This window comes from Micrasema longulum, unplaced genomic scaffold (assembly GCF_059751315.1).
Source record: "Micrasema longulum isolate JH-2025_06_02 unplaced genomic scaffold, ASM5975131v1 h1tg000482l, whole genome shotgun sequence".
NCBI classification, from domain to species: domain Eukaryota; kingdom Metazoa; phylum Arthropoda; class Insecta; order Trichoptera; family Brachycentridae; genus Micrasema; species Micrasema longulum.
The window spans coordinates 335,318-912,033 of record NW_028277679.1 but is presented as its reverse complement, the minus strand read 5'-3'; the positions used below and the strand labels follow the sequence as shown (position 1 = coordinate 912,033).

The window sequence follows — 576,716 nt, the reverse complement described above, 5'->3', positions numbered from 1 at the left end:
TATTAAATACGAGGTTGAACGGACCGATAATGGGAGGGTGGGTTATTTGGATCATAATTTTGAATGGTTTTAAAATCCATCGGGTGAATAGATTTACATTTTTATTTTAAACCGATGATGCGCGTCTAAGTAAAAAAGACAACACATGAATCATGGTTGAAAATTGCAACGGATGAAGCCGTTAGGAAAATAAAATCCATTAAGTATGGCACGTATACATTTGGATATTGAACTAGTAGTTCTCCCTTCACATACTTCTCATACTCTGCAGCCATTGGATGTGATTGTTTTAAAACCTCTTAAAACTTTCAATCACCATATGGCGTCATAGCAATTTTGGAAAAAGAATCCACATGGTATGTTGGACAATATGTAAAAGTGTTTGGAATTTGTCTGCCACGGTTGAAAATGCTGTTCATGACTTTAAATAAACTGAATATGTCCACTTAATCATCGTGTCATTCCAGCATACAAATTAACGGAATGGAATAGAACAAGCATCTACATTCACTAACTTTGAAAAACGAAATAGTCTTCCCACTCCTAAAAATAATGTGCCAGCTTAAAAGAACTCTCGCGTTTTAATGGTGCTAATTTTACATATAACATCTCTAGAAAATATTTTCAAATTGCGTAAAGATAACGAAAAAAAAAAGTTTCTAACGCAAATCACATGACAAAATATCTCTCAAAAACCGCACAAAATTACAATTCAGAGGAAAAACTACCACAGGACTTTAAGTTAAAAATCTTCGTTGGCTGAGGCTTCAAGATAATGGTTTTGCATTCAACGTTATGAAGTTTTTGTGCATCCTCCGAAGGTTGATTGGATTCAGTGTTCTGCTTGTTACGAATGGTGCCACGAAAAATGTTTAAAAATGTTTTCATTTGTGCAGTGTGTAACCCAGAAAGAGTGTAAATTATTGCCATAGTATGTTCATTAGTTATGGGTTCTAATACCGAAATATTATTTTATTTTTTCCTTTATTTATAACTATTTTATTGGGTTTGATCCTAGTAACCACCTCACTGCTGATCCGAAACACCACATATATAAGTACATAGGTGATTCGGGTTGGTGAAGCGGTCTACAGGATTCTTTTTTTGTGTACTTTACGTTATTATCAACAACAACAAAAAAAATTCGAAATGTCAAACGCTTAATGTTTAAAAATTTATTTTTTGAAAAATATAAATTAGTTTTTATTTTTTAAAAGAAAACATTGAAAGTGATTCACATAGCCTCAGTCGACCTAATTGCTGTTCGCGAATTGTTGCAACTAAACGGAGGTACTAATTAGTGCTAATAGTTAGGGCAGTCCCATGTAAAGTTAACAATCTGTTACAAAAAGGCAAGGAGATTAGTCTTGCGCTTCCAGGCCAGTCTAGGAACAATGAAATATTGCATTTCATAAAAACCTTAAAAATCAGTATTTCACGTCCATCCTGCCTAAGAATCAAACCCAGAACCTCAAGAGTAGTAGGCAAAGGCGTCAACCACTTCACAATGAGGTGGACTATCTCCAATTGAATTCCTCATTCAAGACTTTTACGTGAGAGCAGTCCAGGGTCCAGGGTTCTAGTCCTATTTCAAACACAGAACAGTATTATTTATCCTAGTGAACAGGACATTTACAAAATATATTTTTTTGGCACCAGTAAAAAATTATGATTAATTTATGATCAATTTGTCCAACGACGAACTGATTGCCTTTTGAAAATAGTGTGTTTGTTTTAAGTAACAATGAAAGTACAAATATGATACTTAAAAATATTTATAATGCTTAGATTTTACATAAGTATGAATATCATATCTGAAATCTGAAGTATGGAACTCATGCCCAACATACGAGAACGCGGAAGAGTTTTAGAGAAAAAAGTACTTGAGGCAGAGAAGATAACGAATGATGAAGAATTAAGAGCAGGGGCACCTACGAACCCACATTACTAATATATTTTTGCCGTCATAAACGTTTTTTTACTTTGTGGTATGACATTTTATATTTATTTATTTATTCATTTGGAAAATACAAATGTGAATAAAGTGTTTAATACTAATTGATAGCAAATAAATTTTTCTAAAAATTTTACTTGTTATTTTAAATCTTGACAGTGCACACGTAAACATATTTTTATGTGTGCTCTAATAATAACAATGTACATTTTTTTACTATTTTTTAACAGCCTTATATAAAATTGAATTTTGTGACTTTGCGTTTTTTCTAAATGGGGTCCAATTTTTTCCTTTTCTCTGGTATTGTAAATATGTTCATGTTGGCTTTGATCAATTAATTTTCACAATTCTGTGTTTTTTAAAAAACAATCATTGTATTGAAAAATATCCTTTCCATATATTAGTATTAGTACTTTTTATTTATTAAATATCAAATTTACACTTGTGAATCTGTTTTTTTACAAAATGTAATATGGTTCGTTTGTTTAAATTTTCTCGATTTGATAAAAAAATATTTTTATTGCAATACTCAATTTTTCCAAAGGCGCCTTTGAGGTCAAAGAAAACTGCAATTACGAACATGTTTTTGTCAGTTTCCTCTTTCCATTCTTTTAAAACAAGATTCATAGCCATTTCTTATGATTGATTTTTTCTGAATCCACAATGTTTTTTACATGAAACATCCCCTTGTTCCAATAAGTAAGCTAGTTAGTTTTTTACAATACATTCCAATAACTGTTCAAATTTTAGAAGGATAATATTTAGCCTAAATTGAATTTTGTTTAAATAATGTTTACAAGCAGGCAACAGTCGGCCATCGCCGACTGTTACATGCTAAGAGATTCGGCCTTTCAGGCCTCGCTTTATCAGCCCTGTGGGCTTCAGTTGATTAATTAGAATCTCAGGCACTGTGAGGTTTTACCCTTTTGATCCTCACAATTTATTATTTGTTGTTAGTAGCAATCTAAATATAATAATGAAGCGGGTGTAGTCCCGTGGCTAGTGTCGCAGACCCAGGGATCAGAGGTCCAAACTTCGCACCTCGCTCTACCACAAATAAGTTCTCACTTTCTAATAAATAAATAATTTGGGTAAATAATTAGAATACCAATATTTGTTTTTAAAAAAAAAAATTGTCACTCAGAATAACGCTTCCAAAACCACACAGTTATAATTTATTACATATCCCAGTGGCTTCCGTGGTGTGGTGGTTAAAACGCTTGACTCACGCAAGAAAGGTTCCAGGTTCGTTTTCTGGTGAGAACCAAAAAATTAAATGCGATTTTTCTCAAAAAACCGAATAATCAGTAAGGTGTCAACCCTATCCTCCCAAGATATACCGATCATAAATGAATAAACCAAATACTAACTTTTTTCTGTTTTCTCAGTAATCTAATTTTTCTGTCTGTCTGTTATGATTATTTTTTTTTAATTACACCACAATAGGCCAGAAGGCCCAATTACAGTGATGAATTTGTTGTACAAAATAGTCAGGCTTGAGAAAAATCACATTTTGAGTTTTTGTATTCTCCCCGGGAATCGAACCCGGAACCTTATGTTCGTGAGTCAAGCGTCTAACAACGAAACTACGGAGGCCGCCTATTATGTTACATTTATTACGCCTTGTATATATGTACCTTAAAGCTGAAACGCTTTAAGACATTTTTGCGAAATTAAGTTATTAATATCATTTTGTTCATATATTCAGATTCAATTAATGCTAAAAACATCAAAATCATCCGGTATACCACTACTGAAATAGCTTGTTCTAAAACACCGATAGTTCAGTAATACTTGAGCTGAATACCCTGACGTCCATTTACTTCTAGACTCTTGAATCCCTTAAAAAATGTATGTATAAGTATGTTTTTCCTTTATAAAAATGATTTTTTTATCATTTGAGCATGTTTTCTATTCTTATTTATTTTAATTCTTGCCTTTTAATTACATTTTTCAAGTTTTTTCTTCATTTATATATTATTTCCATTTATGTAAATTTTAAACTATGTAATTTTATTCGTGTTTTTTTCTCTTTTATGTACTTGAAAAAATAAAAATAGTTAATTGATAACCTTAGATGTAATGATAATATAATATGGAAACTTTAATGGTCCATTAGAGTTACGTCTAACTTTGTATACTTTAAAACTATGTAATTGTACTGTATGTTTCCTGAATAAAAGAAAAAAAATACGTTTAAAAATTCCCTTCTCTAAAATGTTCTTCATCTCTGTTGAAACATGATAGTGTTAACAGCTCCCTAGGAGGTTGAATCCCGACATTGTTTACAAAAATTTGGACAAACTCAAAACATTGTTGGAAAATGTATGCATATGTTTTTTTTTTTAAACTTGATTGATTAAAGTACCCATTAAAAAAATAAACATTGGCTGCTTAGTGATCTTTCAAAGTAAAATCACTGCGGTATTTAGATTTCTTTGTCAGAGCGTCTTATTCTTAGGCCAGGCTGCATATTCATGTCAGTTGATACGTAATAACATTAAGAGAATGTGGCTCAAGAAGTCGTATACATGCCTGATAATGTCCAAACACCTTACTTCTCTAGTACGAATACAGAGTTATGTACTATACCCCGTTCAACGAGACAGGCCCCTTGATACACGTGCTCGCCACGAGCCCAATGCGTGAAATATGGACCGTCTAGACATTCTGCGAATGAACACATGTACGCAGTGTGTTATATCGAAATGAAAAACATTTTAACTACTGAAAATAAATAAAATTATTAAAACTGTAATTTTCAAACAATCAGTTAAGTAACATATTTTTTTTCCTATTGTTTATGTTTGCAATAACTGCAAAACTACATTTTTGTTAATTAAAATTTATCAATATTTAATGACACCTACGAATATATACTATTAACTATAAGGTTCTAATAACTAATTAAGTATGTTGACATCATAATGTTTCTACAAAATAATGTTTCAGTGGGCAGAGAAGACAAAACGACTCTCCGCCAAAAAAGGAAAATTGGTGGTAAACTTTTTAAAGCTGGCGCGTTCGCAATACTTACACAAAATCATTGTGTAGTATCTGTAAATAAGCTCATGGTATGACATCGTACGGCATACGCATTATGAAAGTAATGTCTCTCTGGCGCTCAGACGCGCTTATGTGCGAGACATAGACAACTATTGCTTTGTTAGTTGCTAATGATATGGTGATAAAATATACACTGGATGCTTCTGCGTTTGTCTGTATTTCGCTGCGATTCTTTAGTCAAAATACTTAGCATTAAGTTTTGGATTAAAAACACTTGGTTTACAAATATATATTTTCATTTAATCAAATCATGTATAAGTCGATTATCTAGTGCTGGCGCTTTCGTAAAACTTATACAAAAACATTTTTAATGTACAGAATATTGATTTTCAAATCTTAATATTTTATTAAATGTTTTTTAAAATCTCTTTTGGATTAGAGTGAAAAAAAATACTCAAGAAAATGATATATATATATTTTTTTAAATAAGCATGTTTTTTATTTAATATTTTGTGTTCATTATAATAATAATTAATACACTGTAATTAAAATTCACAGTACAAACTACATTGGAAAAAACATGCATGTACACTTATTAATAAACAATAAAGATAGCACATTTGGTTAAAATTTAATATAACCTTTTTTTAAATCAACATAGTGTGGATTTTAAATGCGTTTGTGTAAGTTTTTTCGAACGCGCTAGCCTTAGTTAAACAACCAGTATAGGTATTGTGTTGTAATCTGAATAAAACTAAAAACAAATCATATCATCGTCATTTCCTTTCCGCACATAATGGTGCATAGGGCACTGCATTGGTACACCAATGGCAGCGTATATTGATCATTTTTGTTACATAAAGGTAAGGTGATCAGTCTTACGCTTCAGGTACCAGTCCAGGGACTATGAAGTATTCTAGTGTAAAAACACCCTTTTAAATAATATTATAGGAATAATACACAACAAATAATATGGCAAGTTTTATTTTAAATACAACAAAGCAAAATACATACATTAATAAAACTTGATAAAAATGTATCCATCGATAGGAGATTTCGTGTTTTTTAAAGTGGGTTCAAATTATTTAAAGTATGTTTTTTTTAAATAAAAAAATTAAAAATTAAGTTGGTTCATATTAGCTTTTCACTCAAGCTGAGAAAAAGCTTGTCCATCTGCGGCGAGATATATAATTATTTTCTAAGACTCGCTGTGGACAAAAGAGAAAAATAAACAGTGCATAGTAGAAGACAAGAAGACACTAAATAAGTGGGTAGGAATAACTGGATAAGTAAAAAAGATAACCCGGTCTTTTCCAAGCTCAGAGTAACTCTCAAACTAAGCCAGTAAGACGTAAGTAAGAGCTTTTGATAATGCCACTGTAACAATATATCACGAAGTCACTGGGACCAGTGATTGCTACTAAATATCGGAAACCGCTAGTTACGGGTAAAATTATATATAAATAGGTAAATGTTATTAAATATTTGTACATAACCACCACAGATTTTTCAATGTCTACCGGTTTTCAGACGTACCCGTCTCTTCGTCAAGAGACCAACTAAACTAACATGCAAACCAATATGCAAACCCCACTATACAAATTTATTGATATTGTTTTAACTTTGCTGGAATTCCTCTCGTCCATGCGCTTTGTAGCTGCACGATGATTGGTTATCTAGCTTTCATATATCATTTTTAAAATACCTAAATTTTGTAAACGGGGTCTGTAATTCCAATCGTCTATGCGCTTAGTAGCTGCAAGGCGTGTTGTAATCTTACTCCTTTTTATTATTCATATTATTTTATTTTTTTTATACACTAAATTTATTTGTCAATTTTTAAAATGTGTAAATGGGGGCTAAATTTCTAACTGTCTATGCGCTCTGTAGCTGCAAGACGTCCTGTAATCTAGCTCCTATCTGTTATAATTTTTGATTGATCTTAATTGAAAACGAGGAACTAGAATCCCAACCGTCCATGCGCTCTGTAGCTGCAAGACGTACTGGGATATTTATTAATTGTACAGCGCCCTTGAGGCGATTTTCACAAAAATGGCGCTTTATAAATTATCCAACTATATATATATACACCTTTACCATAGTTGTTGCACAAAAATATAAAAACAACACGACATGCATTTTAATAAGCACATGCACTGATTAGGACAAACATGCACTGATTAAATTATGAAAATATTATTTTGTTTGAGAATTAATGAAAAAAGTAGAGGGGATGGAGGGAGGGGGTAAGCTTAATAGGTTTAATAGGGAGACTATTACAGTTTTAATTATTGATCACAGGAACATTATTTTTTAAAGCTTTTCTATTGTAAAATATTTCCATATTATTTACTTTTAACCCTTTATTATTTATATGTAAGATTTGAACTCCTGTATTTTTATTAAAGTCATGATTTAAATTGATAAGGTGATTTGCGAATTCAGAGAAATTATTATTGTGAAGACACCTCATATGTTCTTTAACATGAATATCAAAATTTCTTGATGTTCTTCCAACGTAAACTGAAGGACAAGAATTGCATTTAAGAAATGCATGTTAGTTTGCATGTTGGTTTAACTGGTGTCCTGACAAAGAGACGGGTACGTCTCGAAACCGGTAGACAAAGAAAAGTCGGTAAGTGGTTTTGTACAAATATTAAATAACATTTATTAAAATGTTTGACCATAAAGTTAATGCTTTAAATATTAAAAATATTTTACATTAGGGTGACAAGCCCTGTAGTGCCCAAGCCCAATGAATAAGCCATGTAGATGCCTAGACTTCTATATTACCCTCTAAAATGTTCTTCATCTCTGTTGTAATATGTTGATATTATAGCTCCCCCAGGAGTTGAATCCAGTCCATGTCTACACAAATTTAGAAAAAACTCAAAATATTGTTGATATGGTACATCAATTGAAATAGTTGTTAATTTTACCAAAAAAACGAAATGTATAAAAAGAAAGTAGCTATTCCAAATGACAATAGGGCAAATGATTATAATTTCTGGTAAGGTCAATGACGTAAGGTGGGTATTTGATGTTTGCGGACCCAACTGTACGTATATAATTCTTGTATAATACATAAAATGCGGAATAAAAAATATTTTTTTATGTACAACAAATAATAATTCAAATGTCGGAAATGAATTAAGTGGTAAACCGAATTTAAAATACGGCAGCGGCGTTAAAGTTAACAGATCCTAATGCATTTAACCGGCCGAAATCGGATAGTAATTATTTAACCATTATTTTATCAACTAGTTACGCTACGAATGTTTATAAAACACAGAAATCGGCCAAAAACAAATATTAGCTAACAATGATATCAAGTTTACTAACGAATGTTTTTAAAACCAGCCCGAATTCGGGTAGGAACAATACAACCATTATTTAACCGACCGGTTATGCTTTGAACGTTTATGGGACGCTTTCATCGGTCGGAATATTAAATATCAGTTTAAAATGGTATCAAGCCTACAAACGAATTTTTATGAAACCGGCCCTTATTGATATATTTATTATATATATGTATATATACGGCCTAAGCCAATTACAACAGTTACATGAATAAACATAAATGCAAGAAACTGAACAAAAAGAACATAAAACTATTGAGCAAAGACGAACAAGGGCAAAACAATAATAGTATACAATATATTAAAAAAAACGAAAGACCAAAAACTTTGAGCTAAACCATGCCAATCCAACTTCATCCCACACTGTTTAGTCGCGAAGAGATCTACGAAAAGCCGGAAGATCTATCCCAAAAAATTCCAAGTCGTGTGATATATTGACTAATCTACACATTCTGGACATTGAAGCATTCGGCGGCCTCCGTGGTGTAGTGGTCAAGACGCTTGACTCACGCACGGAAGGTTCCGGGTTCGATTCCCGGTGAGAACACAAAAAAATAAAATGTGGTTTTTCTCAAGCCTGGGTGCTCTGTGATATAATTCACCACTGTAATTAGGCCTCCTGGCCTGTTGTGGTGCAAAAAAAAAAAAAAACCAAAGTTGCTCTTAGAAGATTTTAAAATAACAGATTTTGACTTCTGGTGACACGTTTGGGAACATGAAAAGAAATTAATTGCAACAGAGATGGGACATCACTTTAAGCATTAAGTATTTTGAAAATGCATATAAGGTCCATCTTAGTTCTACGTCTCTCCAATGAAGACAGATTAAGAGATTGCTCTATTTTAAAATAAGAATAGTTAGCCCTTTGTAATCCGAGCAACCATGCCACTTTTCTTAAAAAACGGTGTTGGACAGACTCGATATGGTCAATATGAGTCCTGTAGCATGTATAGTAGGTAACTAAAATCTTAACATTCATTTGAAAAACGCTGTTTTGCAGCACCGAATATTTTTTTTCTCAATTATATCTCAACCGAGATGAAACTAAAGGAGAATGTGGAAATCTAGGCGTTTATAGGGGTTTTAATATGATATTGACTAGTTTAAATTACACATCGTGTAACATTAACCATTCATATTTAAAAAAAAAGAAATATTACTTTTTTTAAATTTATCTGCCTTTTATAAAAAATTATAATATTTACATATTTGGTTTGATTATTTAAAAAAAACAGAGTAAATTAATATTTACGCAAGATTTATAAACTTAAATTAAACCTAAAATTTATACAACATATTCAGTAGAAAAGTTTACACAATTTAAGAATAAATGTAAATATTCTACGATTCCTAGATAATCATATCTTCCTACCGCTGATTTCAATAAACGAATTGTTTAAATTTTTTTTTATTTTTATTAGTTATTTTTGATAAAATTTTCTCCATTCACAAAGATTCTATAATGATAACATTATCGATTATAAAATGATCGAAATACCCTCCGAATACTGCACCTATGCAGTTATATATTTCCTGTGAGGCTTGAAAATATAATGTAGTTGATCAAATTAGCTTAGGTAAGAATGGTTTCAGTTACACAGTATGAAATGTGATTGCTTGGAGCAGCCAACTACAGATCACAAGTTCTGTAAAATGCCTAAAATTAAAAATCAGTTGATTTATTTTATGGAAATAATTGAATTTTAGGGGAAAAAACCCTAATACTGATTACTATTTGTAACAATATATTTTTATGTAAAAATATTCGGATTAGCTTTCTCGTGCCAAGACAAACGGGAACAGTAAACAGTAATATAAGACTACAGTAGGCTATGTCTCTATATCACGGTCAGCTATCGCGCTAAAGAAATTTATCACCCTAACTGCTGAATTTAAGCCAACGTGCTGCGGCCCCCAGACGCTTATTACAAAGAGAAGATAAAATGTTTACCACTGTTTATCCATCAAATAAATTTGAATATCATTCTAAATTCATTATCATTCCCTTTCCGCACCTTGTGGTTCATAGGGCACTGCATCGGTACACCAATCGCAGCGTATCTTAATGTAAAAAAATCTTAGAGGAAGGTAAGATGATCAGTCTTACGCTTCGGGTACCAGTCTAGGGACTATGAAATATTCTAGTGTTAGGACACCCTTTAAAATAAGTATTTCAAGTCAGTCATGTCGGAATCGAACCTGAGATCTCTTGCATGACAGGCTAATACGCTGACCATTACACGACGAGGCCGGCTTAGTTAAAATTTTAAAAATAAGAACACAAATAAAACGTAATCAAAAATAGAAATTTATCATGTTCCATAAAATTGTGAAGGCTCCTGAGAACAGGCATTATTTTTGCCTTTATGAGAGCCTGCTATTCATATATCGCAGTGAAATTTTTGATAGACATAAATAAACAAATACATCTTCTTTTTCAATGGCACCACAGCCCAAATCGAGCCTAAGCCTCCTTCAGCTTTTGCCTCCAATTCTACTTGTTCTCAGCAGCCATTTTATTTATTACGGTTCAGAAACAATATATAATACATAATAGATTGGTATAATAATCACAACTTGTTATGAATAGATATTGTTTATAAATTATATGTGAACAAAACATGCACAATTAGGTAAAAAAAGATTTATTAATTGGACAAGCTTAATTGAATTCTGTCTAGAGATTTAGAGGTTTGGACATTCTCTAAACAAAATGCAATTATTCAAAAATCAATATTACAATTAACGATATTGTAAAGATACGCCAAGTATAAAATCTGTCTTCTAATTTCCAACTTATTCAGACCAAAATGTTCTTGGCGATGATCATAAAACTGAAGGGTTCTGCCCAGGTTACATTTAAATGTTAGGTTACAAAGATTTTTTTTGGCACAAATTAAGTAAATGTGAGTTAGTATATGTTATTTGGTGACCGGACCATACATCGACATTCCAAATTACTACGAACTGATGAATTGTATAAACAAATTATCGATGATACGTATTAAAAAAAATAATCTCCCTAATGAAGTAAACACTATTGAAACTAATATACCACTAACTATATTTAAATTTAATGTAAATAAATTCTTCTATATTTTTCTTTATTTTTATGTACACTCGAATTGATAACTCTCTATAACTTCAAATTGATAATAATAAAAGGAAGAAGTAAGTAACAAGTGGTAGTCTTTTTTCGTAACTTACAGTTACAAGATTATAATAAGAGTATTAGTAGATTGTAATAGAAAAAAAACATGTACCCTTTTATTTTACTATAAAAAAATAAAAATAAAAATCCAAAAAAGGTTTTGGTATATGAATCCCAACATTTTTAGGAATTTTTCTTTTATATAATTAAAATGAGTGAAAAATGCAAAGCGCTAATCAAAAGTTATTCCTAGACCTCGAATCGCGTCAGCTGAATTGATGCTCATATTTTTTCCAATTGCAACTTGTAAAAGCTGTGCTGCATCTTTTTTTACGTCATATTCAGTCTGGGTCTTCCAATTCTTCTTGTACCCCCTGGATGTCCAGCCGTGATTCTTTTAGGTACTCAAGCATCAGGCATGAGCGAGTTGAAATGATTTCAAACAAATAAATCTACAATAGTATATAAAAATAAAATAAATCGTTGTTCCTTGAGGAAAAAAGCTTTTATGGTTGAGGGCTTTAATGATAAAATATTGCACTATTACGATATGATTAATTTGAAATAGAAAATTTTACTCGTTTATATCGACAAATATCGGTAAATATAGTAAATACGTTTCTTTGTAATCAAGGAACTAGTGATGTTCGTATTTTTACGGGCCTTACTTTTCCGGGCTGCTTGCTTCTTTGTCTATTCCGAGGATGTTTGATGTTTGGTCTATTATTAAAAATATAAATTGTGTTAGATAAAATTCACAACAATTCTGTCCATACAAGTTTATTAAAATCATGAATACCTTTCTGTTTTTGTTTTGCTTACAAATTCGATTGCTACGAGGTGATCGAATGGACATGCCCCAAAACTCAATTTCCATATTCAGGATTTTTACCTGAGAGGAACCATATAAAGGAAAACACTTGTCGATGATTCTGCTCGAATTAAGACACATAATTCTATGTTTTATCTACCTGGATACAGAATAAATGTTCTCATTTATAATTATTTTTTTTGTATTAAAAGTGGTTGGCTCCCATTTCTCATGCACACAAATATCTGCAGTTAACCCTTCCTGGGTCACGAGCGAGATATCTCCCAAAACCTTTCGTGTCGTGTCAGGGCATGTGCGAGATATCTCGCGCGTACTTTGATGCGTAAAAAACAGAGTACTGATGATTATTATTGACTCTAGAACCTGCAGCACAAGTTTAAATTGTAGCCACATCTTTTGAGGATGTATTTTCGCGTTTACCGAATTCCGATCGACAAAAAATCCTCCGAGATTTGCAATCTAGTAATATCATTAGTTTGACAGCCCTCAGATGACATAGAGGTAAGCACTTAAGTAGTTTTTTTTTATAATAGAGATAGAGGAACATCGCACATTTGGGAATTACCTTTCGTGTTTATTTCAAGTTCAAGACGTGTAGCGGGTTTTGTCTTCGGATATTATGAATTTATTTTATGGTTTTAATCGACTTCTTTCATAAGTTGTCATTCGAATGTTCAAAATAAGATTGTATATGATTTATGAGTAGTTTTTTGTTCAAAATAAAATAAATTAGATTACTTTATTCTTACAAAATTCAAAAGTGTGGAAAATTTCCATGTCAAATTGAAAAACATCTTATTTCGATAAGTTTATATACTTTTGAATGTTTTTATTGTTTTCAGTCGAGTCATTTTTACTTCGGCTTTTTTTGTGTTTTTAAAATTAATTTTCTTACTTTATTCCATTATTGTCAACTCAAATTTGTTTTTTTCAAAAATTGTTTTTTTTTCAATGAATTTTAACCAGTTTTAAAAAAATCTTTATTCTTCATCACTTTTTTCATATTTTTATTGTTTGTAAAACAAATAAGGGTTTCAACTTTTTAACTTCACAAACATCAACAGATAAAAGATTTGAAGGAATAAAGATGTTCAAATATGGGCAGAATGGTGACTTTTACACAGTGTGTAAAGTGGCCACTGAAACCAGCCATTGACAGGTCATAAGCCCTGTAGATACCAATACTTCTATATTACCTTATCTTAAATGTTCTTCATCTCTGTTAAATATGTAATTAATTTATTTATTTATATACATAAGGTTATTGTACATTTTTTGAGACAATAAGTCCCAACTCCATGGGACTAAAAGTCCCGTGTTGAGATGGGACGAGCAGTTGTATGACACAGACACATGAGTATATCACAAATATAGGATTAGAAACATAAAAAAAATATTTAAGTTTGTAAGTGAACATTCTTGATGGAAGTTCATTGTAATTTATTATATAAATAAAACACGAGTGATACTTTAATCCACAAATTTGGAATATCCAGTGACCGGTTTCATCGCTTTCGCGACATCTTCGAGACTGGTATATTTATTAAAAAGTTAAATGTATTTATACAGAACAGAGGTAAGAATACATAATTCAAAGTTATATGTAAATGAAATTTGAAAGTTGAAAATAAAATACTTAAACTCATTAAAATAACATTATATCCATTCATTTGTTAACCCATAGAAAATTTGTCGATAATGATCCTTAAGATAAAAATAACTTTATTTAATTTACTTACATATAACTTTGAATTATGTATCCTTACCTCTGTTCTGTATAAATACATTTAACTTTTTATTAAATATACCAGTCTCGAAGATGTCGCGAAAGCGATGAAACCGGTCACTGGATATTCCAAATTTGTGGATTAAAGTATCACTCGTGTTTTATTTATATAATAAAAAAAAAAAAAAAAAAAAATATTTAAAATATTTTTAAAAAACACATATATATCACATCAATATGGTAAACAGTAAACATTGCATGCTGTTAACAATTATAAAGGGTGGCGGGTCTAGAAGTATGATATATATTACATGTTACATATGCATTTTCTTTCAGTTGTCTGTAGTTGTTCCTTTATAAAATAAAATAATATAAAAAATACGTTTATATTATATTATTAGTTGGTATCACAAGTTTGCGGGCAAGAGGGAGCATTGCCTTGCTTATGATGGTATTTAAACCCCTAAAACGGGTTAATTTATAATCCCAACATTTTGGAGCGCATAAAATTATACGAAGTACGAACCCAGAAACTATTTAAGAGCTAGGCATCACAGACTATTTGTTCTTCCCGAATGCAGGACACATTTCCCGTTGATGATGCCTGTGGGGAGGATGATTGGTCTGTTGAACAGCCTACCCTACCGAGAGAAGTGGATGTTTTACATGTTGTGATTACCAGTTTTAAACTCTTTTTCCCCAACTATGAAATGTGTATTAATGACACATTTGTCTTCGTTAACTATTATTTTTATGAACTTTATGTTGTATATTACTAATCGATTGTGCATTTTTTGAAAAAACATGTTTTTGTTAATATCTTATCATATTAGATAGGCTGGAGGTTGGGCTTATCCAGAGACCTATATACGTATAATGATTTAGAAACTACCTTGAATATATCTTCTCTTCAAGACCGTCGAAATAAATCCGACCTTATGTCCTATTTCAAATTCTCAACCCACTCTTTGATGCGCCTGAACTACTGAGCTCAATAAAATTAAATATCCCAACTAGAAACCTCAGACAAAACTCACTCTTTCATACCGATAACCATAGAACTAACTATGGTTTTCATTCCCCTATGCCCAGAATTCTGAGGTCTGCCAACAAACAAACCAGTCTTGATTTCTTTGATAACAAGTTGTCTTTTTTTAAACGATCACTGAATCAAATTTAATTATAAACACCTCTCTTCCACTTCCACTTCCACAAAGTCTACTATAAACCATCGAGTCTTTCTAATTTTTAACAATAATTTTCTATGTATAAATGTGTCTATAAAAACGCCCATTGGGCGTATATATAAATAAATGAAAAAAAAGAAAAAAAAGAAATATATGTACCAATAATTTAAATACTAAAAAAAGACTGCTCTACACGTGTTACAGAAAATATGAGAGGCACTAAAAAGGTTAATTAATAATCTTATTGACTTCTTAATAATCACTTAAATCTTTCGAATAATAGCTACAGAATGTAATCATTAGATAACTAAAATAACATATAAGTGTTGAAACGTGTTCAATAGCGTTATACGGCCAGTTGAGCCATACTATCACAAAAGACATGAACAGTTTGTATACAGGCTCATGTAACTTGGAACTGCAGCTAACTTGGAAGCTACCACATTAGCTCTTATGTGTTTAGGTTTGTTGTAGAGAGAAACTTTCGCCGAACATGTAAGACGTTTTTGAGTCACCCAGTCAAGTCAGAATTGCAACTAAATGCAGTATGCATTTCCTAGTGTCTTGGAACTTTCAAGATAAACGTTAAGTATGCTTGAGTGTGTCGTATCGTGGACTTAATTTTTAAGGACGTTTTGGTGAAAGCGGCTTAAATGATTATGTAGTAGATATTGACACAAGTTGTGCCCGATACTTTCTAAATTAAAAAATGAGTACCAAAAGAAAAATGGTAAATCAATCTTACAACAGAGATGAAGAACATTTTAGAGAAAGGAATACATAAGTCTAGGCGTTTACAGGGTTTATGACCTGTTATTCGCTGGTTTAAGGGGCCACTTTACACAATGTGTAACATTCATCATTCTACCTATTCATTTATTTTTTATTTAGTTCACATAAACGTCAGGAGGGCTTTTACAAGGATGGTACTTAGATAAAGTAAGAAATGAAATATAACATTTGGTACATTTGAATACATATTTCCTACATATAACTAGTAAGAATATAAAGATGACATGATTTACAAACATATTTTAAAAATTTAATAATAAATAATATAAATGTGGTGCTTTACAAATACACAGTTGTAAGTGGGTAGAAAAGAAAATTGTAAGCAAATTATTCATTTGCTTTAAAATGTTTAACATCTGTAAAAAAGAAGTAAGCAATACAAATAAGGAAAAAATAAAATAAAATAAATTAAGTATCTATGAGAAATAATCATAAGAAATAACCAATGTTAAAACATCTATATTTTTTAAATTCATCAATCGGTTGATCTTTGTGAAGTTAAAGAGCTGAACCCTTTATTTATGCGGGAGAGATTCTGAATGAATTATTTCACCTACATACAAGGCGACGCCTAAAAACTTTTTTCTATTTTTATATTTCTTCTTGGACCAGATGGTTTTATTAATACAATTTTGAGTTTTTCTAAATTTTCGTAGACAACGACAAACAATTGGGTTCAACCTCCTTGGGATGTTTGAACATAGGCAGAATGGAGAATGTTATCCAGTGTGTAAAGTAGTTACTTAAACCAGCCAATTCTTCTTCTTGCGGTGCCTTATCAAGTCTCCCCGACGTTGGCATTCACAACAGCAAAAGTATCTCGGTCCTGCGCTACTCCGAGGCCAGGACATTGCTTGCTGGATGTACTCGCCATAGTGATTCCTGGAAAAAGATAACCCCAGTGGTTTCCCGTTGCCTTCTCGGGTGGATTTTTCTGTAGGGGTTTACTTTCCCTTAGCTGGTTAGTTTTGACAGAAGTGTGAATTTTATACAGTGTGACCACTTCAACCTCTTAATTACAAGCTATAAGCCCTGTAAATACCTAGATTTTCATATTTCCTTTTCTAAAATGTTCTCCATCTCTGTAGTTAATATGTTAATTTTTTGTACAGTGGATTTTTTCGCGGATTTGCAAGTTTTGCAGGGACCTGACGATATATTATAGTATGTGATGCGCTTGGTATTAAAGCTTGTCTCTATCGTACTTCTATTCTTAATTAAAAATATAATAACACATAAAGTAGTAAGTATAGCGCATCGCACTTGAAAAAATAATTTTACAGAATTATTTTGCAGCTTTCTGAAGATTTTGTTCACCAAAGAGCTTTCGTTTAATTTTCTTCTTGCAGCAATAAAGTATAAACAAAAAAGCTATTAAGTCAGATCTATCGGGCGTTTTAAAACGTTTATGTTCCAAGTCTCAAGCGTGATTCCTTGCCCCGAACTTTTTCAAGGGAAAAACATTAAATTAAGCAACAGTGGACACAAATCCACCGTTTTATTACCTCCCCCCAACTCCCATCTGTCGGCATTGAACTACAAACAAACAGCCTCCCGAGTCCTTACAAAGTCCTGCAAAGTAAATATCCATGTTAAGACTTAAGTTCCCACTTGAGCCTCGATGGCGTTGATATTTTTTCCAAGACACTAAATGATAGCGGTCCAGTACGAGGGATTCTATGTCCCCTTCACAATCATTATCGCCGAGAGCTTTTATAAGTTAAAACTTCTAAAGGAATGAAAGCACAGCGCGGAAAGCTACCGTGAAGGGAGATTACTTTTTCTTTTTCTTTTAATCCCTGATTACATGTGGAGTTTCGTACAATTTAGGAGTCGTTCAATCAGGACTCCGAAGTTTTATCCTATGCCTTCTTCGATGGCTTTCCAATCTGAATGTTACAAATGATTTATTCTTACGCAAAAAAGGCTCGTGATTTTCTTTCTTCCTCTTTATTTTAATAAGTGGGCTTAGTACATTTTTTTTGTTTAAAAATAAAGTGAATTTAATAAAATTGATATTTGAAAATTTGAAACGCTTGTTCAGATTTCTGTACCTTTTTTATACTCAGGAAGAACTGTATTCTTTGACAAATAATAAGCGGTGAAAAAAGATTGGTTTTATTTTCGATTAAATTGGATAATTATTTTATTTAGCAGGAAAAAATAATCTCACGGTTCGTTAACTACAAATTTTATTTTATTTATTTATACTTTCACAATGTTATTATTCTTTTTTTTATACAGAATAATGTTCCCTCACTTGGGTGTCCCGTGCCGAGGGAAACATTTTACAACATGTAAAATATGCCTTAAATTAGTTATTTAATAAATTTAACATAATAACAAAATACAAAGGTAATTACTCTAATTTACCTAATTATCATTAATATAACAAGCGAAATAAACTTAAATAATTATAAAAAATATAACCAATTTAAATAGACCTGTAGACCAAATTTCTAGACAGTACACAAATTTTTACCTCTTTCTGCAATACGTCCATAACAATTAAAATACACAATACTACACACCCAAACAAACTTAATAATAATTAATTTGTTTTAATTTTCTATGTTTATTTTCAAGTTTATAAGCATTCTTCAAGACAAAAAACATATTATAGAAATTCCATCGTAAATAACATGAAATATAATTCTTAAAGACACTTAAGATTATAATTGTAACTATATCAATTTTTCGTTTACTTTAACAGTAGTTTGTGATGTTGTTTGTACAACCGTAATTTTTTTGTAGTAATAACGAAAAAAATACTCGTGAGGGAATTTTTCTGAAGTGGGTTATACTAAAGTTTACCATACGAGTACATTGATCTATATAACTTCGTATTTATATCAGTAATGGGAGGGTATCAGATACTCTCTCATCATAATATAAAGGGAACTGATATAAGTTCTTTAAATGCCTTTCAATGGAGCTTAAACCACTTCTGAGGAAAATACAAATACTCGATGTTTTATTTTCTTCTTTAGAAAAAGCGGTCAAACAATATCCCTTTATTTCTATTGTTAGGAAAAGATCATTCGAAGTACAATTCACGTGGCTAAAAAAAGTTGATTTATCAGAAAAACTTATTTTTTTAGTGAGAAAATGGTTTCAGTATATCTTGATGTCTTTTAATAATACAGAGTTGTTTATCCGTAATTAAAAGTGCATATTTTTTCTACTTTAAAACAAAAAAGGAGTAATTTTAGAAGAAAACAATTATTTATTTATTAGGTATCGAGACGATTTGCATACAGAAATGCATTGATAGACAACATTTCGTGAAAAAGGTATCCTGATAAATAATAGAACAGGTTTTGAAATTAAGGGTTTTTTAGCTAATAGCTAATTTTTAGCTGGCTTTGTGTGTCCAGGTGGATGAAGAATCGGTTTTATATATTACTCGTAGGTTGGGCATATAGTAATTTTTTACTACGTGTCTTTTTTTTCATCTAAGTATATTTCGTTCAATTTTTGTCACATCGGCGATATACAATGCGGCGTTGTAAAGGTATAAGTATAAACTGCCAAAGCTTTATTTACAATATTGCGCTTGGTCGGTTCAGTCGTGAACTAGGTGCGTCGAGTATGGAGGTCTCAATAGAAGACATTTGCCATATTTGACATGTTTACTACCTGAAAGGAAAAACGCGTCAAAAGCAAACCAAAAAAATTTCAATGCATACGGGGCCGACACTTTTTTGGTTCATACCGTACAACAGTGGTTCGGGTGATTTCGTTCTGGTGTAGTAGAGGCGAAAGATGCACCACGCTCTGGCAGGTCTGTCGTCGAAAATGTAGATAAAATCATGAAAAATATCGAGATAGACCGTCAAATTAGCAGTCGCAGCATCGTCCAGAAGCTGAATATCAAACATAAAACCGTTTTGAACCATTTGTAGAAGGCTGCATTTTAAAAAAAGCTCGATGTTTGGGTGCCGCACGAGCTGGCGCAAAAAAACCTAATGGACCGTATTTCCATCTGCGAATTGCTGCTGAATCGCAACAAAATCGACTCATTTCTGAAGCGGATAGTGACTGGTGATAAAAAATGGGTCACTTACGACAATGTCAAGTGACAAAAATCGTAGTTAAAAGCCAATGAAGCGTCCCAGACCGTGGCTAAGCCAGGACTGACGGCCAGGAAGGTGTTGCTGTGTGTTTTGTGCGATTGACAGGGAATTCTCTACTATGAGCTGCTCTCCAATAGCCAAACGCTCAATTCGGCCCTCTACTGTGAACAACTCAACCGTTTGAAGCTGATGATAAAACAGAAGCAGCTTGCATTGGTTAATAGGAATCGTGTTTCATCAGGTCAACGCCAGGCCGCACACATCTTTGATGACGCGCCAGGCAGTTTGGATGGGAAGTTTTTATGTATCCACCATATAGTCCAGACCTGGCACTGAGTTACTATCACCTGTTCTTGTTTATGGCCAACACGCTTGGGGGTACAAATTTGGCCTCAATAGAGGCTTGTGAAAATTAGTTGTCCTTCTGTTTTTTGCCAATAGGGACAAGGACTTCTATGAAAAGGGGAATTATAAAGTAAAATTTTCGTTGACAACAAGTTATTTAATAGAACAGCGCATATTTGACTAAAACACTTTTTATAAAGCATTGAAATAAAGCAAGAACTCCAAAATTACTTTTTCACCAACCTTCATATAAAATAATACCTGAACCCTAGACGACTGTTTTTTACTCGATAGCTACTCTAAGGTAAAAATCCAGAAAAAAAATTGAGAGAAAAAATCCACCTTGTAGTGTAATTATTTAAATGTTTGCCTTCCAAGCTTGTGGTCCTGGTTTCGATTCTTGGGAACTCATTACGATAGATTTTTAATAAGGTAGTTTTACACTATAACATTTCTCTATACACTATAATACTTCACTACCCTATCACTGTCACAATTCTTCATCGATCTTTAAAAAAGCGTATCTTGAATTTGTTACTTTTTAAGACGACTTTTTAAGGATTTTTTTTAAATTTTCGCCTTTAAAAATTATAATAAAATAATCTTACGAAAGCAGTAAATTAAAATTTTAAATAACTCGAATATTTTGTAACTACACCATTTTATTTTTTGTATACCTCATGATGTATTTTATATATAAGCAACACTGTATTAAGCCGTCTAAGTGTTAAACGTAAAAGTTATTATATATTAAATTATGTGAAACTGAAAATGCTTCTCGATCGTTGTTCAATATTTTAATCATGTTCCTATTTATAATTTAAATTATATTTTAAATTAAAAATAAATGCTAAACAAGTGGTATTGAAAATTTTGACAAAGCGAAAAGCAATAATTCCTCATTAGTGCGAGACGAGAGTTTGACATCCGAAAGAATTCATTCGGAGGTTTTTCAATACATCAGTCGGTAAATACGCGACATTGTCTTTCTTGATGGCTGTCCTAGGAATAATTCGCGGAAGCCGAGATAGGAAATGATATTTCATTTTTGTTCTCAACATAAAGAATACTCTTCTCCATTGTTCTGAACGCGGACAATTGAAAGCTGGGCGATCTCTTGCTTCCTGACAATGGAGGGCGAGAGATATAAAGCCATTTGAGTCTTGTCATTCGACTTTCTGATACCTCGTTAAATCCTTGGGTGAAATTTTCAATTTCAGTCCTAGGAGATTAGTGTCATACGAAAAAAATCTCATAGACAATATTCATGAAAACGGCCATTGAATCAAATCCTTTTCAATTCTAAAACCTTATTCTGCCCTATAGTACCACGAGTGGGGACACAATTTTAAATCGTATTGATACAAAGAAAAGCAACGAGTAGATATTTATTAAAAGGCTTAGAAAAAATATCAATTTTCATGCTAAGAAAGAGTCGTATGGATTGAAAGTATTTTTTTCCAAAACGCGTAATGTTTAATATATATTTTTGTTGAAAATTCTTAAATTTATTTTTTGTAAGAGTCAGTTTTAAAAAACGCATTTGTAGTTTATGTTTGATGACTTGCATAAGTAAAATATTTGAAATGAATGATTAATTTAATTTTAGTTCTTTATAAAAACTGCATAATTCTGCTTTAATATGTATATCCCGAATTGTGAATCGACAAGAGTTGATAAAAAAATAATTAAAAAATTATAAATATGTAAGATAACTGATTTATAGGAATTATTTAAAATGAAACACTTTATATTTTTTACCACATAAGAGTTTTATATATTATTTCATAACTAGTTTCAGGTATACTTAATTATCGATATTCAGGTGTTAATATAAACTGATAACAAAGTTTTTCATCATCAATAAATTCAAAATGTTTTTCCACAAAGTAAATGCTGAAACAATAAATAATATGATTTATATAGGTTGAAAATATTATTTTTGGAAAATGATTGAAATGAATTTATTCATTCATTTAAACAATGAGTTTAAAAAAATCCACAGTAAATGATTTAGAGGATTAATTTGAAATGACGGAAAAGAAAAAAAGGTAAAATTTTATTACAAAATTTCACTTATTTTATGTTTTACTCAAAACATAAGAAAAACTGTTTTCTTGAATGCAATAAATAATGTTTATAATTTATGAAGAGGAAAAAAAACAAATTTTCAATTACTTGGATGTACTTACACATTAATTGATTGATTGGTTTGGTGTTTATTTTGTAGAACTCCATATTCAAACTTATAATATTAAAAATTAAACACTGACTTGAGTCTACTGAACACTTTATTTTATTTTTACAAATATAAAAACAAAAATTTCGTGACAATTGTTTCGCCTTGTTAGAGCATTTTCAAACGAATGTGAAGATTAGATGGAGTGAATGTCCTTATATAGTTATATAATTCAAGGTACTTAAGTAGAAAATAAAAATAATCTTATGAACTAAAGCATGTACATTAATAATAATTGAGGGAAAACCAATGGTTAAGGGCAAGGTTAAGTGTTAAATAGATAATGAGGAATTTAGGTTTATATATTTGAATTTCGAAAAATATAACAAAGTAAGTATTAATTGACATGAATGTATGTATTGTGAGATAATAATTGAAGCTTCATAGTTTTATAACTTTATAATTATAAAACTACATAAGTATCAGTGTTTAATTTCTAATATTAAAAGTTTACTTACACATTGATAAATGACTGAATTCAATTAAATCAGCATATATAGGCATGTATGCTTATATATTATTATGTATACCTTTAGAAAGTGTTTTTTTTTTGCACCAGCAGGCCAGTCGTAAATTACTGCACACACACAAGCTTAAATCAAATCACATTTAATTTTTGTTTTTTTTAAACGGGATTCGAACCCGGAACCTTCTGCGCGTGAGTCAAGTGTCTTAGCCATTACATAAGGGAGGCCGCCAATGTGCGTGTGAAGTAAGACTTTCTATGCATTTCCATAATACATCAATGAGTGGGATTTTTTGGTAGGTCTTTGTGGTAAACTTTTATTATTGCTTTTTTATTCCTAATTTACCAACAATTTTTGTACCCATTACGTGCAAATTTCCTAGAAGCGCTGAAACTATTTAAAACAAAATGAATTCAATAGACTTTTTCTTTCAAACACATAGAAAATGGAATTTACATGTGTTTATAACATTAATACTGAATATCCTTGAACGCTCATTCGAGTTGAATAATTTAATCATGAAAACATAGTTATAATATTTAATTGCCTTATTTAATCTAAAAGTTTCAGCGGAATGAAATGATTTTAGAAACGTTTTCCCCATCTAGCGATTAAAAAAATAACAGCGCGTGCGCATGCGTGGTTTCGTTTTTGTTACGTTGATCACAAATCTCAGCATTTTCATTTTAAAAAAGGTGATTAATTCCGATCGCTCAGGTGGATGAAGAATACAGTTATGTGTGTGGAATAGAATCAGAACCCTAGACGAGTGTCGTCGACTAGATGGTTGCTCTGAGGTAAGGGCGTTTAAACTGCAACATTCCATTGTTTCTAGACTGGGACCTAGAGCGAAAGACCTTCTTTCATTATAGAGTTCTGATGATCGAAATATACTTAGTTTGGTTTATTAATGCAATGATAAATTGATTCTGTGAATTCCATACGATGATGTTTGGATCCTCTGTCTCTGTTTGCCCAAAGAGTTCTTTTATATATGCTTGTCCCTACTCTTATTAAAAATAATATATTTTTTAAATGTTACTCGTAATTTGCATTTAATTTCCTTTTAAAATATCGAATGTATTTTTACATTATTCACGTTTGTTTTTTTACACTACGCTGCCCTAGTTCTCGTATGTTCAATATACCATTTTGCTAATTTTAAAAGGGATATATTTTTTTAAGTCAAATAACTAAAATTAGTAAGTGGAGATTAGCACTAAAAAAATGCTGAAAATACTATTTAATAACGAAAAAAAAATTATTTCTTTAGCTACATGGACGTGTAATGAGATAATGAACATACTGACATTCAAAACTCAATTTAGCTAAAAATGGTCTATTGCAAACTAGGGCAGCGAATACTCATCTATACATTACGCTCATTTGTTTGTCTCCACAGATTTAAATTTTTTCAGTCATTTTAATAAAGCTTATTACATATTTAGAACTACTATGGACATTTGATTACATCACATTTAATATTAAAAAAATGACAGGAACACGTTTCTGAAAATGATTAAAACATTTTAAGACTTTGTATTTCTTTTACTTCCTCCGGTAGCTCAACGTGAAATTTTTGATATTAGGACAGCAATTTTTAAGAATCCTTTTTTCTTTTTATTGGTCTCTTATTCTTCATTTCTTATCCTTTTTATCTCTTGTTTCGTATGTATGGCATTGTTAATTAAAAAAACATTTTTTAAATTTCCTTGATAATTTGGTATACACTTATTTTATGTATTATTAAAAATGAAGAAAATCTTAAATGGATTCGAAGGGTGGAGTCACGTGTCCGTCTGTGTTCATACATCTTCCTCCCCTCTCATTAATTTGCAAAGGGTTTGTTTTCTTTTAGGCACTAAGGGTGAGTTTTTGAATGTCCTCAATGATTGCGGACATACGGATGACTCTGAGCAATGAATAATTATAATACTTTTAAATTAAAGTTTCGGGATGCTTTGGAATCTTCATTTTCTCTCAAAATCTTGAGTTACGGTCGTCATGGTAATTATTTGATTTTGAGATAGGCATCAGTGATCATTTCGAGCACTAATTATTCAAAATTATTCGAGTGTTGTGGATATTTGTCAAATTTCATATTCAAACGTAGCAATTTCCTTCTTCGGAAGTATGAATAGTTATTAATCTTTGTTTTACTTAAGGTTTTCGTAGCGTTAAGGGAACCCTTCTCCTCAGATTTTCCCGAAATTGCCAAGATTTCTTGATACATTTATCTTTTCCACTCCAACTCACAGTTGGCGAATATAAAAATAAAATTCAACAGACGCTGATTTCGACGCATAATTTAAGGACGTTAAATAATTCGAAATATTTCCTAAACACGGCTATTTCCCGAACAAATGAGATGGTGGCGCTTCAGTTGGGCGTTCACTTTGTTCGCGCATCAGGCGTATTTTGTTTGATGAAAAAAGAATGCGTAATTACAAGAGAAATAGAAATATGCTGACAACCATAAATAATTATTTTGAAAATACTAGAAAGTAAACTTGTTCGGTAAAATATAGTTTCGGGTAATTCAAGTTTCAGATGTTTTAGTTACAAAAAAATTGACGGGTTGAACATTGAATTGAGAATCTATACATGAACGAACAGTCGTCATACAGATGAAAGAAATAAAATGTACGAGTATTGGAGCGAAAATTAAAAATTTTGCTGTAAACTGTTTATTGTACGCTGATAACGTAGTTTTTTTTAGTAAGTAGGAAAGATAATTTGCAACAAATAGTCTCTAGAATGTATGATGTATGCTCGGATTTTGAATTGGTGATGAAGTAAGTATTAAGTTATTTTATTTGAAAGGGAAGGAGGGGTAGCTGTGTTAATAAACGTAAACAACGAATGACTTGAACAGGTAAAATAATTTTTGTATCTGGAAAACATGTTTTCAAGAGATAGGCGAAAATGAGCGGCGCACTAAGCATTAAAATTTCTAATAAAAATATATCGATCGAAGCAAAACTGGCAGGGCACAACGGAGTTTTATTCCCACTTATGAATAGAAGCGAAACATGGAACTGGCTGAAGAAGGATGAAATCAGATTGAAGGCGGTCTAAATGCCATCTCTTAGACGAATGTATGGAAAATTAATATATGACAGGGTTACGAATGACAAAATCAGGCGAGGGTGTAAATCTGAGTGGGGTATAATTGATAAAATTAAGAAAGGGTCTCTGAGATGGTTTGGTCATGTAGAAAGAATAGGTGACGAAAAAATTGTAAAACCATCGTGGTTACCACTGACTATGTGAAAAATCAACTCTTAAAGCTAGATGCATCAAAACCAGCTAGATCTAAATTACCTTTCCGCATGTTTTCTCATAAATTCTGCTAGTACAATATGTGTACCAATTACTTTGCTATTTAAAAGATCTCTCAAAGAATTTATAATCCCACATATTTGGAAATCCACTTTTTTAACACCAGTCCATAAGAAAGGGCCTAAAACCGATATTGCCAATTATAGACCGATTTCTAAACTGTATATAGTGTCTAAAGTATTTGAAAGAATTATCTATAACCAATTCTATTTCGCCATTAAAAACTCACTGAGTCCATCTCAACATAACTTTCTAAAAAAGAGATCTACTTTTTCAAATTTAATCTTTCTTAATCATTCATCACCTTACTGATTCAATGGACGGTGGTCATCGGGTCGACGCTATTTACACCGATTACAGTAAATGCTTCGACCAGATCGAAAAATCGGTATTAAAGGCGACCTTTTCAGATAGTTTTCATCTTATATAGACAACAGGTCACAAGTGGTAGTGGTTGATAATTTTATTTCTAGTTGGTACAGGTTCTCAGCGGGGTGCTTTAAGGGACTCTTCTGGGACCATTGCTCTTCATAATTTTTGTTAAAGACATTGATGAATGCTTTTCTTCTTCGCGTTTGCTTTGTTTTGCTGACGACATGAACATTTTTGCAACAATCAAGACCCTAGCTGGTGTCTCTGATCTCTAGTCAGATCTTGACCGTCTGGAGGATTACTGCAATTCCAACTGCTTGGACTTTAATCCTTCTAAAAGTTCAGTTATTACATTTCGTCGCAAAGTAAAAAAAATCCTTCTAACTATGTGCTTAAGGGTCAAAACCTCCAACGCTCATTATGTGTAAAGGATCTAGGTGTCTTCCATGATAGTAAATTAATTTTCGACGCCCATGTTGACAGCATAATAAAAAGGTCATTGCGTGCGCTTGTCTTTGTTATGCGTAGCTCTACATCATTGACCATGGCAAGGACCCTCAAAACCCTTAACTGTTCATTGGTGCGAAGCGACTTGGAATATGCATCACAAATATGGAATCCCATGTACAAAGTGCAGATATCACGCATTAAAAATATTCAAAAAAATTCGTACGGTACATGTGATTTCAGTTGAAACTTGAGTTTTAATCCGATAAATATATTTAAAAATGTAAAAAACATTACCTCTGCAAAAACGTCCTTAAATAGCTGATGTAATTTATCTACTAAAAATTGCCTCTGGTGCAATTGACTGTCCTGAACTGCTATGCACTCTCAATTAATGTTCCTCCAAAAGTTCTTACGAATAACCTTCTTCTTCATATTTCTCTTGTTTTATCTAAATTTAGATAAAATTGATGACTTTAATTTAAAAACGAAATCATTAAACATAGGTTTATTTGCAAATAAATAAAATAAAATAAGTTTACTTTCGAAATAATTTGTAGTACTTTTTATTTTATGTTCGAGAATCTATTTTAACTTACTTTGATGCTACTTGTGCAAACCTGTAATTGACCTATTTGTTATCCTAAAAAAGAATATAATTTTTTTTATAAAAACAGAATGAACGGAATAGTGGGACGAGATCGACTAAGAAAGACGTGGCATGATCAGACAAACCAAAATATTAAGTCTGATCATGTCAAAAACATATAGGACCAAAAGGCATGTATGCCAAGATGTATGCATGTGTGAGAAGCTATGAGTGTATGCCAAGATAGACATATGTGGCGGTCCATCCTCTCTGTTTACCTCTACGGAGAATCAACGCAGTGGTAGTAGTAGTAGTAGGATCGGCAAAATGGTGAATGGAATACAGTGTGAAAGGTAATTGATTGAATCTGCCAATAGCGGGTCAAAAGCTCTCTAAATTCGCTGATTCATTATTTTTTTATTTTTGTTTAACCATATTTTTTTTATTTTTATATTTATGTGGAGACGATCTCTGGTGATACTTTGACTTATATTTTCAGAAAATTGTACTTATGCTTGTTGTTTTTATTACCCACGCCTTTGCTATCCGTCAGATCAAAATATTTCACAGCGTCGGATGTAACTGTCAGTCATTCTATTTTGTTTTTTTATTGAAAAATTTTTACTGAACTTCAGCTCAGAAACAGCCTATTAAATTTTGAACCTGGTTTGAAAAAAAATTGATATTTCAGCATTAGGACGTGAGGTCTCAAGGCGTTTTTACACTGCAATATATCATTGTTTCCAGACTGCAGACCTTTTCCATCCTTCCAGGCTAAAAAAAAGATCCCGATACGCTGCGGTTCGAGTCCTAATTAAGTGTCCTATACACCGATGGGTGGGGATAGGGAAATGATGATGAATATCGATAAATAAATAATTCGAATTGCACAACAATAGGCCAGGCCTAATAACGCTGGTGAATTACAGCACAAAACACCCAGGCTTGAGAATTATTATTTTTTGTCCTTGTCGGGGGAATTGAACCCGAAACCTTCCGTTCGCGAGTCTTAGCCGATACATCACAGTGGCCACTGAAAATAACAAATACAAAGAAAATAATCAAAGTTTTTTGTTTTTTATATGGTCAAATTGGCTTTACACCCCTCAGAGTAATAAGTCGCTAAATAATCCCTTTAGCTCTATTGCATAGAACAAAAGCGTTCTAAATTTTAGGTTTACTTTTTGGCTTAACAACCAACGGGTAACGGACGGTTTCGGTTTGCGCTTGCAATTCTGAGCACCCATGACCCGTTGTATTTCTGTAAATCGTAGTTAACTTCGTGGTTGATAATCATTTGTTTTTTTAGTGAATTTTTTAAAACAATAACGTAGAAAAATTCATTGTCGGTGGTAAAAATCTTTAAAATAAATAAATTTACTTATTACATTATTTTTTAGTATTTGCAGAATTAAACAGCAGAAAAAATGTGTTCTCACTGTAACAATACACTTTTTTATATTAAAATATTTTTAAATTCTTAATTGTGAAAGCCGCATATATATTTTGGTAAAAAAAGCCTTTCCGAGGATTTTTGAGACCAATTGATCCCTTACATGTAAGATGTAAATACTTTATGAAGAAAGTGGCCTATATGTAGGCCGTAGACTCACTGAACCGTATTTGCTACTCGTTGTAAAGCCATTAACAGAGGGTTAATGTTTTAATAAACGCCTTAGGCCCTGGGGGATGGAAAACTTTCTTTTTCATTTTCAAAGCTCTGAAAAGTCTGCAATGTGGAAGAAATAGGAAATTATATGAAGCATGTTAAAAATATTTCCAACATCATAATAATTGCCGTAGGTACTTGACTAGCTCGTATAAAAAACTAATTTTTAGTTTTTTATAAAAATTATCTGTCGTTAACAATAATAGAGAAATATCATGTGAATAAAAGCTTTTTACAATTATGAATAATTAAGGGCCTATGAAATACCATCAACCAAATTTTTCATTTTGAATTCTCGCGAACACGCTTCAATGCATTGGCCACGCTTCGATTCGTCAAGACTTAGTTATATTTTAATCATCGTTTGTGACTGTCTAAACCAGTGCTTCCCAAAGTGGTTTTAACGGACCCTCAGGGGTCCCCGGGATTATTTAGGGGGTCCGTGGAAAATTAAAACTGATTTGGGGGTCCCCAAACAATTCAGAAAGTCCACGCAAGGTTTAATATAAAATAACAATAATATGCTTAGTGCGTAGAAAACTCTTAATGTGACTACTTAAAAACGTCTGAATTCTCTATACAGCTTGACGAGTCAACATTACCAGGAAACTAAGCTTTACGAAGTTTATGTAAGATTTTTAAAAGGAGGAAAAGTTCCCAAGAAACGTAATTTGCTAAATGTTTGGAAACTGATACTAAAAGTGAAACGTTATTTACTGAATTAAAAATATTTTTCGATGAGCCTCATCACAAAAAAAAGAACCCAAGTAGAAATAAGTGCTCCTGGGGATTTGAGGTTGCTACTTACAAACATAAAGCCGGACATATATACACTCATAACATTTTATCAGGTTCATCCAAGTATTTTTTTTGTATTTTAAAACGAAAGTTATAACTTCAATAAATACTTCTTCAACAAAATGTTTTATTTATAATAAAATAAATAAAACAACATTGTTTTTAACCACTAAGTTTTTTTATATTTTTTTTCCACCGACTGGTTTCAAAGCAAACAAGCTTTTTCGTCAAGGTTTACGTAACTAATGAATTAATTCCTATTTCACTTTTATCATGTTAACTAAATGCTACACGTGGATCCAATAAATCAAGTCTTTTTTTCCTTTCAGGGTGGTAATTTGATATCAATATTTTTGAAGTAAGACAGGAGAGGACTAAAAAAATATTGTTTATTTGGTTATGAACTATTTTTTTTTATTTGAATCGCTTTTTTAATTTCTAAGATATCTGAGTTGTCTAATTTGAAATTTCTATTTACAACATGAAGTACTTTTAATCCAGTGTTTTTATTAAAGTTATGATTATTTTCTATCAGATGATTTCCGAATTCAGAAAAAATATTATTGTTCAAGCATCTTAATTGTTCTTTTACTCTAATATTAAAGTTTCTTTTAGTTTTTTCAATGTATATTGAATCACAATCATTACAATTTAATTGGTATATCCCAAATTTATTATATTAATGAACTTTGTTTTTTTGATTTTTTAACAATGTTCCTTTATTATTTGTTGTGATTTTAATAATTATTAAAAAAATAGTGGCTTTAAACAAAGTTGTTTTATTTATTTTGTTGTAATAAATAACCACAAATTGAGTGCTTCAAATATAAACTTTATGTTTTATTTATATTTTATTTTTACGTCACCATTTACCATTCAAGACATCAGAGTAAAATTTGTGATTTTTCTATTATGCATTTATGTGGTTTTTCACTCAGGGTCCGTGGGCAAGTTTTGACTATGAAAAAGGATCCGTGGGTCAAAAGAGTTTGGGATCCACTGGTCTAAACAGACCGTCGTATCATTTACGTCACGAATCTCGACGTCTCGATTGTTGAGGCCAATCATGTCACGTTTTTGTCAATGCGTACTTTTTAACAATTTAATTTTAAAGATTATGAATGAAAATATTTTTCCACGATACCAATATGGATTTTAAAAATACAATGAATTTTTCTAAACCCATTTAACATTTTTTTATCGGAATTCGTAGTAAGTGATATTTTCCTGTTGTGTAACATACAAATGCCAAAGCATAAGCAAAATATCACATTGTTTGAACATTAGTCTCTTAAATTTAGTGTTTAAAATAAAGCGTTATAAAAATATATTATCTCCCACATAGAAAATAATTGAATTCCCCAAAAAAAAATTAGGGCAATAATAGCAGGGAAACCCTTTTCTAGAAACGAGTCTCCAAAGACATAAAAAAATTCATAGTGTCTTGTGAAATTTGTTATATTGTCCACACATGTGAGGTAGAGAGTTATAATGTCTTTTGTTGGAGGAGATATTATCACCTAGGTACATATTTAGATTACGTAGTCTAAAGAAATTATTTTCTGATCAAGGTGCCAGACGTTAGAATGAGCCACTTCTTTAAATAATAAATGCACCATCCTTGGCTTCATTTAATAAACGCCCGAAGCATTATACAGTACGAGTGTGTATATCCATAGAACCTTAACATTCCTTAATACTTCATTGATTTATTCCTTTTTTTGCCTGCATCCTCTTCCTATCTCCTTCAAAACTCATTGATTGATCCTACATTCCTCCTAATATAATGTGTCCAAAAATGTATTTTTGCTAACTTTTGTGTAACTATGGTGAAACACGAGTCTACATAAGATGCAAGACTTGATAAATTTCTCTTATTTATTAAAATGATGATGTTGTATTTTCTAAAATCTTCAAATGGACATTTTCACATCGGATTTGGAAAGTAAAATTATTATATACTGGGGTTGGCACTTGAAGTGTTACCAATTAGAAATTCTGTAATTTTGTCAATTTTGATTTTTCGAATTAAAAAACTTCAGTATAACGTTTAAACATTAACAGATGTGATCACCTTTATCGCGTATAATCGAGTCTGTCCAAGAAGGTTTCACACGCTGCGCGAATCTGGGCTGATGGTATTTTGTCCCATTCTCGGCGAAGAACAATCTTTAAAGCGTCGACCGTCTTATATTTTTAAGCTGATACTTTGGCCTCTAGAATGAACTATATGGAAAAGTTCATTGGATTAAAATCCGGGAAATATGGAGACTACTGTTGTGATGAAATAAAGTTGGGAACTTTTTCTTGTGAAAAACGTTGGGATTCACGGGCTTTATGGGATGGTGCCGAGTCTTGTTGAAACGTCCAATGATTTCAACCATTTTTTTTTACTTGCCTAAGGTAACAACGCATCATTTAAATTCTTTTCACCGTAGATTTCCTGATTTACCTTTCGCCCAGTTCATTGAAAACGAGTGTTGAGCGTCCTGTGGCAGTTACCGCGGCCCAAACCATCACTGACGCAGGCGCTTGCTTTTGCAATTCGCTGGTCTAAATTGTCCTTTGATTTGTATTGTAACCATACACGATCGATTTGTTTGTTTACATATTGCTGAACCGTAAAAAAATTTTCATCAGAAAATACCAAATTTTCTACCTCGCCACCAACGTGCAAGTGTTTTAACACCTTTGCTCTTGCTAGGTGGACTGCCTTTTGTGCAGGCGTTAAATCTTGCACTTTTTGTATTTTGTAGGGCTTCAATCGTAGTTCATTTTTTAATATGCGCCCCAAGCTACGACCAGGCACATTAATTTTTTTGTTTAATTGAACTTCACCTTTCGAACCATTTCTGTCGATGTTACTGTTTTTGGATATCCACCTCCATGGTGTTTTTTTATGCTACCAGTATCATTGTAACGTGAAATGGTCTAATACACAAACATTTTGTTCACATGTAAATGTCGTAGCTCATTAATAATGGCTGGTTGCGATTTTCCAGCCAAATTCAGAGCACTAACACTGTCGAGTTTGAATTCCATTTCGATAACTTTTTTTAACTGTGACGTAAAACGATATGCTTTGGTCGAATTGTTAAGAATATAACAGACTGATACGGGTCAGACATGAGCGCACTGTCATTGGCCGTTTGGTTGCTACAGCAACGTAAAGTTAGTAACTTTTCGAGTTACCCCTGAATATGCTGAACGATAATACAATTTTTTTATCTTCATTATGCGAATAATAATTATGCCAATCCCACAGTAAATCAGTTTTATTGTATAAAAATGAGCATGAGAATAGAACTTATATCAAAGAAGAAGAAGAATAGAATATATAACAAAGAAGAAAGAGACGCTGTTATGTGGCTAATGTTTGTGTAAAAGAGACAAAAACGCAAGAAATTCGTTCAATAAGTCGGTTATTGATAGTAAATAGGAGTGAATGCTAGTTATATGACCAGCATTTTCATGATTTATAATTTATTTTGCTATGTCAAGCCTAAATTATATTATAATTTTCAAAAGTTATTAAGAAAGGAATTATTCTACAGTACCTATCTCTTTACGTTTTTTTTTATGTCTGAACTTTAAAATATTCTATCTTTTGCTTGAGGTAACACGATGTTACATTTCCGCGTGTAAAAGCATTTTGTCAAGCCTTTTAAGAGCTAATGAGTTCATATTATGTGCAAGCTCTTTCTAACAGATTTAATTATTTTTTTAAAGGACAAATTTTGACCAGTCAATTTTTTGGTTAGCTGTAAGATATTGATTTAGCAATAGCCCACGCACTAAAGTGTTTTATATTTTTATGCCTAAAGTCTTTAAAATATAAATTGTAATATTGCCTAAAATTAATTTATACCTTTTTGAGATACCAGTCTCAACATTTATATGAAACAAAATATTGATGTTCTTTTAAATCGTAATAAATAATGGATGTATCCAATGGACTGATTTATTATCCGCCATAATGTACCTATTTTGTTCGCAGAACCTCATTTATATCTTCGCACCAAAACCAATTTGCGGTCAAGTACATTCCTACTTTATGGTCATCCTCAAACATGAACTAAATTTTTCCTACCCGCCTCGTTTTATGCCTCCTATACATTCCATATTCAGTGTGACTAGAAGAGAGAAGAGAGATGTATAAATAAAATATAACCAAGTCTTAACGTAGTATTTTCATGGGTTAATAACAGCTCGTAAAAAAGTTCAAGCGGATAGACGAGGCATAAAAACCCCTAGGCATATGGTAGAACATCCTAAGTGAGATGATAAGAGTATTCTCGATAAAAGGCTCTTCAGTCAACTGGAGTGGACTGCGAGGATTTTCCCTCAACTTTATTTGTGTATAATTTCCTCGTAAGATGTTTTCCCGCAATCCAGTGGCCGCTTAGCTTTCTTTGCTCAGAAAATCGGGGTAAAACGTATATAAGAGTGCTTCAGATTTTACTTCACGACTGAATTTGAATCACCGTATAAAGGCGGTGCATTTTTGTATATCTTTTAAAAGTCCCCAAGAAACTTTTATTTACGTAAAACAAACAGTGGTAAAATGATGATTTAAATAAACAAAAACATGTTATTTACATTTCAAATACAATAAACAGGAGCATGGGTTTGATTGTGATGTTCCAATTTTTTAAAGTTTAAATCTGTTTCGTGGAAAAAATAATCAATGATTTTATGAAGATTAAAAACAACATTATTTTTTTCTAACTAAAAAATTAAATAAACGATAAGTACATACAGCAAAAGGCATAAATAAATAAAAGTATTTGAAATTCATGTAACATTTGTATTTTGAAAAAAACATTCTTGAATACGTCAATTGCCTCGCTAGATAATCAACAAAAAAACTTTTTATTACTATAAGCTACTACGTGAATTTATGTATAAGTGGATAAATTGTTTTACTTTCACATAAACAAAAATATTTACATACGTCATTATAATTTTATCGAGTATACGATTATTAAATAAGATCACTAACATATGAATTAAGTTATGGGAAAGCGGATAGAGAATCGTAGCCCTTAGTATAATATATCGCAACGCTTACAGAACTACAATTATTTCATTAATATACAAAGAAAAAACTTTTTGAACCAAAATTTATTGCAGTGAGTTATGCACCACAAATTATGACAAAAAGAGATGAAAAGCATTAAAAAAATCATAGCCACAATCAATTTCATAACTTATTACTAATCAAAGGTTATTTAAAAAAAAAAACAAGTATGTTTAATGAAAAACTCACGTTACAAGCGCGTGATGGACAGTATTTTAATTCGTGGGAAATGATCATTCTTGCTTTTATTGTTTAATGGACCTTCATAGTAAAATACAACTATACTACAACCGTGAATATAAAATGTATCGTTTAATTTGTAAATACAATCAAGTTTACCAAATTTAAAAAGTTATATATTTTTGCATGTTCTCCACATTTTTCTAATGCATAAAAAAAAACTGTCAACTGGTGTCGGTAACAAACTACTTAGAAATATAAACGAACTAAATGTATATATTTTACACAAATGTTTTCACGTGTATCGCAATTTGATTTCCCTTTTGCCAAATCTTAGATGTTGTTAGTAAAAAAGTAACGTAGCTACTTATTAAGCTATACGTAAATGTTAAAAATAAATAAAAGTGTTTATTAATAGTTGTGAAAATGTCTGATCCGAAGGATAAAAAATCAGATTTAACGAAAATAAAACACTAACTTCTCGTTGCTTGCAAAATCATTGTGGAATCAAATAAAACTATGCTATTTGACCAGGCGAACAAAGGGGAAGACATCTTATACATTGCAGGGTGTAATCTGCTCCATACCGTTTGTTCAAATGGTTAGCACTGAAAGATATGGGATAGACTCCTTCCGGTGTATTGACCCTCCATTATCCCGTAGAATGATATATGAATTTGTATTCGGACCATATTCCCCGGTTTTAAGTGGATTTAGAAGAGGAAAATAAATAGCGCTACGGATTTTTGACTATAACATTTTATTCCGTCGGTTTATCTACGGCTTAGTTTGATAAGTTGCCGACAGAAAGGGGTTTCCTTTACCTACCTTATTTATGTTTTTCACGCCCGTCGATTTCTTGCATTTTTCTGGATTTTCTACCATCAAAATGCAGGATTGTTTCTACTCGTACCATAAATATACCTTTGAATACCCGTAATACATTCAAAGGGAAAAAAGCCGTTTGTGTGGACATCAATGATCGACGGGGCCAACTAATTGTAATTTTTAAAAATAAAGTTATTATTTGAATAATCAAAATAACGTGTTATTTTCAGAAAGCGTATAAGAACAGAGTATTTTATTTTATTTTGTTAATTTACGTCCAACTGGCACCTAGGTAAAGGAGAAAAAAAAATCAATCGTAAATACCAACTCAACTCTTTTTTTCCGTATCTACTTCCAAGTGGACCATTTGGACATCGCCAGACGCCTCTAGGAGACCCTATCGTTAGTCAGCACTCTCGCAGCCTCCCACGTTAAACTAGCGTCCCTAAGTTCCGTCGAATAAATCCGTAAGATCGCCATCGACGGCCTTCAACTCTATATCAAGATGTGGAATAGAATATAAATTAAAAGAGATTAACAAATAAATATTTTAATTTAGTTTTTTGCACACATTAAAAAAAATGTGTCTTTAAGCTTGTCAGAAAATTTATTTGAAACGAAAACTTTTAAAAATTATTTTTAATGTCATCAGGATAAATAAAACAGTTCAATAACTGAGAGAGTTTTTACAGTTTTCTTTTGGTATTAATACAACAGTAAACTTTTGTGCAATCATATTATACTAATTCTGAAAAATACTGAAACTTCGATTGAATAAAAGTGACTATAACCAATGAAAATCCATATTTTCGAAACGAAAATTGTAGTAAATATTCTGAATAAATGTGCTACGTGACCGCCCATATAAATTTATCGGGCAGCTAACGCTAGCTTTATTATATCTTAAGAAAGAAAGCGCCCCCTGTTACGGGGTGAGATAAGTTGGGGCAGATGACTCGTGGTACTCCACCAACATCCGGAGTCTTGGCTAATCTTGTTCGGCACGCGCCATTGCCCGCGTTACCGGAACTTGTATCGGTTCTGAGATTCCACGAACATCCACGAATATCCACGAACAACCACGAACACCCATCGCCTTCCCGAATGTCCATTGTGGAGAAAATTCCCGTCTTACCGGCCCAGAAAGCCAAAGGGGGCAAGGCGCGTCATCAGTCTCGCCTTTACATTGTTAGCTTAGCTTTTATAGACACGACTACTGATTTTTATTTTTTTAATTATAAACATTAAAAAATATCATAAATTAAAACAATATAACATTGTTATTAGATGAATGCAGTAATTATATATATTTGGTATATTTGTCTGTCTTTAGAAATTAACAGTCCATTAATCCAATCGAAGAATGATTTTACTTTATTTTAATTTATTTTGCTTATTTTATTAGAAAGCTAAAAACAGACATTTGCAAAGTTATAAAATACATAATAAATACTCTTTCACTTTATAAAGTCCAATTAGAGACTTCCTTGTAATATTGCTAACGTAAAAATTTGAAATATAAAACATAATGTAAAATAACTAATCATACACAACTTGCCATATTGATAATTTATAAACATAGAATTAAGAATAGTCCAGAAACCGCATACGCACATCAAACAGAAGGCGACTCAACTACTCATAAATAAGTAGGTTTTCATTTTGACCAATTAGTTTCTTTGTTGACGTCTCTCAGTACGCAACTCCCGATTTGAATTCAAATATGCCGTGTAAGAAACAGGATGCAATCACATTCATCTGTAATTTGCAAATAAATGTGGATATAACAAATGCATTACTTAAAAATTGAATTATTTTTCCATCTGACAGGTTGTCGAAGGAACAAAATGGAAATTTCGTTAGTGTTACCAGGGTAGTCATTTTTTTACCCTACTTTGCTCATCTAATGAAAGAATTAATGAACATTTGACCTCAGATTAAACAACACCGTGGGGGACATTTGAGTGACATTATCTTTAAAAAACCAAATATTATTTAACATGAAATAAAAATATCCGTTTCATGTCAAATAAAATTTGTTTTATATTTTAAGTTCAAAGTTCATTAATTCAATTACTCTTATTAAATGACCCTTTACTTATCTACTCTGTTGTGTCAATCAATATTTCCGCGAGCACAATAAAATTTTAGTGAAATTAACAGATTATTTTTTTTTAACCTTACATTTGTGTTATGATTTTTTTCCCCATCAAGCAACATTACCCGGCGACTTCACGAAAGCACGCGGCGAAAGTAAGGCGGGGTGGGTGAATTATTGGACACAGTCTGATTTATACAAATATCATTCTACGCTCTTTCTGGACTATTCTTAATTCTATGTTTAATAAATTATACATTGAAAATAATAATTGATCTATACTTGAATATCAGTTGCATAGTTGCAAATTATCATAAATATGCATTTTTTTATACGGCGCAGTCTTTTTTTACAAAATTTATTTGGTTTAATTGATATACAAAAAAAACACATTATTTTATACTCATTTAGAAACAAAAGAAGAGCAAAGTGGGGCCACGCGTGAGATCTTGGATGAAGAATTTTGATCGACTTCCTACACCACATTTTAGCCTGTAGCACACGACTAAAAGCATCTAAACGTAGAATATACACGCCTATAGATCTACAGAGTTATCATCTTTAACACACAACACTACCGGAATCTTTACCACAACTGATCTACAACAAAATTGGTGTCCTCCACAAGGTATTAGGATCGTATATTTTAGGTTTGTCCAAATGTCTGACGACAAAGACTGGATTGCACTCCCTCGGAAGTTATTCCTTATCTTCCAACAGAGATGGAACCAAAAAACTCCTACACATTATTTACGATACTTTAATTAAATTTACGCGTTGTTGAATGATCAAAATCGAATTCGATCCTGCTTATGAAAGAAGTACTTACGCTTGAGTAAAAATCAGAAGATTAAATGTGTTCTTTTTCATTAATTTGAAAAAAAAACAAATAGTTTTTTCTTTGTGCGTGTGAATGAAGAATAAAGTTTTTATTTACATGTATTTTTCATAGAATTAAGACTAGTCTAGAAACTGCATACAACAGAAGGCGACTTAACTACTCTAAAAGGAGTAGTTTTACGTTTTGACCATTAGTTTCTAAGACGTCGCTCAATACGGAACTCCCGATTTAAATTCAACTATGCCGTGTTGTGTCGTTTTAAAGTGTAAAAATACTTTTGGGATAAAAAAGAAACAGGATGTGATCACATTTCACGTATAAGTAGCAAATGCATGAGTAAGTAGCAAATGCATTACTTAAAAATTTAATTTATTTTCCATCTGTTAGATTGTCAAAGAAAACAGAATGGACATTTTGTTAGTGTCGCCAGGGGTGTCAATTTTTTACGCCACTTTGCGCTCATTAATTCAATTACTCTTATAAAATGACCTTTTACTTATCTACTATGTTGTGTCAATTATTTTTTAATGAACTTTTTATTTTAAATATAATTATCTTACATTTGTGTTATGATTATATTTTTCGCAATCTGGCAACATTACTCGCCTGCGCGCGGCTAAAGTGGGGCAAAGGGGAAGGTTTTTTAGACACAGTCCGATGTATTCAAATATGATTCTACTCATCTTCTGAACTATTCTTAATTCTACGGAATATTTTTTTTATTTATATGCATTTTTTTTTAAAATTTATAAAACAGATAACACATGAACAAATTTTTATCAATAAACAAAAAGGTATTGCCCACTCAGGAGTGATAAAAAAAACTCATTTGGGACCGTACATAAAAAGAACATAGAAATTTGTGACAATACATAGAAATGTGAAAGTGTGTAAAATAAAACTTGGACCCTGGACGAGTGTTTAAGAGTCAACAACTGCTCTCATATAAAAGTTTTGAACAAGAACATTGAATAAGGGTGAGTCCGCTTCGTTGTCTTGTGGTTAACGCGTTCGCGTATCATTCTCGAGGTCCTAGGTTTGATTATTGGCAGGAAGGACATGAAATAATGATTTAAAACGTTTTGGAACGGCAGTATTTCATTGTTCCTAGACTAACACTTGAAACGTAAGGCTGATCAATGATCACCTTACCTTTATGTAACACATATAATCATACAAGAATGCATTTGATTTACCGATGCAGTGTACTATGCACCACCTTGGGCAGCTTTTCTCGTTCGGTAATGAGCAATTTTTCAATGTGTGCGGGCAATGCGAAGAAGACTTTAGTCCTTAGATGCGGTATGTGGTGGGCAAGCAATAAGTGTTGAGTTGCAGGTTTTTAATCATTTTTTCTTGATAAACCGTGATATTGTATATCCTTTGCTTAATTGGTTTTAAAAAAATAATTAAAAATATTGGATTAATAAGTTTATAATAACTGAATGTTATACAACTAAGGTTAACTACCTGGCAAGTGTACCAATCAAAAGTTCGCGACAGTATTAGCATAGATAGAGAATATTATTAAACTCCTTTTACCCAGGGGAAGGTAGGAATAATATGTGGAATCGTAGGAAAATAAACAAAGAATGAAAATTTCAGAACGAGTAATTTAGTTTATTATGTCTAGTATAATATGCTAATCTAGAAATGTTATGTGTGTTCACATTAAAATATTTGATATTTAAAGCGTGTGAAAATTTCTCTTCCCATCTCGTCATTCGGACCCTTGATATTTTGTTCATACAATGTTGTGTAACATCATTTGAATTTCATTCCACATAGAAATTGCATAATGTTACTAGATTAAAAGTCTTAAAAATCACGAACAAATGGCCTTAAAAACTAAATAAATACATTTTTGTTCAAAATGTCAGGCCAATATTGACTTTAATTCAAAATAATAAAAGCAGGCTCTGTAATATAAAAAAAAATTATCTATATATTTGTTTTCACATTTTTAGACATATTCCTAATATTAAAAATATAATCAGAATCTCTGTTTATAAAAATTTTGTCTCATGTGATTCTGTTTATGGTCAGATTCAACTTTCGACGCGTATTTGTTGCTGCATGTGTCACATTATTTTCTTAGCGTATGCTTAAGCGCAATTTCTTAATACCAGAAACTACCCCATGCAAATCAACAAATAAAGTCCTAGATTTGTCAGAACAATATATTTGTCCGCAATATCAAAGTCATATAAACTTGATAGAATTTATTAAAAAGAGTCCTTAAAGTACCTTTCATGTAAGCCCCAAAATTTAAACCGCGTACAAAATTTAAATTACGAGCAACTTCTAAGACTTTTCCATTTTGATTCCCTGACAAAACGCCACGTTGTATTCGGCATAAAATTTATCTATAAAATATTGAACTATAAAGTTGATACTAACCTTCTTAATAAAATATAAATAAATGCGGGATTTAAACTGCCTTTGTTTTCAAGTAATGCTACATACCACACACCTATGGCCCGCATATGTCGGGATATAATATTAAAAAAAAAAAAAACATAATTGACATTTTTCATGAAACGCTTTTGCGAACAATCTATTGGAAATAAATCTGAGTTAATAAGTACACACGTACAACTTTATTTTCATTGTATTGAAACACTTCATAAGAAATCAAAAAAGTAATTAAAAAAAACAACAGGAAATATATACAATTCTATCTATTTCTTGTAATTCTAAAATTGAAGATATACATGCATGGGAAATGGTATCAACAAATACTATCAAATTGTATGTTTTCTAGTATGTATCTTTGTTGAACAACCCTATAAAATAAAATAATTAATGCTAAATAAATAAAACAACAATTCTTGTACAAGATCTAGTGCAAAAGATTCTACCGTTTTCTCACCCATGTAAAACAAAATAAAAAAAAATAACTCACAAAATAAAATGAACCAGTTTTTCAAACAAATGACCATTATCAATGTGTCCTAGTCACATTTCTTGGTGAATGATGGCTTATTTTGTAAACTGTAAAACTCTGTGATCTGTCGTGGCACTGAAAAAATCTATTGACTGCACATGCTTACGCGTACTTTTAAAACCCAAAAATTATCCACTGTAAAACAGCAAGTAAAATGGCCCAAGATTTGGCACAAGATTATTGTACAAGAAAGAGCACAAGATCTTGGGCCAGATCTTGTACAATTTTCCGATTCATGTAATAGGAGCTTAAGAAAAAACTCAAAATAAAATAAATGTATCAAACAAATGAACATCATAACTGTGTAACCTTTCTTAGTATTTTGTGTGGCGATGTTTTATTTTTCAGAGTTTAAAATCATGTTTTTGTGATCTGTTATTAAGTCCACCAATATATTATTAAACCAAACGGTTCTTTTTCTTGCGTCACGAGAAGCGCTTATCTGTAATATATTAGAGAGACGATAATAGAAAGACAATGAGCACTTTATACAGGTTGACCCAAAAAAAAGCTAGCGAATAATGTTCTAAAAAAAACGACAAGTCAATCGCCCAAAGACGTTCGATTGTCGAGCATCAATCTTCGATGGACTGGGCGGTAACTAAGGATCGTTTTAATGAGCCGGACGAAGAATGTTAGATTGATGCGTCTTTTTATGGGCCATCCCTTATCCACGTGAGGAGATTTATTCCGCTTTGGAGAAAAATTCCGCCCCTTTTAATATTCGGTTCAACTTTTTACAGCGGTTTTATTATGCTCCGTTGACTATTGGGTGCTAATTGACTCGGTAATTAGGGAGAATCTTACTGTAGAGAAAGCTATAATGCAATAAGAAAATATCACATACTACGAATACCGATAGAAATATATGAAATGGATTAAAAATAATTAATTGTTTTTTGCAAAATCAATATGGATATCGTGAAGAAATGATTTGAAACATAACCTAATTTTTTTTTTTTTTAATATGTCACTAGAAAAACGCGACATGTTTGGCATTGATAATTGTGAGGTTAAGATTCATGACGATGTTCTATAAAAATTTAAACGGTTAGTTAAGTAAATTTAACCAAAGTTGAAAATTAACATGAATCGTGGCGTATTAGGAGCGTGGCCAATGCAATGACCGTTTTTGCGGGAATTTAAAATTACAAATTTAAAAATACTTTTCATGCTACTAATAAGTAGCAAATATATTATTTTTACTCGACAGTATTTCATAGACCCTTATAACTTAAAAATTTTTTTTTTTAAAAGTGAAATGTCCCCATTGATTTATTTTTTATAATTGATAAATACCTATTTATATCTCTAATACAATTTTATAATGCTACATAATTTAATTCTGCACAAGTAGAAAGGCATAAGAGGATACGACACGAACAAAAGTTTCATTTAAACGTAAAATGGTATAACATTTACTCGTATATAGCAACTAAGAAGAACTAGTGACGTCTTGCAAAGTAGTTTGATTTGATTAAAATCATTTTTAAACATTTTCAAGAAACTTCGCGGTACAATTTAATGCTCTAATTTTTATAGCGCGTAAGAATATATTTTCAATACTTCCCAGCAGGGATAAACTTCCTGTATCCGAAAAGAGGCAACATGACTTCTAAAATAGATCCGGACAAGTGATGGGGGCTTTTAATATTTCATCAGAGGTAGTTTAAGGATGATAGTTTCAGGGACGGATTAATTATTTTATTTAATGCAAGAAGTGATTTTTTGAAGTTTGTATATACATGTTGCCTTATATTGCAGATCTGGTGGCCGGCGGTCAGGTCTGGATGAAAACTGTGTACCAATTTGTTCAAATAAAAAAATATCAAAATTGACAATTGGAAAAGTCACGTGTTAACCTTTTTTTAAATTTAAATGTATGTGTCTTAATGACAATAATTAATGGAATTTCAATATTAAAAGTTAGTTTTTAATTCAAGTAAGTTATACATGAAAATACTTTGCACACATTTTATTTACTTGACCAATCAGCGTTTTCACCCTCTAAAACGCATTTTCGTAAGAATAATACGAAGATAGTAAAACAATAAATATTTTAAAAGAATTAAATCCTCCCTTACAGTATACTATACAACACATGTATTATATAAAATTGTTCTTTACTTTTGCTCTGAAATATTATTAAATCGCTATTGAATTTTATTTTGAAAATGCACTTATGATAATATTTTGTTGTTTTAAATATGTTGAACACTGCACTCAATAGAAATGATTAATTATCTTATTATATTTACACGCAAACAATTATAACTTTCGTATAAAATTAAAAGTACCCTGTTCTTCCATGTTTCATTACCTTATTACTTTCATAAAATGTTAATATTTTCATGTTATCGATAACTTGATGTAAGAATTCGAATTTTCCTAAAAAAACATAATTAAATATTTAATAAAATTGTTTCCATTACATCGTTATCTTAAATGTTAAGATTAAATTTAGATTGATCTCCAGTAACCAAATAATTGGTTAAATTACCGAACGAAAATGGTTTTATAAATATAAACGAATCAAATTTTACTGAAAATCCAGAAGCATCAACTTACACAATTAAAACCGTAGCTACAATATTGCGGTATTTAAGAAAAAAGCGTTTATAATTCAACTTAAAATTGAGTAGCGACAATGCGTTTCAATGAATTTAGGAGCTACACGTGCTCCTTATTAAGGTATTATTAAATGACGATTGAAAATTAACGCAATTTTATCATTATTAATAAAAAAATTATAAGTCTTAAATATTTAGAGGTAATATTTTTTTTGATACTCCAGCGGTCGATTAAAATCGTAAATAATAAATCAACAGAACGCTTTTAAGGTTTCCTTGCAAAAAAATCAATTGATGGTTTTACTAGAGTCCTCACAGGGCACTGCAGATTGAACCTTGTTAGAATGAACCTTTCCGAAACTTCAAGATGTAGGTTCTGCTGTGCAGACGAGGAAACACTTATACAGATGTGAATGTGATGCTCTTCATTATAAAAGAAGCCGCATCCTCGGGGGACCACTGATTAAACTTTTGGATGTTAAAGAGCTCGCCCTCTACCTAACAGCCTAATACTTTACAGATCTGAGCGTGCAGATGGGGAATTTCTGAAAAATGAGGACATTCACACAGTAGCCCGACCCTTTAAAAACTGGGAATTGGAGGAAAGGAGCAAGAACTATTTACGGGGACCCGTCACAATAGATCTTCACAGGTCGCAGTGACGCCAGGAGCTTGCATAGCACTAACTCCCCAGCTAAAAGCATAATAATAATAATATTGCGGTATCACCGACGTTATTTTTTCCTCAAACACCAGCAATATGACTTTATGTACGATATTTGACATATTTTCGAGAGTTTTTTTTTTAACTAAAATAATCTACATTAATATAAAAAGTGACAGAACACATAGTTACTCATTTTTTTTGTTTCCTTCTATTAACCCCAATGACGTAATTGAGTTGAACTTAAAATAGCTAACGGTTTTGAGCCGTACTAAGGTGAGAATATCTACTTTGCAGGCATTGTATAGGCGGCATTAATTTATATAATATAACCACAGATTGGCATAAAATGAATTTGGTGAAAATGAACAAATGCAAGGAAAAAACGTCTAAAAACATGTTACAAATCTTACGTACATATTGCTTTTATCTATCGTCAAAATTCAAATAATAATCAACGGAATATTAAATAATTGCATTGATTCGTAGAAAAATACATATTGATTTGGAAGATGGAATAACATTCTGCCAAAATTTTGTAAACATTGACAGCGGAATGGTTACATAAAATACAACAGCGGCTAATTTTATCGAAATTTCATATTAACCCAACGTAAAATTATTCAAATCACCAGGAAACAAGAAATTGCTCAAATAAGCTTTACTTCAGACGTTAAATCTAAATCTTGTTTTATATATTAGAACCTCTTTAGTCTGCGAGCATAAATAAATACGTAACTGTGAGATATTTAATTAAAATATTTTTTATTTTTTATTCTCACGAAGTATAGTGAATAAAAGTTCAAGTAAATTAATAAATCTAAACATATGAGAATTTTGCAGTTTTATCCATTTTTTATCAGAAAATAATCTAAAGTGATCTTTTAGTGGCCTACCAAATTTTTCATCAGAAAGACTTTTAAAAAATTGTGGAAACAAATTATCACTAACAATATTTTGAGTTTGTCCAAATTTTTGTAGACTGTCATAAGATTATCATTATTTTTAACAAAAAAAGAGGAGTTATGTGTTATTTATGTATATATTTCTTCAGAACTAGACTTTCAGATTCCAGATTGTTTTATGAAAAATCATTTAATGAAATACATATCAAATGACAAAACGCTGGGACAATACGAAAATTCCACCACAGTACGTGAGCGCTGCGAAAATGAATACACGACTGCATTTATTACGAGCGAATTCACGAAAAACATAATTAATTTTATACCAAGATATATATATGTAATTGTCAAAGATCAAACTGAATAATATAAAGGATGGTTTTCTGTTGCCGTTTTTGGCAACAAATAAATTTTGAGAGCGACACATTGGCCAATCATTGTTCCTCAGAGATAGCCCACCCGTCTATCTCGGTGGTTATGTCTCGGGATAATGTTTTGTCCTAAAAAAATGCTGTTTGCACGTAGACAACGGTCGAGTCCCAAGACAAAACAATATCGCATTGTCGACGTGTAAACGCCACTAAAAGGAAGTTTTTCTCAAACAAAAAAAAAACGTTTTAATTTTTAAAACATTCTATCTATAGGCCTTACTAAAAAAGGAGCCTCAAGTCATCATTTTAATCTATTTGAAATAAACTTAAACTGGCATTTATTTAATTTCACAGAACTGAAGAGGTTAACACTGACGCAATATTTCGGGGGTGGCCGCTACAGTGCGCCACCGGAAGAGTAACGAGCTATAAAGACGGGAATAAAATTCAAATTAAGTAAACGCCAAAAGGTTGGAGTGAATTTACTGCCTCAGATATTATGATGTTATGTTAGACGCTACAGACGGTATAAGCTTCCTGGGCGCCGACTCAGATCCTGCGTCCTGAGGGAGAAACGGTCTGTATTAAGTAGCAATACCCTTGTATCCGTTCACTTTAAAGCACAACTTTTGAGATTTTTCGTATACAACAAACGACGTGTTTATTTGCTACCTTAAAATCTAAAAGCATTTAAAATATTTTATGACCAATTCATTGGAGACAAGAATTGGACTTAATTAAATGATTTTCAAAAGATTGAGCAAGTATAATTGCACCGAAGGATAAAAACACCTTCTAAACCTCAGAGTAATTATGCGAACCTAGAGAGGAGCCCAAACGTAGGAAAACCATTAAACGACTATTGGGTATTAAGTTAGCTACAGTTCGCAGCAAAACAATGGGCCGTACTCAGGTCGAGAATTGCCAAATGGATATTAATTTTCATTGTAATTACTTTTAAATATGTACCTGTGTATTTATCATTGCAGGGTTATTCCATTTTTTTTTCTATAATTCGCCTCAATTTATTTTATAAAACTGAAAATACATGTTTGTGTTTATTCTTTTATTTATTTATTCATTTTATTCACAATATATGTTATATTTATTGATACATAAATCCCAACTCCATTGAACCAAAGTCCTGTGTTGAGTTTGTTTGTTTGTCCGTCACATCTCCGAAATGGCGAGTTGAAGCGTCCTAAAATTTAGACACGTCATTTTAGATGCGATTTCAAGGTTAACGTTGCCATTTTAGAGCAAAATTTCAATCAACCTCTACTCGATAAAAACTCAAACTTTATATGGAGGTCTAGCGCGGCCTCGACATATTGCCCATAATCAACTATCATTATCAACAGTAAACATACTTTAATTCACAAATTCATCCCCTAAACTAAGAAAAAATAGTATTTGAAGTAAATACGTTGATATTAGAAAAGTTTTTAAGCATCATAATACACGTGTCAGGACAATAATTGCCAACAATCAATGTAAATCATAGGAAAATATTTGGAATCAATTAACTGTGAAAACTGACTCCTTTAACACCTTTGACGCTCCTACTGCTACAACCAAATATATTGCAATTCACTATAGCCGATTTTTATTTATTATAACGTAAATATACAGGTTATTTACAAACAAAGCCAAGAAGAGCTACAAAAGCACCCGATCAAATCGATTATGTTGTCAAACAAAACAAAATGGCCACCGATTGGTTGCTAGCCAACAGACCAACATCGCTTGCGTTCTATGAAACAAAGTGTTAGGGCTTCTCTCTAAGTACGCATTATTACTCGGAGTTCTAAACCAATATTTCACATTCACCTTGTCAGGAACCGAATCCAATACCTCAGGTATGGAAAGTAAACGCGCCAACAACTACACTAAGAGGAGAACTTATTTTTACTCGATTTATGCCTTAAAATAAACATCGAGTCAAAAATACTCATCCAGGCGCAAGCTGTTGGTTCTATTTTAAACAAAGAATTGTATTTTTCATAGGCTAGTACGCAGAAATCCCCTAATATAAGTTAATTACGGAATCTTTCCCAGAAATTAATTACGCAATTTCGGATACTAACATAAGATTTTTTCTCGTATATTAGTTGATTTATAATAAGCCATTTTATTGGAAAACCAACTTTAAGGCATTGTTAAAAAGATTCGTGTAACTCCCGACAGTCAAAAATCGATAGAAACAAAACACCCAAGGCAAAAAGTTTATCATCATTATATAGTATTATCTATTCAAATATATTTAAGTATCTACCACTATTTTGAACTAAAACAAATAGCTTTATACGAGAGTTACTACAAAGTTTTTCTTGCATAAATAATAATGTGTATGGCAATGAAACAGTTTATCGAAAGTTATTTATTTACCTTGTTTATTTATTTTTTATTGGATAGCCAACAGACATTCTTAAAAACATAAGATACATACTAGGGTGATGCTTAAAAGACCAAAAAAAATTATTTGTTTCTTTTCTCTTGGGCCATTTCGTTCTACCTAACAAGAGAAACTTAAATGAATTTTTTGAGAAAATTTTAAAGGTCGCTACTAAAGATTTAAAAAATCTCACATTTTCCCAAACAGTGATTATTTAAAAAAAAATGTATTTATTATAAAATTATATTTTTGTACATAATAAAAACTAAAATGAGGTTTTAAGGTTCATATATGTTACCCAAAGTTAATTTTGTATCATATATGTGTTACAATTGACTTTCGGGATGTGAACAAACAAGAGGAAAATTAGACAAAAAACACAGATTTTTACAAAATTTCTTTAATTGTCACAATTTTTAAAAACTTATTACAGAATTAATATAAGCTTATATTAGTTGTTTAAAGTCCTCAAAAAGATTTTGATGCACAATTAACACGTAAAAAACTCATTATGCAGACAGGAAAGTTGCTTTTTTGTAGTTCGGGAACTTTTGTCTGAAGGACTTCACAAGAAGCAAAATATACTGCTTCTGGTCTTCATCTAGGGTCAGTATTTTGTTGTGCTCTTGGATTAAAGACACCCCTCTCTCTGCTGTATCATTGACTACCTTAGATTTTGTTACTATCTCCCTACTTTGAATATATTCCTTATCTTTGATCCAGTCTTCAACTTTTTACTTGAGGAAATCGGAGCTTAATCTGGTAATAGAAAAAAATCGTTTGGTATTACTAGTGACAAAATATTCTTGATTTTTATTACCAATGTTTTCAATGTCTACATTAATTCTTTTCGGGCAAAAATCTGCTTCTTCTTTCTTTAGACTTTCCAACATTTTCTTCTTAGTTTCATTTCCCACTTTGTCATCAAAAAATGATAAGGCGATAAGTTCCTCTGAGACATGCCATAAATGGCCACATACTTTATTTATTGCTTTTTAAGCTATGACAGGGCTTACATCCTCATACTTCTTTAAATCTTTGAGGTGTTCTAAGTTGTCTCTTGGGGCTGAACAAGCGGATGGAGCTTGGAACCAATACTTAATGTAGATTAAGACTGTAAAAATACAGATTTCTCGCAAACCTTTTTCCTCATGTTTTGTCAATCTGAATTGTTCTCGAAACAAGAATATTTTCAGAAAGTAGATAGACTTTGCCATCCAACGTGCTCGGTAAAGACCTGCAGACTTTTTAAATGACACGCCATTTTCCATTTCTCCTCCCAAAAATACAATGCTTAGTTGCAAGAGTTCCTTGTAATCATCTCTGAGCTGATATTTTGTCAATTTTTCTTAGCAAAATTGATTATTTTATCTTTACATCTTGGAGCTTTTCAATAGATTCTTCATCAGTTTCTAACGTCGTATAATCTTTTTTATTGATTAATTCCCAGTTTTTCTGAAATCTTTTGAATAATAAATTATCTGGTCCAGACGAACGCCCAATTTCATTTTGAACAACTAATTCCAGCATAATTTCCATAATGTGATGCCTACATGCTAGCCAGAGCATTTCCTTATCCATTTTCTGCTTAAATAGAATACAAGCCCCCTTTTGAGACCCGGTATTAGATGCGGTTGTATCAAAACTAATACTCTTTATTTTATTAAGTAAACCTCATAAAAGGAGGGATTCATAAATTGCTGATGCAATTTTTTCATCTTCAGCAGACTCAAGTTTTGGAATGCAGAGGGGGGGAGAAGTTGGTCTAGAGTGAAGGGAGGGGTTGTGTGGTTAGATTGGAGTCTTCCTGGAATAAAAATAAAATGTTTGGTGAGATAAGGTTTTTTTATTATATTAAAAATTACTAATGAAAATTATATTGAATTTTAACATTTTTTATGAAATTTGAAGCCTGGTAGCGACCCCTAAAACTTAATGAAATCCAACAAAACTTTAGTTAACTCCATTTTACATATGATAGATCAAAATGGGAAGGTGAACCGTTGAATTTTTTAACTTTCATTTTTAAGTATCACCCTTATACATACTATAATTAATTTAAGGTCCAGTTAGAGACTTCCTTTTAATATTGACAAATAGTTAGGATTTTGACTGATGTTTAAGTATTTATGTTCATTTATTAAAAAAGAAAAATAAATGTAAAAATAAATACATGTCAAATATATTTATAAACGTACGACTAAATATATGTTTTTTTTTGAGTTTTTAAAATTTTAATTTTTACATACTAAAAAAAATAAAAAATATTTAATTTTTTAAAAAGGTTGTTTATTGTATTACTTTTTATATTTTATTTTTAAAACGGTTGAGAACCCCTGAGCTCTTATCAGGAGACAGTTAGTATTATTCCTAGGGCATTCAATATACATTGCAACAATACCAAAAATCAATAATTTATGATTTTTGCTATTTCGAATATCCGCGTTATCTTTATTTTTATTATTTTTCTACCTAAGTATGTTAAGTATTAAAATCCCGAAGTTATTATATAGAACATTTATAAAACAACTGTGTAATATGTTTAGTTATATTGTTATTTTATTATTTCATAATTTTGTAATAGAACACTGTATGCTTATTGTATTTATGTTTATAAAAGGCATTTGTGCCGTGTATACACTAATAAATAAAAATAAATAAATAAATAAAACATAAATAATTGTCACATAAATATCAAACATAATCCAAAAAAACTTATCGTATACTACTAAACGTAAAATATTATTAATATGTAAAATTATTTTACATTATTGAATATTGGTCGCACAGTTGCAAATATAATATATATAACAAATATAGCTGAACATAGAGTGTACTTTTATTACGTACCTACATACAGTACAGCACATTATATGTGTATAGGATCCGGATTCATTCGCAGGAAACGCTGAATACCATTTCTTCATACAAACGTACTCCCGTATTTTCTCCTGGATTATGGTACTATATTAATGATTTTTGTTACATACTATAGATTTGAACTATTGGCGTGTCTCTATTCTTTTGTTTTTTTAATTGATTATTACTTGTGTTGATCATCAAAAAAAAGAGGGCCCAGTTTTATTGCCACTTCGGACGTAAGGTTTACAAAAATATTTTTTTTCAAGGAAAATATTTTTGAGAAAGGAATATAGAGGTCTTAGCAATAACAGGGTTTATGTTCTGTTATTGGCTGGTTTAAGAGGCTATTTTACATGGTTACAATTTTCCAAACGCCTCGCCTTGACTTCCATATTTCCTTCTCTAAAATGTTGTTATTTGTTAATCTTATTAATTCCCGGGGTGAAATATAATATTTTGTCTTCAAACATTTGGACAAGCTTAGAATATTGTAATTTAATCAACTGGTTCAAGATGCGGTATGAAAATTGCAAATTTTTTTTTGACGTATTCATGTGAAATAATTCAATAACATTTATTTATTTTATTTAATTTTATTTAAAATATTTAAGTTTGTATGTAAAAATTATTGATGGAAGTTCTTTGTAATTTACTAAAGAAATAAAGACGAGTGATACTCTTATCCACTCATTTGGAATATCCAGTGACCGGTTTCATCGCTTTCGCAACATCTTCGAGACTGGTCGTTCAGATATGGTATCATTCGTCTTTTATAATAAATTAATTTGATTTATTTGAGATATCAACAGTAAATACAGCAAATAAACATTTTAAAACAAAAAAACATAAAATAAAACCAATACATTAACAAGAGAGAGGGAGGGTGAGGGTGGGTCTGTGTGTGTATGAGGGTGTAAACGTGAGGGTGTGCGTAAGTGCACATGTGAATAAGTATCAATTTTGTCTTGAACATGAATTTATTTACAACAAAAAATGTTTAAGTCATTTAACTTCACAAAAATTAACAAATATTAGAGTTGAAGAAATATAGATGTTCAACCATAGGATTAATGGTATAAAGTGACCACTTTAACTAACCAATGGTAGATCATAAGCCCTGTAAATGCCTAGCATTCCATATTTCAATCTCTAGAATGCTCTTCATCTCCGTTTTATTAATATAATTTATTATTTACCTGAGAGCAGTCATCGAGTTAAAAATACTTGTCCAGGGTTCTGGTTGTATTGCACACACAGAACTGTGTTCTTCATCCCCCTGGACACCTTCAGAACACGCATAATATAATTTTATATCTATATCCAGAGATAAATTTGGGTCTGATTAGGTCAATAGTGCAAAATAACTTATTGTTTATAAGATTCTAGATTTACGAAGACAGCATGTTTATCAAAACTATTTTCAATCTACTTCTCAAATAAATTGTTTGTTCAAAAATATTTTTTATAAATGAAATAAAACTGTTTTAATTTACAGTTCTTTTATTTGATAAACAGCTTATTGAAAAATAAATTTGGAAAATTTCGTTCAATTATGAATTAAGGTTTCCCAGTTATGAATAAGTACATCGTAGAAGCATTCTCAGTTTCGGGTTATAAATACAAATATTCTTTTGAATAAAAAATTCTGGGAAACTTTTGAAAATATTTTGTTTATAATAAACATAATTACACAATGTTAATTTCTTAGAAAAATAATCATGATCAGGAAGGGAAATGTTTGTTTTTAATATCATTCTATGCACAAGATTATATTGTTTCTGGACCTGCACTACAGCATAAAATTGCTCACATTGCAATAGCCATGATCCGGATTCACTGCAATTGGATTACGAATGTATTAGATTACTGCCCTATACATGACTTGTTGAAGATAGGGAAGTTATGATAATTATGTTCCTATACAATGTATTTGTTCATAAATTTAAAACACTTTAGTTACAATAATTAGCTACAAACTACAATAAAATTTATGAGATTTATATACTTTAAATTCACATTCTTGTAGAAAAAATAACTACAAATCGAATAGATTATTTACTTTTGTATCCAAAGATGTAAATTAAAATAAATTTTAGAAAATAAAGAAGTCCCCATATACTTAAAAAGACAAGTTTATGAATCGTGCACATTGCCGGTGGTGACATACGGACTAGAAACCAGGTCTGTAACACAGAAAAGCAGTCAAAAATTAAAATGCACGCAACGATCCATGGATAGACAGATGCTCGGTCTATGTTTAAAAGATAATAAGAAATGAAGAAATAAAGCGCTGAACCGGAGTCATGGCTATCATGGATCGTGCAGCAAAATCAAAATGGCCGTGGTCAGGACACTTAGCGAGGCAAAATGATGGCAAGTGGACACCCAGAATAATAAAGTGGAGGCCAAAGGCAAACAAAAAAAGTTTCGGAAGGCCACAGAAAAGATGGGTCTACATTGCCTCTTTTGCCAGTTAAGTATGGATGATGAAAGCGGGTGATAGGAAGTAATGAAAATGTTTGGAAGAGGCCCTTATCCAGCAGTGGAGAGAACAAGGCTAAAGAAGAAAAAGATGTTAATATGTTATGAATAAGTTTATAACATCACCTCTAGATGGAAAGATTTAATTAAGAAAGAAGATACTTAATTGGTCTACGACCAAAGTGTTTTATTAACTAAACATTTGATCATGTTATTCCCATATAAAACGATACACTATAAAACCTTGTGAAAATTGTTGAAATTACTTAATTTAGAGGACCGCATGATACCACAGTTTTCTTTTTCAAAATGTAAAATCGTTGATTCTAAATTTGGTCACTGTGAACTGGATTCAATAAATATTTATTATATTTAAACAATTCATATAAATATACAGTTAACATACATATGCACCAGAGCGAGCATATTGCCTTAAGGCGATTTCTTCCTACCTACCCAAACCGTTCAATATTAGAAAATCAATATGACAAAATAATACGTTGTCTTTGATTATTGTCACAATTCTCAAATTAGTTACCTTTTTCACTCACCTGTACCACGTATACATAGACTAGTAAATTATTATTTATACTATAAATAACTTAAATAGCGCCATTTTTGTATTAGAGTACTTAAGGGATGTAATTAATGTAGTGATGGGTGGAAAAAAAAAGCCATTTTTCATTCAATATATTCTAAAAATGAATTTTTATTAGTTATTTGTATTTATATATTTTTTTAAATAAAAATAAATATGTGGTTCTTATGATTTACCCGAATTAGCAATTTTAGTGACCCTTTTCCACGAGTTGTAAATAACTCACTTTTGGATAATGGAAATAGAGTTGTAGTAGAGCGGGGTGCGAACTTCGGACCTTTGATTCGTGAGTTCACGACACTAGTCACGGGACCACAACTCGATTTATAATTTAAACCTTTAACGCCGATTAGTGCAAATCTTTTATCAGAATGTGTGTAAAATCTACTCGATCTGTTAAAAATACATTAAAACTAATAAAATACTCTTTGAAATAACTTTGGCTGAAATTGTGGTTGGAAGCCTGTGTTCTAAACACAAGCGATATATTTTATTGTAAAAGGCACTTAAGCAAATTTGAATTTATTTAAACAGAAAGAAAAACATTTTCAAGAAGGGAATATTGAAGTCTAGGCATTAACAGGGATTATGACCTGTTATTGTCTGATTTAAGTGGCCACTTTACACACTGGGTAACATTCACCATTCTGCCCATGTTTGAACATCCACATTACCTCAACTCTTCCATCTGTTGACTTTTATAAAGTAAAAGAGCTGAAACCTTTATCGCGTGTGTGAGATTCATCCGGCTGAACCAAATTACCTACTAGGCAACGCTTGAAAACAATTTTCCAATTTTTATACTTCTTCTTTTACCTTGCATCAAATGCTTTCAGACTGGCTGGATTTCCTCCCTGAGTAGTTATTTATATTTAAATTTATTTCAACAGAAAGGGAAAGCATTTTTGAGAAGGGAATATGGAAGTCTAGGCATTTACAGGGCTTGTGACATGTAATAGGCATGTTTTTAATTTTTTCAAATTTATTCATATTTTACTCTTACAAACTATAAACTATAATAAAAATAATTAATTAAATTAAAATTAAATTGTTTTACTTTTTTTTTTTTTTTTGCACCACAACAGGCCAGGAGGCCTAATTACAGTGGTGAATTACATCACAGAGCACCCAGGCTTGAGAAAAATCACACTTTTAATTTTTGTGTTCTCACCGGGAATCGAACCCGGAACCTTCCGTGCGTGAGTCAAGCGTCTTGACCACTACACCACGGAGGCCGCCAATCTGGAGTTACCCGTGCCAAGGACACTTAAGTAGCCACTTTACACACTGTGTAATGTTCACCATTCTGCCCATGTTTGAACATCCACATTTCCTCAACTCTTCCATCTGTTGACTTTTGTGAAGTAAAAGTGCTGAAACCTTATTTTCTTCTCAAAAATGTTTTCCCTCTCTGTTGAAATAAATTTAAATATGAATAACTTCCTAGAGAGGAAATCCAGCCAGGCACTTAAGCAGTTTAATTAATCCATATATATAACAAAATTATCCATCTTCTTATATAAAAGGATTTTTGACATGTGCTGAGTAATAATAAAGTAGACAAAAAATACTCTTCGCTTTCCAAGTTTCAAGTTTTCATAGGCGCCCGTAAAATGATATTCATGTCCACTCGTTCAAAATGGGGATGTTTCCGCTCGGAAGTTATATGCCACTTGCGACAAATAAACTATTTCATGCATATTTACACCCCATTAGACGTACTTTGACTTGAATTCAAAACCTAGCATTGAGTATGTGCCGCTATTTAGGAAAAAAAAATATTAATATTTACAATTTGAATAAATACAGTACAAAACTCCTCTATACTCCGGCTCTTCATTTCTCCGGCCTTGCCAGTAATCCGGCGTTTTTTTCTACAGGCAGCTACCTACCGGGTAGCTCGGTAATTCCGAGCTTGAATTTTTTTGTTAAGGTAGTTTATGTACTAATGTAGTAAATAATACAGTATTACATACATATATGGATGCAATAAAACATAGTTTCTGCTATTTAAATGCGTCATTACAAGTGATTTCCAGTAATCCGGTAGTGCTCTGGTCCGATATAAAAAAATAAACCGAAATACTATATAAAACGTAGAACTAATACTGACTCCATATATATGTTCGGCATACTAAATGGTATAATCGATGTTCCATCATTACTGGGACAAGTAAAATTCAATATTCCGACTCGTAGATTGAGAAACAATGAAGTACTGTTCATCGATTAGCATATAACAAACTATGACCTTAATCTCCAATGACCCGTCTTTGTCGTATTGTTTACTCAATACAAGATCCGGACTTTTTTGGTTTAAGTTTACAACGATTTAAACGAGCACTAAATAAATAGTCCAGATCTTGTCTCGATGTCCCTTATGTTTGTCAATGCTTTTTTTCTCTTTTTTTTAATGTTTTCAACTATTCTTTTATTGTAATATTAAAACCTTATAAATTGTATACATGGACAATGTCTGTTAATAAATAAATAAATAAATAAATACGAATAACCATATTTTTCAATACGTCCGAAAAACAAATTTTCCTTAGATTTAAACTGTCAAAGATGCAAGACGCAACACAAAGTAAAGCATAACAAATATAAACATTTTACAAAAAAGACAGAGAACATTTTAGAGAAGGTAATATATAAGTCTAGGCATCTAAGGTTTTATGACCGGTCATTGGCAGGTTTAAGTGGCCACTTTACTTACATACTGTGTAACATTCATCATTCTGCCCATATTTGAACATTTATATTCCTACAATTCTTTCATCTGTTGATGTTTGTGAAGTTAAAATAAACAAAGGTTTCAGCTCTTTAACTTCACTTTATGAGAAGATAGAGGAATTGTGGATGGGTATTAAGAGAGTGCCTTGAGAATTAGAACAAAGAGGTAAACCAAGAACTGATAAGCGTTGAAATTTTATACAAATTTATATTGCTTTCTCTAAAATGTTCTTCGTCTCTGTTGTAATATGTTAGTATGAACAGCTCCCTAGGGAGTTGAATCCAGTCCTTGTCTACAAAAATTAGGACAATCTCGAAATATTGTTGATATCAAATATACATTACTATTCATTAAAAATTAAAATTGGCTCAATTAGAGAGATTGAGTTGTTGTCCATTCAAATAATTAGTTATTGTATTACCATCGTCTAGCGTAAAAAATAAAAACAAGACCGATTTTGTGATTACATAAAAACGAACCAAAAATCATAAAAAGTAAACAAATTAACAGATTAAATTTAGGAGTTTTATTTTATTGCATACACTATTGAACTTTTATTTTAATTAACTCGTACGGCTTATCAAGTGAAAATTCTAATTTTGGGCGTTTTGAAGTAACTTTTTACTTAATATGCTAACCACTTCTCGAATTTTGTATGTTTCGAGACGTACCCGTCTCTTCGTCAGGACACTAATCAAACCAATATGCAAAACCCACTATACTCCTTTACCACAGTTGTTGCCAAAAAGTGCATGTTGCCTTATTGAAAGTGGTTATGTACAAATACTCAATAATATTTAGTAAAATGTTTGACCAAAAAATTAATGCTTTAAATATTAATAATATTTAAATATGTTTCGGTTTTGGCCGGAACTAAAACAGAAGCTAAAATTCGGCTTTGGTTTTGGTTGAAAATATTGTCTCTGTCGCTCACAATTATAAGCCATTCTTAGATTTTTAAGATTACATAAAAATGTACATCAACAAAACGTTTTTCTATATCTATTATCTTTTACTGTTATTGCTATTATATTTTTACCGCAATATTCCTAACCTAAGTATAATTATGATGCTTAAAGTTAAATATGTCCGATTTTGTCTGCTAGCCAGAAGCTTAAGTAATCATTTTATTTATTTATTTTATTGGGTAAACAAACAGTATGTACAACACATATTCACAACTTCTTTGACTATTAGTGCCAAAAATACACCAAAAAAATATTAATATTTTAACGAAACTACGCACTAAAATTTAAAGCATTAAAAACTTTAAAGAAAAGTTGCGTCTGGCCCTTGATTACAAACGCTTTCACTATCGGTAGGTACATATCGAGACGGTAAAAAGTAAAATGCGTGTATTTATGAAAATTGAAAAAATCTTTATCGTTACCTGTAACATGTTAAGATGAAAAAAAATGTATCCATATTCTATTTTTCATACAGAAAATTTTATTTTACTTGGTAGTTAAAATAAAAGATTTTTAAAGATCGTTTTAATAATATGGGCCCTGGGCATTGATTTTGATGGGAAGATAAGGTCGTCATACCTCTATCATGACGGTATAGTTCAAGATAAATTCTCTCGAGCGATTACGAAGATACACGACCGGTCTTCAAGTTTTGGTTAGGTACATCGATATATAACAAGGGAAGCGTACGTCACGGTACACATATCTACGCACTAAAATGACATAGCTTCAGAATGACGTCATAGTTGAAGATTAAATTCTCCAGACCGATTACGAAGATACACTACCGATCTACCGAAATTATGATGTAAGTACATCGGTTTGTATCGACGGGTCTAGAACCCCTCGATCTACTCTTTCTCTCTCGATCTACTCTTTCTCTCTCGATCTCGATCTTTTTATCTACGCATTAAAAGTGACAAATATATTGCTCCACCGAACAATTTTTCTTTAATTACGATTTATTTTAATTTTCAATAGTTTTGAGGTTGGCACTTTTTTTCTTAAAAGCCTATTAAAAGTATGAGAGAGGAATAAGTAAATTTTGAAGTTGAATAGAATTCCGAGATGACTGTCAGTTTTTAAAACGAGCGGCTAAATGAAGTGGCTAGACTGGCTAGATGCTGCCATATAAACATATAAGAGCATCTAACCATAAAATGTTACTAATGTAAAAAATAAATTTAGGTATTATATTTTTTCAATCTGTTTTACTATCTTTCTGAGTGTACGTATCGAGAGTCAGCCTTGTTATCACTCAGTGAATAAACACAGACGATTATTAAGTATACCGTCTTGCTTATTGTCAAAAGTCGTATAAAAATCATGTTCAAGCGAGCATTTGTTGCTTGAATTGGAATTTGTTAAAGTTTATAATTGCTTTGAAGTGGGAACTTTTTATCACAGAAGCCTATTTTTAATGTTAATGACAACTTTTTGAAATGTTGATGAAGTAAAGAACGCGAACTAAATTTTCGGGGTCATTCATTGATTCCATTTGGTTGTATGATGTCGAGATGACAAGTAGGTAGAACATACCGAGGTAGATACAGATAGTACATAAGTCAAGTATACCGTCTCGATATTTTCAGATGAAGATAGCTTTCATAATTGAGGCCCTAGAACCAGAACCGAAACTTTTGTAGGTTCAGTTGGCACAAAGACCTTACGCTTTCTTGCAAGGGAGGGGAGAATTTTATTCTAGTATTCATTTACAAACTTTGATCCGGCGCTGTCTAAGGCGTAATACTGATTACTTTTCTTTCCTGTAACATATTACCAAAATATACCCCGTTTGATTGACTTATTCACTGTCCTAAAGGGAATTATGAGAATGAGAATTTTAAAGTAAATCTGAAATTCAGTGATGTCTTGTTTAAACCGTTAAACAAAGATGGAAAGCGTTGTTAGAGCTCTTCAAGTAAATACGATTTGAAAAAAGAACGTAATTAACGAACGGACCTTGGTAAGAACAAACCCACATTATTATGTTCCTGCCAGTACCTACCCCTGCCATTATTACCTGAAAATCCTCCGCCAAAGGAAACCGGGAACATTTTACCTGGCGTAGGTAAAAGCTTTAGTTTTTGCGACTCGCTCGCCAGAAATTGGTGCTCCTCTCCTGCGGGCGGGGGAGCGATTCTCCCTCTAATTTTCGTGTCCTGTTTCACACAGGGAGGCGCATGCTCGGGAACACGAAACAAGGATTAACTGAAAATGTAGCAAAAATAATATAACTACGCCCATATGCATATTGCACGGTATGTGACGGTAAAAGCGCCAAGTTTGTGGTGACATAGAATATTTTTAGTTAGCAATGAATTTAACTCTGAAAACGATAATCGGCTTAGCCATTTTGATGTGACATGTTTTAATCCCTTCAATATAACCCTTTTCAAAAACAGAATGTAAAAATCATTTTCATTATCACCTGCCTGACGAAGACCCAGAAAAATATTTTTAATTACAGTATTCATCATTTTTAAATACACGATTCAAAGAAAGTAACTATCACATTTTTTCGGAGAGGTACATTATCGAAATTTAAAATATGTTTGAATTAAAAAAAGTTAAAATCTGTCGCTTTGTAGAAAAACAGCACAATTATCAAAAAAAAAATTGGGTGTTATCAATACAATATTTATTGTGCTAAATCTACTGCCAGTTTATTTGCTGTTTTAAATGGGGCAGTATCTAAATAAGATTAAATTTTGTGCGTAAGTATGTTCAGTACGTAGATGTTTTTGGCGCCATGACAGATAACGGGCAGTTTCACATTTGACAAGCCGAGCTATCTTGTGATGACGTGACTACTAACCACTAACAATTAATACTAATAATCAAATAGATATGCATTGGGCTTCTAACATAACATGGATCGAGAATCAGTATTTCCGGAAAAGAAAGGCAAGCTTAAAGTAGGAAAGAGCGGTGAAACAATTAGGACCAAGGACACAACTAACAGCAAAAACGTGGTGAGAGTAAGTTGATGTTGATAATTTACAGTATCACGTGGGATAGGCACGTAGAAACTGGTTCAAATTTGTTGTTGTTGAAAAATAGGATGAGTTTTAATTTTTCTGAATTCGAATTTTTTCACCCAATTTGTGTATGACATGATAAAATATTTATTAGGTCAAATCTTGCACAAGATCTGACTTATGTAATTCGAGCGTAGTTTTCGTAAAACAAAATAAATACACATCTTTAAAACGTATTTTAATTTGCTTTAAAAAATAACCCCGGTAATATTTTTGAAATTAAAATTGTATTTTTTTTTAAACAAATTTACGCTCATTCTGCTAGAATATTAAGGCCTTATACATAATACAGTATTTATAGAGGAAGTGTTCTCTAAAAAATACATTATCAATTCAATATTATGGAAATTTCAATGCGCCACTGTTACCCATCAAACAATATTGTAGTAAACATAATATGATTTGTTTTAGTTGGAAATTTATTTCGACGTACTTGTACCTAATATAAAAATAATAAACATTAAAGTTAATAGCAACCTTATCACGGATTAAAGATTAAAAGATGGTCACAAAGGAAAACTTAACAAAACTATTAAATCTCTTCATAAAACGTACACAATTAAACAAAGACAAATAATGTTTTATAAATTCAAGTCGAGGGCACTAACTTCCACGAGTCCAAAACTCACTCCATGAAACAAAATGACAGGTTTATATTTATTTTAATATTCAACAACACTGCTTATCTTTTTTACGGCGTGCTTTAAAATAAAAGTGCCTTAGTTTTAAAGGGGTTTTATTCAAAATTATATGAGTTTTCACAAACCTGGGGGGTGAAAGCATCGATAATAGAGTTTTAGCTCCGATTCGTTTTATGTTTATCCATCTTGTAAACCCATACAAACGGCAAGTTGCATCATCTCATTTATTCTTGACTAGAATTCTATTCAAGGAAATCCGTTAACACGAATTTTAGGATAGTCATAAATTTCATGTAATTTATAAATAATACCTTCAAACAAAAATAATATTCGGTTCCACTGACTTGAATGTAGTTAATTATTATTTTTTAAGAATAATTATTGACCACCATCATTTCCATTATTAAAAAAAAAAACCTTTAAAAAAATGTTATAAAAAGTCAATGTTATTTTTAAGTAGACATAAAAATTGGTAAGTGGTTAAATACTAATAACTACATTAATCAAATCATATTATTCATCCTTACTCCTAACATACAAAAAATTAATGAAAACTTAAACTATAAAAATAAAAACTAAAAACTTATCGCCCAAAAATTTACTATTCAATATTTACTTCACGATTTTAAATACCAAATTAATTTATAAGACGAAACATTAAAAACTGAAATGAAACTCTTTATAAATAAACTTATTCGATTAGTTTTCAAAAATAGTAAACATTATTTATGGAGTTTTTTTTGCTATTTTTAATTTTTATTCGTGATGTAATTGCTGCATTTATTTACTTCTGTTCCATTATTTGCCAAATATCTAAATCTGCATAGCGAAGCATAGGAGTTTTACAATACTCGGCATTTGTACAAAATTAATATATATTCCGATCAATTGTTACAGACCTTGGTGAAAAATAATATAATCAGCCAGCTGCAATAAGTGTCAGCCCATTTTAGCCCACCTTAGGTGTAATGTCTCTTCATTTAAAAACAGTTTTTATGTAGTTAGTAACATGAAGACATTAGTTGTTATTAAGTAAAATAATAAACCATGAGAGCGATATTTCTCACTCCAAAAGATTCCTAATATATCTTAATTAATAACGCCAATTTGATTCCCAGACCAAAACCATAAAGTTTAATTTGGAATTAACCCGTCTAAGGTTCTCTGGCCAACATACCATTGTACATCACGGCAATGTGTCAAGTTATTTAATTTTCCCGTTAACAAAGTTTACTGTTACTTAAATCTGCCTGTGAGTAAGTGCCTTTTCCGCCTGCCTAAGTCCCGAGAAGAGAAACTTCGCAAAGTTTATGTTTCTATTTTAAAAACCGTTTACCGGGAATTTTGGCTCTTCGCTAAATGTTGTTGCGTAATAAACAGGTGCTGGAATTTCTGGAATAAACTGGAACTTCTCAAATAAAAATGATTGAATTACATTCTTGTTTGAAGTAGTTTGATTTAACGTGACGGGAAATAATTAAATTCCACGATATCTGTATTTAATAAAAAATTAAGTGATTAGCTTGATAAAATAAAAAAACTTGTATTTATAACTAAACATAATATGGCACAATAAAAATGGGTCCTAAAAATCAAGATTAATAGAAAATGAAATACAAGTATTTTTTTGAAGTCTGTCCTGGGATCAATACCAAAAAAAGTCGATAATAATGCATAAAAAATAAGACTTTGATACAAGAACTCAGTGCCTATATTGACAATGCCAAAAGTTTGCTAGAAATTATAGAAACAAAAATCAAACTGGCGCCAAAATTCCAAATACCCACTATTTTGTAAATTCTCAAACAATGTGCATCACACAAAGGACTGACCAAATAATTTAACAATGGCGTCCTTTTTGTGTTGGACGCATTTGTGGTAATCAGTTTGTGGTGGCGAGTTGCAAGGGCGCTAATTCTGACGGTATGTTGGCTTAGCACACAATTTCTAGTTCTAAAATAATTTGCGTACAGCCGACGATACATATTTTCGAATACAAATGCCATTAGGCATATTGTATTTCCAGTTCGCAAGAATTGAAGCTTGTTAATGTTAAAAAATATATACATTTATATATCGTAGCCGGTACGATCATTAGAAAACGAAACATACTCCGCTCTAACGAAAGCTGTTATCTAGGTTATATTTGGCCCGGTGAAAGTGCGCCGAATGTGTTATTTAAAATTATTGTTACAATTAATCTTTATTAAAAATGTTATTCACGTATTCATACAACATTACTAAAATAAAAAATAAAAGATTTAACAATATTAGTCCAATAAACTATCAACCAATAGTTTGACATCGGGTGCTCGCACATTAGTATTAATTTATATTAAAATAAGAGAGTACCTATATATATTGTACAACTATAAAATAACTTATATTTATATTCATCGTCATCATCGTTCCCTTTCCGCACCTAATAGTGCATAGGGAACTGCATTGGTACACCTATCGCAGCGTATCTTGATCATCTTTGTTACATGAAGGTAAGATGATCAGTCTTACGCTTCAGGTACCAGTCCAGGGACAATGGAATATTCTAGTGTGAAAACACCCTTTTAAATAAATATTTCACTTCAACCATGTCGGGAATCGAACCCGAGACCTCTTGCATGGCAGGCTAACGCGCTGACCATTACACCACGAGGCCTACTTATTTACATTGCCATACTGATATTTTGAAAAAAAAAAAATATGCAACTAAAATAAATGAAATTAATACTAAAATTAAAGATGTTTCATGAAATTAAAAGCGTAAGTAATGTAATTAAAAAAAAAATTAAAAAATCATACACACGAAAGATAAAAATATTTAAAAAATGTTTGACATAAATAAACGTACAGTATTCTTTATTAAACACAAAAAACTTGTTAGTTAAAAAATATACTACCCGTGTTATGCATATTTAACTAAGTTTGTAAATTTTAAATATAAATAAGAGCATGTTTTAACCTTAGAGTATATACATCTGTAACGCTTTAATTACTGTCACAAAAAATACGAATAAACAGCATAATAAAAATTCCATTAACTTTGGATCACATTGATAAAATTACTACTGCTTTATTTAATTTTAAAAAAATGAAGTGCATAAAATGAAACGCGAATTTCAACAATAAATTTTACCGCGGTGGACTTTGAACTTCGAAAAGGTGATAAAAAATCTTCGTGAAACTATAGGAAGTTTCATTTTCCTATTATAAAAACACAAAGATGTTAGTATCAAATACGTTAGTTCGTATTGACGATCGTAAATATCTTCATTCGTTTCAATTGCTCCGTGGTAAGCTCCCGGACCAAGTTTCTATGGAGCCGATACATCAAAGCTGCACACTGATTTATATGCCCATTAATTCATTTAATGCGCATCAAAAATTATTAAAGCTTTAGATTATTTATTATCTACAGGAGCCTATTTAGTATAATCATATTCAAAGCAAATTCACTGTAAATAGAAACCTACATTTTATTAATTATTAATCACCATTTATATTATAATTATGTAGTAACCGTTTAATTTAAAATAAATGTAATGGATTCTAAGTAAATAAATAAAAAACTAAAATAGTCTGAGAGCAGTAAATTCAACATAACGGACATAAAATAGTTATTATTTATTAGCCTAGTACAGTTTTTTTAAGTTTAAAATGTTAAAAATGAATAATTAACAAATTCAAATGTTTCTTTCATCTCTCTTTATTGGAGTAAAAATTTTCTATACAGATTTCAAAAATAATAATCAGGACATATTTTGAAATACATAACTAAACGCTCTCATATTATAGAAAACTCGTTGTTAATTTACTAAACAAATATAAAGTTTTTATCAGTACTATACTGCCCTAATAAGGCTAAAAGTCGTATCTAGTGAATTGCAAATTTTACTAGAGATTACTGTTTTTTATATTGCCGATCAGATTTCTTTTTTGAAATTGAAAAAAAATAATTCAAGAGAATATCTCTCATTTAAGAAGCAGAAATGACTTGTTGGCTTTGTAGATTTGTGAGGCCTTTGACTATCTATTGCCAAAAAAAGCGTAGAACTAATATTTTTCAGTTACAACGTATAAGCTTAGCAGAGCAGTATGTAACTTCAAATTAAAAAAAAGGGACAAAATCAAAAAGTCGGTTGGATATGCCTTAAAAAACTAATTTATTTTTTTACAACTAATGGTGTATTGAATTGCAATTTGCACGGAATATTGTTTGAATTTTTTTGAATATGAAAACATGATGATCAGTCATATGCTTCCGGTGCCAATTCAGAGACTATGAAATATTGTAAATTTTTCCAAATCGTATGCATGGTATTACAACACAAATTTATATCTGGACTCGTTTTTATCAAGTTTCTAACTTCATCAATAATTTTGGTTGTTTTTGAAGCACTGAAATATTACTTAACGGAAGTCTTCCTCAAAGTAAGCAATAATGCCTCCTTTTGGACGCTAAAGGCCTTCAGGTGGGCGGTAGAAGACTAAGAGAAAATTTGGGGGCGTTGAGGTGGTCTAGGGGGGGCCCATGGCTGATTAAAAAAAAAGTTTTCAAAACGTGTAAATTGGTCCCAGCCAGTATGGCATTTTCTTATGTATTGATTTCTCCCCATACAACTATACAAATTGTGTCATTTAAAATAAATGACACAATACTGAAGATATCTTTAATTTAAACTATGGTTTTGCGGTTAATTATCACACATGCGGTATGAAGTCACGAAACTCATTAGGAATAAAACAGCCCTTAGTGTACCCAACTTTACGTAAAAGAACAAGCTTTATACAGCAGATAAGAACCGCTATTAACGATGGAAGAGTTTGGAAGAAGTTGCGAGTGAAAATCAAGGCAATAGCCATTGCTGTTTTATTTGAGTCGCGAAGCTAATACAAAAATGAAAATATCACGCACGCGTCAAAAACAACGGATCAAAATAACAGTAACATTAGATCTCACAGTATTTAATATCTTTGTTATTATGTGGTGGTTCAATTTGAGTTGCTTGTGGACTTGTAAAGTCCGGATTATACTTCACGGATATGCAAAGTTCCACAGCCGCTGTGTAGTGTTGAATTTAGCAATTAGGTTCGCATTCAAGACGCGGATTTCTTATGGAGAAGGCTTATGAAGATACGAAGTATAGAACACGTACATTTGGCATACTGTATTATGAAAGTAAATATGAATCTCAAAATGAAGAGAAATTTCATTAAACCATATTCATTGTACTTTTTGTCTGTTTGATTAAAGCGAAAAATAATTTCCGTCGAATAAAATGCTGAAACTTTACAATCAGGTTGATTTTTCGTTACCGTTTTTTTATCCGATCAAAAAAATATCCCTAATAAATTGGTTGTTACAAAATTATCTTATTATCTTTTCATCTTTTCTAAGTCTACGTTATGTTTATAAAAAAAAACTAGCAGAAAACTGTCGACTGTTATATGCCAGAAAATTTTACCCTTCGGACTTTATGTAATCGGCCCTTCCAGGTCTCGTATTATTGGCCCTACGTGCCTCAGTTGATTAGATTCTAGATTCTCAGAAACCTTAAACTATTACCTCTCAGGGTTTCACAATTATTTTCTTGTTGTTCGGTGCAATCAAAATGTAATAAACAAGAATTTATTTTTTAAAAGAATGCTACCAAAACCACACAAAATAAACAAATACGACAGTCCATTTTGTGTCGAGGTAGAATCGTTATTCTGTTTTAAATAATAATTCAGTTTCCGCCATAAATTTTTTCGAGTGAGTGATATTTTTTTAGGCATGTTAGGCACTAAATTTTTTTTATTTATAAATGTAAATATTGGCAGCGCGATGAATTTTTAAGGTTTTGCTACAATTAGCCATACACCAATGTGCACCAGAATATTTCATAGCCCCCGGACTGGTACCTTAAGAGTCAGACTGAACATCTTACCTTCATGTCTCAAAAATGATCAAGATACGCTGCGATTGGTGTACCAATGCAGTGCCCAATGCACCATTAGGTGCGGAAAGGCAATAATGATGATGATAATGTTTATAATCGCTATAATTTTTCTATTCACACCTGGTGCGGTGGTGCAAAGGGCACTTCATCAGTTGTATTTCGTTGATGTGAAGGTAATCAGTCTTGAGCTTCAGGTGCCAGCCTTGGAACAATTGAATATTGCAATGTGAAATTATCTTTGAAATTGATTTTTAACATGCACCCTGTCAGGCATCGAACTAAGGACCTCAAGCATGGTCGGTGAACGCACCAACTACATTACGAGGACGACTTTTCTCCACTCGATAACCCCTTTCAAGATTTTTACAGGGAGCAGGCTAGCCAAAGTTCTTCAAATAAAATACTATTGGTTCATTTTCGTACGCCGAACTGTATTTTTCATCCACACGGACATGGAAAATACTTATATTAGTTTTAATTACTCATTATATTTTTTTGATAATCTCTTATTCAGTAGTCATATTGTTCTGAATAATAAAAGAGGTAATGAACAGCTTTTTTAGCATTTAAGTAGGTATCAAATAATTCTTTTATACTCAACTTTATTTCGTGTTTAATTTAAAATCAGCTTTCCAAATAAAAAGTAATCTACATTAAAAAAAATGATTATAGCTTGACACGGGCACGGCCTAAAAAGCCTTAATAATGAATATTTAAACCAGTGTAATTTTAAATGAATTAATAAATAAACAATTTATTGGAAAATTATAATAATTCTTCACCTGGATTAAAATTTTTACTGAGCAATTGATTATAAGTTTAATAAAATTAGACGAATTTACTGCATTGAACTCCAATATGTATTTGTGTGTGTAAAATTGTTGATAAATCCACCTGGTTCATGAAAAAGTATAGAAATTGAAAAAAGTAACATTTTCAGGAGTTGCCTAGTGTGTAGGTGAAATCATTCAATTAGATGAAGCTCACCTGCATAAATAAAGGTTTCAGCTCTTTAACTTCACAAACATCAACAGATGAAAGAATTGAAGGAAAATAGATGTTCAAATATGGGCAGAATGGTGAATGTTACACAGTGTGTAAAGTGGCCACTTAAACCAGCCATTGACAGGTCATAAGCCCTGTAGGTGCCTAGACTTCTATACTACCTTCTCTTAAATGTTCTTCATCTCTGTTGTAATATGTTAATATAAACAGCTCCTCAGGGAGTTAAATCCAGTCCTTGTCCACAAAAATTTGGACAAACTCAAAATATTGTCCATAGTTAATGATTATGATAAAATTATAAATAAACTTACTAACGAAACTTAATTTGTTTCATTGATAGGTTTATTTATAATTTTATCATAATCATCCATATTTTATAATGCAAATAGCGAACCGTATAATTCTCAGTTAGGTCCTGACGATGAGGTAGTAATCTTGAAATATGTAAATAACTAATTGTAAAATATTACCACAAGTACCACAAAGTAAAAATATGTATTTTTCATTTATTAGCACAACCACATTAGGGTGATATATTTATTAACTTTTACTTGATACAAATTTTGAGAGTATTCTTTTTAAATGTGGTCAACTCTAAAAATGTGTTTTTTCTAACAATTATGATGATTGTTTATTTAAAATAATAAGGAAAAAAAAGATTTATTCAGTCTTTCGACGAATAATTTAATTTCATCCAACGTAAAAACATTGCGGATTGGTTGAAATTCACCGACCAAATGAAATTTTAATTCGTTTTATTACTGCGGAAGTTTATTGACATTGACAGTTTAAAATACATACACCAAAGCGTATTTTAATACAATATTACATATGCAGGACACGAGTTCCAACCTTTTAGCAAAGAGCTTACATTTTTCATACATATGTACCGCATATAATGCAAACTGCATTTATCTCATGCAGTGGACTAAATTGCCGCCATTGCAGTCTCCTGCTGAATTACTAACGGCATAACATTCGTGAGTTTATCCGACTCATGGGTACAGCGCCAGCGTACAGCATAGTGATGAAATAATTAGCACAGGGGTTGTGAATTAGTAATGAAACACGATGAGCATTAGATTAGATTAGCATTAGCAAAAAATGTTAATTGAAATTTCTTAATTAAATGAAATACGCTGATTAGAATATAAATATTGAAAGGGAATCTTTTACCTTTACTGGGTGTACCTTTAACTTAGGATATGTTACCCGTTACCTTTGACAATTTACATAGAGTATGAAACATCGTCAGGGGTGGAGCTCGTTTACTTGCTGTCTTGTTCGGGGAATTGTCTTGTATTCGTTACTGAAAACGGAGGGAACTGAAGCTACAAATGTAAAGCTTGGAAGTAATGTACATAAATGAATTTATTTCATATTATGGCATTTAAATCATAAACCGGCCAGGCATCTGTAGGCAAATAATATACAGTTTTGTGAAAGAGGATATTTAAAAATTTGGTTACCAAGACAAGATAGTTTACCGGGGCATTCCACAAATAAATGGCCAGGGATTGCGCCGCGCCGCTACTATTTCACTATACATTATCATTCCTAGAACTGAATTCACCTCATTCATCATTCCATATAATAGTCACAATATACAGGTTTTCGATACCTTGGCGAGAGGTAAAACTCGAAACACATTTCTTCAATCTTCATCAACACATAATTTCTCCGTTAAATTTGTATTTTTCGTTTTAATTTTATTTTTAATATTTCCTTCCTAATATTGTAAATATATAAAATGCATCCCGTTTTTTTAAATGTAATTACAGGCAATATTTATAGAATTACTAGTAAGAATATGGGAACTGAAAGTTGAATGGAACTCATAAATAAATGAGGATTGGTGTATTTAATACTACGTAAGAACCCAACTATATTGTAACTCTTTATATACGAGTACATAAAAATTCAAAATGTGGCTTTCTTGACTTCATAGAATCGGGTTGTGGTCCTGTGGCTAGTGTCTCGGACTCACGGGCCAAAGGTTCGTGGTTCGAATCCTACTCTACCCCAACTTGATTCCCATTTTCTAATTTACAACTCGTTGAAAATGGCCCTCAAAATTAAATATTTGGGTTAGTCATAAGAACGCAAATATTTATTTTTATAAATAAAAAAATGGAAGCACAATATACCCATTCCTGTAATATAATAACCACAGTTGGCGAATTGGCCAAATAATATCATCCAGCAGTTAGCATATAGCTCCAGGATAGCATTTAGAATAATAAAATTTTAGAAAACAGACCAAATTTGGGTCACTCACCTTTTTCATCACTGAGGAAAATGAGAACAAAAATATCATGACAGAAAAAAGTGAGAAAATGAAACTCACAGAAAAATTTATATTTTAAAAACACAAAATTCCAAATTGACTTTAATGTTTATAAAATCCTTTAAATTAATAAAAATGTTTGATTGGATGCATGAATGTATGAAGACCGAAAATAATGTAAATTGATTTTAGAAGAAGTGCCATGTTTACTGTAGTAAGTAAGAATTTCAGGTAGGCAAAGATAATACAAATATATGTGTGTATATATATTAATATGTGTAAACAAGTAAGTTAATATTTTACTGGTCTGTTCTTTCTTTAAGATAAATTTACTTTTAAATTATTATTATGTATTACAATGTTATTGGCTAGCTTGGAACGGGGAACGTACCCTTGTTAACTGAGCAAAGATTTTGTCAAAAAGGATACACGAGGTTGTTCGAAAATAACAGGAATTTTTAAATTTCGCGAGTTTGGAGAGTTTGCTTGTCAAAATTTTGTTCCATTATATTAGTATACATGCCCCTAAAGTATGCTGAAAATTTCAACTGTATTTATTGTTTACTTTGTCTGTCACAGCCGCTAAGGGTAAACTTGTTTTTTATGAGCTCGGCGATTCTAGTTTGTTAAAAAAAATGACTCAAGGAATTTGTATTAACTTTTGTGTAAAAAGTTAAATAAAGTGTAACCAAGTGTTTGAAATGTTATCAAAGGCCTATAATGAGTCTGTTATGAGTAAAACAAAAGTTTACGAGTAGTATAAGCGTTTTCGAGATGGTCGTGACGGCCCGGACGCCCCAGCACATTAATAACCGATGAAAACGTAAAAAAAGTCAATGAAATGGTTATGAACGATCGCCGAATCGCGATCGAGAAGTTGCTGATGATGTTAGCATATCGATTAGCTCATTCAATGAATTTTTAAAAATGTTTTGGGTATGAAACGCGTGGCAGCAAAATTTGTTCCAATTTTTTTGAATTTTGAACAAAAACAGCGGCAAATGGAAGTTGCTCAAGTGTTACTAAATGAAGTCAACGACGATGCAGAATGACTAAAACGTATTATAATATGTGACAAAACATGGGTTTACGGATATGATGTCGAAATTAATGCTCAATCGTCCTAGTGGAAGCTTTCTGGATCGCCAAGACAAAAATCGCCGAGCACGCCGAACACGTCTAAACTTAGCGGCAGCCAGAGACAAAGTAAACAAAAAATACAGCTGAAAATTTTAGTTAACTTCAAGAGCATTTAGTACCAAAAAAATAAAACTTTGATAACAGGACTCTCTTAACCCGCGAAATTGAAAAATTCCCGTTATTTTCTGAACACACCTCGTATGATAAATCAAAATCATTTTTATAAATTTCACCTTGCAGAAATATTATTATCAGACAGAATGAGCTTGACCGTGGCTTTTAATATGGTATGGTATTTATATGAGCACTCTAGCAAATGAAAAAAATAATATCACTAGAATTAATTTTAATCACTAATACAGCATATACAGCACATACAACTTCGTCTTCACCCCATTTGAACGTGAACAAGTCTTCGTTTGTTAGGTACTTGTTTAAACTTCATTTATATCTCCATAGATTGGGCCGTTCCAGATTTTACAAGTTTTTATTTTATTTGTAAATATATAACGTGCTCAGACACAGCCTTCATAAAACGCTTTATTGCCATATAAAAAAAAGAACAGTTTTAATTCTCAAATATCTCCATGTTCATTTATTTCTTATGTTTTGCAATTTATATTTTTATTAATTGTCTTATTATTATAAGTATTTATATACATGTTTCATTTATTTATAATTTGTGGTGTAATTTAAGTATATATTTATGCTTCTTTTATTATTATGCATATGTTTTTTTAATATATGTTTATACTTTATTTTTTTATATTATAATTACTGATTTGAATTTTTTAAGCAACATTTTATGAAAACGATACACTTAAATAGAAGGTTCTACCTAAACACAGGAATTACCTGACTAGTCCAGACCTGAAAATTAAAAAATCTGTGAACTTAATTATAAAAAGCATATTTGATTAACGTTGAAATATTTTAAAATTATAATTGCAAGAGTCTCAATCAAAAGATTGTATTTAATCATTTTGCAGGGATGTATACCGTATGTATCGCCTTTACCTTTTAATTTCCAAACATGCAAAGGGCGCTGGATTGATATATTAATTGCATCGCATCTTGATCATTTTTTACATGGGACGGGATTAACCTGATTGTTAAGGTGGCAGACCAAGAACAACAAAATGTAGCAATGAAAAATCACTTTCAGAACCAATCTTTATGACAACTTTACCAGTGATCCAGATGGGAATCTCCAGCATGGTAGGCAAATGTGCCGCCCCCAACGCCAGGATTCGGACTTATTTCCGTTCGATTTTCTTTTTCAAGATTTTAACAAATTAAAAAACTCGCTCAGGATTCTTGTTCTATTTCACAAATATAACTGTATTCTTCATCCGTCCGGACACATTATTCAAAAGCAGTAAATATTTTGTGCACCGTCATTTGATTTGGATTTTTTTAGCTGTTGCCATTATTTTGAAATATAAAGTAAGCTCAAAAAATTATATCTAGTGTTTTTTAATTAGCTGTCGTCAAAACTTTTCATTTCAGATCTCGTTTAGATCTTTATCTCTTATAGATTAAGATATTTTTGCCACTAAAACAGTGTGAAATGAAGATGGATTGTCATGGTTTAGCTAGAAGTTTTATATGTCTTTCGTTTTGATGAATATATTGTATACCATTACTGTATTACCCTTGTTTGTCTTTACTACATAGTTTTATATTATTTTGGTTCAGTTTCTTGCATTTATGTTTCTTTGTGTATCTGTTGTTATTAGCTAAGGTCGTATTTATATATAATAAATCAATACATTTCAGTACAATCTATAAACTAATAAACAAAACCATCACGCCGTTTCTCCGTTAGGGTAGCAGAGAAGATAGATCGCCACATCACTCATTCTTTGCTTACAGATCTCGCTTCCTCTACATTCATACATATTTTCATGCACGCGCGCCGATTATGCCAACTTTTGGCATGTCCATCTTTAAGTATTTGTTGGATTTGGTCATGCCATGTATTTCTCGGTCTTCCTCTATTTATGCATCCATCAACATTATCATTGTAAATATTCGTAGCCGTTCTTTCGCTGGCCATTCGCTCCAGATGTCCAGCCAGCGCAGAGCTACTTTCTTGATTTTGTCGATAATGCTTATCTTAGCCTAACATAATGTTCATTCAAATCCTGAATCGGTATTATTCATGTGTGCGTGACATAAAGTTTTTAAATAAAATATTATATTGTTGTTACTAACACAAACGAAATAAGTATATTTACTTGGTTCAGCGACAGCCACTAACACATTAATATCTGTCATTCAATATTCGAACACACTGTACATAATTGGCTAACCGAAATTCCACTCAAAATGATAATACGTAATTTGATAAAATAAAATATTGAACTCGTACAGATATATTTTATTTCATTTGGGACACCAGCAGTTCTATATACATATTTATAGTAAAGAACAGAATCTGATAAATTGCATAAACTTAAAAATCATGACAGGTTTCCACAAAGTGTACAAAATAAGTAAAGAAATATAATAAACTAGAATTAGAAGGCGCGTAGAATCAAGTTTGCATACATAGCACTGTGTCCAAAAATTACCAAATGCTACTCCCCTGCACGACATCCCACCTGCGCGCATGCGTGAAGTGGCCGCGTAATGTTGCCAAACTGCGAACAATATAATATCATAACACAAATTTAAGATAATTTTGTGTTATGTTAAGTTTTTCCACAAAAGAAAAATTGCTGACTGATGAAAAAAAAGTTATTAGGCAATCGTAAAAAAACAGAAAATATTAATTTAGTAATTAAGTAGAATTAATACAGTTTAATATTATACTTAGGCTTATTAAAAGAATACTTAAAAAATCGACTACCCTGTCAATACTTACAAAATGTCCGCCTTGTTTTATTTAACCACCTGACAGACAGTAAAATAATCTAATTCTTCAATAATATTATTTATGAATTCGCTACTTACACATGAAATGTGATCCTATCCCATTCCATTTGAATCCCAGTATTAATTTGACGCTTAAAAACGACACAAAAGGGCGTAATTAAATTTAAATCGACAATTGCGTACTAAGCTACGTTTACATAATGCATTAATTTTATCAATTTAAATGCTGAGAGTGATATTTGTTTATGCTTTTAAATTTGGAAATGCCCAATGAAAAATCCTACGGAAAAAAGTATTTTTAATCCACGATGATTTACTTATTGGCACATGTAACAGATGGCACCGTCTACACATCCTGGGTAGAACATGTATGATTACCTAACTAGGTACGTAATTCTGTACAGTCAACTAATCTTGCCATAATTTTGTGTAGCAGTAGTTGGTACGCACATACTACGGTATCGTAGAGAAATGATTCCTGATTCCATGGTGCGTGGAGGCAGCAAGGGTCGATACATAAAGACAGACCGGTTTGTATTTTATTTTTATTAGAATATCACTGCGTAATGCTCTTTGTGCCAAATTGACGAGATATTTTACATTATTAACGTAGTTTAATAATATGCTATTGTAAAAGTCTTATCCATAAGTATAACGAAATATTAAATGTAAAATCACATCATTAAAAATACATGAGATAATAAAATGACGATATAACTTTTGTTCAAACAATCGTAAAAAAAAAAAAAATTAAAAATAAAAATAGTAGCTAACATCCAATTACGTAATTGGGGTTTATAAAAGTAAACAAAAGAATTGAATAAACATGTGTACAGTAACCTGTCAATTTAATGTACACTCTTTATGTGAAATAAAATATTAACTTTCGATTCGTTGTTAAATATTAAACTCGTATATTAAATCATCTATCGATTTTTTTCCACCCGTCACGTCGTGACTTAATAAACCACAACGTTAATATGTACAATAGGGAAACATCACGTACTACGAATACCGATAAAAATATATGAAATGGATTTAGAATAGTTACTTGTATTCTCAAAATCAGTATGGATATTGTGGAGAAAAGTTTCCATCCATAAATGTAAAAAAGAAAGTTAATAAAAATACGTTGCTAGAAAAACGCGACGTGTTTGGCTTTGGTTGTTGTGGCGTCAAGATTAGTGATAATGAACAAATTTCAATGGCCGGGAACAAATAAACATGAATCGTGACGTATTGGGGGTGTGGCCAATGGAATGACCGTTTTTGTGGGAATTCTAAATTACAAATTAAAATATATAAATAAAATGCAAATAATAATTATCAAAAATATTTTTTTTTATTATCAATGTAAATTATAACTTAAAAAAAAAGGTTATATTTCCCAATTATTGAGTAGTCTCAATTGTTTTTTACACAAAAAAACTACGATTAGTCGAACACATTATATACCAGCTCAGAAATTATAAATTATAATAAAGAAAACATTGTTGAATTAAAAATATATTGTCCCCTTTTCAGCGTCGAAAGAAATAACCTACTTTACAAGTTATCAGGTTTTCATGATCTTGGATATCCACGGCTGACAGTTTGTCGACAGTTTACGTCTGAACTACAGCACGCGGACCTGACTGGAGGGACATGTGGGAGTTGGCCGAACGACCTGCGGTGCTATTCTGAACCGCTCTCGCGGCCGTAGAAAACATTTTTATCTCGCGTATTTTGTATGTAAATCTATATCACTTCAGGAGAGGTATTGTGGATATCAAAATGCGATATCAAATTTGTCACCTTAAAAGCGGCCATATGTTGAGTAAGTTGAATAGCTGCCACTGACACCTTTGCTTGTTTGAACGAATTTTGTTTGATTTTAATAAAATATTTATTATATGTTAAATGACAATGTTTATTATATGTATGAGTCTTTCCTGGGTACCTTTGTCTTAAACTAAAACAAATCACCTTTCTTTATATAAAAAATGACGTTTACCCTTTGCATCTTTTGACTCAAATATTAAAATGACAGACAACGGGCAAAACAATTATGATGGCTGAGATTCTATTCAACATTTAGCGACCTAACTAAATACAGCACGTCACAGCTGCGAAGTTTAACTGTTTGTGTTTCACTCACTCAGTTCAACACGACGTTCCCGATTTTTTGCCGAATAAATACCTATTAACGTGACGGACCAGACTTATTCACTGCCCAGTAAAATAAGCATACGCGGTGTATCCAAAGTTTTGCTCTACAAAGATAAATTTGAGTATTGTTTTTTTTAAATTTTGTTAAAAAGAAATATAAAAGATTTAAATTTTTTTACTATTTTTTCATAAAAACGTAACTTTTTTATTCAACTCTTAAACAAGGCGTTAAAATGTTAAATAGCTATTGTTGTGTGTTGTGTCTGTCGGTGAACCAAGTAAACATATATTTTTTATTTGTGTTAGTAGTTTGTAAATTCTCTGTTACGCCCATAATAAACAAAGGCAATTAAAGATTTGAATGGACTGTATAGTGCGCTCTAATGCTTAACACGCCCATGTGTTATTGTCAGTCGGTGAACCAAGTAAACATCTAATTTTCGCTTATGTAAGCACCCTCATTTAAATGATATATTTATTTTAAAGTTTATTGCACACATACTCGTATTATCAATGTTTATTAATAATTTGAATAGACTGAACTTTGATTATGAAGACGTGTATATTTACATGTTTATATTGTTTGTTTGATTGATGTTTGCACAGGACTTAGTTTTTTTTTGTTAAAGGTAATGGATTATTCGTATGAACCTACGACCTGCTATAATTAAGGTTTACTAAAGGTTACTAATTAGAAAAGTTTGTTTTTAATACTTAAAAAAACATCAATATGGTAAAAATGACAAAGCCGACTTTTATGTGATATTTGATTTATAAATAACAAATGTATGCTTGACTTCCTGAATAAAATAAATATTACTCGAATGCCAATTATAATTTACCCATCGTGTGTACGTCTCTTATATCGCGAAAGAGAATCAGACGCAATCTCCATAACAAGAAGACGTGCGACTAACTTCACTACTCGCATTCTCATGCAACTCACAAGACCGAAAGCTGCTTAGCATTTTGAGAGGACGTTCATCTCATATATATTTATTAGTTTTTTCAATGCGAAAAACGACAAGCCATAAATATAATATGCAACGAGTGTTTCGAAAACACTCTAAGGGTGTCGTTAACACAGATTCCTTGTGAATTTCAATCAAAACATTATTATGTATTGAAAATTTTAAAGATTCTAGTTAAATACAGTATGGTTAGTTAGTTAGATTACCTAATTTATTAATTTTAAATGATAAACTTAAACCATTTCCACAAAATATAAAAATTAAACAATAACTCGTATATTTTTTTATTTTAACAGTGACAACTAAATATTACATCGAAACATATGGAGCTAATAAGTCAAGTCTTTTTGTCATGTTGCTCATGTAAAGGTGGGAAGTGTAAAATGAGATGGATACGATCATAAAACCTAGACAGGTGTTGACTGAGGGAAATATTGTTTATTTATTATTTTTTATCAAATGTTTGTGTTTGTTCTTTTCATATTTATGTGCCATGTATTATTTTTTAATTACATTTCTGATTTTATATAATATTTGTTGTGATACGTTTGTTCTAATTATTTATTCGTACCAACTTAACACAGGACTTAGGTCCCATGGAGTTGGGACATGTTTTTCAAAAAATGTTTTTAAAAAATACTGCAAATATATATAAAAATATTTTCAACATCAGTTTCTTTCAAAAACAAAAAAGCCCTTCATCCTGAGATAATATGACATTACTTAATTAATTTTTCATTGTATTTTAATTATATCCATTAACTGATTAGTAAACCAATAATATAATGCAACATAATATTTTATTTTAGACATAGGAGTCCATAGAATAATTTTATGGCTTATGACATTCTGCAACATAAAAATTTTAGGTATATAAGGTAATGAGTGAAATAACATTTTCCAAGATGCTTAATAATCACTAATGGACAGAAAAAAATGTACATGTGGTGGATTACGACATATAACGGTTGCATGGATGATACGAGTACATGGAGAACAAGAAAAAAACATTTGTGTATTTATATACATTCATGTATAACAACAAAGATGGAGAGCATTTTAGATAAGGAAAAATAGAAGTCTAGGGCTTAAGAGTCTTAAGATCTGTTATTGACTAGTTCAAACGATGAATTTTCACACCAAAAATAGTAAATGTTATACAGTGTATAAAGTAATCACATGTTTCTGAACGTTTTGTAATATTGACTAATATACGGATTTAAATTAAATGCGTGTATAGTATTTAAAACTGTAAGTCAATTTGTTTGACATTTTTGTCATTTTCTCTCGGCATATGTTTTCTTCCTTTTATGTACTTTTTATTTAATATTCATATTTTTACTTTTTTAGAATTCAATTAGTTTTCCCCTTTCCTTCTGCATTCATAATAAATTAATGTGAAATCTGTAATTGGTTTTACTTTTTTAATTGTTCTTTTGTACCTTGTTTTATATAAAGACTGTATAATTTTCTTAATAAACAAATTAATTAATTAATAAATATTAAGTTTTTTACTCGTATTCTCACATACAAAAAAATGAACGCCATTAAAAACTTTTTTTACATAATAAAGCATCTAACTATAATAAAGTATTTTACTTAATTAACTGTCCTCGGCAGGGGTTTTTCCCGGTGAGGATACGTTATTTTTGATGTTTTATATTATATATAATGCAAGAATGATTAAATAAATAAAATCAGCCATTGGCGGGTTGTGAGGTTTGTGAATGCTCTTACTTTTGAATAAAATATGATGTACATTCTCTCAAGAACAAAAAAAAGAAAAAAAAAAAAAAAGAACTTGCCAATCCGCTGTAAAAATTGGGTAACCGAAGTATTCAAGTCATTCATCCTTTTTGCGAAAAAAAATCTTTGTCCCCAGCCACTTGAAATGATATTTTCAGAAAGGACATGGAGTATGGTTAATTGTGTTAAATACAGTGCATGATCCTAGGGTGGACAGAGGGTTGTTGGGGGTTATTTAACGTCCCCCGTCTCACTATTCACGATTCACAATTCACATTACTTATTCAGCGTGTGGACGCACTCAAATGTTTATACCATGCTTTCATCATATTATTCCCGAAATTTTAACAGGGCCCATTTCTGTTTTTTTACCCCGCTCTCGATTAATTCCAGTCATTGTCTCGCTGAGATAAATCTCGGGAAAATTGCTCGATATTTTTCACAGCCAACAGTTTCTGTTGAAGGAATTTATGGAGGCAACTACCATGAGTTGGATTTATTGTTCTGTGCTATGCTTTATTGAGTATAATAAGCGAACTTCATGAAGATTAAATACCCAATCTTCTAATGAATTATATTGAGTTGCAAAACATCAAAAGGCATTTTTCGCATAAAAGGCGTAGACGTCACGACGTATGGCAATACGACTTTCTTTTAACTAAAAAACAATGAATAAAAAAATTTTGAGAATGGAATGTGGAAGTTTGGCATTCACAATGTTTATGATAATTGTAAATGGCAGACTTTCATATTAATAATCTAGAACTAATTCATCTACTTGCTTACCGTGTCCCCTCTAGACAAACTAGACTGTCTGATATTTTCTATATTCCTAACATTAAAGCCAATTATCGGAAACATTCTACCATCCCTCAAATATGTGAAACATTAAATGAAAATTTAAATTGTCTAGATATATTTTACATTCCATAAAATACGAGTACATGCAGAAAAAAACTCAAAAGCTAGAGAATCAAAATATTAGAGAATCGACCATTGTTTATTTTTGCTCATTATTTCTCGTCATCAAACAGAATGTAATTTTACACTCCTACTTTTTTTCATTCATCCTTCACCACTCATCATCACTTTCTTTATTTTTCCTCCCCAGTATCTCTTTATTTTCTCCCTATTTCTTCTATTTAAGTTAATTTGATTTATTTATTCAACTTTTTGTAGATTGGCGGGCTTATTGCCAAATGGCAATTTCTTCCCACCAACCGATAAAATAAAAGTTTTAATTTTATAATTCAAGCAACAGAAAATATTCTATAAAAAAAAAGATTAAAAAGCTAAAGATGGATAAAAATATAAATAAAAGTATTTGTTCACAAATGATCTTAAATCAAATCTATTACTCAATGGTAAAAAAGAAAAAAGAGGAAAGAGGAAAAAGGAAAGGAGGAGAGATTGAGGAAGAGAAAGGAGATGTTTCTTCAGACGTGATTTAAACAGAGATAATGTAGTAACATCTTTGATGGTGGATGGGAGATGATTCCACAATCGAGCCGCATGGACACTATATGAGTTAGAGAAGAAAGAGGAATTGTGTATGGGTATTAAGAGAAGGCCTTGAGAATGAGAACGAAGAGGTAAACCATGAACTGATAAGCGTTGAAATTTTTCACGCAGGTATATAAGAGCGTTAGGACTATAAAGTGCATTGAACAGAAGTGAGAGGGAGTGATAGTCTCTCCGCTGTCTAATTTTGAGCCATTTCAGTTGCCTACGATAATTAGAAATGTGGTCATATTTCCTAAGACCAAAAATGTACCTTATGCATGTATTCTGAAGTCGTTAAAGTTTATCAAGTTGCTCACAGCTTAAATCAGTCATGAAAACATCAGCGCAATCTAGAATGGGTAGTAGAAATGCTTGAATTAATATGAATAACATTGTTCCAACTATTTACCATTTCATTTTTAAACAGTCGCATAATTTTATTAAAATTAAGTGAATACTTCTTATTGGGTGAAAGACCCTACTATTTATATATGGATATATAAATAATAATCGTACCTTTGTATAATCATTTAGCCTGAACATCAGTTTATTTTTTAAATAAATAGAATAAAAAAATCAAACAAAATTTCTAATTAAGATCATAAACATCGTAAATGGCATACTTCCATATTCCATTCTCAAAAAAGTTTTATATCCTGTTTTTAAGTTCAATAAGAGTCGTGTTGCCATACGTCATGACGTCTACGTTTTTTATGCGAAAAACGCCTTTCGATGTATTTCATTAGCAACTCAATATGTTTTATTGGAAAATTCGTTTATTATTAACTAATTGTATTACACCGTATGTAAAAAGGTCAGGTGAACCATTAAAGCAGAGGTTATAAGCCCTACAATTTCTAGGCTGATATATTATTTTCTCAAAAATGTTACCACTATATTACGTCAATAATTTTTACTTTAATGTAAGGTAATTTTAAAAATATAAAATAAATGATTCACGATCATTTTGTAGGATGTTTTACGACTATTCGTGATAGACATAATATTTTTATTTGAAAAATAAGTCATTTCGTAACAATCAGAAAGTTAAGTGGTACATTGAAGTATTTGTATTTTTTGAGGCTGTAGTCCGTCTTTCAAATTCTACAACTTCAATAATTATGATAAAATTATAAATAAACTTATCAGTGAAACTTCTTTCCCAATTTCGGTTCAAAAACTCCCAAAAATGAACTGTTAAGCAAACTAGTTGTAAATATTTATGTTTCTGTCCCCTGTTAAAGTACTTATTTGATCATATCTCCAAAATATGTTAAGAATAGTATTAATACTGTAAATGTTGTAAACAATTCACCAGTCTTGAAGATGCCGACTTAGGCGAAAGCGCTCGTTGGTCAAAACAATAAAAAGTAAAACTTAACCAAGAAGTTTCATTGATAAGTTTATTTATTATTTTTTCATAATCATTAACTTTGGAATTTTATCAAGAAATATCAACAAAAAAACATCAATATATCTACCATTCTACTTTAAGGCACAAAATATACAATTTTGAGACGAAGCAAGTAAAAAAAAATTCATTAACATCGTACGTTTGCCAATTTCTTATTTATTCTTCATACTTTATATACCATCAAGAGAAAAAACATTTTTGTTATTATTTTCTTAAATTTTTGTACATGTTCCCAGTACCATCGTATGCTTGTAAGAAAAAAATATATATCCAATTTTCTATGGCACAGAACTTTTTCAGTGATTAAGAATGTCTAAAAATATAAAAACATGTTCGTGATATGGCTTACAGACTAAAATATAACGAATTTTGAAATTAAGACTTACTTATTTGTTAAGTCCCTCTGTAAGTTATACCTTAAAATAGCTTTGTGGACCTTTCTAGTTAACGGTTGGACACATTTCCCAACCACATTGTGGTATGTTACCCGGATAAACGTTTGTGTGGAACTTACTTCTTGGAGATTAAATACAGTAAAAGGTTTAAATTGAAACCGTTTAGGTTTAAATGCTCTCTAAATTTAATATTTACATTCGTTATATTTTCCAGGATGAAATAATAGATAGCTAGGAAGAAATGCGATAACCTATTCACCAAATAAAAAAATAATTAAACAATATTGTAAAATCGGCCTCGTGGTGTTATGGTCAGCGCATTTGCCCAACATGCAAGAGGTCTCAGGTCCGATTCCTGACATGGTTAATTTTAAATTTTTATTTGAAATAATCTTTTCACACCTTGTCTTTGGACTGGTACTTCAAGCGTAATTGTTATCTGATCATCTTGCTTTCATGTAACAAAAAATAATCAGGATACGCTGCGATTGGTTTACCAATGCAGTGCCATATGCACCATTAGGTGCGGAAAGGTAGTGATGATGATATTGTAATATATTATCGCCATTTAAGCAAAAGTCACTAACCCTCAAAATGAGCTTTTTTTTTAAATATGCCATTTGAAACGTAAAATTCAATTTCTTAAGAGGCAAACGTCATCAAAGTAACTTATTTAGTAAAAAGTTATTTTCATTAAGTCATTTAATTATTTATTTTTTACCATGTGACTTTATATTATTCAATATGAAAGAAATAAAAACATTTTTTTTCCATAACACTTTAATCATTATTTCAAATATTTCCTTCCTTTGAATTACTCTTATTGCTTCTATTGTCCAGATTACAAACAAGAAAAAAATCTCTTACCTTAATTTTGGCCACCTTGCCACAGTAAAACCATCCATATATTTTTAAATATATAAGATGGAAAAGCAACCGACGTAATTTATTCCAAGTACATTTATGAATTATGTTATCATGTACCATGTTTGCTTAGAGGAATTAATCTTTTGTGGCCCCAAGATTGCTCAATGTCCTGGATAAACATAATAAGTTCTACAAAACGAAAGCGACTTTCAGAAAGAGTGTCCTAGTCTGGATTTTATCTAAGGAAAGAAACAATTGCAGAAAACTGCTGCTAGATATTGCGTAGATTTATATACTATTAAGCTTGTTATCCAGATGTTTATTAAAATATATGAATGTTTTTGGAAAAATATTTAATTAAAATTTTGGCTATTATTTGTTAATGTACATGCTTCCACTTTCCATTATGTTGTATCCCAACTCAACACAGGGCCGTTGGCCTCATAGAGTTTGGCTAACCTTATAATTTTTTTTTTTTTTAATATATGTATTTGTATGAATGAATAAATATATATTTTGAAATATATTTTAAAAGTGTTGTATCCATGAAACTCCTAAAACACAAAAATCTGATTTCTCTTTGATCTGCAAACTTTCGAATTGCGATTTCTCAAAATGATGTAATTTGGATTAGTGACTTGTCTGAACGGCGACGATATAAACTACAGGTACAGATACAAAATGCGTTTTCTTTGCAGTATTTATAAATATAAAAACATGTTAGAAACATATTTTCTGTGTCTAAACGGGTAAATAATACAGTTCTGTTTGTGAAACATAACTAAAACCGTGGTTGAATGTTTTCGACTGGATGGCTGCTCTCAGATAAATATCCTGACTAAAAAAATCAAGTGAAGATAAGTGCGTAGTGGTCGGAGCGTTCGCTTGTTATTTTCGAGGCCTTGGGTTTGATTCCTGGCAGGGAGAACGAGAAATATTGTTTTTTTTTTTTTTGCACTGTAATATTTCATTGCTGTAAGACTGAGCACGTTACTTTCATGTAATAGATGGTCAAACTATGCTGCATTTGGTTTGCCAATGCAGTGCCCTATGCCTTACTAGTTTTGGAAATGGAAATAATGATGATGACGATATACATAATAATATTTAGAAATTGAAAAACATTAAAAAAATATATGTTTGCAAAGTTCTCAATGCAATTTCAACAAAACAAAATGCATTGTGCATTACTCAATAATATTAAAGTTTAGGACGATCCATGAAATTTGTTAAAAGCAAAATTTGTTAACAGCTTCATAAATTATGTTCCACAATTCAAAGACTGCACAAATATTATAAACAGGGTTTAACGAAATAAAAAGAGTTTCTCTAAAGTTGCACTGAATGCAAGGCGTTAAGGGAGTGTAGAGACAAGGAGACATTTAAGCATTGGGGGATGGAAAGTTTCAAATCCGCTAAACTTTGTGTGGTTAAGTGTTTCCTCCGACCAGGGTGACATTTGGTTTGTCCAGTTTCATTTAACAGAGTAGTTGCAATCGTTTCATTATTCAGTATCTGAAATAATTTATTGCACTAGATTCTAGTGTGAACAATAAAAATCGGCAATAAAAAATAATACAATAAATGTATGTAAAAATATTTTTCTTACATAATTTTTTAGTAGTACCTATAAATATGAAGGAATTCACCCAAAAATCAATGTTTATTATTGTCAAATGACCTACATGTCTTAAAGACAGTGAAAAAATGAAATTATATATTTCCCGTGTGTAAAAAATTGATTATCGAACCAGTTAAATAATTAATTATAAAAAAATATAATATGCTCCCATTAAATATTAAAAATCAAAAAAACTTATCTGGCTCAAGAAAAAGACGTCTGCCGAGAATCTGGCTTTTAGAACGTTGTTTTTATATTTAGATTTTTTTTGTGTTTTTCTTTGGACAATTTTTTATTTTCTATGTACATATTTTTTTTTTCCATAGTAATAAGAGTTTTTATATGTTTATAGAATTCAGGGATAATGGGATTATGTGTGTTTATTAGAACGTAACTATAAGCACCTGCTGACGAACTGCATTTTATGCAGTTCAGTGGGACTTGATAATTAATATGTTAATTTTTTGTATGCTTTTGATAAATAAAAATAAATAAAAAGAGACAAATTGTTGACAAGTGGATATCGGCCATGATATTGACTGACAGCCAGGGAGGTAGTACATCAAATCAAGATCTCGCATGCATGAGTACATGACAAAACATAAGTAGTAACACTTTTAGTTACACACCCTGTTCCAGTATATAGTTAGTTCAGTTAAACAGTTACTAACGTAAAATGTTTTCGCTTGATCTATGAATGTTGCGTTTTTAAATGTAGAAAAATGAATAATGATCATCAATGTCGTTTTATGATCATAACTTATTTTAACTTTTTTTTAGTTGAGTCGTTTTCGTCCTGAATGAGCGATGTATACTGTAATTAAAATATGGTAAGGTTATTAGATTACATAGAACTCCTTCGGGCAGATTTTCTCGTAAGGCAACAATAAATTTTTCCCTGTATGTGGGCATCGCCAAGGAGACCATAGTCCTCAAATGCGGTGTGCTGTATGCTGTATGTGGTAGGCAAGCTGTATATTGTATGTAAATGACTTAAGGCTCTACAAATGCTGTTGGGGATAATAAAACCCCCTGAATTTTGGTTTCCGACAATGAGAAAACATTAATGATGATTGTGACACTGTACAAACATGACACGCTTAGTAAATTACTGAAAATGGACAAGGAATGGATTCCACCCCCTAGAGAGTTATAACGATTAAAATTAAAAAGATAAATGATTAGCTTACTTTTCATGGGATGAAACTTACCGACAGGGCAATAATGTCTTGTCTTTCTAAGATAATAACTGTTTATTTGAATATTTTTTTCTTTTATATTATGTTGTTTTCGATATGCAAATTATGTTGTTTTGATCATATTTTTTATGTGTTAATTTAGTGATCGGTTTATATACTAATCCATTAAGGATTATTAAAATAACCTTTCAATTGGTTTAAATATATAAAAAAATCCTTATTAAATAACTCCCTCGAGGGTTAAATCTAGTCCCCGTCAACAAACGTTCGGATAAACTAAAATTATTGTTGATAAAACTAACAAGTTTAAGAAATAGAATAGGTGTTAGAATATATTTTTACGCGTTGTCTAGTATGTAGGTGAAATAATTCAGTAAGATGAAACTCAGTCTTCTTAACAAAGGTTTTAGCTCTTAAATTTTACAAAAGGCAACAGATGGAAGAATGAAAGAAATTTGGGTGTTCAAACGTAGACAGAACGGTGAATGTTACTCAGTGTGTAATGAGGCCACTTAAATCGGCCCTGTAAATATTTCGTCTTCCATGTTCCTTTTTCTTGAATGTTTTTAATCTTTGTTGTTCGAGTAATAAACACATTAAATTATTATCATATAATTTAAAATTTTGTTTTAACACAGAAGAAAAACATTTTTAAGACGAGAATGAGTAAGTTTTGGCTTGGGTACATGGATTTTATCCTTTCATTGGCTGGTATAAGTGGCCACTTTACACCCTGCGCAATATTCACCATTATGTCTGCGTTGAAGTGTCCACATTTCCTCAACTTTTCCATCTGTTGACTTTTGGGAAGCAAATCATAATTTTACTTGATAAAAGACATGCACTTCATTTTATATACTACACAAGACAGAGTATTCATAATGAAACATTAAAAAATCATTAGCTTATTTTGAGTACCTAACCACCACAACATTGGTTCCCCCTTTATTTTGCTTACATAATAATAAATACCTCCATAAAATCTCCATTGACGTTTCAAGATATGAAAATATTTGTACAAAATAAATATTACCTGGAAATGTAATATAATACTGGAAGACTCCCATAAACTGGAAAATATCCTGAATCCATCTAAACACAAATATTTCGATAATTTAACGTTAAAGAGGTTAACGAAACCTTATGATTTTTAAATCGTATTCCCTTTTAATTCACTAAAATAATAACGATATTCTTCATTTTAATTTTAAAAAAAAATGTTTTTAAACGAAAACATCAATCAGCCACTCAAGAAAATAATGACCCTACATTAATATGAGTAGATACCAAATACTTTCAAAATCTTCGATATGAGTACTAAATTTAGCTCCTAAGAGACACAATGTAAATGTTAAAACACCATATGTAACGTGATCGCATAAAACAACCAAAGACAGATTCGTAAGCTCTATGGATTCCGAGACATTAATTTTACCGTTTTCTAAAAAAGTTAATTGTTGAAATCATTACATTCATATCTCTGAAAGGTGCGGCATGGTAGCTTTTATTTAGTGTCGACGCAGGCTTTTTGGACAACTTTGCGGTGTTTTTTTTAAAGATATAGTATAAATCACTGCGTAAACAGAGATTCACAGGACACGGCCTGAAGTATCTTTGTGCATAGGAAACTCCACATGGTTAATGCATTTTAAAGTTTATTTAATCAGTCATTCTCTAGTTCAGATAATCGTCAAAATATTTTTTGGTACATTTTTTTATTGTTAATGTAATGTACATGTCACCGCCAAAAAGTTAAATCAGCCACTCAACAGAGAGGCCAGGCCATTCATTTAATGCCGGCATTCAATGTAATGGCTAATCCGTTCGTTGAAAGAACGTTTAACGAAAAGGTTAAATGTCTCTTAGCGTTATTGATTTTAATACAACAGTAACATTTTATTCTTTTTATTTATTTTGTTATGTGACGTGAGGACTAGTGTCTTTTTTCAGTTTTTCATGTAAAAAAATATTTAAAAAAACTTAATCAACGGAAATTTGATGTTTCTATAATTAGAAGCGCGATCGGCGGGCATGCCGTGTGACAGCAAAATGATTTAACGCTAACTGCGAGCTGTTTTGTATGTGCTGGTTTTCAAATTCGTAAAATAATGAATGACAACATGTTTTTTATGCATTAAAAGTTACATCTATAATAAGAATCGTAAACACCCGGTCTTAATATTTTTTATATTTTTGGTTTTTGAAAATATCTAACTCGTAAAACATATAAATTTTCTTCACTACGTCCCTGTTAAGTCATCAGCGAGGAGCGCATCTTCATTTGGAAGTGTAAATGGCCAACATCCTTTTTCATCATAATATCTTCTCCAGAGGGAACGCCGCTCGCCGGCGCAATCAATTATGGGTCGTAAAATGCCAAGTCAGCCATAAGCAATCGTCTTACCCTTTCCACAGTCTTGCTTCCCTTTAACTTTAAAACCACCCTTTCTTCAAATTTCAACATAAAACAACACGCCACTATGAGAAAACGCCCGACGAATCCAGCGCCGATAGTAAGCTTAACAAATGATCCGAGTGGATTTTTTTACGAAACTGCAAAATTTATTTCTGTCCACGATATTTTATTGTGTTTGTAGAAAAATTCCTGAATTTTTTAAGGATCCGTTTTTTACCTGTTGATAATAAACCATATTATATTTTATTTAAGTGGATTCATACTATTTGAATTTAAATAATGATCAATAATATACTACTTAAGAATTCAAATGTCTTTTTATTAACATTTATTAATTGTATATGTAGTAAAATAAAACAAAGAAGAAAAATTTTACTGAACAATTTTAAAAAAATTCAATAAGTTCACTATATATATTTCATTTAATTTAGTTATCTTTTTCGTATTATAAGTAAAAATCTATATTCAATACACAATAATGCAAAAACAAATTCATCCATAAAATTTAAAATCTTCTTTGCATGTACTCGTATATGGGATGCAATAGACAGAACTTATGTGTTACATTTATTTACACTTGTTAATGGGTAATTCAGAATATCCGAATCTAGTAGTGTTACTAAATTACACTCTTATGTGGTAAAAATAACGAAGTGTTTTATTTGAAATAAATTTAAAATAAGCAATATTTTGAGTTTGTCCAAATTATTGTGGATAAGGACTAAATTCAATTCCCTAGGGAGCTGTTTATATAAACATATTACAACAGAGATAAAGAACATTTAAGATAAGGTAATGAATGTTACACAGTGTGTAAAGTGGCCACTTAAACCAGCCATTGACAGGTCATAAGCCCTGTTGATGCCTAGACTTATATATTACCTTCTCTTAAATGTTCTTCATCTCTGTTGTAATATGTTTATACAAACAGCTCTCCAGGGAGTTGAATCCAGTTCTTGTTTACAAAAAATTGAACCAACACAAAATATTGTTTATAAATCAACCTGAAGAAGTATAGAAATTGAAAAAAAAAGATTTTCAGGCGTTGCCTAGTATGTTGGTGAAATAACTCAATTAGATGCATCTCACCCGCATAAATAAAGGCTTCAGCTCTTTTACTTCACAAACATCAACAGATAAAAGAATTGAAGGAATAAAGATGTTAAAATATGGGCAAAATGGTGAATGTTACACAGTGTGTAAAGTGGCCACTTAAACCAGACCTTGACAGGTCATAAGCCCTGTAGATGCCTAGACGTATATATTACCTTCTTTTAAATGTTCTTCATCTCTGTTGTAATATGTTTAAATTAAAAATGTTTTTCCACAAAGTAAATGGTGAAACAATAAATATTATTGTACCAATTTATGTATAAATGTGATGGAAATTCTATAAATACATAATATAGTACGTATTATTTTATTTTCATAAAATTATGACTGTTGCATTTGATAGTTAGACCCTTTTTAAAATAACCTTTTAATAATCGTTAATGGCATTTCAATAAAAAAATTACATTTAGACAGCAAAACTAATATTAATACAATGTTTACCTTTTCTTTCATAAATCCCTAATATTAAATTGTTAATTTTACAAACCCCTCCTTTGAGACGTAAAGCGTATAAAATAATATTTAATAAAATTTTCAGCTCCTTGGCTTTAAATATTTTTAATGTCAGTTGATACTTGCTTAACATTTGTAATAGTATAAATATATTTACACACATTCTGTTTTACTAAGAAGGCTAATGCTTTTCCAATGGGTTGCATTTTATCACACTAGAGCGACTAGAATTCATAGAAAGCGGGAAAGTAATTTTTATAACAGTTTAGCTACACCGGTTTTGATATAAATTACATATTACAATACCATGAAACCGTTTTTTAATTTTATTTAATTTGCCATTGATTTTTTTGCCAACAAGTTATCACTTTTTTTGACTCATTTATGAAGGCACGGTTAGTATTATACGATTTTTTTTCTTAAAAATCCAAATAAGTTAATATACAATAAAAACAGTTATTTTTTAATAATTCACATTATTTATCCGTAATCTATATTATTGCTTTAATGATATTCTACATTTATTTTTTTCAATCGGAAAACGAAAACATTGGAGATATGATATGACTATAACGTATCATAGTACTGTCGGTTGAAAAGAGTCGCTAAGGGACAGAATAAATGAAGAAGGGTACACGAGAATCGAAGGATCCAATCTCAGTGATTGAAACCGAAAAAAGAAAACATTATTTTCAACAAATTATGTAATTGTACAAATAGGCATACTCAAGTAATATAAACGGTAAAGTGGTATAAATAACGTTTTAAAATGGATAAATATTAACACCAGAGATGGAGAATATTTCAGAAAAGGGAATATGGAAGTCTAGACATTTACAGGAATTATGACCAATCATTAGCCGGTTAAAGTGGCTACTTTACACACTGCGTAATATTTACCATTTTGACTAATGACAGGTCATCAGCCCTGTAAATGCCTAGACTTCCAAAATCCCGCCTTTAAAATGTCCTCCATCCCTATTGTAATTTGTGAATCTTAATGACTTCCTAAGGGGTGAAATCCAGTCTTTCGTCTACAAACATTTAGACAAACTCATAATATTGTTAAAAATATTAATTATAAGTCATATCATGCTGATATTTTAAAAGTTAGGTACAAAAAGCAAGGCTGCATTTTTTATTTATTTATTTTATTTTGTTTTATTAAAAAAACGGCACTTCGTGCCTTTTACAAATAAGTTGCATATAATAAAATACATACACGTTAGTGAAATAAGTAAAATATAGTATTTAAAACAAATTATTACTAAACAGTTATCTGCAAATAAAAGAGTAAAAAAAAGATACACGGTTTAAAAACAATATATAAAACTTGTTATAAAAATACTTGAAAAATTAAATATTTGGCGATAGAAATATTTTGAACCTGTAAAAAAATAGAAAAAAAACGTAAGAAAGCAACACATTTTAATAAAAAAAAAATTAAACAATTTTGAATAACACTAAGTTCAGATTCAGATTATTTTTGCAAAGATACAGTCTGAATGATATCAAATATAGATTTTGCTTTTAATATATCATAAATATGTTATATACTCTAGAAACTAGACATATGCATCCATGTGCATGAAAAGAATTCTGCAGTTTTTTGGACATATTTAAAGAGAGAACTCTGATTGTTTGGAGAAAACTATCCTCCTGGGAAGTGTCGAAGGAACAAGGTCGCGGGGCGTCAACCGACAAGATGGAGCTTGCTCGCTTGGTTTAGTCACTGAATTTTCAGAAATATCACTAACGAATGCCTACAGAAGAGCACAATACCGCTCCAGATGTAGGAAGACACTCCACAGATGAGTCATGCCATGGAGTCAGGCGTATGTACCATTCTCAGACATGAGGCACAGATTGAAAAGAGATTATAAATCACAGAACTATTATATTTCCAGTAAACTTAAAAAATAAATGTAAAGGTAGATATGTATTAGGATTATTTTTTTCTTATTTTAATTTACTAAACAAAATTTGACAAAAATAGACTTCCATATACCCTTCTCGAAAATGTTTTCCCTCTCTGTTGCAAGAAATTTAGAAATATTTTTCTCAATAAATGACTTGTTGAAACTTGAATTCACTAAGTTTGATGGACAATAGCCGGTTTCGTCGCTCTTGCGACATCATCAGACTGGTATGGTTTTCAAGAAACGAGCACTACATTATTATAGACTCTGTATAAATTAAAGTATATGCGGGGGAATGATTTTGTAATAGCAGTTAAAGGTGTTTTTTTAATGTATTAATAATATCTGTTCCTCAGAGGGAGACGGATGAAAATTCAGAATTTGATGAAATGACATTTCGATTTTCGTATCCAGTTTATTGACCAAGTCCATTGATTTTGAAGAAATGCACGTCTAACAATGAAATAACCAATGTATTGAGATACTTAAAACAAAAATTAATTATATTTATGATTAGAAATCATTGAGAGGAAGTTGATTCTTTAGGCTTGTATTGAACATTTGACGTTTGGATTTGTATCCGTCTGCCTCTGAGGTACAGATATATATATATATATATATATATATATATATATATATATCTATTTATAGATACTGTACTTAAATTTATCATTACTTACGTCATATTATGTGTAATGTAAACATCGAGGACAATACCAACATGATGTGTCACCAGAGCAATGAAAAAGGCTGATGCTCCATCAAACAGAGTGGGGTAATTTTAAGATCCGTCGTTTATAAATATATATATATAAATAATAAATAAATTATATTATTCACTCATTTGAATGTTTTCGTAATTTTACAAAATATTTAATTTTTTAATTACCTGCCACACCTAGGTGATCCTGTATCGAGGCAAGAATCACTTGATTTCAAAGTTGAGTCATATGATATTTAACGCTTTTTTTATACACATCCCCTCCTAAGTGGAGATGTGAAGATCGTAATAGCTTCTAAAATCCAAGACCCTGTCATCAGCCAGCACTCTTCCGTCCTGCCAAAATAAGAGCAGTTAATTGAAAAGCTTTTCGAAAATGTACGAAAAAAAAATCATAAAAAAATGTTATTTTTAAAACGAACTGCTTTATAACGTCACAGGTTTATGTTACCACGCCTTGGCAAAAGCTAATAAATTAAAGCTTTTCGTGGCAACCATGGGCGACCATGATTGCAACAGGCAAAAGATATCTGGTTTTCAGGGTAGTGATGTTTTTCGACGTTTGAGATGTTTGATGGACAATTGCGCGGGGTTTAACTTTCAAATTTCGGGAAAAATAACAAACTGTTAAACGATCCTACAAACTAATCCGATCATGTCAAACGATGTCGTAGAATGCCTGCAAATCAGCAGTACGTACAATAAACGCCAGTTAAATCATTACCAGAACTTGAGACGTCGGGGGCGGTGTTGTTTTTAAGTTTCGGTGAAGATTAATAAAACTACGATACTAAAAAAAAACATAGCGATAATAATAAGATACTCGTACATAAATAATTTGCTTAGTTTGATAGTCCATTAACAATCAACTTACTCATTATATTACAGGTCATCTTCCATCAAAAACAAAATTGATCGGATGAAAATAATGTAACTTGTAGTGTCAGCACTCCGCAAGAGAAAAGATTCTTATTTCGTAAATTGAATACAGTTTTCTGTTATTTGGCTGCATAATACTGGAAGCGGTACCCAGTATGCAAGTCACGTATTTCGAAACACGAAAAAGGAAATACATATATTCGGTTCGTGAAGCGGATGAACATTAGTTTGCCGTCATTTTATGTACTGAAATTCGTATGCAAAATTTTCATAAAAATTAGCTCAAGCGTAAACGCGTTGAATCCTTAATCAAAATCTCATAAAACCAATCTTGGGAAAATGTGTTTTTTCTGCATTCATAATTTTGCTTACAATGTATGAAATCCTGGAGAAAAAATAATTAAGTTTTTTTTACAGCTATTCGTTCGGGATGCTTCGGAATCTATGTGAAGTGGCTTCATAAATACATAGAAGACGTGTCAGATGGTGATACATGACGCATTATTTATCACAGTATTTTTTTGTGTAATTTATTTATTACTACACGATCTAAGCCAATAACAACAGTTACATGAAGAAACATATATATAAGAAAGTGAACAAAAATAATATAAAACTATGTAGCAAAGAAAAAACAAACAAGGGCAACAAAATACTGGTATACAATATATTCATAAACACGATAAACATATAAGACTTCGAGTTTAAACATGCCAATCCATCTTTTTCCCACACCGTTTTAATGGAAAAGAGATTTGCGAAAAGCCGGGAAATCTATCCTTAAAAAATTCAAGTTGTATGAAGAATTGACCAATCTACACATTCTGGACATTGGGGTATAGAAACAAAAGTTACTCTTAGAAGATTGAATAAATAGCAGATTTTGATTTTTGGTGACATAGTTAGGAACACGAAAGTAAATTGATTGCAACAGAGATAGGACATCACTTAAAGTATTTTGAAAATGGAAATAAGCTCCACCTCAGTTCTACGTTTCTCCAATAAAGACAGATTAAGAGATTGGTCTATTTTAAAATAGGAATAATAACCCCTTTGCCATTCGAGCAACCATACCACTTTACTATATGGTCAATATGACTCGATATGATCAATATGAGTCCTATAGATCAAATTGGAGAAGCATTTTCACTTTAAATCAATTTCTTATCAGTCTATCAATAAAAATCATGTTGCATAAAAAAAAATCATTTCCTTAAACTATTTCTCCTTGAACGTTGACTTATGTAAGCTAATGTTAAATAATATATTATAATTTTTATTAAATAAAAAAGTCTCCGAGATTTGTTCATTTTCGTTTTAATTACCTATAACTATAAATATTTATATCTGATAATTGCATTACCAACTACGGATTTCGACATTTACTCATTTACAGAAACATGGTTGAACAACAACATCGACAATACCGAACTTGGTTTTAGCAACCACCTGATATATAGAAATGATCGTGATAAACTTGCTTCTAACAGATCTCGTGGAGGAGGAGTTTTGATTGCAGTATCGACTAAGTTCTCATCACGAATGCTCAAATGTAAAAAACAAAATTTTGAACAAATTTTTGTAATGATTTCATCAAAACGAGAAAAAATAATAATAGGCTGTGTGTATATTCCCCCTTCGTCTGATACGCAAACCTACAAAGATCATTATTTGGAAGTGGAATGTCTACGAAGGCGGTATCCTGAGGCCACTATAGTTTTGACGGGTGACTACAACCTACCCAATATACAGTGGGATCCAGATGGTATCAACACTAAATCTAGTGATGGCATAGACCATGGGTCAAGTGAGATAATTGAAATGTCAATGTTTTTAAATCTCCGTCAAGCAAATTATGTTTATAATTGTCTTACTCGTCTCTTGGATCTTGTTTTTTCTAATTCAGATAACATTTCAGTGCAACTTGCAAATGAAAATATTTTACCAATTGATAGATACCATCCACCTTTATGCATTAATTTTGGAACCCTTATTTTAGCAAAGTACAAAACCTCTGATGTTAGATTAAATTTTTTTAAAGCAGATTTTCCTGCCATTAACTCATTTATCCTTAGCAGTGATTGGAACTTTTTAAATCAAAATTTAAATGTAGACGATATAATTGCACAATTTTATCATATCCTTGATACTGCCATTGAGTCATCTGTGCCTAAAACTAAATTCATAGCAAGTCATTTTCCTAAATGGTTTAGTAAAAAACTTATTGAAGTTATACTACATAAAAAGATTGCTCATAGTAATTTTAAAAGGTCTCGAGGCATTAAAGATTATGAAGAATTTTCGAAATTGAGAATTTTGTCTAAGCAGCTTTCTAAAACCTGTTATCAAGACTGTGTAAGTAAATTTGAAGTCGATGCTGCATCTAAGCCGCAACATATTTTTAAATTTTCCAAGATTCTTAACAGTAGGGAATCTGGAATTCCGTCCACAGTGTATTACAAACGCAAAATGGCAGACACACCACAGGAAGTTGCCAATTTATTTGCTGATTACTTTAGCAGTGTTTATAGTTCTACTTCTAATTCTAGGTTACACAGTATTGATAATACAGATTTAATTGATTTTAACGACTGTGTATTTACTGATTCTGATGTAAAAAAGGGGATTTGTGCCTTAGATCCAAAAAAAAGCGCTGGGCCAGACAATATCCCTACACTTCTTCTTATACAATGTTGTCCCTCTTTAACTGGTCCACTTACAAAAATTTTTAACTTGTCCTTGAAAACTGGAAACTTTCCCAAGAAATGGAAGATCTCATACTTAACCCCCATTTATAAAAAAGGAGATAAAACTGACGTCTCCAATTACCGACCCATTTGTATTCAGTCAGCCATTCCAAAGTTACTGGAATCTGTTTTACTAACTAAGTTCACCAATGAAATTAGTAAAGTTATCACTCCGTTACAACATGGTTTCATAACTGGTAGATCAACTCTTACAAACCTTATGTTGCATCAGAATCGGTTGATCACATCAATGGAGAGACGTCATCAGACTGATACAATTTATACTGACTTTAGTAAAGCGTTCGACAAGGTTTCTCATACAATTTTAATACACAAACTTAGTTCATTGGGAATTACTGGTAATATCTTGGAATGGTTTAAAAGCTACCTGTCATCAAGGAAAATCTTAGTAAAAGTATTCGGTTATAACTCGTATCAGTTTGAGGCATCTAGTGGGGTACCCCAAGGCTCCCACCTGGGACCAGTACTGTTTTCTTTGTTTGTTAATGACATTGTGTCGATATTTAAGAAAGTAGACATTCTTCTCTTTGCCGACGATCTTAAAATTTCAAAAACTGTTACCTCTGATACCGATTGTGGAGTTCTTCAGTCTAATTTGGTAAGGCTGTACAACTGGTGCCAGAAAAATGAACTTTATTTAAATGTCGACAAGTGTTGTGTAATATCATTTACAAGAAGTAAAAAACCCATAATATTCGATTACAACATTAATAATATCAATCTGGGAAGAGTTACACAAATAAAGGATTTGGGGATAGTTTTTGACGAAAAATTGACATTTATTCCTCACATTGATACCATCACTAATAAGGCAATGAAATGTCTTGGATATTTGCAGCGAACCGTAAAGGATTTTAATTCCATCACTACCCTCAAAGTGCTATTTACTGCCTTGGTTAGAAGTAATTTAGAATTCAATTCAACAATTTGGTCACCTTATTACAATGTTCATATTTTAAAGTTAGAAAGAGTACAACGTAAATTCCTTAGATTCATCAATTACAAACTTAATATACCCGCTGAAAATATTGATTATGATAATTTATTATGTACACTAAATATGTCAACTCTATGTAAAAGAAGAATTATAAATGACTTATTAAATTTATATAAAATAGCGAATGGCGTATTGGACGTCCCGGAATTAACTAGTGTTATCAGCTTGAAAGTACCTCTTCGAAATACTCGGCAGCTAACGTTATTTTTTGAATCTCCTGGCAGTCACAATTATTATTACAATTCACCAATACCTAGACTACACCGGCTAGGTAACGAGTATGGTGAAATTGATATATTTTGTCTGTCTTTATATAAATATAGGTTAAGTATTCAAAAGGTTATAAATTAATTTATGTAAAATTTCTTAATATTTTTCTTTTTTTACTATTTCTTTTTCTCATGTATCTCTTTAATAATGTATAAACTTATATGTATGTATATGTGTGCGTGTATGTTTTCATATGTAAATTTTTTAAATATTTTTCTATGTACCATATACCTATGTTGGTACATTTCCTGATTTTTACTTATTATTGTATCTTTTAGCTTTTCTTATGTTATCTTTTATTTTTACCAAATCTACATACTTATGTTTCACTGCTGCACTTAAATGTAATTTCTAAAATATGTAAAAGCCCATTGGGCGTGTAAATCAATAAATAAATAAATAAATAAATAATCTTATCAATTGTAACTGTCCCAAAATGAGTGAGCTAACTCAAGGCAATACAATTATGTTTGCACATTTTTTGTACTTCGAAATAAAAAAAAATAAAAAAACCGAATGAAGTCGAACCATTGATAAATAATTTTGATGGTATTAATATTTTAAAGGTTTGAAAAAACCAAGAAGTTAAAGAGATTCGTTTACAATATTATCAATGTGTTCACGATAGGAGGGTTTACTTTCTAAAGTAATACCAAGATCTTTTATTGACGAAACCATTGAGAGGGACATATTTTTTAGTTTGTTGTTGAATTGTATAGCTTTTTTCGTCGCAAGAAAGATATTATTTAAAAATAGATATTTATGGCATAGCCGAGATACCTCAATGAAAACAACAATGTTTATGTTGATTGACGTTAGAAAACGTTACTCAGGGGCGATTTTCTGGTGTTACAAAATTGAACAATGGTAAAATAACAAGCGCCCGAATGATACCTAAACATTCCGAACGGCAGAAGGATAATAAATTACGCGTCGGCTATTTACGAATATGCTCCCTAAACTGCAGCAAAAGACTTGAAATGACAAATGATCAGTAACGTTGTATTTGCTGTACCGATAAAGAGATCTATGTGTTACAGAATGTGGGATGATGATCATCATCATAAGTGGCGCTACAGCCACGTTGTAGGGCCTGACCTCCTCCAGAATCTATCTCCGTTTCTCCCTGCACTCTGCGGCTCTTCTTCAGTTCGTCAGGCCAACTGCCCTTATGTCACTTTCCATATTATCCAGCGATCTTAATTTCGGTCTGCCTCTGCTTCGTCTGCCTTCCGTAGTGGTATAAATAATATTTTTTGAGGTACGATAATCATTCATTCTGTGCATATGGACCAATCGTTGTAATCTTCTTATTTTTATGAGTTATGCAATGTTGGGATCGCCATTCAGTGCCTCTAATTCATTATAGGACCTTCTCCGCTACACTCCGCTTTGGTTGAAAGCATCAAATACGAGTATTTTCCTTAATATTTTTCTTTCAAACATTAATACCATGTTTTTATCTCTTTTAGTCAAAAAAAAGCATTCGGCACCATATGCAATGGATCGGTCTGACGAGAGTTTTGTAAATAAAATGACAGTAGTTACCAGTAATCTATCTTATTCCATTATAGTTAGTTCCTTCTGATTTTAAATTCAATAACAGCACCGAAATATTATTTTAATATTTTTTTCAGTCACTTCTTGTTTATATAGATATTTTGGCTATTTTTTAACCAACGTCGTTTAGACATTTTCTTGATTTTTTCTTCTAATAATTCAACACTATAACAGAACTTTAAATCTAGATGTACAAAGTACAAATAAATAATCGTCATCATCATTCCCTTTCCGCGCCTAATAGTGCATGGGGCACTGCATTGGTACACCAATCGCAGCGTATCTTGATCTTTTTTGTTACATGAAGGTAAAGTGATCAGTCTTACGCTTCAGGTACCAGTCTAGGGACTATGAAATATTCTATTGAAAAACACCCTTTTAAATAATATTTCATGTCAACCATGCTATGTCATGAAAAATAAATACAAACACTTAACCACCGAATGGACAATCATTAGCAAACTATCATTAGTTTATTGCGAAATGCATTTACTAGTTTGTATGCAAGTCATAAGTCAACAAAGTAAACTGAGTTCTCTTAATGAGTAGAATTTCCACAGTAGAAATCATTGAGTCCAACAGATTGTTTTCGAGGCGGGAAGTTACTGGACTATCGTATGTTTTGCTAATGGTGACCCAGTGTAATATTTAACACGGGTTGTCAGACGCGCATTAATGTGTTTTCCCGGCGAGTTAAAAGCCGTGAATAATAAATTTATACCGAGGCTTGATTATATTACACATTTAACGAATTAAGTGGCATAAAACTGAGCCACACGCTTCAATTAAGGGATAGTCATTTGTGGAACTAATAAAATTGTCCTATGCGTGACATAATTATATCAGCATTTGTAGCCATTTGATTTTATGTGAACGCTATTTAAGGGCTATTAACTGACTGCTACGTAATATCACGGACGTATAAATTATACACTTAGTTCGCAAGTGCTTGTCAAAATTTGACATCTCGGGTATCTCATAAGTTACATAGTGAAGATGGAGTACTTAAATTGTATTAAGCTGTCTTATGGTGAATATTAAGCAAGATCAGTACGGTTACTCCTTAGAGGTGTTTTTTGCAATATAAAAATGAATTTGTCAAATTTAATTTAACGTTATTTGAAAAACCACCAGTATTTCATTCGGTATATATTTAGTCTTAGAAAATACGCATCTGACTGTCGGTTGGCAACTGAAATGCCCCAAAATTAGACAACGCAAAGACTATCTCACCCTTTTACTTTTGTTTACTGTACTTCATAATCCTAAGGCTTAAATATGGCCTCCGTGGGGTAGAGGTCCAGACGCTTGACTCACACACAGAAGGGTCCGGGTTCGATTCCCGGTATCAAGATTCCCGGTATCCAGATATCAAGCTCAAACATGTTTCGTTTTTGTAGGGACATATTTTTAAAATTTTTTTTTTGTAAGTTACGTATGAAAATATTTCTTCACAATATCTATATTGATTTTAAAAATACAAATAATTTTTCTGAATCCATATCAAAATTTTTTATCGGTGTTTGTAGTATGTGATATTTCTATATTCCTTCTTTTTTAACTCATACTCATATAGTTGCTCGACTGTGGAATCATCTCCCCTTCACTATCCAAGATGATTGTTTTGAAAATAGGTTTGTTGAAATTACTCCTTAAGAAATATCTCCTTTCTCGTCCCTAATATCTCCATCTAATAACTTAAACAAAGTAATAATATCCCTAAAAATAAAATAAGTACTGTGCTATTTTTTTTACTATTCCTCTATTATACATGTACGTACTCATTCATGATTAAACAATAAATTTTCCGGGGCAAACAAAAAACATTAAATAACAGAAATCAAAGATAAATAATCAATATAATAAATTTGTCGCAACTCAAAAAGTAAAAAATTACTGAACAACGATTGTCTCGCATACTCTTTACGTTTTGCCCATGATGATATGGGTATATTTAAAAGCGAGAGAGACATTTTACTCTTCAATCAGGCTAATATTCAAGAGCCAGTCCACCAAACTTCCAGACGACAGTAGCTCTTCGAGATTCGTTTAAAGGGCGGTTGTCTCACTCGCGCTGCGAGCGTCAGCTAATGGTTTTTTTCATATCTTAGCAATTAGATAAAAAAATATTATCACTTTTGAATTCAACTTTAAATAATTAGAGCGATGGACTATCAATTCCATTTTGCCGATTGGATTTTTTTCCATTGTGTAATGACTACACAGCGCCGTAATGGGATGCTTATGGAACAGTAAGTGAAGGGTTTAGCTGAATTTCAACTTTTATTTGATTTATCGACTTTTCATAAAAATCCCCTTAGTTTAAAAAAAAAATGTAAAACTCCTTTTGTTATAAGACCACCTGAACTAATTTAAGATATTAAATATATATTTTCGTCAAGCACAGATCTTTTCACATACAACAGGAAAACTTAAATACTAAACATAATTTTAAAAAAATTAAGGTACTTTCAGGGGTGGGAGGAACTAATTAAGTGTGAAGAGTTAAAATAACGGGAATATTGTGAGAAACGGTGAAAGGTTTTTAAATATGACATTATAAATTAATGTTTTTTCCTCTTTATTTCTGTCTTTTTATATTTCGTTTATAACTACACCGATAGAAATAACTGTTTCCGGAAACAAAATTGTAGTGCTTTAAAATAAATTCAAATGGTCTCATAAAAAAGTGTTTAATTTTATAAATTATTTAATTTTGTTACTCCTTATAGATTTGTTAAAAATATTAAGTATTACTTTTTATTTATTTTACTCACAATTTATACATTTAACATTTATTAGGACACAAGTCCCAACTTCAACGAACCAAAGTCTCGTGTTAAATTGGGAAGAATATATCTATAAACTTTAACAATCAATATCACCATTTATACTATATAGAACAAAAAGTCATAAAAAAATACAAAGCATATCAAATATAAAGAAGAAAATGCAATAAACAAACATTAATAATATCTGAAAAAAATAATTATAAATATTTATTTATTAATATGTACACCCCCATCATAGTTTATGCCTACCACAAAACAGCCACATGATAAAGGAACTACTGAACAAACAAATTCGTACTTCCTCGTTTATTTAACATGTGTAAAAAGAGATCCCACAAGAAAGCTTTAAGCTCTAGTTTACGGAGCTCCGGTGGAAGCTTTCCTCGGTAGTGTAACATCCTGAGCTTTGATGTCGGTGCCTGCAAAGTTGTTAGTGTCAGAAGAGAGAGCTAATGTTGGGTGGTCACCAACTGGTCCGCACTTTGTTGTGGCGTTAATACTCGGATTGTGGAGTATGCCACGAGATAAAATTTTAAGAACTATTTCTCAAGTACTTATGTCAAAATTGAATTTTACTACACAAGAAGTCAATAAATAAAAATATTTAACATATTATTAAATGTATCAGGTCTTTTTCTTTGTGAATATCATTAAATTATTTAATTAAATAATTGTGTTCACACATAGACAAAACGATGAATACAGTTCTGAAAGGCCGTTTACACATGGACAATACTATATTGTTTTGTCCTAGGACTAGACCATTACCCACGTTCAAACAGCAACAGCAGGCTATCTCCAAGGAACTATGACTACCCCCGATGCCGCAAGCGGCTGCATTGTCCTTGTGTGACGACGCACGGACAGAATCTTATGACAATAGCGATTTGCTCGGCACGTGCGTTTGGCTCCCGCGTATTTTTTCTGCGAAAAATAGAGGCAGGAAAAAACTAGTTTTATTATTTAGTTTGTCCTTTAGGAATTCCAATTTATCTTGGTATGAAGTATATGGTATTTTTCGTGAACTCGCTGTTAATAAACGCCGTTGAATATTAATTTTCGCAGCGCGCACGCGTGAACTGCGGCCGAATTTTCGTATTGTCCCAGCGTCCTGTCCTGCGCGGTTAAGGCTGTTCACAGAGCTGAGATAATACAATATTGTCATATCTATTGTGTGAAATAGAACCAGAAACCTGGATGAGTGTTTACGACTCGATGGCAGGTAAAAAGATTAAAAAATTCAGTCGAGTGGAGAAATGTTCGCCTCGTAGTGCAATGGTTGGCGCGTTCATCTTGACCTGTCTTTGGATGTTTGATCACTCTACACATTATGTGAGTTATGAACACGAATGTCAGGAAAACAAGGTCTGTTTGTTTTATTTATCATCATAACATTTATATAATAAGAAAGTTCAGTGGTATGGGAAATTGGAAAAAAAAAATATTTCCTTACGCGCGGCGGTAAAAAATAAAGCATTTAATAGCAAAGCGATGTTTTTAGAAAATGTATGAAAAACTTAATTAAAATACGTTTTTATAAAAATAAACTAATCTAAAACGACTCAAGTTCTATTTAACAGCTGTTTAAAAAGGGCAAATATCACGTTCTACGAATACCGATAAAAATATATGAAATGGATTTAGAATAATTAATTGTATTTTCAAAATCAATTTTGATACTGTGGAGAAATGTTTTCAAATTTAATTTTTAAAAAGAAAATAGAAAAAATATGTCACTAGAAAAACGCGATATGTTTAACACTGATAGTTGTGACGTCAAGATTCATGACGATGTTCTAAAAAAACTTGATTCATTTATTAGTGGAGAAGAGATCTCCGAAAAACCGGAAGATCTATCCTAAAGAATTCCAAGTTGCGTAATGAATTGACTAATCTACACATTTTGGACATTAAGGAATAAAAATGAAAGTTGCTTTTAAGAGATTTCACAAATTTCAAATTTTGAATTCTAGTGACACGGTTGGAAACATGAAAAAAAAATTGATTGCAACCGAGAAGGGACATTATTTATAGCATTAATAAGAGGTGTGTTCAGAAAATAACGAGAATTTTAAAATTTTGCGGGTTTAGAGAGTCCGATTATAAAATTTCTTTATGTTGGTATACAAACCCCTGAAGTGTGTTAAAATTTTCAGCTATATTTATTGGTAACTTTGTCTGTGGCAGCCGCTAAGGTTAGACGTATATTTATGAGCTCGGCGATTTTTGTTTGTTGAAAAGAATGGATTAAAGAATCTGTATTGAATTTTGTGTAGCAAAGTATGTGAAATGTTAACAAAGACCTATGATGAATCTGCTATGAGTAAAATAAGCGTTTTCAAGATGGCCGTGAAGGCGTTGAAGATGACGAACGGTCCGGATGCTCCAGCACATCAACAACCGATTAAAACGTGGAAAAAGTAAATGAAATAAATAAGTGCGATCGCCGAATCACAATCAAAAAAGTTGTTGATGATTTTGACAAATGGATTGGCTCATGTAATGAATTTTTTTCGAATGTTTTGGACATGAAGCGCGTGGCAACAAAATTTGTTTCAAAATGTTTGAATTTAGAACAAAAACAGCAGAGAATGGAAGTTGCTCAGGTGTCACTAAATGAAGTCATCGATGATGCACAATTACTAAAACCATATACAAGCATAAAACAGAAGGCGACTTAACTACTCATAAATAAGTAGTTTTACGTTTTGACCTATTCGTTTCTTTGTAGACGTCGCTCAGTACGCAACTCCTGATTTGAATTCAACTGTACCGTATTGTGTCCTTTTAAAGCGTAGAAATACTGCTAGGATCTTAAAGAAACAGGATGGGATGACATTTCATTGTAATTAGCAAATGAATGTGTAAGTAGCAAATACATTACTTAAAAAATGAATTATTTTTCCATCTATCAGATTGTCGAAGAAAAGAAAATGGACATTTCGTTAGTGTTGCCAGGGTTGTAAATTGTTAAACTCTACTTTGCTTATCTAATGAGAGAACTAATGAAAATTGGACCTCGGATTAAACAACTCTGTGGCTGGCATTTGACCGACGTTATCTTTAAAACATCAATTATTATATATCACGATATAAAAATATCCGTTTTATGTCAAATAAAATTTGTTTAATATTTTAAGTTCAAAGTTCATTTATTCAATTACTCTTATTAAATGACCCCTTACTTATCTACTCTGTTGTGTCAATCAATATTTTCGTGTGCCCAATAAAATTTTAGATAAACTAACAGATTGCTTTTTTTCCCCTTACATTTGTGTTATGATTATATTTTTTTCCATCATTACGCGGTGACATCACGAATACGCATGGCAAAAGTGGAGCATAGGGAGGGGATTTTTGGACACAGTCTGATGTATTCAAATATGATTTAATGCTCCTTCTTGACTATTCTTAATTCTATGATAACAGGTGTCGAAAGATAGGTTTTTTTGGATATGACGTCGAAACTAAGGCTCAATCGGAGAGCACGGCGAACACGTCTAACCTTAACGGCTGCCACAAACAAAGTTAACAATGGATACAACTGAGTTTTAGCATACTTCAGGGGCATGCATATAAACAATTTTATTTTTAAATTGATAATTGGACTCTCCAAACCCGCGAAATCAAAAAATTCCCGTTATTTTATGAACACACCTCTTTTGTATAAAATGCAAATAAAGTCCATCTCCGCTCTACGTTTCTCCAATAAAGATAAATTGAGAGACTGTTCTGTTTTAAAATACACATAATTACCTTTTTGCAATCTGCTTCTTTTTTTTATTGTTCAGGGCTAAGCAATCTTCGCTGTATTATAAGCCAGAGAATATTATTTACTTTTTAAACCGGAATGTGTTTATGGTTCTGTGGTAGTTTTTCAAACTCATGGATCAGAGGTTTGAAGTCCAAAAATCCCTTTCATAACTTGATTTATTTTTAATCGCACAGTTATTTACGACTTTTAGAAAATAAAAATGTCGAACGTGCAAGGAATCGAACTCGTGAAACAGTTTATTTATTAAATCCGCACATGCAAAAACACTTTTATATTGTAAAAACATTTTTAATATTGTGGTTTATTTCACGTTTTACAATCATATTTGTTTAATGCCACCATCCCTCTAGGCCGTAAGCACGTACAAGGGTGTCAGAAAAATATTTGTAGAAAAGATAATTGTTGTTACAGAGAATAAAAAAAAAATACGAGAGGTTCATTTAATACCAGTCTCATTTTTGTAAAATCGTGACACAAATCATATTGTTTACTTGAAAATAAAATTAGTTTTATCCACCCAAGACATATTTTTAAACAAAATATAAACTACGGTAACTCCGAATATGATAAAATTGTCACAGTGTCAAAACCAAATTTTTCGCCCTCCATTACGAGGTTAATAGCATGAACTCCTAATTTATTTAATAACAAAGATAATTGTATTTTTTTCATTAAAACTCCACACTATATTAGAGATAAATGACAGTAAGAAGACAAACGGTATTAGTTGTAGTATGAATAAAAACTCAACAAAATTACAGTCATACTTAAAAATACCAACTAACTTATATTTACAAAAAACTCTAAAAAAAAGTTCGTTATCTCTGAAAAAAAACTTAACTGTTGTTTTTTCTTCTTTAATCTAGTCTGTAAATTAGGAACATAAATGTTTTATTTATCGGCCTACCAGGGTAGCAGGGTAGCGTTCGCTTTTTAATGGATCCCAATCAGATCCTTTCCTTACACTCCTTATAAATTCTACCCATTTATTTATTCTTAATGGATTTTCAGTAATTATTAAATAATATTTACTGACATTTCATACATTTTTGAAAACCGTATTCCTACCTAAAGTACACTGCTTATAATAGAAAAGCAGAGTTTAACAATTGCCAAAAGAATTTTTATTTGGAAATGAATTATTTAAAGTTTTGGGATTCAACCATAAACAAGTACCTAGGTACCTACTTATCAATGAAAAGTCTTTTTTCTTTAATCTGAACAGTTTTTGCACATTTTCACGACACAATCCGGGATTTTTCTTTTCAAATCATAATTTTAGAGGGCTCAGGGTAAAATGTGGTCTGACTTTTTTTCATCAGCACGTGTTGCCGTATATTCTCCCTTGATTATGCCACAAGAGCAGTGATTTTTGCACGATTATGATTTGAGCACGACGAAGACTCTTAGCTAATAACACTAAAAGACAAAACGAAAATCTAACCTTTATCACGAATATATAAAAAGCTCAAAAAAAACAAAAACATAATCGTGTATCCTCATTTCTTTATAATCTGGTTCTAGAAAAAAAAAGTTTTTTGACCAAATTTAAAAAAAAAGTTTTTATTTAATTTTTCGTGTGTTTGAGTGGGTCCCTGGATGGTTTAAATTCACAATTGGACCAAGTAGGTAGAAATTCAAATATTCAAAAAACGTTCGCGGAACCAGCTAATAGTAGGCAAGCCAACGTTTGGGCAGGACAACGTCTGTCGGGTCCACTAGACTCTATTATCTTTCAAAAATCATTTTTATGAATAATAAACACGTTTGTTATAGACTCGTTTTTTACTAATTGTAACATAGCGTCTTTTTCTATCATGTATTTGTATATTTATTGTAGTTTTCATATACTACATTTAATAATCTTAAAAATATTTAGTGTTGAAAAAATGTATCTTAATTTTAAGCTTTAAAAAGACTAAAAAAAAGGACGTTGCAAAACACATAAAAGTTTCATTATTTTAGAAAACAAATTTACTGTTAAGCCTTGTAGTAAAAAAATATCAGATGTTTAAACTATTATCAATCAGTAATTTGCCTCTCCTATAATCTAAAGTATCTCAATTGGGACGAAGTCGGTTAAATTTGTAAGGAATATGGAAGTCTAGGCATTTACAGGGCTTATGACCTGTCGTTGGCTGGTTTAAGTGGCCACTTTACACACTGCGTAAAATTTACCATTCTGCCCATGTTTAAACATCCACATTTCCTCAACTCTTCCATCTGTTGACTTTTATAAAGTAAAAGAGTTGAAACCTTTATCATGTAGGTGAGATTCATTCGAAGCAATTTACCTATGTAAATGCCAATGAAGTGTCTAGACTTCTGTTTTCCCTTCTCAAAAATGTTTACCCTCTGTTGCAACAAATTTCTATCTTAATTACTCCCAGGGAGGAAGCCAGTCTTCAAAAAACTGGACATACTCAAAGCATTATTAAATTCAGAGCAGCTTCTATAAATAAAGAAGTTTTGATTTTTTTTCTAGCCAATGGATTATAAAAAAATGAACTTGTCATGTTGATTTTACGGGACAATGGATTGAAATACGCTCTACGATATTAGGAATATAGATAAAATTATTTAACATTTTAAAAAGAAAGGACAGATCAGAAACGCTTCAACGTTAAGTAACAAAAGTTAAACTATGAAAAGAAGAAAAGTTTTCGTACAAGTCAAAATAAGTGTTAGATTTACTATCCAGAGGTTTGAGGAATTTATTCTGTAGTTGTGATATACAAATTGCATAAAAAATATAAAAACTATTTTTAATATTACTATACCGAGGGAAAGGTAAACAAGTACATATATTTAATAATATTTCACTTTTTTTTTTATGTGTGCATGAGTACCCTACACTAATATACAAATAAATTGACAATATTTCTGTACATACTGTTTATGTACCCAATAAAATAAATGAATAAATGAATAAATAATGTATTTTTATTGAATGGATTTTCTGATTTTTGTACCATTTGTACCACAATGGGCGAGGATTTCTCATTTCAGTGGTAAATCACATCACGTTATTAATTTTTGTTTTCTCACCGGGAATCGAACCCAGAACTTTCCATGCGCGAGTCAATCAAGCTATTACACTACGAGGGTTGATTTTTTGCTGCGGAACCTCGGATTGCGCATGATGAATTGATGTTTTGAAATGGGGATTCACTTCCGTGTACCCTCATAAATAATTTTTTAAAAAATTTCAAAGAAAAAAAAATCTCTGTACAAAAAAAACACTTAAAAATTACGGATCTAGATTCTTTATCATCTGGTTTGGTGGCATAAGCGTTGTTTATTTTAGCTTACTTAGAATAATAGAACAAACGACACAAAATACAGGGGTTGATTCCGATAGTGTGAGGGATGGGTGCTTTAAAAAGACAATATTTTTAATACTAACAATAATTAAAGTGAAATAAATAATCCATACGAACCGCAACAGATGGTAAGAATGGTGGTGGATAAAAAGGGTCTGGGAAACACATGTCGGGGTTATAAAAGCCCGTCTCACCAAACTAGCTTTAAAGTAAAAAGACACTTAAAGCCATTTAAGCGAACTTAAATTATTAACTTTTGGTGAAACCGTCCTTAAATTATAAAATGACCTAAATATTTTTTTTTAAACTTAAAAAATACGGCTTATTAACATTGACACTAGAATGTTGAATTTTAGCACACAGTTTACAAATTGATCCCTTTAACCAGTCAAAGACAAGGCATAAGTCCTGTAAATGCGTGAACTTCCATATTCCACCTTCCTCTATCAAAATTACCCCCCATTCTCCTGAATTGCTTCTAAAAGAGAACAATAATGCATATGTATTTCAAGAAATGCGCTAATAAACCTTTTTATACACAATTCTTCCATAAGAAGGAGGTTTTTCATTATATGGGAGTCCCTTATTTGGACCAAATGGATGATATAAGACTGCTTAAACAGATACAGGAGGCAAGATTAGTGCATTCATCCACATTATTTAATTTATGCATGTATCTAGTTTCACTAAAACAATAAGTAACGATAAATTGCTCAAAAAGGCTATAAAAAATGGAGAGTGAAGAAGTAAAATAAATTATCTCATTCGCACAAAACAATGTATAGCTTATGTTAGCTTTTTGTTCTTTCATTGTGCGTTTTGTAAAATAAATAATGAAAATGTACATAAATTAATTGTAAACATAAAATATTTTGTAAATTATCTCTGTTTATTAAGTAAGTCTTCTTTCTATAAACTCAAATGTAAAAAATATTAGAAAAAAATATTTATTGTTAAGTGTACTTGGTACGGGTAACCCCAGTGAGGCATTATTTTTACTATTAACTATAGTTTGTAAGAGACAAAATATAAATAAATAAACAGTTTACTTAAACACTAAAGATTATTATTTCTGAATACTAAAGCAAATATTTTTTTTATTATTAATTATAGTTTGTAAGATAAAAAATATTAATAAATAAATAGTTTACTCAAACCTAAAAGATTATTATTTTTGAATACTTAAGCAAATTAAATAATAATTTAAACGAAGTTTTTAGTAGAATAGTACAAAATAAGTTTTTAGTAGAATTGTAAAAAAAAATGATAAATGTAAAAAAAGTAGCAGTTCAATTATTTAAAAAGAAAAGCATGATGATTAAATGGCAGGCATACGCAGACGATTTATTTTTGTGGAATTTTTACCTTAATGCAGCCTCTAAATAAATTAAAATTTCAAAAAAGAATTCCAGACTTATTTGATCGTATTATAAGAAATAAGGAAATTTCAAAAAAATTAAAGTAATAATGTTCTATGAAATACTGCACAGAATTATTTTTTTTCTTTTTATTTAATCATATGCTTTTATTTAATTATGCTAATGCATAAAAGATATTTTTTAATTTTTAATTTCCCGTACAAACAGCCATTCTTTCGACCACGCCCCTAATAAGTCACGATTCACGTTTATTAGTTCCTTCAATTGAATTTTATTAAAAACATTATCACGAATCTTGACGTTACAACATCCAAGGCCAAACACGTCGCGTTTTTCTACGAAGATATTTTTATTGAATTTTTTTTTTTACATTTATGAATGAAAGCATTTCTCCACAATATCCATATTGATTTTGAAAATACCATTAATTATTTTAAATCCATACCACGGTCCGGTGTGAAGTCAGTCCAACTACTTTAAATTTTGTCAGAGAATCTGGTGGGATAGTTGGCTTTGGTCTTGTTCAGGACTATCTTCAATATTGCATCAAGTGCCTGTTCTAGTATGAACTTATCAATTTTAATATATGTTTACCATAAAAGATGATGAAATCGGAACAACAATACACGTGACAAAATATTAGGGGGAATATATTCAAACAATCAAAACCTTTGTTTAGTATTTTCACATTGTTTTTATAAAGTGGACTTATCTTAAACAGCGGTGCATCCTTGTGAATATAGAGAGGGTTTTAAAATTTATAATGGGGTGATATTTTTAGGGCTTTGAACCCTTTCCGGATGAGAAATTTAAAGCGCAAAAAAATATGATTTCAAAAGTTGATTACCTACATACTATTCTTGTATATTGTTGAATTTATAAACCTATTAACACTTTGAGTACCGGCCAAATACACATAAAATTTACCCATTTTGGTAAAATTTCATGCATTGTTAAGGGTTTCTTAAAAGTATCATAATTATGAAAATACTGAATTAAATTAATTGAAACTTCTCATGTTTATTTGCAATAATTAATGTAGTCATTTTTGAATAATATTTTTGCCAAAATTGGTCTTTATGGAGAGCCACATTGCAATTTTCGTACATATACGGGGTCTCACTCCTTTTTTGTGCTATGCATGCTGAAGCCGTGTAAAAACGTGATTATAATAATCACGCGTTGTGTCCCGGTTCCGTGTTTTCACGTGGTTTACCTGCAGCGAAAAAGTACTAATAAAAGTCCCTAGATGTCAATAAAATGCACTTTTTTAGACAGCTGGTAAACCACGTGAAAACACGGGACCGGGACACAGCGCGTGGTTATATAATCACGTGTTTACACGGCTCTGGGATACAACGCGTTTAACTGGCGACCCCCGCGGTGTAATGGCTTAAATGCTTGCTTAAATGAGGTTTCGGACTCAATTCCCGATGAGGTCTCAATATTAAAAATACGATTTTTCTCCAGCCTGGGTGTTCTATATGGTGATAAAAAATACAGTGATCGGCCCATTTTATCTGTTGTGCTGCCCTAAAATAACTTATTATTTTATTTTACCCACCGAAGTTTAAAATGTTATAAAAGATTTATTTTGGTTTTGTTTCTGCCCAAAGCAAAAAACAAATGTCAATAAAATAAGTTTAAAAAAATACGCCAATATAATTGATTTATAAGATCAACGTTAAATGATTCTCCCGAGAATCAAACCGAAAACTTCATATTTGTCAGCGCATAAATCACTAAGTATAGTGGTAACGATACGGATTTTTTAAGTAAAAAGTAACGCATGTGTAAAAAAGTATTCTTGTCACCTGTGTCCAGGCGGATTAAGAGTACAGTCGTGTATGAACAATATAACCAGATCATTGGACAAGTGTTTTCGACTCATCGGTTACTCTCAAGTTAAAATCCTGACCGCGAATAAGTCAAACTCATCGTGTAGTGGTTGGCGCATACGCCTACCATGCTTGAGGTTCCAGATTTGATCCCTTGCCGAGTCAATATGATATATTTGTTTTGATGGTGAGTAAACACAGCAATATTTTACTGTCCCTTGACTGGAAAATGAAGCACAAGACTGATCATCTTACTTTCATTATGGGTTACTTAAATAGCGCAATTTTCGTAATAAAATACTTCAAGAGCGCTTTATAAAGTTATTTTATAAAGAAATGTATTTAATTTAAACTTTTTAAATTTGTAATTTAAGAAAAACAATGTGATCGGATGTCCTATGCCTAGGCTTACTTGGGTCAGGCTGATAGGTTAAAACGATAAATACACATCAAATTTGAAGTGAATTTACTATATTAAGGGCATTTCCATTTTAAACGTTTTCGATATTTTTTTTGTTGGTTTTCCAAAATAATGATTTAATGATTTTTTGAACAAAAATCATTGTATTGAAGGAGTTTTCTTTGTTAAAAATGGGTAAATACTTTATTTAAGTAATTGAGCATCGACTTTACCCTTATGTATTAATTTTTTTTCTCGGGATTATTTTTGGAGTTTTTTGTGTTATATGGTGAATTTGTTTTAAATGTTTTGATTTTTGCAATATTTCCGTAAAAGCTTTCAAGTAAATATAATATATTGTTTAGAAATGTTAATTATTAGTAAATATTTTAATGATAATTTGACATAGTATAATATTAGGACATTCATGTATTATGTTTGCACTATTTTATGACTAAATAAAATATTTAAAAAAATATATAAATTGTTATCTCACCCAGAATTAAGCCCGAAACCATTACAAAGGGCGCTTTTTTTTCATAGTCTTTATTCAATAAAATGTACACATTATTAAAATGTTAATACATTATAAAGAAAACAAAATATTAAAATATATTTCGTCCCGATAAACTATTCAATAATAGTTTGTCATCGGATGCTCAGACATTATTTTTAATTAATAATCAAATAAAAGAGTAGAGACATAACATTGTATACGCTTAAAATAATGAAAATATATTATTTTGTTTTTGATGCTTTGAAAAATATTATTAAGAAGAAAAAAACTCAACACAACCAGATAAAATGGTTAAAAAAATTATTTTTTTTGAAAAGTAAGAAATTAGAGTTAAATAATACAATCAAAATTAAAGAGTAGCCATTTACTTATATACATTTTAAATATAGGAAAAAAAAACCCATTTATAAATAGTGTGTGTTCGTAAATGTAATAGAAATAAGATCAAAAATAAAACATCGAAAATTTCAATTCATATCTGAAGAAAAAAAATAAGAAAATTAAAAGTACCAATTAAAATTAAGCTAAAAAAAATGTAAATAAAATAAGAAAGAAATAAAAGAAAAGGTTAGCCCAAGAAAATAACAAAAATGTATTCAATGAGAGATAAAAAATGTTTTACATAAATAATAAATCAATTTGGGAACTTTCTGTCTACTAACCACTTTCGTAATAAAAACATTATTTTATTTTTATTATGACATGTTTTCATGTCAAGTGGCAACATATTAAATATTTTTAGAACAATACAATCCAACGTACGTTGTCCATATTTATTTTTAAATTTTTGTACAACTAAGACATCAACAGATGTAAATCTTGTTAGATAGCTGTGTTCTAATTTATTTTTATATATCGAGCTGATAATAATTTAGCTCCATAAGATATTCTTAACTGGTAAAACATTTAATTTATTATACATGAATGGATTATTATGTCTCTGATTGTATACATAATTGGGTGCAATCAATTTGACAAGTGCATTTTGAACATTTTGTACATATTTAATGTTTGTTGCACCAGAATGTCCCCAAGTGGCGATCCCGTATCTTATTATGGATTCTCCCAGAGACAAATATACTAATCTAAGTGTGGAGAGAGGAACTAAAAACTTTAATTTGTGCAGTTCACTATCACTAACTACGGGTCTTAACCATTAGCATGTTTTCATAACATGAATATTCCACTTAAAAAAACAATCAATAGTTTAACCTAAATAAACATATTCGTCTACAATGTCTAATTTATCGCATAAGCACCTACACGTGTTTATATTTTAAAATCAATTTATGTATTTTTTTTCTTCAAAATTTAGCCGACTCACGAAAAGTAACATTTAAATAAAAATAATCTATGCAACCGGTTCACCAAAAACAACAAACTGGAAAAAATATGTTTATTGGGGTAAAAAGATACAATATACTGTAGTGTTTAATTTGTTTACATAAAATTGGAGAAGGGTTGGAGTTTAAGATCATTTCTCACACAAAAATAAGAAGATAAACAAGATAATTAGTTTCTTGTACATAAATAAACATCTCATCCCTAAAACGTACACCTTAAGATTGTTTAAAAAGCTCCACTTTAGAGATTTAAAAGATTTGCATTTTTGAACTTTGGGAATTTCTGAAGACTGAATACTTTTGGAGTTTAAAAGTATTTGATTCAAATTCTTTTTAACATCGCAGACTTGATTACCTTTCTTTTAAAATAGAAAACAAATTAAATGTACTTTGATAATCGTATAGTAATGTAATATTTTGAGTAGGTACTTTTAAATTTTTGTAGACAAATACTGGATATAATTCCACAGAAATATTATCAAAATTGATATATTTTTCAACGGATATAAAACAATATTGTTTTAAGGAACTTATTATTGAAGTCACGGAACTTGTGACAATTCATTGGCTGGTTTAAGCGATCATTGAAAAGTTCTCCATCTTTGTTGAAATATCTAGTGAAACTTAGTTTTTTTAAATACATATCAGTATACAATTCTAAAGTAATCGATATTTTATTTTGTAAATGTTGTTTACTGTTTACAATTATTTACGTTCTCTTTTCATACAAATACTAGATGGATTCCTTGAAAGACTTCACTTTCGTATGAAATTTAGACCGACATGCAACAAGACAAAACCTCTTGTTTTGCACAGACAATTCGTTAGCAAATTATGTGAAACAATTAACAAAACCCAGAATATGGGTGCAATATTATTGTACTACGATAGTTTTAGTAAAAATATAACAAGTGATTTTTTTTTTTAAATTGTAAAAAAGTATAATATAAAAAAAAATAATAAAAAAATAAATAGCTGATTTTAATATTTTTCATGTCAATAAACGTAGATTTAAGTCCCAAGTAGTTATAGAAATATTTATAACAGCAGAGATTTAACTTTTATATCATTTTTATGTTTTTTTTTTCTACATGTATTTTTGCCAAACAAAATAAAATAAAAAAATGTTATCTTTAGTGTTAACATTTTTTGATTTGTGCTTGGGTCCTACACTAAAAATAAAAATAATTTTTACCAAATAGTATTATAATAATTGAACATGCTATTTTTTTATCTCGTAAAGACAGTGTCCCAGAAGTTACTAAAACTCAGTTCAGGACTAGAATAAGATTTTAACAGAAAAAAAGTCAATCTAAGAACAACAAAGAAACAAAGGAGTTTCATATTTTTATAAATAAATCAAGACTCGAAAATAATTTTCATCCAGATTGGGCCTTGCGATTTACGCATTTTGTACGCATACATAATTTTAGTCAATAGTTTATTAAACAGCGTTAAAAATTGATTTTTCAAGAACTTTTTATAAAACAAAAATAAACGTGTAATACCTAATACCATGTCTACATTGCATAATAAAATGAATTTTTAAGAAAATTCTCTAAATCCGCTGTCGAAAATTATGTAAATATTGAGAATCGGGATTCAGTCCAGTAGCTTGTGTTGCGGACACACGGATCAGAGTTCCGAGGTTCAAACCCCACTCTACCTTAATTTTACTCATTTCTATTAATAGGAAGTTCTTACAACTCATTGAAAGTTGCACTAACATTGAAATATTTGAGTTTATAAAAAGAACGCAAATTGGCAAAAAGGTCGCTCATTTATAGTAATTAAAGTAATAGAAATCTCATTGGAAAAAGAACCCGGGTAGGTACTCTCCAGCTATCTGTTTTTGATTTTTTTTTATACAACGTACGTATTATGTATCCCTAATAAGTTTTATAATATTCGCTCGTATAGAGTAATTTCTTAAAAGTATCTATAATCCTGTCTACATATAGCTGATTATTCTTATTCTTTCACCCGTATCCCTCTATCCTCTGCCTGCAGGGACTATTAAATCATGTAATATGATTACAGCTTCGTGGGAGCATGACCTCCGGCCTTTTAATCCATTGAACATGTTAACATTACAATGAATTATGAAAGTACCAAAGACACTTTAGAAAATTTAGGAAATTAGTAAATTAATCACATGTTGAGTTACAGCAATCGTGAAGTATAAACATTACGTTGGAATATGTACATACGTCCATATTTTTACTACTGACAATAAACTAAAACATTTTATGACGGAGTTGTAAATTTTACATCATCGCATCATATTTGTTCAGCTGTGATGTCCCCTACAGTAAAATAGAGTGGTATTTGTTAATATTAAGGAAAACTTTTTTTACCGAGAATGTTTAGTCTGAGTCCAGGCGGATAAACAATAAAGTCTTATGTGTGCCGGAATCCTGGAAGACTGTTTTCGATTCGATGGCTACTCTCAAGTAAAAATCCTGAAAAAGGAAGTCGAGTGGGGATAAGTACGCCTCGGGTTTGCTTTGTTCACCTGGCTATGATAATTGATTTGTAACATGTAAAGTTGTATTTGTTTGCTGCTTAGATTTGATTCGCAAGTGATATTTTTGTTGGATCATTTGACTTTCACGTTTAATTAGAATATTTAATATAAATATTTTTCTATTAATATCTCGCAGTATTAGTTATTATTTCAGGGGGTTTCCAGATGTGATGATCAATTTTTTGGGGTAATCCATAGCACAACAAAACATGTTTAACACGTGTGGCTAAAGCGGCAGACATAACATAACACTGTTTGAAAGATACTTGACAAAACCAAGACATATTAAATAATCAGGGCTTAAAGTTTATGATATAATCAAAAGTGATTTGCCTTTGATGATACTTCTAAGAAATAATAGCAGGTCAAACTTAATTTCAAAGCCACCAAATAACACATTGCCTCGAGTATATTTTATATATTGATACAAACTGATTAAGAATTTATGAAATATTAAATTCGTCGTCTTGACAATTACAAATACATTAATATTTTATGTACTCTATTTACTTTAGGCTGGGCTAAAATTATTTTATTTTTATTTCACTATTCTAATAGTAAAATATAGGTGTCAAATGGAGTCAAAACTACGTGTACAGAAAAAGTATTTGTATTGAAAGTCGTCTTTTGTCTCCGGATTGACTGCGATTTCAGAAAAAAAAAAAAAAACATTTTTTTTAGTAAATATAATATCTTTGTTTTCAAAGTTTTAAAGATTTAAAATAGTATTTAACTAAAACATTTCCAAAATAAGCTGTTGTTTTGACAGAATAGGAGCTGTGTTAAGAGGGCGGGAACGCCAAACTCTGCTCGGGCACCACAAATCATACTCCAGCCATTTAACTGAGTGCTCGCGTTTGGACATATCTTCGATATGTATCGAAATCGGAAATGATCAAAACGCTTATGCTTGATACTATTCATGATATAAAAGACAATGTGTTGCCAATTTATGCAGAAGTAATACGGTTTTAATAGTAGACAAGACCTCGTTTAACGAGCAAGATAAATATTTAGAATATTTAGAAAAGAAGTGATATTGCATTAGACAAGATAAGTGGCATAAAAAATAACATCTTTTCCTGTAATGTTTATTATATTTATTTTGCATAAAAGTTAAAATATGTCAATTCATGTCTGCAAAAACTTGTCATTGGCTGGTTTAAGTAGCCACTTTACACACAGGTCATAAGCCCTGTAAATGCCAAGACTTCCATATTCCCTTCTCAAAAATGTTTTCCCTCTCTGTTGAAATAAATTTAAATAAAAACAACTCCTTAGGGAGGAAATCCAGCCAGTATGCAAGCATTTGGACATAATCAAACATTGTTGAAATACTACCTGGTAAAAAAAGAAGTATAAAAATTGGAAAATTGTTTTCAGGCGTTGCCTAGTAGGTGATTTGTTTCAGCCGGATGAATCTCACCAACGTGATAAAGGTTTCAGCTCTTTTACTTGACAAAAGTCAACAGATAGAAGAGTTGAGGAATTGTGGATGTTCAAACATGGGCAGAATGGTGAATGTTACACAGTGTGTAAAGTGGCCACTTAAATCAGCCGACGACAGGTCATAAGCCCTGTAAATGCCTAGACTTCCATATTCCCTTCTCAAAAATGTTTTCCCTCTCTGTTGAAATAAATTTAATGCAGTGACTTAAAGATGCGCATTATTGGAGATTCTTAGGCGTTGCCATAGGCTCTAGGCTCTCTGGCGAAGTAGGGCAGCGAAAGAGTTCAACCGTCAAGCTGTTAACAAATCGGAGGCATTACAGTACGTAGACAGTCCAAACAATTGTCTGTACATATATACAAGTAAGGAAAGTCTGCTGCTTTTGGGTGCACTGCCGGTGTCCGACCTTCAGTGTCACCTGGAGGCGTTCTGGTGCTCCAGAGAGCAGAAACAAACGTTTCCTATCACTGTTGATATAAAGGGGTTTGAACTGGATGAAGGATTTATTAATTTATTTTATTTATACTTCCCCTTGTCCCTACCTTGTAGACGACGAGGGGGGTTTGTAGAGCGACAGTGAAAGGGACATTGAAATTTGTAAATGTAAATATTTGTTCGCGCTTTTCCTTACTGAATTTGGTTAGTAGAGGAAGAAATATAATCAATTCGTAATGAAAATAAAAAATGATTGCTTGTATGAGTGAATCCGAAGAAAGACATTTAGTCTTTAGAACGTATTCGGGTATGTGGTGGATGCTTTCAATGTACATATATATTGTGTAAATTGGTTGTATAAATTAATAATTTTGGATATTAAAAATATAAAAAAACAGAGTTTGAGAGAATCTTGAGGGGTGAAAATGACGTGTTGGCCTCTATCAATACATCCTTCTTCCCTCTCTTTAATTTATTGGTTTGTATTTTTTAGTAATATTTATAATAACTTTCCTTTAGTCCTCCAGAACTCTATAACAGCTGCGGGTGGGTGGTGGGGTTAAGGATCCCCCCCAATGTACATAAATATATGCGTTGTTATAAGTTACTCTTTATAATGATGTAGTTCGGTGGTTTTTAAAAAAAAGTAATATTTGTCATTAAAATTATAAAGAAAAACAGAAACGGAAAAAATCTAACAAATTTTTATGTTTCATATTATCAGCTCAATGGTTTTATAAAGTTTTGTAATTTTGAAATTCCTCCGCCCGTGAAGTCACAAGTTCTATTCGTGAGTTCAGCTGTTTGATGAGTTGGTTCACCGGAAACTGAAAATTTATAACAACACTATCATTAGCTAATTCAAAAAAGCTTTTGACGTAGTTTAAAAAGGTTCAGTTTTTCATATTATTTTAAGCGTTTTCACCTTAAAATTATACGTTTGCTTTTAGAAAAACATTTTTCATATCCAATTTTTAATAGCACTGAACTTCCTCATTTAGTGATGTAAATGGTGTATTTTTTATTACTAGTATTTATTTATTTGAACTTTATATAAATATAAGGGCGGGCATATTGCTTTAAGGCGATTTCTTCCTACATACCCAAACCGTTCAGTTTGAGAAAATTACTATCAGATAAGTACATGGACATATTACTTTCATTAATAACCTTACATATAATTAATTTATAATATGGAAACTTCACTGGTCCATTAGAGTTAAGTCTAACTGTGTAAAATATAAAACTATGTAACTGTACTGTTTGTTTCCTAAATAAAAGAAAATAAAAATAAATATTGAATCTTACGATTGAATACAAAATTAACAACAAAGATTAACCAAATAAAAAATTAACACTATACTATGAAGAGAGGAGAGGGGATGGGAAGGAAATAAGAAGGATAAAAGAAACTGAAATATATTCTTCATCCGTCTGAACACAGAGAAAAGTATGAAGCATTAAAAAATCATGTCATAATTTTTCGTACTAGCAACATTAAAGTTTTTGTTCTGATTTGTATTTTTTTAAATATTCTTTAAATAAAACGTAGCTCAACGCGATTCGTTTATTTATATGTTATTAATATTGTGCGCAGAGTTGTGCTATGTTGTTATAATATATGAAAATTATTACAAAAAAACATAAACCTAACTCTGTACCAATTAGGAACACAACACAATATATATGTACAATTCAAATTTCTATTAAGGTCAAAATAATGTAATATGAGAATACAGATGATATTATTTGTGTTTAATTTAATGATGTAATAACTTATATTTACATATAAGTAATGAATTTAAAAATACTTGGTACACTTTAACTTATTTATTTGACCAATTAGCGCTTTCACCCTCTTATGGGCATCTTCAGACTGTTTGTTTTGTTATAATTATTTTGTTATTATTTTGTGTGTTTGGAGTACGAAATGTGGAGTTTGTACGTTTATTCAAGGAAAAAAACCTACAAACCAAAATAAAACATCTCGAGTAATATTGTGAAATAAATGAACAACCATGTATTGGGCTTAGATTGAGTTAAAATTAATCATAAATTAATACTGAAGAAATGAATACAGATAAAGACATAATATTGATGTACATAAAATATTTATTCCAGACGCGCGAATCAACAGTCAGAATTTAAAAAAAAAGATTTTGTCTAAAAGTAGTAACTAGCTAGGAACCCCGGTATTTGTGAGCTGAGTGCTAGGTCCTCAATAAAGACAAAAGTTCGCTTTCGGGTCTGTCCGTTATAGATAACTAAATGTGTTTATTAAATTATTTACACTGAACACGCATTTTCATCTGTCCCTTCGCCCTGTGGGTGCTTCCGTTCTTCGCTCCGCTCTGCCCACCGGCTACCTTTGCCTCTCTTAACCACTTCGACCGCGTGGAAAGGCTTTTTCGGGGCTATTAAGGTTGACTTGTAGTCGGCACAGTCGTGTCCCTACCTTCTTGCATTGCCATTTGGCTCTGATTCCGAGAGCGGCCTCCCGTTTACGTCGGTAAGCCTGACTGTGGCAGACGCGTGTGATAAACCAGTACAGTCATAGTAACGTGTACTTTACAATAGCCTTTTGGATAAACATTATATTTTGTAATACAGCAAATTTATAAAATCAATTTGATTTAAACGTTAATTCAACAACAGAGATAAACTTTATCTCAAATGAAATAATAATTAAAGAATATTAAAATTATTAAAGTTAGTTTAGCCTGCCACGTAATCTAATGGTCAGCGTTTTTGCCTATCACGCAAGAGGTTTTTGGGTTCGATTTCCAATATCAATGCCATGAATTATTTATCTAAATACGTGTTTTTACATTATAATTTGTCATAATACCTTTCAGTCATGACGTCAGAATGATCTTACATTCATTATCATAATCATCAAACCTTTATCTATATCCGGTGTGCACAAGGCACAGCATTGTATTTTCAAAAGCAGCTTATCTAGATCATCTGTTACAAGAATAAAAGGTTATTAGTCTTACGCTTCAGGTCCAAGAATGATGAAATAATTCAGTGTAAAACCACCATAAAAACAAATGTTTCACAGCAATTTTTTTCAAGCCTTATAGACAAATGCGCCAGCCACTAAACTACGAGTCAGACGTTTTTCCTGAGAGCAGCTATCGAGTCGAAAACTCTTTTGCAGAATTTTAATTATATTTCAAATACAAAATTGTATTTTTCAACCGCCCGGACACAGATACTTACATTTATGTAACAAAAATTATCAAAGTTACCAAAGCACCATTCTGTGCGCATAGTGAAATGATGATAAAAAATACAGAATGGGGATGAGTTTTAAAATGTCTTTAAATCTAAAATTATTGTAAGGCAAAGAAAATATTCTTTAATACCAGGATATAAGAAGATATGACGCAGAGCTATTCGCGGTGGTTCTTAGTCCCTACATAGGTGGCTGAAAATAGCCTGAGGGTAGTGGCGGTTCACTATTATGTACCTTATATCTGTGGGACTAACCTTAATACCGTTGTCAGGGAGCAACCCCGTGGATAAGCAATAATGGCGCTGATCTCTTTTCCTCCCTACAAAAACTACCCTAGACCGAAAAATGGATTTACATGGAAGTGAAACAGACTGTTTGCTAGTAAAAGCAACGTCTTTTCAATATCAGCTTTTTGCGAGTCGCGCAAAGTTTCCGAGTTTTAAGTAAACAAGCGCCAAAGAAGCGATTCTTATTTTATATTATAATATAATAAGCTAAGTTGGGAAACGTGCTCCTTGATAAAAAATATTCCCCATAAAGGAAAGTGTTCGAGATTGATTCTGTAAACTCCAAAATCGAGCCCTTAATATACCAAAGAAATAGGCTTCTTCATAATCATGGTTTTCACTAACTTCCTATTTTTTATTAATTAACTAATTGTTATTTTTAAGATAAACTAATTGTTATTTTTGCTAATAAACCATTATTGTTGTTATTATTATTATTGTTAGTAACCCTTTGCACCCGAACGGTGCAAATTTGTCCAGGTGTTAAATCACTCGTATAGTATCTCTTGTATGGGAATGTATAATATTTAATGTAACTAGTCACTGTAGGTTAATATTTTGACTTATCAAAGTAGTTTCGGCCATTTTAAAGTAATTTGTTCCAAAAATGACTCCTAGGGATCAGTTTTGCGTAAAACTTTTACCCGTTCGGCTGTGTAAAATTACTACTCCTTTACAAACTTCAACATTACAATTATGATAAACAAGTATGTAGATATTATGATGACAATGCGGGTTTTTAATTTATTTATGTAAATATTAGATTGTATTGGAAAAATAACAACTTTTCACATTGCAATTCCCTGACGCATGATGGTATAAATTTTTATCACTGGTTTTTTTTACAAAAATTATTATTTTTCTTAAAATAAGAAAAACCTGCAATCGTTTTCAAGCTATAAATAACGCAATTCAAAAAGAAATTTTCAAAAACTGAACTAAATCTATATTCAGAGAACATAGGATTAATACAGGTAAGATATTGATTTTACGAGAATTTTGATACTCGTATCTTCGTCATGAAGTCACTTTGTATGAAATTTTCTTCTAAGGAAACTTCGGTGGCTATAGTTAATGTCTTAAGTTTTTCTTCACCATTGCCCAAGAATTCTCGATTCACGGTCTGGCTATTTAAATTTATGCTTTTTATTCAAGAACCTCTTGATACTGAACCTTTAGGTCAACGGGCCAACGCGCAATCGTCTAATGTGCTTGAGTATTGTATTGATAATTTTATATACTTACGTGCTTCGGAACGCGATTTGTTTTTCTTTTGTTGTTTGAGTGCGTATTGTATTGGGTGAATTCTCCGAATGTTTCCTATATGTTAGGGGTTTTGTGTCGTTATTTTGTTTGTATTACTATGTTTTTCTTCCTTTTCGGAGCAAAATCCGGGGCGTATGGCCGCGGTCTCATTTTGGAACTTACACTCTATTCCTTCACTGTCCTACTGGGTAACGAGAATAAGGTGATTGTATTGACTATGTATATTTGATTGATACCAAATTGACTTTACTGCAGTTAGGGGATAGTATAAACTTTTAAAGTTTATATGTTTCGTTATTTCCACGGTTTGATTAAATAAATATTAATTTTACCAATTATTATGAAAATAAAATTTTGTTATTAGTGTTACATACATTTTCATTATTTTACAAGAACAACTGTTTTGAGATAACACTCCTCTCATCGACGGCAGATATAAAATTAATCTAGTAAATACCTACAGAATATTGTAAACTGTGTCATTAAAGAATCTATACAAAAACCAAATGAATTAATCTGTAACATCTAAAGCAGGGTAGTTTTTCCACTAATCTAAGGTGTCATGAAGGTGTAAACAATATTATGTATTTAGTTGATTAGTTTTATATCACCCGTCAATGGGAGAAGTGCTCTCGCGAAACTGTTGTTGTGTTCTTGTAAAATAATTAAAATTGTGTAACACTAATAACAAAGTTTTATTTTCATAATAATTTTTAATGAAGTGTAACAAAGTGAATGCCGATCAAATTAAATTAACGCTTAGTGAAAAAATAAATAAACTGATAGTGAATACGCGAAGCTGATGAAAGACATGAGTCTTCAGTTTCGGAAAAGGGGTGAAACCTTTTATTGTATGCTTGAGGTCTTGAGTTTGATTCCTGGTAGGATCGAAGGGAAATATTTGTTTTTCGGATAGATGAACACTGAAAAATTTACAGTCTGAGACTGTTACCTCAAGCGTAAGTCTAATCACTTATTATTTTATTGAGACACATTAGTAGATAACTATACGTTTTATATACAAATATGTTTTCCAAACATATAATTGCGGGTAGAATCAAAAATAAATAAATAAGGCACCGAACCGGAGTCGTAGATATCATAGATCGTGCAGCAAAATTGAAATGGCAGTAGGCAGGACACTTGGCGAGGCAAAATTATGACAGGTGGACAGCCAGAATAATAAAGTGGAGATAATGGGCAAAAAAAATAAGTGTTGGAAGGCCACAGAAAAGATAGGTCGATGACATTGCTTCTCTAACCGATAAAACATGGATGATGAAAGCGGGTGATAGAAAGGAAAAGAGACGTTTGGATGGCCTTTTATTTGATTTTTTTATACTTTTACAATGTTTGTGTTGTTTTTTTATACATAATAATGTTCCTTCACTGTCCCGTGCCGAGTAAAACATTTTACAATAAGTGAAACATGCCTTAAGTTAGTTATTTAACATAGTTAACACAGCAAAAATAAAAACGTAATTAATCCAATTAACCTAATTATCATCTTTAACTAAATAAGCAATATAAACTAAACTAATCATAACAAATTTAACAAACTCATATAGACTTGTGAACCAAATTTCACAAACAGGCCACAAATTTTTACCTATTTTGCTTGATCCACTCATCGATCCGTGCGTAACCCACCTCCACTATCCATTTCTTAATAGCAATTTTATATGTAAGTACTTACTTATTGTCTTTATGGATAATATAAGTAGATTGTGCACTTTAACCGAGTAGTAGGCTAATCCTCTTTGACTAAAGGTTGTATTAATGTTTAATTGTTTTTGCAGCATTAAGTAGAGTATCTTGTATTTGTGAAAGGAGTTATGGAAAGTAGAGAATAATGTTTGTATTCGTGCAGTAATAGAGCTTTTACATATAGCTGTTTTACAGATTTTACATTAAGATTTACGAATATACCGAGAGAGCTAGTTCTGATTGGAACTCTTAAGATAATTTTATCCAGCGGTGGAGAGAAAAAGGCTGAAGAAGAGGAAGGGCGGGTATATTGCCTGCAGGCATTTTCTTCCTGTCTACCTAAACAGTTCGATGTGAGAAAAAAAAAATTATTGTTGATATATTAGAATGTTAATTTTTTTTTTATTAACATAAAATAGATCGACAGCAGGTGTTATCGTTTCCAAAGAAATTTAAATTTACTAAACTTAAAATCCACATTAAAATCTGAGGACAGTAGAAGGGACTTTGATGTGACAGATTATTGAAATAAATTACATCTGGTGTTCCTATGTGGTGGCCTATGCAATATTGGGTGCGACCAGGGGTATGATGATTATGAAATACGTTGTCAAAAGATGTGTTGATTACTAAGGAAGCTTAAGAGTAAAAATCTATTCAGGCCTCAATACGCTCTATTGAGTTGGGTTAATCCTGTGAGTAAAAAGAATACCAGTGGACGGACGCGGAGAAAGTCATTTTGGAGCATTCGTTCCCCGGCTGTAATGGCCAGGTTTATCCTTCGGAAATTACACACAATAGTTCCCTCGCCGCGCCGAGCGGGGAAGGAGGGGAATGTATGTTATGTAAACATTCGGCAAATATGTTCCCCTAAATGGGGCGCCGGGCGGAGTGTGGCGAAGGCGGGGGGGTGGCACACGACACAGATACTGGAGATTGAGTTAGAGAGACGTGGCGTTAAAGAGTTTGAAAACCATTGACGTACTGAAATAATATTGAAATTGTATTATGATCTACATTTTAGGTAGACATGTACTAATGTTTGTGTTTGGAGCGTACTGGATTTAGTTGACATTATATTCATGCAGTTAGTATAATTTAAAACAATAATTAATTTAACATATTGCAACAGAGATGAAGAACATTTCAATGGAGGTAATATATAAGTCTAGGCATCTACAGAGCTTATGACCTGTAATTGGCTGGTTTAAAGGGCCACTTTGTACACTGTGTATCATTTACCATTCTGTCCATATTCAAATATTTATATTCCTGCATTTTTTTCATCTGTAGATGCCTAGACTTCTATATTACTTTCTCTAAAATGTTCTTCATCGCTGTTGTAATATGTTAATATTAACAGCTTCCTAGGGAGTTGAATCCAGTTCTTATCTACAAAAATTTGGAAAAACTCAAAATACTATTGATAAATCCACCTAATCCATGAAGAAGTATAAAAATTAAAAAAATAAAATTTCAGGCGTTGCCTAGTACGTGGGTGATATAATTCAATCGGATAAATCTCACCCGCATTAATAAAGGTATAAGCTCTTTAACTTTAAAAACATCAACAGATGAAAGGGTTACAGGAATATATGTGTGCAAATATAGGCAGAATGGTGAATATTACAGTATGTAAAGTGGCCACTTAAACCAGCCAATAACAGGCCATAAGCCCCGTAGATGCCTAGATTTCTCTATTATCTTCTCTAAAATGTTCTTCATTGCTGTTGTAATATGTTAATATTGACAGCTTCTTAGGGAGTTGAATCCTGTCCTTGCCTTCAAAAATTTGGACAAACTCTAAATATTGTTATTAATTAATGTAATAAAATGAACATAAAACACATTTGTTCTTACAGTGATAACAATGTATTATTGATACGTATTATTAAAATTAGATTTTATAATAAATTAGACAACTGGAAAATCTTAGAAATTAAAAAAGTGATTCATAATACGAAAAAAATAACCAAAAAACCAATATTCTATTGAGTCCACTCCTGTCGTGTTTTTAAGATCGTATCCATCTCACTTCACACTTCCCGTTATTAAACAACATGGCAAAAACATTTGACTTATTAGCTCCACAATATGTATCAATAATGTAATAATTAGTTATCACTGTAAAAATATAATAGGATGGAATTCATTATATATGAATACCTAGATAAAAAAGGTAGTAGTTTTTAGCTAAAAGTAGCTTAAAATATAGTTGTTTCATATTTATTTTATTTTAATGAATAACCACAAAGTTAGTGCTTTAAAAATATTTTTTATATTTTAAAAGCATCGCAAAGTATTTTTACGCGTATTTAATTTAAAAAAAATACATTTAGGAAAACCAGTTCTTACAGTTGTGAAATAGTTTTATATGAGCTTAGAAGCGACTAAAAGCAGACTAACATTGTTCTTGTGTGTTAGGGAGTCATCTGGCGCGTATCGCTTATATTAATATTTTAATGGTAGAATTACATTGCTCTCGTGTGTTGTATCGAGGCGCATCAACACAACAATATCCATATAAGCGATAGGCGGCAAATACTTCCTCAACACACCTCTCCACAACAAACGCAAACAATGTTGTCCCTCCTTGAAGGTTTTAACTATTAAATGGGCATAGTAAAGAAATTGAGATGTATTGCAACAGAGAGGGAAATCATTTTTGAAAAGAGAATATGACCGTTTAGGCATTTACATAATATTTAACCTTTCATTGGCTGGTTTAATTGGCCACTACTTCCGCACTGTGCAACATTCCTACCTTTACCTTTCTGCCTCTTTTTAAGCGTTCACTACTACTACTACTACATTTCCTTAATTCTTCCATTTGTTGACTTTTGTGAAGTGAAGTTTTTCTCTCTGTTGCAATAATTTTCAATATTATTAACTCCCTAATAATAGATATCCGGCGTTGTCTAAAAACATTTGGACGTACTCAAAACAGTGTCAGTAAATAAATGTATAAATACATATCTCGGTGTTAATGTAAGAAGTGATAAAGAAAAAAAAAGTTTGTTTCTGTACCGAAACATTTTGCAGATTTTTAGTACAAAAAAACGCAAGTCAGTATTTCTTTCACTACTAAAAATGGCAAAATTTATTGTTGCAATCAGCTTTGTGATCAATACAATTTTTGCACAGAAAATCGCGATACATTTATTGCTAATGCCAAAAGAGAACTTTCTGGCTTTAAAATAATATATTATGCAGAAACACCATTGTAAGAACGCATAAGGTGGCCTCTGTGGTGTAGCGGTCAAGACGCTTGACTCACACACGGAAGGTTCCGGGTTCCATTCCCAGTTGGAACACAAAAATCTAATGTTATTTTTCTCAAAACTTTGTGTTCTGTGATGTAATTCACCTCTGTAATTGGGCTTTCTGGCCTATTGTGGTGCCGAAAAAAGAGGCATATATGTTTATTTACGTGACTGGTGTGTGCATATTTACGATTAAAACTATGGTTATTGAAGATTATTTTATGATGCTTTAATCGTTTTCTCCAAAATTAGGCATTGCAAATTGTAGTATTAACCCTTAGATACAAATGAATAAATACAATTCTCGATATAACCAATAAACTAGGCATTTACATGGAAAGAGTAAAGTGAGTCGAATCAAATAACGTAACACACTTTTTTACAATAAACGTTTTTACTAATTGCCGTTCATAAACTTTTCAAGCTCAAGTCTATTAAAAGAAATCAACATTACAGAGGACCAATAAGATTTAATTGTATTTTCCGAATCCAGCTATTTATCTTCTTATCGCACTCAAATCAAATGTTCGAAAGACGCAAGCAGCAATTCAAACAAAATTCACATTAAAACAAATCGTGCACTCCTTCAAGTGTCAACAAAGATGGCCGCCGAAATTGATTTTAAATTGCCCCGCGCGGTAATTTGGCCCATTATTTAAACAGTATAAACAATGAATTGTGTTTATCAGAGAAACTATTTCCAGTCGTTTTGTGGTACAAACTCTTCATTAGCGAGGCGATATGGCCGCCATGACGGGGTCCTTATACTCGAATATTCTGGAGCGAGACAACAAAACGTGCAGCATGTTGGCAACAAGACAGACTTTTGAATTTCAAACAAAGTGATGTATTGTATTTATAAAACTTAGCTTCACAGGCTACTGAGATTTATTAGCTTAACTTGCAAATGGGCAGATTGATAATTGGATAAGGAGACATTCGAGAATATTCTTCTTTATAATATTTGGGTAAAAAGGTTACGGTAAGAAAATCTCATCAGCATCTGCTGAACATTCATGGACTATCTAAGAGTAGGTATAGCTTGTTGGTTCGGTAGAGTGGCACAAACTACAGTTAGGAGCTTTAAATTAAAAAAAATATTTTATCCACGCAAGTATAAAAACAAAATTTAATCTAAGTACATTCTGAACTTTGCAATAGTTTAAATAATTTTGCATATGCGCCATTTTAAGGTATTTTTGGAATATAATTATTTCACAAAAAATACCCACAAATATATCGCATAATCGCCAAAGATGTCTCGTCAAAAGTCTTTGAATCTAAACAGTTGTACGGTTGTGTCAATTTTTAACTAAAGCAGCATAAGCTTAATGTTTTGTGATAATTCATTAAATCAATACATTCATTTCATATTTATAATACAAAACTATATTTCTAAAACTAAACTATTTTATAAGATTAATGTATTAAAATTGAAGTTTTTTTTTGCATAATTGATTTTACTATAATTCAATAGGCAAAAAAATATACGAGCATCTTGAAATCAAAATACGAAATCAAAATCTCCCCCTGTAATTAGATAATCCGAAAAAAAAAAAATAGGCAAAATAATACTGAACATAAGTGAGTCAGCTATTTGCTTTTGTAAGAGTGAAATTAAGATACATAAAATGTACAAAATATGATTTTGTGACTACTTAAATGTTATAAATATATATCAAAAAACACATTTACTTATAATATTGTGAAAATTATTGCTTTTATAAACAAAATTAAATAATTTCGTTGAATGCAATCGAAATAATTAAAATTGCACAGTGATACAAATATATGCCTATTATTATACGAGGAAAACCTAAAACAAAAATAAAGAGGAGTAAAATAAAGTAATCGAATATGAAAAGCAGAAAATTGGAACAAGAAAGTAGGAACTCACCAGAGAAGTAAGGGACATTTTGGCTATGGTAATAATTCTTACAAGTAATAAGAAAACTTTAAACTATGTTCTTAGGTATTTATTTATGATGATGGATCGCTTATTATATTATCTTTTTAAAGGAAAAATGTGTATTTAAACTCTATAATAATATGTATTTTATGCTAGCTTAGAAAAAAAATCATGAATTTATTTGAGGCAAAAACCAAAATAATTCAGTTCTGCCATGATGTTAACAATTCAAAAATAGCTTCTTGAAAAATATTTTCACTGAGATGTAGAACCATTTTGATTAAATTTATACGTAAAGGTTTAATTGAAATTTCCGAAACACAAACAGTTGTGTTGATAATGATATACTTTATATAGAGCGTCAATCTGTTATTATTTAAACAAATAAAATATTTACTAGAATCATTGACATATTAATGCATAGACGTGCCCTATAGAGTAAAATATTTTAAAAATAATGACACGAAATCGAACGCATGGTTACGTTTGTTATTTTTTCCAGGGCTGCATTCAACGATAGTGTAAATGCCACCAAAAAATTGGAGGATACTCATTTTTAGTGTATTTAAAAGTTTGTATTTTAACGTTAACAATCAAAATTTGTTTTTGGCGGATCCCAAACAGATTAATTCCGTATATTACTTATGATTTTTACCCATTTATTTCATTTCACTGGATTTCGGGGAACGTTAAATGACATTCAAAAAAGGATTCCTATCAGTGCAGCCCTGTAACTAAAAAGAGCTTCGCAGTTGTGTCGCTAGGCGTAGTTTGACGTTTACTATATTATTGAATATTTATTGTTTTAAGCTTCGTTAATCACTCATGAACAAATATTTACAAATGAAAAGTTACACTATTCTTTTTACAACATTTATCCGAAAGATTTTGCATACTTTCATGACACAAGCAGGCATTTAAGAATTGATTCTAAACGTTACGTTCGGTTGAAGAACGAATAAATACGCATTGGGCATGACTGAGCGTTTGGGCATGAGTTAAGTGTACTACTCTTTATGGGGTAGGACATGTATATGTGTATTAATATGCCAATGACTACAACGAACCTCCACCAGGAAAATTTACTAACGAATTTGAATCTTTTAAATAAGTTCATTACAAGAAAATGGAATGCATTTTCATATCATTTTTAAAAATAAGGGTTTTACAATAATTGTTTGCTTAAATCATATTTTGAATTAAATTTCCTTTTGTTTTCATTTTGTATATATATTAACGAATCTTCCTTAATATTATTTGTATGAAACTTAATTTTGTACTCATTAGAAAAAATATTTTTTCAACACGCATACTTTGGATAAGCAGATTACTGGCACAATTGAATTTTGTTTTGAATGTATAGGTACATATAAATATAAATAATAACTATTAGCATGATGTTTCTGCATCGTGGTAGATAAATAATTTATTTTGTGACAGTAAAAGACCAGCTACAAAAAAAAAAAAATACTTTCAGCAATAATATGAAAGAAGAAAGCAATCGAATTAATATACCACCACTTACATTAGTATTAGTAGCCTTTATTTATTTATTATTTATTTAAACACATATTGTTGAAATATTGTAATATTTTAGAATAAAATATTGATAAACAAGAATATTTTTTTAGAAATAAAAGTTAACTAAATATGTAAACTATACTATGAAGAGATTATGGGATAAAGAAGAAAGGATAGAGGGAGGAAAAAGGAAAAACTAAAATATTCAGGAAGTGACATTTCAAACATGATTTGAATATAAATAAAGAAGGGGCGTTTCCGACATAATTGGGTAGATTTTTTCATAAACTACTACTGTGAAAGAAGAGGCAAAAAAATTAGAGCGGTGAATGGGTATTGAAAGAGTTCTCTCGTTACTGGAACGAAAATTGAGCCTATACTGTGATAGATGTTGTAAGAGCTCTCTCAGATAAACAGACGAAGTGGGATTATTTAAAATATAATTTAAAATATTGTGAAAAAGTGATGAAATGTGAATGTTTCGTTTTTGCCTGATACTGAGCCAGAGTAGTTGCGTGCGATATTTGGTTATGTAGTCGAATTTGCAAAAATTAAAGATATAACGGATACAAACATTCTGCAATCATTTCAAATTATTAAGCAATTCAAAATTAGCACATGTATAACATACATCTGCATAATCGAGGAATGGAAGAAGTAAGCAGGAAGTCATTACTTAAAGGAGTATGGATACTTTTAGTGGTTATACCTGACAGACATCATACTAGGAATTCTTGGCTTCAGTTGTTTGGAGAAAAGAAGAAATTGATATTTGTTTATGTATTTTTTCAGATTAATCCGTGGTATTACGATAAACTTTTTGTTCTTTTTGTTCTTTGTTATGTTTCTTATAACTACCTTAAATATGGGCGGCTTTAGCTATTTTATCTTCCTGGTTGCAGAACCAGCCTGACAATGATAGTTCCAGTAGTCAGAGCAATGTCATTACTCAACTGTAACTCTTCGAGTATTAACGTCTTTCATCTTTCTTACTGAAAGAAAGTTCAGAAAGTACAGATATTTTTTATTCTAATTACACGATATTTTTATTTTACCGCTTTATCACATTTAAATTGTATTGCTTATTTTTATTTTCTTTGAATATATTTTTGTGTTGTACATTATTATTATTCGTTATAGGCAGGCAGCCTTTGCTGATGCGCCTATATTTCCTGTACCACTTTTTGGCTGCGTTATTTTTCCTTAAAAAAAGCGTTCAAACGGTTTTTGAACTGGCTGACCAAAAAGGAATGGATAATTTGGCTTGACAATTTGTTCCAGTCTGAAACTACCCAGCTGCAAAGGAAGTTTTTCTCGGGATCAAGGTGGAATTGGGGACGATAGAGCATCCAGTTATGGATTTAATTTATACGTCTCATGCAAAGGGCGGTAAAACTAATTATTGAGTATCTTTTTAAATAAATAAATACATTTTATACATAATAAATACACAATCGTATTAAATAAATCATTTGGGCACTAATGACTGCGATTTCTAAGGTCTCTTATTTTGGCTCGGTCCTTGTGCAAGTTGATCTTCAGGTAGCTCAACACCAACTTCACGGAGAAACTTGTCAATCATGTCTTCAGTAAATCAACAAAACCAAGCTTCCAATGGAGACATTTCATTCTTGGCTCTCCCGACCTCTAAGCTATGGTAAATGAAAAATAATGTTATTTGTATCTGTTTCTGCCATAAAAAGCATAGCTTTGTTCATTGTTTTTACTTGAATCTTTATTTTTAGAGATACTTTCCGCTTTTTCTTCACTTTCGAAATCGTAAACACTGATTTCAGACTCCGCGTCACTCAAATTTCAGGAATAATGTCCTCATTCACGTTTTCCTCAGAGTCTAAGTCATTCAACAGATCTTTTAACTGCCGGGGAGTCAAATTTTTATCTATTATGCACCACAAACCTACAAAACACAAATAATTTAGTAAATGAAACTACAAATAAACTAAAGTAATTACACTCGTGGGGGACTAGACTCCCCCAGCTACTCGTACCTCTTGAAGCACAGTAGCCGGGCGCGCGTCCATTCCCCGTGAAACCTTGAGCGGCACTTGGAATACACAAAAACTCAGCCGCGTTACGTTTCAAACACTTATAATATTTGCTCAAATATGAGTGGTGGTGGAGCCTACTCCCCCTTGTGTGGTGATAAGGGTTAATAACATATTTCCTTGCAGCTTATCTGTAAGGAAATCTGTATTCCCTTGTCAAAAATATTACTTATCTATTTCCGGAACACAAAAGTACTTATGACATTATTGCATAATCAAATACAATCACAAATAAGGCATGTGAAAATATTTAAAAATAATTGTCAATCGGTTATATTTAGCTGATTCATAAAAAACGGGCCTTACTCATAAACTCGGTGTGAAGTTAGGCCTCAGTATAGTGGAAGAATAAGCATGGTATTTCCATCCGAATTATACCACAATAATCGAACGTAGTTATGCAGAAAGCAGCCAGTCCACAATTTGGAATAAATGAGATATTTATGTTATCGGGTGCAGTAAGGTCAATTCTATGTTTTGCTAAAAACAGCAAGACCACTTTCATTCAAAAAACTGTTTTAATTACCTTTTGAAAATGGTGTCCAATACAAAAACGGCATTTCTCAATTTGCAGGAAACACCCCCAGCACTTGAAAAATCTTAACGAATTTAAAAAATTATTAAAACTGGTCAAACATATATTTAGATTCTTGTATGTAATACAAAATAAACTGATATATTCATTGTTTATCATATTTTAAAGTCAAAAACATTCCAACTGTTGTGTAGATTTGTTTATTCACAAAGATGCTATTATATCAGTTTCACTTTTCTATGGCTGGCTGCTTTCTGCATAACTACGTTAAATTAGGCGTAACTTTACACCAAGTTTATGAGTAAGACCCTAAATGTTTGTTAGTGATCTTATTTTTAGAACAGAAACACTTTTATAAATATGCCTATGCATATATCGAAGAGGTACATATTTAAGACAATTAATCATTAAAAAATGATAAAAAAATTGAAAGTGATATAGAGAAGAACGCAATTAATCTGGTTCAAATATGTCTAAAAATAATTCAAAGTTGATATGAATTTGCATTATTTTCGGCATTTTGACGTCGTGCTCCGTCCGTTTGTTACCAAAATAAGCTTCATTTTATAATGAAGACCCGCCTAACGATCAAAGGTTATGTATCCCGCCCATTAGCCATTTGTGGTCGCAAATAAAAATCGACGATACTTTAATATCCCAATGTCAAAATTGAGGTCAAGAACAAAACCTCACGGTGGTCTTTTTTAAAACATTGTACCACCATTTATTTTCATATTTTTTTACATCCAAATAAATAATGAAAAATCTGAAAATGTGAATAACGGAGATAAAAAACGTTTTTGTTGAGAAGAGAATATCAATTTTTAGGCATTTGAAGAGTTGATGATTAGACATTCAACTGACTTCTTAATTCAGGATTTTAAAAAATCAAGAAATAAAAGAATTGAAAAAAACGTATGTTCTACAAAGTTATTCAAATTATAGTCTTGAATTTAGATTCGAAGGGCTAGATAGTTCGCTATGTCGAAGACTCGTCCATCCAATGATTTAATCTTGCACATCCTGCATCCTGAGTGGATTTGGAGCTAATAGTTTTCGTCTGAATCATTGGATAGTCACGTCAGTTTTTTATCATCTAGCAATGAGGCAATTTGTCAGACATGCTGGCAATTGTCAACGGGCGCAGCGTAACCTCAAAATGACGGCGTTTCAATCCGATAATTTCTTAAATACCTAACCCATATAATTTTAGATGACAAATGTATTGCCATTACTATGTATTTAACTATGAGTGCGAAAGTCCACGAAAAGTCATTTCATGAATGCTCTGATTCGAGTTAAATTTAAAGAAGTTGATTCATCGTGTCTCTCACGCCTCCCTCTCCAGATGCAAACACCAGCCAACTCAATCATCAAGAAAGTGATTCCATAAAAAAACAAAAGTGTTTACCTCCTAAGAAATCTCTCACAGATTCATCCATTCGAAATAGTACGTGACTTAGGTATTCTTCTAGACAAAAAAATAGTCACATCGATAGTATCACTGAAAAATCTTTTAGGACACTAGGATTCATATTAAGCACAGGCCAACTATTTCAAAATACCAGTACTCTTTTTTTTTTAAAATGTGTTGGTAGTTTACTTGAATTCCCTCTGTCAGGTCTTTTTTAAAAATGTACATAAAAAAAATTTTAAAACTGTACATAAAAAAACATCAACCGTAGACTACATCTCAATTTCACAGATTACCGCCAAGCGTGCACTTTTCATAATATTCAAACTTCGCTGAACCACGGCTGATATATTGTTACTCACCAACATAATTTTCTATCAAATAGGTTCCCCTGAAATAGTAACTCGCATTTATCTTAAGGTACCACAGAGGCAAATGCGTTATACACAAATATTCAACATACCTAAATGCAGAACAAATTTTATTAAAAACATTCCAACTAACCGTATTATGGATACTTATAGCAGGAAATTTAACCACATAGATTTAATGATGTAATAATTTATATTTACATTTAAGTTACTTATAAAATACTTGGTACATATCTATTTAATTTTTTGACCAATTAACGCTTTCACCCTCTAATGGGCATCTTCAGACCAGTCTGAGTATCATATTTAACTTTTTTTCCAGCTGTTCTAATTTGTTTAATGTAAAATGTTTAAAAGGTGTGTATATTGATTATTTTAGTGACTTCTAAATACAAATGAGGTTCAATAAATTCTAACAAAATTCTTACATAACTGTAACATTGTTTTTGCACTCAATATTTTTTAAAATTATTATAAATACTTAACGGAAAATCACACAATGTTTTCGAATATATAAGTCTTTAAACAAAAATTCCACGACTGTTTTACTTTAACAACAACAAAAAACGTCGAATTATTAATATTTGTCTTAAAACAATAACTAGCATTCCATCATTTCTGCCTACCCTTATGGAGAAATGACGTGATGATGGTGGTAGAAGTAATTTAAATCTTGTGATTTTTCCATGATTTAAATACAAAAACTTGACTTTATTGAGAGGAAAACGATCAGGTTGGTAACATTGGAAGGTATTTTTCAGTTGGCAAACCTAATACAAACATTACTTCACTCTATACGAGGTTTTATATGACACTTGAAAGGACATAGCTCGATGCATTTTTTCTCTATCTTTTGCCTCATCTGCACGCAGAGCCCCTGGTCAGTTTTGACTATACTGTGAATTCCTTTTGATAAAATATATGGTGATATAGTATGTAACTTCTAGAAATATACATTTCAAATCTAATCCGTGTTAATTTTTATAATCCACACTCGAAAATCAATATCATATAATATAAAGCACTATTGTATCAGCATTTACACTGTGGAAAAACATTTTGAATTCATTCAACTAGTTTTACGAATTCTGAATTACCCGTCATCAGGTGTAAATATAAACGTTTATATGTACACCTGATGATGAGTAATTAATAATACCTGAAACTGCATAGTTGTATTATAATACATTAAACTCTTGTGTGGTAAAAATGTCAAAGTGTTTAATTTTTAATAAATAAATCACTATTATTAAAGCACATATTACCATAGTAATATTAAGGGTAAAATTGACGAAAATATCTAATTACATAATTTCAACAGACTTAATTCATAAAGTATTCGTTTTAATATATGAACTGAAAGAAAATGCATAAAAAAACAGTATTTTTTATTGTTAATCAACAAATAATTTTGTTCATAAAATATACCATAACAGTAAAGATTAAAAAAATTATGAGCGTAAATGAAAAGAAAACGCAGTTCCAAAACTTATTTATATAAGGTGTTTAAATTCAAACAATGAGTTTCTAAAATTTTATGTAGGTTTAGTAATTATTGTAGAGTGACTTACAAAAATATAAATACGAAAAATATTTTTAATCGATTTAGAAAAATTCGTTAATGTTTATAATGATGGTGATTTAAATGAAATATTCGTATTTTCATCACGGCTCCGATTATAACAGAAAGATATCTACAATTGTCTATAAATTGTTTTTTTTTTAGATAAAAATGTGTATAATAAAATAAATAAAACAACTTTATTTTTTAAATCTAATTTTTATTTTTCACCGACCGGTTTCAAAGCAAACAAGCTTCTTCGTCAAGGTTTACGTAACTAATGAATTAATTCCTTTTTTTATTTTATCATGTTCACTAAATACTACACGTGGCTCCAATAAGTCCGGTCCAATCCAATTGAAACCGGTCGGTTAAAATAAAAAAAAGTCGTTAAAAACAAAGTTGTTTTATTTATTTGATTATAATGAATAACCACAAAGTTAGTGCTTCAAATATAAACTTTATAAAAAAATGTGTATATATGTATAAATATTAATGTCTCAGAAACTTGAAAATGAACTATTTTAATTAAAAAATTATACAAATATAGTATAAAAGTACATTTTCGTAGATAAACTTTATTTCCTTCTAAAAAATAATATTCTGTTGACTTTCCATTAACGCCCTGCCCTATTTAGGTTTCGGTGAGCTTAAAAATTAAAAAAATATGAATAACCATGTTTGAATTTGGCGGAAAAAATAAACTAATTACTTTCATTGAATACTCTAGATATTTTTCGTCAGACTCCAATTACTTACCTTACTTGGTAATCCTATTAAAGAATGATTTTTTTTTCAAAAACTTTATTAAAAAAACATTTTTTCACACGGCGACACTGCGCGTCGCGTCGTTACATCTGACGTCTCAATACCTCGTCACATATTGTGATCTGGGAGGATGGTAAGCCAGCGTAGGGTCCTGATTTCTTATTAGGATACACGGGAGTATATGGCGCAGGGTCCTGATTCACTAGGATACACTGGAGTATACGAGACAAGGATATCATCATTTTTACCCGTCCGTAATGTACCGCGTGATTTACTCCCCTCTGTCCATCACAATTTACATAAACTAGAAAGGGTCCGACCAATGTGTGTTCATATATTACATGAATTTACTATTGAATAAATTTTATTAATCCATGGACAAAAGAAAAATATAATTATGAGAGGGACAGTGCATCCGAATGTTTAATAAGTCTATGATTATGTGTTTTTGCCTGTCGGTTAGCCAAGTAAACATTCACATTTCGTCAGTATTAGTGCGCACACTAGCGCACTAATAGCGGCCTCCGTGGTGTAGTGGTCAAGATGTTTGACTCACGCACGGAAGGTTCCGGGTTCGATTCCCGGTGAGAATTAAAACACAAAAATTAAAAATGTGATTTTTCTCAAGCCTGGGTGCTTTGTGATGTAATTCACCACTGTAATTAGGCCTCCTGGCCTGTTGTGGTGCAAAAAAAAAGTTAAAATGTTAATGTTAATGTTAATATTTTACTTAAAAACTTCCTTCTGCGAACACACAAACAAGGGCATTAAAGAGTTGAATGGACTGTACAGCAATATTTTGTTTTGGTAAGAAAATAATTTTGTCAATAGTTTTAAAAACTAGAAATTTTCGCCACGTGATCATGGTCAGCGCGTTTGCGCACTATGCAAGAGTACTCACGTTCGATTCCCGTTATATTTATTTAAAAACATTTATGTATACTAGAGTATTTTATAGTTCTTGGAATGGCGCCTGAAGAGTAAGACTGATCATCTAACAAAAATGATCAAGATACGCTGCGGTTGGTGTACCAAAAGGCAGTGCTCTATGCACCATTAAGAAGGGGAAGGGAACAATGCGATGATGGTGTTTCTAAAACATTAAAAAATTGTACGTTTTGGGTATGTTCAAATTTTTGTAAATAAATTATGGATTTTTCTCTGACGGGATTAATATCAATATTACATATTTTTTCAATAGAAATAAAGCAGTTGAAAATATTGAACATTAGGCAGTTACAGAGCTTATGGTCTGTCATCGGCTAAGTCAAGTATTCACTTAACAAACTATGTAACCTTCAGCATTCTGCTTTTAGGTTTGGTAGTTGACTTCATATTCAAGTATGGATTTTTTTTTGAATTACAAAATAATACATTTTATTACCTACCTAAAATAAAGTATTACAAAAGGAGCTAAATTAGGACGAGAAATAGAGTTACGTGTTTTATCTTTACCCAAAACAATTGGTCCTAAATTCTATCCCTACTCAACAACTTTCTTGTTCAGGAGTAGGTACTTTGAAAGAGGGTCAAAAAGCTCACCAAGAAAGGATTACGATGAACCAAACGTTTCTATTGCGAAATATCCTTCTTCAAAAAGAAAAAAATCCCCATTTTTTATTTGGATAAAGAAAAACAATCCAATCCAGTGACCCAAGATGAAATGATTCACTGAAACTTAATGACAGTTTTCGTAAATATAAAAAAAGTTTTGTTCTAACATACGGTCAATATAGTATATTGACTAAAGCATCGCAACATGTCCTTCAGATTAAATATCACGAAGGTAATTAGTGTCTCAGAAAGGGATATAAAAAAAATATAAACCATTCAAAAGTGCGAGCGTGTGCGCGCAATACAAACGAAGGTTTTGCAAACGATTCGATGCAACCCGTGATCCACTGTTACCCATGCTCCCCTACACACTTCTTAAAGTGCCAACATCTAGAATGTCTTTAAGGGAGCAGAATAGGCGGCATAGTTTTCTCAACCTCGAAGCCAGTAACTTGACCTGAGTCTTCCATCGCAGTTTTCCAACAATAATAACGTCAAAACATTTTACGGAATAAATTAGATTTTGTTTTTTTTTTATACAACGGATACTCTGAGATAAAAATTTTACAAAATGAAATCCATTGGAGATTATTTGGCCTTATGCCGTATGGGTTAGTGTGTTAGTGGTTAGTGCCTACAAAAATATCTGTAATTCAATCGAAATCAATTCACCATTTTATTTTGCATGTCGTGTTTATTTTAAAATGCGCCATATAATAACGGGACAGTAATAACCTCATTTTTACAAGTTCCAGATTAAAAAAAAAAACACATTTTATTTTATTTCAGTTTGTTTTGGAAAATGAAACATACAATTATGAGCGTGTTTTATGGCGAATAAGTTCATAATAAGATCGTAAATCAAAGCCATGGACAATACTCTTGGTTTCATGTACCTCAAACAGAGGTTTCCTAAAATTAGTGATGCAAAAATTAATGAAAGAATATTTGTAGGTCCACAAATGCGATCGCTAATGCATGATGAAAAGTTTATGAAACTATTGAATCCACTGGAGAACGCAGCTTGAAAAGCATTGAAAAATGTTTCTGACAGCTTTCAGGTAAGTCAGAATGTTTGAATATCGAGCAGTTAAGAATGCAAAAAGTATTGAAATGTTTGAAATTAAAAATGCATTTTTTTTAACCTTGCGTGATGGGGAAAACCCGATATTTCAATTAAAGAGAAAAAATACTAAAATAAATATCAGAGTTACTATGAGAAAAAGAAACTGTTTTTTTGTAGCTGTGTGTTATCTACCAAATTAAGCAAGAAGTCTTGCGACTGATTGGACACATAGAACGAAAGAATGGTTTCAAAGACTTCAGGCCGTTTTACATTGGGCACAAAACGGACCAAAATCTTGTGCAAGTTCTCGAACAGCTTTTTGGACAACTATAATTGCGCCAAATCTTCAGCCATTTTTTTACCTGTATTACATTGGGCAATTTCTTGCGCTTAAACATGCGCAGTACGTAGTCTTTGACGCCATTACAAACTACGGGTTGTTTGACATTTGACAGTAAAGTTCGCAAACCGAGCTATTCAGTGACGACGCCGTTACTCTCAACTAACAATATATTATTATTTTTGCGATCAACAACCAACATAAGGCATCTTAATCAACACGGATTGTGAACATTTGCTCCTAGCGCTTTTGCAGTCCCTACAGTCTGCAGTCTACCCACAATGGTTTTCTATAAAAATGTCGAAAAACTCAATGCCAAAAAAAAATTGATCTTAACTATTTTTACTGTATCATTAACGATTATTTATTTTAAATTATTGGAATATATTTTATTCAAATGATTTGTCTTTATATATGAGTACCAATATTGTTTTTAATTTAACTTTTAAGAAGCGTAACCTGCCAGTCAAAAATAAATTATATTTTAGTTATATAAAACTTCTAACTGATTTTTTTACACTCATCGCAACGTATCTTGATCATTTTTGTTACATGAAGGTAAGATGATTACCCTTAGGTTCTGGGAGCCAGTATAGAGACTATGTAATAGGTATTCTAGAAAATAACTAATTAAAAAATATACATCTCATGTCAATCATGTCAGAAATCAAACCCGAGACTTACTGCATGGTAGGCAAACGCGCCGATTACTACACCACGAAGTCGATTTTTTTTTCAATTAAAAGGGTTATATATCAAAGCATCTCTGCACAATAACCATATTGATTTTGAAAATACTATTAATTGTTCTTAGTTTATTTCATTTATTTTTATTGATATTCGTAGGATGTGATATTTGCCTATTGCATAATACGTGAATAACTAAACTTTTATGAATAATAGGTAGACGTTTATTTAAATTTAGTTACTAACATTTTATCCGAGTGCTCATTTTACCATAAAGTTTTCTGTACAAGTGCACTCATTTCTTGTATTTTGTAAGATGCTGGACCCAGCATAAGATGCTTCAAGCTCTAGGGAACTTAATGAAGATAAGAGAAATGTGAGGAACTCATTAGGAAATGGTCGGGGAACAAGAGGGAGTTAGAAGAGATTATTATAATACGACGGTGCTATAATAAGTACTCTCCCTCCATTCTCTATTTCTAATCTTGTTATGAATAATGTCTTTCACGGGGATAATTTATTCTGTTTTAAAGCAAGTATGAAAAATCAACGAGAATTTCATTTTGTTTTTTTTTAAAGAAGTACCTCCATAAAATGTGGTGGAACATAATTTCAGTAAATTGATAAAATAACCAAGGCAAACATTTTTTACATAAGCTGCACTTATTCATTTATTTATTAAAGATACGGCCCAAGCCAATTAAAACAGTTATCTGAAAAAACATACTATATGTTCAGGGAACTGAACAAAAAAAACACAAAACTGTGTACCAAAGATAAACAAGGGCAATAAAATAATGCTATTCCATAAATTAACAAACACTATAAACAGATAAGACTGCGAGTTGATCCACCCCAATCCATCTTCACCACACATTGTTTTAGTGGCAATGAATTCCAAGTCGTGTGACGAACTAACCAATCTAAATATTCTGGACATTGGTGCAAGTTGCTCTTAGAAGATTTGGTAAATAGCAAATTTTGACTTCTGGTGACATGGTTGAGAGCATGAAAAGAAATTGATTGCAACAGAGATGGGACATCACTAAATATTTGGGAAATGCATATAAGGTCCATCTCAGTTCTGCGTTTCTCCAATGACGACATGTACGTACTTATTTATCGTTTTCGTTGTGCGTGTAGTGCTACGTAATAATTATTTTTAAAAAACATAAACCTAACACAGCACCCAATGAAAAAGTTCAGTGCTACGGGAAATTCGATGTACAAAATAATTTGGCTGTAATTTTTTTTAGGAATGAAAAAAATTGGATCTGGCTCTTTTGAATTATTTTAATTTGATGTTTGAATTATTTTTTTTAAGTCGAGAAATGATATCGGCCAAGTAGCCGCCACCAAAATTGATGACCCTGATTTATGGCATTTTTCATTACTTTTTCTAGAACTTCCGGCGATTGGTTCTCACATTCTTGACGAATGTTCTCTTTGAGAGCTTCAAGATTCTGAGGCTTGTTGACATTGTTGACTCGTGACTTCAAGAAACCCTACAAAAAGAAGACTAGAACCGTTAAATCGGGCGATCTTGCCACCCAGTGCAAATCACCAAAACGAGAGATTAGGCTAGCGGGAAATGCAGCTGCAAGAATATTGGTTGTTGCTCGTGCAGTATGAGCTGTTGCCTCATCTTGTTGGAACCACATGATTTCTGAACTCAATTCGTCCAATTGAAGAAGGACAAAGTCGTTGAGCATCATGGCTCTGTAGCGTTCGCCGTCCACAGTAGTCGTTTGGCCCGCGCCGTTTTCGAAAAAAATAGGCCGGATGATACCCACAGCATAAATACCACATCATGCAGTAACTTTGTGGGTTTTAAATGGATTTTCAGTGCTCCAGAAGCAAAAATTTGGCTTATTCACATATCCACAAAGATGAAAATGGGCTTTGTCGCTCATGATGATTTTTAATAAAAAGTTGTCTTCCTCGTGGTCGAGGTTTAGGATGGCTTGAGCGTACGTTACACGCACTTGGGGGTCAACGACTAACAGCTGATGCACTGTTTGCACTTTGTAAGGAAACATCTTCTAGTTTTTTTACCTAAACCTTTTTTACCTTTTTTTTTGGGGAATTATACAGCTTGGTATCAATAAGTTTTAAAACATAATAACATTCAACAATAACAAAAGCCAATTATACAATTACACAGGTAATAAAAGTAATTATATAAAAAGAAAAGGAGAAAGAGTATTATTTAAATAAGAATAAGTGGGGGTCTTTTAGTGTATTAGTTTAAAATGAAATATGCGGGGAGGGGAAAGATAGGAGAGTACCCAATTTATAACATAAGTTATAAGTTTTATACTTCAGTAAACTCACTTTTAAAACCTAAATTAAAAAACTATTATTTGAAAAAAAATATGTTTCGTTATAAAAAAAAAAATATTTATATATTTTTACATTATAATTTTAAATTGTTTCTATTCACTCATATAAAATACACACTTACCCTGTCCTTAAACCTACCCTCACACCCATATACAATCACACACATATTCACATACCTACCAAAATCACACTCCACTTTTTTACACACGCATCCTCACACACAAAAAAAAACTCGCACACATGCACTTCTATAAATTATATTTAACTGAACTGGATTTTTATAATTGTATTTATGTGGAAAACTGATTTGGCTTTATTTTATGTTTTTTTTAAAATAATGTTATGTATATTTCTTTGTATTGCTGTTGTTTTTCTTAATAAACAAAATAAAATAAAAAATAACATGATTATATATATAAAAAAAAAAAATTGTTTCACGAAATAACATGTATTAGAATACACAACTTTATATATAGGCAAATATGCAGCGCAGTGCTCGAGCACATTGAATACCTATACAAGACCTTACTCATAAACTTTGTATTTTTAAAATTTAAAAATATTTTTTTATTTTTTTATTCATATATATGTACATTACAAAATGAAATATCTTTATTCATACATAAAGAAATGATTAAAATAACAAGATAAAATTAGATTTATACAAAAATAACCCATAAGTATACATATTAGACAGAAAATAATATGTTAAAAAAGTAAGAGAATCTTGTAATGAAAAACACTCTCAGAGACGTGAAAAAAGTCAATGTCCAATGTCATATTGTTCAACATAAAGATATATCTTCCAACAGGCATAACTATCAGCAGGTTGGTCCTGTATATTGGAATGTGAAACAATCTATGCTGACGCTGTCTAAGGTAATTTATAAAAGCTTAGGCTCCGAATAATTTCAGGGGTGTCAACACAGATATAGTGTATTATCTATCAGTGGTTGTCAATAATACCGCGCAACGATCGAAAGAAGTGCGTAGTTAAATACACATTCCTTGTGGTCTTCAAACTGCTGTAACTAAGCATACCTTGGAGGAACTCAGTGGGATAAAACCGTGGATAGTATAAAGTTACACCTAGGCATAGTGGTAGAATTCGGATTGGAAACCATCCCTATTACAGAGGTAGACTAAGGGTGGCATTTTCATCCTTATTCTACCACTACGCTTAGGTGTAACTTTATACCATGTTTATAAATTTGGCTTCAAATATAATACATTGCGATAATCTACTCGGCGCGGCGCAAGTTTATAAATAATAAACAGTAAGGGGTTATAATCCATTAGTTTATGTGCACGGATTTTTATTTTAAGTGATTAGGTTATCGGTGGAGAAGAAATGGAACATGACAATTTTCTAAATACTTTTTTTTTTAATAACAGTAATGTTCTTTATTTGATGTTCACTATGCCTATATTTACAAACCTTTTGTATTTTACTTTGTTAAAAATATACATAAACACTATTTAATTTGGTTACTCTATATTATAAGATTTTTAGAACTTTTTTAGAACACAATTTTATCGCTGTGGGCGTTATACGTCACGTTTTAGATGTTTAATATTTCATTTTTATGATTAGTTTACCAGACTTAAACTCCGTGCTTGAAATATATCTTTACCATCTGACGACAAACAGAAATACTGTAGGAAAGAGATGATAGAAACATAAATAAACAAACAAGAGAAAACAAATACACCATAAAAGACTAATACACTATTATTTGATTTATTTTTTGAAGGTAAAATAAATAAGACATGCCAACTTCTTCAAAAACAATAATTAACGTTGAATAAACAACCGTTTTTTAAGTATCACAATATAAAAAAACATAATTATCATTATCATTCTATAATCCCTATTAAACCATTGACTTTATGATAAATGAAGAAATAAGAGAACGGACGCAAACCTCGGTGAAAACTGTCGTCAAGTGAGGCGAAACGATTGGTTATGACATATTCTGCGGATGCTTCTTGAGAATCTTAATCCCGCTTGCCTATTTTACAAGTCATCAGTTTCTCGACGTCCTGGCCGATAGAGATGCCTGGAGGCTCTTTGTGGATACCGTATGCTCTTACGAGGGAGCGGGCATGGAATGATGATGATGATGATCCCCATTTAATTATTTGTACGGTGCCCAAATCAACCGCAGCATGTTAAGTTAAAAAAATAAAAATATTTAAAGCACCAACTTTGTGATTTTCTATTGTAAACCATAAAACTAAATATTTACTTTGCGTAAAATCGGTAAATTAAATTTGATATTCAAGCGTGTTTCAGAAATTGACTTACCTTTGCCAAAGCTTAAAAATAAACTAAACCCGAATAAAATTTAAATAATAAAAAAAACAGCTTACGACCACAAACAATAATAAAAAATAATGTTTTATTGTAATTTAAACTATTGCGAATAACCACAAACTATTTTTCAAATATTGAATAACAATTTGATACCTAAATACATCCTGTGACAACATTAAACATAATATGTTGTTACATGATGTATTTCGATATCTGCTTCATATTTGTTAAGATTCATAATATTATTTAGTAGTAGTTAATTTTTAGGTGTTGACAAAAGAACAGTCATGTTCTGAAACCAGTTGGCGTGTTAAAGTTGTTTTAATGATTTTACACAAAGTAAATACGTATTTTTATTATTTATCTATTTATTTGTTACTTAAAAGCAAAATAATCCATTAACCTCACCAGGTGTCAGGAATTTGAAATTCTGCGGTAAAAACGCTTTCTTCAATATGTTATGTTAGTCAATATTAGTACATAACCACTTACCGACTTTTTTAATATACCAGTTTCGAGACGTACCCGTCTTTTTGTCAGGACACTCACTACACCAACTTGCAAATACTAAAATACACCTCCACCTTCACCTTCACCATAGTATATAATATAAAGTATTTCCAAAAATACATAAATCAGATGCAAGCACCACCATGTCTAAACGTGCACTAAGCTTAATTAAACAATATTTAATCTTATATTAAAGAATTGGTAGGGAGTTGAGTGGAAGGGGGGTAGATGTGGGGTTATTCTATTGGTTAGTTTTTAATTCTAAAAGAGGGCTGTACTGAAAACTTATTTGATTATTTTTTAAAGGAATATACTTTTTTAAGGTAAAAAATATCCACATTATTTAACGTAAATCCTTTTTTATTATTTAAATGTAAATTTTAAACTCCTTCATTCATATTAAAATCGTGATTTTAAGTTATAGAATGATTAGCAAACTCTAAAAAAATATTATAATTTAAACATCTCATGTGTTCTTCAATGCGAATATTCAAGCTACGTGACGTCCTTCCAATGTATTTCGATGGACATGAACTGCAGTGGAGTTGGTAAACTCCTGATTTATTTAAGTCTATTACTTATATTTACTAACATTAGCTAAAATGATTGACCATAAAGTTAATGATTTTAACATAAATAATAGGTAAATATTCAACCTTGTCGGGAATCCAATTTAAAATTTGAGGCATGGTTAAGTTGGTTATTATTATAAAACGTCCTGTGGTGAACTGGATAAGACTCTTGCCTCACACACGCAGTGTTTTGGTTTCGATTCACGGTGAGATCGCAATTATTAAATGAGATTTTTCCGTAGTTTGGATATTTTGTACTGTGATTCACCACTGTAATTGGGCCTCATATATACGAGGTCCGATGTTTGAACACCGCTCTGCCACAACTGTAATCCATGTTTTCTAGTCTAGTTATTTTTTTATTTGTGGGTCCAAAACTAAATTATTTTATTAAATCAAGAATGGAAATATTAATTTCTAAAAAAAGATTTTATTTAGATGCATCACTTGTTACTTGTACTTTTTTTGAAAAACTCCACGCAAAACATCAGTTCATGGCAGTTGGGGTAAGAAATCTGATTTTGTATGCAAATGTTACTGTCAATAAAATATACGAAAAAACGTTGTTTAGCACACAAAATGTCGATGCAATACACATGTGTGTGCATAGATATAAAAAATACCCTTAAATATTGGAAACAAAATAATCATAACACTGTTTTGTTCCGTATCCTGGGAAAATGATGACATTTGAAGAAATTGATCAGAGAGAACACCTGACACTCCACTCTGACAACTTTAGAGATAAATGAAAGTCGTATATATTTTTCAGCATTGTTTTATCAGCAAAATGCATTTGAATATTTTGTCCACACAGCGCAAATATTTCTAGAATAAAAGACGGTAGAAATGAAACATGCATAGGTAAACATAAATTGTAAGAAGAAAAATGGACATTTGGTATTTCTTAAATATAAAAGTCGCTCGCTCGCAATTTGTTTTCTTTATTATTGAATGACGAAACATCTATCACAAAATAAATCAACGTTTATAAATAAGAAAGAAGATGACTTAAATAACATTATTTAAATATATCTTTAAAAAGTAAGCTTTAAAGAGAGTAAAAGTAATTTGATAATATGAACATTTAAAAACACAGCAAAGCATTTAAAATGTAAATATATCATCTTAAAATTAAAGAAATAAATTTGTTTTTTTATTTAAAAAAATCAGTATTTGAACCATTATTTAAATCCAAATAACATTGAATAAGATTATTTTATTCAAAATAATAGTAGAAAAAAATCCCAAGTTATTTTTACATTTTTAGAAAAAAAATCATCGTTCAGTTGAAGTATAAATAAAAATATTTTAAGTGTACAAATAATATGAGTTGTCATTTTTTCTATCACTTGAAAAAAACTTAACGCTTTTACTCTGTTGCAAAAAAAAATTAATCAATTCAGGTTTTATAATTAAATATATTATAAACGCCAGTGGCAACTTAATTATGATGGGTGTTTTTTGAAAAATTAGAATTTTTTAGTTTTCTGTTGAGCAAAAATCAAAAATGGTACTCGGTGTGTTGAACTCTAAATAAATATATAATGTTACGAGAAAGTTCCCAAAGAAAAATATTACGTTAGGTTTTACGCTCGTCTCGGGGAGAGGAATCCGGCAAGTCTATGCAAATGGCTGATCCAATTACGAATAAATTCGGCGGTGAAATTTATAAAACTTGCAAAGTGATTTCGGCAGTTTTACAATCATTAGAGATCATTCATTCCTTTGAAAAACAAAATTTTCCCAACTTGGCGAGAGATTTGACAGGAGGATGGAAAGCAGTAAAGAATCGCTCAAATTATCAATGCCCCACAAAAAGAGAGAATACATAATTACACATTACGAGGAAATACAATGTTATAAATTTCAATTTCCAACGAGCATTAAACGCTAAGAACTATAAATTATATATTTTTATTATAAGTTTCAATTTATTGTACATTCGTTTATTTGTGAAATAGTTACAAACGTATAATATCCAGGGTCAGTTTTACAATGGGAAGTTCACAATCAAGTTTTCATAAATGTTTTTCTTTTTCTTTTCGTTTATAGCTTTATTTATTTATTTTTTTATATTTTATCTGGGAAATCAACATTTCTACATACATTTTACTTTTTGTGCTCTAACATGTTCACTTAATTGCCATACTTACTAGTTCTTTGCTCAATGTATCATTATTGCGTTTTTTATTGTTAACTTTTTAAAATCATTCTTATGTTGTTGAAATTCCATTCATCGATGCGTTTTGTAGCTGTGAAGACTTTTTGTGATGTTAGCTATTGTATCGTATTATGTAAATGTTATCAACTATCAAATATTTAAATTTAGTAAATGGGGTCTAGAGTTTCAACCGTCCACGTGCTCAGTAGCTGCAAGACTTATTGTTATCTAACTTCTTTTTTTATAAATTTTCTTTTTATTTCGTTTTTAAAAGTATCACCTAAACTCTAAACTTCATCGTCAAATAAAATTTAAAAAAATAAAAATGTAAATAGCGGCTAGATTTCTTATTGTCCATGCGCTCTGTAGCTGCAAGACATGCTGTTATCTAGCTCCTGTATATCATAATTGTTGTATATCATAATTGGAGACGAGGAAATAGAATCCCAACCGTCCATGCGGTCTGTAGCTGCAAGACGTGATTGGAAATTTATTTATTGTACAGCGCCCTTGAGGTGACAAAAATGGCGCTTTATAAATTATCCTAACATTATTATCATTTTAGTAAACAAACAGATATAGTGTATAAACCAATAACAGATTTCCACAAAGTATACAAAGTTAGTAAAGAAAATATATTATCCAAATACATATAAGTTTATACATATAAATGTTATTTTCATATATTTTTGATTATTTTTGTTATTTTCATTTTTTTAAAAGAACAGAAAGTTATTGTTAATTGGGTGGGATTAGGACAAGGATTAATGAAGCGAGGATAAGAAGGGGAAGGGAGATGTACATATTTATTATTATAATGTCTACTAAGTTACATAATGCATTTTTAGGAGAATTTTTAAATCTGACATAGTGATGTTTGTGTAGTCCATGTCATTAAATTTTGTATTGTACACTGAAAAAGTCCTATGAAATCTATTTTTTTTAACATACGATGTTTTACTTATTGGTACATGGAACAGGTGGTACCGTCTACAAATCCTGACTTGCACGTGTATTGCTATTTAACTAAGTAATATCTGCACAATCAACTATTCCTGTGATGATTTCGTGAATCAGTACCTGGTCCGCACACACTCTGCGGTATTGTAGAGAAGTGATTCCATGGTAGGTGGAGGCAGCGAGAGTTGATACATAAGAAATACCGGTTTTGTATTTAAAGTACTTGATAAATTTGTTTTGAATATTTTATATTCTTGTTATATATATGGCATATCGGGGATTCCATATCTGAGATGCGTATTCTAAATGGCTTCTGACAAACGTATAATATAATGAAATTAGGGCCTTTGGATTATCAAAGTGTTTACTCGTTTGAATTATAAAACCTAACATACTCAATGCTTTGGAGAAAATTTTATTGATATGCAATTAAAAAAGTAGTTTTAAGTCAAAAACCATCCCAAGATCTTTTATTTCATGCTATCTCATAAGTAGCTTATTGTTTAATTTGGTAATCGAAATTCAGAATTTCCCTTTCCTTGTAAATGTAACAGACACACAACTTTGATATTGTTCGTTTTTTTTTTATTTAACCATTTTTTTCACATTGCAGGTTGTAAAAGAGATACGTTAACGAATATTACATCTTATATGTATGTAATTAATGTAAGTATTTTTAGTTGTATGTAACCGTTCCATAAAAAAATCTTCAATGAACTTATTTAAAACATTTATAAAAATATACACAGGTAGGTAAATATTCTTATAATAATACAAACATAGAGGGTATTATCTTTTTAATCTCAATAAAAAAAAAATGTGAGGTAAATATTGTAAAAGTAATACAAATAAGAGAGAACTATCTTAAAATGAATTATCGTTTATGTATTGTCACCTTCGATTTTAACTTTGATTTAAATATCCGTTCTATTAGGTTTAGCTTACGGGGATTAAATTACTGGGATAGTAATTCGCCCCGTATAAGCAAATAAAATTTGTCTTGAAATAATAATACAAAAATGGACCATTATTATTTTGCTTTGTGTGAAAGAATAATATAACGAATATATACTTATATTTATTTTTTTAGTAGGCAGAAGTTTTATTTTGTCGTAATTTTAAGAACAGATTTACATTCCTATTTTCATAATAATTATTATGGTATCCTTTACTTCCAATTACTCTCCTGCTTTACACCATTGCTATTGTTTTACGTTAAATTTCTCGACAATTGTGTAAAGTAGTGAATGTTTTGTCTGTTCTACGAGTACTTGTAAAGTATTATATTTACAAGATAAAACGAAAGCTGTCTTTATATAGGTAAAATTTATGCACGGAATATTCCATTATTATTATAGATATTTCAGTTATATTTATAATTATTGTTATGTTCCGTGATTGTATTCAAACATATTTATTACATTAACATATTACAACAGGGATGAAGAACATTTAAGAGAAAGTAATATAGAAGTCTAGGCATCTACAAAGCTTATGACCTGTCATTGGCTGATTTAAGTGGCCACTTTACATTCTGTGAAATATTAACCATTCTGCCCATATTTGAACATCTATGTTCCTTTAATTATTTAATCTGTTGATATTTGTGAAGTTAAAGAGCTGAAACCTTTATTTATGCGGGTGAGATTCATCTAATTGAATTATTTCACCTACATACTAGGTGACGCCGGAAAATTTTTTTTTTTCAATTTCTATACTTCTTCCTGGACCAGGTGAATTTATCAACAATCTTTAAATTGGTGCGAAGGTTTTCACGGTCACTGTTATCAATATTATGTATCTTTTTTGGGTGATACCGTGTATGTTGGATTTGATCCGACGTTTCGGCTACCTGACAAATCCGCAATAGCGGAACACTTTATAGACACAGGACATTTTTTCGCCTTTGAACCAAAAATTCTACATAAACCTAGTAATTATAGTGCACGAATAATAAAAGAGGCAATTGAAATACACAGACATCCAGATAATATAAACAATGACGACGGGCTTAAATTAAATTCAACATCGTTCCCAGCACTACATATGACAAAAACGAATAGATATATGCCTACTGCCGGCTGCGACACAGTATAAATTACTAGTACATAAACATTATTATTCTTTCCTACAAAACTAGAAATGTGCCTACTGCTGACTGTGACACGGTACAAATTACTAGTACATGAACACATACATTTCTTTATAAAACACACAGTTTTCCCTGAAGATGGCTCCTGCAATGGTAGCCGAAACGTCGGATCAAATCCAACATACACGGTATCACCCAAAAAGATACATAATATTAATCTTTAAATTGTTGATAAATTCACACACAAATACATATTGGAGTTCAATGCAGAGGTAAATTAGTCTAATTTTATTAAACTTATAATTAATTAGCTCAGTGAAATTGTCAATTCGGGCGAAGAATTATAACAATTTTCCAATAATTTATTTATTTATTAATTCATTTAAAATTACACCAGTTTAAATATTCATTAACTTATTTAGGCTTTTTAGGCCGTGCCCGTGTCAAGTTATAATAAATTATTTTTAAAATGTAGATTAATTTTTATTTGGAAAGCTGATTTTAAATTAAACACGATCATTAACAATATTTTGAGTTTGTCCAAATTTTTGTAGACAAGGAAAAGGACCAGCCAATGACAGGCCATTAGCCCTGTACATGCTTAGACTTCTATATTACCTTATCTTAAATGTTCTTCATCTCTGTTGTAATAAGTTAATGTTAACAGCTCTCTAGGGAGTTGAATCCAGTCCTTGTCTACAAAAATTTGGACAAACTCAAAATATTTTTGATATGTATTACAAATCCACTCTTAAAATAATGTGCTAAAAAATCCTCCTGGAAATGATGCTGTAACTTTGCAAAACATTAAGTAAGAGACAAGATGTTTTAAATTACTGGTATTAAAATTAATGATCTATTTGACATAATTTATTCAATGATTTATGCAATGATTTCAGCCTGTTTTATCAATATACGATGTTATTTTTATATATCAAGTCTTGAATTCTACGTTGACAATATGACATTGTTAAATGCATACTAATTTAAATAATAAGTTATTATGATTTTGACACCACCTACATGATAGTATAGACTTATGATAAATCCACAATTTTAAGGACGCCTACGGCTAAAAACTGTAAGGTTAAAAGGTTTATTAAGAATCAGTCTAGCAGGACACTGCAATGTTTAGTTGTTTCTGGACTGGCACCTGAAGCGTAAGACTGCTCGCTTTGTCTTCAATGTAACACACATGGACCAGATATACCTACTGCAGTTGTAGTAGAGTGCCAATGCAGTGCTCTATGCAGTACTGGATGCAGATAGGAAAATGATTATGATTGATTTCATGGATTTTATATTTTGAACAAAAACTATTTCGAATTAATTTGAAATACGAACTATATTTTTTTCCACTCACTACTGGTGTTATTCAGAGTATTTAGAAGTAAAAGTAAGAATTAAAATTTAAAGTTGAGTCCACAGACTTCAAAAGGCTAAATATTTTATTTGAAAATATTTTTATTTTAAATATCTAAAAAAAAATGCCTAAGAAGGCCGCTTAAAAGATGGAGTGATAGTTGGATCGTAATGTCGCAAGAGTAGCGGCTTTCTGCTGTAACTGATTAATGGATCTATATAAAGAGGACGAAGAAAATTAATTTTAAAACATCAATCAGATTGCACGGAGATATTTAAAAAAAATGTTTTCATTTATAGATTTCCGATTATTCTAATACCGTAATATTGGGCTCGTGTCTCCACTTTTTTTATCGTTAATATATAGCTTGTATAAAATACAAATATTCGTTGGTTTGAAAATATTTCTTTGACTCGCGTAAATATGTCATTAAAAATCCACTGGGTTTAAAATTTTATATAAGTCTGTACTGACTATAATCTCACATAGGTCAGGAGATAAAATGATATCACAATATTTTCAGCCGGAATGAAATAATTTCAGGCATGCCGCAAACCGTTGCCAGATAACTCGAGGGGCGTCCCGGCGCTCGAGATAGGGCGTCGCGACCGTCATTGGGGTTTGTCCGTTGGGCCAGGAGAGAGAACATTTAGTACTCCCGCGACCGCAGAGCAGTGAGTATGTCGCGCCACTCGGCGAAAAAGCTCTCGTAAAGCTCCGCGGGACTCGCGCACAAACTTTTGCAGATTAGTGACGTCTTATAATTTATGGCGTTTGTAAACGCCTTGTTTGGAATCTGATACCAGCATTATTGATAAGAAAAAGTTTTTCAAACCCGCTTCAGACGTGGTATGACATTTATTACGGACGACGCGACAAAGTTACCCAAAGTCGCTAGAAACTTTCTTTCCTGACTTGACAGTAAGGTAGCTGTTTTGTATATTCAATGTCGAACTTAACCGTGGCGGTGTAATTCAAGAGGATTTCTTCTTTTGTTTAGTAAGTCATGTTTTGCATACTTGGATTTACTTGGAACTTCTAACAATAATTTATCTGCATATGTTTTTGAGCCCCAGTTTACAATAAATATACGTATTTTATTCTGAATATTCACGATTACTGCATAAACTTCTACTTTATTTACTTTTGCGAAAATTTACGATACTTAAGAACTTTTATAATTTTGTAGGTACACACCTGAATTTTTATAAGAAAACAATGTTGAATTAGACGAAAAATTATTGGTTTTTTAAAAAAAAATCTGAAAATTCACTTTTGCATACTATTATTGGGAGAACAATACAATTAAATTTTATTTTAAATTAAATGAACAAAACACATTTATCAATGATGTTTCAAAGAAAAATATTTTTTATTTCGAAATTATAGGTCTCGGTTATGTTGATTATTTATAGAAAAACATTTGATCAATTAATGGAATATTTAAACGTTTTTTTTCTTTTTTTTATATTAAGGCAATCCATCCTAAGAAGGATGATTAAACGTGAGGATAAAATAGTAGCAGATAATTGGAAAATACGTCTGGTAATAATTGTTTGTGAGATTTATATTCAATGCAAATAAAGATTATTTCCAGACAACACCGAATCAGTTTTCCAGTTATTTATATATAGATCTCTGGAACTGATAGCCCCCGTAAAATGTATTACTCTATTCTCGTGGCTAAATGCTGAGAAAGATTTAGTTAAAATGGAAAAAAAATATTTCTAAATCAAATGCACTTGCTATTTCTTTTAGCAAGAAATGTTATATTCTCATTTTTGCGAGTAAACTTTATTATAATTAAAAATTTGCATTAAAATTTAACAAGGGAATCTAATGTGGATGTTGGTGTTTTTTTGTATATATTTTTTAATGGTGGATTTTGGAAAAATTAAGTTTGATTTTCATACATGAAAAAACACACTTTTTTAGAGTTTAAAAAAACCCGAAAAAACATGCATGGAAAATAATGTTTTTTTTTATATGGCACAAGTATTGAAAATGATATGATCACAATGATCGAAATGATATGATGAAAATGATCACAAATACATTACAATATTTTTTTATTTTATTACAAAATCATCGAACTGTGATTATATTTTTATTATTTGGGATCAACAAATTAGAGTGAAGAGTAAAAGTCTTTTTTAAAAAAAAAAAATTTTTAGACTGAATTTAAAATAAAGATAATTAAAGCGGGTCAAAGTCCCATGGTAGTGTCACTTTTTACTAATTACATTAAAGGTCCAAACATTGCTTCCAATATTTAAATATTTGGATGAACAATCATAAATACACAGATTTATATTTTTATTATTTGAAAATAAATTTACAAATATTATTTTGAAGTTTATGCCTTTTGGTAGCTCGGTAAAAAAGGTTTTAAAACTTAAGCAAAATAAAATTACAAAAAGGGTGCTAAATTTTCTCCGTCGTTGCTTAATCCTGCGTGAGTAATAAATTGATCGTCGAGTTAAATAGATTAGAGATCAGATACAAATAGACCGATGTAAGCTGACAATTTAATACTTGTTGATGTGATTTTTTAACTCAATTTGTATGCGTTTGTAAAACAAACAAAAAAGGGTTTACAATTAATCAAAACAAAAAAAAGTTGATTTAAACCCTCAACCTCATTAAAATCTCTTTAAATGTTTTTATATTACTTATTTTGGTACTTAAAATTTTGGAAAATCTCGAACTTACGTGAAAAATATACCTTGTGCATTTCGGCTCAGGTAAATTATTTATAGATGTCATGTTTGTTCATTAATATTTACAATAAACAATTTTTTATTCAAAAAACAAAAAACAAAAATATAAAATATTTATTTCTTCATTCACACTATTAATTTAACTGTCAGTTTCTTGAGACAACTACATGGGACTAATGCTCAAAGTTATTTGTTGAGTTAGGACGAACGAAAAATAGTACATAAAACAAGAACATCACCATCATCATCAAAACCATGACCCGAATTCAATTAATTAAATTGGAAAAAATGGTTACTGGATTTAGGTAGAGAAAATCGGAAAACTTACTAAAAAATATTCAAATACAATCAATGGTTTATTTAAATATTGTACAAAATTATAATAAATAACTAATAGGTAGTCGTGTTATTGTTTATTTTTGCATAAAAATGTCGGTTCTAAAACAGGTTGTACCTATTTAGGCAGACTAGACATATATCCAGAGAAATCTATTACCTGAGTATGTATGTAGTAGATAAAGAAATTGTTATTTTTTGTAAAAAAAACCATTATTATTATTTTAATAAAACAACACATGGCACATTTGGGTGTAACGAAATTAAAAAAAAGTACTACAAAAAAACCTCGTAAGAAAATTTTGATGAGATCTCTCGAAATCTCGACCAGAAGTGTGTCAATGCACCTTTTAGGTAAAATTGTCTCAAATTCAGTATCTTCATGAGTTGGAATAACTGTTATGAAGGATGTATCGGAGGGTTCCGGAATATGATTCTTAGCAATAATTTCTGTGAAATAATATGAAGTTTTAAAATAAATGCCGTACATCTCCCACAACCAACTACTATATATAGGTTTCAGTGGATTAAACCAGTACAAAATGCACACTTCTTAGAGGGCCAGTATCCAGAATGTCTGTAAGAGAGCAGAAAATATGGCACACATTGCAACCAATATAATTACTCCACCCTCGATGAATATTTTTCAACGAGAAAACAGTTGTGGTTTTTATACATAATTTTAACTAAGCCTCAAGGGGTCTGTGGATCCAAGCCTCCAGAATGTCATTGTGAGTAGGGCTGATGTTGTATTATGAGTCCCTGGATAAATAATTGACTAAGTACTGTCAAATTAAAGCCTGCGGGACAAGGTAACATGCTATGTTATTTCTGAAATAAAATAATTGCGTTTTGTTTCAGAAAAACAATATTTCGTTGATAATGATCTATACTCTTGTCAAACGCTGGGTCAGAAAACAAAAGGGGAACATGCAATTAAATACATTATTTTAAAAATATGTATGCCTTTGTTAAAATGGTCGCCAAAAGTGTGGGCAGAAGACTTATCAATGGCTTTTCAAAAAATGAAAACAATAAATTACTCTTATTTTTTTTACTATTGAGACACAAAATATTTTCCTATATAATAAGCAACGTGAGTAATTCTATGTAAGTCCTGATCATGTGGAAGAAACCCAAAACCAGTCGACGTATGACTCTAAAGTTTAGGTGGTTCATAAAAATTTATAAATGAATCTTAGATTTTATACCGCCCGTGTGCTCTGTAGCTGCAAGACATGCTCCAATTTGTTTTTAAATCATAACGTAATTGAAAACAAAAAAATAGAATCCCAACCATTTATACGCTCTGTAGCTGCAAGGCGTGTTGAATTACTTATTGTACAATGTACAACGCTCTTGAGTTGATTTTCGCAAAAATGGCACGATATAAATTATTCCTAAAAATAAAAATAATAAAACCAAAAATTTACTTGATAGGTAGTTATTACCGGCCTTGTAGTGTTATGGTCAGCGCGTTTTCTTACTATGCAAGAAGTCTCGGATTCGATTCCCGACATGGTTAATATGAAATATCTGTTTAAAATGATATATTCACACCATAATATTTCATAGTCCCTGGACCGGTACTTAAAGCGTAAGACTGATCATCTTATCTTCACGATACAAACATGATCAAGATACGCTGCAATTAACGAACCGTTGAAAAGATGAGTTATTACCATAATTACTTTTTGAATCCTTATTTTATAGGAATTGGCGAGCTCCAATTTTTTTAAACAAGCGCGGCGCTTCGTCCCTGTCATTACAGAAGAATATCTTATTTTTCTAAATATTATTCAACACTTTAATTTAAAGTTTAATAAGCTTTTTTTCAATTTCATCTCTAGTTAAGACTTTCTACAATTTGTGAAATTGAGTAGAAGGAACATTTTGCAGTGGGTCATACGAAAATATGGGTTTTATTTCATGAAAACTGGAGCTATGAACGTCACAAAGAACTCGACAAATGGGCTAAGTCTTTTGTTTGACTGATTAATATTAGATATGGGGCCGAGATGTAAAGCAAGATGAATAGAAACATGGCGAATGGATGCAGTCGTCCCAGTTATGTATCCAAAGTTTCCCGTGACAGAGGACAGTACCAGAATTTCTGAATTTCACGTCTACAATGGAAAAGTGACAAACGAGGATAGAAGTTAAGCGCGATTAGCATATTCGGTATAGAAGTTAGATGCCTCGTGACAACTTATAAACCGGCAATCGCTTAATAACTATTGTTTGCACTGTACAAGCCGACGTTTCTTTGGCGGTGACAGGATTAACAACTAATTCTAACACAATGCATCACATATATACATTCATCTTGTATAATTTATGATGAAGCGTAGGTATTGTACGAATAAGTATAAGCTATATTTTCTTCTTGGAACTGTGACCGAGCCACAATAGCTTACCCACTACATACCGCACACCGCATCTGAGGACATAAGTCTCCTTGGCGGTGCCCACATACACGGAAAATTTGCTCGTCGTCAAACGAGAAAAGCTGCCCGAAGGAGCTCTCTGAAATCTAGTAGCCTTAGCATCTTTGTGCTGAAAGAAAATAATCCAGAAGTACATAATATGTACTTCATTGGATTGAGAAGAGAGGAAAGTGAATTCTTCACTGACTGGGATTAAATTGATTGGACATGACCAATCCGCCGAAATGATAACAAAACTTTTTAAAAGCCTTGAAATTCTTTTTAGAAGCCACCAGATCTGTGTATCCGATGGGACCTATAACAGGGCCGCGGATAGTAGCGAGAAGCTCCATTCGGTAATCATAGAGAAGGGGAAAGGGACAAGACCACAGGATGTGTTCAGAAGATTGGTTAGGATATCCGCAGCCGCACGAAGGGGAGTCAACAATATTAAAAACAAATAATTTTTGATTAAATTTACCATGACCTGATAAAAATTGCGTAGTCCAGTGATCGGGAATAACCCAAGAAGATTCTAAGCGCTGTCAGATTGAAGGAAAAAAAAAGAAAGGTAGGGTTACCTTTCTTTTTTTTTCCCCTGAAGGGGAAGATTCCCATCGCGATTGCCAAGCATTAAGAAGAGCATTTAAAGTCATTTTTTTTATATTCGATTAGGACATTCCTTCAGTTGGGAGTAGATGGACGCCACCAATAACAGAGGATCGCCTTTTTTTTAGGTGGATATTTTCAGATCGTCGCTAAACCTCCAGATCTAAAGGAAACAAGCCCGTTAGAAGCCACAATAGCATACAAAATGATATAATCAATTTTTATAAAATAGCGAATGGCACACGGACGTCCCTGATTTAACGAGACTGATAAGTATCAAAGTACCAAATAGACGTACAAGATTGCAGTGTACCTCTATTGTGACGTCTGGTAGACCGACTAGGAAAAAAGTAAAGAGAAATAGATGTCTCGTTTTTCATTGTTAGTTTTCATATTAAAAATGCCTACGGTGATAAAATTAAAATAACCAACAGTATTTCAATTGCTGTAAAAATGATTTTGAATTTTATTTTTAACTTGCCAACACTTAAATAGTACCTACAGTAAACGTTTTTTTTTTGCCTAAAACTGTTATAAGTTTTCTAAAACATTTAATTGCGTACCTACCCACTTCAATGTAATATTTTATCTTTATTTAAGAACATCTATAAAGCTTAATGTAATTCGATGCTTAAAAATAAAAGTAATACTTATGATAATGATCACTTATATATATATATATATATATATATATATATATATATGTATACAAAATCAATATATTGCTACTCTTACTATAATGTAACATTAATTTTGAAGATGTTTTTTAAATGGACTTAAATTTATTGTCTTAAATTATTTTTTTAAAGATTTTTCACATCGTTTCTTTGAATTCCATAAAATATGTGTTTAGATAATGTTTTTTATTTTTTTATACATATCTGAGTATGTTTTCACTCTTTATTTAAATTCTTATCTTTTAATTACTTTTACAAATAAAATTTCTTCATTTTAAAAATTATTTCTATTTGTAAATACTAACTACAAACTTTTAAATTATTTTTATTAATTTAATTTGAATTTTTAAACAACTTCCTTTTCTGTTTTTTTCTTTTTCTTTTTTGTATTTTCATTGATAACCTGACATATAATTATTATATAATATGGAAACTTCACTGGTCTATTAGAGTTAAGTATAACTGTGTAAAATATAAAACAATGAACCCATACTGTATTTTTCCTGAACATAAGAAAAAAAAAATCTGTTTACTAGACACATATTTACTAGTCTAATTTTGTACCTGTCATGTAAAAGCTCTCCATGTGTATAGAATAAAAAAAAAAGTGTAAAGTATATCTTCACGTCGTAGTTCTTAAATTTATTTAACTAGGTTAAGAAAAAATCTTTACCAGGAAAACTACTAATATCTTCTTTTTAAAAATAATTTTAAAAATATTGAAAAATAAATATTTGCGCTCTTATGATTTACCCGAATATTTAAATTTGAGGGCCATTTTGGAAATAACTTACTATTAGAAAATGGGAATCAAGTTGGAGTAGAGAGAATAAAAAAACAGAGGCATTGAGGAGATCTTGAGGGGTGGGGACGACGAGTTGGCCTTTGTCCATACATCCTCCTCTAATCTGTATAGAGTTTGTACTCCTTTGGAATATTCATAATAACTTTTATCTATGCGCAGCTGACAGAGAGTCTCCCAGGACTCTATAACAGCTGCGGGTGAATGGTTGGCTTAAGGATCTCTCCTCAATGCAATATTTTATCCTTCCTGGAATGCCATCGGCAACGTTAAACTGATTTCCTTGGATTCATAGAACAAACCGCCGAGATACTGAATTAGTTTCAGTGCTGCAGAGCAGCGTTTATTTAATAGTTTAAAATACATATAACAATTTGTTACCCACAAAGTCTAAAGCCTTTTTGCGGGACACATTTTTCTTTAAGACAGGTTTATTTTACATTATTTTATTTAAATTATATTTATTGATTTATTAACAGGTACTATAAATCATTTAGAAGATATTTTTTCAGTTTTTTTTATTTGAAGATCCTTCATGTTAATAATGGTTTGTGGAAGATAATTGAACAACCTTGGAATAACGCAATTTAATGTTCGCTCTCCAAAGTAATTTGTAATTCGGGGAACGATAAGGGAGCCATTAGTTTTAAATCTAGTGTTGTAAGTGTGAGAAACTTTTTTTTTTATATTTCGGATCAACAAAGTGATCTACAATCAATTTGTAGTCACAAAGTTGTTTTACCGGCAGTACACTTTGAACTTTGTTTTTGATTTACTTATACTTCACAGCGATTTTTACGAAATATTTATGTAATTATAAAAAATTACACCACTGAACAATGCGAATTTGAGGTTATTTTAAAATGTTGAATTTTGGGATTGTACCATCAACCCGACGGTGTTAATTTAGATATTTTATATAAATTCTCAACAAAAAAAATATCCGATACCCTCTCTTCATAGCCATTAAAAACTCTAAATATTGAGCGATTCTAAAAACCAAATTGTATAAAAAAATCCATTTATAGATATAATATAACATGTAGAATTTCATAAGAAAATTCTTAAAATTGAACTACAAAATGTTTAGTCATTCTTTTTAGTTCTCGTAGTTAAAAAAAAAGGGTAAATAATTATTTAAAGGAACAAAAATATACTTACGTAGGATTAAACGTAGTTATACAGAAAGCAGCCAGCCATCGAAATATGAGACTAATATAATAGCACTTTTGTGAAAAGAATGAATAATCGAATATACACAACTGTCAGAATGTTTTTTACTTTGAGAAATGATAGAAAATGCATGCTTTTGTTTTTTTTATAATACAAAACGTGTATTTAAAAAAAAAAAAATTATCGATTAATATAAAAGCATAATTTATACATATTTTCTTTTCTATACAATTTTATTTTATATTTTTTAAATGCTATAGCTGTTACCTTCTAAAAGAATATTTTTTTTGCTCGGAGAGTGACTTACACTGTTATATTTAAGTAGTCTTTTGAATTATATAATTTTTAATATACATGAGAAAAAAATTACAACTATACGCAATAAAAAGAAAACTAGAAAACAATAATACAGTTAAACATTTGGCTAGTTTTAAAGATTTTTAAAGAATGCCTGATTACATAACCTAAAATATGCATTTTGCAAAAAAAAGCCAGGTCTAATATCTCAAACTCCCTTTGAATGTAAACGTTTTATATATTGGTGACATTCATTTTCGTGGCATTTAAAAACCATGTCATTTTCAGAAGGCGATTATAACAGTTTTTTTGGATGAAATTCGCTTGGCTGTTTTTAGTAGAACATGAGATTGACCTTACTAAACCCGATAACATCAATATTACATTTTTTTAAATCATAGACTGGCTGCTTTCTGCATAACAACGTTCAATTAGAAATACATTGCATACATTTATTTATTTATAATAATAATATTGGTGCTCTGCGTGTTGTTTATATGGTGAAATGAAATTAGTATATATGTTTTGATTTAAGTAATTTTAAATGTTTACTTTTACTTTCTTTTATGATACTAAACAAGGCGCTTTTGGTCTTACGGCGTTTGAGATACGTTGTTTTTTGTGTTCTTTTGAAGTAAATAACAGAAAAAACAAATTAATTCGTTTTTTTAAACGATTCTGAAGAAAAGTATGGCTAGTTTTTTGACAAATAAATCATACAGAAAAGATTAAACGGTTACACGTATTTAAGTTTATTTTATTACTTGATTATACTATGATAACGATTTGAAGTTAAGAATGAAAACGATTAATACGACAAAAATCAATTAGGAATAATAAAAAAAGTAAAATTAAATTTAGAAACTAAACAATCAATAAGTAAATAGAATTAATATTTTTTTAACATTTTCGTTTTTGAATTGGGTTTTGTTCGTAAAAAGATGTATAAATGTAGATGTACATATTAAACAAGTGATGGGGCATTATATTCTCTCTGCTTACCTCTATGGAGAAACGACGGGATGATTTGTTTGTTCATTTAAAAAAAATGTGATTTACATAAACCAAAAATGTAGCATCTGCGTTGTACGAGTATGTATTTGTAAAGAATCTCATTTTCGTCAAAGAGTTCTAAAAGCTCTAAAACCACGTAATGGTGTTTTTTTTGTACCAAACAATATCTAAGAAGATTACTTTCTTTGCGCTATCAAGTCTGGGTGGAGTGAGTTAAAGAAGGTTAAAAACTCCAGGTAAATTCTTATACTATTCAAAAATATCCACGTGGACAGGTGAAGATATGGAGTACGTGACAAGAAAAGGAAATAGGTGTGGTACGGCGGTGAAAGATGTTGTTTTCACTACAAGTGTGAAAGATTTCCTTGGTGTATTGGGTCTCTTTATTTCTTACCCAATCTTTTACATGGGAATACGAACGAAAGACCTAAAGGTGTCTTTAAATAACACTCTATTTTGTTCGCACTAAACAAAATAAAAAAGGAAAAAGGTAAATCCAAATAAGGAAGTATCACTTTTTTTTACAATTTTATAGTAATAAGGATCTATAAAATACTGTCGCGTAAAACAAAAATTCTGCTTATTAGTAGCATAAAAAATCTTTTTCAATTTATAATTTTGAATTTCCGCGAAAAAAAAATTGTTCACGCATAACTCCACAATATCCATATTGATTTGGAAAATATCATTAATTTTTCTAAATTCATTTCATGTATTTCTATTAGTTTTTCTATTTCTGTTTAGATTAAGTTCATTTTTTTGTTTACAATGGGGAAAATAGAGCATAAAATATCAAAAACCATTTGATTAATCCTTTTAAGTATGTTATCGCCAAATAGTTCAATCAGACACTCCACTGAGCGGCTTGGCTGTTCATTAAATGCTGACGTTCAACTGAATGCCAACGTCGTTCGTTGAATGAACGTTTAACGAAAGGGTTGAACGTCCCTTAGCCTCTTAAATATTAATACAACAATAATATTAGAACAATTTTTAAATCTATTTTCTTATGTGAAATAAGAACAAGTTAGGATAAGTTTGGTTAAGTTTAATAATAATCAATAAAAAAAACTGTTAAAATTTAAATTGTTGAATCCTTAACTAAATCTAACAAGGAAAGTAAAAACACATTTTTTCAAATTATTAAACTTAACCCAACCTATCCTAACCAAACCCGGTGGCTTTTGGTTCGGCCGTTTCCAAAGGCCTAGCCTTCAACCTGCGAACACGTTATTTAATTACTTATATTTTTTCATATAAAAAGACATTTTACAAAAAAATAATAACGAATCCCTTACTCGATGAGGCCAAGAGCCTTGTCGTCGTTTCAGTTTATCTGAGATCCAAGAGACCAAAACACAAATCTGCGAAAATAGAATTAAAAAGTTATTTTTACGAAATAGGCAAAAATAAAGACTATAACTTAAGACAAAACTCTTTAAATAACACCTTAAACAATAAAAAAAAAATTATTAAAGAAATTAAGGCTTCCTCAGAACTCCTGTACACTTTACTCAATTTTGTTAAAAATGGTCTGTTGGACAAAACAGAACTAAAACGACGCTGAGTTGAGTTGGGATACAACAATAGAAAGTAGAAGCGTGCATATTAAGAATACTTCAAATAAAAGTTCTTACATAACATTAATTTCAATAAACATCTGGGTAAGTAAACATTATTCATTCAATTGAATGCCAGCATTAAATGAACAGCCTAGTTGCTCGTTGAGTGGCTGATTTAACTATTTGGCGGCGAGATATATATAAATATTGGTCGCCTCTCATTTTTGTGTTTATACAAACTTTAAAATATTGCAATAAAGATGGAGAACATTTTACAGAAGGAGAAATGGAGGTCTAGGCATTTCAAGGGCTTAGACTTGTAATCAAACATGTTTTCATGTGTTGTCTAGTTTGCAGAAGTAAATGTTTTATTTTACATTTATCAACACACGGAAGAATTGAAGCAATATTTATGTGTAAAGGTTGTAAATTTCTTTATTCTCTTCCGTTTCTTTGTTTGAAAAAAATAATAAATTAGCGTAAAAATGGTTTAATATTAAAATTATTTTTTCCGGCTCAGAATGATTAATGTATTTTTGTAATCTGGCCAAAGTTTTCAACAAAAAAATTGAAAATAATCTTAACAAGTAATTGAACAAGACAGGTCATGAGCCCTGTAAATGCCAAGACTTCAACATTCTCTTTTCCAAAATGTTCGTATTCTGTTGTTATAAACGTCGATGAGAATATATATTTAGATTAAATATTTAAATTACCGAATCGACAGATTTTTACGGACAGTTTAAAGCAGTTTGAAAATCACTTTTTACATAACATGTTCTTATCGTTCTGGTATACAGTTTCTTTTTTCTTTAATATTTCTTGTTGGTCCAAACCACCTGATCTAAAAAGAAGTATCGAAATAGGAAAAATTTTTTCAGGCGTTGCCTTGTACGTGAAAAGATTCAATCGGACAAATCTCCCCACAAAAATAAAGATTTTCGCTCTTTAACTTAAATGCAATCAACATACGCAAGAATTGAAGAAACGTGGGTGTTAAAACTCATGCAAAATTTTAAATGGTACACAGTATGTATAGTGCCCACTTAAAATCCAGTCAGAAACAGGTTGTAAACCTTGTAAATACCTAGACTTCAATATTTCTTACTCTAAAATGGTCTTCCTCTCTGCTGTAATGTGTTAAAATTTAATTCTATTTCACCATCACATTTAACAAAGAATTATTTTCCGGCAGTATTCAGGAGGTAAAAGTTTTATCTGTCAGTTCGGACTGACCTGGGTTAAAACGTTTATTTTCCCTTGATGTTTATCTTTTTCTTAATTACGTTATTTTTAACATAATGTACAAGATATCTTTTCGGAGTTCAGTAACGGTCTTGACGTTAGCGAAGCAAAGTTATGCTTAAACGCTCCCTGCATTTGTAATGAAGGAAGAAAACAAAAAATAATAATTCACGAAGTACCAAGAGTTCATACAGTTCAGTGTGGTTTTTGATTTTATCGCAACATTAGCTTTGGTGGAAATGATAAGCAAACTTATTATTATTTCAAAGGATACGTAGAAGTTTTTAAATATGAAGTCAAGTAACGAGTAGTAAGCTGATTTTTGATCTGTTATTGCCTAAATCAAATAAAATAATTATAAAAGAATCCGAATGTTATTTTTTTTTTTTTGGTTTACAAAAAATTAAAATTAAAAGTAAATAAATACTTACTGATTTTTTTTTTTCAATTACATTTATACGCTAATAAAACACACATATCAATTAAATTAACAATGATAATTATTATTTAAATTAAAACTAAATTATCGTGAAAAAAATATTGTTACATGAAAAAATGCACGTTGAAATAAAAATAGGAATGAACATGATCAAAGTTAAAAAATAGTAAAAGTTTAAAAAAAAATTTTTTTTAAAGAAATATTTAAGTTCTTATGATTTACCCAAATATTTAATTTTGAGGGCCATTCTCAACGAGTTGTAAATAACTCACTATTAGAAAATGGAATCAAGTTGAGTTAGAGTGGGATTCGAACGACGGACTTTTGGTCCGTGAGTCCGAGACACTAGCCACGGGACCACAACCCGATTTTGTCCGTTAATATTCTAAGTCTTCCGAAGTTAATTCGTTAATCTTCTATAAAACACATGTAGTATACACAATATGTAAACACTGATATAATTCCCATTTAAATAACTACAAACACATTTTATTATTATGCGATTCATATTTTTTTTCGAATTAATATACTCGTAATATATTTCACTTTATACATAATACTATCCTTTTCGTTTTTTCCTCATTTTGCTTAGAGTTTTTTAAAACGCTTATAATACAACGTATTTGTTTTATCCCTTTACTTCTTTATCACTTTTACTTTTTTTTGTCTCTGTCAAAAAACAAATAAAAAATAAATTACAATGCCTCTTGAGAGCTTAATTCTGTTTTAAAACTCGAACATACTTAAGAGTAAAAAAAAGTAACTTAAGATTATTTACAATAAAATAAGTATATTATTTAACACGACGGAAAGCGATATCATCACATTACATTATTTAATTTTTAAAATAATTTTAATGGAGTGTCACTTTAAAGGTTATGATTCATTTCTAGTCATTTCCAGTGCAAAATTAATGAAGTCAAGCTAGTAGTCTCGCTAGTAACTAGCGGCAATCTAGTTACAAGGTGGCCGTGTTTACAAGATAATCGTGCATGCTAACCGCCGATCGGACAAGTATAAATATACTGCTCGATTATTTAAAACTGGCGCGTTTGCAAAACTTACACAAACGCCTTGTGTAGTATTTGTGAATAAGCGTATGGTATGACATCGCACGGCATACGCATTGTGAAAATAATATCTGTCTGTCTCGCGCTTAGACGCGCTTATGAGCGTGACATAGACTAGTATTGCTTTGTTAGTTGTTAATAATATGATAATGAAATATACACAACATGCTTCTGCGTTCTTCGAATTTTGCTGCAATTCTTCATTTGATTAAAGAATTAAAAACACTGGGTAAAATTATATAAAATGATTTATTTCTATTTAATCTAATCATGTATACGTCAATTACTCGTATCTGTATGGTGCTGGCGCGTTTACAAAACTTACACATACATATTTTTAATGTACAGAATATTTATGTAAGAACCTTAATATTAAATTTTAGTAAAATGTGCTGTGGTAAATTTAAAATCCCTTGAGTCAAGAAAAAAAATTAGTCAAGAAAATGAGAATTATTTATTTAATAATGCGTCGCTTTCTAAAAAAAATTCTGATGAAAACGGCGGCAGAAAACTAGCCTTTTACTATTTAGTTCGTCGAAAATGATGAACACAAAATATATATAAATAAAAAATGTACTTGTGTAAAAATAAATTAATATCTTATATTTTCTTAACCCACTGTATTTTTTTATAAATGCCCAACCCTCTAATCCAAGACGGATTTTCAAAAAAAGGTAGCACATTTGGTTACAATTTAATCTAACCTTTTTCGAATCAACATCTTATTGATTTTAGATGCGTTAAAGTAAGTTTTGCGAAAGCGCCAGCTCTAGTAAATCGATCAGTAAACGCACCTCGCACGAGATTAAGATATAAATCCTTTCAAATAATCGCATCACAAATCATGGTGCATAGGCACTAAAAATTGCCCATATTTAACCCTTTATAGGACACTTAGAACCATGTAGTACATACCTACCACTAGAATTAACTCTTAAATGGCTGTGACAAATATTTGATTGCGCGCGGTGATATAACATGTTGTTACAAGAAGCAAAAGACGGAATATTATAATGTTCAAATATTAAAAAAAAAAAAAAAAAAAACATCCAGACATACTGTTTATTGATTCTTTTCAATAATTGATAAAAATAAACATGAGCTCACCCCTGTTACAGAAAAATAATTTAAAAATCATAAATACGCCGGTAATCTTACATACGTACGTCCTCTATCACTGTCGAAATCCGACTAACAATAACCTCTTTTACACAAACACCGGCCACGGAACAGCGTTTCTGTTCTCTTTGTTATGAGTTCTATATTCATGTTTCTCTTAGACATATTTATTGCAAAATCGGGGTTACATTCATTCTTCACGTAGCAATGATAAATTTTTTGTATATTAAAATCCTGTACAATTATACAAATTTAACTTTGCAAATCTTGTGTTAAAATCCCAATTAAAAATTACAAAAAAAACAACTTCATCACCTTAAAAAATAAGATAGATGTATCAAGTTTTGTATTGTATGCAGACTAGTGTGGCAATGCATCCACACAAGAGTTCAGTTTTATATTTTGTATTGATAATAAGGCTTATTTCACAAGAGTATCGTAATAATGTACACTGTGAAATCAGTTTTTCACTCAGCTTTTTCAAATGCAATAGGTTTATAAACGTAAAAAAGTATATATTTCATTAAATTTACAAAACGTGAATCAACACAAAACATGTTTTGTTTTGTTTTTTGTTTTGTTTTTTGTTGCACCACAACAGGCGAAGAGGCCCAATGAGAGTGGTGAATTACATTACGGAACACCCAGGCTTAAGAAAAATGACTTTTCAATTTTTAGTTTTCTCACCGGGAATCGAACCTGGAACCTTCCGTGTGTGAGTCAAGCGTCTTGACCTCTTCACCACGGAGGCTATTGTGTGTCGTATGAAGGATTAAAATGAATGATTTAAATTAATGGTTGGACTCATGTGTTCGTATACATAAAAAAAATTGACCCCAATCTCAACTAAAATTTGTTATAAACAAACGGACTTTTTTTGGAACAATATAATTATTTACATTCTTGCATAAGATATATTTATAAATAATTTATTTTCAACACATTGGATTAACGGTAAAATTGAACCTGATCGACAGATGTGTAGTTTATGTTTTATTTTTTTAATGTCAAGTAAAAATAATGTATAGATAAACAGAGAGAAATCAAATAAATGTGAATATTAAGTTTTCTACGTAAAATCTAACAGGCATAAAAATAATAACTGAATTATTATGTCTTTGACACGGGTTACCCCTAACCAGAAAGGACACATATTTTTATTGTTTAATATTGTTTATAATGTAAACGAAAATAAAAAATAATAATAATAAAAAAATATTTATACATTCTTAATAGATCTTCATGATTTCGCAGCCTTTGAGATACTGCTAAGTCTTTCTGGATTATAATGGCATATTTTAAAATCTTTATTTTGATAAAATGGATAAACTTTTACTTTCTATGATTTGCATACAAACAATAAATAATTAAAAATATATTGTAAAGATACTGTAAATGTGATTTTATGTTTTTTTTTCACTTTTAAATTAGTTCAAGAGTAGCTTTTTCATACCTTGTTAATTAATTCACCGCCGATAAAAATCTAGTTTTTCCAAATCAAGCCCGAAATAAAAATGTTTTTTCACATAGCATTAACGTTCTTTTAAATAAGTTTTTATCTGTCTGAGTAGAAATATTAAAGTTATAATTTATGCAGTCTAAGCATTATAAGCTCGTAAATGTATTTTCAAAACTTACAAACCATAATTTTGAAAAAATCTTGATAACTCGATTATAAAAATATGAAAATCTGAAATGTTTAAGAGGGTTGTTTTTCATATAAACCCAAGAGACAGTGGCGTAGAGGTTGAATGTGTTTTAATGAAATGAAATAAATTAATGAGTTCACAATTTAATATGTAATGTAGTTTGTAAATTAAAATATTTACGTGGAATATAATTATACCAATTTATTATATTGGAGCTTTCACCGTATAATAAAAACCCGAAATAATTTACTGGAACCTTCTTACGTATTTTTTTAAAACTGATAATATTTATGTATTAATTATAAATTCATAAGCGTTATATTTGGTTTTGTACAATGTTTATTAATTATCTCAATAGATAAAAATAGTTGAGAAAAAACATAGAAATCTATGCCTCTATCTTGTTACGAATCTTATACAAAAGTCGTTATTTTACTTAAAATAGTTAGGTGCATAACACATTAAATACAATTAAATAAATACGTAGAAATATTTTTCATAAAACATATACAGTAACTTTATTTGTTTGTTGAAATAAAAACATACTTTTAGTAGTTCTTCATAACTGACAGCATGCGAGGCATAAAAATCATTAAGAATACATGCATTCGGGTGAAAAACATTACCTGCAATACTAAAAGTATTAGGAAAGAAACTTTAAAATATGTATGGAAAAAAATAAAGATAAACAAGGTTTATCCAAACAAAATGGTCAAAAGTAACAATAATGGAAAAATATGTATCAGTTACGATATTGTATATGGGAAAAAAAAATTTCAAATATTCAAATTAAAAAAAATCTCGATCATCATCATCATTACCGGCATTGCCTTGGTACACCAATTGCAGCGTATCTTGATCAGTTTTGTTTAATGAAGGTGAGATGATCAGTAAGTACCAGTCCAGGGAATTTCGATAAATTTATGTAATTAATGTTAAGTAAATAAATTTTTAAAATTATTTCTAAAGATCCAATGAGCTAACTTTGTATCGTAATTCGCAGTGATTTTACATTTGAACATTACACAGACAGGATATGTAGGTACATCCATCAGTTTTTTCTAAATTGATGAAAATATTTTCATGAATTTGTCAAATGTAATAAACATATTAAACACTCAACACATTTATTTCTTTCACTTATTAGATATTGTTTTGTATCTGGGGCCAAAATTAATATTTTCTTGTTTTTTTTTATTTCCTTAAGTAAAGCGTTATATCTACAGTCCCTGATTGCACAGTTGTTCAGTTTCAACACTTGCTTTTTAAGGATGTGTCCTACAAGACATCTAATCCTCCCAAAAATATCCACGTAAAAGCTCTGTTGCCGTTTAATAAGTAATCCTTTTTTTCTCAAATTTCATAAATCGTTTATTATCAATATGTTTAACTAACTTAATTGATATATCTGGATAAACTACCCCGCCGCTGTCACTTTCCCATATTCTTTTGTGAGATTTTTAAAGTTTCGCTAACAACAGACACGTCCTGTTTTAGTAATGAACTGCCGGGACGGATTACCATCGGGTATCCAGCTTTATTATTCGGGAAAAATCTTTTTATCTCCCGAAACAACACAAAGCCATCTGGAAATTCGCAATATGTGTCAGAGATAAACAAAAATGTATTCGGACATATTCGACATAGAACGCCATCTTTTGATCGCGCTTGCAACCAGTTGTTACCGGCCAGTAATTAAAAGTAAACACGATCACAGTTAAACGACCGTAGCCATCCCTAAAGGGGAACTATCAAAATAGTCCATAAATTTAAATCGAAAAAACTTGATACTAAAAAATCATGATAGTTAAAATCTAACCGAAATCGGAATAAACAAGTAAATGATAGTAAAAAATACGATAGCATTTTGCACTTTGAAACCTAGAAAAAACCTAAAAAAAAGAAACCTATTTTAAGATAACAAGATTACCTATTTGATTAATTTTAGCATTTAAACGTAGATTGGGGTGAAACCCAGTCCTTGTTTACAAACATTTGGACAAACTCAAAATATTGTCAATACTAAGCAACGGTAATGGTTAGTCGTAGCAACTTAATTCGCAATACTTAAAATGCTTTTTCTATATCACACGTACGTTTTAAAGACATATTTTTCTTATAAAAAAAATAAACTTATTAACGGTAAGTGATAGAGACGCGCGACGTTAACTTTAGAGGCAATATTTAAGAAGATATTTTTACTTCAATTGTGTTATTTTTAATCAATTTTTTCTGGAATTTTTGATATAAAATAAGAACTTCTACCAGATAACCGTAACGATGCGACGGAAAATTTCAAAATTGACCACATAGAAGGATCTACGAGTAAAAAACAGGGCAATATTTTTTTTACCATCATTAAAAAATGATTTTAACTCTAGTCTTTAATATATATATACGTAAATATCAATATTCGCATATTTTCTTGATAGAGTAAATAACTCCTGAACCGATTAACGTGCGTTTTTTTTTAATGATGAGCTTTGGTCTACGCATATTTATAGCTCTTAAAATCTTCAATCTGAAGGGTAGAAAAAAGTTAAGAGCGTAAATGTTTTATTCATCTTAACCAGAGTTGCATTCAACGAGAACGCATACAATAAAAATTGGGAGGCTGCTATTTTTTTGGGTATGAAAAGTTTGAAATTAAATGTTTACAAACAACATTCTTTTTTGATGAATCCCAATCAGATGCAATCCTAAAATTCCATTAATTCCTACCCATTTATATCTTTTTACTGGATTTTTGGTAGTGATAAAATAATATAAATTGTCATTTAATACATTTTGAAAAATCGCATTCCTACATAAAGTGATCAGAATTTGATATTTGCAAAAAATAAATATATATTTAAAAGTTAATTAAGTAAAGTTTTGGAATTCAACCATAAACAAGTACCTAGGTACCTACTTACCAATGAAAAGCTAAACCATGTTTTTTACGTTTTCCCGAACGGTTTTAACAAGCTTTCACGACACATTCAAGCATTTTGGTTTCGAATCAAATGTTAAGGTTACGTCAAAACTCCGCTGGTTGTTAAAAAACGACTAAATACGCGCTAAATACGGGCATGAATTGGGTGTCATAGTTTTAAAGGGCTCAAGGTGCGTCTGTGTGTATTAATAAGTCGATGATTTAATTTCAGAAAACCGAACCTGTTTGTACGGTAGCGTAAAAGCATTATAAAGCAAAGTTTTTTTAAGTATACATAATAATGTTTTATCTTAAGAGGAAACGTATTCCAACCTTTCTTTATACAAATGTATTCTCGTATTTTCCCCCTGGATTATAGTACTAGAGCAGATATTGTTTTACTCCCTATAGATATTTACCATTGGCTTGTTCTCCTAGTTTAGTTTCTAAATAAATTGTTTACTGTGGGAACTAGAACCATCTAAAAACCAGTAAAAATGCTTAGTTTTATGTACTCTCTTCGGGCGCATGGAATACAAATATGATAACTATTTTTTAAAAACGCAAAACTTATCGGTGCAAAAAATTTTATTCTAAAGCTTTGTTTAAAAAAATATCAAAATTGCGAAAAACGGGAAAACGAAACATTAATTTTGTCCATTCTTACAAAAGGTCTGACATGCAAATGTCTTTTTCGCACAGTATTGGGGAGGCATCTGCAAAAATAATAATGGATCTGTGCATATTTAATGTGCAGTAAACAAAACAACAATACAACAATTGATATTAAACTTTCAATTGTGTTCATATAATAAATGTAATTAAATCCAGAAATAGCAAAGCATTACCGGGTATAGCCCGTATAATACAAATCAAAATTTATTTGTCACGCTTGATCGCAGCAAAAACGTGCCTTTTGTTGGCAGAAATTCGAAAAAAGGTGTTTTTTTATTGTGTCTTCTATCTTTTGAATAATTAACACTTTATCGCCGAGAGTATTTAAAATTTACTAAGAAGTAAAAAAAAGTACGGAAGAATGTAGTACTTAAAAATTTAAGTGCACCAATAGAATACAGTCAACGCGTTTAATGATTTACTTGTAAGTATGCGAAGCTTAAGTGATTGGCAGTAACTGTAAACCCAAACTTGTAACGGCTCACTATTGCAAATGCTCAAAGTCGTGTCAGTTATTGATTGACTCAAGTCACTCTTAGTCGGTTTGAACGCGGACTTAAGTTAGTTTAATCACGGACTAAATTCAGTTTAATCATGAAATAAAGTCAGTTTAATCATCCGAAGATTCCGGAGTAGGAAATGGCCAGGGATAATAATGGAACGTCCATTAATGTAATGAGAAGAAGAGATATTGGTTTAAGGTTTGACTGTGTTCTGTTGGTACAGGCGAGCTCGTCAGTAGTTCGTTATCCTAAACTCTGAACAAGGTACTTACTTATATAACAGAAGGAATCGGATGGGTTTGCACTTTCAATTTGAATAGTTATTTGATTTAGTACAAGTATTGTTTTCCACCTTCTTAACAATGTTTTTTTTTAATTAAATTTTTAATAATTAAAAAAAAATATTAAAAATTTTTAATAATTTTCCGTAGCATTGAACTAGCTCATTATAGAGAACAGGTTCCGTAACCAAACATGCGTTTTTAAAATTAATTTATTTCCACTAATCGTTTTCCTGATCAAATTCTATATTCTCAATTCTATCTCTACGATATATTTAAATTTGAAATATTATGTTTAAAAAAAAAACTTGGTTTGCACCTTGATATGGAAGCTTGAAACCGATCGGTAACCAATTAAATGTTAAATGGTTAAAATCAAAGTGTTTTCTTTTTGTATTTTAAAAGTATTTACTCTCACATAAAAATATACTGTTCCAAACATATTTAGTTGGGTGGATTAGGAATCCAATTCGGTATCAATAAAAATCAATAGATATTATCAAAAGAATTATAATCCTGGACCAGTGTTTTTGCCTTGGTCAAAATTCTGAAAAAGGTAATCGAATGGAGAAAAGTCTGCCTCCATGTGTTGTGGTTGGTGCATTCACCTATCATGCTTGAGGTCCCGGAGTCATTTCCTGGAAGGGTCAACATAACATAATATTTCATTGATAGTAATTAAATCTAAAAAGAAAAATCTTAAAACTTTTCATATGGTTTTTATACTGTTTATCTTGTCAGACTTCTTAATTTGTAAATATCTGCTAATAGTATTAATTGGTTTTAAATGTTATCTTTTTTTATATGTTAAAAATTAACTATACTTAGATGTATCTATATGATTGTTTTTGCAACTAATATGTAAAAGACACATAGTGCCATTATTTCAATAACTACTACTACTACCATCACGCCATTTCCCCGTAGGGGTAGGCAGAGAGAATGGACCGCCACACACGTCTTTCCTGGCATACACTCCTAGCCTCTTCCACATTCATACATCTTGTCATACATGCCCTTCGGTTCTGTCTGCTTTTGACATGACCAGACTTAAGATTTTGGTTTATCTGATCATGCCACGTCTTCCTTGGTCGTCCTCGTCTAACGTTGCCGTTCATTTTTGCCATATATACTTGTTTTACCATTCTTTCGTCATCCATTCGTTCTACGTGACCAAACCATCTCAGAGACCCTTTCTTAATCTTATCAATTATACTTGTCTCAGATTTACACTCTCGCCTGATTTCATCATTCGTAACCCTGTCATACATTGATTTCCCACACATTCGTCTAAGAGATCGCATTTCAACCGCGTTCACTCTGCTTTCATCCTTCCTCTGCCAGTTCCATGTTTCACTTCCATACATAAGTGTTGGGACTAAAACTCCGTTGTGCACTGCCAGTTTAGCTTCGATTGACATATTTTTATTAGAAATTACTGTGCTTAGTGCTCCGTTCATTAAAATAAAATTATCACAACAAATATTCACAAAGTTAAGTATTTCAAATATAAATTTTATAAAACAAGGTGGTTCACACTGCAATATTTCACTTTCCCGTTATATTCAAATAAATTAGAAATCATAAATACGGTGGTCATTTAACTAACGTGCACTCTCGCTCACTGCCAACAACCGACTCTGTTTTCCTTGAAATACGCCCTATTCTCGTGCTCTTTCTTATGCATTAAAATTGATTTGTATTTCACTCATTTAATTATTCTTCGCGTAGCAAGGTTAACTTATTTTAAATTAAACTCCCGTACATTTATATAAACTTGACTTTCCAAATCCGGTGTGGAGATAACAAAAAAATACGATTTCATAATTTAAATAAATAAGAGAGATACATCAATTCTCGTTTCCTACGTAGACTCGTATTACACCACAGCCACAAAGGAGTTAACTCAATAATCTTGATTTAGAAGTTACCAAGTTATAGTACCCCATGATATTATGTCATTTATTTTTTTGATTATACGCCCGTTCAAAAAAAAACAATGGATATTTTTTTTAAGTAAACGTGAAAAAGTTTCCTGGTTCAGGTTCTCAATAAGCGATGCGATGCGTAATAAAACCATTGTATTTTTTTCATAACTGTTATCTTGTATTGAGTAAATATTGAATTGGGAAAATAATAAATATATTTCGTAATCTAACGGCCATTTGAACAAAGCACGATTATTTCTTTATTTGTTTTGGCGAAATATATTTTACTCTCTCTACGACTTCAGAAGTGACTATGATAAGGAAGAAGAAATGACAAATTCGTTTTATTTTTATCGTTTCATAACCAGTTTAATGATTATAACTAAACGTAATTATATATTTGTATGTAACCATTTACTGATTTTTATATGTTTACCGGTTTCAAGACGTACCCGCTTTTTCGTCAGGACACTGATTAAACTAACATGCAAATCCAATTATACACCTAATTTGAAACCACATATCATGTTTTTAGTAGATAACCCTTGAAAAGTAATGCATCTTTAATCAATAATCAAATAGCCTTTCAATAAAACCCCTAAAATACCTAGTTAACTTATGCTCCTCCCTTTCACCCGTCTTTTTTTTTTAAACAATTTCTCCCACAACATCAAACATAGTGCATGTTAAGATTACCTACTAAAAGCATGTGGTTTCAAATCAGCAAGTTGGTCTTATATTTGTGTACAATGGCCATAGTGAAGGTGTGTAGTCAAATTTGTGTGATAGTTAATATGGTGTCCTGACTAAGACAAGCGTATGTCTCGAATCTGGTAGACATAGAAAAGTTGAAAAAATGACATATTTAATAAAAAATGTTCAAATTTATTAATATTGTTAATTTAACTCGTTGATTATTATATAACAACCTTTCACCGGTAATGAATGTTTTTATTTTTATCCATATTTCTTCAAAATTGATATTTTAATATTTGAAAACTTTTCATTATTATGTAACCAGTATGTTCTAATGATTTTGTCAGTTACCCTAGTCCTTTGTTTACAAGTGTGTTTTTTCGTAAATGTAGTAAAATGGTAAAAAAATGTGACGCGTATACGGAAGGAAGCAACATACTGAATAAAACTCCGAAGGGACCGATATAAACAGTCAATGTTTTTTACTGTACTACGTGTTTTGCTTGCCAAAGCCGATATGATATAACATGATGACACCTGCATCCTTCGCTGGCCATTTCTTTTCCTTTGGGGACGACCTTTTAGCTCGGATTTGTATGGAGTGTTGTCTCTTTATATTAATCTCAATGATAACAATTCATTCTTCACTTTCAGGAGTCATCAAGTTGTAGTACTGAGGGTAGTTTTGAGGAGTTCATTTATAATGGACCAACATTACTCCGAAATGGTTCATTAGGAAGTTATTGGTACGGACTTAATTGGTTGAAAAGTCAAAGACGCCTCGGATCATGAACTCGACGAGAAATCATTTTTACATAATTTCTAGGTTTGGCTCGTTGGATCACGTCAAATCAAACCAACTTCTCAATTGTACATAAGCATGGATATTTACTCTTTCTAATCAGCTGATTAGATAGTTGATTTTAACTTACCAACACAAAAATAACGAAACAATCTGTCGTTAAAATATGGAGAGTTTTTTTTTTCAACAAAAAAACAACTTCTTGCAATCATGTTATGCGTGCCCTGTTTGATATTTTTATTTTATCTGATGTTTACAAATAGGCGTATTAAAAAAAAAATCGCCATGGGGTTCAGATGTCACAGATCACAGTTAAAAAAAAGAATAAGATGGTGGCCCGTAACAATTTTTAATGCCTTGATCATCATTTTTACAGTTAAATAGTCACATGGAAATACACCATTGAAAGACGAATTTTTATCGTTGAATGATGAAGTTCAATGGTTTAAAAAAAAATATCTGTCACTAGACTATTAGCCAAAACCTTTTTTTTAAATTTTATGTATCGTATTATAGGCACTACGATTTTTTGAGTTTTGTTTTTTTAAATTACTTTGCATGTGACGTCTCAAGTTCTCTTCCCTTTCTTCTCAGTTAGTTTTAATTGTTGGTCAGTTTACATACCGTAAACCGAGGTTAGTCACAACCCTCTCATCATTGGTAAATTTGGAAAAAAATTGTGACGTTGTTCAAAGTGGTTCGATTTGAATAAAATCATTTTTATAATTTTTTTCATACATTTTTAAAAAACTTCCCATTCCAATAAAGTGCTCAAATTTTTACCGCACGTAAGAACATATTTTTCATACGCAATTTCCAGAAATTTTGAACTTCCACATTAGACGGCTTTGTTTGGCCCCTTGAAAATATCTTGTTTTTCAATTCTTCAGCTAAAAAATGAATTAAGAATGCTGATTCAACAAGTCAATAAAAAAAAAGGTGTCGTCGACTTCTAATGATAAAATCCAGTCCATGGTCAGAGACATAAAACGAAATTGTTGTCAGATTTGTCCTTATAAAAAATACAACAAAACTAAAATTATGTACTAAAAATTTACTAAACATGTATGTAAAACTCACTGCAGGATTTTTGTAACATTCCAACATTTTTTGTAACTTGAAGTATTTATTTTGAAAGAAAGAATATTGCTTTTTTGTTTTGTTTTTACATACAAATTAAAAAAAAACATCTATTTAAAGTTTGTAGAACAAATTTTAGTATAATATAATAATTTTTATGATATTATATGTTGTCTTTGTTTTTCCAACCATAAAAATACCCTTCAGCGTATATCTCTGATTTAGATAAAAAATCCTTTTTTATATATAATTTCAACATTATTTAAAAATAAAACAAGGCATTAAAAAAATCTATCTAAAATTCTACGTAAAATTTTACGTGACACAAAATAATTTGGGTCAGTTTAGACCGATATTACCCAGCTTGCGTGGCGTAAAATATGTATACCAGTTAAAAATCCTTAATTATTTTTAAAAGCTGCCTTAAGGGTAACATCCTTCAACACACATTTACTATAATATTGTGTAACACATGTCTTGGCAAAGTAATATACCCAAAAGCATTTATTAATGTACAGGAAGATTTGGTTCAATTTTACGCGTCAAACTTATTTTGTCACGTCACAATTTTCCACAAATGTTAGTAAATGCTGGTATGTATATAATTATTTCATTATTTTTTTACGTCTGTCGGTTTTGAGACGGACCCGACATATAACGTGTTCTATTAGCTATTATTCAATTGATTCAGGTTTTTGACATGATAGAAAACATCGAGTCGTAAACACTCGTCCCGGGTTCTGGCTCTACTTAATACAGGTAACTGTATTCTTCATCCGCCTGTATAAAGGAAGATCCTTTTTTTATTTATTGAACACAATAAAACGAAATTGAAGTAGATTTTTGATAAAACTACAGTGATTTTATGCTAATACCTGTTTTCAAATTATTCAAATTACTTAAAATGAGACAAAAAACAATTTGTACCTCTGCAGTTCATAATTCTAAAGCCAGAAGTTTTAAATATGACTTAATTATACGACTTTAAGAAACGAAATTAAAAACTCTTGTTTTTATTTTTAGTGAATAAGCCTAGAATAATTAATTCGGCTTATAAATTAAACATTCCGTAACGCCACTTATTCTGAGATTGCTACAATTTTTTAGCCCAACCAACACAATACATTTGTTAAATTAATTACTATTACTGTATTTATCACAACCTATTAACCTCTTTTCAATGATTTATTTTGGTACAAACACAAGTTTGTATTCCTTAACTTATTCTGAGACAAGTTACAATTAGCAAAAGAGGAAATGACATAATAGTTTTGTTTATAAATAGTAACTAATTAATATAAATATTCATAGTCCGCTTCGTATTCCGTTTCTAGCGAAGTTTTTTTAAGTACGATAGAGAAACTTTATTAAGAATAATTAACAGTTCATTGGCAAAATGGTGGCCTCTGTGGTGTACTGGTCAAGACGTTTGACTCACGCACGTAAGGTTCCGGGTTTGATTCCCAGTGAGAATACAAAAATTTAATGTGATTTTTCTCAAGCCTGGGTGTTGTGTGTTTTAATTCACTACTGTGATTGGGCCTCCTATCCTGTTGCGGTGCAAAAAAAAAATTAAAAGAAATAAAAAAGATTGCAGGTGTGAGGTCAAATAGATTGATAAAACATGGCTTAACTATTTGATCTTTGAACGTAGATTTGGTACGTTTAAATCTTTCTTCTCATATACAGCTTGAAAACAACTAGACATTTTTCTTGTTTTTTTTATCTTCAATATGCTTTTTAAAAGTGGTACTAATTTGTTCCTTTAGGGAATTGCAATGTAAAAAAGTAGTTTTTTTTTCAAAACAGTATATTTACAAAAATTATAAAGAGCCATTATTACTATTTAAATTTATTTTCATTATTTCAACAAAACAACGTCATTTCAACAGAGAGGGAAAACATTTTTAAAAATGGAATATGGAAGTCTAAGCATTTACAGGGCTTATTACCTGTAATTGGCTGGTTAAAGTGGCCACTTAACACACTGTGTAACATTCACCATTCTGTACATGTTCGAACATCTACATTTCCTCAATCTGTTGACTTTTGTGAAGTAAAAGAGCTGAAACCTTTATCACGTGAGTGAGATTCATCCGGCTGAACTAAATCACCCACTAGGCAACGCTTGAAAACCATTTTCCAATTTTTATCCTCCTTCTTTTACCAGGTAGTAAATTCAACAATGTTTGAGTAGGTCTAAATGCTTACAGACTGGCTAGATTTCCTCTCCAAGGAGTTATTAATATTTAAATTTATTTCAGCAGAGAGGGAAAACATTTTTGAGAAGGGAATATGGAAGTCTTGGCCTTTACAGGACTTATCCCTCTCTGTTGAAATAAATTTAAATAATAATAACTCCCTAAGGAGGAAATCCAGCCAGTCTGCAAGAATTTGGACATATTCAAACATTGTTGAACCATTATTATTTTCTGAAATATCGCAAAAAAACTTACCTGTTGTCATAATTATAGCATTGAAATTAGTAAAGCAGTGGTAATTTTATTCAACCTACGTAGAACTGATCCCCTTCAGTTTTTTTTTAAATAAATATTTAAATTTAATTTAATGGTGCATAGGGCACTGCATAGGTCAACCGATTGCAGCTAATCTCGATCATTTGCATTACATGAAGGTGAGATAATCAGTCTCACTCTTTAGGTACCAGTTCAAAGACTATGAAGTGTAAATATTCTAGAGTGAAAACACCCTTTTTAATAAATATTTATTATCAACCATGTTGGGAATCGAACCCGAGACCTCTCTAATGGTAGGCAAATGCGCTGACTATTAAGCTACGAGGTCAACTATTACACAATGAGTTAATGACAAATTTGTGTCAGACAGCTAGGTTATAACAGATATTGATTTTGATTTCCTTTTTTTTTTTTTTAAATACACAATTTTATCATAGCGCACAATTATTTTTTTTTTGATGTCCCGACTTGTTAGAAAATTCCGTGTTTATTTGAAACTCGTCTATATATAAAATAAAAACACTCATTAACATATTTAACAATACAAAAAATAATCAAAACAATAAACAAAATAATAATAGAAAAATATAAATAATAAAAATTTATACATGTCAAAAAATGGAATGCAGAAAAGTTATAATATAAATAAATTATACATAGTAATATGTTATAAATAATTTTTAGTTTTTTTTAAATTAAATTCTGTGATTAATTGTTATTAATATTTTTGTTATTTATTTGTATGAATTGTTATTAACTTTATAATTTAGATGAATTATTACACTATAATAACCCTTCCGGGGCTGGTTTGTGATGGCTTTATTAACTATGTAATATTCACATTTTTGCATATGATTGAAAATCTAATTTCTCGTAATAAATAAAGGACGACCACCTTTTTACTCTCATCTTCTTATAGATAGTCTTGTTGTTAAACCCGTACGTAACCAGCACATATAATTTTGATGAACGCACATTTGCGACCGCAGGCCGGCTTGGAATGCTTTCATTAAAATTGACGGTGATTAAACTTGCAATGTTTTGACCATGTATGCGATTCTTTTATTTTATTATTTATTATCTTCATTATCTATAAATTTAATATGGCTTTTTAAAGTAATTTATCGTCTCAGGAGTTAACTTTGCCAAAGTCATAATTAAGCTCAATGGGGTAAAAATTGAATTATGGGGATGAATTTAACTGCAATTCGAAAACTACCACCGTCTGGCAGAAGTCCAATAACTTGGTTTGGCGATTAACCGTCCATACTTTGATTTTTCCTTTTCATTTCCCTTTTTCCAGCCATTTTGCGGGTAATACACTTTTAAGGGTGACACGTAAGAGGACGGCTTTCCCGACTCCTATCCCGGATGAGAATTAACGATAATGGCTGAGGCTTTGTGGAAATTCTTAAGTCAAGAAAAACTTTTCCCCACCTTCTTATATTTGTCGTTCACAGGCAAAAGCTTATCAGGTTAAGCCTATTCCAAACTTTACGTACAAATTACTTTCTAAATCACATCGAAATACGTGTGAATGTTTCGATGTGCCATTTGGACCAACCAACGAGACCATTTAGGGGATTGCCAAGTGAATCATTTTCATTTAATCAGCTTCTTACCCAGAATACGTAATTTCATATAAAAATCAAAGGTGAAAATATTAACAAATTAATTAACACCAAAATTTAGATATACACTAAAATACTCAGCGTCATAGTTAACAAAAAAAAAACTCATCAATTCGGGTTTTGCACAGCGAGATATTGAATAAGTTGTAAAACAATATTACTGTTAAAATAATTTATATTAACTGTTCTGAATAGAAAAACAAAATAACATTCCGGAGACGAAATTTTTGAATAACTAGAATAATAGTATCTATCCTGAATTTATTTTCAGTGTGACTCGTTTATTAGAATGTGGATGAAAATACACAACTATTATATAAATAATAATAAATATAAATAACAATCTTACATAAATAAGAAAATATGGTACCTATGTACCGCCTCTGTAGATATGATTTTTTAAAATCTGTATTTCATTTATATAATAATTTTATTGCCACTCAATGGGGCACGTAGTATAACACCCAATCAGCCATATAACTAGTAGAAAGTATGAAGCAATAAGAAAAAAAATATGATACCAATAGACAATGTTCTAGTTTTCCCATATGAATGAAAATTAATTCAACATAAAAGCACACAAGTATGATTAAACACTCAGTTTAAAAAAAAATATTTATACCAAATCTGTAATTATAATCGGATTAGCCTGAAGACATAACTGTGGATTAAATTGTCAAAAGGAAGTGAAACGATAAAATTTTAAGACTTTTTGAGATAAATTTTCTTCCCGTTCAGATTGTCAGTTTCTGAGAAATTCTAGCAATTTTCATCTGCGAGATAAGTACGCCCTAAAATAACTTAAAAGTGTCTAATCGTTAATTTCAAATGGGAAATGATAGGTGGCTTGCAACTTTATAATTTGAATCAAAAATATATTCAACATTCATTTATTTTATTATAAAAGAGAAAGAACCTTTAGTCGAGGTTGCGGTCAAAAATTAAGTGAACAATCATTGCTAATGATGACAGATTGGAATCAAACTAAAATATTTTTATATTTACTAGTAATAATATAATGGTGCCATAAAAAGTGGATCAAAAGAAAAACATTTTTCACGAATAACAAAATATAATTTTAAGCTTCCAATTTGATATAAGCATTTTTTCTTACGTTTTTTTAGTAGAACAATATTTGGAAAAAAATACGGAATATTGTTAAGCCTAAAAAACGTGACAGGTATTTTCATATTTAGGTTATGTTTATGTGATTAGATGAGATAAAGGTTTTTGTTACTTAAAAATCGTACGTTAACAATTTTTAAATATATATTTACATATGTATATACAAAAAGAAGACCAGATTCAAAAAAATAATTATTTGGCATTTATGGATTTTCTATATACAATAAACATAACAATATTAACTGTTTATACTAGATTCAATCATAGGATAAAATTTAAAACTATTTTGCAGTACGATATTGACAGTGACATGCGGTGTAGACCAAAAATAAATATAAAAAAAACACATATCTTAAAATCACATATGTAATTAACTCATGTTGCAAAGAATGACACGCCCCAATATAAAATGTTAACACCTTGATAAAAAATCTGATAAAGAAAATAGATTCTCACCGACCATTCATTTCAGCATCCAGCAAAGCACCATCACTCAATTTATTGTAATCTAAAACAATAAAAATAATTTATTTAGTCACTTATTATAATTATGAATTTCCCCATGGGCAATTCATTTGTGTATCAAGACATTTTTTAATTTGGTTTTAAACTAGTACAAACATTATGATATATTACAATATTTGAGTTTGTCCAAATGTTCGTAGATAAAAGACTGGATTTCACCCCCTCGGGAGTCATTAAGATTAACAAATAACAACAGTGATGAAGAATACCTTAAATAAGGGAATACGGAAGTCTAGGCATTAACAAGGCTTATGACCTGTCATTGGCTAGTTTAAGTGGCCACTTTACACACTGTGTAACATTCACCATTTTGCCTATGTTTGAACATCAATATTTCCTTATTTAAGGTATTCTCCATCCCTGTTGTTATTTGTTAATCTTAATGACTCCCGAGGGGGTGAAATCCAGTCTTTTGTCTACAAACATTTAGACAAATTCAAATATTGTAATGAAACCAACTGGTCCAAGAAGAAGTTTAAAAATTGAAAAATTGTTTTCAGCGTTGCTTGGTATGTAAAATAATTCAGTCAGATGAATCTCTTCACAGCAATAAAGGTTTCAGCTCTTTGACTTTACTAAAATCAACAAATGGAAGAATTGAAGAAATATGGATGTTCAAACAATGGCGAAATGGTGAATGTTACACAGTGTGTAAAGTGTCCACTTAAACCAGCCAACGACAGGTCATAAGCCCTGTAAATGCCTGGACTTCCATATTCCTTTATTTAAGGTATTCTCCATCCCTGTTGTTATATGTTAATTATGATATATAATTGTTGTAATATTTAAATAAATTTAATTGTCATTAAACTATGTATTGTTTTTTATGATTATTTTAGTTTATATTGCTTATTATGTTAATGATAATTAGGTTATTAAGATAATTTACGTTTTTATTTTATTATTATTGTAACTTTGTTAATTAACTAATTTAAGGCATGTTTTACTTAATGTAAAATGTTTCCCTTGGCACGGGACACTCCAGTTAGAGAACATTATTTTGTATAAAAAAAGAATACAAACATTGTTTAAGTATAAACAAATAAATAAAGTACATTAATCATTTTTTTTGTTGACTAAACCAACCAATTGGTAATAAATAAACTGCCTATAAAACTATCTGATGCGAAAATTGAGAGTATAATAAAAATAAAAACCTATTCATCAGCCGTTTTACCACTCACCTTTCATTTGAATCATTCACTGATTTTTCAATAAGAATTTTCCTGCTCCTTAACATACAGTATTTTATTCCGAATATTTTTTTTAATTGTATAAAAATGGTTAAAAATGAATTATTAAAAAAAAAAAAAACATTAATATCTCGTAAATTGCTACTTGAATACGTTTTCAAATGATTAAGCTTGCATACCACGAATTTTCTGTCATCAAGTAGTGCAAAAGATATTAATAATAAAAAGATAATCTCTTTTGACCTTTGGGATTTTGAAGAATAATGGATCTCACGACACACAGAGTAAACATTGGGGCATAAGTCTGGACATTCTTCACAAAACAACTCCGGGAAGGGGTTCGCTAAATTACTCCCCGAGCAGTCTGTAAGGCATAGTGGGTATATTGTGATGATCTGCCGGAGGCTTCTGTAAGGAACTATTGCCTTTTCTCCCCATTCTCGCGCTAAGCCTCAAGAAGAACAAATGACTCGTAAGTAAAAGATATAAGTAACTCGATACATATACGCAACTTTTATATCTAATTTATTGTTGTGGCTATAAACACAATTTGAAATCAGCTGATACAACAAAAACATAATTTATAATTACCATCATCTTTGATATATACCAAGTACTGCAAATTTTTGTTGCATAAAGATGAGATCGTTCTCTTTAGGTTCAATCAAGTTTTCTTCAAGAGAATTTTTAGTTTAAAATCCCGCAAATCAATACTTGGTGACAATCTTACCAGAAATCAAATCCGGAACTTCAAACATAGTGGGCAAACACGTTGACTATTTTACCGCGACGTGGATATACCTTGAATTGATTTTTTTTTTTTACTATTTTTACTTGAGAGTAGCGATCAACTTGAAAATACTCGTCCATGACTCTGGTCATAATATACATATTGTACACAAAACTGTAGTCTTGATAAAATTCAATTTCTGCAAACCAAAATATACTCATTGATTTTGTACAGCTTGTATTTTAAGGAGGTATTTAACAATTGCCTTGTAAATCATGATTTACCAAATTAAGAATTAAGTTAACTACTCAATTTTAATTATATTTGCAGCTAACTGATTTCACAAATAAAATAATGCTTAATCAATCTTTCGGCTAGTTAATCGAGATAAGTCTCGCAACACATCCACACATGGCTGTAAAAATCTATGCAATGATTATTGTTGACGAAAATAGCGCATCTTTCAAAATCCACATTCAAAGGTCTTTTTATTTTTTATTACTATACTTAAACATTTTTACAGTTCTGACATTTCAATTTAATTATATTACCTAAAACTTAAATCCCACCATGCCACTTTCTGTAGATTTTTGGTGGAGATTTATAATTATACTAACTTATATAACATTATCTTAGTTTATTAAATCAATGAATTTACACATACAATTAACAACCGTAAAGATCAGTGATTAACATTTACGAGTAAATACAAGTAAAACTTTTTTTTGACCACAAGAAAATATATCTAAAATTAAAATATTAACACATAAACTACTCGTACTATTCATGTAAAAACTTTAAATGGAGTAGCCACTCACTTATTTTGCTCTTGTTAGATTGTGTATTAAATTTCTGTTCTTTTGGAAATAAAAAATAATGCTAGGTAATATTTTTTTCAATTTTAATGACATGTCACCTTAAAGGTGTTTTGCCAGTAATTGAAAGTTCTATTACCATACTTATTACATAATTTTGGTACTATCAAACCATCATTATATGTGAAGCGTTTATTATAGTTATGTTTGAGATAAATTTTGAAAATATTATTATTAAATTGTTGTAAAAATGATGCAAAGCCACAGTAATCCTCGAACAGGCAGAGTTTCAAGTGATTTATACAAGAGAACATTATCACTTCTTTGCCTGTAAATCTCTGCTTGTAATTTTTTTTTTAACTATAGAATACTGTACACCCTGAATCATTTTAATATTAATTTTAGTCGAATGTTTCCATGGCTTTAAAGCATACCCTATGATTGATTCTACTAAAGAAAAATAAAATAAAAGATAACTTTAAAAAAGTTCTCACAAGAGTCCGCAATCGATCACAAAATTTTAATATTTGACAATCCCATTTAAAATTATGATCTTTAAAATACCTCAATATTTGTACTCCTTTACAAATGCTATGAGTTCGCAATTTATTTAAATCTAAAGTATTACTTTCGTAGTTCGCTTTAATTTAATTTTTAATTTTTAATTATTTTTTTTTCACCACAACAGGCCTGGAGGCCTAATAACAGTGGTGAATTACATCACAAAACACCCAGCTTGAGAAAAATCACATTAATTTTTTTGTGTTCTCATCGGGAATCGAACCTGGAAACTTCCATGTGTGAGTCAAGCGTCTTGACCACTACACCACTGAGGCCGCCGCTTTAGTTATAACAGTTACTATTTTTTTTCCTTAGTTTATTTAGTTAATTTAAGTTAAATGTATCAGTTTGCATAGGATATAATTAAATTTTTATCAGGAATAAATGTTATAAGTTGATTACTGACAGTTGCTAATTGTAAAAACTTAATAAACAACTCGGCTAGGTTACGAAGTTGTGTGAAGATAACGATTCCTTATACCAGCTATAAACGACTCTTATTGTGTTTTGTTGATAGAATACCAGCCTAATTTAACATGTAATCTAGGATTCCCACCTAATTATTTCAATTGTAAACGGTTTTTGACGCCATTAAAATTTGAGCAAAGCTATCGTAACATAATACGTGCGATGCCATTTTCAAATGTTCTTTAATTAAAATGATATTATTTTTTTTTTTAAATAATCAGAGATTTTGAAATTTATTTTTAAACTCAAATGCGATTTAACAGGACACACTTAATATTCTGATTTGAGGAAAAATAATAAGGTTAAACGCTGTAAAATTCGAAAACAGACATAAAACATTAGTTTGTTAATGCAGATACGAAGTTATACTTAATTAAAAAATTTTAGTGTATTTTTTTTAGTGTAAAATTGTCGCAAAATGAGGTTATTTGTAATTTTTTATTTTACTTACTTTTTTAGATTGTATTTCTGGTCTTAACTGCATATTTATGAATTTCCTATATTAAGTTACGATTAATAATCAATTCGGTAACAAATTTATTATGTTTTTATTGAATTGGTATGTGACTGTATATTTTGCTAAATGCATGAAATTATATAAAAGCAAGAAAACTGAAAAGTTAGATAACACGAAAAATTACTTAAGTGTATATAAACCAATTATTTATTTTCAACATATTTTAATTTGCATTCTAATTAATTAAAATTGAAATATTTTCGAATGATAGTAATAGTAATGAATAATCTTTCATACTTTTCCACCTGCCACATTCTGATTAAGAATTAGCACAGAACAAAGCGTGATTACGGAATCCCCAAGGGGCTTCTTGACGCGAGCAAATAATTATCTCGGCGACAAAATGGCATCTGTTTTTTTGCTCAATTTTTCAACTGTCAAAATATGTATCCACTGAAAGCCGAAATCAAAAGAAAACGCTAAGATTGGGGGGAATTTTTCAGTGACTGATTGTCGGAATCAGCGGCTGTCAACTGAAATTTTGGGCCTTATGCCGTTTGGGATAGAAAAACTCAAACTTTTCACTCTGATTTCAGAGGAATGGTCCATTCAAATTAAGACGGATTATTTGGCTTCTCAGTCTTGTCGCTGAGATTATTCCAATTTCCAATCAAAAAATGATTTAGTTCTTCTGATAACTTTTTTATGTCTGGCAATTATTAAAACCAATTTTTAAATTAAGTTTATATAAGTTAGGTTTGAAATTAACAAAAAAAAATTTTGATGAAAAAGTTTTTTTCTTATTTTAATATGTTTTATTTAATCTGTTTACGGCTTGAGCGTTCACGACAAAATAATCATATTATATTCTTGTTTGAAAGCAAAAATTATTAAATAAGGATTATAAAATTTTTTGTAGAAAATAAAACAAGTGATATTAAAATCCAGAAACTTGATTAATAGATTCCACGACGTCTTTATGACTGCATTATTTTAAAATGAAATCCATTAATGCAACTTGAAATTTATTGCAACAGTATAGGAAAACATTTTTGAAATTTATTGCAACAGTATAGGAAAACATTTTTGAGAATAAAATATCGAAGTCTTAGCATTTACATGGCTTATGAACTGGCTTGTTTAATAAGCCGCTTTGCACACTGTGTAACCTTTTACCATTCTGACTATGTTTAAACATCCACATTTCCTCACCTCTTCTACCTGTTAGCTTTTGTGAAGTAAAAGAGCTAGAACATCAATATATCTAGGTGGGATTCATCTGGCTAAATAAAATAAATGTATTTATGCATAGTCAGCGGAAATAATGATGCTGCAAAAAAATAAAAAAATAAATACAACCTTAGGTCAAAGAGGATTGACGTACTACTCGGTTAAAGTGTGCAATTTACTTCCATTATCCATAAAAACAATTAATCAGTTCTCACAATATAAAATTGCTATTAAGATATGGATAATGTAGGGGGGTTGCGCACGGATTGATGAGTGGATCAAGCCAAATATGTAGAATGTATGCAGTGTTTATGATTTTTTTTTAAATTGGTCTGTATAAATTGGTTATTTTTTAAATGAATATTTTTGTTTTTTGTTGTTTATTATGTTGGTTATAATTAGGTTAATTGGATTATTTACGTTTTTTTTATTGTAATTATTATGTTAGCTTTGTTAAATAGCTAATCTTAGGCATGTTTCACATTTTGTAAAATGTTTTCTTTGGCACGGGACACTTCAGTGAGGGAACATTGTTCTGCATAAAAAAATAACACAAACAATGTTAAAGTATAAGTAAATAAAATAAGTAAACAAAGAATTGTAAAATACAACATACCTTTACGTTAAATGAAATTAATTTAAAAGCCCTTCTCACTAAAATAACCTGTTCAAAGGACTATACTGTATCTAGATCCAAATTTAATTCACATTTATATTGAAAAAAAAATTCTTACAATTCACGCACTTATTTAGTATAATGGGCCAGGTATAATGTTTAATGCACGGCGACTATCATGAACCCCCTTATAAATGTTTAAAAAATAATACTAAAGGTGATGCTTCGATGTCTTCCTACTTTTCCATCTAAGATATAATTTCAATTTGTGAAGGTACGGAACATAAGACATTTTTTTTAAAAGCATCATTGACACATTTCTAGTCATGCGGTTACAAGAGAAGATCCCAGCAGAATGCTCGTACGATGTTTTTCTATAACTTGAATGATTTCATACCTAAAACTATTATGATTTTTGCTGAGAGAAATCACTGTTTTGTGGCGCCACGATTGTTCAATGTCCTTGATAAACATATTAAGTTCTCCAAAATGATAGCCATTTTAGGAGAAGTGTACAAGTTTGGATTTTGTATGAGGGAAGAGACCAGTGCAAGAGACTGCGAGATGTTGCATAGATTTAAATAATATTAAGCGCGTTGTCCAGATGTTTATTGAAATACAATATGGTTACGTAATAATTTTTAATTAATATTTTTGTAATTGTTTAATAATGCGCATGCTTCCATTTTCCATTATGTTGTATCCCAACTTGACACAGGGCTGTTGGCATCATAGAGTTACGGATACGTTATTTTTTTTTAAGTAAATATGTATTTGTATGAATAATTTTTTTAACATATAATTCCTCTGCACGTGTGATGTCACCATACTCCTCCTAAACGGCTTAACCGATTTACGTGCGATTTTCAAAGAAATATAGATCTTTGCGCTGTGCGTGTTCGTAGATATTGAAATATTCAATCGAATATGTAAAAAATAAGTTAGGAGCATAAATGTTTTATTCATCGATCTACCAGGGTTGCATTCGAGGACAATGCATTTACAAAAAATGGACAGATGTTGTTTTTTTGTGGATAAAAAAGTTTGTTTTAGAATGTTTACAAACAGCTTCTGTTTTTTGTGTATCTCAATCAGATTCTTTCCTTAAATTCCTTATAATTTCTACCCATTTATTTCTTTATACTGGATTTTTGGTAATACTAAAATAATATTAAATTCAATACATTTTAAAAAATCGTATTCCTACATAAGTACACTCTTCTGTCGGTGAGAAAACCGGAGTTAGACATTTGCAAAAAGAATGCCATATTTAAAAAAAATATTTATTTTATGTTTTGGAATTCAACCATAAACAAGTACCAAGGTACCTACTTGAATTAATTATTTGAATATGGAAAAATTTTTACTTTTGGAATTTAATCACAAACAAGTATCTAGGTACCTACTTATCAATGAAAAGTCTTTTGCCAACGTTCGGGCAGGACAACGTCTGTCGGTTCCGCTAGTAAATAAATAAAAACAATTAATAAAATAAATTTTACCTTGGAATCGGAACAGTATCTTTTTTATTTAAAAACATTTTAATGAGCATTGTATAAAAATTTGAATTATTCTTTAAAAGCATTTCTTTCCCAAACACCTACGTTTATTTTACCGGTGAAATATTCAATATTCATAATATGTATCCACAATATGACACACTATCTTAAGTGGATGGTATAAGCCCGACTAACGGTCTCAGTACAAATCGATTTAAGATGTACTTCTACCAACCATGGCGTCCCTACATATTATCCCCTTTGTAAGAACATATGGGCGCCACGTTAAGCAAGGTAATGACAAGGGAGATGTTAACTCCTACAAGATTCTCAGCTCCTGGGAACCTCTTGGATAAAGTCATTTTTTGCTATTTATTGGTGACAGCATTAGAGACCGTTACATAAACATAACGGTAGAGGAAATAAATATTTTAATTCCGTTCCCAGGCACTAAACAAACCGTTAAAAGCAATAATCCAGACAAAATTTGTTGCACGATTGAGCAAGTACCTACGTTAATTTGTATGGGAAGGAAACAGATGTTGCATTACGTATAGCTACAACTATGTAACGTGGTTTTTTGTTTACCTTTTTGTACATAAAATATTATATTTCGCACACTTGCGGGGTTTTTGCCGAATGGTAATCTCCGACCATCCAATCATCAAATTAACATCAAAGTTTTATTTATATAACTTTAACGTATTCGATAGAAAATAAAACTGAATGCAAATAAATAAACAAAAAAAGGAATAACAATATTTGTTGATAAATTAAACAGAGGTAAAAATGAATAAACAGAAACCAAAAGAGTAGAGATAAAGTAAGTGAAAGGAGAGCAGTTGTTTCTTCAGACGTGATTTAAACAAAGACATTGTAGAAATATATTTGGTAGTGGGTGGGAGACGATTCTAGTCTACATATTCCATATTCAGCAATTGATATTTTGTTGTGTTTTAAATTTTTTTTTGAACCTACGAGTTTTAGTCACACGACCCTACGAGCATTATCTAATGAACTGTTGGAGATCCTTCATTGTCATTTTAGAAAATTTTGCTCATGACTTTTTTTTTTAAATGTTTAAATTTGATGTTATATTATTTTTTAGCATAATACGCATAGAAGTCTCTTACAAAATACGGGGAATAATTACAGTAATTAAGGGAAGTGCTTTACAATAATCCCGTTTAATTATATTTTGAGAACTCTGCGCTAAACCGATCGATGATTCTTATATCAGGGGTCGAATTTGAATAAAAATTATATTATTCCTTTACAAAATATGCAACAATAACTTAGATTGTCCTCAACTGCTTGAGAAAATTTAAATTCGTATCCCTCAACGTACAACTCGGCTGCAACAATTATTTCATGTTGGTATTTTAAGCACGAATAATAATAAGAATGTATCTATTCCCAGAATTCTAAATAATTATAACACGTTTTTTTACTGGTAACGATATATATTTCCTCACTTAAAACTAATTTAATGAAAATTCCCTAAGTGGAAATAATCATCATAATTTAATCTAACTGTACCTACCTAATATTTTTTTGTGCTCTTTAATATTGTAGTTAATAAATTTGTTTGAAAGAAGAAAGAGGGGAGGGCTGATCTAGGGTAACTCCGTATGGATCCGCCGGCGAAAGAATTTTTAAGTCCGAGTAAACACAAAACTTTTTTTTTCTCATTATTTCAATTTTATTGTGATATTTTATTTGATTTTTACGTGTGGAATGATGCGGGTTTCTTTTTAAAGGTACGCTTTTTTTCTTCTTTTTTTGACATTGTATTTAGTAATGTATAAAAAACTATAATTGGCCCATAGTTTTGGTTTATTTGCAAATATTTATTTTTATGTTATAACGGCTGTTGTTTTTTTTTAATAAATAAAATAAAAAAAATAGAAAAAACAATTAATTAACATTATCGACAAATAAAGAAAGGAGCTTTGCGTTGGTTTAAATATGCAGAGTGAATATACGGCTAAAAATATTTACGATGCGAGTGTTAATGGATGCACGGCATGACCAAATCCAACATATACTTGAAGACATGTTGGAATAATCGGTGAGCGTGCGTGAGAAAACAAATCAACGACCAATTAGATATTTACATTGTTTTTATTCATAAAGATTCTCAAATATGCCGAAAATCCCCTGATACTGTCAAACTAAGTCATCGAAAGAGTCGAGAGTTTAAAATACCTGGGAGTATATGTTACGGAAAACGGCAGCTTTCAAAAAGAACTGGGAGTGCGGCTAGAAATAGCAGGCGCCACATTTAACAGTATGAAGGCTACTTGGAGATCGGATATTTACTCAGTGAAGACCAAATGCCGCCTATATAACGCCTTCATGACACCTATTCTCCTCTATGGATGTGAATCGTGGCACCTCACTATGGATAAAACAGCAAAATACTGAATTTTGAGAAATGGTGTCCCATAAGAATCTTGGGTGTGTGGTGGTTTGACTTTGTACGAAACGAAGTAATAAGATAACGGACGCAGCAAACTCTGGTGACAAATGTCATCAAGCGTAGGTGATACGGTTGGCTTGGCTATGTACTGTGGATGCCTCCTAAGAGCCTTAACCGCGCTTGCCTACTTTACAAGGCATGAAGTTCTCAACGGTCTGGACGTCCACTGCTTACTGTTCGTCGGCAGTTCATGTCAGAACTACGGGAGGCGAAGCTGACTTGGGAGGATGTACAGGAGCTGGCAGCTGACAGGGATGCCTAGGGGATCTTCGTGGACACCATATGCTTCAACTAGGGAGCGGACATGGAACGATGATAAGGAAGCACGCCAAAATAAATCGTGTACATGAGATTTTTTTATTTATTAAAAAAAAAAAAAAACTTTACTTGGCTCTTCTGTAAAGTTACTACATGTCGCTTGGCAACTTTTTCCTTTCTAGCGTCTATACGAATTAAGATTAGAAAAGACAATGTGGTGTGGCGTTATATCCTCTTTGTCTTCCCGTACAAGGATACGGCGTGATGGTTTGTTTTTTGATATATTGTATTTAACTCCGCGGTACAAACATCAAAATATTTATTTTAGTACTGCCAAAGGGTTTCGCTCTTCGTAGTCATAATTGGACATGTAGGAATATTTATTTGTGCAGCGTTTAATCACACACTGAGGTTTAAATTTCTTTTGGTACAGGCACAATATAAATTCAATAGAAGATCTATGTTTTTTTTAGTGTGAAAAAATATATGTTTATCATTTTAAGTTACTATTATCAATATTTTCCTTTTGTAATATTTTAGTCATCGTCAAATTAATTTTATTTTTTTAAACAAATTAACTTTTTAAGTATCTATGTGAATACAATGTTGATCTTTTATTTTACTATTAATTATTTTTATTACAACTATGATCACACAATAAATAATGTTTATAAAAAAGAGTCTTTCTTGCTAGTAAATAATATATATTCCGAATTTTAACCGACAAAGACACGTTTACTTTTTTTTAATAAATGCCATTTACCTACACTTAAAAATAAATATTTATTAAAAAAAAATATCCTACTGCAAAGAACTTTATCAACAATAAAAAATGTGGATTTTTTTTTATTCGTCATTGATTAGCGAGTAATTTCAGCTCTTACAAACAAAAATAAGAAATGAATGAATAAAAATATACTTAAACGAGAAAAAATATACTCCGGAAAATAGTAAACTGTCAAATGTTTAAAACCGGTATTGAAGAGTAATGTGACAAAGAAATATTATTTCCCACAAAATTTAAGTAAGGAGTGCGTGCAAATCATTCAAGACTAGTTATAATTTCAGAACTATTTATTTTGTGGTGTGTAGGTATAAACGTGTACGCTAGTTTTGGTTAAATCGTCTTTAAGTTTATTTTGTTTTTCTAGAATATTCCTTTCGTACATTTCTTAAATCGTTGTCTTACCTAGTAATTTAAGGATGAACGGGATAGGAACGTTTGGGACCTTCCAAAATCATTCAGGTAACAACTACGAGCGGATTACGCTAAACGAATGTTAGTGAAAAGAGCCATTAAACCTTTGGTGACGTCACGATAGATAAGATAAGGTTTTGGGGTAATTTAGACCACTTTTGCTACGGCAGCACTTGGGAGTAGGTTTTTACCCTAGAATGAGTATCACAAAGTTATTTAATTCGCATTTAAAAAATAAAGTCCGCAAGAGTTTGTTGAATTATTCTTAGTTTTAATCAAACACGATTATTTATGAATTTTAAGAATGTTATATTGGATTAAATTGTAATGATCATGTTTTCTGAAAAAATATTGTTTTAACTAATGGTCTTTATTTAATTATGCGAGGAGGTATTCAAAATAACCCGCCCTAACATTGTGCTGGGCGGAGTTTTTTGCAGAACAAAGTTCTGCTGATAGCACTATGTGGAGCTACTTTTTATCAGTCAGAATCCCATGATTCTTTGCTGCAGAAGGTTCCTGTTTTGCTGGTGTATTTGTTTGTGATAGCCGTTTTGTGTGCTCGTCGTTTTCGTCATGGACGATCAAGCGCGCGGCCGAGAAGATTTTTGCTACCTGCTCAGGAAAACTGGCACAAACACATTTGAAATGTAAACAGAGGCCTACAAAAATGATTTTATGAAGAAAATCTAAGTGTAAGAGTGGTTTCCCTGTTTTAAAAGAGGTGAAATGTCAATTGCTAACCAATTTTGCGCTGGACGTCCTTCGATGGCCCGAACCGACGAAAATTTCATTCAAATTTGCCAGATCATCCTGGTCAATTGACGACAGACCACCAAATGAGTTGCATATCTATCTGGAATAACTTGGAGTTCAGTAAAGGGAATTTTAAATAAAGATTTGGAGATAATAGGGAAGACTGTTAAATTTGCTCTCTTAATTTTAATTTGTCATCCGCTCTGCTAGGGCTTTTTAAAAATATTATTTTGAACATAAAAATATACAAAATAATACCATTTTGTCTACGTTGATGTTAAGAAAGAAACGACGCATAACAAATTTTAAAATGTTTTCAATAATATAATAAAATATTAAACAGGAGTTTTAGCTCAAATGAGGAGCAATTTAAATGAATTGAAATGTTTTTTGAAAAAAAAAAAATCATTTTTTTAAAAGATTTGTTTGGTTTCTTTTGGGAACGGGGAAAAAATTACATTTTATTTAAAACTGAGGCAGTGTGTTTTAATTTTAGACTGCAATTTACCGAAGAATTATTCATTGTTACAATCAATAAAAAAAAAATTAGGAAAAAGAAAAATTTGTAGTCTCAGTTTTTGAAAGATCATCACGGGATGTCATTTTTCTCGATTTTTATAAAATGGCTATGGTTTTTCAGTACAATACTAAGATTCTTTTATTATTTTTCTGATAACTCTCACCATCTGGTCTATCATCCGTTTCCAGCTAAACGTTGATTTTTGGGACACTCTGTATATGTACCCATTATTTGAAGGGTCGTATATTCGTCATTTTGTAGCATTCAATTTGCAACATTAGCGGGTTTTTGCCAAATGGCAATTTATTCCAATAAACCGATGAAACAAAAAAAGATATTTATTTTCTAGTTTCAATTAATTTTTTAATGTGAATAAAAACATCAATGGACCAATATTAAAAACAAAACTTTGCATCACTCCGACATAAGTAATACAAATAATAATTAAAATGTAAATTCTTAAGGAATAGTTAGGTAAATATCTAAATCTAAAATATACAGTTATACAGTGATTAAATTCTGAAAATAAAATTGTTAAAATACCATATGAAATAGTTGCAGGAATTTAGGTACAAACTCGCGAAACTTTTCTGTCATGCTCCGTGCGCCTGTTACAGACATTGTATTAATAAATCCTTTCATAATCCAGAAAAAATACGTTAAACAATACTCAATGTATGAAGACCGCTTTGAAAAAATTAAATTTTAACTTTAGTTAAATAAAACTATTGGAATATTAAGGAACGCTAGAGTGGCCTGTCTCCTTAAAAAATGTAGTGATACAAGCAGCGGCCGGGTTCGAAACCTACTCTACCTACCTACCCCAACTTAATTCCCATTTAATAATAGTGAGCTATTTACATTTCGTTAAAAATATCCTCTCAAATTGAAATATTTTGGTTAATTGTAAAAATGCACTGTTCGCTGAGTTTTTATATACGTATATGAAAATAACATAATTAAAACCAAAAAAAAAACTTTAGCACGTAAATGAACTATAAAATTAATAACATAATCGGGTTGTAACCCGTAACTAGTGTTGCGGACTAACGGATCAGAGGTCCGAGGTTCGAATCCAACTCCACCCCAACTAGATTCTCATTTTCTAATAGTGAGTTTTTTACAACTCGTTGAAAAAGCCGCAAAAATTGAAATATTTGGAAATACCACAGGAACGCATTTGCGTTATAAAAATAAGTATTTTTATTTTCCTTAAAAAATATACAAGTAAAATAAGTATATTATAAATGTAGACATACGAGTACATATACATTGAAACAAAAAGTAGAACCATTTTCGAAAAAGAGAATTGGAATAAGTTCTCTATTCTTTAAACTCTTATCGTGCTTATTCCATTTAATTTTTTGTGTCAATGGATGTATAGATTTTTTATCATCACATATTTTCATTTTATAAATTTTGTTTTTTCTTAATACATTATAATTCTTCATTAAAAAAATCTTATCTTTGTCTTTCCTACACCGGTTCCTAAGCAGAACAGGTGGACATCACCAAATGCCTTCAAAAGACCCAATCACCAGCGAGCACTCTTGTTTTCTTCATCGTCCATCCTGCTTCCCTAAATGCTGCTGAATAAAGTCAAACAATCGTCATCGACGGCCTTTCGGGACCGCGCGGCGGGAGCTGTACTCTCGAGACGCTCATTATTAGAGGTTGTTGCGTCCGATCTCTGACTTCAATGTTGGTAATTAAGCCGAACCACCTTTGACTGGTTAAAAGACAGTCATAATAAGTATACAAAAACAGCAAAATAAAATAATTAAACTAACATACTACTTAACCTATCGGACCCCTACGCCTGAACTGTACGAAAAAACCCGCTAGTTTGACATAAAATAGAGTCGATAAAAATTGTATCTAAAATTGCACTGGGAAACATACAAGACATTGACGTTTCATTATTCAAAAATGCTGAAATACAAAAATATAATACCAGAAAACAACACTGCCACATGAAAAAAGTAAGGACAAATGTATGACAGTCAAAAATACTCTACAATGGACTGACAATTACTACAGGACAATGACAACACGACAACGACTCCTTCAAAATTTACACTGGAGACAAATTAAAAATCAACCTGAAAAAGCACACGATGACAACACTAACCAGACGAGACTATATGACTAGACCTTATAATATTTCTTAAAACAACTCTAACGAGATTTTCAAAATAATGAATAAAAATAAACCTGGTATTTCCTTAAGTCTAAACAGTTTTCTGTTTTGTGTTTCTGTAAGGTGGCTGGTTTTTTCTATGATAAAAAAAACTTCGGTAAAGTTATAAATAATTTTCAATTATTTAACAAATAAGAAATATTTTTTGCTTAATTTTTGGTAAATATTTATTTTGAGATCTCAGTTTTTCAATTGAAGTTTGTAAAAACAAAAAAATTACTCCACAAATTAATTACCAGCAATTTAGTTATTTTCTTTAGGTTGTTTAAAAAAATCAGTTATTAGCAATGTTGTGATACGAGAATTTAGTTAATTATTGACGGTGCGTGGCTTAACTTTTAATTTTATCTTTTAATTTTAACTTTTTAAATTTTCATTTAAAATTTAAATTTTAACTTTTAAATTTAATTTTTAATTTTAATTTTAACTCTAAATTTTTATTTTTATTTTTACTTCCAATTTCAACTCTAAATTTTTACTTATTTATATGTACACCAACTACCTGCTTCTAATTAATTATTGTTGGTTGTGAATTTTTAATAAGAAATATAAATGTTCATGGAAGCAGAGAAAGAGGGGAGGAAAGTATAGTTGGAGCTATGTAATATCTTCTCCCCTTTATGTTATTTTTATTTAATATTTATATTTTTTTATATTTATATATTTCAAAAATGTTATTACTTTTTTTCCTCTCTTCCTGCATTCATAATAAATTCATGTGAAATCTTTAACTGTTCTTACTTTTTAAAAATGTTTTTTATACCTTGTATTTATATAAAAACTATTTGATTTTCTTAATAAATAAATAAATAATATTTTTCATAACAATGAATGTTAATTTAAGTTTTCACTTCATAGATGTATTGAAAAACATAGATATTTGATTAATTTTATTGTTAATATTAATAATCATGGCTTATTACCAAAAATAACAATATCCTTATCCACTACATACACACTTCGATAATAGATTTCTCTTGATCAAATAAGAAATAAATTATACATAATTTGAATTATTGTCTTGAGTGCAAACTTTGTTTAGTATGTGCATGTGTGTCCTACACTAATATGCAAAGAAATTGTCAGTATATTTTGTACATACCGTTTTTTTACCGAATAAAACAAATAAATAAATAAGTAGACAGTAGTACAGAAGACTCAGACTAAAAAAAAATCGTCATGGTCCTAGTGCAGTTTTAACCAATAAAGTAACAGACAACAAAATATTTTAATTACATTAATATCTCAATAGACATGTACCTACTGAATCGATTACCATAAAGATAGATAATGATATCAAATAAGAAAATAATAATAAGGTATAAGAACTCGAGCGACAACTTACAACATATTATTTTTGTGCAGAATTACTAATTACTTGCAGAATTATAACACAGAACACTTAAGCTTTGGAAAAATCACATTTAATTTTTATGTTCTCACAGAGCATCGTAATCGGAACCTTACGTCCTTGAGTCAAGCGTTTTCACCGTTCCACCACGGAGGCCACCAATTTTACTTGTGTGAAGTATTTATACATATGTGTGGATGTCTGTAGGCTTGTATGTGAATGTATATGTATGTATGTGTATATTCGAAACATTTCAATTCACTAAATAACTATAACAGTTTATGTCACTCACCAAGCACAAGATATAGTCTCTTTTTTAGCAAGTTACAGTTTAAATATTAACTTATTCTACAAAAGTAGATTGTAATAGAAAAAAACACACAAACAAACTTCTACCAAAAATTATCGATAGTTATCGATAATTATCGATTGTCTAAAACGGTCATGTGGAGCACAATTATGTTTGTATTTTTTGTTCTAATAAAGTTTGAAAATTACTTGTATAAACCAAATGACTAAGGTTTTTTTAATATATAACTCGAATTCAGATCTGAAATAGCCGCGTGCGTAGCGTGTCTTTGACACACTAATGTTGAAACAAACTTTCTTTTAAAAACGGGTCACAACTCTTGGCCAAAGTCGGATGATCCTTTGGGATTTTCAAGATTAATTCGAAGTAAAAGAACCGGTTAGGGGATAATTTGTGTCTGAAGATAATTTAAAATTTCCCGCCTTTATCCGGCCATCCGCATCCCGACGGGCGATAAGAGCTGTCACGTCTTAAATGATTTTTAAAGTCATAAAACTTTTTGGAGCTTCTCGTGTCATGATTAATGTTACAGCTCCAGTACTTTCATTTAATGGAATTTTATGTTTATGTTCACATTTTGTTCAAAATTTGTTATGACGCTGTGCCAACCCACATAGCAACCGTTTTGTAAATTTAAAAGACTGATTGAGGTACACACTTTTAGTCAATGAAAAAAAAAATTGAATTATTTTTAAGTTTTTAAACACTGTTTACGGTTTATTAAAAAAAAACACTGTTAATTTACTACACAAGAGTTTGATACATTATAAACATTAATGTTTAATACATTAATGTATTAAACTCTTGTGTGGTAAATTTACAAAGTGTTTTATTTTAAATAAATTCAAAATGTTTTTTCACAAAGTAAATGCTGAAACAATAAATAATATAACCGTTTACGGTATTGGGAAAATACAATAATAATTCTTGTATAAGTTAAGTATTTACAGTTTCTTTTTTTCAACCCGTTTTATAATAGGCTTTAGTGCAAAACTGTCTTATAATAACTGAATCTGAGTCGAGTAGAAATTGATATTCATGACCAATATTTTACATCGGTCCTGACAGTAATCAATCCTGGAACATGTATGTATTATATGATAGTCAATAGAGCACTTTTTTTTCTTTCTTTGCCGCTCCTACCGGAGATTGGCGACCATCATCCCGAAATCATCACGATCCCGGGCCAGTCTAATCTGCACTTCTGCATCTGGCACTTCTAACTTCTGTCTAAGATTTTTGAGCCATGATGCTCTTTTTCTTCCCATACCCCGCGTCCATTTTAGTTTTCCTTCTACAATAAGTTCGATATGGGCATACTTCTCATTACGAAATATGTGACCCAAGTGCTAGGCATTTTTTCTTTAGGCAGTGGTCAGTTACTTCCTCTCTTTATTCAAAATACACTATCCTAATAAAATGTGTGCAAAACATTTGCTTATAAGTACAAGAGTAAAAATAAATTAAAATCAAATTAAGAAGAGGTTCTGCGTCGGTTTGGACATTTGGAGCGAATGAAAAGTAATGAAATGAATGAAAATATTAACAACGCGAATGTTGATGAGTGAAAAACACTAGCAAGACCGAGAAAGAGATAGCATGACCAAATCTAATAAATAAAGATGGATATGTCAAAAGTTGGAATTATCAGCGTACGTACATGAGCATATGTAGAGGAAACGAGATTTGTATGCTATACTTTCTGTCTACCTCTAAGAAGAATCTGCGAAATGATTTGTTTGTTTTTAAAATTAATATAAACGGACATATTGTGTGTTTTTTTAGTATAAAACAGCCAATTATTCAATAATTGTTTCAATAAACTACGTGAATTTGATTAAATCAATAGCAAAAACATATTTATGTGATGGTTTAAAACCAACCAAGTTACTAGCTTTTCAGAAGCCAAAACATTGTAGGAAATACATCGTTATTATACATAATGCAAAAGCAAAAATAGTGTTAAAATTTATTAATTTTCTTCTTTTCCACAACCTATATTAAAAAGAAATATAAATGCAATGGAGCTGCTAGTAAAAAGTAACAATTTGCATGGTAAATTACCCGCTAGGAATTCAGCGGGAGTGCAGTCGCGTTTAATGGAAATATGTAGGGATCTTTGGACTTAAATTTTATCCCAAGTAAAATCTCTTAGAGAGAGATAAACATATTTTATTTTTAATATGCAAAGCATTAACTTTGTGATAAAGCATTTTGTTAAATGTGTGTAATCAATTACCGACTTTTCTGTCTACCGGTTTCAAAAAGTGCCTGTCTCTTCGCCTGGACAAACAAATAAATGAAACATGCAGATCACACTTTAAAAAAAAGAAACAGTCCACATTAGTGATAACTACTAACATCATGTGTCCTGTCAGCACGCCGGTTTTATATTTTTGTGCAACTGCTGGTCTAGTGAATTACATGCTACTGCAAAGCCATAAAAGAGTTTACATTACATTTTCATGTCGAAAACTAAAAATAAACTCAGTGATATAATTAAAATACACCACTTTCTTAAAAATAAATGGTTAATAAATTTGTGTAAGGTGTAGTGTATCTTTTGTTGAAATGAAATGATTGTGACTTACCACGGTTTCGCAGCAAGGTTGCGTGAAGTTTGAACAAAAAATCACTTACATTGTTTGGAGATTTCATCGATAATATAATGAATGCAGTATATACAACAATGTGTTTAAATTAAATACAACACTGAATGAAATTAATCGTGACGCAAAATTTACATAATGTGGGTTATTGTAGGTTTTAGTAAGAGAAAGCAAAAGTAAAACTGAACCAAAGCTGATCGAGGACAGGCAGATTCTAGTTGGCTTCAGCCTGTTTCCGGTCTCTGTTTCCGGTGTTGCCAGTGGTAGAAATGCAGCACAAGAGTGTTCTCATACAGGGAACTCAATATTTTGTCATTTTCGGAGATTCTAATGGACAAACATTTAAAATTATCTAATTCACCTAAATAGGTACTATGTATTTTTTCTCATGTGTTACGGTTGACTTGGGATAGCAAAAAAATTGTCGTAATATTTATAGTAGTTGCCGAGATATAAATTAATTAATCGAAATTTGCAACGCCGATTACATCACAGAAGGGCAGGTTAATAATGAGTAAATCTAGCCTTGTCTATAAAAATATGGACAAACTTAAATATCGTATATATAATTGTTTGATTAAACACATTTCAAGTATTGTGATTATTTATTGCCTTTTACTTGAAGTAATTACCAATAAGACCAAACCAATATTATCAGATTGGTTGATTTACTCAAAATAATGAGTTTCATTTATTCCGAACAAAATCTCTTTACACCTCTTGTTTTGAATAAGTGAACAGACGAAATTCGTTTTTATTTTCAAATAGGATGCTTCTTGAAACTGTTTAAAAATAAATCACTTTTAGTTGTGAGTTTTCATCGTGAAGAGAACTTAATCTGATGAGCCCTTTTTAACTCTAGCTTTTATAAAGGGCTTTGAAAACCTGTTGCTTTGAACAAGGTAAAAATGAGTAAATCAAAGAGAATAATCTCGAATAAAAATAAACCCAGAATGAAATAAACATTGTTATTATAGATAACTTAAATAAAAATATTAATATTAATTTTATATTGGAAGCTTTGTTTAAATAAAAAAACTTTGTTTTTAACCATTTATTTTTATTTTGTCTACCGAGTGGTTTTAAAGCTATATAAGCTTCTTCATCAAAGTTTACTTTACCAATTAACTCCATCATATTTAACTCTATCAAAATTGTGCTTTTTATAAGTGTAAATTTTTGTAAACTCTTATCTTATACCTATAATCAAACATTTAACCTGTATTTGACACAACTAATAATATGGGAACATTATTAAAAAATCACAAAAACAAAGTCCCTTAATATAATACATATGGCATATTGTACCAATTAAATTGTAATGATTGCTATACGGTGTACATTGGAAAACAAAAATGTTTAAATAAAAGAACACAAAATAATTTTTCTGAATTCGTAAAATATCTGATCATTATAATTTCAATAAGCACACTGGATTGAAAAATCTTCATATTGAAAATAAAATATTAAAGTAAGATAACTTAGAGATCTTAGAAATAAAAAAAGCTATTCATAATAAGAAAGAAATAACAAATACCCAAATAAAAAATATTTTCTTTAGTCTGCTCCTGTCTAGTTTTGAGCGTATCCATCTCAAACTACGCTTCCTATTCTTACAAGACAAAGAGACTTGATTGATTAGTTCGATACGAAGCACAATATTGAAATAATAAAATAGGATAGAATTCATTGGTAAAGTATACCCTGATAAAGAAGCTTGTATAGATTTGAAACCGGTTGGTAGAAGAAAAAAAAAGTTGTTAATAACAAAGTTTTGATATTTATTTTATTAATAAAATTAATATTTTCATTTCAGGTTTATTGAGTGGGTAGTGCAATATGAGGCATCAGTATTATATTTTTAGTAATTAGGAAATTATATTAACAAAACATTATTCGTATAAAAATACAACAGAAATAAAAATTACTAAACAAATAATTTGTAACATTCATCATCAGCTTTCCGGGCACTGCGTTTGTAAATAAAATGCAGCGTATGTCGATCATCTGTATATGGTTTTAAATATAGTTTATCTTCCATTATTTTATTGCCCTTGTTTGACTTTGCTACATAGTTTGATGTTATTTTCGTTCAGTTTCCTGTACATATGTTTCTTCGTGTAACTGTTGTAATTGGCTCCGGCCGTATATGTATAGTTTAGGTGATCAGTTCAACGCTCTAAGAACGATGAAATATTGCTGTTTAAACAACATTTAAAATCAATATTGCACGTCCAACCTCACAGAAATTGAACCCCGGACATAGAAGGCGCTATGCGGAATTATTTCCACTTGATTTCTATGTACTGGATTTTTATCTGAAAACAGCCACCGAGTTGAAAAATCTTGTCAAGGGTTCGTATTCTTTTTCTCACACAGACCTGTTTTTTTTACCCGAATGGACACTGGTTTACACAATTTCAATATGACAGGCGCCGTGGCGTAGTTGGTTAGACGCTCAACTGTAAAACTGGCGTCGTGGGTTCGATTTCCGCCAGTTGCCAGAAAAAAATCCAAGACAGATTTTTTTCTCAATTGGTCTGGGTGTTGTGGTGTATTTTTCATTACCTCCTTCCGAATCTCCTCTATCCCACCTGCTGACAAGCCTCAAAATAGAGGTTTAGGGGGTATACCTTTAAAAAAAAAATAATAAAACGAAGAATATTTTTTTTTTCATAATATATTAGAAAATAATGTTAATTAGGCGTCCTGCTGCAATGCTGTGACAATCTCGATTTCCAGCAGTGTTCCAACATTTGGCTGATTATGGACCTTACTCATAAACTTGATTTAAAGTTACGCCTAGGCTTAATGGTAGAATATGGGAATACCATCCTTATTCTACCACAATACCAAGGCGTAACTTTATACCAGGTATATTAGTAAGGCCCTATAATAAGTTTTAAAAAATCCCAAGCCTTTCTCTGAGGCCTAATATATACGGTGTCGCAGCAGTCAATCCCATTGAGAAATTTCAGCGGCAGCAAACATTCCACTCCCGCTGCAATGCTGGGAAAGCTTATGTAGACCAAACTTATTTGATAACACATGTTTTCAGATATTTGTCTAATTATTATTTGTTTGGGAGCCAGTATTCATTAAAAATGAATGTTCAATAATTTTAAAAGTGTAATAATTAGTAGAAAAGATAAAAAAAAACTAATTAATATTTTAGTAGGACGTAGTGGAACAAAATTAATTCAGGTCTGAAAGAATAACGAGAATATACAACATTATATAATTGAGTTTCTAGTGTTTTCATTTGTTTTTTGTACTTATATGAGTATTTGAAAAAAAACATTTTTACTGTATTTTTATACTGTTTTTTATATATGTAAATTGTTTATAACCTATGTATGTAAAAGCTCTTTGGGAGTTAAAAAAGAAAATATAATTTTAATATGCGTCGAATTAAAGGTTGATTAGATGTACCCTTAAATTTAAATCATACTTGCGGACCGGACAGACGTCATCCTACCCGAACGTTGGCTTGCCTGCTATTAGCTGGTTGAACAAACATTTTTTCGTAAATTAGGACAAACGTTATTTATTTTGGACTTTAAGCTATTTGTATATTCGTAAAAAGGGTTAGTTTTTTGTTTTATCTCCTTATGTGATTGGCTAAGAGTTCTCGTCAATATTTTATTAATTCACGTAAATTAGATTAGTTTTATAAAATTGCATGTAAATTGGTCCAGAAGTTATTGAGTCGATAAAGTACAATTATACATACATTCATTTATATATCATATAGATCAAAGCATACTCAGATCAAATTAGCGTGAAACCTCATTCTGGACGTTGGTGTTGGTAGGTTGAACACGATGCAAGTTGTAGTGCTGAACAATTATATCTGATACACATAACCGCAGTAGTTTCCTAGTTTCTAAATGTATTGTCCTAGAAACCCTGTCACGTGACCTACTAAATATTCTGTTCGTCTTCTGACACACCTTAAACACCCTTGAACCCTTGGGGAAGATTTTGGTATACCACCTCTCAACCGAATATATCACAGACACTCTCTAGTTTTAAGAAAGAAGTTTGGCAATTTCAATTTGTCAAATTCTAGTTGTATGTATTGGGTGTTAGTTTTGTACGTTTTTTTCCCAAACTTAAAAAGCAGCACCAAAAGTTGAAAAAAACCGTGGAAATTTTTGCCTTTACAAGATAACGTATTTGAGGGTGTTGGAAGCATACTTAGAAATCTCCATTGAAGGAGTTACTGACATATTTGCGAAAAACTTCAAAAAAAGATTTGTGAGATCTCTAATTATGCTTCACTAACTCAATGGAGGATGTTAAGTTTGCGGTGTCAGGTAGTATGTATAATTGAAATATGCTTTTGCAAGATTTTGAATTACATTATTATTTGGAGGGAGGTAAATTTTTATTTATAGTTTATTTTGGAATCAATAACTATTTTTTTATTTTTGGCGGAGATTTCTTAGTTTGCCTCTTATTTATTTATATTTATTTATTTAAATTTTTGTACATTTTGTTATTTATACATTAGCGGGTTTATTATCAAAAGGCAATTTCTTTAAACCAACCGATAAAATAAAAGTTTTATTTTTATAATTCAAGTTACAGAACATATTCAATAGAAAAAAAAAGAAATCTAAGGATATATAAAAAATAGAAATAAACGTTTTTGTTTATAAATTACCTTAAATCAAAACTATTACTAAATGAGAAAAAAGAGAAAAAAAAAAAGAGGAGAGATTAAGGAAGAGAAAGGAGATGTTTCTTCAGACGTGATTTAAACACAGATAATGTAATAACATCTTTGATGGTGGATGGGAGATGATTCCACAGTCGAGCCGCATAGACACAATATGAGTTAGAGAAGAAAGAGGAATTGTGGATGGGTATTAAGAGAGTGTCTTGAGAATTAGAACGAAGAGGTAAACCATGAACTGATAAGCGTTGAAATTTTTCACGCATGTATATAGGAGCGTTAGGACTATGAAGTACATTGAACAGAAGTGACAGGGAGTGATAGTCTCTCCGCTGTCTAATTTTGAGCCATTTCAGTTCCCTACGGTAATCAAAAACGTTATAGTTTATACCCTCATTTGCTCTAACGTTAGGTAAATACATAATATATTTATTTTTGTAGTGACATTATTTTAATTTTATTTTGATAAGAACTGTAACTAAAACTAAGCAAAGTATCATTTACACATAGACATAGACATTTGAATTACTTTTGGAAAGTATTTTTTATTTTAGTATTATTTCTATTTTAATAAATAGTAACTAGAAACTATGAACATAATTTTTTTTTTTAAATAAGACTACTTTCATATATGCTTTTTTCCCTTATAATATTATTGTACTTGAGAACATTAAAATAGTTCATTGATAACCTAAGCATGTTATATAATATGGAATCTTCACTGGTCCATTAGAGTTAAGTCTAATTCCGTATACTATCAAACTATGTCATTGTATTGTATGTTTCCTAAATAAAATAAAAAAAAAAATTAAAACTTAATAAAAAATAATAAAAAAATAGGATAATATTGTCTTGTCCCAGCTCCGTGAACAGTTAAAAGCCTCGACCGCGCAGGAGAGAACGCTGGGACAATACAAAAATGCGGCCGCAGTTCTCACGTGATCGCTGCAAAATAAATACACAACTGTGTTTATTATGAGCGAGTTCACGAAAAATGTTATTTATTTTATGAAACAATTTTGTGTACAAGCGGATCTTTTTTAAATATGATTAAAATTCAGATTGCATACTTTGTTGGAGTACTCACTAATGAATTATTTTGCATAACTTATATTTTGTTTACATAAACAAAAGTACCGAATGCACACTGTGTCATCCATACACACACATACATTGGCACATTTACATGCATACATAAAACAAATACTCACGCATGCAAAGTTACATACAGTACATAATATTATACACACTTTATATGTTCAAAAAATAAATTTTCTTGTCACATACTGCCTTTTAACTAATCCGGGCCAACGGGGGGTATTTCTTCTCCCTTTCTTCCTTTCTCTTTCCTCTTTCCTCTATTTTTTCCCCATTGAGTAATTATATTGATTTTATACAGTTTATATTTGAAGCACTAACTTTGTGGTCATTTACTTTATTATATTGATTTTAGATCATAAATACACAAATACAGTTATTTTTATTTTCGTAGATATATTTTTAGCATTTTTATTTATATGTTATATCTATTGAACATGTTTTCTGATTTGAATCATGTAATAAAACACCAACTTCATTGGTTGGTTGGAAGAAATTTACATTTGCCAATAAACCCCGCAATGTACAATTTACATTATGTACAAAAAGTTACATAAAAAAAAAGTTTCAAATTAACGTAGTTATGCAGAATGAAAGAAACCAGACATAAATAAGTAAAATTGAGATAAGCACCTTTGTCGAAAGAGTGAATAATCAAATCTACACAACAGTGAAATACATTAGTTTTTTTATATTACAAACAAGAATCTCATTTTAAATTTGACCAGTTTTAATGATTTTTAAAGTACCGTAAAATATTTCTTTAGTGCTGTGAGTATTTTCTGCGAGTTAAGAAATGCTGTTTTTGTAATCGAATCTATTTTTTGACGGTGATTATTACAGTTTTTTGTATGGAAGCGGTCTGATTGTTTTAAGCAAAACATAGCATTGATCTTATTGCCCCCGATAATACCGATACCTTTTATGTTTTCTTTAATTGTGGACTGGCTACTTTCTGCATTACTGAGTTCAAATGATGTTCAAAAACGGCCAAATCCAAAAAAACAATCCCGAACGTTTTCGTACATTTATTTTCGAGCATCGCTTTTGCTTCAAATGTATGATTATAACTTCTATTTGCAAATAAATTAAAGGTTTTTAGACTGCTCAATTTCCAATTTGGTCAACCCCTTTACTGTTCTGCTTTAAATGGAAACTTCAGAACCTAAAAATCACATTTATTAATATTGAACAAAAGTGGACATGACCATTTTTAAAAATTATTACCTGATGTATCTTCATCAAATAGCCAATACAGAATAAAAAAAACCTAACCTGTAAACTTTATCCATATTTTTGGTCCCGTTTACTAGCCCAACGTATGTACGAGTACGGACTTTGATGTGAAAATGATCGTTGAGCCTAAATAGATAAAAAAAAATATATACCATTAAATGCAGGTTTAATCGATTAAAAAGTAATTTAGATAGCCATTTTTTATTTGTGTCACTAATGCCGTGCGTATTGCTTAATATGTTGTTTTAATTGAGTGGGTTTGTATTTATTGGGATTGGAGCTTGAAACAACCACCTTCCAACCAACACATTAGTTCAGGAATGGTTGTCGGGAGTAGCACGTGCTGTGTTTTGAATATTATTCTCGATCCATGGTTGATTATTAATATGACAAAGGCAAATAGCGAAGCCAATTTGAGACTATTTCATCTAAACCCCAGAATAATTACAAGTCTCGAGCACCAAATATTTCGAGACATTGCGCAAATTAAAATTATTTATATTTTCTTGAATTTGAAATGAAAATTATTTTGAAATCGGATTAAGAAATAAGCGTTTTATTTCTATGATTATGAAATATTGCATATACCAGTATTCATTGAAATCCGATTAAACAATTAATTAATTAAATGTTTTATGTAATACAAAATTTTTAAAAAAGACTCATGAAAAAAATATAAGGCCAATGATACCTAAATCCACAAATTAAGAATAACAATATTTTGCTTTAAAATTCATTATGTTTATGCAAAAACAGGTATACTATTTTTTTTTCATAATTATTTTTTTATATTTGCAATCGATTACATTTGTTACTCTATTCACTAAATTATTATGACTTTTTAGGCTGTGACCGTGCTAAGCCCAAATAATTGACAACAAAAAATAAGTAATAATACTAACTACGAAAATAATAGTCACTTAAAATAAATAATAATTACGTATGATACATGATTAAAATTAAGTATAACAATCCAAAAAAATAAAGACATTTTAATAAAGTTTTACGTGGTAAAAAAAATAGTAAATAATGTTATTTTAATGAGTTCAAATACATATATTCCTGTGGCTCAAGTTTTTAATTATCTTTGTACCGGTGAACCTAATGACTGTCTTCGGTATCACTCGTCTTTTATTTCTACAATAAATTACAATGAACTATTACTAAACATTTTCACTATAAAACTGGAATGTGTGAAAAAAATACTAGTGTTGACTCATATTTGCGTTTTCGTCGAAATTGATAAAATGGGGTGTGAATAAAACAAAACAACCCATTTTGTTAAACATAATGGTTTACCTATTAAAAAATAAAGGAGTTGCGTTATGATAGAAAAACGTGTTTATAAAAATAGACTAAAAATGTCACAGAATTCGTATGAAGTTGTGTTTATTTTAACATCATCATCCCCTTTCCGCATCTAATGGTGCATAGGGTACTGCATTGGTATACTAATTGCAGAGTACCTTGATCTTTTTTTGTAACATGAAGGTAAGATGATTAGTTTTACGCTTCAAGTACCAGTCCAGGGACTATAAAATATTATGGTGTAAAAACATCTTTTGAAATAAAAAATTCATGTCAACCATGTCAGCAATCAAACCCGAGGCACGATAGGCAAACGCGCTGAACACTACACCCGAGGCAGAGTATTGTGTTAATTTAGTTGTTCTAAAATCGGACTATTCTATGGAGTATGAAGATTTTAATATTTGATTAATCAGTCTACTTCTCTGTGTGTAGGAGGTTTATATTAAATATTATTATCCACACAAAGGTGTTTCTGCATACCTTGAATATGCGGGTTTGTAACAAGCCTTCCTTAATTAATTCCATGCGAACATCAAACCTACACCTCCCCTAGCGACACCTTAGCTCCCCTAGCGGTATTAAGAATTTATTCACTTATTACGAATGTATACAGAGAATAGATTAACATGACATTACATATTATTTTATTCTGCGCGTAGTGTGTTATTAAATGTGGTTGTGTAATCATTTCAATCACGTAAAACGACAATTTTCTTCATTATAATGATATTAATTTACGGGAAAAGTACTGGTTGGGGTTTGTTCAAATTAAATTAACTTGGTGAAGGTCAAACGATTGAAATAAGATGTTTTTAGAATCACAAAATAACATCGTTAACACTCGTATTTCGATTGGAGACGTATTGTAATATATATTTATACACTCGTACATATATATATCTTCTTCTTTTTCTTCTCATCAGCTCGTTTCTCCCCGCTCTATATATAGGCCTCTTTCCATGTTTTTCTGTCCTGGGCACTCTGTTTCCATCCACGGCCCACGAGTTCGACGATGTCGTCAGTCCAATTCCTCTGTGGTATCCCTACTTTCCTTTTATTTTCTCAAGGTCTCCAATTTAGCATTCTGGGGGTCCACCTATCAACTTCTGTCTCCCCAAATGACCCGCCCTCTGCCATTTTTGTCTTTTCACTCTTTCTGCGATATCGGTCACCTTTGTATGGCGTCTTATCTACTCATTATTTTTTCTGTCTCTTAAGGAGACACCCAACATTTGTTTTTCCATAGACCGCTGAGTGCACTTAATTTTGCGAACACTTTCGGCAGTGAGTGATATGGTTTCAAGACCGTATGTTGTCACCGGCAGAACACAAGAACTGTTGGCTTTCAGATTGTTTGGGATTTCCTTATTTCTGAAATCGTGTTTCACCTTTTCGAAACCAGCCCAACTTAACCCAGTCCGTCTAAGCAGTTTCGCAGTTAGAACTAATTTTCCCAATTTTATGCCCAAAGTAAATGTTCTTGTCAACAGCACTAATAGGTTTTGTTCCAGTCCATATTTTGCTAGGCGTTTGACTCAAAATCTTAATTCTGTCTATTTATATATATGTTTACGTAAATTGAGGTATATACTTAAAAAAATATTATCAATTTTAATATAGTATAATATTACAACATTATTTTTGGTACGTGTACTTGTACACACACAAATCTGGATTTTCTCCCAAGGGGGAGTAGGTATATATTTTTATTTATATCCCTACAGAGATGAGGTAGAATTTTTTCAAATTCAGGATTATGGATATTCGAGCGTTTACAGGGCTTATGACCTGTCATTGGCTGGGTTAAGTGGCCACTTTATATACTACAACATTCTGTTAATTAATCTGCTTAATTAAAATACTTAACTTCAATATCAATACATAGATGGCGCTCCAACTCGCTTGTGGATGGTTTCTCAATTTGTAACATAAATACAAAAATCAAAAATGTTACCTGGTGTGGATATTCGCTAATAAGCGGAATGGGGAATGTTGTAGTACTTAAAGTGGCCACTTAACCCAGCCAATGACAGGTCATAAGCCCTGTAAACGCTCGAATATCCATAATCCTGAATTTGAAAAAAATCTACCTCATCTCTGTAGGGATATAAATAAAAAAATAGTATAATATTTGAAAGATGCGGCGCTAACACTGATGACTACTACTTATTTTAACCTTTTGAACGCGAGTTCACGGACTGTTATGAAAGTATTATGAATTAATTATTTATGAATGCTCCATCATCGAGAAAAAAACATATATAATGTTATCTAAAACATGTATTTTAGCTATTTAAAGGCACAAGAAGTTATTTTTTTACATCTGAATTATCTTGTATTTATGTATTTTTCTTTCCCCGATTAAAGATAAGAAACTGAAGTACATTTTTCAAATCATAATACCTAATATGATTTGCGACATAGCAGGCAAGAAGTCCCAATTGTAGTAGTGATTAAAGGCATAAAACACCCAAGCAACGCGAAACCTCCCGCGCGAGGCAAGTATCTTAACAATTACTTAACAGAAGCCAACCAAATAGAGAAAAATAGAAATAAACTTTCAGTAAATAAAATAGAATAAGACGGAAATGCATGTAAAAAGGATAAAAAGGAGATGGTTTAAAAATATATTTAGTATAATAGTAGGCCAAGTTAATAAATAAATAAGTAAATATGGACATTTGAGTGCTTATTTCAGTGCTGAAAATGTGATATTTGTAAATTCCTTATTACCTTATTTAACAAAAAAATTAAAACAAGCATTCTTAGCATATTATGCTGTTTTAATTATTAGTATATGAAAAAGGTGGATACTGAATAGCTACGAGTACTAGCTGGAACAAAAAATATGGTTATTAAACCTGGTAACTCTGTTCATTAATTAATAAATAAATATTTGTAAATATAGATATACATAAAATAGAATTTATAACTAAGTAATATTTTCATGGATGTTTGTGTGTGTATATGTATGTTCACATGTATGTATGTATGTATGTATGTGTATATATGTGTATATATGTATGTATGGATATGTATGTGTGCATGTACGGGTATAAATATGTATGGATATGGATGAGGATGATATATAGATATAGACTTACATATAGATATAGATATGGATATGTTAATAAATAATGTTTTTAATAAAATGCTTTGTGCCCATTAAATATGTAAACACTTATGTTTAAAATTTTGGTACTCCGGTTCTGTAATTATTTATTTTTTATCTTAAAATTGCGTGATCATTCACTTATTTTTTTTGCTTTTTTTTTACATCTTCTAAATATTTTTTTTTTTTTTTTGAAAGCATCAATTACATGTACTTTTTTTTCGCTCCCTATATCTAAGTTAGTAGTAATTATTATTATAAAACCATGTAGGACTATCATATGATTACTTGTAAAGGATCTTTACCGACAAGCCATATTCATTGGCTTGGTGAGTCCTGTAAAAAAAAAAAAAATGTCAAAAATGTCTTAAAATAACTAAAATGTAATATTGTATGTACATAATAAATAAATAAAAAAAAAAAAAAAAAAAAAAAAATATCTTAATTGCGATAAGGAAATTATTTGCGAACGTAAATCTAGGCATTTACAGGTCTTATGATTTTGATCTTTTAATTCCTGAACATAGTTAGAGTAGAGTTTTCGAACTTTTATATCTTGAAGAATGTTATTTTTTGTAGCTTAAAAATAATTACACATGAAAGATTTTTTTTCAATTTCATGAACAAAAAAAAATTGTTGAACAAATGAATTTTACACGCCATCTCAGGGAATTACAGTACAAAAAAGGAGTTATTTTTTCTACACGATATACTTATAATGGGGTAAGTATAGCGTGTGAGCTCGTCAATATATGACAATAAAAATTTTAATGTCTTTGAATTTCCTAGAGAAGAAAAAAACATCGAAAAAAAAGAAGATTGGAAAACAAATCAACAGACAATGGAAATTTGATGAGTAATAATAGATTGTCTACAACAGAAAAAATACATAAATTAATAAGTATTTTTATTGATTGTAATAAAAACAGTATAGAAAATAAGAATAAATAATAATACGCTTTATATTAACAATATTAATTAAAATGCAAAAATAACATTGAATACTTGAAAAAAAATATTTTTAAGTGTTACAAACATAATCTAAAAAACGGATGGCGATTAAAAATAAAAATTAAAGAAAAGCGATAAATACATAAACATTTTAAAATAGGAATTATACAAATACAAAAATAATATTGTTACAAGGCGGCTACCTACAAGGTTAAATTTCGAAACACCACGCAATTTCGTATCTCTGCTACGATATGTAAAATTAAAAAAAATATTCAAATTATAAATTTCATCACGTCACAAAGTCGCCCCTGAGTAGCGCCTGCTTACGTCACTCAACAAAAAGATCCTCGTTTTTATTACAATATTTCGGCCACGCCGTGAATCTCTTTTTTTAAAGGGTTTAACGAACAAAATATGATTTCGTTATTATTATAATGAAATAATTCAAATTTTAAAGGATGCTTAATCACTCAGATTTATTTTAAAACAAATAAAGACAGATTACTCCTGAATTACTTTAAAAATATGTTATCATAAAATTATTAAATTAATCGTAAAGTAAAAACATTTGACATTATGAAATAATATTTTTTTGTAATTAATAATGAAGATATTTATATCTTAATAATATACAAATAATTATTAACAATCAACAATAAAATATTGTTATTGATTGGTAGTTAAGGTATGAAAATAAGAAGTTAGGTACTTTTTATCAAATTTTTGTCTATTCTCTACTGTAATGTTGGCCAACCTGTTTGGCATTGAAATCACCAATCACAGTTGAAGCGTGTCATTCGTACATCAGCGCACGAATTTTAAACGGGATATACTTATTAGACTCACAAAACATAGAATTTAATTGTTATTACATAGTTTAAGAGTCTTAATTCAATAAAATACACACATTATTACAATATTAATACATTATTGAAAGAAAACAAAGTATGAAAAAATATTTTGTCCCGATAAACTATTAAATAATAACATCATCGAAGATAACCAACATTGGTAGAGTTTTAGTTATTGTATTTAACCTTTATACCATGAATATAAAACGTGCAAATATCGCTCGCGGATCTATGATGTTTAATAAATTATGCATTTTGTGTGCTTAAGCTTAATACCTAGCGAGTACTTTTGTTTTGGCAACGCCTTAAAATTTTTTTAACAAGGCGTCAATCTACTTTTATAAATCAAAACATTAATAACCTATAAAAAATATTAATCGACCCGTGGCAAAATACAAATTATGCTAATAGTTCGTCTTAGTTTTTTTTTTTTGGCTTTTCCACCTCCTAACCGATAAAATACTATTAGTAATAAAACCAAGGTGTGCTTTAAAGTTCCGTATGGCCAAATTATATTATTTATTATTAGAATATTATTGACATGTAGTTCAAGCATTGCTGCATTCACGTTGCTTTACTTCTAAGAGCTCAACTGCTATGTTTTTCTATGGTTATGTTTACTGTCATCTGTCATGTATTGGCGAGCTCATAAGCTATACTTACGCCCTTATAATATACTATTGAGGCTTGTAAAGGAGTAGTAAATATCTCAGTCACTTCTTCAATGGAGATTTCTAAGTTTGCTTCAAATACCCTCATATGAATTATTTTGCACTAGAACAAATTTGTGCCGTCAGGGATCAAAGGTTTAAAGTGATTACTTTACACTCTGTAAAATCCACCATTCTTATTATTATTTTATTTAACACTTTAAATAAATATACAATATTTGTATAAACATTTAAGAGCGGGCATATTGCCTTATAGCAATTTCTTCCTACCTACCTAAACCATTCAGTTTGAGAAAATTACAAATACATGGACATCTTGAATCTTACAATTTTATACACAAATTAAAAACAAAGATTAACAAAATAAAAAATATTTATAAAATAAACACTATACTACAAAGAGAGGAGAGAAGGACCCGTAAAAAAACACGGTGTTATCTGCTGTTTTCGGGCGCACGGAATACAAATATAACTTTTTTGAAAAACGCACAACGTACCTACTAATAAAGAAAATTTTATTTCGATAATCTGTCTAAAAAAATACCAAAATCGGTTCAGTTTTGAGGTGCGGAAAACGGGACAACAAAACGTAGATTTTATCTATTTTAACAAACGATCTGACATGCAGTTGTCTTTTTCGCACAGTATCGGGGAGACATTTGCAAGAAAACAATGTTTGAATACCTTTTTATCAAATTTCTCTGTCCTCACAATTTATGTTAACCGGAACACAAAAATAATTATTTATCCGTACTTATTATCTAATTTGATGTGAATACAGTCATTGATATTAAGTTTTTGATTGTGTTCATTTTAATCTAACGAGTATATACTCAAATCTCAAATAAAAAGGGTCTACTCCTTATCCACCTGCTCATCATTTTCTTATAAACATTGAAACTGATGACGCCTTTATGTCAGGGTCTAACATATTGAAAACCGAATGATTGTGTCCTGTATCACTATTATTTGTTGGAATTAACTAAAGATTAATATTTTTTCAAATTATTTCATTAGTTGTGTGAATAGAAAATATCATTTGAGGACAGATAAAACTCATTATGTACATATTAACAGTAAATGACTTTATGTCACTAAGTTTTAAATTTTTCAACAATATCTTGCATAAACAAAAATCACTAAGCCCATTATGCGATTAGAAAAAGCTGTTGTTGAAAAATATAGAACTGTGATATAAAGTTATTTTATTAAAAATTTGTATTAAGCTTTTGTATTGTGCTGTAACTTCGTGTTGCATTAAACAAAATATGGAATATTTTAAAGTACAGACATTAAAAAAAAAGATTGAGACATACTGTTTAAAATTCTTCTACCATAATTTATAAAATATATATAAATTTAATTTTGCCCAGTAATAGTACAATAAATTACTAACCATAATTGCGCCGGTTATTATTATTATTTTATTTTTTTTAAGTTTTTTTTTTTTTAACAAATAAGTAACATACATAATTGTATTTTTGCTCTCTCAGAGCCGAAGCTTGTCTGCGGGTTAATTTTTTTTTTTTAATTTATAAAAGGTAAGTACATAGTTTGATAATAAATGAAGAATAAAATATATTTATGTGCACACTTAAGTTTCACTTGCTGTTTTTTATAAGTTTTTGACTATTTTTTTAAATGAATTTATGTCTTCTTCCTCACAATTATCAGCTGGAATTAAATTATACAGTTTTGGTACTACACTCCCCATTGTTCAATCTTCATAGTAGTTCTTCTGTCGTGGCACCGTCAGCTGCTGTGCCGATACTTGTCCGGTCACGATCTGGTAGGTTACTTTGGATTTAAAACTGCAATCGAGGAAATTATCTGTCTGCACTCCCGCGCCCTACTGATAACTGACTGATTTTAAAGAATGATAGAAACAGAAATGACTGATCTGAAATGGATGATTTTATCTCTTTTACACAAACACTGGTTAGAACATAACGTTTTAATATTCTTGTTATAAGTCCTATCCTTGTGCTTTTTTTTATACAGGTAAACAGATTTATTGATGTATTGGCATCACATTTATTCATTTAATTATTCTTCGCATAGCAAGGGGAAATATTTTAACATTAAAACTATGCATGGTAACATAGATTTTACTTACTAAATCCGGTGTGAAAATGACGATTTGGAGATCACAAAAAATTTGATTTCACCATCAAAAAATATAAGAGAGATATCAAGTCTTGTTTCCTATATAGACTCAAGTTATACTAGAGTCATACTAGAGTTAATGAGTTTTACCGGTCAACCGATGATATATTTAACATAAAAATAACAATATTTCAAACTTGTGGCAATATTGTTGCTCATGTGCGATAAAATTAGATGCACTCCTAATGTTTTTCAGCCCAAATAATACGGTGTTCGGATTTCAATATTTGGACACGTTTTATTATGCCTATAATCGTCAAAAATATTGTCATAAACTTGTCATGCTTGAAGCATTTATTGGTTTAATCCCCTCTCACGTTATTTTTATTATTACAAGCAGTTCAGACTTTGAGTCGTATATTTTTTTATAACTTTTTTAACGACTCATTTTACGTGTCACGTGAAATTTCAAAACTTCTGTAATATTGAGAGCTAATATGGACAGAAGTAAAAAAAATAGGGCCAAAATAAATAAATACTCCAGCAAAGGAATACATTTCGGGTATAAAATTTACATTCCTAGCATTAATATCGTGGTTATAATTTACAGTAAAAATCAAAATAAAACAGCTTTGTATTTAGCTAAAAGTAATAATTCGCTAGAGAAGCCCTTTATTTATTTTTACATAAACGGCATAAATTGCCTTTTACATATATTAAACATAAATATGGAAAAAATACATACATAAATATACAACAAAAAATTATAAAATTGCACAACTAGAACAATAGTAACACGTAGGTAAATACACATAACCAACAAAAAATATTAACGAAATAAATACATAAATATGAAAAGACAAAAAAAGGAAAAACATTTTTAAATACCATGAAAAGTGTAAGAATAATATTGCGAGAGAAAAAAAGAAATTGTTTTATAACTATCAAGTCCAGAACCAAATATATCAGCCTTGTCCTCATACTGTTTGCCATATCTATGGAGCTGAAGGATAGGCGAGTGCATGTGATAATTGGTCCTAAAACTTGCAGAACAAAAAGGAGATCTGTTGGTGGTATGTCGACCAGGTACATGGAAACACACCAACTCCAGCAAATCAGGACAGTCAATTAATGAATTGATCACTTTATAAAGTAATATTAGGTCAGTTAGGATTCTTCTATCAGAAAGTCTTAAAAGATTTGCTGAAGATAACAATTGATTTTAATTAAATAAAGCAGCTGGAATATAAAGTTAAAAATTAATATATTTTAGAAATTTTATCTCAACGCGCTTGAGTGAATCAGAATGTACACGATAATGGGGCGACCAGACTGGAGAAATATATTCTAAACGACTTCTAACCAAGGAGCAATAAAGTGACTTGATTGGTGTAATTTTGTTCCATTCCATAGAATAAAAGTGTTCTAAATTAATGGTTTGGGTTTAAGTTTAATAACTAACGTGTAACGGACGGTATCGGTTTGCGCTTGTAATTCTCGAACTGAGCACCTACGGCTGGTTGTATGGATTATTGCTTTTAAAGATTGTTCAGTTTGCAATACTTCATCGTTCCTGGACTTTCACGTTAAGTGTATATTGATACAGTCTTAGCTCAGGTAACATAAAATCAAACTATGCTGCATCTGGTTTACCAACGCAGTACCCTATCCACCACTAAGAAGAAATGAGGACAATGATGATATGTGTATATGTGCTCCGTAGCTGCCAAGGTGCAGCAGGAGTAATAACACCATAAGCTCTACAATTTACAATTTTACAATTTTTTTTTTTTTTGCACCACAACAGGCCAGGAGGCCTAATTACAGTGGTGAATTACATCACAGAGCACCCAGGCTTGAGAAAAATCACATTTTTAATTTTTGTGTTCTCACCGGGAATCGAACCCGGAACCTTCCGTGCGTGAGTCAAGCGTCTTGACCACTACACCACGGGGGCCGCCTAGAATGCTTGTCTTTGCTTTAGGAAAACACCGACAGTTCTGTTTAGTGAGATTTTGTTCACTGTTCTGAGGATCCTTAGCAGAGAGGAAAAATACTCTCTTATAATAGAGAACATCCAAAAAAAGTTTTTGAGATATCTCTACACGAGAGAATGCGGGTATTATCCTTGGCTCTACCCGACCGAGTTTCTACAGGGTTTGCTTGGTTACAGCAGTTGGAAGACCAGAATTAATGTGTATTTAACTACGCACTTCTTTCGATTGTTGCGCGGTATTATTGACAACCCTGAAATTGTGCGGAGCATTAGCTTTTATGTACCGGATAAATACCTTAGACAGCGTCAGCATGGATTGTTTAATTTTCCAATATACATGACCAACTTGCCGATTGTTATGCCTGTTGGAAGGGCTACCGCCATGCTAAACAACATCGCTCTGGATGTTAATCTATTTGGGTTTTCCTGAGCAAAATTTTCCTATTACTTTAACGACATATTTCACGACAGTGGGCGTTCCCTTAGGAAAGCATTTTCTAACTTTTAATTTTTCTTTTTACATTTTGTTATATTATTTTAATAACATAACTACTCGTATCTACTGTAATTTGTGATCTATTATTGTATTTAGAATGAATTGGGTCTTTTTTCTGTAATGTTCTAAATATCTGAATAAATAAATGAAATGAAATGAAATGAAAGAGTCTCTTTCATGCATTTTTTTCTTTGTATAATATGTACGTCTTGAATTTTAGTTTGTAATGTACATGTTATTTTTAAATAAATGAATTGAATAGAAAAGTTCTAAAATTTTCCACAGCAAAGGCAGCATTGGTACGCAAGTTACGGTGAGAAACATGAAGGTTTACCCGAGCAAGGATAAATAGTTAGATATTATTTTGAGCAAGAATATTAAACCGAGCCATCTGAACTCTTTCATTGATGGAAAGTTGTGTTTATTTTCAATTACATTTGCAGCATCAGGGCAGAGTAAACAGTAAAGTGAATAAAACAAACTAATTCACAATTAAATACACTTTTTTGATGCAAATCCTATTTTAAAATATAATTAAACTTAAGTTATTTATATTTCCCGATATTTGAATATAGGTACACTAACTTCCAGGAAGTACCTAAACTGGTATACTCAAATTGATTACATGACAGGATAATTCAATTTATCAAAGGGAATAACTTTAGTGGAGTCTTCCTCGCTTGTTGTTACCAGTTGGTACCTGTACCTGGATATGGGGACATATTCTGGATGTTAAGCCCGATTTATATGGGACAGAAACTTAACATGAGAACAAATTTTGATTAAAAAAATCTTATAAAATTCTTAATAAAAAAAGCAGTAAACTTGTTAATATATAATAATTTTTGCATTTCGTGTTTTGTGTTTGTATCCACACAGTGTCTCTATGAATATATGTCATATACTCGTATATTTGGCATTTGTTCGGATCAAAGTTCGTAGGTTTTCACGGCCTTCAGAATACAGATAGTGTTTTTCTGGGTTATTATGCCGTGTTTGTGGGCTTTGTATTGCCAAAACAATACAAACAACAATGGCAATACAAAGACCACAAACACGGCATAATAACCCAGAAAAACACTATATGTATTTGTGCGGATGTCACCGGGAGCTGACAGTAGCTTGTTACTTGGCCTTATGTCTGCACAGTAGTTAAATGTGTGAGCTGTACTAAGAATATAATGTTGTTTTCTTTTTCTTTCTTTTTTAAATATTTTTTTTCTCTCTTACTATTATATATGTAGGGTCCATAGTCCATAGTCGATGACACACACGTGTTAAATTAGTTCACCTTAAATAGACTAATGACCGACGATGCAATGTCATCATTTTCAATCGAATCCTATACATTCGTAAAATGCAACTCTGAGTATTTCACATGAAATCGGAGGGCATTGTTCTACAGTACATTCACATCGTCCCTACCATGAAAAAATGAACTACAAAGGAACGTCGTATATAAAGAGACCAGAGGACGCAGCGAAAATCAGTCAGTCAGTTCAGTTCACGTCAGACCAGCTCGACGACATCACACAGTTCCAGCATGTAGTTCAAGTGCAGTTACTTCTACCCATCATCGCCGCTACGTTCCTGCTACACAACCAAGTGCTGTATTTTATTCGCCATGTAATAAATACGCATTAAACAGCAACCTCGTGTCTTCTTTGTCAATCTCTAACTGGGGTAGGAACTCCAACCAAACCCTCAACACCTAAATCCTACATTTATATACATACATTTGTGTGGATTTAAATGTAAATATCTAATATTTTACATGTGTTTTTTATATATTTTTTAGACACTATAAGTATAATATATGAAATCATGTGAATAAATGCCTCGACATGAGTTGTGCCCAGTGAAGTATTAATATTTTTTTTTAAAGTTTCATGTAAAACGTGAAATAATAAATAAATAAATAAATCTTATGGTTTCTGTGCTAAAAAAATATTTGGGAACGTGCTATAACGTAGCGTTACATTGAACAAATAACGGAATGATGTAATAACTTTTATTTATGTATAAGTTACGTATTATAAATACTTGGTAAAATTCCCCATATTTTTTCGACCAATTAGCGCTTTCTCCCTTTAATAGGCATCTTCAGGCTGGTAAAAATTTTACAGAGTAAGAATAATGTATTTAAAACTAAATATTATCTTAAGTGTAGGTACATTTAAAAATAAGTTGAAAGAGATACAATACGTAATATTTCAATGAAACAAAGTGGGACTAATTATTCAAACATGTGTTGGCGGTGTACTGTAAGAGAAAATTCTATTCTATGAAAACTTTTATTGTTTTATTACAATGTACAGGGTCCAACTAAGGGGACTAATAAGGGTAAGTTTTTTAATTCTATCTGCTGATTTTTTGCCTTTTCCATAATTTATAAAAATTATAGTATAATTTTAAACTCTTATTGCTGTTACTATTGTCAATAACCGACAGATTTGAATGAATGAGAAAAACAAACATGACTGATATTTTTCTTACCTGTGCATAGTAAATGTATCTCTCGTAATATCCGGATACTGTTATCTGTTGCAGACAAACAATGGCCACTAAACAGAGTCTCAGTTTTTCTTGTTATTAGTTGTATAACAGATTGATTGTTGAATTGGCATCACTTTCATTCATTTTTTTTTTTTTTTATAGCAATGATAAATATTTTAAAAATTAATATCCTGCATTTCTATATCAATTTAGCTTTCCAAATTCGATTTAAAAATGCCCGATAGGAAATTACAAAAAATATAACTTCGTCATTTGAAAAAAGAAGAAACTTATATCAAATCTTGTATTTTGTGTAGACTTGTGTTATATAGCCACATAAAAGTTAATACAGTTATGTGTGTGTATTAGAACCAGAATCCTGGACGAGGTTTTACTCAATGGCTATTCTCAGATACAAATCCTAAATTAGGAAATCAAATGGACATAATTTTGCCTCGTAGTGTGGTGGTTAGCACGTTTGCCTACCATTTTTGAGGTCCCGGGGTCGATTTTTAAGAAGGTAGTCAAAAAAGATTGATTAAAAAGGTGGTTCCATACTACACTATTTCACGTTTCTAGACTGGCAGATGAAGCGTAAGGCTGACCACCTTACCTTTGTGTAAAAGATGATCGATGAATGCTGCATTTAGTAAAACAATGCAGTATCCTATTTACTTTTGAGTGCAAACAGGGCTATGATGATGACGAAAAGTGTAAACTATATTATAAACACTGTAAAAAAATGAGCAAATCTGCCACGTCACTTTTTTATTCGATGGATTCTTATATAAATCACTTCCAAAAAACCGTTTAAAAAAATGATGCAAACTAAAAATCTAATAATAAAAGTTGAGAATCCAGTCAAACTCAACTATTCATAAGTATATAAAAATATTTAAAAAATGGAATCGACCCGGATTTGGAATTGCGGCGATCGCTAGTTTTAATTACGTTATAAATGGTGACGTCACCACAGAGGGATTATCCGTCAACCATTTTTTAGTTAAAAAAATATGTTCACATACATACGTACTTGAATATGCTGCTAGTATCCTTACAAAAAAAAATCGGACCCTTTTTATACTCGTGGTTTAGTGGTCAGCACGTGTGCCTACCACGCAAGAGGTCTCGAGTTTGATTTTTGAAATGGTTCACATGAAACATTTTTTTATGTCATACCATATATATGTGCTATAAATTTTTTAATAATTAAAAAAGGAATGGCTCACGCTCAGACGCTGCAGTCTTTGTGGGCATTTTTTCCAATTCATGTTGTAGCTTAATTTTAAGATCTATTTTTCTAAAGTGTATTTTTGTAATTATATTTCTATGTAAATAATATATGTATGAAAAAATAAACAAATTTTAAAAAATGCAAAGGCATTTTTACACCAGAATATTTCATAGTACCTGGACTGGCACCTGAACCGTAAAACTGATCATCTTACATTCATGTGACAAAAGATGTCAAGTTATGCTGCGATTGGTGTACCAATGCGGTAACTTATACATCATCGGACAGAGAAAGGGAATGATGATGGCGATTTTTATGCTAAGGAGAGATACAGCAGTCTTCTTTTAGAACAGAATATGGGCAAACTTTCTGTTCCATATAAAACATACCTTAGCACCATTAGGGATATTGAGTTACTTAATCAAGATAACTATAACTATTGAACAAGACTGAAATGATGCGGCCTCCGTGGTGTAGTGGTAATGATGTTTTACTTACGCATGGAAGGTTCCAGATTCGATACCCTCTGAGATTACAAAAATTAATTGAGATTCTCATACCTGGGTATTTTGTGCCGTAATTCACCACTGTGATTGGGCTTCCTGACCTTTTGGAAAAAAGTAATAAATAAAGGAGATTCTGCGTATCTTTCTATTTATTGGTTCAATAATAAGAACTGGAAAAAAAAACAATTAAATCATGGCCGTTGGTGGTGTATATAAAATGGTTTTATTTCGGATTCACGAAATCTGGCGGCTGACAACCCTTTACAGTCCTTCCTAGAACTCTGTGAAATTTAAATTGAGGAACTCTATAAGTCAGGCTTTTGGTGGATGTGACTGACTTGAAACGCACTTTAAAACCATTGTTTTATCGAAAAGGTTAATTATGAAAAAAATAATTGATTTTTTAAAAATTTATTTATTTTTCGGAAGCAATGATTAAATTTCATAATAATGATGTGGTTGAAAAACAAATCAGCAAATTTTCTAAATGATAAACAAACATATCAAATTATGGTTCATTCTTAAACGTGTGCGTGCGTATCTTTATATACTCGTATATAATTCTTTTGAACATGTGATGTCACTAAACTCCTAAACGGCTTAACCGATTTACCTGCGGTTTTCAGAGAAATGTAGATCTTTGCGCTGCGCGTGATCGTAAATATTAAAATCATCGATCTAATCCGTAAAAAAAAATAGGAAAATAAATGTTTTATTCATCGACCTACCAGGGTTGAATTCGGCAAGAATGCATAAAAAAATGATGTTTTTTGTGTGTAAAAAAGTTTATGGATCCCAATTAAATTCTTTCCTGTTACTCCTTAAAATGTGCATTTTTTTAAATAATTGGACTTGTGTTGGGGGTCAGAAAAAAATTTAAAACAAATACTTTCCATCAAAAAAAACATTTTGTTCATTCGTTAGGAGTCAGAATACAATTCTTCAATTTGTTAGTGGGCGGGGCTTTCAACGATTGACTAATGGGGTTTCTCAAATGACCGATTCAATTATATAGTTTAACTATATTCTTCGGGCTTGAAACGACAATAAATCATTTGTAATTCTCAGAACCAGACGACTCTGGTCATGGTTTCTACTGTTGTTACTTACCAGGGCCCCGATTACTATGAGAAGTTAACAAAGTTATCTTCAATTGTCAATAAATGCGAATATGTTAATTTAACTTTTTATAAGGTATCTTCGTCGGTAACATGTAATTGAACAACATATACATTTCAAAACAAGTAATTATGCTTTACCTTATAGAAGATAACCCTGTTTACTTTCAATTGTAATTGTGGCTCTGATTATAGAAGAAACACATCTTATTAATTACGTTCACAATAATACTATTATTCCCAATAATTTGAGTGATTTCCATTAATATTTAAAATACTAACTTTGCAGTCAAACATTTTCTTGAATATCAGTAAATAATTGTACATAACCACATACTATTTTTTTATGTATAACGGTTTCGAGACGTACCCGTCTCTTTGTGAGGACATCAACATTTAGATATTTTTTCAATAAAAGAAAAACATGCAGTACTCTCTTTACACTTTTACAGTAGGAGTTTCACAAACATATAAAGCCAACGTGCTGACAGAATACATGACGCTAGTAGCCAATACCAACGAGCACTGATTTCTTTAAAATGTTTGATTTTGTGGGAGAAATAATCGCAGTTGAAAAAAATCAATAATTAAATAACCTTTCAACAGCCCATTATTTATTGTACCATTGTAATAGTATCGTAAATATCCTAGTAATTCGATGTTCCTCCTTCCACCCTCCCTTTAACATAAACCCTTCCTTAAAACATTTTTCCAACAAAATAAAACAAAAAATGGTGCATACTGGTGATTTAATTAGCTACTAACATCATGTGTTCTGTCAGCACGTTGGGTTTATATGTTTGCGCAACAACTACTATGGCGCAGGTGTATAGTGGGTAATGTATTTTGGTATAACCCGGTAATAATGGTGGCCTCCGTGGTGTAGTGGTCAAGACGCTTGACTCACACACGAAAGGTTCCGGGTTCGATTCCCGGTGAGAAAACAAAAAAAAAATGTTATTTTTCTCAAGCCTGGGTGTTCTGTAATGTAATTCACCACTGTAATTGGGCTTCCTGGCCTGTTGTGTTGCAAAAATAAATAAATAATTACTGATCCGATAAAAAGACGGGCACGTCTCAAAACCGGTAGACAAAAAAGTCGGTGCGTGATTACATAATTTTAAAAATTTGATTGAACTGGGTTTAAAATGACTTAAATCCCAACTTAACGCGACTTACTCAAGGTGCAGTAAATAGCATTGATTAATTTTATTCATTAACTTGTCAATAAATTATTTACGTTAAGTCAATTAAAATTTAAGGTTCCAGGTAAAATTACCTGGGACGATATTTCCAATTTTGAACCGGGTCGTGGTCGCGAGAATAGAGTTGAGGACTCATGGATTAAAGGTCCAAGGTTTGAACCCCGCTCTATCTCAACATTCCCATTTTAAACTCGTTGAAAATGGCCGCAAAATTTAAATCTTTGGGTAAATCATAAGAAAGCAATTACAAAAAAAATTAAAGTTATCTTTACTGCCCTGCTAAGGCTAAAAGTCATATTTGCTGAACTAAAAATTTTATATTAGATGACTGTTTTATGCTTTTCCAATCTTAGAATATCTTTTTAAATTTTTATATAGTTTTTTTTACAAGAGTATCTCATATTTTAGAAGCAAAAACGACTTAATTAACAATGTTACAAACGTTTGTAGACAGGCTAGATTTCCTCAATTGGAAGTTATTCAGATCTAAATTTGTTGAAACAGAAAAGGAATAACATTTTTGAGAAGGCAATATGGAAGTCCAGGCATGTACAGGACTTACTTATAATCTGGTTTAAGTGTCCACTTTGCACACTGTGTAACATTCAAAATACTGCTTATGTTTTAAAATCTACATTTCCTCAACGCTTTCATCTGTTGTTGATTGTTTAGTAAATGTGTGAGGCTATCTTCAATAATATATACAATCAAGTTAGTTTATTTTATTTGTTTCCTTTTTTTATTTATTTCATTTTTTTATTTTATTTCATTTCATTCGTTTCATTGGTTTCATTGGTTTCATTCGTTTTATTTATTTTATTTGCTTTATTTATTTAGTTTAGTTATTTTATTAATTTGACATATTTTATTTATGTTATTTCCTTCACATATTTTATTCACTTTTTATTATTTTATTTGTTACGAGTATATTTACTTCATTTTTTATGTTTTTTTATAAACTTCTTTATTTTTATCCGTTTTTTTAATTGAAATTATTTTATAATTTAAATATATTTTTATTATTATTTCTTATTTAATTTCTTTGGTTAGGTAATTGAACAAAGATACCTACATTCATCAGAAAACATATAATTTGTAAGTATTCGTCAACGCAATTTTTCATGCGTATACGAGTATGTACGTATACCTTAAATTACAGAATTACGCAAAACACATAAATATAATTACAAAATATGTATTTTTTAAAAATATCAGTATTTATAAGGATTATTAATATTTTTTTACACATTATTTGAAAAAATATGAGTCAAGTGTACATTTTAGAATTGAAAACAATAAAGTGTAAAAAATTTTAAAAAAATCACATAGTATAAAAAACATCATAGGATGCGGGGTTAAGACTAACGGCAGGGTACATGTTTATAATTTCACATAAAAACATTATCATCTACCTCCAATGTCCTAAGTGGTTCCATGAATGTTTTCGTAAAATTTAATTTAATTAAATTCTTTAACCTGTTATTTTTCAGATTTTGTAAGAGTTTCTCGGCGCCATTTTGATGAGAAGCATCGCGTCATGTTGGCCCAAATTGTCATCTTTTGCGGCCTTTTAGCCTTGGCTAACACAGGAAACAATTTTGGTAAGTACCCTCCCTCTCCATCATCATAAGCGACGTTATTTTATTTAAAGAATATGAAAGTGAAGAGATAAAGTGGTGGATATTTGCCGAGAATTTTTATTTGTAGAAGCTTTTTATGAATATTCGCAAAAGTATTAAAGTATATTAATTTGAAAGATAATTATTTTGTAAAAATAATTCATTTCTAAGATGTTGTAAGTAATAATGAATGTTTATTTTTGTAAGGTATTTAATATTTCATATATTTGACTAAGTTTCTAGCTAGACAACAAACATAAAATAATATTCATAATTATTTTTTTAGAATAAGAATACGAGCTTACTTAATATCTACATTTATTTTCAATTTGGTATAAAAAAATGTGTTTTGTAACTTTATTTATCATGTATCAATCGCAGAATATTTTTACTTTGTATTTATTTACCGTTGCAGTAATACGCATATTAGGTGCTTTAATAACATAATATCAATTTTGTATACATTTAAATAATGTAATGTTATATCTGTTATGTTAATTAAAAGAAAAAGTTTATTGTGAAACAGCATGTATTGTTTTGGAGCTCTAATATTAGTAGTTTTTGTAGAGCACGGATTTATCCATTAATATTTTTTTTTAATTGTTTTATAAATACACTTGTGTATTAAATCATCACTTTGCTTTGCTTTGTTATAAAATTCTCACTATAAAGTCTTTTACTTGATGAATTTATTCATGTTGTTTAACATTTTTAAATGCCGATTCAGTAAATAATACTATACATCTTTACAATTATTATTTTTTTCATGTCAAACTATGAAATGAACAGATTGCAAATGGTGCTATTTATGAAGTTATTTCAATGTCTCAATTTTTGCTGTAATTGAATTATTTTTCTAAAAGCTTACATATAATTAATGAATCACAAACGAATCAGAAGGATAAACAAGAAATTAGTCGAATATATATAAACATAATAATTGTTATAAAAAAATCTAGTTTCTAGTTTTGCAAATTTTAACTTGTACATATTGAACAATTCATTCTGATGTCGCAAAATCTGTCTACACAATAAAACTGGATGTACGCGCGTACAAGTTCTAAATAAAAAACTGAATGAAATTTTTAATCCACTAGATTTCATCGTTAAAATTTAATATTCGCATGTTTTCCGATTTTTACACAGTACTTATTTGAGCGTATCAAATCTAAGTTTGACCACAAACGTTATGTGTGGTCTGTATTGTTGTATGGCTGTGAGACTTGTATTATGAAGGTGAACACTATGCACATGCTGGAGGCTTTTGAGATGTGGTTGCATCGCAGATTACTTAAGATATCTTGGACAGACCTGATAACAAACTAAGAAGTCTTTAGTCAAGCCAGATCGAACAGAAATCCCACCATAAGGCAATATTGAGAGTCACTCAGGAGCTGGAAGAAGACAGATTTCCTGGCTGCGAAATATACGAGACTAAACTGGCTTCAGGACTGTGGAGCAGATTTTCCGGGTAGCACAGGACAGAGCGACTTTTGCCAGAGTGATTGCCAGCGTTGGGGATAATGAAGATACCTGACGGAGTACTTAGAGAGAAGAATAAATCCGAGTTTAAAAGTGCATCAAAGTTAGAACATGTTTTGAAATTAAGCATATTTGTGTATTACATAAATTTTTTTCTGAAGCAAAACATTTAATATATAATAATTTTGTCGATTCATATTTATACAGATACATAATACTTTTCTTTTCTTCTGTATTAACACCACACTGGGCACAACCCGTGTCGAGGCATTCATGTACAATTATAATTAATGAATCTAGGCACCTCAAATAATATATTTCTAAATACAAGACCAAATTAAATAATAAGCAACAAAAATTGAAACATATATTCACACATATTTTTTTAATTTGAAAGTAACAATATTATGATACAGTTAGCTTTTAAAGTCAAACGGCACTAAAGCGGCTCTACGCGACGCCTCACGAAATATTATTTTCATTGTTTTAAATTAAACTAATGCATTACTGCTGCGCTACACTGCGTGGCACTCCATATAAAATTTTGTCTCGCAGCGCCGCTGAAATGCAGCGACGCTGTAGTGTGGTTTAAGATTTAAAGTAATCATTGTTAGAGTTGATTCGTTTTGACGTTGATATTTTATTTATTTTTTTAATTACCTGACTCACTAGGTAAGCCCAGTATCGAGTTAGGTGAGTCAGTGGATATTTAACGCACTATATATATTATAAATTAAAAAAATCCTTAAATTGCTCCTAAAGGCCCATAATTCATTATTCAATTTCTATTTATTTTATCCCCTGAGTTACTGCGGCAAGCTGTTGAAGGCTCTTTATCCTTTCAAGAGGTGACTTCATTGTTCGTTCACAGTTAGGAATATAAGTACTTTGAATAGTTCTTTACTCGAAGGCCTCGTTTTCGTTTGCCTGTAAGTACGCTTTGTTTTATCTTTTTGGATCCGAAACAGAGTGACTTTTAAAAATGTTATTCTTAACAGAAATTGTATTTTTGGTGTCAGATCAATAAACATTTTTATTTAGGATATTTTTGTTTTACCTTTGACCTAAACTCATGATTTCGTATGCCCTAAAGCGCCGGTTCCATTGATGTTCGTGAAATGTAGAATTGTTACAAAAATATTAAAAACGCGTCGTAAATAAAATGAAAATGGTGTCCCTCAAACGTCTAATAAAGCAACGCTGTCTCTTTAAATGAAACATTTTACTAATTATGTATCCTGGTCGGCTTTAAATTTATCCTTGACGGTGTAAACTACTAGGTACCTACCAGAAGTGTAATGTTTGCCTTCATTTTATCCCCTTATTCACAGTCCTGAGAGAAGAAAAATAAGACATTTTCCAACCTTCAACAAAAGGGCAATGTAGAAATTCAGTGTTTTTATTATATTTATTTATAACTGTACTATTTGACTAAGCCAGAACATATTTTTCCACTTTTAGATTAAGATATAATAGGAAATTTAAAGTTGTTTCAACAGAGAGGGAAAACATTTTTGAGAATTGAATATGGTAGTCTAGGCATTTACAGGGCTTATTACCTGTCATTAGCTGGTTTAAATGGCCATTTTACACACTGTGTAACATTCCCCATTCTGTCTATGTTTGAACATCCACATTTCTTCAACTCTTCCATCTGTTGACTTTTGTAAAGTGAACACCTCCTTAGGGAAAAAATCCAGCCAGTTTGCAAGCATTTGGATATACTCAAAACATTGTAAATAGAAAATTTACAATTTAACCTTTACGCACTCGCTTTTTGTATCCTGAATCTTTCTAATGTTGCTAAAGGAAGAATTTTATTATTTTTTAGTGTTTTGGAGTGGTGTGTTGTGTTTAGTCGCTATTAGGTGCATACCGCTTCTACGTATTTTATATGGTTAGAATTACACTGCTCTAGTGTTGTGTGTTGTGGCGCGCCACGTAATGATGTAATTATGGAGGAGGGTTATGGCGCGTCACAACACACCACAGAAAAAGTTTCTACGAACGTCTCCTTAACCCACTGAGTCACCGTTCAGAGTTATACAACCTCGTTAAGCAAGCTTGGTATAAATGATGAATCATTATTACCCTTTTTTTGCAAATAAAACAGCTCTTGAGGCCCAATTACAGTGGTAAATTACAACACAGTACACCCTGGCTTAATAAAAATCCCATTGATTTTTATTGTGTTCTCACCGAGAATCGAGCCCAGAATCTTCCGTGTGTGAGTCAAGTGTATTAACCACAACACACGCTTTCCACACCTAATGATGCATAGGGTACTCGATTTATGCACCAATCGCAGCGGTCTTGATATTTTTTGTTACATGAAGGTAAGATGAACAGTCTTACGCATCAGGTACCAGTCCAGGAACTTTAAAATATTATATTGTGAAAATACCTTTTTATTCATATTTTTTTATTTTTATAAATTAATTGCTTATTTTTTTGCCTTGCTTATTATGTACAAGGCTTATTTTAAACTGCAAAAGGTACGTTCCTTCTAATTTCTCTGACTGGTGTGAGGATATGGTGGGATAATCGGTTTTGGCCTTGTGTACCTTTTTATATAAATATTTCATGTCAACCATGTCGGGAATCGATTCCGAGGCTCTTGCATGGTAGAAAAACGCGCTGACCTCTACCCCACGAGGCTAAACTAAACCAAAAGAAGCAAACACGATATATGACCAATAAAAACGACAGAAAACCTGAACACACCACACCATTTCACAACACGACACAACAAATGAATCCTACCTTAACTCGCCATCAAGACAGACCACACCTCAACACAACAATGTAAACCTTTTACGTTTATGAACGAAAAATTGATTTGTAAAGGATAACGACATAATTCATAATGATTCTCCGGCTTTGTGTACCCAGTGATGCATTGCATTGGTAAACTAAATGCAGCATAGTACGAGCATCTACTACATGATGTTAAAGGGATCGGTTTTACGCTTCAGGTGCCAGTCCAACAAAATATTACAGTTCAATAAAGCGTTAAAATCAATATCATCAATATTTTTGTTTTTTTACGTAATTTTCACTGTGTTTATTACATGTATTTCTTTTTTCTATATATTGATTATTGTTTTTATATTTTGTCCGTCTTAGGACCTATTTCACCACTTTTGAGTATGGTCTTGATTAGAATTACTCGTCGAGTAAAACAAAAAATCTATTTGACCACCGCCAAGTAGCGCTATTTGGCGAGTAAGTGCCTTAGTAAACTACTCAGAGTTGTTTCCTATGATTAACTGCTAATCACAACCCAGAGAATTAACAAAATGGCGGCAAAACAATTTGACACACAGTAAAAATGGTTTGTGTTTCGATTAATTTGTCAATTTGGAAAGTGTTTATTTTTATAAATTGTCTTATGAGACCGAAAGTGGTTGGAATTGGAGCTCGCGTTAAACTCCGCTTCTATTGACTTAAGATAATTTTTTTTTCTACAAAACATTGTCGTTTTTTTTTATTTTCTATTACATCTTTGTGGAAAAAAATTAGATTTATCAATACTTCTCACTCTTTCGTACCAAAATTGACACTCCTTTTGCGCATGAAATCTTCTTAATTTAAAACAAAAATTAATAAGTAATATCTATGTCTAAAAATAATCCTTTAAAATAAACCCCCCAAAAATAATTATTAAAACTAAAAGTTTTCATATTAAATGTTGGGGTGGGTATTATTTGACTGAATCGTTGATCTTAATTGATTTTGCGTAGAGAGAAAAAACGCATTCGCGCGATAATGGCAGATGCGAACAAGAACGGTATGCGGTCAAACAAACTTCAGCAGACAAAAATCCTACCTTTAAAAATTCAGGAAACGGAATCCAGGACAAGAATCCTAATGCTATCTCCAGGTCCTGGCTTTCGGGTAGTGTTTTCCTTTTTTGGCAAACACTGCACTTTCACTACAGTTATTCGAAAAATGTTTAGATGAATGTGGCGGCGCGGCGGTCAAAAAATGAAAATGTGTGCGGATGCGGGCAGATAAAATTTTGAACATGCGGTAGTTGACAGAACAAATTATCAAGAGAGTAAAACGTGATTGTTGATGTTGGTTGCCATGGATATGGAAAAGTGTTCTCATAGCAACTGTAGCTACCCATGGCTATAAAGACGTGGAGAATAAACAAGCATTGGAAGTTTGGAGATCACAGGATGGGTAGGATAAGTGGACTTACATCCTATGACGGTCCATCTAGCCACAAACCACTCAATCCCACCAACCACTCGCGCAACCAAAGGCAAACAAAAATAGTGAGCTAGTCCGTTTCAATATGACGACGTTGCCGTACAATGTTTCGGTTTAGCAAATCAGAGGATACTCATATGTCGTGAAAGCGCTGTCCAGTAATCGGGACTTTAATCATCAGATTAATTTTATGTGATGATTAGTTTTTCAATACTTTACTCAGAGGTGCTGAAATAGGCTCTTAGAACGGGGTAAATGACCTTAGTTATACAATTAAAGCAACTTTGTATAAATGTATCATTTTATTTATTTATTTGACACTTTATCTACATATACTATATATTTACATATACGGGCGGGCATATTGCCTTAAGGCAATTTCTTCCTACCTACTCAAACCGTTCAGTTTGAGAAAATTTTAAATACATGGACATATTGAATCTTACAATTTTATACAAAAATTAAAAATAAAGATTAACCAAATAAAAATAAATTATTAACACTTTACTATAAAGAGAGGAGAGGGGGTGGGAAGGAAAGAAAAATGATAAAGGAACAATTTAAATATTTAGACAGTGACATTTCAATCTTGACTAAAATGTTAATAAAGTAGGGGCGGCGTCTCTTACATTAGAGGGTAGATTATTTCACAATCAAGCGGCTACTACTGTGAAAGAGGAGGCAAGGAAATTAGAGCGATGACAGAGTATTAAAAGGGTTCTCTCGTTACTAGAACGAAGAGATAGTCCGTGTTGTGAATCATTTTATGTTTATATTATATGTAAATATTTTTTTAAATATAAAAATTACAACAAACCTGATAATGGACGCTGCAATACAATTTGAAACACCGGGAAAAATTGCGAAACACATGACACAATTCCCAGAAACATATACATATCTGCATAACTTGGCTTGTTGAACAGGTCTCTGAATATGGTTGTTCGTCAAGCCAGAAAATCCAGAATATTTACTACGACGATATTCGTAAAATACACGGAGCCATTAGGGAGACACATTAAATGGCTTCTAACTAACAATGGACAAGAGTACACGAGTGTTTAAGTGCATGGAAAGTAATTTGAAGATGCTCTTATGGAGATCACTATCATTTATTTAGCTGTTGAAATTTATAAATATTTTTTATTAAAAATTCATCATTTACTTTAATGAGGAATCAAGAAGAAACATGAAATAATGGTAAAAAAATCTCAGAAAGGTTTTTTTTTTTGATACTAGAAAACATTATTTCTTCTAATATACTGCGGATGATTTAAACAAGCACTTACATAATTCCATGTTAAATAAAACATAACTAATGTTTTATTTAACAAATTTTCTATGTATTTTATAAAGGAATAACCCACTAAGTCTCTATTTAGAGGCTTGTCAGCAGATATTAATTTAAAACGCCATTGAGGTATAATATTACGAAAACAGCGCAATATATGATGGATGCATAAAGGAAAATGATGATGACGATGAATATGAAAGCAACAACAAATCAGTTGAAATTCAATTTCTTGTATTTTAAATACAGGATTAATAAAACTAATTGTTTTCTTTATTTATAATGTGTAATTACTTCTATAGTATCAATTTAACTTCGACTCTTACCTTGTTATCTAGATTTTTTTTCTCGGTTAAATTCTTGGTGCTTTATTTTTGCGGTTCAGTGATTGTGTTGTAGGTGATTTTACATGAATATTTACCAACAGATTTTTTAGTTCTTCCCAAAATTTTTTTTTTTTGGTATCTGCAATAAAAATTAAAAATTTGCCCGTACAAAATGCTGAACGTTTTAATTATTATTAATTCGTTGATGTAGGTACCAAAGTATCTTATGTTCTATTCGATGAGGGTATAATAAAAGAAATATAATAAATATATCCGACACGTATGTAAATTTTCTTGTTTATTCAATGAATTATTATTACGTTATAGTTAACATAGATGTTAGTCAGAAAATAGTTTTCTAGCCGTTAGAGAGTGGCGTGGAGTTTTCAAAGCTCACTCGGTAACAAGATCCTGTTTGAAGTTTATCGAATAAGGCTGTCCGAGTTAGGATTCTGCTCCTGTCAGTTGGCCGAGCTGGTTAATATATACAGACCACATAATGCCTTCACTAGATAGTGTTATAACTTATAATTAAGTTTCCTTTCTTGGTAACGCTATGGTGTTATCCCTTTATTCATACTTTCTCTTTGCTCCTCATTATTATCCCTTTCCGTTCAAAATTTATTAATTCGATTTTATATGTTGATTAATCATAATATCCAAAATAATATTGAAAATTTAAATACTTAACCATGACAATTTATGATTCCTAGATATTTTTGAAAAGGAATATGCTTGAATTTTAGCTTTAGTACTGCGTTTAAGGCTTGAAATTTTGATGAAAGGTGAGTTTTCTCGCACAGTAGCAAATAACCTTAATAAATTCTTTCAGCAAATTCTTGGTATCAGTTAATTTTATTTCGTCAGCAGTTGCAAATTTTACCTGGTGTGATAAACCTTGATTAATGATTATGATAAAATTATAAATTAACTTATCAATAAAACTTCTTAGTTTAGTTTTAATTTTTTTTTATTTTGACCAACGAGCGCTTTCGCTTAAGTAGGCATCTTGAAACTTAGTTAGAAACTTTATCAAGAAATATCAACAAAAAACATCAATATTATTAAACCTTGATTGCCTCTTTTACCAACCTCTGGGTCATAGACGCTTCGGACCGTCGACAATTGTTGTTCACCGACTATATTTGGTGGAGTTTTAGGAAGCTGGACTGTCTTGGGACGAACCACAAAAGTTGATACGAGGTAAGATTGAGTAGGGACGGCTGGTGGTGGTCATATATCTGCATAGGGAGTGAAAACCGAGAGAAGAATAAGAAATAGCACGTAGATCTAGCAGAATAGTCAGCAGTGACCTTATTAACCATTAACTGGTAGGTTGGTTTTTTCTGACGTAACTGGTATGCACGTGTTTTTTTTTGTCTATGGTTACTCCCAGGTAAGAACTTTGATAAAGCAAATCGAGTAGAATTAAGTCTACTTTGTGGTTTATTGTCTGAAGTCTCGGGTTTGATTTACGAAAGGGTCAACAAAAAATATTCATTCAAAATGTAATTTTAACTTAATTTTGCTGTTAACCGGATCTAAAACGTGACATTCAACATTTTGCTTTAATTTTGTGTCAAATTATCAAGATACCCTGATGTTAGATCACCATTACGGTCTTTTATGCAGCACTAGGTGCAGATGGAGAAATTATGAATGAGTATTATGAGCAATACTCACGTTTGAATTGTGTAGCCACAAGCACTGTTGGGTGACAAGTAAATAAGGAGTAGATGATAGATACATGTCGGTACATTGATTTGATGTCAAAGTGTCGAAATAGTGTCTAATATACATACAGGATGGCCAGACACACGAGGTAAAAGAAAGGAGTGATAGAACATCTGTACACGTTTTGTTGTTGTACATATGTAAATGTACAATGAAGGTTAATTCTGTTCGGTTAAATGTTAACGGTGTTCATTTTCACTGCTGTTCCTACAAAATAAGTTTTTTTGTACCAAACGTCCCGATTCGTAATTAAGACCCTTATAATCAAAAAATACCTATTTTCGGGAAAATTTCAGAAATCCGTAATAGCACTTTTTGGTTCAATTATTTACAAAAAACATTTTTTATTTTATAATACTTGGTGCCATTAATACTTTGAACAATTACAGGTTAGCATTAGAAGAAACGCTTTTTTTTTATTAAGTGTTAAATGTGCAGTTCGCCACTTATGATAATGTTTTTAGCGTTTGGCAATCTTTGATACTGAAGGCCTCAATTCCTTAGAAACTGCAGACTCTCTACTTTTATTGTAAAATATCTTCTTTTTAAGTCGTCACTTTTTAAGTACTATTCGATAGTCTAATAAATCACTATGTGTTTAAGATACCAATATTAAAAATACCAGGACCATAAAATGATTATAAATATATGCATCTCTGACACGCTTGTCAAGAATATTTTATTTTATTTATTTATTATATATGCAGCCTAAGCCAATTACAACAGTTACATAAAGAAACATAAATACAGGAAACTGAATAAAAAGTACATAAAACTATGTAGCAAAGACAAACAAGGGCAATACAATTATGGAATAAAATATGTTCATTAAACAAAAAACACAGAATATTTCGAGCTAAACCATGCCAATCAATCTTCACCCCACATTGCTTTAGTGGCGAAGATATCTACGAATAGCCGGAAGATCTATTCCAAAGAATTCTTAGTCTTGTGACGAATTGACTAATCGACACATTCTGGACATTGGGGCATAAAAACAAAAGTTGCACTTGGAAGATTTAATAAATAGCAGATTTTGACTTCTGGTAACATGATTGGGAACATGAAAATAAATAAATTGCAACAGAGGTGGGACATCACTTAGAATAATGCATTGAAAATGCTTACAATAATGGAAAAAAATTTTTTTTTTTTTTTTGATAAATTATAATCTACTTTATTGTTATTGATACAGTAAAATAAAAAAAAATATTATTCACCCAATAAAATGTTAATTTATTTAACTAAATCAAAATCAAGATAAATAAAACAGTAAAAGAATAATACCTCGGAAACGGTCAACATTTTGAACTGAGCATGATTAATGATGACTTTATTTTTCAAGCGTGCTCTATCACCAGATTTTTTTACCTCGAGTGTCTGGCCACCCGATATGTAGGTGACTGAATATAATTTATATCGATGATGGTGTTATTATGTTAATTTCGGAACTAATTTCATATTTAGAATCCTGCCAGTATTGCAGGTGGCAAGATGGTAAATATTATTATATATAACCAAATAAGTGCATAGGCTACATTATATCGATTTGTATTCATCGGGAAATAAATAAATTGTAGTAGTCCCGTGGTAGTGTACTTGACTACGTATCAGATAACCATGGTTTACAATTCGCTCTACCGCAATTAGAAATACATGCATTTACTACTGCAATTACCTATCTATGTACAATTAGTTAAAAATGGAACGTAAATTATTTGGGTTAATTTATGTTCTATCGAATAAAATTACAAAGTCTGCCTTAATTGCAATTAGGTACTTTTGTACAAAAAATATATTTTATGCCTTTATTATTATTTGTACACTCGTAATTTGTTGGTTTTCAGTATTTTTTTAATGCGAGTACTTTTATGCGAGTATTTTAGTAAAAATTTATTCAAAATTGTAAATTCAATATGGGATTGCCCTGAACTATTATCTCTCATCAACTTCAGGGTGCCTGGAAAAATGACTGGAAAGGTGCCACCGTTTTGTAGCAACAATTCACAGATAGTGTATACTTGTTATGCCGTATTAAATAGACTTCATGAACTCGGCTATAGTTATTCCCACGTATCTGATATATTTAGTGTAGGGTATTGTTCCTATTGAACAAATGTTTTAAACTTTTTCAAAGATGGTGAATGGTAATTATATTTATTTATTCATGCATTTCATAATATATACAGTTTTTTGTTCACTTTGTCCAGATGTATGAAACAGTACTTATGATTTTCTTGTTGTATTACTGTAGAATGTTTTATTATTTAAACTTTATACTGAATATGCTGTATAATTTTTAGGTTATTTTTAAAAATATAAATCTTGTCTAATTTTTGGGTTTATTTTTTTTTTATAAATCTTGGGTATGAGGAAATTTATGCTTTTAAAAAAAAAATATATTAAGCCAAATATGCAAGTATTATAAATGTTTTTAAGCGGTAGATTTCCCGTTTATTTTAACAAAAAAAAATACAGTTCGGTTTTGAAATATAAACAGAGCCCTGGACAAGTGTTTTAAACTCGATGGTTACTTTCTGTAAAAACCTGTATAATAAATCCAAATAAAGACCGTGGTTCGCGAGCATTCTCGAGGTTGTGGATTCGATTCCTGGCAGAAAAGATATTAAATATTGGCTGGCACTGCTATAATTGGAGTACCAATGCACCAATGCGAATACGAAAATGATCAATAAGTAAAATATTGTCCACGCTAAGTGAAAAATGATTTCATCTTTCATTTATTACACGAAAAAACCAGGTGTCTCATAAAGCTGATAGAACTAACGGGGTCTTTATTAATCATTGCCCACAACTTGGCCAGTACCGGGAGTGAAAACCAAGTTCCCGATATCCTTGAAAATTACGATGCAATGCTCAGCATTGAGCAAGGCGATGAAAAAAAATATGGTCTTGATAATAAGCAGTTATTATTGTAATACTATGGTTTTATATGCCTTTATCATTTTGTTCAATTTACGTGTTCCACTATTTTATCAGAGACTTTAAACGCCTTTTTTTAGAAATGTTTCCATATAAAAAAAACCCACTTACATAGCCAAGTTTTAATAGCAGTCTTGTGCCATTAGACCACGGTAAAAAAATAAAAAATCTTACGTTATTATTTTTTGGATTCACTTGAAAGCAATGTATAAAAAAAACTCCAAATAATATCCAGCAGATAAGTACAGGGACCGTGGATTTCTTCACTATAATTTATTCTCCACTAAGCATCCCTCTGCAGTCGTTGTGGTCACAATAGAACTTGAACGACTGTACACAAGCATTAGAAATACAGAATATCTAGACCTTGTTGTACGATACGAATGCCAGGAGATTAATCACTGGAGGAATTTGGCTTCCCGCCCTCCAACCCCACCCCCGCCCTGTGTAACCCCGCCCTGGACAACAATCCTTTATCCCACCCCGCGGTCATTAGGAGACACTTTTGGACAAATGGAGATTAAAGGGATCCGCCGATTCATTCGAATCAAATCTTCTGCATAGTTATAAAAACAGGAATTTATCCCGCTTTTAGCGAATCGCAAAAAGGGTGTTTTACTAAAAAAAGACACCTTCCACGCAAAACGCAAAATCAAAACAGTTTTTTTTATATTTCTTAATTTACGAGTTTAGATTTTCCGATGCACTTTAAGATTTAAAAAATATTGTGCCGTGTGTTGCTTACACTTTTTGATGAGTTTCGGGTCGCATTTCATCATTTATTAAACACTGCAATCATCCAGAAAAACAAAATATGCATATATATCGCACTAAAAAAAAAGCTTAACAGGAAAAAAATTACATACACACACCCACGCCATCAATCAACATTCATTCGCAAAAACAAACTTAACTTCAACTCAATTGGACCATCCAGTTTAAAATGATTCAAGAAAAAAAAAAATTGCATAATGATTACGTGGCACTGTTATTTTATTTATTATTTTTAAAATATGAATAAGAAAAAAAAATAAGTTTAGTGCTACGGAAAATTGGATACAAAAGTGGTTTCTTACACGCGGTAAACATTAGAGCATTTATGTAATTGCACTGCAAAATTTGTCGAAAGTTCAAGAAAAAAATATAGAAAACTAAGTACTGTTAACTACGTCACTAATTCTTGTAAATCAACCAGTCGAATACAGGATTGTTTTGTGATGAGATAGATTTCCAGTTCCCGCGAGCCATTTTTATCAATGTTTAGTGTATTTTGATGCTACGGGGCTATACTTTTAAATGTCAGTACAACTTACCGATGACAACTCGTAACGTCTCAGGCGGAAAAATTTCAAAATTAAAAAAACATATCAATGATAAGAGTTTACTTATTTTTATTCCAATATAAAATACAAATACATAGTGCAAAATATATGTTTATATAATAAGTACATTCAATAAAATTTATTTATTATTTATGGATGTAGCCACTCCACTGGCCCACAGGCACGTTCCGAAGTGTCAGTGTATTATTTATTTTATACATAATAGTACATACTTTTACATCTATTGTCAAGACATTTTAAAATATTATAGGTGTAAAAATTAAAAATTTATAAAAAAAGATTTAAAAACATACCTACATGAATAAAATGAGAAAGAACGTAAGGAATAAGAAACATGATTTTTTTGATTTGCCTAGTTTGATAGTCTTTTAACAAATAAAACCCTTGAGTTTCTTTATTATTATGGACATGTGCCATTATTATCGCTTAGGGACAATATAATCTCGTTCACGCATTTTTATTGTCTTGTTTAAATTTATATCACGAAAATGCCGATAAAATGTTAAATTATAATAAAAGGCGGCCTTTCTTTTACTCAACTTCTTTTTTCAGTTTTTTTTTCGAGTAGCCATCGAGCCAAAAACAACTGTTCAGAATGATTTATTTTACGCACATAACTTTATTTTCATTTCACTATGTACACATAACCAATATTTTCTATTTAATTATACATTCGATAATATTTAATGAACCCTAATTAAACACGTGCATGATTATCAATACAAGCGGCACAAATTTGTTTTTAATTCGTTTGTTTTAAGTGGTTATTTTAGTTGGATCAAGATTTCATACAGACACAACACAAATAATGCCTTAGTTTGTCACATTACTAAATATATTCTGCCTCCATATATTACGTAAATACTCAACAATTATTTGTAAGTTCGATACAGTTAAATGATGGTTTACTTGGGAAGGATTTCCCATTTACTCGGAAAATCAATTATTTAGTTATTGGCAAATACATTAACAATTTCAAAGTACTACAGTCGAGTTATTATGTTGAATAGCAATTCTTCTGAATTTTACTGTTTGAAGTGAAATAACTTTGTTAATTTTCTACAAAGCATGTTACCTTAATACAGTGTGGTACCTGTATTTATATATTAATAAAAAATATATAAGACAAGCATTATCATCGAAATCATAAATGGAGTGCTGCGTTGGTTCGGACATGCAGAGCGAATGGATAGGATGTTCTCAGGTGGTTGTTAGATATGTAAGTAATATTCATAAGTAATCTTCATATTTAATATTATTTCTATTTGTTAATACTAACTACAAACTTTTAAGTAACTTTTTTACTTTAATTTTAATTTTTAAACAACTTCCATGTGTGTTTTTTTCCATCTCTTTTTTGTACTTTCATTGATAACCTTACATATAATTATTTTATAATATGGAAATTTCACTAGTCCATTAGAGTAAAGTCTAACTGTGTAAAATATAAAACTATGTAACCGTACTGTATGTTTCCTGAATAAAAGAAAATAAGAAAATTGGGATAGAAGAAATAAAAATACGTTGAACGTTAAATACGTAAAAAAAATAATTTAACATTGTACAGCACTCTTTAGAATTGGTTTCCCTAGTAAGGAGGACTTATAAATTAATTTTGTATTCAAAATATTTCATATGGTATAGTTGACCTCGTGGTGTAGTGGTCAGCGCATTTGCCCACCCCGCAAGAGGTTTTGGGTTCGGTTCGATGGTTGACATGAAATATTTATTTAAAAATGCGTTTTTGAACTAGAATATTTTATAGTCTCTAGCTGGCACCCGAAACGTAAGACTGATCATCTTACCTTCATGTAACAAAAATGATCCATATACACCTCGATAGGTTTAGTAATACAGTGCCAGTGCGGAAAGGGTATGATGATGATGGTATTAATTTAAAATAATAAAAAAGTTTTTTTTTTTAACATTATTTATTAAAACCTAATAATAGTGCTGATTATATTGAAAATCTGTGTTCATGAAAGGTTGCATGTTTACCGAATGAAATATGTATTGTTAAATAAAGTAACATTACATCCTCTTTGTCTACCCCTACGAGAAAACGGTGTGATGGTTTATTTGTTTGTTTTGTTTAAAATAAAAAATAAAAATTATTATTTTTATTAATTGAAAGCTTTAAAAAGACGAATAAACTTTGTAAGCATGGAAACTTTACTAAATTCATGATGAAATGAAAAAAAAACATTTTGTTTGCAGTATTTTATAGGGATCTTAAAAATACTCTTATAAAATAAAATAAAATAGGCTTATGCCTACTAGTACACAACAAAACAGACTTACAAGTACTTTCACTCAATTTACCTATCCATTTTTTTTACCAAAGAATACTTTTGGAGTCAAAAAGACTCTTCTAGTATTTTTGTTCTACAAAATTTCATTCTTCCCCGGGCACGGGCAGCTATAAGATTTATTTTATATTAATGTTTTTATCTCCCTAAACTACAATTTGAGCATTTGTCACGGGGTCTGTTGAAAATATTCAAAATGCTACTAAAAATCTTGTTAATGTAAAGTAATTTTGAAACGAAAATTATAAAAAAATTAAATGTGAAATTTATCAAGACAGCAATGCATCAATTTCAATCATATACTAGAAATAGAAGAATAAATATAGGTACCTCTACGTTTATATCATTAAGCCTGTAAACTTTGTTCAAACATTTGAATTCCCGAACAAGTTTAAAGTTCAAACAGACGATAAGTTTAATGATCTTATCAAAACATGTTCGGGTTACAGAAGGTAGCTGGCAATATTTGGACAGACTACAAATGATGGTTTCCACTCCAATGTGACCTTAACTTGGATAGAATCAGGGTACTCTATGTAAACTGCCACGATTTTTAATGTTTTTTTTTATATATTTAAGATAGAAATACAACAACCTTAAACACTCTGATAAAAGGGTTAAAATATTAAAAAAATATGTAAGCTAAGATAAAAAAGTAAAATTTAGTTACAAACTTTTATTTCCATATGTAATACATGAACACAGATACCTAATATGGGTAAAAACGTTCAAAAATGTATTGGCTCTAGGCGCAATTAAAATACTAACAAGCATGTCAACTTAAAATTTATTGTTAACTCAAAAGCTAATAGAAGCTCAAAAGCTAATAAGAACATTAAAAAGTTGATACATATAATCATAAATAATTATGTGTGTTTATTCCGTCATTTACTTGAACATTATTAATTTAAATTGATTTTGCCGGGCGTTATTTTCATATAAATTAGTACGGAGTGAACTAAGTGAATAATATTATTTTATGTTGAACATTTTATTTATTTTATAAGTTATTTGATTGTATTATTTTACGTCTTAAAAATTTAAGTTGAGATAAAAATTAAGGCCGGATGGATGTCACATCGCTTAAGGTGTTCTTGATACATTTAAAAACGAAAACAATATTTTTGTTTGTTTTATAAAATGTCTAACTCACGCGTGCTCACTAGCCTACTTCCTCTCCTTATTTTAACACCTTCCTTCTCCTATTTCTACACTACCTTTCGTCGTTATCATTTGTCTTATTTCCGTCAGAATATTTACTTTTTAGCACTGTTATAATACTTTATTAATATAGTCAAATTATACAAAAAAGGGTTTTTGGTGAAAATAAAACTTAGAGTTTTGGAAATGGTCTTGGACGCTTTTTTTAGACCTGGGTTTATGTGTATCAAAAGTCCTCAATGGTGAAGGGTGATCTCAAGGACGGAGGGGGGGGGGGGTGATTTAAAAGTACAGTTGTTCGCATTAATCTCGGAAACTATTACTCCTACGGAGTATTTTTCAAACAAAATTAAAGGTGATAAAATTGTCTACAAAAATGATTGAGCACGTTTTTGTTCTAGGACGCTTGGTCGCCAAACTATGAGCTTCTTAAGTTTGAACGCTGAGGCAAATTGCATTTTCTAGCGTTCAAAATCCTTTAAAACTAATTTTAAGATAAAATTTTTAAATAAGACGAATTTTCTTTTGTTCTACTAGCCAATGTTTAAATACATTTAATATCGAAATGCATATATATATATGTTTATGACAATGAAATACTAGATAAATAAATTAAATAAATAATGGAAAATGCATTTTTTTTATGCAGCTGGATTGAATAAAGATAAACGTATTTGTTTAAATCGACATGGAGTAGCCCGTTACTTTTCGTTATCTGCGAGACGGAATCAATCGGCGGTGAGGTCATCCGCCCAACATTGGAATGTGTTTGATGATAGTAATCGGCTCTTCTGGGGAGGTATTTATTAATAGGGAGACTTTCCCCGGCGGATTCGATAACCCAACCCTAGCCAAACTGGGCTTCCAAACTACCTATATCAATCAGACTTATAATATCTATTTATCAATATTTTGAGTATGCCCAGATATTTGTAGAAATGTACAATCTGCTCAAATCTTAAGAAGAATTTTTTTATTACTCAAAATTAAAATAAGCTTTTTTATACAACGATTTTTTAAAAAATAAATTGAAATAAAAAAGGGGCACATGACAATAAACGTCTCATTTTACTATTTATATATATACATACATCATTGTGATATACATTTGAAGGATTATAGTAATTGAGGACTGGAGCTTCAACCTCGATTGGAGATTGACAGAAGTCTGTTTAATGCGTATTTACGAGTATTACATGATGAATAAATATTGAATTAAATGATGTTGCGCGAATGTTACGGCAATGAGGTGTTAAACTGGCTGCACAGGAACTCACTAATTGACTGACTGATGCTGATTGACTGACTGACTAAGCGTTATCACACCGTGATCTCTTTATAGGCTACGTTCTTTTGTTCATATATTTATGGTGTGAATGTAATGCACTTAAGTCCTGTGTTGAGTTTAGATGAATAACATACTTAAACAATATTGTAAAACAGTAATAAACATAACACAATACAAGAACATCATTAAAAACAGCACATCAATGTAAAAGAAAAAACAAAGAAAACAAATGATTTGCTTTAAACAACCAACTCCAATTATTAAAATATCATCAAGGAGTTTCCAATTAAAAACCTTCCCCTAAAGAAAATCTAGTCCTGTCTTGAAAATAGATTTTGTTTCTGAAAGCTTAACGCGTTACGAAGGTTGATTTGGCTTAGACACGTGCTGCGCATGCCTCAAGAGAACCTTATCTCAAGAAACTTCTTATTTACAACAGCCTTCTTAAATCATTGAAAAATCTTCAAGGAGTTTCCAATCAAAATCCTTTCCCTAAGGGAAATCCAGTCCTGAACCACTGTCTTGCAAATAGATTATGTCTTTAAAAGATACCGCGTTACGGAGGTTGACCTGGCTTGAACACGTGATGTGCATGCCTCCAGAGAAGCTCAACTCAAATTATTTCTTCTTCACACCTGCGGGTTGATGGCCGTCGATGTCGATCTTTCGGCTAAGTTTGGCGGAACTAAGAGACGCGGGAGGTAGCAAAAGTGCTGGCTAGCGATAGTGTCTCCTGGAGGCGTCTTATGTTGTCCACTGTTCCATTTAGAAGCGGATGTGAAAAAGGAAAGACGGAAAAACTACGCCCTTCCAAGACATTAAAAAACACTTTCTGAGCAATAAAGGAGAAAGAAAATCGGAATTTTTGTTTCAATCCTTCTTTTAGGTAAATTGTCATACACCGCAACATATTACGTAATATGTTGGAGGGTGCTGGAATATGTTCCTTAGCTATAACTTATGTACAATTATGATAGACTTTATGACGGATGCCGCGCAATCTTTATGTATATAATTTTTCTGTACAAGTGATGTCACTGAACTCCTCCTAAACGGATTAACCGTTTAAAGTTTTCAGCAAGATGTTGATCTTTGCGCTGTGCGTTTTTGTGAAACTGTAAAAAAAGGTTAGAAGCACAAATTTTTTTTTCATTGACCTATCAGGGTTGCATTCGACAAAAATGCATATACAAAAAAAGGATAGATGTTGTTTTTTTCTGTTAGAAAAAAGTTTATTATGAATGTTTACAAAAAATATTAACTTTTTATTGATCTCAATCAGGTTCTTTCCGTACATTCCTTATAATTTCTTCACATTTATTTTTTACTGGATTTTTAGTAATACTAAAATAATATTAACTGACATTTGATACATTTTTAAAAATAGCATTTATGAATCAAGTGCACCCCTGTTGGTGAGAAGAGCTGAGTTTGACATTTGCTAAAATATTATATATTTGAAAATGAATTATTTAATGTTTTGGAATTCAACCATAAACAAATACTTAGGTACTTACTTAAATTCAATATTTGAATATTAATTATTTTAAGTTTTGGAATTCAATCATAAACAAGTACCTAGGTACCTACTTATCAATGAAAAGTCTATTTCCAAGGTAATAGCAGGCAAGCCAATGTTCGGGCAAGACAACGTCGCGCGTCGGTCGAATCCGCTTTATTGTTTAAATTAAAACCATTTTTTGTTTTTATTTTTATTTAAGAAGTTAAACATAAAGGAACCGGCTTGACCGCAAGTTTCTTATTTTTTCTTTACAAATAAAAACGTTGGAGAAATTATATAAATTAAATAAGTAATATAAACATTATAATAAAAGCATACGTATTTTTACACAAAATTTATTTACAAAAATTTTAATAGGTGACTGTTAACATAAAATAATATTTAATATAAAGCTTACTAATATAAAAACATATTAGCTATTATTTTTATTTTGTTTAAGTTTTGTTAACATTTTTTTTTTAAATCTGCTAAGAAATCTTGTTGAAAATTTTAGGAATTATATAATCAACAAATTTCGGTACTGACAAGCTTTCACGTTGTGCTAGTCTTGTATTATGTGTATGTTTATACTTTTTCTGGTAGTTACAATCAAATCGATATCTAGTAACAAATTTTAGCCATAGAACAGCATTTACGGACAGGCAACCTTGCTGTTCGGGTACCTCTTCCTTATCAATTGTAGCTGATTTGTTAATTAATTTAACAGCCAAGTTTTGTAAAGATTGAATTTTCTTAATGTTGGTTCTACAAGAAAGGCCCCAACTGGTAATACCATTGCTAATAATTGATTCCACTAATGATTTATAAATAAGTCTTAATGGTTTTATTAGTACAAAATATTTTATTCTAAGCATGCTGCGTATAACTGTTCTTATTTTTTTACATAAATATGTCAAGTATCTTTTAAAAATAAACGCTACCATGTATGTATCACTATAATGAAAAAAACCTTTTTTGCTCTACTTTGTTTCGATTGCCGATATGGTTTATTTCTCATTATTAGCAATCGGTTCTATACGGTCTACTGTACACCGCAAGTATATTTTTCATGAAAAGGAATTTAAGGCGTCAACGGAGTCATACGCCATCAGAGAAATCTTTCATCGTAAAATGGTTTTACCAATATTTTTATTTTCAGAGTGCGTGCGGTATGAAGTTAAGAAGCGTAAATAAAGTCTTTAAAAATCAAATGATAGGAAGAAGTTCCTTAGACAGGTAGGTCTTAGTTGCCTAAAGAAAGTTGTTTATTTCACTCCTGGGAATGATGCCGTTTGATCGTGCTACTTCTGAGAAAGAAAACAAGAAATACGAAGTGTATTAACTTTCCTTCGTAGATATTATATTTAAAAATAAATGATGTACTTATATTGAGAAATATTGTATTTATGACAATTTAGCTTGTAAGTGTAAATTCTCGATGGGAATTCATAGTAATTTATTATGGAAATAAAAGACGAGTGATATTTTATCCGCAAATTTGGAATATTCAGTGACCGGTTTTATCGGTTTCGCGACATTTTCAAAACTGTTGAAGACTCCAGTCTCGAAAATGTCGCCAAAGCGATTAAACCGGTCACTGGATATTCCAAATTCGCGGATAAAATATCACTCGCCTTTTTTTTAAAATAAATAATCTTGTATTTTTATTATTATAATCTTGTATTTATATAATTAAGCAAATATACCGATTTTTTATTTTTTCGGTAAATTAATACTAAAAAATCTCATTCTTAACCCCCTAATTACCGATTAAGATATATTTTTCTTTACTTGACAATTAACATAGATTCTGGTTTATTTATTTGTGTCTATTAAACATATTGCCAATATTAGTTAGTGGAAAATTTCTAGTAATTTTTAGTACATTTAAGAATAGTTTATAATTCCATGTTAGTTCCGTATTCTTTACTGCGGAATCTGAACTTAAGACAATATAATCAATACGTATTGCAAAAAAAACAAATGAGGTGTCTTAAACGTCTGTACAATCAGTTTAGAGATTCCGACTTTTTTCTCATTCGTAATCTAATCTTTTTTATATCTAGTTTTTTAAATGTTGCATCATCGGTTATTTTTTTTATTTTTTAAATTTGATTAAACCCCCTAATTTAAATAAAATGAAAGCTTTTTGTTCAACCAGCCAAATGATTTTATTTTTGAAAGTGTATTGTGTTATTTATTTCTTTTATTAACATAAACGGCAAATCTGCTTTTTACAAACATTTATAATACTAACATATTTGGCTAAATATATGTCTATTTTTTTCAAACATAAATTTCCTTATACTCAAAATTTATAATAAAAAAATAAACCAAAAAATTATGGAAGATTTTTATTTAAAAAACGAACATAAAAATTATACAGCATATTCAGTAAAAAGTTTAAATAAAAAAAACATTATATAGTAATACAACAAGAAAATCATAAGTACTGTTTCATACAGCTGGGCAAAGTGAACAAAAAACTATATATATTATGAAATGCATGAATAAATAAATATAATTACCATTCACCATCTTTGAAAAAGTTCAAAACATTTGTTTAATAGGAACAATACCCTACACTAAATATATCAGATACGTGGGAATAACTATTGCAGAGTTCACGAAGTCTATTTAATACGGCATTACAAGTATACACTGTCCGTGAATTGTTGCTACAAAACGGTGGAACCTGTCTAGTCATAGTGTTGTTTATTTCATGCTTGTTTGAAAGGAAAGATAATGAGGTTCATGCTTTTAAAAAAATGTTATTGGACCATCAAACTATTTTAAAATTACACCGCCCGTGACGTCGCGAATTCGAGTCTGTGAGTTTTCTGATATTTAAAAAGAGAACCCCTTATGTGTCAAAAACGCTAAACGTTGAAAAACATAATAATCCGGAAATCGGAAATCTATTTCAAAACACGTTTCAAAGAAATTATTTTTTTATAATTTCTCTCAAACTTTTTCGAAAAACTCTAAATTTACCGCATATGAAAAAAAATTCTCTGTTTCCAATTTCCCATAGCTGCGAACTTCCTCATTGAGTCGTACCTCAAAATAAAAGTAAAGATTTTACCAGTTTAAAAAAGCTATGCCTGGCTGTTACCCGGCCGGCTGCAAACCTCAGAAACGGTTTTTTCTATCAGTTTTAGTACACGTCAAAGTTCCGTTACACGGGAATTCACTTTGCTCTTGCAAAAATGTTCCCGGCATCTCATTTCCCTACCTAGCCAGAACAAGCCTTCCATTTTGTGAAGGAGATATACATAAAATGGTTGTAAACTTTTGGCGGGAACGACGACACGTGGGCGGGAATCTGATCATCGACGCCACAGGGTAAGATTACGACAAGGAAAATAATGTATCTTGTGAGCACTGTCTTCGCTCTGCCTCAACACACATCGACCCTATCTAAATCCGAAGGTACATTGGAAAGGGTATTCGTAATATCGGATTTATGTTACAATGCGTACTGTTGGGAAAATAAATCAATTTTCCCCAACTTTTATACACGAAGCTTACAGAGTCCTGAAATTATAGATATTATACCAAAACTGTGAATGATGACAAAAAAAAAATAGTAACGGCACTGCATGACGTCACTTAAACTATTTTGAATATCATAAACTTTTCTGCTCACAAATTTAAAACACGCATTTAATCATCATATTCACAACCACAATACTTGAAACTCAAAAAATCTTCATGTAAATACATATCTAAATTTTGCACCACGAAGTTCGGCAAAAAGGCTAATAGGAAAATATTAGCCATTCCCAATTCAATAAACTGCCCGATGAACTTAAAAACGAAAAGTCGAATAGCAAATATAAAAATGTAACTTTAAATATTACTTTGATCATCTTTTTGATCATCATCATCATTCCCTTTCCCCACCTAATGGTGCATAGGGCATTGCATTGGTACACCAATCGCAGCGTATCTTGATAATTTATGTTAAATGAAGGTAAGGAGATTACGCTTCAGGTTCCAGTCTAGGGACTTTTAAATATTATTTTATAAAAACGCCCCTTAAAGTAATATTTCATATTAACATTAATCAAATTAGGTTGTTTATAACTTTTGGAAGTATAATATCTTAAACAATACAAATAAAACAACTTAGCTTTTTATAAAAAAAAAATTCCACCGACCGGTTTCAAAGAAAACAAGCTTCTTCTTCAAGTTTAACGTAACTAATTACATAACTAACTAAGTTACAAAAACCTTGAAGAAAGGGCTTGTTTCCTTTAAAACCGGTCGGTGGAAAAAAAAACAAATAAAAATAAATTTGTGGTTAAAAGCAAAGTTGTTTTATTTATTTTATTATAATGAATAACCACAAAGTAAGTGCTTCAAATATAAACTTTAAATGTATAATATCTTGTTCATGTGTTATGTTTTTTTGAACTAAAAAAAATATTGTATTTAAATACATATTCTTTTTCAATATACAGGAGGAAATAGGTGTAATGATGAACATTAAAATAGGTTGCAATGTATTTAATCAAACAAACCATCACTCATTTTACCGTAAGCAGGCAGAGAGGATAGACCGCCACATAAAAAAAATTGCATAAAATCTCGCTTCCTCAAAATAAATACATGTTCTTATACATGAACGCCAATTATTAGGACTTTTGAAATGTCCACCTTCAAATGTTTATTAGATATGGTCATGCGATGCCTTTCTCGGTCTTCTTCGTTTTCTGCATCTATCAACATACGCACCGTATTTCCTTTTAGCCATTATTTTGCAGTTCATTCGCTCTACATGTCCAAACCAACTCAGTTCTACTTTCTAGATTTTGTCGATAAAGCTTGCCTCAGCCTTGCATAATGTACGGATCTCGACATTTTTGCATTTATCGTACATAGTTTCACCATACATTTGCAAAACGAAAATAATGAGCGAGCTTTAAAATTTGTGCACCTACCGTGAATAATTTTACCTGCCATTTGCCTGAGGGACCGCATTTCGACAGTATTTAACTTACTTTTATCGTTGCTTTTCTAATTCCATACATCGCTCCCATATAAAGGATAGGCACCAGGACTTCGATGTAAAACGGCCGATTTCGCCTATATTCATAAAAGATACACGTTTTAAGAAACCATAAGACAACTTACAAATTGATCGTAATTTCAACGTAAATGTTAAATTAGGAAAAGACAATTTTTTCTTTTAAAAAAATTAACTGATAAAACAAGGTTCAATATTGAACATTTATCAAATTATGAATACATCATAAAGCATTCATTTTAAAACACACTAAATCTTTAGTCATCACTAAAAATGTAAACTAAAAAAATAATTGAAATAGTACGAGCATGTTAAAAAAAAATGTAAATTTTTACTAAAAAAATCATTATTGAAATCATTTTTATGTTATGAACTAAAATGAAAATCAAATTGGCAGAAAACACAATTGAAATTGAATAATGTAACCATATTTCAACGTATATACTTCATTCGTAATTCCCGTACTTTTTTCTTTATTTTTCCTCTAAGGCGTACCTATAAAGTAAACATATTAGAATTCACGTCATGTTAACATAAGCATTCATTTTTGACGACAGTAGAAAGGCAGCGGCTTGATTCAACAGAAAAATGAAACAAACTGAATAAAAGTTACATTTTGTGTTACCTAAATATTGAAAATGATACGTCAACTTTGTCAACACATCCTCGTTTTGTAATTCGATGAGTTGACATATTATTAAGATATATGAATGCGAAAATACATGAAAGAAAAATATAATGTTCTAGAAAAAAAAATCTTCCTTTAAATCGTCAAACAAGCTGTGTGGGTATTTTCGAATACTCAAAAGCAATTTTGTATCAACCCAATTTAGTAAAGTTTTGTCATTTATAGTAAATGTTTTATTTTTTAAGAATAATAAACTGCCGTATAATGTGAATGATATCTGTACTCTTATAAAAGTCATATTTTTAAATCGCAGCCCTAAAATAATGTGTTAGGGCTTTTTAATAATTAATTCAAGGTTTAAAATAAAATAACATGGAAACAATTCCATTTTTTTTTACTTCATTAAAAACATTTAAACATAATTATAATATGGATGTTCAAACATAGACAAAATGGTGAATGTTACACAGTGTGTAAAGTGGCCACTTAAACCAGGCAACGACAGGTCATAAGCCTTGTGAAAAGACTTCCATATTCCCTTATTTAAGGTATTCTCCATCCCTGTTGTAATTTGTTGATTTTAAAACTGCATATTACTTGTAAATAACCGTGTACTTTGTACTTGATTGAGAATAATATATAAAGTTATGTAAACATTGATTACTTATGTAAATAATCAATAAAAACTTTTCATGATTATTACCTATAAACGTATTTTAAATATATATTAAATCATTGTACGAGTAATCTTTTTTTGTTTTTTGGTGTGATTTCTTTTTTTTTTGTACCAGTAAAGGACCGAATTATGAAAATCGTGAAATCCACACTGTATGATGAAAATACAAAGGATGCATGTATTTTTATTGTAATATTATTTTATTTTCTCTAGAAGCGGAAATTTTTTTTTTTCTCTAAGATTGTTCCAAACAAAACACTAGGCGACCGGTTTGAAATTGTCCGTTTAGTTATAATATTGTTTTTTTAAAATTAGTAACTAAGAGGGTTGTGGGTGAATCAAGCGATATTTTAAATGTAATATACCTAAAATAATAAACTTACGATTAACTGTTCAGATCTTCAGAACCTTGAAAGTAATTTGGTACAGCCAGATTGGTAATTAAAAAATATGATGACTTAGAGTTAAGAGCATAAAGATTCTGAGAGGTTCAGTACTAACCAAATGGGAATAGATGTTTCCTTAAGGCAGAAGCAGCAGAAACCCAAATTGGTTAAATCGCCGAGGGCATGTTGACAAAGAAGCTTAATTAGTGTTTTCTTTTCTTTTAAATTTAACCACAGCACTTTTACAGGCTCAACTCGTATAAAACATATTTGAAACATATAAATTTTTGTTAACTTTAAATTAGGTATTTTAGTTGAAGATATTAATTAATCATACTTAAATAAATATTTAAATGTACAAACATTAGAACATAAAAGAAAACGGAATGATTTGTTTTTTTTTTTTTAAATATTAAATTCAATATTTGATTGTTCCGAACTGTTACAACTGATTAACTTGCGAGTTCCGGGCCGGGTTACTAAACTATTCTATGTAAATGCATCTACAACAAACTACAGTACACACTCGCCAATGAGGAGAATTCATACATTTGCAAATGAATACGCAAATGACGTAGATATATTTAATATAACACTTTTGAATTTTAAAAGGCAGTGTATCAATTTACTATCTACAAATTGTAATACTTAAATAATACTATGTTGATTTCAATTGTTTACCATTTGTTGACTTGTATATGTATTCTTAATAAGTATTTTTCTTACTTCTTCTATTTTTAAGATATTTTAATATAACCTATACGCAAAAATGTACTCCTGTTCTCCACTGCAATATAATATGTATGTATTATTATTATGTATCCTCATATATTTTCTACTAATATGTAATGATTTCTATTTGTTTTTTTACTAAATTTTTCTTTTTCTTCTTAATTCATTTTCATTTTTGCTCCCTTCTTTATGTTAAATGCATTTCTGTCTTCATATTTAAAAATGCACTTCTGTTCTTTCCACTTTTATACTAATATGTAAAGATAATATTTTTGTTGTTATTACCATAATTTGTTCAAAAATGTGTTATGAAGAAACGCTACCGTGTGGCACTAAACTGAACTAAACTAAAATATTTGTTATATTACAAAAGAGATGGAAAACAATTTTAGAGAAGGGAATAAATAAGTCTACACATCTACAAGGCTTGTATTGACCTGTCATTGGCTGGTTTAAGTGACCACTTTACACACTATATTACACCATTTTGTCTTGTTTTTTTAAAACATATTCTTCTTTTTATAGTTCCCCTCCCCGATGGAGGTTAAAACATCTATATTCCTTCAATTCTTCCATTTTTTGATGTTTGTGAAGTTAAAGAGCTGAAACCTTCATTGATGTGGGTGAATTATTTCATCGACATACTAGGCAACGAATCAATCGAATCAAAAAGCAAATCAATATTTTTACTTCTTTTTGGACCAGGTGGATATAACAATGTTTTGAGTTGATCAACATTTAGTGGAATACGGACTTCTATATTCCCTTCTCTAGAATGTTCTCCATTTCTGTTGTAATATTTTAAATTAACAGCGTTCTTTGGGGTTTACTCCAGTTCGTTTCAACAAAACAATTGATCGCGTGTGTTGTATTTGTTCCGACGCCAAAACGTCGGAACAAATCCAACACACACGGTATCATCCAAAAGAGAAACATATCGAAATCGAAACATTCTTAAAAATGTTTATTTAATCATTTATTTTTTTGTTCGAATATTTCCTCCATTGTAATTTTTACCTTTATATAACAAATGATATGATACTGAACCCTATGAAATATTAAGTGCCAAATAATTTAAATACTAGTTGTATAATTTTATAAGTTAAATTAGAAATAATATTCAAATAATTTTATAATCAAACAAGAAATCGATGTCTTCGTATTTATCTCTCAATAATAAATCTCTTTTCAAATTCTCACCTGAATGATAAATAAGCTGGTAAATGTGAGAGAATTTACATAGTGATGCGGGACGCTTTTATGAAGTTGTAACTCCCGCAGAGATGATGCATATCTTTATCGCTCCCTTCGTACATTGCATTTACCCCCGTATCAGGTCTGTACTCCACACTCTACACTCTACACTCTACATTAAGGTGAACCTCCTAGCGATTCTGGATTTAGGTGACAGAAAATCTGCTCTCCCGACATAAGAAAGCACTTTTCGATATATGCAGGAATTTTCAACTCAGCGATTGCAATCCATAATGCTTCGAGAATATTTTATGTCATAACTCTATAGACACATATCTTGGAAATTCGAAAATTCTCTAAAAAGTATCTTTGTCATTTCTCAAAGTTGTCGTACCGTTTTTTTAATTATTATTTAATGTTCGTGTGTTTTTGTGTATATTATGTAATTATTAAATACGCTTTTATCCGAGCGAATATTTCATCATCATTCCCTTTTCGCACTTCACACTAATCACGGCGTATCTTGATTTTTTTATTATGTGTGATATATCTTATGAAGCGGTAGAAGATAACGCCGAAATAGTACCAACATACCGTTACTTAAGTTTCTATCGGGTAATCTTTTGTTTTGGGTACTGTTTGGCTGGAGTCCCTTTAACCCTTCCCTTACTGTGCCAAAAACATTCTCGGGTTACGGTGCTATGTAGTCAATACGCATGCAAAAATGAGAGATTTTTAATCGGAAAAAGGGATTATTCATAAACAATTGCTTGAATTATTCATAATTGACGTCAAAAGTGATAATATTTTTTATCTAATTATTGGAAAAATTAAAAAAACCATTTGCTCATGCTCGCAGCGTGAGTGAGAGCACCACCCCTTACGACTTACGAAGCTCGGAGAACTACTGGCGTCTGGCAGAAATTCTGGCAACTTTGCTATTCATGCGTGTGACAAGTGAAATTATCTTTTTTGCTCCTGAATATACAGTATTGTGTGAACTAAAGGAATAAAATTCATTTTATCATAAAAAAGGTTTTTTTAATAATATTTTGATTTACAGGTGACGTACAATCATAAAATATTTTTTATTTAAAAGGACGAATGTCGTTCTTTTAATTTTAAAACAGTTTGAACAAGTTTTGCAATGGAATCAATTTAACTGCGGCAATTTTCTTTTATTTTGTCATCTCAAAACCACATCTGAATAACAGCTTCTATCATATTTATCTTGGTGGTGCAGTCTAATTTTTGTATCTGAGATTTACAAATTGCCCACAAATTTTATGTAGGGTTAAGGTTAGGTTTACTTCCAGGCCAGTCTAAACGAATTTTCTTTTTATCATTGAAATACTCAAGCATAAAGTACTTCCTTACTCAACCTTCATGTTAACCCTCCAGATATCGTTAGACCATCTGGTTTGGGGTCATTTTACGCATCTGCGTCCTGTTTTCGCCTCCATCACTTATTCCATCCATCTAACATCCGACACCCAAAAGTATGTGCTTCTTAATTCCACTTAAGCTCTGCTATTCTTTTGCCCACATTCGTAACTTAAGTATTGTCCCTGATCCACTAATTTGTCTTGAAAACCCTTGAGCGAAACTTTCAACATTCTCATTTTCATCGCTCTTTTCGTCACGTTTTATACAATTATTTTAGTAATGGTTGATGTTTCAAACCCATAGGTGAGCATCAGGGTCAGCCGATAATTTTTTTTCGAATTTTGAAATGAAAATGGTCTAAAATGTTGCCTTTTGGATTATTCAGAATGCAAACAGTATAAACAATATTTGACACTACTTTTGGCCCTCAACCAGAGCTTGAAGTTTTCGAAAAAGTCAATTTTTTGCTCTAAACCGGCAGTCATTTTGTATTTAAGTAAAAAAATCAGTCCACTTAAATTTTTTAATGTGCATTAAACTTTATTAAAAAAAAGTAAGGGCGTGAGTTTCACTTTGTTTTGTAATAAATGGGTAGCATTGTTTTAATGAGCCATTGTTTTCGTCAATATTAGTCAGGCACTCAACGAAATCAGTTTTGCGGAGTGTAAACTTTTTGCATTTCGGTAGTTTTAAAACGTGTTTGAATGAGTAATGCGATTTAATTATATCTTTACTAACAAAGCAATAATTTTATCAATATGGATAATAAACCAAATATTCAGTCAGTTATAAACTTCAAACCTCGGTTGAGGGCTAAAAATAGTATGAAATATTTTTTTGAATAATCTTTACGTTTAATGTGATCTAAAATGCAACGTCCCACTCTAGTGAGCATGGGGAATACGCATGCATTAAACATTTTTTTGTCCAGAATATTTAATAATTTTCTGAATGCGGTCCATCCTAATCCTCCTTTTTTCCAACTCAGTTTCTTAATTTTCTCTCTACAGTCTAATGGACAAAAAAAAAATTTTTTGTTTTCTCAAAACTGGAAAAAAAATATTGAACAAAAAAAAAATATTTACACGCTCAACTCAAATAGCCAATCAATACGGGCTGGTTATAAGTTATTAAAATCAATTCATGTTATCTCGGTTTGCATTACTTTAATCCATTCTCTACTAATGCAAAAAAAGTACTTCTTAAAATACCCACATTGTTACGGTGAAAATAATTTTGTTACTTTGTAAGTAAAGTTTATTACTGTACGCATCGCAAGCTTTATATCCTACCGGATGGAAGTGCAAGCAAATAACGACGCTAAGGCCTATCTATGCTAAAATGTGTTGAGTATACAATGCACCGTGAATTATTATACAAGTACGTAAGTACCGTTTTGCCATTCCTCCTTTGAAGCAAAAGTTATATTTTTAATTATGATATTGTAAAAAAACTTTATTTTAAGAGAACCATTACTAAAAAATAAATAAAATAATAAGTTTTTGATTATATTCAAATCTCATCAGGCTTACGTTTAAGGTTTACGCTACAGGGAGTTTATCAAGAAGGAAGAAATTCGGATGTTTCAAAAAAGGAAAAATGATGAATGTTACCTACCTACCTACTCTACCTTATATCCTAATACTCTACGGATCTGGGCTTGGAGGGGGAGATTTAGCAAAATGTAAACCCTCGCCTTCCACACAGTAGCCAGGCTCTTTATAGACCTGGGCTTAGAGGGCAAGAACTATTCACAAGGACCTGTCACAATAGATCTTCACAGGTCGCAGTGACGTCAGGAGCTCTAATAGCACTGACCTCCACCTCTAAGAATAAGAATAATAAGAATGTTACAAAGCATGCAAAGTGATCCTCAGGCCAGCTTATTTATTTATTATGGAGATGATAGTCTTTTTAATAAACACAAAGTACAAGATAACCATTTTACAAAGTAAAACCAATTACAGATTTTATCTTAATTTATTACGAATACAGAAGGAGAGGGAAAAATCAATTATAAAAAAACATATATAAAAATTAAATAAAAAGTACATAAAAGAGAGAAGGCATTGTATAGTCCCAACTCTACTTTCCTCCCCTCTCTATCTGCCTTCATGAACATTTTTACGTATTCCTTAAAATTCACAAACAACGATAACTCATTAGATACATGTAGTAGATACCTATATGTCATATGTCAAAAACAATAATATGTCCACACATAAATTACTGTTCTTCCATTCTTTTTTTATGTAATGAAGGAAAAATTAAAAATTTACAAATTCTTCAAAATAAGACAATGAGGATTTTACTAAAAAAACTTAGTTCTAATGTTGAAGAATGCACAAAGAAATTGGCTTGCTCACAGTAAATCAACAAATTAAATAAAATGAGGCAATTTTTATACATAAAATAATTAAGGGGATGAATAAAATAAAAACAATAATAAAATTTAACGAACAATGTCATACATATGAAACAAGGGGTAAAAAAAGGATAAGATTACCAATGAGGAAAAAAAATAGAATCTCAAAATTCATTGTACAAGTATGTTGAAGCTGTAATGAGTTACCTGAAGAAATAAAGGAAATTGAAAAATTTAAAATTTATTTGAAAAAATATGCAATTGAGAAATTTTGATAAAAAATTGTAATATTATTGTAATATTATTATAAGTTTATATTAGTTCTTAAGATATTATGAACTAACTTAATAAAGCATAAATAAATAAAATAAATGTTAAAAGTTATGCAGGATGTTTATTTCAAATGTATTCAACAGATCGGATAAAACTAAAGTATTAACAATGCAATATGTCGACGTCACTAAAACTTTAATTTAATTTACTAAAAAAAAAATCATTTAATTTACTTAAAATAATCGCATACCGCATTTGTCTCATTGATAGTATTTAAAATAATTAGTATATTTTTCATCTTAACTAAATCAACTTTTATAACCACTTAACAAACAAACCACATTCCACGTACTACATTTTTTTTATATACCACACCCCAAACACACAAAGCAATAAAAACACAAATAATTTTATCTGTATTCTCATTTCATCTTGTTCGTGAAATATATCATCATTATTCCCTTTCCACTCCTAATGATGCGTAGAGTACTGCATTAGCACACCAACCGCTGCGTATCTTGATCCTTTTTTTGTATTTTAAGGTGAGATGATAAGTCTTACACTTTAGGTGCCAGTCTAGGAACTATGAAATATTTTAGGGCGAAAACACCCTTTTATTAAAATAAATATTTTCCGGTCAATCATGTCGGGAAACGAACCTAAGACCTTTTGCATTGTAGGTAAACGCGCCGACCGCTACACCACGAAGCCAACAGAGAAATTAGTAAAATATATTGATCAAACAATCTGGACCACGAAGACATTTTCCATTATTTAAAATGTAGTCTCAAGGGGTAAACGTAAAATTTTCAGTCTCCATAAATGTTTTATTGTTCGTTTGCGCTTAACCTTTTGTCCACAGAACCAATGGTGTATAACATTAAATAAAATAAATTATTTGCTTCTCGATTCTGATTGGCGGAGACCACTGAATGGCGTTCATTTATTTTTACGATCAAAAGAATTGAAATCAGGTTGAAGTCAAATCAATTTTTTGCAGGATAGACAATCGATCATTAAGAATACTCGTTTTTTAATGAACAAAACCACGAGCCCCCCTAGTAAACTTAATTTAAAATGGAAAATAGTATCATTTATTTGAATTTTATATAAAATATGGAAGCCTATGTAGTTACATAATTATTATTATATCATAGGCACGTTTAATTGAACACATAAGGTTTATTATGTGCCACCATTTTGTATATTTTAATTGACTTTTATTGGGAAAAACAACAAAAAAAATATATATTTTGAGTTTGTCCAAATTTTTGTAGACAAGGACTGGATTCAACGCCCTGGAGAGCTGTTTATATTAAAATATTACAACAGAGATGAAGAACATTTAAGGTAAGGTAATATAGAAGTCTAGGCATCTACAGGGTTTATGACCTGTCAATTGTGGTTTAAGTGGCCACTTTACACACTGTGTAAAATTCACCATTCTGCCCATATTCGAACATCTATATTTCTTCAACTCTTTTGTCTGTTGATTTTTGTGAAGTTAAAAAGCTGAAACCTTTACTTATGCTTATATATTGTTGATAAAAAGACATGTAAATATATAAATAATTACATGTCTTTTTCTCTGACGTTCCTTAGTTCGGAGGGTCGTGATCATTGGTACTCTCACCAGCCATTCCATTAACAAAGCGTCTCCACTGTTCACGGCTCTGCGCCTTCTCCTCAGCTTCATATAGGGTCGCCGGTGACATTGTTTTCACCTGATCGATCCGTCGAGTTGCAGCTCTGCCACTGCTTCTTCGTCCTGGCACACTGCTCGTGATTGTTATTTTCTCCAGATTTTCTGGTTCACGTCTAGCTATGTGTCCAAAGAACTGCAGCATATGTTGGCAGCATATAGCCGACAGGCGAAATTTTATGTTGAGTTCCTTTAGTATAGAGACATTTGTTCTTCTGGCTGACCATGGTATTCTCAGCATTCAACGCCAACACTACATCTCGAAGGCATATATATTCTCTTCTGCTCACGTGTAATAGATGTAAAAAGTTTAAAACAATTCCAGTTAAAGTTTTTGATAAACATGAATGTAATTTTTAAAGAAATATAAACATATAACACTCACTAAGAAGGAAATGTAAAACGATTTTGAGAATAAGAAGATAAAAAAGAAAAAAAAAAGAATACGTTTTTACAATGTGGCTACTAAACCTATTTGGAAATTACTAACGGTAAATGCTGTCAACGCAATAAAACGTATATTAATTAATTATAAACTATTTTAGAAAAGTAAGAAGTGTTTCTAGGAGATTTTTTTAAGTCATGAAATTTCGTTTGAGGTTAGTTACTTGATTTTAAACAATGTTTTTTTGAAATTGCCTGGCTGCTGTTTTTGCCAAATGGCAATTTATCCGGACCAATTAACAAAATAAAAAAGCCTTAATAAATTTAAATTAAAAATTCTTTAGTTTCATTTTTTTTTCTCCTTTAATTCTTCTGTCTGTTGATTTTTGATGAATTAAAACCTTTATTATTGCAGGTAAGATTAATTTGTATTATTCTAAACGAAAATGTTAAATGAAATGGTTGGTTTGACTTACCGCAGTTTCATTGCAAGGTTACGTGAAATAAAATAAAATAATTGCTTACATTGTTCTGAGATTTAATAGATAATATAAAGAAAACAAGATACACAAAGATGCGATTAAATTAAGTACAACACTGAATAAATTAACTGTGACACAAATTTACATGATGTAAGTATTTGTACGTTTTAGAAAAAGAGAGCAAAATCCAACTGAACCGAAGCCGACCGGGCACAGACACACACAGATTCCGGCGAGCACCGATCGTGCCGACGTTAGGTAGTTTCGGTGAGTCTTGCGTAGTGTTGTTAGTAGTAAAAATGTGGCAAGAGTGCGAGCCCATACAACTAAGGCAACTCTTGATTGTTAAATTCAATAAAAAATTTACTTCTGTTTTGCGTCCATTCAAATTTGCATTGTAATATTTTTTTACCGTTACTTTTGTTAACCATTGAATATGCAAAAAAACCTAGTTTTTTTAAATATTTTTTATAAAAAAACCCTTTTTTTAGTATCATACTACCAAAGTAATAAATGAAGTACAAAATAGATATTTCAATTATTTTACTAAGAAAACATTCGATAAACATGATTAAATAATAACAAATGACAGGCAGTTGTACAAATATCCCTAAAGTTGAGATAGTTTTGTCAAGTTATTGAAATAATATAGAAAAACGATTTTCAAATAGTTGTTTATGGCTTAGCAAATCTGTTAGCGATAAAATAGTAAAATGAACAATGTTTCTATCTAAATTACGATATTATAAGTAATTTGTTTGACAGTTTTTCGCTTAAAATAATGTTATTGCAATAAGTTATACCGTTGAGTAAATTAAAAAATATTGGTAAATCATATTTCGATGAAATAAAATCTGAGAGTTTCTTAAGCATAATAAAATCTTAATGCCTCTTTTTGCCATAATCTCGTCTAAGGCTTGGGGCCAACACCTGCTAATGCCGAGTATACGTATAAAAGTGTAAAAACATCGTAAAAATATGCGATCCGCATAAAGATGAGATAATCCGCCCCCCGAATTTGGCGAAACTTGCCATGTTATAATAACTTGTATTGAGGAAAATGAAAGCTTAATCTCACAATACAACTTCCTCCCTTCTGCTTTCCAAGTGTTTTCTTAATTTTCAATTCCCTCGCCCTGTAGAAATGGAATTTAAGGTTTCGAGATTACAAAACGTTTTTTGCGTATTTTTTCCAAGCGAAATAGATCTAAAAAGCCAAAAGATGGACGATATTATTATTAAAGAGAAACAGATTATTTAATTAAGATTTATTATGGACGAGAAATGATGCTTGAATATTAAAAATCGAGCTTTTATCATCTTTGGTTGTATTATTTTGTAATCTGACCCGCGTTAAAAAAACTTTTAAGCGTTTTGATTAATTTGGTTGTTTTTGAAGAAATATCTGACAACCCATTATAAGCGTACTTTAAGTGTATTTTGTTTTGAATATAAGAAATTTTACTGAGAAAATAATTAATGACAAACGAAGCATAATAATGGTAAGCTACTATAAATGTTCAAATAAAATGTAAATAATCCAACAATGCATTTTATTATATTTCCCGTTCAATCTACAATGCACAAAAATATTTCTCAACATTTTTTTATTTCTTGATAAAAATATAGTGAACTCGATGAAAATGAAAAAAACAGTCGTATGTTTATTTATTTGATGCTTCATAAAAATACATTTATTTCACAGGGTTTTCAGGGCCATACCGTGAAACTTCAGAGAAACATTTTCAATGATGTACATTTAAAAATAACCAAATATTTTTATGGAAAATCGCATATTTTAATTTAAAAAAATGAAACAAATGAAACTACATGCACCGGACGTGAATTAGATAAGCGGTTGGGTAGGGGAAGGGAAGAGGTTTGTAGAAAAGATGCTATTCTGAGATGAAAATGATTTTTTCTATTTTCAAAAAGACGAGTTTAACATGGAATACAAGACTTGATATATATCTCTCTTATTTTTTTAAATTATGAAATCGTATTTTTTGTAATCTTCAAATGGACATTTTCATACCGTCAAATGTACTGATTTGCAAAGTCAAATTTGTATAACTATGCTGGATTTTATTTTTTTAAACTTTTATAGAATATTCCGTCCTTCACTTGTGGTAACACGATGTTACACCACCTCGCGCAAAGGAACTGTTTTGCACAGTCTTTTAAGAGTTAAAAAAAAGTGTAAAACTGAAAAAATCATACGCCTTTTTTAAATAATAAATTGGTTATAAGTTTTTTTTAAATATTGTAATGATTTTTTATATTTTCTTAAACGAGGAATATTTTCTGTTGTACCTTTTATTATACTCGTAAAACAGATAACATTGACGGAAATACTTTGGCTAAACAAATGTTATGATTTAAACACTTTAAGACCTTTTATAAACTGTATTATAATTGTAATTAAATAAAACAACAAAATGTATCTTTTTTGAGTAATCCTGTGTAAATTGGATTCGTTCCGATATATAATTTGATCAAACGGGGCATACAGCAAAGTAGAAAATTGACGAACATAAAAGAGCGTGTAAACTTGGACACACTGAATAATCTGCAATAGCGGAACACTTTATAGACATAGGACGTCTTTTTGCCTACGAACCAAAGATTTTGCATGAACCTAGAAATTACGGTGCACGAATAATAAAATCGGAAATTGAAATACAAAAACACCAATATAGCATAAACAAGGTCAACGGGTTGAAACTAAACGAATTTGCCTACTGCCGATTGCGATACCGTAAAAATTGCGAGTACAAAAACACATATTTTTTCTACAAAACCCATAGTTTCTACCTACCCTTGCTACTACCTTAAAGATAGGTCTTGCAATGGCAGTCAAAATTACAGAACTAATCCAATTTACACAGGATCACCGAAAAAAGATACATATTGATAACACTGACCATAAAAATCAACGCATCTACAAACATAAAAACAAATTTATAAAAGATGGAATGTCAAAATTGCGAAAAAATATAAGTTTTTTTAAATTTCAAACAAAAAATTATTGTACTTCTAGATTAATTAAATAAAACCTCAAAAATCGTTCAACAAAAATAATTTAACATTAATATTTTGCATTTACTGTTTTCACTGCATTTTATTGTAAGATTAATAGTTCTACTGTAATTATAAATAACAGATTACACACTAAAAAAAACTACTTCCCTACTTTGCCAAAGAGCCTGGAGCCTTGTAATAGGACATGACTTTTGTTCTCCAATCTCTTTTAAAAGGAAGTAAACTTTCAATATTCGCGCGCGAAAAATTGAAATGACTACGTGGTTAATTTGTTACTTGATATAACTTCTCCACCCGACTTCCCCGCACTTGACCAACGTACAATCCTTCTAGAATATTCTACCCAATGACGCGTTCCTTTCCCTTGCCTACTCTTCGCTGTTGTGCGCGCAGTCAAGACCGACCGTTAGAACCGTGAATACGGAAGGAAGCGTCAAATTTTTGTTAAAAAATAATGCTGCTTGCCAAGTTTGTACCTTGCCGTTGAATTTCACTGGCTTTTATTGAGTTGTGACATCGTTCAGAACGAAGAAGAAAAACTTATAAAAATGACCAGTTATTAGTGCAAAAGCCGCAAACTTGTGTATATATGTATCCACCCCGGCTGTAAACATTATAACTGCGGTCTGCATTGCTAATAATACGCGATGCTTCCCCCTAAATTGGACTCAAATCCTCTTTGGAAATGTCTGCTAAATGTGTTGTTATTGGAATATACTTTGAACTACGAATCAGTCTACTGTGCCACACTAGTTGCTTACTAGCTCCAAAAACGCACTAAACTCGCCTAGTGACAGTACCAACGTGTGGGAGCAAATGTGTTTTGTTATTTTCATGTACTTTTAAAGTGCTTAATTTCGAGCCTCGGAAATGCGCCTAGTCGTCTAGTAACAATACCACCGAGTGAGAAACAATATTAAATTCGCATCATATTTATACTCTCTACTGTGAAGGTACAGGATCTATTCCGTCTTATTCATCTCACTTAGCAACCGAGCGTACGTGCCAGAAGAAAAAATAACTTCTCGGCTTCTTGTGACGTCACTGATATATACTATAACAATATCCTACTCTGTTTTTGGTATAATATAATCTACATTACACTTTTTTGATGTTTCCCATTGGCTTAATACATAATAATAAAACTAGTATTGTGGAGACATCAAACAATATTCTTGTTTTAAAGGTTAAGTCATATTATATTGCAAGGTCGAACCATTGAAGCGTTTGTGATTTAGAGATATCTAAAGTACTTAAGTAAATTATTAATAGTATCCGTTTTAAAAAAAAAGATAAAATATTTAGTCTGATGTTGGATCAAAACACTAGCCTGAATTAATTGTAATTATATTGAACCTTCTTCTTCTGTAGTCTTATTCTCTCCACTGCTGGATAAAAGCCTCTTCCAAACGTCTCCATTCCTTCCTATCACCCGCTTTCATCATCCATGTTTTACTGGCAATAGAGGCAATGTCGTCGACTCATCTTTTTTGTGGCCTTCCAACACTTCTTTTGTTTGCCCATGGTCTCCACTTTGTTATTCTGGGTGTACACCTGCCATCATTTTGTCTTGCAAAGTGTCCTGCCCACTGCCATTTCAATTTCGCTACACGATCCATGATATCCACGACTCCGGTTCGGCGCCTTATTTTTTCATTTCTTGTTCTGTCTCTTAGACATACACCAAGCATCTGTCTTTCCATGGATCGTTGCGTGCATTTCAATTTCTGGCTATTTTTTTTGTGTTATAGACATAGTTTCTAGTCCGTATGTTGAATTTTTAAAATTGAACCTGTCTCTGCGGAATTTAATAGGAGAATAGGGAGAAGGACAAAAATGTTTTCTCTGCAATAATTGACAATGTCGGGGGGACTTGACAAAACACCGGAAGAAGATATGTTAGTTATTCATATACTGATTTATGGAACTAATATATTTTTTTGTGCTATATGATATAATTGACTCTGCACTATTCAGTCTTATTATTGTTTTTTTTTTTATTACTACTAATTGATGTTAAAATTGTTTTTATTCTGATTTTTTAAATTAAATGTAGAACTGTCAAGCGTGATTTCACCAAAAAATTCGTATTGGTTAAACAAAAATATAAATAAAAAAGTCAAAATTAAAAACCAACATAAATTAAGTAAATGAACCTATGTAGAAAGGGTTAAATTACAAATTGTGAAAATAAAAGGACCTTATTATTTAGGTTATTCAAACAACCCATTTATACAGACATGATAGAAGTTCAATAAAAATTTTCACAAATCGAAGAATCCAAACAAAAAGGGAACAGAACTTTCCCATTATTGATTAACCTGTTATTATCGGGGTAAAATAGAGCCTGATTTCCTTTTTTAGAGAGTATTATTTACTGTACTCGTATACTGGGCAAGTTTACACAAGGAGGCTCGATAAAGCGACACAACAAACAACCTTCTGTTTGCTAATGGTGTTCAGTTACAACAATTTTGTGATAACAGATCAGTTTCACGTAAAATTTTACTCTGCCAATGGCGTTTTTACGTAGGTTTTTAAACAAACTTTGTTTTATTAACGTTAAAAGTTTATTAGCTTCTGTCAGTTTTATGCCATCATTATTCACTGTTATTTGCCATTGTATTATTTTTTAGTAATGAGAATTACTAAATAAATAAAATAAACATTTAATAATTAAGAAAACAATTTGAGATTTTGTAATTTTAAACCTATAAAGAGTTTAAGTCTGATTTAGTTTATATCATTATATCAATTCATATTTAAATATGGATAAACAAACTTTCTTATGATTGGGGTTTTTGCCTCCCGTAAAAGAGGTATTTGGTTTGATTTCGACATGATTGACGTTAAATATTATTGATTGTAGACGAAGAATAAAAGCTGGAAAAAAAACTGTAGTAAACATAAACACAATACGAGAATATCAGAAAAACATCATAAACAACCTTCTCAAACGAGAAAAAGACAGTCGAGACTAATAAACCATGGGCTGAAATTATACAATAAACTACCAGGCAAAACTTAACAAAAGACTCAGTCAACCTTTACAAAAGACGTTAAAAAGATTATTATCAACAGTAGAATGTGAATTTTGAATGTAAAAATATTTTGTTAAATGTATGTAACCTGTAAGGAATGAAAAATTTAAATTAAAAAAAAAAAAACTTGTTTTTAAAACTAGAATATTTTATTGTCCCCGGACAGATACATATTTGTAAGAAAAAACATCAAGAAACACTGCGGTTGGTAAACAAATACAGTGGTGTTTGCACCATTCAGTGAGAAATTAGAATAATTAAAATATGATGAAAAATATCATCAGTTGAAAATGTTTGTGTGTTACTTTTATAATAGAGATGAAAAAAAAAAAAATGGAAAAGATAATAAATATACGACACCCTGAAAAACATCACAAGTATCTGAAAGGCCGTGAAAATTAAGAACGTTTATTATTTTGGTGTAATACTTCGTGTCTTGATGCTCAAAATCCCCTGACTATGTCAAACCAAATCATCGAAAGGGTCGATAGTTTCAAATACCTGGAAGTATATGTTACAGATAATGGCAGCTTTCAAAAAGAACTGGGAGTCCGGTTAGGAGTAGTAGGCGCCACATTCAACAGTATGAAGGCTGTCTGGAAATCAAATATTTACTGAGTGAAAACCAAATGCCGCCTATATAAAGCCTGCATAACACCTATTCTCTTCTACGGATCCGAATTGTGGCATCTCACTGGGGCCCGAAATAGCAAAATTCTGAGTTTTGAGAAAAGGTGTCTCGAAAGAATCTTGGGTGTGCGGTGGTTTGACTTTGTGAGGAATTGTGTAGCAAAAGAACGGACGCAGCAAACTCCGGTGACAACTGTCGTCCATCAGAGGCGAAACGGTTGGCTAAGCCATATACTGCGGATGCCTCCTGAGAGCCTTAACTACGCTTGCCTACTTTACAAGGCACCAAGTTCTTGACGTCCTGAACATACTTGGGAGGATACTTCGGGACAAGAACCATACTTGGGAGGACGCAAAGGAATTGACGGCCGACAGAGATGCAGAGAGGCTCTTTGTGGATACCATATGCTCCAGTGGACATGACATTCCATGATTATTTTGGTTTTTGTACTAAACGAGTGAAACAGCTATTTAAGGATTTGGGATCGTGGGATTTTTTGTTTACTATTTTTACTGTTAATATGTATTTAATTAATATGTATTTCATTGCTATTTAATTGTTTTTATTTGAATTTTCTGTTTTACCTCTTCTGTATATTGTAAAAAAAAAAAACAAAAAAAAAAATTTTAAAAAAGCATTTTAATGCATGAAAAACTAAATATTGCACTGAATTATAAATGAAAACGTCTATTTTATATATAAATTGGCGTGGCTCGATTTTCATTAAAAATCATTTTAGGGCGAATAACAACAAAAAGTAAAATATCTAGATACAAATGCATAATATTTATTTTAATTTAATATAAAAATATTTATAAAATTGTAATTTTTTTTTAAATTTAGCTAAGTATACTGCTATTATAACTACGATTTCATGAAATATAAACACATTAAGCCTTTAAATAATGTGCTGTGCATTTGTAGTGTTTAAAAATATAAGAATCAAAATACAAGATGAACATCATTAATAATTCGTTAGCGTTTATATAAATAACGCTTTCTGTCTAGTATCCACGAACACCAATAATTAAACCGTAGATATTTTAAATAATAATAAAGTAAAATATTATTTAAGCAGTAAATATACAAAATTTGTTAAAATTATGTGTACCTAAATATTTTAGTGATAAACCGTTTCCCTAATAAAAGTAGGAAAGAAAATTAATTTAATTCACTTAAAATAATAGCATACCGCATTTGTCTCATTGATAGTATTTAAAATAATAAGTATATTTTTCATCTTAACTAAATCAATTTTTATAACCACTTAACAAACAAACCACATTCCACGTACTACATTTTTTTTATATACCGCACCCCAAACACACAAAGCAATAAAAACACAAATAATTTTATCTGTATTCTCATTTCATCTTGTTCGTGAAATAAATAATCATTATTCCCTTTCCACTCCTAATGATGCGTAGGGTACTGCATTAGCACACCAACCGCTGCGTATCTTGATCCTTTTTTTGTATTTTAAGGTGAGATGATAAGTCTTACACTTCAGGTGCCAGTCCAGGAACTATGAAATATTTAAGGGCAAAAACACCTTTTTTTTTTTAAATAAATATTTTCCTGTCAATCATGTTGAGAAACGAACCTAAGACCTTTTGCATGGTAGGCAAACGCACCGACCGTTTCACCACGAAGCCAACAGAAAAAATAGTAAAATATATAGTTAAAAAAACAATAAAATAGTAAAAAATGTAATTTGAATACCTGAATTGTTTATTATTTAGTTAACTGGTGGCTGATTTCATTTTCCCGGTGATACGATATCTTTTAAGAATTGTGTTTTGACAATTGTTTTCCAATGACCCCATTTGAAAACCGCAAGAAAATGGTGGCAGAGTAAAGCGCTCGTTAAAAATATTCTTTGAGTGTCCCAGAAATTGGTCGCAATGTAAGAAATTGAACAATGTGGCAGTCTAATTACAAACGACATCAATCATTTCTTATTCCCTACAGAAAACCACCCACTACACCCATGGACCATGCTCCAGGGAACGGGAAAGAATTCTATTGTAATTATTTTTAATTTTCTTAAACCTTTTGTTTTTGACAGGACTGCGCAGCGATGGTAGAGAGAAACTGTGTTCGTGAAATAATTCGTATATAACAGTTTTAAAATTATTATTATATTATTTTGTTTGTAAGATCATACATTTTTTACAGATACTCGTACAAAGTAGAAACATACTGTTTACAAGACAAATAACACGAAGTTATATTTATTTTCATTAGAATAGTAAAAACAAAATGAGTTTTAGCAGAACAGAGGTGTTTTCAGTATAAAACAATGACTCTACATTACGTATTGATATCAAACGGAGATGATTTTTTTTCTTTTTTTTTTCTATTTAAATTATCTTATAAAAAAAAACTTTCTTTACGAAAAAAAAACGGAAAAAAGCAGATTTAAAAAGTTTCTTATTTCGATTAATTTTGTGTACTTTTATAATAACTTTTTAATTTTTATTAACGAAAAAATTGTGTTCTAGCACTTATTTTTATTTTTTTGATATCCACGGAATTCTTGCAGTAGCCTATAAAATGTATATCCACATACAGGCCATGCTTTCGTGGGATTTTTTTGTGTTAATACTATGGTTTTTATTTGTGCATATAACCTATGTATACCTTTTGTAAAATGCAAAGAAATAAACAAAAAAAACGTTTCGGTATATATAAATAAATTACCCATACCCGTTAATCTATGCTAAGATTATTTAGCTTAGTAAGAAAGGCTGTGGGTAAATTAAAATAATAATTTCCTTATCTTGAGTTTTGTCTTTAGTTTCGAGCCTTGAATCGATGATTTTTTGTCATATTACGATATATTTTGTTCATTTTGTTTTCTTATATTTGAAAAAACGAACGAATATTTAAATCATTTATCGTCATATCGATCCATACTTGATGGTGCATAGGTAAACAAAATGAAATATTTTTCTATCATATATTACATGAAGATAAAGTTTAGTGGTCAGTCATATGTTTTAGATGCTAGTTAGAGATGTATCTAGGAAGCGTTAAACTGATCACTTTACCATCCAAATGACCAAAATGATCCAGAAATTTTACCATAGGAGTTTAAATGCAGTGTTCTATGTATTAATGGGAATAGTATAACATGGTAAATCGTAAAACAGCATTTTATAAACATACACAAAAATATGGATTCAAAAGATTCGCGTTTTCTTAGAGTTAGTATTTGTTGCGTTGCATTGCAACTCAATATATATAATTAATTTGTCTGCTTCCTCAATCTAATTTTTCAATATTATAATGTAAAAGCCCAAATACATGGCTTCCCTCCGGAAATCTAACCCAGGACCTTAAGCATGGTAGGCAATCGCGCCAATCACAAACGATGAGGCGGACTTATTCCTACTCGATTTTTCAGTATTTGACCTGAGAGTTGTCATCGAGTTAAAGTCGACGAGGATTTTTATTTCTCAAACAGAACTGTATTATTCATTCGCCTGGATACAGGAAAAAAACCTAGTATATCTACATAATCGGATATATTTAAAGTAGGATATTGTTTTTATAGATCAAACCTATTGAACTTTTTCAAAGATGGTGAATGGGAATTAAGCCTTTAGTATAATTGTTAAGTGAAACAGTACTTAATGATTTTCTTGTTATAAAGATCCTCGAAAATATTTCATCATTTAATTTGATATAACATTTATTTTAAATGAATTGAAACATCTAGTGAATGTTTTATAAAATTTTAAGGTTAAATTTTTGTTTCTAAATCTTGAGTATAAAGTAATGTTTGTAATTTGAAAAAAAATCATTGATTCAAGTATGTTCATTTTTTAAGTTTTTTAAAAGGCGGTTATGCCGTATATGTTAGCAAAATAAAATAAAATAAAATGTAAACTTTTTAAAAAGAGAATTACAATAAAAAAGGGTTTCAATAAAGTCGAGCATGAAAACATAAAGAAGGTGAGAAAGATGAAGTTTTAAATTATTAATTAATTCTGCTGTAATGTATGAACCATAATAATTAAAATACACATTTGTCAATATGTTCAATTTAAAAATTTGTTTTAAAAGTTCTCAAATAAGTTCAATTCATTTATATGTAAACCCTTTCTTTGAAAAAGCATTTCATGGTTCCCTTCGACCTTACAACTTGAAATCGATTTTCGTATTACGTAAACGTCTCTTAATCTATCGTTATAATGTAAAAATCATTCATTGTATGAATATACTGTGCATCGTCTGGTTTCTTGTAACATATCTTACAAATTTTTCTTCTGAAAATGAGAGTTGACACTAACCCCGTTAGTTTAATATACCAACAACCGGTTTAATCGCACTTGCGAATTTTTTTATTTATTATTTTTTATTTGAAATTAATTTATTAACCCGTATAGATTATTACATTCATTAAAAAAAAAAACATGTTTTATTCATACTCTTTTATTGATAATATTATTTTATACGCCTTTTAAAAAGTTTGTCTGAGTATTTTGTTGCCCTATGGTTCATTGTATAATTTCAGTCCTTGATTTATTCGTCTCGATTGCCCTTTATTGATACTTAAGTATTATTTTTAAGATATTTCCACAACACGTTTATAGACCGTGAAATTTATTATTTATCTGAAAGAGGTAGAGTATTTTATAAAAATCGTTGAAAATCTATTTTCACGTATTTTAAGGCTATAATTGTGTGATGAAAAGTTAGGAAATCATATTATTTTGATATAGGCCTAATCATCAAGGCTCATGTTTTTTGGCAAGAAATTTATTCACATAAACAAATAAATATTTTGTATTACAAAATAATATTAATTTATGTAAAAGAATAAAAAATAATTGATACTTAGGTGAAGTAATGTTATTTAGTTTTTATTTTTCATTTTTTGTTGTATTCATAAAATATAACAGGTTGTATAAAATTTTACAAAAAAATACAAAAACGAAAAAGCTGAATGAAAGCCAAAATTATCATTAGCTCCATGAAATACTTTTGAAATTATTCAAATCATGGAAATTAGATTATCCCAAAACCGATTAATAAGGAAAAACTGAATTTGAGGTGAATGTGAGCTTTTTCTGGCGAGTTTATTCGTTGGGACTGCTGTGATTAAGGAATTTTGTCAGAACGTGACAAGACCAGTAATAAAGTGGAGAAACGCCTACCCCTTAATTGATTGCCTAGAAGAATGGGGTGCGTGTTTTACATAAGCTTAAATTATTTAGAGGGCTTGTTAAATAACGAGACTTCAGATATACTGATGTGTATTCATTTGTTCTTTGTTTTAAATTTGGCGTCTTGATTTATAGCGCCACGGTTTTATAATGCCAATGTCTTAACCAAATTGAGATGCTCAGCTTTTAATAAATTAATGTGCTTAGGTACATCACTAGTTACGCTGATAAAAGGCCTATATTTTTATGACGGTTTTTTTACAATTTTAGTATATTTTGATTACATGAAACAGAAAATGAAAATTAACAAAATAGACGAGTTTACTAAAGATTCTTTGCAATGTATGTATTTAAGATAATTGTACAAATTAAATTTAAACACTTAATTATACCTTAATTAAGAAACAAAAATCATTTCGAAAATAGAACATTATTATAAAATTCATACATAAGCCCTGTAAATGCAAACACTTCCATATTCCCTACTCTAAAATTCTATATTGAAATAAATATTTAAATAAATATATAGTATGTATATATTTATTAAAATATTATACATACGGCCCACGCCAATTACATCAGTTGCATAAAAAACATATTTACAAGAAACAACAAAAAGAACATAAAACAATGGAGCAATGACACACAAGGGCAATACAATAATGGTATATAATATATTCATAACAACGAAAGACATTAGACTCTGAGCTAAACCTTACCAATCCAATTTTATCCCACACTGTTTTAGTCACGAAGAGATCTACAAAAAGCCGGAAGATCTATCCCAAATAATTCCAAATCATGTAACAAATCGATTAATCTACATATTCTGGACATTGAGGCATAGACACAATAGTTACAATTAGAAGATTTAATAAATTGCAGATTTTGGCTTCCGGTGACATGATTGGGAACATAAAAAGAAATAGATTACAACTGAGATGGGAACATCACTTACAGCATAAATTATTTAAAAAATGCAAATAAGGTCCATCTCAGTCCTTTGTTTTTTCAATGAAGACAGATTAAGAGATTGCTTTATTTTAAAATAGAAATAATTACATATTTATAATCCGAGAAACTATGCCATTTTTCTTAGGAAACGGTATTGGACCAACTTATAATTTAAAATATTAATCAAATTAATTCAATACACTGCAACATGGGTAAGAATACGGTGGATTATGCAACACTGATGATTAGTTATTTTTCATATTATTATTATTAGTTATCTCTATATCGTGTTGACGTTTATATTTATATGTATTTGTATAAACATGTTAATGTAATATGTATATATATTTTAAAAAACTATTATTTCTCTTGGATAACTGAAATAAATAAAAAACTTGAAAAAAATATATAGATACATTTCATATGTTTGAGGATAGTTGAAAGTGGAAGTATTACAAAAAACCATCAAAATTGTCCTGTTTTATGACAATTTTCCTACTATGTTGGGTATCTTGTGTTTTTATGATTGCGACTCGCATTTCGTCTTTACAGTTGACTCAAGTGTTACAAATCAAATCGTTGTTGGTCGATTTCACAATACCATGCTACAACTACAAATGTATAAGTCACTGCACAACTTTGCTCCAGAATATCTAGGGGAACTCTGCATTCCAGATGAACTAGCTGACAGACGTCTTACGCTTAGATCAGCTACATCTACATCGAAAGGAAAAGTTATTATACCTCTACGCAAACAGCGCACTAAATTCGGGGAACGTGCATTTGCGGTCGCAAGCCCTACGGCATGGAATGCTCTCCCAGCAGAAATCCGAAACTAGGAGAGTGAAGTGATGTTTCGGAAGAAACTTAAAACCCACTTGTTCTCTAAATCATTTGTATAAATTATTAGCATGTGGTGGAAAAGTAGTATGAAAAAGTACTTTTTTTTTCTTAAATTAAAACGTTAATGTTTAAATTAAATTTTTATCTTTATTTAATCACTTTGTAAAGCGCCCTTGAGGTATTATATTACGAAAATGGCGCTATATAAGTTATCCATAATTATTATTATTATTATTAAATACTGTACTTAGAAAACAATGATCACTTCATGTTTTTAAACATTATAGTAAAATGAATGACTCTGTAGGAATATAAGACGTGTGATATTTTGATAATCCACAAATTTGATATAACAAGTGATCCGATTTATCGCTTTTGCGACCGAAACTGCTCAGAAAGTTTCATAGAAGCCATTGACGTATATTGAATTGACAGGTTATTTCCTTACGAAATGCATCTCAGCTTTAGCGAATATCTATTACGATGCCCTCGGTGATTTGGAAAAACGATAAAGCAAATCACAAGATATTTGCAAATATTTGTAATACGAATTTAAATGCCAACTTTTTCTTCTATGGCGGAAACGATCCACCCGTCACTATTACAAATTTATTGATTCGATTATTCTTATCTTTTGTTTGTTTGCTAAATAAATAAAAAATAACAACACAGGTCAAGAATTTTTTTTTGAAAAACTTTAATTTTTCGAAACAATTGTAGAACAAAAAACTATTTTTTATAAAAAAGACGAAATAATAAAATTATGCAATCGAGGTATTTACAAAGCTTTTGATCTATCACTGGCAGACTAAAATGATGAATTTTTCATAATATTATGTAGATCCGAATATTTGTAGATTGGATTCAACACTTCAACAGTCTAAGGAGTAATGAGGCTGATCATAAAACAAAATATCATTTTTACAATAGGTATTCTTAGGAGAAACCCCCATTAAGTGTTATTCGATATTTGTGCTGCATTTATTACACAAGTTGTTTCCTTGTACAATATAGATCATAGGTTTCAAATGCGACAATACCATATCTAGAATGTACTGAGGAGCTTTGAGGGGCCATAGTTGGTTCAAGACACATAAAGGAAGGTTGAGGACTAGCCACTGTCCCCTTGAGAAATTCTTGTAAGATCACGCTACAAAATAATTCTAAAAATCATCTAGTTACTGGTTTGTATGTGCAAGCCTATTTTTATAGTGAAAAGGAAAATTTTCTTACATCACGCCGTAAATTATACTATCAAGGAAAGTAGTTATTTAAGATTCAAAACAATGTTAAGAACTCTTTGGTTTTTAAGTTTTTGCAAACAGTGTGGTTTTTGAAATATGCAACTTGGGGTCTGTTGTACTAAAAAAGTTCGGTTCGAAAAAGTGTAAAGTAAAACAATGTTCGCTAAAATGAGTTTTAATTTAACTTTTTTTTGGAAAAACATAGTGCATTTTGACAAAAACAAAACTGGGCCGATGACAAGCAAAAACTATGGATATTCTGCGTAAAATACAAGGTAAAAACATTACAAACAGTATAGTATGTAAATCGTATCATATTCGCTATGATTTTATTGAATCAATATTTTTTTAACTCGTTACGGATTTCATCAGAATAAATGAATAAACATAAGCACAGAATATTTGGATTGATATGCTTATGGAGATCTAGCAGCGTTAATGGAATAAAAATATTTTTCATAAAAATCGAAACATATCATATTTTTTATTATTGACCAATTCTATTAACGTTTTTTCCATAAAAAACTTCATTTATGTATGTTTTCTGAACATTTTAATTTTAAAAGCTATAAGATGTATCTTACATATGAAAGAAAGCCATAAAAAAGCAGTTACATTACATTGGTCTTAAGGAGTCTTGCATACCTTAGACTGAAAATGAAAACTATTTTTTTTTAGATAAATCACATTTGTTGTATTATTTTATGTATTTTTTTTAATATTTAATATATATTGTTTAGTACGTGTATTTGAAAAAAAAAATACATCTAAAAAAATAAATATCATAAATGTAATTTTCTAGTCCACAACACAGGATAAACATTTGAAAGCAGCGGGGCAAAGAAAAATAATAATATATGCAAATAAATAAAATCAAATTTAATTAAACGACTTTTAATTTAGAATGACAATTGTAAATTTTTTAGACAATTTGTTGTATTGCTTTTATGAAAATATAACTTTGAAAGAACTTCTAGTACCTAAAACTAGTACGGAAAAAAATTTATTTAACATCCGAATACTTTTTTTTTTTCCAGGGAGTCTATATAACACTAAAGCATTTTAGAACCAGTGTGGAGTGTCCACTTGTAAGGTTATTTTTCCAATATTTTATTTATTGTTTCATACAATGATATATATTACAATAAAATAATAACGTATACCTAACTCTATGAGAGGTAAGTCTCTATGTAACATGGCTTAGCCTGTTTTAAGATTTTGTATGTAAATAGAATTATAAAAAGTTTTATTTCAATATTATGAAACACTTATCAATATATGCATGCTTCCGCTTTCAGTTATGTTGGCTCATGGCCTCATAGATTTAGGGATACGTTTTTATTTTTTGTGTCATATGTGTCTTTATACGAATAAATGAATAAGTAAGTACTGCAAGGTGTTATTATTTATTTATTTTATGGAAAATATACAGTCAACGATGATTTCATTACATAATTTCGATAATGTTAAAAAACAGACCAGCGAAGTTTCTAAATAAAAATCCCACGTACTAAATATTATGGTACATTTTTAAATATGTGCGTGCGTGTATATGTGTATGTAAATGGTGTGTTTGTGTGTATTTGTATGAGAGTAAGTGTTCGGGTGTGTTTAAGCGTGTACATCATTAAAATGCATGTGGGAGTGTATCGCAGCCATATAGAATGAGTTTCAATTTATTTTTTTTAATAAATAAGGAGGCATGTTAAATATATCAATAGATGAAATAAAATAATTCAATTTGAACCTGAACAATAGAGGAAAGAGTTTTGTTCATAGTTAGAGCTACAAACCGGCAGATGGAGTAAATATTTATTTCTTGTCACGTGAAAGGGGACATTTAAATTATTTTTGAGAGAAGATTTTAAGAGTCTACTTAATAATTTATATAAATATCATAAATTCAGATACAGTGTGTATATATTCAATGGTAAAAAATCCATATTGTTTAGTTGATTGGCTGTAGGCTTATTGTCGTCATTATCATCATTCCCCTTTCCCAAACTAAATGCTGCGTATTTTGATCATCTGTTACATGAATGTTACCAGACCAGGAACAATAAAATATCGAAGTTTCTCCACCCGTCAAAAGAATTATTTTACGTGCATCCTACCAGAAATTGAACCTAGGACCTCAAAAAAAGTAGGCAAATGCGCCAGACACTTCACAACGAGGTGGACTTATTTCCGCACGATCTCCATTTACAGGGTGATTGTCAGAGTTACCATCGAGTTGAAGACACTCTTATAGGGTTCCAGTTCTTTTTTTCAAACATAACTGTATTCTTCATCCACCTGGACACATAATGAAACATGCAACAAAAGCTACGAGTAAATTTGTCGGCCTCGTGGTGCAGTGGTGTTTTTACACTAGAAAATTTCATAATCCCCTGGACTGACACCTTAAACGTAAGACTGGTCATTTTACCTTCATATGATAAAAATTATCCAGATACGCTCCGATTTCTATATCAATACTGCGCCCAACGCACCATTAGGTGTAAAAAAGGAATATACAGGTAAACGTCATTTTGCACCGGTTCGATTAACGCTGATTTACAATTACGCCAGTTGGTGCCGGCGTGTAATTCCCGGTTCGGCCGACACCAGACGACAAAAGGCGTCGCAATTGTAATAGCAGATACACATTTACACGTTGTTTTATTATATTGCCGTGTACGCAAGCAGCCTATTGTGTGTGTGAAATCGTTTCTGAGTTTGTTTCCGTTTTGATTTTAAGAAAAATAAAAAGGTATGGTAATATTTTTTATTATTATTATTAAATTCAAAAGAATATTCAAATATTTGTAGTTTATGCCATGATTCTGCGAGAAAGGAAACAACAATCAATGCAAATGAAATCTGATGTTTTTTTTTAAAATTTATTATTTTACTTTAATTAATTTAATACCGACAAACTGGTAAGTTAGTATTCATTATAAAAATAAAAATAAATTATTCAAGAGATTATTATTTATTTTGTAAACGAATTTAAACTGTATTATTAAGTATATTTGTAATTTATTTTGAAAATATATGAGATATGTATTAAATAAACATGCTAGATTGTTCTTAAAATTTTGACACGGATATATATCTTCCATTATATTTGTGTTCATTTTACGCCGATTTTTTTTTACGCCGGTGTCTCTCGGAATGGAACCCCGGCGTAAAACGACGTTTATCTGTACAAATAAATGGGATGTGTGTTTCAAACTCGTTTTAATTTTGTGTGTCGGTCATATCAGCAATACACGTGAGCAATTACTCAAACAAAAACAAAATAAAAGGAGGCACCCCTGTAGTGCAGGGCGCACATCTCACGGGTGGGTGGTAACATTTGCTAGGATACTTAAGGTTCCATACCCACAGGATACCACAATACTGGGATTCTAGGCTCCCGTACCGGGTAGCGAGTGGTTGAGTGTCTAACAACATGTCGCCAGCATCCTTGCACCGCAAAACGTAACGATCGTCTTGCCAGTGAAATTTCATGAAATTTCCGCTGCAAGCCGCTCGCGATCTTAAAAATTTTAATGGTGAAATTATTTGCCGTAAACTCGAAGGTATCTTGAGGATAATGCGTCGGATGATAAACTGAAATGGAGGTTTGCTAGACGCTAAAAGCGCGATGATACCCATGAAAATAGATGTTAAACACGTGCCTTCAGCCTCGAGCTTGTATAATATGGAAATCACTAACGTAAGCTTGGGATTTGCCATGTATAAAGAGAAGGTGATTGTTTTACATCGGTCGACATTTTGTGCCATGCATTTCAAGTTTTCCTGTTCTCGCTGACCCCGTAAAATTATAATGCAATGCACAGAATAATTATAAAATATTTCGTTTTGTGGGGATACAAGCTCTTAATTTCAATCAATATTATGTGTCTAGAATTGTGCAAAAAACATTAAGTAAATTCCAGTTCTTGATCGGGTTTCTTGAAAATTAAGAATATGTTTGTTTTATACGTAACTAAGGTATCATCCCTTTTACTTCACAAAAATCAACGTTGGAAGCGTAGAAGAAATATGAATGTTCAAATATAAGTACAATTGATATAACTGAAACAAGTTAATGAAAAGTTGCAAGCTCTGCAATTCCCTAAACGACCAAAGCTTATTTTGAAATATTTCAGTTGCAATAAACGTCAAACTTGATTACTCCTTAAGGTGCAAAATCAAGGCTTTGAACGTACATTTGATCATACAAAAAATATTGCTCAAATAAAATAAATATCAAAGCGTATGGTTTTAACAAAATGAAACTGTTTTATATAAAATCGTATGAAAAATACCTAGTTATTTAAGTTGCTAAATATATTTCAGTAATTTTGGCTTTAAATTCAAATAATTGTGATAAATATAAATTACTTTAATTTGATTTTCTTCTTTATAAAAGCTTCTACATAAAACGCATATATTTCTCAAAAGCGTTGTGTAATTATTTAAACTTGATTCGTTATACTGTTTGCATTTTAACTTTGTTGCATTTAAGATATTTTTGGTTATACTGACCATTTATTAAAAATTTGGGTGTGTTTAAATTAGGCGGCCTCCGTGGTGTAGTGGTCAAGACGCTTGACTCACACACGGAAGGTTCCGGGTTCGATTCCCGGTGAGAACACAAAAAATAAAATGTGATTTTTCTCAAGCCTGGGTGCTCTGTGATGTAATTCACCACTGTAATTAGGCCTCCTGGCCTGTTGTGGTGCAAAAAAAAAAAAAAAAATGTAAAATGTAAAAAAAAAAAATGTAAACACAACACCAATTTTTACACATAACAAAAATAATCATTAAAGCAACGTTCTTAATTTGACAAAAAGTGTAGCAAAACACAACACGTGTTTGAGGTTTTTATTATTCTGGGAAAGGAAAAGGAGAGAAATTCTAAGCAAACATATGAGAAAATTATTATTTAACTATACTCCGATGAGATACAATTTTCCGTTTCAATTCTCTTGTTGGAAGGAAGCCAAAATCATAGACTTTCCATTGTTTCGCGAGTGAATTTTGCTTTGTATGCAAGGGATACCAAGAGTCAAGATGCTTTTTAGCGTAAGTAAGGCACTGGAATACGAAATGTTCATTAGTTTAAATTTTTCCGTTTATGTTTTTGGGAATATTTAATTCAATTTAAAAAACGGACAAAAAAGTCAACACTGCAGAAAATAAATCTTCATCAAATACTAAAATTATAAATATATCATATTAACCTTCCACAGGTGAAAACTTCTTTTGCCCAAATCATTAATTTTTTTAGGCCCTCGTTTATACAATATGCTTCCCCACAAGAAATATTATGCTTAGTTAAAAAAAAAAAACAAACAAAAGACCGGCTCTTAAAAACGTGAAGCAGTCAGTTGGAGCAGCAATTGAAAGTTTGTGTGTGTTTTTTTTTTGTCAATGTGTTGTATTTCCAAAAATAATATTTTGTTTTATTTTTTAAAATTAATTAATAACAAATAATAATTCTATATTACAACTAAATACATATTTAAATTTTTTTTTTCAGTTTTGTACTCTTTGACAGTTTTATTTTTCTTTGTTCCATAATTTTCGTGAGATTTTAATATTTTTAAATAGTATTTCATATTATGTAAGATTTCATATTTAAATCATCTTTACACATTACGAAGACTAAATAAGCTGTATTAAAATTTTTAAATGCAAATTTTAAAATCAAAGAACAGGTACTTTTCATACCTAATGAGGATAAGCAGTATCTTATATTTATGCTTATAATTTAACTTTAATTTAATAAAACATAATTGTTCTACTAACATCTAATTTGACTTATGATTTTGTACCTCCTTTTCACTTGTTTGCAATCATATTGTATTATTTACTAAAATAAAAGCCGAATTTTGGCACTGAATTGAACTGAACTAAATTTGAACTTCCTACAGTTTGGCTTGTAGAAAAAAACCGTTAGGAATCGGAAGGAACTCAGAAAAAAATGCTTGTTGACCAATAAGTAGTACGAGATCAATATCATTATAAAAATAATATTTGAAAGTGTTGTAATGAAGTATCATAAGTTAATTAAAGTGATCAATTGCGTTGCAACATTTACGATTCTGCCTATGTTTAAACATCGTCACGAATATTTTCTTTCCCGCATCCAGTGATGCGTAAGACAATGCATTACATAAAAAATCAATCATACGTTTCCAGAAACAGTGAAATATTGTACTGAGAATCACTATAAAAACCTAACGTCAAGCCCGCCTGGGCCGCGATTACAATGGAAAGTAAGGTCGTCATACATTCACCGTTACGGTAAAGTAAAAGATAAATTCTCCCAAGCGATTATGAAGATACACAAACTTTGCCCCCCCCCCGCCCTCAAGTAACATACCTTCATTATGATGTCAAAGTCAAATATGTATTATCCCAAGCGACAATGAAGATAAGCTACCAACCCCCCCCCACCTTCAAGTTTTGAGGACCGACGCCGACGGGTCTAATATCTCACGGTACACGTATCGACTCGAATTGAAATTGAATTGGGCAGTTTTTTCTGAAATTATTTTTTAATTTAATTTAATTTTTAAATCGTTCCGAGGTGGTCAGTTTTTTCTTAAAGGCATATTTCAAACATGGGAAAGAAATAAGCTAATTTTAAAGTCTAATTTAATTCTGACATAACTGTGAGTTTCGAAAACGAAGGGCTAAATGCAGAGATAATGTAGTTATATTCTGCCCTTTTAACATGTCAGAGCATCTAGGCCTAAAATGTTGTCACAATTAGAAATAATTTAGTTATTATATTGTTTCAATCAGTTAAACTATCTTTCTGAGTGTACGTATCGAGACGGAGGATCCAGCTTTATAATCGCTCGGTGGAAAAATGCAGACGAAGGTTAAGCACACTGTCTTGGTAATTGTCAGAAGTCATATAAAAACCATGTTCAAGCGAGAATTTTTTGCTTGAATTGCGATAAACTGGAGTTTAAAATCGTTTAAAAGTAGCCACTTTTTAACACAGAAGCCTATTTAAAATATAAATGAGAACTAATTACAATTTTGATTAAGTAAAGATGCGGACAACATTTTCGGGGTCATTCGTTGGTTGGATTCGTTCATATGATGTCGAGATAACAAGTCGGTAGAACAAACCAAAGTAGACGTAGTGCAGAAGTTTGGGATATCGTATCGGTATGTGCCGATAAAGAAAGCGTTTATAATCACGGCCCAGGAATAAAATTCATCCGAGAAAAAATCCGAGAATGATTTTTTTCAATTGGTCTGGGTATTGTAGTGTATTTTACATAACTTTCTTCCATAACCTCTCTTTTCCATTAACTGTCAAGCCTCTTAAAATAAAACTTAGCGGGTTATGCGCTTTAAAAAAACCTTTTTTATAAAACGTTAGATCAGTTTATTGTGTCACTTAGCTATTATCTTTTTAAGTCCCATTATTATTTTTTTATTGATTTTTATTAAAATAAAATTCATCTGTATTCTTTTAAGTATTTGTTTTCTACAAATTGCATTACTTCCTATTAAACAAATTTATTTGTTTATTTAAACGCCCTGTAGGCTTTTACACGTTTTACATTTAAAATTATAAAAAACCGACGTGTACTTTACACAAAAATAGCACAAAATAAAAATTGATTAAGGAGAACGGGAAAAATAAAGAATGCCATGCCCGGGTGTTTGGCGATGTAATTCACCACTGTAATTAGGCCTCCTGGCCTGTTGCGGTGCGAAAAATAAATAAAATAATCAATAAATGTTATTAAGTATTTGTATATAACCACTTACCGACTTTTCTATGTCTACCGGTTTCGAGACGTCCCCGTCTCTTCGTCACGACACCAATTAAACAAACATGCAAACCAACATGCAAAACCCACTGTACACCTTCACCATAGTTGTTGCACAAAAACATTTTTTTTTTTTTTTAGTAAAGTTAATGCTTTAAATAATAATAAAAAAATAATCAATGCCTTAAATCAAAATTTTACGTCAACCCTGTCAGAAATCAAACACGGGACCTTAAAAATGGTAGGTGAAGGGAACTTAATCAGGATTTTTACCTGAGAGTAGCCATAAAGTCGAAAACACTCGTTTTGGGTTCCAATTCTAATTCACACCGAGAACTGTATTCTTAATTCACCTGGAAATCCATTTTACAAATTATTTTCATTCAAATATTGTTTTAATTCACACCGTGATCTAATGATTATTTAGTTTAACTCGTGGTCTTATGATCAACGGTAGAAAACGGAATCAAACAATGGAACATATTATTTTAAACATTAACTGGTCAATTTTTTAGGTATTAAAGAGTTTTTTATCATTCAAAATACCTTTTTTTATAGTTATAACTTTTAAAATGCACACAAATTGTATTTGCACCTTAAAAAAATAAACTTAAACTTGAACAAGCTAAAATTTTAAAAATTGAATACATGTAAAAACAAATAGATGAAAGGACTGTATTGAATCTTTTTACTTGGTTATAAATAGATTTCGTGGATTTTTTTACTCTAGGAGAAAAGGGTATTTTCAGGTTTACACAAGTATGTAATAAGGGTTTCCTTGGTTTTTCTGAGCTAATAATAATTCGGATCTAACTAAGCTTATTGTTCCATAACTGAATTCTCCCTCCTCTTATTTGGCGTTATTTCAACGAAAGAAAACAGAATCAAAGTAATTTAATGTAACTCTACCTTGGCCCTTGTAAAAGGGCCAGCCGCTATACTGCCCTACGAGAACCCCCTTTTGTAGCTATTTTTTTGTGAATCCTTTTAACCAAGTCTTAGATTTAGTTTCACCCACAGTGTTTCAATTCCGTGTTTTTAATGTGGCATTAAGGCAACAAATAGTACTACACATCCTTTAATTTCAAGTCTGTTTCAACGAAAAAGAGATGAACAGAAAATTACCGAGCTTTTGTTAATTTTGTAAGCAAACTGATGAACAGCAAATGTACATGTATAGTATATTTAATATCCAGAATTTACTGTTCGTGGTGATTTCTCTGAAGTTATATCTTACAAAATATTAGAGTGCTTGAATTAATACTGTTTTTTCACAATTTACTATGTAAAAATACCGATAAAGTGCCTGACACTTGTGACATTTTCGTCATTGAGAAAATATTATTATTTTTCTTTCTGAAATCAACATATATTTTCTCACTCTAAATAACTACGAAGAAAATGCTAGAACTTTAATTGCAAATAGTAAAAATAATTTAATCTAACAGCATATATAATTTAAAAAGGGCTTATATACTTTATTTTTATGTATTCTTTTATATCATCTTTATTTTATCTTGTTTTAATGCAGAAAGAAGGAAAGGCTGTTCTGGGGTTACTCCATATGGAACCGCTTGCAAAAAGTTTTTTTAAGACCGAGTAACCAAAAAAAATCTTTTCATATTTTCTATTACAGTATCATGTTTATAAGATATTTTTTTACAAGTGGAATGATACAATGTGGTTGTACACGGGCACGTTTTTTTTGTTTATTTTTTGGCATTGTACTAAGTTATAATAGAAAACTATAACTGGCATATAATTTTGGATTATTATACTCGTAGTAGCGGTTGTTTTCTTTTGATAAATAAACGAATAAAAATAAATTAGTTACATGTGCTGAATAGTTAGTAAATTAATTTTTTTGTATTATCTAGGGAGCCGAATGCCAATGGATATGAACTGACCTAAGATTTTTTTGCCGCCTTTTCTCCTCAAAAGGAAGTAGTGTTGCTAACCCCTGGTGTTGAAATGGTCAAACGTAGTATTTACTTACTAATAATGTTTTCACCGTTATTTTGTTAAACTGATGAAGTTGATAACCTTTAAATTAGCGGTGCTTCATGCATGATTATGGAATTGATCTTTTTGTGACTTATATAGAGTACGAGTATAAATTAAAAAGGGAGTCGGAGTTACCTAATGTCCAGAAGTTAGTCATTGTTTTGATTTTTGGTATCTACTCCACTTTAAAATTATACGTATTGCTCAGCTTATTTTCAGACATTTTTATAAATCTCCATTATATTTAAGAATAATCCATAAACTAAAAATAAATCATACGCTTCGAAAAAAATATCAGGACGCTATAAAACGTAAGAAGACGTTATGAACGCTTTTTTTTTCATACTGTATTTCAAATATTTTATATCAAAAAGTAAATCAGCATGAGAAGTACATTACGTGAGTGTAATTTGATAGAAACGGAGACGACCGGCGATATATTACACCTCCATTATATGCGAACTCCTTTATAAGTAAGATTGCGATACCTTTGTTTTATTTTATCTACTTTATTCCAATTTCCCGGGAAATGTGGCCAAGGATTTCAACTCGTTCCGCATTCTAGTTCCACTTTCCGAGTGCGGAGTGGAAAACTTGGACGTCTATACATAAATACAATAAGGTGAAATAGGCTTTTCGAAAACGTGTTTGTGGAAAATGATTTTTGTGTGGAAATTTTCTTATAAGCCCGCGGTACAGACTTACCGTGTAATGTTTCCACACTCGAGAATTCTGATGCCAATTCTACACGTACATATATCTTTTATTCATACAAACAATTTTTTTGTGATTTTTTTTTTATTTCAGAGGCATTGACGTATATTCAATAAACTCGTTATTTTCTTACGAAAAGCAACTTACACAAATTACACAGAGATGGAGGACATTTTTAATGAAGAAAATTTGGAATACTAGGCTTATGATGTATACCCTGTATAAATGTATACCCTGACATTTCATGATCAGAACGAAAGAGTTTGTAGTAGTTCATTGAAGATATTAGGATTCATCTTGCGTACTGCCAGGATTTTTGGTAGTACACGAGTACTGTGAATTCTTTATAACTCGTTGGTGCGAAGTAGACTCGAGAGTGGCTCGATGATTTGGAGACCGTGTGAGTTGAAGTACTTTCTTATGGTGGAGAAGGTTCAGAAGAAATTTCTTCGGTTTCTCTACATGAGAGAGTGCGGTTATTATCCATGGCTTTATCCTACTGAGTTCCTCCAGGGTATGCTCGGTTACAGCAGTTTGAAGACTAGAAGTAATGTGTATTTAACTACGCACTTCTTTCGATTGTTTCGCGGTATTATTGACAACCCTGAAATTATGCGGAGCATTAACTTTTATGTTCCTGATAATTACCTTAGACAGCGTCAGCATAGACTGTTTCGCATTTCAATAAACAGGACCAACCTGCCAATGGTTATGCCTGTTGGAAAGTCTTTATGTTAAAATCTCTACGTTGAACAATATTACTTTGAAAATTGACAATTTTCACGTCTCTGAGGAAGTTTTTCGTTACAAGATTCTCTTGCTTTTCAACATATTATTCTTTGGATATTATCTATACTTAGGTGTTTTTTTTATATATATCTTATTTGACCTAATTATTTGAATTATTTCTGTATGTATGAATAAATATATTCCAATTAGGAATGTACATATACATGAATAAATAAAATTGAAATTGAAAAATTCTTATATAATGAATAAAACAACTTTGTTTTTAACCACTAATTTTATTTATTTATTTAACTTTTTGTACATAATGTTATTTGTACATTGGCGGGCTTATTGCCAAATGGCAATTTCTTCCAACCAACCGATAAAATAAAAGTTTTATTTTTATAATTCAAGTTACAGAACATATTCAATAGAAAAAAAAAAAGATTAAAAAGTGAAAAATATATAAAAATAGAAATAAACGTATTTGTTTATAAATTACCTTAAATCAAAACTATTACTCAATGGGAAAAAAGAAAAAAGCGGAAAGAGGAAAAAGGAAAGGAGGAGAGATTAAGGAAGAGAAAGGAGATGTTTCTTCAGACGTGATTTAAACAGAGATAATGTAGTAACATCTTTGATGGTGGATGGGAGATGATTCCACAGTCGAGCCGCATGGACACTATATGAGTTAGAGAAGAAAGAGGATTTTATTGGTTAATTTTAGTGGTTAAAAACAAAATTAGTGGTTAAAAACAAAGTTGTTTTATGTATTTTATTATAATGAATAACCACAAAGTTAGTGCTTCAAATATAAACTTTAAATGAAAAATACTTGGCTGGTTTTTTTTTTTTTTAATTTGCCAATGTTTAGTCATCCATATTTCTTAAACAAACAATACAACAAAAATAAAAACGGTTACTTCACGAAACCAGTTGTAATAGAAAATTCGATAAGCGAATGAATACAAATATTTACCAACATTTATTAAATATAGCTATTCTTTAGACTTGTAAAATAATCTAGTAGTAACTTTTATATTGTGAATTACTCGACACGTTTTCAATTTAATACCTTTAGTAAATCTCTCCTTAAGTACACCTTCCGAGGATGTGCATTACTCTGTCACATTACCAAGTTAACGATAGTAATGAAAAATACCATTAGCTTTCTCAGATATAAATTCAATAATACTGCTTACAAAGGATCTTCGCGCAAGGGAAACATTTTGTCACCGCACTGAAGTAACGAGGAATGCAATAGTATAAAATGTATCCTGAAAATATTCATAAAACCTCGCTTAGTAAATATTTTTTTTCACAATATAATATATTTAAAAAAAATACGAATTGAATTTGTTGATTTCCTTTTATATAAGGGGCTTACTTATGAAATTTCAGTTTTTAAAAACCGGCCAGTTTAAACGTGGGTAAGATTTGTTGATTGAGAAATAAATTTTTACTTTAACCATGATAAAAATGGTAACTCTTGAGATCATCTACGATTAGGGCTGTATCTAATACAATATTGTATTAAACTTGGTCCTTATTGCTCATATTACCATAGATGGAAAGTGATCTAAAAACAAACCAAGTGGTATGAAATTGTCTAGTTTGCTCGATAACTTGTAAAAACGTGAACGATAAATCGATTACCGAACGTACTACAGACCTTGCGATTGGCGTTCATCGTCTGCAATTATCAATTGTTCAGTATTTTATTATTTTTATTTTATTTTATTTAGGAAACATACAGTACGGTTAAATAGTTTTATATTTTACACAGTTAGACTTAACTCTAATGGACCAGTGAAGTATTGTGCAAATGAATGGAATAAGATAATGTTTTGTCTTTTTTTTACGTAAAGCAACACTCATATGTCAATTTGACAGTTGTTTAGTGCCAAAAATTATGAACTGTAATTTATAATTCAGTTCAACTATGTCGTGCTTATTGTTTATTTTATTTAACACTTTATATTCTTACACAATATATATAAGGGCGGGCATATTACATTAAGGCAATTTCTAACTACCTACCTAAACCGTTTAGAAAACAAATACATGGACATATTAAATCTTACAATTTTATTCAAATATTAAAAACAAACATTAAAAAAATATTTATATATATAAAAAATTTACACAATACTATGAAGAGAGGAGGGGATGGGAAGGAAAGAAGAAGAATAAAGAAACAATTTAAATATTTTCATTGTGACATTTCAATCTTGACTTAAATGTAAATAAAGAACGGGCGTTTCTAACATTAGTGGGTAGATTATTCCACAATCGAGAGGCTACTACTGTGAAAGAGGAGGCAAGGAAATTAGAGCGAGGACAGGGTATCAAAAGGGTTCTCTCGTTACTAGAACGAAGAAATAGTCCGTGTTGTGAAAGAGGTTGGAAGAGCTTTCTCAGATAAACAAGTGAAGTGGGATTGTTTAAAATATTCTGAAGAAGTTAATATTTTTTTCATCGACCTACCAGGGTTGCATTTGACGAGAATGCATGTACAAAAATATGAAAGGATATTGTTTCTTAGTGTTTAAAAAAAGTTTGTTTTTAAATGTTTACAAACAACATTCGCTTTTTATGGATCCCTATCAGATTTTTTCCTTAATTCCTTTTAATTTTCTCCCATTTATTTCGTCATACTGTTCTTTTGGTAATTCTAAAAAAAGATAAACTGACATTCAATACATTTTTGAAATTAGCATTCCTAAATCAAAGTGCACCCCTGTTGGTGAGAAGAGCCGAGTTCGACATTTGCAAAAGCAATTTTATATTTGAAAATAAATTATTTTTTGTTTTGAAATTCAACCTTTAACCTATGAACCTACATAAATTCAATATTAAAATATTGATAATTTTTAAATTTGGAATTCAATCACAAACAAGAACCTAGGTGCCTGCTTATCAATTTAAAGTTTTTTTCCTTTGATCCGGACAGTTTTTGCACGCTTTCACGACACAATCAGCCATTTTCTTTTCATTTTATAGTTTAAAAGGGCCCATGATAAAAGTGGTCTGACTTTTCTTCATTGACACGCATTCCCGTATTACTTATTCCATCTGCCGGTCTGTAGCACTAACTATGCACAACACTATTTCCTCTATCGTTTTTGCTCTTACTATTATGTTTTTTTTCATCTATTGATTTATTTTACATACCCCTTAATTTATTTAAAAATAAATTAAGACTTATTATTTTTGGCTGCGATACGATCCCACTTACTATTTAATGATGCACACTCCTGAACACTTACTCCCAGACTAATACACATAAACACACATCTTTACTTACTCTCATACAAATACACATAAACACATCCTTTTGTTGTAACACAATTTAATAAAATGTATGATTTTTATTTAGAAACTTTGCTGGTCTGTCTTTAAACTGTAATTTTCTTAAAAATGTTATTATATCATTGTCGACTGTTTGTTTCTTTAAAATAAATAAATGAATTATCTCCCTTGATTATGGCTCCAGAGCAAAGATTTTTGCACAATTTTGATTTGAGTACAACTAGGACTCTTAGCCAATCACATGACGAGATAGAATGAAAAACTAACCCATGTAACGAATAAGTAAATATCCGAAAAATGGCAAAAATAAATAACGTGTGTTCTTATTTCTTTATGATTATGATTATTTAAATATTTTATGCAATCACGAATTTAGTAGAAATTTCTGCTTCCGTTTATTTAATTCATGAAATGTTATGTTCACTCATGATTTTCAAAATAATGTTTCTCGCGTGTAACAAAGGAATGTGAGGTTCATTTTTACAGATATTCTGATGAAATATCTAATCCCAGATTACAAGCTGGTAAGGCTTAGTAAGGGCTTAACCTCTAGTTAATGATTGCAACAGTCCATTAATTTCTAGAGTTAGTAAACCCGAAAGAATTTATGTTTTCGCCTGGTGTTTTTATCCGAGTATAAGCCAAAGTGTCTTAAGTAATTTGATTAACGATTTAAGCCGTTCTGTAGTAGTATTTTAATATGAAAACAAAATGTGATAACGGATTTACTTCGGAAAAACTTTTTACCACCAATAATTATCCACGCGATAAAAGAAACCCTTTATTCTTTGAAGTACCAGCTTCCTCTTTTATTACTCATACCAATACGAAATTTTGAAAAACGGTAGGCCAATAGGATGGGACGTCATATTCGTATTTTCTGACATGCGTTCCTGACATATTGGAATTTTTATTGCTGAATATCAATGATATTTATAAATTATTGGGTATCTTTGTTTTTTCGGCGTTTTATCGTGTCCAACTTCGGGCGAAAAATTCCCCGGGCAATGTAAAGTGGTGTTTGTTACGTGTTGTGGACTAGAACAAGGATTCACCGCGAGCAATGATAATATGCAGCAACAGCAGCTCTAGAGATATACACAATTTCGTCCTTTGTTTCTGTTCAGTCCAAATATAGATGAAGGCTGGGTAGTAAAAAGGACGCGAAACAGATATTCATCTTTAAATATTTAAAGTAACACCTTGAAGCCAGACATACTGATTTAAAATGTGTTTAAGTGGCATTAGTCTAAGGTGCTTTCTAAGCTTTGTCATCATCTGATGTTATTCCAACAATAAACTTAATAAAATATTGTTTATTGCTTTATCATATGCTTTATCACTACCTAAATATGACATAACATATTACAACAGAGATGAAGAACATTTCAGAGAAGGTAATATAGAAGTCCAGGCATCTACTGGGCTTATGACCTGTCAATGGCTGGTTTAAGTGGCCACTTTACACACGGTGTAACATTCACCATTCTGCCCAAATTTGAACATCTATATTCCTTCAATTCTTTCATATGTTGATGTTTGTGAAGTTAAAGAGCTGAAACCTTTATTTATGCGGGTAAGATTCGTCTAATTGAATTATTTCACCTACATACTAGGCAACGCCTGAAAATGATATTTTTTCAATTTCTATACTTGTGTCGGTTAACATCAAAAGTGGATATATCCAGACTTAGAATTTTTTCACATAAAACACTTTTCTGAAACTGATTATTGCTATTCGACTAAATTGTTATTTAGACTATATGTAGGTCTGACGTAGGTAATAAAAGTATTCTACGTTATTTGATTTGATCGATTAGACTTAGTTTCCGTGTAAAACTCATATATAATTTGGATGTAACTCATTTTGATATATCGGAATGGATTTCACTAGTTTCGATAAAATTAATTCGTGGATTTAACCAGTTTTGATCTAATCTGTCATTGAATGTCTGTGTCAGGGTTGTCACTTTTACGAAGTAAAAAATAAATAATACTGATCGTTTTGAGTGTTATTGTGTTATTTGAGTGTTATTGAGTGGATCTTGCTGATTTTGATACAAAATTAAACTTCTGATAACAATTATTATGGTATAATATTGGATTTTTCCTTTTTTGAAATAAGTATTCTATGTAAAATTAAACTTTTAATCGTGTTTCCACAAAAAATTATTTTTTACCAATTTTGATATTCACCGACACACTTCTTCATGGATCAGGTGGATTTATCAACAATATTTTGAGTTTGTCCAAATTTTTGTAGACAAGGACTGGACTCCAGTCCGTGTCTACAAAAGTTTGAAAAAACTTAAAATATTGTTGATAAATATTACAAATTAATTAGTTACCTATTTAAACTGTATTTTTAGCGTCTATTTCCTTTTGGTAATATTTGTAGAATTTTACTGCAGTATATACAAAACTATTTATTTTTCTGTTAGTTCTAGGTTGTTTGCAAGTTAAATTATTTGACGCTCTTGTATATTGCAGTTTGTCTTAAAATGAAAAGAAAAATGCTTAATTGTGTCGTGAAAGCGTGCAAAAACTATTCGAACTAAAAGAAAAAGACTTTTCACCGAAATTAATTCACTTAGGTACTTGTTTATGGTCGAATTCCAAAACTAATAATTATTTTTATTGTATTATTGATTACCTGAAGTGTCCAGATAATTATGTCCATTCAGCGGTCGATGGAAATATAATGTTGGGCGTCTCCTTAAGAGACTGAACACGCAATAAGGCAATAAGACGCCGTACAAAGGTGACCATTATCGCGGAAAGAGTGGAAAGACAAAAATGGCAGAGAGCGGGTCATATGGCAAGACAAAAAGTTGATATGTGGACCCCCAGAATACTAAATTGGAGACCCTACGAAAATAAAAGGAAAGTACGGAGACCACAAGGGAGATGGACTGACGACGTCGTCAAACTCCGAGGGCCACGGGTGAACACAAAGTGTCTAGGACAGGAACACGTGAAACCATTTGGAAGAGGTCAATATCCGACAGTGGATAGAAACAGGCTTATAATAAGAAGTAGAATAATATTTTTTTAAATAAAAATCACATTTAGATATGCGTATACATATATATTAATTGAGGTGCCTCAGAAGTAGGTACCGCCAACCGTCGAGCATAGACAATAAACACGACATGTTGGCAACCCAGAGGATCAATTACGGAGGTAAGCATATAAAAGCACCGACGCTCTGGTCGCTTTTTCTTCTCGACCTCTGCAGCCCGCCACCTACTACCAAAATTCACGATCTGCGTCTTCCGAAATTATTGTCAACCGCGCGGTTGGAAATTTTCCTAAAATCTTAACTTCAGTGTTCAATTTTATTAGTTATACATTCTCTAACGTATCTCGTTCATTTTATTATTGCTTTGCAAAAAGTGTTCATAACTCATGAAAGTACCGACTTCCATTTACTTATGAAGTTTAAAGAAACCTATGTTTAATGTGATGTTATTTAAATTATAAAATTACTATAATGGACATATTGTCATATAAGTAAATAGGGATTTTGCTACCATTTATGTTTGCAATAAGTCATGAGAAAAAATTACAACATCCGACAAAGGCTTTCTATATAATTAGCCAAACTCACAATGAAAGTAGTAGAGTTAAATTCGCAATTTACGAAACTTTAAATTTTAAAAGAGTGACTCGTTTATTGCAAAAACAATACTACTTTGTACGAATAAAGCCCACGGTCTTTAAAACGGTTTCCAGATTGTGGAGAAAGTACTTTCTCTAGTCATTTAGAATATTATAAAATTATAATCTACAGATATGGCGTTGGATATTAAATAGATTAAATGAGATAAATATTGTATTTTGGAAGAACGTATTAAGCTTTCAAAGATAAAACCTATTTTCAAGAGAAGGACTGGATTTTTTCTTATTAGTTCGAGTAAAAAAATAAAAAATCATTTTTTCAAATATTTGAGTTTGTTTAATCTAAATCAAATTGTTTGTTCCTTTTATATTGATGTGCTATGGGGTTTTTTTAAATGATGTTTCATATTTCTTGTGCTTTGTTGTTAACGTTTATTATCCGCCCCAACTCAAAAGAGGACTTTGGTCCCATGGAAGTCGGACTTATGTCTCAATTTTAAAAAATTAAATATGGAACTGTGAATAAGTAAAAAAGGTAAAATGAAGACTATAAATATTTGTATATATATGGCAGTTGCGTGACTATTAAATATTTTTTGGCGAAAACCATTTGAATTTTTTTTTTCCATTCGAAACTTGTTGGAAACCGAAATAACTTTTTGCATAACAGGCAAATGGATAAAATTATTTATAACCTGTATTGATTGTATTTTATTCTATTTGTGCAGATATTTTATGAATTTAAAGTTGATATTTACGGGGTACTAGGGCTTACATTCCGCTAATATAAAAAAAATATCCTGTACGATATTGTGCGGTGCTTACACCAAAAGCAATTACTTCTGGCATAGCCAGTAATAAAGTAAACTGTTTTCTTTCCACAACAAAGCGTTGTCCATTTTGTATGTTATGGGTTCCCCGATTTTTATTTTCGTGGCATATGCGTGCACCTTCCCACACTGTTGTGAATTTTATGAAGAAAGCAAAACATTAACATAAAGTTTTGTACCGAGCGGTAACAAACTCGCACTGTGTGTATCTTACCAAACTCGCTTATTATATTTATTATTTCCTAATTTATTTTATTATCTGTACTTCAAAAACTGAAATAACTGCTAGTCGTATATTTTTAAACAAAATTTATGGTAAAATACAATAAAATTCGTGATTTGTAAGCTCACTCTGTCTAAAGGAAAAAAGTTTGCGCGGTGAAGAGAGGAAGACTTTACGTAGCAATAATTTTCTAAAAGTATTTTATTTTTCATTTTATTTGGTTAACATAAACGGCAAATCTGCCTTCTACAAAAATTTATAATATTAACATATTTGGTTTAGTAATTTTTGTTTAAAAAACATAAATTTCCGTCTTCCTAAGGTTTATAAAAAAATCAAACCTGAAAATTATATGACCTATTCAGTAGAAAGTTAAAATAGTTTAAGAATAGGTGTAAAAAACAAATTAAAAAATAAAATATTTTAAAGTAATGTTACAAGAAAATCGTAAACGACTGTTTCATACAGCTGGGCAAAGTGAACAAAAAATTACTAACATTATGAAATATTTAAATAAATAAGTATAATTACCATTCACTATCTTTGAAAAAGTTTAAAAGGATTGATCTATAGAAACAATACCCTACACTAAATATATTAAATACGTGGGAATAACTATTTCCGAGTTCACGAATTCTGTTCAATACGGCATTACAAGTATATGCAATAATATGCATTATTATTTTTCTACCTTGTATTGTTAACAGTTATAATTGCATAGCAGCATTAGATACCTTTATTATAGTAGGAAAAAATTGAAAGCGCTCATCCAAAAACTTAAAAATTCAAACTGTTGCTTACTTGAACTTACCGCTTGAAAAAATCTCATTAAACTGAATATTTTTCTATAAATGCATATTTTTGCAATGAAATCAGTGCAGTATTTCAGCGAACACTGAAATCGATATGTAATTTGAGCTGTCTGAACGCTTGTTCTATCTCTAACAATTGGAATGATATTGAATCCGTACGTAATGTAGATAGTTTACAATGAGATTCGTTGCTTCAACGATTTGTTATATATATATCTTTCATAATACTTCACCTAGGGCATAGAATAATCTTCAAATAAATAAGAAAATATTCAGTTTTGTTGGTATAATGCTCGGGGAGCCTCCATTTCATAACAAAAGCGATACGTAAGAAATTTGTACTGCGCAGTATTCAAGCTGATCCGAGTTCCACTCGGGGGGGGTATTTATAAGAGCAAAGACAAAACAATTTATAAAATACAATAAACAAATTATCATGACATTTGTCCACATGAAAGTACATTCCTCCACATAACCAAAACCATTTTAAAGGCCGTGGGTCTTTCTATATGTTTCACAATTTCGTACATCGTGATTTTTATTGAATTTATCTCTGCTACTTTTACTGTGTGTTTGGCAAATTATGTGGAGGGCCAGTTTGGCTGACATTGTAATAGAAAATATATCGGCCAAACGGCACAAAATTTAAAAACGAGTTAACAAACACCACTGCAGATTGACGAGCAACAGTTTTTCTGAATTTGCAAATCATATTATAGATTCAAATCATTCTTTTAAATTATATGAAATAAGTTTTTGCATGGTGTTACAAATATAAACATTATAAGGAATAATTTAGAAAATAAATAAATTCAATAATAAAATTATTTAAGCAAAACTTTAATTTGTAATATTGTATTCCAAAATTCTTCACCCCGGCTTTCAGCATTTCTAATAAATATAAAAACCAACCCTTCCTTACCCCTTTCATCCAACCGCATTAGTACCTAATTACAATTATGTAATCTGTACTATGGTTTAGTTAATAGTTACACCTGATGATGGGTAATCAGAATACCGGAAACAAGCCGTGTTTAATTTAAAAAAAAAAAAAAAAAATATTTTTAATTTTTTTGTTTTTTTATTTCACTAAACATAAGAGGTAAAACAGAGTATTTAAAAAATAAATGATAAAAACATAGCAGTAAAATACAATAGAAAAATATTTTTTAAAAAAATCCCACTAAGGCATGGCCTGTTCGTAGGTTTACAAGAAAATGTCAATGAATTTTTGCTCCTATAATAAATAGACATGTTATAATATTAAACTCGTGTGTAGTCTATATATACAAAGTGTTTTATTTAAAATATGTTCACTTTTGTGGGGTTTTCCAACGCCTCTTTTGTTGTCTCAAGGCCCCCACTGCAGGATTATAGATCGCTATCTAACGTTGTCCTGTCTCGCCACGTACCCTGCCCATTTCCATTTTAGATTTGTTGGTTTTTCTACAATTTCGGTAACCTATGTCCGCCGTCTAATCTTTTCATTTCTGATTCAATCATAAGGACTAGCCACTGTTTTTTTACCAATACAATATATTAATGAAAGTATATTGAAGGGTGAAGCGCTTTTTTCAAATTAATTTTTGAAATTTTCCATGGCAAAAATGGCTGTCCAACAGCCTGAAAGTTAGGAATTGCAAATAAAGACGATGTCAACTGAACACAATAACGTCTCACATGATTCCGAACGTCATAAATGTCGAGATTCAAATATTCCCAAGACACGTGTCTTTAAGATCATAATCTTTATTACCGAGTCGCGTAAGTAAATCTTCTGGGGCGTATCGCTAACATTATGTCCTTTATTGTTGTCGTACCACTTCGCTTGTATGCGAAATAAAAATGTATTATCCTTTTTAGTGAGAAGAATGAAGACATTATGGTAATGAAGTGTAACCTAAAACGGAGTAAGATAAGATATAATGATATACGCACTTAGTAACAAGAAGAAATGAAAATAATCGAATGAATTTACTAATCGAACGATTTGTAATTGAATGAATTGAACAATCGAATGAATCATCGATTTCTTTTATTTTTTTTATTTGACTTTTTGTATTTAATATTATTTGTAGATTGGCGGGCTTATTACCAAATGGCATTTTTTTCCAACCAATCAATAAAATTATAGTTTTATTTTTATAATTCAAGTTACATAACATATTCAATAGATAATAAAGAATAAAAAAATAAATTAAAAATAAAAATAAATATAAACGTGTTTGTTTATAAATTACCTTAAATCAAAACTATTACTCAATTGGAAAAAGGAAAAAAGAGGAAAGAGGAAAGGAGGAGAGATTAATAAAAAGAAAGGAGATGTTTCTTCAGACGTGATTTAAACAGAGATAATATAGTAACATCTTTGATGGTGGATGGGACATCTCCCATCTGTGGAATCATCATTCCACAGTCAAGCCCTATATGAGTATCAAGGACACTATATGAGTAAGAGAAGAAAGAGAAATTGTGGATGGGTATTGAGAGAGTGCCTTGAGAATTAGAACGAAGAGGTAAACCATGGACTGATAAGCGTTGAAATTTTTTACGCAGGTATATAGGAGCATATTTTTGTTATTCCATAGATAAAAGAGATAAGCGTTTTGGTTTTATATTTAAAATGAAATGAAAATTAAATCGCAATTAATCGAAGTGTCCTACTTTCACGATACAATTATTATGAATTAAGAAACTTTGCTCGATTCCCGATACGGAGTTTTAACGTTAGAGTATTTCATAGACCCTGGAATGGTACCCAAAGCGTAAGACTGATCATCTTACCTTCATCTATGAAAAAATATTAAGGTTTGCTGCGATTGGTGTACCAATGAAGTGCCCTATGCACCATTAGGTGTAAAAACGAAATTTTGATGATGAAAAATTTATTAATCGAATACAATCGATTATTTCCATTCGAATCATCTGTAATAACAGGTTATTACAAAAAAAAATCACTTAATGAACGAAAATATGTAACTGTGTTTATTCTCTGTATCCAGGGTGATGAAGAATACAGTTATGTGTGTGAAATAGAACCAGAATCATAAACGAGTGGTTTTGACTAGACGTATATCCTGTATGAAGAAACCAAAAGGAAATAAGTCTGCCTCGTTGTGTAGTGCTTGAAGCTTTCGCCTACCATTTTTGAGATCCTGGGTTCAATTTCTAGTAAAGTACAGGTGAAAAATTATTTTTAATGTTTTTTAAACTGCGATATTTCATCGCTCCTGTACTGGCACCTGAAGCTTTATACTTTGAATGGCGAATGTTATATTGAAACCAGCCAATGACAGGTCATAAGTCTTGTGAATGCTTAAACTTCGATATTTGCTTCTCTAAAATGTTTTCCATCCTGTTGTGATACGTTAATATATTATGAAATTCAATATATAGGTATTATTTATAAAAATATTTATCTCTCATTTTAAATAGCATATTATTATTATGTACTAAGTATACTTTTAATTGACAATGTTTTGAGTATGTCCAAATGTTTGCAGACAGACTGGATTTCCTCACTAGGGAGTTATTTAGATTAAAATTTATTGCTTTTTTTCGACAGTATACTTAGTTTTTAAAAGGGTGATTTCACACTAGATTATCTCATTGTCCCTGGACTGTAGCTGAAGCGTAAGACTGATCATCCTACCTTCACGTAACAAAAAATACGCTGCGATTGGTGTGTCAATGCAGTGCCCTATGAAAAGGGAAAGATGATGATGATACTTGGTGTTACTTTTTGTCGCTTTGAGAGCTTCATGGTTTTTTTAATTAAATTATGAAACTCTTCACATTGCATGTTGAACTTCGATTTTATTTGTAGCTAGAGCGTCAATGCCTAACTTATTTTGGTTTTTGACCGACGCGCGACGTATTCGTACATGAGGAAAAAATTATTTAGGCCTGGGTGATAGAAACTGGGAGAGAATATACGAATTGTATTACTTTGAGCAGATATCTATTTGTTTTCATCTGTCGATTTTAGAATCTGAATCCATTTTTCAAGAACATTTTTAAACTTCTTTAAATGATTAATTTATAAATTATTTTCGGGCACAGGCTATTGCTTCTCTGTATAAAAACAGCACAGCATGTGTTAAATGGTAAATGGATCATACACATAATGGTTTGACATTCACGAAGGAGTCAAACAGGGATGTGTAATGTCACCATGGCTGTTCAACGTATATATCGATAACTTATTTTATTTTATTTTTTTTGTTTATTAATTACATTATACATGCATTTGTTAAGGACAGAGACACAGTTTATAGCGACACAATCAGGAACGACTCATGTCTGTGAACTTGCTCCGAATCGCTAGAAAATCCGTGTTGAGTCGGGGCACTTGTAATGCATTCATAACCATACATTCACACACATATTTACATATATATTCGCACATACATATTTATATTATATTTTATACAAACATATACATATATATTAAGTTTATACACATCATTGATACTTTATACATTATTACATTTTACATTTACAAATACATATAAATCAACTGTATGAAAAAACTGAAAGGCTTAATAATGGTAGCAAAAATGGGTGATCTAAATGTCAATTGTCTTTTTTATGCTGATAATCCCGTGTTTCTTGATATTTACAAAGAGGAGCTGCAACTATTTTTTTATTTTTTTTCTTGGTAACAAAAGTCGACATGTATGCAAGGGAAGCGATTTGGTGATGAATGTCGATAAATCGAATATGATGGTTTTTGAAAGAAATGAACGTATGACTAAATGTGAAATCACCGTAAATGGGGTTATACTAAAACAGGTAGAGGAGTTTGTGTATCTGGGAAGTATGTTTACTAGGGATGGATTTACTAGGTTTACTGAATATATTGAAAGGAGGGTGAGTGTCGGGAACAGAGTAAACGGTGCACGTAAATCAACCTTAGCAAATAAATGTTTGTCGTAAGTGGCAAAATACGCAGTTCACATTGGTATCCTGGTCCAGACTCTGATGCATAGGAGCGAAGTATGGTTTTGGAAAAACAGAAATCACAACTCTATATCATTGGTTGATTCAGAAGAACTAGTGACGTCATTTAAAGTAGTTCATTTTCATTAAAATCATATTTGTTCTTTTTTAATTACATTTTCAAAAAATTTCACCTTAAAATTTAATGCTCCAATTTGCACCGCACCTAAAAAAACATATTTTTATCCAATTTCCCGTAGCACTGAACTTCAACTAAGATATTCATAGTAATATAAAAAAAAAACATATTACAACAGGGATGGAGAACATTTTAAATAGGGGAATATAAAAGTCTAGGCATTTACAGGGTTTATGACCTGTCATTGGCTGGTTTAAGTGGCCATTTTGCACACTGTATAACATTCACCATTTGGCCTATGTTTGAAGTTCCATATTTCTTCATTTCTTCCATCTGTTGATTTTGGTGAAGTTAAAGAGCTGGAAACCTTTTTTTTGTGAATAGATTCATCTGATGGAATTACTTCACAGACAAGACAATGCTTGAAAACAATTTTCCCAGTAAATATATGTAATTTTAAATATAATAATAACATTGAGCCCGGTAAATGCCTAGACTTCTATATTTTCTTCTCAAAATGTTCTCCATCCTTGCTGAAATTTTTTCATTTTTATGACTCCCTAGGGGGTAAAACCCAGTCTTTTGTCTACAGACATTTGACAAACTCAAAATATTGTAAATAAATGATTGTTTTTTTAAGTACATTGTACCTTACCCAAGGGCCACACCGCCACAGGTCTAAATGTCTTATGAATTAAGATTAAATATTCCCTTAATTTTTAATTAATTTATTAAATGTAGGTGTCAAAAGTGCCTTTGTGGGTGGTATGAAAGCGAAATAATTACAGAAACTAGAATCTTGGACCGTAAGTACTTCGATTAATATTATAATCCCTCTAAGAAATGTGCGTGGGTTATCCTCTGTAAAAATAATTAATTCCAATTTTAAAATAAAAAGGTCCTCATTCTCAATACTTTTTACTACTTTACATCCCTCTTAAAAAGAACTTGGGCCTTCTTCATCTTTTTCTTCAGCCTTATTCTCTCCACTGCTGGATAAATGCATTTTTCCAAACATCTCCATTCCTTCTTATCACCCGCTTTCATCATCCACGTTTTACCACCAATAGAGGCAATGTCGTCGACCCATCTTTTCTATGGCCTTCCAACACTTCTTTTGTTTGTCCATGGTTTCCTTTTTAATTATTCTGGGTGTCCACCTGCCATCATTTTACTTCGCCAAGTGTCCTGCCCAATGCCATTTCAATTTCGCTGCACGATCCATGATATCCACGACTCCGGTTCAGTGCCTTTCTTCTTCATTTCTTACTCTGTCTCTTAGACATACACCGAGCATCTGTCTTTCCATGGATCGTTGCGTGCATTTTAATTTCTGGCTGCTTTTTTGTGATACAGACATCGTTTCTAGTCCGTACATTGTCACCAGCAATACGCACGATTCATATATCTACTTGAGCCTGATTACATAAAAAATCAGTAAAAAATACATATCGAACCAAGTTTTCTCAGTGTACGTGCGGATTAAAAATAAAATTCTGCGTGTGAATTAAATCAGAACACTGGGCATGTATTTTTGACATGGCTACTTTTTAATAAAAATCAGACATTTTAAAGAAGTGCTTTCGACACGTTAGCTACTTTCAATTAAAGGAGATAAGTCCAGCTTGAGGCCTCGAGTTCAATTTCTGGGAAGAAATTCGACATGAAATATTGATTAGAAAGTTGGTTCTACATTCCAATATTTCATCTCCCTGACATCACATTACCTTCGGGTAACAGATGATATATATACTCTGCATTTGATGTACCAATGCAGTGCCCTTTCCACCGAGTACTTAAAATCTTCTTCTTTTCCACATCCACTCCTAAGTGCAGCATGTGGACATTACCAGTTGCTTCCAGAAGACCCTATTGCCAGCCAGCATTCTCGGCTCCTCCCACGTATATCCAGGGCCCTTAGTTTCAACTAATAAAGTCGAAAGGTCGTCATCGACGGCCTTCCAGGACGGCGTGAGCCCGCAGGTTTAAATAATAGGCAACTTGGGTTTAGGTTCTCTTGAGACATGCGCAGCACGTGTCTAAGCCAGGTCCACCACCGCATTCTCGAGACGCTCGTTATAGGAGGCTGCTGCCTTCGTTCTCGGACTTCAATGTTAGTTATAAAATCGAACAACCTTCTACCATATATTCTTCTCAAGAACTTACTTTTAAAGCTCAGAAGTTTTGTGTTTTGAGTTTTGCACCCATTTCGCACCCGTATAAGAGTACTGGCATTTTACAAAAGTTTAATAATCGGCATTTCGTTTTGAAAGAGCATAGGCTAGAGTTCCAGAGAACACGCATCATGTTAAAATTTGCTCCAGCAATTCTGAGGCGAATTGCGAACTCTTAGTGCATGCTTTTATTTCAGTTATGTGAACTTTTAACTATTTAAAGCTGTCAACTTTTTAATTTATTATATCTTTTAAAGGACTTTTAATTAATTAATTAATCAATTACAAGTACTAACTTAAAATCTTTTTTTTTTATATTTAAACACAAAAATAGAAAATTAAGATATTTGTTTCAGCCTTGTTAGGGTATTTTCAAACAAATATAAAGATTAAATGCACTGAAAGCCCTTATATAGCCATATAATTCTAGATACTTAAGTAATAATAAATTAAACGCATCAAGTTCAGTACAATTCTTATAATTATGGGAAAAACCAATAATTAAGGGTAAGGCTAGGTGTTTATTTAGTAATAGGGAATTTAGGTACTTAGGTGTGTATTTTGGATAAATTTATAATATTTTTTTAATACCTTAAGTAAGCGTTTAATGTCACATGTGTTTTGAAGTAATTAATAAACCTTCAAATCTTTTGATTCTTACTGTGCTTATTATATTAATGCAATAAGTGTTCTAAGATTTGAGTACAATAGATTGACGTAAAATATTTGTTTTATATATATTTACAGTGTAATATTTCACAGTTCTTGGACTAGCACATGATAAACAGAACTAACACCTGTAGAAATATGTTTTTATCTTTGTCAAATCCTTTCCGCACGTAATGATAAGTGACTGTGAAATATTATAGTAAAAACACATTTTATATAAATAAATATATTTTGTCAACCACGTCGGGAATTGAACCCGAGACCTCGAGGCAGACAAAAATGAATGTTTCACTGAATTTTTGGGGTGAAAAAATTTATCTTAAAAAATCAATAAAACATTTACAACCTTGATAAATAAATATATTTAAAAAAATGGTTCCCAGCTCTTAAATACGTAGAGTACTTGGCTAGTCTCAGAGACAATCCGCCTCAGGGGAAAGAGTTTGAAGCTTATCGGTCGTGTAAGGGGGTATAAACCATTCATTCTGTCAAAGTTCCCGCCACTTTTTCATCTCGGCCACCCTTTCCCGCTACTTTTGCGGATAACGGCACCTCCATACATTCTGTTCAGCACAAAGCGTGTTAGCCGCGCCCAATGGCGCGTTCCTAATGCGATGGCTGAGGCGGGCCGGATTCTTGGCCGGATCGTCTTTTCAATTTCTTTGCACGGACTGCGAATTTTCTACTCGAAAAAAGCGCAAACTATTGCCGGGTCCATTCCTCTGTTATGTGCACCGCTAGAGGTAAAACATATCTTTGACTGCCCGCAATTGTTGCTCATAGTTTGAAAAATCTTCCCCTAAGAAAATGTGGACGTGAAAATGTTGATAATAAATTCGTACTGACTGTACGCATATCAACGAATTATTTTAGTAAAATTGTTTTAAAAATTCACCTGAGTTTTCAGGTTGTATAAAGAAACATGAATCTTTTTTGGGTGAGCTGTGTAGTGAACTGTGTGTTTTGTAGAAAAAATATTGTTTATGTTTTAGTAAATTGTACCATGTCGCAGTCGGCAGTAGGCACATTCCGTGTCATTTTTGTAGCGTGTAGTGACGGAAGCCAATGTTGGGTTTAATTTCAGCACGTCGCGTCGTTGTTGTTTATGTTGTAACCTTTATTTAAATATAAGTTCGAAAAAATAGATATTGATAACAGTGACCGTGAAAAACAATGTACCTATTTAAACAAACAAACCATCACGCCTTTTTTGCATGGAGGTAGGCAAAGAGGAGGAAACGCAATATTATTCCATTTTTGCATACCATAGATCTCGCTTCTTCCACATCCATGCATATTCACACGCACGCACGCCGATGAATCCACTTTTTGACATATTCATCTTCAAGTAATTATTGAATTTGGTAATACCATGTCTTTCTCGGTTTTCTTTATTTAAATTATTTAAACCGCTCTTCGTCGCCCGTTGCGGCACTCATTTCTTGATTTTGTGGATAATTCTTGTCTTAGCTCAACACATTGCACGAATCTCGTCATTTGTACACCTATCGTACATAGTTTTATCAAACTTCTGCCTGAAATATCACATTTCAACAGCATTTAGCTTACTTTCATCCTTGTTTTTCCAATTCCATACCTTACTCTCTCATACACAAGAATCGGCACCAGGACTCAATTGTGAACTGCTAATTTTGCCTCCTGTGACTAGCTTTTTCTTCAAATATTTGTACCTTAGTTTTAACTAGTTATTTTTGCTATCTATCATTATGTTAAACAAGTCAAATATTTAACGATCATTCGATATTGAATAATGGTGTAACAGAACACTTAAGGCTATATTACCGATATCTTTCATTGGAATCTAAATTAAATAACATTGAATGTCCTAGGGCGCGTTGACAATAAAGTTTGTCTCTTGTCTTGTGATTTTATAAGATAATATCAAGTTGACACTGAAACCTAACCCTTTTGTTTATTACAAATTTGTAAATATCCCACGGAAATAAATGTGTCAATACTTGATTATACCGGAAATGAAAAGTCAACAAATGTTGTCACTTGATAGAAAAATGTGATATTTTGTTTTTGTCTATACAAAAATGTCTATTTTGATTTTATTTTTGACTTTTGAACATAATATGTTTTATAAAAATATAATAATGAAATCACGTCCATTGTAGTTACTTAAATAAATGATAATCGAATCTCTATTTTATTACAATATCCGAATGCTATAAACTTTGATTATAATAATTGAAAATGATAAATTTATTTTCATGTATGATTAATTAGCAATGTGTATCTTTTTTGGGTTATTCCGCGTAAGTTGGATTAGTTTTATTCGCTTTCGAACCAAAGATTTTGCAGAAACTCAAAAATTGCAGTGCACGAATAATAAAAGAGGCAATTGAAATACACCCAAATAACATCAACAAAGTCGACGAGCTAAAATTAAACTCACTACGCACTACGCACTATTAAAATGACACGAAATTGCTTCTATCTACTAAATCTACAAAACACAGAATTTATTCTGAATATGGTTCCTTTAATGGTAGCCAAAGCGAAGGAATTAATCCAAATAACACGGGATCACCCAAAAAAAATACATATTTATATTAGTGACATCATTTTCGTCATTTCAATAATCATTGCTTATATTTTTTAAGCACTTTAATGAATTAGAGGTATGAAACAAAGAAAAACTTAGAGAAACATAGAATTTAAATACTGAAAAACATTGATAAGAGTAGGCTCAATGCTTTCAAAATGCAATCTTTCAGACAAATGCATAGTAAAACTAACAAATGTCAAAATTCGTGCATCATAATACGAAAGGCAAAGTAAAATATGCATTATTGACAAAACCAAGAGACGAGTTCAGTGTTGGTTTGGATATTTAGAGTGGATGGACAGTGAAAGTCCGCCTAAAAATGCGAACGTTGCTGTACACAAAAATCAATGAAGACCGAAAAAGACGTGGCATGACCAAATCTAACAAATACTTGAAGATGGGATTGTCAAAAGTAAAAAAATCGGTACACCTGCATACAAAGACGTAAGAACGTAGAGTATGGGTTCCCAACCAGTGGGGCGCGCCCCACTTGAGGGGCGAAAAGCAACCCACGGGGGGGCGTGACGGCTCCAAAAATAAACTACATAATAAAAATTATGCCATTTGTTCTATTGTTGGCAAAGAATCACTGCGTGTCTTTTTGGCATTCTCAACTACCTATCTTTACGAATGAAATAAATACAAAACAGAAAAAAGACTACATTTTAAAAATGATATCACCTGTGCACTGACTACTATAAAGCCACGGATTCAACAATTTGTTTATTAAGTGCAGCCCCAGTGCTCTCACCAATTACAACGATAAATATAATTCCACATTCCGCCCAATGTTATTTTACCGCGACGTGTCGATTTTTACCACGGTGTGAAATGGGCATTTGTGTGGCTTTTTATACTGTCTTCACATTCAAGACATAGGGTAATGGTAAATTTTTTTGCACTCACAATTTTTGCGACAATTCAGAGTAATTGTCTCAACTCATTGAACGATATTTATATGAATTCGTAACATACGTAGTGCATCTGCCCTCCGTATGAAAAGTGCAGTATCTCGGTTAGTTAGACGCGTTTCTGAGAAAAACGTGGTAAATTTTTTTTTTTCTTTAAGTTCTAATACTTTACCCGGTATCACTATATGCCATGTATCAAAAGAAAGGAAAAATGCCTGGAACGTTCATTTAGTTTTCATATAAAGATTGATATTTAAATTTAAAAAATAAATTTAACTTAAGTATAGCTTAATTAAGGATAATTATCAACTGGAAATATAGTTCCTGCAGTTTTGCTTAATGAATTTCATTGTTCCTGAAGTAATTAATACGCGAGTAAATTTCAAATTATAATCTTTTCTTCGTGATTCCAAAAATATATTTAACAAAATGTCGTAAAAAATGCTAGATACTGAACTTTTCGTAAGGACGGCACAGCATGATATTTTTTTATATGTTCTTAAAATATGAATAAATAAAATTATTACGTAATAAATAGTTGATGAAAACTTTCTAAGACCACCCGCGTCTCAGGTGCTGCGTCCTGTTAAGTTTTATACACATCAAGGCACAAAGAAGCTGCGTTCGAAAATATTGTATAGTAATGCCGCAAGATGGCAGAATAAAACGTTCCTTTAAACGATTATATCCGTTCCACTTAACCGTCCGCCGCCTACCCTGCCATTTATCAAGCCATAACTTTGCGACGTGTCATTAGCAGACTGACTTTAAAATTTTCATAGAGAATCCGTGATATATAGGGCATATTCAAAATTGTCCGGAATTTCCGCGATGGAGGGGCACTAGTACTCGGTACTAGCAATGGAATAATGGAATAATAAGCATTAGCGTTATTACGGAATAGCATTAGAAAATGCTATTCAACATGTTCAATTTTGTGAAATCGAGTATCGTCAACACAGGTATAGCGATAGCGAGCACAGGTAGGCAGCAGTGAGTAAACACCAAAAAAGCATATTTATCACGATTAGCAGAATAGCAAGCCAGAGCGGTAGAAACCAAGTAAAAATGCCAGATGCACAAAAAAGGCTTTTAGGATAAAATCATTAAATTCAGTGTAAGAACATCTTTATGAAGTTATTTCCTGAGCAATTTATTTTTCAAAGTAAATTAGCATTTACCCGTTTTTATATTTATGATTTACCTAAGTATATCAGTTTTCTGAGGCTGTTTATAACAAGTTTAATTGAATTTTAATTTAAATATTAAAATCATACACCGACTAAAGTCTACGAGTACTTATGAGGGCAAAATTATATTCAATCAATTTATTAATTTTGCAAAATGCATAAATGTATGTATATAAATGCTTTTTTTATAACAAAGAGTTATTTATTTCTTTAAAACACGAATATTAACACATAAATTTCCTATAAAATAATCACCTGGTCATGGATTTTTCCAATAGTTGTAATGAAGTAGGCGCGAAACATGCTGCGTTCAATTATTACTTATTTCAAAAATATTTTTTTAATGCTTTTTGTTTAAATAAAAAATATATATGAAATTAGGAAACTCAAATCAGTGATTAACTTCAGTATTCAAATTATGATATGGAGTTCTACGATTAAATTGTAATTAAGTTATGAAAGAGAGGTCAGTTCCCTCGGAACCACGACCAAAGACTTTTCACAAAACTGCCACCAAAATTAATCTCATTTCATCAAGTAATAATATTTTGTATTTTCACCTGTTAACTTGTTCACACTTCTCCACTGGAGCGGTAGAAACGATATGCAAATATATATTTTTTTTAATTTTTGCTTTTACTTTTTCGCAAAAGCATTAAGGGTGCCGTATTATTTGATTAGCACGCTAATAACATTCAATAATTTCAATGACGAGGTAGTGGGTAGTAGGTAGTGGGTAGTGGCTACCCCAACCCAGAAATGTCATTAAAGCCACTGGCGGCTGTGCCGTGTGCCTTTAATACCCCAGCAAGTCCCGGAACCCGCGCCCGGCATACTAAGTACGGGAATTAATTAGCCTATCCGCGCAAACTGTCAAATCGCACTTATTGGACTGTCACATATTCTACGAGTGTTTTAATTTTTATATGGTCTCTTTTCGTGCAGAACCCTCACGAATTTCTAACCAATTTTCCATACAAAATAAAAGTATTTGCATGAAATTATGAGTTGCTTTTGTAGATTATATATCAATCAAGTAACTGGTGGACAATTATACGAGTACATTGGAACTTTTTTTTACATAGGGATGCGTTCCATACAGTACCGTGTAAAAAAAGTATACTAAAAAAAGAATGCTTCATAGGTTATTTATTTATTTAACTTTTTGTACACAATTTTATTGTAGATTGGCGGGCTTATTGCCAAAAGGCAATTTCTTCCAACCAACCAATAAAATAAAAGTTTTATTTTTATAATTCAAGTTACAGAAAATATTAAATAGAAAATAGAAATAGAAATAAACGTAATAAATTACCTTAAATCAAAACTATTACTTAATGGGAAAAGGGAAAAAAGAGGAAAGAGGAAAGGAGGAGAGATTAAAGAAAAGAAAGGAGATGTTTCTTCAGACGTAATTTAAACAGAGATAATGTAGTAACATCTTTGATGGTGGATGGAAAATGATCGCAGTCGAGCCGCATGGACACTAAATGAGTTAGAGAAGAAAGAGGAATTGTGGATGGGTATTAAAAGAGTGCCTTGAGAATTAGAACAAAAAGGTAAACCATGAACTGATAAGCGTTGAAATTTTTCACGCAGGTATATAGGAGCGTTAGGACTATGAAGTACATTGAACAGAAGTGACAGGGAGTGATAGTCTCTCCGCTGTCTTATTTTGAGCCATTTCAGTTGCCTACGATAATCAGGTTACCTTGTATAAAAATTATAAAGATGCTAAGGCTACCGGATTACAGAGAGTTCCTTTGGGCAGCTTTTCTCGTTTGGCAACAAGCAACTTTTCCGTGTATGTGGGCACCGCCAAGGAGACATATGGCCTCAGATGCGGTGTGCGGTATGTGGTGGGCAAGCTGTATAAACATCAATCGGGTTGTGGTCCCGTGGCTAGAGTTGCGGACTTACAGATCAGTGGTCCGAGGTTCGAACCCCACTCTACTCCAGCTTGATTTCCATTTTTTAATAGTGAGTTATTTACAACTCGTTAAAAATGGCCACCAAAGTTAAAATCCTTAAGTATATTTGGAAATTACACTAGTCAAGTTTTCCAGAGGGTGGAATACATTTTTTTTAAAAGCCAATCAACAGGTTTATAAAAACCCTAACAGATTGGCATTATTGCGTATTTATTATAAAGTAACACTTAATCTAAACAATTTTAAATTTACAAAGGTATAAGTATGGCATAATCTAGGCGGACATGGCAAGTGTGTCGTCGCGAATCAGGAGTGACAACACCGCTTGCTTCTTGAATGCTTGCCCTTGCTGTAGAAACACATCGACAGTACCGTTTTGTGATATTTCGTTCACTGTTTTTGGGATCCTTGGCAGAGGGGAAAAGAAGTCGATGTTAGTTTTATAACTTTCCACAGCAAAGACAGGATTTGTGCGCAAGTTATGTAAAAGTCACTGAACAACTCTGCTCTGGAATATTTAAGGAAATTATGCATTCCAGATGAACTAGCTGACCTAGATCAGCTACATCTACAGCAAGAGGAGAAGTTATTTTATCTATACGCATCCAGCGCACTAAGTTCGGTAAACGCGTATTTGCGGTCGCAGGCTTTATGGCATGGAATGCTCTCCCAGCAGAATTGCGAAACTGTGAGATAAAACGATGTTTTACTTGTTCACTAAATTATTTTAATAAATCCGTAGCACGTGATAAGATAGTTATTTGTTGAATTTTAATTACAAATTTAATAAGTTTTTTTTTTTTTTGTTTTTTGTACAATAAACATAAGGGGTAAAACAGAGTTTTAAAATGGATAATTACATAGCAATGAAACAAATTAATGGTAAAAATAGTAAAAAAAAATCCCGCAAAGGCATGGCCTGTACGTGGATATACAAGAAAACGTTCATGAATTTTTGATCCTTTAATAAAAAACAGTTATAATATTGTTGTGTAACATAAGAAAGAGAAAATAAAATATTCTGTAAATATCAAATTAATTCATTTCATTATTTATGGAATTACTTTGCAAAACATCCACGAGGTATTGTATTATGAAAATGACACTATTTAAGGTATTCATAAAAAAAATAATAAGGAAAAATTATAAGAAAGTAAATATTTTCATATATATTTAAATTTATTTAAACAGAGAGGGAAAACATTTTTGAGAAGGGAATATGGAAATCTAGGCATTTACAGGGCTTATGACCTGTCATTGGCTGGTTTAGGTGGCCAATTTACACACTCTGTAACATTCACCATTCTGCCCATGTTTGAACATCCACATTTCCTCAACTCTTCCATCTGTTGACTTTTGTAAAGTAAAAGAGCTGAAACCACACACTCAAACATTGTTGAATATATTAAATTGTTTACAACTTTTTGTACCTTAATCATTTTCTTAAATAAAACATGACATTAAAATATTTTAAAAATGGTAATAAATATTTTTTTTACGCCAAAAAGAAAAAAGCAAAGTTATAACGAAGAGAGTGTTTATATTACTGTTTAACATATGTAGTTAAATAAATGTTAAAAACAGAAAAAGAAATGGACGGTGTTATTTCAAAACTGTGTAAATGGAGGTTCCAGTGCACAAATAAATATACTTAAGAACATAAGACAGTCCTAGTCAATTCAGATCTCAACTGAGATCCCACTTTTTTCTATTATCACACCCTTAATAATTTTAAAATAAGAAAGTTTTCAATGTAAGTTTAGGTATCAAATTGTACAGCGCCCCTGGCGTGATTTTTCACAAACATGACGATATGCAAATCAGCAAAATATTATTTTTACTGTGCAATTCGTTTTTAATAATCGAAAGAGTCGAGAGTTTCAAATACCTGGTATATATGATACAGAAAAATGAAGCCATTAATAGCAGGAGCCACATTCGACACTATCTGGATTTCGGATGTTTACTAAGTGAAAACCAAATGCAGCCTATATAACGCCTGCATAACACCTATCCTTCTCTACGGCGAATCGTGGCACGTCACTAGGGCACAAAAGAGCAAAATACTGAATTTTGAGAATAGTTGTCCCAGAATAATCTTAGGAGTATGGTGGTCTGACGTTGTGAGGAATGAAGTAATTAGAGAACGAACGCAGCAAACTCCAGTGACAATGGTCATCAAGCGGAAGCAATACGGTTGGCAGGTCCATATACTGCGGCTGCCTCCTAAGAGCCTTAACCACGTTTGCCTACTTTTCGAGGCATCAGGTCCTCAACGTCCTGGACGTCGACTGCTAATTTTTTGTCGGCAGTTTATGCCGGAACTACGGGCCTCAAATCTGATTTTGGAAGACGCACATGAGCTGACAGTCTATAGAGATGCATGGAAGTTCTTTTTGGACACCATATCCTTCAGCCAGGGAGCGGACATGTAATGATGATGATGATACGCTTTTCTTGGTTTTTACCGGGTATCGTTCGTACTAGTCTAACTTCTTGGGTTCTTTGTTGAGTTGGGACAAAGAATTTGCTAACACAGACATACAGTATCACAACAAACATTTTTTGGGATTAGAAACATAATAATATTTTTTTTAAATACATGATTAAAATACGCTTGGTGTAACAATGCAGTGCCCTATGCACAATAGGGTGTGAAAATGGAAGGATAATGATGATGAAGAACAGAAGGAAGTGGTTTCATTGTAGCACCAAATCATTAGCTACAGCAGCTGGGGGCAGAGTAAAAATTGCCACGATTTAAACAGACCTTAGCATTGGAATGGCATAGTTAAATTCACTATTTTACTACGAAACCAAAATTTCTTAATATTATCAATTTTTAAAATATTTTAAAGTCTAACAATTGTTATCATTAGAGCACACAAAAAAATGATACGTGTGCCCTATTTCAAGATTCAAAATAAATATAAAAAACATAATAAATAATAATAGAATTATATTCTATCACTATACTCACTTTATGTCTATTTGACATCAAAGCATGGGCTATCTCTCTGCTCTACTAGCGAGAGAACCCTTTCAATACCCATTTACTGTTTTTTTTGCCTCCTATTTTTCAGTAGTAGCTGCTTGATTGTGGAATAATCTACCCACTTATGTCAGAGACGCCCCCATCTTAAATTACATTCAAATCACGTATGAAATGTCACATCCTGAACATTTTAGTTATTCCTTTCTCCTTCCCATTTCATTCCTTCTTTTCCTCCTTCTCTCTTCATAGTATAGCGTAGATATTTAGTCAATTTTTATTTCTTAAAAAAAATATGGGTACATTAATATTTTGTTTTATAATTAAAATTATATAATATACCTACAATATATTCGTAAGCCACGGATTTCCTTAATAAAAACGGTACGAAGAAAAAAATTGCCTTAAGGCAATATGCCTGCCCTTATGCATATGTATGTCAACTGTAAATGTATATAAAGTATAAATGTATGTAAAGTGTTTAAATTAATACATAAATAAATGTGATATTTTGTTGTCATTTTTATATATCCATTTTTTTTAATTTTACTACACTACTAAAATTTTATTTATTTATTTGTCGGCCCCGTGGTTAGAATTCCACTCTACCCAACAAAATTTCATTTTTTATACGACTCGTTAAAAATGGCCCAAAAATTTAAATATTTGGGTAAATTACAAGAACGCTTCTTTAAAAAAAACAGTCAATAAATATTCTAAAAACAATTAAAAAAGAAAAATAAATATTCAAACTCACTTTACCCTTAAGATGGCTCCTGCAATGGTGGCCAAAACGTCTGAATAAATCCAACAGACACGGTATCACTAAAAAAGAAACAAATTGAAATATTATGATTTGATATTTAATAGTGTACTAACAACGTTCCGCGTGAAAACAAAATATACTTATCACTTTTAAGACATTTTTAGAGACTTTCTTAAAAATAAAGGCAGAATTTGCAACACTAGTTTTTTTTTTAAAAAAGACGCATCCTAAACTATCGGCAATTGTGCAGACGCAGATCGCGGGTACTTAGGCTAGGGGGTGGCGAGAATTGCTCATATTCTTTGACACCACGCCAGTAAGGGGTACAATGCCATCTTTTTGAATGGCTGCACTTGCACAATATAGCGGAACTGTCATCATTAGAGACGTTATGAATAGGCTCCGTAAGGGAAATACGACCACTGGGAACATATTCAATGGGACATAAAGAAAGAAAGAACTCCTTTGTACTAAAATTGCGGTTTCGTTTGAAGTCAGAATTTAGGTTGAAACTTAGCAGTTTGTTCAGAAAAAAACACTAATTTTGAATCATTGAACTTTTTTCGTTAATCTTATGATAGGAAAGCGGTTAACACATAGAATATCTTGATTTCTTTTTGATTAAAAAAAATAGTTTTTCTCTGACATTTCTTCGCATAACTGCATTTTATTAGTAAAAAGTATAATACATGTTTTAGTTTTGACGTCATTTAATATTTAGGTCCACCATTTTGGGAATCGAACTCGAGACTTCTTGGATCGTAAGCAAACGTAAACAATAATTTTAAACTTAAAGTTTTTAAAAATAATCATGCTAAAACGACTCCTTTTTATTGGACGGCCATTGATCACGGTGTATGTAACATCACCGTCCAAGTCAAGCAGATAGATTAAACGGCAGTTTACGGCAGAAAATATGCGCAAATAATTGCTTGTAAAAACAAAATGTGAACAAGAATTTAAATCGGGTTGTGGTCCCGTGGCTAGTGTTGCGGACTCACGGATCAGAGGTTTGGGGTTCGAATCCCTTTCCGCCCCAACTTGATTTCCATTTGCTGATAGTGACTTAATTATAACTCGTTGAAAATGGCCACCAAAATTGAAATACGTGGGTAAATTATAAGAACGCTAATAGTTCTTTTTCAAATAAAAAAACATTGTAGGTACGTTACTTTACTGTCAAAAGATTGCCATAATTTTACTAAATGCTCAAGAAAAAAAGTATTTTTTCTAAAATAAATAAAAAACTAAATGAGAAATGACAATAATACATTATGAAAGCAGACATATTGATAACGTATTTATTTTTAATTCTCTTGATAAAATACCAAAAACGTCCACTTCTTTCGCATTGTGCTTGTGAACCTTATCGAACTGCTTGCACTTACAAGATAATACTATTCTTTAATAAATAAAAAAAAATTGAAAATGAGTATTTGGAAAAAGTGAACTCCCTAATTTTTGCTTTGTAGGTACAGATAATCAAATGTGCCTTTGTACTTTGCAATTGGTGCCGTCGAATTGTTGATAAATAATACCTATTAGAAATAACAAATTAAGTCATTTGATAACCACGGCAAGTATGCCATTACCGTTACGTGAAATGTTATTTGTTAAATAAATAATAAAGACGAAGTGCCATTGACACTCATACGTGGAGGCAAAAAGCATTGTAATTCGAGGGAAGTGAAGCACTCAGCGCGACACATTTAGTCGAGTGTTGCTCTCATTATGAAGAAGTAATGCTAGTAAAGCACGACAAGCGCAGGTACTTCACTAGCTACAAGTACACTTGCTCCCAATATTTAGGATGTTTCATATTTTTTTTATGATTAAAAAAATAATACAAAATAAATAACAAAGATGACCCCGCTAAATCGCATACCCCGGTTGTCAGCAGGTTTTAATTTTTTCACCGTAGTTTCAAAATTTCTAAATACTCATGTACGAGGTATGTTCATAAAATAGCGGGAATTTATAAACGCTGGTTTGGAGAGTCCGATTGTTTGTTATTTATTTTTTTATTTTGGTTAGTATACATGCTCCTGAAGTATGCCAAAATTTTTAGCTGTATTCATTGTTTACTTTTTCTGTGGCAGCCGTTAAAGTAAGACGTGTTTTTAATGAGCTAGGCGATTTTCGTTTGCGAAAAAATTGGATCAAAGAATTTGTATAAAATTTTGTGTAAAAAATGAAATAAAGTGTAACAAAGTATGTAAAATGTTAACAAAGAACTATGGTGAGTCTGTTATAAAGAAAACAAGAAATTACGAGTGCTATAAGTGTCTCCAAGATGGCCGTGAAGACGTTGAAGATGATGAACGGCCCGGACGCCCCAGCACATCAACAACCTATAAAAATGTGGAAAAAGTGAGTGAAATGTTTACGAACAATCGCCAAATCACAATAAAAAAGTTGCTGTTGGACACAGTTGCAGTTGGACACAGTAAAAAAGTTGCACAAAAAAAAAAAAAAATGTTTTTTGAATGAAACGCGTGAAATGAAATGAAAAATTTTCGAAGCTCGAACAAAACCAGCGGTGAATGGAAGTTGCTCAGGTGTCACTAAATAAAGTCATCAATGATGCAGAATTACTAATACGTGTTATAATAGGTAACAAAACATGTGTTTAAGGATATGACTTCGAAACTAAGGCTCAATCGTCCCAGTGGAGGCATTCTAGATCGCCAATACGAAAATCGCTGAGCACTCCCAACACGTCTAACCTTAACTGCTGCCACAGACAAAGTAAACAATGAATACAGCTAAAAAGTTTTAACACACTTCACGAGCATGTATACCAACATAATGAAAATAAAATAAAAATTGAAAATCGAACTCTCCGAACCCGCGAAATTTAAAAATTCCCGTTATTTTCTGAACACACCTCGTACATGTAAATATTTATCATCATCGTCATAATTGTTTTCTTCGAAAGCTGGAAGGACATTAGGGACAAATAATAAATAACCAGCAGCTATTGCCGACTGTTGTATAGTAGGAAATTTGGGTCTTCGGGGTCAACACATATTTTAAACAATTTAAGTATTAAACTTTTTTGTTTTGTATATTTATTTGACTATCCGACATTACAGTTTTACCTAATATGGCTTATAGTGTTAGCTTAGGAGGATTGAATTACTGGGATAGCAATTTGTCAAACAATAGACGATAAATGAAAAATAAATGGACTGAATAAATAAAGAGAACGGCCCCGATTCATTGTTAATACCACAATAAGGCCCGAATTCATCTGAGCAAATATAAGTGACAAACGCAATAAATAATTTATTGTAGAGTAATAAATGTATATTCGTCTATGTAATTTCAAAAATAAATTTAAGTCAAATATATTTATTATGATTATCAAGCAAGTGTTATACTAGTTACTAAATCTATGTAAAATTGTACAATGACAAGACTAATAAATAAATACTAATTGCAGCGTGACTGGATAAATTTTGTTACATGAATTTTAAGGTGATCAGTCTTACGCTTCAGGTATCAGTCCGGAAACGATGAATTACTGAAGTGTGAAACCACTATAAAAAGCACTGTAGAAAGTACAAGGCTAATAATCTTCACTCGTTTTTTATTTTAAGGATTTTTACCTGAGGATAGCCACCGAGTTAAAAACACTCGCCCAGGGTACTGGTTGTATTTCACAATCATAATTGAATAAGTTTTTCATCCTCGCGGACACGATGAAAATATTAGTCTTTATAAAAAATAATTTAAAATTACATACCAAAAAAAAAGCACAATAGCTTTTTAACTTATGGCGCACGTCAAAAATGTTTTTTTTTTTTTTTTTTTAATGTTTGAGACGGTTTGGTCCGGTGCATCATTTTTGTCAAAGAACCGACCTCTACTCTCTGGGGTAGGATTACACCGTTTTCGTGTGTTGTGTTGAAGTCTGGTCTGTCATCATGGTGAATTTAAGGTGTGTTGAGGGTTCGTCTGTTGTTTTTTGGTATATTATACAGAAATGAAACTGAAAAATTATTAAATTATGAAACGCCAAAAATTATGCGTTTTTATTGTTATCCCTTGCGAGTTCCTTGAATAAGTGTTAAATAGAATACCCAAATAAATAAAAACATGAGTTTAACAAGTATTATTTTTATATTTGGCGCTTTTTGGTTCGTTATGTGGTTATGTAATACACATACCTTATATGCAACTGTTCTTCAATGTGCGCTATAGAAATTTTAACTCATTAACTTTAAAGTAAAAACAAAAATATGTACACAAAATATTTTAGAACTCATGAAAACAAAGTCGCGAGTCATAAAATGCACCTGAGTACAGCCGAATGTAATCTGATACACCCCGACCGCAGGTTTTGGCTGAACCGATTTTTGGCCGATAAACCGCGGCGAAAAGTAGTTTTACTGACCAAAACTGGCCGAAACAGGTCGAAACAGGCCGAAACTGAAACCGAAATCAAAATTTCGGTTTATCACTTATCACTAATTGAAATATTAAATATGTGTATTTGAAAAAAAAAAAAAAAAAATTATGTGCAAATTTAGACAAATTTTACTTTTCTGAGTGTTTTTTTCTTGGCTCGAAGATATTTATTTTAGCAATAAACCCAGCAAAGTGCATATATTTTTTATGATTAAATTTTTTTTAATAAAAAAATATATTAAAATTACTTTCGAAATTATCTTAAAATGAAAACGTTAAATTTTAAAACGTACACCGCACGTAAAAGTTAAGACACCCCTGCATGAACGTTTAAGTCTGTCATTAAGGAGGCTTGTGTCATTGTTTTCGTCCGGAACCTCCTCCCCCTCCCGCCGCTAACCCCCGCCATCTCTACCCCCACAGTAGACCCTCCAGAGCCGCTCAACAGGTCCTCCCTTTCCCTCCTAATCTGCAATGGGCGGGCGATGTAAACATTCCGGATTACTGTCAGACTTCTAAATTATGAAGATGGTTGTTTAGTTAGTTTCGCTAATACAAGCTCGTATGAGTGGCCTAATGACTGTGAGGGTTATGCGTGCCCAATCGGATTAGGATACTAATAATGGATGATTTTAATACTTACTTATAAAAAGGTTTATTTTCATGTTATGAAGCTTTTTGGTTAATATCGTCACGTTTTAAAAATGATAAAATAAGGTATCATTGACATTTTTTGAGAAGTGGAGGGCTTTTTGGATTTTTTAATAATTGTGAAATAATCAAATCAGTTTTTTTTAAAGACAGAAATGCGTATACTGGAATTAAAATATGTAATTTTTGTGTTTAAACATAACTTAAAATTTATCAATTTCTAAACTTTATAATTTCCATGGCGAACCATTCGTTACTATCCTTAGAATTGTCAATTCTACTACCAAGGGATATAATGAGAATTATTTTTATTTATTTATGTATGCTGAGTTTGTCACTAAGTTAGTTCATAACATCTTGAACCAATAGAAACTTTTAATACGAGTAATATTACAATTTACAAGTAATCAGAAACATATATTTTTAATATTTATTGTGTACGCAGAAAATTGTTAGAACTCCATACTAAAATTTGGTTAGGCATCCAAAATAAAACGCTTTTATTGGGTTTAATAATTTTTTTTTTTTTTAATATTTGTGACGCGTTTTGTCTTGTTGAGAAAATTTTAAATTGCTAAGTTTTAAAATGTTCTAACAAGACAAAACGCGTCAGATATATTAAAAAAATAAATTAAAATTAAATCCAACCAAAGCGTTTTATTTTGAATATCTTACCAAACGTCTTTTCAAATAGATTTTTAATATTTCAATGCCCATTTTTTTTTTTTTAAACCCCTTTATTATAAGTTTTGAGACTGTTTTTCTTCTCATCGGTAATTGTATCTTTTTTAATCTTTAGTTTTAAAATTATGGCGTTGTTCGTTAAATTTAATTATATTTTTTATTGGACTTAAAGCCTTATTTACTTTATGAATGAAATTTTTTTACAATTTACTTAATTTATTCTAAGTAACAGGATGATATATTTTTTTTTAAATGTCGATTTTGTAGGAAATATTTTTGTTTACATTATGTATTTCATTTTACCTAGGCTTATCATTTCTACTAGAAAACTCTAGATCGGGATAAATTATATGGATTACCTGGTTAATTAAAAAATAAATACATAATTATATTTTTTTTAAAATATCATTTTCTTAAATTCTTCTTATTTTTTTAAATTTAAAATTTTCTTATTTTCTTAAAAATTGGCACTTCCACGAAACTTTGTTTCATTGAAGAAATTAAAAATCACAGTTCAAACCCTAAAATTATAAATAGTGGTTCAAAAAATATAAATTTGGAATAAAACAAAATTACTTTTTTCCAAATAGATTTTTTCTTTAACGTATTGAAAATATTTTATTTAATCCCAGATTTCATAAAATCAGACTCAAATATCCGAAATAATTATGTGATTTAGTTATTTGACGATTTACTACTAGCTACTAGCTACAGGCGCTGCTACTTATCGATTTTGTTTAATTTTTCCCAAAAAAGTTCCGTATCAAAGCTATTTATTTGAGAGTTTTAATATGATATTCACAATGAAGTACAATTAAAAAAGAGATGATGCTTTTAAGAATGACATTTTGAAATAATGTTCCGAAAAATAAGCGTTGCATCACAAACATTGCCGTGCAAAACGCGTATAAAAAAGACTAACTCTCTATGCTAGTTTACTGTGAATTCAAAACTGTATGTCGAGCCTTTTTCCGCTACTTTACGTTTACTGACTACAATTTAGGTTTCGGAACTTAGATTGAATAAAACACTTGACGAATTTTTAGTGCTGCATTTAGTGTATGCATGTATATCAATGAATATTCATGGTTTACGAAATATTTGGGATTAAAGTCAATCAATAATATATTCGAAGAAATATGCATTAACATGACATGTATACATTTTGATTCTTGTTGTTCGTGTGTCATGTCTGGTCCCCCTTCGTTGACGACCACTTAGGAGAAATCTGATTGTCAAGTTTCTCTCCATAGCTATGTCTTGTGAAATTTTTGACCAAAGTGATTTCCCGTTGCCTTCTTTGGTAAAATTTTCTGTTGGGTTTATTAACGTTTTCCTGGAGGGATCTCATTTTATGGCGCCGGACACTCACCATTTATAGAAGAACTATTAGCGAAAAAATTAAAATTTTAATTTAATTTTACTCATAACAACTTAAACTGCATATTATATGCTAGAAAAAAATGTAAACACACAAAACATGGATTTGAGTTAAACTAGTTATTTTTTTAATCTAAAGATTCAAATAGAATGAGCATTAAGATTTTAAAATATCTCCACTTAGAAACGCATGGGCACTGGCAACACTAAGTACCAGGACCACCAATACATTAAACAAAATAGTTACTAACTGCCGCAAAACGCAAATGTAAATCAGAGTTTCTTCGCTCAGCGCTGGTACCGGTTGACCGACGTGATACAGCTAACGATATTCAACGCAAATATAAATTCAATTCGCGTACATTAACACGGCTATATTCAATCAGTATTATCTGCAGTTTTATTTATTACATTTGAACCATTTTAATAATTGACAAAGTTACAAGATTAAAAAAAACTCCACATAACATATAAGTAAATCTCTTTTTTTAATATACGCCACCTATAAAACAAAACTTCTGGTAAGTCCTGTTCAATTTAACTATCCATATACCGATAACAACTTACTACAAGCGCATATAAGCAACTTCCATTGTTATCCAGAAAAGGGCATTGAACAACTAAATTTAAACCAACAAAAAGGAGCTCCATCTTCTTTATGTAGTAGAATGTACCATTTTGTAAGTGTATGTAACAACCCTCTTGGCCGGAGTAAGGACTATGAATAATGTATCTGTGAGATGGTGGTTGGGGGCAGGAGTCTGGTTACCCGCAAGGGGAGAGTTGACTTATAGCAAAATCGAATAACAAAATGGTAGGAATATCATATTATTTTTATTTCATGTTCAAAATACGATGACAAAATTCGGGGTATGTTTATTTAAATTCAAATTTCATGTTTTTTTATTTATTTTTGCATTTCAAAGTTAAATTACATATACGACCATACACCAAGTTTTTCTAAAAATATCAAGATTTGGAATATTCTATGTATTTATAGTATGTGGTATTCCAAATGAACATATAAAAATAATCTGATAGAGTTAACTTATACCTCATAACACGATAAAAAGTTAAATTAAATAAAGTTTTAAGTGTTCCCTACGTTTTTGAGTAACAAACTTCGTCCATTTTTATGAAAACGCAACATTAATAAACTAAAAGAAAATTCAGGGAATTTTTTTTGTTGCAACTTTCTCTTAATTTTTTTAACAAATATTTTACTTTATCAATGATTTTCTAACGACTATAAATGAATATTTTATTCGGAAACTTTATTAAATATCTCAATATTCTGTTTCTTTAAATCAGGTTATTTAGTTCATTTATCCCATGTAACTAGTTATAAATGGTTTATAATGGCAATTAACTAGTGATAGAGTAAGTAAAAAGTTCTCATTACACGTATTTATTTCATTATCATACTATCATGTATTACACATTTTCCAAAAACCTACACATGACTTAAAAAAAAATATTATTTAGGCAAGAAATTAATTAAATAATGCGTTATAGTTTATAGTTAGATTAGCAAAATAATATCAACTAGTGAACTCATGAACATTTGATAAATCGACATTTAAAAATAAATCTGAATGTGAAAAAACTTTAACCTCGAAACCATTACATACAATTTTAAGAATCTCACAAATTTTCATAGTAATAGACTCGTACGATTGGCTCATCTACAATTAAAATTATATAAGGAGAAATTACGTAATTGACCTAAATTTTCTCCAACCAATTTTCCCTGCGTGCTCTAAGACTAAGACGAAAACTGATTTCTAAAATATATGGCCATTAACTAAAAACATTTGTCGAAATAATTTCTTCTGGCGTACGTTAGCACAAACTGCCGCAGAAAAGAGCGCACAAAGCGAAGCAGATTCCAAGGAAATCGCGAAGCGCAATTATACAGTAATGCCTTTGTCCCGATTGCGGGAAATAAAATTACTTTTGAATTGTGACGAAACCAAATTACAAGTGTTTTAAACGCTCTGCGACCGCGGCTCTGTAATTGATATGAGAGCCGCCATTCGCCGTCAGCCGATTGCTCGCTTTGATCCCTCCGACCCGCCATTTTGGCCTCCAAACGTCAAAATTAATTCGATTACTTGCCGCTAGGGCCAGCGATAACCATCAGCCTACAATGGACGCTTTTAATTTTGAATTTCTCTCCGTTGTTCTTCGCCAAATCTTGGCGTTAATTTTAATATGAGGAATTCTGCGGGGCCTCTGGAGTGAAAATGTCCAGATGATAGCGCAAAGGCAAACTTAGCGGAATTAAACAATTTTTAATATTAGTCGTAATTATTTTACCCGACAAGTCTTTCATAATACTGCTTTTTTTAAGGCGCTGAAATCTTTTTCCATGTAAAATTATGAATTAAGAATATATATACTTTTTTTTTAATAACTGTAAAATATTCAAATTGATTTTTTTATTTGATATCCATTTTTTCTGTTATTAATGGATATTTGGATAAAAAAAATACAAAATTTTAATTATCGGATTTGAAATTTTATTTTAGTTGGTTTTGATTGTAGAGAAAATAAACGGCACGAAAACATGAGCTTCAAAAAATCTGTATTTTGAACTGACTTGGTTTAAAACATTAAATTTTTTTCTACCTGCCTTTTACAGTTGCTTGAAAATAAATTGAGCGCCTTTTTTGTGAATTTTCTTTATACAACGCATACAAACGTATAAAATTGATAAAAAATATTCAATAAAAAGATCCGTATGATTTTGCAATTTGTTTCACCTGCAACTCAATCACAATAGACGCACTTGACGGTCATTACCGAAGCCATAAAAAAATCTTACAGATTGAGTGGTTAAAGACTTGTAATCGACGTGATGAACATCGTGATAAACACAGGGGTGCTATTTTGAACTTGTGTCACGCTACGAGAAAACAGTTTTTCTGGTGTATTTTGTATGTAAATACACGAGATAACATGGCCGCGAGAGCGTTCGGAATACCAGCCCTGGGCATGCAAATATCGTTTAAGAGTTCTTTAATTGGTTTGTTCCGATATCTTATTTGACCTTTTTCTTGTAAGATGGAACTCAAAACCAAATGAATACCGCGATCGATTTTTAATCAATCCGTTTTAATATTTCGCTTAGTAATATCTGATTTCAAAGTTGTATTTAGTTATTAGATGTCAAATATAACAACATTTATTAAAACATAAACATTGTTACATCTTGGACAGTCCCTGGTTTAATTTAAAAATAGATACAAGTGTAAAAAATATGTCTCAAAAAAATAAAATTTATCGACGTTACCTTCCGCCTTCTTGTCGTCTTTTACAATAATGTAACATTTCTGGCCTTTGTCAACACACAAATTGGAACTATTTTACCTATTTTGTTAAAAGGGGGAACGACCCATGACCCTATTTTATTACCATAAAATGGATATTAGAACTTACAAACAACTCTAAATATGTTAAAGTTCTTTTGAAAATTAAAGTATCCATGAATAACTCACTTGTGTAGTTGTGTTCTAGTCTATTCAAATCTTTAATAAACTTCGCTTATGTGAGCTTGACATTTTTTTTTTTGCATATAATATTCGAGTGTGCTTATTAACAGAAACGACGTATGCTTACTTTGTTTACCGACAAACAATAACACATAAACGTAGGCTTATTCAACATTTGAACACACTGAACATCTTGTTGTAACTACGCAATATACTCTATTAAAATTAAAATGTGGGCTGTTTGAAAATCATCATACCATTCCCGCACTCGAAGGTGCATAGGGCACTGCTTTCCCAAACAAATTGTAGCGTATCTCAATCCTCTGTTACGCTAAGGTAAGGTGACCAGGTTTGTGCCTCAAGTGCTAGCCCAAGAACATGAAATACTTTATTAAGGGGATCCTTAAATCCGACGTTAACCTGCAGCTGTTATAATTGGGGGTCAGCTCCGCATAGAGGAAAGCTATGAATATTTCTAAGAAATACGAATTCTACGAAGATAAAGGAGGCCCACACATCGTCTCCACCCCTCTGGATTCCCTCAATACCTTTGTTTTTTAATTATAACAGAGAGCAGCCATCAAGTCAAAAATACTTGTTTAGGATTCTGGTTTAATTACACACAATTATCTTTTTTTTTTATCAACCCGGAATCGGGGAGTTGTTTGTGAAGTACTATAAATTAATATTGTGTGGTGTCTGATTTACAAAAAGCGTTAACTTTGCTGACTTGTACGAGTATACATAGAATCATAATATGCCAGAAGAATATATAATTATAATGCACGCGTAGAACCAAGCTTGCATACATCACACTGTGTCCCAATTACTCTCCTCCCCCCGTGCACGACATCCCGCCAGCGCGCATGCGTGAAGTGTACGCGTAATTTATTTATTTGTTTATTTACATTCATAAGGTTATTGTACATTATTTGAGACAATAAGTCCCAACTGCATGGGACTAAAAGTCCTGTGTTGAGGTGGGATGAGCAATTATATGACACAAACACATGAGTATATCACCGAAAATATAGGATCAGAAACATAAAAAATAATTATATATATATTTTTTAAAACATATACATATGGCACATCAATATGGTTAACAGTAAACTCAAGCATTTGGAAAATCATCAAGGAGTTTCCTACTCAAATCCCTTCCACTAAGGAAAATCCAGTACTTAACTCTTTTCTTGAAAATATTATTTGTCCCTGACAGCTTAATACGTTCTTCCAAAATATTGAACACTCTCGGCTCGATAAATGAGAGATGTCTCTGAGCAAAGGTCGTACGGGTTTTAGGTATGACATAATTCATGCTCTGGGAAAACCTCGTACGGACATTCTGCTGAGACCTCTCCTTATTATTTGACCAGAAGTGTGTAAATGCTTCTTTTAGGTACAGTTGTCTCATATTCAGCACCCTCATGTATTGTAGCAGCTGTTCTGACAAGTATGTTGGAGGGTGCCGGAACATTATTCTTAATAATAATTTCTGTAAAATTATGAGCGGCTTGAAAATGGATGCCGCATGTAATATTTCCAAACCGCGCACAATATATTATCATAATGGAAATAAAAGTTTATTTTGTCTAGTGTTATGTTTTACCACAAAAAATATTTAACTGATTTTTCGTGAAAAAAACAGGTACTTTTATTGGACAAAGGTAAAAAAACGTTAACAAATCATTTAGTATTTAAGTTAATTAATACCGTTCGATATTATACTAAGGCCTATTAAAAGAAAGCCGGGTAAAAAATGCGACTACCCTGGCAATACTAACAAAAGTTGCGTACTATAAGCGACGTCTACGAAGTAAATAATGGCCAAAACGTAAAACTACCCATTTATGAGTAGTTTAATCGGCCTTAGTTTGATGCGCGTACTATTAGACTATTGTGATTTAATGTTTGTATACTTACGTATGTTAGTTAAAATATTACGATTATAAAAAACCGATTCATAAATTGCCAATTTAATGTAATAGATACAAAATAAACCATTTGATATTACAAAACAAGTTACAAGGAAATACAGTGTTGCTCTACGCTGTACCTACTGTTTATCATAACTTAGGTCACAATTTGTTTTTTTTTAAATTTAATTTGACATTTACGAAACAAGGGTCATTTACGAAAAATATACAGGTAAGTACAAACATAGTAAGTAATAGTTTAAAAAAATAAATGACGCTTTTTTGTATACATGTAGAAACAATAAAAAAGCATACGGCCATGCAAAATAAAAAGTGAAACTTTACGTAGTAAAAAAATAAATAAATTATATGTATATAAGAAAAGTAATTGAATTAAATAGCATCTATAAACGCATTTTTCTCTATTTTAACAGTGTAAATCAGTGCTTTATTTTTTTTCAATTTCTACCTTTTACTGGAGATGCAAAGATTTTTGTCAATGTCAGCGATATACCGCACTGTGTAAATATTCAATGCGGTAGGTGGCGATGCGATCTAAATTTCAAAAGTCACTTATACTCGTATGCAGAGACAAACCTTAAGGTGAGGAAAGTACATTCTATTGTCTTCACCTTCGGGTTATTCTCTGCATTTGAAATTAGAATGTACTTTCTTCACCTTAAGTTTTGTCTCTGCATACGGGTATTAGTATTTAGTTTATCGAAAATTGTAATATTTTGAGATTTTGAACCATTTGAACCAGCTAATAGCAGGCAAGCTAACGTTAGAGCAGGACGACGGCTGTCGGGTCCGCTAGTATTATTATAGCTGGTATTATTATAGCTTTTAACCACAAACAATATTATTTGTCAACAGACTATAATAGAGACGGAGAACATATACAAAAAAGAGATGTGGAAGTCAAAATATTTATAGGGCTTACGATCAGTCATTGGCTCGTTTAACTGGCCATTTTACACAGGATGTAACATTCACTTTTCTATCTCTGTTTGAACACCAATATTTCTTAGATTCTTCCATCTATTGATTTTTAACCCATGACCTTAAGTATAGTAGACGATTGCGCCACAATAAAATGGACTAATCTCCATTCAATTTTATTATTCAGGAAATTTACCCAAATGCAGCCAAAAACTCTTCAATAATTGTGGATATATTTCACACACAGAACTATTTTTTTCATCTATCCGGACAGATTTGATTCTTAGCCTTATGTATATTTTTGGTGCTAGACATGTTAGATTTTATATTATAGTATCAAAACATAATTTATAATAAATATTTCATATCGATCAGAAACGGAAAAGGAATAACGAATGAATGGAGTTCAAATCCCGATTGAAAGATTAATGCTTCCAGAAATCTAGTTTCCTTATAAAAACTAAGTGGATAAAACAACAGTTTTATTTAAACTTGCAGTATAAAAATATGCTTTAATACAGGATGTCACTTGATACCTTCAATGTTTGAATTATAAAATATTCAAAATTAGATCTGACTGTTATCTGCAAAATACATATTTTAGGTAGTGTAATAATCACCAAAATTCCTTTAACATATAATTGATTTATTTTTAAAGTTATTATAAAATCATAATTAAGTGATTCTTTACAATAAAGGTCCCTATTATAAACAAAAAATGTCATGTGGTATGGTATCAGAAATAAAAAAAAAAGATATTATTAAAATTTTTAATTATTTTGATAATGACATAACAATACAAAACGCGTCATATACATATATTAATAAAAAATTTAAAAAAAGTATAATTAAATTCAATTAAAGTGTTTTATTTGAAATATCTTGCCAAATTTGATTATGGTTTTCTACGAATTATCTGCATACACAATATAAAAAAAAACATATTCAATACAACTCACAACATATTATGTAAATAAAAGTTTTACTAGGACTCATTGCTTACTGCAAAATGAACATCTTGGATTGTATGGTCAGCCAGACTTTTAGAATCATTTAATCTAATCAAATACACAATGCTTTTATTTTTTGTACCAAAAAAAAATTAATGAATGTATTAATTATCATATATCTAAAACATTCAAACTGTTGTGTAGATTTGATTATTCACTCTATTTTTCGTTTCACGTTTTTATTGCTGGCTGCTTTTGCATACCTACGTTCCATTGTTTTCCAAACAGTTCATGTAGAAATGGGGAATGAACATTTATACTTTATCACAATAGCTATAAAGAAAATTATTTTAATAAACAAAAATTCAATCTCAGGTAACATTTTTCATATTTGTTAAATGTGATTGTTCTGCTTGTTTGATCTTTTATATACGCAGACTATTTACGACGCAACAAAACACGTTTTTAACGCGAGGAGATACTAGAAACTCTGTTATTCGCGTAAAGGCTTTTTTACGAAGTTTAAAAAAAGCCTTTCCATTTTGAGGGAAATTTCATTCCATCTTCCATTATCCCGTGGTGTCCCGAACCTTCTAGACTAACCCGGTTTAAGGCAGACATTGTCTTTACCTTGGCGGAACTAAATTTCACCCCGCAATAAGGTGTCTGAAAAACCGAACTTTCTAGTAGAAGCCAAAATCTTGGATTTAAAAGGCGAGAAGGTAGAGAGAGTATAGTTTTGCGAAGTAAATGTGTAAGCGTATAGGTATATGCATGTATATATATATATATATATATATATAAATATAAATATATTTATATTCAACTCTTTTTTTTTTCTTGGTAACAAAAGTCAACATGTATGCAAGGGAAGCGATTTGCTGATAAATGTCGAGAAATCTAGTTTGATGGTTTTTGAAAGAAATGAAAGTATGACTAAATGTGAAATCACTGTGAATGGGGTTGTGCTAAATCAGGTAGAGGAATTTGCGTGTCTGGGAAGTATGTTTACTGAGAAATATATTGAAAGGAGAGTAAGTCAATCAATCTTAGCCAATAAATGTTTGTCGCAAGAGGCAAAATACGCAGTTCACAGTGAAGTTCTGGTCCCAGCCCTGATATATGGGAGCGAAGTATGGTTTTGAAAAATCGGAAATAAAAGTAGGCTTAATGCTGTTAAAATGAGATCTCTCAGAATGTGTGGTGTATTTGAAAAATAAGAAATTATTTCCTCTCATAATTATAATATTGAGGTTTGTAAAGGAGTACATCTCTCAAGCGAATGAGTGGTAAAACTATCTACGATAGATGCACAAATGTTAAAATCTATACATTATGTAAGACTGAGATAAGCATTATCGACAAAATCAATAAATGGCTTTACGTTGGTTTGGACATCTAGAGCAAATAGGCAGCGAAAGAACGGCTCAAAATATTTACAATGCGAATGATGAAGGATGCAGAAAAAGAACCAAGTCATGTCATGACCAAATCCAATAAATAATTGAAGATGGATATACGAAATATAGGTACAAATGAAATAAAATACAGCGAAATAAAATTAAAGCTAGGACAAAAAAAAAACAAAAAAATTACCACCTCAAGACAAGATCTTGTATTTCTAAGTTCTTTTTTTCTTTTGGTTCCGAATAAAATGTCAAGCTCACATCAAAATACGGCTGGTGATTAAAGAATGGCTAAATTCGCGTTTGGGATGAGTTGAGTGTCATATTTTAGAAGGCTTAGGGTAAAACTCTGTCTGACTTTTCTTCATCAACACGCATTCACGTTTTTCACGATAAATTGTGGCACTAGAGTAGTGATTTTTGCACGATTTTGATTTGAACACAATGAAGCCTCTTAGCCAATCATACGTGGAGATAAAACAAAAAAACAAACCCATATTACGAACATAGAAATAGCTTAAAAAAGTCCAAAATAAATAACGTGTGTAATTAATTACGAAAAAAAAAATTATTCAACTAGCTAATAGCAGGCAAGCTAACTTTCGGGCAGAACAACGTCTGTCGGGTTCACTTGTCTTTAAATATATTTTAATATTATGTATATCCATATTTAAAAAAATATATAAAATTGCATTTCAATTTTATGATTTTTTTCCCCACGCAGGACGTTTTTAAGAACAACAATATAACCAAAATTGCGCACAAAAATATGTTGCTAAGATTTCGATAACTTTTCTGATCATGGTATTTTGCTTCGCTCTTGTCAGAAGACAACACTTCATTATTCGACATAGTACATCATTTTTCAGCAGTTCATTTTCTCTCCAAGCTGCCAGATATTGAATAAGCTACCGATTCATGTTAAAAATACACTCTCCCTGGCCACTTTTAAGAAATGCCCGAGACATTACTTTTTATCATTAGAACAATAACCTTCCTTCATTTTCTAATATATTTTTTTATTCCCTCTTTTTTTTATGTCTCTTTTCCTGTTTTCTTATAAACTCGTTACCCAATCCCGCCAATCTCATCCTTTTTAATGTATTAAATAATGTGCTTTTTTTAAGTATATATATGCATTTGCAAGCTTTATCTTCTCATTTTGAAATATCTGATGGTTTAAATTAATTTGGTTTATTCCAATTTGTATATTTTCATAAAAAAATTAGAGTTCAAATTTTTGACAAAAATTTTTTTTGACCTGCACGTATTTGTATGGCTGAAAGATATAGCTTTCAGTTATAAGTTTGCTAAATTTCTTGTTTGTAATGAAATATTTAAATAAATAAACAAGTTAACAGAAATATACAACATTTACAAAAAGGGAATATTTATACCATTCAACGATAAGTCATATGCTTTAGTCTAAAATTGTATTCATCTCTATTGTAATAAGTTTATCTTTGTTACTCTCTAGGGAGCTTAACCTAGTCCTTGTCCTCTAAACAATATACCAATTTTGACCAAGCCATACCTATGAGGGTTTTTTTGTTTGAAAAAATATAGCTTTATGTCTAAACTACTAGATGTGATGAGGAAACACCTATACACATTCTATGTTAATGCGATGCTTTACATCATAAAATAAGCCTCATTTTCTAAGGACTACTGGTTTAAATTGCGGATGTTAAGGAGTTCGCTCCCCTACTTCAAGGATACTTCAAGGATTTGGGTTCGGAGAGGAGACATAAGCCAGGCTTTTTAAAGACCTGGTCTTGAAGAGCGAGAACTATTCACGGGGATCTGTCACACTATATCTTTACAAGTCGCAGTAACGTCAGGAGCTTGAAAAAATAAAAAAATAAAAGTATATTTGAAAATTGTAAATAAACAAATAAATTCAAAATATTGCTGATGAAACCGTGGTTCTAGAAGAAGCATAAAAACAAAAATTTCAGGTCTTGCCTAGAATGTAAAAAAAGTTCATTCAGTCAGATGAATCTCTACTGCATCTATTAGGGTTTAAGATATTTAACTTCACAAAAACCGACCGTTGATATAACTTAAGAAATATGGATGTTTAAACATAAGCATAATGTTAAATGTTACGCAGTGTGTAAATTGGCTACTTAAACCATCCAATGACAGGTCATAAGCCATGTAAATGATTTCTTTATTACCTAATCTTTAATGTAATCAATTTAAACAGGCATTTGTTAAAACATTTTACTATTTGTAGTCATAATAACGATTCTCTCTAATTTTCTCATCATTGAGCATTTTGTCTATTTATTGTATTAAAAACAGCAATATACCATTATTAAAATAATGTACCATGTACCTTTATTACTTTAATAACTATAACACGTGTGTTAAATCTCACTCGGAAAACTTTTCGTATTTGTATATTGTAATTCAGTAATTCTTGTGACGTGAAAAGGTTTCCCTTTAAATTTTGTTGAAATAAAATAGTTCAGGGGTCTCCACCCTGGAACTAACATTATAATATTATGCGGGAGGAACACGGGGGGGGGGGGGGTAATTGAATAACTTTCTTTGGGTCGGGTGGATAATACACTGTTCGGGTAAGAATGTTATTTGCGGGGGGTTAAAATCACATGAGGAGGTGTTATTAAAATCCGATTCTTGTTTAACACGTTCAATGCGTTCAATATATCGCGAATAATGACGAAATGAACTGCGACATGTACTTACTAACGCCGTCAGCTAACAGTTACATTACGTGCAGTGCTAAGACTAAAAAACAGCAATCGTGGACATGCTGTAGAATATTTTTTGATTGGGATCCCCGAAAGCACCAACATGGCACGGTTTACGTGAACGACGCGGGGCTACAATTTTATCATGGACACGGGAGTCGTGTCCGACGCAGCGAACGTTTCATTGTATTATATTTAATTCAATTCAATTTATTGATTTAAATATAACAAATTCATTATAAACATATATTCAAACGTACATATTATTAAAAGAACAAAATACATGGTAGAGACTCATATCAAAGTAGTAGGAGAATCATGCTCCAGAAAACGCCTTCGGATACATGGAACAGATCAATATCCAAAGCGATGTTGTTTAGCATAGCGGTAGCCCTTCCAACAGGCATAACCATAGACACGTTGGCTCTGTTTATCGGAATATGAAACAATCTATGCTGACGCTGTCTTATGTAATTATCAGGAATGTACAAACCAATGCTCATCATAATCTCAGAATTATCGATCATACCGCGCAACAATCGATAAAAATGTGTATTCAAATACATATTCCTTCTAGTCTCTTAACTTTTGTAGCCAAGTATACCTTGGAGAAACTCTATTCTATATTTACCTTCACTGGATCTACCATCATGAAGATGTGAAATTAAAGCGCTTTAAAACTCGTCGGATATATAATCGACACGAATTAATAACTAGTTTCACAGCCTTCGAGACATTTAAAAAATAAATCGACTTAATTGTATAGGGTGACCGGGTCAACAGTGAACCACCTTTTTTTCTGTATCACACTGTGTCTGCAGTAAAAATCGCAGTTACCTCAAATTTTTATTAAAATGCTGAGTGTTTACTGAAGTTGTTTTTTGCATTATTACTTTACTTCATTACTCATTACTTCAGTACTTAAGAGGATTAAAATGTTATATACTATTTTTCCAAAAAAGGTCTTTTGGTTCACTGTGTACTGGTATGGTACACAGTGAACCAAGCCCATGGTTAACAGTGAACCATATCGGTTAATAACTTAATCATAGTATATAACATAGTATTACTTCAGTACTTAAGAGGATTAAAATGTTATATACTATTTTTCCAAAAAAGGTCTTTTGGTTCACTGTGTACTGGTATGGTACACAGTGAACCAAGCCCATGGTTAACAGTGAACCATATCGGTTAATAACTTAATCATAGTATATAATTCATAGAAAATGATGAGCATTGATATTTTGAAATAATATAAAACATGTGAAAAACATAATTTTATTTTATTCAATTAGACAAATAGTAAAGTTTATAAAACATAAAAGAAATTGTTTTAAAAAAACACTTAAGCACTTTTACTATAAAACAGGAAAAAAAATTCAGTTCAAATCCCACCTTTTTCTAAAACTAGCTTTAGGAATATAAAATTCAGTATTGATAGTGATGTTTATACCTAATTAAAACAATGACTTAATCATGAAATACATAAAATCTTGATCGGGTTATCGGGACGCAAATTAACGGATATTCAGGGTAAAGTTTCAAGCAAATTCATAATTTGATTGGAGTCTTAAGGTGCTGCCAAATTCAGTTGGTTTCGGCAGAACACATTTGATATCTTGTTCTTTTATATAAGATACATCCGGCACATCAGGCAAACAAAATAATTCTTGAATTCCAGCTTTTAATCGCAAAAAACTAATGGAATATTCCAACTCATTTCTAAATTCTTGCACATTACCAACATAATATTTTTTTTGCTTCTTTGTGGTAAACTTCACCAGCACAAATTTTCTTTATCGCGGAAGTTTGGGTAATGGTCTGTTGACAAGCATTTCATCAGTCAAGTCAGGATATTCATCGTCGTTTTCCTCCATCCAATCAAAATCACTATCTGAGTCTTGTATAGAAACTTCAGTTTTATTGTCTGTGCTGGATACTAAAACCTGCACGATAACTTATTAGATTTTCACTTCCTTTATTTTCTTTGTCGTTGAACTTTGAACTTCTATTTCAATTTTTTCAGAAGTCGCAGTAGCAATGAGGCTACGACCAAGCTTCTTTTGCTTTTTCTTTGTTTTTCTTGGGTCTGCTTTGGTTAAACTGCTTCGGAGATATAAAAGAGCCTGCAACTAAACATGATACTTGTTGATTGTCATCGGGGTCTGATGATTTTGGAAGTGAGGCTGATTTTGCTTTAAAACTCAGATTTTCAAATAAAGAGAACAAAGAGCTTACATTCGGCTTATCAAGTGAGAGCAAATCAGTACGATCCATTGGGACAAGCGAATTATCGGCCTGAGTTTGAATGGGGTTGAAATTTTCTTTAGAAATTTCAACTCGTTGTTTCTAGTTCTTCGTTGAAAATTTTCCTTACTTTGTAGTTTGGGACAAGTCTCACAGAATCAACCAAAGCTTTGGTTTTCATATAGTACTGGCGCAAAGTTGGATATGGTATTTTGGCGGCATCTGCAGCTTTACGAATGCTTGTCTCTTCTTTTACTAAACCCAACGCCCTCGACATATCTGCAGCCGAATGCGATTTAATTTTACCGTCTTTCTTCATTCGAGGCATTCTGTAAGAAAGAAATTAGCTATAAATATTTACGCCATAAAAAAACATAGTACACAGTGAACCGGTTCACTGTGTACCATTATGTTTCGGTTCACTGTGTACCATCGTGTCATTTTGTTTTCACAGAGACACAAAAAAAAATTAAAGGTGTAATTAACATTTTAAAGGCCCTCATCCATAGCCAAATAATGATTTAACATAATTGGGTTGAAATAAAATATCTAACATATCCACTGCGGGAAAAATAATCCAAAAATACTTACGTGAATAAAAGTTGGCGACAGATGAATTTTAATAACTCGCAGGTGACACAATCATTCGACAACACTGACAAGAGCAGACTGATTTAAAACTTTTTTGTGCTTGATGTGGTGTAAAGAACAAATTTTCAGCTACAATATATGAATAGTTTTGTCTGTACGTAAAGTGGTTCACTGTGTACCACTGATTCACTGTTAACCCGGTCACCCTAAATCAGAATATTTTTTTTTCAAATAGCCATACATATTCACTATTTTTGACTGAAGCATTATTTTTACAAACTGTGACTGGGTACATTTATAACCTTGTAAATCTCATTTGAAATTCACAAAATATTTGATTTTCTCTTAGAGTAATAATGCGCAACCTAGACAGAAGCCCTAACACTATGTTTTATACGACGCAAGCGATGTCGGTCTGTTGGCTAGCAACCAATTGGTGGCCATTTTGTTTTATTTGACAACATAAACATAACGGTTCGATCGGATACTTTTGTAGCTGTGCTTGGCTTTGTTTGTAAATAACTTTGATATTTACGTTATAATAAATAAAAATCGACTATGGTGAATTGCAGTATGTTTGGTTGCAGCAGTAGGAGCGTCAAAGGTGTTAAAGGAGTCAGTTTTCACAGCTAATTGATTCCGAATATTTTCCCATGATTAACATTGATTTTTGGAATTTATTGTCCCAACACGTGTATTATGTTTCTTTAAAACTTTCCTCGTATCAACATATTTACTTCAGTTACTATTTTTTCACAATTCAGGTGATAAATTTGTGAATTAAAGTATGTTTTCTGTTGATAATGACAGTTGATTATGGGCAATATGTCAGGGCCGCACTTGGCATCTATATAAAGTTTGATTTTTTATCGAGTAGAGGTCGATTAAAATTTTACTCAAAAATAGCAACGTTCACCTTGAAATCGCATCTTAAATGACGTGTCCAAATTTCAGGCCGCTATGACTCGCCATTTCGGAGATGTGACGGATAAACAAACAAACTCAACACAGGACTTTGGTTCAATGGAGTTGGGATTTATGTATCCTTAAATATAACATATATATATAAATGTAGAATGAAATGAATACATAAATAAATAAATAAACACAAACATGTATTTTCAGTTTTATAAAATAAATATAGGCGAATTTTAGAAAAATAGATTGGAATAACCCTGCAATGATAAATACACACGTGCATTTTTAAAAGTAATTACAATGCAAATTTCTATCCATTTGGCAATTCTCGACCTAAGTACGGCCCATTGTTTTGCTGCGAACTGTGGCTAACTTAATACCCAATAGTAATACAATGGTTTTCCTATGTTTGGGCTCCTCTCTAGGTTACGCATTATTACTCTGAGAATTTTCGAATATTACTTGCCTCACTGGGTAAGCCCTTGTTTTGAGTAAAAAATGACAAGTTTTATTATTTAAGTCAGCTGGTATTTAACCCAATAGACTATGGCATGTAAATTATATTATTACCTATCTACTCTGATAATTTTAAAAGACATTTTTTTTTCTCTTAACTAGTTTGTTGAGGACTTTGGTCTTATGAACAGCTGGTGATTTTGATGTCCGTAGACTATTTCGTATCAAATTGATATTTTTACCCCAGATTTGGAAAGTAAAATTTTGTAAAAATATTTTTTTATTTTATAAATGTTATTAAATATTTGTAAATAACCACTTACCGACTTTTCTATGTCTACCGGTTTCGAGATGTACCGTCTCTTTTTCAGGACACCAATTAAACCGGTAAACATATCGGTAGAAACCGGTAGACATAGAAAAGTCGGTAAGTGGTTATATACAAATATTTAATAACATTTAATAAAATGTTTGACCACAAATTTAATGCTTTAAATACAAATAATATTTATTTATCTATTTCACAGTTTTAAAATTAACGAAGGGTATTTGTTTCAGGTTCCGAATAGCAGAAAAATTCTTGTGTTGAGGCAAGACCTTTTTTTAGGGGTGTTTTTTTTTATTTTAATGATGCTTAAAAAGGTTAAATAATAATAATATTAAAAAAATGCAGGATTTAAATACAATCAATATTTATCATTGCCTTTTAAAATGAATAGATGAATGAAAGTGACGCCAATGTGACAATAAATAATATATGTTTAACTGCATAAGAGAGAGCACGAACATATAACGTTTGTGGGAAAGAGATTCAGTCGGTAATTAGCAGTGAGCGGGAGTGCACGCTCGTTTAACTACCCGCATATTTAGGATTTTTTATTTATTTTCGTGTGACAGGCTTAAAATATATATATTTTTTTTAAATTATGGAATATAAATTATTAGACAGTGTGCCTCTACGTTTTTTTTTAAATGTCTGAACTTCAGAATATTTCGTCTTTTGCTTGATGTAACACGATGTTACATATCCGAATTTTTTTTTTGTTTGCAGTTTTTTTAGAGTTCAAATTATTTATTTATATATACACGTATTTATATATTTTAAAGAAGATTTTCAATTGGAATACCTTATAAACCATTAATAAAAATCTATTCTAAGACTCAGGTACAATCTTTAATATATCTTCTATTTTTAATGTAAAAATTATTTGAGAAAAAGTTATTTTCCATCAAATATTTTCGTCAATATATCGACCTTCATTATCGATAATTTTATTTTGAAAAAGGAAACATTTATAAAATTGGTATTATTAAGATTCATACACCATTTTGCGGGACCCTTTTTGCCTTTCTCGTGCACAAATAGGTACGTATCTCGTCCTTTTATTTTCAAAGGATGGATAAGGAAGAAAGAAAATTTGAAGGAAATATATTTATAAGCGTAATGGTCCAAGACACATCTGCGTCACGCCTGTAATAAAAACTATCCTTGGTATAACAAGAGAGTAAATGTCCCATCGTGGGTCCTTTTGGCCTTTTACCCCTTCTAGAGTCTACCCCGAGGGGTCGAGATATGATAATAGTATCAAGGCTCTGAATTAAAAGGGGCCTTTTATAAAAATATTCCAGAGAAATAAATCTCTGCGCCGTAAAAAGTATTTTTATGAGTTTTCCATATCCATACATCTTTATTCTGCCCCTTACACGTCGTTTTATGTTACTCAGATTTTGAACAAAAGTAAACTATTCAGTTTTATAATATATACGCAGATAAATACTACAAAGGTTTTTTTTATTGTTGTAGGTATAGAAAGAACCCGTTCCCAAAGATGTGATATGAATCTTTCTAACAATACAAAATTACTTTTTTTCGTCTAGCTTTCTAAGAATATTTCATTATACTTATCTTCAATATCACTTAGCATTTTCTTAACACTTACGTGATTTGTTTCTTTGTCTGAACTGGTCATCTTTTCGTGTGGCATTGTTTACTGGTACAGAGGTCTCCAGTATCTTACTTCCTCTGATCACCGAAGATTGGTATCTCAGTTTTATTTTTAGTATACTTGCCCAGAACTTTGTATCGTTTAATTAATTTATCCGGATCGAAAGCCAACAACAACAATAGTTATCGAATGAAGTTAAATTCGTGTTTTAATTATTGATGTTATGATTTCTCGGTACTAAAAATATTTTGTAGCCCAATTTACTAACAAACAAATCAATTTATAAACCTTTTTTTCCAAACACGAGCATCTTGCCTCTTTAAAAATGATCCAATGTTATCCGACTTGTTTATTAAAATTTCAAACAATCATTTAAAAAAATAAAATTTCTTTTCGTTTCCATGAAAATTGAATCCAGTAAGCATATTTAAAGTTCAATAAAATAAGCTTTATGACCAATTGAATTTTGTTTTTTTTTTTTAAGGAACAAAAAGCTATGCATATGATTTAGACGCTTGTGGAAAAGGTGGGGTAGAAAAGATGTAAAGGGTAGTTATGGAAAATATACCAAAATATCAAATGAAAATAAAACGCTTCTTGGATCGTTTTTTTTATGCAAATGGTGGGAATCAAACCTGCGACACTAAATTCATGGTTGGCCATCTTACCAACTAAACTGCGTCACGGTGCCATAATTAATTTATATAAAAAACAATTTTGTTATTCGTTACGAGTATAATTTATTTTAGAACCAGAATCATCAACCAGTGTTTTTGATGTTACGATTCTTACTCTCGGGTAAAAAAAAATAAAAAATCAAGTGGAGATAGTCCACATCGTAGTGTTGTGGTTGTCCCATTTACCTGTTATACATAAATATCATGATCTTATTCATGGCAAGGTATATATTAATTGTATATTTATTTATTTTTTGTGAGTATTTACTTAAAGTAATAACATCATTAAAAATATTTTGTAAATTAAATATTATTTTTCATTATCTACCTGTACAATAATACTGTCCGATTTGCTGTATCATGGTTGGCAGATTGGGCAACGTTCGCATGAAAGTGCATACTGAATGTGCATTTCAAACCACGTGAGTGAATTACAAAAAATAAAAATACATTAAAACATAGCGAAACATAACGAAAAACCTCTCAAATAAAGCTTCAAACGTTCTTACAGTATATCCACGTTTGTAAACATCAATTTCATGCCATGAAAAGAGAGCTTCGATAATCGGCTTAAGGGTTTAGACTAACGATTGGTTTATACCGCGTAAAGGTGTAATTTTCCAACAAATAAAAAGGATGTAACCATATTTTCCTAGTAGTTTAGTAATGGTGATAAGCTTTCATGCTTTTTACGAAGGACACAAGTCCAAATTCGTTTATACCTAGCACGAATCTATTGAAAATATCTTTTAAACGAAATTGACTAGTTATTTTTACATAGTTTTTATTTAGCTAGATTAAATTTATAAATTTACTTCGTAAATAAATTTATCATCCTTTTATTCATTTGTCAGGTTTTTTAATATATATTCTATGATAACAATATAAACATTTTATGTGCGCTTAACATAAGATTGTATCACCCGTCGATAAAAGAAGTGCTCTCCCAAAACTATAGTGGAGTTTATTTTAGAATAAGCGTGTTCCACTAATAACAACGTTTTTTTATACAATAATTCATCATGAAGAGCGTTACAAAATATGTTTATAAGAGACTGTTAACGGCAAACTGGAAAATTCATGCCATTTGAGTACCTAATACAAAAATTAGTGTTTCTAATGACCATATCTTTAACAAGAATGTGCAAAATTTATAATAGAATTGAAAGAACTGAGATTATTATTTTTGGCAGTGGATTGTTTAGGTTTAAGAAGTGTATACAATATGCATTTTTATATTAATGAGTTAATTTTTGCAATTATTTAATTTCAATAATTTGCATGGTAAATTTTATTATAATATGTATTTCATTAGTGCACACACGTAATTGATAAAAACATAAGTATCTTCTTTTTTTTTAAAACATAATTCGGTATTTTGAATATTATTTTTAAAATTTTATTTTGTATTTTTTATTTTTTAAAATAAACGACTGAATAAAAACAAATGCCAAATCAATTAATTGTATTTAATTTTACACATATACATTACTTTTTTTTAAATATTTTACTTTGTTCTTTTCTCTCCTTCCTTCCTTTTAACGCCCTTCTTTTCACTACAAGGCCGACTTGTTTTCGCTCCATTTTGTTTTCAATGAATTTTACCTGAGAGTATCTGGTGATCTTTGTGATTCTGGTTCTATTTCATACATAAAACTGTATTCTTAATCCAACCGGACATGGACAGTCATATTTGTTACTTGAGCCTTAGGTATGCTTTTGGTATTAGTTTGGGATTTTATATTGTAGGGTTTAAATATTTTTTTAAATTAATGTTTCATTTCAATCCTTTTGAAAATCCAATTTGTAACCACTTACCTGATGGCAATGTGCTACTTGTGAATGAAGGAGACAATAAATAAATAAAAATGTAGGTTAAATTGATCTTACAAACGCAAAACCTATCATTTCTTTTTCTATGTTTCTATTCTATTTTCATCAATGTTTCATCAAGCATACTTTATATATAAGTAAAATACATATATACATATTTGATATACGCTTGTCATTTTTAGTTAGTTTTCCACTTCAACATTATTTAACTTTTTTTATTACCTATTGTTAGATACTTACAAGCGTATATAAAAATATTAGCGTATACAAAAGCTTCTCTTACTTGATATCAAGGTTATTGTGTTAAAATAATACAAACGTTAAAACTTATAACGAAGAAACACTCAATGTAGGTTAGATAAAAACATTGTTTAAAAAAACAGAAAAAATAATTGTTTTCTGTGAGCAAAAAAAAAACTTGTGTTTAATAGTAAAAAGCAAATCGGTTTTAAATATGTACGTGAATTGTTTAATATTTGCATGTCAAAAGTTAAGTAAGCTTAAACTTATTTTATTTTATTCTGCCAAAATACGACACACTGACATAAATGAAGATAATTTTTTCGAATGATTACCGTGTGTCAGAAATTTTCCTCGCGGTTTCTGAAGGTTCTAAAATACAAAAAATAAATAAAATATTCCAATAGCATTTCGGTAACATTACGTTCACTTTAAAAGTCAAATTACAGCCTATGATTGAAGCTTTCCTTCGAAATACGAATGTGAAATTTCTTATGTCAGCATTACGCCTTCTCAGATATGAAAAAAAGTTCTAGGTCAATTTGACGTGAGCGAGCTATCATATATGTAAATTATATGAACTTGTTGCTATCGAGTTATGAGAATTTTCTTTTGTTGGCTTTTTCGGTGGTACATTGCTTAAGTCTGATATTTACCATGTTTTAAAGCTTGCGTTACAGAAATAGGGCTTATAAAAAACATTTTGAAATAATCAGTTTTCATTTTTTGTCAACAAAATAGTAGCCAATTATAAATATGCAATAATTATGGCAGAACAAATGAACTGCAAAGAAACCGGGAAAATAATTTAGACTTGAAGGTAGCATAGATACAGTTAAAAGTACTTTGTCATTAGTTTGGCGAATTAGCTTGATTAAAGAATGATGAAACATTAAATAATTTTTATTTGATTCTACTGAATAAAAAAATATTTATCATCAAGATTTGTTGGCAAAAATGTTAACGGTATGGGTTTTAAAAGCATAAATGAATCGTCAATGTTTAAAAAAAAAGTTTGTGTGTGATAACAATTTGACAAAGTTTTTCTCATTTATCTTACTCGAGAGGAGTGAAAAGACAAGCTAGATGTCAAACAAAAAGAGAATGCAACCGTTTAATCATTTAAGCATCAACTTTGGTATCAAAAATAATTGGTGGCTGAGCATTCACAAATAATGCTTGAATGTGGACAAATCGTTGGTTTGCAACATTATGAGGTAGCTTCCGATACATTCTTACTTACTAGAGGAGTTGAGTGATTAATTATTATTTTGCCGCAAGTGCATGTGTACTATGGACATAAACAGCAGCCTCCAGCGGACACTATCGCTCACCAGCACTCTTGCCTCCTCCCACGTTTATCCTGCGTTCCTTAGTTCCGCCACATAAAGCCGTACGATCGTCATCGTTGGTCTTCCAAGACGGCTTAAATAATTTGCAAAACTGTATGTTAAGCTACCTTAATCCTTATGTTGACATGTTCTGGAATAAATCACTAAGGGTTTTATCAAGATTCAAGGTTGTACATCTCTGATGAAATATCTATCAAGAATGCAAACATTTAATCGTATAATTGAACCGGTTTGGAAGCCCTTGTCGGAGCATACTCAACATTTTGCAAGGCACGGTCGTGTTTGTTCACTCGGAAACTTAAACAAATTTTATATTCCTTCGAAAACTGCCCGAAACAACATTCTAGATATCTGAGAGTTTTGTAAGTAATAGAATGGCCGCGATAGCCATCAGGAATGTCCATTGTAAAGACTCCCCCGAGTAGGAATCTTTCTTCAAGTAACGATGTCGCATGAAGATATGAATATTTCACAATAAAAAGGGTTGAGCTTTGAACATTGTTTGCTATCTTAACGCGTGTATCATCGGAGGAAGGGATATGGGATACTTCGGTGTAAATAGATCCATGTCAGGAATAAGGATGTTGTTCAGGTTTACTTCGATATATTTCGAATATGTTTATTTTATCGACACATGGAAGTACGTGATCCAATTATTGTAATATTCCGGACATTTAATGCCAATGTACATTATACGAGATGTTTGAATTCAATATAAAAAGACTGTGCATATCGTCACCACTTAGGCAAAAGTCACGGACCCAAAAAACATCATTTTGAGAAAACGCGGTTGAAAATTTTGGAGAATTGGGAATTTTTTTTTGTGTTTTCGAAGTTTTGTGACTACAAAACAAATTCTTCGTGTCTTTTTTATAAATTCCTTGGGTTACTTTTTCATTCAGATTTATTTTCTTATATCTGGAAGGTTTTCTAATGTGACAAGGTGGCTAAATTTTAGTTTGTTGACTTTTGCTTTTTTAAAATCTAGATAATGCAATCCAAATGAGTTAGCGACAGGAAGAAAAAATATAAATATTTATTAAATTGCACGGTTAAAAAGATGTTTCAAATAAAGTTTTTTTTCATGTTTATTGTTTTATGTGTTATTATACAAACACCTAAACACAAACAATAGTGATTTTTAGTATGAAAACTGTCATACTTTCTAATTAAGTAACCTTGGTGGCTTTTTCTTTTTAAATAACATAATTTTACGCTTTGAAATATTCAACTTAAAACTGACTTTTTAAGGGTTAGTGAATTTTTCCTGAACGGAAACAATATAAAATATTGTATTAACCCTTTGATCCCTGAACATAGATTCAATAGTTTTTGAACTTTTCCTTGTTTAATGATGTTATTTATAGCTTGAAAACGAGTACATATTTCTCTTGTTTTTTCGTCTGTATAAGTTTTCATACAAAAAAATAGTGGTACAAATTTGTACACTCAAGGAATTACAATACAAAAGTTATTATTTTTTGAAAATAACGAAAGGACGGCTAAAAAAATATGATAAAGATATTGATGGATGCAGAAACAGAGAAAACCCTAGAAAGACATTGCATGACCAAAGCCAACAAATATTTGAAGATGGACATAATGAAAAGTCGGAATAATCGGCGCGCGTACATGATGAGAAGTATGAATGTAAAGTATGCGAGATCAGTATGCAAATACAAAGTTATATGGCGTTCTATCCTCTCTATCTAGCTTTACATGGAAATGGAGTGATAGTTTGTTTGTTTTAGTTTGTAAAATAATAGTTATTTTATACAGTCAAACGGGTGATAATTCTGTGATCCGCAGGAGTCATTTTTTGAAAACAATTAGTTCGAAACGGCGAAAACTATTGAAAATGTCCAATTATATACCGAGAGTGATTAGTTACGAAATATACATGTATGAGTTGTCTTGCACCAGGACAAATCTGTATCGTCAGAGAGAAAGGGTTAGACACTCTTTTTATTTACAAATTACTAAGCCCCAGAACGCTTTTATACTATGGATTGTTTTGTTTAAAGTTATATTTGCGGTAAAATTGTTATTTGTCAAGTTATAAACATTACAGCCAATGTTTAAACGTTTTTGTGTATAATTTTTGAACACTGATGCGTTCCGAAAATAGTTTGAGTATTGTAATGTTTTGTTGTAAGGAGAGAAACAATTGTCCAACTTCCATAGAATAATAAAATGTATCAACAAATTGCAAAAGCTTACAAAAAAATTGGACCTCACTTATCTATGGAAAAACTAAAAGGTGACTTAACGCAGCAATTTATTAACATCTTTTGTGCATTCTGTGCATTCTGTGCATCTTGTGTACATGCTCTGTGCATTATATTAAAACAATGCAAAAAGTAAGACGAATAAATAAATGCAAAACAAATCAATCACAAAATATACGCTACCACCAGTTTCGTTTAGTCGGAAAATTTGACAATCTCTCAAAATGTAGACAATAATCATGACATTTATTTATACACAATATGTGATAAATCATTTTAAAAAAAAAAGGATTGGATATTTATCTAATCTCGTAGCGTCATTTATTTATATGCATTGTTAATTAAAATATGTTGAACAGGTAATTGTGAAATAACAAAGGTTTCATTTCGAAAATACAATTTTATTTTACAAGCAATTTATTTGCGTGTATTTGAATAAAATATTTCTAGACAATTCAGGATGAGTTTTAATGAATTTACCTAGCTTAATTAACTACCTGGAAGTCCAAATTTCAATAATTTTAAAAATTAATTAATTGATTTAAAATATTACAATTTAACACAAATTAAAACTTTACTAAATTCATAAAATTATTTCTTTGAAGACTTTTAATGTTTTTGTTTTGAAACTATCTTTAATCCATTGTGAAAAATTCCACCTTAAAGGCTTATTTGAATAACATTAAACAGAATTTTACGTCTCGTTCAAGATTGTCAGCATTTAGAATAATTGCAGTGACAAATTTCAGTTAACAAGCATTATTGTCATCTTTCGCGGGTATCGGGTTATCAAAAATGCTTTAAATTCTATATACATAAAATTGACGTACATTGTCAAGATTTAGACAGATGTAAATGATAATCTATTATTCAGATGGTTTTTATGACATAAGATTTAAATTATAATAGTAAAAAGATTTTCGGAAGACTGTTTTTTTTAACAAAAAAATACACCATTAAATTCTGTTTTCGGCCATCTCGAAACAATAATCCGTTATAATAAATTTAAATTCAAATAAATTTAAATACTTACTTGCAAAATCGACGCTTCCAGTAATTAAGAATTCACATCTTTCCTATTCGTGAATACCACTTTCTTTTTTAAGTAATTTCAACCAATCCATTTGCCATTTTTCCAACAAGTGCCGCGGGTTCCGGCGTTATTGCCAGATTCGGTGTCAAACGTACAAAAATATAAATTCCAAATCGTAAGTATTTACGCTATGCTCAAAAATGAGGCAAGATGAAATATACTCGATACAGTATGTGTGACGATAATAAATGGATTTAATCCGCTAGAAATTCTGTACTTCAATCCCTTAAACGAGCCAATGATTGTTTATAAAATGAGTATACGAGACATCCGTATTTACTACAAAAGAGTTTTTTTTTCATTTCTGACAAAAATCATAAATTTATTAACATTCATGTTTTTACTTACGTAATTTATAATATGCGTTAACTTACGTACTATAAAATGTGTTAGCCTCCTGGTGTAGAAGTCAGCACGTTTGCTTGTCATGCAAATATTTCTTAATTGTTTATAACCTCCGTACATACAAAAACCCTTTAGGCCTTAATAAGAAATTGATTTCAGAATGTGCTTGCAACTGGTATTTATTTCTCACACTAATAAAAAATCCTCTCTTTAACCTAATGTATCATTAAACTGACATTAATAACTTCTATACTATAAGAAGAAAAAAACAATGAAATTTTTTTAACAATTCTTTCAGATAAATTATTTATTACAACTGCCGATTAAACTCAGGTTTTTGAAGGTTGAGGAATCATTTGAGTGTTGTCAGATTCGTAAAAAAATATGTTTTCAAGAAAACAAAAAACGTTTTAGGTGTAATGTTATTTTAAAACTTGGTTATCACACTATATTTCAAGTAATTTTCACGAAAATTTTACATTGAAATTTTGATTCTTGACCAAATTATTCGCTAAATTGTTTTACCCTCTCAGACAAATAATGTTTCACGGTGACCATCAGTACCTCTTATTAGTTAATCTTAATCTATGATACCAATCGAAAATAGTTTTATACTGTGTGCCTTACTTTGTTGTGTGTTTTATAAGCAACTCTTTATTGTAAAAGCCTCCGGGCATTTTTTAAATAAAAAAATAAACGAAAATAAGACAAATATAATCGAATAGTGAAAATTCCGCAAATTGTAAATTGAACTTCCTTTATTTCAGGTGGCCAATTTCAGCAAGTTTGTAGAAAAACTCCCACAGGAAGTACAACGCGAGTCACATAGAAAGCAATTAAATGGGGGTGTATTTGCCCTAATAAACAACACAGTTCATGGATTCTACCAGACCGTGTAGAAATACACATTATTTACCCCAGTCGCAATAGTAAACTGAGAAATACATTCCGCCATTTGAATTTCATTTTTGTTTCTGCCTTTAAAGCCGCGGAAGGAAGACATATTAGTTTAATATTGTGAAAAGAAAAAAGGGAATATAAAACAAGAAAGAAAATAGATAAAACTGCAAGAATATGTCTTTGTATTTAATGAGGTAGAAAATGCGATGCAAATATCGATATAATTAATACGTTTATGATATATTATATGCCATTATGGATAGTTATTTTTTCAATTAGTATTTTTGAACATGTTTCTCATAAGGAAACTTTAAATAAAAAAACTTTTTTTTTTCATCGAAAAATTTTCAAGTAGGTATCTTATTTACGAATGAATAAATAGCTCAAAAAGGTCAGAAATAAATAACGTGTGTACTTCTTTACGAAAAAACGTTTGCTGAAGCTTATAGCAGGCAAGCCAACATTAAGGAATATTAATGGTTTTTTGTTCTGGAATTCAATCATAAACATGAACCTAGGTACCTTTTTATAAAAAGTATTTTTCTTTTTACGCGAACAGTTTTTGCATGTTTTTGCAACACAATTAGTATTTTTTCTATTCATTTTAAGGTTTCGAATTAAATGTCAAGGTCACGTCAAAACCTGGCTTGCGGTTAAATATTGACTAAATTCGCGTTGGTCATGAGTTGAATGTCATAATTCAAGAAGGCTCAGGGTTATAAGCGGTCTGACTTTTATTTATTAACACGTATTCCCAAATTTTCTCCATGGATTATGGCAGTGGAGTAGTGATTTTTGCATTATATTAATTTTAGCACTACAAAACCTCTTAACCAATCAAATAAACAAAAAAAAAACGATTGCTAAACCAGCTTATAGCAGGCAAGTCAATGTTCGAGACTATGAATTATTTTATGTTTTGGAATTCAATCATAAACAAGTATTTCGGTACCTATTTATCAATAAAAAGTATTTCTTTTTAAATGGACAGTTTTTGCACACTTTCACGACACAATCAGGCATTTTTCTTTATATTCACCTTAGTATCAAATTAAATATCAAGCTCACGTTAAAACACGGCTGGCGGTTAAGGAATGACGAAATTCGCTTTTGGCAAGAGTTGGGTGTCATAATTTTAGGAGGTTCAAGATAAAATGCGGTCTGAGTTCTCTTCATAAACACGTAATATATCGTTAAATCTGGCTGGCGGTTAATGAATTAGCGTTAAGTATGAGTTGAGAGTCATAATTTTAGAAGGCTCAGGGTAAAACATGATCTTATTTTTCTTCATTAACACGTATTCCTGTATTATCTCTATAGATTATGGATATTATTAAAAACACCTTTATAAATAAATATATTATGCCAACCATCTCGGGAATCGAACCCGAGACCTCTTGAATGGTAGGCAAACGTGCTGGCTATTACACTATGAGTCCGACAAATCGGTGACAAACTATTAGAGTTGACCTAACTCATTTTTAATCTTGAGGATTTTTCAAATATATTTTTGTTAGTAATACACAATTTCTTTTATTAAAAAATTAAAGACGAGTGATATTTTTATCGAAAAATTTTATATATCCAGTAACCGGTTTCATAACATACTCACGAAGGATGGGACACTTAAAATAATATACATACAATAATTTAACTAATTAAAATATCATTATATTAATTCATTTTTTAACCCGAAAAAATATTGTTAATGATCCTCGTGATCCTTTAGATAAAAAATATTTTATTTAATTTACTTTTATTATATTTAAAATTCTCATCCTTACCTCTGTTTTGTATAAATACATTGAACTCCTTAATAAAGACACCAGTCTCGGAGATATCGCGAAAGCGATGAAACCAGTCACTAGATATTACAAATTTGTGGATTAAAGTATCACTCGTCTTTTATTTCTATAATAAATTTCAATTAACTTCCATCAAGAATTTTCACGTGCAAACTTAAGTGTCACAATTCCATAATTGTACAATTGTTTACAACTGTCTAGACTTGCTAGAAAGTTCCGTGTTTAGCCAGAATTCTTATTTACCGAATCAATACATGGATAGAAATATTATTATTAATATTTCGTTAAATTTGGTACAGTATTATATGCGTTATGAAGTATGTGGGTATAAATAATATTTTCTCAATAAAAACATCGCCAACAGAAAGGTGTAGTTTTAAAATATATTTGCATACAAGCTCAAACGATAATTTTCTGCCCCTAGGTGAGTAGTTGTTCTCCATATTTTGCAATTTGCATAAATACTGTTTATGACGCCTTATTATTCGGTAAAAAGGAAAAACTTGAAATAAAGAGGGGGAATAATGAAACTGGTTACCCGTAAAATACGTTCTTTCCTAGAGAAATAATGGTTTTTCATTAACGAGCATCTTGTTTGCCTTAAATTCCGAACGAAAACGGAACAAATGTTTACAATGTTACCAAGTCGCTGATATAAAATGAAAAAACGATAGCCCTATATCCAATTACAGTTGATTTAACCCTAATAAACTGGTCACATTAAATAAATGGGACAGTGTTCTTCTTTATTTAAAATTATTAATGACTTAAGCCTATTTATTTTGTCTGTGGTTTAACAGTAAAATTAAACTACTAGGTATTGATTAAATTAGTTTCGAACATGAATCAAATTGGAATAATTCTACAATTTTGACAAAAAGAAATGGTCAACAAAGCTTTCGTTATTTAACTTTATTTTTATTATTTAAATTTTTCGCGCCCATCAGGCATTTATTTAAGTTAGACGAAACATGGGTATATAAAGAATATAAAATTTTTAAAAAAAGCACGAAAAAAATAAATATAGAACAGTGTTTAGAAGTAAAATGTGCAAATAAACAAATTGAAGAAATACAGTTTAAAGCAGCTAGGTACATAATGTTTTAATACAATATACACAGAATATTAACTTCTTTTTGATGTGTAAAATTGATTCTTTAAACTTACAAGACTCGCGTTAAAGACATGGATGTTTTTAGTATATTGGTTCGCAAGTATATGCATCTGTACTACTAATGAATTCGAGCTGTAATTGAACGTAGTTATGCAGAAAGCAGCCAGCTATAGAAAAGTGAAACTGAGATAATAGCACCTTTGTGAGAAGAGTGAATTATCAAATTTACACAACAGTTGGAATGTATTCGACTTTGACAAATGATTAAAAATGAATACATTAGTTTTTTTTGTAAAATAAACAAGAATTTTACTATGTATTTGAACAGTGTAAATTAATTTTAAAGTACCATAAGATTTTTCTAGTCCTGTGGGTGTTTTATGCAAATTGAGAAATTCCGTTTTTGTGATACTATTTTCAGAAGGTGATTTTTACAGTTTTTTGTATGAAAACGGTCTGGATGTTTTTAGCAGAGCATAGAATTGATCTTACTGCACCCGATAACACCAATATCTCATTTTTTTCAATTGTGGACTGGCTGTTTTCTGCATAACTACGTTCAATTGGTCAATGATGGACCGCAATAACTTGACCAGGCACTCGCACATCAATAAAATTTACGAGTTCACAACAATCGACCATTGATATTATTATTTTTTTAAAAGTCATTTAATATTCGTCTATTTTCTAATGTTTGGATATTTAAATGATCATTCTTGTATGTGTCATTTATATATTCAATGGGTGCATTTAGTTTTAAATTATTACGAAGCAAAAATTTTGTCTCGCAAAAGTTACGATTATGTCCTCATTCATTATCTTTCGTATCTTTAATTTCTCGTGTTCTATAAAAGCATCGTTATAAGCTTGATTTTTTTATCAAATAGGCAATTAATGCTAGTTTTGGGGACCTTACTGTTTTATTATTTGTATATTCAATACAATTTTTCGTAAGAAAAACGTCTACAAAGAGGAGATGAATGCAGAGAAAGCAAATTCTGTTCGCAAAGACAGCGCGGTATGGTGTTCTGACCTCTCTGCCCAGCCTTACGAGGAAAGGACGTGATGAATTGTTTGATTTTAAAAATAATATATTTTAGTTGCAATATTTTGAGTTTGCAATATTTTGAGATTTCACCCCCTTAGGGTTCATTGAGATACGAATGTGATGTGGTGTGTCTAGTTCGTGAAATATTCAAACATGGTAAATGTTACACAGCGTGAAAAGTTACCACTTAAATCAGACAATGACAGGTCATAAGTCCTGTAAATGCCTACTCACATATTTCGTATCTTAAATGTTGTCGATCTCTGTTGTAATTTGTTAATATTGTAGTTGGTTTGATAATGAAATAGTATTCTTTTCAAAATATGATTCGTAAGTTTTTTTAAAAACCTTTGCTGTTTCTTATCCGTACTAAATACTCCATTTTGTGCTACATTGTATTGGTACAATAAATAATTGGTGTCACACTTTAAAAAATCACAAAGCTGGTTATTTAACATTAATGTTAAATAACCAGCTTTGGAGTTAAGGACTGAATTTTTCATATTGGGAAAAATTTGAATAGGACACTCCTTGATGATTTTCCGAATGGTTGAGTTTACTATTTACCATATTGATGTGCCATATATATGTTTTGAAAAAAATATTTTTTATTTTTATAATCCTAAATTTGTGGTGATATGCTCATGTGTCTATGTCATATAATTTCTCGTCCCACCTCAACACAGGACTTTTAGTCCCATGGAGTTGGGACTTATAAGTAATGTACAATAAACGCATGTATGTTAATAAATAAATAAATGTTTTATTACTTTCTGAAAAAAAACCGATTTGAAAAATATTTTATTAACCACGTCGGGAATCAAAACCATAACCTCATGTTTAACAGCTCAACGCGTCATGAGGATACCAGACAATAACAACTAGACTGAAACACTTCAAATCTGCCAAGATCTTCGTAGATACGTACGGGATTTAATTTTATAAATGAAGATATTCAAAAGAAAGCAAAATGTCTAAATGCACTGTGTCTTTAGTGTATACTTATACTCATATGTATTTTCTATACTAAGAGAGGATAGACGGTGTCTAATATGTTTGCTCATAATTTTATTTTGTTTTATTTTACATAATTAAATTACATCTTATTCCACATAGTTTTAAGCTTTTCACTGTTTTGCAAACAGAACATATGGTATTAGTTTATATAATAAACGCCATTTTCGATACTGAACTAAACTAATTATAAGAAACTTGAAACCAGCCAGCAACAGACAGCGAGCTTTGTAAATTTCTCCATATTTGCTGCGATTTTGAATATAACTAGACGTTTCTGATAATGTGTCTAATTTTTGTTTCAGGAATAACTCACCAACCTGAGTTCGGGGATCCCCTGTCAAACCTGACTGTGCCAGTTGGAAGGGATGCCATATTTAAGTGTTTGGTGCTCCGTCTTGGAGGATACAGGGTAAGAATCTTCATGAGACCTAAATCAAGTATACCTACTATCGTCACGTCAAGTAAAATTGGGAAACTTCCCCCATCTAATATCATTATTTTTTATGGAAGAATAATCACAACTGTTATCATATTTTCCTTCTCTTCATACCATAGTGCATAAGGAACTACATTGATACTAAAGTTTCAGCGTATCTAGATCATTAGTAGTCTTTCGCTTCTCTCGTCTTACTCTCTGTCAACTGCGCATTGAGGAAAGTTTATCAAAAATATTCCCGAGGAATACAAAATCTATGTAATTTAACGAGAAGGAAGAGAAAGAACAGACTGAGGCCAAAGCGTTGTCACTATCAGGATACCCATAATGGCTCTATTTTTTGTCACTGAATAATAAAATATATAAATAACTGGTTGAGCAAAATTTTAAAATAAAATTAAGGGAACACAAAAAATGACTTAAGACTGGTAATTTAGAAAAAAAAACAACGACAATTCTATCAATACATAAAAACAAAATGAGCGTAATATAACACACGTAAACATAAATACCGTTTTTTTTTGTAATGTAATATTGCAATATAAAACCAACCTTTAAAACCAATATTCTACATCCAACCTAAAGGGAACTGAACTGAAGATTTCAAGTATGGTAGGCAAATGCATCAAATATTACATTACGAGGACTAACCTCTACTAAATTTATTTTTTAGGATTTTTATCCATGAGTAACTATCTATTCAAAAACACTCGTCCAAGGCTACGGTTATTTTTCATTCACATAATTGTATTTTTCATCTGCCTGGACACAGATACAACAATAATCACATCTCATTAGTTTTTTATTCAGCTTCCATAACCAAAGTTCCTATTTTCATTTTTTTAACGGTTTTCCTATAAGACGATCAGGTTATGGCCTAGTGTCACGGACCACAGATCACAACTCAATTCCTATTTTCAAATAAATAATTTGTTTATAATTTTTTATAAACTACTTAAACTCAGTTAACTCCTTGAAAATGGCCCCAAAATGAAATATTTGAGTAAATCATGAAAGGCAAATATTTCTCCGACAAAGATTGGATTTTTTCAGTATGGAGTTTTAACATTAACACATAACAACAGAGATAGAGAATAACGTAATAAGGAAGTTTATGCATTTACAGACTTGTCATTGGCTGATTTAATTCTCCTTTCCCGGTAATATGTAGCTAGTACACATTGCATCTAATCAATTTAATATTTTCATAAATATAATAAATTTTGGCCTGAGATTTTTTGTATTCTTTCGTTATGCATTTACGTATTGTATACATATTAAATAATAAATGCTTTTTGGGAACCGAAAAATCATTTCATCAAAAATCGGAAATAAATCACTAATACAATAGAATATTTACCAATGTGTCGAATGTCGTGTGCGCAGTAAAAGTGTAATCCTAATATATTATTGTATCACTCACTCTTAACGTCTCAACTCACGCGTCACACGCGCAAACAGCAAAGTTTCTAGTACTTCTCCATGACGCCTGTTATTAGCTTCCAGACTTTTGTTTGACGCATTTTTTTCTTCCGCACTGCGAGCATGAGCTAATGATTTTGTCATGGTTTTAATGATTAAATTGAAAATATTATCACTTTTGACTTCAACTATAAATGGTAAAAGCGATTGCCTATGAATATTACATTTTTTACATTAAAAATCTCTCAATTTTTTGTATGTGTAATGACAACGATGTATTCTTATTGGTTCGATGAAATTATGTTGTTATAAACGTCAGATTTATTACATTCTTTTTCTTATATTACATTGATTCATTTAGACTTGTACGTATTTATTATTATTTTATTTAATAAGTGTGCTTCCATTTTCCATTATGTTGTATCTCAACTCTACCCTATTTTTTTCAAGATCTCATGGAGTTTCGAATACAATACTATTTCAGGAAATAAATATTTACTTTCAACCTAATCCTTTTATTTTGGTATCTTTTTTTCAAACCTTAATTAATTATGTTTTAAACGTCGGGCGTTAAATATTTTTATAGATGTATGTTTTCAATCATACGAAAAAATTTATATATATATTTTTTAATAATCAGGATTTCCGATAAAACTTATTTGTTGGTTACAAAATATATATTTTTTTTAATGGCACCCACGAAAACTAATTGATAATAATAATAAAAAGACGTAAAATGGTAAAAAATATAAATTGTATAGAAACTGTTTTTCCAAAAACTAGGCAAAAAATTGTTTTTAAAAATAAGATACGTGTTCTTTGATAAGGAAAATTTTGTGGATTGTTTCAGGTGGGATGGGTAAAAGCAGACACGAAGGCCATCCAAGCCATCCACGACCACGTGATCACCCACAACCCACGCGTGTCCGTGTCTCACAGCGATCACTCCACGTGGTACCTCCACATAAGGAACGTACAAGAGGAGGATCGCGGGCAATACATGTGCCAGATCAACACTGACCCAATGAAAAGCCAGGTAATTTATTATAATGAAATACCCTTTTGTAAACGTGATTGAAAAAAAAAAGTTTTCGTTATGTACTGTGGAAATTCAGAAATCTGGGGTTCTACCATAACTTGAGTTATTTAAAACTAGTTAATAACGGCCCTAAAATAATGTCGTTTTTAGTTTAATAGAAAAGACGTTAAAAAATGTTTTTTTTTTTTTCAAAAAATACTGAGACATCAAGGTTTTTGTTTAAATTTATATTTTGGAATTGTATTTTTATATGTAAACTGTTTCCTTTAATAGTATCTATGCATAATAATTGAACAATTTTGAAAAAATTATATATTGATGTTTTTGGGTTCATTAAAGTCGGTTCTATGTTCTACTAAAAACAGCCAAACCGCTTTGTTGATAATAAAAACGGCCTTTTTCAATTTTCAGAAAAACACCCACAGCACTAGAAAATTTTTACGCTTCTTTAAAAATCATTGAAACTGGTCAAATAAATAATTAGACTGTGGTTTTTCATATAAAATAAATCGAATATTTTAATCGTTCATCATTTGTTAAACTGAAATTCCAACTGTTGTGTAGATTTGATTATTCACTATTTTCACAAATGTGCTATTATCACAGTTGTACTCTTCTATGGCTGGCTGTTTTCTGCATAACTACTTTCAATTAAGTAAATAACAACATTCAACTCTAAAACATAGATTGCATTGCAGCTTCCTTATGAAGCAAAAAAATCTGTTTTTTTTCATTTTTAATGGCAAGTTGAAATAATGGTATGATAAGGGTTTTTTATTTAAGATACCGAGCTTCTGGGAGTAACATTTATTTATCTTGTACTTTGCAAATTAAAAGTGATGCAATCATTGCGCTTACACTCTCGTTAAAATCCACAAAACGTTTGATCAATTCTGATTATCGAGGTTTGAATTTCAACAGCATAAAGCAGTTCAAATTTCATACATATTTGGAGTAAATTCAAAACTCTGCCTCCTATCTTTCTCCCCCTGGTATCGCCACAAGTGCAGTCAATGTTTGCAGGACTTTGCTTCAAACAAATAATTCCCAAAGCCCATTTAAATAACATTCGTGCTATGAAACTGTACGTACATTTATACACGTAATTCAGTGTGTTACTTTGAGATATGGAATGAATGAACAAAACTATTAAATGTTGAATAGTAACATTACAATAATGGGACGAATTTGATTCCGACCACGAGCTTTAATGACAACAATTTGATTAAACATAAAATCATTGTTTTTGAAATAATACAAGTTTTTAAAATATCGTATAGTTTATAATTTTAAAAAATATACTTATTCATTAAAACGACCTTTAGGTTTGGGTGGAGCAGCTGTTTCTATACTCGATCCATCAATTAAAGTGCCAAAAACAATTTTTAAGTCGTGAAAAAAAAAAATCAAAATTCTAAATCTAAAACATTCAAATTAAGTATGAAGCGTCTTTAGGTGCTCATAAATTATTTTCTTTAAGAAAATTTTGACTTTCGTTTACCAAGAATCAATGTTAATCCGTAAAACATTAGTAATTAAATAGTTAACTTATGTTTGCAGTCACATATTTTTCAACATTGAAATTTATCTCATTTTATTGTTCTTAAAAAAAGTTCTTATGAATTTCATTCTCTCGTAATAAAGTGTATTTATAACCAAATAAGGAACACTTTATTCTATTTGTAGTGCAAAATACCACGCTGTGAAGTTTTTACTTTATTCAGCTAAATATGATTTAATTTTGATCAAATACATAAGCTTAGAAATTATCATATTTCTTATTTCATGGAATTTGAAAGTTTCTATTAAGTATTAAGATTTAATAGACAAGATAATTGATATTTTACCTTAAATATTTCAATCCGGTTAAGTAACAAATTATTCCTTTCATTAATGGTGCATAGGACACTGCATCGGTACACAAATTGTAGCGTATCTTGATCATTTTTGTTGCATGAAGGTAACATGATCAGTTTTGCGCTTTAGGTACCAGTCCAGGGACTATGAAATATTCTTGTTTAAAAATATCCTTTGAAATATATATTTCATTTCAACCATGTCGGGAATCTAACCCGAGACCTCTTGCACGATAGGCAAAAGCGCTGACCATTACACTACGAGGCTGAATTTTTCGGCCGAAGCCGTTTTCTTCAATTACATTTCTTTTCTTTTTTAAAATCGAATAATACTTTTATACTCACACTGCTTAGCTTGATATATGTTTTTTGAGTATACAATTTTTCCATATAAACTAGTTCAATTTTTAGATTCAATAACAATGTGATTTTTGATTTTAAGTTTTAAATTAAAGATATCGATAAAAATAAATTCATCTCTACATAAATAATCCACCAGTCCCATGTCACAAACTGTTCGAATCTTATCCTATTGCCAACAGCTTGTTCGTTTCTCTTGTAATGTTTAATTGATAGAACAAGATGTCCCAGGAGAACAAAAGGAGTGAGGGTGGTTCCTAACTAGGGGTAGTTAATGGAGTCGGACACAGTGATAACATTGCTTATATACCAGGGACACGAGATTTAATAGACTCCCATTTGGGTGAGTTTAGGCGACTGGCAGGCGTCCGATATCGGAAGACACTCGTGAATAAATCATTGCCGCCATATTCGGATCCCTACCGAGAAATCCCTTTCACGAACTATTGATTGGACCTATGATTTCATATTTTATTATTTAATGAATATTTTAAGTTTAAACTTTTTATTTATTTATTTATGACACGTTTAAGTTTTATTGGTTCGAAAAACCATTACATATTAAAATAACAAAATTAATGCTCTCATATAATCATATTAGTATAAACGGCAATAAACCCGTTTTTAATTACAAACAAACCACTATATGTACATATACTATACATATATCGAGTTTCTGCACTAGCATTTTTCGGTAGAAGTACAATTTAATAAATTTTATCGTGATATATATAATATTTATTGCTCCATTATTATTTAATATTCTTATAAATGATATTATCAATGTTTTTCGCAATACGAAATTATAGATTTTTGCTGATGACAACAAGATACTTAAACTTATTGGATCTTCCAATGATTGTCTTCTTTTCTAGAACGATATTTATTATTTTAATGAATGGTGCGACATCAATATTGTGATCATTTTAACATTGATAAATGTAAAAAAAAATATCTTTCTCGGGAGGAAAAAAACCTATACAATTCAATTACAAACTAAAAAATATATCCGTTTCAGTGGTTTCGTTAATAAAGAATCTTGGCATTACTTTAGATAGTAAACTCTCCTATCGTGAACACATTGATAGTATTGTAAAAAAATCTCTCAAACTTCTCAGGTTTATCAATAGAATGACGACGGACTTTAAAAACATTAATACCATCCAAACTTTTTATAGCTCACTAGTTCGACCCCATGTAGAATACGGTTTTCCTATTTATTACCATTATACAGGACTCATATTGACCATATCGAGTCTGTCCAACAACGTTTTCTTAGAAAAGTGGCATGGTTGCTTGGATTACAAAGGGGTTTATTATTTCTTTTTTGAAATAGAGCAATCTCTTATCTGTCTTCATTGGAGAAACGTAGAGCTGAGATGGACCTTATATGCATTTTCAAAATACTTAATGCTATAAGTGATGACCCATCTCTGTTGCAATCAATTCTTATTTTATGTTTCCAACCATGTCACCAGAAGTCAAAATCTGTTATTTATCAAATCTTCTAAGAGCAACTTTTGTTTTCACGCCCCAATGTCCAGAATGTGTAAATTAGTCAATTCGTTACACAACTTGGAATTTTTTGGGATAGATCTTCCGGCTTTTCATAGATCTCTTTGCGACTAAAACAGTGTGGGATGAACTTGGATTGATATGGTTTAGATCGAAGTCTTATGTCTTTCGTGCTTGTGAATATATTGTATACCATTATTGTTTTGCCCTTGTTTGTCTTTGCTACATAGTTTTATGTTATTTTTGTTGTTTTCTGTATTTATATTTCTTCATGTAATTGTTTTTATTGGCTTAGACCGTATATATAATAAGTAAATAAAAATATGTTTTATCAGTTTTGACCACAAGAATGGACCGCCACACACGTCTATCCTGACATAAATTCTTAACTTTTTCCAATTTCATATATCTTGTCATACATGCTCTACGCTTGTGACATGACTTTATATCAAGGTTCTCTTGGTCCTCTTTGTCCTACGTTATCATGAATTCTTGCCATGTATATCTGTTCAACCATTTTTTTGTCATCCACCATCTAAGGGACCCTTTCTTAATTTAATTAATTAAACCTGTCTCAGATTTGCGCTCTCGTCGTATTCATCATTTGCAGCATTGTAATACACAGATTTCTCACACATTCGTCTGAGAGATTGGATTTTACAAAGAGACACTTCTTTTACTAAATCAAATAATTAACTAAACATTTATGTTTGCTCATTAAAAAGTTGTCCTTTTGTGCTTTAATAAATTATTTAAATTCGTTTCATTTCCGTAATCATGTATGTATGTCCTGTAGCTGGGTTACCTGGAGGTAGTGGTCCCTCCTGACTTCATCTCTGAGGAGACATCAGGAGACGTGATGGTCCCTGAAGGCGGAACCGTGAAGCTAACCTGCCGGGCAAGGGGATCCCCTCCTCCCCACGTACAGTGGAGGCGAGAGGATGGACAGGACATAACCGTCAGGGAGACTAGCGGAGTGAAGTCCAGAGGTAAGATATTTTAAAATTTAAAATAAGATTTGAAAATATATATTACCAATACAATGTCGGAAGATGCCCATTTTTCAAAATGGATGTCCTGGCATTTGAAAAACTTAATTGTTACATTTTTTTTTGTTTTATTAATAAATTTCATAAAAGATACATGTTTTAAAAAAAAATATATACAGATCTACTTTATAATCTAGTAAACGTTATCACTGTCATACACTGTTGTAGTTGTTTATTTATAAGAGTTTATGTAATTTTAAATATAGGAGTACTTATTAGCAGAAAATATAATGTTTCTTGTGTAAAAATCAATTGAAAAGTATTCACGTGCTAATTTCGGTTTTTAAAATATTGTTTCAGGCCCTCCTAGTGAGGTTATCTAAAAGTCTGTTAAAAGGACCATTTAAATAATGAAAATAATATTTCAAAAATAGTGATGATGGCGGATATTACACAGGGTGTATAATGATTACTAAAACCAGCTGATGACATGCCATAATTTCCGTAAATGACTAGAGCTTAACAATTGACATAAAAAAAAATACATAAAGAAAAACCTTTTTAATTGATTAAAAACTTCATTTGATGGATGATAACTAGTAGAGGATCGCACACAATGTCTCAATTTTCCTCGAGAAGAAACGCTTTATAATACAGTAATTGAGAAGAGGTATCAATAACAGCGAAAACAAGCGCTAAGGGCGTTGTTTCAAGTAAAATAGGGGTGGAATACGTAGCGATTCCTAAAGTAATGGTGCACAAGCCTCTGTACGGTAAAAAGGGCGCTAAAACTAGGATAGCTTTTCCGGTTTAATGAGTTACCGGTTTAATTTAAATTAAACTTAACCGTTTTCATTCGATTTTTTTTTATAAAATGGTTAAATGCAATTGTGATGTTTTTACATTTTTTAAGCCTTTGGTAGATATACTTCTCAATTGTGCCGCTCAACTGTATATTTTATCATCACGAAATCTTTATTTTATCCGCGGCCGCTCTGAATTATGATTTTGAGCGACGTCTTCTTCCTACGATTTGTTTACATCAAACCATTCCTTGTAATAAACTAAATCGTTTTCCTCTAGCCGCACAAAATGTCTAAAGCACTTAAGCTTTGTTTTCTTCGTTGTATTTAGTAAGTATTTTTTTTCTTTTCCCATGCATCTTAATAATTCGTTGTGAAATTTATCTACCTTTAGTGTGAACGGATAGCATCTCATTAAGAACACGCTATAATATTTTTTGTAATTAATAGCTCTGAAAATAGTCTATCTTTCGACACCACGATCGTAAAAAAACTCGTGTATTGATTTAATAAAATAATAAACAAAAAGGTAAATAGTAAAATATTTTAAATATTTTTTTATTAAGAGAGAAAAATATTTAACTGGAATCACGTGTATTTTAATAAAAGAGATTGAATTTTACTGATAATTTAAAAGAAAAAAAACATTGGTGTAAATTATAGTTTTAAAAACTGGTCACTATTTTATCAAAATTAACTCCTACTTATTATGTTGACACAACTGAAAATATTTTTTTGTCTTACGTATTTTGTATTGAAAAAATTACCATGATTTTTTTTTTTTTTTTAATTTATTTTTATTTAACATAAAACATTATTTTTTCTTTTGTATATGAACACCTCACTGGGCAATACCCGTGCCGAGGCATTCATTCGCATTATTATTATATTATGTTCTAGTACATAATAAATAAATAAAATATAATAGATAACACTGTATTGATACAAATATAAAACATAAATAGCAGATATGAAACAATAACCCCGAGTTCAAATAGACTACTGTTTTGGTGGGGTAGCCATCTCAAGGCAGTTTTCGGGACCCAAATTCAGAAGCCATTTTTTAACAAATACATACATAGAATGTATTATATTTACTCCCACCATTTTAATGTGTGTGAACGAGAAGTGCCCTAGCGTACATTTTCCTGACACCTAGATCTCCTACTCGTTCAAACACCCCCGTTGTGGGTGTTCTGATAGGGAATGAAACTAATTTATCTATTTGAAAGAAAAATTTGCATTTTTTTTTTACATTTAATTTTTTTGCGCAGACGCGAACGTAAAATAGGTTTCATTTCACTGAAAAATTTGAGCAGTATGTAGGTTTTTTTCAACAAATAATTTAAAATATATTTTTATGGAGTTTCAACGGTTTTTTGCAAAACTTCGTTGATGCTGGTAATGTAACATATTATTTTATTTAAAACTAGCTGAACCCAGCCACGCTTCGGTGTGGCTTTGTCTGATATTATTTAATAGGAAAAAAATTAAAATAGTCTAGAAACTATATATTTACTGAGAAAACGCATTCTTAATTTAGTATCTAAATTTGTGTTGCTGTGGCTGTGCTGTAGAATATGAGGAAAAAAAATTGTAACTTTGGCTAAAATGTATAAACTGGGAGCAGTCTGTAAAACTGTCATTCAGTATTGGTTAACTATGAAAATTTATGAGTAAATTAAAAACGCATAATATGTTCCATTTCCGTCGAAACTTTCGAATAAAAAGTACATACCTAGTGGTAAAAACACTTTTTTGCTAAAATGCCCAATGTTTTGTAAAAAAATTGAGTCATTCCATCGATTACTTTCCAAAATTTGGAGCCACAAACATACGGGACCAAAATTTTTACACATATGTATTATGAAATTTTTTACTCGGGTATGATTAATTGGTCTCAACTAATTACCACCGGAGATTTGTAGCGAAAAATTACTTAAAATAAAGTCGAATTGAAAACACCCAAAAAAATAATGGGAATTAAACACAATTTAAATAACGTTTTAAACTACTTAACTATAACGTAAATACTTTTATATTCTACCGGTTTCTCGAAATTTCCGTTTCCTGGCAACTTTGCACTCCCTTGTGCGAAGTACCTATCCCTGGCGAATTACCCAAATTGAAAGTGAACTCTTGAAGGAATTACCAACTTGTTACCAAACTTTACTCAGATAAATAAGGTGAAAATAAACATTGTTATTGAGAGCGGACTTCAAGTGTTGAAACAACTTTAATTATGTACTTTGTAAACATAAATATATTAATGGTTCCTATCGTCTGGTTTGCTTGTTTCTGCATACAAATTATTTAAACACTAAAACGTAAGTAAAATTATCAAAATAACATGATGTGTACCAACTTGAATGATATTTTTTGCAATATTTATTAATTTAGTAATCAAAATAATAGTAAAAAAAAAACTATCCATGTTCCTAACCAATCTTTGCTATTTTGCTTGAGTTGGGTTTTTTAATATTTTATTTTATTTTATTTTATTTGGGAAATCAACAGTTCTACATACATATTTTTAGTAAACAAACAGATATAGTGTATAAACTCCGAACTAATAACAGATTTCCACATAGTATACAAAGTTAGTAAAGAAAATATATTACATATCAAATAAAAACATACAATTTATACAAATAAAAATGTTATTTTCATGTACTCAATAATCAAACATTAAGTTACTGTAAATTGGGCGGGATAAGGACAAGAATGCTTGAAGAGAGGATAAGGAGGGGAGGGGAGATGTACATATTTATTATTATAATATAAATTCTGTTTCTCAAAAGGGCTTCCCCAATTTTTCAATCAAAGTATAATTATATAAAATAATAAAAGAAACAAAAGCTTTTTTTAAAAATGAAGCTATAAAGAAATAAGGTTATCAATCTAACATAAAAAATAATACTCTGCGTTAATCTAATTTATTGATTTCCTTAGAGATACGCTTTAAGAATTTTAAAGTACTAATTATTTGTATAAGTTATGACCCATCATTGACTGGTTTTAATGATTGCTCTATTTGACATTATTAGGTATTTTAATTTGTTAATTTACGTTTTAAAAAAATGCGGACACAATATTTATTTACAGACCCCAGAAAATGCATTTTTCGAGGCTCACTTGGTAAAGCATTTGCTTTAGTAATAATATTATGGATAACTTATATAGCGCCATTTTCGTAACAAAATACCTCAAAGGTATTTTGTTACTATAGTTGGTTATGATTGATCAGGGTCAAGACAGAATTTGTTGATTTGTTGCATATTATCTTAGTATTCTTGGAATTAATTTTAAGACCCAAACGAGTAGAGGTTTCCTGTAGTTTGTCAACAATTTCCCGAAAATTACAAACAGACTATTCAAGAAGAACCGCATTGTCTGGGTACTCCAAGTAACACTACTTTAGAGGGAATCACTTCTATACCTCGATCAGATGGTATTAATTTATATAAGATAACAACCATCAATATGATAAATAAGAACAGTGCAAGGACGCAACCTTGCCTCACTCCAGTGGAGACCCCGAACCAATCAGTCAAAAAACTGCCGATTCTCACACGACAATAGCTGTCAATGTGGAGAACTTTTTTAAAATAAACAATCTTGGAAAAAATACCAGAAGCATCGAGAATTTTCCAAAGATGTGGTCGATGCAGACTATCAAATGCTTTCTCGTTGTCAATGAAGCAACACGCAAGAGGTGAGTTCATTTCATTGCTCTGTTGGAGAATGCATATTTTATTATGGATATGGTCCGCACACGACTTGATAGGAATAAAACTAGTTCAGTTGACTCTTAGAATCTGCGGCACAAGAGTTCGTATTCTGCCCAAGATTATTGAAAGATTCATTGAAATATACAAAAACTAGAAAAAAGTAAAGAGAAAGCCAATAAAATTTAAAATATATAGTATAGGTACACAACTATAGCTTGACAAATTAAAGTTACAGTTTACCATCTTTGCAATAATTTAAAAGAGCTGATTTAAATAAACTACACTTTATGTTGAATATATCAGCAGTACATGAAGTCGATTCAGAATAGCACTATACGAGTATATTGTTCGTGAATTGCTGCAACTAAACGAAGGTACTTGACAAGTCGTTCGTCCAGGTACCTTAAAGCTGATGAGCGCTAATAGATTTGAGCAGTCTCATGTAAAGTTGACAATCTTCAATGAATTCAATAAATCTATGATTTTTCTTCTCTCGGTTAGTTTAGACAAGTTCAAAGTATTTAATATGAAATCATTGTTAGTAAATTCACATCTGATTCCAAGTTTAAAATTAAAATATATTTAAAAAAAAATTTGAACTCTTTCAAGAGTATATTAGTGTGAATTATAATACGGAGTCTATAAAGTTGAGTTGTTTTCCAACTGGCTCCTAACTAAAGCTGGATACATCAATTTTAAAGTATTAATATTTTTAAAGTCCTTTGTCATTTGCAAAATAAATCCTAAGATTTTTTAAGATTTATTGGCTATGAGGTTTATATGACTGATAAAAGAAAACTTTTGATCGAAAATGACACCTAGATCTCGCACATCAGAAACAAAGGTGAAAAATTAATGTAAATAAATATTAAAATTAAAATTTTTAATTTTCATTAACCATGCTATTTACTACAAAAAAAAGTGTTAATTACTGGACATGGACAATTTTGATGTGTCAGCGATTGGTTCAAAAACAACCTTTATTTTTTACTAAATTGTTTAAATCGAAAACTACTAACTACATTAATAGTAAAGATGAATTATAAATATGAATCTCCTTAAAATTATACATTGTTAAAATTTGTTGATTTGTTAAACTGTCAACTACTCCCTTAGTTAGGTTTTTTTTAGACTTGATAATACGCGTATGTACTCGTATATTGAAAAAAATTCTTGAAAACGCTGAAGGAAAAAAGTTGTCACGTTATTTTTTTTATGTTCAAATCATCTGTTAGTAAGTCGCTATTTTCCTATTGAAGAAAATTAATCAGCAAAAAATTTCGTTTTCATAACTTCCGTCTCTCAATCGTTTGTCGATAGATATTTTTTTTGAAATGTATCAAGGTTTCTCGTATATTTTCCAGCATTCATATTAATATTCCAATAAATTTATCGAAAAAAAGAGCATATTTTACCCGAAGGTTGTAGCAATATTAGAAAGAAATTACAAAAACAATATTACTCACAATTTAAAAAATATAGAAAAATGGTTAAATTATAAAATAAATGTAAGTAATTATTTGTTTGTTAACATTTATCGACTTTTATATGTCTACCGATTTAAGACGTACCCGTCTCTTAGTCGGGACACTAATTAAACTAACAAAATACGTAACCTCAAAATGGACAAGATGGCAGGGGCGAACCGTGAATAGAAGCGATTATGCGCAGCCTACCATTATATTTTACTAGCCATAATAATGTTTTATTGTAACTTTATTTACAGATAAACAAATAATTAATTAATATTTATTATAAACCATTTCCACTGTTTGTATTTTTATCCTAATATAAATATTATTATTAATAAAGCGCGCCCAGCGCCTGCAGTGAGCCAAGAAACTAGCCAATTATTCCAGCTTATTTTTTCATACAAATAAGTATACTTTATTTTGAATATCTTAACCCCGGTGCTGGTTTTTTCTCCTTAATTAAACTTGCAGATTACACAAATTATTCTCCAAATTTTCCAAAATAAGAAGATTCTTGATTTGAAAAACAATATTTCAAACATTGTTTCTTAAGGGCTATTTTAATTTAAGATGAAACTTTTGAAATAAGACTATAATTACTTTCATGCGTCATATTGCAGAACATATAGCGCTCGACGCAGCCGTTTTTAGCACTTTTAATTTCTAGAACAATTCAGCCAGTTGACATTTCAATTGAATACTTAATATCGACTGAATTCATAGTGGTATTTTTGATTTGTTTTTAAAGGAGTTATGTATTTAAGTAATGGATAATTATCTATATAAAATAATATATCACGAAGTTATATCGTTTGAGATGATTTTATGGATGAAAGTTGTTGTATCACATAGAACCACAGAAAAATATCAATTTAGAGTATATATTACTTATATAATAATATGTACCTTCTTTGTAGGCACAAATATATGATATTTTTTGATAGCTTACCTCTAAATAAAATCACCATTTGCCACTGCAAGACGGTATTATGGAGCTGACGGAAAATGTGCGTTTCGGAATCGGAAGATGTTTTCCAGTCATTACACTGACTAAAATACTTGTTTTGGATTTTTTGTTAATGATTTATATGCCTCTTTTATCTCTTCAAAGACTGTGCTTTGTACTGTGTTATTGTCTGTTTTCAATGATTTGTAAAAACAAATATTCAAACATTAATATATGAATTAGCAACTAAACAAACTCTAAACTCTCTTTTCTTATTAAACTTATAATCAGTCATGAATTTTTTCATACGATTTTTTACTAAAAACATCAAATTTGTTAAAACTGAACGATAGAAGAAAAATTACAGACCTTTTAAATTTATTCAAAATTAAAAATTCAATATAGGAATGCCCTGAACTGTTATTTCTCATCAACTTCGGGTGCCTGGAAAAATGACTAGACAAATGCCACTGTTTTGTAGCAAAAATTCACGGACAGTGTATACTTTATGTTATAACAGACTTCATGAACTCGGCAATAGTCATTCCCACGTATCGGATAAATTTAGTGCATGTTATTTTTCCTATAGAACAAATCTTTTGAACCTTTTTAAAGATGGTTAATGGTAATTATATGTATTTATTCATACATTTTATAATATAAACTAATTCTGTTCAAAGTGAAAAGGGTAAAGTACCCAGCTGTATGAAACAGTACTTACCTGACGATTTTCTTGTTATATTACTTTAAAATATTTAATTATTTAATTTGATTTTTACGTTTATTCTTAAATTGTTTTAACTTTCTACTAAATATTATGTTGTATGATTTTAAGGTTTAATTTTTGTTTATAAATCTTGGGTATAAGGTAATTTATGTTTTTTTTTTTTTAATGAAACCAAATAACATAAAAAGTTAAATAAATAAATATGATAATATTATACATTTTTGTAAAAGGCAAATTTGCCGTATATGTAAGTAAAATAAATTGAAATAAATAAAAGTAAATTAATAAACAAAGTTTTGAGCATGTCCAAACGTTTAAAGACAGGCTTAATTTCCTCCCTATAGAGTTATTTCGATGTAAATTTGTTGCAACAGAGAGGGAAAACAAGGGAATATGGTAGTCTGGGCATGTTCAGGCCTTATGGCTGGTTTAAGTGGCCACATTACTCACGTAAAGTTTATATCAAGTATTGTATTATATGCAGACTCATGTTATTTTTTTAAAAACATTTTTTGACATTTGAAAAAAAAACATGGAGACATACTGTTTAATAATTAATTCAAATTAATATATAATTTAGCCCTGTTAAAGCAAAATAAATTTAAAATTATAAATACACCGCTTATATTACGCGCGCGCGTCCCCCATTACTATCATAAGCTGACTGAATCTGTTTTACACAACATTCGCCACAGAACAGCGTCTCCGTCTTCCTTATTGTGAGTTCTATCTTCGTGCTCCCTCTTATACAAATGTGTTGCTGAATAAGCGGACATTCATTCTTTGCGTAACAAGGATAAATATTTTTTGTATTAACATCCAGCATATTTATACAAATTTTACTTTCCTAATCCGGTGTAAAAATGTCCATTTGAAGATTACAAAAAATACGACTTCATAATTTTATAAAATAAGAGAGATATATCAAATCTTGAACTTTGCACGTAATTAGTATATTTTTAGTAAATACTATGTATACTGTGGTGACGGTAAAGGTGAAAGTGTATTTTAGTATTTGCATTTCGGTGTAGTGAGTTACGAAGAGACGGATACGTCACGAAACTTGTAGACACAAAAAGTCCGTAACTAGTTAAACACTAATATTTACTAACATGAAATAAAATATTTGGTCATAAAGTTAATACCTTGAACATAAACAAAATACATAATACTTTGGTCAGATTCGATTCAAACTATGTGCCTACCTTTCGCTCTGTACCGTTCAAAACTCATTCGAATAAACCTCAATGTTTTAACTTTTGTATGCTTCCCCCGAGTATTGATGCAACCATATCATGTTGCATTTCAAATTATATAGTGGAGGCCGAGGTTTCATGGACTGATTTACTTACCACAGAAATAGGATTTATCTTTATTCTCTTGCAAACAGAGTCCCATATTGTGTAATGCAGTGTTCAGAGGTAAAAAGGTATTATATTTCGCTTGTAATTTAACAAATCGAATGTTCAATTAACCATAAAAATTCATAAATACCCATCATTTTTCAGGGCGTCTTATAGATTTATTAAAATACTTAATTACAGGATGGAATAATTTCAATTATTCAAATTTGTTTTAAAATAATTTAAAAACATCATAATCACAAACGAATTTTTTATTAATGTCACTCGTACATTTTCGGACTTTTTACCAAATCGCGATTGCTTTAATTATGTGGATATAACATATAAGTGTACCATTAGTCTTCGAAAGATAATAGGAAATGGAAGGACTAATAAAAGGATTAACTATATTTTGAGTTTTTATGAGTGTTTGTAGGCAATGACTGGATTCTACCCCCTAGAGAGTTATTTTTATTTATTTATGTTAAAACAAAGATTTTTTTTCTGTATAATCAGCTCTCTAAGCTTGACTCATTTAATTACACTTTGTAATATACGAGTTGAACCCGGCAATGCTTTGCTATTGTGAGATTTGAGAATCTATTTATAAATATGTAACTTTTACAATGTTTTGTATAATTTTTTGTTTACAGAAAAATGTTCCCTTACTGGGGTGTCTCGTGCCATTATAAAATACATACCACAACACCCAGACCAATTAAGAAAAAATCATCAGTTTCCCAGTTAGATATTTTACTTACTGCGACACGACGCCTGTCATAATATGTAAATATTTAATTTTAACTTAATACAATAATTAATATCAAACATTCGATTTCGTTCATTTAATATATATATATATACGAGTAGTAGCAAAGCATTTCTAGGTTCAGCTCGTGATTAATATATAAGAATTATTTCTTACTAATTAAAAGGGGGTGTTTTTTCTATCATGGATAAAAAATTGTGTGGTTTTCCTATGCAAAATTTGATGTTTTACCATAAATATATTTTAGGACGAGTTGACAAAAGCATCTCCATTTTGGGCATTAAAAATGTTTTAAAACTAAAAATAAAGTATTATGAGTATGAAGAAAAAATTAATTCAATATATAATTGATGGCAAATATACTTAAAAACCCATTATTAAAGATTACCAGATTTTTAAAGCATACGAATCCACTTATTTGTCTCTTCTGATAAGTTAGGTTTTCGGAGATCCAGTAGTTTACGTCTTGTGTACAGAAATAAGACGTTAAATAATCACCCTATAACGCCACGTCCAAAAATAGCTTTTATTCCAAATAATTAATCATTTCAAGTTAAAAATAATTTTGTATTTTTATCGAAAACAAATTATTCAAGCCATTAAAAGGACATTTAAATATTCAAAACGGTTGAAATGATGACAAAAATAAAACAAGGCTGAGCAAATGGATAATGACCCCCTTTAATTAAAAATATTCAATATTTATTTTTCACTAGCGTAGAATTACAGTTTTTAAATATTTGTTCTTATTAAAAACGTTCATTTAAAATCGTTGAGAAAAGTAATATTTTTAGTTTTACAAATGTTTGTAGACAAAGGGTTAGATTTTACCCCTGAGAGTATATATACACATATTGCGAGATAAATATATTACATCAGAGATGGATAACATTTTAACGAAAGGAATATAACTAGATTTAGATAATCAAACATCTATGTGTATTAACATAATACAACAGATGAAGAACATTTCAAAGAAGGTAATAAAGCATTCTAGGCATCTACAGGGCTTATGACCTGTCGTTGGCTGGTTTAAGTGGCCACTTTACACGCTGTGTTACAATTTTTAAACTTTTTCTTGGACCAGTTGGTTTCATTACAATATTTGAGTTTGTCCAAATGTTCGTACACAAAAGACTGGATTTCACCCCCTCGGGTGTCATTAAGATAAACAAATTACAACAGGGATGGAGAATACCTTAACTAAGGGAATATGGAAGTCTAGGCATTTACAGGGCTTATGACCAGTCATTGACTGGTTTAAGTGGCCACTTTACACACTGTGTAACATTCACTATTCTGCCCATGTTTGAACATCTTTATTCCGCCAATTTTTCGTCTGTTGATATTTTTGTAGTTAAAGAGCTTAAACCTTTATTTGTGCTGGTGAGATTTATCTGATTGAATTATATATAAACATAATAATATTTCAGCAAACATCAACAGATGAAATAATTGAAGGAATATAGATGTTAAAATATGGTCAGAATGGTGAAAGTACAACGTGTGTAAAGTGCTCACTAAAACCAGTGAATGATAGGTCTTAAGCCTTGTAGATGCCTAGACTTCTATATAACCTTCTCTAAAGTGTTATTTATCTCTGTTGTAATATGTTAATATTAAAATCTTTCTAGGGAGGTGAATCCAGTCCTTGTCAAATTTGAACAAACTAAAAATATCTTTGTTTATACCCACTAATACAGGCGTTGTGCAGATGATATTTATTTCCAAGCATATAATATCTAAACTGCTATTACAAACCCTATCTTCATCAAATAGGTGCGAAGGTTTTCACGGTCACTGTTATCAATATGTTTCTTTTTTGGGTTATAAAATGTGTGTTGGATTTGTTCCGACGTTTCGGCTACAGCCTCATCCATCTATTTAAATTTATGGCAACAGATAGGGAAAACATTATTAAGAAGGGAATATGGAAATCAGTTCAGTTGGGTAAATCTCACCCGCAAGATAAAGGTTTTAGCTCCTTTATTTCACAAAAGTCAACAGTTGGAAGAGTTGAGGAAACGTGGATGTTTAAAAATGGTCAGGAAAACGTGTATGTTTAAACATGGGCAGAATGGTGAATGTTACACAGTGTGTAAAGTGGCCACTTAAACCAGCCAATGACAGGTCATAAGTCTTGTAAATGCCAAGACCTCCATATTCCCCTCTCAATAATGTTTTCCCTGTCTGTTGCAATAAGTTTAAATATGAATAACTACCTAGGGAGGAAATCCAGCCAGTCTGCAAGCATTTGGACATACTCAAACATTGTTGTATCTTTATATCTTCATCAGCATGTATCGAAAGTAAAATCGATATAATTGTACGGAAATGTGTACATTTGTATAAAAATCTACAGTATCTTCATCGGTAACCCGTAATTGAACGTATTTAGAAGAACAAAAACTGATTAACGTGTTCTGTTTTTCATACAGAAGACTTAATTATACTTCGCAGACAAAATTAAAGTTATACGTTTACTTTCCATTTTAAACGAAGGCCTGCTCTCTAATCATTTACTTATTACGTATATTTACAGTCTGCATTAAGTGATGGGTAAAACAGACCGTTAAGTAATGCAGTTTAAAATTGTCAAATTAGTAAATATATAAAAAAATATATAACTGTGTTTGTATATAAATCACCTTAAATCAACTCAACTGGAAAAGAGAATAAAGAGAATAGAGGAAAGGAGAGAGATTAAGGAAGAGAAAGACGATGTTTTTTCAAACGTGATGTAAACAGAGACACTGTGGTAACATTTTTGATAGTAAATGGGAGATGACTCCACAGTCAAGCTGCTTGAAAACTATATGAGTAGGAGAAGAAAGAGGAATTGGGAAAGGGTATTAAGAGGGTGCTTTGAGAATAATAAAGAAGAGATAAACCATAAACTGATAAACGATGAAATTTTTCACGGAGGTATATAGGTGAGTTAGGATTTAGGACTTTGAAGTACAGTGAACAAAGTGAGATATATCAATATGACAATCGTTATCATACTTAATGTTGCATAGGGCACTTAGTTACTGCATCAAATGCAGCGCATATCGTTAATATGTTACAAGAAGATAAGGTATTCACAAAATTTGTCGATTAAATTGTAATTTAAATGTCTGTAATGAGTGCTACAAAATAAGTTCAGAAGAAAATTTTAAATATTTGGGTAAACACAAAGATTATATTCTTAAATGAGAAAAACATATAGCTAAACTAACAGACAAACTCAGATATTTATTTTATGTTTTCCAAAGACTGAAAAATATTTTGAACAAAAAAAAATTAAAAAAGGTTATATTATGCTTTAATTCAATGTTCAATTACATATGGTAAAATAGGATGGGGAGGAGTCAAGGACGTGCATAGTCGCTCCATAGAAATTGCACAGAAAAGTTTAATTATGATCATGTACAAAAAACGTAGACGATTTCCTAGTAATGAACTAAACGTAGAGAGAAGCTCCTTATTTTTAGAACATTATATCAATTTCAGTGCCTGAAATATGTTCACTTAAATAGAAAATTATGTAGCAATAATTTAAATAGGATTATCAATAGATTTGATGGTGTACTGTCGATTCCAGGATGCAGAACTAAGTTCGCACAGAGTTCTTACATGTTGGTCCAAGATCTTTCAATATTCTACCTAAGGAATTACAAAACATTAAATCACTGATACCGTTTAAAGTAGGTTTAAGGTCTTGGATTAGCACGAAAGAAATAAATAGACAGAAAGAAACATTCTTTAAAAAAAAATTCATTAAAATGAAAGTTTGTACTATCAGCATATGTTAATCTTTTTTTTTCATTGTTATGTCATACCATATTAGTATGCTATAAACTTATAAATCAATTAAAAAGAAATGGTCCACGCTCAGACGCTAAAGTCTTCATGGGCATTTTTTTCCAAATTATGTTACAGCTTTATTTTAAGGTGTATTTTTCAAGTTTTTTTTTTGTAATTAAAATTCCATGTTAATATATGTATAGAAAAGTAATCAATTTAAAAAAAAAAGTGATCAGCCCTGTGCTTCAGGCACCATCGCCAGTCCGGAAACATGAAATATTGCTGTGAAGAACCACCTTTTGAGTTAACATTGACGTAGACGATCATGCCATTCACTAACTGATTTAACTCTACTCGATTTCCTTGTTCTGTTTTTTTTGGACTCCAGGATTCTGATTCTACTTTACACCCAAAACCATATTCTTGATTCACCCGAACACGAAAAAAATGAATAGAATAAAAATAGGGCTGATCGTGGGTTTTTGCCATTAAAAATACAATAAAACGAGATCAACGTAACGTGTATTTTTGTATGTGTGATAGCGAATCGCTAAAAGCATTATCATTAGCCTTCACACCATTTGCGGGCGAGGAATCTGTTTTGTATAGCATCAGAGATGGAATAATAAAGTACAGTATATTCAATGCGCTCAAGAGCATTTTATTTCCCCTTTGTTTTCATTTATTCAAATTCCACAAGGAAATGAAAGAAATGGGAAGAGTCTGTTTCTCAGAGTAGCGCAGGCCGTGTGTTTGAATGGCATAAAAAGTGTTATCTTGAAAGCGATATTGCATAAAATGAAGTTCTGAAAGGCTTATGTCCGCAAACATTTATTTTTATTTTTTATGTATTGCAAAAAAGATAGAGAACATTTTTTGAGAATGGAATATAAAAGTCCAAGCATTCACGGGAGTTAAAACCTGTCATTGGTTGGTTTAAGTGGTCACTTAATACACTGTGTGACATTCACCATTCTGCTTTTGTTTGAACATACATAGTTCTTCAATAAATACATCTGAAAGTGTATTCCTCGACATACCCGACCGTAAGTCTTCCTATCAGTTTCACTCATACAAAAAAGCAATGTTTTTTTTGTAAATAAAAGGGTTAGCCTTTCAATTTTTTTTTATTTTTAATTTCACTACTACTTTACTTTACCCTTTTATTTTGAGTTTGGAAAATTATACGGTGGGTTTTGTCGGATATTGATTACTCATGACTATATTGCAAAGACAAATGGTGGCAAAAATTAAATCTATGTCCATTACAGTAATTTTATAAAATTCATGACGTTGAATAGGATTATTTTTACGGTCATTATACATTTTTTTAACTCTGATGCACTTTATATAAGTCATTAAAAGATAAATTACATAATCATGCATGTAGCACCGCTTATGAAAAGGTTATTAATTACATCAATTTAATGAAATCACGGTGAAAGCATTGTTCGTAAGTAGGTACTACGTTTGATAATTTAAACACGTAGGGTTTGCAATACTACTTCCTTTTGATGGAAAAGAACGGCACAAAATATAAGTAAAGCTCATACTTAGAGACATTGGGCTCCCTGGACAAAATGTAAAATTTAATTTACCAACCATTCTGGACATACTCTCAAAGATAATAATTTTACGAATATCGGTCAATATTATTGGGCACTCCTAAGAATCTTCAATTTCTCAACTCAGGGGCTAACAAACTGTGTAAATTAAATTAAATTCCTAATGTTTTTAACTGTTCAACGATAGAAATATCTCGGTTTTACAAAAACAGATGATTTAAAATGAGAATGACACATATTGAACATAACAAAAAATCCAATTCAATTATCTACTTAAAAAGGCTAACGCCGATTATGCTACAAAAAATATACAAATTCTATATCAGACCTTCTTTCAAATACGGGTTTAGATGTGGAATCCCTTTTTTGTCAAGGATATCAACTTGTTGGAAAGAATCTAAAGCCGAGCTACAAAGTTGTCACCAAGCCTAAAACGGCTTCATATGTGGTGAGACTGGAAAATTTCGGTTTCACAACGCTGCAGGAACGGCGAGAAAGGATGACATGATAAAGACACACAAAATACTCAACAGAAACAATAGCCGCCCGAGTTTGCATCCCATGTTCAAGCGTAAACAAGATGCTCGTCTTCGAGGCAACAGTCTTAGGCGGGAAAAAACCTCATCTAATCTTAATCCACGGAAGAATTTCCCGAGCTACAGGGTTGTTAATGGTCGGAATAAGCTGCCACAGGAGCTGATCTCAATATGTAGTCTTAATGGATTTATTAATGGACTAAATTTGTTTTAGAAAATTTAAAGTGAACAACTAACTTTTGTTAAAAAAGATTCAATCATATCAGCTTAAGTTGCTCATTTAAAATGTCCGAATGAGAAAATAAACATAAAACATTTTTTTTCAACAACGTTTTTTTTTATATAGACCAGTTTCAAAGCTACTCATGTCTAGTTTTAAAGATCATATCCATCTAATCCCACACCTCCTCCCACCTATACAAGAACAACATGACAAAAGGGCTTGACTTATTAGCTCCACATATTTATGTGGAATATTTAGTAAACAATTTTCAACTGGAATAGTATAATATTCACTAGTTAATTTATCTTGATAAATACGCTTAAACATCTTTGGGACCAGTCAGTTGAAAAAGTAAAAAATTAGTGGTTAAACAAAATGTTGCTTTATATTTATTTATTATTATGGACAAGCATGTCCAAATATACGATATCCAAATCTTTTAATACTAATGCTAAAATTGAAACCTTTAGGAATTCATCTTAAGATACCAATATCTCAAAAAAGAGTAGGATTTATTCAGCACTGTGGAAATTTAGGCATTAAAAGGTTAATGGTCTGTTACTAGCTAGATTTATTAAGTTCTTTGATTTTCACAGACCCCATTCATCATTGGTTCAGTTACTACCATTTTTTTTTTAAATCGCATTAAAATTAAAATATGTGTTTGCATTAATGATAAGAACGCATTTTTTTTTTTTAAAACCGTATTATGTCAAATGCTTTAAGAATCTGCTTTTTTATATATGGTTACATTCATTTTCGTTTGCTTTTTTTCTTTCTTTTGCTTATATTGCTTTTCTCACAAGTAACAAATTGAAAATAAAAAATTATGCCGCACTAAACATTTACATAATCATAATTGGAAAGAATGAAAAAAAACGAGTCAGATTAAAAAATAATACTTTGAGTAACAGAAAATATGGAATGAAATTTCTCGAATTTTTTATTTATTTTAACAAACAGTTTATATTTTTGTTGCTTGTTCTGGTGAAATAAATTTGGTTCCTGTGAAAAAATAGTTTAAAACGAATATTTGCAAAGAATTTGTATTAAAATCTGTACAAATTATAACTTATTATTTGTTGATATTAAATCTATATTATAGCAATATTTTTCTTTTGTTACAGTATCTACATTCCAAGGAGAGATTCTCAAACTATCTAAAATCACAAGGTCGGAAATGGGAGCCTATTTGTGTATTGCGAGCAATGGAGTTCCACCTTCAGTAAGCAAGAGAATCAGGGTCAATGTTCATTGTGAGTAAAAAAATGTACATTTTGTTATTAATTCATTGCTCTTAAATTCCTAATTAGGTTCGTTGTATTAATATAAACGCATAACCATCGAAATGGAGAACGTTGAAAGAAAAGTTATGTTCTTTCATTTCACAAAAATTAAAAGATAGAAGAATCTAACAAACATGTTAACTCGTAGGCAAAATAGTGGAAAATAAACATTGTTTAAATTGGCCCCTAAAACCAGCAAATAGAAGATCAAAAGTTCTGTAAACGCCCAGACTTTCGTATTTCTTTCTCTATCTCTGTTCTTATTAATGTATATCTTCTTTATGAAAAATTGATCGTTTATTTATATGATTTTTGGTTGGAAATAAGATAAATTACAATATTTTGTGTGGTTCCGATAGCATTATTTTGGGTGACAGATTTTTGCGACATTTCGATTGAATCGAAGAAAAATGATAGGTCCAAAAAGCCAATATCCTTATGGACCGAGGCCCGTAAGCCTGAATTTATTATGCCCGAAAGGCCGTATCTTTTAGCATATTGCTATCGCCGACTGTTACCTCCTAGTAATATTAAAACGGCTATAATACATAATGATATTCACAAATTACAACAGGGATAGAGAATACCTTAAGGAAGGGAATGTAGAAGTCTAGACATTTACAGGGCTTATGACCTGTGATTGGCTGGTTTGAGTGGCCATTTTAAACACTGTGTATTATTCACCATTCTGCCCATATTTGAACATCTATATTTCTTAAATTCTTTCATCTAATTTTTTTTTTATAAACTCGAAATATTATTGTTAAGTATGTAATTAATAAAATCAATAATATGTGATGGATACATAAAGAGGATTACTGGATAAGAAAGGTGATTTGCGAGAAAAATATTTTTGATATATGTGTATTTTTATCTAAAAAGGCCGTCATTTTCATTTAAAATAATAATTTTTGGCAAAAATTATTTTAAAGAAATTGAAAAACAATAAAAATAAATTCTTGTTTAAAAATAAACAGTAAGTTTAGTCGCAAGCTATTACACAAGGTATAAAAACCTGTTTAAAATAGATACTATTGATTAAATATGGATAGATTAAGCATTAGTAATGAATGATAAAAAGTTTTTTTTAATGACTTGGTTTTTGGGTAATCAATTCTTTTGGAAATGTTTTTAATTATTTTCAAATCAAAAAACTTTTATAAATAAATAAAATGATCTGCGGGTGCGGCGTATGAATATTTTATACCTGAACGATCTCCCTGTAGTATTCGACTTCGGACGAGTTAATAGGAAATCACCGAACTTTGTCCGAATTGGCAAAGATTTAACGAGATTTTCCCCTTTTGATTAACAGTTCACCCGGTGATCCAAGTGCCCAATCAACTGGTGGGAGCGCCCCTCGGGACTGACGTCACTCTCGAGTGCTACGTTGAATCGTCACCAAAGTCGATCAATTACTGGGTGAAAGACAGCACAGGTAATCGCATGATTTCTTCATTTAAAGACAAATCGTTTCAGATATGCCAAAAAAGTCAATTAATGCATGTTAGATCGCCACACGCCAAAATAAAAATGTTACCTGTTGGAAAAACTCATAATTTTGAATGTCTTCATAACTCTACATTTGAAAAAGTTTGCTTATGCAATAAATTAGACATTGTGGACGAATATGTTTATTTAGGTATAACTATTGATTGCTTTTTTAAGTGAAATATTCATGTTATGAAAACATACAAACGGTTAAGATCCGTAGTTAGTGAACTGCACAAATTAAAGTTTTTAGTTCCTCTCTCCACACTTATGTTAGTATATTTGGCTCTGGAAGAATCCATAAAAAGATACGGAATCACCGCTTGGGGACATTCTTGTGCAACAAACATTAAATATGCACAAAATGTTCAACATGCACTTGTCAAATTGATCCCAATTATGTAAACAATCAGAGACATAATACTCCATTCATTTATAATAAATTAAATGTTTTATTAGTTAAGGGTATTTTATGGAGCAAAATTATTTTCCAACAGATGTTCAGCTTGACAAAAATAAATAAAAATACAGCTATCTAACAAGATTTGCATGTTGATGGCCTAGTTGTACCAAAATTTAAAAATAAATATGGACAACGTACGTTGGATTATATTGTTCCAAAAGTATTTTATAGAAACTGTCTAGATAGACCGACCATTCATATTTCTTTCCCTGTTCATTATTATTTATTTCATTACACGTACATTTTTGTAAGTTCATAATTGAAAATTATGGATGCGCTTAACCATTTGAGACTAGTTGTGTTTGTTACAATATTTGAGTTTGTTCAACTTTTTGCAGAAAAAAAACTTGAATTCACCCCCTCGGGAGCATTAAGATCAACAAATTACAACAGGGATAAAGAATACCTGAAAAAAGTATTTTTTAAGGTATTTTCCATCCCTGTGGTAATTAGTTAACCTTAGTTGTGTTTGTTTAATACACCCGTACATGGTGAAAAGTACAAATTTATTATCCCTTTCGCTCCTGGCCAACACGTTTGTGTGGGTAAAAACAAAAAATTAAATTGTCTTCCATATTCTGTTAGATCCCGGCCACAACGATTGTTCACGTTACTGGCCACTCAGAAAATAACATATTTTTTATATGATAGCTCCAGTTTACTAAGGGGAGAGATGGTCCAAAAAAAAGAAGAGTAAAGAAAATTTTGAAAAATATCTCAGGAGCGAAAGGCTAAAAATTTCATATTGTCATCACGTGTCCTGAAAAATAAATGCCGTAACACAAAATAAAATAATTTTTTAATGAAATCAATTCTATTATTCATATTGGAGTAATAATTTTCAAATATTGTACTGAAATTTTGTACAAATTTTAGCTAACAATGTAAAAAGTTTGAACGATATTTATTTTTATTATTACTTAAAGCAAAAAATAATGAATTCTACGTTCCGAGCAGCGTTTACACTGTTTTAAAATATTTTCTTTCTTTCTATAATGCGTATTGTTTAATAATAATGTATGTACTGCATTGTTTTTTTTACTCTTGCCTAAAGTCCACGGATCCTGCTTTTCAGGAGAGAATCAAAAGAAAAAACGTTTTCCTCCCGAAACATCAATGTTGCGCTACAATATCTAGCGAGCTTGTTATAATATGCCACTTGATTTATATGAATTTATAATTTGAATTATGTAAGTAAAATAAAATAAAAGGCTGTTTAGTGAATTAATAAAGAAATTTCTATTAAGAGCGCTCGAATTTTAAATTCGAAAGAGATAAGATTTTTTTTAATGATTTTCAAGAGAATTGAATTTCATTACAAATGGAACATGATATCGGCCAAATGACCACCTCAGTTTGCTGAAAATTTCTATGACTAGACCGCGTAAATCGGACTCGATATCATTGATGGCATTGTTTATGTTGACTTTTAAGGCATCATTGGTCTATATATGATTTATTCACATAAACCAGATATTAATCGTAGTTCTTTAAGAAAAATATTAATGGCGTTAAATCACATGATTTTAGTGGCTAGTTGACGTCGGCGAAACGTGAGGTAACCATGCCGTTTTACATCTGTTTTACTATTTTTATGAAAGAACATATCGAGAGCCGGCTTTGTAATCGCTACGTACTACCTCAGTAGATAAATGCAGACGATCGTTAGGCATATCGTTTTGGCAATGGTAAAAAATTATATAAAAGCGAGCACTTTTTGCTTGAATTGGGATTTATTGGATTTTATAATCGCTTTGAAGTGGGCACTTTCTATCAAAGAAGCCTATTTAAAATATAAATGAGAACTATTTTAAATGTAAATGACGTAAGGAATGCAGACTGACTTTGAACGGTCATTTATTGGCTTATTTCGATCATATGATGTCGATATAGCAAGTAGGTAGAACATACAGAGGTGAGATACAGATAGTACAGAAGTTAAGTATTCCGTCTCAATATATACAGATGAAGATAGCGTTCATAATCGAGGCCAGGTGAATAAAATGTAGATCTTTGCGTATCTTGTGAATTATTTCTTTGACACAATTTTCTTATATAAAATCGTTAAAATTTGTTTGCATTTTTATCATTATTAGTTTTTTTATTTCTGATTTTTTTGTTAATATTAGTATGTTTTCTAAGTAACATTCGTTTCATTTATCAAATTTCTTTTTTTTAAATTTTCATTCTTGAAGTAAAACTAAATAATTAAAATTTCCGGCCTCCGTGGTGTAGTGTTAAAGATGCTTGAATCGCACATCGAAGGTTCCGGGTTCGATTTCCGGTGAGAACACACAAAAGGTTCTGCCTAAATACAGACAATTCCTATCTAGTCGGTTTATTTCATTAACATTTCCTTTTTCTTATCGTTTTTTTTTTTAAATTTTATAATTAGTATTTATTTCTATTGTTTTAGCATCATACAATGAAAAAAAAACAAGTAACAAAAAAGTTTCTGGCTAATTACAAATTCTTAGTTAGATACAAAAACCCGCACATTGCAATAACTATGAAATTAAACGTTGTTTTAGAATTTTTAATAGACAAATATAAATATTGTATTTTAAATTGCATAAAAACGCAACAATCTGTTTTTTTTATAAACATACCTAGTCTAATTAAACATCTCGTTCCGTGTGTTATTTAATAAGCCTCACCTTAGCGTACATTAAATGTATCGATAATAATTATTTATCCAACACCACGTGCTTTAATTACAATAATAGAAAAGCCACAGTAACCAGGTGCACATAATTCATGGAAAATTCAATTAACACTTGCAATAACAAAGCACTTTGTGTGTTTCTGTATAAATTATTGCAAGAGTAATTATTTTAAGTCTTCAGCGGGAGGTTTATACTTGCGGTGTGTAAGTGAAATGAGGAAAATATCCCTTGTATATTTATTTATACGGTGGTAATTAAGATTTATTTGAAATATTTGTAGATTTTCTGTGTCCAGGCAGATAAAAAATATAGTTGTGTGTAAAATATTACCAGAAACGAGTGTTGAATGGTTGCTTTCAAGCAAACATCTTGAATACAAAAATCCACCTCTTGAAAAGTCTGCCTCGTTGTGTAGTGGTTGGCGTGTTCGCCTATCATTCTTAAGGACTTTGTTTAATTCCTCTTTGGAAGTGAAATATTGCTTTAAAAATATTTGTTCTAACGTTTGATGAACCAATAGTTGAAGGCAAGGCGAAGTGTTTAATGGGTAATGGGGACTTTAGGTATTTATATTTGAATCTCGGAAAAATTTATGACAAAGTACATAGTATTTATTGACACACATTTGTGTATTGTGAGATTATTAATGAAATTTTATAGTTTTATATCTTAAGATAATTGTTATGGAAATAATATTTATATTATAATGATAGTTTGGTTATCTTTTTAATTTTAATACATGTTTGAAATATCATGAAGAAATTTACATAAACATAAATGTATTTTTATATAATATTTATATTTTTAAGAATTCTAAAAATATAAACGCAATTTTAAAACTTAATGAATTATATAACTTTGTAAGAACATTCAACTCATCCTGTCTTGACATTTTTTTAAATTTGTACAAACAAGGCGTAACAATTATCACAAAATTTTTGCTTTTTTATTTGTAAAAATAAAATCAAGTGTTCAGTACACTAAGATCAGTGTTTGATTTCTTAAAATATAAGTTTAAATATGAAATTCTAGGAAATAAACACCAAATCAATCAATTATTTATTTTAACGGTTCATAGGAAAATTTCAGTGTACCCAAACAAGAAAGCGTTCCTCTGTTATTGGTGTTGTCCGTCTACTCCCAGCTGAAAAAATGTCTAAATCGGATATTCTTTTTGTTTTAAATGCTCTTCTTGATGCTTTGTAATCGAAATGGGAATTTTCTCCTTCCGTCAATCCGTCAGGACTTATCCAAATAAAAAATAATCATCTAACCTTTAATTAACATATTATTTGGTTTTACAATAAAGTGCGGCATTTACCACCACTTGGTGAGAAGAGGGAAATAAATATGATGGCCTCGAATACAAAAATATGATAGTAAATAAATTAAAAACGATACATAGGTATGTTAAAAACTAATAAAGGTGAGTATTAAAGACAAAACTTTGTGGTGTATTTTTATTAAAATATATATTATTATTCAACAGGTTTATAAAGAAAACAATTTACTAAGAATGAACCGTATAAACACGCAACTCAGAAGAGTAGTTGAGTAACTATTAAGTTGTGTCCTCTCACAGGTGCGCGTAGACAAACTAACTTGAACTAAACTTTCTTACACATTACACGGACACGCACATTTCACGTGTACATAATAAGCATACTCGCGTACCTTTAAGTTTACTTTACTTAATTAATTACTAATAGGTTTTTTTTTCCGGTAACTTTACAGAGTATTTATTTGTATACGAGTGAAACAAACACGAACGGTTAAGAAGCTTTTGAGATACAAAATAAATAAAGATCAAGTCAACAAAACGAATCGAATCATCGTCATAAGGTACAACATTACACGTACCTAGTATATAGGGGGCCTTTGTTTACGACCGTTTTTATAATTAAAAAACGGGCCGGTGAGAAACGGGAGTCCTTGTTGGCGATCCGTTTATTCACACTATCCCATACAAAACTTTCCAACGGTTCGGTGCAAAAACGGGTGCACACCCGTTGCAAACAATGACGTTAACAACAAGCCTAAGTGTATTACACGGAAAAAAAAATTCTACATAAACAAAAAAGATCAAACCGTGGATTAAAAACGGGTTAATTTTTTGTTCGAAAAGGAGAGATAAATTGCATATTAAACGTAAAAAAATTTATTATTTATATACGATTTAATAGAAATAAATTACTACAGTAAATATAGAAATTTTTGTACAAGCCTAATACGATACTGTAAAATTAAATATTATAATGATAAAATCACACTAAACAAAGATATTATTGAATAAACTTGGAAAACTATAAAGGAAAAATAAATACTGAAAATAAACTAAACTCTTTAATTAAACTTCACATTGATGATAAGACCGTCAACTTTAACAAAAGTCCACACATAGTTTTTAATCATATCAATAAGTATTTTACAACTGTAGGATCACACTTAGCAGATAATGTATAAGGGATCAATGCTAAAAAAGAAGAGGAACTGATTATAGAAAATAATTACACGGAAAAAAATGTGTATACTCCTCTAACGTCACTGCAACCAACAAATTCTGCTGAAATATGTATGATGTATGTATAATAAGGAAATTAAAAAAATAGTTACTCTGCAAGAACTGATAATTTAAATTCAGCGCTATTTAAAAGATATAGTCAATACATTACAAAACTCTTAATTCAAATAGTCAACCTTAGTTTTGGCACTGGTATCTTTCCTAATCACTGCAAACTAGCGATCATCAAACCCATATATAAATCTGGTAATAATTTGGATATTTCAAATTACCGACCAATTTCTATTATAAACATTATTTCAAAGGTTATGGAGACAATTGCTAAAAATAGACTTACTACGTACCTAAAGTCAAATAGTATGCTGTCAAAACAGCAATATGGTTTTAGAGAAAAACTAAATACAGAAGATGCAGTTGTGGAAATAACACAACACATTGCAAGTAAACTTGACGCAAAACTAAAATGTGTAGCAGTTTTTCTAGATTTAGCAACAGCCTTCGATACAGTGTCTCACAAACTATTAGTTTACAAATTACGTGATATCGGAATAGCTGGACAATCATTAGCATGGTTTACAAATTATCTAAGTGAGAGGACTCAAAGTGTATGTATAAATGGTGTCCGTAGTAAACAAATGTCCTTAAACTTTGGTGTCCCTCAAGGAAGCGTTTTAGGTCCGTTATTGTTTATCATTTATATTAGTAAATTATGGAAACTACCGACTGGCGGCAAAACAATAACTTTCGCTGATGACACGGTACTAATATTCGTCTACGAATTTTAGATGAAAGCAAAACAAAAGTGTGAAAAGGGTATCCGATGCGTAAAAGATTGGTTGGACAATAATTTACTCAACTTAAATATATAAAAACCGAAAATCATCTGCTTCAGTATCATAAAATAAACAGAATCTGGAAATTTTTCACTCAAGATCCATTCGTGCATACCTAATACTTTGTGCAAACGTAAAAATTTAGAAAAAGTAAATTCAGTAAAATACTTAGGGGTAATAATAGGATTCTAAACTAACTGGAAAGATCAAATTAAAGAAATATTCAAGCAAATACAGAAATCAGCATACATTTATAAAAGCCTAAGAAATATCTTGAATGCCAAACTTATGAGGCAAATTTACTTTGCTTTTTGCCAAAGCAAAATATCATATTGCAATTTAGCTTGGGGAGGTTGCTCTCGTTCAATCCTTGAACCAGTGAAAAAAACACAAAAATGGATCATGAAGATCATTCTCAAAAAACCCGTGAGGTATCCAACGGAAGATCTATCCGTTGAGTTAAAGATATTGTATGTAAGACTATTGTTTGTGAGGTGCCTACTACTTAAATTTTATGATAAATTAAGTTAGGTCAAAAGAACCCAGCAAAATGTTAATATTTGTTCAGCAACACAAACTAACTGTATTGTCCCATTTGTATCAACCGCCTTTGGTAAAAAGCAATATAATGTAATTCCAATCCAAACATATTTAATGATTTATTGCCAAATATAAAATACTTGAAATGTAAAACATTTTTTTTTTTAATTGTTTAAAATATGTTTAAGTAACATGTATGCTTGGCACAAATATATTCTTTATATTTGTATAATAACGACTTTTCATTTCTTACATTTGATTAGCTAGGCATTTATAAATAAGTAGTTTTAGTTTTTTTAATGTTTTTGTTTTATTAGTATAGGACTATTTATGCAGGCTAAGACATATAATATGGAGACTATCATAAACAGAGAACACTCCGTTTTCATTTTATATTAAAAAGTTTTATATAGATTCCCTGTTATTTAATATATATACTAATTTTATGCAATAAATTTATTAAAAAAAAAAAAAAATTGGTACAAGAACGCTTTTAGAAAAATACCATCTGATAGGGTATTTTGAGACTGGGGTCAAACATGAGACGTTTAGAATGAAAATTTTTAATTGATTTACGAGACAACTATAACGTTGTAATTTGATGATATTTGTTTTCAAACTTTTGTAGAAACTGAGTTCTTACGTTCTAAATTTATCAAATAATTCTGATACACCTCAATTTTTGACAGTTATTATTTTAAAAATTAAGAACCGTTATGTCAAAACGCGATATTCGCTTGGAACCTAATTTCGTTAACGTTTTAGCAGAGGGCTTTTTGTGGTTCGCGTCAAATTGCGTGCACAATCTTTATTTAAAAAATTCCCCCTTCCAACTTAACTTGAACGTCATTTAATTTATCTAAATTATATATTTTTTTAAATATTTTTCAATGGCACGCAACATAAATTATTGAAATAAACGATTAGATTTTGATATTGTTTTAAGCAAGTTTTTAGCGTGTTTTAGTTAGTTTTAACAGATAATCGATATGTCTTGATACTGGCTTGAAATCATAAAAAAACAACCAAACCCAAATCACAATGCGGGGCAAATATCATGCTTTGAAAAAAAAACGATCCTCAATTATGAAAAACATCGTTCAAAACACACCTCCGATAACTTTATCGGTACCGGTAAATGATTATATTTTGTGTTAATATCACAATATTTTGAAAATAAAGACAGAGGAGGCAGTTTTTCTGTGTAAGATGAGACGTGCCTCATATTACTTATATATCTCAAATTATCGATTAAAAAATAATGTTAAAGGTGTTTAAATATTATTTTATGTAGTTGTCATGGGTCAAAAAAACATGGGTACTTGGAGGTCGTCTATGTGTAACTTATACAAAAGAATAATTGAGTAGTGCTATAGATGCGATCAAATTTTCTGAAAGCTCATTCCTCTCTATCAAACATATATACTACTGTGAAACTAAGAAATCAATTATATAATTATATTTTTAGGCAAGGTTATTAGGTCACCAACAGAAACTGAAACCGTTATATAATTAATGAGGTAATCAACAAACGTAGAACATTCATAGTCAAAGTCGAAGATGTCAAAGCTGGGAGTCTGAGCCAAATACCACCAGGAAATATGCCTGGTTAAGGTTAATTGAGGGAGTCATGTTATCTCTTTATAAGTTTTGAAATACAACTAGTCCTTATTTTGTTTTGTAAGTGTAATTTTTTTCATAATGCTTATTTTCCCAAAGCGTCAAAACTGATTAGTATCAATATATAATTTTTCAAAATTTAATTATCTCTAGTCACCTTTTTCTTTTTTTAACTTTATATATCACCAGAAAAGAAGCAGTGTCTCAAGATATCCCGCTTTGCTGAGTAGGTTAAGACATGTTTTTTTTTTATGAGAGTGCTATAGGCTTTAAATATGTTTAATAAAAATGGTCGAGCAATCAGTGTTGGACCAATTGAGACTGACCCGCCAATGGTTGTATGCGGTTTAAATACGTTTAGAATATTAAAAACACGTTTCAAAGAATGTAACCGCTTTTTCCATAATTGTGCTTTGAAGCCATTGTCCTAAATTAAGTCAAATATGCTCCTATGTCAATAAATGTAAACATCTTTGTACATTTAAAAAAAAAATATATTTAAAAGATTATAAAAATTTCATGCAGTTCTAGTTTAAAGCAAATTTAAATGATTTTTCTATAAAGGTACTGCCACTAACAAAAGTGTTGCGATCGCGTGGAGCATAAAAAGGTAAATTTAAAAAATCGGTACCGGATTAATTTTAAATAACAAGTCCATTGAAAATAGCCATTGAGTAAGACGACTAAATCTGTTTGATATTTAGCTCTTCTCTAAGGATGTATTTTGAAATTATTATTAACGTCAAAAACTCGTTTTTCAATTAGTGTTGATAGGTCTTTTTAAAGGTTCTTCCAATTATTATATAATGATTGATGTTCATAAAACAACTACGTAGTAGTACTTTTTTTCAAAAAAACTATGTCAGATTCGTTTGTTTAAATGTTTGTAAGGTTTATTGCCACAAAATAAATTCTTGCAACCAACCAAAATAACAAGTAATTGGAGAAACACATTTAAGGTACACAGTTTTTTTTTTAAATTGTTAATAATATAGTACAAACCACAATCGACTTCTGTAAAAAAATAGTATAACATAACATTGAATAGCATAAAAATATCATTTTGTCATTTTATGCATTTGACTACACTCGTAATGAAAACTCAAGTTAGGCATAGTATAAAAATGTTTTTCAATTCCATTAATTTACATAAAATACTGAAAAACAGTAACAACTACGAGTCATCTTTTCCAAAGAGCAACGCATACAAAAGTCAATTTATTTGTTAAATATTCGTTTTAAAAGAAAATGTTTAATTTTATCGTATTTTTCAGATTTTTGGGGTGACATTATAAAATCATTGTTTTTTTTTCAACAGGTGAGCTGATAATACCTTCGGAGAAGTATGAAATGGAAGTACACCAGAAAAGCATGTTCGAAGCCAGGATGTCAATGTCAGTGAAGAAAATTGGAGTAGACGATGTTGGCAGTTACACGTGTGTTGCTAAAAACTCCCTTGGAGATGTCGAGAGCAAAATTAGACTATATGGTAAGATTTTTACCTTCAACGATCTGGAAAAGTTTTTGAAAATTAGGTACTTAAGTTTTTAAAAAATAAGTTGATAAAAAAATGAGCAATTTTCCTATAATTATGTTAAACCAAAATAATAAACCAAAAAAGTGACCATAAGTATAATTTCTGCTAAATTCAGGATGACTTATTTTATTAATTAAAGGAAAAAAGGGAAATTTTAAAGCTTTTAATACCATATTAAGTCATGGACTAGTGAAGTGCTTTTTAAGAAAAAAATGGTTTTAAACGACAAAAAATTAGTTTAACAACTAAAACAAAATTATTATTCAACAACGCATATTTCTAAATAAACAAATTTATTTAACTTTTATAAACTTTGAAATGCCTGTACGAATTTCAATGTTTTTCTTTTAATGCGTATTTACAAGTGCATATTTCTAAAATTTTCAGAAATCCCAGGACCAAATAGAATTCGCTCCCCTGAAAGTGGATCTTCTGGAAGAAGAACTGAAGAGGAAGAATACACCGATGAGGACCAAGACGAAACAGATACTCAAGAGAAGTCGGACGAGGGAGATCAGAGAAACAGAGTTTCAGAAAAACCCAACAAGTGGGCAGGAGGAAACCAGGGAAACTCCGTTTTAGGACCAAGAGAACATCATTCTAAAGGAAAAGACGACAGTCTGGTTCTCTTGACAGCATCGGGGAGAGGTGGAGCATCAAGATCTAGAACTTCAGCCATTGAAAATATCAGAAAAACATTCGCAATATTATTTATTTTAAGAGTGTTAGTTAGGTATTAATATATGAATTAAAACATGCTTAAACTTAGAATAATACGATTAAAACTCTGAAAAGACCATGTTATTCCTTTTTCAATGAGGAAATTTAGTGATCTCGAAAAACTATTTTTTCTTAGACACGATAACAATACGTACATTAATTTTTATACGTCGCGGGCGATAGTTAAAGAGTTGAAATTTTGTGAAATTTTTAACGAATTGTTATCTTATTTGTGAATATAAGTTCGCCACACGGAATGACAACATATTATCTTCACAAAATAAATAAAAACTTCAAATTCGTGAATTCATTATTTGTCTTAATTTTCTATTTGTATCACAAAAGGCCGGAGGTCCAATTATAGTGGTAAATTACAGCACAGTTTATATTTAAATAAAAAAAATTGGTTCGCAGTATTATTCGAAAAGTGCAGTAATGAAAGAGTTTATTGGTGTTATATTAAAATAAATAAAGTAAGTAAGTAAATAAAAGATCATAAAGTACATTTATATGACATGAATTGATGCTAGCGCTGACAAAAAAACCATTTACCAAATAATTTTCGTTTGAGTTAGACAGTTAAAAACAATATTCACTACCTTTAAGTTTGTTAGTGAAAATTCTTGACAGCTCATTGTAATTTACTATAGAAATAAAAGACGAGTCTGTGACCAGTCTCGAAGATGTCGCGAAAGTGATGAAACCAGTCACTGTTTTTTTTTCCAAATTTGTAGATTAATGTATCACTCGTCTTTTATTTGTATTGTAAAATAAATTATTTTGTAAAAATTAAACCTAATTTAAAAAAAATAACTTTGCCTTTGCCAATAATTTGATGTAGTGTACTATGCGTTAATGAAATAAAATTGTAACATTTTAACAAGGGAAATAAATCTAGAATTAGTAATTAATTCAACTGTATAAAGAAATTTATACGTATTATAAATACTGTAACTTGGTTTTATTGAAATGTGAAAATTCATATTTTCACAAAAGTGTTAAAGTTGTAAATGGAAAATATAAAATATACTGTATTTGAAGAATCTTTAGAAATACGTTTATTGTATTTTTTATAACTTTTGCTTTTAAATTTTATTTTTATAAGATTTTGCAGGAAATGATTAATAAAATATTAAATAAAGGCCAAATCCGAAATTCTATACAGTGTTTAAACAATGTAAAATAAGGCCAAATAATGTAAATAAAAAAAATCTCAAGCCGAAACATAATGAATACTTCAAAGCTGTTTAACAATTTACTTAGTAAGAACTTTATATAGCTTATGCCAAAAACTATTCAAGTCAAGAAGATCAATGGAGATCGAGAAGAACTGCTCGATATAAGAACTAATGTATTTATTTGAAGAGGGCGATGAGGGCTCGCCAAAGTCGCGAGGGGCAACCGACACCGCGCCCGCGGGCCGCATGCCGCGCCGCCTTGCGTCGCCGAGAGAGCCCCCGCTGATTGTGACAAAAAGCCACGACGACTTTTTGTCACAGTGTTAAGTGCTAAGGAGATTTATGAGAGTGCGCTCACTGTGGCGACATGACAATACGATGGCAAAAAGTTCCAGCGTGACTGTCACCCGGCCTGTACATTGCTATGGGAGTGCGCTCACTAGGAACTTTTTGTCAGTCTGCCGGCAGACGCCTACCAAACGGACGTGGGTTGTGAATTTTGCAGTTATATTTAAGATAAAAAAACTATTTCAACAGTGACAAAGAACATTTAACACGAGATAATAAAGAGGTCTAGGTATTAACAGGGCTTATGACCTGTCATTGGCTGGTTTATATGGACACTTTAGACACTGTAAAATTAACCATTCTACCCATAATTGAACATATATATTCCTTCAACCCTTTCATCTGTTGATGTTTGTGAAGTTAAAGAGCTGAAACCTTTATTTATGCGGGCAAGATTTAAGATGGCTGCGTCTCTGCAAGAATATGATATTGACAACGAATTGCTAATAGAAGACATAGACAAAAGACCAGCATTGAATACAAAAAAATTAAAGGAATCCTCTGATATTCATTTAAAAAGGAAATTGCGGGATGAGATTTTAGTTACATTATTTCAAAACTGTTTATTGACACACGAAAATATTTTTTTTAAAACTTGAGACGATATTTACGTATTTCAGAATACAGGGAGTAAAATTATCCTTTTAATAATCGTTCATTATATATGGGATGTACCCAGTAGTGTTTCTTTCATTTAATTTTCTTATTTCTGAAAACAGAGAGCGCACTCACAGTGACACAACGCGACACTGGCAAAGAGTCACCGTGACAAAAAATCACTGTCAGCGGGTGGTGTAAGTGAACAAGCAACGAGTTAACACCTGTCTTGGCCTCTATTGGTATTTTTTTTAGATTTCAATGCGTAAATATAGTCAAGTTCAGACACGGCGGAAACAGCGAGGTTACATGTAAAAAAGAGCAAACCGCAAATCGCGCGGTTTTCGCCGTGTCTAACTAAACTAGCCCTAAATTGTAGCGAATGTTAACCTATTTTTTCCTTTATTTTACATTAATTTTTGTAAATAGTTATTCAGAAACATTTTATTTGATGCACCGAACCATTTTTGAGGGTATTTTAAATTTATAAGGATGGTAGATTATGCATACAAAGGTTTCATTTATTCATATTTAAATAAAATGTTGAGAATATTCTTTTATTTTTCATCCATTTATACATCACAATAAGTATAATATTATATCACTAATATTTTGTTGTTTACAGATGAATTGTGTTATTTAATCTTCTCAGAATTTCATCTAAAGTTACCAATGTCTCAACTAAGGTGAATAAAATAACAAAGATAAAGGAATTATTGAGTAATGTGAAAATGTTGACATTAACAGGGCTGGTAACCTGTCATTGGCAGATTCATGTGATCTTTAACCATCGAATAAATAAATAAAAAGATTGCTTTGTAAAACTTCACCAAAAAGTTGACAGACGTTGCCTATGAGAAAAAGTCAAAAAACAATATTAAATTAAATCAAAGTTATATGTTATTATCAATACACTCAACAGTTTTCATTAAAAAATTTCGGACTCAAATGAGCACATACAAAACGGCTCGCAGTTGGCGTCACGTCATTAAGACGTCACGCGTTATGCCCGCCGACTGCGCTTCTAACAAACGTTGTGTACAAATATGGCGCGAAAACGTCGTACGTGCCCACGTTTTTGGGTACTTAATTCCAAATATACTTATTTTTAACATCTGTAGAAAATTTAACCAAAGTCGTACGAAAAAAATATACTACCATACGCATCCTCATTTTTGATTTTTTTTAAATAATTATTGTAAAAAATTGTCCCTTTAATATTATCTCAGTAAATATATCTATAAAAAAAATGTCTTTTTATTGTTAATTTATCCATCCTGTAAAACATAATCTCTAACAATGGGCAAGAGCTTGCCTCTTTTTTGGTGTGGTATTTCGCATAGTTTTTATTAAATTTTCTATTTAAATCTGTATCGAATTCATCTTTTTTTTTTGTTTCTGTGGTAATACCAATTAATTTTAAAAAGTGAAATGTAATTATAACCTACAGATTTTATGCAGAAATTAGCATTAATAAAATACTTATTTTAATTTCGTTGATTAAAAACGAAATTGTTTAGTACTGAATTTGATTTAAAAACTTTTTTGCAATGCACGCTTTGCTTTAAATATATATATTTTTTTATCTGTGTTTATTTTATTAAAATTGAATGTTATTTTATAATAAAAAATTCATTCCAGTATTCTTACATAAAATGATTATGATAGAATTAATTATTTAATTTAGACGAAATTCAATTTACCTCACTCAAAATTTTAACTCTTAATATACGTACTTTAATATTTATTTAGCAAATATCAAAATATAATTAAACGCTGTTAAGTTAAAACTTTGGTTTGTAAATACTTAAGTATCGCAATTTAATGATTTAAATGTTAAAAATATTTACTTAATCTCAAAGGGTGAAACTTTAATGACAATACAGAACTTTAAATATGTATGAAACTAATAATTGATAAAATGTTTATATTATCAGTAAATTAATGACTATGAAACCAACTCTTTCATATACAATATCCTTAAAAAAAACTATATTCCAAATGTTTATGTAATTTGTGTAGTGATTTCTTGATCCTGAAGCTTTTTTCTCAAACCAAACATATTTATTATAATGTAAAAGTACATGTATACATTATCTCAATAAATATAATTTCAAATAGTAACTTTGTACATACATTTTCAAAACATTGAAATCCATATCGTTTGTATGAAAATACTTTTTGTTTCTTACTAATGTGTGAATTTATTTGTACAACGCATATTATAAGATAAAATGAATTTATTATATTAGAATGCCAACTTGCTACTGTAAAAATAAAATGAATTTAAAATGTTATACATTTAATTAAGTCATTGTAAAATAATATTTACGAATATACTTTGTGTAAATGTAATATAATATTATATTCAAATAAACCGCTTAAGTGTAAGAAATTTTATTTAAACCCAAGCAATAATACAAAGACGTATAATAAATAAGCATATAATTCCTATTTCACCTAAGAGACAGCAAATTTTTCGTTGCCCTTAATAAAAATATACTTAAAAGAAATCACGATATACAATATATACATGTTAACAATTATAGAAGAAACAGTTATTTAAGATTTAAGTTAAGATTTAAAAAAGAGAAATTTTCCTTGGTTCATATTAATTTCTATCTATCTAGACGCTATCAAAATTTTGAAAAATATACTTCAACTTTTAAAAGGCTGAGTCAAAAAAAATAATTGCACGCGGTGCTATAACATTCTGTGACCTCAAGCGAAAGATGGAATTAGGCATGTTGTACTAAAATAAATAAAAAATATGCCGGCCATTTAACTAGAGTGCACTCCAACTCACTGCCATTAACCAACTGATTAAATGTTTTTTTTTTTGTTTTTGTCTCTTTCATACAAACACCGATCATAGAGTAGCGTCTCTTCTTTCCTTGTTATTAGTCCTATTCTCTTTTTTTTTATTCACAGAAAAACATATTTATTGTGGTATTGGCAGCACTTTCACTCATATAATTATTTTGTACATTGCAAGGATAAATGTTGTAAATAAATTGCTGTTAGATAATGGATATCAAGTTGGGGTAGAGGGGGGTTTGAACCTCGAACCTCTGATCCGTGAGTCCGCAACACTAGCCACGGTACTAAAACCCGCATGAAGAACTGAATTCTCCATCCATCCGGATACTGACAAGTATTGTATAATACTCGTACATCTGTGTAGATGCATAAGAAACAGTAATTTTTAGCATGTTAAAATATTAATTATGAAACATTTATAATACAGGAACAAAAACTTGGCGCGAATAATTCAACCTACGCCTATTTAAAAACAGTTGACATTTGTATTTCTGCTTAAATAACATACCCTTTTGGCCAAAAAAACATACTTAAAACTTTCATATCTGTGACAAAATTACTTTATACATTCAAAAGCCGTAGAATTATAATAAAATTAATGTTGAATTAGCTTAACAAACAACAGAAAAACAAGTCTAGTTTAGATTTATGGTCGTTTATATAAAATAATACGAACTACAAGGTTTTCTCGAAATATTTGAAGAAAATACAAACACGTTATATTTATTTGACCCTGAAAAACTTTCATCACCATCATTGTTTCCTATCTGCACTCGGTAGAGCATAAAGCACTAAATTGGTACTTCAATTGCAGTGTTTTTTGCTCATTTTGGTGCATCGAAAGTCATCTGCCTCACGTTTTAGGTGCCCGTACAGGAACAATGATTGCAGTGTTAAACCACCTTTCAGATAAATATTTCACGTCCGCCCTTTTAGAAGTTGAACCATGAAATCCACCCAGATACATAACAACTTTAGATTAAGGAATTTCGGAATGGTCTCCACACCAATAAGAGTGCTGTTTGTGTCAGGTTGGATGAAGAAAACAGTTATGAATGTGAAATATAATAACAAACATTGAAAAGATTAAAAATGTTTTACGAAAAAAATTTAATACCTAGATTATAAAAATTATAAAACGCTTTGCACTCACAGCCAATTTGCTACACAAAAATGGATTTTTTACCCTTAAAAATAGACGCATTTTATCTGAATCATGCTATTTAGATAAATTATTAAATAATAAAGTAGACTCTTTTATCTTACTCTCAAAAAATAATATTAATGTCCCCTTTCGCGTGACAAGAAATAATTATTTATTCCATCTGCCAGTCTATAGCACTTCCTGTGCACAACACTCTTTCCTCTATCGTTTTTTCTCATACTTTATTTAAACAGTCATTTTTTATTTAAAAATAATTTAAAAATAAAAATATTTAAAAAAAAACTATGACTCATTCTTTCTGGCAGTGATCCGCTCCCACTTGCAATTTAATGATGCTTACGCTTACACACACCTGAACACTTACTCCCACACAAACACACCTCTACACTTATTGTCATACATATACACACAAACACACACTTTTGTTGTACCATAATTTAATATGCATGATTTTGATTTAGAAACTTCGCTGGTCTGTCTTTAAACCGTATCTTTTTTGTGTTTTTATATCATTGTTGACAGTTTGTTTCTGTTAAATTAATAAATAAATAACCAGAACCCCGAACGACTGTTTTCGACTCAATGTCAACTCTCGGGTAAAAATCCTGGAAAATTAAATTGAGTCGAGGTAAATCCGTCTAGTAGTGCAATGGTTGCTTATGGTTCAAGTTGTGAGAAAAATTAGCCAAAGACTAGTTATAAGCCTATATTGTATTGTAAAAGTGACAAATACAGATAAACTAACCCGTACTCAGATGTCTTCGGCGATGATGATCTTAAAAATGCGATGGCTCGTTCATGTGAGTTGAATGGAGGATGGCCGAATACCGAAAGATATTTTGTGTATGGACAGCTTTGTGATACTAAACGATCTCACGGTGATCAGCGATTGCGATTTAAAGATATTTGTAAACGAGACACGAAGACTTGTTGCATTAACGCTGATCATTGGGAAGATCTCGACAGGGATAGAGATGTGTGGAGAGGAGCCGTAAAAGAGGAAAAAGCGGCACACGACGACCTCTGGCTGGAAAGTCTGAGCCTTAAAAGACTGCGAGGAAGACAGCTACCTACTGGAGCCCCCACACAACCTGGAAGTGTGAGAAATGTGGCCGACTGTGCTGATCCCGTATAGGAAAAGCTGTCCTTCGCAGTCTTCCAATTAAGTGTACATTACCATCGTCTTTCCCAGACGGACGGTTGCCAAATAGATAGATTGAAAAATCTTTTAATTTGTTTGTCATCATTTTTTTATCCACACCCAGTGGTGCATAGAGTACTGCATTGATGCTACAATTGCAATGTACCTTATATTAGTTCCATGAAAGAAAAGGTGGTTAGACTTACGCTTTAGGTGCAGCCTAGCAACAATGAAATACAGTCAATAACTACCACTAAAACCAATATTTCATGCCTACACTGTTCAATTAGTTACCAGAAAGACAAGGAAGCTGGATTTAAGTGTTTTGTTTATATTAGAGATAAGTAATAAGTATATTATGTAGAATTTTATAAATATATTTATTTATTAAAGATAACTTAAAGTAAGCTTTATATATTTTTATTTGTTTATAGTATTTTACTGGTTAGTGAATACTCGTATATGTAACTTTGTAAATTTACAAACTCAATAAATAAACAGAGATAAAGTTCACTCATAGAATTTTCTTATTTATCCATTTGACACGGAGAAAACCTTTAAGCAAAATGATAAAATATTTGTGTATAATATAAAATGATAAACTTAAACCAGCCAATGACAGGTCATAAGCCCTGTAGATGCCCAAACTTCTGTATTACCTTCTCTGAATTGTTCTTCATCTCTTTTGCAATATAACAATGGTTAAATATTTATTGTAATTAATTTATAATGTGATTATTTTCAATCACGCTGTATGAAATACACCCTCATCCGGAAGTTTGTGGCATATAATGTTTAAGTCTCGGCGTGGCTTCCCTAGTCAGACGGCTAACAAGCCAGCAGGCCACCCTGTGGAGCGCGCTCGGGGGCCGATTTACGACCCCTGTTTACTGTTTATATAATAAATGAACCCTTGTTTATAAAACGCAAGAAATGCCATTTGCTGTCCTGAATTGATACAACGCGATACTTATACGTGACATATCACGTTTCGCATATTAAAGTAGTATCGTTCTTATTCAAACTGCAATTTACGCGAATGGTTCAATTGATTTCATTGATTAATATTGTAAAGACGGATCATCGTCATAATTTCTATATTTTAATTAAATGGTACACAGGATAGTGGAAACACTCCCTCCACATATGTACTTAAAAACTGCTTTAAAGACCGAGAGTCTTCCAATCGGTTTAAAAACAAGTTTTAAACAAAATGAAGTTTATTTATTCGATTTTCATTTTATTTTATTTTACTGCTTTCATTGCCCTTTTCACTTTGAGTTAATTTCGTATATTGTTATTCTTCTTCATGACCAAATTATTATTCCACAAACAGTAGCTAGAACTTTTTAATTCACTTGTAAATTCAGTTACAAAATTTCGTTTCCGAGATGGTACTTTATGTATATTGAAAATTATAAATTAAGATTTTTACTATCACTAGTAAAAAAAAAACTTAAGGCCGACACCTTTTAAACAAAGGCACTGGAATGGTATATTGGGCACAGCAATGTACTCATACTGTTTTTTAAGTTACACGGGAAATATTTAAACAAAAGAAGAAAAAAAATACAATAAATAATATTTTGTTGCAAATCAAACACAAAAAAAATCATTAGATTGACAAAAAAATAAAAACAATGCCGAAAAAAAACACATATTTTTTACTTTGGAGTATTGATTTTTGATAAGAAGGTAATTATTAACCGTTTAATTGCATATTCTTATTAACACAGCTTATAGTGGGCACAACTAGCCACCAGGAACGAAAGACCCATACCTATTCGACTCGCCAGAAAATCTGTGTGGATAAATAAATATTCTCTGACCTTAATGAAAATATACAATGTACATAAATGAAAACAAAGGTAAACATAGTTAAATGACGGACTTATTGCTACACAAAAAAAAAATATTCGATAAAACGAAAGAAAAAAAGTGGAATTACTCAACCACCTTCATTTGTATTTTTTTTAAAGAAAATATCTATTACTTGAGGAAGGTTTACATCAAAACCTTGTGATCAAGTGACTAGTGCGTTGGTCTACATTTCGGAAGCTCCCAGATTCGACAGCCAACATGGTTGAAATAAAGTGCACTATACGTTTTTCTGTGTAATTATGCTGAGTGTTCTTCGTACGCTTTACCAACGTTTCGGGTCGCATTACAGCGTCCATCATGAGGGTTGATTTTATTTGTGTAGATAGATTAGTACTCAGGATTTGTACCGTGTCGCAGTCGTTTCTGTCAACAGTTTGTCAATTTGTAAACCGTGGGGCTTTGCAGTCTACGTTTTTATGTGATTTTTAAAGAATAATCCAAAAAAACTTACAGTACATCTGAACGGCCATAAAAATCTATGAAGTTTAATACAAAGTATTTATTTCACATAGTGTTTTTACATTACAATATTTTTAACCCCATGTTTGTTTGGTACCGAATGTTATAACAAAGGCAGCGTACCTTAACAATTTTTGGTTATATTGGTAAGATGACTGGTCTTACGCTTCAGATCCCAGTCCAAATACTGAATATTACAGTCAAAAAAAATATTTCATGTCAAATATTTCGGGAATCGAAGCCGAGACCTCTACCATTGTAGGCAAATGCCACCCCTAGATCACGAGATGGGTATTAACACCCTCAGATTTTACACAAAAGTAACCAAAGTCATTTTGAATGTTTAATACTAAATCATCATCATCATTTTTTGTACCATGTCTAAATACATTGGTACATAAGGTACTGAATGGGCGCTAGACCAGGAACTTGAAATATTACAGTGCAAACGCAACTTTTTCATTAAAAAAAATTAATGAAGACCTTTACAGGAATCGAACCTGGGACTTAAAGCATAATTAACAAAGGCCTCAACCACTACACTATGAGGCGGAGTTATTTCCACTCGGTTTTCATTTTTAGGATTTAAAAAAATTAAATACTAAGCCGTCGAGTCCAAAGCACTCGTCCTGAATTCTTGTTCTATTTCACACAGATAACTATATACTGAATCCGCCCGGATACAGTTATAAATTACTCTTTTATCCCATCTTATGTTATTCCGTTTTAATATTTTAATAATACGTTGTTAATAGATACCAACGTTTATATCATAAAATAATATAAAATATTGCAGAAAATGGCAGAACTAAAAATGTTTTACCCTAACCCTAAAATCATTTTCGTACGATTCATCCCTAATGGCTGCTTTAAACACCCTTCAAACTAATCTCAAAAGATCTTTAAAATATTTTGAGAGGCAATCTAAAAATCAGACAAAACAGGGAACTCTCCAACGCGCAAACAATGGACTGCGAACGAAAGCGATCTAATTACCCCTTTATATAATAATAGATTTTATGCATCATTTCCTCCAAATTCGTTTGAGTGATTTTGTTCCTAATAACTTTACTGAAATCGATCTCTGGGATAACCGACAGCTTTCAACGATAGTGCGAATAATAGCGTTAAGTGAATTCAACATAATGGACCTTAAAGATTAATGGACTTTTAATTAACGCCCTTCCACCGAGGCAATCGATAAGATCAGTCGATCGTTTAATCCGAACAAATTACCTACAAAAGGAAGAACAATAGAGCCGCGCAGTAGAGTAGCCGGTTGCTACGTTTTGCAAACTTTTGAAGCGATTGGGAACTAAAGCGGTCGGTATATCTACATTTATAAGTAGTTTCGAACAAAACAAAAACGGGTTTTTTAGCATTTAACGAAGCTTTATGAATAAATAGCTTCTTTGTGATTAGGATCAGATAAATGAGTCAATTAATAATGCAAAATTAAATGCGCTTCAATTTATTCAATATCTTTCTCGTGCCAGGCTGACACAATATCGTCCAACATTTCATTCAAACAAAATAAATGTTATATAATATAATAGTCACTGCTCTGACAAAAGTCACGGAATCAAAAAAAAACATCATATTGAAGAATCGCTTTTTTAAAATTTGGAGGCGGAGAAAAAATTAGGTTTTTGTGTTTTGGGGGATTTATGTACACCACATAATTTATTTATGTTTTTTAATGAATTCCATTTATAAATTTTTCTTTCTGACACATATCCGGAACGTTTTTAATGAGACAGTGTGGCTAAAATTTGGTAAAATGATTTTTGCTTGTTTATAATCTGGACAATGTACGCTATAATAATAAGTAAACGAAAGGAAACATAAGAAATATTTATCATATTATTATGCTTTAAAATATTTTTTTATAAATAAATATTTTTCAACGTGTTTTCAAAAATATATTCTCATGTAAAATAACACAAAGTCATCATTCCATGGCAACTTTTTTTAAACTTAGTTACCTTGGTTATGTGTGCCTCTTAAATAATGTAAGTTTACGCTTCGAATGGCGTATTAAACTCAAAACTGTACATTTTGGGGTTACAGACTTTTGTCTGAATGACGACGATTTGGTGGATTTTTTTAATTATCCAGTTTTTTATAATTGATTTTTAAACTAAAAAGGTAAAAAAATATGGCAGGTTTAAATAATTACGTACGTTTAATTTATAAATTTAAAGTAAAATAACAATAATATTTATTTTTTAATTGAGAATAGTATCGGTTTGCTACGTTCGACGGGGCAAACCGCCATCTAATTCTTAACATTATTTTCACTCCGATTCTATCTGAGCTGAGGATCCTCCCCATCCAGATTACACTCCCTATACCACTTCGAGTATTCAGTGCACTGAACCCACTTTTCATCCAAGATATAGTTCTGATTGCCGGATCCACAATGTTCAGAATGCGATCTTTTTCAGGTCGTATTTCTCGGTATATTGAAGGTAGTTTCAGCAGTCAGTGGAGACATTTTGTTTCTTTTTATTGATTCTACTACTTAAGTCTTTTATATTTCATCCCGAAAACTTTATTGAAAAAAAAATTGTTCTTAGTGTGAAACGAAAAATGTTACTATCATTTTTATCACCGTGTTGAGTAACGCAAACATGCCATTGATCCGATTATTGTATTTTTTCATTTAATTCAAAACTTTGGTTACACAAAACTTTCAACAATTTTTTTTTTAATTTCACAAAATATTATAAACACTAACCCACTTCAGCTCAATTGTCTTAAATAATGGACAAAAAAAAAACCTGATGACTGCCCATTGAAGTTTTTATAGCGCCAGCAAGTATTTGTATGATTTGACAGAACAAAATTGCTGACTATCACAGCAAGATTTAGGAGAAGGGGTCCAAAACTTTAGCTATTTTTTGTTTTATTAATATATTATTTTCAAATACTCATTAGGGTTACACAAGAAATAAAATAAGATATAGCTCTCCACAACCTGTTAGCTAGACGCCATACGAAATTAAAATTATTTTATGAAGATTTTCGGCGATGGTTTCAAAACCAAATAATTATTTCAACTAACGATGTACTGTGAACCTATATTCGATAGTAATTTGTACAATTATATCATATGCAAAAACAATTATATCACATGGCACTGTTAGAATCTTTGATAGCAAATTAGATGACAGTTAAAGCATTTTTAAGGTTATTACGACTTACCTGAGTTCAGCAGAATCTAAACACATTTCCAAAAAATGAACGAACTAAAAACACTACGCGTAAAACGTAACTCGACAGTTTAATTAATTAAAGCATGAAACAAATTTACAATTCAAAACGGTTTTGAGTTCAAGGTTAACAAAAACAGATAAATCAAAATAAAACTCTATCACGACAAAGAAAGTTCGAGACAAACTGCTTATTTAACAGGAAAAAATGCACTGAATAATGTCAAAAAATGTAACAATAATAAATTTAAAAAGGTATGCCAAAATTAACAAACTTTGTGTATAAAGAAGGTTGTCACTGGAAAAATAACAATCAATACTTTTGCAAACGGTACCTACTCTTATATTTGTGTATGTCAGTATAGTGTAGTGATTAAAATACTGATTGTCTTGTTAGGCTGTTCTGAGTTCGATTCTTGGTAATTGCGCAAATAAATGTTACTTTTTTAACCCGTTTATTATGGTACAAAATCTACAAATACATATAAGTCTCTAACAAAACCATAGAATGGTTCCTAAAAAATGCCGTGTTTTGTGAAATCGTGTTAAATGAGACTCAAAATCAGTGTACAAAAAGGGGGTTAGGCTCCAAAAAAAATTTAAAACATCATTAGAAATTCAAAAAAAAAAATCATGTTTGTGTGCTGGACAGTAACAAATTACTTTTCCAAATAGCTAAATCCAGATTGAAGATTTTCAATACTTATCGGTGGTCGATACAATTGAACGTTAATGTTTTTTCTTGAAAATAATAATAAATATCATCTTCACTCAAAATCTTTTTTATTATTTGCACTTTCCGCTCTCTTTTAAAATCCGTGATTTTAATTTGCTTTCTGTTTTTCAAAGGTGGTCGTAGATTTTCCGGTACTTTCCTAGTATTTTTTAGCACCCTTCTGAACTTTAGACTTCTTTGGATCTGAAGCAAAAAAATAATCTAGGTTTATGTATTTATTATTAAATTGTATGCAAATTCTAATAAAATACAATTAACCATTACTGTGTTTGTACTTGTACCCGGTTTTTATGCAGAAATATGCGTGTCCGGGTGGATTAAAAATACAGTTATGAGTGTGAAAAAGAGCAAGAATCCTAGAAGAGTCCTTTCGACTAAATATTTATAAAAGGTTTAAACCTCGAGTACGGTAATCGAATGTATGTAAGTCCGCCTTGTAGTGTAGTGTTTGGCGCGTAAGCGTATCATGCCTGACACGGGCTGGATTCCTGGGAAGGTCAAAAGGAAATCAGGTGGTTCCCTGCAATATTCCGTGTTCCTGGGCTAACACCTGAGTCCTAAGACTGATCATCTTACCTTCAAGTAACAGATTATCAATATACGCTCAATGCATGCACGTGAGCTCTATGCATATTGGACACGTCTAAGTGATCTTTTGGTAATAAGGCTCAGATTATCATATTATGGGAAATTCTCAATATTTACTTTACGTACTCTTGACCACCAATGCGATGTATTTTATGAACACTGTATTTTCTTCCCATGTCCATGTAGCATGAAGAATACAATACGAGTGTTTGAAATTGATCCTGAACCTTGGACGAGTGTTATTAGCCTCGGTGACTACTCCCAGGTAAAAATACTGAAAAATAAAATCGAATAGTGTTAATTTTGCTTTGGGTAGATTTTATTTTTTTAAGGACAAATTTATAAAATTATTTTTCAGAAGATTCAAACAAATAAAAAATAAGATATGTATTATCAATCAGTTCTTCGAGCCTCGGTTTATTAAATCTAAAACCGAAAAGTTTCAGCCCTTCTAGCCCTAAAACATATTTTTTTAAACACTTAATACATTATTTTACTTTTCTTATAGATTCAAAGTTTTGGTAAAGTATTCTTTTTATCATACAAAAAAGATTGATTGTTACTATTGCTTTAGATTTTTAACTGTTTAAGTAAATCTCACCTTTTGTTCTTAGCCATTATTTTAGAGGCTTGTCAGTAGGTGGGAAAGTGAGGACATGGCCTTCCAGTTATGTAAAATATGCCACAGCGACCAGGCCAATTCAGGAAAATATATTTTTTTATTTTTTTTTGAAAACTGGAAGGAATCGAACCCGTGACGCCAGTTTCACGGTGTGCCATTTAATTCATTTAACTGCGCCACCATTAAAGTAAACCGGTACACGTTGTGTTTTTTTTTTCTAAAAAGTTTTGTTTGTTATTTAATTTGCTCAACACATAATTATTAAAGAAGTAAAAAAAACCAACGTTATAATAAAGGATTTTTAGCTAACAAACTCTAAACAAAGACAAATTATTTCATCACGCCATTCTAAAATTAAAAAAAACGGTGATCATTAAAGAACTAAATTATTTATCAGTAAAAACGATTAGAATAAAATGTATCTCGATTAAAGACTTTAACAACATTTGAACTTGTAGTTTTATATTATTAACCTTGATATTATTATCGTCCAATTCCGGAGCAGTAAATTAGTCATCGAGTCGAAAACACTATTCCAGGGTTCCGGTTCTATTTCACAAATAGAACGGTATTCTTGATTTGCTTGGACAAAGAAATTAATACGATAGATTGGTTAATATTATGCTGGTATTATTATCATTGATACACATATATTTCTAAACAATAAATAATCTTGCAGGCAAAAACAAAGCGTTCAAACGTGATACTTAGTTAGAAATAAAAATGAGTGTGTTTAATTTGGAAAAATGTTGGTTAACGATCAGAAGTTCACGAGGACGTTTTTTACCCCTTACGAGCCAGCTACATGGCTCTTGTAATGCAAATTGATTGGTATTGTTATTAATCGTGATTGATGTAGAGCTTTTGCGGAGGTAATTACTTTACGGGGGTTGTGTTAAGTGATGAGCTGATGCCCGATAGGACCTCTTTATATGATGGATGAATTTATGAAATGAATTATGTAAAAATAATCAATGACTCTGATTTGAAGTCCTAATGGGAAACTTAACATAGACAGTAAAATACAAGTGGGTTATACGTCAATTTCGGTGAGAGACCATTGACTAAAACGATCGTGTAAAAATTAGCCAAATGAGTTTGAGTTTTTCAAGTGGTTTTTTTCAACAATATTTTGAGAAAGGATCAAATCCTAGTGGGTAAATTTGAACCAATTAAAACCCTTAGACACATTTTGCACGTATCATAACAATTCACACGGCACATTAAAATAAAGGTGTCTGAATACTGATTAATTATTTTATTTTTTCGTTTTATTTATTTCGTTTCTACTCGAAGGTATTTTTTTTATTAAGATAACCCAGAGTGGAGACCAGTTGATCTAATTGTTAGTGCGTTGACTTGCCATGATAAATTAATGACATAATTATGCGAGGAAAGCGATTTGCTGATGAATTTCGATAAATCGAATGTGATGGTTTTTGAAAGATGTGGAAGTATGACTTAATGTGAAATCACTGTGAATGGAGTTATACTAAAACAAGTGGAGGAATTTGTGTACGTGAGAAGTATGTTTACTAAGGATGGAATGAATGTGGAAGATATTAAAAGGAGGGTGAGTGCTGGGAACAGAGTGAACGGAGCACTTAAATCAACTTTGGCAAATAAATGTTGGTCGAAAAAGGCAAACTTAGCAGTTCACAACGGAGTCCTGGTCCTGACCCTGATGTTTGGGAGCGAAGTATGGACTTGGAAAAACAGGGATGAGAGTAGGCTAAATGCTGTCGATATGCGAACTCTAAGGCAAATGTGTGGTAAAACTATGTACGATAGATGCACAAATGTTGAGATCCGCACCTTATGTAAGGCTGAGACAAACATTATCGACAAAATCAAGAAAGGAGCTCTGCGCTGGTTTGGACATGTAGAACGAATGGACAGCGAAAGAACGGCTAAGAATATTTACAATGCGAATGTTGATGGATGCAGAAATAGAGGTAGACTGAGAAAGACATGGCATGACCAAATCTAACAAATACTTGAAGATGGACATGTCAAAAGTCGGAATGATCGGCGCGCGTGCATGAGAAGATGTATGAATGTAGAAGAAGCGAGATCTGTATGCAAATATAGAGTGATGTGGCGTTATGTCCCCACTGCCTACCCTTACGGGAAAACGGCGTGATGGTTTGTTGTTGTTGTTATGTAATTATAAAATGATTAAAATCAATCGACCTTTGTTAATTTAAGTGAGGAGCCAGGTGGATTTTTACTGTGTTTTGAAAACGGCCATTGAGTTTTTCTTAAACGTCTCGGCGTCCAGGTGGACGATTGAAGGATATTTGCGTCGCTTCGATATTTTTAATTATAATTAGAAAAAACGTGAGAAATCTCACAAAAAAACTTATGACATGTCATCTCAATGCCTTAATGTACATTTCTGTATTTTTTTTAATAAAAAAAAACACCTCGAAACAGGCCCAAAAAGCTACTTTTTAAACTGGGTCTGAAAAGATCCACTCAGCCACTTTTTTTTTCGAGCATCGGGCTTTACGTGTTAATACGGTTATGTGTGTAAAATAAAACGAGAACACTAGACGAGTGATTTTGACTCGGTGGATTAACTACTACTACTCTCAAAAAATATCGAGATACGTTGCGATTGGTGTACCAATGCAGTGCTCTATTCACCATTACGTGCAGAAAGGGAATGGTGATGATTTTGTACCTTGACGTCTGTTTTTTAAAAATTATATTCTTGTTTAGTATAATATGTGTTATGCTATGATTTTGTAGTTTCAACGTGTTTATGTTCGTGAAATAGGGACTTGTGTATCAATAAATACAAATTAAATTAATATTAATTAATAAATCTTCCGCTTCAGGTACCAGTCGATATGTTTTGCCGGTGAAACGGAATAAACGAAATATTGTTTGATTTTAATAAAAGTACATGTAAATGAAACATTTCATCTTGGGAACAATGTTCTCATTTTCATCTACTGCTCCGTACATGATTAGTAAGCGTTGGTTGCTCTCTCATTGAAGGAAAGGGTTGGTCAAAGCTTACAGTTCACGTACTGTGTGTAAGGGAAAGTCACCGAGAACCGGACACCGCCAAATGATAACAGAAAAAAGGTTACTATCGTTAAATAAAATATGGTATACGGCTTTAACGACTTGTTCTTTTCGAACTAGAAGATATGACCTCGACTTACATTTTCTAGCATTAATTTTATTCGCATTGTTTCGTACTTTTTTTTCTTTTACAGTGCATCTTGAAACACCAAAGTATTGAATAAACTTTTATTTTAAATCTATAAAAATGTAACATTTTCCTATAAAAACTATGGCAAAATATTATTTTACGTACTTTTCTTGTTAGTGAAAATTCTTCGTAGAATTTCACGGTAATTAATTACGCGAAATAAAACACAAGTGATACTTAGGAATAATCAGTGACCGGTTTCATAGCTTAAAATAATTAAATTTAATAACTTTTATATTGGATTTTACATAAGTTGTATCCGTGTTTTAAAATTTAAAAACTAAAAGTTTAAAAAAAACACTAAAAGTTTTAAAAAAAGTTAAGTTCATACTTCGAATGAAAGAAAATGTTCTTTTACAAATTTGCTTTTATGTTGCATTTATTATTTGATTTGATTAGACGCCTTCAAAATGGATCAAGTAGACAAACGAGAGCATTTTCGAAACCTTCTTTTGTTTACGGTTGCAAAGCTGCTTGCAACATTTGCGCAGTCTACGGGGAAGATGCTATGAATTGTTGACTTATTTTCTATAAAGTAATTGAGGAGAATTTATTATTGACTGATTTTTTTACAAAAATTGTTTTTGAGTTCTCGTGTTCTCTTTATTAAAAAAAAAAACGGACACAACTTTTGTTAACACCTACAAATATCAAAAAGAAATTTAATTATTTTTCCCTTACTGCTTTGGTATAAATACATTGAACTTTATTATAGAGATACTAATCTTTGAGATGTCGTGAAAGCAATGTAACTGGTCACTGGATATTTCAAATTTGTAGATAAAGAATAACGTGTCCTTTATTTATATAATAAAGTACTTATGTCTGCTCCTTTGTTCCTTAGGTGGAGCATATGGTTTCCACAGATCTCCATATCTCTCAATATTTCTCTGTCCACAACTAACTAAATTGTGTCTTTTCAATTCAGGTCCCCGTCGTGGACGTCCATGATTATTAGGACATCTTGATGGCTTGTTATGTAAGCTTGATCATTCTTTCGGGAGGCATCTGTATTATTTAACCCAGCCAGCCGTAACGCCTTCTCTTAAGAGGAAAGGTGGTCTGACTTTTCTTCATCCAAACGTATTTCCATATTTTATTCCTCGATAGTACTAAAGTAGTGTTTTTATACACGTTATATATATATTTATTATTTGCGTGTCTCTACTGATTTGTTTTTTATTATAAATTGCAAAAACGATAAATAATTATTGAAAATAAAAAATATACTAACACAGAAACTTTTATAATGATCTTTGTTTTACGAAAAAATAACCAAATTGGTTCAGTTTTCATGTGTGAAAAAGAGACAGCGAATCGTGGGTTTGTGGATTTAAGATTGTCGATTGATAGATTTTGGATTGTCGATTTTAGTTCAGCAAAATCATTCCGATTTGCAGTTCTCTTTTTCGCTCTGGAGATACATTAGCAAAAAAGTGACAGAAAAATAATGTTCCAATACCTGTTAATTGAAATTCCCAGAAACCGCCTATCCTTTTAATTACAACTGTCACCGTCCTTGCTGCGTCCGTTGACTTTTTCCAACATTATTTACAAAGTTGAACTATCGAACACTTATAAAAGTATTTCTACTGAGGCACCTATTCTGAATCTGCGATGTTTTGAGCCCTAGAGAGGTATCACAATTCGCATTTGGAGGTAGGTGAGGTAAATAAGAATGCAAAATCGTGTGTGCAGTAGCGTGTTCCTTTATTGACTTAGTTTGACTTCTTCTTTTTGACGTCAGCAGTTATGCGTGTATTTAAGTGTAGATGTGGTAGTGGTTTGCATTGTCCGCTTTACGCTTATGGTAATGCAAAAACACTCCATGCAGGCATAGCATAAGTAGTATTTGGTATTTAATACGTAAACATAGCTTTTTCATACTGTTAATACATACATTCCCTTTACACACCTAACGTTGCATAATGCAATCTATTGATACATCCACCGGATCATTAAATGTTATTTTTTATACATGAAGGTAAAATGATTACAAAAATTACTTTTTGTAAGTGAAAAAAAATTTTTTTAGTTTAAAAACAACTTTCCGAATTGAAATTTTATGTTGTCAACGATATTATCAAAACTTCGAGATCAGCAGTACCATTCTAAACCTTCTCTAGGAGGTATAAAATGCCTCGGCAGCGTTTAATTAACAAACTAATTAAAAAATATGAAGATGACAATATCATTTTATGTAATCTAACAATGAAAGTGAAGATAAGATCTTACAATTTCAGCGCTAGTTCATGCAATACTAAAAATATAAAGCACAAAATCACTCTCTCCAAGTCAAAAGAGCCATTTTCTAATTTGACTATAGCTGATTCAGTACTGTTTCGTACTTTTTTACATTATTTGAAATTGTGCTAAAGCTACATATTTTTTCAGTAAACTTTGTCTGAATCATGATGGCTGCTGGTTGCTAACCAATTTTCAAGAAGATTTTTCGGTTATGTTAATTTAGTTAAAATATTGTGATCTATGGTTGGTGTTAAAGAAATAGTTGGTTGTATTGTTAAGTATTAATTTTAATGCGAAAAATCATTGTTATTGAAATGTTTGTAATGATGTAATTACCATATGAACTATTGCTCCATACGAATTATCGTTACCATCGAATAGTTTCGATGTCACGAAATTTCGAGACTTGGTCTACAAATCTGGCCTCATTCTCGAGACTCAAATTTGTGTAGATATTGGAAGCCATAGTCACGATTCAAACCCAAGACTTCTTCATGGTAGGCAAATGCGCTGACCATTTGACCATAAGGCAGACTTTTATTATTTTAGGCGGTAAATACTATTGCCATAAGTTTTAATAACAGCAAGCGCGAAATACTGTGTACGGCTTTAGGAACCGCTCGCGTCCGGCCACGAGAGACTTCCCCTGGTACAAATTTCCACCGCTGTATCTATTTTCTCCTCCGCATTGTGTTTCCCCGTGCACGTGAAGTTAGCAGCAGTCCGGTAGCAACTCCATGCATTCAGATAACAAAGCGCCGTGTCAGACGGGTTCATTTTAATTTCCGTACTTTGATAATAACCAATACGCTGGATCCACGTCCCCATCAACCCGTTCATTGCAAACTGCAAACACTCTTCCTACAACGACAGGGCGAAAATAAGTCAATATTATTTTCAATATTGTAATCAGTTTTATCTATCCTGGTATTCATTTATTTGTTTATCAACGGTTCAAAGAACCTTTTACAAAAATAATCACAGCAGTGAAAAAATAACATTTAATATTATGCAATATAAATATTATACTAAAGGTATTAAAACCTCTCGAATCTACTCAGAAATAAAAAAATAAAAAAAAATTTAAAAAACCCTTCAGGTACCCTAGCGTAAAGTTACTTGAGGAATAATATATAATTGCCTTATATCTATGAAGATATAAGGCAATTATATATTTTTAGAATAATAATGTTTGTGAAAGCAATTTATTCTATCAAATCCCAAAAAAAACACTCCCACACTACCAGAAGTCAAATTAGAAGATGGGTCATGGGGTCTACCACAAACTCTGAATTCTGGCGAAAAAAATTCAGGTTTCCGTGCTACAAAATATTCAATATGTTACCCAAACATTGCAAAACCATGTTTACCAAATTTAAAAAAAATTGGTTACCCGGTTTGGGTCGAGAAAATTTGGAAAGTTTACTCAAAAACATTCTTACATACTAAATTATATAAATTAATATTGTATAACTGTATAGTTAATTAACAAGTAGGTATATATATTATTGTTTATTTTGCATAAAAATGTCTACCTTAAAACAGGTTTTACCCAGTTAGGCAGACTAGACATGATCGAGAGAAATCTATTACCTAACTGTGTGTGTAGTAGATAAAGTAATTGTTATTTTAGTTAAAAAACCATTATAATTTTTTTTTAAAATTAAGTATAATGAAAAGTAAAATAAATTAACGTAAAATAAAACACAAAAAAAGTATACTATGTGAGAAAAAAAGATACAGATACAGCTTAATGATAATTGGATATTTGTTAATGTTCGGAGATTCGTATATTGTTAAAATATTTGTTATATTTTAAATAAATTAAAAAATAAATAAAAAAAAACAAGAGTAAGATTGCTACATAACATAAGTAAATACAAAATAACAATAATGATTAGAAAATTTTATGTACTAAAATATAAATGTTACTCAGTCATGTTGAGATTTATATCAAATAAAAAAAAAAGCAAAAATAAAACAAAAATAAAATTCACGATGATTTGGGGTATGTTCAAATGTTTGTAGACAGGCCAAAAGAGAAAAAAAATGTTCAGCTAGATTAATCTCACCCTCATGATAAAGGTTTCGGCTCTCTGACTTCACAAAAGTTAACAGATGGAAGAGTTTAGGAAATGTGGATGTTGGTTCAAACATAAGCAGAATGGCAAATGTTACACGGTGTGTAAAGTGGCTACTTAAAACAGCCAATGACAGGTCATAAGCTCTGTAAATGCCTAGACTTCCATATTCTCTTCTCAAAAATGTTTTCCCTCTGTTGCAACAAATTTAGATAAAAATAAAATAAAATTGATTTTAGTAACAGTATTGTTTTTTTTTTTGAATACGCAATTCTGATATAAATCATCATCTTTCTTTAGGGGGATGAAGAATACAGTTTTGTGTTTGAATTAGAACCAGAATTCTTGAGTACTTTAAAAGCAATGACAACTATGAGGTGAAAATCATGAAAAAATATATCACGGAGTGAAGTGGTTGGCACGTTTGCCTGCTATGCTTCAGGTCCTTGAATCAATTCCTGGAAGGGTGGGCGTGAAATATTTAATTGAATGGTGGTTCTACACTTAAATATTTCTGGACTGACACCTGAATCGTAGGACCAATCACTTAACTCGTGATTGAAATACGCTTCATTAATTTCAATAATGCAGATGATTATAAATAAAAGATTTTTACTCTAAAAAATTCATTCATTCGAATGAAATAATATTAATGAACATTATCACATCATGAACAAATGCTATTAAATTTGATTTTGATTTGATGTGAGTATTTTATATGAAATGCCATTACTTGTCTACAATGTTTACTACCTAATAAATAATTACTTGAGCATTAACAATGTTATTGCTCTTAAATGCTTGTCAAATCAATAAAACGTTATATTATGCACAATCATACTTAATTTTACCCATTAACCGCAAATTTTTATTTAATGTTAACTGTTCACAGAGTGCTATATTTTGGTAAAAGACAACGAATTAAACATGAGATTTCTGAATCCAAAAAGATAATAATATGATTTTTATTCTATTTTTTCTCGTTCCCCGTTTAGGGCCGACACCCTGGACAGCGTGTTAATTTATGTCCTATATTTTTTATATTGATTCAAAAGATAAACTATGGAACCAAACTTTTCAAGATATTAACATATTACAACAGAGACGGAGAACATTTCAAAGAATGGAATATGGAAGTCTAGGCATCAACAGTGCTTCAATATTCCCCTCTCTAAAATGTTCTTAATTTCTGTTATAATATGTATCAATATAATAATGTATAATAATATTAACAGCTACCTAGGGGATTGAATCCAATTCTTGTCACCAAAAAATTGGACAAACTCAAAACATTGTTGGTTTAAAATATGTTAAAAAATATTCGTATAAAACGACTTGCCGTATTTTCTGTATTTTTCGGTTTCGAGACGCACCCGTTTCTTTATCGCGATACTTAGTACACTAACATGCAGATCCTACTTTACACCTTCAATATAATTTAACCTAATTATTATTTGATATTCGTTTTTCGTAGCTTTATTTAGTGGAATGGATTGTATTTTTTTAAAGATTTGAACTTTTTTCAAATAGTGAAGGATTAAATTTATTTTAATAAAATTATAAAAAATCCTTCATCATCATCGATGCACGTATTGGCCCCGTGGTAACAAAGCTTACCAGAGAATTGCACTTCATTATTGACAGCCCTTCGCTTCGTACCTCCTACCTCCCTTCCTGCCGTATTCTGGATGCATCACCGAACGTGAATATTAAAACAAAGCAACATTGACCACGTAAACACAGACTAATATGCCGCTGACGAGTACAGGCGTACCTCGAAGAAAATACAAAAGGTTCATCAAACAAGGCTAATTTAATATATTTTTTGATAAAATAGAAATTCTTATTTTCTGGAATGGAGGGTAGTGCTAAATAAGCTTCTGACGTCACTGCGACTTGTGAAGATCAATTTAACGTATGTATGCAGAAAACAGCCAGCCATAGAAAAGTAAAACTGAGATAATCGCACTTTTATGAAAAGAGTGAATACTCAAATCTGCGCAACAATTAGAATGCTTTTTATTTGATTTTATTTCATTTGTTTATTCTATTTAACAAATTTAAAGGCAATTTCCAATTTAAACAAATCAACAAAAAACAATAAAATACAATAACAAATAAAACAATCAATACAACAAAGAAAAGCAAAGGCAAGTTAATACATTAGACATACATTATGAAATGCAGGTTAATTCTGCAAATATACAGTTCATTTTTTGGAAATATTTTAACAGTCTTTTTGTAAAAAAACTCAATTTATAATCAAAATAATTTAAATCTTGATTTTCATTTACAAATCAAATCTTTTTGGTAGAGACGCAAGGAAACCATAATTATTCTTATGATGACAAGGAACAGAATTTTATAGAAAGTTACAGATAGTTATCTCTTGTGGTTCCTAGTTTGTATGTAATTTTTCTTATAAATTTATGCTGAACTGATTAGATGCGATTTATACGAGTAACATATGATGGAGGCTATATTACGAAGGCGTATTCAAGAATGGGACGAACCAATGAGCAGTGAATTGTTTTTAGAGTTAATATATTTTCAAAATCATATGTAGCTCTATAAACAAATCCAAAGAATTTAAGAGATTTGTTAATGATTATAGTCAATGTGTTCATGAAAATTTAGTTTGTTGTCTAGAATTACCCTGAGATTTTCGATACTTTCGACAAATGATAAAGAATGCAAATTTAAATAAAACATGTTATAGTTTTAAAAAAAAAAGTTATATTAGGTATTTGATCACCTCTAATGATTTTTAAGTCTATCTGAACTGTCTGAACACACAACCTTAGATGTGCATTTTGCAGAAAAGAGCCAGCTCTAGTAAAACTCTGATGTACGTTGTTGGTTGAGCCGACAATTTGTTTCGATGTATTTTAGCCAGAAGAATCATATGTAAGTTAATTATTGGCTAATAAGGCTAATTTTGGTTTTGTGAGATTGCTACGCTCGATGGGCCATCTGTTGGTTTGGCTCACTGTTTGGCCCGCGCGCCCTCTCTTCGAGTGTCTGACGAGTTATGTCCGCGTGCATTTCGAATTGTTGAAAAATAATTTCGCTATTCGCCGTTAAAGATAAAACTTCACTTTAACTCGCACAACGCCACCAATTTATTATCGATCCATTGCCGTTCATCAGCATTCGCCGCCTCCAGACAGAATTGTATGCCTGTAATGTTCCGGATCACCAATTTCCCTGATAGCGTGAGCTGATCGCCAACAAGGAAGATGACTCAACACCAGGTTAGTAAGTGTTATTACATGTTGATTTTTTCTGGTTTGATTACATTTCTAATGGATTGTTGGCTACATCCACTAGCTCATATTGTCAGTTTGGATAATTAACTTATTATTCCGCTGTCATAAATTTAATTTTAAAACGCAAGGTGAATTCTATTTACATGGTTTCCCTTGCTGTGTCATTGTGTATTGATCATATTATTGAATATTTGTATAAGGATGCTTAACTGTAAAAAACCACTCAATATTTTTTCATAATAACCATAAAAATAATTTGTCATTGTGTTAAAGGAGTATCGGAGGTTTTTTGAAGTCTGGCTGACCACACAACCTGTGTTTTCTGCAAATTAAGAAAAAAAAAATTGTAATCAACACTATTTTCAAAAGGGGATTATGACAGTTTTTTTTATGTGGAATCTGCCTGGCTGCTTTTGGCAGAATATTTAATTGATGTTACTGCACCCGATAAAATAGTGGACTGGCTGCTTTTTGCAGAATTACTTTTAATTGTTTGTTGCCGAACGAGAAAAGCTGTTCGAGGGAGCTCTCTGTAATCTGATAGTCTTAGAATCTTTGTGCTGAAACATGAATAACGTATAATCAAATACACACGTTACAAGCGCGTAGTACATGACACTTAGATTCGCGGGTATTCGCCTTCCTAGTCTTCATTCTTAAATAGTATTTGAAAAATACCCCCGGGAAGTAAGTAATTTAATTACGCTCTTACCGTGAAAAACAGCAGATATATCGTTTCATTAGTAACGTAAATACAAACCAAAAAATGAAATCAGCAAATAATTCGTTACATTACTAAGCGCAGTTTTAACTAACGCTGACAGCCAGTGTCATAGCTATGACAGTGAGCTACGCGAAAATTAGAAATTTGTTTAAAACTTTCTTACAAAAATGTTTGCATGTACAGTGTGAATTGATTTCTATTTGGAAAAGTTTATGGCAATGCAATATTAGCTCAATCTGGCAACTGTTATTTTAATTAACAATATTTTGAGTATTTCCAACTGTTTGTTGAAAAATACAACATTTAATCCGCTAGAGATGTATCAAGATTGATAAACATTTTCAATAGAAACAGGAAACCTTTAAATTGCTATTTCATTGATTCGCATGAGTGTTTAGACCTTTTATGAGCTGATTTCTGTACATACATTTTTTTCTATTTCGCATACTAGAGTATTCTGATAATGTCTTATCGCGAATGCACGTTGATATTTTTTGCATGATATAATACTAACATTTAATTTGCACATGTATTTTAGTTAGGATACTGTAAGATGAACTTTTGTCTAATCATTATTTTACATTGTGTTATAAATAAAAAACAATACTCGTATGTATGTAATAAATATGAGAGTAGAACAGGGCGTTTAAGAAAAATACATTTTCTCGTTTTCGTCTCAACAACGCAACTCGTATTTAGGCGGTTTTATAACAAACAAAGCCCTTAAAAAACTTAGGATTGCTGCGCGGTAATATTTACTATAGAGGAAACAATTACTTCATTTTTCTTGGATTATTCAATTCGTATGTAGGCGGCTTGAATCCAAACACGCGTGTCTTGGCATCGGCAATTTGTTTCGTAATATATAAAAGGGAATCTGAAATCTCAGTTAGATTAATCAGGCAGTTAAACAGTCAGTTAGATTAGTGGATAGAGTTACTAGCGCCGTTCTCTGTAGGGGTATTTGGCGAGGATAGAACGCCATATCACTCTACCTTTCCATTCGAACTTTTCTTCCTCTACATTCACTTTCAGCTTTTATAAACTGGATGTCAACGCCCTGTGCGTCGGTCATCTACAAAACTAACTATACTCTTGTACTTCTAACAATACCAGATAAATGAAGTGAATTTTAATCGAGAAAGCGTTTTATCTTCTTCTCGACTTCCACTAGCGTTGATTTCTAGAGCCAAAAATACGATACACATGAGTTTAAATCTAGACAAAGCCAATACAAAATTCACGTGACAATTCATAATCGGTAAACCTGAAGCAAAAGGCTGCACATTTTGCATTTATGTTACGATCGATTGAGATTTACTGCAAATGGTAACTAACAAATGCAGTGTTCTTGGCATACCAAATTGTAAGACAAAGATAAAATTGTGAAATTATTTGGCTCGAATTAGATTTGCGAATATTGCAGTGTCATTTGAGTGAGTTTCCTCAATTATTTGAGATGACTGATTTATTTGTCGATGTTTTTAAACTGGTGTGGTCCGCAGATTTTTTTGTTTATTTACAAATCTATTAAATGAACAAAAGCATCTGCAACGTTTTTAGCAATAGAAAATTCTATATCGACAAACGTCGGTAAATCTTTTACTGTCCTTTTTTAACCGGAGGCCAGATAATACAAAATTTATAACCAAACTAGCCGTTTTGTTGGACTATTTTGAGACAAAGAACCAGCTTTTTGATATTAAAAATACTAGGAGCGCAGAAGTCGTTGGCGGTGTCCGCTGACGGCGTAATCAGATATTTGCCGGGCCATTTAACTCGCGCAGCGCGGTCCGGTCGGGCGAGCGCGCCGCTAGCGTCTGTCCTCGTACAAGCCGTGTGAATTACGGCCTGGTTACTTATTAGAGTATATTTCTCCTTGCTCTCCTGATACCCTGATAACAAGAGCAGCGACATTGTATTTAAAACGTCTTTTCTCTTAAAATGAAAACCGCATAAAGGCAGTTGAAATACCAAATGTGTGGAGCGGAGCCTACGGGTTAGATTTCTTTTTTAAGATAAGCAATTTTACAATTTTACCATACTATACTATTCTTTTTTCAAGTATGCGTAAAATAAAATTAAAACGAGCATTTTAACCGGTTCGAGGTAGGAGTTTGTAGAAGGAATACATGTCCAAGAAATTAAGGACTTACTTCATTTCTAGATAATAAAAAAAATATTTTGGAAATTCAACCTTTTGTAGAAAAAATATTAGGATTAAAAAAAAAGTTTACCAAGAAGAATGTTCCTCTGAAGTTTTGCAGTCAGGTGCTGTAATACCGTGTATGTGAGTAAGATAAATATTATTAATATTTAAAACATTAACTTTGTGGTCAAACATTTTACTAAATGTACGTAAATATTTGTATATAACCACTTACCGACTTTTCTATATCAACCGGTTTCGAGATGTACCCGTCTCTTCGTCAGGACACTATTTAAACCAACATGCAAAACCCACTTTACACCTTCACCATAGTTGTTGCACAAAAATACAGAACCCGCACGACATACATATTAATAAGCACATGCACTGATTAGGACAAACATGCACCGATTAGGTTGTGAAAATATTTTATATTGTTTGACCAATAGTTTTAAAAAGGGGGGAAGTGGAGGGAGGGGCTTGAGTTTCATAGGCTTAGGGTGACCATTACAATGGAACATCGTATAATGGGCTATATTGAAAGGTTGTTTGATTATTGATTAAAAGAATATTATTTTTTAAAAGCTTTCCTAATGTGAAATATTTCTATATTATTTACTTTTAACCCTATAGATATTTAGAAAAGTATGGTACGACAGACATAGATAAGTATGGTAGACATAGAAAGGTAGGTAAGTGGTTATATACAAATATTTAATAACATTTAGGAAGATTGAATAATTTATTGTAGATGGGAATTAATAGGGTGCTTTAAGAATAGAACGAAGTGGTAAACGAATGATAAGCAATAAATATAACATAGGAAAACATCGGCCAAAATTGGTTTTTTATTTTTTCAATGTTTGAACATTAATAAATGTATAAAATCTTTGTTGCATCCATCTACAAAGACGACATCATTACTTTGAGAAAAATCGATCCGGATTTGAGGTTTATCAATAAATACATATTTAAGACATTATTAAAAACACATTTTAGTATAAATTATAAAATGTATTATTTAATTTGAAACTTAGTAAATTAAGGCAAAGACCTTTATTACTGTTTGTAAATTAAATCACATGTCTCAATAAACCTTACGAACATGTAAATCAAAGTGAATGACTGTCGAAAAGGTGATATTATTTTTATAAAATCATGGTGGAGTCATTGTATTTTTGATTGAATTAAAATCTTTGGAAAAATTGAGTGCATAAATAAACGGATAATTTAATGTGATTGCCGAGCGGAAAAATAGTGTCTTACAAAGGATTAATAAATTTTGAACTCCTACTTAATTTTCTAATAGTAAGGAGAACTTTTGTGGGGAAAGGGGTGTTAATTAAATATTTTAACGATAGAGCTTTTCCATGCAGCTTCTCTTGCCATGCCATCAAAACTCTCCTTTTGTTTGCATTCCTCGCTTCTATTTCTAATGTAAAACCCGATAGTGGTACAGTAGGTACATTGAAATATTTCCTTCACAGAACAAATAAAATGGTAAGCGATCACCTTAAAAACTCCTTGTGCTAATGAAAATACCAATCGTAATCATCATTATGTCCCTGTATGCACTGTGATGCATTTGGCACTGCATAAATGCAGCATATATTGATCAGCTGTTACATGAAAGTAAGGTATATCATTCTTACAGTCCAGGCAATGAAATATTGTATTAAAAGCACTTCCTCCTCATTACTGAAACACAACGAGCCGAACTTATCTCCTTATGATTTCACTTTTCAGAGTTTTTGTCTGATATTTTTTCTATCAAGTAGAAAACGCTTGTCCAAAGTTTTAATTCTATTTCATACACAGAACGGTATTTTTCGTCCACCTGGACACTGAAAAACATATTGTTTCATAAATAATTATAAAGAAAATGTTCAATTTTATAAATAAAACCTTTTTAGTATAATGTATTTTTACTTCATCAAATAATGCGTGTTTATTTGAAAATAATTTATTTTCTTTTATTCCACCACTAAAACAGTGTTGAATATAGATTGACATGGTTTATATCGAAGTTTTATATGTTTATCGTGTTTATGAGTATGTTGTACACCATTATTTTTATTTGCCCTTGTTGGCCTTTTTATTTTTTATTTTTATTTTCTTTTATTTAGGAAACATACAGTACAGTTACAAAGTTTTATATTTTACACAGTTAGACTTAACTCTAATGAACCAGTGATGTTTTCATATTATAAAGTAATTATATGTTAGGTTATTAATGAAAGTAAAAAAATAAATAAAAAAACATTAATGGAAGTTGTTTAAAAATTAAAGTAAAAAAAGTTATTTTAAATTTTGTAGTTTGTAGTTAGTATTTAAAAATAGAAATAATATTAAAAATGAAGAAAATTTGTAAAAGTAATGAAAAGTTAAGAATTAAAATAACGAACGAAAAACATGCTCTGATGTAAAAATAAAATAAAATAGTAACAACATTTTAAAAAAAGGAAAAACATAAATATACACTAACATATTTTAAGGGATTCAAAAAAACGATGAGAAGAATCTTTAAGTGAAATATAAGACAATAAATTTAAGTCATTTTAAAAATCATTTTCAAAATTAATGACACATTTTAGTAAGAACAGCAATATATTGATTATATATACATACAGAATATAAATAATTAAAAGTAGTTTAAAAGTTTTAAAAAATGTCAATGCAGCAGAGAAAAAAGAAAGAATAAAGTCTTTGTTACGTAGTTTTACGGTTTTTTTGTTCAGTTTTTTGTATGTATGTTTCTTCGAGTAACTGTGGTTATTAGCTTTAGCCGTAAATGTAGTAAATAAATTATATTAAACTTGCAAATAATAAGAATATTTAATAATTTAAATATTTATGCAGAAAAGCAAATATTTTAAATCGATAAACAAGAAAAAGAAGAATTAATTTTACACATAAATTTGAAAAATGCCTTGTTTTTTGGGTTTTAAAAAATGTTTTCGTCAAGTAAAATTTAAAAGGACAAATGACAAAATTTGCTTTAAAAAAAAAAAAAATACCACAGCAGTGAGACATTTTAAGGGTTAAAAAATAATAAGATTTTATGGAAACCGTTTTTTCTTAAATAAAATTTCTCATTTCTGACACTAATTATTTTCTAATCAATCTCAATTCATTGGGAGTTAAATGTTCAAAGCCACAAGGCAATCATTAAAAATTCTAGGGAGGAATCTCATAAGGAAATAAAAAGATCTAAATATTCAGCACTGCTATTTTTGGCTTTGCTTCTTACTGAGAAAACCGCAAAGACAAATTACAAGCTTGAAGTTCGGAGGGTCGGCTGGTTTGGGGTTTGTTTTACTCCTTGCAAGAAAGTGGTTTATGAAGGGTTGGAAAATTATTTATCATATTTCTAGAAATCGTCTTAATTAGTATCTTTTGAGTTTAAAAAATGTATTTTAAATTTTACTACAAACAATTCATTTCGCTATTATTAAAACCATTGTGGTAGACATACAAATAAATATACGAGCTTTGAGGGACAGTACTTTTTTTAATTGAATAGTTTTAACAACAATCTCTGACAAAGGTGTATTAGAATAAAATGAAAAAGTGTGCAGATTTATATATTAATTACAGAACCATTTTTAATTATTCCATTTGTTGGTGACACCAGTTGCATTATTTAGTTTTTTTTAAATTTGATTTATGTTTATTTTGTTACATTTTTTTTCTCAGAGTATCAAAAACGTAAATAACGTCACGTCGGTAAAAAAGTTGATAAACATTGTATTGATTCTCGTGTATTGTGTTGAAGTCTGGTCTGTTGTGATGGCGAGTTTAGGTAGAGTTACATTGTTGTGTGATGTTGCGGAGTTGTTGAAGGCTCTTCTGTCATTTGTATTGATCATTCATCGTGTTTGCTTAGCTTGCTTAGCTTGCTTAACGTGCTGAAGTGGCTGTGAACAGTGACTCGATGGGTTAAGGAGACGTTTTAAGAAAGACATTGATATGGTGTGTTGTGAGTTGTGACGTGCCATAACCCCCTTTCATCACTTTGACGCAGACTAAAAATCGTAAGATCTGGACTGCATAGGTAGCAAGACACGATATATAGTTTAATTCAGAATATAAAATACTTAGAAGTGATGTGCTATTAAGTGAATTTTGCAGGATTAAAAAAAAAGTTTGTTATTTATTTTGATCTATGATTAACCATACTATAGTATAATATTTACAGCACAATATTTATATTTTAACTTATTTTCCAATTATTGTTCTAATTTATAGTATTTACGTAGACTGAATGGTATAACTGTTAACTGTCTTCTGTATGCGGATGATGCCGTGCTTCTTGCTAGCAGCAAAGAAGACCTTCAATTCTTGGTAACAAAAGTCTACGAGGTATGCAAGAAAAGCGATTTGCTTATGAATGTTGATAAATCGAAAGTGATGGTTTTTGAAAGGGATGAAAATATAACCAAATGTGAGATCAGCGTGAAAGGAGATATTCTGAATCAGGAAGAAGAATTTGTGTACCTGGGAAGTATGTTTACTAGGGACGGAAAGGCCGATAAAGATATTGAAAGGAGGAGGCATTATTGACAGAATCAAGAAAGGGGTGCTGCGTTGGTTTGGACATGTAGAGCGATTGGACAGCGAAAAAACGGCTAAAAGGATCTACGATGCAAATGTTGATGGATGCAAAAAACGAGGAAGACCGAGAAAGATATGGCACGATCAAGTCCATCGAATACTTGAAGATGGACATATCAAAAGTAGGAATAATCAGCGTGCGTGCATAAGAAGATGTATGAATGTAGAGGAAGCGAGGTCTGTATGCCAAGATAGAGTGTTATGGCGTTCTATCCTCTCTGCCTACCCCTACGGGGAAACGGCGTGATGGTTTGTTGTTGTCGTTGTTTACGTAGACTGTCGCTTTTGCTTATGACCAATTGTATTTTATTTTATTTTTAATGGTTCATAAACAATTAACAATACATACAAGGTTGATGTAATAATTACAATTTGTTATGTTTAGATATTGTTCATCAATTATATTATGTGAACACAACATGCAAAAATCATTGTAAAAAAGTTTTTATGTATCTGTTTAATTTTTAAATGGACAAGTTTAATTAAGTTCTATTAATATTATAAAAGTTATTACAAAAGTTATACTTACAGGTATAAAAAATGTAGTGTAAGATCTCAACCGCCAGTTGGAGACATTCAGAGGTACAATAGGTGCGAAGGTTTTCACGGTCACTGTTATCAATATTATGTATCTTTTTTGGGTGATACCGTGTATGTTGGATTTGATCCGATTTTATCGATTTGGATCAAATCCAACATACACGGTATCACCCAAAAAAGATACATAATATTGATTCAGAGGTACATTATCTAAACCAAAATTTTCTAGGCGTTGATCATAAGACTTAAGGATTCTGCCCTGGTTACATTTACATGTTAAGTTTAGAAAAAAAAAATTTGCACAGATTTTATTAAATTAATGTTAGTTATGTAATGTGGTGACCAGACTACACATCCAAATTCTAAATCACTATGGGCTACTGATTTGTATAAACAAATTATCGATGATACATATATTTTTTAAGGTTTACATGTTTTGTATATAAATTCTAACATCTTAAGGCCTTTTCCTTTGACATTATTGAAATAAGAGGAAAATTTTAAGCGTGAGTCGAAAGTTATTCCTAGATCTCGAAATGCGTTGACTGAATAAAAGCTCATATTATTAATACTGTAAAATACATATTTTGTTATTCTTTTCTTTGTAAATGTAATATTTATCATTTTCGTACATTTAAATGCATATCATTCAGATCACAAAAAGCATTTGTTGGTCAGCTGATGTTTTAATTCTACGGAATATCGTTAAATAAGACAGAGCCAAGATCATTGATAAAAATTAAAAATAAAAGCGGTCCTAGATTCGTTTAATTTATTTAAATTCACGACACATTTTATTTAAAACCTTTACATATAATATACATGTACTCTAAATTTTATTATGGTTTCACTTATCTTATTTTTTAAATTAGCTTTTGGTACATAAAAACAAAATTATAAAAAAATAAATATTAGCGTTTTTATGATTTACCCAAATATTTAATTTTGAGGGCCATTTTCAAGGAGTTGTAAATAACTCACTATTAAAAAATGGGAATCAAGTTGGAGTAGAGTGGGATTTGAACCACGGGCATTTGAGCTGTGAGTCCGAAACACTTGCCACGGTACCACAGCCCGATTATTTTCTCTTGTTGCAGAGTTATGAAAGAAGTAATAATTTTTTTAGGATAAATCTTCGCACTATTCTTTTAATAATTTTATAAATTTCATACGCAATATAAAATTGATTCCTTAATCAATTGTAATCATTTTTAGAAGTTGAGTCACCTTTTCAATTTGAGTGTGTCAGCATAGCTTTGTTTTGTTTAATTTGGAGACTTTTTTAGATCTCCCTCATTACTTAAATATGAAATACTGGAGCCATAATCACTGTGGTGAACAATCATACGCTTATATTTGAGCATAATTAAAATATAATGTTTTAAGAATGTAGGTAATCATGTTATTGTTTATTTTTGCATAAAAATGTCTGCCTTAAAACAGGTTGTACCTAGTTAGCCAGACTAGACATAATCCAGAGAAATCTATTACATAAGTACTTTTGTAGGTAGTAGATAAAGAATTTGTAATTTTTGACAAAAAACCATTATTATTATTATTATTAAATGAAAAAATAGTATAACTTTTTTTTTCAATCGATTCTTAAACAACACAATAAGACCGTTGTTTTGAAAAATCTAAGGGATATGTAAAATAAATAGCAAAAATATATTCTTACGAGAACTTAATCAACACTCGTTACAAAATTTGTAAAAACATGTAAATTTTATGAAAGTCGTATAACAGGGTTTCTTATGATGTCCATTGGTGTCGGCTCATATAAAACCACATACAATTTTGATAGTAGTGGCATATTTATATAACTCAATTTCGGCTATAGTGGCAGTGTTGAGGGCTGAAGAAGCCACTTACTCACTAATAGTTGAACGAACACAGAAGATTCTTCGTTACCGCTACATAAAAGAGTATGGATACTACTCATTGCAGTACCTATCATTGTTCCTTTTAAGTATGCTTGGTATCACAAGTTTTCGGGCCAGAAGAAGCATTACCTTGCTTTTGATGACGTTTAAACTTCTGAACGGGTAAATTTACAATCCCAACATTTTGAAGCGCAAAAATTTATATGTGCCGAGCAACTATTTTAGAACTAGGCAACACAGACCATTTGTTCTTCCAAAATGCAGGAAAAATTTAACGTTAATGATGCCTACGGGGAGAATGATTGGTCTGTTGAACAGCCTACCGAGAGAGGTGGATCTCTTTCATACTGCGATTACCATTTTTAGACTTTTGTTCTTTAACTATGTATCATAATGTGTATTAGTGACTTATTCGTCATTGTTGAGTATTGTTTATATGGACCTTCAAAATCTATTTTCCTTTTTTTTAACATGTTTATGTAGTAACCTATTTTTTTTATAATACAATTGGTAGAAGTGCTGTATTGCACATTTAAAGAAATAAATAAATCTGTCGCTAAGCCTTTTTTACCGTCGATACACACATATTGTCCAACGGTTTCTTTAAACGTAAATGTAAGACTGTCTGTAAGAAATTTGTTTTAAATTGACCCTTATTCGTCGAGTCTATGTAAAATAATTGAATAATAGTCTATCCAATGCATCAACTTATTATTATGCAATTACATATCTATGAACAATGAATGGCAATCATTATTATAACGTTTGTCTGTGATGTTTCGCTAGATTTCAGGTCTGTTGCACAAAAGTTATTCAATTATTAAGTTTATTTCACCAAAATAAAAAATGAATACATTCCTTTGTTTTACATTCAAAACTATTTGTTGAATTTTTTTATATTTTTAATTGTTTTTTAAAGACTTTAAAACGAGAATTTCGTTTAAACATAAGTTTGTATTCATTTTTGTATTTATTTATAACAAAATTACATAACATTTAACATAGAATAAAAACGTATCCCAAATTCCATGAAACTAATATCCTTGTGCAAGGGTAGGGTTGACGTAATCGAAATTGAAAGCCTAGGTATTATTTAAGAAAACCAAAAATAAAAATTTTAAATCATTAAAAAAAAGTACATCATCAGACAACTCGCTACCATCGCATCACTATATTATAATTAAAATTAATGCATTTTCGCAATGTTCCTCAGCAGTCTCGGATTGATATTTATTTCGCAAAGCAGTATACTGAATTCACCAAGACAACGACAATTATTTTTATACTAAGGTTTTATTTTAACTTTGCCAATGCCAGTCTCAAACCTGGACAAAGAAGAAGGAAGGTTTCTAGCGGGATAAGGATAGCAAACTGCATACGGTAAAAAAAATAGTGCTCACAGCCCATAACACCTTAGAAGAGTGGACACCACGAAAACGAAGAAACTGCTAATAACATCAGAGATGAAGGTCCACAGATTGATTACCGGGAACATTGCGCGACCGGGTCAGAAATGACTTTATACGGGTAACGTGCAAAATCGAAGATATGGTGTACTGGAGCAGATATTCCATACTTTCTCGGATGTCCCGCAAGGCTCTAACCTGGGTCCATCGTTGTTCTCAATTTTCATTAATAATATTAAAAATGTAATTTTGAACTCGCGTTTTCTGTTGTTTGCGGATGACTTAAAACTGTTCTTAAAGGTGACAACTTCTGACGATTTTCGTCTTCTCCAAGCGGATATATCTAATATATCTGAATGGGGAAGGCGAAACAAACTTGGGTTTAATGTTTCCAAGTGTTCGGTCACGTCCTTCACTAGGACCTAAAATAACTCTTTTTTTTCGCTACAAAATGAATGACCAGAATCTGATACGAACATCGAATGTTAAGGATCTGGGCGTTAGATTTGTAAGCACTCTGACATTTCATGAACACATAGAGACAATCAGTGGTAATGCATTGAAGATGTAAGGATTTGTTCTGCGTACTGCCAGGGTTTTCGAAAATACCCGCGTACTGAGAACTCTTTACAACTCCTTGGTGCGAAGTAGACTCGAGAGTGGCTCGATGATTTGGGGGCCACATGAACTGAAGTACTCTTTTATGATAGAGAAAATCTAAAAGAAGTTTCTGAGATATCTCTATATGAGAGAGTGCGGGTATTATCCTTGGCTCTACCCGACCGAGTTTCTCCAGGGTATGCTTGGCTACAACAGTTTAGATACTGGAAGGAATGTGTATTTGACTACACATTTTTATCAATTGTTGCGCGGTATGATCGATAATTCTGAAATTATGGTGAGCATTGGTTTGTATGTTCCTGATAATCACCTAAGACAGCGTCAGCATAGATTGTTTCATATTCCGATATTCAGGACCAACCTGCCTATGGTTATGCCTGTTGGAAGGGCTACCGCTGTGCTGAACAACATCGCTCTGGATATTGATCTGTTCCATGTATTTGAAGGGGTTTTCCGGAGCAGAATTCTTCGACTACTTTGACATGAGTCTCTTTCGTGTATTTTTTTTCTTTTTTATAAAATATACGTATTGAATATATTTTTGTAATGTAGATGTTTTATTTAAAATAAATAAATTGAATTGAATTGAATTGAATTGAATCCCGTAGAATACTCTGGAGAGAAAACATAATGAGCAGCGGAAGACTGGTGTCCATAACAGCCAAATAATTTCCTTCCGGACAGCGCCTATCTAGAAGAGAATAATTGTTGGGCCTCATCACGTGAGACTAAGTAGTCTAAATAAAAGACAAAGAAGAAAAAAAGGTTTTATTTTACCCCATATGTCGTATATTTATACATTAAATTGTAAAACAAATGAAATAAAGGCAATAATTGTCATTTAAGGTCCAAATCGCGCGACCTCCGACATTGTCGTGGCTAATTGTTATGTGTAGGTCTGTACCCGTGGACCCTCACCCCGTGCGCCCTGTGCCCCTCCTGACCCCGTGAATATAAATTGTTAGAAACATAGAGAAGCAAACCCTTGCCATTTCTGTTCGCAATCAAGCCCATTCATACCCGAAGTGGCCTTTACTGAGCGAGACCGCAATTTGCATAGGTTTATCAGCTACTCGTAGCTAAGCCATAGGATTGAATTCCACCGGTGTTCACAGGTACTATGTTAGTCAAGAATAATAAAATTGTGGTACTTAATTAAAATCTTATTGCGCAATTTTTAAAGAACGGTAACTTTATATTTTAATTTTGCTTTCATTGATTTGGTACTCGTTCATTCTTTGTCTAGGCCAGAGGTCCCTAACCTTTTTGGCCCGTAAATCGCGAGTCATTTTTTTTTCTATTTTGGGTAAACCCGCTCCCTTCCTAATACAAATAACGACTTGAAATACAAATCTTAGTCGTATTTAAAAATAAAAGAATTTATAAAATAAAAAAATCAATCAATGTATGAAAAAAATAGTTAAGGTAGATAACATTTATGGGAAGCCAAAAGACCCCTTGCAGGGCAAAGCCGACCCCCGGATGTCGATATTAACCATTTTAAGAATGAATGGTCTAGTCCAGTGGTCGGCTAACCACGGCTCGCGAGCCGTATGGTTCTTTAGCCACTCGATTGCGGCTCAGTGCATGTTACACTTTTTGTTAAAATTATTTGTTCTACACGTTCTATAAAAGGACTTCTAGAACTAGAGTTTTTAAACTATCGAGGATATTGCAAATACTGTGATCAAATCCATGGAGAAGCATCATATTAAACTTGATAGAAATATTTTAATTTTTAGAGCTTAAACTATGACTGAAGTAACAAGGGTTTTTTTCTGTTTTCAAAGCAAAAATTAATCACGAGATACTTTTTTACTATTGCTTTATTCATCAAGGGGCGAAAAATTTCAAATTTTATGAATTTAGTGGTCAAGACAATTGTCGTTCAATTTCCTTAAGATTGCTAAATCGAAAAATATTTATTCAAAAATAGAGAGTAAATATGGAGATCCTCACTGCATAGTAAGATTCGTTGGCTTTGAAGAGGAAACGGTTTAACGAAAAGAAATTTGGCTCTCAAAAGAAATCTTAATTGTCCTTATGCTCTTTTGACTAATGAGTTTGCCGACCATTGATCTAGTCGGATAAAGGCGTTGTTCTTTACAAAACATGTTTGTTAACTAAACCAACTGCTCTGGACTGAATGACTAACATTGACCCCTTGCTGATCGAATTTCAACCTGCAAGAAATCAATGTTACAGTGTCAAACTTCCAGGGGTCGATATAAACTTAAAACAAATGATTGCTCAAAGCGAATGAAGATGTGGTTATGTGCAAAAGTTTGGAGTCAAAATATTGTTAACCAAACCAACTGGTCCAGGACAGGGTATATCAATAAAAAAAAATTACAGTAGTTTCGTTTGTACGTCAATTAATTCAGTCAGATGAATTTCACACGCATCGGTTTTACTTTTAACATACTGTGTGAAAAAACTACTTCCAGTCACTATAAGGTAACATGAGGTTAGGAAATGATCGCCCGATAATCACTGATTTTTTATTTCTTTTCTGTATGTCAATTATATATGTGTCATGCTTAGTAATCTAACAAGATTTCATCTCTTCCTATCAGGGTACTCGATATTTTTTTCTGACGGACAAATTTTTTATTTAAAATTATCTAATATACCGAAACACGAAATATAATTATTTTCTTATGGGCTCAAGTTTACTTGGATATTACAAAAACGTCATGGTAATACTCGTAGTAGTTGCCGGGGTATTAATGAATTAATTGCAATTTGTAACGTCGGCGTCGCAACAAATTGCGACACGTCGGCGTCGCGTCGGTTACGTTATAAAAACGGGCGGGTTCCTTATTTATATATTTATTTTAAATACATTAAATATATTTACATGGTTGATCAAATATATTTTTAAAGCATATCCAACATGGTAAATGTTACACAGCGTGTAAAATAACACTCAAACTAGCCAATGACATGTCATAGAGCCCTGTAAAGCCTAGACTTACATACTCGTACTCCCTTCTCTAAAATATTCTGCATCTCTGTTGTAATATTATGGTGGTCAAAAAAACAGATGTAAATTATTTTTTTTAATGGTAGGCTCACACATAATTTACACTTTTTTAGGTGTGCTATAAAAATGACATTGTATCTTGTCATAAAATATTGGTAGTGTATCAGTGATTATTTTATTCTATATTATCATTATTATGGATAACTTATATAGCGCCATTTTTGTAACAAAATATCTCAACTTACATAGTGATTCTTTTTTATTTGTAATTTAATTTAAATAATTTATTTTGCTGTCACACGCTACGGATTTATTCAAATGATATAATTGATAATAACTAAACACAGGTACTATGTTAGTTAAAAACAATAAAATAATAGTACTTAATTAAAATCTAATATATCAGTATAATTTATTTTTTTGTCACATGCTACGGATTTATTCAAATGATTTAATTGATAATAACTAAGCACAGGCACTATGTTGGTCAAAAACAACAAAATTATGGTACTTAATTAAAATCTAATATTTCAGTTCTCAGAATACGTTCATATGTTTTAAATATCGCTTTCATTGATTTGGCATTTGTTTGTTATTTGTCTAGGCATATTAATAAAGATATGATTATGTGTGTGAAACAGAATCAGAAAAGACTCGATGATTAGACTCAAGTCAAAATCCTAAAAATGGAAATTTAGCGGAGATAAGATCACCTCTCTGCGAAATGGTTGTCGCGTTAGCGCGTCGTGGGTTCGATTCCTGAAATTATTATCCGAAAAAGAGAGTAAAAATATTATGTTATCATCTGTTAGAGTTGCATCTGTCCTTTCCAATTTTTTTCATCCAAGCGAAGAAATATTGCCTATTTAATATGTTATGGATAATATAACTGTCAAATGGAGTACTTGCAATTCTTCTAATGGGATTAGATTGAACTGATATTGAATATGATATTTGTAATGAATTTTCGTAACTATTTTATACAAGTTTATAAAACGGTTTTAATACTGTTTGTCTAATTACATTATTTTTTTGTTTTATTAAAACATACATTTTTTTTCGTACTCCCAGAAATTTTAACAAAATCATTTTGGGACAGAATAATATTTACATTTACATATTAAGGTATGGTAAAAATAATAATACAGTAACAAGTAATAATATGTACATAAAACTGAAATAAGATAGCAAGCAAGTATATATTTGGTAGCGGAACATTGACTTTATCGGACATGAGTCCTCAATTATATGATTTGCCAAACACAAAGTGAAAGGCGCAAAGAAAGCAGTAGGGTTAAATTAAATTCAATTCTTGGTTTTGAAATTCAAACTGAAAAAAATAATCACCTACATGTTTTTTGTGACAAAAATAATGTTTTCTTTGTATGAGCGATACAAATAGTTAAACCTTCGGTTTTTTAAGTGTTTTTCAAGTATTTAAAGGAAGAGCTTGTACCATTAGAAATGCCTAATTTAACTTTAATGTACACGCCAACTTCACCCTGTTTGAATGATTATAACTTTAACCCCAGTGGGAATGCACCCTATTAATGCCTTGAATTGACCAATACCACTTAATAACTAGTATTGGTATCCAGTTATCCGAAGACATGACAAGAATTTGAGATCGAACGAAATGCCATCTAGTTAATGGTCACTCGGAGACCATTCAGTTAAGCTGTATCGCATTTCTGCCACTGTATTTGGTGAATCAATGAACCGCATCTATTTATCTGCACTGGAGTGCATAGTCGATGCATCTTCTCAGTATCGATCGAGTAAGCTGCAAATGCTTTGAGTTTAAGTGCGGATTCACACAAGTAACGTTTATTACAAATACTAAACGGTTTTCTGCTTTGGGTCCAAAACAAAAAAAAAACACATTTTTTCGATCACTTTCACGGTCAGTATACTTGAAATGTATAATTTTTAAATAAGTGTGTTATCACTATTTTATTTTATTTATGTAACAAACAGTTCTATATTCCCACATATATAAAGTAAACTAAAATATATTGTAGAAACTCAGAACCAATAACAGATTTCTACAAGTGTAAAAAGTTAGTAAAGAAAATATAATACGTATAATTTATTTATAAAAATACATGTAAGTTTAAATATGGATAAAAATGTTTTTTTCGTATATGCATTTTTTTAATAATCAAAGAAAATACATTACGTATATTTCTTGTATTATTGTAAAAACGGAGAGGATATTATTTATAATGAACGTTGACATTGTCGGTACTAAAATTAAATATTTTGGTTTATTTTTTCAAAAGTGAATTTAAATTCTAGGCATTTTTAGGACAAATGACCTGTCATTGGCTGGCTAAATAAGTCATATTACAAACTGTGTAATGTTTACCATCATATTTACAAAATTATGTTTTTCTTTAATACCCGTCGCGTCGGCGTCGCGTCGGTTGAAAGTAAAACTGCAGAATATTTGTCCTGAATATGAATACTTTGTGTGAAATAGAACCAGAACCCTAGACAAATGATTTTAACTCGATGGCTGCCCTCAGGTAAAAATCCCTAATAAAGGAATCGAAGGAGATAAATTCGCCTCGTTCTATAGTGATTGGCGCGTTCGCCTACCATTCTTGAGGTCTCGGGTTCAATTACTGTAGGACGTGACATATTGATATTAAAGATTTTTTTAACCGAAATATTCTTTTGTTTCTGAACCTGACACGTAAAACACATCACCTTACATTCACGTAACAGATAATCAGACTGCTGCATTCGCTTTACCCATGCACCACTGGAAGTGGAAAGGAGAACGATGGTACCTCATTCACTTCATTTTATTTTTCAAACGGTAGGTTAGCTAGTACCTTGTTTTGAGAGAAACAGTGTCTCTTGTCTACAGATGTTATGAACTTGTAATGGTCGTAGGTATTTGTGTAATAAATACAGTTTTATTTATTTATACATCAACGGTTCAAAGAACCTTTTACAAAAAATAATAATTTACAGAAATAATCACAGCAGTGCACAATAAACATCTTTTACATATCATTAAATAATAGAATAATTCAAACTGAACAATTTTATGAAGATATACTACAAAAACTACAAGTAAAAAGGAAACATAACATCTCCAAATAAAATATAACAATAACCATGAGAAAATCTTATGGTCTAAGTATAAATATAACACAGTAAAGTTGTGAATAACTAGATAATAGTAATTAAAATAATATGACAACATAAGTAATTTAAATAAATATAAGTTTTTTGAATAATAAAATAAAACAACTAAAATTAAATTAACTAAATCATACCTTTATTTATTGAAATCCTCATCATCACTTGGTTGGAAAAAGTTGCCATTTGGCAATAAATCCACCAATATAATGTCAGTATAAGATGCTGCCTTTACTTCAAAGTTTATTTTATTGAATGATCAAAACAAACAAATTAATTGTCCCGAATGAAGTTGACTAAATGCGTGCAAATTAAGAGTAATTAGACGAGTCACTGCATTCCCTTTACTGCATAATATCTTCCCATGAATCATATTACACCCAAATTCAGGCGCTAGGAAGATAATCTACGCCATTTGTCAGTGAGGAACGGGTGGATTATTATAAATATAACTTAAGCCTATTTGCGTAGGTAGGTTCAGTCTCCCAGGAGGACATTCTCTATGGTTAGTTACTGCTTAGTGACGGTAGGCGAGAGCGAATATTGTATAGCTTGATGCAGTTACCGTGAATTAGGGATCACTGCAGTGATTTATGGAATCGGTTTATGTGCAAGTGCATCTGGTGATTGTCATCTGCCAAATCGATTCAAATTGTAGTAAGTCTATCGCATATTATTTATAATTTCATTCAATGTCAGGTTTGCAAATTTCGTAATCGTGTGAAATCTGCCGACAAAATATCGTCGCCGTTCAAAGACACTAACCCTAAAAATGACAGGTTTGACTTGAAAATGCTGTTTAATGTAAAAAGTATGTTTTTTAAGAGGCAAACGTAACCAAAGATAGAAACGATAGAAAAAGTTGTGTTAATCCGCATTATTGGTTTTTTACTATGTTACTTTATACTATAATGTATTAAAATGAGAAAATAAAATATGCCGGACATCTATCTTTATTTTGTTAACCATAATGTTGAGACTTGGCATGAACACTTGAAAAATGTACTATTCTCTATGTTTACTTTTATTTTTTGTAAATTTATTGATACCATTTTAAGTTGCTAGAATTCCACTCGTCCATGCGCTTTGTAGCTGCACGATTAGTAGTTTAGTTTTCATGTAAATGTTATTAACTATAAAATACCTAAATTTTGTAAATGGTGTTTAGAATTCCAACCGCCCATACGCTTACGCCTAGTAGCTGAAGACGTGTTGCAATCTTACTCCTTTTTATTTATTTATTTATTTCATTAATACACTGAATTTCTATGTCAATTTTATAAATGTGTAAATGGGGGCTAGATTTCCTACCATCCATGCGCCCTGCAGCTGCAATATGTGCTGTAATCTAGCTTCTATCTGTTATAAATAAATTGATTTCAATTGAAAACGAGGAACTAGAATCCCAACCGCCCATGCGCTATGTAGCTGCAAGACGAATTGGGGTATTTATTAGTACAGCGCCCTTAAGGTAATTTTCATGAAAATGGCGCAGTATAAATTATCCAAATATATAATATATGCCGAAATTATTTATTAAATATTTAATTTCTTTTCACCGTTATTCCTGATTTGTGAAAATACCCGTTTACAATGCTACAGCATTGATTTCTGAAATATTTTATATCGGTAACATTCACAAGTCGCGCCATACATCTAAAAATTACAACATAACTTCTTCTTGCGGTGCCTTGTCAGGTCCCCCCGACGCCGACGTTGGCGATCACTACAGCGAAAGCATCTCGGTCCTGCGCTACTCTTGTATTCCACAGCCAGAACAACTGCTTATTAGATGGACTCGCTTTAGTGATTCCTGGGAAAAAATGACCAAAGTGATTTTCCGTTGCCTTTTCTGGTGGATGTTTTGGTCGGGGTTACCTTCGCTTAGCTGATTGATTCTGGTTTAGAGGCACCAGAAACTCGCCTTTCATCCTCTTGTTACATGCTGAGATCACACCGTTATGAGTGTGATCCCATTGCCCAGGGTTCAAGACTAGTCAGAAGTGTTGCCCGTGGAATGCAAATGGGCATTCGCAGCATTTTATAGAATCACATTCTCTAACAAGATGTAACTCACTGCGACCCTACTGACAGTTCGAACCCCAATACGATACTGCCATACTTTATTTATTACAAATATCAGGCTGACCTGTATTTTTAATTGTAAAATAACTCTGTTTTATAGACTCTATTACCTTTATTAAAGGTAATTCGAGTACTATGTTTTTGTTTGTTTTTTTTATATTATGCTCCGTCTGATGTTGTCATTTTAGATGGCACAAATAGTTGTCTCTTTTTTGAACAACAATCACCTAATGAGGGTATACATGTATGCGATAATTCTTCACTGCCTGAGTGCGTCAGTGTGTATCCACCATTCAAACATTAGAAGCAATGAAAAATTTGGTTTTGCGCGCTCGCTAATTGGCTGGCCGAAATTGGAACACTAATATCTTGCGAGCTACATTTGGGTGAAGTACAATGCATTGAAGAACAAATTTCGCAATATTAAAAAAAAAATGATGAATTACTTTGATAGTTTAATGCAATCGATTTTCAAATAATTTTGTAGGCAAGCAATGCTTATATTGCTTTTATAGACAACGTTACTGGTAGGTACAAGATTTATATGAAGGATTTTTTTTACGCCCCGGTCCGGGGATTTTAAAATATGGCAGTGATAAGTCACATATCAAACAAATATTTCACGTCGATCCTGTGAGGAATCGAACTTAGAACCTTTGGTATGACATTACTCTTTCAACTTTCTGGTTTTATTGGGTGTCAACATAAGTTGTGTTTGTTTTTTCAATTAAAAAAAATTCAATAAAAAAAGTTTTTTTTTTTAAATTTACCTAACATTATTATTAATATTTAAAGCATCAACTTTGTGGTCAATCATTTTACTAAATTTTATTAAATATTTGTGAATAAACACTTACCGACTTTTCTTTGTCTACCGGTTTCGATATGTGCCCGTCTCTTCGTCAGGACACCAATTAAACCAACATGCAAACCAACATGCAAAACCCATTATACACCTCCACCATAGTTGCTGCACAAAAATATAAAACCAACACGACATGCATTTTAATAAGCACATGCACTGATAGGACAAACATGCACTGATCAAGTTTTGAAAATATTAAATGTTGCTCGAAACCGGTACATAGAAAAGTCGGTAAGTGGTTGTTTACAAATATTTAATAACATTACATAACATTAGTTTTTAATCAAATGTTATTTTTAAATGTTGTTTAAAATGTTCGCTGCGACTAGAAAATATTGCATCACGTTTAGCAATCTCTCTCCTGGAGCATTCGTCACGGAAGAAACGCTCGGGAAACTTGTCTCTTTTCCCGCCTTCGGGAGAATAGACAAGAAGTTTCTGCAAGCGGCGGAGTGCCGTGCCCGTGTACCGCTCGCGGGACTGCCGAAACGAGATATTCCCGTAGGTACTGCGGGTAGAACTGAACCAACTTTTCCTCGATGAACCGAACTTCGTCCGAGTGATGGAAGCGAGCTGCCGGATCATGTGAACGGAGTTTAGCGAATGATTCTTTGCAAAACGCCGGCGGGCGACGCTGAAATGTCTCGCGGATTTATCGCGACCATATTTTTTCCCTCAACGACGGAGCTTCTAAAAAAGTTTAATACAATGTCCACGATTTTTTTAAAAATTAAATTTATGTCGCTGTGTACGATTTTAAAATTTTTAAAACCATAAAGAGATATATAGACGTATTATACGAGAACTTTTGAAAAAGGTTTCAAATCTTAAACAATACAAATATATCTTTAGAGATAATTTTGATGAATTATGCCTATTAATAAAATATTACCTATATGACAAGATTTTTGGACTTTTTTTACACATTCAAATATCTTTGAGATGTGCTGGAGCGCAGTTGGTTAGACGGTCAACTGTGAAACTGGAGTCACCGGTTCAAGTCTAGTCAGTTTCAAGAAGAAACTGAAATAAATATTTTTTTCTCAATAATTGGTCTGAGTGTTGTGGTAGATTTTTCATAACTTCCTTCCACATCCTCTCTTTCTCACCTGCTGAAGCGCTTGTAGACCTAGCGGGTTTTTTCTTTTGAAAATTAAATTTTATAAAAAAAAAAAATGTCGATAATGGATATTGGTATTTTTACAAATTACAGGCACATTCAATTCTACAAATACAATTAATAGTGTTTTGGTTTTATATTTTTAATTTTCAATTGAATATTGATGCCTGTTTGCATGCAAAATAAGAAAATTATACTTATATAAAACTAGCATTACAGGTACATAAACAAATAAATTATGAGGTGATTTTTATCGGATTCATGAAATAAATGATGAAAAAGAGAGGGGTGTTTAAATTAGTTCTTGAATTTGGTTGCAGTTTTAGCACTTAATGTCATATGTATGCTATTAAACATATATATGTGTGTGCCTAATTTAAAAAAAAAAACACTTAATCCCTAACGCACAATTTTCTTGAAGATCTTATTACTATAGAGGTTAATAAAGAGATTTATTTACGGTTCCAAGAGCCTTTTACATAATTACAATAAAACCAGTGATAAAAAATACAACAAAAAATAACATAATATTACAAAAAGAACAAAAAATGAAAATATAAAAAGAAATATTACATATATAACAAATAATAATATTAACCTTTATAAAAGAAAGGTAAATAATAAAAAATAGCAGTTTTTAAAAAAGAGGAAGAGAAGAAAAAAAAATCAAAGTGCTTTAATAGGAAAGTTAAAAAGTTTACTTCATGGTTTATACAAATTTTCGTATTAAAAAATAATAAATTTAAAAAATAACTATACACACGAGAGTAAAGAGTTAAATTAAAAGTAAAAAACTAATCATTATTTCAATTTTTCATTGTTAATTCTATTAACAATTGGAGAATGTGATGTATGTTTCTTCTGACATAATTATGATAAATGTTTTTTTTTTATCAAGTTCATGTCTAGCCCGTTTATCCGACAATGTTTTATTAAAACAAACATCTACGAGAAAAAGTAAAAATAATCATTCTAAATAATATTGCTACGCAAATTAGTGAAACATTATATATTTTTACCGCAAAGCTAAGTAAGCCGTTACGAAGTCTCTAATTGCCCATGTACTATGTCCATTGGATTTTACTGAGCATTTTTTCATATTAAAAAGTATACTTAGAAGTCCATTTGGCGCTTGTATTGTTTTAATTAATCTAGCTTCGGGGAAGAGTTTTTATATACAATAATGGCCGCTTAAAAGTCAACGTTACAAGGATTTTGTACACATTATGGTTAAATTAAAATTTCAAACGCGTATTTAAAAGATATTTGTAAGAAAAGATTAGGGTAGAATTAAAACTGATCTAACAAAATTATTCAGCTCAAGTAATGGCGCGTTATTAATTTGTTATTGAATTACCTAGCCTCACAAGAGCTGGTATTTATTTAGAAACTATTAAACTGATAAAAATTTAAGGTAATTTGGTAGAAATACAAATGTTACTATAACTAGTAGATTAATTTACTTTTTTAATAATTTTCCTGTTCTTTTTGAAACATCATTGACTTTTTTTTTATTTTAAAGCATATGTTTACTTATTTTTGTATGTATTGATTTCTTTTTCGTTTACATAAGCAGTTTAAAAAAACCATTTTGTTAAAATTCAATTTAGCTTTATACGAGGGCCGGGTAAAAACTAAAGCAACCTATTTTTTTCTTCTTTTGATAGTCAGGATATTGAGATGCAATTATTACGATCGTTGAAAACCACGCAATTGACGATTAATTTGTCACTTTTCATTACAAGTTTCGTCCATTTTCACAGTTTTGGTCAATTTTTTAACAAGAACATGTTAAAAAATGGACGAAATCAAAACAAGCAAAAACTTTTGTGTACCCCAGTTTTCGAATAATCGTCATCACACTGTTTTTACTGATAGAAATAATGCGACACAGTTCGTCATTAGTTACCCGGTGGTTACCACAAATGATTTCATCGACTCCCTGAATGTTGCGTGGAGTTGCTGCAGTCAACGGCCTGCCACTCCGCTGTTCGTCAGCCAACGGTGTTTGTCCTTCAATTTTGTTTCAGCGGCAAACCTTCCGTCTAACAGAGCTGATATTTACGGTTGCATCACTGTACACATTTTAAAGTCTTTCATGAATGCGTTGGGCATTATTATTTACTCGTATATCATATTTTTCATTTTATTAAAACCATTAATGGTTTTACTAACAAAAATTGCGACATTTAATCTAATTTGTTTCTTTTCAGTGATTAAGAAATGATATTGGTTATGGAGAATACATAATTCTTTATGTGAAACAAAACTAGAACCTTAGACGAGTGTTATCAACTCGATGGCTGCTTTCAGGTAAAAATTCTTGAAGAAAAAAATCAAGTGGGAATAAGTCCGCCTCAATAAGAAGTTGTTGGAAAATTTGGCTACCATTTTTGAGGTCCTGGGTTCGATTCCTTATCCGATAGATGTGAAATATTGATTTTAAACTGCAAAATTTCGTTGTTCCTGGACTGACATATGAAGTGTAATACTGATCACTTCATTATTGGGTGCAAAAGGAGGAATGAATGAACTTTGACATTTTACTGTGTATCTTATTATATGGAGTTATTTTTAGATATATTTTTTGTAAATTTTAATGCCTGAAAATATTATTTTATGTTTACACCTCTTAAACTATTTGGTTTTATCAACAATGTTTCAAGTTTCTCCAAATGTTAATAGACAATAACTGAATTTCACTCTTTAGGGAGATATTAAGATATGAAAAACATTTTGGAGTAGGGAATTGGGCATTGATTTGCATTTTGTAAAATAGTTCTTTTAAATACCTAGATGATGTATTCTTAAAAAAACGGCCTCTTAATTTGAATTAGCTAGTTAACATTTATTTTTTTATAATAACTAATAAAAAAATTAAAATAAGGTACTTCATTCTTAAAAAACGTGTTCTTGTTTATTATGTAATAAATTTAAATTCGATTTAAAAAATTACTAAAGCGTGCATAGCGATGAAAGAGTTGAGCTGTTTTAAGACTCAGTATTTCATTATATTTCCTTGTAGCTAGGTTTTTCTATACTCGAATTATGAAGTGCTGTGAAAAGAGAGATCATCCTCGTGAGATATTGAACATTCCGTGAAATAGTTCCTACTAAACTCAGTCGAAGCTAACTCTCCTCTACTTGTATGTGTATTAAGCACAAACTTCTCATATTATAGTCTTCTATACTTATACCTATCTTAATACATGGCTTAATCTTCAAGAACTCGAGCTCATTTCATTTACGCCAGCAAGTAAAATACACCTTATCGAGGATAAAAATATTGTTTTTGGATAATCTGTCATAAGAAATACGATTTATTTGTAGTTTTATTCATTTATACATTTGATCATACCGTCAACCCTATCCTCAATGATTTATAAACGATCACTAAGTTTGTCTTATTGTTCTATTAAAAAACGGGCTAGAAAGCCTACAAGTTCTTAAAACAATTAACACATTCTGTGATCGAAATATCGTTCTATTTCATTTATACAGTTTTGCCAATTTTTAGTTGTTGATTAATGCCATTGCTCTAAAGGGAGTCTATAAATAGGTACAATGAAAGCATTTTTGGAGTTAAAAAAACTACTCTGTAAAATGTTAAAGAAATTTTGAAAAAAATGTAAACTATTTAAATTGGGTCCAGCGAGTTTGGTAAGTGACGGAGATTTTACATCTTCAGCCCTTACAGCTTAGAGCCCATCAGCCGTGAACTGTACGTCCAAGCGTTGTCGTTAAATAGCAGTGGCGATGATCAATGACAAGCTTCGGTTGTTTTGCTTTAAGCTTCTTTACCTCAATTCTCGTCTGTAATTCTCGTCAACATTTGCATGCATTTACAGTTGAGCTAGGTCTTATGAAAATGTAGTGAGTAACGCCTACAAAGGATCACCATACCGTTACCATGTCAAAAGCTTTTTTGGGTGATCTTTCGTTTTGGGAATTGTTTGACTGCATTCCCTTTATCCAACTTCTGCGTTGAACGTTTCCGGTTTTCGTACAAGATACGTCTCTTATTGCAAGTAACGATCCGATTCACAAGTCTCTTATAACTGTGCCGGTCCTGCGGAATAATGCAGACATCAGGTTCATTCAGCTCATCGTCTACCCACATCTCAAGCGTATTTTTTTTCCGATTTTATGCAAGTGACTTAATACTGTTATGCCACTAACGTTGAAATCTGCTAGTTACTCAGTCGTAGTATGAGATGGGTCTGCTTTCACTATCACTTCCAGTTCCTTGCCTTAGTCTGTGGTTTTTCACTGATTTGAATTTTTGATTGAGGTTGAAATTTCCCAAACGGAAGCGAACAAACCAAAAACTTGTAGTGAATTCGTTAGCGGTGTTTAGTTTATACACAAAACTGATGTTCCGTGACCTTTCATCATTCAATATACGAATACCTAAACAATAACAAACAACAAAAATTAAACGACCAATAGATTTTTAAAAGTAGCACAGATTTTTAAGCAATTATTTTCAATGTGGAATTCTTACGAAAGCAAAAGTGAGCCACGTTAAATCTCATTTGTCAAAACGGCATATTTGAAGGTAAATACCCAATAGTTCAATTTATACTAAACTACCTGAACAAACATTTAATGTCGACCTTTCTGAGAACCAAACACTAGACCTTAGACACTATGTATAAATGCACTAAGATTCACAATAATCTGCACTCGGTTTTCAGTTTGAGATATTTTATCGAAAGTTCATTAGATACTATTTTATTTTTCTGTCGAAAAACGGAATAATTGGCACGCGTGCTCGAGAGGATGTATGAATTAAGAGGAAACGTGATATGTATGCAAAGACAACGTAACATGGCGTTTGACACTGCTTACCCTTATGGATAAACGGCGTGATGGATTGTTGTTTATTATCGAGTCGAAAATATAAAAAAAACTGTATTTTTCCTTTTTCTCCACTTATCGACTTTTCTATGTCTACCGGTTTCAAGGCGTACCAGTCTCTCCTTCAGGACAAAAATTAAACTAACATGCAAAACCCACTATACAACTTTACCATAGTTGTTCATCACAAATATCTCGATATGTTAAGTTTGCCTACTAAAGGCTAAAATATTTTTCTGCAACAACTATCGTGAAGGTGTACATTAGGTTTCGCATGTTAGTTTAATTGGTGTCCTGACGAAGATACGGGTACATCTCTAAACTGGGATATATAGAAAAGTCGGTAAGTAGACAAGTATTTATTTACATTTAGTAAAATGTTTGCCCACAATGTTTATGCTTTAAATATAATTAATATAAAATCGCACTTATTATTTATTAAAAAACAAACAAGAGTAATAATGTGATAAGCATAGACTATAAATGGGACATTGGTTTATCTTTAAAATCACCCGTTTTATCAATGTTTTCTTATCGTATCGAAGCGCAGTCAGTATAAAATCAAATCAATTATATGTTTTCTTTAGTATCGTGATGTTTTTTTCCGGAATCGCAACGTTAATCCATTTCTTTTATTCATTTTATTGAGAAAAAAAACAATAAATAATAAAACATCAATAATTAATAAGAAAATAACCGTGATTGAGTGATACGAATTCTGTGATTTAGTGATACGTAACCTTAAAGTAAATTCGGTGTTTTGTTGAAAATTCGTTTTGATGAATTTGGTTTTTATACGACATTGAATTTTTCAAATATATTTCGGTGATTAAAGAATGGATTGTACCTGAGTACAATACATATTTATAGAAGAAGTCTTTCTCAAAGTTTTAAAAATGGTTCCGGTGAAACGAAAAGAAACTTTAGTCCCTCCAGACGGCGGGTGGGGGTGGATGGTTGTTATAGGTACTGCTTTGACAAATGTAAGTTTCAACACTTGTAAAAATACGACTCGTTAATATATTATACAAATAGGTAATGGGTACGTATTTGCCTGTTACATAGAGTTTTTAAAACCCCTTTGTAAATTTTAAAACTAACGATTAGTTAAGCTTTAATATTTGGTAAACAAGAAATAAATAATAGTTGTGCGTAATGATTAAATAAATACAAAAAAATAACCTTATGCACTAATATTTTTATAAACCTTTTTAATTGATAATTTTTAAGTGCATAAGTCTCACATGTAAGATACATGGGCTTATCTTTAACGTCTAAACAAAAAGTTTTATATTTCTTAATAGTTTAAAGTTATTTTGCAAAGCAAAAATACAGTTAAAAGTTTTCTTAATACAATTTTTATTTTGAAAAAAAATCTAATAATTAAAAACGAAATTCAAAAACTTATGTGGATTCTTTTACTACAAGAATATTTGAATACAGCATGAAAATAAGGATGGAGTGTGTAACATAAGTTTTTCTTTGTTTGGCTTTGAATACTTTTATTTTTACATTTTTATTATTTCGGAAGGTAATTTATTGAGTATTATTTCTAAAGATGTATTATTGTATATTTGAAAGTTAAGTTGAGCTTAAGTCAACAATAAGCAAATATTATCTAGATGTATTTTAGAAGACTGTTGTTTATTTCTTGAAAAGTTATTTTAACAGTAAGGCTTAAAACAATGACACATTTTTAAAAATAACATTTTTATTTTCTTTTATTACATTTTAGTGGCCATTCCTTTTTTTCTTCGTCAAAAGACAAAAATACACAAACTGTTGTTGTGTGTTATTATTGTAAGAATGTAAACAATACATAATCAGTCTTGTATGTGGCATAAAGTATAATATTATTTTAGATTTTTTGGAACATCCATTAAATTGTGCCCATGTAGAAGGGTATAAATTTTGTTTTTTTAGAGCAATTCAACAAACACTTTTTGATCGGTTTAGTTTAGGGGTCCGTAAAATGTGAATACTTCACAAAAGTCAACAGCTGGAATAGTTGAAGAAATGTGGATATTCAAACATGGGCAGAATGGTGAATGTTACCCAGTGTGTAAAGTGGCCACATAAACCAGCCAAAGACAGGTCAGTAGCCCTGTAAATGCCTAGACTTCCACATTTCCTTCTCAAAAATGCTTTCAATAAATATTATTAATAAATAAAACCACGTTATCATTTTGTCTTATTCTAATTTGTCTGTGAATATTTGTATTAGAATTTTGTGGTAATTTATTGACATTGAAATAAATGATGAGGTTGTTTGATCAACGACGTAGTAGCAATTTTTAAAACAAAATATTTCATGTATGAAAAAAGGAATACTTTTCAAAACTTTTACTATTTAATTTCAATTTTCAAGTAGTATTACTGATTATGTTTTCAACAACCTTACAATATCTTTGAGATCAGTATCTTTATTATACTTAACAGTTTATTCAAAATCGTAAAGGATACAGCATTTAAAATTATATAAAAGGAATTGAATTTTGTTGTTTTCGTTCAAAAGACTTTTTTACAGTCATATTGAGTTTAAATACTATAATATTACATAGTTGTGGCTTTTCGTGTATCAATTTCATGAATATTCCGGTGATTTTAATGATTGTCAATTAGGATGTCTAAACAATAAAGTTATATTAATTTTTTGCAACAGAGAGAATACGTTTTTGAGAAGTGAATAAAGATGGATCCTTCAATCCTAATAACTCCCTAGGCAGGAAATCAAGTTTACCTATAAATATTTGGACATACTAAAGGATCGCTGATTAAATTAACCGTTTAAAAAGAAGTATAGAAATGTAAAAATTGTTTTCAGGCGTTGCCTATTAGGTGAAATGGTTCAGCCAGATGAATTTCATCCAGATGATATATGCCCTTCAGCACTTTTACTTCACAAAAGTCAACACATGGAAGAGTCAAAGAAATGCAGATATTTAATCATAGACATAATGGGGAATGTTACACAGTGTGTAAAGTGGTAACTTAAACCTGCCAATGACAGATCGTAATCCCTGTAAATACCTAGGCTTCCATATTCTCGTCAAAAAATGTTTCCCTCTGTTGCAACAAAATAAGATATAAATAACTTCCTAGGATGGATATCTAGCCTGTGTATAAACATTTAGACATATTGCTGAGTAAAGTTATAAAGTTTCAGCCAGAGGCCCTCTCTGGTATTGCAATTTTGCGCAAATTAAGTCCATTTTCATACGATTTTTTCCTGTATCGCCCTGTATTTGCTTTCAACTGCTTATTCGGAGCTCATTGCCATCTTTATAAATTAACACCGTTAATCTAGAGTCTACTTATATAAGAAACAATGAATCGGAAATTCCAAATGTCGTTAAAATTACTGGTGATATGTATTGGCCTTTTTTACTACTTCCCACCGACGCCGACGTATTAATTTCAACCCAATCCCTCAGCAATACACTCGTAAGATTTCTATATCAGTCATACTTTGAGTTATCAATAAAAAATACTAAAAAAACATCATCATTGGTTTATTGTTTAAAATATCTTGTTGATTGTTTAAAAAAAAAACGTAATAGAATTTGCCAGCGCAACGACGTAATTTCATTGAATTGAATTATTTGTTACATTGAAAAATAATTAAGTTGCATCTTAAATAAAACATTTTTTATTTAATTAATGTGGATAACTAATACAGCTCCACTCTTGTAATATAACCTCTCAAGGGTGCTTAACAAATACATGAATATGGGTTAGGAATAATTTATATAGCGCATCCGAGATCCTAATTGATCAAGGCCCGAAAAGCCAATCGACTGAGGCCCGTGAGGCAATTTGATAAGTTACAAACTAACAAATTCATTGATGCTTTTAAGACCGATTACATTAGACCAAGAGAAACATACATTTATGCCGAAAAGGCCAAACCTAGCATGTTATAGTCGCTAGCAACTTTCCCGACTGCAACTATTTTGATTATTCAAAATTTATATTTTTGCAAAATTTTTGCCTAAATATTAAATGTATCTGTTTAATTTGAGTTGTTTTAGGAGCATTGTTTTGAGAGACAGATTTTTTTTTATAACATTTAGATTAGTCCAAAAAACAAAAATAAGTTGTTAGGCTCAAAGGGGCGATATTTCAAGATGTTCGAGATCCTAAACACCTTAAGTCCGAAGGGCTGATAAAACAAGATCCAGAAGACCGATTACATAATGCCCGAATAGCCAAATTCCCCAGCATGTAAGAGTCTAGCCTCCTTGTTAAAATAATTGGTAAATTCATTAAAACGGGTACATCATTGGGAAATATATTATTATTTATTAATTTATTTGTGTATTTTACAATTAATTGTAGTCAGCATTACTTTACGGATTGTTTAACCCACCACGTCATGCAGACTGTTAATATAAGGTAGAAGTTAATTATTAGAAATAAGATAGTTTATTAACTGCCGATATGTACGGAAAAAATAACTCCATATTATCCGCAGAAGCCGTATTCAGCAAGCGAATTACCATATTAATTGGTGAATTCCGACTTGCATTTGTACGGTTTCTGGGTGCATAAAACAGTGCATGAGATCTTTCTCTAGTAACTATACATATAAAGTATACAAACTTATCTCTTTCAGTATATTTAGACTTTATTATGCACTTTCAGAAATCATCTTATAGAAATGTTTCTAAAAAAAATTGATGGTGAGATTCGAGGGTGTTATAATTCAGCATCCCTCGTTGAAATAATGATGGATACAAGAAAAGATTATTCTTATTTTACAGCGTGTAGGTATTTATAACATTTTTCTTTACTATAAAAATACACACAATGTCGTTGTATTTTGTAAAATAAAAAAACAAAAGTACTACAGATACCTTTAACGATCGAACACGAGTATAAATTAATAGCTTATTGTGCCAGGGTCAATATGTCAGTTTGACTTACAACTTCTGTCTTCGATTGGACCCAGATACAATACAATTAAATACAAGGTCTGAATTTCGTTGATAGTATTCATTAACATGATTTACTTTCATCCTATTATATACGACAGATAACAGTTACTATGTAAGGTTATCGTTTTTTAAAGCTTATTGGATTTTGTTATTGTTAATCAATAATGTACATTTCTAAGGAAATTGCATTGGAAATAACCACTGTCACTGAACATGAGTTAAACTATTGCTCAATTACCAATATTTTTTATCATTATTTATTGATAAGTGAATCAGCTTAGTATTACACGTGATTATCAATAAGACATTACAAAAACACGTGGATATTGTAATGAGTAATAATGCTCATTTATATTACTCATAAATTTGAAACGATTGCAAGATAAAGGTGTATCTAAGAGTTCGAACTTCAGAACTCTTTACATATCGTTACTTCGTTTATATCGTGTGTAGTGGGACCGAGAGCGAAATACGATTTAATTGTGTTAGAGTAAGATGGATATATGAGACTCAAACAAAGTTACGCAACAAATTTCAATTGTTATACGGGTTATTTGTAAAAACGAAAGTAGAAAAAAGGTTAAATTTTTTTTTTTCAATTTTCAGAAAATTACGAATTACAATATTTCCCCTTACCTACATGAATATTTTAAAAACAAATCATTTTAACAATTACTCATATAAATTATGTCGGCACGTTGTGTAGTGGTCAGCGCATTTGCCTACCTTGCAAGAGGTCTCGCGTTCGATTCCCGACATGGTTGATATGAAATATTTATTTAAAAAGGTTTACACTAGAATATTGCATACTTCCTGACTAGTACTTAAAGCGTAAAATTGGCCGTCTTACCTCCATGTAACAAAAATAATCAAGATACGCTGTAATTGGCGTACCAGTGCAGTGCTCAATGTACCATTAGGTGCGGAAAGGGAATGATGATGATGATGAAAAATGATAATAAAAACAGGAAATGATCACAGTAAGTTGTCCAAAATTAAATTATTATGATTTGTCTTATTTTAAGAGTTTTAAAGTAATTTAATTTCTTTGGCTAAGAAAATATTGAAAAGTTATTAATTTTTTATACAAAAGCTGGTATTTAATAAAAAGCATCGAGTCTAAGAAAGAGACTGCCAACTAATTGGCTGTGTAAAACGTTGTCTTTGTCATGAATACTTAGCATATTCAGATTCCGGACTAGTGCGACAGAGACAAAGTCGGCAGTCTCTTTCTTAAGCTCGGTGTAATTTATTTCCGCCGGATACCGTAAGTGCCTTTTGATATTTTTTCTGAAAAAAAATTATGCGTTTTTTTTTGTTCGTATTTTCATTTCTTAACAAAAGTGGCCCCTAATCGTGAAACATATTTTTTTTAATATTCAGACAAGCAGAAAGTGAAAAAACTGTTAGATATTAAATAAATCGAATCGGGTTGTGGTCCTAGCGTCTCGAACTCACGGACCAAAGGTCTGTGGTTCGAATACCTCTCTATCTCAACTTGATTCTCATTTTCCAATGGTGAGTTATTTACAAATTGTTGAAAATGGCCCTCAAAATGAAATATTTGGGTAAATCATAAGAACGCAAATATTTTTATTTTAAAAAAATAAAATATATTTGGTTATTTCAAATTAAAAACGTTGTTTCACAAAATAAATGTAGAAACATTCAATAATATTAGATTCTTGGATTTTACCTGTAAAAATAGATTTAATCAATATTTTTATCATAGTCTACTAAAATGTTTTACACACATGTTTTTTCATTTAATAAAAAGTGAAACAACCAAATATTTTATTTCTTTTATTGTGACCCTCGATGGTTGAAGCTGACTTTTGTAATGGCAATATTGTTTTGTCTGCAACCGTTCTGAGTAAGGATTCAAAGCTACAAAAAGCCTTAGATTTAGGCTATTTTGAACTTTTCTTTCCGCATAAAATGTCCTAAGCACTATTGCGTATTTTTGTTATTGTATTTTAGCATTTACACCTTTAGACATTGTAAAATATTTTTAAAAAAATATATTTTTTTACTCCTTTTCCTGTAAGAAAAACATATGTGTCGGTGGATATCAAAATTGGTTAAATCCAAAATTGGTAAAAAAATATTTTTTGTGGAAACACGATAAAAAGTTTAGTTTCAAATAGAATATTTATTTAAAAAATGGGAAAATCCAATATTATACATAATAATTGTTGTCAGAAGTTTGATTTTTTATCAAAATCGGCAAAATCCGATCAATAACACTCAATAACACTCAATAACACATAATAACACTCAAATAACACAATAACACTCAAAACGATTAGTTTTATTTATTTTTTACTTCGTAAAAGTGACAACCCTGACACAGAAATTCAATGACAGATTAGATCAAAACTGGTTAAATCCACAAATTAATTTAATCAAAACTAGTTAAATCCATTTCGGTATATCAAAATGAGTTTCATCCAAATTATATATAAGTTTTACACGGAAACTAAGTCTAATCGATCAAATCAAATAACGTAGAATACTTTAATACCTACGTCAGACCTACATATAGTCTAAATAACAATTTAGTAGAATAGCAATAATCAGTTTTAGAATAGTGTTCTTTGTGAAAAAATGCTTAGTCTGGATATATCCATTTTTGATGTTAACCGACACATATCCTTTATTTGGCACGTTACATAAATTTTTGGCACGTTTGTTTACTATGCTTAAGATCCTTGGTCTGATTCTTGCAAAGTCAACATATAAAAAACATATTTTTAATTATTTTTTATACCGTTATTCTTCATTGTCCTCGACGTTGACAATCACTTTTAAAAGAACTTTTCTGTCTTACGCTCCCCGGAGCAACTCTTCCACACATCTCATTCTGGTCCAGTCTCTTAGGTTGCGCAGCCCATTGCCCATTAGTTTAAGGATTTTATACTTATTTCATACTTATTTTACAGATACTGCTATCTTATGAAACTTTGTACATTTTAGCAATTGTTTGTTGTAATTAGCTCGTCTCAAGAACTCTAAATTGCTGATTGAATATGTCAACGGTGTGCGAAATATTATTATGTGAAATCTCATCTCGAATGCCTCTAACTGGTTCGAAGTGTGTGCTTTCAAAGTCCAGGTTAACGAGCCATACAACAAAACAGACCAAACATATCATGTCGCCATTCTCTGCCTAAGTTTTAAATTTAACTTATCACTGCAGCATATTGTTCTCACTTTTGTTTAATGTGCTGCGGGCTATTTTCAAACTGTTTTATTTCATAATCTTATGAATTTAAATTTAAGTCCAAAGACGCAAATGCATGAGAGAAGCAAATTTTTAGTTGATTTTATTATCACAAATATCTTTTGGACGTTCTATTGTTTTTTAATTCCTGTTTTAGGTGTAACAATTTAGTTCGTGTGTGCATGAGTGTCCTATACAAATAAATAAAGAAATAGTCACTTTATTTTGTACATACTGTTTGTTTACAAAATAAAATAAATAAATAAATAATTTGTACTGGCGCTTAAGTGAGAAATACCTTTTAACCTTCATGTAACATAATAATAACAGTACGCTGCACTCGATGCAGACAAACAAAGTCCCTCTAACCCCAGTATAGCAATCCTCAGCGAGTACGTAATTTTTGCTGCATTTTTGTTCATTTTATGGTTTAAATGAGAAAATGTTATTTGTATATGCCTGCAGTAATGGTATTAACAATACACTTATACGACTAATCGAAACATGAATTAACAAATTTTTGGCGATTAAAATTTTGTTTCAATAAAATGAGTATGCGCATTCCCGTCATATTTGCAGTGGCATAAATAGTACAAGATGGTCTCAGTAATATAAGTGGACTCATTTCTATAATTCATTGAGTGGTACAAATAGTGTAAGTTTGTTTTAGCCGTATAAGTAGACTCCTTTCAGTCCCATCTTTACTGTTTCAAGGAGCATATTATGTTGAACATTGCTGTTATTTGTACAAATAGATTAAATTAAATAATCTATAAATAATATCACATTTCGCAAAATATGAGTTCTGTAACTAAATAATTGGGTTCATAATAACATTTTTTTGCCCTCCTGAAAAGTTCTACTTTTGCAGTTATATTTTTATGTCCATCCATAAAAGATAATAAACAAAACTCATCAACATTCCCTTTCGGCACCGAATGGTGCATAGGGCACTGCATTTGTATACCAATCGCAGCGTATCTTGATTTGTTTTTGTTATATGGTGGTAAGATTGTCAGTCTTATGCTTCGTGTACCAGTCCAGGGACTATGCAGTAAACTAGTGTGAAAACATCCTTTTAAATAAAAATTTATATCAACCGTATCGGGAATCGAACCCGAGACAGCTTGCATGGTGGCCAACCGCGCTGACTTTACACCACGAGGCCGACAATAAACAAAACTAATAAATTCACCTCACTTGTTCTTAGGAGAACAGTTAAGTGTTCAAAATTGAATTTGGCATATTTCACATATCATTTACGTTTTATTATTTCTATGTAATTAAGCTTGTATTTGAGTTAAGTTTATTTTCAACTTATTGATTTTTCTCGCTTGTTAATGTTATTTTTTTTTATTGACAGAATTGGCATTTAAAGAAGCACTGATAGTAAAAACACTGGAAAAAAACAGATGAGATTGTATAGTCATAGTCACGTCTTGCATAGAGATGAGGTCCATTCAGTAATAAAAGTCCAGAACATCCCAGTAAAAACTTAAGGTAGAGTTGATAGCATAGAATTGTGATAACCCAGAACAGAAGTTACTGGCGCTAGCGTAAAAGGTGTGCCAGGAAGAAGAATAATTGGCGGAATCGTTAAATAGTGATCAGTTCAATGTAAAAACTGCAGACTTCGGAACGATTTTAGTTTTACTCATTATTTGGTCAATATATGATTTTGTACTATTTGAAATTCTTGAGAAGCATTTTTTTTATTCAATTTTTTTCGTTTTTTTACAATTAACAAAAGAGGTAAAACAGAGTATTCAAAAAATAAAGCATAAATTCATAGCAATGAAGGACATATTAATAGTAAAAATAGCCAACGAAAAAATCCCACAAAGGCATGGCCTGTTCGTGGGTATACAAATGTTAATGAATTTTTGCTCCTATAATAAATAAAGGACAGTTATAATATTTTTGTGAAACATAAAAAAGAAAAAATAAAGTATTCTGTAAAAGATAATATGTTTTTTTTTAAATTTATAGTAATTAAAAAAAGGAAATAAAAAATACAAAAAAAAACACAAAAATATTCCTTATTATTAAAGGGCAACAAAATATATCATAGAAAAAGAGTTCATATATTTAGTTTGAATCCAGGATAGTGCTTGTTTTTTAAAAGAAGGAAACTTTTGAATGTTTGGAATCAATGAAATATTATCAGTAAAAAAAGAATTAATAATTTTTGGGCCTATAAAATATGCGTGTCTCTGTGTTAGCCTCGTTTTACAATGTGGTATTTCTAACACACGATTCCTTCTTTGACTTGATCTATTTGAATTGTTTGTTAATAACATCGAAAACAATATATTTGTCTCAAGTGTAAAAGTTTAGCTTCTTGGAACAATTGACAAGAGGGAAAAGTGCGATTTCTGTGAAGCATCATTTTTAATATAAATTTTTGAACAGTTTCTAATGGTTTAATATGGTTGTTGTAAGTTCCCCCCATTCAATCATTCCATAGAAAAGCGATGACTGTACAAGTGCATAATATATCATTTTAATCGTATTTAGTTGTTTACACTTTGCACAGCATTGTTTACACTTTTAAGTCCGTTGTAGAAAATATAAGTACTTAAAAACAAATGTATTTTTTTAGATTTTCAACCAATCTCTTCTTTCCCTGTTTGGTCTTCTATTCGGCGACAAACTGATAGATATGGGTCAAGGAACGATTGGTGCAACTTGGGTAGCTAATATCATGCTGTTTGTGTACAACTTCTCCGGTCTGGTATCGGGCCCGGCGTTGAAGAACTACTCTGCCAGGTAGTAATATAAATTATTGCCATTTTCATTTAATGTAATTAGCATACTCATAAAAAAGTATAGTTTGTAAAAATCTATTGCAACGATTGCAACAGACTAATCCAAGATTTCTCGGCACGTTGGCGTATTTTTTTTTGTTTTGCACCACAAAACACTCATTTTAATGTTTTGACATCTATATTAATATTGATAACTGAAGTATCTTTTAATTATTTTTTTAAAAAGTGTTTAATGGTTAACTTCATTTTTAATTTGAAGTTATTTTGTTTGAATCGTAAACAACTGTGTTTGAAAATGGGCACTTAGCCGTGGTATATGCTCTATAATGCGGGGTTCAAACCTTAGACACCTGATATTTATTATTAAAGGTATATTTTCAAATTTATGTTTATGCTTAATTTTTTTTTCATTTTCGGTATGTTTTTCAATTTATATTTATGTTTCATTTCTTAATTATTAATGCTATATTTTATTATTCGTATTTATGCTTCAATTTTTATTATTATCGGTATATTGTCTTAATTATAATAATAATGTCTCATTTCTTATCTATTAATGGCATATTTCCATTATTGTCGGTATGTTTTCAAATTAACAGAATTGTTTTATATTCTAATTAATAATTGTATGTTTTCTAATTTATATATATATTTTTGTTTTTTAATGTTTTTATTATTATTTGAATTTCTTGAGCATCGTTTAATGAAATCAAAAAAACACATGTAAAAAAGAAGGTCCTTCCTAAACACAGGAATTTCCTAGCTAGTCGGGACCTAAAACAAAGAATATATGTACATTTTAAAACGGTGAAATACACAAATAAATAAATAAAATAAATTTAAGCCCATTACATTTCCGCAAGACCACAACAAGATACTCCTTGATAATGTTTAAAATGTGTATTACTCTTGTTTGTCCGCCTCGGGGTCAAATGGTCATCGCCGTTTGTTTGAAAAAAGACTTTACTTCAGAGTAATAACTCTTTAGAGAAGCCCTGTATAGAACCAAAGCATTCCAAATTTTTGGTTTGGTTTTAGACTGGGTTTTAGTTTAACAACAAACGTGTAATGGACGGTTTCGGTTAGCGCTTGCAATTCTCATCCCAAGTACCTAAGGTCCGACGTATTGCTGTAATCTTTAGCTTACTTCGTGGTCAATAATCATGGAATTGTTTTTCTCTGTATGGGAGACTACTGTAAGGTATTCTACGTAAGCGACTACTGTAAGGTACTCTATTATGAATATTTTATTTCAATAAATTACCTACGTCTAACACAAATAATCAAGATTCGCTGCTGTTGTTGTAAACAGCGATAGTGAAAGTATTTTCACTGCCAACAGCAGCAAAAATACTTTCATCCACATATCTAAGAAGATTTTTTAAGACCGTGGGTCTTCCTTTTTGTTGCATTTATTAAAAAGCAATCTTCTTATGTTAATAAACGAGTTTTTCTTTTAAAACTTTTAATTTCACGTAAAACAATTTTAATTGAATTTAGTTTGGCAAATTATATAGAGGGCCTTTGTAGGATATCGTCATTCAACTCATGACGATATTGCAACCACAAATGGTAGCAAAAACAGCATTTATTTGTACTGCAATAGTTAATGTCCATAAAAGTAATTTTATAAATTCAATAACTTCTGATTATATTATTATTATCATTTTTATATAATTATTAAACTCCAACGCACTTAATTAAGTCACTAAAATACAAATACCAAAATAATGCATATTATCGCACCGTTTATTTGTAAGTTATTAACTATACCAATTTAATCAAGTTACATTGATAGGCTTGATAGTAGGTAGGTATTACATTTAACAATTTCAACACCATAGGTTAGCAACACTTCTTTCTTTTGATGGGAAAGAACGACACAAAATATGAGTTCAGTTCATATCCAGAGATATTGGGCTTCCTGAACATTACATACAATTAAATAACCAGCCATTCTGCACATTTTGTCAAAGACGAAGAAGAAGGTTTAATTATTTCTCTTATTGTACGTATATTCTTATCTACATAGTTATACATTTTAATCATCGTACCTACGTTGACGATATTTGGCATTTCATTTCTTTATTCAAGTTTAGTTAGAATTCGCCGATGAAATAATAGTGTTTTTACGGTGCTAATACTAATTATTACCCCACTTATTTTAGGACTGTGACGATAGCCGGAAGCATTCTCGCAGGAGGAGGTATGATAGCAGCCAGTTTTTCTACAAGACTCTGGCATTTGGTTGTGACGTACAGTTTATTCACTGGTGAGTTTATGACTACTAACATTACCTATTTTACAGTAAAAAAAAAAATTTATAAAATATTTTACTCTCTGAAGTCGCATACAATTCATTAATTTTTTTTTTTGCACCACTACAGGCCAGGAAGCCCAACAACAATAGTGAATTTTAAGACAGAATATCAGGTTTTAGAGCAATCACATCAAATTTATGTGTCATCATCTGGAATCGAACCCGAAACCTTTTGTGCGTGAGTTGAGCATCTTAGTCATTACTCCACGGAAGCCGCCTTTAGAACAGAATCATGGAAACATGTAATACAATCATGTAATGCAATTATCACACTAAAATAATATTTCAGTAATATAAGTATTACAATACATTCATTTTAACTAACAAACGTAATTTCGACCGTTACATTTTTTTTAAATGTATGTTTGTACAAGAAAGTGGCAAAACAAACACTAAGGACCTAACTCATAAACCTGGCACAAAATTACGCCTAGGCATAGTGGTAGAGTAAGAATAGGAATACCATCCTTATTCTATCACTTTAATTTTTTAAATTTTTTAAATTTATTTTTTATTTCTTTTATTTTTTTTATTTTTTTTTTTTTTATTTATTTATTTATTTATTTATTTATTAATTTATTTATTTATTTATTTATTTATTTATTTATTTATTTATTTATTTATTTATTTATTTATTTATTTATTTATTTATTTATTTATTTATTTATTTATTTATTTATTTATTTATTTATTTATTTATTTATTTATTTATTTATTTATTTATTTATTTATTTATTTATTTATTTATTTATTTATTTATTTATTTATTTATTTATTTATTTATTTATTTATTTATTTATTTATTTATTTATTTATTTATTTATTTATTTATTTATTTATTTATTTATTTATTTATTTATTTATTTATTTATTTATTTATTTATTTATTTATTTATTTATTTATTTATTTGTTTATACATACATTGTTACAAAAATGGCACAAAAAACACTCAGGCAAATTTCGCTTGTACTAGGAGTAGGCTCAGTATATGAAGGGTCGGCAAACCAGAAATATTAGTATGCCTAATGTTGCAATCGGTTCCTATATGGGCAAATGCCTGTTATAAGAAACCGATTTGTTGCGGCAAATACGATTTTTTAATCTGTTTCCTATAAATAAAAATAATGTTGGAGAAAGCCCTGTATATGTAGACTTCCGCATTCCTAACTCAAAAATGTTTTCCATCTCTGTTGCAACAATTTTAGATCAAAATAACTTCCTTGGGAGGAAATGCAGCATGTCTACAAATATTCAGACACACTCAAAATATCGTTAAAAGGCAAAAAGCATTAAAATTGTGCTACACAGAACACTGCTTATCAAAAAAATACTAATAATTTCAATATTTTTAAGTATGTTAAAGTTAAACGAAGAATATAAAGACCCATATCAAATTAAAGAACCACAAAACCGTAAATAAATCATGTATATTTTAGAGAGTAAGACGAATGAAAAAGGTTGTGTAAATGGTCAGAGTAATTAAATTTACAATATAAAAGTTAAAATTTATTTCTCTGTTTAATGTTAATAACTGTTTATCTGGTGATTGACAGGTTAAAAAAACCGGTTTGAGTCATGTTTGAATTGACCTAAGATACCGTTTACATTTGATTTTACAATCAATAGTTTTTTTTAAAATTATTTCATTAAAAACGCACGTAAAGAGATAACAATGCAACACTTGATAAATTAATATTAACAACTCATTATTATTTGCGATGACATAGGACATACTACAAGTGGAAAAATGCAAAAAAAGGAATAATGAAACAAAAAATAGTGGTTTGGCCGGATACCGGATATTCAGCGAGCCCCTAAGCCGGATAGCTGGGTATACGGCCTATTGTCTTTTTTTTTCAAAACATTTTTTTTTAAATCAACGTATTCTCTTCCAAATTCTTTTACTTTTCTTTTTTTTTTAAGAAATGTTAGCATTCTTATGATTTACCCAAATATTTCATTTTGAGGGCCATTTTCAACAAGTTGTAAATAACTCACTATTGGAAAATGGGAATCAAGTTTGGGTAGAGGAGGATTCGAACTACGGACCTTTGATCTGTAAGTCCGAGACACTAGCCACAGGACCACAACTCGACTTACTGTATAATGAAAACTGATGAACGTTTTTAATATTACGATTTTTTTTTATAATGATTTCATGAAATTTCCGCAGTTTAATTAATATGAGTTAATATCCGGTATCCGGACAGATATTTACCTACTACTTGGTATCCTGTCATAAATTTGCCAACTATCCAGTATCCGGTCATATATTTACTTACTATTGAATGTTCGGCCGGAGAGTTACCGCATATCCGTTTCATCTTTAATAAAAATCCCAAGCCCTCTCCTATATCCTCCTCTCTTTAAGTACACATTTTTTTACTACTCGCTCACACACACTCACTCTCACACTCACAATTATGTAAACCATCTTCTTTATATTATTATTTATTATTAAATTAAGAGTAGATTTGTTTTTGTCTCTAGTATTGTTACATATTTCTACCAATGGTTATGTAATAATATTTTTTTTTTCTAAAATAAAATACATTTTAGGGTTGGGTATCGGATTGATTCAGCCCTCTACATTTGTGGCAGTCAACTCCTACTTTAGGGCGAAGAGAGGCATGGCTGTAGGCACATCGATGGCAGGAACTGGAATAGGACAAATGCTGATGCCTCAACTCGTGAGGTACCTTCTGGACAGCTATGGTTTTCAAGGAACCGCGATGCTTTTAGGCGCACTGGCATTTAACGGGGTAAATTGAACTACTTTTACCCTATAGTATTTTAAGTTTGTCAAAATGTTTGTAAACAAATACATAACTTCACCTCCTAGGGATTAAGAAAAAACGCTGTCTGACTTTTTTTCATACAAAAGTATTCCCGTATTTTCTCCTTGGATTATGGAATCGAAGTAGTCATTTTTTTACACACTGCACATATTTACCATAGGCGTGTCTCCATTGTTTTGTTTTTTGATAAATTGTTTCTAAATCCACAAAAGCGTCTAGGTTTATAAGCCATCTTTGGACAAACGTTATACAAATATGATTAATAATTTTGAAAAACTGAAAAGTTATCGACTCTCGAAATTTTATTTTTATATTCTTTGCGAAAAGACAAAATAAAATCGGCTCAGTTTTAAAATATATATTATATGAATATCCATAAATTTAAAAAAACATAAATACGAAGTGTTTAAAACTGTCTGAACATTTTGTTGATTATGTATGTATAATAAGTCTTTTTTGGATATTCTCACACGTAAAGATATATTTTTTAATATATTATTTAGTGTCCTCGTCACGGAAAAGCCCAGTGAGGTCAAATTATTTTTAATAATTTTTTTTAATGAAAAAAAATGAATTAATAAACAAATATGATGTTTTAAGAAATGTCTATAGATTTTGTTTTTGTGCATCATACACATATCATATGACAAAATTGGCGTCGCGATTTTGATTCCTCAAGAAAAAAAAAACAAGAAAAATTTTTACTCTTTGGGCTTATCTACTGACAAACCTCTAAATAAAAGATTAGCGAGTTTAAAAATATATATATATTTCAGTTAAATGCAATCGAACCCAGGACTCAAAGCATAATAGTTATTCCATTTACATAATGCGAACTATGATAAGCAGTGGGTGACTTAGATTTTAATTTAACTCTAAAAAGACTAGTTATCAATTCCTTTGCGCGCGGTGATATAACATCGTGTTGCCACAAGCAAAAGACGAAATATTCTGAATTTTGGACATTGGAAAGGAATTATTAAACAGTACGTCTTTATGTTTTATTTTTTTCAAAACATGTAATTTTGCCCTGTTATTGCGAAATAAATTTAAAATCATACATTTGCCAGTCATCTTACATGCGTGCATCCCCCACTATTGGCAATAATCGACTGAATCTGTTTCACACAAACATCGGCCACAGAACAGCGGCTCTGCCCTTGTTATAAATTCTATTTTCGTGCTATCCCCTACACCGATTTATTGCTGTATTGGCGTCTCATTAATTATTCGCGCAGCAAGTATAAATACTTTTTATATTAAAATCCAGCATAGTTATACAAATTTTACTTTCCAAATCCGGTGTGTCTATTTGAAGATTACAAAAAAAACAACTTCATTATTGAAAAAATATATATGTTTATAAATATAAATATATAAATATATTATTTTTAATTGAATCGGCATTCACTTCGTAACACTTCATTATAAATTATTATGAAAATAAAACTTTGTTATCAGTGTTACACAATTTTATTCTTTTACAAGAACACAACTATAGTTTCGGGAGAGCACTCCTCCCATCGACGGGTGATATAAAACTAATATAATAAACACAGAATATTGTTCACAATGTCATCGAATCTAAACAAAAAATAAACAGATTAATCAATGAAACTTAGAGCAGGGGGGTTTTATTCTTATCTAAGGTGTTGGCATATGAATGCATGGTTATCTTAAGTACAGATATGAAAACATGGACAGAACATTAAGTCGAATTTATTTCTTAAAATTTAGCACATAAGTGGAAGTTGCAATAAGTAAGTCTAAGATTTAATGGTCTTGCTCCGCATCGAGCGGCCTAGCGATGTCTTCCCACACATTTTATGTGTTCCTTTTTCGTATAAAAGAAAGGTTAATTTATTTTTAACGATTGAATCAGAACCTTTGCAACCGTCGGCGTCATAGGTTGAAGTTCATTAGTTTTCGCCGGGCAACTTTACCGGAATAAAATTTTGGACCCGTTCACACCTACAGCCCACGTCTCACGCCCTTCTTACCTGTTGTACTGGAGGACTTTAGGCACCACATGAAATAGGGGCACTTGGTTTTAATGGAGTAAGTTTAGTGCGGGTAAAATACTAGACTTGTTACTTACGAGCTTAATGCATTTAGCGATAACTGCACGATTGCTGGTTATTGCTTTATTGCTCTGTACTATTTGAGCGTAGGAACATTATTATTATGCTTCATTTAAGTGGAAGTTAAAATAACGGCCGAAATTAATTGTGTTGGTAGTACATACTACATGCGGATTCTGATCAATAATACTGGTAGTACATTTATTGACATTTTGTCTTACATATGTAAATACAATAGTTAGGCCTGATAAGTTAATTTAAGTAAATTAGCAGTGATGACAAAATAAACTGTTTCATTAAAAGTGCAACATTAAGGTTTTGTATTAGATATTGGTTATTTCATTTAAAATAGTAATTAATTGTCTATGAATTGACGGATTGTAGGCGCACGGTAAAGTTGTGAACATTATGATACTCAACACAAGACAATATTTGAGTTTGTCCAAATGTTCGTAGACAAAAGACTGGATTTCACCCCCTCGGGAGTCATTAAGATCAACAAATTACAACAGGGATGGAGAATACCTTAACCAAGGGAATATGGAAGTCTAGGCATTTACAGGGCTTATGACCTGTCATTGGCTGGTTTAGGTGGCCACTTTACAAACTGTGCAACATTCACCATTTTGCCCATGTTTAAACATCAATATTTCTTCAATTCTTCCATTTGTTGATTTAAGTGATGTTAAAGAGCTGAAACCTTTATTGTTGCGAAGAGATTCATCTGACTGAATTATTTCACGTACTAGGCAACGCCTGAAAACAACTTTTCAATTTTTAAACTTCTTCTTGGACCTGTTGGTTTCATTACAATATTTGAGTTTGTCCTAATGTTCGTAGACAAAAGACTGGATTTCACCCCCTCGGGAGTCATTAAGATTAACAAATTACAACAGGGATGGAGAATACCTTAACTTAGGGAATATGGAAGTCTAGGCATTTACAGGGCTTATGATCTGTCATTGGCTGGTTTAAGTGGCCACTTTACACACTGAGTAACATTCACCATTCTGCCCATGTTTAAGCATCCACATTTTCTCAACTCTTCCGTCTTTTGACTTTTGTGAAGTAAAAGAGCTGAAACCTTTATTTACGAGGGTGAGATTCATCCGGCTGAACCAAATCACCTACTATGCAACGCCTAAAAACAATTTTTCAATTTTTATACTTCTTCTTTTACCATGTAGTAATTCAACAATGTGGGAGAAAATCCAGCCAGTCTGCAAGCATTTGGACATACTCAAACATTTTTAAAACATAATTCCATTACATTTTGATCACTCCAAACAACAAACAACGAATAACATTGTGAGTTCCCGAAATTCCTAGGTTTCCGAGGTGCCAACTAAGCGAGGTCTATCAAATCAGACCCGAAGAACCGAATTTTCCTTCTTCTTTTAATTAATAAAGATAATTAGCTTGATGGCTGCCAAATCAAAAAAAAAGTTTTTTACTTGTGTGACAATAAATATATTTTCAAAACAGTGTTTTCAAACCATAATATTTAATTCTTGGACTGGTACCTGAAGAGAAATACCAATCATCTTGTCTTTGTTTGCTAATTACACAATTGTGATGCTGCCATTAATGGAGAAAAACAACAATAAAGAAAAATTTCTTATAATATTCATACACCAAAGATTATGTGCGATAGCAAAACCATAAACCGCGCTATCATAATCGTTCGCTCCTATCTCGTCTCGGTAACTTTTTGAATTCGAAATACCAGAAAAGTAATTATTGAAATCTAGATATAACAGTGCCAGATGTAAAATGTAAAGTGAGCAACTTGGTTGGTTTAAGGCGGGAAAGTTTTTCCTGTATCGGCCGATCTGAAGGAGTTCGAATATACTGAGAATCGGTTCTTGGCTTCGGTTCACATATCCGATCTGGAAACTGCCACGGAAAAGATATATGTTTCTATGAACAAGTTTGCAAGTAGTAGCTTGAGTACTCCACAAGAAAAGAGTATTACAAGATTGTTTATATTTATAGTCTTTATTAAAAAAAATACACATGAAATTCAATATTACATATTTGTGCTTTTTTAAATATCAATATTTGTGTTTTTATTATTTACCCAAATATTTCAATTTCAAAACCATTCTATAAAAGTCGATAATAACTTGTGCTGTAAAATGGAAATTAAGTTCCGGTAGAGTAAGATTTGAACCCTGGACTGTTGATCCGTGAGACCACAACCTTACCGCGGGAACACAACGCGATTTGTGTTATGTAAAAGAAAAACAATAATAGGGAGTGACGTCTTAAAACATTTTTTGATGAATTTTAATTGCGTTTTTTTTTTAAATTAAAAGCCTTGTAAAAAAAATTGTCAGCATTATTTTTTACTTGTTGTTAAGATACTTTGTTCAGTGTTTTTATTGATGGTTGTCATTAAATTGTGTTATTTAAACTATTTACTAGAAAACTTTATTATTAATTGGATAAAGGTTTTGACGGGTTAAACCTGTTATTTGAAATGCATTTTTTTTAAAATAAATTTATAAATCATTTAACATAAAGTATTTCACAAGTATAATACGTTGAACTACATTTCCAGGAGTTACAACGACTCAATTCGAGACAGAAATAATATTAACATTTAAAAAATAACACACATTTAGAACTTTTAACTTTATACTTTCACCAACAAGCTACAAAAAGTGGCTTGGTGGGATTTTAGTTTTAGTTAAAACATAACAAGTGAAATTTTTTAATTAATTGTAAAAATGTATAATTATGCTATTAAATAAATAAAAAATAACTACATTTTACGCATTTTAAAATACAAAACAAATTTAGTCATACGGCCATGGTCCCGCAGATAGTATCGCGGACTCGGAATCAGGGGGTTCGAGGTTCAAATCCTGCTCTTGAATAACTTATTTTCCATTTTCTAAATGGGATATTTACGATTAGAAAAATACTCAAAAAATTTGATAACCTGCTTGATAAAAAAACCTTTCCATAAATAACATCGATTATGCTACTTAAAATATACAAATCCTGTATCAAACCAACTCTCGAATACGGGTTATATTTTATTCCTTTTATGTAAAGGATACCAACTTGTTGGAAAGAGTCCAAAGACGAGCTGGCCTGTCAAGCCTGTAACGGCTTCCGTATGTGGAGAAACTGGAAATGTTCAGTCTCACAACTCTGCAGGAACGGCGAAAAAGAGGTGGCTTCATAAAAACACACAAGATACTCAACCGTCACTATAGCTGCCCAAATTTGGATCCCATGTTCAAACGTCAACAAGATGTCACAGTTTCAGGCTGGAATAAAAACAGGTTCAATCTGAAACCACGGAAGCATTGCTTGAGCAATAGGAATGTTGATGGTTGAAATAAGATGCCACAAGAGCTGATCTTAACGTGTAGTCTCAATGAGTTCAAAAATGTAATAGATTTGTATCGGAAAAGTTAAATTGCGCCATCAACTCACATTCGTTAGAATAGATTTAAGCATATCAGCTTTAAGCTTTTCACTTAAAATTAAATTAATCGCTTAAAATTAACAGTGAAAATTCAATGAAAAAAAATGGGTAACCTAACCAGCGCGTCAAATAATAAATTAATTTTGTATTTACTATTTTGACGTTCATTAGTTGGATATGCATATGAAGACCACATGAAAAAAGAGATGTAAGTCATTAAATATAGATTTTGAGACAACTCGTTTTTAACGTTTACGGCCACATGGTTTTTTGCTTTAGTACTGTAGACAATAAACAAATACCCAGTTTATTAAATATCATCATCATTCCCTTTCCGCACCTAATAGTGAATAGAGCACAACATTGGTACAACAATCACAGCGTATCTTGATTATTTTTGTTACATGAAGGTAAGATGATCAGTCTTGTGCTACAGGTACCAGTCCAGGGATTATGAAATATTCTTGTGTAAAAACGACGTTTTGAATTAATATTTAATGTCAACCATAACGGAAATCGAACCTGAGACCTCTTGCATGGTAGGCAAATGCGCTGATCACTACACCATTAGGCTGACGACCTTTTTTGGATACATGTTTCCTAAAAATAAATTCAAGAAAAAAAAGTTTTTTTTCTAGTATGTTAAGCCAAAATATAAACACAACAACTTAAGTCGAATTTTTCAGGAAAAGGGGCGTGTAAGTCCGCAAAAATAGGGAAAAAATGGTGTGTTATTAGTTACAAATAACTTTCAAATTTTTAATATATACACGGCTGTTAGGAGGCTGAAAAACTTCGATAAATCCAAAAAAAAAAAAAATTTTCTTTACCGTTTGAATGAAATATTTTTAATACACTTCAGAGTTGATTTGCTTTTTTATAAAACGGCTACCACAAAATTTACGAAATATGTGTGATATCGAAACAAAAAAATCACAATATATCATGAATAAATAGATCATTATTTAGCTTTCTAAAAGGAATCGTTAATTGTAATATATTTACATAGTTTTTAAGTAAAAGATGTATTCTATCTATTATCAGCGGGTATTAATTGAGTATCCTGAAGGTAAACAAATCAAATATTCTAGCATTTAGCAATAAAATTAAAAAACCATATTGTTTTCAATCACTAGAATTCGATCGCCACTCGTCACTGTCTTATGCGTCTTTTTTAAAATAAGTACCTTTATAAAATTTATTTTAATATTTTTGAGAAAAACCTGAGTTTATTCAGTACTTGCTATAATTATTTCATTAGATTTGAATAAAAAAAACTCATTACACGCAAAATTTAAACAAAATTCCGCAATTCATTGGTTGTTTTTTACTTAATTTCAATTAAGTTAATTGAACAGTTTCAAACAAATCAAATCTACAGTAATACGTGGCTTTTTAATATGTACAACATGCATTCAAAAATTGTATTTCCCAGTGAAATAAAATGTTAATCTATTTTATCATACGAGTATTTTTATACTTAACTTGATTTGCATAAATACGACTGTATTTTTTTAGAAAATGAATGAAATATGATTTTAAGGAAAATATTATTTTTTAATGCTTTCATTTAAAAAAATTTGAAATTTTGTTTTTTATACCTACGTGTAATGGCTTAAGTATTGAACTCACGCACTGGTAGTTTCTGGTTCGATTCCCAGTAATATTTTAAAATATTTTTCTCAAGCCTGGGTGTTTTGGGTTGTAATTCACCACCACTAAAATGGAGGGTTGGGTAAGGAATTTAGTAAGTAATAGGAAGAGGATGCAGGAAAGAAACAGCATAAAAACTCAAGGAAAATTGATAATATATTTTATAATATAGTTATGTTTCAGGCTTCTTAAAGGTGGCCCAGGAAGGTGTTTTTTTACTATGGAGAGGTAGTTTACCCCTAAGTCTGTTACCTTGAACAGAAATATAACTGCTAAATAATGATGTGGTATGGTAGAATATGAACAGAAATGCAAATGAAATTTTCAGTAAGATGTTTTGAATGACAAGGTTATAAAAAATGTTGTCGAGAAGACAGAAGGATGCTTTGTGAACAGTTTTCTTTTATTTTTTGTTTTGTTATTTGATATTTTTTGGCCCAAACCATTTGAAAACATTTATAGACTATTGTTTTTTTATATAATGTGTTATTATTAAGATTAGTTTTAGGTTGATTGTTTTTTTTATCTTAAAATGAATAAATATAGAATTAAAAAATGTTCATCAATATGTGTTGCGTAAGTGTGTATTTTGAAGTTCTATTATTGACAATACCAAATGTACTAGTGATGTATTTTCTCTTAAGATAGAAAGATAAGCAAAACGTAGAGTATCTAAGGAACTTGTCATCGTGTGTTGAAGGTACCTAAAGGTACACAGTTTATAGATCGTTAAAGTTTTCAAGTGGGTAAGGATATAACAACTTATGCAAATTCAAAATTTAGCTTTGTGTTTAAAGAAGGGCGGCTCGTCAATATAATAAGAAGATCTTCATATACAAGAAAATCTTCATTTAAAAGAAAAAAGTCTTATCGATTTTTCTTGATTTACCTTTTTCAAAAAAATGCTTTATTTTGCCACTTTCTTTTTTATCTCGAAATTACATAAGCCAAATTTGCCTCCCAAGTACTTTTATCTTTTGAAAATACTTGCGCAATTGTAGTTTCACAAGCCGCTTGGCAAAAATTTTGCAGGCGTCGCAAGCTAAACGTCAGCATCCACACGCTTATGAAATCCTGAGCGTTCGTTGATTCAAGCCTATATTTTAATCTATTAAATCTTCTTTTGTTTTGTGCACAAAATATTATCACTGCACCGCCTCAAAACTTGGCAAGCACTCGCATGCGCATGTCGACGTTCAGCAAACGTGTGCGACCATCTTAACATATTTCACATAAAACGTGTCCAGAAGGATGAAAAACTGTGTGAAATAGAATCATAATCCAAGACAAATGTTTTTAAATTGATCCAACTTCTAATGCATGAAGCTAACGGATAGTTTTTATAAACAGAAAATAAACGACTTTGATAAAAATGCATCAATGAAATTCCTCGTTTGAGTTTTACTTTGTTTTAAAGATTTTTTTTTAGTTTTTGTAAATATGAAGTTTTAATAAGAAATACCAACAAAAAACATCAATATTATATTAAAAATAGTTAAAAATCTTATTTATTTACATGCGTTATTTTGGCACAGAACGTCACCCAAACTGGACTGCTTAGTAAAATAATGAAACAAACAATTATAAAGAAAAAAAATGTTTTTTTTATTATATCACGGCAAAAACTGCCTCTTTTTTTGTGTCGTACCAAATCACACTGAAAATTTCAAAACAAAATCACCAAAATATTTACGTATATTGATGTTGGAAATTTTATTATCAACTTCATAAAATGCAATGTTAAAGAAAAGTAAGTAAATGTGCTATTTTGACGCGAGATAAAAAACTTTCTAATCAACATCATGTTTATATGTCATTTTCAGATTTAAAATGTCAATGTTTACTGGTTAATTGAGTGCACGGGCCATTTCAGCACAAAACGTCAGCCAAACTCGATTTGAGTAAGCGCGATACGATGATAAATCACTATTTCCGTCGATCTGCACTGAAACAGAGTAAAATAAATCAGTCATGTGCCGTAGCGAGGCGCCACTGGAAACGGGGGGCGTTAATTTACGCAAAAATATGCAACAGCCACTTGCTGAAATTGAATCTGTAAAATTGCCCCCTCTTCCCCCTACGCCCAACCGTTTCTACAGATGTTCTTTCATTCCCTCTTCCTCCATTCGCATCCTCCGTCCCTCTCCCCCGGGCAGCAGACTGTTTAATTAACGAGAGAGCGGCGGCCGGTTATAATACGGTTCAGATTTATAAATAATTTCAACTTTTCTTTTTATCAAAGGGCGATAATAATTGTATTTTTCTCTGCGACATGCGAACTTGTAGCGCCCCGTTAGGATAACTTTTATGTCCAATGGAAAAGTTTTGTACGAAATGTTCGACAATTGGAATATAACAACTTTATGGAGGTTTTTGTATACGATATTCCAATTTTTATTTTTACGTGAAAGTACCTATCCACTCTTTTTGATAAAAATATTAGATCGATGTTTTTTTTTTTAATACCTACAGCATAAAATTTTAATTGTTTAAATTTACTACTAACGTAAATCCTCATTATTTAAATTTTAAACTATCGGTAACTTTACGCATGTTTTTTTTTTAAATGAAATATTTGCGTTCTTATGATTTACCCAAATATTAAATTTTGAGGACTATTTTCAACTAGTTGTATGTAAATAACTCACTATGAGAAAATGGTAATCAAATTAGAGTAGAGGGGATTTGAACCATGGATCTTTGAGCCGTGAGTCCGAGACACTAGCCACGGGACCATAACCCAATTTTTGTTAAAGAAAAATAATTATACAGTAAATATTATTACTATAACAAATGAACTAATCTTACAAAAATACTAGAAACACTCACAATTGTATTTCACTTTTTATTGATGTAAAAGTTTTCAATTTTTCATATTGTTTTAAGTGGCTGGTGTATTTTACAACAAAACATTAAATATTTAAATTGTACGTACATGGCAAAATAGTAAAAAGGGAATGAAATCGAGCTTTAATATAATTATTTATTTTTTTTAATTTTACAATATACTTTTTTTTTTACATATACACAATAAAAATATAATACATATAGAGAGAAAATTGCTTGAAAAGTTTTAAAACAGTATTATGCAAAAATAATGTTAAACACTATAGTACTCGTATATGTAATTTTTCTCTGTATAGACTGAATAACTGTTTATCTTTATATTTTAACTTTAATAATAACAAAACACACCAAAAATAAAAACATTAACCGTAAAAATGAATTATTTTATTCATTAATGTATAAACCAAGACTTGCTTATTTTTTTGTGAGAATGTTCCCCATTTCTGTTATAATACATTTTTTTAATGAATTTTAATACAAATTATTTTAAATGATTTTAATATATTAACCCTCTTTTAAAATAAATGAATACTTCGACTAAGTTTATAAGCTGACAATCTTCTCAAAGCCTACCCGTGTAAACGTACACTCACCCACAAATACAAACAACCCTTACCTGATTTTCACACCACTATATCGATATTGTTTTGCGCTAATGAAAAATAATTTACCTCCATTATGAAAAGCTCTCGGTCTGGACTAAGTAGTTCCACATTTGTATAGACGGCTCTAATTCCCGCGGGACGCTTTCCAATATAAGGGGTAAGGACTCAGGCAAGAGGGAAATTAAATATTCAACTAAAATAAAAATTAAGACACAACGAAAAGCCTTTCTCTAAAATACGATAATTTTTTTTGTTTGAAAATTTATTTTCAAACTTGCTAAATATTCAACGAGAAATAGATAATTTATTTGTAACAGGAATAAAGATATGTGAACATTTACAGCCCTTCTGACTTGTCATCAGCTGGTCCAGGTGAACGGTTTGCGCATTGCATTCTCAGTTTGCAAAATGGGCAATTGTTCTCAAACAATTTTCAGCTGAAATCGTTATCCGATCTTTTTGTAAAACCTGCATGCATAACTTATTATGGGTTTGCATGATAAATAGAACCAGAACCCTGGATGACTGTTTTCCACATAATAACTACTCCCACGTAAAAATACTGGAAAAAGAAATCAAATGGAGATAAATTTACCTCAAGAATTGTAGTAAGAGCAATAGCGTACCATGCTTTAAATTTAGGCTTAGATTGTTAATTTAATGGATTTTAAACTGTAATTTCCATTGTCTTTAGACTGCATATTAAGTTATGATTAACCATCCTACTTTCACGTATTAAACTATCTATATTTATAGTAATTATAATTCCAAATTAAGTGTCCTATGCACTTTTGAATGCAGTCAGATAACAATGAAGCAATTTTTACATATGTATTTTTTAATTTATTTATGGAAATCTACAGTCATATACAGTAATAAGTTTTAAGTATAATACGTACTTAAAACTAGACTAAAAATGATCTCAAACTTATTATTATTAATATACGAAATGTGACAAAAATAAATTTATACTACACAAGGATGGAATATGGAAAACTGCAAATAAAATGTTTGTACATATTTACCATTGTAAATTTAAAATAAAGTGAAAAAAAAAAAGTATTTACTCATCACTACTCACCCACGGTGACAATGCCTGCACGCTGTCGCTGATTTCCCCTTTGAATTTATTATTATTAAAATTGAAGATATACCTCGCATTAGCTCCAGTAATATTATCATATAAGTTGCATATTCTATAAATGCACGAATTTTTTACTGCATTAGTGTTTACATCGGTGCAGTAAAATAATTTGGTGTGACGGGTACGTTTAAGAGGTACATGTAAATTAATTAAACTTCGTAAATTGGGGCAGTCAGTCACCATTTACCATTATTGCATAGTTATTATACAAATTAAATTTTAGTTGGGTCATGGTAAATCTATTGTTTTTGATATTAATGATTCCGCTTCATGTTGCTGCGGATATCCTAATCTATCTTCGAAATATGTCATGTGATCTTGTCTATTTATCCTTCTCAATAAATACCCAATAGAGTATCTCGCTACTGTCCTTGGCTTTTTCATATATCCTGTCAGATAAACAGATCTGGAGACTCCTATAAAAATGTTGAAGACTTCAAATTTTTTTTAAAATAATTTCTACGAATCGATTATGTCCAATTAATAATCCCAGTCCGTGAAGAATTTATTTACCTCTTTTTCTCAATTCAATAATGTATATATTATGCACTTTTGGATTATCTTCTTTCAGCACAAAGATTCCGAGGGTATCAGATTACGGAGAGCTCGTTCAGGCAGCTTCTGTCGTTCAGCAAAGAGCGATTTTTTCTTGTATATGGGCGCCACCAAGGAAATTCGAGTCCTCAAATAGGGCGTGTGGTATATGGTGGGCAAACTATCGAAATAAGTTTTATGATAGAATACATTTTTTTATTTACAGTATTTGGAATATATTTGTATTTAATATTATGTCGACCTTTGAGAAGAGAAATAACTGAACATCTTCTGTCCACGCAAGATTCTTCGTATTTCTCTTTACTTCTTTAAAAAAAACAGTTGTATGATAAAGATTAAGAAGGATAAAGTCTCTTGGAAATTAAATCCAGGACATTTCTAAAAATGTTTCGATGCACTCAAAATATTGTCTATTCAAGAAGCTAGTTTTAAAAGAAGCATACAAATTCAACAGTTTTTACACCTTTTTCTGCAAAACAACAAAACATCCCGCCGTTTCCCCGTAAAGGATATAGGTTAGAATACCAGATAGGGTAGAACGACATCTCGCTCTATCTTTCGATACAGAAATCGCTTCCTCTACATTCATACATCTTCTCATGCACACGCGGCAATTATTCCGACTTTTGACATGTCCATCTTAAGGTATTCGTAGAAATTTGGTCATGCCATATTTTTATCGGTCTTCCTCTATTTCCGCATCCATTAACATCTGCATTGTAAATCTTTATGCCTTTTTTTGCTGTCCATTTGCTCTACATGTCAAAACCAACGCAGAGCTCCTTTCCTGAATTTGGCGGTAATGCTTATCTCAGCCTTATACAATGTACGGAACTCAACATTAGCGCATATCTATCGCAGATATCATACAAAGTTTTACCACACATTCACCTGAGACATCACATTTCTACAGCATTCAGTATACGTTCATCCCTGTTTTTATACTTCGCTCCCATCAGAGTTGTGACCTGAACTCCATTGTGAACTGATAGTTTTGCCTCTTGTTGAAAGAATAATTATCTTTTGCTTCTGTTCTGTAATAGAGGCTTATCAGCGGGTGGGAGATTGATGATACGGAAGAAAATTATGAAAAATACATCCCAGTACCAAGACATTTGGCAAGTCTAATCAACGTAAATTATTAGAGCCGTAACTCTATGTTTACGAATTAAAGTTAAATAAAAAAAATTAAAAAAATTGTAAAGTTTATGTGTTTCCAGTTGAAATTTGAGTTTAAATTCGATCAATATATTCATATATGTAAAAAACATCACATATTGCCTATGCAAAAACGTCGTAAAATAGCGGATATAATTTATGTACTAAAAATTGCCTCTGGTTTAATCAACTGTCCTGAACTACTATGTAAACTTTCTATCAATGTTCCTTCCAAAGTTCTAAGAAAAAACCTTCTTCTTCACATACCTCTTGTTTCATCTAATTATAGGCAACATTCATATTTATGGCGAACTTCAAATAATTTTAATGTAATAAATAAATCGTTAAACATAGATTTATTTGAAAATAATCTTAATGACGTACGGCGTTTGCTTTCGAAATAATTCAAAGTATTTAATTTTTTTTTTTGGATTAACATTCAATTTCTTTTCAATTTATGTTCGATAATCTTTTTCAACTAACTGTGATGCTACTTGTGAAAACCTGTAATTGGCTTATTTGGTATTTGTTTTGTTTTATATATATATATAAGATAATTATAGATGTTGGTTATCCAATCAAATAAAAAATGAAAAAAAAAAAAAAAAAACATTTAATAAACGAATACGAAAGAGTATTTTATACTTCTTACACAACGAGGTTTTCCGTTTCTATCAAATAAAAAGATACTCGTTTTATAGACTGGCAAAGAATCGAAGTTTCATGATTTGAAAATTTGTCAAGAATATTTCCAGTACGTATGCTCAAATCATTACAGACAGCATATTTTATTTTATTTTATAAGTTGGCGCATTACTTTTGGATTTAAAACGACGATAGGGTATTTAGAAGCGCGGGTCCCTCGTAAGTGCCATAAATCCCCAGCCGGCCCGGTCCGAATACGGTACCTATTTGGTCCAACTTTACTGGAGTGACCCGCCAGAGCGCACATAATCCCGGACAAATGAACGGATTCCCAGTAAACAATTTTACGAATATATCGCTTTTAGTGTTCTTTTTTGTATTCACGATTCCCGTCATTTTAACCTCATTTAAGATTTAAGGAGGTTTTAACATTTTAGAGATGGGAATAAGAAACTGTAGAGTGTAGGCAATTGAAGAATTTTTGAGGCCTCATCGGCAGATTTAAAAGAAAAAATAATTCACAACGAAGGAATAAGAAAATTTCATTAACTGCACGCTCTTTCTGTCAATAATTTAGATTAAAACACAGGTTTAAAGTAAAATGTCTTAATAAAGTAAAACAAAATAATAAAATAAGTATTGCTAACACGACTTAATATCATTTACTGTTAGAGGTCGTTTTTTCTTCTCAGTATAAGTGTATGACATAAGATTAGGCTTGGATTTCAATAGAGATGAATGAAGCAAAACAAAAAAGTGTTAAATGAAGGAAAAAAGTAATAATTTCCTTTTAACTATCATTCTTATTTCAGGTTGTCGGAGCATTTTTGTTCCAACCAGTAAAATGGCACATGATCCCAGACCGCAAGTTAGGGGAGAATATGTATCTTCTTGCTCCAAAAGAAACATCGTTTGGAAGCACCAAAATCACTATAAACAGCCAAGATAATGTGAACAGAAGACCTTCTATAGTACAACCTCCAACTTTTTTCGAAGATATATCCATGTCTCTACCCTGCAGTCTTGACAAACTTTCTGATGATAAGAGAAGATTTAGAAGGTCACAATCTTATTGTGTCACCAGCAAAAATGTCCCAAAAGGTAAAAATATAAATAATACACAGGTACAAAACTTAATAATTGTATACTTGATAATTGTTGTTAATTAAAAATAAATTATGAATCTTTATAAGATGAAACGATAAATTAATATGGGTATGAAAATTATGTATTTTTTGTGTGCAGATGAAGCTCACTGAAGACGAGTATATAATTTTTTTTAAAGTAATTCCAAATTACCAATTTATTCAAACATTTATTCGTCAAAAATGTGATGAAATGTTGGATGTTTTTTTTATTTGTTAATCGGCTATTGCATTTTACTTTTAGCACCCAGTGGTGCATAAGGCACTGCATTGGTAGGCCAAGTGCAGTGTATATTGATCATCTGTTACATGATGGTTATGTGATCAATCCCACCAATGAAATGAAAAATAAAGTATTGCAGGCTTAGCAACCTTCAAAAGCAATATTTCATATCTACCCTGCCAGAAATCGAACCAAAGAATTCAAGAATGGTAGGCAAACGTCCACAACACAACAAAGCGTACTTATCTTCACTCGATTTCCTTATTCAGGATTTTAAGCTGAGAGCAGCCATTCAGTCAAAAACACTCGTCCAGGATCCTGGTTTTACTTTACACACATAACTTTATTCTTCATCCGCCTAGACACGGCAAAAATCTCAAAAATCAGTGTTTAGTTGTTTAATATTTTGCTGATATGACCAGACAGAATATGAGTTTATTTATTACAACACCTTACAAACATGGAAAAATTACATACATATGCATAAAGGCGGGCATATTGTGTTAAAGCAATTTCTTCCTACCTACCCAAACCGTTCAATTTAAAAAAATCCGTGGTATAATATAATATTGTTGGTATTTTAATATAATTTAATTATAAAATAAAACAATGAGAAATAAACATATTTTGACTAAATATCTACACTACGCTATGAAGAGAGAAAAGGGTAAAGAGGTAAGAAAGAAGTGAAGAGAAAGAAGAAACTCAAATATACAGGAAGTGACATTTTATACGTGATTTGAATGTAAATAAAGAAAAGACGTCTCTAACATTAGTGGGTAGATTATTCCATAATCGAGCAGCAACTACAGATTACCTTACTGAAATTTGACGAGAAGTAGGATACAACTATTGATTTAAAATATCTGAAAAATTGTATATAAATAAAAATCTTTTATTTCAGGAAACGACGGCAGTGGAATTACAGTTAATACAATGAAACCAAAAGGAATTTGGGGAAAAATAAAGAAGGTTCTAGATTTGGATCTGTTACTCGATGGTTCATTTCTCAACATCATATTCTCGTGTGGTTTAGTATTTACTTCAAACCAGCTCTTCAACATGCTGTTCCCTTTCTACCTTCAGGTATGCTAGATTTAAAATACTCTTAACGTTGAATCTAGGTATTTTATTAAATAATATATCAACACATTTTTATTTAATACTTATTGCTAGTATCGCCAGGGCCAGAATTCGATAAAAAACTTTGACCATTATTCATTAAGGACCAACAATAGTTTTTTTGAAAAGTTGAAATAATAATTACTCACGAAATAACCAAATAATAACGTTTATATAACATAGAAATTATCAAAGTTCTTAAGTACTTCACAGTTGTTCGATCAAAATATTGTTTTTATTACATTTTAACTTAGGCACATATTTATTTGAATTTTTTTTTAAGACAAGGCTGTCTATCGCTTCATTGGAAACTTATTTCTTCTTAGAAGTCAAAAATGTTTTTGCTGTAACTTACGAAATAAATTTAAGTTTTTTTCAAAACTCGACATTCCAGATATTATTTTCCGTAAGAGTTGATTGAAGCTTAGAACATGACTTATGACATGTCATAAACTGGTTTAAGAAACAATGTAAGATCGATCGAATATTATGCAACAATACCACAAAACAAAAATGCCGAATGCTAAATTGTCTAAACATTATAAACTTATATAACTTTAGAAAAGTATCGTAGAAATATTTTTTTTTTTTCAGTAGTTAAGTTTCTTCTTTTTGCAGTGAAAGTACATTCCTTTGCACACCCAAAACCGTTTTAATGACCGTGGGTCTTCCTACCAGTTTCACTCAAACAAAAGTTTATTGGTTTTTTTTAAAACTAACGAGTTGCAATTCTCATATTTTCAATTTCATGTATGGCGATTTTAATAAAATTTAACTCTACTATTTTCACTGCCCCTCTCAATGTGTATTTGACAAATTTTATTAAGAGCCTTCGTCATATATTGTCTTTCATCCTTATGTCCATATTGCAAACACACATTGAAGCAAAAACTATATTTACTTGAATCCTAATAACCTATGTCCATTATCGTTATTTTATAAATTTAATAACTTCAGAAATGGTTATTATTTTCGATATTTTAATATTTTTTGACTCCAAAGCCTTTTACATAAGTCACCAAAAGATAATCACCTATAGTCAGGTATGTAGCAACGTTTATTTAAATGTGTCAATCAAAACATTAATTTCATCAAGTCGCAGTGAAAGAAATGTTAGTAAGTAGATACAAGGTACACCCAAGGTTTAGCAACACTACTTCCATTTATGAGAAAGAACGTCACAAAATAATAGTTCAGTTCATACCCATAAACATTGGGCTACCTGGACAATACTTACAATTTAATTAACCAACCATTCTGCAAATTCTCTCAAATACTAGAATTTTGCAAGTATCGGTCACTATGTTATGGGGAAACCTGAGAATCTCCTATTCTTCAACCTAAGAGCTAACAAACTGAGTAAATAATCAGAAACTTTAACTAAGTCAGTATTCTAGATTGGTCTGCTAAAATCTATCAGACCGTCCAACATCACTTCTCTTTCCTTATTCAAAAAGGAACAATGCCATGACACTTGTTCGGCCGTTTGATTAACAAGAACAAAAAAGAATGGAGTCGACCCCTGAATTAACCGACAATAATTAAAATTTAGAAACGACATCTAATACATATGCACCCGCGTGAAAATTAATCTTCTGACTACCTCTTTTAATTTATTACGAGTCGCCAAACGTTGGGAAATTCCTCGCTGTAAAAAAATAGTAACAATACCTTTCTTCATCGTCATCATTCCTTTTCTCCACTGAGAGTGATCCATAAGACATTTCATTGAAACACAAATGTTGTCGTTAGCCAGATGATCAGATTGATCTGTCTTACGTTGCAAGTCCCAGTCCAGGGTTTATGAAATATTCTAGATTACCTTATTAATAAACATTTCATGACAACCATGTTGGAAATAGAACAAGAAACCTCTTTCGGGGTAGGCAAATGTGCTGATCATTGGATTGTGAAGCGGACAAACTTTTTTGTGTGAACATAAATTTGCATAAATGTTATACTGTTTCTTTTGTTAGTTATAACTAAAATCTTACGCTTAAACTTATATTTTCATATTGCGTACTCTTAAAGCGATTCGATTATCAATAAACGCTGAAAAACAAGATATACCCTGTGAAAGTGGAGAGTTTTGTTTATTTGTTAATAAACTATTAAACAAAACCAAAATTTAGAAAAAAAATTGTATATCGTATTTTCAGCGAAGTTTAGTACTTATGAAATTACTTCGCGTAGTCTCCTCGCCTTCTTTTCGGTGAGTTCTACTGATTCGTCAGTTGGAAGAACTAGTGATGTCATGCAAAGTATTTCGTTTTTATTTAAATCATTTTCATTATTTTTTTAACACATTTTCAAGAAACTTTGCCGTACAATTTAATGGTCTTATTTTTAGCACGCATAAGAATATATTTTTTATATCCACATCTCCGTAGGGCTGAGCATTTTCTATCATCTAAAATGAAACTTTAACAGGATGAGCAAAATAAATAAAACTTTGATTTCAAGTTCATGAATTTAGCCAACGAATATAATTCGTTGCGTATAATAAACCGCTATGCTGCGGTTTAGCCGGCCATTAGTTAGCTTGGTGTGTTATGCTCGTAATGTATACAAATCTGTTTCGTTTAGAACATTTAATTTAATTAATTTAATCTCTAAATTTTGCCTTCCCGACCGTTGTTCAGAATCCAAAATTTATTTCTTGTGTATCTATGTGATGTATTTAGTGTCTACACAACATTACTTAAGTAAATTATTTCACAGTCAATAAAACAATTTTTTCAATTCATTAAGGAGAGGGAGTAGTCTAGCAACCACGTGTGAGTTAGATATTTTACAAAATGCACAAATGACGTTTTTCGTATGTAGATGTATCAACAATACCTCAAGTAACACAAGGTCCATCCGGGTTTAATGTTTATGACAAACTTATTTTTTAAAAACTAAATTTGCATTTCACAGTAAATAATTATTCACCCTGTTCTTCACCCCATACATATTTTTTCAAAAAGTAACGCACGGCAAAATCAATGAAAATTATGTTGAAGTAAATGATTGGATCTTATACATTTATTTATATACTTTATGTACGGCCTAAGCTAATGACAACAGTAACATGAAGAAGCATAAATATAAGAAACTGAACAAAAAAACATAAAACTATTTAGCAAAGACAAACAAGGGAAATAAAATACTGGCATTCAATACATTCATAAACACGATAAAAATATGAGACTTCGAGCTAAACCATGCCAATATATATTCATCCCACACTGTTTTGGTGGCGAAGAGATCTACAAAAAGCCAGAAGATTTATCCCAAAAAATTCAAAGTTATGTGACGAATTGACTAATCTTAACATTCTGGACATTGGGGCATTAAAACAAAAATTGCTCATAGACGATTTAATAAATGGTAGATTTTGACTTCTGGTAACATGGTAGGAAATATGAAAAGAAATTTATTGCAACTGAGATGGGACATTACTTATAGCATTGAAATGCATATAAGGTCCATCTTAGTTGTAAAAAAAAGGATACGAAGAAATATTTACTTCTCATGAAATCGGGAATGCGTATTTATAATATGAAATATTAATTAAACATATGTTTAGTTCAGGGCCACACAGCGGCGTTTTTTCAGAAAACAAATTTGACATCTTCACAGCAATATACATAGTATACATTTTTCGTACCAAAATATACATACTCTTAAGTATAACAGTAGTAAGTAGATTTATGTTAATGTGACTACAATCATAGTAACATACAAGTACATGCTCTCCTATTAAAAATATGTTATAGTTGTATACCCTGACTACAAATTCCTGGAGAGAATTAAGGGGCAAAAGGTACCTATTGATTTAAGGACGTTTTTAGTGTTTTAATTTAAAAAACTTTACCAGCCTGTTTTCAAACGATGTTACATAACGTAATTTTTAAAAATACAAGATTAATACAAAAAATAGTGCATTTATTCGGAGGTGTCATTATTTTTATTATTTTCTAGTGAACCTGACAGACGTTGTCCTGCCCAAACGTTGGCTTGTCTGCAATTAGCTGGTTGAACAAACGTTTTTTCGTAAATAAGGACACACGTTGTTTTTTTGGACTTTCATGAGCTATTTATATATTCGTGATATGGGTTTGTTTTTCGTTTTGTCTCCTCGTGTGATTGCTTCTGTGAAACCTTGTCATACTCAAATTAAAATCGTGCAAAAATCACTACTCTAGTGCCATAATCCATGGATAAAATATGAGAATACGTGTTAATGAAGAAAAGTCACACCGCGTTTTACCCTAAGCCTTCTAAAATTATGACACTTAACTCATGCTCTACGCGAATTCAGCTAGTTTTTACCGCCAGCCGGGTTTCGACGTGGCCTTGGTATTTAATTCGAAAAAAAAAAAAAAGAAAAATGACTGATCGTGTCGTGAAAGCGTGCAAAAACTGTCCGGGTAAAAGAAAAAAGACTTTTCATCAATAAGAAGGTACCAAGGTACTTGTTTATGATTGAATTCTAAAACAAAAACAATTTATTTTCAAACATAGAATTATTTTTGAAGATTTCAAACTCTGTTCTACTTACCAACATTGGTGCATTTTGTGAAAATCCATTTTTTTTTGTTAGTTCAAATTATTTTAACCTTACAAAAAATCCATTAAAAATTAATAAATCTGAAAAAATATTAAATTAAATTGTAAGAAAATTAATCAATTTAGTATCCATGAAAAATAATTGATGTTTGTAAACGTTAAAATACAAACGTTTTCAATATAGAACAAAACAGCATCTTCTAAATTTTTCGATATTTGCATTTTGACTCAACGTATTGAAAATGTTTTATTTATAAACCTTGAGAACGTAAATTAAAAAAAATTGCAAAAAACTGTACGTAAATCTGTCAAGCTATTTTTATGAGACTAACAACGGCGATTCATTAATATAAATAAAGATTATTGTTTAAAATGTGAAAAAAATGAATAAATAAAAGTAAAACCTACATAAAATTTATATGGATTAAACAAAATTTTTACATTCTTTCAATATTGGAAGTATTTTTTATATGTTTTTTTAGTATTCACATTTCTGTTGTTGACAGTAATATTTAGTACTTTTTTTATATTCTATTTAATGTAACGGAAAATTTTCATATGAAAAATTCAAATTTTCTGGCTCACACGACAAAATATTGCGTGTGTTCTTGGTTCATTAACACGTTAAATAATTTCAAACATTTGAAAACAGTTTATTTGTATCATTTCATGTTTATAAAAAATCTAGATGCATTCAAATAATATGTCTGTCAGAACTTGATAATTTCTTAAAGGTCCCTTCCCTCTAGTTTGTTCTTGATCCAATTAACATACAAAGGTACTCTCGTATAGACTGCCGGGTATCCTGGCCGGACGCAGCCATTGCTCCAGGAAGTGATTCCCACTAGGGTCCCGTTCAGCATGAGTGGCCCTCCCGAGTCCCCGTTGCACGACCCCTTCCCGCCCTCGGGGGTCCCCGCGCACAGCATCCCCTCAGTTACATTTCCATACTGCTGATTCATATCCTTGCAGTAGTCTTGGTCTACAATGGCTATCTCTACAGATTGCAGGCTGTTTGTTCTATTGCCACCTTCCTGAAATCAAAATAAAACCTTAAATAATATGAAGTTATTATAAGAAATATTATGGAGAATCATCTGACTATACTCTGGTCTACACCCGGTGATACAGAATGTACTGTATTAGTACACTAAATGCAGCGTATATTGATCATCTGTTACAGGTAAGGTGATTAGCCCTTTACTTTAGGTACCGTCCAGGAACATAAAGTATTGCAGTTATCCCTTCCCTTATTTTTTCAAAATTATTTCTTAGTATCTTGATATAACCTTTTTAACTCACCGAAAGCCTTCCCCAACCTGTATTGATGACAGTTGCACCGACTTCAACAACCTGGTTTTGAGCTGGTAGGGGAATGGGAGAAGCTGATGAAATGTTAATTGCACTTCTTAGGAGAATCAGACCAATGTCGTTTTCTTTGGTTATTGAACTAAAAGCCTCGTGGAAAACGAGTTTGGCAGCATCAATCAGCTGTCCTCCTTCATCGTTTCTTGACGATCCAATTCTTATTGTTATATCACGCGTAAAATATCTGTTAAAAATAACGAAAAATACTTAAAAAGGAAACAAACACGATTCAAGCATTTTTAATCGCAAATGACATACTTAAATTGCCCATAGTTCACTATTGGAACGTAGTCTACCATTTTTTTGTAAGTTCTAAAGTTATGTTAGTTAAAATATGATTGTCCAGTCACCGCTCCAAGAGCACTTACGACTGCGCAGAATATGACAATGAGACAATATAACAATTTAGCGTAGTTCAAATGCGGAACGCTGCTAATATGTGTTCGCGGAGACGCGACGTTATTTTTTTTATAGTAAGATTTATTGGAATCGTTGGAGAATGAACTAAATAATAAACAAATAAAAAAAAGGTTGATTTCAATATTAGCTACAATTGCCTCCGCCACGTTTTTTTTTTAATCGTTTGACTCTCTGAGTAAGGCAATCGCTTTCATATACATATTTTTTTTTTTTTAGAAAAAATGCGCGAGAGGAACGCTCGGACCAAGTGGCACATAATGACAATGCGGGCGCGCGCGGTGGTAGGAGGAATCCATTACCCTGCGGAAATAGGCTGCCCATCTATCTCTTTAACAATATCTTAGTCGTTTATTTCTGCCCTTCCTTCACACTAGGGAATAGGTCTTATGCTGAACTTAACTAAATTTTAATCGTTATTGAAATGTATATAATAGAAAAAATACCTTACGGAATTACATAATGTATAATTAACTTACCCGCGAAGACAATGAGATGCAGTCAGTATGGTTGTTGCATTTAAAACACTGCCACCACACACGTGGGACAAATTGGCTCCACCATTGTACATAATTGACACACTCCATGGTGCTTCACTTATATCGATGGCCTCTCCGCCAACTATTTTGCCATCATTTTCTGCCAAATCCTGAAGTCGGTCTGGCAAATAAGCAGCTGAAATTAAAAGATAAAACCATTCTTAATAAAAAAAACTGTATTAGTGAAAAACAGCTTGATCTTTTAGTAAATCAAGCTTTTTTTGGTAAGAGTTAACTCTGATCTTAACAAGCATCCAAGTTGTGATACTGTTAATCTAACTTTCAAGTTCAAAGGAGATCTATCGTGCATGCATTTTAATTAATTTTAACGTAATAAAGAGTTTCTCCTTTTTTATGTGTCTAATATTTTCAAGAAATATTATACGATTAAGTCATGTTATTTCTGGTCTGGTAAGTGTATTTTAGGTTGATTTTAAATTTGTTTCCAGTGCTATTTCTCAAGTAGTTAGGTAAGGCAGTGTGGTGTTAAAGTCCATTGTATGGTATTTTTGACTATTCTACGTTTGTCTGCTTTCTAATATGGTAGTGTTATTGCTGTCGGTATTAAGAATATTTTATATAATAAAATATTGTATTTTTTCGTTCAGTTTCAATATGATTAAATCACATCCCGTTGATTTTAAAAAGCTACATACCTTGAGCTGATAAGAAAGCCACCGCCAAAACAAAAAATTTCAACATATTTATTTGACTGCTGATATTCAACTGATATACTTATAAAGTTTAATCCACGATACATACGTTAATGATAAGATTACGTTGAGGTAAAAAGATAATAAACTAAAGAATACAATAAAAATCATAACCATGTCTTGTCATTGGCATGTCAAAATAAAAATATTAATTACCTTCTCAACAGGATGTATCATTCCAAACTAAAATCATAATCTTACTCTGAAGGATTTTATGCTGGTTGAAGCGTAGGTGCTCCTACTCACTTGGATGTTGACAGAAGAAAACAATCTTAAGGGTTGAAGTGCATTTATGACATGATAAATAAAAAAGAGTAACAGAGAGAGAGTAACTGCATACATATTTTTTGTTGATTTACTTAGCACTGAACTGGACGGAACTGTATGAGGTTGTCTGAACTACATATTGTAACTGCATTGTATGAACTGAGTAATTGTAGCAGATTGATTGTGTTATCTGACTGTGTAACTATAGGTATTACTGTTTACATATTGTCCAGTGTTCATTTCACTTCATTGTGACAACGATTTTGATTTTGTGTACTACTTCCTTGGTTCTCAGTGATTTTATCAATAAGTCTAATATTTGCGCCTGTTGGCAATAATTTTTCACCCGTAATTTAGGTGTTTGAGTAATTAATTGTTTACACAGAGGACATGTGTGATCCTAAATACGATTATAGGACAGCTTACAGTGGGCATTCATTTCCGGGTGAACTTGAAATCACCAAAACTCAAAACGATTATCATTATTGTCTGTCTAGTGGAATAAACGCTTTAAAAATCGTTGGTTTATATTAAAGAAAAAAAAAAACTGAAATGACTAAATAATGCAAAAGAAAAAAAAAACGAAAAACAAGATTTACTTTTGATTTAAGCTTGTATAGGTTTATATATTTTGGTTCGTGTTGTCCAGATATTGATTAAACTTATTTTTCATGTAATAATTGTAATATTTGTGAATAATATTTATGCTACCACTTTCAATTATGTTATATCCCTACTCAACACAGGGCTTTTGGCTTCATGGAATAAGGGTTTTTTTTTTTTTTTTTTTATCAAAATATGTCCCTTTGAATAAATAAATATATAGATGCAACACTAGTTTAGCTCAAAAGTATTATTCTTTTACAAGAAAAACTAATTAAATAAATTACTTTCTGAAAGAAAAAAAAATCAAAACCAAATTAAACAATCATAATAAGCCCACTGTATTCTAAACTCTATATAGTATTAATCGATTATTGTAATTTAATGTGTATTTTTGAATACCTAAAAAAAAGTGAAACAAACTCCTCTCAACATGAATATTCTGCTCCGCAAGAGCGGTGGAAATGTTAAGTTTATAATCATATTAAATATAATATTATGTTGATTGATTTGGTGTTTATTTTGTAGAACTCCATATTTAAACTTATAATTAGAAATCAAACACTGATTTGAGCCTACTGAACATGTTCAGTAGACTCAAATCAGTGTTTGATTTCTAATTATAAGTTTTTATAATATTATGTACCTATGCATAAAAAGATAAAAACTCTTTTTGTTTAAATAAAAATACGAATTTACTTTGAAAATTCCAGTTATTATTTATTTGATTATTTTAAAAAATGTATCAACTAATAGAAAGCGGGTGATTACAAATTACGTCGTATTTGTAATGACTATTTCACTCTTTTATGATTTCAGCAACAAATAGGATTTGATCGCCAACAAACAGCTATGTGTATGTCAGCCATGGCAGCGACTGATATTGTTGGAAGAATTATCATACCAACTATAACAGATAAATACAAAATCTCCAGTAGGCTCTCCCTGTTATTTGGTTGTTTTACTCTTATTTTTTCTAGACAAAGTAAGTACTGACTATCTAAATCATATTTATTCCTTGTCCGGCCGGATAAAAAATCAAATTTCACGTTTGAAATAGAACCAAAATCCTGAGCGTGTGCCATTGACTCGATGGGTACCCCCAGGTAAAAATCCTGAATAAGGAAATCGAGTGGAGACAAGTCCGCCTCGTACTGTAGTTGTTGGCACGTTTGCCAACTACGCTTGAGGCTATGAGATCGATTCCTGGGAAGATTGATGCAATATTGATTAGTAAGGTTGTTGTACATTGCAATATTTTATATTCCTGGTCTAGTGCCGAAGTGAAAGGCTGATCACCTTGTCTTCGTGCAGTTCCCTGTGCAGCATTAAGTGGAAACTATGATGATTATTAAAATAGGTGTATTTGTAGTTTGTTTTAATATCGGGGATTATTGACATAGGGAGCTGAATATTGTTAATGGCCGGTCACCTTAGCTACCACTTACTACCTTTTCTTAAAACTTCTAATAATTGTTATTTATTATATAAATAAAACACGAGTGATACTTTAATCCACAAATTTGGAATATCCAGTGATCCAGTGTAATAGCATTATATCAATTCATTAGTTAACCCATAGAAAATTTGTTGATAATGATCCTTAAGATAAAAATAACTTTATTTAATTTACTTACATATAACTTTGAATTATGTATCCTTACCTCTGTTCTGTATAAATACATTTAACTTTTTTATAAAGATACCAGTCTCGAAGATGTCGCGAAAGCGACGAAACCGGTCACTGGATAATCCAAATTTGTGGATTAAAGTATCACCCGTGTTTTATTTATATAATAAATTACAATGAACTTCCATCAAGAATTTTCACCTACAAACTTAAATGTTTTCTAATAATTGTCATTGTAAAAATGAATTTTTATGAAAAATTCGGAAAACAAATCGCTTTATTAGGAATTGTTTTACGTTTAATTAAATTTCTTTCAATGTGATAATTTTTTTTTTGATGAAACCCTTAAAATTATTTCTTTGTTAACTGTTCTGGCCCTAAGTTTATATGAATTCGACAAATATTTGCATTGCATAGCGTTATGCAGTTGTCAACGTATTATTTATTCAATAAGTGGCTATGATGTAACACAAGTCTACAAAACTTGATATATCTCTTTTCTTTATCTAAATCATGAAATTATATTTTTTGTCAGCTTTAAATTGACATTTTCACATTGGATTAAGAAGTAAAATTCACATAAATATATAAATGATTTCAAATTTTAAAATATTTATATTTGCGATATTCACAATAACTATACGAATAGAAGTGATATCAATACCACAAAAAAACTTTTGAAAACACGAAAATAGAACTTATAACAAAGAAGGAAAGAAGACAACGCTGTTCTGTGCCCGGTGTTTGCGTAAAAGAGACAAAAACGAAAGAAATAATTAATTCAATCAGTCAGTAGGCGAGAGTGCACGCTAGTCATATGAACGGCGTATTTATGATGTTCAATATATTTTGCCATAAAAGGCCAAAATGACACTTTTTTTTTGGTGTGGTTAGTGTCATGAATTTCAGAATATTTTATCTTGTGTGCTTGTGTTAAGACAATTTAACATTGCCGCGTATAAACGGATTTTGTAGCATAGATTTTTGAGCTTTTTGGCATATTTTAGTTTCCATCAAAAATAACGAGCGGTTTTTTGGATATTTTGATATCAAACAAATTTTTGAACATTCTTCTTCTACGAGTATATAGGTACGTGTAAATGATTTTTATAGAGGAGATTTTAAGATTAAAATATTACAACAGAGATGAAAAACATTTTATTGAAGAAAATATGGAAGTCTTCACAGGACTTATCACTGGCTGCTTTTAGTAGCCACTTTACACACTACCTCAGAGACAGACGGATGCAAATCCAGAATTTGATAAAATGACATTTCGATTTTTTTATCCAGTTTATGATCAGGCCCATTAATTTTGAAGCAATGTAAGACTTATAATGAAAGAACCAATGTATTAAGATACTAAACATACAAATCAATGCTATAAATTATCAGCAATCACTTAGAAAAAGTAGATTCTTTAGGCTTCAGTTAAACATTACATTTGGATCCGTCTGCCTTTGATGTACATAAATAATTTACCTTTTTTTTAGCTTCTTTATTTTTTTGTTATTTGTTTGTCGAGTTTTATAAAGTAAAATAGCCTTATTAATGTATACTAATCTTTATTAATGTATACTAAAATATATGGATTTTCAAACGTAGGTGAAATGGTGAATGTTGTGTGTAAAATGCTCAATTAAACCAGCCATTGACAGGTCCTCCATATTTCATTCTGATAGATATTCCTCCTCTCTATTGTAATATGTTGATATTTAACTATTATAGATATTACTCGTAAATATACCCTTTACAAAAAGATACTGACTAATACTGACATTAGTCAGTTGACGTTGATGTTTTAAAATTTTACAAAATAAGTAGGTATTTTATATTTACTGAGTTTTTAAATTTTGATTCCCACAAATGATTGAAGATGTTAGTGAATAAAGGCGTCATGTTGCAAAATTTTAAAAATTTATTATTTCGCACAGATGAAAATTTAATGTACAGCCCTTTCGCATGAAGCCAGCAGTGAATAAAGTTACATTATCAATAAGTATAAAGGTGTTCAAAACTTCAACCCCAGATATCTCTGCCTTTTCTTTTTGTCACAAAACACTTTTAACCACTCATGTTTTCAGTAGTTGTCTGTGGAGTAGGCTTTTTTCAAAGCTGACTGTTTCATTTTCAGTTTTGTGCCTGCAGACGAGATACATCGCCATAATAATTGCCTCTGGTCTTTGCGGTTTCTTCAGATCGAGCATAGTCGTTAACCAGAACCTGGTAGTAGCTGAATATTGCAAGGAAGATGAGTCCAAACTTCCTGCGGCCCTTGGTCTAAATATGGTGATGAAGGGAATTGCTGTCATCAGTTTAGGTCAACTCCTTGGCTGGGTGAGAGATTTCACTGGCAGCTACTTCATGTGCATCTACGCCCAAAACTTTCTTCTTGGACTAGTCATTGTAATGTGGACTCCTGAACTTCTTTATAAGTACATTAAAGATAAGAAAAGATGACAAGAACTTTTTTTATATTATATTAGTAATAGGTATAATACTTATGTGAAATATGTTAGAATAGTATATTATGATTATTTAAGGTCGTAATTAATGTAACATACATTAAAACATTCCAATACCCTGTACACGACCATTATTAGGACTGTATTGGCGTATATATGTGAAGCACTGACCTTGTTAGTATGGTCCGCTAAGATACTGGACATATTTGAAAGGAGAGTTCTTCGCCAAATCTGCGGTCCCGTGCAGATGCGTGCGGTAGAGTTTTTGAATAGGGAAGTAGTCACTTGGGTAAAATATGCTAAAATTGCTAACTTAGTAATTCGATTTAAGTACTCTGATATAAACTTAAAAAAAACATTTCTTAACATAATTTTATCATCAAATATTATGGTACTATCGTGAATACTGATATAAGTACAACATTTATAATAAAACAGTCACAGTTTACGAAAAATAAACATTTATTGATTTGTAAAAATTGCTTCCACAGAGCTACTAAAGATCTTAATTTGCGCATGCGCGGACTGAATTCAGTACTGTGCAACCGTTTTATTAGAACCAACAGACTTACAGCATCTCATTTCTCAATTGAACGGAGGGTAGTGAATTTTACTTTAGTCCGCGCATAACTGCGCAGGCGAAAAGTTGTGTGTGAGTTTTGTAGCAATTTTTTAGAAGTTATTAAAGAATAAACGTAGAATCTATCTCAGATCGCTACAATTCAGAACAAGCATTTTTTTTAAAATGTGGTTAATTATTATATCTACAAAAATATATATTGATTGATTTGAAGTCAAAATTTTTCAAAAAGTATTGGTTCCATCCAATCTAAGGATGGACCGCACAAGGTTCCGTGATAGATGAAGAAAAGTGGCGCATTAGGCAAAATGCCAAATTGTACAGCATATATGAAACTCCTAGTATCTCAATACACATTAAACTGCCTGGATTGCAAATTGAAAAATGGCTGCTGAGGACAGCCGGAGTTGGAGGAAAAAGTTGAAGGAGGCCAAGGCTCGATTTGGGCTCGTCATGGAAGAAGAAATAGTTCTAACGATAAAACAGTTTTCTATTTTGTCGATTATTTAGGAGTACTCAATTTGAATTTACAAAAGTCCTATTTGAACGATTTCAAAGTGTTGGTAGTTTTTATTTAATTAAAACCGAATTTATCTAAAAGAAAAAACAAATTACAGTGGATTGAAAAAAAAAAAAAATACTTCGTTGTATACTACAATTAATTCCAGAACAAAACACAGAAACCTAAGAAATATTCATTGTTAATCTGCGCTATAACAAAAATGACGTTTCAATTAGAGATATGTTTTTCATCATAGTAAGTAGATAGTCAGGAAAAAATATTGATGCAACCATCGAAATATTAATACACATAGACGCGCCCTGACCCCTTAAAAATGATGACACTTAACTGAAGCCTAAACGCTCAGTAATGCTCAACCCATATTTACCAGCCTTGGCATTGAGCTTGACATTTTGAATCGAAACCAAAATGCCGGTTTGTGTAATGAAAACGGGTAAAAATTGTTTCAGTGAACATTGCAAAAATAAAAGTGTAACTTTTTATAGGGAAAAATTTGTTTATAAGTTTTAAATAATCAATATCCAAAAAATATACAAATCTGTAAATAATCAATATCCAAATATAAAAAGTATCTATTTTTAATGTCAAAATACGCATTGCAGCACCAAAACTAAGTTCTCTTCTCAAACAGGGTTGTACTTGCAGGAATACGGTTTTAAAAATATAATAAATGTGAGATAATATTAATTAAACATTTTGCAACATCCAACTAAAAGAAATAAATACTCGTAGAATTTTAGGATATAATCTGGATCCGTCAAAAACGAATGTTGTTTGGAAACATTTAAAAACAAACCTTTTTTGGTGAAAAAACAAAGATGGGTAATAACATATTACAACAGAGATGAGAACATTTAAGAGAAGGTAATATATAAGTCTAGGCATCTACAAGGCTTACAACCTGTCAATGGCTGGTTTAAGTGGCCACTTTACACACTGTGTAACATTCAACCAAACCACTCAAACTGTATCTCGATTGGTTGAAAGTTTGCTTTTAACAATAATTCTACCAAAGCATTTATATTTTCTACTGGAAATTTTAAGAAAAAAAAAAATCATAATAAGGTTAAATAAATTACCAGGTTAAATTTCGCTTACCGATATTCTTCCCCACCCGGTGCTCGAGGCCACAACACCATCAGTTACCAATTGACCTTGACGTGGTAGAGGAACTGGAGAAGCTGATATGAATAGAATTTTTCAAAAAAACTAGTCCAGTATCATTTACATGGGTAGTATAACTATATTTCTCGTGATAAATTAGTCTTACTGGATCAATGAGTTGTCCTCCGGCTTCGTTGTTTGCTGAACCAACTCTGATACGATATTCGTAAGGCATGTATCTGAAAAAAAAATGCAACACTTGTTTACTGGTTACAATAAAACAAAATTACATTATGTTGGTCCATACATTTACCTAGGTCTAAATAACCTAGCGAATTTATATTTGATTGATCATCTAAATGGTGTTTTATTTATATCCCGTGCTTTCTTTTTCCATCCTTTCTGTCTACCTTAACAATTAAGTTATTAAATAATTATCAGTTCTTCTACAATAGCCTTATTTTGTTTGCGGTCTTTTCTTTCCTTTTCTTCACGTATCGTGCCATTCCTTATTATCCACACTTTTTTCCTATACTCTTATCTTGCCATACTAAAATATTTTCTTTAGATTACCAAATAATAATTGCCACGTTATAAACGTGAGATTTAATTATCTTGTATTGTGATTAAGTCGGCTTCGTGGTGTAGAGGTCAGCAGTTCGATTCCCGACGAAATGTGTTTTTACACAAGAATATTTCATAGTCCATGAACTGGCACCTGAGCCGTTAGACTGATCATCTTACTTTCATGTAAAATAAAACAAGTTCAAGATATGATACGATTAGTGTACCAATGCAGTATCCTATACTCCGTTAGGTGTGGAAAGGAAATAATGTATAAATGAATTACTACCAACTCAGATACGTTAATCTCAATAAATCCCTTGTTCGTATTGTAAAATATATCTCAGTTGCATCAAGCTGAACTTTATTGTTTTTTAAATTGTTTTATTTTATTTTTTTACTTACCCTTGAACGCAACGTGCTGCAGTTAATATTCGAGTTGAAGACAAGATACTTCCACCGCAAGCATGCACCAAAGCATCAGTTATACCATTGATTAATAGAATTGATGCACTCCATGGTGATTCTGATAAATCAATTGCATGTCCTCCGATTATTCTTCCATCTACTTTTGGAATAGGTGGAAGACTATTTGACGCTGGAAGTACTGAAGCTGGATTGGAAAGAAATATGAACTAGTTTTACATGGAAATAACACAAATACTTGATATTTGTGTTTTTTTGTTTGTTCTCTGAGTAAAACGCTACAAAAATGATAAATTTTGATAAAAATGGACTTCTTCAAACTGTCACAAGTTTTTGCTAATCGACTTACTAACAAAAACATTCCGGTTATAGATAGGATTCCGGTTTCCCAAAAGCCAATTTACCAGTCACCGAGAACAAATAGTACCGTCACGGGCGAAGTAAAATTACAAAAATTTAAAAGATCATAGCAATGAAAATACGATTTATAAATTTTTATTTTTAAAAATTTTGGCTTAGTTTGTTTATAGCCTAAAAACAACTATTATTATAAAACAAATGCCAACTGTACTTTTTAAATGTTTATTATTATGTGCAAGCCTATCTCTAAATTAAAATAAAACAGCTGTTATTTTTCATGAATAAGTTTTTTTTATGTATTTTTTTTTGTTTTTTAGTACAAATTTATGACCAATAATTGTTTTGACGAGTCTGTTTTTTGGTTGGTTGGAGAATATTGCTTTTAGCAATAAGTCCGCCAAATAACTTTTTCTTTAAACCTAAAGTTTTAAAATAAAAATAAAATATTTTTTTGAAAAACTGCTCAATTTTCTTATTCCTTTATTACGAAAGAAAAATCAATTTAACATATTGTGATTTACTCACCTTTTACTAAAAGCAAATTGGCAAGTACTAATAATTTAAACATTTTTGCAATATGTACTAATACAATTCTTTTAGTAATATATTTATTTGTATATAATCTCATGGGTAAACATATTTTTAAGTGTTAAAAAATAATTCACTCAATATTTCTTGTTTTGAAAAATAATTAGGGATCACTTAAAAACAAGATAAGATAATACAAATAATGATTACAATATATAATTAATGAGTGATTAATCATTTTATTTTAGTATTTTCACATAATAAGCATTACTTTTTCTAAAAATATCTTGATATTTTATTTATATATCAGATTTGATTCCCTGTGTCAACGTAAACTTGTAGGTAATATTTATTTGGTGAACTTTTCCGAAAAGGACTTTATTCAAGTAAATACTGTATTTTTGTTTATAAAACACTAATGTTTGTAAGTTTAAGTTATTTCTCGGAATTCCTAGTAATTTATTGTAGAAAAAAAATACGTGTGATTGTCAAGTTTATAAATTTCCGAAGATAATAGAGAAATTAGTCTTAAAGACGTCGAAAGAACACTTTAAACGGCCACTGATCATCCCAAATTTCTAATTTAAGTATCTCTCATCTTTTATTTCTGTAAAAATTACAACGAATTTTCACCAAGAACTTTCACTTATTCATTTTGAAATTGCATAATAATTACTTATTATTTCAATATAATTTCAGTAATATCTTATTTTAAAAATATTTGCTCGTTTCAATTAAGTCATGGTAGGAACATGTAATTTCTTAATCGTATAAAATTGTCATGTTTGTTAGTGAAAATTCTTTGCGGAAGTTCATTGTAATGTGTGTATGTAAGTCCTTGATAGATTGAATAAAATTGCTTGACCGATTTGTGAGCAGTTTTCAGCAAAATGATGATCTTTGCCATGAAAATATTTAAAGCTTTTAAAATTTTCTAAAAAAAGAAATATGGCACTCTAAATTTTAACTATCGGTGTGTCTCAATAGCTTAGCTTTATTGATGAATAGTTTACTATGGGAACTAGAACCATCCAAAAACCCATAAAAACGTTAAGTTTTATATGCGGTCTTCGGGCGCACGGTATACAAATTTCGTAACTATTTTTGCAAAACACAAAACATACTAATACATCAAATTAGACTTTGATACTCTGTTAAAAAAATAACAAAATCGATTCAGTTTGGAGGTGCAAAAAATGGGACAGCGAAATGTCATTTTTGTCTTTTTTATTTAGACATAAAGAGTCCGAGATGCAGTTGTCTTTTTTGTATAATATCGGGAAGGCATGTTTAAGACATGGCATGGGCTTACCAAAGGCTGCCTATTAGCATGGGCCGCCTTTGGTAAGCTCTCATATATCCTGAAATCTCCGAAGTATTCACATTACTTAAAGAAGAAACTTTTTGAAGCTTGTGTTCTCCTTGTACTGACATATGGCTGTGAAACTTTTGTGTTCACGAAAAAAAATTTACACAAATTATCAGTGACACAGAGAGCCATGGAAAGGAAAATGCTGGGTATTTCGTTGAGAGACAGAAAAACCAATACATGGATTAGAGCGAGAACAAAGATCGCCGATGTGGTCCATAGAGCTGCCAACCAGAAATGGAGCTGGGCTGGTCATATAGCCAGAATCACAGACTCTAGATGGACCAAAAAAGTCCTGGAATGGCGACCCAGAACGGGTAGAAGAAGTGTCGGCAGACCTCAGACAAGATGGTCTGATGACATAAGACGAGTTGCAGGAAGTGGTTGGATGTGGTTGGCTCAGGATAGGGAAATATGGATACTAAAGGGGGAGGCCTATGTTCAACATTGGACAAGAGACGGCTGACGATGATGATGATGATGATGATGTTTAAGACAGTGACAGAGAAACAATTTTCAAACACATCTTCATCGAAATTTCCTGTCGCCGCATATCCTCGCAGTTCATGTAATCTATTACAATGTATATACGTATCTTATTTTCACTAAATACTATAAATGATATCAAACGTTCGATTGTGTTCATTTAATATATATGTACTCAAATCTAGCAATAGCAAAAACTTGCCGGCTTCAGCTCGTTTATTGAAGAAATGAAAGACGAGTGATACTTAAATACACAAATTTGCAATAACCAATAACCGGTTTCATTTCTTTCGCGACATCTTCTAGACTGCTACCATTATTATAAAATTCAATGTATTTATACAAAAACAGTATGGATTCATAATTACCAAATTTAATTATGTTTATTATTAATATTTAAAACATTAACTTTGTGGTCAAATTTTAATAAATGTTAATAAATATTTGTGTATAAACCACTTACCGACTTTTTTATGTCTACCGGTTTCGAGACGTACCCGTCTCTTTGTCGGGACACCAATTGCACTAAGATGCAAACCAACATGCAAAACCCACTATACACTTCACCATAGTTGTGGCACAAAAATATAAAACCAACACGACATACATTTTATTAGCACATGCACTGATTAGGACAAACATGCACTGATTTGGACAAACATGCACTGATTAATTATGAAAATATTATTTTGTTTGAGAAATAATGAAAAAAGAAGAGGGGATAGACGGAGGAGATAATCTTAATAGGTTTAATAGGGTGACTATTACAGCGGAACATCGTATAAAGGACTTTTTTTGTTTGATTACTGATCAAAGGAACATTATTTTTTACAGCTTTCCTTATGTGAAATATGTCCATATTATTTACTTTTAACCCTTTATTATTTGCATGTAAGATTTTAAAGCCTGTATTTTTATAAAAGTTATGATTTAAATTGATTAATTGGTGTCCTGACAAAGAGACGGGTACGTCTCGAATAAGGTGGAATGTTGGAATGTTTTTGACTCAAATGATGAACAATAAATACACTAGTTTTTTTTCTGTACAAACAAGAATCTAATTATGTATTTGACCAGTTTTTGTGATTTTCAAAGTACCGTAAGATCTTTCTAGTGCTGTGGGGTGTTTTCTGTAAATTGAGAAATGCCGTTTTTGTGATCGACACCTTTTTTAGAAGGTGATTAATACAGATTTTTGTACGAAAGTGGTCTGCCTGTTTTTAGCAGAACATAGAATTGACCCAATAACATCAAAATCTATTTTTTTCTAAATTGTGGACTGCTGTCTGCATAACTACATTCAATTGTTGAATATTTCATGAATTATATTTTCGTAAATTTCACTTTTTTTCGCAAGAGCTGTTTCTTCTTTCTAGCCACCCGATGACAAATGATAATTTACATATAATGATGTAATTTTAAAAAAAATATCATAAAAACAATAATTTATGCATGTTTTGTGGGTCCCAAGTACAATGAATATTTAATTAATTTCAAACGATTATGATGATTTGTCTTTTGAAATAGTTCAGTGGTTAAGTTTTGTTGTTGTGCGGTAGTGACGTTATTGTTTTAGTCAAAAAATTAAAATAAAAGAGAATATGAATTTGTTTCGAAAATTGATTGTATTATCAGTAATAGTAAGTTTGTGCGATGGAGCGAGAATCCTGGGCATATTTCCAGCGCCATCTATAAGTCACCAAATAGTGTTTAGGGAACTGATGCAGGCTCTAGTGAGAAAAGGACACCATGTCGTGGTGATGACCCCAGATCCTGTAAAATATACAGATCCAGTGTATGAAAATTTCACCCAAATAGATGTTCGCAATGTTTCCTATTCTAGCAATATCTTTGCTAACGTAAACTACGTTAAATACAAATTGGAAAGACAATCACCTTTGGAACTTGTGAATTTTCTTTTTTCACTTTCGCTGAAATTGGTCGATGCGCAATTATCTTTACCAGAAATGCAAAAACTAATACACGATCCGAATGAAAAGTTCGATCTGTGCATAATTCAACATGTCCCTACGTCTATGATAGCCTTCAAAGATCGATTTAATTGTTCTTTGATCACTATGTCATCTTCTGGAGGATTTATCAATAACTTTATGGCATTCGGTTCACCGACACATCCGCTTTTATATCCGGAAACTATGTGTCCTTATCTCATGGACGAACTTACTTTTGTGCAAAAGGTTCATCTCACTGTTATGCAGTTGGCAACTATTTACGTGCATTTCTGGGTGATTTTACCGGGTTACGATAAATTAGCCAGGAAACACTTTGGGAAAAATATGCGATACCTTCACGACATTGAAAAGGATGCCGATTTGTGGCTTATGAATGTTCACCCAATATTAGCTGGAATTCGTCCATTGGTACCTAATATAGTAACCTTAGGCAGCATGCACATCAAACCTTCAAAACCTTTACCACATGTAAGTTAAAATTAATATTTCATTTCTTTCCGTTTAAAGAATATTATGAGCTTATTATAAACCACAAAGGTTTGACTTTAAAAACAAAAACGCGTTGTTTAATGTTGAAAATGTTTTTTTTATAAATTTTTCACTAGTGACTGGGTCTTTTGGTAACTAATATTGTGAGACAGTTTTTCAGATTAAAGTATGGTCTAAAATTAATAAACTTTTTATCCTCTTAATATTATAATCCATCCCCATCATGAAATTTCAGTCAAAAGAATCAATCTATCACATAGTTTGTTGTTTTTTTTGTTCTTATTTTGCAATAATTTAGGTCCTTAGCAAAATAAAAGGACTAAATATCTTTAAAAATATTTTTTAAAACCACATTTGAGAATTTATTTTGACAGGTTTACATGTTTAATTTTTTAATATAAAAAAATAATATTTTATTAAACTTCAATAAAAAAAAAAAACCCTTACAGTCCCAAATACCAAATACTCCTGTGATAATTAAAATCGACGTGCTGGACAAATAGGAACCAAATAGAGAAATTAGGAACTAAGAAATAATTAGAAACACAGTTTAAAGCTTCATTCTCGAATTAATTTTCTTTTGCAAACATCGCAAACAGAGCTTTTGCTATCATAATGCGTACCATCAGTAATATTTTTCTTGTGCAATCAGTTAAGAAAAACTACGCACCTTATTCAATTTTTTTTAGGGAACTTTCAAATTTTAAATGAAAAATCAATTTCTTTTTTTTCTCAATTAATTTTACTGAGGTACATGATAAAATTTGTGTGGGTATTTTTATTTTATGATTTAGAATGAATTGTTTTAGCAGGAATGCCAAAAACATTCCTCTGAGTACTAAAATTTTTGAACTTTGATCAGTTGGAATGCTGTAATTTAATTTTAGTTTTTCGATCTGTTTAAAAAATTATTTACCTATAACGAGTTAAAGGCGTGCATACTGTAAAGTGAAGTAGCTCCTGAAATTTTAAAGTTCATTCAAAAACGTCTGGCGCGATACCAGTCTTTGCCAGCCGTTAGCTTTTCTGAATTAAAATTGAATTTTGGGTTTTCAAAAAACTTGCTGTTATCGCATAAAAATACTTGTGAGTGACCTTCGATCTTCTTTATTCTTATTACAAATTGCATGGTAACCTTTTTTGACCCACAAAACTTTTCTTTGTACCTGTTACAATGATGTCTTGTTTTTTTCGTTGTTTTTGGTACTGGATAATTGACGAAAGCTAACCGTAGCTGATTTTTTCATTTTTAATGTCATCAATAATTAGACGAAAGTTTCTAGGACTGGACTTAAAATAGGGATAGTAAATTAATAAACAATTTTTAGATTTCAACAAAACAGGTTAATTCGAGGTAATTAAAAGCGTTTTTAATTACTTTTAAAAGGCAAATAGATAAAATATCCATAACATAAACACGTGTTGACTTACAGTTAATACTTATTGTATGTTAAATAAGTTTTTAACATATGTATAACATAAAACAATTTAGAATTTAGATAGAAATATGTACATAGTAAACAAACATATTTTCATTGAATTTTGTAAACCACTGAAATTTATTTTTTTTTTTTTATCAACGAATAATATTACAATATAAAGATGGTTTAAAACATTTTTAAAGCATAAAAAAAGCGTTGACAAACATAAGGGACATTGAGACAAGATCTGGACTTATTATTAAGTACTCGTTTAAATCGGACTAAACTTAAACCAAAAAAGTCTAGATCTTGTCATGAGTTAACAACACGACAAAGACGGATCATTGGAGAATTAAGGCCATAGTTTAATTTATGCTGATCGATGAACAGTACTTCATTGTTTCTCAACCTACGAGTCGGAATATGGAATATTACCTATCTCAGTAATGATGGCACATCGATTATACCAATTATCCCGAACATTTATTATATGGAGTCAATATTAGTTCTACGTTTTTGTAGACTGAAATATTTGACATTGACAAATTAACGACAACATTAAATAAAACTTAAACGAACTTATCATAGAGAGTACATGCGCTAACCTCTACCGTTTAAAAATGTTTTTCTTCCTAATGTTTTAATTACTGTGAAATGTGCGAGAGCTAGATGCGGTAGAGTGGGGGAAAATATGACTTATTGAACAATTTCCAATTACTCGCTGTACCCAATTTTCCTAGTTTTCCCTATATAACACAATAATTTGTTATGTCTTCCACCAGTCAGACGATGTCGGTCACAAAAGAACCCGATCACTAGTGAAAATGAAAAAAAAAGTTGAAAAAAAATATATATTGTCATTATAAAAACCCGTTGAAGATATTTTTGTTTATTTTTTTCAAAAAGACGCAGTTTTTTACGTGTTAAGTTATGCACCCAAAACAAGGTTTTTTTTAAACAAATATACTGTGACCATTATTTTTTCTTTTCAATTAGATTTCTTATGAATCGATGATCTGTTTTAATTACTTCGCCGGTAAATCTTATTTTTAGGCATTAAAACAAATTTTGGACGATTCAAAACACGGTGCGGTATACTTCAGTCTTGGGAGTAATGTTAAGTCTAACCATCTTCCTGAAAAATACAGGGAAATGTTTCTAAATGGATTCAGGGAAATTCCATACACTGTATTATGGAAATGGGAGAATGATACTCTACCGAATAAACCTGCTAATGTTATCGTTTCTAAATGGTTTCCCCAAAATGATATTTTAAGTAAGTACAAAAACATTAATTTTACCTACATGTAACTTACGCTCCGAAAAGATACACAAATATAATGAATGCTTTACGTAGTATGAGAAATAAAGTTCAGTCTTCATAAATTAGCACTACCTTTATAAATTAATAGCAGAATCAAGTAAAAGCTCTCAATTCTATTAGACATATTTTTTTGTGAGTTTTATAATTACCATAAGTTTCTGATTAATGTTATAACCCATAAGATATTATTATGTCTATTTAAATAACGTATTATTTCATTTGATATTTTTCAAATTATTAAGGGGTTTATTATTTTGGTTACGAAAATATAAACAACTTAAATCTTCTCTTAAATGTTGAGATATTGCTTTATTTATAATATGTCTTCTTCTTCTTCAGCTTTCTTTCCTCCGCTGCTGGATAAAGACCTCTTCCATATTCTTCAATTTTTCTCAGTCAGTTGCTGCTTGCAGTTTTCCGACGCCTCGCTTATTCTTCCTAGGTCTCCATCTTAAAATTTAAGCGGTCCATCTCGTGAAGTCTTGTATCACAACATATCCTGCCCATTGCCAGTTCAGTCCTGCTTCGCGATCCATAAAATCCGTTATTTTGGTTCTGTTCCTATTTTTTTTACTTCTTATTTTGTCTCTTAGGCTTATAACAAGCATGGATCTTTCTATGGATCGCTGTGTGCATTTATGTTTTTCTTCATGTCTTTGTTTGAGGGCTACGGTCTCTAATTTTTATGTAGTCACTAGCTGTATACGTGATTCGTAGGTTTTCATTTTCAGACAAATCGGAATCTCTTTATTTTCAAGTATGCGCTTGAGTTTTCTAAAAGCTGCCCAATTATTCCTTTTCGTCGTGGCAGTTTTGCCGTTTGATGTTATTTGCCCAATTTTATCTTGTGTCCAATATATATATATTTACCTACCATTTCGAGGTTTTTATTGTTAACATTGATGATCTTGTTTTCATATAATATATAGTAACTTTAAATTAAGCTAATTATCTACTGACGAAATTTATAATTACGATATCCTGAATTGAAGAAATATAGATTATGGCCAGTAGAAAAACTAACAGAGTAATATTAACTGTCTATAAACTAATATATAATTTTTTCACACAAAATATGTATATTTGTGAAAAAAAAATGAAGTATGTACACCGGTAGCTTGTAATTACACATGTTTTAAATAAAAAAGAGTACAAATATTGTGGGGTGTAATAAGTTGTGGGGTTAACGAGTATGTTTTTTCCATATGTTATAGATTAGGGTGGTAGTTAAAAAAATGCAGTTTTAAAATTCATTAAAAATCACTCATATTTTTCAGGTCATCCAAACGTCAAGGTCTTTATTACGCAAGGCGGTCAACAATCATTGGAAGAAGCTATTCACCACAAAGTTCCATTGATTGGGATTCCTTTCTTCAGTGATCAAGATCGTAATGTGCAGTCTTTTGTCAAATTTGGCATAGGAAAGCCTTTGGATATCGTTACATTGACAGCCGATGTTTTACAAAAAGCGATAGTTGAAGTAATTAAAAATGACAGGTAATCAAATTCAATGAATTTTAATATATTTAGGAAATTGATTTTTTAAATAAATGAAAATTAACAAAATTTTCTCTTTAAATTTGAGCTTAGTTTTACATCTTTTTAACGTTCAAAATTAAAGTTTGATTAATATAAATCTTAATCAATCTAAATTCAGGTTAACATAAATACACGATAAATCAGAAATATGTCTTTTATAATGGAAGACAAACAAAAAATACTAGTTTTGGCAATAAAAGAAAATAGTATGCCGCCCGCTGTGCAACTAAATAGATAGCTTTACAGTTTTTAAACTCATGTTAGTAAAAGCAGCTGTCGTAAAATACAAATTTGCATTATTTCTTTATTAGCCGCTTCTCAATTTAAACAAATATTGCATTGCCCTCAACAATTTAAAATATGTCATTATGAGGCCGACGCGTGACGTTTAAATCAGTGTAGTTACAATTTTTAGCGCTTTACATATTTTTTTTAAATTACACTTTTTACAACATTTTCACGTCAGCACGTTTTCCTACCACACAAGAGGCTTTGGGTTCGTTATAGTCAAAATAAGATATTTATTTAAAAATGTATCCGTAAAATATTTCATAATCGACTGGCACCAGAGTTAAAAAGCTGATCATCTTTCCTTCTTGTTAAAAAAAATAATTAAGGTACGCTGCAGTTTATGTACCAATGCAGTGCCTTACTCACCATTAGGTGCAGAAGGAGAACGACAAAATAAAAATTATCTTGAAATATTACAATAGTTTATCTGTTTTTTTTTAGTTACCGAGATAATATTGCCGCTCTTCGTGAAAAGATAACTGATAACCCTCAGACTTCTATAGAAAGGGCTGTTTGGTGGACGGAGTACGTACTTCGGCATAAGGGCGCTCAACACTTACGCTCCCCTGCCACGAATATGTCTTTGGCCGATTACTTCATGCTGGACGTCATAGCCTTTTTACTGACAGTATTAGTAGCGGTCATTTTTTGTTTGTACGTATTTATAAGAGGCATTTTTCGTGCAATTTCGCCAAAGCAAAAAGACGAATAAATGGTAATTTGTATCATTAAAATATATTAACCCTCTCAGTACTAGCGTCATTCCTCAGGTATGTACACAAAGAAAAATTGTAGAATCTCGTGATTTTCTTAACCAATCTGCCCTATTTTTTGCATGTTCCTAGGCAAATAAATATTCTTAACAAATCAATATGTTTTTTTATGTTGGTTTGTACGCTTGTTCAGACGTTTGTGTTTTACAACCATTGTTTTCTTAATTTTTTTACAATGTAAAAAAACTTCACAAAAATTAATTTTTTTATACTAGTAAATACTCGTATGTTAAAATTTTTAAAATATCTTAAATTTTCATTTATTTAAGATTTTTTTACATTTTTTTATATGAAAAATATAAAACAGTAATAGGTACATGCTTTGTACCTTTATTTTACATCCTTTGAGCCCTAATTTCATTCCTGAAGTACATGTTTTATTTGTAAACAATGCAAAAAAAAGGGAAAATATTTGAAAAAATAATATAATTTATAAATACAAAAAAACTTTTTTACTCTGGAACTGAGGGGTTAGGGCATGTTTTGTTTTTTTTATTTTTACGTCCTTATTTTAAGCAATATATTGTAATATTTTAATCTGGATGATATGTTATTTAAAAAATAGAACCCAGGTTGTATATATAAATAGATTTGAATCATCACCATAAACTGTAACATTTGGTGTGTCGCAGGGCTCTAGTCTTGGACCATTATAACTTTTCTTTTCTATAAACAATCTTGGCTCTCTGTTAGAGTGAAATTTTCTTTTCTATGCGATGATTTAAAAACATTTCGTAAAATTGAATCCATAGTTGATCACGCAATGCTTCAAAAAGATCTTTATTCCTTGAGTGAATGGTGTGAACTGAATGATATGCACTTAAATTTTCAAAAACGATGTAAAATAGCGTTTACAGGAAAAAAAATCTGTTGTCTTGTCTTCGTGAGCTTCAGACTACCTCTTTTAAAAGCAATTTAGGCTGTTCTGAAGGTCAGTCTAAAAGTCAATAAGATATTGTTTTAAATTGAATATTACAACCAGAATATTATTTTTTTTAAAAAAGAACAGAATCCTATAAAAAGGTTTCAAGTATTTAAATATTTTTTTTTTTTTAAGTATTACCGAAGGCATAATTTTAAGTATAAATTAAGGGAAATGTCACAAAAATGTATGTGATTTAAATTTTTTATTTTTTTTTTCAAAAACAAAAAAAAAAATTGTCTGAAACCACGTTTATGTTAAATGTATAATCTTTAAATTATTGCAAGAAATTTTTGTTCAATACTTAGTCTTTATTGAGATCACAGATAACTAAATTTAGTCTAAATTTGAAATGGCGTAATTTGCTAGTCTAAAAGTAATTATATTTTAGTTAAATAAAACTTATAAGTTTATTTTCTAACAGGAATACCTTTAAAAATATAGTTCTTATCGAATTTATGTTTTGTTGTTTTTTTTTATTATTGCCCGATTAAATAAAAACATTCGTTTTAAAATGGCAAAATTGTATGATTTCCTAATTTTGCGTTCGTTTTACCCGACTACAGCCTTAAAGTAATAAATGGTTACTATCCGATTTTGGTCAGTTAACAAGTAACGTGTCATAAGCGCGTTAACGCGCTCTCCGTTTCTGTGCTCGAAGAGAAATTCATACAAAAACAGCGTGTAAAGACGCGTGCCTTTGTACGTGTTTTACGCGTCAAGGTCAAGTATTATGAACGATTTTAGATTTCTTAGACTCAAAAAAATCTGTTAGAATCTTGATGAAACACTAGGACACGATGAGTTATTTAAATGATCGATACGACAGCGGTTTAAATGAGAGCTACATAATGTTTGACAGTTGACATGCGTCAAAAATGCTGGGTTGATACAATTAGTTTTAGTAAATATATAATATTAATTTTTGTTGAAATATTTTATGCTCTTGTTTTATTATTTTGACCATTATATTTTTTATTTATATTCTTTGTGTAATAAAACTATTATTTGTTAATCGAGAAAATATCATTTTTATAATTAATTCATTTACAAGCACAAGTGCTCTTGTCTATGTTTGTTTATTTTATAATATGTTTTTACAATGGGACTTAAATACGACGTTTTAACAATTTATTTATCGTATGTTTTTTGAATATTCCTCCTGAAATAGTACTAATTATTCTTTCTATGGCTTAGTATTGCTTAAATTTAACATACCTAGTTAAAATCTACTGGCTCTGACTGAATAAAAATGTATGTAGCAAGTGACAACCCCGACATTTTGTGAAAAAAATTACTACGTTTTTCTGAGGCAATGTTGTTTTGAATGACACATTGTGTATTTATATGGTAAGTTTTTTTATATTTTTTTATGTAATGTTTGTTTTTAAAATAATTATTATAGGTTAAATATTTTATAAAGATTGTCTTAAATTTCGCGGCCTCCTGGGAACTGCCAAAGCAATATCTAGCGGTACAGAAAATGTTAATTGCATTACCTCGTCATCTTTAGCGCCTCTGCCGCGTTTGATACTGACATGTGTTTTGACACATTTTTGACTATTTAATTCGTTCTCTGCTTTATTCACTTGCGGTATGCAATTGTTTTGTTTTTAAATATAAATTACCATTCATTTTTTTTTAACCGGCAATGAAAAATATTATTTATCCAGTATAAGATGGTGTAATGCAAAAATGTGTCAAGTCACAAAATCGAAAAAAAAGTAAGTGTCAGAATCATCATCCAAGAGTAATATTTTTACTTTGAAAAAATAGCTTGAGGAATTCGAACTTAAATTCACTGTAATATGTACATAAATGTGTTAACTAAAAACAATACAACTGGCATTAAACCATGTAACGCTTTACAATGCTTAACGTTTTGTTGCAAATTGAGTTCAATATGTGGCTAACACGATTACATTATTGCAAAAATGTGTTAACCACGCAAAAAATCTTTTTTTGACAAAGCCGACGAGTTTTATTAATTACAAACGGTAACTTACTTTTTGTAATTTGGGGATTCATACTGAAAATAAATCTCAAGGTATATTTAACTTATTGTTTAGAACATAAATCTTTCATTACAATTAAATTGATTGTTTTACCTTTAATTTTCCATCTCAATGAAATATATACTGCTGATAATTTTACATAAAAAAACACAAAAAAATAGATAAGTAACATTGTTTAAAACATTTCTGCATTGTTGTTTTTACAAAGGTTATTGGTAGCGAATTATGTAGTCGTACATTTGTCAATTATTGTCACAATTTCTACATCCTTTGTGCCCACAACAACTGTTTACTTCCCACCCAGTATTCTTTCATAATCCGCCACAGCAAGACCTCGTGTCGTATATATTTTTTCGTTGAACTTGTGCCGTATCATAGACTTTGTTTACACCAAACACCAGTGTTCAGCTCCAGATCGGAGGCCTGTCCTAGTAGTGGAGCCGCTCGCAATTGACCAGTCGGACCACCGCAATTCCATCAAGAACGAGCAAGGTTAGTGGCATCCATTTCTAATCCATCTCATTCGTTGGAGATGTGACCGATTGACACTTAACGCATATCGAGGATATGCACTTATTATAATAAATTTTAAATACAGTCCACTATATCGTAGAAGTTCTAGGGCTTCGCCCCCGCAATTTCTCGCCCCGCATCCGCGTGGGAATTCGTTTCCCACCAGTTATAGTTTTTAAGGTGTTCTATAAAAATGCGTTATCCGGCTGTTTTGTTAATTTTTTGTTCTATAAAGTACTTTTTATGAATTTAACCTAACAGCCAAGCTAAATAATTAATCATATTTTTGAAATATGCGTCTGATGTCAAACATTAAGCATCTTAGTTTGAGGTTAGTGTGGCCTAACGCAGTTTTCATTACTCCATCCAGGTACACAAAAAAAACAAAAAATAAACATTCCATCATTGACCTACTGAAAAAACTTACGCATTTTTAAAATTGACATAATTGCAATTTGGAATAGTGTTACTTAAATTCCTGTGATTAGTATTTTTTTATGAATCGTTTAGAAATGTCGAATCTTGTAATATATTGACAACTACTGTAATTAACCACTTAAGTACTACGCCTGAATATACTAGTTTTATTCTTGCACTTTGCATTTATAGGGCATGATTAATTAAGTATAATAAAAATGTACATGTTTTTACAATTTTTTTTTATTTCTTGACCCACACTGTGTACCATAATATAATTAACTTTTTGTCTCATTTTGGGCCCAAAATGTGACTTAAAGTTTTATAAAAGATGTATATGTTTAGTATAACTGTTTGTTACTTATTTAATACTGTTTGTGACACCTGATTTTTACAATCTGAATCATTTCTATCAAACTTATATGTTATTCTTATTTATATATTATGTAGGTGCTTATAATATGCATTTGTGTGTTCGTTTTGAATCAACGTTCGCGTATTGTCAAACCTTATTTTATTGTTGTCATTATTTCGTATTTACTGCATTTTGTGGTTACCTACCGTATTGTATAGGACTGGTCGCACATTATTCATTCGATGTGTATCAGTTAAATTTTAAAATTTTTTTTTTTTTTTTTTCAGAATACGGTTTTGAAATTTAACATACTTTAAAAAAAAAACAATTTAAATCATTTCGTTATTTGAATTTTAACAAAAAGGTTTCCAACTTTTTACTAAGCTCTTTATTGTACCATTTTTAATACAATTACAAGTTTTAAACAATTATTTTTTTATACTTACGCACCCACACACACCCTCTCCCTCATTCATTCCCACACGCACATGTATCCTCTCCCTCATTCATTCACGCATACACACATTCACATCTACATGAATACAAACGTCACACAAATACAATCACTAAACTTCTTTTCTTATATATTATGTGTCATTATATTTACAGTGGATTTTTTTAATTGGCTTTGGCATTGTTAAGATTTTTCTACTTATTTTGTTTATGTAATAGCTGTAAAAATCCCAATAAAAAATAAAATAAAGAAATAAAATAAAATAATTCATTCATTAAAAAAAAGTATTCGGTTTTTCAATTTCGTTATTTTTTTAACGATTACTGAAGTATTTATGAAATATTTATTCAGAACATAGCGATGCGTACAGCTTGCGCTCGACCGATACAAAGTAATATTATAGACAATCGATAGAAGACGTAGAAATTATGAATGGAAATTGAATTTCTACTAAAATACTTACTGGTGACCAACAGTTAACCAAATTGGTTTGTTAACAACACTCAACCGTCATTTATCGTTAGGAACGATTAACGGTTCATAGCGCTGACGGAAATTCGAAAGATTTTCTTCCCAATTAGCAATGATGAAATCGATCGAATCCATTATTGAGTCAATAAAAATAATAAATTGTCATACTCTTTTTTAATATTAAATCTTACTTGTCTTAATATTAAATAGAACTTGTTCTTTTTGATCTCAAGGTTCCTCGAAGGATAACATGGGTCCTTAGTTACTTTCCATTAGGTATTATTGCAAAATTCTAATAAAATACTGAATCTCTTGCTTGGTTGTGAACAACGGTGGGAAAAGACAGAATAAAGTGGTTCATTTCAAGTTTATTTATTACAAATCAGTAAAATATAGTTTTACAGACAACGGACATATATGTTTCTCAAGATGTTCAACAATTATTTATGAGGAACTTAATTATAGTAAACAGGATTAATAATAATTGGAGCAGAGATCTCTCCTAGTAAGAATTAAAATTGAAAATAGCCCATTATTAAAAGGATTCGAAATTAACCTAATGTGATTACTTCTAAGTGTCCTAGAACCGAAAATAATTTGGGCAGCGGTTCCCCGTAATGAGGATAAAGATTTGAATAATCCTGCGTATCCATTAGTTCACTGTAGTATTACATTAGGAGTCACTAATTTTCGAAGTATATTTCCACCAACCTTTATGATGAGATGCACGCGAGGTACTCACATAATCCTCTGAGAGATTCGAACCATTCTATATTATTTTACTTGAGAAGGAAGTACTAGGAACACCAGCGATTACGAAGGATCCTAGAAATGGCGTCCTGTGTCGATTTGCCATTGAGGAGAAAAACTGCTGAGTCACGCCTCTGCAGGACGAATCAAAGAAAATGTCGACAACTCAGGTTCAAGGGCGAGATTCCGGGGTAACCTGACTCTCCATACTACAAAAAAATGTATTTCTTTACAAACGGCTCGAGAAAGTAAGTTAAAACAAAACAACAGTTCCGTACTGTATACTGTACTTACTAAATGGAGATTTGTTAGTTGTTACGTGGTGTATAAGGCTAAACAGCCGTCATAATGGATTCTAGCTTAAAATGATCATACGTATCCGATCTGTGGACAATAATGAAAAATTACAAATTTGTATAAGCGAAACAAGTTGATTTATATATTCGAAAGTTGTTGAAGACTTACCGGAAGCTGGTTTAATTAGAATACAAGTTTTTTTTGGGCACAGCTCAACATGGTGCATAGGGAATTATACCAAAACTCCCATAGTTATTTGCGAGGGAAAACTGGCCTAGCGCGGCGTGGACACTGCTCGCGAACCAGATTGCAACTGGCTGGCTCGCCAGCGGCGAGTACTACGGCCCTACGTTCAAAAAACTAGTGTGGTGGGAGGTATCACGTGACCGCGGCGGAAATGGCGGTTGACCGCTGTCGGGTAAAGCGTTTATTTACGCGATTGATTTGTTTTCTATATTCAATTTTACTTTTAAACTATAACGGTTCTGATTATCTTATAGGTATAATTATTTTTGTCGCGGGACGCGACACTCCACTTATGGTACGAGGAAAAAAAAAAACTAAAAAAAATAAAAATTTTTGTAGCGATTTGGTTAAGGTTCGAATCGTGTTTGGAATATGTAGTACTCTCGTGCGCACCTGTACATGTAGGGAAAGAAGGCAAAGGTTGTCAACACCGGTATACACAAGTTATATAACTACTTATTTTCTAAACATTCTTATCCTAGTTGTACCTATCTATTGTTTAAACATGAAAAGGCAAAAACACCAACGGAAGAAGAATTTGCAATTTGCGTACACAGAGCATGTATACTATTTTTCAAACAAGTTGACACTTAACGTATTTATATACAATATTTACAGGACCGCCTAAAAAGTACATTTAATACGGCTTGTCTAGTCCAGTTGAATTCGGCTAACTTCCAACAATCACTAGGGCCTATTGACTACTACACTGTGGTGAAGTCCAGATTATGAAGACAAGGTTAGAGGTATAAGACCTGACCACTCTCCGTACATTTGGGATAAAAAAAAAATTCCTGTAACAACTCAAGAACGTTAATGAGACTGAGACATTGGAATAACACAAAAATTACAAAACGAGAATCGCCTTATCCTTCTTCCAACCTTTCGACAGGGGTTTTTTTTTTCTTTTCTCTACTAAGATGTACACAATGGTAAAAAGGAGAAGATCATATTTTTGCGCTTAGTTCACCTCTCAGTAGAACACAGCACATTTCAAGTAGCTTAAAAAAGGACGTAACTGGCGTTACTTGGCTCATTTCGCATGAGGCCGTCTATAATTTATTTTAAAGTGCCGGTCGTGCGATGCACCTTACACCAAGAAATCCTGAGTTTCAAACTCACAAAAGGGTCGTCACCACTATCCTACTATGGTCTCCAAGACCATAGTATAGTAATATATTAACAATCATAGGGTGACAAGAGGAATTATGGATTCTATATTTATCAGCTCTAAAGAGGAGGGCTGATAACGTGAATCAAGCATTATTAACACAAGTGAGGTAGGTATTTCCATTAGGTATTTTTCTTTTAATCCATTGGTCCGTGGGAAGGTGTCAGGATGTACTTGGCACGGAACATTATTTCATTCAAAGTGAGGGGGTGACAGGGAGACAACATACACACACTTAATATTCGTCATCAAGCACTGGCCGATCTCGCATACAGGGGTAAGGGGAATATACATTTTCATTCGTACTTTGGGATACATTACTAACATTCCCGTGACAGTTCATCGGTACTGGACAGTAGTAAATGGAAGATGGATGACCAGGTGGCAAATACCGTAACCTAGACAATAAAGAACATTGAGGGTGGGTGGTCAGTTTACCAGTCCCAGCTTCTTGGTTTCTCTGGCGTTTCAGAGGACACCGTTCGACAAATTTTTATAAACCTAGTCCCGGTTTCCTGGCATCTCTGGCGTTTCAGAGGACACCGTTCGACAAATTTTTATAAACCTAGTCCCGGTTTCCTGGCATCTCTGGCGTTTCAGAGGACACCGTTCGACAAATTTTTATAAACCTAGTCCCGGTTTCCTGGCATCTCTGGCGTCCCAGAAAACACTCCTTGACAAATTTTTACAAACCTAGTCCCGGTTTCAGCGTACGTGACAGTTCACGCACACTTGATAGCATCAAGGTGTTATCAAAGCATAGTTTCAAAAATCGGTTTCTTCCCTGTTGTGGTCGGTCTCGGTATCTATACGCGCGACAAAAGTTTGAAGTGGGTATGAGCTTATGGACACGACGATGGTAATTACAAGTTGGTATAGCAAAAATCAGGGGAAAAACGAATAAACCTCACTCTTTGGTTACGTAAGATTCGTACTTAAAGGTCAAAGAGTTCACACCTGTCAAGGGCTATTAGGGTAACCTTCTAACAGCTGTATTCTAGGCCACCTTGACATGGCTACAATTATTGAGTACACTAAGTGTTCTCACGTCTCTAGTTAGTCAGATTTACGTTGGCAAGTGTGTTGGCCCAAAGAATAGCGAATGGAAGGGAAAATGACTAACAAGGAGGACTCATCGCCTCTTTATTAAGGAAGGTTCTTACTTCCTGGCTAAAAGGGATTCGAACGCCAGCCACGAACTTGAGTTTCTCAAAACACCAAGTTTTATTCGGGACCGTCGTGGCACGGCAAATCTTATTAAGATTATGGCATAGCATCATGTTTCACTAGGTCTTTTATGTGATATTTTCCCAAGTTTTTTCCTGTCATATCCTCTAGCTCGTAAATTACATTAGACAGTCGGCGGATAATTTTGCATTTGATGAAGCGCGGACATAATTTAGCTGATACATATTTTGCACCGTCCGAAAGGACAAAACTTCTTTTCCACACCACTTGGCCCACCGCATAAGAGCAGGTTTTTCGGCGCAAGTTGTACCGCTTCGAATTTTGTTGAAAGGCCTTTAGAAGTGCGGTTGAGACATTGTCATAAATTTGTTCCATGTTTTTCAAAGATTGTACATAGCAGGACTCCGGATCGTCTGGTTCAAGACTGTTCTCTGGTGAGTGTGGGTTTTGGTGGAACGAGGCGTGAGGCTTGCTTTCAAAACCGTGCATAAGAAAGAAGGGGGTGTGACCGGTTACCGAGCTTACTACGTTGTTGAGTGCGGAGCAGATTTCAGGAAGTTTCTCGCACCAAGATCGCTGATTGTCCTCTACCAAGATTGCTAGGGCGGTTATGATGGTGCTGTTGTATCTTTCGCTCACATTATTCTGGGGGTGGTACTTGGCATTGTAAAAGATGTCCCTGATGCCAAAAGATTCTGCAAACAACTTGAATTCCTTGGATATGAACTGTCTGCCGTTGTCAGTTACGATGCACCGAGGTATGGAGTACGGTAGGAATATGTGTTTAGTGAGGAGTTGAATTATTGTTTTTGAGTTGGCATTTCGCAACGGAAAGGCCCATACAAACTTCGTAAAGTTGTCTACCACGGTGAGGATATGCATATTTCTTTTAAGGGACAGTGGTAGGGGTCCTACCAGATCCATGGATATGGACTCTAGGGGTCTTGACAGTTTCTTCGGAACGGACATTAGTCCTAATGGAGCCTGGTTGTTGTGCTTGTAGGCCTTACAAATATCACAGGAGGAAACGTACTCCTCGATAGACCGTCTCATGTTTTTCCAGTAAAAGGTCCGCGAGAGCGTCGTATAGGTTTTCTGTACTCCGGGATGACAGGTGTTATTATGAAATTCGGATATGAGTTTCCTTGACTCTTCCACGGGAACTACTACCTTCCATACATGTTTGCCGAGGTTATTTTTGCAGTATCGATGCAAGTGGTCCTTGCTTATCATGTAGTTAGGGGTGGAATTCGGGGCATCGCGACAGGTAGTTAACAAGCGATTGTATTCCGGATCAGTGGGATTTTGGAACGACAGTGGAAACGAGAAGGCGCTTACTTCAATACGGCTCAGGGCGTCTGCTAAGTTATTTTCACACCCTTTTTTGTAGACAAAATTAAAATCGTACTGAGACAATCGGCACGCCCACCTTGCTAGCCTACCGCTTGGTGAAGATAAGTTGTTTAAGTATTTTAGACAGCCGTGGTCGCTTTGTATGGTGAATTTGGTTCCTTCTATGTAACTGCGGAAATGGTGTACCGAGTCAATAATGGCGAGTAATTCTTTCTCTGTAGTGCTGTAACTCCTTTCTGGTTGCGTAAGTATACGGGAGAAATAGGCTATCACGTGCTCTTTTCCATCTGGAAGTTTTTGCGAAAGGAAACTACCTATACTCAAGTTACTCGCGTCGCACGTCAGGACGTAGGGTACAGTGTAATCGGGCGGTTTTAGTATCGGGGCCGTGGTCATGGCGGTCTTAAGTTGTAGGAATGCTTCCTCCGCTTGCTCATTCCAAACAAAAGGGGAATGTTTTAGTTTTACACTAGTTAAACGACAGAGGGGAGCCGAAATAGAAGCGAAGTCACGAATAAACCTGCGGAAATAGCTACAGCTTGCCACAAACGAACGAACCTGTTTAATGGTGGATGGTCGGGGAAAGTTGGACATTACTCGCACCTTGTCAGGATCGGTCCTAATGCCATCCTGGTCGATCACGTGTCCAAGGTACTTCAGGGTTCCCTTGCAAAATTCGGACTTTTCAAGTTTGATGGTGAGATGCGCATCCTTGAGGCGCGAAGCTACAATCCTCAGGGTTCTCATGTGTTCTTCAAACGAAGGTGAGCATATTAGGATGTCGTCAAGGTAACAGAAAACGTGGTCTCCCAGGTCCGAGAAGAGGCTGTCCATGAGTCGCTGCATCTGGCTAGGTATGTTTCTTAGCCCAAATGGGGTTACCTTGAAACAGTATTGTCCCCGTCCTTCTATGAAGAAGGCAGTTTTTAGTTTGGACTCCTCTGACAACTTCATTTGCCAGAAACCCATGCTTAGGTCCAAGGCACTGAGGAAGCGAGTATCACGAAGGTTGCTCAATATGTGATTGATGTTTGGGAGACGATAGCAGTCGGCTTGAGTGATAGAGTTGAGCTTGCGAGGGTCCAGTACAAAACGTCCGGTGCCATCCTTCTTTGGGACCATGAAGACATTATTCAGCCATGGGCTGCGACAAGGTTCTACAACGTCGAGAGAAATCATGCGATCCAATTCCTCGATGAGTTGTTGACGCCGTACGTGTGATTGTGGAAAGGTGCGTTGTTTAACCGGCGGGTTGTCTCCCGTGTCTATGACGTGTGAGACCAAGGGCGTACGTCCCAATCCCCTTTTTTCGTACGAGATTTGACTAAACAGGTCTTTTACTTGAGACAGTTCAGAAAGCTGATGTAGATCCAGGGTGTCCGCCGATATCAAACATGATGACTGTACATTTACTGATTCTACTTGATGGGATTGGTTGGTGCGAGTGCTACGGGGAAATAAAGCAGGGGTGAGTCCGGACCGTTTTAAGAAGGGCGCGCCGAAAATAAAGCCGTCTTCTAGTGATGGTATTATGGTGAGGTGGACCGTACACTCATGGTTATTGTAGGCGATAGGCAAAAACAGGGTTCCAATACTGGGGTGAGGACTCTTATCGACTGTTTGGATAATTGAAGTGTCTGGGGCAATCAAGTGTCCTAATTTTACGAACGTTTTGTACAAGGTTCCCCCTATTATGTTGACGCAGGACCCCGAATCTAGGAGGGCGCGTAATGGAATTCCATGGGACTTAAAAGTAAACAGGATTAATAATAATTGGAGCAGAGATCTCTCCTAGTAAGAATTAAAATTGAAAATAGCCCATTATTAAAAGGATTCGAAATTAACCTAATGTGATTACTTCTAAGTGTCCTAGAACCGAAAATAATTTGGGCAGCGGTTCCCCGTAATGAGGATAAAGATTTGAATAATCCTGCGTATCCATTAGTTCACTGTAGTATTACATTAGGAGTCACTAATTTTCGAAGTATATTTCCACCAACCTTTATGATGAGATGCACGCGAGGTACTCACATAATCCTCTGAGAGATTCGAACCATTCTATATTATTTTACTTGAGAAGGAAGTACTAGGAACACCAGCGATTACGAAGGATCCTAGAAATGGCGTCCTGTGTCGATTTGCCATTGAGGAGAAAAACTGCTGAGTCACGCCTCTGCAGGACGAATCAAAGAAAATGTCGACAACTCAGGTTCAAGGGCGAGATTCCGGGGTAACCTGACTCTCCATACTACAAAAAAATGTATTTCTTTACAAACGGCTCGAGAAAGTAAGTTAAAACAAAACAACAGTTCCGTACTGTATACTGTACTTACTAAATGGAGATTTGTTAGTTGTTACGTGGTGTATAAGGCTAAACAGCCGTCATAATGGATTCTAGCTTAAAATGATCATACGTATCCGATCTGTGGACAATAATGAAAAATTACAAATTTGTATAAGCGAAACAAGTTGATTTATATATTCGAAAGTTGTTGAAGACTTACCGGAAGCTGGTTTAATTAGAATACAAGTTTTTTTTGGGCACAGCTCAACATGGTGCATAGGGAATTATACCAAAACTCCCATAGTTATTTGCGAGGGAAAACTGGCCTAGCGCGGCGTGGACACTGCTCGCGAACCAGATTGCAACTGGCTGGCTCGCCAGCGGCGAGTACTACGGCCCTACGTTCAAAAAACTAGTGTGGTGGGAGGTATCACGTGACCGCGGCGGAAATGGCGGTTGACCGCTGTCGGGTAAAGCGTTTATTTACGCGATTGATTTGTTTTCTATATTCAATTTTACTTTTAAACTATAACGGTTCTGATTATCTTATAGGTATAATTATTTTTGTCGCGGGACGCGACAAAATATTAATAAAAACAATATGTATGATTCTACGATTGAAGTAGCCCAAGACAGTTAAGAATGGCGATTTTAATGTTCGATATAGATTTTGTACAAAAATCTTGATAAATCAGTATTTCAGTTGGTCCAAATGTTTGTTGACAAAGATTGAACATAATACCATAGTGCGTTATTAAGATTAGAATATTGCAACATAAATTAAAATATTATTTATAAAACCAACTGCTCAAAGAAGACGTATAAAAATTGAAATATATAAGCTTAGTTAGTAGGCAAAATAAATCAGTCAGATTCTTACCCGCATCGATAAAGATTTTAGCTAATTGATTGGTTGATTAAGTGTTTATTTTGTAGAACATCATACTAAAACTTTTTAAAAAAGAAAGCAAACACTTATTTGAGTCTGCTGAACACTTTATTTTATTTTTACAAATATAAAAACAAAATTTTTCGTGACAATTGTTTCACCTTGTTACTTATAAATTTAATTACTCTTAAAATACTTTAATTCATTCTTTATTTACTTATAAAAAAAGTATTGTTAGAGTCCTCTGGGCGTTTGTAAATAAATAAATCAACAAAAAAAAGTGATTTTTCTCAAATTCTAGTTGTAAATTCTAGACATCTAGAATTCACTAGTATTAATTCACAACTTTTGGGTAGTTAGGCCCCTTGGCCCGTATTTGTGTAAAAAAAATCGAATCGAAACCATATCAAATCAAGAAATATGTTTTTGTGTTCCACGCCGATATTTGGTTCGAATAAGTATCACGTCACAAGTATTACGTTATTTTTTATCCCATGAAGGCTTTTCAATCGCGCGTTTACTCGCTAACTAACGCCGCTAATAGGAATACTCGTAAGATAAAACGATGAAATTATGGAACTTGCGTTAGAAATGTGGAAGTTTTTTTTTATTTTCTGCGTTCTTTTAATAGGTTCGATCTTTACAATTTAGTATATACAGCAATTTTTTGTATCAAATGTCATTAAGTTTTTCATGATTTTTCGTTTGAAAGACCAACAGCTTTTCATTTGAGCAGCAATTAAATAGAGCATGAACCATCAGTTTTATTGTTTGACAAACTTTGATTAGTTATACAATATTTAGTTTTTTATAAGGAAACAAAATTTTTATTTTAAAATTACTAAAATAAATTAAAGTACGAGATAAGAAATAAACTATTAATTATTTAAAGTAAACATAATCAAACATTGTTAACATACAAAATGATGCAAATTTTAAACAGTTTTTCCTCCAATTATCAAATGGTTTATACCCTAATGCCATTAATTGTCGAACCATTTTGTCAAATTGGAATTCATGCGGCATCTTATTCAAAATGTTCTGTCCTGACATGCTTAATCCGCAGTGTTATATTATTATTTAAATAAATGTGGTTGAAATTAAAAATGCTGGGGTCGCGAATGAATCAAAGAAATAAATGAGAGTTGATCGAGGCTATCACCCACTCGTAGTTCAGAACAAAATGCCTTGAAATATCGAATTAGTAATTAAATCTGAGAGAGACCCGACAAAATATTCGAAATAAACAGTTTTACCAAATCTTAAGCACTGTACAGAAATTATTTTTTAGTTCAAGTATATATATTAAATTCATAATCCAACTCCATGGGATTAATAATCCTTGTTAAGTTGGGGCAAAATAGAAAAACAAAAACACCATTAAATAATAACACAACATTAGTAAAAGGAAAAAAACAACGTGGAACAACCAACTCAACAAAATTTTAAATCATAAAAGAGTTTCCAACTCAAATCCATTCCTCCAAGAAAAATCTATTCCTCAACCCATCTGTCGTGCGGGTTTTGGGAATAATATAACTCGTTTTCTGGGAAAACCTTGTACGAACATTTTGCTAAAATCTATCCTTATTGTTTAACGAGAAGTGTGTTGGCTTTGTTTGGGTAAAATTGTATCACATCCAGCACCTTCGTGCACTGAAACAATCTGAAGGGTATGTTTGAGGCTACCTGGCTTTATGATCGATACCGCACAACTCATAGTCTTCATGGTCTGCAGTGGATTAAAACACCTCCAAGAGGGTTAATATACATTTTCTTTTTATTTTACTCATTTTATACAGTAAATCGTATATTTTTGTTATCATTAATATTTAGTTTTAAAAAATGTTAAAAGCGAATATAAATAAAATCAACCATTTTAATTTTCTTTTTTTTATTACCTACCAATATGAATAATAATTTATAGCTAAAAAATAATGACAGTTATACTGACAAAAATGAGAAGTCTATGAATATATTGTTATACTCGTATCAACGTAGGTGGTAAATTTAAATTCTAAAATTAAAATTTTGACGCAACAATTTTTTTTTCACTATCCCAACTTCAGTACATACAATGGAGGGCGTATAAAAAATAATAAAAAACTTTTCTTTTTCTTTTGTTTTCAATAAACTTTCTGGACCCTTGTTTATTTTCCAATATATTTGTTTTTATTGTTAGATGCACAAAACTAGGAAAAAATTACAAAACAAACAGAAAATAAAATTTAATTCCAACAAGTTGCATATTTAATACTTATCAAACTACTATGCGAGTTTGAAAAACGTTTATTTTGTACTCAAAAAAACATATGTTGCATTACGAACTTTTTTACTAAAAATACATTTTAGAACCCTGTTCAATCAATAAATTTCTCGTTCTGACGATGCTCAAACATAGTTAAAATATTTTACGTTAAAAGCTATATACAACAGATACAAATTAAGAGTGCACAAAAAAAAACTGGCTCATTAACAAAAATACATTTAACATAAGAGCAAAAAGAAAAATAAAAACCTTATTTTTGAAATACTTGGTTTATTGATTTAATAAAACAGGTTTTTTTTATAATATAAAATGTATTTTGTTTGTACATTCATTTGAAAGTTAGCAAAACGTCTACTTAAAACTAAAAAAAAACTCCATTCTTTAATTGAAAAATCTAGCTCTTTACTGTAATCGTCGTAATTGTAATAGTTTTTTTTTGCAAGCCGTGACCCCATATATTTATCGTTTATTTAATAAGATAAGAAGCCTCATAAGTTTTCAATCTATTGAACTCCTTTCCGTTCAAAAGAATGGCATAAATTTATTTGAATTCTAAAAAAATGAATCAGCCCGTTTTTGTCATGTACCCTTCAAATGCTAAAGTTGCAAGGCAAAAACTACTTGAGTTTATGAAATACATGGCAATACAGGCATATAAAATGTTTTTTAAACAATTTGATATTATGTATGATATTTTTTCAACAGAGAAGAAGCTCTTGACAATATGGACGTCAAGGCATTTCTTCTTCCTTCGCAGTCTCAACCCTGGGTATTGGTTTGGAGCAAAGTCCTGCGTCTCATCCTCCATTGGTCTCTATTTTCTGCAGCCCTCTTCAGCTCGACATATGAGGCGCAGTTTAAGTCTTCACACACTTGCTCCAAATATTCCCGTCCAGGGCGCCCTCCATAATTTGTCCTTTCTGCCATTCCCTCTATGATGTCGTGCAGGAGACCCTCATGGCGCATAATGTGGCCGATCCATCGGGCTCACCTCTCTGAGATGGTTTTGATAAGGTGCCTACCTTCTTCAAATCTGTTGAGAATCTCGTCATTAGTGATGTTGTCTCTCCAGCAAATTCCTAATATTTTTCTGTAGCACCACATCTCGAAGGCCTCTAGTTTTTTTTTATCTCTTTCGGTTAGGCACCATGTCTCACAACCGTACATTAATATGCTCCAGACATATTTCTTGGCAAGTTGCTTGCGGAGTTTAAGATTGATATTATTCGACTCAAAAATCTTTGGTTTTTTATTAAACGCAAGCCTTGCTTGGTGTATGCGGTAGTCGACTTTTCTTTTTGTTCTCCCATCCCAGATGATCTTGCTTCCAAGGTACATAAACTTTTTTGCGTTTTTCAGAGTTGCTCCTGACATTAATATATTCATTCGTTGCTCATTTCGGGCCACAGTCATTACTTTGGTTTTGCTCCTGTTTATTTTCATATTATATTTATTATTTAATACATTTTTCGTGGATGTCAGAGCCTCAGTGAGTTCTTCTTCACATTTAGCAATCAAAGCGTTGACATTGGCAAACCTTATCATATCTACCTTTTTTCCGTGTATTTTAATACATTCTCTATGACTCATGTTTTCCCTAATTTCATCGATTGCGCACTGTATATATCAATTAAATAATACTGGAAACAGCGAGCATCCCTGTCGTATTGTGGCCACTTTTATGTCATTTCCATATGTTACAGCAGCATAATTTTTATATAGTGCAGATATAATTCTCTTGTCTCTGTATTTTACTTTGACTTTTTTCAACATCTCAAAAATAATTTTATTTTATTCAATTAAAAATAATGTTAAAAACTTATTTATAGAGCCTTTAATTATGGGCTGGGTTTTGTAATCACTTTACACACGATGTGACATTTACAATTCTGCCTTTCAGTTGACTTCCATACTCACGCATGGTATTTTTTAAATCTCTTTAGATGCTTGGTTCACCTGTTACTTTCAAATGCGTGTTAGTTTACTTTAAATATGAATAAAAGTTTAGGTAAAACTAGCTACACCTACTGTAAAAATCTTTATATTGGATTGGTTTCCAAGATGCACAAGTGTAAAATTGTATCGAATTCACTTATTCAAACCGACCGATTTCTACTAACAACATTTTGGGTATGTGCAAATACTCGTAGTACATGAATTCGGAATTTTTCTGTAACGGGATTGATATCAACATTAGTTTTTTTTTTGCCAAAAGAGAGGGGCCCATTGAGAATTGGGAAGTATTTTTTTCCACATGCTCAATATAGTCAGAGAAAATCCATAATTTGTCAAACGAGATTTGAACATATCTACCAAAATATTGTTAGTAATTTTTAATGCTATGAAAAAAAAAAATAATCATGTATAGTAAATCGATTCCTTGAAAAATCGGTTATTATTTTTCAAGCCTTTTACTTTTACGTGCCTTTTACGGGGACGTAAATAATAATTGACCGTGTTAAAAATAACCCATTGTCGATATATTGGAGTGACATGACAGGAGGGAGTTTGACTGACAGCAGACACCGGCGGACATAATGCCCCGAGAATGGCCTACATTGGCCCTAATACCCCAGACACTGTCACATCGAAATATTATATGGAGATTATAAAAAGCCATGTGGGATTTTAACGAAGCGTGGATGAACTTTTATTTAGTAATTGCGATTAAAATGGGTAGTGAATTAGATTGAGATATTACGAATGACGTAGGTTCGGAAAATTTATTAAGAGAACAGAGGAATTCATTTTCATAATAATACCGACGTATAAATATTTATTTGTGTCATAATTTTCTTTTAAGGGGAAATGAACTTTTTGCAACGTTTTGTAAACAATAATATAAGCAATGCGGAGAACAAATTACAACACAAAAAAGTGCATTAAAAATGTAATTTTAAAAAGTAAACAATCTTGTAAATAATCAATTACTAAGAAGTATTACTTCCGTAAAAAACAGTTTTAAAATTAAATCGAGGTTAAAACGAAAGTTAAATGCGTTTTCTTTTAATTTACGAAATGAGAATAAAATAATATAGAGGTGTATATATGTATAGATATATAAAATAAATAATAACTTTTCTGCCTCTCTCATAGATTAAAAACTCGTGTTAGTGGTATTAAGGAGATCGTTTTACATTATTTTTTATTTTCTAAATCCATTCCGTTTTCAAAAAAAAACATTTTCTAGCGTAGATTCCGATTTATTTTTTAAAATATTATTTCCTATTGATTTTAATATTTCTGGAAGATTATTAAAGTGTTTTCCCTCCACTTACATAAAATGATTTAGAGCTGCAATTGAATTGTATCTATGTACAATTGGGTTATTTGGAAATTCAGGGTATCGAGAATTTTATAAATTACTGTTTTTTTTGTTGTTGTTTAAACTTTGTAAAAAAGAAGCTTTTTAAAATATAAAAGTTGAATATGCATCTACTTTATTAAAAAAATATAACAAATAAGCAAGTTAAAATTATATATATGCAAACCTAATATAAAGTTAGTATAAACGAGGGCTACCTTTTATGTTTTTACAAAAACAATGAAATAAACTAAAATTTTTTTTTCATTGTTTCGATTTCATTGTTACGAAACGATTCAATAATAATTTGTATCGGGTGCTTAGACATTAGTTTTCGATTAAGATTCAAATAAAAGAGTACAGACATAATGTTGTACTCATATAAAATGATTAATAAAATATATTGTTTTTGGTTTATCCAAATATTACAATTTTTGTAATATTTATCGTAAAAAATGCGTAAAAGAAAATCCAACCATCATGTAACAAAAATTAACAAGATACGATGCGATTGGTGGACTAATCCAGTGCCCTATGCACCATTAGATGCGGAAATGGAATGATGATGGTGATAAAGGTAGCATCCCCAAACATGGTTTTAGAGGGCTTCAACAGTTTCTTGAGGTGATAAAAATCGCTGTTCACGGATTAGAAGATTTAGTTTTTTGTGTACTTTAAATAGTGTTATAAAAAAATTGGTTTTGGAAATGCTTAAAACTCTGTTATGTAGCTCATTGTAGTTTTTTACGTAACCCAAAGTACCAAACGTCAGAACGGATGCAATTATCGAGACAATATAGCAACTCAATGACATTACTGCTAACCTGTCAGTAGCAAACTCTCCATAGCATCTCTGTATGACAGTATCGAAATTAACTTGATACGAGTCGTGATCACAGCCCCTTTCATCCCCCTCAGTTCACTGAAATTTACCCTCAGTACCGAAATCTACCCCATACTACCCGAAATAAGAGTGACCAAAAATGCTGTTAAAAAAGAGACGGATAAACTTATTATTAATTTATATTTGAAGCACTAACTTTGTGGTTATTTATTATAATAAAATAAATATAAGACAACTTTGTTGAAAACTAAAAGTAACTTTATTAGAAAAGTATAAGAACACTGAAAGTGTCTAAATAACAATAAATTCTCAAAATTTGCAAACCATAGTTTGTTATTATATTAGAGAAATATTAAAATCAGAGAACTTGGAATTCTTAGAAATTAATAAAGCAATTCATAAAAATACAAAAATATTAAATAACCAAACAAACAATATTTCATTAAGTCCACTCCTGTCCAGTTTTAAATATTGCATCCATTTCACTTCACACACGTCATTAAAAAAACAACACAACAAAAAAACCTGAATTTTTTAGCTCCATAATATGTATCAATTATGTTATGTGTAAACATATAACAAGATATAATTCATTCGTTGTAGATATACCTTGATAAAGAAGCTTGTGTAGATTTAAAACCGGTCGGTAGAAAATAAAATAGGAGGTTAAAAACAATGTTGTTTTATATAAGACAGGCGCAGTTGGTTGGACAGTTAACTGTGAAACTAGCGTCGCGGGTTCGGTTCCCGCCAGTTACACAAAATCAAATCCAAGAAACATTTTTTCTCAATTGGTCTGGAAAATATGGTATATTTTTAATAAATTCTTTCCATATCCTATTTCCCACTTGCTGACAAACTTCTAGAAAAGAAGTTAAGCGGGTTATTTCTTATTCATTAAAATATTTTTCTTTCAAAATATAAAATATATTTGGGATTTTATTTTACAATACTGATATTATACTATGTTAAGAACATAAGCTTTTGTAAGCGAAATGCGGAAACATGTTCGTGGGCGTTACTTCTGACATATGGTAATGTTGAAAAAGTTACAACAAAGATGGAGAACATTTTAGGGTAAGAAATGTGGAAACCAAGACATTTACAGGGGTTATGACCTGTCATTGGCTGGTTTAAGTAGCCACTACACTGTGTAATATTTATCATTCTGCCTATGTTTTAACAAAAATCTTTATTTCATTCTTCCATCTTTTGATTTTAATGACGTAAAAGACGAATACTTCGCTAAAACCTGTATACAAATTTCAAATAGGTTCTCCGTTTCTGAAGAAAATAAAGGTAAAGGTTTTTTCAAGTTGGCCCAATTTTATGACGGGGACTTATGGACACCTAAAATTTTCACAGGAAATGTCATCCACGTCGTATCCCGATAATCAAAGTCAACAATTACTAGATCACCAGTGACAGCTGTCAAATATTAAATCAGACAAACAGCGCACAGCTCGCTTTTATTTAACAAATAATTAATATTATTGATGACCGTGTAAATTATAATGCGATGCATTCTATATTTATAATTGAAAAAATGCAGTTTTGTGGTGACTGAAGAATACAGACTCGATAGCTACTTTCGGGTAAAAATCCTGAAAAGAGAAGTCAAGTGGATATAAGTCCGCCTCGTAGTGTGATGATTAGCATCTTCGCCTACTATCCTTAAGGTCCTGAGGTCCAGGGCTACAATTATGAACGCTTTCTCTGTACATATCGATACGGTATTTTTAACTTCTGTACTATCTGTATCTAACCTCGATATGTTCTACCTACTTGTCGTTTCGACATCATACGATCGAAATCATCCAATAAATGACCCCAACGATTTTGTTTGCATTTTACACTTCATTATCATTTAAAATAATTCTCATTTATATTTAAAATAGGCTTCTGCGATAAAAAGTGCCCACTTCAAAGCGATTATAAGCTCCAATAAAAACCAATTCAAGCAAAAAATACCTTTTTACCTGCTTGAACATGATTTTTTAATTACTTTTGACAATTATCAAGACGATTTACCTAACGATTGTCTGTATTTATCTATTGAGCGATTACAAAGCCGTCTGTCGATACGTAAACTTAGAAAGATAGTAAAGTAAATGGAAAAATACAATAACTAAATTTATTTTTTACAGTGGTAACATTCTACAGTTAGATGCTATATATATATATATATATATATATGTATGTTTGGATAATTTATATATCGCAATTTTTGTGAAAATCGCCTCAATTGTGTATTAATGGGCAGCATCTAGCCAATCTAGCCACTGGAGTGAGCCGCTCGTTATCAAAACTGACAGTTATGTCAAAATTAAATTCAACTTGGAAATTGACTTATTTCTCTCTCATATTTTTAATAGCCTTTTAAGGAAAAAAGTGCCAAACTCAGAACGAATAAAAAGTCTTAATTAACGGAAAAATTGCTCGGTGGAGCAAAATTTTTGTCACTTTTAATGCGTAAGTAAATGTATCGACGGGTTCTAGACCCGTCGGTACAAACCGATGTACTTACATCAAAACTTGATGGTGAGGGGATCAGTAGTGTATCTTCGTAATCGGTCTGGAGAATTTATCTTCAACTATATTCATGGTGAAGGTATGAAGTCCTTATCTTCCCATCATAATCGAGGCTTTGAGTTCGATTGTTCGCCGGATAGACGAAAAAGGGTGGATTTAAAAGGTTGTTTAAACTGCAATATGTCATTACTCATAATATACTGCCACCTATACACCATTTATTGTTAAAGGTGATGATAATAATGATTTCTCAATGGTTCTCGGTAATAATCCTGAAAAATGATTTCAAGTGGATATTGATTTGCCTCGTAGAATAGTGGAAAGCGCGTGCGCTACCATGTTTCAGGTTAGATTCCTGGCAAAGTAATTATAAAGTATTGCTTATTAAGGTGGTTTAACACTGAAATATTTCACTGTCCTTGGACCGGTACCTAAAGCAAAAGACTGATAACCTTACCTGTATGAATAGTTTATGATTTCGTATACCAATGCAGTGCCTTATGCACCACTGAATGCAGGAGTAAGATGATGATAATTTTAATTTAATTAAATCGCGTTTGATTATATTGACTATATACGTCCAAATCAACAATATTATAAGAAAGTGCAAATGTTTGTAAACGAGGCTGAACGCCCGATCCAGTGATGCAACTGGTATTGCAAGCTGCAATTAATTCATTAATATCTCGGAAAATTATATGAACATTCTAACAAATCGTTTTTGTAATCTTCAAGCAAACCCTTACGCGTAAGAAAAAAAAATGTATCACATATTTCGGTGCATTTGACAAATTTCAATGAAATATTTTGTCCATCAGGATATTCGAAAATGATAAAAGTTCAAATACCCCGAGACAAATACATAAAACATTTATTTGAAAAAAATATATTTCAACTATTTTGATTACTAAACAGACACACATATAACTTTTATAAGGTGAAAAGAGACAGTAATATTCTCAGGCGATCATTTCCTAACATCAAATTATTTAGTTTAACCCAAGATATTTGATTGAATTATTAACTTAAAAACATTATACACATATACAGCTTACATTTGTATGCATAAGGACGGGCATATTACCTTAAAGCAATTTCTTCCTACCTATCCAAACTGTTCAATATGAGAAAGTCAGTGGTATTCTCATATTTTAAATAAGAAACAAAACACTGAAATATAAACATATGTATATATATTTAGAAATTATAATCGACTAATCATCTACACTATTCTATAAAGAGGGGGTAAGGAGAGAAGGAAATGGGGAGGAGAAAGGAAAAACTCAAATATTCAGGAAGTGACATTTCATACGTGATTTGCATGTAAATAAAGAAGAAGCGTCTCTGACATTATGGGTAGATAATTCTATGATCGAACAGCTACTATTAAAAAAGTAAAGGTAACCTCACGTTACCACACAGTGACTCGACGTTTTTTTCATACGGGATGTTATAGGTTAAGCAGAACTCTCCATTCGTAAGATGAGAAGTCTTAGCCATTACACAATGGAGCCGCCCGTGTTTATTAATAAATAACTGATAAATAAATGTACATTATTTTGACACAACACAAAATATTCCTATCAATATTAACAACAAGAAAAAACAGTACCTCTTCTTTTCAATGTTAATTATGCATGTATGCCTTGTTGATTAATTTATTTACGGTTTGTCAGAATTGTATTGCGTCTTCGTGGTCCAATGTTCAGAAAAATTATAAACCAGAAGCGTAAAAAAGAACAAATTTACTCAATAAATATAACCATACGCATATGTATATTAGTAGGTGCTGAAATATGTTGATTACAAAATTTATTGTGTATGCAGACAATTGGTAGAATCCCATATTTAATTTGGTAGTGTATCCAAAATAAAACAAGTTTATTAGATTATAATTCTACTTTATCTTTTATAAATATACAAAGGGTATATTGTGACGCGTTTCGTCTTGTTAGGACATTTTCAAACAAACTTTTTTTGTAAATTTATAAAAGATAAAGTAGAATTATAATCCAATAAACTTGTTTTATTTTGGATACATTACCAAATCAGATTACAAAATTATTCATCCCATCATTACGAAAATTTAAATTTTTTAATCTGAATTTAACATTTTACATCTAAATTTATTGAAAAGGAGAGGAAACCCCAAAAAAAGTTCAGCATTTATAGGTTTTATGAGCTGTCATTGGCAAATTTAAGTGGCCACTTTAAACATGATTCAACATTCACCATTTTGCCGATGTTTAAATTTTCGCATTTCCTACCCTCTTTCATAGTCAAAAGATGGATAGGTAAAGCGGTACACGACTTACTGTGTTTCTTCTCATATTTGCTTTTTCCGTGTTATTTAAGGCAATTTTGATACAAGTTACATGTACTTGTTTACTACCTAATATACGAGCATAGTACTTTCAAATTATACGATTTTGCCATGACTGATTGAAGCTGTAAACAACACGATAAACTTGAAAGACTTTAGAATATATGCATTAGGTATATATTTGGCATCTGTTATAACATATTTGATTATCATATACAACTAAAATACCCCAAAATTCGAAAGCGAAGAGACTATCACTCCTCACTTCTGTGTACTGTAGTAGTTTATAGTTCTAATGCTTCTATATACCTTTGTAAAAAATTCGAACCCTTATCAGTTCATGGTTAACCACTTCGTTCTTATTCTCAAAGCACCCTCTTAATCCCTATCCACAATTCCTCTCTCTGCTCTAACTCATGTCGTCATGATTGTAGAACAACAACGAATGTACTAAAAATGCGATATAGACTTTCTTTTATATGTGGTCTTTAAAATTATATTTATTAATATCATTATTTATATAAGATTCATTGAATCTCTAATAAAAGTAAAAAAATTATAAGCGTATAACATAATTCAATAATTATTAGTAAATTAAACTTAGCTTACGAATACATTTTAATCAACAAAACAATTTAAATCAACTAACTAAAATTAATAAATTCAAATCAATAAACATGAATCTAATGCCAAGCAGTTCTGTCCAGCAAATATTTTTCTACCCTACAGTATCTCTTTCTAAACAGTCTATGCTTGACAAAATCTTTATTTTTTTTTGTCAGCTAAGCCTGAACTTCAAGAGATACCTTGTTGTAAAATTGTATGCAGTTTGAGGAAAAGAAATCATTAATTATTAAAAGGTTGTATAAAAGCTTTAAATCCAGATTTGAAAAAATATGTACATAACGTACTCTAGTATCAAATAATTTACTTTTGTACTAATTGAGTTGTGATATAGAGTAACAAAAAAAATTTAACCACCATTATGTAAAGTTGAAGAAATTCTCAAGCGCCGTTGTTCTATAAACATGACGGAATATAATGTCCATGCGACTCGAATGTGGTATCATCTTCCATCCACCATCAAAGATACTTCTACAATGTCTATGTTTGAATCACGTTTGACAGAACATCTCATATTATTTTATTGCATATCTTCTTCTTCTTGTCCCCGACGTTGGCTATCATTTTTTAAAAAAACATATCTGTCTTGCGCTGCCCGGAACAACTCTTCCGCACATCTCATTCCGGTCCAGTATCGTATGTTGCGCAGCCAAGACGTTTGTCTCCTGCTTGGTCCATGTTGTCCCTCAATCTTGTTTATTAGTATAATTTGAAGTATTTTATTATTGTTTTGTTTGCAACACACAAAAAGAACAGCGTTTACTTCTATCCAATAAAATTAAATATATTTTTTCATATTTTAAAAACAGTTTTAGCGTTTTAAATTGCTATTTTGTCAGCCTTACGTCATTGTTTGCGATTTGTTGAACGCAGCAAACGTGGTAAAAGACGTAAACGGAAAACATATTGAACAATATCGGCGACAAATTACAACCACCGTACGTCTCTTTTGATTTTGATTGCATCAGAATAGGCATTACCAATTCTGATTTCGGCTGTCTGGAACCAGTAAACATTTTTTATAAAGTCTGATCTTTGCCATCTATGTTTCATTCATCTAGGATTAGTAGTGATTTGATTTGTTTTACTCTATTAAATGCCTTTTTGTAGTTTATGAAGAATGCAAAAACTTCCTTTCGTTGATCTCGATATTTTTGCTGTAGGATTTTGACTGCAAGCTTTGCATCTCTTGTTCCAAAAGTATTCCTGAACCCAAACTACATTGGATCAAGATCTTGCTCGTATTTGTTTTAAATTTAATGCATAATTTTTAGAAATAGTTTCAATGCGTGACTTATAAGACTTATTAAACTATAGTCGCTGTGTTTCTTTGGGTGTTGTTTTTAGGGAAATGTTATGAATGTCGACTTAATAATATAGAAATAACCAGTATTTTGTTAAATAACCTAAGCAGACTATTCAAATTCTCACACACTACACCTCACTTTAGGAATTTCATCTAGACCAGAGGTTCTCCTGTTTTTAGATATTGCGATTGCATAAAGTATCTTAGAAAGTAGAATTGGTGGACCCTCTTGAGATCAACTGTTATTAAGATTTAGTCTCTGATCATTTAAAAGGTCCTGACGACTATCCTCTCAACTCTTAAAAATGTATTTTTCTTACTAATTTATTATAATTATCATACGGACAACAATATGTTGAAGTTTTTGTTACGTATATTTGACATTTCCTTAAGTTTTTCGTGGACACCAAAAGAATTGTATTGACGACTAAGAGCCTCCAGCTCTTTATTTTCTCGTTTCATCTAATTTCCATTTGTCCTTTTAATTTTATTTATAACGATATAATTCACATTTCTGTATTAACCAGAGTTGTTTTGTACCAACCATTACTCTTTCATGAGATTTAAAATGTGTTTGGTCATAATTTTTTGTATTTTTGGCGCACCGCTCGACTCTAAATTAATTCTGCACATAGTGTTTATATGTTCCTTTAGACCACCCCATTGTTTTTCCACAGTCATATGACTATAGGATGTCATAGGATTATATTCTAAGTTGACAAAATCTGTTATTGTGCTCCTATATAACATCATATTTATTCTAGGGATAGATGTGTTAGTTTTTATTATTTTAATAGTGTTCTGTGTAGTCAAGCTTTATTGTCACATTTGCCACATGAAGATTGTGATTAGAGCCTACATCTACTCCGAGATATGTGGTTCCTTTTTTATAGAGTTTTTTTCTCTACTATCAACTGTGGAGTTCCTAGATATGTCAGATTTTATAAAAACATTGCTTTTTCCATTTTTGTGAATATTTAGTTCTTTTTATTTTTAGTTTCTTTCGAATACGTGTCAAAACATTATCTTAATAACACCATTATTTTATTGGTTGGTAAGAAAAAATAATTAATTGGCAATAAGCCCACCAATGTATAATATTTAAAATGTATGTATGTATGTAGGTACAAAAAGTTAAATAAATAAATATATCTCCTTTACGTTTTCTTGTCTTCCTCTGTATTTCTTAATATATGTGCGTCCTTTTGTCCTTTATTTGCTCCATAAAATGATAAAATTTTGTCATATCAGGGGTACTCATAAAAACGATATTTTGATTTTATTTTATACGTGTAAAAGTATTAAAAATATCGCCATTCTATCATATTAGTACAATAAAGATACAGCATGTTTCCTTGCGTAGTCAGGATACCATGAGAGCGCTTCACATAAAATCCACCGGAAGTGCAGGTCTGTGTTGCCGGAAGTGAGTACACACAGTCGACAGTGCGGAAATGTGTTCCAAGCCTTAAACAAGGGAACGTCAGACGACTCGTTAAAAGTTTTTGTTTTATAAAGCTTTACGCACTAACTTTTTTTAACCATATTCAGAAGTTTTTCAAACTTTTGTTGTATTTATTTGGTAATAATATATGAAAAACAAATATTTAAAAAATGGCTTGTATCAAAAGTATAACATTTTAAAAATTAAATCTTTTTTTTAATAACACGTTTCAAAGAATAAGTGTGTTTTTTCTCATAGCTTTAAATATGAACGATACAATTTGATATATATGTATGAGTATTTTTTTTAATTTTGTACAAATCACTTTTTGAATGGTTGATCTTCGCATATTAAATTATGGACATTCCCCTACATGCACTTGTTTTTTTTTCATTTATGCAAATATTCTAATTTTGTCGTCATTATTTTTGTAAATGATCATTTTAATAATTTCATTAAGGTGTGGAAAAGCTGAAAGCAAACGTGCAACCTCTGTTTCGGGTCCGCAACACTGCTAAGACTCTTACAGTACAGTGCTGATTAACAATTCTCTTGAAACATAAAGCGAACATAGTTGTATGGATTTATATTATAGGGATTGTCTAGACTCTAGAGTCTATAATGAACTGCTTTGAAAAAAAAAATACTAAGTATGGCGAAGCCTAAAAACTCATCCATAATAATTTCATTTGTAGATTTTCCCGGGAACCAAACTTGAAACCACATGTATAAAAGCTTACCAACACATAAAACGAACAAAACAATAGATATGGAATAATTTCGTTTTCCTTATTATTTTATTTATTTATTTGTACTTTTGATGTACAAATAAACGTCTCAATATATAGGTAGATGGAAAAAATATTTAAGAAGGGAATAAGAAAGTCTTTGCATTTAAATGTCTTATGATTGGCTGATGATGTAATAAGCTTATTCACTGTGTATCAATTACCATTAATTTACGTTTAAATATTCGCAATTTCTCTAATTCATACGTTGATTTTCTATCAATAAATTTAATCCGCTGAAAGATTTATAAATATGTTTCGGATCCTTTTAAATAATTAAATTAATAAGAAATCTGCAAATAGATTATTAAAAGACAGGTAATAAGCAATACTAATGCCTAGGCTCCTACTCTTAAATTTATTTTTACTTTTCCGTTTTTCCGTCTTAAGTTTTTTTTCTGTTCAAGTTCATTTAATTTAAGATGCCGTATTAAACAAAAAAAGAATAAATAATATTAATCACAACCACATAAGTTCAATAAAATATTGTGAGGAAATAGTCGAAGAGCCAGAAACAATTGAACTTTTTGTCTAGTTTATTAAAACTGCGCATCATGTTCTTGTAGTTTTAAAATTATTTATAGTACAATACGATACGAAAGTAGAACAAATTTTGAGCTAAACTGATCCACCCTTGTGGAAAATTCAAGATTCAACCCTTTGTGAGGAGACATTTGATATTCCTTGTACCCGCAGGACATTTACCATTATTTAATCGGCAATAATTTTAGTTTCTCGTTTCACCCCTTTGGGTAAAGAATGGTTGTTATCCTCTCTGACTTTCGAGAATAGAAAGGATGTAAGTCAAATAAAGAGATAGATCTTTGCATTTTACCAAATGCAGTGGTAAGAATGTCTGAAATAACCTCGTCTTTTGACAGTAAAAGCATTCAGATATTTTATTTTAATATTTTAAACAAATCATTTCAATATAATATAATAATGTCATATATCACAACAGAGGTGAATAACAATTTTGGGAAAGAAATACGAAAGTCAAAACATTTACAAGGCTTATGATCTGTCATGAAGGCGAATGAAAAAAACAATTATGTTAGTGAAATATAACCAAAACCCTGAATACAAGTTTTTGACTCGATAAGATGATGGCTGATAATCATTGATAACTCGGCCATTTTAGAGAGTATATTATTTTATGTTCCTGATGGCTATCTCCGACAGCGTCAGCTCAGACTGTTTTACCTCCCGGTTTCCAGAACCAACCTGCCTCTGGTCATGCCGATTGGAAGAGCAGTCAAGCAGCTGAACATTATCAATTTGGAGATCGACATCTTTCACATTAGTGAAACTATGTTTAAGAGGCAAATACTCTTGCTATTAGAGAGTATTATACCTCAATAATGTTGAACCTTTGCTCAAGGGTTCTTGGTTTGATATAAAGTTTCAATTTAACGTCTTAAATCCTTTGTTATTTGTTATGTTACTTTGTGAATAAATAATTTGAATTGAATGGCTACTCTTGGTCAAAATCCTAAAAAAGAAAATCGAGTGGGGATAAATGCGTCTTGCAGTGTAGTGATTAGCGCATTTACTTATATTGCTTAATAACCTGAGTTCGATTCATGGGAAGTTTGATAATTGATATTTATTTAGAATGTGGTTTAACACTTCAATATCGTTCGTAGGCTAGTGCCGATAGCATGAGACTTTATTAATCATTATTAATGTTTAAGTCATCAATTTTGAGGTCACATATTTCAAAAAAAGTTACAATATTTGAGTTTGTCCAAATGTTTGTCGACAAAAAGTCATGTATAAAGTAGCCACTTAAACTAGCCAAAGACAAGTCAAAAGCCCTGTAAGCCTAGATTTCCATATTACCTTTAAGATATTCTCCATCCCTGTTGTAATCTGTTAATCAAAAAATGTTGTTAAATATTTTTATCGAGATATACCAGTCTCTTCGTTAGGACACTTACATGCTTATCTCAAAAACTCAGCCAGGCGTTTCTCATCCGCATGATAATTCGTCAATAGAGATTGCTGCGATAGTAGTCAGAACGTATTATAAATAATAAATACATATTCTTTTAGGGTCTACAAAATAGTTATTTTAGTCTGATTATTTCTAAGTAAAACAACTCTTACATAGAACTAAAAAGGAATATGAAAAAAGTTGTCTAGGTCTAAAGTTTTGTAGAATCGTGCGGCAAAAGACACATTTTGCTATTCAATTTGGAAAGTTTTCAATAGCATTCTACGTACGTGACCGAGTCTTGATTTATGCTCAGAACGCCAACTGCGTCAGGTGTTGGACGTTGGTTATTGGGGCACAAAACAATATGCTAGCATTTAAAATTCTCGACAAAACAATGTGATAATTATGCCTTTTTAAGTGAGCATTATCAACAGCGCCACTGTGTGGGTGGGCAGTGAGTGATTTACGTGGGTGTTTGTGGGAAATATTTATCGCTGTTCCGGAACTTTTTGTTTTTAAAATGAAAGCACGGAATAAATGCTTTGAATTTGTCGTTTTATTTTTTTGCCCCTTGATTGTGTAAAGGGCTTAATTTTTTTATAATACAGGATGATTCGGTTGTTGCGAAATATTTAAGGGAATAATTGTAAAAATGTTTTTTATAATACACATTCATTCCACTTGATGTATTCGAATTGTTCGCATTCCAAAAATTTATATATAACCATGCTCAAAAAATGAAAATACAGGCACATCAATAGAGACGATTCTTAAAACCCGTGATTGGTGAGTTTTCAATAGTTATATAACATATTACAACAGAGAAGAAGAACATTTCAGAAAAGGTAATATGGAAGTCTAGGCATCTACAGGGCTTATGACCTGTCATTGGCTGGTTTAAGTGCCCACTTTACACACTGTGTAAAATTCACCATTCTGCCCATATTTGAACATCTATATTCCTTCAATTCTTTCATCTGTTGATGTTTGTGAAGTTAAAGAGCTGAAACCTTTATTTATGCGGGTGAGATTCGTGTATTCAATTGAATTATTTCACCTACATACTAGGCAACGCCTGAATTTTTTTTTTCTTTCAATTGCTATACTTCTTCATGGACCAGGTGAATTTATCAACAATATTTTGAGTTTGTCCAAATTTTCGTTGACAAGGACTGGATTCAACTCCCTGGGGAGCTGATAACATTAACATAATACAACAGAGATGAAGAACATTTCAGAAAGGGTAATTTAGAAGTCGAAGCATCTACAGGGCTTATGACCTGTCATTGGATGGTTTAAACATCAACATATGAAAGAATTGAAGGAATTTAGATGTTCAAATATGGGCAGAATGGTTAATGTTACACAGTGAGTAAAGTGGCCACTTAAACCAGCCAATGACAGGTCATAAGCCCTGTAGATGCCTAGACTTCTATATTACCTTTTCTGAAATGTGCTTCATCTCTGTTGTAATATGTTAATGTTATCAGCTCTCCAGGGAGTTGAATCCAGTCCTTGTTTACAAAAATTTTGACAAACTCAACATATTGTTAATGGTTATATAATTATCATCAAAAGAAAATGTTATGGTGCTGCAAAGCAGGTACGGATCAGAGACAGGGGACTCTCAAAGTTGACAGCCTTGAAGACCAGTGACGTAGGCAAAGGTACATATAAAGACCTACTTACTGGTCCCATTCTTTCTTCATGCCTCGTCCTGACTCCTTAAAATCCACGATTCTCGCTGTGGAACTTTTACTGCAATAATTACATTGCATTTTCGTAAATCTAAGTTTATCATAATTTCATAAATTTTAGGAATTATAAACTTAATTAGATTATAATTTTGCGTAGAAATAAACAGTTTGTGTACTGTAAATACCGTTTCTTTATTTATTTATCATTTATATTCTGTAAAATAACTTTCTGAAATATATCATGAAGTAAATACGCGCTTGGTGTAAATGAAAGATTTTAATAGAATTCTTAAAGTCAATAAAACAGACTAAACCTCTCTGCGCGAGTGGACAAAACGCATACAGTAAAAAAAGTATATCTACAACACGTAGTGTATCACCGCAACACAGCTGACACCACAAACTGGTGGACCCAAAATGAGTATCAAATTGTAAAAAAATAGGTATAACATTGTAAGACAAAGCGTATCAAACAATATGGAAACTACGAATGGATATAAATATCACTTAAGAAAATGAGTATTGAATTCTATGAAAACGGGTATCATATGATAAGGAATGAAGCTTTAAAAAAATTAAATAATTATTACACTATACAAATTGATAACATTACCTGAAATTGGGTATGAAATTGTAATGAATTAATTTATATGGGCAGGTACTGTATGTCAATAAGCCCCCTTTTTTGTCGCGCTAATTTGCAATGTTTCCAATCCTGCTATTTTCGAGCTCAGGTTAAACAACATAACGTGACAATTTTCTTATGTTCGAAAAATTCCTTAACAACGGAGCAAGAGTACTTCAACATGTGATTTCGAATAGTTGACAGAGCGTAGCTAAACTAAGAAATTAAGAAGATGTACTTCCAAACCAACCCGTGAGGCTTCAATACTTGACGTTAGTCCTCGTAGTTTTATTTAGCTATAGTTTGGGTGCTCTAAAATTGATTTCTTTACATTTTTGTTCGATCAGGCCCCACTTGATCAATTAACCACATGATCACCTAACCAAAAACTTTCTGTTCTATGTGTATATCAATCAATTTCTTTGTTTAATATATACCGAAGATAAAACCATATTTAAATGTACTCAGCTTAGATGCCAGAAGACAATAATCGCTCTACAATGAACAATATTCCAACCTCAAAACCTTTAACCTTCTAGATTCAAATTTTATTCCAAGATGGTATCACATATTCCCTAAGAAGCAATATTTGGACGAAATTCAAATAATGACCAACTCCGCTCTATATTCTAGACGTTTTTGAAGACAATAGGTTGACCTACCTAAGAAACGTGGAAAAAAACTAATTTAACTCGAATTATACTCGGGATTTCGATGTGAATTCTCCAACTTTGCAAGCAATATCATCATTACCATCTGCATGATTACGAATAAGGAATTCTTGGAATTAATTACCTTTCAATGAAGAGTTAAATTCATAAAATACTTTATTATGAAAACATTTAGTAAGAACTCAAATTCTGATTTGTGATAATATTTATCTGCACTCTACTCATTTATCAAATCCATTTTTGCTTGGTAAATTTGAATAATTAAATAATCCTCCAGATTTTTTATTGATTCTAAAGATTTTTTTAAAAAAAATTCTGTAGCAATTTTTCCGAGTATTTCTTTTAATAGATGAAACGTAATTCCTGTTTCATTATTGCGAGTGGAAAATAATTTTATAACCAACAGATTAATTTACATTTATGTATTTTTCCACCTTATCCTGATGTTTTACTGGAAAATTCGATTATGAATTTTTTATTTGGTCTAATATTAAACATTATATTCCTACATTATATAAATTGCTTTACCTTTATATGTTTTAAGGTAAATTCTTTCTTTTTTCGGACACAATTATTTACTTTTTCATATGTTTTATGAACTTCTCTATCAAATGATTTTTTATCTCGTCAAGTCACTTTTTATAGTTAGTATTGGATTTTGAAGATCGGTAACGCAAATTTATATGATATGAAAGGAAATGTTTTTCTATAATTTTAGATCATGTTTTAGATATGATTCCATTCTAATTATAAACCCTATTTACAAAAAATATTTTTTTACCCCATGATTCCAAGGAAAACGCAATTTACATAATTGATTGTTTTAGATATTATATTCCAACGTTTCTTCTTGGAATGTTATTTGAGTCATTCCGTTATTTATTTGTCTACTACTAGGCATTTTCAAATATAGATACTTATATGTTACAGAAATAAAAACAAAAATTGCGAAAAAAACCACAAACGATTAACAAAATTATTTTTTTTGTTATTTTATTTTTTATTAATAAATTTCATAAAAAGTACATATTTTTGTAAAATTCTAAACAATTCTACTTTTACACATCTAGTAAATGTCATCACTGTAACTATCCAAAAAAAGAGAATAACTCTAGTGCTTGGAGAGTGACTTACACTGTTTTAGTTGTTTATTTATGGGAGTTTATATAAATTTAAATACAAGTACATGAAAAAAAAAAATAAAAACATAGGATACCTATATAAAGAAAAAACATAAAACAATAATACATTCATACTAATTAAAATTTGATGTTGTTTTCACACGTTTTCAAAAAAAATATTAAGATGAACTTTAAATTTACATATAACTATAATTTTTTGCACCTTTGAAGACAAAGCAATTTTGACCATGACTTGTACAGAATTTAGGAATTTTAATATTATGTTGGTATCTGAGTGACTTGTTCATCTCAAATTCTTTTTTTTTAAATAATTTTACTTTTATAATAATACAAATGAATGTAACATAAAAAAATGGATATTAAATCAGGAGGAAAATATTTGATTTTATGTCGATTAAAACGGGTATGAAATAGTTGTAAAATCGGTACATAAAAAAACACATTTTGCATATAAAAAAGTATCTCGAAAAAAAACCGGTATCAAGTTGTTATAAGTATCACATTACATGACAATGAACTCAAACAATACTAAAATGAGTATCACATTATAAAAATGGATATAACATAAGAAAGTTAATATCGGATGATAAGAAAATAAGAACCAAGATCAATAGTTCAAATTCCACATCTCTACGATTTTCAAAAGGTTTATAATAAATGTAAATTTATGTAGCATTAAAACACGCTCTTATTTTTCTTCATACATTGTATAAAAAAAATGACAAAAATAATTACGAAAAAAGTATTGCGTTAGGTGAGATATTCTCAACACACATTTATAATAAAAATCTATGCACCTTATAAAAGTTACAAAAATAACATATCGTCATGTTTATCTTATGCAAAAAAAACTTTTCACATTGACTTTTGGAACTACTAAATAATATCGTTGATCTAACGTGCAACCTTTACATTTTTAAAAAGAGACATTTCAATAAAAACAATGTTTAGAAGTAAAAAAATCATGAATAATATTTATAATTACTATGTTCTAAACATATGCAAAAATAATAACAATGATAAAAACTGATAATAAAAAAGAGGACAAAATAGTTTTTTTTCATTAATTTTTTTATTGATCAAATATATTTCATAAATGGTACATGTTTTTTTTTTTAATCTATAGATATCTACTTTTATACATCTAGTAAATGTTATAACTGTAACTCTCCAAAAAAGAGACTTATACCCGTATGCAGAGACAAAACTTAAGGTGAGGAAAGTACATTCTAATCTCAAATGCGGAGAATAACCTGAAGGTGGAGACAATAGAATGTACTTTCCTCACCTTAAGTTTTGTCTCTGCATACGGGTATTACTCTTGTGCTTGGAAAGTGACTTACACTGTTATGGTTATTTATTTATAAGAATTTATACAATTTTAAATATACAAGTACATGAGAAAAAAAACTTATATGATATAAAAGGAAATACAGAAAATAATAATACATTCATACTCATAAAAATTTAAAGCAGATTTTACACTTGTTCAAAATATATCTTTAAATTTACTTTGAATTTATTTATTGATATATAAGTTTTAATAGTATTTTGTTCATTGCGGAGATTTTTGTAATTGTTGACAACTTTAAAAGGTGACACCATAATTTAAAATCACACTTTAAACGAATTTTACTTTAACAGATAGAAAATATATTTAAGAAGGTTATTTGGAAGTCTAGGCATTTACAGAGTTTTTACCTGTCATTTATTGGTTTGAGCAGCCACTTAATACACTGTGTGGAAAGATTTTTTCATGCTTAATAGTATCATTTACCATTATGTCTATGTTTGAATTTCACGTTTCTTCAACTTTAATTTTTTTTTCACCACAACAGGCCAGGAAGCCCAATTACAGTGGGAAATCACAATAATTGTATTTGTTTTTCAGTAATAATAACTCCCTACGGAGTGAAATCCATCATTGTCTACAAACATTTGATCATTCAAAAATATGGTTTACGCGGTCAAGTTTAGTATCGTGCGCATTAATATTAAATTTTACTAAACATCCACGAAAAATCTTTTTTCCGAATGGGTCCCATGACGCAAAATTACAATAACCGTGTTATCCCGTGTCACGACCATTAAAAGCGTGTTCCACGAATACAATATTAAACCCACATGGCGAATGTGGAATATGAATTCAGGAATCGCAGGACCCAAACGTGAGACTGCGAAAATGCAGTAATACAATGCGCATGTACAAGAACGCTGTTTTGGTGCACACTATTAAATATGAAGGGATATAAAGGATGGATGTCAAAAGGGGAAGTTTTGACACATAATTTTTTGAAGTTTTAAACATTTTTAGAGATTTTAACTAACTTACCAATATAAATACACCTGCTGAATGTAAATAATCAACACTGTTCAATATCATCTTAAATTTCATGTTTACTCTTGTTACGATATCACACTAGAATAAATTTTATTTATTTATTTATTACATAAACATAGGAATTCCACTGTTTTCATTTATTTATTTTTGTACTAACGTACTATTTAACTAAGCAAAAATATTTTTTTTTTGTGCGTCATTTACAAAGATATGATTTTTTAAAGTTACATTTATCAAATACCGCGCCAAATGACTGTTATCAGTGTGTCACTTTTCAGTAGTGACGTAATGAAACGGTTGGCCTTCTTACTTTTACTGACCTGACAAGAATCTATGGAATATTGCTTTGATTACGTTATTTAATTTATCGTAATTTGCTCATTTCTATGTTATGGTTGTTTTTACGAAAACAACCATAACATAGAAAAAAAAACATTAAATAAAAATTAAATAATTAATTTAATTAACACCTTTAGCATTATAATAAGGTTTATAAATATAAAGCCAGGTAAAACATTCGACTAACCTGGCAACACTTACGAAATGTCCATCTTGTTTTTTTTTTTTGTTGTTATCTAACAGACGGTAAAATAATCGAATTCTTAAATAATATTATTTGTAAATTCGCTACTTACACATGAAAGGTGATTCCACCCTATTCCCATTTAATCCCAGCAATATTTTGACATTTAAAAATGACAGAACACGACATAATTGAATATAAATCGGCAGTTGGGTCCTAAACGACGTCTACAGAGTAACTCATGGCCAAAACGTAAAACTACTCAAAAATGAGTAGTTTAGTCGGCTTGAGTTCGATGTGCATTCGGGGTTTCTGGACTTTTATAATTCATAGGTAATAGGTTTAATATATTGCATTATTTTTAAATATTGTTTGATTTAGCTAAGTATTTTTTTTAAATTAAATCTAAAAGATAATATTTTATTTTTTCGAAATACGTGAGATATTATATTTTTATAAAATTTGGTAAAAAATAATCCACAAATATTTGTATTCTAAAAATATGTTTTGCGCGCATAACCATCAGAATTTATCTCTAAATACACGAACAGATGTGATGTAACATTTTAAATATCCAGTGAGTAAATGAAAATTCTCGAGTGATGGATGAATGTTCATATTGGTTTATGGAAAAAAACTGGTATGACGGGAGACGACTGAAAACACACAAAATGGAAACATAATTCTCTCGACAAACAAACACTTGCTTTTATGAATAGAGTACCGTGTGGATAAACCATATTTTTTTGGAATAATTATGTTATTACGTCCGTAAGTTCCTAAAATGGTTCAGCCTTACGGAAAATTGGATATAAAGAATCATTTCTTAAGCGCGTTAAAAATAAAAACATTAAATTAATAGTACTGCAGAGTTTCTTGAAAATGCATGAAAAAAAAATATTTGTTTTAAAAATAAAAACGAACTTCTTTGAACGACGCCACTAGTTTTTTATGAATTAACCAATGATAAAAGAGAGAGTGGGAGAAATCCAGATTTGTGTATGTACAAAATACACGTACCAAAAAATAATGTTGGATAAAAGAGTTGTTTAAGATTTCTGGTTTAATTAACGCAACGAACCGTCAACGGACCAATAGACAGAACTGACCGAGAACGGTACATAAATTTTATATTTTTTTAAACTTAGTTTAAAAGCCTATTAAAAAATGGAAAAATGAATAAAACCAATGAACTTCCTCATTAAGATGTGTCCATTTTTTTCCAAATTGAAAAATGATTACTAAGTTAAAACGAAATGGTATAGGTTATACGTCATTCAAATGAAAATTTTCTGCTTTACAAGATATTGTGTTTATTTTTACGTTATTTTTTACGTTTATTTTTACGTTTTAGCCTTCAAAATGGTATGTTAAGTGGACTCTGCTCGCGGTCAATCAAGGTCACAAAGCTGCCAAAGCTAAAACTGCTTGCGATATTATAGCGCAGTGTATAGTGAAAATGCTATGAATTGTTGACTAATTTCGTGTATTTTCATTATTATGTCCTCTTGTTCTCTAAATTTGGAAAAAAGTGGACACAGTTTATGCTAACACCTAAAACATCATCATCATCATTTCATGTCCGCTCCCCGGTTAGAGCAAGCCTCCAGGCATTTCTGTACCTGCCAGCTCCACCCATGTCAGGTATGCGCCCGGAATTCTGACATGAACTGCCGACAGACAGTCAGCAGTGAAGGTCCAGGGCGTTGAAAACCAGAACCAGCTATTTTTTTTCCTCTACTAGATGACAGCTGTCATCAAAATTTAATGCGTCTATTCTCTCATTGTCCATCACAAAGTCCACCTAAGATTCTTCTGAGACACCTAAACTCAGAATTTTACTCTTTTGGGCCCTAGTGAGATATCACAATTTGCATTTGTAGAGAAGAATAGGTGTTGTGCAGGCGTAATAAAGACGGCATTTGGTTTTTACTAAGTAATCTCCAGACAGTCTTCGTACTGTTGAATGCGGCCCCCTTTTATCCAGCCGCACATCCCGCTCTTTTTGAAAACGACCATTTCCCGTGGCATAATAGATTATATACGCCCGGGTATATTAAAAAACTCTCGATCTTTTCCTTTACAATTTATTTTTGAAGTGAAAACTTCTTTAGACGCACCACGTATACTTTAAACATTTTTGCATTACAATGAATTAATCTAATCCGTCATGCTTCAAAATGAAACGGTGGTTCATAAACTTGTAGAAGTTGATAACAGTGATAATGAATTATTAAGCGCGTATACATTATGTGAATCAGTGAATCGATTTGGTCTTTATGATTTTATTTATTGATAACATTGTACATTTATTTATTAGGGACAAAGACGCAGTTTTTAGTGACACAATCAAGAACGGTCCATGCCTGTGAACTTGCCCCGACTAGCTAGAAAATCCGTTGTAACCCGGAGCACTTGTAATGCATTCATAAACATACCTACACACATACAAATATGCGTACATATTTGCATATACATATTTATTTCTTCTTACCTACCCAAACCATTCAATTTGAGGAAATTATAAGTACATGGACATTTACTAGGTAATTATGCAGAATCATGCAATTTTATACAATAATTTAAATAAAAATCAACTAAAGGTTAACACTTTGCTATGGAGAGAGGAGAGGTGAGGGGATAGAAAGAAAAGAAGAAGGTGACTTAAGAGGAATAACTCAAACATTTAGATAGTGCAACCCGTTCGTTACCCGTTCGGTTTGTTTCTGAATCCACCCGAAGTGGCTTCGTAAATAGCAGTAGCTCAATCACAAATACCTATCGACATGCTTAAAACATGTTTTTGAGTGATCTCAATGAACAATAATAAACATGCTTAAGTTATCACAGCCATAAGTCAACGCGTGTGTAATCTCCAAGTCGACGATCGTGTTAGTTTGTTTTTTATTTTCTTCGTAAATAAATACAGTTTATTGGCGAAAAATCGGCGTTTACTATTACAAATAATACAATATATTGCATTTGCAAAATAGTAAGGACTATTTTATACAAAAAAGTGAAAATTAAATTACAATAACTCGCATGCCGCCGGCTAAATTCAATAAATAGCATGATAAATAAATAAATAAAAATGGCAGTTTTGGAATATTTTCCGTACCTACACCGGCGAAATTCAAATAAATATGTGATTGCGCAGCAGAATTATACATCGCGAAACGTAAATATTTTGACATTTAATATTAGGTGTTCACGGATGTTCCATTGTGATCGCAGATACGATAAACAACCATGGTGAGATTTATGTATCACGTCGCTTATTAGCACGTCGATAATTATTAGTGATTGAGCTACAAACGTGTTGAGTTAAGATGCCAAACGCGTTATCCACACCAGTTATAACCGAAATATTAAAAATTCTTTTATAATAATTTTTACTGCATAGCCAATGAAAACGAGATAGTTTTTGTTGAGCGACGTTAGCAGGCGCAACACAGTAGCAATTTTGTGAGGTTACGAAAATGAACAGTTATAATTAATAACTAGCACAGGAGTGATTACGAAACATTCCGAAAGGGAGAAATTTTTTTTCGTTATACTGAAGCATCCCAAATGGATAAATGTTCTATCCGCGCCAATGAAGAATATTATTCTTTCCGTATTTAAAATACTCCCGAAATCCTGGAGAAGTGTTTTAGACTCAATGGTTTTTTAGGTCGTGGGATAAGTCACCATTGCTATCCTTTCTAAGACCCTGGGTTCGACTTCCTTCAAAGTTGACAAAAAATATTAATTTCGTCATATAATTTAATGTAAAATAAATATTAGCATTTTTATGAACTACCCAAATATTTCAATTTTCGAGGTCATTTTTAACGAGTTGTAAACAACTCTCTACTGGAAAATGTGAGTTACGTTGAAGTAGAGTGGGGTTCGAGCCTCGGACCTCTGATCCGTGAATCCGCAACACTAGCCACGGAACCACAACCCGAATATCATTGTAATATTGTACACTCCCTGAATCTGAAGCGTAATACTGATGAAGACATGCTACAATTGGACTACTTATGGAAAACTGGGTACGGAGAGGAATTTTATTTGGATGTTTTTTTTGTTATATTTTATATTTACTTGTTAAAGTTACTTTATAATCTTTTGGTTTGGCTCTTGGTCTAAAAGTCAGTCAGTCAGTGCATTTGCATGGTTGACATAAAATATTTATTTCAAAATGTACTTTTACAGTATAATATCCATTTCATAGTCCTTTGACTAGCACCTACTAAGATTGATCATCAAACCTTTATGAAATAAAAATAATCAAGATGTGTGGTGTAATAATTACCAAATGTGGTGTACGAATGCAGTGCCTTACGTCAGTGAAAAGGAATGACGATGATGATTACACAAAATCAATTGGTCTCCTCCTCTGTTATATTTTAATGGATAATTGTTCGTTTTTCGAATAAAATAAATATGTAATTCACCGACCTATTAGGACTTGTGACTCAAATAATATTACTATTCCTCTTTAATTTGATTGCAAACCGTCAATCTTCATTCAATCACTGTTCAATTAAATAAATTAGGGGTGTACTTAAGTTCTCGAGCTAAGACGTGATTTGACGTATTTGTGAGACACCTAAAGCTTTGTGGTTCAACTAGACTCGATCAGATATGTATTCTGTGCCTCCCAATAATACCGTTCTTGTTAAGAAACACAAATTTACTCATGGTAACAATAACTACCACCTTCGTTTCAACCAACTTGCAAAGCAATCAATGGCATTATTGTTTACTTGAAAAAGTTTCGCACAGTATTGTTTTCTTTATTTATTTACCTCTAAAGAGCTTTTACATACACAGAGGTTTCAAACAATTCACAAATATACAAAATAAATTTAAAACGGAAAAAAATATACGGTAATAATGTTCAATATACGGTTCGGTAAATGGCTCCTTCATGGACAAATTCCTGTTGTAAGAAACCAATTTTTTGAGGCCAATACCTTCTACTGGTTCATTAAATATGTCTTGTCAAAATATAAATAAAATTTAAAGAAAAAAAGCTGTTGCGCAAACAAAAAAATACTAATATTTAAAAAAACACTACGCTTGTACGATTCAATAGAATTTTATGTTATTTGGGGTAGTTTTTTCAGTATTTTTTTAAGATTCCTTAGTTCCAATGTTCGTCAACCATGTTGTATTTTTTTTTCTCATATTGTTAGTTCCTAGGATTTCCATGAACTCGTAAATAAATATTGTACATTTTGTAGAACATGCATATGTATTGTGTCTTATATCGAAGTCAAATTACAATTATTATTGTCTCAGTGTTAAGACGTTGAGAAAAAACATCTTCCTTTGTTCTGAAAGTTACATACATAAAATAACCAAAGGAGTAAGTTTGGCAAAAAACAATGAATCCAAGGTTTTTCACGAATAGCGATTTGGGAAAGCATTCTAGATTAACATTCGATTATTATCAAGTGGGTGACAAAATATTACGTTTTTCCTGCATACGGCGGCCGCTGCACGATCTATAGCGATTCTTTATTACTGCCCATAAATTATTTTACATTAATTAGGTAAATAATAAATTGCCGAATAATTAAAAATGGAAAATTACTCATTTAGTGCATTAAATATTAATCTCAGTATTCCTGCGTAATTTTTCTTTTTGGCTTCCTTAACTCCCTATTTTTATACCCATATTTTCGTTGCTCAATTTCGTTTTCAAAAGGAAAAATCACAGGTTTAATCGGTGATCCGTTTAATATCGTTTTAATAAACATCCCCTACCGGATATAATTTGAATTGTTCGTCCATAAAACATTAGATATATATTAGTCAGTAGAGTCCAGGGGAGGTAGTGTGCGGCAGGTGGGATCGCCCGTAATGGAGTTTCCATGCTAACAGCTAACAGGCCCCGGATGTGGACAAGTGTTCCAGCGACGGGCAAGTGATGTGCCTTCAACTTTATAAAATGGAGCGAGAGAAGGATTACATTGCGGCTCTGACTTGAACATAACTTGCGCAAACTGTCAACAAATAGGACGAGCATTAAGTTTTAAAAGATTAAATTGTATCATTTTTACATGTTAGTAGTCTTGTAAATATTTTAAAAATTAAAATGAATTACTATATAATAAAATAAATAAAACTACTTTGTTTTTAACCACTAATTTTTATTTTTCACCGTCCGGTTTCAAAACAAACAAGCTTGTTTGGTGAAAAATAAAAATTAGTGGTTAAAAACAAAGTTGTTTTATTTATTTTATTAAAATAAAAAAACCACAAAGTTAGTGCTTCAAATATGAACTTTATATTTGAATTACTATAATTGAATAAATGTCAATCCATTTAAACTATATTATCATATAGGTAATAGACTGTGGTGTCATCAGCATATTTCAGGAAGTTATCCAACCTAAGATATGCTGATGACACTACACGTATTGCATCGTCAGAGATTGAAATGAAAGAACTAATAGACAGAGTAGATGTTACTAATAAAATAATTATGAGCAAAACTAAGCTTATGATCATTGATCGAGCTTATAAAGTAGCACCATTATCCATATTTCGCAACTTAGAAAGAGGCAACAATTTCATTTATATAGGTTTTCTTATCAGCTATGGTGATGGGTGTGATGGTGAAATACGGTGAAGTATAGGTATTGCCAAAAGTGCTATGAGTCGGCTGGTGAAGATTTGGAACAGTCACAGTATACCCATTAACACCAAAAAGAGACTGGTGAAGGACTTGGTGAAAACCAATGAGAAATCATTGTTAGCTTATGTACAATTGACTTTTTTTTTTTTAAACAAAAAAAAATCGCCTAATTAATTTTTTAAAAAATTCATTAAATTTAAAAAAAAAAATCTACATGGTTTTTTCGTTTGAATGGTAGTGAAGTTGAGTATTCAGCCAGGTGTTGCCAGGAAGCATCACTGGCGATGAGCAATTGACTATCTTTGGATAATTTACTGCGAGTTTCTCTATAATTGATGGAAATTTTGGACCATAAACGTCTTCATTTACAATTGAGCTAGACATTTTATACTACAGCAACACAAGATCACCATACCGTCAACATAATCTTATTTTGGGTGACATTTCTATTCGGGCATTATTTGGCTAGAGCCCCTTTATCTAACCACTGGCACTTCGATGAGCGCTTACGATTGGACAAGATTCATTTCTCATCGCCAGTAACAATCTGACTCAGTGGTTTAATGCTGTAACTAATTCGTTTCGTAAATTTAAGCGTATTGGATGAAAGGGAAAGAGAGCAAAATATGGTTTTGATTGCGTTAGCATGAGATGGATATATGACAAACAAACGAACTTACAAAACAATATTGTGACAGAATAAGCCTGCAGAATTTTTCCCTCGTAATAACGAGGGAAAAATTCTACAATAGTATCGACTCAGCAAAGCAACGCAAGATTGACGCGTTTTTGCCGCCAGCGTTCATTCTGCTCATAGAAATACCCACTACTCATGCTTTTTAATTTGCCGACTTTATGTAAATTACTTAATATTGTTTTATCACTCACGTTGAATTTTTGAATTTTATTTATTTTAAACACCTTGTATACATATACAATATATATAAATATATACATATAAGGGCGGGCATATTGCCTTTAGGCAATTTATTTTTACCTGCGCAAACCGTTCAGTTTGAGAAAATTACAAGTACATGGACAGATTCTAAAGAGTTATATTGAATTTTATACAAAATAAAAATAAAAATAACCATGTAAAAAGATAATACTTTATTATGAAGAGAGGAGAGAAGATGAGAAAGAAAGAAAATGAAGAAAGAAACAACTCAAATATGGTACTTTAACGACAGGATTTAAAATTCAAGTGGACTTGATCGTTATCCTTTTCATGCAAGTAGAATGGACAATGTAAACCCCTCTTATGTAGAGCAACTTTACTAAACCATCGAGTACTTAAAACATCATTCTACTACGTTGCTTTTGCGTTACTTAATTTATTAACTTGAATAATTATTTATAAAAAAAATATTAACCTGTTTATTTAAACTCGAAAAAAAATATATCTTACCACTTTTATTTTTAATCCGTAATTCATTTTTAAGCAGATTTCAGGACCTTGGTATTTGATATTCCAAAAGTGTCCTCGCATATTCATAGAAGAGATGTACAAAACACGGAAAATGAATTAAAAACTCCAAGCAATTTATGAAAAAGGGACGGCTTATCTTTAGCACAACTTTTTCGATTATCATAAATTTATAGGAGGTACATATGGCGACACTGACATAACTTCGAAAATAAAATTTTGTTACCGACAATATTTACCAACTCATTTTTAATATCAAAAAAGCTGTAAATTCTGGTATATTGAACAATATTTTCAAATTATTTTTACTTACGTTTACTTCAATCAAACGTTATTTAAAAATATACGGTGTTTATGTTTTTAAATGAAATAAAATTTTAGAATTTTGAGACAGACTTGCATGGTCACTAATAACTTTGAGAATATATATATATTTTTTTTTAATGCTTTGTCCTAAGTGTAACACAAATGTATTTTATTAAGAGAACAGAACTATATATTCGGGAAAATACAAAATAAATGTTGTGTCATTTTCGATGAGAGGAGTGTTCTTCTGGAACTGTTTATTATTATATATATTTATTTGTTTATTTATTTATTCACAAATCTTTTTTTTTAATTCGAAATAAATCTATATATTTATTTATTTATTTATTTATTTACGGAATTTCTGCCATTTACATATATGTGGTATAAAGAGTGCTTAGAAATAAAAATATTAAAAATAAAAAAATAAAAAATCGAGTGTGAAATATCAATATACTCGTACTGTACACATTATTAATTACCTGAAATACATACATATTTTAAAGAAATCATACAATAAGAAAATACATTAATCAATCAAATTATAACTATTCCAACCCAATCTTCTGAAAATGATTTGCTCTTTTTGATAAAAATATGTTGGTCACTTTATTTTTTAAGTTAGGCAGAGATAAACAAAATATATCAAAATGTGATGCATATTCATTCCCGGTATTCTGTAATCTAACAATAGGTGAGTTATATTGAGCTACCGTTCGACAATTTTGACAATAAAATATTGTAGATGTTCTGCTTAATCTAGGTGGTACATAGAATGAAATCAATTTCAGTTGATCAGGGGTATCAAACATTGGTTTTATTATTTTATATAAAGTCATAAGATCGGTCGATGTTCTTCGTTCTTGCAATTTAGTTAATTTAAGAGAGTCTAAAATTTTGTTATAATTTAATTGATTAGTAGAAAAACCCATCTTAAAATTAATACATCTAAGAAATTTATTCTGAATTCTCTCAATAGAATCTGAGAAAGTGATTTGATAAGGTGACCATATTGGAGAATTATAATCTAGTTGACTTCTAACAAGAGATGTGTTAAGATATTTTAATGTGTTTATATTATTAAAATCTCTTCCGGTTCTAAGTTCAAATCCTAATAATTTTACAGCTTTGTTAGATATTTTAATAATGTGCTCTTACTTTGTGGATCATAGCTATATTTTTGAGGGATGGATAAAATAAATTTGTTTCATAAACTACTTTTTATTGACATAACATAAATTTTTAGGTTTATTATTTTTAATCTTGAAATATTTCATAAATAAATATACATAATATATAAAAGAAACGGTAAACCGATTAAAGGGTATCTATCAGTTTAAAGTACGGGATAATTGTCTTTATTGTGACGTAAGGGTTGTGACGTAACACCTTGCTAGAATAAACCTTTCCGAAACTTCTAGATGTAGGTTCTTCAGCGCAAATGAGGAAACACCTATACACATTCTTGTGAGTGTAATGCTTTGCATCATAAAAAAGCCTCATTCTCGTGGGACTGCTGGTTGCTGGTTAAACCTGAGGATGTTAAAAAGATCGCTCCCTGCCTAATAGCCTGATGCTTTACGGATGTGGGCTTGGAGGGGGTGATTTATTTAATTGTTAACTCTTGCTTTTCACACAGTAGCCAGGCTATTTTAAGATTTGGGTTTGGAGGGCGAGAACTTTTCACTGGGACCCGTCACAATAGATCTTCACAGGTCGCAGTGACGTCAGGAGCTTGCGTAGCACTGACTTTCACCTCTAAGTATGAGAATAAGAGGTAGGAGTAGGGGAGGGGTAGTTGTATTTAAGGTAGGGTTAGGACTTATTAGGGAAAATATTGAAAACAAGGCATTGACTTAAGTTAAATTGATTATTTATTATATTAAAATTCTGTTTAACAGCTTTTATATTTCTAATATTTCCACTGTTCACTGTTTCTTATATTTATTATGTATGTTTAGTTATTCAATAAAAATGGCAACGCGTAGTTGCCGAAACTAGTCGGTTGCGTCAGTAAAAAGTGGTTCATAAAAAAAAGTTATTTTATTTATCTCTCAAAAAAACAAATAATTTTATTTACTTTTATTGAGACATAAGTCCCTACTCAATGATACTGAGGTCCTGTATTGAGTTGGAAGAAACAATTTTCTCAAATAATGTAAGAACATAATTTAAATATAACATAAAGCACATGAATATCATAACAAAAATCACGTGAAACAACCAACTCAAATAATTGAAAAATAATCAACAATTTTCCATCTCAAATCCTTCTCCCCGAGGAACTGAAACCCTCTCTTGAAAATATATTTTTTCATTGAAAGCTTAATACTTTTTTTCAAAGTATTAAAACAGTTTTGTTCTTAAAAAAGAATATTTGCTTGTTACACCAATAACGAAACGTAAATTATCTAATGATTTAGGATGAAATAAATGCCATCAGTCAATAAAATCAGGAATGCCTACCTATTTTTTAAAAAATAATTTCCTTTTTATGGCGCATTTTAAATATGTAAATTTTGAAGCATTTTTTATAAAATTCAATTCAATTTAATTCAATTTTTTTATTCATATATTTGAACATTACAAAATGAAATATCTTAATTCATACATATATAAATAATTAAAATAATAAGGTAAAATTGGCATGTACAAAAATAACACGTAAGTATACATAATATCCAGAAAATAATATGTGTTTACTGGTTTACCTAAAAAAAACTATTTTAAAATAATAATTTCGAATAATATATACTTATTTCAAAATTATAAAAGGTACATTTTTTTATTCCATAATAAAAACTATGCGGTTAATTTAATCAAAGAATACAAAGCATTTTCACTTGAGAGAACAAACTTGTGTGTTGCCCTTAATTAACAATATCTAATATGTGTATATAACACGTTACACCCTTACTAAAGTAGTTAATACCCAGAAGCCACAGGGGCTCTAGCACATGGTAAATAATGAATTTGTTATGAATTATGGATGAAATCGAAGACGAAAGATACGAAGGTCAAATGCATTGTCGTTTTGTGCCGGTCAGTAAACTCGTTTTATCCTAATCAGCTGCGTCTCATATTAAGTAACAATCCTCAACAACGTGTAATACAACATTTTGTAGTCCGTATTTTAAAAAAAAAAAAATGTGTCTAATTTTTTATATACTATTTTACTAAATTTAAGTTATTTCATCTTTTTGATTTATTAAAATATATAACACTTTCCCCCGTTTTCGTTTTTTTAGATCATACATTTTGTAAAAAAAAATATTGTATCATTTTTTATCAAATTTCCATATTCAAAAAAACTGTTTTTTCTTTAAATATTACTAAGACCATAAAAAATATTCCAGATATTTTTTATTTTAATTATTAGAATAACATAATAATATATTTTTACAGTATTAACATTTTAATTTTCATATTTTTACTAAAACGAAAATCCCACCAAGCCACTTTCTGTAGCTTGTTGGTGGAGATTTATATTTATACCTTCTTATATAATATTATCTACATTTATTTTTTTAATAAATAAAGATAATATTACTTTAATTTTTCGTTTTCAATGAATTAACAGCCGGAAAGATCAGAATATACATGTTTGTATTTAAATATATTTATATCGATATGTTTTTTTTAAATATAAGAAAATATATGAAAATTTTTAATATTTACACATAAGCTACTATTCATTTTTGAACTTTTTAAAGAGTAGCCACTCTTTTCAGATTAATGGTGTATTTAAAAAAAAAAAATAATTTTGCCTACTTCAGAACAGGTATTTTCAAATACCAAGTAAGGATAGACAGTGTCAAATATTTGGAATATATACTTTTGTCACTATTTTGCAAACAGAGCACAATGTATAGTTTATAAACGCTGATTTTTGGTACTGAACTGAACTCATGTAAAATCAAAAGATTGTAAATCAAGAAATACTTACAAAAATTATTGTTTACAAAAGGCAACAGTGACAATCTCGAAAATTATAAACCAATCAGTCTACTGTCACACTTTTATAAATTATTAACAAAAATTCTAACCAACCGATTGGCACAAAAACTTGATTGAACCTGTAGAACAAGCAGGCTTTCGCAAGGGCTTTGGAATTACAAACTACATCCAATTAATTTGACTACTCATAGAAAAGTCAACTGAATACAACATAACACCACATTTAGCTTTTATCGACTATCGAAAATCGTTTGACTCAGTTGAAAAGTGGGCTGTTATTGAAGCAACCCAAAATGCCAGAGTTGATTCTAGATACATTGGATTAATAAAATTCATTTATGACAACGCTACTATGCATGTGAGGCAAAGTGACAAAGGTGTCAGACAAGGGGACACAATATCGCCAAAGTTCTTTACGCTAGCCTTAGAGGATGTATTTAAATCTCTTAATTCATGGAAAGACAGATGCTCGATGTATGTCTAAGAGATAGAGTAAAAAATGAAAAAATAAGGCGCCGAACCGGAGTCGTGGATATCATGGATCGTGCAGCGAAATTGTAATGGTAGTGAGCAGGACACAAAATGATGGCAGATGGTCATCCAGAATAATAAAGTGGAGACCATGGGCAAACAAAAAAGTGTTGGAAGGCCACGGAAAAGATGAACTTTACGACATTGCCTCTATGGCCGGTAAAACTTGGATGATGAAAGTGGGTGATAAGGAGGAATGGAGACGTTTGAAAGAGGCCTTTATCCAGCAGTGGAGAGAACAAGGCTGAAGAAGAAAGAAGAAAAGATTCTTGTAAAAAAGAGGTCATATTTCTGCGAAACTCGTTGCCATAGTTTTGACACTAGCTTTAATTGTTGTTATTAATGACTTTATAATTGTTACAAAGGTACTTGAAAATAAAGATTATCTTCGTGGTTTTTTTTAATTTAGAATATTATACCTACCTTTTTATAACACAGTTAGAATGAAATTTAAACAATCTCTGTAGCGTCTTATAACAAAACGACAAAAGTGCGTTAGCTAATGAAAACAAGGAAGTGTAAGCAATGGGCAATTGTGACTGCATTAAATAAGAACTTTCTTGATAACGATTGCAAACATCCTGTTCATTTTAGTCAGGCCCCCTCGTTTTTCCAAACGTTCCCGCGCATTATTCTCCCGCCAAAACATTAAAATGGCGGGAACACGAACCATAAACGAAACACAACTGACCATCTTCACCCCAAGTACCGCCACCTTGGGACCTGGTTAACTGGCAACCCCTATTTCGAGTGCGGGGAACATATTTTGTTTTATTGCCAATAACAAGCGGCAAATAAAAAAGTTTGTTGCTATTTTAATGCCCGGTAATAAACGGGGTCCTAGCAAGAAGTTTTTAATTTTTACACAATTTGATTGTGTTTATTTGAATTACTTCTTTTATTTTATTTTCCTTCCGTAAAAAAGGACTTTGTCTTATTACAAAGGTTTTTTCAAGTTTGAGATCCAAGTCTCAATCGCGTCTATTTGTGTAAATAAAAAAAAACGAATTCTGTGTTTTTTTTTGTAGTTAACAAAACCTTAATAAATCAATATATTTTGAATTTGTCCAAATGTTTAAGACAAGGCTGGATGGAAAAATTTCAAAAGTTTTATCAATGCAGTCAGATGAATCTCACCCACATAAATTCAGGTTTCAGCTCTATTATTTTACAAAAGTTGAGAAAATGTGGATATTCAACCATAAGCCAAATGGTAAATGTACCATCCTACGTTGAGTGCCCACATAAACCAGTCAATGATCGATTATAGGCCCTGTAAATTCCTAAACTTCCATATTCCCTACTCAAAAATGTTTCGCGTTCTGTTAAAATAAATTTAAATTATCGTTATCCTATCCGAACCCGGTGGTATTTATGGTACTGGATTAGTTATTCAAATGCTGCGTATTATTATCATTAGATGTGTATTTTTTTTATATTTTTATTTATTTATTTAAACGCCCAGTAAGCCTTTAAATGTTTTACACCTATAAATATAAAAACAGACTTGTTTTAAACACAAATATAAATAAAAAATAATGAATTAACACTTTGAGTACCGGCCGAATACACACATTGTAAATATTATATATATTGCACTAGAGAGAACAGAAATGCATTTTTTCCCATCGGTTATATTTAAAAAATAAAAAAAACTAGAAGAAGTTAGAAAAATAATAATTAAGAATACAGATATAAGTTAGTGAAAGGTACACAATTTATAATAAAATATATTGTCAAGATTGTATGAAAATTTAAAATACATATCTTTCTCTATACCCTATAATTGTACATGTAAGAAAAAATATGTAAATATGTTATATTTTTCAGACAGAAAACCTTATTTTACTTGAGAGATAAAATTTAAGATACATTTTATCTTCCCGTTAGAATACGGGCCCGGGGACTGCAAAATATAACGTTGAATATTGCAGTGAAAAACAACCTTTCTAATAAATATTAAATTCATTGGGAAAATTTTCTCTGAAATTTCATGTTGACCTTGCCAACACTCGAACTAAGACCCCCAGGGCTGGTATTATGGACCCATTTATAACGCGGTATAGCGCGTATTTTTGTACTTAAAGCGCCCTATACCGTGCTATAAATACGTTCAAAATACCAGCCCAGGTACAGTAGACGAATGCGCTTACCGAAATATCACAAAGAGAACTAATCTTCGCCCAATATTATTTTTAAGATTTTTTACTTTAAACTAGCCATCGCGCATCGGGTCAAAGGCTATTTATATATTAAATACATTATTCATTGAAATAACTAAACTCAAAACATTTATCTTCTCTGGATTTCATAGTACTAATTTTATATACTGCCTTTATATTTTTTTATCTACTATTTTTGGGTCTTAACATTTAATTTGTGTGCGTATCTTTCCAAATAAAGGAATCAAATGGACACAATAAAATAATTTACAACAATTTAGACAAAAATGCATTCTTTTTTTTTTTTTCAAGCAGATAAGTCAACAATTCAAATCAACTGCGTCGTACACTGCGCAAATATAGCGGGCATTTTTGTTAGCTTAATTTCATTGGACTCGAACAGAAGAAGGCGTCGAAAATGCTCACTTTCATCTTTTTGACATTCCATTTTAAAGGCTTGTTATCAAATAAAATTATATATCGAATGTGTATGTGTGTATTTCATATTTATGTATCTTCATGTGCACTTTTACCGTGAAGAACATCAGGCCTACGGGAAATTGGATACACAAAATGTTTTTTGCGCACGGTAAAAATTGGAGCATTGAATTGTTGTGAAAAGTTTTTATAAAACGTAGGATTTTATTTTCTTTTTTAAAAACGCACTACTTTGAACGATGTCACTGGTTCATATAAACCAACCAATGATATAAGAGCTGTGAAGGATATCCGGTTTGCTTACTGCAAACTGAACAATCGGATGAACTGACAGAGAAGAACCTCTGACGTCACACGCGGAGTTATTTAAACCTTAAAAAATAATAGCGCTGATTATACGATATTTAAAAATAAAAATTTGGCTTAGTTTAATTGTCTATTAGCAAATAAAAAAAAAAGAAAAGTCACTGAACTCCCTTATTATATAAATAAATAAAAAAATGAATAACTTAAAAGCAAATACAATATCTTGTAGAGCGGGCAGAAAAAGTTTTTCGAATGACGTTTATCTTTCGCCATTTTATTTCACTTTTGGTGCTCATTTTTGAGTTTAGAAAAAAACGGACACTACTTTTGTTAACGCCTGATGCAATTCAAATGGAGAAATCTGTATTAAATAATTTAATTAAAATTTTATCATTTCATATTTTATCATTAAAACAATCGATCACTTTGTCATTGCATATCTATTTTCATCAAATCTATTTATTAACAATTATATTAAATTTCGAATGAACAAAACGAGATCAAAGCTTTGATACGCTAATTAAATTTGTAATAGAGACAAAATATACAACCAATTAAATATTTTGTGTCAGTAATGTCGGTATACGTCATTTGTAAAATAAATTAAAATATCATGGGCCAAATTTTTTTTTCAACTATGCAAATACAAAAAAAAAGTAGGAATGTACATATCCTGAGTAAAAAATATTGGGGTACTTAAATCACAAGGGTTTATATTCGTAATTATTTTATTAAAAAGTATAGATGAAAAACATTTTAAACGCTGTCAAATAATATGTGTAACCGTTTATATAAATAGAGACATTTACCCAAGCGTCAACCACAACCATAATACAAGATACTCTAATAGGGATCTGATACAAAGTGAAGGGGTCAACACTGTTCTGGCATCGAAACAACACTATTACGTAGGAAAAAAGGTCCATAACCTTTTGCCAGAATCGTGGAAAGACAGGAGTGTTGTCAAGTTGGGGAAGGAGTTGACCTCGCTCTTTCATGATATTGGTCGTAGGGAGTCAGAAATATTGATGCATGCCACGGATTGGAGATTCTTACTGGTTGTTGAAAATAAAATATGAAAACAAAGAATAATTTTAAAATATATATATATATACAGATGGCAACCATGAAGTTTCTCATTATAAATAAATTGTCTATTTTTTATGAATGTATGTATGTGTATGCGCATGGGTGTATGTACGTGTGTGTGTATGTATATGTGTATATATGTGTGCATGTTTATATATATATATGTGTATATATGTGTATGTGTGTATGTATATGTATCAAAATGTGTATACAAGTAAGTTTATATTGTATTAGTCTGTGCTCTCTATTAATTTGTTTACTATAATCATATATTAGAATGAAATTGCCTAGCTTGGAACGGGGTATGTACCTTTGTTAGCTGTGCAAAGTGAACGTAAAATTGTATTTTTGATAAAAAGTGTAAATAAACAAATATTTAAAGTTGAACTTTAAATCTTAGTATTCTACAGCGTCGTGCCAACAAGCGCATAATGCATGACACAAATAATGCATTTTGCATGTTATTTCCCATGCAAATATAGATCCGGAGAGCAAAACAGAAGCTACCTTTAACCTAGCCATAAAATAAATGCATTTATGAAAACGTTTGCTAAAAAAATAAGTTCATAAATTATAAATTACAATTTTAAAAATATGTGAATGATACTCGGCAAAAATTAACTTAATAACAATTTTTGCAGAAAAGCAAGAAGCTAAATCAAAACCTCATTTGGACACTAGGTTCATGCACTTAATCAAAAAGATATTCAATTAGTTGAATACATATTTTAACAGTCAAAAGATCAAAAACAAGCCTGGCTGCAGCAAATGTTGTTTTTCCACTGATTTTTGCCAACTGTGACTCCATGTTTATTTCCTACATTTTAAGACAGGGAGTCACATTTTGTTCGTTTTTAATATTGAACTCATTAAGGAGAAAAAAACCATATTAATATTTCGGAGATCAAAATAACACGATTAACTCGTTTAAACCGTGTACCCTTCAGGTGTGACACGGTGTTACATGTTCACACATGTTATGCGGGGCGCTATTTTGAATCTTCTCTGCCCCCTAGAGAGTGGTCAATTTGGGAATTTTAGTTTTTTGCACGTGATTGGACTTTATTTATTTATTTATGGTTTACTAAGTTGGTTTCAACTAAAATTTTAATAATATTACAAATATTCATAAAAATTCTCAAGAACATATTTTTTTAAACTTTGAATAACATCACAATTATTTATAGAAATTATCAAGAAAAAGTATTTTCTAATTGTTCTTAAATATTTCAATGCTTTGTATTTCTTTTATTTCTTCGGTTAACTCATTGTACACTTCAATCCCTTATACAATGAGTTTTAAAACTCTGTTTTTCTCCTTAAAGGTAATCTTATATTTTTTTTATCCGTTGTTTCATAATATGCATGACATTGTTGGTTATGTTTTAAATTTTTTTATTCATCCCTTTATTTGCTTTTTATATGGCCTTACTGATGTTTTTTTTTTTCATTTGGGAGTTGCGTTATTATTTACATTGCTTTTGATATGCAAGGTTTATATTTCAACAAATGGATTTTTCTGCAATTATATTACTTTAATTTTTATCTAAAACTGTTGGCAACATAAATAATATTATGCTTAAGTAAACAAATCAGGAACTTCTCAGCATTTGCTCATGTGGAGAAGAAACCATATAAAACTCTTCAGGAGAAGCTGGCCTAATAACAGTAGGCAACAGGTCTTCCGTTCCACTAAAAGAGTGTTCGGAATTTGGTTCTTTTCTTTGGTTTATTTTACCAATTGCCTGCACTATTTTGACAATGTATTATACTACCTTTCATTTGAGTTCTTTATTACATATCACTGATAGGATGTCGCACAGTTTTTTACTCAGGCTTCTACATCACGCCTCCAGCTGTTGTCTCTGAAAGCTGAAAAAGGGAAAATGCATCAACAGGTAAAGGACATCCTGAGGAGTTTCATCGTCGCATGGGCAGCTGTCGATCTCGGAAAACTTGAAGCGAGCTTACTGATTATAAATCTTTGAATGATGTGTAAATATTACTTACTGATTATTAATCATCAAATGATGTATAAAACTTTTTTCAAAACTTTAAAAAATGCTGTTTCTTTAACTCATCATAAAATACTCTGAATGAAAATCGTCATTTGATTTAATAATTTGACGTTTGATCGTCAGTGTGGCTATATTGAAGCTCGGTGTAGTTACATGCAAAAACTAAAAATCTAAAAACCAACCACTATCCAGGGGAATAGAAGGTTCAGAATAGCACCACAAGTGTTTACATGATACGTGATGTTTCATGTTGCTTGTGAACACTGAAATTTAATAACAAATAATAGGACGAAAGGATATTTAATTATATTATTCCGGAAATTTCCCATAATAGGTAGGAATTCCAAAAGAAAACATTGATAGAAAGGTAACCATAGGACAAATCGACACCATGTCTACCGACAAATGTCGGCTGGAAGCTGATGCAGTGTTCTGAATAAATAGGTAAAATTCGATTTTTTTATAATAAAAATCCTACTGTTATCTCTATAAAATAAATATTCTCAATCAAAAGTTTTGTTTCATAATCGATATTTAATCATTTTGGGTTATATTTTGCATATGTTACGTACCCAAATATAAATTCTTGAATATATAAAAAAGTGAAAAATTTGCAGGAGGGCGATTGGAAATGCTATCTTGATCGGTATGGATCGACACGGTATATTTAACTTTTTACTATCTCTATCTACTTCGGTATTAATACATGTCGATGCGTGTTTATTTTTTATTGTGGCATTATGTCTTCCGATGTGTAACTTACGGCGCATGCGCATTATGTTATCTCGAATGTAAAATGATTTGACGCATGCGCGGTAACTGCCTCGAATTTTCTAATCTTAAGCGCTAGATGGTGGTGCTGTCACTGCTGCCTCAAGTTGTTTACTCCGCGCTCGGTGGCAAATTAAATGAACTTATTTATATTTTTTATTTAAAATAAGCTTCTGTGTGGCCATTTAAAAATGATTTCAAATTTAAATAAATCGTGATTGAAGAAAAAAGTACTCCCTTGAAAATGAAAATGGACTGGCGCCAGATACCTTAGACAGATCACCTCCTTCAAATGGATATCAATGAACGCTGCATTTGGTGTACCAATACAGTGCCCTATGCACCATTGAGAACGAGTTGGGGTATTATGATGATTATAATTACTTATAGTCTGCACTTTGTCCCGTCTGCAATATACTGGTATCTAAATTTATTCAAATATAACTCTTACGTCGGTATGTATTAGGCAATCTTCAATAATTAAAATTATTCTTTTTAATTTAATCTAGCAAAAAAGTATTGTCATTTGAATGAACATTATCACAATTAGTATTTTTCGTATCACTGGTACGGTATAATGGAGCCAAGGAAAATATTACATTAAGTTATTAATATGCTCGCTTAAGCTGTTTTTTTGTTAAAATTTTTTCAAGCCCGATAAATAGTTTAAAAAATAAAATTACTCAGACTTCAAGGACGTTAAGATAAATGATAATAACATTTTTTCTGTGTTAAACCGCTTGTTATTGGCAATCTTTATTGATGTTTTGGATATAATTGCAGCTTTTACCATCACAAGTTGATTTATACAGCTTGTAAAAAAAGGAGATAAAAAGTCCATCAATCTTGTGGTTTAAAACATAAACACGTACTATTTTGATACAAAATACCTGACAATTGTTATTAGCGTATTTGATGATACTTAGTGTCGTGTACGCGTGGACAAAACAATAAATATAACAATATTGAGTAGCTCCGTGCACAGCCTCGGCAGAATGCTGGGACAATACGAAAATTAGCCGCAGTTACGTGAGAGTTGCGATATTGAATACACGATGGCGTTACGAGTGAGCTCACAATAAATAGTATTTATTTAATTACCAAGACTTATCGAAATTGTTAAAGGACGAACCAAATTATAAAATATAAAAAAAATTGCTGCCATTTTCGGCAGAAAAAAAGGCGTTATCGACGCGAACGCGCCGAGTTAACTGCTATCGTCATGTCATAAGATCGAGATCCTGACCGTGTGCGTCACACGAGGACAATGTAGCCGCGTGGAGATAGGTACTTTTTAAAATAATGAAATTCACTGGCGCCATCTATTGGATTTGCGATAACACCAATTTAACGCATACGGAATAGCGGATCTTTTTTATATCTACGCCAGTCTGACAGAGTTTTGAAAATATAATATAGTGCATCATAGTATAGTGACCGATACGGTGAAATTCTCATCGATGAGATAATGTGCAGAATGGTTGGTATATTAAATTGTATGTATTGTCCATGGAGCCTAATGTCACTAGGTATTAGCAACTAATATTTTGTGCCGTTCTTTTCCATTAAAAAGGAAAAGTGTCGTTAACCCTTGGTGTTAAAATTATCAAACGTAGTACTTACCTACTAACAATTCTTTCACTGTGGCTTGATTAAATTGATGTAGTCAATAACCTTTCAGTAGGCGGGGATTCATGCATGATTGTAAGACTCATATCTTGGTGACTTAAATGAAAGGCATCGGAGTCAAGCAGTTTTAAAATAACGATAATAACAATTTGATCTTCTGTTATTAAATTTATTAAATTATTATAATGGATACGGGCTATTATGATTTTGATTTATGGAATATGGTCATGAGGATTCAGGACAATATTTTACAAAAGCCCTCCACAAAATTTGTCAAACACACAGTGAAAGGGGTACTGAAAGTAGTAAAATTTTTAGCACAGTCTTACGAGAGTAATTTTATCATTTTTCAAAATTTAACAGGTCATAAGATTTTTTATAAAATAAATATTTGTGTTCTTATAACACATCCAAACGAGTCCGTTTAAATTGCCATTTTCAATGAGTAATACACAACTTGCTATTATGGGAACAAAGCTATGGTAGAGTAGAGTTCGAACCTCGGACCTCTGATCTTGTGTCCGCTAAACTAGCCACAGGGCCCCAACTCGGTTCCGGTCGAAAATCCAAAAACCACTTTCAAGTTTAAGAGGTATTTGTGTCCAAAGCATTTTTATGAGGAGAATATTAGATATCTTATTTTTTTGAAAATGCCATAATAAAACGAAACAACGGTCGTTTAAAAATGCCATAACAAAGCGAAACAACTGTCCGATTTTTTTGTTTTTGTGTTTAAAAATAGAATAAACGATTTTTAGTAGACTGAAAGACTTATAATATGAATGACTTATAATACAAAATAAACACCAGATAAATAAATATCAGCTAGTATTCTGTAGTTGGGTGCTCAGACCTTGCTCAGACATTAGTGTTAATTAATTGCAAACCTAAAACTCCACATGCTTTTATTAAATACAATTACAAGTCTTGAGGTAAACGAAATAATTAGACCATTAGTTACAACTCGAGTATTTGAAACCGGAAATTGCAGGTATCAAATTTTTCGACAATGAGGAAAGTGGTTTTTAAATTTTTATTTTTCGTTAATAGACTATTAAACTACCTAAGTCAGTTTTTTATTTTTATTTTTGAATATCGTATTACTAGCGCCACGATTTTTTAAAGTTTTGTATTTCTGAAATAACTCCGCGTGTTACGTCAAAGGTTCATTTCCCCTTATTCTCATTCTGTTCTTCCTATTGGTCCAGAAGCCACAAGCAAACCGGAAATTTTCCATAGCTCTCAGATCATATGTTGGTTTACATGAACCAGTGACGTCATTCAAAGTAATGCGTTTATAATAAAATATTTTTCATTGTTTTTTCATACGTTTTCAAGAAACTTTGCTCGACAATTTAATGCTTTAATTTTTACCGCGCACAAGAAAACATTTTTTGGATCCAATTTTCCGTAGGGCTTAAGTTCTCATTGATTCAATTTTTCGTAAAAAGGTGGTAAGTCATTTTTTAGAACTTGACGTAGACTGCGGCCTATTTGCGTCTATTAAAAATTATTTTTAAAAAAATGTAGTCTTTTACATGTTTTGTAATAAATTATGACATGATTTTTATTGAATAATATCTGATGATTTGTTACGAACCTTTTTTCTCTCATTTATGACACATATAAATATCTAAATGTTTATTTGAAACAGTAAATCCAGATTGAGATTCGAACCCCACTCTACGCAAAAAATGATTGTCATTTTCCCATTTTTTTATGGTTAGCTATTTACAAATTAAAAACAGAGTTAAAATTTAAATATTCGTGACTAAATTATAAAAAAACGCAAATATTTTATTTTCTGCATAAGTTTACAACTTTGATTCAATGGATTTTTCCGAAATTCGAGATTTTATTGTAAAATACTGTCTATTTATCTACCATTCAAAGCATTTTTCATCGCTAGCCAATACTTTCTTCCGTCTTTCGGGCAGTGTACGAATCCCGCGTCAAGAAAACTGACCATCTTTTGTAGTGATCCACGAATCTATCTTTTTTTTACATCTTCATAAGACCAGAAGTACGAGTCAGTCAGGCCGTGTGCCATTGATTGAAATAGGTAATTATCAGAGGGAGCAACGTCTGGAAAATACGGTGGGTGGAGTAGGATTTCCCATTTCAACGTTTTCAAGTATGTCTTGACCACTTTCGTAACATGGGGTCAAGCAGTGTCATACTGCTAAATCACTTTATCATGTTCCTTGTTTTTTTTCCAATTTCCTTGCTTCCGAATCATTTCCGTGGTTTTGAGGCATTTTGAAATTGCTTCGTAAGTCACTCTCAATGAATATACCAATTTTGTTTGACTTTGACAAGTCTTCATCAACTAATGCCTTCAATTCTGCATCTTCGAAAATCTTCTCTTCTATTGCTATAGCAGTCTTTGAATTTAAAATCACCATTTTTGAAGCGTTGCAACCACTTGCGACTTGTTATTTTACTATAGTAACCATAGGTATTTAAAAGAATTCGATAAGCCACCGCCACAGATTTTTTCATATTGAAGCAGAAAATATAAACCGTCCGCTAATGACGTTAATTTGGCTCGTAAACTGTAAAAACACAGTTAACATCCAAAGTAAGTTGATCTAGGGTATTGTGGAGTGTTGGTTGACCACAATCTAAGAATGGACGCTGAAATACGATCGTCTATATAGTGCAAAAGACACACGGCACAATAAACCACAAAAACTGAATTTTCAATGTTCGTGCTTTACAAATAAAATGCCGATTTTAAGGGTATCAAACTAGGCAACTCAATCCTGATATTCACTCAAGATAGCCAAGGCAACACGAAATAAATTTATCCTCATAAGAATCCGGATTCCCGAATATCCTGAATTCGCCTTCAAATTACGAGTACATTTAATGGGCCTCTCTGACCCCGAGGCGACAAGGTGACGTCATTAATTAACTACCCCTATTCAACTCTCCTGTTGCAAATTTGACCTCCTGCATCATTGACTATGAGATGTAATTATAATGATATGCACGACAAACATTAATCCTTACAATACTCGTCATTAGTTGGTGTAAATGATCAATTCCATGAGAATAGGTGTGATTGGTTGATCAGATTTGCCAGTGATGTAAAACAATAATTGTTTATTTAATTAATATTTCATTCATATTTTACGCTGTAAAGAAAATCATTCGCTACTTAATTTAAGGTCATGTTTTCCAACTATTTAAATAAAAAATATATAAGAAGGAACGGTCATGTTTTGAAACCGGTTGGCAAATACAATATATGTATTTAGTGATTTCAAACCAAATAAACATTTATAAAAATATTTTTAATATGCTAAAACTTATGCGTGTAGTTCATACATTTACGGATTCATTAAATATTTTTTTTTTACGAAATCAAATAGGATACAACAATTGATAGTACATTTTTCAAAATTTTATAGAAAACTATCAGTTTTGTCACAAAAAATGTTATAATAAAACACGCCGCCTCGACCCAACACACAACAGTAATGTAATTCTGCCCATAGAATATCCATATAAGCGAAACGCGCCAAATAGCTTATTAAGACACTACTCCACAACAGGCGAAAACAATGGAATAATATCAGGACTGAATTTTCTAGTTTAGTATAATTACAATCACATACATTATATTCATTTTAGGAATTGTGTAAAAAAAATATGAAATACCCTACCCAACGTAACCCCACGTAAGAAATAAATGCATTTATAAAATGATTGTCAATATAATATGCGTTATTTGATAATGAAGGATTTGGTGTCATTGGTAATTTATTGTATAATTGTATCATGATGAATAATCGTCATAAATTGGAAAAACCCATAAAATCAGTTTTCTTACTCAGCGGTTATAAAATTAACTGCGTCATTAGTCATCTTGTCTTTATAATGATCTTCACGTATCTTGTCACCGACTTGAACAGATATTATTTTATTTATAAGAAGCAATGAGGAATAAGTTTATTTATTTATTCATTTCAAATTCAAATTAATTTTGTATACATTTTCACTAACAAATAACGGCTTTTCGACCCGTTCTCGTGTTAAGCGTTATTTTTTTACCACAATAAAAAATCAAGAAAATTCAAATTATTAATAACTACAAATGATAAAACTTAAATATTAAAAAATAAGAATCCAAATTCAAGAAATAACATTAAGTATTTTAAATCGTAACAACATACGATACAATATTTAAAACCACAATTCAAATAAAAGAGATAACATTTAAAATGTACATAACATATTACAACAGAGATGAAGAACATTTAAGAAAAGGTAATATAGAAGTCTAGGCATCTACAGGGCTTATGACCTGTCAATGGCTGGTTTAAGTGGCCACTTTACACACTGTGTAACATTCACCATTCTGCCTATATTTGAACATCTATATTCCTTCAATTCTTTCATCTGTTGATGTTTGTGAAGTTAAAGAGCTGAAACCTTTATTTATGCGGGTGAGATTCATCTGATTGAATTATTTCACCTACATACTAGGCAACGCCTGAAAATGTTATTTTTAAATTTCTATACTTCTTCATGGACCAGGTAATTTATCAACAATATTTTGAGTTTGTCCAAATTTTTGTAAACAAGGACTGGATTCAACTCCCTGGGGAGCTAGTATGTAGGTGAAATAATTCAATTAGATGAAACTCACCCGCATAAATAAAGGTTTCAGCTCTTTAACTTCATAAACATCAACAGATGAAAGAATTGAAGGAATATAGATGTTCAAATATAGGCAGAATGGTGAATGTTACACAGTGTGTAAAATGGCCACTTAAACCAGCCATCGACAGGTCATAAGCCCTGTAGATGCCTAGACTTCTATATTACCTTTTCTTAAATGTTCTTCATCTCTGTTGTAATATGTTAATATAAACAGCTCCCCAGGGAGTTGAATCCAGTCCTTGTCTTCAAAAATTTGGACAAACTCAAAATATTGTTGTACATAACAAAATAAATGTAAATCAAATATATGACGTAACAAGCATAGACCAGTGAATAAATTGTATGGTCATTTTTTTTTTAAGGAAAGATAAATATTTGAATTTACGATTTACCCAAATATTTCAATTTTGGGAGTCATTTTGAAAGAGCTGTAAATAACTCACTATTAGAAAATGGGAAACAAGTTGTGGTAGAGCGGAATGCGAACGTCGGACCTCTTATTTATGAGTTCTCGACACTAGCCACGGAACCACAACCCGGTTTTTAAAAATCCAATGAAGTATTTACTCTTTTAACTCAGGTGTTTATTAAAATATACTCGAATTTTAAGATTTTTTTAGTATCGTACCTACCAAAAGCGGCAAGTTTGTTTTTAATTACTGTAACCCCTAAGTACGAGTACGTCTCATTTTTTGTGTACGCTGGTAATCAGCATTACAAAAAAAAGATCGTTTTAAACTTTGATAGCTGGAATCTGGCTGGTTTGTTTGTTTTGCAGCAATTACCTGTCGTCCTTATATGTAAGAAAAATTTGAAACATATTTCATTAAAATTAAATTAATTCGATTAAGTAAATGTATATTGTCAGATAATAATGCGCTTTAAATAAATTTTGTAGGTTGATTACTAGTTGTAATCTCATTGTTAATAATAAATTAATGTTCAATTCTTTCTAAAATACGAAAGATAAAAAAAAAAAACATTTTAAATACATAAAAAAGTCAAATTATGATTTTAGTGCTCGAAGAATAATACATATTTTTTCTAGACGGGAATTAATTTAGGTCTAAAAGAGTTTAATAAAAAATGAATGAAAAAAGTTCAAAAATATTGCATTTACCCATCCGAGCCGGAAAGTGAAAAAAATCCGCAAGTTTCCGGGGGGAGTGTATAGGAAATACCCCAGGTAAAATGCCATAAATCTGACTAAGTAAATATATTTTTTTAATTAATTAAGGACCTTACTCATAAACTTGGTTCGAAGTTACGCCTAGGCATAGTAGTGGAATACGGATAGGAATACCATCCTTCTTATAGTTGTAGAATAAGGATGGTATTTCCATCCTAAGTCTTCCACTTTGCCTAGGTGTAACTTTTTAACAGGATTACTAGTAAGGCCCTATGATTGTCGTGGTAGTGTTTATATATAATTTTCAAAATATTTCTAGTTTTCTGCAAAATTCATGCATTATTTCATAAAAAGATTTTATATCTCATCACGCTGCTCTCTCTGCTATACGTTGAACAACACTGATCGAAAATCTCGCTACGTGTTAGCGCGACGATACGCGGAGCGTTGAGAGCGGGAATGCTTGTTAAATATAAATCATGGATTCCAGATTTTTTAAGTTAGGTAAGGAAATTTGCTGACTGACCAACTTTGTTATATGAATGGTTTGGAAAGTGGGTAGTGGCTTAGGCAAACCTGCTCAGCTCTCGTTTGGTGTTCCACAAGGGAGCACTTTGGGACCACTTCTGTTCTTGATATATTTTAACGAATTTTCTAACAAGCAGTCACTTGGACAAATTATTAATTGGCGGATGATACAGCCATAGTTTATAGTGCATTAACTTGGTCAGAAACTCATATAAAAGCAAGTAATGGCTTAAGTAATATTAAAAATAGGTCGACGAAAACCTGCTGACATTAAATTTGGATAAAACAAAGTTCATTCGTTTTAGTACAACCTCTGCCGGACAAGCTAATGAAACTAATCAACTACAACTACACAATTGTGAAGTGATGATGAATTGCAACTGCAAAAATTGAATGGTTTTTAGATTTTAAAATATCTGGATATAACTTTAGACCAGTAGTTGAGGTACGATGAACAAATTAAAACTATAACTGCAAAAATTACACGGTTGATACATTTTTTTATCCCACTCAGAAATATACTTTAAGTCCAAGACCTGAAACACCTATACCATGCACTGGTAAACTCTGTGTTGACTTATGGTCTAATTGGTTAGAGAACTTGCACAAAAATCGTTCTTGAACTGGTAACAATTGCACAAAAATACTTAATTCAAGTTATTAAAAAAAACACATTTTGTTATCAAAGTGACTTGCTCTTCAAAGAATTTAGAATACTTAATATTGTTCCACAGTATACATTAAGAACGGTAGTGGTTACACACATAAATAGAGACAAAATTCCAAGCGTCTACCACAACCATAGTACATAATACTCCAATAGGGACCAGATACTAAGTGAAGGGGTCAACACTGTTCTGGCATCGAGGCAACACTATTATGTTGGCAAGAAGGTCCATAATTTTTTGCCAGAATTGTGGAAAAGTGGGAGTGTTGTCAAGTTGAGGAAAATGTTGACCTCGCTCTTTCATGACATTGGTCGTAGGGATTCAGAGAGGTTGATGCATGCCACGTATTGAAAATTCTAACTGGATGTTACAAATAAAAAAAATATAATTTAAAAAAATACAAATAGCAATCATTAATTAACATATTACAACAGAGATAAAGAACATTTAATAGAAGGTAATATAGAAGTCTAGGCATCTACTGGGTTTATGACCTGTCAATGGCTGGTTTTAGTGGCAACTTTACGCACTGTGTAACATTCACCATTCTGCCCATATTTGAACATCTATATTCCTTCAATTCTTTTATCTGTTGATGTTTGATGACGAACATATTAGCCCAGATAATGGACGTTGTAATGCTGTCTAAAACAGTGGCAAGAAAGAGTATGAATATACGGCACAATAACCCCGAAAAACATCACCAGAAACTAAAAAAATATGAAAACCTGTGGACTTTAAATAGTACAGTGAAATTTAATTATAATCATGAAGTAATAAATATAAAATAAAAAAACAAAGTTACTCAATTTTGGACCGAAAATAATAAATTTTATGATATGAGGGAAGCTAACGGGAACACCCATTGTATTTAAAATGGTTTTTGGGTATGTGGAGGGAGTTTTTTCACTGTTGCAATAAGTAAAAATGAATTTCAATAAAATATTATCCTAGTATTCTATGGTTCGTACAGTATTATCATCGGGTTGTGGGTCCTGTGCCTAGTATCTCGGACTCACGGACCGAAGATCCGTGGTTCGAATCCTACTATACCGTAACTTGATTCCCATTTTTTAATACTGAGTTATTTACAACTCGTTGAAAATGGCCGTCAAAATGAAATATTTGGATAAATCATAAGAACGCAAATATTTATTAAAAAAAAAAAAACACAATCATCAATATTCCTTTCACGCATCTTATGTGCATAGGGAACTGAATTGGTACACCAATCGCATCGTATCTTGATCATTTTTGTCACATGAAGGTAAGATGATCAGTCTTACGCTTTAGGTACTAGTTCGGAGATTATTTTTTTATATTTTTTATTTAATTATTTATTTATTTATTTATTTATTAATTAATTTAAATTTAAAAAAGAAGAGAAGCATTGACAAACATAAGGGGCATCGAGACAAGATCTGGAC

General features: G+C 31.1%; 4 protein-coding genes across 10 annotated transcripts; 3 read left to right on the top strand and 1 right to left on the bottom strand.

Annotated features, from left to right (window-relative positions):
- The first annotated feature begins 157,073 nt into the window (after nucleotides 1-157,073).
- Nucleotides 157,074-398,250, top strand: LOC148281247 (lachesin-like). Of its 2 annotated transcripts, none has more exons than XM_088226984.1 (9): nucleotides 157,074-157,421; nucleotides 234,012-234,122; nucleotides 360,882-360,988; nucleotides 363,288-363,473; nucleotides 368,004-368,196; nucleotides 385,228-385,356; nucleotides 386,702-386,824; nucleotides 396,839-397,009; nucleotides 397,445-398,250. In XM_088226984.1, exons 2-9 carry the CDS (start codon nucleotides 234,059-234,061, stop codon nucleotides 397,795-397,797), a joined length of 1,326 nt encoding a protein of 441 aa, XP_088083110.1. In that variant the 5' UTR covers nucleotides 157,074-157,421; nucleotides 234,012-234,058; the 3' UTR covers nucleotides 397,798-398,250. The 2 variants fall into 2 exon arrangements, with proteins under 2 accessions (XP_088083110.1, XP_088083111.1); XM_088226985.1 differs by lacking the exon at nucleotides 157,074-157,421 and adding an exon at nucleotides 183,178-183,198.
- A 52,709-nt stretch (nucleotides 398,251-450,959) lies between these two features.
- Nucleotides 450,960-495,958, top strand: LOC148281245 (monocarboxylate transporter 13). 4 transcript variants are annotated; one of them, XM_088226993.1, is made up of 9 exons: nucleotides 451,272-451,339; nucleotides 459,880-460,016; nucleotides 461,119-461,285; nucleotides 463,453-463,556; nucleotides 466,165-466,367; nucleotides 481,346-481,634; nucleotides 482,806-482,987; nucleotides 492,304-492,469; nucleotides 495,249-495,958. In XM_088226993.1, the coding sequence occupies exons 3-9, from the start codon at nucleotides 461,179-461,181 to the stop codon at nucleotides 495,572-495,574; spliced, it is 1,377 nt and encodes a 458-aa protein (XP_088083119.1). In that variant the 5' UTR covers nucleotides 451,272-451,339; nucleotides 459,880-460,016; nucleotides 461,119-461,178; the 3' UTR covers nucleotides 495,575-495,958. The 4 variants fall into 4 exon arrangements, with proteins under 4 accessions (XP_088083118.1, XP_088083122.1, XP_088083120.1 ...); XM_088226992.1 differs by lacking the exon at nucleotides 459,880-460,016 and having other exon boundaries at nucleotides 450,960-451,339; XM_088226996.1 differs by lacking the exons at nucleotides 459,880-460,016; nucleotides 492,304-492,469; nucleotides 495,249-495,958 and adding an exon at nucleotides 489,582-489,816 and having other exon boundaries at nucleotides 450,960-451,339.
- LOC148281246 (trypsin-7-like) lies at nucleotides 488,210-491,391 on the bottom strand. 3 transcript variants are annotated; one of them, XM_088226999.1, is made up of 4 exons: nucleotides 490,955-491,391; nucleotides 489,842-490,037; nucleotides 488,880-489,129; nucleotides 488,210-488,611 (listed from the first exon to the last, which is right to left on the bottom strand). In XM_088226999.1, the coding sequence occupies exons 2-4, from the start codon at nucleotides 489,931-489,933 to the stop codon at nucleotides 488,306-488,308; spliced, it is 648 nt and encodes a 215-aa protein (XP_088083125.1). In that variant the 5' UTR covers nucleotides 489,934-490,037; nucleotides 490,955-491,391; the 3' UTR covers nucleotides 488,210-488,305. The 3 variants fall into 3 exon arrangements, with proteins under 3 accessions (XP_088083125.1, XP_088083124.1, XP_088083123.1); XM_088226998.1 differs by lacking the exon at nucleotides 490,955-491,391 and adding an exon at nucleotides 490,771-490,918; XM_088226997.1 differs by lacking the exon at nucleotides 490,955-491,391 and adding an exon at nucleotides 490,558-490,641.
- Nucleotides 495,959-500,484: 4,526 nt separating the features above from the next.
- Nucleotides 500,485-509,471, top strand: LOC148281244 (UDP-glycosyltransferase UGT5-like). The gene is made up of 5 exons (XM_088227017.1): nucleotides 500,485-500,494; nucleotides 503,161-503,960; nucleotides 506,456-506,678; nucleotides 508,004-508,223; nucleotides 508,998-509,471. The coding sequence occupies exons 1-5, from the start codon at nucleotides 500,485-500,487 to the stop codon at nucleotides 509,266-509,268; spliced, it is 1,524 nt and encodes a 507-aa protein (XP_088083143.1). The 3' UTR covers nucleotides 509,269-509,471.
- The last annotated feature ends 67,245 nt before the right edge of the window (nucleotides 509,472-576,716 follow it).

What these genes read in the sequence shown, in the direction of transcription:
- LOC148281247 (XM_088226984.1), top strand. Translation starts at nt 234,059, where the DNA reads ATGTTGGCCCAAATTGTCATCTTTTGCGGCCTTTTAGCCTTGGCTAAC. An exon ending in TCCGTCTTGGAGGATACAGG is followed by an intron (nt 360,989 to 363,287) that starts GTAAGAATCTTC and finishes GGATTGTTTCAG; the next exon opens with GTGGGATGGGTAAAAGCAGA. An exon ending in TAGCGGAGTGAAGTCCAGAG is followed by an intron (nt 368,197 to 385,227) that starts GTAAGATATTTT and finishes CTTTTGTTACAG; the next exon opens with TATCTACATTCCAAGGAGAG.
- LOC148281245 (XM_088226992.1), top strand. Translation starts at nt 451,253, where the DNA reads ATGGTTCCGGTGAAACGAAAAGAAACTTTAGTCCCTCCAGACGGCGGG. An exon ending in TAGGTACTGCTTTGACAAAT is followed by an intron (nt 451,340 to 461,118) that starts GTAAGTTTCAAC and finishes GTATTTTTTTAG; the next exon opens with ATTTTCAACCAATCTCTTCT. An exon ending in CAGCAAAAATGTCCCAAAAG is followed by an intron (nt 481,635 to 482,805) that starts GTAAAAATATAA and finishes CTTTTATTTCAG; the next exon opens with GAAACGACGGCAGTGGAATT.
- LOC148281246 (XM_088226997.1), bottom strand. Translation starts at nt 490,603, where the DNA reads ATGTTGAAATTTTTTGTTTTGGCGGTGGCTTTCTTATCAGCTCAAG. An exon ending in GCATCTCATTGTCTTCGCGG is followed by an intron (nt 489,130 to 489,841) that starts GTAAGTTAATTA and finishes TATTTTTAACAG; the next exon opens with ATATTTTACGCGTGATATAA. An exon ending in CAGGTTGGGGAAGGCTTTCG is followed by an intron (nt 488,612 to 488,879) that starts GTGAGTTAAAAA and finishes TTTTGATTTCAG; the next exon opens with GAAGGTGGCAATAGAACAAA.
- LOC148281244 (XM_088227017.1), top strand. An exon ending in CTTCAAAACCTTTACCACAT is followed by an intron (nt 503,961 to 506,455) that starts GTAAGTTAAAAT and finishes TCTTATTTTTAG; the next exon opens with GCATTAAAACAAATTTTGGA. An exon ending in TCCCCAAAATGATATTTTAA is followed by an intron (nt 506,679 to 508,003) that starts GTAAGTACAAAA and finishes CATATTTTTCAG; the next exon opens with GTCATCCAAACGTCAAGGTC.